Below are 576716 nucleotides of genomic sequence, written 5' to 3'. Positions count from 1 at the left end.
TGAGAGCCGACTGCACCAAATGTACAAATGTATTTTCCACTGCAACCTTCTCGAATTTCATGTAGTGGCCTTGCTTATAAGCTAAATACCAAAGTAACTATGGTCATTAACGAAATGAAGACACAAAGGAATTAAATACATTAGCTACCAGTGGACACTGATTTATATCAATGCGGCAAGCTGAAAATTGTGCCATGTCAAGATTTGGACCCAGATCATCTGCTTACTAGACTAATGTGCTTATCACTATGCCATACAGACACACCGTACCTGCATGAAATACTCTAGCACGCTTCCTGTCAGATTCAAATCCTCAATTTATACCACACAGTTACTGATGTAGTGCCCATGCTCGTTAGCCTCGTTACTGCTGGCATCTCGCCGACTCCCGTAAGAGTTCGAGTTTGGTGTGCATCTGGACCAAAGGAATCATTACCAGTCATCACGTTAATTATATATGTGGTGTCTGTTCTTTCAGACATGTCCGAGAGAACACACACCATTCTGACCCTGCAGCCACTATGAATCAAAGGAATTAAAGACCTGTCTGAAAGAACATTCACCACATATATCACTAACAAAATAATCTGCCCTTCACCACGAATCCTTCGCAGAACAGGGTTTAACGCCTTTTGTTGTGTTCTTTCAGTGCCCCGTGTAAAGTGACGTTTGCAGGCCGACTTCACTCTCCACTTGCGCACGGTAGAGAACCTATGTAGAGGGAGAGAGTGGCCAATGTTGATAGCATCCCTGATTGGCTGAGAGCCGAGGCCGCCATGTTTTTACCAAACTGACGCTGACTTGGTACGAGTGGAAATACACTCCTGGAAATTGAAATAAGAACACCGTGAATTCATTGTCCCAGGAAGGGGAAACTTTATTGACACATTCCTGGGGTCAGATACATCACATGATCACACTGACAGAACCACAGGCACATAGACACAGGCAACAGAGCATGCACAATGTCGGCACTAGTACAGTGTATATCCACATTTCGCAGCAATGCAGGCTGCTATTCTCCCATGGAGACGATCGTAGAGATGCTGGATGTAGTCCTGTGGAACGGCTTGCCATGCCATTTCCACCTGGCGCCTCAGTTGGACCAGCGTTCGTGCTGGACGTGCAGACCGCGTGAGACGACGCTTCATCCAGTCCCAAACATGCTCAATGGGGGACAGATCCGGAGATCTTGCTGGCCAGGGTAGTTGACTTACACCTTCTAGAGCACGTTGGGTGGCACGGGATACATGCGGACGTGCATTGTCCTGTTGGAACAGCAAGTTCCCTTGCCGGTCTAGGAATGGTAGAACGATGGGTTCGATGACGGTTTGGATGTACCGTGCACTATTCAGTGTCCCCTCGACGATCACCAGTGGTGTACGGCCAGTGTAGGAGATCGCTCCCCACACCATGATGCCGGGTGTTGGCCCTGTGTGCCTCGGTCGTATGCAGTCCTGATTGTGGCGCTCACCTGCACGGCGCCAAACACGCATACGACCATCATTGGCACCAAGGCAGAAGCGACTCTCATCGCTGAAGACGACACGTCTCCATTCGTCCCTCGATTCACGCCTGTCGCGACACCACTGGAGGCGGGCTGCACGATGTTGGGGCGTGAGCGAAAGACGGCCTAACGGTGTGCGGGACCGTAGCCCAGCTTCATGGAGACGGTTGCGAATGGTCCTCGCCGACACCCCAGGAGCAACAGTGTCCCTCATTTGCTGGGAAGTGGCGGTGCGGTCCCCTACGGCACTGCGTAGGATCCTACGGTCTTGGCGTGCATCCGTGCGTCGCTGCGGTCCGGTCCCAGGTCGACGGGCAGGTGCACCTTCCGCCGACCACTGGCGACAACATCGATGTACTGTGGAGACCTCACGCCCCACGTGTTGAGCAATTCGGCGGTACGTCCACCCGGCCTCCCGCATGCCCACTATACGCCCTCGATCAAAGTCCGTCAACTGCACATACGGTTCACGTCCACGCTGTCGCGGCATGCTACCAGTGTTAAAGACTGCGATGGAGCTCCGTATGCCACGGCAAACTGGCAGACACTGACGGCGGCGGTGCACAAATGCTGCGCAGCTAGCGCCATTCGACGGCCAACACCGCGGTTCCTGGTGTGTCCGCTGTGCCGTGCGTGTGATCATTGCTTGTACAGCTCTCTCGCAGTGTCCGGAGCAAGTATGGTGGGTCTGACACACCGGTGTCAATGTGTTCTTTTTTCCATTTCGAGGAGAGTAGATACTGTGTACGATTCTGTACTATTGGTTCTCTTCAACGCTTCCAACGCCAATTCCATTGTACAATTATGTGCAGGTTGTAATACGGTAGGTATTGAAAGACTTTTGTACGTTCTCTGTGGTTCTTTACAGTCACTCTGTTGGTCGGATCTATCAACTCATTGGTTGTCGCTGCTAGAAAGTTCGTTTGGTTTCTTTGTGTATCGAACAATCAATTTCTTTCTATGTGATTATAATGCCTACAAAAAACAATTAAAAAGTACAGAATAACGCTTCTACTGATACATCCCCTCCATGAAAGAAAAAGTAAATGAACACCACAGTATCACTAATCTGGCCTTGTAGCATTGCCGGCACGGTAGCTCAGCGTGTTCGGCCAGAGAAGCCGACACGCTAGCTCAGCGTGTTCGGTCAGAGAGCCGGTTGGCCTCTGTAATTAAAAAAAAATTAAATAAAATAAAAAAAACTGAGTCGAAGGATCAACAAACGAACTTGAACGGATGTCATGCGACGTCCGGGACGGCCAAACACAACGATCAACACGTCCGCTACCACGAAATGCAACGGACCATAACGAACAAAAAAAAAACAAAAAAAAATAGCGCGGGAGTAGAGTTTTAACTTTGCAACTCGAAGGTCGTAAGTTCCAATCCTACTCAAACCAGGTATTTTTTTAAACGTTATTTTCTAGACTTTAAATGGTACTTGAGTGACAATTCATTCTACACAATGTGCTTTAACATGTATACGGAACCCTAAGTCTACGTACTTCCGACTAGCGACTCGCACTTGGCTCTGTAGTCTTGGCTATTCACATTCCTGTAAATTATAATTATCGTGTGGATATTCAGTTACCTGTTTTGAATTACTTTCTGCTGTTTCAGTAGAGTACCTAAGTGTTGACATTTTTCTGATTTTCTGTGGTATAGAGTTCCTAAAAGTGTGTACAGAATGACGTGTTTTGCGAGCATAACAAAATGTTATAAGATCGACACACACTTAAAATGCATTATGTGGGGACGAAAAGAGACAAGAGTTTACCAGTTTCAGCGATGAATATTCGCAAGGAAAAATCTGAAATAGCATCATGTACTCTGAGATACATTAAATGAAACTTCTTTTTCTTATTAATCAGTTGTCAGACCGAGCGAGGTGGCGCAGTGGTTAGCACACTGGACTCGCTTTCGGGAGGACGACGGTTCAGTCCCGCGTCCGGCCATCCTGATTTCCCAAAATCGCTCCAGGCAAATGCCGGGATGGTTCCTTTGAAAGGGCACGCCCGACTTCCTTCTCCGTCCTTCCCTAATCCGATGTGACCGATGACCTCGCTGTCTGGTCTCCTCCCCTCAAAACAACAACAATCTGTTGTCAATGTTCATATATCATCATAAAATACAGCAGTTGAAATTCGGCACACATTCACACTGCTCCACGATATTTCCATTTGCTCACAAATTTATTAAGGCTATATAAACATAGACGAATGGCTTTTGTTTTAATTATTAAGGTAGAAGAATTATTAAGGTAGAAGATCTGCTTTGGTCTCATGCGTCAAACACATGCCTTAATTTACTCGTGAAGTGGCTAGCTTTCTGCTTGCGTCGCTACCTAATTGCACGTCCCGCGCGCAATCTGGTAAAAAAACATGTCGGCCACGGGCCGATTGGCCACTCCCTCCCTATTTAGGCTCTCTAGCTCACGGGGAACGCTAACGCCAGGTGTGGGTGTGTGCAGGAACCCGACGCCGGACGCCGGCGACCCCGTGCTGGGGGGCGTGGCGTGGCCGTCCAGCGGCGGCGGCCAGCTGCGCTACCTGGACATCTGCGGGGGCGGGCTGCGCGTGCTGTCCGAGCTGCCCCCCTCCTACCAGCGGCGCGTCGCCTTCTGGGACGGCCTGGCCGCCAGCCCCGCAGTGCTCAAGGTCGTCGAGTTCGTCATCTGCTGCCGCGCCGCGCTGGCGCGCCTCCTGCGCAGGAACTGACACGCCTGCCAGCTCAAAAGTGCGTCGGGAACGGCACGAGTTAACTAGGGCAAAGGTCCTCCAACGTGGTCCCAGAAATCTCTGTTTCCAGCTTATAAGACTCTCCCGCATGGAATGGACATTGAAAGAACTCCCTGTTACACCTTTCTCGTATATTTTACGAATTGATCGCCTCTCTCTCAAACAGTTCATCTTTTGTACGAATACAGGCTTCAGAGTGCCGGTGGTAACGAGTGTGTTCTGCGTCACGTAACTTACACAACTCACAAAACAAGACGTGCTTCTGTCACTGGCAAGAGTACCATAAACCGACAACTAGACTTAACTCCACATACAAAAGTATGATGTTGTTCCAATAAGTGGTCACAAATAATGCCAACTCATATTTCACTGACAATCTCTGCTGGTGTGATGTCTGTATGTAAATACGCTGCCATAGTATAGATGTGAAAACTTTGCACCCCGATGTCGCGTGACAGTTGTCTCATTCGTGAAAATACTGTCGTCTAATGTGGCAATTATAAACTTCCGGATCCCTTTATCTACATTTCCTTTTACCTGAGGAATCCCGGTCCCTAAATATTAACACGTATTCTCGAAGCACTCTCCATATTTCTTTTACAGTTCTACTGTCTATTGCTAGATTCTTTTCCTTTACATAATAAGGCAAACAGTGGCCAAACCTGAACCAAACGAAAGTTAGTATTGTTTGGGAGACCTCACATTCATGTAGTCCATACATCCTATAAACTCGACAGCAACAGCCATAACGTTTCCAACCGGCGCACACCGCTGCGCCTATACCAGAGCACCTGAGCAAACCTACATCTGCATTCATTCCAAGTCGAAACGCAAAACAATTTCTATGGGCCCCAAGTCTTGGACCATCAAATATGCCCGGACACTGAACCCCCCTGCCAGATCCAACTCACGCCTTCTCGTTCTTTCCCTCAACAGGGCCCACCTCCCCTCATTTCTTTTCTTTGCTTTCCCCTGCATAACAATGGACAAACTCCTTCCTTACGACACTTCCCCGACTGTCATGTACCCTGATATAAACCCTCCCACTTAAACTTGTTCTCCTTGTTGAGCGGCATTTCGGAACACTGTCAGTCCAGGATTGACAATCAGGAAGAAAAGAGTACGCTGGACAGTACATTTAAAAGATGAAAACAATGTTCTGCAATGGCTAATTTCCCCTTTGGGAAATGTTGGCACATTTCGTTACGAGGTGACATGTGCACTAACCGCAGCTCCTACAAAACATTAAAAGTTCAGTGCACTACCGAGTTGCCCTAACCAAAGAAAATAAGGGAAAGGATGTGCGCTTATGAGCCAGTTCAGTGCTCCGCATCAGTATCCCTGATGCTACCAACTCAAAAACGAGGGTCAGACAGAAAATGATACCTACTTTCTTTATTTTTATCTTACAAGGAAAGCAAATGCCATATACATAGAATAACAACAACATTCACTATTAATTCGTTACTTTTCAATATAATCACCATATTTGTTCACAGCTTCTTTTTCATCTTCAAATAAGAGCATTTATACTTATGCAATAAAGATCATGGTCTCGCTTCCTAAGACACTGGCGCAAAGAATTTTTCAGAGTCTTCAAACGGTTGCCCCGATAAGCTCCTCTGAATGGTCTAACAAATTGGTCAGTTGGTGCAAGTTCAGGGCTGCATGGCTCATAGGGCAAGACATCTCAGCCAAATTTTGGAATTTCGCCAGTCGTGATATGACTGGTGTGTGACATTGGATTGCCATGTGAAATAAGAATTGCCTTCACTTTTGATGGGCGAGGTCCTCCTTTCAGCTTCGGTAGGGTTATCACGTATTGGTTAGAGCTTATTATGCATCTTGTCTGCAAAAAATCAACTAGAATCACACCCTCTAAATCCCAAAACATTGACGCCATAACCTTCACAGCAGAACGTAGTGTTTTCAATTTTTTCCTTTTCGGCGATGTCGTGTGATATCATTTCATGGACTGCCTCTTGAACTCTGGTTCAAGAAAATGAACCCAAGTCTCGTCTCCAGTCACAGCTTTTGACAAAATCTCCTCTGCCTCCACTCTGGAGCTCTGCAACATATTGGATGCAACTGTTTTTCTTGCTTCTATATTCTGGACTGTCAACAATTTCGGTACCCAGCGTGCACAAATCTAGGAGTAACCCAGTTTTTCAAACTGGCCATCACATTGCCTTTCCAGGTGCATAACTGGCGACACAATTCAGCTGTTGTTACCCAGCGGTCATTGCAAATCATTTGGTCGATACATTGAAAGTCGCTGCAAGTCGCTGGACGACCGCTCCGCATTTCATTAGCCATCTGTGTTCGCCCTCCAGCTTTGCAACGGCGTTGAACCAATCGTCTGACGGTGCTGACATGTACTGTAGCATTGTCACACGCCGTCTCCACGTTGCTCTTTCTGCAGTAAGGAATTCAGTCACATAATACCGTGCTACAAGCACGTCAGAGTCGGCCAGTCTCAAATTCATGACTGCTACATTACCAACATAATAAAGGAGAAAAAAATTTCACTCATTACTTTCTTGCTGGCTCTGATACATTTCCGCTTCAGCGCACAGCTGGCACGTTCACCTCTAGCTGAAAAAAAAAAACGCACTATTTTAACGTTGTGCGACACTTTCATACATTTACCAACCGGCGTTGGGTGATTTTTTTTTTTTTTTTCAGAAAAAGTGTTACTGGGCAGAGAGAGATATTAGATAGCACAAACGTTGTGTCATTTACAAATGCAAAGTTGATGCTACATACATATTTCACATAAAGAATTTCCGGTACTTCAAAAATTAAGCTGCTGATCTTTCTGTTGAAATATGATCATATATTCAAACATGGGTGACCGATAATTTATTGCAAGGGAGGAACTGGGACTATCATCCATGTTAAACTTTCAGTCTTTGTCACTTTGATTTCTAGTACTTTCAGTATTGTCACCTACGTACCTAGCGTACCTGTTCACGTAACATCACTGGATATAACAATGTGCATTTGCAACATACAAAACATACAGTACTCATTTTCTCTCAGGTACAAACTACATAATATTTTCAACATCGCTAACAGGCGATAACACAAACTTTACTTTGTTTTAATAATTAGACTGCATCCCCATTATTGAATAACATACTATGTATTTTGATTGTATTTACAGGATTTCAGTATTTTTCAGTATTTTTGTAAGACCTACTTAAAACTTTCCCGCCGAAGATATGGTGCACCATTTCTTGTTGCTACTCTCTGGCTCATGTAGAAGAGACATATTTTTAGATCTGTCTCTGTATCTGGGACGATATCCATCAGGTCAGAGTTGTCGCTACTGCTGGAGCCGATGTTTTTGATCGAAAGGAATTCTGTTCGACAATCTGGTTCAGTTAATGGAGCAGATTAGATGTGATGTGCCACAGGGTAGGAATTTGAATTTTTAACTTAACGAAGCAATAATGTGATTGATGCTACATGTTTATCGTAGCTGAAGAAGTGTATGATATTTTTGTATTTGATTATACCTATAATAGAAACCTACAGGTTATACTTTATTATTGATGTCATAGTATTGTATATGTTAAGTATGTTGGTTTGACAGTTTATAAAAGTTGAAGAAGATCTTTATGCTCAAAACTGTTAATAAATGAATTTTTGTTATTGAACTCTCAGTTTATTTTGATGAATATAACTTTTAAGAAATATTTGCAACCTATTTTTCACCGCCAGCGTAACATTTACTGATAAAAGGGTATTTTAAATTTGTATTTTTACCAAATTGCAAACGTTGCAGCAACCAGTGTGTCTCACATGAGGGGAGAACAATGCGTGGCGCAGTCGCATTTGTTTCTCTCCTTTTGTTTCATTGACACTGCAGAGTGATGCGGTTCACCTCGCCTGCCCATCGTTTCCTCTAACAAGTGAAATCTAAAGAAGGTCTGCTGTTACAAACATCTGACTCGTTACTACTTACAGGTGAAAATCAAGTAGTAACTTTGAACATTGATTAATTATAGCTTATGAAGAGAATGTAGGTGAACAGAGAGTATATCACAATTTTAATAGCCGGAATGGCCTAATTGAAGTGTATTCTGCATTAAAGATTTACAGACAAACTGGGAAATGAATGTTGCAACTACCTCTGATGCCATCAACATGGAGCAGTAATGATCGTTGCTGCCTGTCATGATGTGGGTCGCTGGTTTAAGCCCAACAACCAGCAACTATTTTGTATTTGTAGAAGATAGTTGAAATACCTTAAGTTTGTAATGTTTATGTATCAGGTTTATCTGATGTTTGTATTAATACTAGTCTTCTGGAGCATTCAGTGCTTGTATAAATAAATGCACACTCTGCACAAGACGTCAGTTCTTTTCTGGTTGTACATGCTTTCACTTCTAAGACTTGTGCTTTACTGACGACCGTGCCTTCGGTTTTGAACCGATTGTGGTGTCAACGTGAGATTGTCTGCTTGAGCCGCTGGGTATTTTAACTCCCACAGAGGGTGAGTCGAACTGACGAAAAGTCTAAAGACTGTACTCTCGTCAGACACAAATTTTTACTGTTTAGGGATAGCTGATTTAGTTTCCTATTTTCGTGACCGTGAAAGCTTTGAATATCTCGAGAACAACAATTTTATTCACACTGAGTAATCAGACTTTTCGAATTACATGACAAGCAGGTCCTCAGTAATTACTACAAATTTTCAGTGACCTCTCGCGTTTCCTTCGGGTCTGCTTTGACCCCCCCCCCCCCCCCCCCCCCAAGGACGGCATTCCATTTCTTTGGGGAGTCATGCTGCTCATCCAGGATTTCGTTCGTAGCCCAAACGTCTTTCTAAACATACTGCTGCAAGCTGTTGCCGTTTACTTCCTCATTTCACCTTTTCTCTTTGTAACGTCTACATCCTTCCGTCATTCGTTGTCACCAGGGCACACTTACTCCAGCTTTTTGGTCAGCTCCCTCACCCCTTTTGCTGCTCGGTTGCTTTAACGCCCACCATCCCCTTTGGGGCTCTTCGAGAACCTGTCCGAGAGTTTCTCTCTTGGATAACCTTTTCAATCAACTCAACCTCACCTATCTTATCACTGGAGTACCCATGTTCCTTTCCAACTCCACACACCTATTCCCATTTGGACCACGCGTTCTGCTCTTCCCAACTTGCCCATCGTTTTGAGTGGTCTGTCCTCTCTGACATGTACTTGAACTACCATTTCCTGTGTGCTATCCGTTTGCTGACTCTTACCCCACCTGCATCTAAACCAAACTTGTAGCTTTCTAAGACTGACTGAAGGCTATACTCCTCCCTGATGACTTTCGTCGAACATTTACCAGTTCTTTTAACAGTTCCACTCCCTCTTTCGTCGTATGGGGCAACCTCCGTCGGTTATCTGAGGCCAAGGTCCAGTCTCCAATTTCCAGCCTGACTGTAGCAGATGATGTCATTGGTGGACCCTATTGCTATCTCCCAGTGGCGGCTCGTGACCAAAGAAGATGGTGGTGCACTTTGCTCACGAAGGAAAACATCAACAAAAGGGACAAAATCAGTACACTGCTCATGTTTTTGTAAAGCCTGGTATAAACAGACCACTCGCTCGTGTCACTGCTGCATCTATTCATAATAAAACCAGAAGGTGTACACAGAAAAAAATATTACTTTTGCAGAATAAAACGAATTAAAATCAACTGCAGCTCTATGCATTCAAAAAGTAGTAGGCATGCCTTACTAACCTTTTTCAGCAGGACTGATGCTAACGCTGCTCGATTTTATCTCTGAATTTGGATGTGGTGGTGATCACTTGTACAGGAACTCTATTCTACTTTCCTTCATATTTGCAAATCTTTCAATCACTCTTTGATTGAAGTCTGCAATTCCTAAAACGAGGTCTCGTTTTCGTTTTAACGGTTTGCGAAATTGTTAAAGCAGGAGTCGGTCTACCTGGCCTCTTGATTTCTAATTTTTCTTCGAACTTCCGTGAACTGAAGGGTTCAGAAAGCAATGAAATTACCTGATTCATTATTTCACGTATTCACTTGTCACTTGAGCCTCAAAATTCACTGTAGCACACGCTAAAATAACTAACACAACGCACAGGAAATAGTTCGCTGGCAGCTACACCAAAACTGGTAAGGTGGCGCCAGAATCCCGCTTTGTTCGAAGATCCGATAGTTCCGTTTCTTTTCGGAAGAGTTCGGGCCCTCTTCCTGTGGCTGGCAGGGTGGTCCGGGTGAGGTGTTTATACACACAAGGCCCACATATGAGTACAGTGTTGCCTAGCGTTGCCCCTGCACCCCGCACCCCTCTGAGACACCCAAGTCCACGTTTGCAGCCACAGTGCAACCCCCTGTCGCTGTCGGCACATTCCGTCCAACTTCGCTGCGTTCGGCGTTTGGAGCCCGGGCATTTCAAAAGAGATAAACAGAGCGCTACTTCTCCACTAGTATAGAACGCTCAAAGGCAAAGACAGTTGAACAAAATTATTCCTTGAAGGTAGTGCAAACCTGTAAACCTATACAGGAGCCGCCCCTGATCTCCAACAGCTCAGGCCGCTATTTTGCGAAGATTTCGTGCTCCACCCACTACCACCCCACCTTGCTCCCTTGGAGAAGAGTAGAAGGAGACTCGGGTAATATGCTTGTCTTCCAGAATCGTGACTGCTACAATGGCATCTTTACTGTGAGGGAGGTAGAGCATGGTCTCACTTAATCCCAATCTTCCACCTCAGGGTCAGACGATGTTCACATTCAGATGTTGCAGCACCTTTCTCCTGTGAGCAAGGACTTTCTCCTTTGTAAGTACATTCGCATTTGAGCAGATGACACGTTTCCTAGTCGCTCGCATGTAGCCACTGTCATACCCATTGGTACCGTACTGAGCGAGGTGGCGCAGTGGTTACACACTGGACTCGCATTCGGGAGGATGACAGTTCAATCCCGCGTCCAGCCATCCTGGTTTAGGTTTTCTGTGATTTCCCTAAATCGCTCCAGGCAAATGCCGGGATGGTTCCTTTGAAAGGGCACTGCCGACTTCCTTCCCATCCTTCCCTAATTCGACGAGACCGATGACCTCGCTGTCTGGTCTCCTTCCCCAAAAACAACCCAACCCATTGGTACTGTGCACCGCGGAATTTGAATCTGCGCCAGACGTCATGGACGTCGAAGACCCCTAGATGTCTCTGCACCATCGCGCAGTTAGCTGTTGTGGCGTGTGTCTCCTCGTCAGCTTTTAGTGTGTGGGCGCCACAGTGGAACACGTGGTTGCAGCGGCCAATAGCGACGCCCCCAATTGAGCACTTAAGCGCCTGCCTCTCGGTTAGCCAGTTCTCCTTTCCCAAGGTGGCTTCCATCAACTCCCCCTCCCGGATGATGCCCTCTCTCCCTCCATTTATCCCTCCTATCAACTCTGATCCTCACTAACCCTCCTTTCCCCTGTCCTTTTCCCAGGCTCCCTCTCCCCCCCTTCCATCCTCTTTCCCCCACCGCCCCTCTCTCTGCCCCCTTCTCTCCCCCGAGTCCTTTTGCATTTCCCTCCTCTGCCTCCTCTCATTCCCTCTCACGTCTGCCCTGCCCCTCCCCCCCTTTATTAGTCCTCTTCCTCCTTGGTTCCCCCCCCTTTTCCTTTTTTTTCCTCCCTCCTTGTTCTTCCCCCTCCTCCAGGCCCTGCCCCCCTCCCCATCTGCCTTTGGCTTGGGAGTGTCATCTTTGTGCCGCCCTTTTCGTGCAGTGTTTTACAGTGAGTGTTCCGTGTTGTGTTTTTCTGGGAAGTGTTGCGAACGGCCATCATACTGTCGCTGGGTGTGCTTTTTATCTCTTGCAAACAGAAACCAGACTGTCGCTGTGTTTTTTAATTGTGTGTGTACTACGTTACTTGTATGATTCCAGTGCCTTTTATTCACATTGCCAACCCCTTTTGCTTTCTGTTTTAACTTTCCGCATTTTTCCGCCATTTTACACTTTCTGTCACCGTTTTATCGCCTGTTTTTCTTGTTTCTTTTCTTCTTCCATTTTTTAACATAAGTCTGTAGGCTGTAGAGCAGCGTACTAAGCTGCTGCCAGCCCACCCCCTTCGGGGGGAATTGAAAATCAATAAAGGAAAAAAAAAGGGTTAGCCAGTCAGTCTAATCTCGCGTACGTCTGTGAACACATCGCCTCGCGTTAGACAGCTTACTTTATTGTTCTGTGTAAGAGTGGACGCGTTTGTTAGGTTTCTTGTGACTCCGTTGTTCGATCTTGTTGTTGTTCGTTCTGTCCTTCGTTGTTCGTGTCCGTCCTCTCCCGTTGTGTTGTCGTTCGCGGGCCTCTCCGCGGGTCCCCCCGCGCTTTCCGTCATTTCAACCCCGCGACCCTCCTGGTCGCAGTTACAACACACACATCTAAGCCCAGTAAGGGCAGATACCTTCCTTCTAGCTACTGCCCCATTTCTCTCACGTGTGGTTCATGGCCGGCTGGTATGGTGGCTAGAGTCTTGCAATCTGGTAACCAATGCACAATGTTGATTTCGAGCAGGCCGTTCCGCAGTTGACCATCTTGTCACTCTGTCAACCCATCTCATGAACGTTTTTCTGCGGAAATACCAGACTGCAGCCCGTTGTTTTTTATTTGGAGGAAGCCTACGACAGCTGCTGGAGGACAAGTATGCTCTGCATGTTGGGTCTATCAAGCGTCCGCTTTGCTATAACCATTAACCCTATTATGGACTGTATGCCACCAGGTATCTCTGGCTCTTCGTCAACGGCTTTGCGATCTATTGCAGTTTTCCACCGACTTGCCTCCTTGAACGGCGTCCTCACCGCTGTCTCGATGGTCTTTACTCGTGATCGGCAGTACCTTTCGCTTTCCCACTGACAAAACCTATTGTATGGGTTTCTGGCGGTGCAATGGATTACTTCCACCGTCTTTACAACCTGGATCCGTTGCTCTCCAACCGCCGACATTACGAAGCTCCTGGGGCTGCTGCTTGAAAGGAAAATTTCTTGGTCCTCCTACGTATCTTACATGGCCGCACATTGTACCTGCTCCCTCAGTCTCCTACGTGTCCTAAATTTGGAAATTTGTGGTAAATGCCTATGGGGGCAAACTGCTGAGGTCATCGGTCCCTAGGCTTACACACTACTTACTCTAACTTAAACTTACGCTAAGGGCAAGACACACACCTATGCCTGAGGGAGAACTCGAACCTCCGACTGGGGAAGCCGCGCGAACCGTGAAAAGGCGCCTAAAACCGCGCGGCTACCCCGCGCGGTACGTGTCCTAAGCAGTGCTTCCTGGGAAGCGCATTGGACGGTCCTCCTCCATTTGTACCTATCCTTTGTCCTTCGAAAATAGGCTATGGGTGTTTTTTCATCTGCACGTCTGTCCATCTCACACTGTCACAACGCAATCCACCGTCGTGGAATAAGTTTGGCCACGGGCGCCTTTTACGCTAGCCCGGTCGAGAGTCTCTATGCAGAAGCTGCTGAACTACCACTGTCGCACCGGCTTGATGTCTGCCTCAGCCGATACGCATGCTATTTGTCTGCCACGCCCGGCCACTCATCCTATGCCCTCTTTTTCGATGGCTGTCTTTACCGCCAGTGTGGGGCGCGCCCTTCTTTATTACCTCCCGGACTTTGCTTTCGGCTACTCATCCGGCAGCTTAACTTCACGCTACCTACCACGTTCCTGATGGGTGTGAACCCTTCACCGCCATGGCTTCGTGGCTCATATTCATCTTGGACATTCGCTTCTCAAAGGACGCTACTCTGGATTCGATCTATCTCGACAACTTAGCGATAGCACCTTGCGTGTACACTGATGGCTCGAAGACTGACCATGGTTACGGATGTGCCTTTTCATCGGCATCAACAAAGTTCAGTACTGGCTTCCAGAACATTGCTCGATTTTTATAGCAGAGCTCTTCGCCCTCTCTCGGGCGATACAGGCTTTTGAACTGTCATATGCTCCGATTCTTTTAGTGCCCTTCAGAGCCTCTGTATTCTGTACACAGTTCATCCCACAGTTGAATGGGTCTAAGAAAGCTTCCACTTCCTCGCTGTTGAGGGAGCCACTGTGATCCTCATGTCGGTTCTTGGTTATGTGGGTCTGACGGGAAGTAAGGCTGCTGCCAAGACTGCAGTTCTCGTACCACAGCCTGCTAGCTTAGCCATTCCTTCGGATGATCTCCGTGTTGCAGTCTGTCACCAAGTGGTGTCGCTCTGGCATCACCACTGGAACGAGCTACGGTGAATTAAACCTCTCTCAGCGGCTTGGCCGACCTCCTCTCCGCCCTCTCGTCGCGAGAAGATCATTTTAGTTAGGTTGCGTATTGTTCACATACATACATTAATCCTTGTTCCATAGATCATGAATACGACATTTCGTAATGATGTGGAACGTCTCACTTTAACGTAAGTTTTCTTTACACAAAATTATTAATTAATTAATTCTTTTTTTTACAGTTACTACTTAGTCGGAAATTCTTGACTGGCGTCGTGTACAAGCCGCCAAAAATAAGCTCAATGAGTTCCTTCCAGTCGGAATTACATTCACTTCAGTGTCAATACGAACATGTCATCGTAATGGGTGATTTGAACATAGACCTACTAAGAGACACTCCCTCCGCAATAAACCTAAGAAGACTGTTTAGTTGCAATAGCATGAACATTCTTCCATTACAACCTACACACCATACGGCGCACAGTCATACACTTATAGACGTAATCGCAACGAAACAGACTGACAAAGTAAGAGATGTTGGTCAAACATCGGCCCCTGGCCTCTCAGCACATGATGTAATATTCCTGGCCTACTCTGTGCAGCCCCCAAGGATCAAATCGCGTTACATAACTTGTAGGAACATGAAACGTATTGACCTTGCGCTCTAACAGCCGATTGCTCAGAAATCTCATGGCATCAAATAATCAAAAAACCCACAATCGACGGCAAAATTAATGAACTTTGTGATAAACTCACTGCCCTCTATGACAAACATGCACCTGTGCGCACAATCCGTGTAAGAAAATCTCCTGCTCCATGGCTGACAGCTGAATTACGTCAAATGATGACTAATAGGGATGCTGCCCACAGGCGTTTCAAGGCAGATCCGAAACCCGAGCGTTTCGAAGAATATAGAAAGCTACGGAACAGAGTGAAACAATGCATTCGCAATGCTAAAATCAGGCACGCTCGCTCCCTTGTATGCAGCGATCTGACGCCCACGACTCTATGGAAGAATCTCCGTAGCTTGGGGGTCGGAAAGGCAAAATCGGAAACTACTTTTCATGTGTCAGCTAACGAATTAAATGAATTCTTCTCTGCACCTCTGAATAACAGCACAACTGATAATTACCGTCCACAAGAATCCCCAAACAGGATAACTAACAACGATACCTTCCATCTAAAACATGTAACAACAAATACGGCAAGAAAAGCAATAATGAGAATCTCTTCTGATGCAATAGGCAACGACAGTATCGGTATAACCATGATTAAGAATGTTGCCGATATCTTAGTACCTGTCTTAACTGACATATTTAATTTTTCTCTCGTGAACGGAATATATCCCACTGCACGGAAAAGAAGCCTAATACGACCCATCCCTAAGATCGAAAACCCGCAACTGCCTAGTGATTACCGACCAATTAGCATACTGCCTGCTGTTTCCAAAGCACTCGAATATATTGTTCATGACCAAATCACTGAACACTTGCATGAATTCAGCCTATATGACAAATTTCGATCCGGTTTCCGTAAACATCACAGCACAAACACTGCTATAATTAAAGTAACTGATGACCTGAAATATGCCATCGACAATCGAAAGGCAACAATATTGACGCTACTGGACTTCAGCAAAGCTTTTGACACTGTTAACTTTGAAATATTGCTCAGAAAAATGCAGCAGCTTAATTTCTCTGATAGTGCAATGAGATGGTTTGAAAGCTACTTAAAAGACAGACAGCAATGTGTTGTCTGCGTAAATGAAAAATCTTCCTAGAAACATGTTTCCTCGGGAGTGCCACAAGGATCAGTCTTAGGACCACTTTTGTTTTCTTTATATGTCAACGATATTTCGTCGGTTCTGTCCTGTAAATATCATTTCTATGCCGACGACCTCCAGCTCTACCTAAGCGTCAGACCTGAAGATGTAAACACTGCAATCACTCAGATGAATGATGATCTGTCTTCAGTAGTGACATGGGCGAAAAACCTGGGGCTTAAACTAAATGCTAAAAAGACACAAGTAATCTTAATAGCCCATCAGAAATTAATAAGTTCAGATTTCCGCGAACGGCTACCTCCTATTGTGCTCGACGGTACTCCAATACCATATCAGAAAACAGTGAAGAACTTGGGTGTAACTTTGGATGAGCATCTCAACTGGGCGGAGAATACAGTCGCAGTGTGCCGAAAGACGTCTGCTTGTCTCCATGCTCTCAAAAAGTTTCGGAACATATTTCCACAGGACTTGAAACGCCATCTAGTGCAAGCACTCGTTCTACCGAACCTCCACTATTGTGATGTGATTCAACAAGGCATGAGTAGCGAAAACAAAAGACGGCTAGAGCTAACCATGAATGCCTGTGTGCGTTACACCTGCAACATTCGCCGACATGATCATGTTAGTGCTTCATACTCCGAGCTAGGGCGGCTGCGGCCGGACAAATTCCGTGACTGCCACACTCTATGTCTACTCCGCCAACTCCTCATCGCGCAAGCACCCCAGTACCTTGCTTCAGAGATTAAAAACCTGTCATGTCATCATAATCGAAACACGAGGTCACTCTTATTTGGTATCCTAACTGTGCCCACTCACAAAACAAAAACTTTTGCAAACTCCTTCTCAGTTGCCGCTGTCCGCCTCTGGAACAAACTGCCCCTTACCTTGCGCAAAATTCGATCTCCTGCTGCTTTTAAGAAGAAGTTGAAGCATTTCCTACTATCATCCTCATAAAGTTCTCCACAAAATTAATGTACAAGGGCAATCCCCTCATCTGTCAAATAGCAAAGCTAGCGTCTCCTATCTTGCTCCTGAGATGCCTTCCTCTTCATCTATCTCTATTAGCCACGCAATCTTCTTTTCCTTTATATTTCCTTAATTATGTTTCATCACGTCTCTATTCTTCTCCTCCCTTCACCATGAGTCTCCCTCATACTCCCTGCTGCCAGCACTCCTATCTAAAATCTGTCTCTTCAATAATGTCTAATTATAACAGTACTTGTGACCTAAGAATATAAACTCTATATGTATGTATTTTTCCAGGTGTACCTTTCAAATTGTTTATTTCACTTTTTGTACTAGATGTAGTTTAACATGCCTACTAAAACATATGAATGTAAAATAAGTAGAATGCCTGGTTAGATGTAAGAGAGGGCCTGATGGCCCTAATCTTGCCAGCTTAAATAAATCAATAAATAAAATTAAAATAAATAAATATTTAACGATTCATCTATTGAGTAGAAATTCTTTTAATTTGCTTTTAAATGTTGGTTGGTTGTCTGTCAGACATTTAATACTATTTGGCAAATGTCCAAAGATTTTTGTGGCAGCATAATTCACCCCTTTCTGTGCCTAAGTGAGATTTAATCCAGTATAGTGGATATCATCCTTTCTTCTAGTGTTGTAGCTATGCACTTCGCTGTTATTTTTGATCTGGGATGGGTTACTAATGACAAATTTCATAAGTGAATATATGTGTTGCGAAGGTACTGTGAATATCCCGAGTTCCTTAAATAAATGTCTGCAGCTATTATTCTGATTACACGCTTTTGTGCAATGAATACTTTCTCTCTTAATGACGAATTGCCCCAAAATATGATGCCATATGAAAGCAGTGAATGAAAATAGGCATAGTAGGATAATTTACTGACACCCAGAAATTTTGAGTATTGAGAAATTTTCAGTATTCAGAATTTTTTAGCTATCGCCGTTTGTTGTGTGGTGCACCCCCATCACTTTGTGCTCATTTTCATCGACTTCTGAGAGTTCGCCATTTCGTGACCGAATGCCCGTTTTTTAAGGCTTACGTTCCAGTGTATGTTTGCCGTTTCAGCGAACGACACGCGGGCTGTCGACCGCGTTTTACTCTTTATCCGTCGTACCAATATGGCGATGGACATTTAATCTTTGGTTCGGAACCTTCGCCGTCTCTACGGCGTATTTTGTGGACCTTCCTCCAAGGCGAGGTCCCTGTTTTTAGCACTCTTCCCTGTCGTAGATTGGGCTTAACGTGTAGGCGTTCAAATGGTTCAAATGGCTCTGAGCACTATGGGACTTAACATCTGACAATCAGTTCCCTAGAACTTAGAACTTCTCAAACCTAACTAACCTAAGGACATCACACACATCCATGCCCGAGGCAGGAATCGAACCTGCGAGCGTAGCGGTCGTGCTGTTCCAGACTGAAGCGCCTAGAACCGCTCGTCCACAGCGGCCGGCCATGTAGGCGTATTTAACTCCTTTTACTTATTAGTGTTCCAAGGTTCTGACATGGGCGCTTATGACCTCAGTTGTTTTTGCGTCCTAAATCAAAACAAAAAAATTATACTGCTCCCTTGACTGAGGCAAGGAAATGATCATATTTACTTGACGAAATCATACTCAGATGTCTTTCACTAATTCCAGGTGTACATACATTGTAAATATTAGGTATCTTAAATAGATCAAAAGTTCAAAGAAGTGTTTATCTGTGGGCAGGAATCAAGTTTTTCGCTATTTTCTACATCAAGCCCAAGCATTGAACAAGTATACATTGATAAAAGATAACACTGTTCTTAGATATGTTTTTTCAGTTTTTTTAAGCTATCAAGAGTCATATGTGTTACATAATTATCATAATTAACAGTTGTACACCACACTGGGTTGTTTGTGCTTATTCAACCCACAATACCAAAACACAAATTACTTGGTTACTGTGAAGCCTTTTCTTTAAAAAAATTGGATAAAAACAGATTATTTATATAATTCATTTGAATTTTAAAATGGAAGCTTTAACTGGATGGGGCCGGTGACGTGTGTGCTGCAGACTACGGACCAAGTGTGTAGGAATGCAGACTTGATGGTGTGATGTTACAGGACCCACAGTCGATAACCAGGTCCATTCAGGAAGGTTTTCCGGAATTAGTGGACTGGATACCGCGAGGCCGTTCAGAACTGGGTTCAAGAAGGTTATAACGACATCCACATTTGGCGAATCACATGAAAAAGTAAATAGACGCAAATTAGAATAGTTAACACACGAGATACCTGCATGTGTGTACAGTTAATTTGTTTTCTCCTCGTCCGATACTAATCGTTGTCACCTCCATCAGCAAACAGTTGTAGGAAATTTCTGTGAGTGTAATTTGAGGCCCAAATATCATTGCATCATTATTTGCAGAATACCTTGGGCACTTTTAAAATCGTTTTTATTAGTTAATGAACAGCCTAGAAATAACTAAACACAGGCACAGAATACAGTGTTTTATTCATAGTTTTGTTAACAATGAACGTTAAGAATGCGGGCGTCTGGTCCAGAACAATGTTGCCAACCACGGCATTTGTCCCATATTGTGGGACATTTTGACAAATATTTTTCAGGAAGGGATAAAGGCATTTTTAATTGCAAAGCTAAGATGAATATAGGACGTAAACATTTCACAGAAGTTATGTACACGAGACCCGCCAACAGTCATTTGTACAACCAGGAGTCAAGCGTCCTCACTATGTGCATAATAGGTTTGCTTACAGAACAGAAACACACGTACACTGTTATAGGTATGACTACCACAAACCGCGAAAATAAGAAAAACAGCTCACGGAAATAATTATACCACACCCGTTGATTGTCATTTGTTCAACCAGCAATTAGCACTCCTATTGTAGTAGTTATTGTTATCAAATTTCCTTTTGTATGCACTACTTAATTGTACCATTATTTACGATGAGTGGCACGTGTGAAACATTGTCGAATTTCCGGATTAACAATGCAACTCACTTGTCAGAATGCAAGTTAGACAGAAGGCCAAGTCAAGCGGCACGTTAAGCTGTAACGTAGCACATTGTTAAAAGGTATTGTTTGAAGTGGTTTGCTCTGTTCAGTGTCGCTCTGACTTGGAGTCTTGTGTGCGAGTCTTGATCTTATAAATAATACTTGTTTCTGTGTGGTTCGCTTTGTACACATTTTAGATTGTCAGACTGCGATCCTTCAAGTGCAAAGAAATCGAAATCCAGGTACAGTGAATTAGATCCGGAAAAACATACTAAAACTTTCCAAGACTCTTTCCTTCAAATTGACGGATTTAAAGGATGGTTGGGGGCCATTGAAGGTGACAACAGATGAACGCGTTGTAAAGCGTCTAACGTGATTGTTACTTGTGGTAAAAACGAACTCGAAAAACATGCTTCTCCAGTAAAAACATTAAAATTGTTGAAACTGTCAAAGTAACAGAACTGTTGTTGATTGTTTTTCGGAAATGTGTAATGAAAGCAAACATGCAGAAAAAATGAAGACAACTGAAATAAGATTAACAACTTTTTTCGCGGAGCATAATGTAGCCATTTCAACAGTGGACCGACCATCCTGTTCCTGTGTTACAAGATATTTTCCCCGACTCCAAGATTTCTTTAGAGGTGACTGTAGATCTTACAAAGTCCACCGATATAGTGAAAAATGTTGTTGCAAAGGTGGAAACTGATCAAACGGTTCAGTTATTAAAGAACATTATATTTTCTATTCTGATGAAGGAGAAGAACTTACAACTACTTAAACATAACTAACCTAAGGACATCACACACATCCATGCCCGAGGCAGGATGTAGCGGTCGCGCGGTTCCAGACTGTAGCGCCTAGAACCGCTCGTCCACCTAGGCAGGGTGTTGTATGTCTGTTAGTTGTTGTTCAGTGCTTTGTTGAGTAGAGCGTGCTATCGCACAGTCTGCGAATTTCAGGATGACAGAGTTAGAGGAGCAACGTGTCTGCATTTAATTTTGTGTGAAACTCGAGAAAATCTCTACAGAGACAACAAATGATGCAGGAATCGTACTGTGATGAGTGCTCAAGCCGTACTCGGTGTTATGAATGGTTCACACGGTTTAAAAATGGCCGGAGGGAAGTTCAGATGACCCTCGTTCAGGGCGCCCTTTAACGTCTACCGATGTCAGAAACGTCAACGAAATTCGTGCCACATGGACAAACTGTTAATCGATGGTACTATCGGGACGTGTTGCGACGCCTGCGAGAAAATGTGAGAAGGAAACAGCCTGAAATGTGGCGAGACAGCTCATGACTCTTATTTTTTGTTTGGTTTGTGGGGTGCTCAACTGCGCGTTTATCAGCGCCATGGCTCTTGCACACGATAACGCCCCTGCACATTCATTCCTGTTGATGCGTGACTATTGCACAAAAAACGAAATCACTGTACTGCCTCATCCTCCGTACTCTTCTCACCCGACCCAAGTGGACCTTTTTATTTCCAAAGTTGAAAACCCCGTTTGCAAGGACGAAAACTCGCAAAGACAGACGAGATAAAAGAAAATTCGCAGACAGCGCTTTGCACGATGCAGCAACAGGCGTATCAAGATTGCTTTCGGAAGTGGAAACGGCGTTGTGAGCGGTGCAGTTGTGGAGGAGATTATTTCGAAGGAGACCATGCACAATAAGTAAAAGGTAAGCGTAGAAAAAATTTTTGGACAAAGTTCCGAAATTTTTTTAACAGACTTCAGCCCACCTGCCACAAACGCATCTTTCATCTTCCACTCCACACACATTTGTCAACCGCTGCCGTACACAAGTTATCCCTAGTGCTGAGGTGAGGAAGGTGGGTAAGGTACTTTAACTTTGTGCAGCGATACGCATCGTCCACGGCAAGAATTACTCCTGCCGGAACGATATTTCCGCTCTGGTAGACAATGGGAGGCCTTGTCCATGGCGACACAATGAAACTAACAGTGCACTCCCTAACTTCCCAGACGAGACGACGCACAGTGAAGTATTTGTAGCGAAATCCTGATCAAAATTATGTTCCCAGTTTTAATCGCTTAAATCACTCACATACATTTTTAAGCTAATTGTAACAGCAATGTTGTTGTTGTGGTCTTCAGTGCTGAGACTGGTTTGATGCAGCTCTCCGTGCTACTCTATCCTGTGCAAGCTTCATCATCTCCCAGTACCTACTGCAGCTTACATCCTTCTGAATCCGCTTAGTGTATTCATCTCTTGGTCTCCCTCTACGATTTTTACCCTCCACGCTGCCCTCCAGTACTAAATTGGCGATCCCTTGATGCCTCAGAACATGTCCTACCAACCGATCCCTTCTTCTAGTCAAGTTGTGCCACAAACTCCTCTTCTCCCCAATTCTATTCAGTACCTCCTCATTAGTTATGTGATCTACCCATCCAGTCTTCAGCATTCTTCTGTAGCACCACATTTCGAAAGCTTCTATTCTCTTCTTGTCTAAACTGTTTATCGTCCATGTTTCACTTCCATACATGGCTACACTCCATACAAATACTTTCAGAAAACCGAGCGAGGTGGCGCAGTGGTTAGCACACTGGACTCGCATTCGGGAGGACGACGGTTCAATCCCGTCTCCAGCCATCCTGATTTAGGTTTTCCGTGATTTCCCTAAATCGCTTCAGGCAAATGCCGGGATGGTTCCTTTGAAAGGGCACGGCCGATTTCCTTCCCAATCCTTCCCTAACCCGAGCATGAGCTCCGTCTCTAATGACCTCGTTGTCGACGGGACGTTAAACACTAACCACCACCACCACTTTCAGAAACAACTTCCTGACACTTAAATCAATACTCGATGTTAACAAATTTCTCTTCTTCAGAAACGCTTTCCTTGCCATTGCCATCAGTTATTTTGCTCCCCAAATAGCAAAACTCCTTTACTACTTTAAGTGTCTCATTTCCTAATCTAATTCCCTCAGCATCACCCGACTTAATTCGACTACATTCCATTATCCTCGTTTTGCTTTTGTTGATGTTCATCTTATACCCTCCTTTCAAGACACTGTCCGTTCCGTTCAGCTGCTCTTCCAAGTCCTTTGCTGTTTCTGACTGAATTACAATGTCATCTGCAAACCATAAAGTTTTTATTTCTTCTCCATGGATTTTAATACCTACTCCGAACTTTTCTTTTGTTTTCTATACTGCTTGCTCAATATACACATTGAATAACACCGGGGAGAGACTACAACCCTGTCTCACTCCCTTCCCAACCACTGCTTCCCTTTCATGTCCCTCGACTCTTATAACTGCCATCTGCTTTCTGTACAAATTGTAAATTGCCTTTCGCTCCCTGTATTTTACCCCTGCCACCTTCAGAATTTGAAAGAGAGTATTCCAGTCAACATTGTCAAAAGCTTTCTCTAAGTCTAGAAATGCTAGAAACGTAGGTTTGCCTTTCCTTAATCTTTCTTCTAAGATAAGTCGTAGCGTCAGTATTGCCTCACATGTTCCAATATTTCTACAGAATCCAAACTGATCTTCCCCGAGGTCGGCTTCTACCAGTTTTTCCATTCACATCTGTCAACACCTGCTTTCTTTGGCATTGGAATTATTATATTCTTCTTGAAGTCTGAGGGAATTTCGCCTGTCTCATACATCTTGGTCACCAGATGTTTTGTCAGGACTGGCTCTCCGAAGGCTGTCAGTAGTTCTAATGGAATGTTGTCTACTCCCAGGGCCTTGTTTCGACTTAGGTCTTTCAGTGCTCTGTCAAACTCTTCACGCAGTATCATATCTCCCATTTCATCTTCATCTACCTCCTCTTCCATTTCCATAATATTATCCTCAAGAACATCGCCCCTGTATAGACCCTCTATACACGCCTTCCACCTTTCTGCTTTCTCTTCTTTGCTTAGAACTGGGTTTCCATCTGAGGTCTTGATATTCATGCAAGTGGTTCTCTTTTCTCCAAAGGTCTCTTTAATTTTATAACCCCAAATTACTTCATTTCCAACGTCATAGAGGCTCCTGGGAAGACTCGGTGTGCATTTGTTAGTATGTATGGTTGCCTGCCTTTGTGTGCGCCGCTGCAGTCCAAATTATTGTTCTTCTAGAGTCATAATTTCAACCAAGGCTTATGAAATATCGTTAATTTACTGTGCAGATTTAGGTGTCGATACAACGACACGAATATATCAGTTAGAGTAGCACAATGCTGCTTCATGTTCATGAATATTTTGTAAGTTGTTGATTCGCCATAATTTCTTGGAGCAAATTTTAAAAAACTCCCTCAAACTAATAATAATATTATCTATAAGGGTACTTTATTTAGTTTTTGTGTAAACATGTATTCAGCATAATATGTTAGTGCGTGTATGGCCCTCTGGCAAGTTGTTTCTAGATAAGTTACTGATCTCCTTTAGAAATAAGGTCGTGATATTTTAGAAGAGAGTGGATGAAGATTGCTTTTAGGTATGTGTGTAACCGTATAGTACCCAGAAGCTGAGAGCAGCTACTACGATTTTCTAAAACTCACATGCATTTACAAAATTGCACATTCCTCCTGGTTTGTAGGTTAATAAGTATGAACAGGATATTATGAACTAATTTTCTGTAAAAAATGTAAAAGTACAAAATTATTTTACTAGTTGCTGTTTCAAATGCAGAAAGAACATATTGGTTGTTTATTTGAAAAGGTTTTAAAAAACTAAAAAACCGTAGAAAATGAATAAAACTTTATTCAGTTCTGAAAATCAGTAAACGTGTTAATACATTTAGATTTCATGTCAGTAGCATCAGTCTGATTCTTCACAACTCAGATCTTCGCACTAATCTTCAAATTCACTTTCCTGGCCACATTCTTCTTGGATTTTTTTCAGAAGAACCAATATCTGACATCTCTGGAAGAAGAATTTCCAGTGTATCACTGCTATAAGGTATACTGCATTTCATTTTTCTGTTCCTTGTACAGCTGATATAAGGGTCGCTGCTAAGAAGAAGCCTACACAAGATCTCTCTGTTGCCCTTCTGCAGAAATTTCTAGATCTATGTCATACTCTGCAAGCCACCTAATGGTGTGTGGAGGAGGGTACTTTCAGTACCACTATCTGATCCCTCCAACAAATTTATGTGATAAAGTCTAAAATGTTTGTTTCTAGCCTCAGCTACTTTTTCTGACAATTGACCAATTGGTACAATAGCTTCTTTAATTACAGCTGCCCCATGTATCAAAACTTCATGTATTGTTGGAGTGCCGCGCGGGATTAGCCGGGTGGTCTGAGGCGCTGCAGTCATGGACTGTGCGGCTAGTCCTGGCGGAGGTTCGAGTCCTCCCTCGGGCATGGGTGTGTGTGTTTGTCCTTAGGATAATTTAGGTTAAGTAGTGTGTACGGTTAAGGACTGATGACCTTAGCAGTTAAGTCCCATAAGACTTCAGACACATTTGAACATCTTTTTTTATTGTTGGAGTCAGGGGGTGCCAACTGTAATGTTCCACATATAGTCTTGATGTTTCATAAGTATATGCTTGAAACTGTTCTACATTAATATGATGCCCACTGCTAACTCCTTTCAATATAACTTTCAACCTTTTAATCAGTATTATATCAACTCCAGTTATTTTTGAAGCAGTTTCAGGATTAGAAAAAAAGCGTCTGACCGTGTTCCCATCATTTGTATTTCCTAATCTCGGCTTTGGAACGTCAACAAGTAGTCCCATTTCTTCCCTGAACATTCTTTGAATTTTTTTCTTTGAGTCAACTACAATTCGTTTCTCTTCTTCGCCTCTTGCCTGACATCTCGGAATTTTGTATGATAGGTGTAGTACTGACTTAAAAAATCGAATATCTGTGTGCAGAACTGACAGACCAAACTTCAGTGTGTCAGGGTCTTTATGAACGCTTTTTCTAGTTTATTGAAATCTTTTGACGAAAGACCACAGATACAGCATCTCATTTTCGATGCTGTGCTTGTAGCAGCATTGGACACTTTTCCATCAACAATTGTCAGCAACATTGTATGTTTTAATTCATAAAACTCCTCCAGCAGTTAGCACTTCTGTTTCGTTCAACACGTTGATTTGCTCCTCAATGTACTGAATCTCCTCCTTTGCTACATCAGATATTTTATGTATGAAATGAGTGCGTATTGGCCGACAGAATCTTGTGGAGGATGGGGTTGGTTTTTGCCGTATGGTTCTCTCAGTTTCATTAATGTTAGCAACTAGTTTAATAGGTACACAAGAACTCTGAAAAATATTTGCATTGCAGTCGCTGATGTTCTGAAATTTTTGCTTAAATTATGATTGCTGAGAGCCATCATAGCCCCATTTCGATATTAGTTCGAAGCTGTGTTTTGCTTCTAAATCTGAACCTTGTATGACTTCTTCCAAATACTTGAACAACCTCAATACAATATGATCTAATCATTCTTGGAATTTAATTTCAGCTAAAGTTTCAGTGACATTGAGTCTTCTGTTGGATAACATTGTCTTTTCGCGTTTTTGACCGAGTAGCAAGGGTATATAGCATACTGCTTTCTGGTTAGTTCTGCAGTAGTAAAAATGGCCAGTGCTTCTTCAGGGGTAAGTTTGGTTATCTTCTTTTCTTCACACACTGAAATCTTGTTCTTCAGTTTTGTCTCTCTTGTTGGAGTCTGTGTAACTTTTTGAATTGTGCAAGCCACATCAGGGCTTCCAGCAGCTCTCTAGCTCGTAGTGGCAGCAAATTTCAACTCTTCATGACAAGAAAATTGCCTTTGATCCTCAGTTTTCCTCCGCTTGCTACTTTCAGTTAACTTGCAGAAATCTTTTTGAGGTCTACCTGAGGAGGTGAAAGAATATCTTGGTACCTTCACACTCACTGCTAAAAATCTCTTCCCTTTGTTCCTTGCTAAGATCCATCTTCTCTTAAACTCAGATTTGAAATGACTCAGCGAACGTTTTAACGAGCTTCTCTCAGAATTTGGGCATCTTGTTACTTCAGTGACTCTATATTTTCTTCAATTTCTCATCGATTGATCTAGCAGATGATATCTTAATCATTCCATACAATGCTCCTCTAGTAAATTCTTTTTCCATTTTATGTGTCTGAAATTTGATACGAATGTGACCTGTAGTTAGGCAGTAAATTTATATCTTTGATCTAACATACGTAGTGCCTAAGACTTAAAACATTTGAACAACAGCACTGTAAATTTCAAAACGAAAAGAGATACCATTTGTTTTCCTGTTAGACAACAGTCTTGAAACACATTTTTATCCTTTTGTATCCCATAACTAAAATGAACGGCCAGTGAAACGAAACCCGAAATCATATTACCGAAAATAAAACTTATAATTGTCATTCTGCAGCATGAAAAGAATGGAAACAAAATGATACAACATATAATAACAATAACGAAACTGCAACTTACCTTAGTTCACACTCACAAATAACAAATAAAACATTCACAACAAAATTGCTGGTCCGTGATTGCTACAACAGTCACATAGTGGCGGCTGAGAATGAAACGTTTCGGCTTGCGGCTGCCAGATCGCAGCACTGAGGACTGTAAATATGGACACTTCAACTTCGTACACCAGCAGTTTTATTGTATCCCTATCTTAGTGCTTTTGTGATTTCTTTCATGTTGACTGTTTTATGGTTGTGTGAAATACTTCATTTTCTATTTCTTTCCTTAAATAATTGATAATTAGCAATTAAAAAGTTTACTAAATGCATATCATTGATGTTTTGAGTTACATAGTTAGCTCGAAGGGCGCTTCAAATTGAATTTCTCGAGAAACCCCGCATAAACGGTATAGTGTTTTAAAAATCATATAAATTCGTATCAAAAATTTCGGGAATTTTTTGTTTTTACATCTGTCTCTCAAGACTGTGCCAATCACGACTACACTTCAGAATTGGCTGGGCAGTGCTGGGCACAGATTCAAAATTGCTATAGAAAATAACAGACGAAAAAAAAATAGTTTATTAAAACTTTAATTGTTGACAATAGAAAATAAATTTGAGTAATAGGGGTAACCCATATTTTAATTACAAGCTAGTACAATTACTTAACATTTAGTACTGTTTCAGTTCCAATAAATCGTTTAGTGTGGTCACAAAAAAAATACATTCAAGCTACTAAGGTAACGGATAAACGCGCCACCCTCCTGAATAGTACAACTACAACTGAAGCTAGGACCTTCCAGAAACGTTTTAGGCCCCTGAAAATTTGGTTTTTAGCCCACCGGTTAGTCAGCTAACAAAAAATATAGTTGTTACAATTGTTGGGAAAGTTTCAGTTTCTCGCATTTTGGCCAGGATTCTAATACTCCACAGTGTGCTGTATGTTTTCATGGGAGACGAAGTGTTCACATCGGATATGCCTGTTAACTGCGCACAACTTTACCAGATTCTTAGCTATAGCTGCAGGTTACGTCCGGTACACAAAGAGCCCCATCACTTGATTGCCCGTCTGCACAGCGCACTACGGTAGTAAAAGTTGCGTGGGGGCTTAATTATATAGAATGCAAATAATTTTAATTTTAGTAGCTGTCTGTCCGGTTACGCAGTCTCGTAACTGGTTGGCCCTGACTGGTATTAGTACGCAATCTGACTGCATAGAATAAAAACAAAGATTGAAAGAAAACTTCCGTTAACACAATTAATTAATTAAGTCCCCAGCAACTATAAAAGCTACGAAACAACAAAACACAAGTGTAACTGTTCTGTGTGTGGAAGTGTGATTCAACGTACACATCTGGCACGGTTCTTCCTCAATAAGACAAGGTATTTTAAGCACCATTTACACTGAAGTAATAAAAAAAACAGAAATACTATAATTGCACATAAAAACCAGAATTACAATCTAATACATGAACACAAGCCAGATGCTTTGTTGACTGAACCTGTGACCAAGAGACATTGTTAGTTAGGACATTTGAAATAATAAAAAAGAAAAATTTATTACCTTCATATATATTGACGAAACATACACTCTGATCATTACAACATCTCCATTCGAACAACATCTGCTGTCTAGCCCATCAAAACAACTGCAAACGACATGGCCTCAAAAAGTACAGCTATCAACATCCTCTCAGCAAAAGCACTAACCACCACCACTTCTGAACAAGCACTCTCCACTACCACATATCAACAAACACTGCCTACTGCTACTTCTCAACAAGCACTGCCAGTGGAGGCGGCTGAGTAATACTCTTTGGCGCAATCTCTGGCGCTGTGACTCAGTGTAGCCACCTTTCAAAGTAACGACTAAATTTTGTACCGCCTGTACTTGGCACAGATGAGACACATCTGCGTTACAAAGTATTCGTTACTCGTTACTTCCTTTACAATGCGTTATTACATTTAAAGCGCCTAAAATGTGGCATTACCGCTGAGCAGTGAGCACATTGGTCTTTCTGACAAATGAATGGCGCAATAGGTGACGGTATGGTAACAGCAAATAGGTGTAGGCCAAAAGGTTATTTGAAATATCAGATATCGCGCTTAGAGTTTTGTTGTTGTCAGATTTGATATTATACTTAATAAAGTTAAGCCCTCATATGTTTATTTTAACATCACGCACTGCCGAAAAAAATGTAGCGTTCTCAAGGACTTGTTCAGTAGCATCAGGGTACAATACATGAACAGTGAACGGCTGGAGACAGTGGAACAAGAGTCATCCGACCAAGCGACTTTCTCCCATTGCTCCACAGTCCGAGTTTTATGGCTTCGGTACCACGTTCTCCTGTTACGGACATTTGCGTTACTGATGAGTGGTTTTGCAATTCCAGCTCCCCCTGCAGTTCCCTATTTATGGAGCTCCTTTCGTATCTTTTTGGTGCTAACAGGATTCGCGAGTATGGCATTCAGTTCTGCAGTGATGTTTGCAGCTTCCTCCTCATTTTTCGTCGCATTTCTCTTCAATGAACGTCCTTCAAGATCACTCAACACACAATTTCGGCTGCGTTCTGTATTAGCGGATGATGTTTTTCCCCTTTTCCTGTTTGCAGTATAAATCTTCGATTCACTGCCTCTTGAAATAACGAACACTTCGGCTCTCTTGGGTGCTGAAGAGCGCTATAAATTGAAGTGTTAGAAAGTCTTTGCTCAAGGTATTTGTCTGAAGTGCCCGCATCTCGTGGTCGTGCGGTAGCGTTCTCGCTTCCCACGCCCGGGTTCCCGGGTTCGATTCCCGGCGGGATCAGGGATTTTCTCTGGCTCGTGATGGCTGGGTGTTGTGTGATGTCCTTAGGTTAGTTCGGTTTAAGTAGTTCTACGTTCTAGGGGACTGATGACCATAGGTGTTAAGTCCCATAGTGCTCAGAGCCATTTGAACCATTTGTCTGAAGTCTAGCGTTGTACGAAAGTGAAACGTGGACGATAAACAGTTCAGGCAAGAAGAGAATAGAAGCTTTTGAAATGTGCTGCTACAGAAGAATGCTGAAGATTAGATGGGTAGATCGCGTAATTAATAACGAGGTACTGAATGGAATTGGGGACAACAAAATTTGTGCCGTAACTTGACTAAAAGAAGGGATCGGTTGTGGGACACATTCTGCGACATCAAGCAGGGAAGGAGGGGCAAACATCAGTGTGTGAGAAGGAAAGGGGGAAAGGGACGACTACAGTAAGCAGGTTCAAATGTATGTGGAGTGTAGTAGTTACGCAGAGATGAAAGTACTTGCACGGAATAGAGTAGCGTGGAGAGCTGGATCAAACCAGCCTGCGGACTGAAGACCACAACAGTAACTGAATTAGAAAAAATGTGAAGATAATACGAGCAAACAATAAAAGGAAAACTAATACATCAATAAATAATATGATTCATTTGAGAGCTGATGGGAAGCGCTGAAAGGAGGACGGAGGGTACGATGAGATTATTGGGACAATCATAAACCAATCTGTAATTCATAGCGATGAGAGCCAAATAACGTGCAGCACTGTAAAATTTAACATTACCGAATAAAGAATCAGGCAAGGGTCATTACGAAATGCTCAGAAACTGGAAAGGTAGGATGGGAGGCGACAGATATAGAGAGAAGTAGCGCTACAAAACAATAATGAGACTCCTCCAAATGTCTGACACATACCCTCCTCCTCCGCGTTCTGTTTTTTTTTGTGCATTTTGTAAGAATCTTCACTGATTCTCTCTTCTATAATGTTAGATTCGACAGTGCTGTGCCGGCCGCGGTGGTCTCGCGGTTCTAGGCGCGCAGTCCGGAACCGCGCGACTGCTACGGTCGCAGGTTCGAATCCTGCCTCGGGCATGGATATGTGTGATGTCCTTAGGTTAGTTAGGTTTAAGTAGTTCTAAGTTCTAGGGGACTGATGACCACAGCTGTTAAGTCCCATAGTGCTCAGAGCCATTTTTTTGATAGTGCTGTATGTTATTGCTCTCATCTGTACGAAGTACGATTGGTTTGTGACTATCCCATATGCCTTCCCCCCACCCCGCACCCCACCCCTCCGCCATTGTTCACCTCCTTCCCATCAGCTCATAAATGAATCACACTATTTACTGACGTATTAATTATCCTTTTAGGTGTTTGCTCCTATTATCTTAACTTTCTTCTAATACTTTTTTTTATTAATTTACCCATCTATTTCTGATGTACGCTTTTCATGTCACAACAACTATATCAGCAGGTATCATGTATTGGTAGTTAGTTTTTGAAGTGGCAGTCCGCTGTCAGTTGAGCACCACTGTAGAGAATCTAATTATGTAACACAATTATACGTATTAAGGTGGTGTATATGGTATATCAACGTAATTGTGAATGTTCCACAAAAACACGGGAGAACTGCCAGATGTCAGTAACGTCCTGCGACGATATTTCGGCGCAGAGTCTTCTGGCTATCTTCAGGTGAGTCCCACTGTAGTAGTACTCACGGGGGTGAAAGCTATATGGGAGAAGAGGAAAAGAGCCAGGTAGTTCCTTCCAGACCACTAGAGGTGCTGTGGGTCAAACGAAGCTGCAATTGACCAGTGAGAACTGTCCAATGGCGGTTATGGATATTATGTCGTCTTGCTCTGTACTGAAGTCCACGGTTACAGTCGTCTTTCTATATGTTTAATATTTACATACTACTCATCTTCATCATAAACAGGTTTATTACTTTAAATTTCATAAAGTTCACTGTGGAACTGAAGAGATTTCCTGCAGAAAAAATGTCCGCAATTAATCCTAAGGGAAGACGTTTAATTTTCAGTAAATAATCTCGTAGCCTATAAATGAAATGTATTCTCTTCTGTCGTGAATGAAGCTGTGTGATTTCTGTTTGCTTACTTAAATAACTTTGATATGTCAGTAGTAGTTTTATTTGATGAAGAATTTTATGTTTTTCAGAATATTCAACACAACAAATTGACGTAGAAATGCTCCTGTAAATTCCCTGACTGTTCATCTGTATATTACGTAGGTTCAACGGAGAAAGTTAGGAACAAGCATTTCAACAGGTTTCCAAAACTACTTCAAGGATTGCTTCTGAAGCGGAAAAGTGTTTGTAAACTGTGACCTGATTTGAATTGTGCTACTTATTTTGTTTGTGAAGATCTTTTTTTCGAGGAAGATTATATGAATAAAACTAGGCGTACACTAAACAGGGGTGAGTTTCCAAAACATGTGGCAGGTGTTCCATGTGAAATTGTTAATATTGAGAGGCACCCACATGCCTTACTCATACTGTGGCATCAAGCAGTCACACCTGCAAGATGAGTGATGTGCCAAGTGAGTTGATTTATTGTTATTTATTGAGTGACATCAACGACTGATTATGAGCTCTAGTACACACAATTAAGCTACAAATTATTCTCCTGTTTGAATATTACACAACGGAAACTGATAACTCACATCTGACTATTAGTAATTTACACAACTCTGATTGTTCACTACGTTCTGGCAATACCACATTTTCTTTCTTACCCAACGGCTTTGATCAGCACGTGGCCATTGCACTGAATATGAATGGCGCACACATTATAAATTCTGGATATCATGACAACATACTATTCGAAGAACAAGGCCACCAATCTTTTTCTTTTCACTATCTATTTTATTCAGATAAAATCTATAACCTAAACATACCATTACATTTTATACAACAATTACACATGAGAAACTCCACCCAGTGGGCATGGCATTACATTGGTGATTCTCTATCTTATGGTCTCGTAATTATCTAACGCTACAGTGCACTTTCTGGATAGGATGGTGGATCTTTTGCTATATCTCACACCAATCATCACGAAAATTTCCTCCAGACCGAGCGGTACAAAAAGGAACATGCATAACCCATTGCCTCTGAACCTATCTTGCTACTCTCCCATGCAAACCACACATACTAAAATTACATGAAACACATCACACTGGCAACATACAATACATCACAAAGAATAGTCATAACGTTAGAATCACTTCACTTACAGCTTTCCCACTTCAATTATTATTCATCCCAGTTTCACACGACACTGCCCCACTTCATAACTTTTCTTTCCTACTACGAACTCTGGAGGATATATGCACGTCTTCCTGTGCAATGCAAGCCAAGTGGCGTTGCTGGATAGACAGCTGACTCACCTTGCTTCTCTCTCGGAGTATTCGAGTTTGAATCTAGCGTCACACGGAAACATAACACGCAAAGTAATATTAAGAACATATTCGTCACACACGCGAGTCCTCAACTGATACCATGGACGAGTACTTCTCTGTATCCTTCGTTTCATACACAGATTGAGACACACACAGTACTTACCACGTGGAAGTACTCGTCTCTAATTTCAAGTCCTGCAGACGCCATTTCTTAAATATTTCCAATTTATAGTACACACACCAGTAATTCAGCTTAACTTTAGCACTCAGAAGTATTTCAACTTATTGCTACACGTGATTTCATTGTGACCGTTGGTCACTTCCGAAGATTACTACAATCCCCTTAATATTACCTGCCTGTCATTTAATTCTCCCCCCCCCCCAAAAGTTCCTGAAATAGAGAAATAATTATTCCAAATTACTCTTAAGTATTTCACATGCATACCATAGTCTCCACTCTTTTGTCTTTATGGAGCACACCTAAGACAGGTCTTACCAACACAAGATCCAGCGCCAGAGTGCTGAAACATGGCCGTTCTTCAGGTCATCTCGCACCTCCGTCAATGTGGGGGAGCACCTTGCTACTGTATTGGTCAGCCACATTTTAGGCGCTCAAAGCTCAGGCAAATTTCATCTCTTTGGTTCCACCAAAGGTGACCAAAGGACCGTCTCAAAGATGATCATATATTGAAGATTCACTATCTGCAGTTAGCAGACGACCATACATTCGTTCATTTCGCAGATCTCACCAAATTGGATATAGGGATTTATTTTGTGGGAGTGCACATGTGATCAATTAAATAAATAAAGTCCTTCTTTCCAACACTGGTATCCGGCTTCGGTGTGTTAAGTGAAATTGAGTTATTATTACAAAAAATATGTTGTTCTGACAAGAATAACGAAGAATGTTGTACCTATTTTCAATGTCGGGCGGTACTGTACCCTTTCAATATCAGTAGTGAATCATGTGAAACTGTTGCTCATAGTGAAATTTTTATTGTGTGCTTAACAAATAAAAAGTAAGTTTTGTTTTCATTTCACTGTTTCCTATTTTTGGTACTTAATATTGAGGTCTTCTTTTTTGTGTTGAAGCGTTTACAGTTGTAAGACGTGGGAACTTTTTTAAGAAATTAATGGTCAGTAGTGCACGTTTCCTGGGCAATTACTCAGAAATTACAATCCTGAAACATAGTTGTAACAAATTTTAGAGTTCTTCATTCATTAACACCGTGACAAAGATTTCTTAATTGAACCTCTTTAACTGCCGATTATTCTCTTAATAATAGTTTTTTTTCTTCCATTGACCCCACAGCTTGTAAGATGTCATTGTATGACATTATTCAGGAACATTTGTGGTCCAATTTATATGCAACAATTTTTATTTAGCATATAACAGTTATTTAGACTACAAGCTTGTTTCGACTTACTGTCAGTTTCAAGTGTTGCGTCTAGTTTTTGTAACGCACAAAACGTCCTGGAGCTCTTATATGTTGATAGAAATCACTATAAGTGTGTCAGTTTGCAAGTCTATTTCTGATGTTTGCACCTGACAGTTGCTGCTCAAGAAAAGATCATAGAAGCAGCGACTGTCAGACGCAAACGTCAAGAATAGACTTGTAAACTGACACACTTTTATTGATTTCTATCAACTTATAAGAGCTCCAGGGTGTTTTGTGCGTCATGAAAACCAGACGCAACACTTGAAACTGACAGTAAGTCGAAACAAGCTTGTAGCTTAAATAGCTGAAGCTAAATAAAATTGTTGCAGCTAAATTGGACTACAAATATTCCTGAATAATAGGTTGTCACTGCTGTATTGCAGTGTGCTATAGCCGTGTTTAAATTATTTTATTATAATGCTAGCCAAAATAATTACATAGCACGCCCAGAAAACTGAGATAAGAAAATTAAAAGAAAAAAAAAAACAGCGTACATAAGCTAGGAGGGATGCAACCTGCATTGTTAATCCTTTTTTAGTTCATCTCCATACTACTAGAGGCAAATTGTCTGCTTGTGTCTGTGTATGTGCGGATGGATATGTGTGTGTGCGCGCGAGTGTATACCTGTCCTTTTTTCCACCTAAGGTAAGTCTTTCCGCTCCCGGGATTGGAATGACCCCTTACCCTCTCCCTTAAAACCCACATCCTTTCGTCTTTCCCTCTCCTTCCCTCTTTCCTGATGAAGCAACCGTTGGTTGCGAAAGCTTAGCTTGAATTTTGTGTGTATGTTTGTGTTTGTTTGTGTGTCTATCGACCTGCCAGCGCTTTCATTTGGTAAGTCACATCATCTTTGTTTATAGATATAAAAGTAACCTTGAATATTTTCCAGCTCAGAAACCAATTGGAATAGGGCATATGTCCATATTTAGTTCTTAGCTTCAAATGATCATTCCTGTCACATCTCTGAATATTGACCATATCTCCTGAGACAACCTTTATACATGGACTATGGACTATCATGTATGTTAAAATAATTGCTTTATACATACAATTATATTTAATATCCTGTCCACCTAAAGTAATTAAAAACAAACCAACAACAGCAACTATAAATGCGACAGACATAGAAGAAGACATAATAGTACACTTAGGCAGAACACTCCCACAACAAGGAAACAGAAGAGCAACACAAGATGACGACAACTAAAACAAATCAAGTAACGATATAAAGAATAAAGAGCTGAACATGGATGAAGAGATTCTCAGTCAAGAAAGCAAGTTTCAAACTGCATCAGTGTGCCAAGAGTGCAGAGAACAGAGTGACACATCAACTCGCTGGGTGGTCTCATCTGCGAGAGCAGCAGGGAGCAGTGAGCTAGTTTGCAATCCGATCCATAAGAGTGGTGGGGACTAGTACTTTGCAATCTGATCTCTGAGGGTGGTGGGGAGCAGTGAGCTAGGGAGATGGCCTACAGTCTGATTGTTGATAATTGTGGGGAGCCTGAGTTGTTGGGAGAGGGGTTATGCCTGGATCACTTTGCGATACACTACAACCGCACCGTGGTTGAAGACCACACCTTCTATGATCACTGGCAGCACTTTCTGAGTGTGATACTAAGTCAAAGGATAAGAAGTAACAAATCATTCAAATGTATGGAAATATTTATTGAGCTTCTGAAATCTGAGATATTATTTTGAAATCCAGTGTGGAAACATAATGATGGTAGTGTTTTTTGCCTTGATGTATCATACTGAAGTGCTTGTGTCTCATTTGCCGTGGTAGCTGCACGGTCAAAGCAGTGGATTGTGAAGTGCAGGTGCCCCGGTTTGATTCCCAGTTGGTCAAAGATTTTTTTTTCCACTCAGAGATTGGGTGTTGTGTTATGCTTACTTTCATATTGTCATAATTAGTATTACTATTGCAATGGCTGAATGGGTATTGATCAACATCCAATAAACTGAAAAAAATATATGGAGCATTCATTATTTTCTGTTTTCATGGGTGAGGAAAGCTTCATGTACTAGTAAGGTATGCAAATCCACAAGTGCACATGGTCTATGACACATTTTTGTAGCTTGGACAACATTTTCTGAAGGATATAGGGTGGGACACCGTTGCAACTGCCTAGCACACAATTTTCAACGAGCTCATTAGAGTCACCAGAGATGCATATTGAAATCAGATGAGCTACCATTCATTTTTCCAAATCGTCCATCATCCACTCCTTAGAAAGCTCTGGCTCTTTGAATCAATTCAGGAGCACACTGCCCATCTGTAGTAGGAGGTGGAACACAACTTTATGTGATATGGGTAAGATTGTGGATGGGATATTCCTCATTTCAGGGACGGCATGAGGTAGTAGAAGCTCTGGTAAAGGATCTGGTTGAGCATTTCAAAGCCAAGGTGACACTAGGCAATAAGAGGAGTATTGTTCAGTGACTGGTTAACAGGTTTACTGGTCTCAGAGAAGGGGATGGCACAGTAGATCTATGTATGGATGAGCTAGGAAGGATACTGTCAGTCATTAAAGATTTTGGTAAGACTTTTAGTATATTTTGACAACTCCTGCTTTCTTTTGCAGTTTGTGGCATCCATGGGGGACATGACTGTAAGAGAGAGTCTTTTTGACATGGGTGATAACTATCAAAATTGAGGGATTGGAACAAATGTATTTATGAATCCATATAAGAGGTGGAGATAGGCATCTAGAGTTGAGTTGAGAAGAACCAGGTGGAGTGCATTTGGGAGTGAATTTTGAGGCTATGGAGAAAAGTTTGTCCCTGCCATGAGTTCAGACCCTGAAAATTTCGTCAATGAAACAAAACCATTGTAAGTGTTGACAAGATGAGAGTAATTCCTCCAGACAGCACAGAAATAAGTTTCCACAAGATGAGGCCATGTGGGTACCTGTACAAGTAATATGGATTGTTTATAGGTTTGCCTTTGAAAGTTAAATAATTGCACATCAGGATGTTGTTGGCTAGGAGAATTGGAAAGAGGTGGTGGGTTTGGTATCAGGAGGACACTCGGAATGGTAGCGTTCCATGGTCACAAGGTTACAGGCCAGGGGGATATCGGTGTATGAGGACATCACATTCACAGGGGTGAACAAGGAGTCTGGTGATAAAGTGACAGGAACTACGGAAACACAGTGAAAGAAGTGAGTGGTGTCTTGACTGTGGGATGGAAGATTATGGACAATAGTTTATTCTAAGGGTACCTTGGACCAAGACACAATGGGACGATCAGGAGGGAGACCAGTCACGTTGGATTTGTGAAGTTTGGGGAATATGTAAAAGGTATGAGTGCAGGGGGTTTGCTGGTGTGGGGAGGGGAACAGATTCAGGTGTCAGGTTTTGAGATGGATCTAAGGCCTTGAGGAGCTGCTGGTCTCATGGGATGGGATCATGGTTATAAGATTTGTATGCAAAGTTGCTACGGTTCATTATCATTGTGGTGGAGCCTTTGTCTGTGGGAAGGACGATAAAATGTGACTTGGATTTCAGATTACAAATAACTGTGTGTTCCAAGGAGCCTCATCCCATTCCACCAACATCCACTGGCTCATGGTTGAAGGGAAGTTGGAACTGTTTGAAATGAGGGGTTAGGTTGGCTGTTTTTGGAGGAGCATGTGGCAAGAAATGTTGCCACTGCAGAGTAAGAATGAGTAAGGGAAAGATGGTACTTCTATAAGTCCTGGATGGTTTAACTTAGGTTTAGGGCGAAAGGTGAACCCTTTAGAAAGTATTGAGACTTCTGCAGAATTCAGAGTTTTGGCACAAAGGTTAGCAATAGTGTTACAGGATAGACATTCAGGAAGAGTGTGTTTCATGGAGAGTGGAACGAGTTTTCAGGGATGTGGAAGGTATATAGAAGAAGTCTGCAAGGTATGGTTGGGAAGCTATGAGGGATCTTGTGCGGGAGGAGGGGAGGGTTGTGGGGAGTGGGGGGGGGGGGGGGGGGCAGGGCAGGACCAGAGTGGTAGGCTACAGGTAATCCCATGGAGGCAGAGGACGGGAGTAGCTGGGGCAACTTCCTCAGATGATGCTGGGAATGCTGTTCCATTGTTGAAGGGCAAGAGTTTCTATTGCAGAAAATGCATTAAGGAAGTTGTGGATGTCCATGCACAGGGGGTGTGAGGCTCACATCGTGGTCCAACACAAAACGCCTGTCATACTGGGCAGCCTACATATCGGGGCCTGGAAAACTCCTTCTTGCCACTGACATGCAGACTGCCTCAAAAGTAGGTTGATCTGACACAACAGTTCTGTTCCCATACAATATGCTTGGTATGCAGGGTAGCCCACTCTTGGAGTTAGATTTAGGAGGTTATAAAGCCCACAGTGCTGATACTCGTGAAGCCTGCTGCTTCTGTGTGAAATCAATCTGATGAATCCCAGACGCATGCATATACTCATTCTCTTTCCCTTTCTCTCTGTCTCCAGATACACCTTTGATCTAGAATCTCATTGAACAGAGTAGAATTGTCTTCACTAATGAGTCCTGCTTCAAATTGAGCCCCAGTGACCAACAGAGACATGTCTGGAGATGGCCCAGACAGTGGTGGGATAGCAGCCTGACTGTCACCTATCATGGGACCTAACAGTGAGGAGTGATGGTTGGGGTGCCATCTCTTTTCTTAGAAGGACCTCTTTGGTTGTCATCTGCAGCACCTTTACGGTGTATCAGTTAGCAGTATGTCAACGATATTCTACACCCCATTTTAATGCCCATCATGGCAAGCCATCCTGAGCTTACACTCCCACTCTCTGTCTCTCTCTCTCATGGCTTGCCATGAAGAGCATTAAAATGGTGTTTCAAATATTGTCGACATACTGTTGACTGCTTTTCTGTAAGGGTGCTGTGGATGACAACCAAAGGGTTTTCTAAGAAGAGAAATCTCCCTCCTGTCCATCACTCCATCATTCCTTGTTGTTGGATCATATGGCAGACTACAGCCAGGTTTCTATCCCACTGCTATCCTGGGCATCTCTAGACACACCCCTGTTGGTCATTGGAGCTTAGTTTGAAGTGGGACTCATCAGTGAAAACAATTCTTCTACAGTCAATGAGATTTCAGGCCAAAGATGTGTCTGGAGATGCCCCAGGAAGCACTTGGATTTCAACCTGACTGTACCTGCCATATGGCCCAACAACCAGGAATGATGGTTGGGAGATTTCTTTTCATAGCAGGGCCCCTATGGTTGTCAGCAGCACCCTTACAGCACAGCAATCTATCAATGATATTCTGCGCCTTATTTTGTTGCCCTTCACAGCAAGCCATCCAGGGCTTACATCCCAGCACACAGAGTTTCTACTGCTTGTTTTTATGCTTGCCAAACCCTATCTCAGACAGCAAGCTCACCACATCTCTCCAGAATTAAAACTATTTGCATCATTATGGGCAGGACCCTTGAACCAGATCAGGATTTTGACAATCAAATGCACCAATTGGACATAATCTGACATGATATCCCTCAGGAGAATGTCCAACAACTCTGTCAATCAATGTCAAGCTGAATAACTGCTTGCATAAGGTCCGGAAATGGACCAATGCATTTCTGGCTTGTTCAATTTGTGAAGCTCTTTCTTTTGAGTAAATTATTGAGTTCTTCTGAAAATGTAATCATTTGTTTGTCTGTACATGTACTTACATCTACTGATTTACATCCCTTTCAGATAATTCCTTTGGGGTGTACTGTTCTTTTTTTGTGTTAGAATGTGTGTCTGTATGCTGTATTCTGTGCAAGCATGATTACCTACAAGTTATCTGTCCATATGAAAAACCACCACCAAACTGTGGCCAACAGTCAACTATACCACCTATTCACTGAACTTGCCACTCAACATGATGTGCTTCACTTTAATGACTGTTTCACAGTTGTGCCATCTGGGTTATTCCCACCAATAACAACATAACTGAACTGTGCAGGTGGGAACTTTCCCTGCAACACATCCTTCATTCCTGTAACCCTCCTGGCCTCAACCTTCGCTAGTCCATCATCCACCTTTCTATGACTCCCACTATGGTACACACGCCTTCTGTACTAGAATAACCCCTCCCCCCTCCCCTCCCCCATGCCCAGTTACCTGTCCCCCTCTCCCGTCCATTGCACATCATTGCCACCACCACCCATCCCAGCAGATTGCTGCTCATGTCGGACAAAATCACACGTAGGTTCTGGCAGCTGGAGAAAATCACCATGTATATTTGAGAGTTGTATAAAATGAACAGAATAATGTATAGAAACCACTTACTGGTCTTTATTTCAATGAAAATCTGCACAAGTATATTACAACATAAATTCAGAGCATAAATTCTTAAAAAGTAACAACTGCTATTGTGATATAGCATTTAGCAATTCAACCAGTCACAATATATCAGCTTTATCAAATCCATTCAAATCAAATCAAATCAATAGCACTGCCCATTTTACTCTCTACTTTCTGGAAGAATTATTTTTAGACAGATATAATGTGTTTCAAGTTGTTAAAAGGGAAAATACCATAAACACAGTTTTAAAATTTACTGTTTACTGTCTCATACTCTCAATGAATAAGTATAAAACTCACTACAACCTATTCTGAAACAAATATTATCTGCCTTAGATACCGACTTAATACCACAGGCATGATTATGGACTGAACAAATTTCAATGCAGATTATGTTCAATAAAATAACAGTGCTCCTTTGTTTTTGTAAAAGCTGCTCTGGAACATTTGATCATTACAAAACTCTTCCTCTCAGTATCACAGAATACTGACTTTTTACAAAATGCACCTAGTGTTAAAAATAGCAACAATTTTATATTAATGGCACAATACAGGAATTATAGTGTCAATAGCACCATGAACATCAATATTAATGTTACATTTGCTTACATTCTGTCAAAAAATTGTTGACAGCCCTTCCATATATACAAAAAATTACAGTATGTCACACCTAAACAGCAGTACTCAGATAGTGTGCAGATGTGTTTTTATGGAGAAAAATTTTTCAGTGGAGTGTTTTTTTCTTGTGGAGAGAATAATTTGTACTGAATAAACACATAGGTTCGAGAATCAGACCTGTCACACATATCTACATCTATATCTGCTTGGAAGTTTCAAACTGTAGATGACATAATTTCAAAAAACTTTCAAAACATTTCTTTGTCACTCTACTGATATAAAATTTCCTCAGTATGACTAACTGGCATGGCAGAATAGACATTTGTTGATACAAAATGAGGCTTGCATATTGCTCTTTGAACATAATATGAGACATTTTGTGTGATCTCATTACAATTGTCGGGTTCCTGTTGAAAAAATAACATCAGTGTATGTGATGCTTGCAATGTGACAAATATTCTCACAATTGGTTAATATTTCAGATATTCCTAGGAAATATAAGAAAACAGTATTAAAATATGAGCTACAAAGCACTGTTAAATGTTTAATATATACATTCTTTTAACATATTTCATTTCTACATTGATGAAGCTGCCATAGTTAAAGCAGCTGTATCTATAAAATTCTGAAGAAATAACACAACAATAAATTATTACATACAACACAATTGTATTAACAGTATGAATAATATTCATGCTAACAGTAACATTTCTCCTAAAAATATATATATTTTTCTATGTATTTATCATAACAATTTTATGTGCAGTTGCCTTCCAGGTCAGTAAGTGCAAAACACTTGGTTGATAGTTCACTGTCACTACCATCTTTACTATGGTTAACAGCACTGTCTGGAAGACATAGCTGGATTAATTCACCAAATAAATTTTCCCATTCCTTCATACAAAGTTACAGGATTTAGTAGTATGATACTCAGATACTGTAGTTAAAATAAACACACACTATGTTGATGCATACATCACATTGCACACATTCCTCTATGAAATGTAAGTTTCTTTCAATGTCTGCATTTTACAGTGACAGTTAACTGTCACTTATATTACATACAACACTTACAGTACAACTTTAGCAAACCACTGAATCATCTGACGTTGATACACATTCATTAATCATTTTTTTCTACCTGCTGCTCGTTGAACATTGTGAAGCAGCAGATGATACGTTATGTTGTGATCATTTCCACAGTCTTATTTTAGGAATCCCAATTTCACACTTTTGGCACAACCTACATTCTAATTAGTGTCACACTGCAGCTTTTGGCCTGATAGAAATAGTGACAGGACCACTTGGCAGCTTCTTCATGAGTGTCCAGGCTTCAATCCTAGTCATGTTGGTGACATCAGAGCCAGCCACTGCCAGAAGTTCATCTCCCGCTTTCAGCTGCCCCTGCTTTTCAGCTGCTCCACCTGTAGCATTACAGACAAAAATTTGAAGTCAAACATCTAATTTTTTTAAGCCTATCCAACACTGAAAGCACCTCTATGTGACTCTATATAGTTGTTACAACATTCTCTGTGTTTCATCAATATACAAGACTTGAGAGAACAGACATTAATAGTTGGAGGACAAAAACCCTGAAAGACTATTGCAAATGGAGCTCAAGTAGACCTCACAAACAATTTGTTATCTGAACCTCTCCAATTATGCTATTGTGTTTCTACTGAGCATAATATGTAAATCAACAGAACAGAATATATATTAATGTAATGGGAAGTCCTTGGTGGAATATAAATAATGGAAGTAGTTAAGGTAACAACTGACTATATAGTTGAAGCATTTTGTCATCAACAGATACATAAACAAGACAAACATTGATAACTTCCGAATTATGTTCTCCTTTTGAGCTAACTAAAGAATACACATACACAACTACGTCTGTATGGCTACAATGTTGGGTCAGTACAATAAAAGGCATGAAGGGCACTACTGTCAATGTACTGCTGACTGCTGTGCTGTAAGAGTGCTGCAGATGACAACCAAAGGGGTCATATGAAAAGAAATGCCACCTCAGACCATCACTCCTCCTGTACAATTTCATTTTTGTTTAGTAATATATAGTTAATTTCATTTTTACTTATATTTCGTCTTTGTTAAGTCTGTTTACTATTATAATTGAAAGAATGAGTCAAAAGCAAACATGTCCTTCCTATTGATAAACTGAAATAATATTTGATGTCTGTTTTTTTTTTTCTATGATCATACAGAGAGTTTCCAACTGAAGTTGGAATTACAAAACCGCACCACCATTCAGATGCACATGAGGCAACAATAGCAAAATCAAGTTCAACATGTCCCCAAACAATGTGTTAGGTCCATATTAGTGCAAAAAACTATTCTGTCTTTAATATACACACACACACACACACACACACACACACACACACACACACACAGCATGTCCCACCTAAACTTTTTATCACTGATATCTCTGCAACAGCAATAGATACTGACAAACAGCTTTCACGAGTATGACTGTATGGCAGGGGCTCACAAAAGTAAATACTATGAGACAATCTAAATGGTGTGCAAGTATTGGTTTCAACACAAACTCACTTTTTTTTTTTTTTTTAATGGACGTCCTCTGTTATTCAATACAAATTCATTAACATGAGGAATCACAATAATAATGGCACTGGTTGCATTGCAATATGTCAGTTACATCCCAAGAACTTGGAATGCAAAGTTGACTCGTGAAACGAATGAAACATGCCACTACTGCACTTCCTGCAATGTAAGGGTGATCCGCACATAGCTCGTAATAGAGATGTGATGCTGTTATTAAAGTGTGGCCCGGGAAACATATGGATGTCCAGTCACTAACAATAAAAAGATGGACACGGTTTGTTCGTGTGTGCATTATTGAACTTTTCAACAGTACTGCATTGGAAATAACAGTAACAAAATGCTGATAAAACTTGCCAGAGTAAACAAAATTAATGGCTGTCAAAGGGTTGCACAGAGAAATATATGCTATTCGTATGTCGTTGTACATCAATTACACAATGGTACATGCCACATACAGTATATGTCATTTAACATCTTTAATGACTGTGATACAATTGAACTGTTGCAGATGGTGCAACGCTTACATAAATGTACAGTAGTAGCAACGAAACAAACATATGCCTTCTCCATAGTACACAAAATGAATAACGTTGTGCAATCACAAGTCTCACAGCCGAAATGCTTCAACTTATCAGAATGAGATTTTCATTCTGCAACGGAGTGTGCGCTGATGTGAAACATCCTGGCAGATTAAAACTGTGTGCCGGACTGAGACTTGAACTTGAGACCTTTGCCTTTTGCAGGCAAGTGCTCTACCATCTGAGCTACCCAAGCACAACTCACGACCCGTCCTCACAGCTTTACTTCCGCCAGTACCTTGCCTCCTACCTTCCAAACTTCACAGAAGCTCTCCTGTGAACCTTGCAGAACTAGCACACCTGGAAGAATTTCCAGAACGAGATTTTCACTCTGCAGTGGAGTGGGCACTGATGTGAAACTTCCTGGCAGATTAAAACTGTGTGCCGGACTAAGGCTCGACTCGGGACCTTTGCCTTTCGTGGGCAAGTGCTCTACCATCTGAGCTACCCAAGCACGACTCACGACCCGTCCTCACAGCTTTACTTCCGCCAATACCTCATCTCCTACCTTCCAAACTTCACAGAAGCTCTCCTGCGAACCTGGAGCCACTCTGTAGCAATTCTGGACATGTGGCATGTCATATTGTCCTGCTGGAATTGCCCAAGTCCATCGAAATCACAATGGACATGAATGGATGCAAGTGATCAGACAGGATGCTTACGTACGTGTCACTTGTCAGAATCGTATCTAGATGTATCATGGGTCCCCTATCACTCCAACTGCACATGCTCACATCATTACAGAGCCTCCACCAGCTTGAACAGTCCTTTGCGGATATCCAGCGTCCATGGATTCATGAGGCTGTCTCCATACCCGTACACATCCGTCCTCTCGATACAATCTGAAATGAGACTCATCCGAATAGGCAACATGCTTCCAGTCATCAACAGTCCAATGTTAGTGTTGACAGGCCCAGACAAGGCGTAAAGCTTTGTGTCGTGCCGTCATCAAGGGTACATGAGTCAGCCTTCAGCTGAAGGCCATATTGATCATGTATTGTTGATGTCCCAGCATTGAAATCTGCAGCAATTTGCAGAAGGATTGCACTTCTGTCACACTGAAGAATTCTCTTCAGTCTTCATTGGTCATATTTTTGCAGGATCTTTTTCTAGCCACAGCGCTGTCAAAGATTTGACATTTTACTGGATTTCTGATATTCACAGTATACTCATAAAATGATCGTATAGGAAACTCCCCACTCCATCGCTACCTCGGAGATGCTGTGCCCCATTGCTCATATGCCGACTATAACACCACATTCAGACTAACTTAAATCTTGATAACTTGCCATTGTAGCAGCAGTAACCAATCTAACAACTGTGCCAGACTCTTGTTGTCTTATGTCTGCAGCACAGACTGCAGCACCATATTCTGCTTGTTTACATCTCTCTGTATTTGAATACACATGCCTATACCAGTTTCTTCGGCACTTCATTGTATATGAGACACATACCAAATGGGAATAACATATGATATTGAATGTATACACAGAAGAGCAGTGCAAATGGTCAAAGGTTTGTTTGACCGACTCATTGGAGACTGATATATGTATTAACTGAAGACTGCTTCTGTGCTATAGAGGAGTTCCTCAGGAAGAAATCCATAGAGGAAGTACACACACACACACACACTCACCTCTTTCTGGTGCTTCTTAAAAAGTATATAAAAAAGTTGAAAATATATATGGCAATACAATTTTAAAATATTATTTTTCAAGTTACTATAGTGGGACCACAGTTACTGTCCTATAAAATATCTACCCATTAGAAGCATCAAAAGACATGTATTCATCATATCATTTCCCATAGACTTGTCCCATGTTGTAAAAAAAATAATGAAATAGGACCAGTACAGCACTAGGATTCTCATTGGGCCCATAGGAAAGATTTCTTCAGTCTAAAACCCTGCAGGTTGATGCCACGTATACTCTGTAAAGCGTGTTCAACAGGATGCCACTGTGCTCTGCCCGATACGAGCCTAGCAGAAAATCTCATTTGGATGTCACCACAAAAATGGTAAAGCCTCTGGTCCAACTCCTTCACTGAGCTTGAAACTGGAAGTAATATCAGATTTTAGGATCTATACAAAAAAATTTAATTAATGATTCCACTCTGGAAATGATTTCAGTCAGCTGACATCTTTACAGCCACAAGCTGCAACCATCTGCACCCTGAACTCATGTAACAGCTGGCATACATGCGGAGTGTGAACTTTCTAACCAGACTACATATTCTTGGCCACAGAAATCCATATCCCTTATCTAAAAATATGACCTATAACAGTTGACTGGAACCAATTACTAAATAATATAAGGAATTATATCTGTCAGAAATAGAAAATATAGAATGCATTAGATTTACTCAGGTTGAAAGACAACAGTTTCAAAAATACAACATGTAAAGATACTACAAAAATTACTGAACCACTCAAATGCAGTATTCCTCTGGCTACAAAAATATATCTAGCAAAGAGCCCACAAGGTGTAGTGCTGTCGCCCATAACCACTCTGACCAATGAGTGACAAACTCAAATGGAAATATCATACATGCATACAAATGTTATAATTAAATGACGTCTAGGCAGAATTACATCACAATGAAACCAATGCAAATCTGACTCAGTCATCTACAACTGATACCTTCACAGCCACATTTAACGTTATTGTCCTCTAAACTAACAAACAGTATGGCCAATGAGATGAACATTTTTTGAACTAAATCTCACGTGAATAAACATGTTACTTCCTCCTTTATTTTAACAATTGTGTACTTGTAAATATAGAAGTTAAGAGACAGATAGTATATAGAAACTGTAGAAATGATTATCGTGCAAAATGAGCCATGGAACTAACTAATCTTCACAATCTACACTATTATTTCCAAACTGCCTTATCCATATTCCTCTGCTTCTTCTTTTTCTTCTTCTTCTACTACTACTACTATACTACTACTACTACTTTTCATCTTTCATTTCCTTTCAACTTCTTAAGACTTCACTATTGGCTGCTCTTCAAGCTGCTCTGTTGTACATGTGACCTGGGGTTCTGAACAACATTTTTATTTAAACCCATTTCCACTTCAACTTTTTTTTTCATTCCTGCTAGTTGAAGGAAACTTTAGTCTGAAAAACAGATGTTCCTCTCATTTTTCATTTCTGAATACCTCTGCTGTTAGTTCCTAAAAATATATTCTTTATTCTCCTCAAATAATTGTGGTGGTCGTGTGTGTGTGTGTGTGTGCGCGTGTGCGTGTGTGTGTGTGTGTGTGTGTGTGTGTGTGTGTGTGTGTGTGTGTGTGTGTGGTTCGCTTTTTCCAACAAAGACTGTGCCTGAAAGCATATGTGTAAGTTTCTTTCAGTTGTGCCTGTCTGTATAGCAAACTATCTTTTCCTACTTATTGACATTTCTACCTGGAGTTCCCATTGTTTAATTTTATTTTGGGCAGGACAAGTCAATGTTACTTTACATGTGCTAGAAGCTGATAGAAACATGAATATCTTTCTATTCCATTCATGACAAGCAAGATTATTATGCAGCTAGAGACTACTATAGTTCATGCCTGCAGCAATTACATTCACTCTCACTCAATTTATTTATACAGGTATAATCTTAATTTGAGTACAGGCCATGATGATCTTGAAATTCACACTGGACTGCATCATTAATAACCACAGTCTGTCTCCAGGAAATCATGTAAAGTTGGGGGATCCCATTTTTCTTTCAATGCATATTCTAGTACCACTTTAAGTGGAAACAAGTGTATCTGGTTTTAAAACTGATTTTTCAGTGTGTTATATTAGCTCCACAGCTAATTTGGTTGTATTACAGGAAGACAAAATTATACAATCATTTTCATGTATAACCTTCTTAGAAATATTTTTTGACGGCATCTGTAAGACAAGTAAATTTTGCAATGAGTTCCACTATGTATTTCAAAATACCTTACAACTGAAGGAGCTTACATCTCAAAATTAGTATTTTTCAACCACACTTGTTTATTCCTTATCCTTTAAAATCTTGGGACTTAGGATATGATTTTGTGGAGACATGCACATAAAGAGAGTTTACCTGTGAATATTTTCTTCACAGTTAATGGTCTGTCTCCAAGTGGTGAGTCTCTGCCACCATCCAAACTGAAACCTAGTCCTGCTCCATCTTTGCACAGTACCAGATTCACAGGGGGACCACCTTCATTACCATCCAGCAATACTGCAATGGCAAATAAATTGTACTTCAACACAAATTTTTACATGGAATATTAACAATAGACAAATTATCACTCTGAAAAAATTAAAAAATAAAGCAAGGGAAAGAAAAAGTGGAAAATATAGGCAGGGGTAAAGTTTTGTGTTCGAGGGCTGACTGCCACTCATTAAGCTCCTCACACCATTTACATAGCCCCAGCAGCCCCTCCTCCCCCAGTACTCCTACTCACTTAAGTTGGCTTCCAGTGACAAGGCAGAACAGTGGTTTGTATGTGTGGTTTTATTTTCTTAATAAAGCAATGAGAATTTACATACATTAGTGTACTTAATACCAGCATCTACAGGAGAATGCATTTAATGCCCACTGTTTCACTAGCTCATCACAATATTTGAATAACTCAACAAATTCCAAGACTGAAAAACTTGAGTTGTGTGTTAACTGCATTGAAAGGTGGTTGAACTCAAATTTGTTTATGAAAATAAAATGCATGTACATTGGTTTCTTAGATTTTGCTTGTTCATTAAAGGTAGAAGGATATATTGTGATGGAATAGTTGTGGTGGGTACACACATTTGTAAGTGACACTTCTAATTTCCACATAATTAACCACAAAAAGTTTTGACATAGTAGCCACAGTAGAGATGAAAAGCTTTGAATGAGGAAACTCAAATATAAATTACATTGTTAATCATTAGCTGTTAATGTTTTGTATTCAGATGGCTGATGTGAGCTGTTTTACGTCACAGGTATTATAAGCCTACATGATGTCAACACAACACAATGCTGCATAATGTTAAAATTATTTACAAAAGTACACCAAAGATCTACCTGCTAGTATACCAAAGGCTGTTTCAATTATATTTCCAACACAAGAAATGTCTATAAATAAGTAAATAAAACTTAAATAATTACATTTTCATGTTTTGTTCAGTACATGATGCATTTCGGACCCTGTGGGTCCATCTTCAGGTGTAATTCATCTTAATACATGCGTTATTTTTTTTCTCTTGAATGAAATTAAATGCATATTCCTGTCACAAAAAGGTTTGATGTTAGGTTACGAATTTCGTAAGTCAAAGGTGGAAAATATGTGCAAAATAGTGGTAAAGATGAAAAGTGTAAACTAACCAAGTAACCCAGGAAAAGCATTTTTAATGATTTGCTAACAGCATACATTTTTTCCTCCATATCACTTCATTCAAGAGGCACATTCGCAAACACATGTTTGTTAACACTTCACAGATGTTTTTGTACATGGTGTGACATATGCAGGAAACAACTGACATATACAATAAAGAGCATTGCCGTAAGCAATGGCTACACAGCCGAAACAATTGACAATTTATACAGAATAAGTGATATGTTTGATGAAAAGTATGGAGAAAAAACGTATGCTGTTAACTAAATCGTTAAAAATGTTTTTCTTGGATTATTTGGTTAGTTTACACTGTTCATCATTTCCACTATTTTGCACATATTTTCCTCATTTCTCTTACAAAATTTGTGACCTAACATCAAACCTTTTCGTGACAGGAATACGCATTTCATCTCATTCCAGAGAAGAAATAAAGCATGTATTAAGACGAATTACACCTGAAGATGGACCCACAGGGTCCAAAATGCATCATGTACTGAATAAAACACGAAAAGTTGTGACTGAAGGGGTTTTTTAATTCATACCTTGTGTATTGAGTACAGTCAGGTTTGAAGCTGCAAAATATGGATAAAATTAAATTACATTTTCAGCAACTGTGTACAGATAAGAGAACTGAGCAGAAGTATGAAAGACTGTGTACAACATTTTAAACAAGATGGTTAATTGACAGTGGAGGGTAGGTAGTTTAATTAAAATGAAACTGTAGTGTTCACCTCTCAAGTACAGAAAGGAAAATAGCATTTGTAACCTTAGAATTGCTGGAAATGTGTGACGAATGCTTCAACTTTTCATTTACTGCATCATGCGTGCTAATACAAGTAACTTTTGTAGCCTTGTTTTCAAACTGACATTACAAATCATATATTCATAACTGTACTAATATCATCAGTATGAAAGATCACTTACCACCACTTGTAACTACTGTTTCAACACTATTCTCTTTCAACTGTTCAAGTACTCTAAATGGAGCCATTTTACGGCCAAATGAGGGTTCCTCATATGATGGACTTGATACGCCTTCGGATCCCTTCTTCATCACAACTAGCACAACTTCTGCTGAGGGAGACTGCAAAACAGAAACAAGAAAATTGTTCATTACATATAGCAGTTGTGGGACAACTGATACATAACATGAATGCCTTAAAGAAATATAGTAATAATTTTAACTGATTCAACTGAAAGTTCTACACGAAACACTGTATATTGTATAAATTAAACACTTCTTGCCTTGTTTCACAGTGTACTGGAAAAGAGACTTACAGCCTGAAAACTTGGCCATACGAAAATAAAGTTTCGTGAAACAAGGCAAAAAATGTTTAGTTTAGTTTGTAAAATATGCAGTAATGCGAAACAGACAATGTAAATAACAAATCTGCCACATGTAGCCAGATATGATTTTATACAGAACAGAGATTTACCGGCACTCAGACCATTACAACCGCTTCATTAACTTGGACAAATTCTCTCATAGTAATGAATAGGCCTACATACTTTTGACCAAAACTAAACATTCAGTCATTCGCTCATAATTTGTAGATGATGTCATTAATTAGATAGGTTTTTAATTATTTTTATTTGACAGGTATTTGCAGTTTCTCAATTTATGTTGGATGGGATCTTTCCACCAAAATATATAACTAACTCTGAACCTTTGTAGACAATAAGGCAAAATCTACAAGTATCTATTTTTGTTTCTTAATGCCAAGATAAAATTATAGCCCAGTAGGTATAGTTTTACGCAACCACAGTGACTGCTTTTGCATTTTACAATGACGAAAATATAAATATTTTGTACATGCCTAAGGGGTAAATAAATATGTCACAAAGATGAAGTTCATAGAACTTTTTTTAATGATAATTCCTTAGAGGAGGACAGTTACACACTGTACAGCGACCAACAGATATAGAACACAGACGGTTTACAAACACCTTTCAATTGGTTCTTTCTTAACCCTCGAGCAGGTGCACCAACCATAAATAATATTATCATGTACCATTCCATTGTTGCTTTACAATTGCAAGCCCATGCCTATTCCTTCATTATTCCTTCAGCTAACACAGTGCTAAGCTGTGCTGTCATACGTCCAAGTGAGCAGCAGTAATATAAAGTAAACAATGAGGGAGGTGAGGAAAAATGTATGATCCATGCAAAAAAAATTACCCAGATTCTGAGCTAGCGGCACAGTCCCACAATGAGGCAGTTGTATTCAAGGTAATTAGCAACTGAATAAATGATTGGCTGGGATCTGATGCAACTTCTTTGTTTAATGCTTCTAGTGTGTCATTACTGTGGAAGGACACTTATGTGGCATCAGAGTGATATAATGAAAGTTTACTTTATCATTGTTTAATTAAACAGTAATTTAGGTCATAAGATGAAAGTTTATTTTACCATGGTTTAAGTAAATTATGATTAAACTTTGATCCTGCTGATGCATGTCTACCTTGGTGCCATAAAGACAGCTCTACATTACACATGCCTGTTCATGTTACAAAACATGGTGCACCCACTCGATGATTCTTGTCTCATATTTGTGTCTTCCTCCATATGCAAATTTTAGGTCATGGGAAGTTTCTTTTTTTCGTTAGAACATCTGCCACATTACTATGACAAAAGAAATGGTTTATTCATCTTGTTCTCACATCTTTCATAATACTGTAATAATTGGTGCTTCATCCTCAATGAGAAACGATCAGCACATGTTGCAACAAGGTCATCAGGACAAGGTGAGATACCTGTAAGATTCTATGAAGATTATGTGAAAGAACTTCCTCCCCTTCTGGCAGTACTTTATTGTAGATCGCTTGAGCAATGGAAGGTACCTAATGACTGGAAAAAAGCACAAGTCATTCCTGTTTTTAAGAAAGGCTGTAAGACAGATCCACACAATTATAGTCCTATATCATTGACATCAATCTGTTGTAGAGTTATGGAACATGTTTTATGCTCAAGAATTATGACATTTTTGGAAAATGAACATCTCCCCTATAAAAATCAGCATGAATTTCACAAATAGAGATCCTGCAAGACTCAGTTCACTCTGTTCCTCCATGAGATCCACAGCGCAATGGACAATGATGCTCAGGTTGATGCTGTCCTTGATTTCAGTAAGGCATTTGACACCATCCTGAACTGCCATTTAATGAAAAAAATACGAGCTTACAGAGTATCGGAGCAGACTTGCAACTGGATTCAAGACTTTCTTGCTGATAGAACTCAAAACGTTGCTTTTAATGGAACAAAATTGACAGATGTAAAGGTAATATCTGGAGTGCCATATGGAAATGTTGCTGTTTACAATATATATAAATGATCTAGTAGAAAGCGTTAGATCCTCTTTAGGGCTGTTCGCAGATGATGCAGTTGTCTGTACCAAAGTAGCAATGCCGCAAGACAGCAAGAATTTGCAGAACGACCTGCAGAGAACTGATGAATGGTTCAGGCTCTGGCAGTTGACCGTGAACGTAAATAAATGTAACATACTGCGCATACATAAGGAAAAAAAATCCACTGCTGTACAGCTACATTATTGATGACAAAGAGCTGGAGACAGTGTTATCCATAGGAATCTTAAGTGGAATTACCACATAAAAGAGATAGTGGGAAAAGCAGATACCAGACTCAGATTCATGGGAAGAATCTTAAGAAATTGTAACTCATCCACAAAAGAGGTAGCTTACAAGGTGCTTGTTTGCCCGATTTTTGAGTATCATTCATCTATCCGGAATCCCTATCTGGTAGGACTGATAGAGGAGATAGAGAAGATCCTACGAAGAGCAGTGCGTTTCATCATAGGATCATTTAGCTGGCAAGAGAGCGTTATGGAGATGCTAAACAAACTCCACTGGTAGACATTACAAGAGAGGCATTGTGCATCACAGAGAGATTTACTATTGAAATTTCAGGACAGCACTTTTCAGGAGGTGTTGGATAACATATTACTTCCCCCCAGATATATCTTGCATACTTACCACGAGGAGAAATTTCGAGAAATTAGAGCCAACACAGAGGCTTACCGACAATCATTCTTTCCATGCACTACTCGTGAGTGGAACATGGTTGGAGGGATTAGATTGTGGTACTGAAAGTACCCTCCGCCACACATTATTAGGGGGCTTGCAGAATGTGATGTAGATGTAGATGAAGATGAAGAAACTTCCTTTATTTTAAATCATAGTGTTCACATTTTGTCGTCATACAATATAACTAAGGAAACAAACTTAACAGAGAAAGCCATCTGTTGGTATTTGCTTACCAATCCATGGGAAAGATTGTTTGGCAGAATCTATTGTCAAGAGATATAACACAAAGGTAAGCTTTAAAAACCAATGGCCAAGTGAGGTGGTGCAGTGGTTAGCACACTGGACTTGCATTTGAGAGGAGGACAGATCATATCCCCATCCGGCCATAAAGATTAAGGTTTACTGTGATTTTCATAAACAGCTTACAGCAAATGAAGGGTTGCCCCCCCCCCCCCTTTTTTTTTTTAAATCTAAGAACCGATTTTCTTTCTCATCCTTCCATAATATGAGCTTGTGCTCCATCTCTAAACAACTTGCTGTCAACTGGATGTTAAAACTCTAATCTTCCACCTTTCCTTTAGAAAACAACGATGATGTGATTGTTGTAAATACTGAATGAATGTGTAAAACTGTCTTGAGATTCAAGTCAGTTTGTCAGAAATCATTGTTTGACTAACCTATCTGATTTTTTAGCTCTACATGTTGAATATCTCTGTTATAAACCAACTGTATTAGCTGCTGCTTTCCAGGAAGGAACCGGTTTAAGAGGAACGCAGTATCGATAATCTGTAGCAGATATTAGGTGCCAACCAGGAAAGATTAATATTTAATCAAACAATGGAAAATCCAGGATGGGATGTAGCAATATTCTGAGAAGGATAGTTGCTACTCACCATATAGCAGAGATGCTGAGTCGCAGATAGGCACAACAAAAAGATTTTCACACTTAAAGCACGCAAAACATAACTTACACACACGACTGCAGTCTCAGGCAACTGAAACCACCACCATGGCAGTGTGGGTCTATTGTTGACAAAGGCCATTGGCCGAAAGCTGTAAGTGTGAAAATCTTTTTGTTGTGCCTACCTGCAACTCAGCACCTCTGCTATATGGTGTGTACCAACTTTCTTTCTCAGAATAAAGATTAATACTTGTCTTAGCATTATACATAAAATATATTGCAGGAATGTTGTCACTGTTATAAATGCTGTTACAACGAAATAATGAAATCTAACTCTATAAACATAACAGAACTGAGGTGCACATTATAATCATGTCCAATAACCACAAAATTTCTGTAATATTATATGCACCTCATGAGACCTATCCATTTGAGACACTAAGAGGAACATAGCACAATGTGATCATCAAATACACTTCAAATAGGACATGTCTGAACACATGGAGGCTTTGGCTATGGACAGTTACTATATTTAACCAAAGACCAAAAAATATACTGCTGTGTGTGTGTGTGTGTGTTTAAGTCAATCTTCCACACAGATTGGATACTAGCCAAGTATGAAGTGATGTAATATAAATGGGACTTAAGTTTTACTTGCCACTCTAATCTTTGTTTCCAGTAAATTACTCAAAAACTATCTTCTAAATGAAGAATAAATTGGTAATAAAACAAACTGTCTCTTGTAGTAGTTATCAAAAAGAAATATGTTGTGCACTTCCTGTTTCTTTTCTCATTAAATCCTACCCTTTGTTGTGTCTATAGCAGAGGAACAGCATTTTACACTGATTTTATTCAACAGAATTTTTGCATCCATGAAAGAGTTTGAGTCAGCAATAAATTTTTAAGTTTCAATGCAAATGTATTTGTAGTATACTGTGTAGTGTTAACATTATTTTGTTAGCATTACACAAGTTTCAAGGGTAAACAGAACATGTACACAATAGCAACAACCATAAACTGCTATTCCATAATAAAAGCAAAGACTGGCACATGATTGATCCTACATCATCCCACATAAATACTGGAAATATTCATATGTCAAGGTACCCGAGTGCATGTAAAATGTCTGCTGCATGACGTACACTTTGTACGTGCTTAATATGTAATTTAACTTCCAGAACTACTATTCATACAAAGTGGAAATGCATATTGATATGCTTTAAACATTTCTGAAACTCACTATTCCCAATCAGCCAGATTATACTTGCATTGTCCACTCATAGAATGGATACAACTTTCAAAAGTGCAACTTCACTGATGAGATAAGCCAGCCATATAACTTCCTTTGCTACACCACTGGCAGCTATGGACTCAGTTTCAGTTGTTGATACGGACACATGTACTTCATGAGAAGCGAAGTCCACTTATATTATAGCAAGTGATTGGCTCACTGGCATAATCACCAGCTCAACTGACACTTCAGCCTCTCTATACCTAAGTCCCAGTTCCCCTTTCACATATTTTAAAATATATAAACAATGTCACTACATTAGCATTTGATGTTTTAACAATGATCTGTTACGCCAAGTTATTAGCTGTATCTTATGCTTTCTGTTTCGGGTTATAAGGTGCAGTTTCTTTGGCAGTTGTGACATTTTGAAATAACTCCAGTTTTAGAATGTTATTTATGTAAACTTCTTAAATTACTTCCGAACCATGAGGCAAATTTTGAACCATAGACTTCAATGCATTTTAGTTCTGCCACCTCACAATTTCTCCATTGCAAAAATTCCAGCAAGTAATCAATCCAAAGAATGGTGAACAGAAGAACTTTTGAAATGCTTCAATTAGCATTGGACAAATTTATAGGATACATGAAAGAAGATGTATATGCAACAGCAGCAACCAAAAACTTGTACTCAATGATAAAACAAAGAACTCACACAAATACACAGAGCAATGTTTGTGGGCTTAACATCTCTCAACAACATATATGAATACTAGATATATTTTTTCTAGTTTTTTACTGGAAATATTTGGAATTTTCTTCCAAAGTGGTAAATACCAGCCATTCTGTTTTCTTATATTTTTATATTAAGAAATAAAATTGTTACCTTCAATATACGCAATGACTCTTGATGAGTGACACCTTTCATGCTGTGACCATTAATTGAAAGAATGCGGTCTCCTTTCTGTAGACGCCCATCTCTATCTGCAGGGCTGCCTGCCAAAACTTTATGTACCTGTGAGGCAAAGTTAAATTACTTATTTATCTTTCTGTAGTATTTTTCTACACTTTTTACAATTTATAATACTTCTGTTGAAGCACACATCTGTAAATACAAGAATCAGTCATCCTTCACACTATATGGTGACAAAACAAACACACACACACACACACACACACACACACACACACACACACAACATGATGTGTCACTTACAGTTATTTCCTTGGCTTCATAGTCTGCTCCACCAGCCAGTGTAATGCCGACGCCCCCGCCAGCTGGATCCCTATGCAAAATTATTACTTCTAATGTGACTGGACTGCATAAGCCACTTTCATCAAGACTCTGATTTGCCTCATTCATCAGCTGCTGTAGTTCCTAGAAAATTTTTCAAAAATATGGTTCATTCCCTCTGAAATAAACTCAATTAACAAAAATGTAATTTTTCATAATGATGAATAAAATTTGTTGCAGTTATAATTTACAAGTTGCTTTGTTTGGATAAAGCCATGTACACTAAATAGGCTTCAGGACACTATCCCTCTTCAGGTGCTTCTTAACTGCATATGACAAAACATACAAGTCACATAAACATTAGCAAATTTATCCAGTAGTATGAGAGAGCCTGTGCAGATGAGGCATGAAAAATATGGTGTCAGCCAGTGAGATTCAAAACAAACGGGGCCATATATGTGCTCCGGCAGCTGCATGTAGTACATCTGATATGCTTCATGTTTGGTGGCGGGCTTAAAAGTGAAATATGGTTATGTAAGTAGCACTGATAAAGAATGTAACCAACAAAGTAAAACTCCAGTTAAATTCAGGCAGGAAACATTTCCCCTTATTTGCTAGCAACACAGAAAACATACACTTAGATAACCATAAAGAAATACTGATCTTTGGACATGTCAAAGGAGAAGAAAAGTTTGGAAGGAATGTGACTGATCAGTGCTCAAATGTCATTAAGAAACATGGGTCAGTGAGACACAGTAGGATAGCATGAGTGGAAAATCAACTAATGAAATTATGACAACAAACAACTCATGAATCCTGAATAGCATGGTCTGGTAGAAATGGTACTTGACAGGCAGAGACATGAGGAGGGTAGACTGAAAAAATAAACTTGAGATGAAAGCAATAATGGAGGAAAGAAAAGGATGTAAACAGTGGAGCAGAAGCAGGTATAAACTTGAGATGAAAGCAATAATGGAGGAAAGAAAATGATGCAAACAGTGGAGCAGAAGCAGGTATTAGATGAGAGGCCACAAAACAGAGAGACAAAAAGGGGAAAAATAAACAAATATCTAGATGTGGGGCTAACTCTACATTAGCCCCTTGTGTTCCCCCTGTGCTTCAACTGCCATTTTACCTCTCACATTGTAAGTAGAAGTGATTTCTATCTAAATTTGATTGTCAACAGCTGCATTTGCAAAAGTTTTAAAAATTTAAAACACCTGCACAGATAAAGAAATCAGTCTTATCTTCAAGAAAGCTAAGCAATGTGAAAACCTGATGACATAAAACTATACTTGGGCCACCTTAATAGAACGATACAGTAACACTACCGTATACAAAGGAAAAGCCATAAGCTGGCTTATATATGTAAATAAACATGTGAAATGAACTGACTTCACATTTTGCTGGTTTAATGACACCATCTACATTAGCAAGCCAAAGATGGACACTGCTGCATCAGTTTATTCAACTCAGAACATTGAAAGTTGTGGAAACTCAGAAATAACAAATTTTACTTAAGATGGCTAACAAGGCTTTTATTTATTACAGAGCTGCTGTTATAACCCAAAATTTACTTTCCATTTAAAAAAAATTGGAGCCCAGATAGCTTCCTTTCATATGTGCACAGAAAAAATTTTACTAATTTGATGCACTTACTGTCCAAAAATGATCTGCATCTGAATATTTCTCGAAAAAGACTACTTCACAACTAGTTGCCAGAAGATGTAATGTAAAATATGTGCAGAAACACTTGTATTTGCACCATCTGTAACTATGCAAATTGTATGCTCTACTTTAAGTGTGTGTGTGGGGGGGGGAGGGGGGGGGGGGGGCAGTGCGCGAGTGTGTGTGCTATCCTTGTAATAAGTTGTAATCCATAAATATGCCAACCAAATTCTTGTTGTGTATGTGTGTGAGAGGGGTAAAAAACTAAAATAAAATTGCAATAAAAAATAAGTGTCTATGATCATGTTTTGTAAATTTTCATCACATTATTACATGTCATCAAATGATCACACCTTACTGTGAATTGACCAATATCAAATGTATGTTGTGTGCATCACCATGTGCATGTCTTGCACAAGATTGATTCAGAGGACAAATAAATAAATAAAGAGATAAAATAAATACCCAACATCTTCCCTTCAAGGTACATTTTTTCTTCTGTTTCTGATCTTCACACTATTTGAGAGAAAGGAATTTCTAATATTTTCAAAGTGAGATATTCAATTAACACTTTTTAATTTTTGAGTTAGTCAAACCAGCTTCTCAGTTACTCCTGTTTAGGCAGCTGGTAAGTACACATTTCTCTTCTGTTTCAAATATTGTTAAATTATTTAAATGAAGTAAACTAGGCAAATTGTGATAGGAACAGTTGCTACACACAGCCAGAACACAAATTGTTGCCTTGAATATAAATCGAAAATTATCCAGTGTCATACATTAACATTAAATAGGAACCATTCTTACATCAACAGCTTGCTTATCTGGTTCGTATAACACAACTCAAAGTAAATACCAATAGAGATCCTACAGTACACAATGTCTCAAGAGATTAGCACAGATGTGAAAGAGGAGTGACATATAATTTAAAACCACAGAATTCTCCCCCTTAAACAGATACAATACCACTTTTGTCTATTGTTACCTGTGGTGTTATGAGGCTCGAAGCTGAAGAAAGTGAGGAGACACTGCCGTAGAGCACACTATCTCGCAGAGTGTTGTCATCACTGGCTGTAGAGTCCAGAGAGGAACCTCTGAAGTGCTTTACGAGTGTAGGACCTGAGTCTTGCCTCGTGATGCTTCCATTACTTCCATTTGACAATTTGGAGGTGGGTTTAGGAGGAACTGAAGGAGGTACAGGCGATAATGGGCTCTCTAATGGTGACGTGTTGCTGGGGGAAGAAGCCTCCCACTGAGTCACGTAGCGGCGTGGAGCTGCCACGGGGGGAGACTTGCTGTCTCTGTAATAAAATACAGTCTTTATGATGCCACTGCAATATGGGTCACACAATTTTCGTGTTTGATATGTTTTCCTATTGGATAATAATATTGTGTTTGTGTTGTATCGATATAAAAGTAATGATAATATCACCAGTGGCCATAGTAATATACCCAGCCCCAAGTATTTAAAGGAAAATACCGTCAAACTGAAATACAGTACAAAATACATACAGGTCTGAATCAACAGCAATTGAAGAACTGTTAATAAATATTACAAACATAAATAGCTGTAACTTCTTTGTAAATCTAACACTAAGAAATTGAAAAGAATGTTTCTATAAAGTTCATTACAAGTAACTCCAGCAATCACTGTGAAAACTGTGGATGACAGCTAGGTTTTGAATACCACACTTTAGAAGAGAGAGAAAAAATTCCTATAAATCTGGGAACAAACTATAAGACCCAACTGGAGGTATAATGCAAGTGGTACTACAAACACATACCTTGCATTATTGAAGGACTGAATGCAGCTTCTTGTTTTAATAAAATAAAATATACACACACTTTAATCTGGGCTCTGGGAGTGTACATTCCTATTAGTACTGTAAGAAATGATATTCACACTAAAATAAATATGTGCTTTCACAATTTTGTGGATACTTTTTCTTCTTTCATAAGTATTAGTATGGCAACATAAAACATTAATTGCAATTGACAAGTATGTACCCGCTGAAAATTATAACCTGAAAAGAAGCAGTTTTCTTTCTCACATTAGAAGGTGTTCACAACCATTATATTTGTGGTACACATTTTATTCCCTTTATTAGAAGCATAAATAGGGTCACGTTAATAGGCTTTTTGAGTTTCTTGTCAGTACTTTATAGTTTTTAATGTATGTGCTGTTAAATATATCATGCACATACAGACACCACCAGATGCAGATTTATCTTTTGGAATTAAAAGTATCATAAATCAATGGCAATTCTATAAAATTTTGCAGTGAAGTAAACCACTCAACAAACATCTGAAGCATTGAGCCACTGAGAGGCACACAGAAAAGAGAAAGAAAACATGACTAACGTCCAGCAGCAAGCATGCACGCACATGCCCCCCCCCCACCCCCCACACACCTATGCACGTGCGCACATGTACAGAGAGAGAGAGAGAGAGAGAGAGAGAGAGTGTGTGTGTGTGTGTGTGTGTGTGTGTGTGTGTGTGTACTTCGTTAAAGGATTTCTCCCAAAAGCTAGCAAAGTTTTTATTCTCTTTTGTGTGTGTGCCTATCAACGATTCAACCCTTCTGCTGTTCAGTGAGTAGTCTCTTTCACTCCTATATTATTCACATTCTGCCAGAACTTTCCTCACTACATTTACAAGTGAAAAAATTGTGTGTTTTTGAGAAGAGTTATAAATTTATGTGAAGCAATTCACAAATAGGATTCCTTGGTTTAAGCATTTATAATACCTTGCCATCACCAATAACAGTTTTCTTATGTTTTTGATTTTGTCCTTAATGCAAAGGTTGGTTTGAACACCACCATTATTTACTAGACGTGGCCTTATTTGTAATTGATGTGCCTTATTCTGATCTTTGAACTGACTCACTTAACCAGTTTTAGGGAAGCCAATAACTTCAAATGGACTTTAAACCAAGGTGAAACTTTTCATTTTTCACACACACAAATCATTGTCATGGGTGAAAGCAGTGTTAAATGGAAGAATAAATCTTGGGACCAGTTGAGAATTGAAATCGATTTCGATTTGAAGTCTGTCATGCACTCAAATTTCATCTCCCCCTCCCTCCTTCCCCAGAGGCATATTTATGAGTCAGTATGACATAAAGATATGAATACTTGGACACTAATACTAGTACATTCACTCAACAAAACACACAAACTGCATAAGCATCTCTTCTCATATTATAAACTAACTTACATGATGGGGTCATTTCCATTCAACTCCAGTATGTTGTCTTCAATGGCATTTTGACGCCGAAGGACTGCACTATTTTCATCACTTTTCCTTTGCCTTGGAAATACTTTGCTCTCCTCAGATTTCTGGTATGTTGGCCTTCCAGCAATTGAGCTGTCTTCAAACTTGCTTCGAGCAGTTGCAAATTGGTGTTTACTAGTTTCATCACCTTCAAACTTATTATTATTGGTTGACAATCTATTATTTTTCTCCTTAGTATCAAATCTGTCAGTAGGAGCTTCCAGATTGCTTCTTACTTCATCATTTTTTCCCTCTTTTTGACCTGCAAAGGAGCTGTTAGCATCCCCAACAGAACCAGTATGTCGCTCTCTGGAGGTGCTCCAGTGTGGAGCTTGTTTGTCACCAGTTGATTTACTTGGTCCAACTGAAGTGACGATCTCCATGCTTCTCCGAATGACAGTAGTAGAACTATTATCTGTTCTGTGATGCACCATTGCAATCCTATCATCAACTTTTCCTTGCAATGTGCTGTTCATCTGGTCAAAATTGGAATATGGTGCTCTGAATAACCTTTCTTCAGTCTTATAATGGCTAACTGGTGTACTATTAATGTTTCTTCTAACGTTAGCTTCAACAACTTCCTGTTTTCCAACATGTCGATGCTCAATTGTAGCATCATCATCTGGTCTGTCATACAAATTGGCATTATTATTTTCACCCTGGAAACAAGAATATCAGAATGAAGCACAATAATTAAATTTTACAATTATCTTTAAAATGTCATGTCTCAAGAGCAAATTTCACTTGAGAAAACCATAAAATTATAGACACAGCATATGTGGCCCAGTACTTTCTTCTAGATGGCAAAATTCCAGCACTATTGACAGATTTAAAGTGAAAATACTATTCCTACATATTTCCTACATATTTCAGAACTATTAGTGCCTCGCTCAGGGAGGAAACAGGGGTATGTTGGGAAAAGCTAGAAAGCAGGAGTTGGTCAAGCATATCCCAATATGAGAGAACAACACGTCTGTGAGGACAAGAGAAAATAAAGATCAAATATCAACGGAATTAATAGTCCCAAAAGCTAGGAATAGCTTTTCATTTAGAAATGTGTTTATAGGCAGTACTGGAATTTTGTCTCCCGCAACTAAGAATTGGTCAGCCACTCTGCCTCTTTGTAATTTTATATTACACAACATGTTAGTAATTTATGAGTGGAATGTATTACAGTAATAGAAATTTTAGGACAGAAACAATTAACAAAAATGAGAATAGGCCACTTCTCATCTATAGCTGATTTGTGTTGTGCAGAGTATTTCACCAGCTTTTGAGCAACCAGTCTTATTCTATTTTAAGAACACACACACACACACACACACACACACACACACACACACACACACACATGGCCACCAGCAGACAAGAAAGCTCAGAAGCTAATGATACTCTCGGTTGTGTTACGTGTCTCTATGTACCATGCAATCAATAGTTTCTAACACTTGTTGTTGGACAGAATCTATTTTGATTAGGTTTCCACCTAAAATTATGTCAACAACAGTTAAGTGATACATTTTGTTTGCACGAATATGGGTCTATTATCTTTAACAGTTGTGTAAACACAACTTCGTTGATGGCCTATATGTAAACTAACTATTTAGATCTGAAAATAATATTTTGTTGTTCATGCACAGTTATATATCAAATATGTTATACAAATATTTTTCTAAATACTAAGACAAAACTACTCTACATTTTATTTCTGTGGTATGCAACATAAATATGCCTAAATTAATTTGAAACTTAAAATCCAAATTGTGTAACAGTAAGGGAAAATATCCAGAAAGAGAATGAATCATTTGTGCACTTACATTTAAAAACTACAGGGTTTGAGAACAGTTTGGAGGAGATCTAATCCAAAATACAACATCTTCCCTTAACTGCCTGTTGAAATTCATGAACAGGCTGTGGCCTGTGACTTGAAATGTTTTATGTCACAGGATGGTATTTCCTGATAGAAGCAGGAGGCTAGCAGGTTGTACAGCAGTTTCAGGTAGTGTGATGAGTGCAGTATAAGTTTATGGAGGGGAAAGGTTTCCTGCTGGGAAATGGTATGCAGATATTTGATATTACAGTGCACAAGGATCTAGTGTAGGGAATATAGGTGGTCGGTCTAGAATGATGTATTCCTGTGAAAGAATGCTGTTGAGGATCACGGAATGACAGAATTGCAATAACTTTTCTGAACCAGTAGTTTAAACTTGGTATGATATATTTTTACAGGCAAACAGGAGAGAAAATTTCACAAACAGTGTGTGAAACTGTGTTCTGGCTAGGAAGAGGATTTTATTTTTACGGGGGTAGAAATAAGGAGCACATTTGGCTAATACCATTATATTGCCTAAGAGAATTAATACTGATTAGAGATGAGTATCTACATAAATAAAGAAGAAAGAGAGATGATGAAATAGCAAAAACAGTTCCCCAACACTGAAACAGCTTTACTGAGACACTCAAAGTGAGGTGTAACAAATTCTCTGGCACAATTACCTTATTTACTAGATTTTCTGCCCCACCCTTCTCGCTTACATTTTCTGTGTTCTGGCTATACTGATGTATTTTCTCCTCTTGTGTGTGTATGGCACTATTATCTTCAATAGGCGTAACAATAGCACTGTCTACTTCTGTGGCAATGTCTTCAGGCATCTTTCGCTGTATCAGGGGTGAGCCTGCCTTGAGGTCTCTTCCACTGCTGTGTCTAGCTGACGACAAAACATTTTTTCGATTTATGGCTTCCACACTCTTCGGCTTCAGCACACGCCCAGTGGGGCTCGACTGGTCAGTGCCAGAAGCGAGTGTTCTACGTAGTGGCGATGACGGCGGGGAGTACTGGCTCGAGCGACTCGAACTGACTGCTGAGTCATCAGAATCATCTCCTCCACCACCTGTTAGAAACAGTACATAAAAAACTCTTTATATAACTGAAAAATGGACCATAAAACCTCTCTCAGAAACTGCAAGTAGTACTTCTTACAGTGCCAAGAAAAACTATGATATACTAATTAAGTTCTTCAACTTGAAAAAGTAAACGTATTTTTTCATTTATGGTACTCTAGTCTGTTATAGAAATTTTTTTGTAGATTCACAGCCACGGACAGTGATCTTGTGCTAACTGTTTACTGAAATATATCACAAACATGTCATTCCTATTATAACATTCACATAACAACTCCTCTGGTGTTTTTTCTGATGTCAAGATCATTAATTAAGGTATATCAACATTCACACTTCTGCATTGTTATTCACCCTAATATCTTATCATCTGATCTACTGTTCTGTGGTATTTAAATGCTCCTCCACCAATGTTAAACAGTGTAATCCCAAAGCAAACATCATTATTAAATATGCAAACATTTACTTTCACTCCTGAAAAAACAAATGTCAGCCCCAAACATCAGAACCAAAAACAAATTTTACTTCATATTAATGTGAATAAATTCAACTGTCATCTGGATTGCAATAGTAAAAATTCCATGAGGAATACAATTTTACAAAATGAGGAAAATGCTACCAATTTACAACTGAGTGCTTGGCTATCCTCATTTTTATAAATTGTCATGTGCACTTCATTTGATAAAAACACATTATGCCTCTAACAACACAAACCCCTACCCGTAAAACCATGTTAAAGCCTACCTTTGCTGTGAGGGGTAAGTACATCTGCCTCCGGTGCAGCAGAAGGGCTCCGAGCTGCGCCGACTTTAAAGTCAAAGCTGATGTCCGAGCGTGTGGGGGATGAAGCGATGCTTTCTAATGACTTCGGTTCTGCAGGTGGCTGAAGTGGTGGTGGTCTGGAGGATGGTAGTGGTGGTGGCCGGGTGTTAGGAGTCGCCTCAAACAACGGCCGCAGCTCCTCGCGACTCGAGGACAGAGACGAGCTGAGTGAAGAGCTTACAGAGAGGCTCTTTCGCTTGAAGGCAGGTGAATACTTCGGAACAGATGCTGATGAAGACCAGGATGGACGAGAATTCTCTCTGTGGATGAAAACACTGGATGTGATATTACAGTGACAAACTTCCACGCTGTCATCAACATTAAACTTAAGTTATATATAAAAACAAAGATGAGGTGACTTACCGAACGAAAGCGCTGGCAGGTCGATAGACACACAAACAAACACAAACATACACACAAAATTCAAGCTTTCGCAACAAACTGTTGCCTCATCAGGAAAGTTATTTATGTGTGTGTGTATGTTTTATGAGCTAAATTAAGTATACTTCTGCTGTATTTAAATTAACAGAGATAGAGAAAAACCTGTTGTGGCTTCTTATCAGTTACTTCATAAGATTTCCTAAATTTTCAGATTTTTACCGCTAGGGAAATGAACACTGCTTATTCCATCCTCAAAGGAATCACTTACCATACTAACTCTTTGGAAGAACTATACTCCTTGGACAAATTATAGCACATTCATTACTCTGGAAATTCTGAAAGAGTCTCAGAATATTATTTGACTGGCCAAAAGGCAAGTGTTCTCAGATATTGCCAGAGTGTGTCACCCCACAAGGTAACAGGAAATTCTATCACTTACCTGGTACATTTAATGTGAGCATAGCACTCTGTTAAGAAGTCAGTGAGCCCAAAGATGTAGCTCCTTTTTTATCTTACTTTCCTCTACTGTTCTTTCTCTTTTGTCTTCATAATTCTTCCTGCATCCTGTTGTCCGAGTGACCTGACCTTCCATTTTAACGTTCGCTAATCAAAGTTTCTCTCCTTCCTGAGGCAGAAGTCTTAGCTCTGAAAGCTAGGATAGTGTACATACTGTTATATGTATCTATCAACAAAATTGAAATTTTGCCTCCTGAAGGTAATCCAGGGCAATCCAATAACTAAATTTAAGAAGCAACATAGACTAAGTGGCAAATTTGATGAACTGAAGAGAGTTCTCTTCAGAAAGAGTTGCTCTCTTCTATTACCAAGGGCATACATGACTGCCATTCCCCCATAGCTCCTGCATGAATCAAAAGTGGCTATTAATATCTTTCCACAGTAACATGGCAACAGCGCAGCTCAGCAGCTGTAAGGAGCTCAGATACCTAATCTAAAGCTGCGGGTTAAATCATGAGGTCATTATATATTTTTTCGTCGTGGTGTTTAACACAATTTTCACTTCAGGCAGTGCTCTGTGCATGCAAATAATGCCATGCCGCACAGTGTTCAGATGCCACTGAAAACTGTAGATTCCCTCTGGATTTGCTGGATCTCAGATCAGAGAAAAGCAAGAACATGTCACCCCTCATAAGACTACATCTAGTAAAGCATCAAAATGTTCTGAACCATCCATCATGTTGACAATTGTTTGATATCTTATTACTGAAACAAGTTAACTCCCCAACAATGAAAATTTGACAAACAAATACACTGCTGAAAAACTACGGCAGCACATAAACGTGCTTCACCAGAAACTTAGCCTTCTAAACATACACCCACACTCCACAACCCACCATATGGCGCATGGTGGAGGACACCTTTTGCCGTAGCTAGTCATCCCTTTCCTATTCCACTCACAAATGATGCAAGGAAAAAATAACTGTCTTTATGCTTTCGTATTTGCACCGATTTGTACCACATCATCTTCATGGTCCCTATGTGAGGTGTATGTTGGTGGAAGTAGGATCATTCTGCAGTCTGTTGCCAATCACAGTCCTCTAAACTTTCTCAGCAGTGTCTCACAAAACTAATGTGTTCTTCCCTCCAAGGAATCCCCTATGGACTTCAAGAGCATTTCTGTAATGCTTGTGTGCTGATTGAACCTAATGTTAAAATTATCTGATAGCACACATCTGAATTGTTTCGAAGCCTTCCTTTAATTCAATCTGGTGGAGATCCCAAGCAGTCAAGCCGTACTCAAGGATGGGTTGTACCAGTGTTCTATATGTGGTCTACTTTAAGGATAAACTACATTCTCCTAGAATTCTCCCAGTAAATGGAAGTCAACCATTTGTCTTACCTACAACCAACCTTATGTGACCGATCCATTTCATGTCACTTTCAACATTATGCCAGGTACGTAATTAACATCACTGTGTGAAGCAGCACACCACTAATACTGTATTCGATCATTGCAGGATTGTTTTTCCTACTCATCTGAATTAACATACATTTTTCCGCATTTAGAGTAAGCTGCCACGCATCAAACCAATGTATCATCCTCCAGTTACTTGAAGAAGACATTTTCAGATACACTACAGTGTCATCAGCAAACAGTCATAGATTGCTGCCCACCTTGTCTGTCAGATGGTTTATGGAAGTAGAGAACAAAACCAGTCCCCTCCTGGCAATACCTTTGTCTCCGAGAACCTGTAGATATGTACATTTAAAACATAAGGGTTCTTGTTGAGACATGTATTTAAGTTCCTCTTGTAGAGTTTCACTGCAGTGCTCTAGCTTCTCTCCAAAATGTACACAAGAGTCAACACTGTCAGAAAATGCCAGAGATACTGCACATTTCACTCACCGTGTGGCCACAGTTGATGGGTTCCAGCTTGTTACTGGAGATGCACCTGTAGCACTTAATGGTTTTGGAGCACTGAAATGGTTCTGTGATAACGGTGCCACATTTTCTGACTGCCAGCTGGCTGGCCTGTTCAGAGGTGCCGTGGACAGACCTGACCGGGTCCAGTTTGTTGCTGTCGTTCTCTTGGTTGGAGTTGAGGAAGAAGGAGTCCATGAGCTCCTTGTAGAGACAGGTGGTGGAGGTACAGACCTGCAGGGAAGCAAGTAGAACAGTATTTACAATCTGCCACAGAAAAATTTAAGTATAAGAAACAATGTCGCTTTTTTGCATGTTTTCACTCAGTGTTGTATTGTGGCACTATCTTCTGGAAATGAACCTACAGTAAAAAAAGAAGTATGTGTTCAGTAGAAACAAGTAGTAAGAATATTATGTTCAGCTTGAAACTGCATGTCCTGCAGATGCCTCTCAAAGGCTCTTAAAATTCTGACACTTACTTCTTAGAACATTTCTCCCCAATGGTATTTTTTTTACTGATGATAAAAAACAGTTTCAGCTGAACTTTGATTTGACAATCATGATGCAAGACACAAAAATAATTTTAATGTAGGCTCTTCCTGCTTGTTTAGAGTTCAGTGTGGCGCAATGATACAAAAATTTTCAGCTGTTTCCCATCTAACATAATATAAAAAACTGGAAATTTCATCCAGATCAAAATAAAATTTAAAAAAAAACACCTCACTAACAAATTTTCCTACAAATTATTGGATTACCTGTAATTAAGGAGTGAAATCTCGTGTAAGATACAGGAAAGAAGCAGCATTTATTACAAAGATGGTTGACAAGAGTGACAGATAGTAGACAGACCTCTATCATTATGGATGAAGGTAATTACTTTCTAAGAAAAATATAAATGTAAATATCAAGCTACCAGTAGGAGATAAACAGCAGTTACCTAATACAAATCAAAAAGCAGCAACTGCTTTCAATGTACCAGCTCTCCTGCTAATTTCCTAATTTACAATGGAGTCTGTGAATAGGACACATTCTAAGACACCAAGAAATCATCAACTTAGTATTGGAGGGAAATGCAGGGGGTAAAAATTGTAGAGGGAGATCAAAAGATGAATGCAGTACGCAGGCTGAAATGGATGTAGGTTATGGTAGTTATTTGGAGATGAAAAGGATAGATTAGTGTGGAGAGCTGAATCAAACCAGTTTTCAGTCTAAAGACCACAACAAGAACAAGAACAACAATGACAACACAGTTAGCTGTCGCAAACAAAAATAATAACCAGTAGTATAGCAATACTCTACTGTTAATACAATGAAAAGGTGAAGTTTCTAAGAGTTGCTTGCTTCTCTTATGTTAATGAATACCTCGATGTGTCCCACACCCCTGAAAGTTCTCCTTCTTGATGTGATCTATGAAAGATGATCAGTGAATGAATCAATGGAAAAAAATAACTTCATGATATCAGTGCTGATGTTACATATAAACGAGTTTTAAGCAATAAGCTTTTCAAATTGCTAGGTACAATGCAAAGTTGGCAATTAGTATATTGATGGCAATCAGATGATAAGATTGAAAGAACTACCAGTTTGCACAGTTGTAATGGGATATAGCAAAGTTGCAATGAAACAACACATCATATTTTTTGGTTAATTCAAATCTCATATGTTGAGTAAACCATTCTTTATTACACAACAACTTAAAACTTGATTTAGTGACTGGGCAATCCAGAAATATGTTAATGTAGTAATATGACACATTTGTGTATCAACAATGCTGGAAACAACAATTTTGAGAAAGGAAAGTTCTCACAGTTGTAATGGACGCAGAATTTTTGCAAAGTCTGCCTTTAACTAGCATAACATAAATACCATAACAGGCTAGATAAAAGAAATTACTCACCAGTCAATGGTACAAGTAAGCACATATGAAAGTTTAGGAAATGTGGAAGCTTTCAGAGCTAGTGGCTCCTTCTTCTGACAGAAAGTCTGAAGGAAAACGAAGAGGGATAAGGGAAATGGACTGGTGAGGTTTAGAAAAGGGGAGATTATGGAAAAGTCACCCAGAACCCTAAGTCACGTGAGATTTACCAAACACAATGAGAAGGAAAGACCTTTGGCACTGGGCAGTCCCCAGTCAGTCTGTTTTTCCCATACTTCTCATTCTGTCTGGTAAGTCTCCCCTGAACTGGGGTTCTGCCAACTTTTCCATGACTTTCCCCATTTCCTAAATCTCACCAGTCCTTTTCCTCCAACCTTCTTCCCTCCTCTTCAACACTTCTGCCAGAAGAAAGAGCTAAGAACCAGTTGAAAGGCAACTGTTGCAGTTAGAAGTGCCAATTCCAATTCAATTGAGTACCTTTTCATTACTTATTCGATACATCCATCTAATTCTCAACGGTCTTCTTTGCAACCTCATTTCTAACATTTATCATCCAAAGTTTCCCTTCCATGCAAGGCTACACTACAGAAAAATACTTTCAGAAAAGACTTAGTAATACTAAAATTTGAATTACATGACAGCAAATTTCTCTTTATCAGAAACCCTTTTCTTGCTATTGACAGGCTATGTTTTATGTTTCCTTTACTTCTCTTAATGTCATTTATTTTGCTGCCCAAACAACAAAACTCATCCACTACATTAGTATCTCATTTCCTAATTTAGTTTCTTTGGCATTGCCTAGTTTAATTCAACTGCAACACGTGTCTTAATTTTTGTTGATATTTATCTTATAACCTATTTTTCCAAGTGGACACTTTCTTTGAGTTATCAAGGCTGTACGCCTGGTTGGTTAGGAAGGAGTTGAAGTTTGTGATGTCTGAAGATGGGTGTAATCCCAAAACACATAACATGTTCTAATAAAAGAGTCAGTTGAACATCTCATGACTTTATTGCAATTGTACAGCATTAGTTGCCAATTATTAACATAAAAATGACCGCAGGCCTCAGAGGGGTTTTTAAGTCCTGTATATCATCCCATATTTAATAATAATAATAATAATAATAATAATAAAATATATAAAATGTTTTAATATACCAATTATAAAAACCATAATAATTTCTTCACTTCGGTGCTTAATACATGACTTTTGCATAACTTGAAAGAAATTGCAATTCAAAGGAATATAGCTTCAGAAAGTGTTTGTTAAAACATTTTATAAGTACATGTGTTATCTAATTGTTTTGTGCACTGTAACAGCAACAAACTCTCAGAACTCTGACATCATAAAAATCTGCATGACGAAGTCGAAATTTCCATGCATCATTATAAGTAATTCACTGAGCGCTACACTGAGGTACACATATACGATTGGTGGTTGTATCGCCTACACAAGGTATAAAAGGGCAGTGCATTAGCAGAGCTATCATTTGTGCATAGGTGATTCATTTGAAAAGCTTTCTATATGATTATGGCCGCATGATGAAATTAACAGACTTTGAAAACGGAATAGTAGTTGGAGATAGACGCATGGGATATTTCATTTCAGAAATCATTAGGGAATCCAATATTCCTTGACACACAGTGTCAAGTGTGTGCTGAGAAAACCTAATTCCAGGCATTACCTCTCATGACGGGCAACGCAGTGGCCGACACCTTCACTTAATGACTGAGAGCAACAGCGTTTGCGTAGAGTTGTCAGTTCTAACAGACAAGCAACACTGCGTTCAATAACCACAAAAACGAATGTTGGACGTGCGAAAAACATGCCTGTTGGGACAGTGTGTTGAAATTTGGCCTCAATGGGCTATGGCAGCTGTTGACTGGCTCGAGTCCCTTTGCTGACAGCCCATCACCCGCCAGCCCATCACCTATCCTGGGCTTGGGACCATATCGATTGGACTGTAGACGACTGGAGTGGCCATGTCAGATAAGTCCCAATTCCAGATGGTAAGAGCTGATGGCAGAGTTTGAGTGTGGCACAGAGGGCACAGAGCCATGGACCTAGGTTGTCAACAATGCACTGCCCAAGTTGGTGGTGGCTCCATAATTGTGTGGTCTGTGTTTACATGGAAAGTACTGTTTCCTCCTCCGTTCCAACTGAACCAATCATGGACTCTCAAACTGTGTCAGATTTCTTATAGATTGCAGGTACTTGCAGCCTGTAAACTGACACCCTGGAGTTTTCTTCACAGGCGATCAGGATAAAAGTCCATCCACGTGTGCAAGAAACCAAAAAGTATCCTGCGTTTAACATTGCTTGTAATTTCCGAAAACTTCGTTTTCATGTTACTTTATCTCTGTAATTTACACTACTGGCCATTAAAATTGCTACACCAAGAAGAAATGCAGATGATAAATGGGTATTCATTGGACAAATATATTATACTAGAACTGGCATGTGATTACATTTTCACACAATTTGGGTGCATAGATCCTGAGAAATCAGTACCCAGAACAACCACCTCTGGCCCTAATAACGGCCTTGATATGCCAGGGCATTCAGTCAAACAGAGCTTGGATGGCGTGTACACGTACAGCTGCCCATGCAGCTTCAACACGATACCACAGTTCGTCAAGAGTAGTGACTGGTGTATTGTGACGAGCCAGTTGCTCAGTCACCATTGACCAGACATTTTCAGTTGGTGAGAGATCTGGAGAATGTGCTGGCCAGGGAAGCAATCGAACATTTTCTGTATCCAGAAAGGCCCGTACAGGACCTGCAACATGCGGCCGTCATTATCCTGCTGAAATGTAGGGTTTCGCAGGGATTGAATGAAGGGTAGAGCCACGAGTCATAACACGTCTGAAATGTAACGTCCACTGTTCAAAGTGCCGTCAATGCGAACAAGAGGTGACCGAAACGTGTAACCAATGGCACCCCATACCATCACGCCGGGTGATACAGCAGTATGGCGATGACAAATACACGCTTCCAATGTGCGTTCACTGTGATGTCGCCAAACACGGATGCGACCATCATGATGCTGTAAACAGAACCTGGATTCATCTAAAAAAATTACGTTCTGCCATTCGAGCACCCAGGTTCGTCGTTGAGTACACCATTGCAGGTGCTCCTGTCTGTGACGCAGCGTCAAGGGTAACCGCAGCCGTGGTCTCCAAGCTGATAGTCCATGCTGCTGCAAACGTCGTCCAACTGTTCATGCAGATGGTTGTTGTCTTGCAAACGTCCCCCTCTGTTGACCCAGGGATCAAGACGTGGCTGCACAATCTGTCACAGCCATGCGGATAAGATGCCTGTCATCTCGACTGCTAGTGATACGAGGCTGTTGAGATTCAGCACGGCGTTCCGTATTACCCTCCTGAACCCACCGATTCCATATTCTGATAACAGTCATTGGATCTCAACCAATGTGAGCAGCAATGTCGCGATACAATAAACCGCAATCGCAATAGGCTACACTGCGACCTTTATGAAAGTCAGAAACGTGATGGTACGCATTTCTCCTCCTTACACGAGGCATCACAACAACGTTTCACCAGGCAACGCCGGTCAACTGCTGTTTGTGTATGAGAAATTGGTTGGAAACGTTCCTCATGTCAGCACGTTGTAGGTGTCGCCGCCGGCGCAAACCTTGTGTGAATGCTCTGAAAAGCTAATCATTTGTATATCACAGCATCTTCTTCCTGTTGGTTAAATTTCACATCTGTGGTAGCACGTCATCTTTGTGGTGTAGCAAATGGCCAGTAGTGTAATTCAGGAATGTGATAGACGTAATAAAACAAACACTTTTACCCGTATTTCTTTTTTGGAGGGGGGGGGGGGGGGAGGTGCGGGGGTCAGCTTTATGACTCCCGTAACACCCCTCACTTTTATCAAGAACTAAAGGCAGCGTGCTCTTGTTTGTTTTAAACTCGTGCTCTCCCACTTTTAACTCCCGCTCCTCTGTGAGACTCACTTGATCTCCGGCAGATCCGGCAGCAGCACCGGCAGCTCAGGCACGCGCTCTGGGATGACGAGCCCCCGCAGCTTGGACAGGCCGCGCTGCCGCCGCTCCATCATCTGGCCGACGCGGGGATCCCCCGCGATGCTGTTGCGGTGCGCGCGCACGTCCAGCAGGCTCTGCGACCGCGAGTGCAGCAGGCCTGCCAACACACCGCACCGCCGGCACCTCTTACCAAAGTATCTACATCCATCCGCCGTTGTTAAATACGGCCTAAAGTTAAAATAGTAGGTTTCACCGCAGGTTTTCTACTCGATTGGCTCAAACAGGCTTCTGATTACATGTGGATATATGTAAGATTATACCTACAACAAAGGAAAAAACCGACAGCATCTGATTAAAAAATGATGAACATCTTGAGGCACATCACAACGCATAAGTACTAAGTAGTAATACAAAGAACTGATATGAAATGGAACGTCAACGTGAAATCAGTATTAAGTATCAGAGAAGGCGAACTGAAGCATTAGATTTGTTGTAAGAGTTCTGAAAAAAGGCTGTGCATCTGTAAATCCCATACAAGACGCTTGTGCTACCACTTCTAGAGTATTGTTCCAATGTTTGGATTCCTTATCGAGCAGACAAGACGAAAGGTATCGAATGAATTGCCAGGCGCACTACTAGGATGGTAACAGGTCGGTATAGCCCACACCAAATTGTAACATAAATTATCGGGGAGCTTAACTAGGAATCCTTTGGAAAACCTGTATGTATATTGAGAACCTGTATAGAGATGGTTCGATCATTTCTCATACACAGCACTCCGCCTTCAGGCCACAAGTGGCCCAACGGGACCATCCGTCCGCCGTGTCATCCTCAGTTGAGGATGCGGAAAGGAGGAGCATGTGATCCGCACACCGCTCTCCCGGTCGTTATGATGGTTGTCTTTGACCGAAAACGCTACTATTCGGTCGAGTAGCTCCTCAATTGGGATCACGAGGATGAGTGCACCCCGAAAAATGGCAACAGTGCATGGCAGCCCGGATGGTCACCCATCCAAGTGCCGGCCACGCCCGGCAGCGCTTAACTTCGGTGATATGACGGGAACCAGTCTACCAACTGCGGCAAGGCCGTTGCCCGATCATTTCTCATGGTTTATGGTAATTCTGTTATGAGTAAAAACTCGGTACTCCAGATTTGGGGGGGGGGGGGAGTCAGAGTCAAGTACCGCTCCCCCCCCCCCCCCCCTACGTGGCCCACCTTGAGAACATCGTCTGTGGATAGAACAGTTTTCATTTACAGGTACCCATGGGCGTCTGGAAATATTTATCGGGGTCGGGGCAAGACCAAAATTTTTGTTTGTTATATACTTCACCCCACTAGTTGCTCTGTAGCGGCCAAACCTGCAGTAACTTAGAACAGATTTTATCTTGGACACTGTAACATCTGAATAGGTGCACCGCACAGCAATGCCCGAAGTGCTCCAAGGGAATCCTGACATCACGCATTCGTTCAACATTTGTCTATGTACGAGCGTAAGAAAGGCAAGGTTTGTAAGAGTTTCAATTTATGGCGTGACGAATATTCCTCTCCGTCGTGAGAAAGGGTAAAACACGGAAGTCAATTGTGTAGCGCAGCTTTCCTTCCTTTGTGAATCTTTCTCTCTGATTTTTGAGTTCGCTGCTGTAAGACGCAACAAAGGAAGGCGTGAAAAAGCCGCTCCTTTGTGGCGTGCCGACGTGCTGTTCTCAAGCTGACTACGAGGCATAGATCGGCTGTTGTGGTAATCACATTCTGTGGAATACAGTGTAGGCGAAGAAGATACCCGTAGAGCCGGCTAAGGGGACTGTTGAATCGATAGCTGATGACGTCGACCGATATTACGGATTTCTGACAGCTGCTGACGTTTTGGAATTATTTATTTTCACATTAGTCCCGTTAAACACAATGCTGTGAAATGTCGGTAGCGACTTGTTAGAAGTCTGCACTTTTACCGACATTCGATTTCAATCGAATCTCGTCTATCGCTCTGCCAAGAGTCTTCTTAGAGTGGGATTTTTGATCATTACACTCAAATGACCAGCCTCCGAAGCCAAGGTCGCTATTAAACTATCACATTGCTTTGTCAAAGCTGGTATGTCAAATATTTTTGTCAATGAAATTAAATAGTGTAACAGGGAACTTTGTCAAATCTGGCCTTTCGTCAAAGAAATATGATCAAATCTAGAGCCTCGCCGTAAATTTGATTATAAAAGAGGTTAGTCTTCTGTTCACTCCAATGTGAAATGTATCCGTTTGGAGCGCTGGCATCGCTACAGCTATTGGACGTCTCTGTATTCTGTTTGTAAACATGGCTTCGAAGTTTAGTTGCTGTGTTGCTTCGAAATATCCTTGCTTCGACTGGTATAGGAGGTGAGCAAGGGGCGCATTAATCGTGTGCTGATGGGCAGGTGCAATATGCTGCAAGCGACTTTATTTCCACAAACACAGCTACAGCCATCCACCTCTACATCTGGAAACATCCAGGCAACTTCTCAGCAAGCCAAAGTAGCGGAGGCTGGTCGCATTCTAGAACAATTTTTTTTCTTACCCTTCCATTCTAGTTTGTCTATTTTTGAACTCTGGCTGCCACTAGTTAAAAACTGTATCATCTGTTTCACACTTCTTATTAATTTTGTTGTTGTTGGTTCACCAATTCTAATAATTAAATAATTAAAAAAAATAGGACATACTTCTTATTGACCATATAGTGTACTAAACATATATTTAACGCTAAACATATATTTAACGTTAGATATTTCCCCATCCGTGTTTTAAGCATCGCTTCACACGTTCCTTGAATTATTTTGGTTAATGTGCACTGTGGTAATCGAGTGCTGTATTGTAAACTAGAGTCGCTCTTTCCTGTATCAAGTAACCGTAGTGTTATGGTGAGCCTGTCTTCTGGAACAGATAGCATTTCTCTAGTGAGTATTCTGTTTATAATACGAGAAGCCACTTTGAGGAGCAGGTACTGAAATGCGGTCTCATCTATTCGTAAGTAATTTATACTAGACTTGGCGTCCGACGTTCTCCACTTGTAGCTCTGGTAACAAATTTCTGAATGCTTTTACTGTCTCCACCTAAAATCCACGACTTCACCCATGTATGTTTCCTTTTTTTTCCGCCGCTTCTGTTCGAAATGAACACACGATGCTGATGTGGCACAATCAATTGCAGCGCATCTTAACAAGATGTTTTCCGCCATCTCGAACTTTGACGAAAAATATGACGACAGTGTAATACCCCTTTTTTGACGCTATGCGATACATCTTTGTCAAAAAAATTTAGCTAATATCTGATCATATTTCCTTGTCAAAGAAATATGATAGTGTAATACCCGCCTAACGTACACTTGGGCAATGGCGCTCGAATCGGAGGTACGACGGTTCGAACCCTGCTGGAAGGGATGTGGCGGCGTAGAGTTCCTGATCACCAACCTTTGCACCGATGTCCTGGATTAAGTTCCTAACCTCTCTGCAGTGTCTCAGGAAATGAGGCCACGTCAGACTGCTGATGGTGGCCCGCGTTTCCCTTCATACACAACACAAACCCAACACAACACAACACTGTACATGGGCTCATCACAGCCATCCATCAGATACACACTAGACGCCTGTTGACAGGTGTGGAAGGGAATGGAAAACCAGCTCCACTAGGACCTTACCAAGAGCAGTGACGCTCTACTACGCTCATTCCCTGAGTACGGGATGAGGCTGTTGTAAAAATGTCGATATATCGATATTTTCTCCAGAAATTTAAGATATACAGGGTGATTCAAAAAGAATACCACAACTTTAGGAATTTAAAACTCTGCAACGACAAAAGGCAGAGCTAAGCACTATCTGTCGGCGAATTAAGGGAGCTATAAAGTTTCATTTAGTTGTACATTTGTTCGCTTGAGGCGCTGTTGACTAGGCGTCAGCGTCAGTTGATGCTAAGATGGCGACCGCTCAACAGAAAGCTTTTTGTGTTATTGAGTACGGCAGAAGTGAATCGACGACAGTTGTTCAGCGTGCATTTCGAACGAAGTATGGTGTTAAACCTCCTGATAGGTGGTGTATTAAACGTTGGTATAACCAGTTTACAGAGAATGGGTGTTTGTGCAAAGGGAAAAGTTCTGGACGGCCGAGAACGAGTGATGAAAATGTAGCACGCATCCAGCAAGCATTTGTTCGCAGCCCAGGAAAATCGACTCGCAGAGCTAGCAGAGAGCTGCAAATTCCACAATCAACTGTATGGAGAGTCCTACGAAAAAGGTTAGTTATGAAACCTTATCGTCTGAAATTGGTTCAAGCACTGTCTGCAGCTGATAAGATTAAAAGAATCGATTTCTGTGATTTTATCCTTGCTCAAATGGAAACAGATGAATCTTTCGTTTCAAAGATTGTGTTTAGTGATGAAGCAACTTTCCACACTAACGGGAAAGTCAACCGTCACAATGTCTGTATATGGGGCACTGAGAATCCGCGGGAAACAACTCAGTATGAACGTGACTCGCCTAAGGTGAACGTTTTCTGTGCCATTTCAGCCAATAAAGTTTTTGGTCCCTTTTCCTTCGAAGGTGCTACTGTAACTGGACTACAGTATCTGGAGATGTTAGAGAGTTGGCTGTTCCCTCAGCTCGAACAAGAAGCACAACAATTCATATTTCAGCAGGATGGAGCGCCACCACATTGGCACTTATCTGTCCGTAACTACCTGAACGTCAACTACCCGAGGCGATGGATCGGCCGGCAGGCAGCCCGTGACAGAGCACTTCATCACTGGCCTCCAAGAAGCCCTGATCTTACCCCCCGCGATTTTTTCATATGGGGGTATGTTAAGGATATGGTGTTTCGGCCACCTCTCCCAGCCACCATTGATGATTTGAAACGAGAAATAACAGCAGCTATCCAAACTGTTACGCCTGATATGCTACAGAGAGTGTGGAACGAGTTGGAGTATCGGGTTGATATTGCTCGAGTGTCTGGAGGGGGCCATATTGAACATCTCTGAACTTGTTTTCGAGTGAAAAAAAACCTTTTTAAATACTCTTTGTAATGATGTATAACAGAAGGTTATATTATGTTTCTTTCATTAAATACACATTTTTAAAGTTGTGGTATTCTTTTTGAATCACCCTGTATATCGACGTACTAGGTTAGACTAGTCAAATATTCTTGGAGTCATTCATATAACAGTGGTTATATTCCGTATGCTTGTATTCTGGTACTCAGTTGTCAATGTAGAAGAGTGTCAAATGTGTTTAGCAAATTTTGCCTGTTCACTACTACTTGTGCGCTCTCCCTTCTTTCATCGACATAAATTCAAAATATGACACCACACCATGTACACATCCATTAATCACCTACACTCAACCGATACGCTTAAGGAACAACTCTCAACGCCTCGGATCTTCCAGCTAACAGTACCACATGATTTATTCTTTTCATTTCCATTTGGTGCTTTGGGTGACAACCCGCTCTGGAGATGGATGAAAGCAGGATAATTCCCGATACGAAAAGGAAGAAACTAATAATATCTGATTACGAAATAAATGGTGAGCTTCTGGGGGGCGTCATAACGTTTAAAAAAATCAGTACTTCCGATGACCTGTTTGTAGAGAATACAGACAGGGGAGGTCAAAGTCAGGTTCTGACAGCGAGACTGTGTTGATTGTATTTCGTATTATGTAGTGGAGCAGAAGCGCACCGCTACGTTGATGGAAGTTTAGGGACGTGTTCTTATACGCGAGCGACTCGGCGCTCAGGCGTGGTTGACGCAAGAGCGTGCGTGTAAACGGTGAAAGTCGTGCGAATGCGTGGCGTGTGGAGTTCCGTCACTTCTAAAACGATGCGCGGCGCGTGGGCGGCGAGGGCGTTACTTGCAACCACACCTTGTGTGGAACCGAATCCAGCACTTATTATTATCGCTACTGCAGCAGCAGGTATTACAGCTATCAACAGCAACATAAATCAAAGGACAAGGAGTAGAGGTACCGTCATAGCCATCCTCCTTAGATCAAAGAGCAGAGAGAGTAGCCAATTGCCTAGTGAAACTATTCAAGAATGGAGAGTGAAACGTTTCATACATCATTAGTTACCGGCGCCCAAAAAAAAAAAAAAAAAAAAAAAAAAAAAGGATCTGAGCACTATGGATGGAACTTAACATCTGAGGTCATCAGTCCCCTAGAACAACTTAAACCTAACTAACCTAAGGACATCACACACATCCATGCCCGAGGCAGGATTCGAACCTGCGACCGTAGCGGTCGCGCGGTTCCAGACTGTAGCGCCTAGAACCGCTCGGCCACTCCAGCCTGCAGCTTAGCCACAGCCTGGGAGATGTTTCCAGAATGAGATTTTCACTCTGCAGCGGAGTGTGCGCTGATATGAAACTTCCTGGCAGATTAAAACTGTGTGGCGGAGCGAGACTCGAACTCGGGACCTTTGCCTTTCGCGGGCAAGTGCTCTGCAAGGTCCGCAGGAGAGCTTCTGTAAAGTCTGGAAGGTAGGAGACGAGGTACTGGCAGAAGTGAGGCTGTGATGGCGGGCGTAAGTCGTGCTTGGGTAGCTCAGACAGGCAGAGCACTTGCTCGCGAAAGGCAAAGGTCCCGAGTTCGAGTCTCGGTCCGCCACACAGTTTTAATCTGCCAGGAAGTTTCATATCAGCGCACACTCCGCTGCAGAGTGAAAATCTCATTCTGGTTCCACGAGGCGCTTTCGAGGATGAAACTATTGTCTACAGAGACGGCCTTCAAGCATCGACGCTTTGTGCAGGGGACCTCAACATAAACGAAAGTAACGTATTGCTTATATATAAAGACACGTTACTGTATGATTACACGATTGCACAACAGTCTCTGGAACCAGTTACTTCCCAAAAATACCTGGAAGTATGCATATGGACGATTTGAAGTGGAACGACCACCTAAAACTAATAGCAGGAATTAACCGAAGAATCCTCAGGAAACTTAGTCCGTCAACGAAGGAGGCTGCGTACAAAACCCTTTAATATTGCTCGTCAGTATGGGATCCGTACCATACGGAATCGATATAGCAAACAGAAAAGATTCAAAGAAGAGCAGGGCGTTTCGTTACATGTTCATTTAGTAAGAACGAAAACGCCACTGAAGTGATCCACCAACTTCCGTGGCAAATGCTTCACGCGATGCGTTCTTCATGCTACATCACAGGGTGGTTTACTGTTCAGTTTCCAAGAGCGTACCTTCCTACAAGAATCAACAATGATATTGCTTCCTCGTACGTAAATTTCGAGAAAACACCATGAAAACAAAATTAGAGAGTTCCATGTTCAAGGATCCTTACCAGCAAGCATTCTTCCCGCGAACCACTCGCCAGCGGTGCAGGAAAGGGGGTAAATGACAGCGGTACACAAAGTACCCTCCACCACACACCAGACGTAGATTATTAGATAGCATCAAAGACTACCGCCATCACTTGAAAACTCGTTGGCTTCATCGTTGTCTTCTTGGTCAGTAGCACTGTCGTAATTCTCGCGGTAGACGATGGCTTTTTCCCCCAACCACAGTAAAACCCGTGATAGAAAAATTCGCAGTTGACAGGTGGTGATCGTGCAGAATAAAAGCAAACCGTAGTACCACCAAGTTGGGACACAAATATCCTGCCACTACTCTTACTGTCACAAACTTTCTTGCGTTCGTTGTGCATTTTCAAAAAAAAAAAAAAAAAAAAAAAAAAATTTGGGCGGCTGCTTGCCCGAAATTTAATGGATTTTTTTGCGTTCCTTTCTAAATGGACACCCTGCACGTTTCGAGCCGCCGTTCACCTCGATGACTGTTTTTGTGGACACGACCATCGACCTAGTGTGCTAAAAATGTGATTAACCCAAAGAGCCCACACGTTTCCATTGATCAACGGTCGAATCCCGATGGTTCCGTCCCCAATGTAAACGTCATTGACGATGCCGTTGGGTCAATATGTGAACACGCGGGGCTGATCTGCTGGGGAGCTCTATGTTCAACAACGTACGGTGAACGGTGTGCTCCGAAACACTTGTGTGTGCACCAGCATTGTGCTCTTTCGGCAGAGATGTCACAGATCACCATCTATCCTGCTGTACCAAGCACACACGCCTCCATACGCCACGTTCTGTGAAGCGTTGTCGACGTCCGTGCATTTAGCGCCTAGTGGTAGTTTCACTGTCCTTTTACCTCTTTCCATAGATACTCACGACAGTAGCACGTGAACATTCCACCAGCTTCGCCGTTTCCGAGTTACTCATTCACAGACCCTGCGTAATAATAATTTGGCTTTTGTCACAGTCGCTTATCTCAGTGGATTTCCTATTTACAGCTCATAACTTCCCCGTCGTGTCCGCTCCACTTGCGTGCTTTCGTTACCGCGTCACGTGCCCGCAACGCTAGCAGGCGTTTTCTTAGCATTCTATATCCACTTTTGTGCCGGAATATTAGAACGTCTGCACAGAATAAACAACACAGCGTTCGCATTGTGTTATTACGAGTTAATACTGGACATTTTAAGAACAAGATGTCATTCTGAAAATTACTGAATGTGGAAAATTTTATAACATTAACTGAATTCTTGTCGGTGGTTCTCATAACATGATAACAATATTAAATGAGAAACATTTTCTAATGATTTATTTGGTCACAAAACGGCTATCAGCTTCCTAGGCCACAGTCAGAAGATAACCGAATGTCACAAACATAGATAAAATGACGCGCGACTCACACAGATATTATTTATACAGGAGATATGATGACATGCAGAGGGTTTACAAAAGAAAGTATTACATTTTTGTATCATGCAGAAGTTGTTACATGAAACTTTTTTCTGTGGACATCATTACACGTTTCATGAAGGATGTACAAAATTAGGTGGACTGATAAGAAACATATCAAAAACAGCAACAAAAAGCAGGATAGGAGATGTGTTAAAGGGGGGTAGGTCGTCAAACGGGCCGACTCGGAGCAGGAGAGGCATCACAGGACATTTTAATTTCCAGTGTCTATACTTTTACAAATAAATTCATAAACTTAGGATGCAAGTGCTATTCTGCGATGATGTTGGCACAGGAGAGGAAAGCTTGATGGGCCGTATCAAACCAGTCAGAAGACTGATGAAAAAAAACCGTTGCATTTAAGAACAGATGAAAAATAAAGTTAAATTTACAACTGTAACCCAAACAGAAACTTTATTTAACAGAGGGGAAAAAGGAAATTGACTGCTTTTCTTAAAAGAATGTAAAACTTCACTATCTACATAACAAGAGTGGTTTTCCATTGAAAGACGATCGTCAAAGGTTGGCTCTGCTTTCTTAATCTCTAGCTTCTCTCACGTTGACGTCCATTTTTAGTTAAATGTAACTATTTCTGTGTGATATAAAAATTAATACTTTCTTTTGTAAATACTCTACACGTAATCATTATCTGTGCAAATCAGACGTCATTTTATCTGTGTTCGTGACTTTCAGCTGTCAACAGATAATGACCTAAGAAGCTGAGAGCCAGTGTATAACCAAATAAATGTAATTTTTCGGAAAGCGTTTCTTATTAATATCTTCAGCTCTTGGAAACCAGAGCGCAAGGCTGTTTTGTCGGACCACTCTTGGTCATTGTTACTTGCCTGTGCCGCTGAAGGATGTCCTCCGCGGAAGCGAGGCCGTGGCCTGCTGCGCGTCGGCAGAGCGCTCCCTTGCGGGGGCGGGGGCGGCGGCAGGGGCGGCGCTGGCTGCGGGGGTGGCGGACAGGTCGAGGAAGCTCTGCGAGCGGTCCAGCGGCGACGTGCGCACGTCCAGCTGGCTGCCGCCCACGCGCGAGTAGAGGCCGGCCGCCGGGCTGGCAAGGGCAACGGAGGCGGCGGGGGCGGCGGAGGCGGAGGGCGCCGACAGGTCCGCCGCGGAGCTGAAGCGCCGCCGCAGCGGCGACGCCGCAGCCGGCTGCTGCGCATGCGCGGGAGCCTGCCAACATGACGGCCGCAAATCAGATAACGGCCACTGTTTCGTCACTATTATCAATTTAACACAAAGCGAAAAGGCGAGTAAACGTTAAACAAACCGTAGCTGCAGATATTTAATTAGTTCCGGGTTTACTTTATACACCGCGTGCTGGTGGAAACTTTAATACGACTTCGATAGGAATGTAATAATTCCAATTCCAAAGATGGCAGGTGCTGACAGGAGTATTACCGAGCTATCAGTTAAAAACGTAATGATGGCAAAATACTGTCAGAAATCATTTACAGAAGAGTGGAAGGAAACAACAGTAGAAGCCAATATTGGCCCTAGGATTTATCCTAGTAGATAGACTGAAGAAAGGAAAACCTACGTTCATAGCATTTGCAGATTTAGAGAAAGCTTTTAGCAGTGTTGGCTAAATACTTTTTTTGAAAATCTAAAGGTAGTAGGGAGCAAAATTTTAGCCTCAAGTTTTACAGAACCGATGCTGTATGTATATGAGTAGGGTCATGAAAGGGAAGCAATGGATGAGGGGCAGTGGGACAATGGCGGCAGCTCCCTTTCTTAAAAATGAAGCTTTAATTTAATTCATTGTCGTTCGAAACTGGCCTCCAATGCCAAGCGCTACTGTTGCGCCTGAGTGGACGTTCGTTTCATAATTTTACTCGGGTTAACCATCATAATAAGGTGTCAAAACAAAAATCCCCCGAATATTTTTGTTACCAGTACGAGAATCATAACTAGGACCAAAGATTTAGCATCTGACTGCATTAAAAAAATTTTCTATCACCACGGGTGCCTCTCCTAAAACAACTGAACACAGAATGTAGCAACGAAAGGTAATTGTCTGTCTCAGCTTCACACAGCAATTTAAAAACCGAACGCTACACAAAAAACAACCAAACATAAATACGCACGTTTTTATATAAACTCGCTACATAAATTTAACCATTGTTCACTGAATTAAAGACGCAATATATTCTTCAAAAAATATTAGAGGTACTGCATCTCGTGAAATAACTGCCTAACAATTTTTAAAGACATTAACAGTAACTTCAATAGTTCAGACGAAATTACACATGGTGTCCCACGAGGAATGATCAGAGGATGGCCGGACGATACGCGGCCGAAATATCAGTGGAGGAAATTTTATTCGCGCAGCAATGCCCGAAATTTAATGGACAAATAACAAAATGTACCGAACTAGTGTCAAACTCTACACCATGTGCCCTTATTTACACTGAAACGTCAAAGAAACTGGTATAGGCATGCGTATTCAACTACAGAGGTATGTAAACAGGCAGAATACGGCGCTGTTCAGAGATATGACAGGAACACTCACTTGAAGCAAAACACTTCATAAGTCCATATGCCCTGTTCCGAATGGTTCCCGGTATAGAACACGTTGAATGTCACTTTTGTACGCTTTCCTTGAACAAATCAAAAACTATTTCTCTAGCGAAAATGCACCGTAGTACAAAATTAAACTACATTGAATTTCCTTCAGCAAAGGTCCAACTCATTTTTTCTCTAGTTTGCACCAAGGGAACGAGACATTGTTGAAAATCTTGCGCGACACGCATGCGCTGTAGATTTGGTAGTTTTTGTAGGCAAGTCTGAGATAGTTTGCCGACTTAGCAATCCACAAGTATCAAACTATTCGTCTCCATTTCCTCTACACTACTGTGGTACATTACAAGCAATGACAACGTATCGAATATTACACAAAATAAAGAACAATGTATACTAAAGGTATTCTATAGCGGAAACCATTCGTAATAGGGCATATGTCGATACGGAGTTTTTTGCTTCAAATGAGTGTTATATCCCTGAATAGACCATTCCTCTGGGGAAGCCAATATTTCGGTCAGTCGACAACGTATACAATGACTGACTTTTACAGTCATATTTTTCTTGCAAATCTACTTTTATAGCTTTTGAAGATGTAGAGAAAGTTACTGACAAAGTTGAGTGAAATACACTCCTTGCAGTTCTGAAGGTAGCAGGGTACAGGGAGCGAACGATAAATTATACAGTACTCAAAACTGGAGACATAAAAGTCGAAAGACACAAAGGGAGGTAGTAAATGAGAACGGTTGGAGTATATCCCCCGTGTTATTAAATTTGTACATTGAGCAAACACTAAAGTAAAACAAGGAGAAACTAATTTAAAACAAGGTTGATTGAGCGTAATCGAATTAAGTAGGCTGATCCTGAGGTAATTAGTTTAGGAATTGAGACACTGAAGCTTATAAATGAGTTTTGCCGTTTTGCCATCATGGTAACTGGCAACGACAGAAGTAAAGAAAATATGCAATGCAGACTGTAAATAAGACGGAAAGCTTTTCTAACAGAGATAAAATGTGTTGGCATCTAACGTAAATTTACATATTAGGGAGTCTTTTTATGTAAGTATTTGTTTATGGTGTAGTCTTGTACGGAAGTGAAGAGTGAATGATAACGAGTACGGCCAAGACGAGATGGACGACTTTAAAACGTTGTGACGTAGAAGAATGCTGAAGATTAGACGGGTAGGTTCACTGACTAAAGAACAGCCACTGAATCAGATTAGATGGAAATGTCACGACTGTTTAACCTTTTGCTGTTCATCCACTCCCTGCCTTGAGCTGTCCTTATCAGAAAAACGCATCTACTGCACCTATGACATCATTGTTAATTAGTTTTTTGGATGTGATCATTTTCATTATTTTAGTCTTCTTGCAATGAATTTTCAAGCATATTTGCATATTTCTGTGTTGAGTTGAATTTTATCTGACTAGATGCATCAGTACCATGTCAAAGAGATTGAGTTACGTTTGATTAACACGTCCTGTTTCTTCCTTTTCCTTTCTCTTGGTACATATAAGTGTGGCTGCACTGTCATCGCTGGAGCTAGTAGTATAATTTTATAGTCAGAAATTGTTTCCATATTTAATGTAGTTGATCTCCAAAAGTTATTCTGCAACTATGCTCTCTCTGTCTCATATATCTGACGATTACAAGAACGGAGAAAAACAGCATTCTACAAGTAGACGAAAGTGGAAACGTCCACATAAATGTTTTCTTTCGGTGCGTCAGGGCAGACGCCGACAGCCCACGGTCAAATTAGAAAACGCCTCACTTGACGATAGAGAAAAGCATTCCGCTATCGTTCAATCCCGCATATCGAGACGACCTTGCCAAGTCAGATAAGCCTTACAGCGGTGACATGAGAATGCTGTTAGGTCACTCGTGCTACCTAGCTCATATCTACACAGTTAAAGTTAGTTGCACACTGTCGAGATAACACGAAAAAGCAGACTCCAACCACACTACAACGATCAGTTTTGTCAATTGAGCAGCGAATTTCGCGCAGCCGAAGATTATAGAGTTTAGGTCTGATCCTTCGTCTAAAAGTTGAGATTCGGCCACTTTGCCGGCCAGAGTGGCCGAGCGGTTCTAGGCGCTACAGTCTGGAACCGAGCGACCGCTACAGTCGCAGGTTCGAATCCTGCCTCGGGCATGGATGTTTGTGATGTCCTTAGGTTAGTTAGGTTTAAGTAGTTCTAAATTCTAGGGGACTGGTGACCTCAGAAGTTAAGTCTCATAGTGCTCAGAGCCATTTGAACCATCGGCCACTTTGACTCGATACAGGGGAACTGGACAGCGTACATGAACTCGTGCATTAGAGTAAATGGTTCAAATGGCTCTGGGCACTATGGGACTTAACTTCTGAGGTCATCAGTCCCCTAGAACTTAGAACTATTTAAACCTAACCTAAGAACATCAAACACATCCATGCCCGAGGCAGGATTCGAATTTGCGACAGTAGCGATCGCGCGGTTCCAGACTGTAGCGCCTAGAACCGCTCGGCCACTCCGGCCGGCATTAGAATAAATGAATGAAAATGTTCAGCGCTTGGAACAAAGACTGACAGTTGGTACTAAAAGTAAATAAACGGGCGAAAAAATTCAGTGGCATTTGATTACACGATCGTCGACCAGTCAACGGAATCTGTCGGAATCGTTAAGTATCTAGTCGTGGGGAAGCCAATAAGCGAATTTACATCTCGCTTACTGAAGGCGAGGCGAAATTAGGAAATGAGGCGGTACAGACAGTCTTGCTGTCAGCTAATGGAATATAAACAGGAGCAGCGAGAGCAGGGTGGAGAGCTGTTTATGTGCACGAAGTACCCTCGCTACACACCGTAGCTGACTTGCAGAGAGCAGATATCCATACAGAAACTGGCGTCGATAAGCAGAAAAGACTTTTAATAATTCAGACGGAGAACTCGCGCCTCTCCGTTCTACGGAGAGAGGAGGACCGCGAGGTGAGAAGTTCTGTCAGGTTAAATCGCTACGGAAAAACCGGACCCAAAAACGGTGGTGCGACAGTTTGTCAAAGCGCGACAGCAGTCGCCGTCTCTCGCGAATTTAGACCGCCAGTAAGGCGGAGAAATATTACCACCAGTAAAGCGGAGAAGCATTAAAGCGCGCAGCATGAGACAGTAGTGGATAGCGCGAGAATAAATGTAGTTATGACAGCGCCGTCAGCTGGCGCTGCAGAGGCTGCTCACAGAACACAGAAAGACAGACAGAGAGAGAGAGAGAGATCCTACTTACCTGCCAGCGAACCTCCATGGATGTGCGCGGCCCGCACCACGTCCCGGCCATCAGCCGCACAGGCGATTAGATTAGATAAGATTATAAGGCTTCACGTCAGACCATGCTAAGCAGATGCAGCGCTCGCCCACTTCCGCTAATTCATTACCGAACTGTCCAACTTTTTTTCGGATGTTATATCGTGTTTACCTCTTCCTAACAGGACATAAAGGACAGGGCACTCTAAATATGCTAAACATTAAACGGAGAAAATTTAAGCTGAAGTCTTCATTTTGTTCGATATTGTTCCTCGCGTTTCGTCTGAGCGGACGTCACATGGCATTCGTTCAAGTCGATCGATGATTCCTTTACTCAGTTTTTTATTACAGAAGGCAACCAGCCGTCTGACCGAACACGCTGAGCTACCGTGCCTGCGCCCCTAGAGCACGGCTGCAACTAATATGTTACGAGCCTTCTATTGATTAGCTATTCTATCGCTTGAGCCTTGTCCTGCAGTTACGCAGGGTCAGCCATCGTTAATCGGATTTGGCATGTTAATGGTTAAGGGGTGGCCGGATGCCCTTCCTGCCACCACCCCGTACCCCCCGCGACGGAATTAGTGTACCCCAACTGTCTGCGTCGAGTGTAATCCATGGAAGAGTGCAAATGTGTTCAGATGTCTGCGAGCTGTGTAACTGAGGCGGAAAACCGCCTAAAAACCACATCCAGGCTGGCCGGCACATCGGCCCTCGTCGTTAATCCGCCGGGCGGATTCGATCCGAGGCCGGCGCACCTACCCGAGACCAGAAAGCAGCGCGTTAGCGCTCTCGGCTACCCTGGCGGGTTTTCAATTCACTAGATATACAGGGTGAGTCACCTAAAGTTACCGCTGGTTATATTTCGTAAACCACATCAAATACTGACGAACCGATTCCACAGACTGAACGTGAGGAGAGGGGCTAGTGTAATTGTTTAATACAAACCATAAAAGAATGCACGGAAGTATGTTTTTTTTAACGCAAACCTACGTTTTTTAAATGGAACCACGTTAGTTTTGTTAGCACATCTGAACATATAAACAAATACGTAATCAGTGCCGTTTGTTGCATTGTAAAATGTTAATTACATCCGGAGATATTGTAACCTAAAGTTGACGCTTGAGTACCACTCCTCCGCTGTTCGATCGTGTGTATCGGAGAGCACCGAATTACGTAGGGATCCAATGGTCACCGCTTTCACCCGTTTCATGTGTCGCTACATCAACAATTACATGGTGATGACTTTAATCATCGAGTGCAATTCTGTCAATAGGCATTAACAGAGAATGCGCTGCAGTTTTACCTGTTTACCTATGAAGCGGGTTTCACAAACCACGGGGCACTGAATCTACGGAACATGCATTACTGGTCCGTGGACAATCCTCGCTGGCTCAGACAGGTAGAGGGACAGCGACCGTGGACTGTAAATGTATGGTGCGGAATCATTGGCGACCACCTCATTGGTCCTCACTTCATTGCAGGGGCCCAAACAGCTGCAAGATACATCGCGTTTCTACAGAATTATCTGCCAACGTTGCTCGAAAATGTCCCACTGGAAACGCGTCGACGTATGTGGTATCAGCATGACGGTGCACCTGCACATTCCGCAATTAACACTAGGCTGACCCTTGACAAGATGTTCGACGGGCGTTTCATAGGACGTGGAGGACGCATAAATTGGCCAGCCCGTTCTCCTGATCTTACACCTCTGGACTTCTTTCTGTGGGGTACGTTAAGGGAGAATGTGTACCGTGATGTGCCTACCCCAGAGGATATGAAACAATGTATTGTGCCAGCCTGCGGCGACATTACACCAGATGTACTGCGGCGTGTACGACATTCATTACGCCAGAGATTGCAATTGTGTGCAGCAAATGATGGCCGCCAGATTGAACATCCTTTGGCCTGACATGTCGGGACACACTCTATTCTACTCCGTAATTGAAAACGGAAACCACGTGTGTACGTGTACCTCACCCCTCATGGTAATGTACATGTGCGTCAGTGAAAAAGATGAATAAAAAGGTGTTAGCATGTGGACGTAATGTGCTGTTCCAGTCTCTTCTGTACCTAAGGTCCATCACCGTTCCCTTTGGATCCCTACGTAATTCGGTGCTCTCCGATACACGCGATCGAACAGCGGAGGAGTGGTATTCAAGCGTCAACTTTAGGTTACAATATCTACGGATGTAATTAATATTTTACAATGCAACAAACGGCACTGATTACGTATTTGTTTATATGTTGAGATGTGCTAACAAAACTAACGTGGTTCCATTTAAAAAACGTAGGTTTGTGTTAATAAACATACTTCCGTGCATTATTTTATGGTTTGTATTAACCAATTACACTAGCCCCTCTCCTCACGTTCGATCTGTGGAATCGATTCGTCAGTATTTGACGTGGTTTACGAAATATATCCAGTGGTAATGTTAGGTGACTCACCCTGTGTAAGGTCGCAATAAGTTGCCCCCCATCCCACGTAACGATCGTTGAAAATCGGCGTCATTCGGGAGACTTTGTGTTGACTGTGATCTGTCTCTGGCTGCTGCCAACCTCTGCTAACAGCTGTCACTATAGCTTCGTGGTGAAGTGTTGTTGGTCTTACATGTGTGAATGACTTTGATTAACAATAGTATTCGTACTTATATTCAAGTGCACTACTCAAGTCTGACACAATCACAAAAGTTTGATAAACTATACAGATGCCTGTTTTGTTCTACTCACTGCATCCTACAGGGTGGCTACAATTAAAGTTTCGCTACTTGAGAGGACGCCCATGAAAAACAACGAGTCATCGTGGGACAATGAAACTGGAAACATTTTTAAGAAACACGCGGAAGGGAAATAACGAATAAACCACTGAAAGAAATACATTTTAATTTCAACATGAGAGGGTGTTTGTTTATTAACTGCATACCACATTTACGTTCCAGGTTATAAATGTTGTTCAGTGTGACGATCACCTGCTCACACGACAGCCTGGAACCGCGCTAGAGATTGCTATACTGTTGCCCGGACCATCTGAGGTGGGGTGTTGGCTACCTCCCTCGCTACGCTGATCTTCAGCCAGCAACGTGTATCAGTGTCCCGTGTCTCAGTCATGCCAACCGTAATTTCTTCAACTGTTTGTGGCGCAATTGGCCGTCGCTCTCTCCCTGGATCAATTCCCAAACAGCCAGTTCATTCGAACTTCCAAATCACGTTCTTCAACAACAGTGCGGAAAGAGGACCTCTCCACATTCCTTTAATGCAATGATACTCGCCCAGCAGCACTATTGCTGTTGTTTCGCTACAACAGTTTTATGAGGCAAGGCCCTGCTCACCTTGTCTGGACCCATGCTGACTGTCTGCAGCTGTAATGCACCCTCATGCTTGTGTTTCAACCTTACATCAATGTACCAGTACCGCCGCTTAGCGGCGTGTCACGACACTAACTCTACTAACAACGGAAATCCGACAGTGCATAGCCTGAACATCATTCTTATAAACTCCGCGGCTCGTGGTCTTGCGGGAGCGTTCTCACTTCCCGCGCACGGGTCCCGGGTTCGATTCCCGGCGGGGTCATGGATTTTCTCTGCCTCGAGATGACTGGGTGTTGAGTGCCTTTGATCATCATTTCATCCTCATTCACTTGCAAGTCGCCGTAGTGGCGTTAAAGAACCGCCCCGCGAGGGGTCTCCCGGCCACCAATGCCATACGCCCATTATTATCAACATTATTCCTATAAAGTTACTTATCCATATGGCAAATAACTTTCCGTCTTCACTGGCTCAAGTAGCGAAAGTTCAGTTGTAGTCACCCTGTATGGCAACAGTCTTAATTAATTTAATGTCCTCGCAACACATCAGTACCGCATTTGAAGATGACCAACCGTGTCGAAGTTTATACCACAACGGTAGATACGTACGAGTCGCGCACGCCGGTGAGTTGCCAGTAATGGAAGCCGAACAATAGAACATTCTCCCATCTCACATCCTGTAACCCCGCAGTGGCCTCGCTATTTAACCCTCTGATCCCAAGTTAAGCGAACAGCTTTACTTATCCCACGGCCGCATTCTGCAACACCAATTAAAATTAAGTTCACCTTAAAAGATTACTGTCTAAGGACTGGACAGAAATACTGCACTCGTAACAAGTTCTTAACGTTAGTTGACGTTTTTGGATTCAGCTTGCCGCAGTTTGAAGACCACTGCATTAAAGAATAGAGAGCCCCCATGTATAAACTCGGATGGACAACACTGAAACACCCGCCTTACAGTCCTGACCTGGCTGCATTTGACAATCATCTCTTTGGGAAACTGAAAGACTCTCTTCGTGGAACAAGGTTTGAAGATGATGACTCCCTTGTGCACGCTGCCAAACAGTAGCTCCAACAAGTTGGTCCAGAATTTTACCGTGCAGGTATACAGGCGCTGGTTCCAAGATGGCGTAAGGCAGCTGAGAGGGATGGAAATTATGTGGAGAAATGAAAATATTGTTCCTAAAGGATGTATCTACACACTGCAAACGTTTCAAACATGTAGAATAGGATTTTAAAAAAGTGTGCATTTCTCACTAGAAGTGTCCCCATGTATAAAACAGATATCAAATGCATTATTACTTCACAAATGAGTTAATGCGTAAAATATTTGATGTCATGCATGTAAAACCTTTATGGTTGAAGACTCAGACCTCTAATTATGTTCGTTTTATGGACCACATGTACAAAACAGATATCAAATGCATGATTACTTCATGAATGAGTTAATGCGTCAAATATTTAATGTCAAGCATGTAAAACCTCTATGGTTAAAGACTCAAAACTCTAATTATGTTGGTTTCACGGACCACATACACGGACTAAAAGTGCTGGAAATCGTAAGTAACACCGAACGATAATTTCGCATCAAGAAATGTGTACCACAAAACTCGATTCCAAACTGACAAACAAGAGAAAAACATCATAAGATGTAACATAATAACATATTGTATCTACTACATAATACATTTATTATACGTATAAAAAGAAATATGTATTACCGGCCACTGGAAATGTTTCACAAGTAAAAAAAGCGAACGCGTATGGCAATAAACAAACTGGCTTCAATTAGTTGCATAGACAGAACATACTCCCATGAATTTTGAAGCAAGTGAGGAACGACGGAGGACAGAAAAAAATGACGAATTCACTAGAAGTTGCAGCAGTAGAGTGAATTAATCAAAGATTTCCCTTCACTCTAAGATTACGATCCTGTCGCACTTACAGGACATGACACATTCAAAATTTACTGTGAAGACAGTATGATAACTGATAAAATGGTCCGATGCAATCTGAATAACAAAGCTGAGCAAGTTACTTTCAATTCAGGCGTCGTTCTACCCAACACAACTAATGTGCAAAACAATGGAATGAAAAGAAGGAGAAATATAGGGACCGGGAAGATGATGTAAAAACCACATGGCAACAGAAGTCTATGCACATTATCGCAGTGGTAATGTGGGACACTGGCGATATACATAAGCTAACTCTGAAAGGCCTACACAACCTAAAACTTTGTTCTCCGCTCTGTTGACAACAGCAGAAGGCACATATGCTACACGCCCAAAGCGCTTTCAACTGGCGATGTCTTGTTAACATGGAACGATGCAAAGCTGAACACTGGCACCAAGACGGCGTTCAAGTGGGGTGGGTCGGTTCTAAGTTGGAAGAAGGCAACAGGACCATGCCTAGTAAAGCGACGTGATGCTCCAACCTCCTTCAGGACAGAGAAAGTTTAATTTCTGTAATTAAAAATGAACATCGCATGGGTAGCAGTTGCTATAAAAAGCGAAGAACCAAAAATATCCTGTACGGAAATGATGATTAGTAACACTGAAGAGCCAAAGAAACTGGTACACATGCCCAATATCGTGTAATGCCCCCGCGATCAGGCAGAAGTGCCGCAACACGTGGTATGGACTCGACTAACGTCTGAAGCAGTGCTGGGGGGAATGAACACCATGAATCCTGCAGAGCTGTCCATAAATCGGTAATAGTACGAGGGGGTGGAAACTCTTCTGAACAGCACGTTGCAAGGTATCCCAGATATGCTCAATAATGTTCATGTCAGGGGAGTTTGGTGGCCAGCGGAGGTGTTTAAACTCAGAAGAGTGTTCCTGAAGCCATTCTGTAGCTATTCTGGACGCGTAGGGTGTCGCATTGTCCTGCTGCAATTACCCAAGTCCGTTGGAATGCAGAATAGACATGAATGGATGCAGGTGATCAGACAGGATGCTTACGTACGTGTCACCTGTCAGAGTCGTATTTAGACGTATCAGGCGTCCTATATCACTCCAACTGCACACGCCCCACACCGTTACATAGCCTCCACCAGCTTGAACAGTCCTCTGTTGACATGCAGGGTTGTCTCCATACCAGTACACGTCCATCTGCTTGATACAATTTGAAACGAGACTCGTCCGACCAGGCAACATGTTTATACTCATCAACAGTCCAACGTCGGTGTTAACGGGCCCAGGGGAAGCGTAAGGCTTTGTGTCGTGCTATCATCAAGGGTACACGATACGGTCTTCGGCACGGAAGCCCATATCGATGATGGTTCGTTGAATGTTTCGCACGCTGACACTTGTAGATGGCCCTGCATTGAAATATGCAGCAATTTGCGGAAGGGTTGCACTTCTGTCACGTTGAACGATTCTCTTCAGTCGTCGTTGGTCCCGTTCTTGCAGGATCTTTTTCCGACCGCAGCGATGTCGGAGATCTGATGGTCTACCATTTCTGATATTCACGGTACATTCGTGAAATGGTCGCACGGGAAAATCTCCACTTCATCGCTACCTGGGAGGTGCTGTGTCCCATCACTCGTGCGCCGACTATAACACCACGTCCAGACTCACTTAAATTTTGATAACCTGTGATTGTAGCAGGAGTAACCGCTATAACAGCTGCGCCAGACACTTGTTGTCTTATATAGGCGTTGCCGATCGCAGCACCCTATTCTGCCTGTTTGGATATTTCTGGATTTGAATATGTATGCCTATACCAGTTTCTATGGCGCTTCAGTGTATGAATACAACGAAAAACCAGTCTAAAGTTCCAAATTTTACTTCCTTTTTTCACTCGATGACTAATTTCTGGCCGAGACCCATTTTCTCATCATCGTAACGTACTCAAATATAGTATTTCCGAAGATGTGAAAACCACATCAAAAATGTGCAACTGGATGTTAAGCATACCTTAAATTGCGTAGCGAACTTCAGACCCGACCATTTCCTTTCAACAATTTCTTCATAGAAAACAAAATCTAGCTATATTTTACTAGGCATAAAGCCAGTTTTCACTAGTATGGATTCGGGCGATTTCTTGCAGTGATTTCGAAAGATAGTAGTAGGTCAAAACGCACACAAATAAGGTAACAGCGGACGATTTTGATATCCAAACGTATCGGAAATATCTGGCGAGAACAGAAAGCAGTCAGCTCGATGCGCCTATTTGTGCATCCTGCGCTAGCTGTCGAGTTATGTTGGCTCACCTGAATGTGGGAACGTTCGAAACTTCACGCGACGACTTTTCCTGTTGTGCTTATGACAACACAACGAAGGCATTCCATTGGCACAAGCATGTCTTACTGGAAACGGAAGCAGTGGTAGATGTGTATAAAACTTAAGACTTTCACAACTTTAGAGCGATTCCCAGCAGCAAATACCCTAATTAGCATTCTGTCTTATTATGGAAACATTATCGTCATCTCCGAACCCCTCTCCCCTTTTACACAGTAAGTACAAAATATGAGTGTTTAGTAACATAAAAAACGTAACAGAATAAAACTAACTTTCACATAATCTATTTTATGCATTATACTGCCTTTGGAACAACTCCTCATTACTTTCACGGTAGCAATAAATAACAAACTCCCGCATGACTAACCGGTCGTTAGGTAAGCGTAACGTTGTTGGCATACTTATCGCTGCAGAAATTTCATGACTCATACCCGTATCTTGCTCAGAGATACACGTACCCAAGTTTCTCAGCAGAAAAGCAAATCTTCCCAGTAATTGAATAGACATTAGAAAACAAATCCCACCATCACTTTCTATCGCGCAGCATCACACATTTAGGATTTTTCCTTCCGTACTTCTTATCTGGTAATCAACTAACTGTCTTTCCATGCTGCAAACAAGCGGATCCATAGAAACTGAAAAAAAAATCACAAACGAAAGCTCTTATTTCTAGAGCGCACATGTTTCCGGTCAGTTTTTATACGGATGTGTTATGCCCTCTTGCACAGAACTGTAGCGTTACACTGTGTTTAGAACCTTAGCTGCACCTCGCTCCTGTCAACGGCATTTGTACAACTGGGTACAGAAATAAAGAAAACTACCATATGGCACAAATATACTGCACAACGCCGCGCGTAAAAACTGGATTCTTCCGGGGCTCACACCTCGGATTCTATTTGTGGTAGGTAGGGTCAAGCGTTTCGCACAGCGTTTGCACTGGGGACCATTTGTAAACCCGACAGAAGGCTCGTCTTACTGTAACTATCCTACAGTACAGCGTCAAAGTTTGAATATTACACACTTCACCCAGCTCAGGCAAATGGACCGAATCGGTTGATTCTTTCTGCATGAGAGGTTGTCTATGGTCCGCCTTAAGCGGCTTATGGAGAGACCATTTAGTTCCTGAGAAAACCCGAGAAAAAGGTTTCTTACAATTGTTTCTCTGTCAGCAGCGGATATCTAAGTAACCAACAGCAGCAAATTGCTCAAATTTTAGCCGCACATTCTCTAGGCATTTATCTAGAAGTACCATCTTTCCGTTTTCAAAAATCTTGATTCGTTATCGAGAAACACGCCAAAAACATGGTGTTCGGACACTAAAACCGAGCCGCGGATCCCAAGTCAGTTATGCAAGGCAAACGATTGTAATTTTTATGATATATTCCTAAAATCTCGATCTCGCACAGCCTTGAAAATTACCTTGATATCTTTTCCTGTATTAGAGACACAAATGTTCAAAGTTACCCTACTTGTACACGTAAAATATGCACGTAAAATATGATGGGAGTCGAAAACGTAGCTTACAAAGTGACGTAGCATGAACAAATGTGCTGTAAATTGTCTCTGTTATCATCAGAAGCGTTCTGGGAACCACATGTTGTAGTACTGGAGCACATGCAAAATTGTCAAGCACGTGAAATCTGTTCTGAGGTGTAAAATTAGTTTTGAGTTATTTCAATTCCCATAAGTAAACTATCAAAATTTTACTGAGTCATAAAATACTTTTCATATGAGCCTCATGCCCTGCTGTAGCAGGGAAAAGAAGAGCAGCAGCGGAAAAGTGCTCGTATCGCAGCTGAGAAAATGGCGAATATTTCTCCTGTTTAAAAGGTCATGAGTGAAAAGTGGGGTAGCGGCTCCCTCTCTCTACCTTCGTCAACACCTTTAAAATTTTTCGCAAACATTTTGGCATGCGAACATATTCGCGCTTTTTCATTCTGAGAGAGAAGAAGACAGTGGCAGAGAAAAGAGACAGGAAAGTAATAAATATATACTGAGAGAGAGTAGACAGTGGTTGTGATATAGAAAGAGCGGAGGAGACAGTGGCAGTGTCAGACAAAGAGAGGGACCCAGTGGTAGCGGAATACAGTTGACTGTGACAGAACAGTGCTAGGAAAAAAGTAAAGGAGACAGTGCCCGTGAGGAGGAAGGTTGAATGGTTGATTTGGGAGAGGGGACCGAACAGCGAGGTCATCGGTCGCATCGGATTAGGGATGAATAAGGAAGGAAGTCGGGCGTGCCCTTTTCAAAGGAACCATCCCGGTGAGGTGATGTAGGGAAATCCGGAAAACCTAAATCAAGGGGGCCGGACGCGGGTTTGAACCGTCCCCCCCCCCCCCCTCCCCCAGTACGAGTCCTGTGTACTAACCACTGCGCCACCTCACTCGGTAAAGGGAAAGTGAAAATGGAAGTTGGTGAGAGGCTGTGATAATGAGAGGCGAAGTCTGTGACAATGACGACGAGGAAGAGGGAGATAGTAAGAAGAGACAGCAGCAGTGGGAAGGTATGAATGAGAGAGTAGCAGTAAGAACTAGAGCGAAACGTATACAGTGGTAGGACACAGTAGTAGTAGGACAGAACGAAGGAGTCTATTGCTGTGACACAGGAAACACTGACAAAGAGACACAGAAAGATAATGGCAATGAGTTGGGCTGAACGTGTGGGTGAGAAAGAGCTACTGGTAGCGGATAGGTATGAGCGACTTAGAGAGATGGACTAGTGGTTTGAGCGAGTTACAGGTAGGGGAATTTGTGGTAGTGAGAGATGAGTAAACATGTGATTCTTGAGTTTCTCCCGGCGCATTTGATAATCAAAATATCCACGGGTGTACTGCCGGTCTACAGTGTCCAACGGGCACAATATTTCGGCGATCATACATGTCGCCATCATCAGGTGAACTGACGGTCTGAGCTCCTGTGAACGCGCCGGCACGGAGATCCGTACGCTATGGCTGCTCAGGAGGAACTGGGTTCGGTCGCGGCGGCGGCCGATTAAAATACCCTCCGCCCGCGGCGCGCTCACTCCGCCGTCCGCGCCCCGCGCCACGGTCGCGCGGTGCAACAGATGTGTGTTGACAGAGCCATCACACCGACGTCACCTCAGGCGCCGCGAGGTCAGTCCGTCAGTTCACCTGATGATGGCGACATGTATGATCGCCGAAATATTGTGCCCGTTGGACACTAGAAACCGGCAGTACACCCGTGGATATTTTGATTATGAGTAAACATGTTAAAGACGGTGCGAATATGTTCGCATGCCAAAATGTTTGCGAAAAATTCTAAAGTGCTTAGAAACGTAGAATGAGGCAGCTGAGCCGGCCGGGATGGCCAAGCGGTTCTAGGCGCTACAGTCTGGAACCGCGCGACCGCTAAGGTCGCAGGTTCGAATTCTGCTTCGGGTATGGATGTGCGTGATGTCCTTGGGTTAGTTAGGTTTAAGTAGTTCTAAGTTCTAGGGGACTGATGACCTTAGCAGTTAAGTCCCATAGCGTTCAGAGCCATTTGAACCATTTTTGAGGCAGCTGATACCCACTTTTCAGTCAGAGTTTTCTAAACAGTAACATTTTGACATTTTTTATGCTCCGATGGGAGCATTTCTCCGCTAGTGACGTGCCATATATGAAGTGACGCACTTGTCTTGAGGTACGAGAGGTTAAAAAAATGGTTCAAATGGCTCTGAGCACTATGGGACTTAACATATGAGGTCATCAGTCCCCCAGAACTTAGAACTACTTAAACGCCCGCATCTCGTGGTCGTGCGGTAGCGTTCTCGCTTCCCACGCCCGGGTTCCCGGGTTCGATTCCCGGCGGGGTCAGGGATTTTCTCTGCCTCGTGATGGCTGGGTGTTGTGTGCTGTCCTTAGGTTAGTTAGGTTTAAGTAGTTCTAAGTTCTAGGGGACTGATGACCATAGCTGTTAAGTCCCATAGTGCTCAGAGCCATTTGAACTACTTAAACCTAACTAACCTAAGGGCATCACACACATCCAAGCCCGAGGCAGGATTCGAACCTGCGACCGAAGCAGTCGCGCGGTTCCGGACGTACGAGAGGAATATTTTTTTAAACAATAGTTTTGTTTTCATAAAACATTTTGTGAATATAATATATTTTACAGTGGTCGTTAAGCAATTTATGTTGTTACTTCTGTCACTTCAAAACGGCATCAATTTGTACAGGGTTTTCAAAATGTCGTGCACAAACTGAAGAAGCTGACTGAGTAACAATACAAAAGCTTTGGATCTCACAGTCTTGCATGTAATCCTAAGCCATAAATTCGCCAGAGATTATGTTCTGTTAACAATGTTGGACATAACAGAAGGGGTTTAGAATGGCGACCATCACGGTGAATACTGCTACATCATCTCCGTAGAAAATACTGGCCCACTCAACCAAAACCAGCGGGCATCGCACGGGTATCAGGAGCTGCAAGACTGCTGGCGAAAAGTGTTTTTTCGCCGGCAGCAGACGTCACGTACAGAAGAGTTCTGATGTGGCCCCACATACACACAATATGTATACAATGGGGTGACAAAAGTCATGGGTTACCGATATGTACATACACAGATAGCGGTAGTATCGCGCACACACGGTACAAAAGGGCAGTTATTTGGCGGAGCTGTCATCTGTACTCCGCTGAATCATCTGAAAAGGTTTTCGACGTGATCATACCTACACGACGAGAATTAACAGACCTTGAACGCCAAATGGTAGTTGTAGATAGACGCATGGGACATTCCATTTCGAAAATCGTTAAGGGAGTCAACATTCCGAGATGCAGTGTCAAGAGTGTGTTGTGACGACATTTCGGACATTACCTCTCGCAGCGGACAACGCAGTGGCCTTCACATGACGACTGAGAGCAGCGGTGCCCTGGTAGAGTTGTCAGCGTCCACAGACAAGCAATACTGCGTGGAATAACCGCAAAAATCAAAACGTACCCATTAGGACAGTTGGCGAAATATGGCGTTAATGGGCTATGGCAGCAGACGACCGACGCGAGTGCCTTTGCTAACAGCACGACATGGCCTGCATCGTCTTTTCTGGGCTCGTGACCATGTCGGTTGGACCCCAGACGACTGCAAAAAAGTGGACTGGTCAGATGATACTGGGGTGACAAAAGTCACTCCCATGAGCTGCTTGCTTCATTGATCGTGACCGGGCCAAATATCTCACGAAATAAGCGTCAAACGAAAAAACTACAAAGAACGAAACTCGTCTAGCTTGAAGGGGGAAACCAGACGGCGTTATAGTTGGCCCGCTAGACGGCGCTGCCATAGGTCAAACGGATATCAGCTGCGTTTTTTTTAAAATAGGAACCCCCATTTTTTGTTACATATTCGTGTAGTACGTAAAGAAATATGCATGTTGTAGTTGGACGACTTTTTTCGCTTGTGATAGATGGCGCTGTAATAGTCACAAACGTATAAGTACGTCGTATCACGTAACATTCCGCCAGTGCGGACGGTATTTGCTTCGTGATACATTACCCGTGTTAAAATGGACCGTTTACCAATTGCGGAAAAGGTCGATATCGTGTTGATGTAAGGCTATTGTGATCAAACTGCCGAACGGGCGTGTGCTATATATGATGCTCGGTATCCTGGACGACGACATCCAAGTGTCCGGACCGTTCGCCGGATAGTTACGTTATTCAAGGAAACTGGAAGTGTTGAGCCATATATGAAACGTCAACCAGGACCTGCAACAAGTGATGAGGCCCAAGTAGGTGTTTTAACTGCTGTCGCGCGAGAACTTCTTGCTGTTGAGGAATGTCGTTACACGTATTGCCAAATGCATTGAGGTTGACGGACATCATTTTGAGCATTTATTGCATTAATGTGGTATTTACAGGTAATCACGCTGTAACAGCACGCTCAGAAATGATAAGTTCACAAAGCTACCTGTATCACATTGGAACAACCGAAATAGAATGTTCAAACGTGCCTACATTCTGTATTTTAATTTAAAAAACCTACCTGTTACCGATTGTTCGTCTAAAATTGTGAGCCATATGTTTGTGAGTACTGCAGCGCCATCTATCACAAAGCGAAAAAAGTGGTGCAACTAAAACATTCAAATTTCTTTACGTACTACACGAATATGTAATAAAAATGGGGGTTCCTACTTAAACAAACGCAATTGATATCCATTTAACCTATGGCAGCGCCATCTAGCGGGCCAACCATAGCGCCATCTGGTTTGCTCCTTCAAGCTAGACAAGTTTCGTTCTTTGTAGTTTTTCCGCTTGACGCTTATTTGGTGAGATATTTGGCCCGGTCACGATCAAAGGACCACCCTATATATATATATATATATATATATATATATATGCAACGCCTGGAATATGTCGCGTTGAGTACATCACGTACTTGCACAGAAAAGCCTGCACGTTCCCTATCTACTTTTACTTGTCGGGTAAATAAGTACATTATCTTTGCTAAACTCAAGGCCCATGTGGACTGATTATCTTGTTGTTCCTGACATTGCAAAGCTTTCACTGGCTCGGGTTTTAAAGAGCAGGAGTTCGTATTCCAATGTTGTCGTACTCCGACTCCTCTACCACCCCTTTCAGTTTGCCTGCAAACTCATGAATCACCCTGTGTAGAACTTTATGAGTAATGCGTGGCGGTCATCAGAGAGCTGTGTAAACACACGGCAGCCGCTGCTGTGTCTGTGAAACAGGCGAGATAGACGGAGGGGGCAGTGACCAAACTGCTGGGACTCACCGGTGCGGGGGCGGCGCCGGGCTGGGAGAACATGGCGATCTTGTCGCGCACGCTGCGCTCGCTGGCGTCGTCTCGCGGCCGCCGGCCGGCGGGGGCGGCGTCCCGTGCGGGGGCGGCGTCCCGCGCGGGGGCGGCAGGCGCGGCCCACGGCTTGCTGGGCACCGGCGGCGGCTGCGGTTGTTTGCTGCAACAGACGTGAAACGGGCGCGCTCAGCAGTCAGCCTCTAGCTGGAAAAGAGAGTCCAGAGGGTTCTTCACAGAAACTGCCGTCTTTTTGTTCTATTTCGCGTGAACTTTACAAAATTTCACTGAACACAATGCCCCCATGCGATGCCGTTCGACACGGAGTTACGAGGCACGTTCAGAAAGTAAGTGTACTGTGATCATAACGGGCTGTCACTTTTTTGCTTTTTTTTTAGAGTTGGCAACACTGTGTGGTACCGGGGATCCTCTGACCAAAAGGGGCACTGCAGATGCAGATAGTTGGTAGTACGTAAACTCGCGTTGTAGTGTCCAGTTGCGTGAAAGATGTCGGTAAGTGGCTGGCAAGTGGCAGCCATGTGCTGTGATCTGCTTCATACACGCGGAAGCAATAACAACTACCGGAATTTGAAGCCATTTTGACTATTTTTCAACCGTGACTGTCTCAAAAAATATGTAAAGGTTTTTTTTTAAATTACCGTTACCAGTCACAAACTTCGGCAACTATTGTGTTACTTATTTATTTAGCGACATGTTTCGAGGTAAAACTCGTCTTCAGGCAAAACGGCATTACAAAAACAACTTTAAAATAAGGCCATATAGATGTTACATAGTCTCTTCGTGAATGCTGGGGGTCATCCTGTGGAAGAAGAGATCAGTCCAGTTTCCAAAGTGACATCAGCTCTTACCAAGTTTTCTCTTCTTCCACAGGATGACCCCAGCATTCACGAAAAGACTATGTAACATATGCATGGCCTTATTTTAAAGTTGTTTTTGTAATGCCATTTAGCCTGAAGATGAGGTTTACCTCGAAACATGTCGCTAAATAAACAACTAATACAATAGTTTCGAAGTTTGTGACAGGTAGTAGTATTTAAAAAAACCTTTACAAAACACCTATCGGAGTACCGTGCGGGGTAGCGTGTGTGTGTGTGTGTGTGTGTGTGTGTGTGTGTGTGTGTGTGTGTGTGTGTCGTCCTTAGCGTAAGTTAGATTAAGTAGTGTGTAAGCTTAGGGACCGATGACTTCAGCAGTTTGGTCCCATAAGACCTTACCACAAATTTCCAATATTTCCTACGGGAATTTTTTCCCAAATCAGAATGTTTTACCGTGAAAATATCATGAACAGAACGACTGTGTTTAAGTGATGTAGGGAATTTAGTACGGACAGAACAATGTTCACGACGGACAGAGGAGTGGAATATCTTCGATTCTCACTGGTGGGTTGGTGCAAAAATCGAGAAAACTGTTCATGAATACCGCCGATTGATAGTGGAAGAAATTTCTCCGATGTTTCCACAGCACTCTGGAACTCGCTTGTACGAGACGCTCAGAGAAACGCCAGGATACCGGAAATCGTAGGCAAGAAGGATCCCAAAACAGCTGATACAGCAACACAACAAAAATTAGGTCAGTAGCGTTCGTGAGCTTCTTGGGCGACTTGGATTGGAAATTGTGGATTTTGGAGTGCGACTAGAGATGAAACGTGGGGCGCAATTACACGCCTGAGAGAAGGAGAAAGATGTCACAGTGGCGTCACACCAATTCCGCATCTACCAAAAAATTCAAAAGCTCAATTTTTGGCGAAAATGTTATGCCCTCGGTGTTTTGGGACCGAAAAGACATCGTTATGATTTAATTTTCTGATTGTGGGAGTATTGAAGAGCCATCTGTTTTAATTGTTAAAAACCATTCAAAAACCAACCAGTTTCAACAGTCTTCGCTGTCTTCTTCAAGTCTTAAACATTTTTTTAGTAAAGCATAATCATTTCATGCTGACCTCATGCACAAGATATCAAATAGATAAAACTAAGTTTTATCCACTTGACATCTAGTCCATGAGGTCAGCGTAAAACGATCATGTTAAAATAATAAAAATATTTAAGACATGAAGATGACAGCTAAGACTGTTGAAACCGGTTGTATTGAATACAAAACATTTTGTGCGATCTTGGCTTCTGAATAGCTTTTAACAGACGTCATTACGGTAGAATTTCTGCCTCAGGGAGAGACCATCAATGTACAACCACATTCCGAGACCCTAGGAAAGCTCAAAAGCAGTATTCAGAACAAAAGAAGGGGAACACTGAACGACAGGAGAGTGCTTCCCGTACGACAAAGCCACTTCGGCCGGCTCCAGTGCCAGTAATATGTGGGCAAGGGGAGAAGAGGGGGTGGCGCAAAGTTCCTTACCACAAGAGTTTCAGCCAATGCTCTGGATTAGATAACAGACAGCCCCACAGTGTGAGTGAGGGCATCAGAAACTGATTGATGGCGACGATCGGTCCGTCGGTAGCAGACGTTAAGTCCAGCGGTTGTCTTGGTACACTTAGAAAGAAGTAAGCTGTGTGTCGGAACTCAAACTGGCTCCAAGCACTATGGGACTTAACACCTGAGGTCATCAGTCCCCTAGACTTAGAACTATGTGTCGGAACCTTCTATCTTATTATCGTACCACACTTACGTGACACCACACAACACGTGCATCCATTACAGTCATCTACGCTCAGCACATACATCACACACAGGGCCACAGAGCGCGAGGGGATAAAACCCTATGTGATTCTGCAAATGAACCCACCGCCCGGAGTTTCTCGGCCAAAAGGATAAAAAAAGTTCAAATGGCTCTGAGCACTATGGGACATAACTTCTGAGGTCATCAGTCCACTAGAACGTAAACTACTTAAACCTAACTAACCTGGACATCACACACATCCACGCCCGAGGCAGGATTCAAACCTGCGACCGTAGCGGTCGCGCAGTTCCAGACTGTAGCGCCTAGAACCGCTCGGCCACCTCGGCCGGCGCCAAAAGGGTCATACAAATGCCCCTTTTTTCCACTCACCACAGACTAGCATTTACACTATTTGATCACCTGTATCCGGACACCCTTACGTAGTGGACAACTAAGCACTAGATGACACGAGGGTTGGACTTGCAAGTATAAAAGGAGGCCAGAAGTATTGTCAATAGAGCAACAATAACAGCAGCGTGCGTCCATCATGAGAGTCAGTGACTTCTACATCTACGTAGATACGCCGCAAGCCACCGTACGGTGCGTGGCGGAGGGTACCCTGTACGACTACTTGTCATTTCCCCTCATGTTCCGCTCACAAACAGAGCGACGGAAAAACGACTCCCTCTACGCCTCTGTATGCGGTCTAATTTCTCGTATCTTATCTCCTTGGTCGTTACGCCCAGTGTATGTTGACAGCAGTAGAATCATTCGACAGTCACTTTCAAATGCCGGTTCTCTAAATTTTCTCAATATTGTTTCTAAAAATAAAATCCAGAGATTGCCATTTCAGTCCCCGAAGCATCTCCGTAACAGATGTGTTGTTCGAATCTACCGGTAACAAATCTAGGAGCCCGCCTCTGAATTGCTTCGATGTCTTCCTTCAATTCGACCTGGTACGGATCCCAAACACTCGAGCAGCAGTCAAGAATAGGTCGCACCAGCGTCCTATAAGCGGTCTCCTTTACAGGTGAAACACTCTTTCCTAAAATTCTACCAGTTAACCGAAGCCGGCCACTTGCCTTCCCTACCACAGTTTTTACATGCTCGTTCCACCCCACATCGCTTTTCAACGTTACGCCGAGATGTTTAAACGACTTGGCTGTGTCTAGGCAGGACGCTAACAATATTCCAGAATGAGATTTTCACTCTGCAGCGGAGTGTGCGCTGATATGACACTTCCTGGCAGATTAAAACTGTGTGCCGGACCGAGACTCGAACACGGGACCTTTGCCTTTCGCGGACAAGTGCTCTACCATCTGAGCTACCCAAGCACGACTCACGCCCCCTCCTCACAGCTTTACTTCTGCCAGTACCTCGTCTCCTACCTTCCAAACTTCTCCTGCGAACCTTGTAGACCCAGCACTCCTGAAAGAAAGGATATTGCGGAGACATGGCAAGGTTCGCAGGATAGCTTCTGTAAAGTTTGGAAGGTAGGAGACGAGGTACTGGCAGAAGTAAAGCTGTGAGGAGGGAGCGTGAGTTGTGCTTCGGTAGCTCAGATGGTAGAGCACTTGCCAGCGAAAGGCAAAGGTCCCGAGTTCGAGTCTCGCTCCGGCACACAGTTTTAATCTGCCAGGAAGTTTCAATAACAATATTCTATCCGAACATTACACGTTTGATCTTCGCACTCATAGGCATTAAATTACATTTTTCAGCATTTAGGGCTAGCTGCCATTCATCACACCAACTCCAAATTTTGTCTAAGTCGTCTTGTATCTTCTTACAGTCACCCAACTTCGACATCTTATCGTACAGCATAGCATCATCAGCCCACCCTGTAAGCCAAATCATTTATGTACACGCCGACTAGTCGGTGGATGTAACTAAGAAACAAATCCATAAAGGAGACTTCAGCTCTTATAAAGGTGCCCAAATCGACTGTTGAAGACGTGATTATTAAGTGCAAACGCGAATGAACAACCTCAGCTAAACTAAGGTCAGACAGACCTCTTCTACTGAGTGGTAGGGACCGTCGAGCATTTCAGAGGGTGGTCGTAAGGAATCGCATGAAATCACCGGAAGGAATCAATCGTGAGTTACAGAGTGCTATCAGCAGTCCAGGTAGTACAATTACTGTGCGCAGGGAGTTTGAGAGAAAGAAGTACAATGGGCGCGGGCAGCTCCACAATGCTGTCGCCAGTGGTAAGCGACGCTTGAGATGGTGTAAAGAGCGACACCGCTGGAAAGTGGGTAACTGGAAACGAATGATTTGGAGTGATGAACCATGCTACAGTTGGTGGCACTCCGATGGCACTATTTGGGTTTGTCGAACGGCTGGAGATCGTTACCTGCCCTCATGTGTAGTGCCAGTTGTGAAGTACAATGAAGGTATTGTTACGGTATGGGGGTGCTTTTCGTGGTTATGTTGTGATCCTCTTATTGCACTTGAGAAAACGCTAATCGCTGAAGGATATGAACACAATTTACAATCAGCACGGACAACGCACTTTGTCATAGAGGCAATGGTTCGTGAACAATAAAATTTATGACATGGACTGGCCTGCTGCCCGACGCTCCTACTTGACGGGACACCCTAGGGATGAGTTAGAACGTCGACCTCGCTCCAGCCCCCAGCGTCCAACATGAGAACCTTCTCTGGTTTCGACTCTTGACGAAGAATGGGCTGCCATTCCTCCAGAGACATTCAGACACCTCACTGAAACTAGCACCAGCAGAATTCAAGCGGTCGTTTAGAAGATGGGTGGACGCTTCCGACATTGATGTCCACCAATAGGTGTCTGGATGCTTCTGACCAGGTAGTGTATACACATAACAAGCATGTATTACAAGTGAGGATGCTTCGTAAATAAAAGGAAGCCAAACGCGTATGGCATAAAAACAGACTTCTATATACATGCCTTAACGGACTACATCTCTAAGAAGCTGTTATTGTTCCAGAGATATTTTGGGTGGACAAGATAGCTGGGACACCCTGTAGATCAATCAATCAACTTAGGTAGAAATAATGCTAGAGTAGATTGCCTTTGCAGATGATCCGGCAATTTTGACTAGGGATATTACTACAACTGAAATTCTTAAAGAAGTTGTGGAAAAAGTAGGACTACGGAATATATGGCATGTAACAAACAAGCACCAAAGTTTTTGGACGCGAAATATGGAAAAATAAAAGGGTTTCCTCAATTTAAATACTTGGGCGAAATCATACAAGAAAACCGTCTGGAAAAAGCTGCAAACGAAGTTCGCTGTCAAAAAATGGCACCTGCATTCAGATTAACACAAAATATTTATAATAAAAAATCACTTTCTAAATTCAGTAAACTTAGGCATTACAGCACTGTAATCAAACCTGAATGTCTTTATGAATAGCCGGCCGGGGTGGCCGAGCGGTTCTAGGCGCTACAGTCTGGAGCCGCGTGACCGCTACGGTCGCAGGTTCGAATCCTGCCTCGGGCATGGATGTGTGTGATGTCCTTAGGTTAGTTAGGTTTAAGTAGTTCTAAGTTCTAGGGGACTGATGACCTCAGAAGTTAAGTCCCATAGTGCTCTGGGCCATTTGAACCATTTTTGTCTTTATGAAGCAGAAATTTTAATTTTAAACAGAAACAAGGATATTGAACAAATTTAAAAGAAAGAAAGATTGTTAGAAAAATATTAGGCTCCAAAATTACTGATGGTTAAACTTCCAGGCTGAGAAGTAATAAGGAAATAGAAGAATACACAGACATATGTGGTGACATGAGAAAACGAAGACTTATGGGCACATTAAAAGAATGGCGCCCGTTAGGTTGGCAAAACAGCAGTATTCTACGAACACAGAAGTAAGGCCAATTAAATGGATCGCTGCGACTGAGGAAGATCTTAAAGTAGCCGGTGTAGCTCAGGGGGACTTTACAGGTAGAGAAACATTCAGACAAAAGTATTTGATTGGAAAGCTGGTCAGAGGCAAATTAGAAAACGGACTGGAACACCGTGGTCTGATGAAAGAAAAGGACTTCATTCTGAAAGGATGAAACAAATTTGGACATAAAGGAAAGCCAACCATCAAATGCGACAGTGATTGTAAGTCGCGTGGTCCTATCAGGACCAAACATGAATAATAATAATAATAATAATAATGACATAATATACAAGAGGATAAGAAACGACAGAAAAGGTAAAAACGATGACATTACTAATGTCTTCAGAATGTCAGAAGATAGGTGTGGTACAGTAATAAAATAGACGGTCGCCACTGATCCGCTACCTAAGCCCTTATCTCGTGAGCCAGCGTTGCCTGTGAGCAGCGTCAGACAAGAGGATTTCCCTTGTACAGTGATAAGGGCGACAGCCTCGCTGATAAGTCACTGTATCGCCATCATGTTTTCTCTCATCTCTGTCTCCATTATCAAGTATCGTTCGTTAACGCAATTTCTTGTATGGCCTTCTTCGAGCGCCAGCCATTAAACAGGACTGAGGTACTTTAACTCTACGAAGATAATCACCTTGAGTAGACCTCTCATACAACAATGTGCACGACATATTTTATCTGTTGCAAGTTCAAAGCTATTTACCTTGTAGATAAGATAATTTCACTTGATTTTTGCTACTGGTCAATGTATAAATTATAGCTCATCATCGAAAGACGAATAAACATATTTTTATCTTCAGTGTAAGGCGCTAGTCAGTCTTTCCTGCAAGTGCATAGTGACAGCAATGTGAAAAAAAATTTAATGAACTTCAAAAAAAGTAAGCATACTTTAAATGGAAATTCGTTTATGAGGAAGAGGTTGCATCTTTTGTATTTCATTGCTCTTGTTGTAAGGAATCAGTCTTGGGACTAGTTTTCTTTCTCTCTCTTTCCCACTAGAGGTAATATAATCATGTCTACATCACTACATGTACATGGGTACTTCGCGAAACACACCTAAGTGTCTGGAAAAGGGTTCATCGAACAATTACTAAATAAATCATCCATCATGTGTTTTGGGGATTCTACTCTTTGCCTGTCTCTACAATTTTCTACCCTCTGCTCTCTCCAACACCAAGTTACTTTGTCTTTTCTTCTCATGAAATTTATCGTAACCTTCTTTCCTTTCGTATTCCTTTTCCAATAACTTTATTCAATAGCTTATCTGTGCATTTTTCTGTAGCACCACACGTAAGAGCTTCGCAGGTTCTTTTTTTTCAGGTTTCCCGTTGTTCACGTCTCACTTCCAGATACATCTCTGCTCCACATGTGCACTTGTGGGAATATCTTCCTCAGCCCCTTAACAATATTCACCGGTGAGCCAACACATTGCGACCACTGCCACCCGCACCTCAGTCACCTGCGTTCTTGACGATGACAATTTTCACGAACAATTAACGCAAACAAGTGTCCCGAGTATACAGGAGAAAACGATACGTACCAAACAACTTTTCTGTCTTGGTTTTTATAAAATCTGAGAATGAAGCCGGCGTATTAACGAAACAAACAAAAGTTTTGGGTTTTTCAACATAGAATGAACAGCTCACTTTTGATTGGAAATACACTCTTGGCCAAAAGTCTTGCACACCTTAGAAATTTTCCACGTTTGCGACATACGTAACAGTAAATAAACCCTTTGATTTAAAAATTAGTTTGTCGGCATCGAAAAAGTCCAAAAACATAGAGCCACCTCAAAGCTAGCAATAAAACATCGGGTGTAGTAAAATTTGTCATTTAAATGTTTTTCTGTGTAGTAATCGGTTCGCTACATTCGCTCGTTGTGGACAGATATCGCTAATCTAGTGCTCTTTTCCTGTTTAGATCTATGATACCGGTGCTACTGCTGCGTTTTGCCTAAAAGAAACGAACTTCGTTTAGAAAAATGAGAGCAAATAAAGCTTTTGCATGAGCAAGGGAAACTGCAGCTGGAGATTTCGAAAACTATGAAATGTTCACGCCAATCTGTAGAACGTGCTACTGAGTGATTTGCCATGACCGAGTCGCATGTTAATAACCCCAGAACTGGGCGTAAGCAGATCACAACAGACTGTGAAGAGCGAGAAATTCATTAAAAATAGGAAGGAAACCTCTTTAGACATCGGTGCTGAGTTGTCTGAAAGTTTTAACAAAACAATATCTGCTCGCACTACTCGTAGACGACTCCAAGAAGTTGGTATAAAAGGTTGTGAGGCTAGGAATGAAACATGGGTCTCCGACAAGAATAGAAAGGCACAGTATAAGTGGGTTCTGAAACACCAATCGTTCAGCGAACAAGACTGGTCAAATATTCTACGGTCTGACGAATCAAATATTCAGGTAGATTTCTCAAATTCGTGCACTGACAACAAATACTTACTTGGCTACAAAACAATATGTATTAATTTAAAAATTCATCAGCGAATTCTCTACAATATTTAATCAAATTTCAAATTTGTAAGTCGCCAGGTGTGACCTATGTCCGTCGCCGGACGGGCGAGGAATATAACCCAGAGTGTGTGGCATTTGCCGGCCGGAGTGGCCGTGCGGTTCTAGGCGCTACAGTCTGGAACCGAGCGACCGCAAAGTACACTACTGGCCATTAAAATTGCTACACCAAGAAGAAATGCAGATGATAAACGAGTATTCATTGGACAAATATATTATACTAGAACTGACATGTGATTACATTTTCACGCAATTTGGGTTCATAGATCCTGAGAAATCAGTACCCAGAACAGCCACCTCTGGCCGTAATAACGGCCTTGATACGCCTGGGTATTGAGTCAAAAAGAGCTTGGATGGCGTGTACAGGTACAGCTGCCCATGCAGCTTCAACACGATACCATAGTTCATCAAGAGTAGTGATTGGCGTATTGTGACGAGCCAGTTGCTCGGCCACCATTGACCAGACGTTTTCAATTGGTGAGAGATCTGGAGAATGTGCTGGGCAGGGCAGCAGTCGAACATTTTCTGTATCCAGAAAGGCCCGTACAGGACCTACAACATGCGGTCGTGCATTATCCTGTTGAAACGTAGGGCTTGGCAGGGATCGAATGAAGGTTAGAGCCACGGGTAGTAACACATCTGAAATGTAACGCCCACTGTTCAAAGTGCCGTCAATGCGAACAAGAGGTGACCGAGACGTGTAACCAATGGCACCCCATACCATACCGCCGATTGATGCGCCAGTATGGCGACGACGAATACACGCATCCGATGTGCGTTCACCACGATGACGCCAAACACGGATTCGGCCTCATGATGCTGTAAACAGAAACTGGATTCATTCGAAAACATGACGTTTTGCCATTCGTGCACCCAGGTTCGTCGTTGAGTTCACCATCGCAGGCGCTCCTGTCTGTGATGCAGCGTCAAGGGTAGCCACAGCCATGGCCTCCGAGCTGATAGTCCATGCTGCTGCAAACGTCGTCGAACTGTTTGTGCAGATGACTGTTGTCTTGCAAACGTCCGCATCTGTTGACTCAGGGATCGAGACGTGGCTGTACGATCCGTTCAGCTATGCGGATAAGATGTCTGTCATCTCGACTGCTAGTGATAAAGGGCCGTTGGGATCCAGCACGGCGTTCCGTATTACCCTCCTGAACCCACCGATTCCATATTCTGCTAACAGTCATTGGATCTCGACCAACGCGAGCAACAATGTCGCGATATGATAAACCGCAATCGCGATAGGCTACAATCCGACCTTTATCAAAGTCGATAACGTGATGGTATGCATTTCTCGTCCTTACACAAGGCATCACAACAACGCTTAACCAGGCAACGCCGGTCAACTGCTGATTGTGTATGAGAAATCGGTTGGAAACTTTCCTCATGTCGGCACGTTGTAGGTGTCGCCACCGGTGCCAACCTTGTGTGAATGCTCTGAAAAGCTAATCATTTGCATATCACAGCATCTTCTGTAGCACGACATCTTCGTGGTGTAGCAATTTTAATGGCCAGTAGTGTACATAGATATCCTAGAATCTACTTTACTGTCCTCTTTTTCAATGCTTTTGGCGATACAAACATGGACGACGTTAAAATCCAGTACAATACAGCCTGCCATAAATCTGTCCACACAGTGGCCTGGCTTCGGAAAACTACATTGAGCTTCTGGAGTGGCGTGCTCAATCACCAAACCTGAACCCCATAGAGTAAATGGCTCTGAGCACTATGGGACTTAACTTCTGAGGTCATCACTCCCCTAGAACTAAGAACTATTTAAACCTAACTAACCTAAGGGCATCACACACATCCATGCCCGAGGCAGGATTCGAACCTGCGACTGTAGTGGTCGCGCGGTTCCAGACTGAAGCGCCTAGAACTGCTTGGTCACTCTGGCCGGCCCCATGGAGTACTAACTGAGTTTACTGAAGTGTAAAGTTAAGCGGCAAACAATACAGTCAAAAGAAGAATTAAAAGACGGCCTGCGCCTTGAGTGAAACGCCGTAAGTGCCGAAGATTGTACAAAGCTAGTGTACTCTCTACCAAAGAGAATTTGTGCTGTAATAAGGGCAACAGGTGGGCCCACGAAATATTGACTTTGTGTTACTAATAAACATTATAAACTCGAACAAATTGTTTCTGTTTATTTAATTTTCTTTTTCTTCATGACACTCAAAGTTACCTAGGGTGCTCAACACTTTTGGCCAAGTGTGTAGGTTAGTGTCTTAAGAGGATGATATAATTTCATAATCGATCATCCATTATCAAAGCAAAGTCGATTGCGACAGTTATCATCAAACTCTTTTAATGTAATCAATATTTATTTTACGTGAATTCGATTTTTTTTATTACAGATTGTATTATATGATTTTCAAAAATCATAGCTATTATATTACTTGAGATGTGTGCGTGAACAACGTACTGTTGCAAAGAGCAAACTCTCGAGTTTTACATGGTTCGAGCTAGATAGTAGCAGTGTGCGCCCACTTCAGTTCTAGTAAAATTGGCGTCGGGATAATAGAAAGCGTTTCGTGTTCTACGTTTTGCACAGTGGGGGTCAGTATAACTGTTCAGCGTGACTTTCGTATTAGGAATGGTGTGGGTCCTCCTACAACAGAGAGCATTAGACGATAGTATGAACAATTCCGAGAAAAAGGTTGTTTGTGTAAAGGCAAATCACAGGGCCGTCCCCGAGTGCCAGACACAGACGTTGAACGCATCCGCCATAGTTTCACAAGAAGTCCGCAGAAATCCGTTCGCCGTGCAGTTCGACAGCTTAACATGCCCCCGATGTCCGGGCTGGCTGTGTTGCGTCGACTTTTACACATGAAACGATACAAAATTCAGTTACTGCATGCTCTTCGTGAAGGTGACAAACAACAGCGTGTGGAGTTTTGTAATTTCGTTCTAGGCAAAATGGAAGATGAGAGTTTCTTCCACGCTTAGTGGAAGGAAAGGTGAACCGCATAATTTGCGGATACTGGGTACGGAACAACCACATAAAGTTGTACAACATGAGAGGGACTCTCCAAAATTTAATGTTTTTTGTGCAGTACATCTACATCTACATGATTACTCTGCAATTCACATTTAAGTGCTTGGCGGAGCGTTCATCGAACCACAATCATACTATCTCCCTACCATTCCACTCCCGAACAGCGCGCGGGAAAAACAAACACCTAACCTTTCTGTTCGAGCTCTGATTTCTCTTATTTTATTTTGATGATCATTCCTGCCTATGTAGGTTGGACTCAAAAAAATATTTTCGCATTCGGAAGAGAAAGTTGGTGACTGAAATTTCATAAATAGATCTCGCCGCGACGAAAAACGTCTTTGCTTTAATGACTTGCATCCCACCTCGCGTATCATATCTGCCACACTCTCTCCCCTATTACGTGATAACACAAAACGAGCTGCCCTTTTTTGCACCCTTTCGATGTCCTCCGTCAATCCCACCTGGTAAGAATCCCACACCGCGCAGCAATATTCTAACAGAGGACGAACGAGTGCAGTGTAAGCTGTCTCCTTAGTGGACTTGTTGCATCTTCTAAGTGTCCTGCCAATGAAACCCAACCTTTGGCTCGCCTTCCCCACAATATTATCTATGTGGTCTTTCCAACTGAAGTTGTTCGTAATTTTAACACCCACGTACTTTGTTGAATTGACAGCCTTGAGAATTGTACTACTTATCGAGTAATCGAATTCCAACGGATTTCTTTTGGAACTCGTGTGGATCACCTCACACTTTTCGTTATTTAGCGTCAACTGCCACACCATACAGCAATCTTTTCTAAATCGCTTTGCAACTGATACTGGTCTTCGGATGACCTTACTAGACGGTAAATTACAGCATCATCTGCGAACAACCTAAGAGAACTGCTCAGAATGTCACCCAGGTCATTTATATAGATCAGGAACAGCAGAGGTCCCAGGACGCTTCCCTGGGGAACACCTGATATCAATTTTACTCCATGATTTGCCGTCTATTACTACGAACTGCGACCTTCCTGACAGGAAATCACGAATCCAGTCGCACAACTGAGACGATACCCCATAGGCCCGCAGCTTGATTAGAAGTCGCTTGTGAGGAACGGTGTCAAAAGCTTTCCGGAAATCTAGAAATACGGAATCAACTTGAGATCCCCTGTCGATAGCGGCCACGGGAAAAGGTGTATGGTCCAATTTTCTTTCCCGAGAACTCTATTACAGGAAGCACATATCTCGATATTCTTGAGAACTTTCCTTTCCCTCAGTTGGAGACTGATTTGAACAACTTCATTTACCAACAGGATGGCACACCGCCTCACTGGCATCTAGAAATGCGGGAATTTTTCAATCAAAGGATTACTGAACGATGGATCGGTTGCACTGGACTAAATGATTCAGCCTTACATTACTGGCCTCCAAGGTTATCAGACCTGACTGTATGTCATTATTTGTTGTGGGGGTTTATAAAAGACTTTGTTTATGTGGCTCCGTTACCAACAACAATGAATGAACTGAGACATTGTATTAGAGCAGCTGCAGAGATATGTACGGGAGATTAGACGTGCGAGAGTGGTGGAAGCTGTAACTCAAGACATGGTCGTTGCAGTGTGGGAATTCTGCACTGATATATACCGTGCATCTCAAGGGGGACATATTGAAGACCTACGAAAAGCTGTGAAAAAAACGTTTTGAGTTTCCGTTCATCAAAAAACGAAATTCATTGTATATGTTTATTAGTTTCAGAAATACAGACGTGCCAAATCGGATGATTCTCTTTGATACGCCCAGGTAGATACGAATAATTATTTAAGCAAGTATACAGCGTTGTGTCGCTTACCATAATTACGAGAATTTATTTCATAGTGTGATGATAGAAATTTTAAGGACCATCGTTCACTAGGCCGCCCATGAAGCCGCCGCCGTCCCCCCGCCCACCTCTTAGGGGAAAGGAAAAAATATTGTGTAGGTAGGTGTTTTTCTTTCAAGAAAATGATTTAAAAGTCGGCATTAGCGTATATTTTTAAAAGGGTCGGAACAGAAATTTTTTTATGACTACTTAGAAGTCGCCATTCGTCTTCCAAAATATTAAAAAGATACCATACCACCCCGCCCCCCCCCCCCCCCCCCCTCACAAGCAAACTATCGTAAGGGCGCCCTTGTTTACGTGCTGTAGCAAGGTGTCCATAAAATTAATTTTATATTGCTGTGAGTCATAGATTAATTTTTGAGGTTATTGTAATTTATTATTGCAAAAGTCGGTAATGCATCACAGACTGAAACATTTCATACATTTTAAGTTCGTATTCTTGAGAGGTTCCACTGTAGTGTTTCGTTAATTCGCCCCCAGCAAGCAAGTAAACTGTGGTTAGTGCTGACTGATGTTAAGTGCACTCAGTTTGTAAGTAAACAATGTTAAGAACATCCTGGCAGGTTAAAACTGTGTGCCCGACCGAGACTCGGGTCCTTTGCCTTTCGCGGGCAAGTGCTCTACCATATGAGCTACCGAAGCACGACTCACGCCCGGTCCTCGCAGCTTTACTTCTGCCAGTATCTCGTCTCCTACCTTCCAAACATTACAGAAGCTCTCCTGCGAACATTGCAGAACTAACACTCCTGAAAGAAAGGATACTGCGGAGACATGGCTTAGCCACAGCTGCTTGCGTAGCTCAGATGGTAAGCCGGCACGGTAGCTCAGCGTGTTCGGTCAGAGGGTTTAGCTACCCTCTGTAATAAAAAAACTGAGTTAATCGATCAACAACGAACTTAAGCGGATGTCTTATGTTGTCCGCCCCGAGCAGATGCAACGAACAAAAGCGAACAAAATGAGATTAAAAAAAAGAAAAAGATGATAGAGCACTTGCCCGCGAAAGGCAAAGGTCCCGAGTTCGAGTCTCGGTCGGGCACACAGTTTTAATCTGCCAGGAAGTTTCATATCAGCGCACACTCCGCTGCAGAGTGAAAATCTCATTCAATGTTAAGAACACATTGAAGTATTTTTAACAGTTAAAATTTGGATAGAATTTATGAGTTTAAAAACATGTCCTCCCTTAAGAAAATTTTGAAAAGAATGACGTATGCGAACAAAAAGTACTTGACATATTTTATTGAAACTTAACTGCGTAATTTCTCACTACAACTAACTTGTCCCTTACAACTGTTTACGTCGGAGGTCTTCAACTGATGCTGTGACAGGTCGTGCAGAGCAGCTATACTTTTAACTTCTGCGAATATTCTTCACATCTTTATTGGCAACAGCGCAAAAACACGGCCGATGTAAGTTTCTACTGTGAAATTCTTTTGTGAGTTGTTTTCGTAATAAACATTGTGCTGCGCAAACATGTTTTGATTTATCGGCATTTACGTAACATACAGTTAGAAAAAAAACTGATAGCAGAACACTGGGGCCATAAATCTGCAGCCATTAAAATTCGTCACAGAACATTGATGAAATCTGCGAGTTTGATTTATGGCACGGCTGAATAGGCCTTCATCGACCGTACGAAACGTGACAAGAGCTGGCGAGTACTGACCTGTCCATCTTGTGGTCGAGCAGAGCCGGAGGCGCGGGCGGCTGGTGCTGGTGGGGGTGGGGATCGCTGTAGGAGGCGGGGAACTCGTCGCCGTCCGGGGGCAGTCGCGACGCGCTGGGGGGCGGCACGGGAGACGCTGGGGGCGGCCGGGTCGCGTCCGGCGCCGCCTCCATCGCGTGCCCGCCTGCAACACACACCAAGATACGTTGTAGCATTTCTCATTGCTGGAAGCATTACTTTATTCTTACAGTTTAATTTGTACAGAAAGCATATGGCAGTTGTAAGAGTCGAGGGGCATGAAAGGGAAGCAGTGGTTGGGAAGGGAGTGAGACAAGGTTGTAGCCTATCCCCGATATTATTCAATCTGTATATTGAGCAAGCAGTAAAGGAAACAAAAGAAAAATTCGGAGTAGGAATTAAAATCCATGGAGAAGAAATAAAAACTTCAAGGTTCGCCGATGACATTGTAATTCTGTCAGAGACAGCAAAGGACCTGGAAGAGCAGCTGAACGGAATGGACAGTGTCTTGAAAGGAGGATATAAGATGAACATCAACAAAAGAAAAATGAGGGTAATGGAATGTAGTCGAATTAAGTCGGGTGATGCTGCGGGAATTAGATCAGGAAATGAGACGCTTAAAGTAGTAAAGGAATTTTTCTATTTGGTCGAAGTAGAGAGGATATAAAATGTAGACAGGCAATGGCAAGGAAAGCGTTTCTGATAAACAAAAATTTGTTAACATCGATTATAGATTTAAGTGTCAGGAAGTCGTTTCTGAAAGTATTTGTATGGAGTGTAGCCAAGTATGGAAGTGAAACGTGGACGATAAATAGTTTGGACAAGAATAGAATAGAAGCTTCGAAATGTGGTGCTACAGAAGAATGCTGAAGATTAGATGGGTAGATGGCATAACTAATGAGGAGGCATTCCATAGAATTGGAGAGAAATTTGTGGCACACCTTGACTAGACGAAGGGATCGGTTGGTAGGACATTTCCTGACGCACCAAGGGATCACCAATTTAGTATTAGAGGGCAGCGTGAAGGGTAAAAATCGTAGAGGGAGACCAAGAGATGAATACACTAAACACATTCAGAAGGATGTAGGTTGCAATAGGTACTGGGAGATGAAGAAGCTTGCACAGAATAGAGTAGCATGGGAGCTGCATCAAACCAGTCTCAGGACTGAATACGACACACACACAGACACACACACACACACACACACACACACACACACACACAAGAGTTGAGCGAAGCTGTTAACAGCAGGCTGTCGTGGGATGTTCCCATCATCAGCAACCACTTGCTCTGTGATTTGGTTGCTGTAGTGAAAGCTAGAAAGGTTATCATATTGTCTTTAATTTATTAACAGTAACTAAATTATGTTCACATACATTCCATTATAGCGCGGGAGGCTATGTCGGTAATGTACGACACTGTTCTAGAAGATCATATTACCATTAATGTTACATAGACAACTGATACAGAAAAGGAGGTAGGAATCACTTCGTGCATCATGTTCAGTGTAACGAGTGACCGCCCAACCCAGTGATACGCGCCAAGCAGGCGCTGCTGTGTATGACGATACGGCGTTAAGACGTGTGGGTTTAAGCACGCTCCCCAGCGAGCAAAGCAAGTTATAGACGACTGGCCATTAAAATTGCTACACCAAGAACAAATGCAGATGATAAACGGGTATTCATTGGACAAATATATTGTACTACCACTGACATGCGATGACATTTTCACGCAATTTGGGTGCATAGATCCTGAGAAATCAGTACCCAGAACAACCACCTCTGGCCGTAATAACCGCCTTGATACGACTGGGCATTGAGTCAAACAGAGCTTGGATGGCGTGTACAGGTACAGCTGCCCATGCAGCTTCAACACGATACCACGTTTCATCAAAGGTAGTGACTGGCGTATTGTGACGAGTCGGTTGCTCAGTCACCAATGACCAGACGTTTTCAATTGGTGACAGATCTGGAGAACGTGCTGGCCAGGGCAGCAGTCGAACATTTTCTGTACCCAGAAAGGCCCGTACAGGACCTGCAACATGCGGTCGTGCATTATCCTGCTGAAATGTAGGGTTTCGTAGGGATCGAATGAAAGGTAGAGCCACGGGTTGTAACATATCTGAAATGCAACGCCCACTGTTCAAAGTGCCGTCAGTGCGAACAAGAGGTGGCCGAGACGTGTAACCAATGGCACCTCATACCATTACGCCGGGTGATACGCCAGTATGGCGATGACGAATGCACGCTTTCAGTGTGCGTTCACCGCGATGTCGCCAAACACGGATGCGACCATCATGATGCTGTAAGCAGAACCTCGATTCATCGGAAAAAATGACGTTTTGCCATTCGTGCAACCAGGTTCTTGGTTCAGTACACCGTCGCAGACGCTCCTGTCTGTGATGCAGCGTCAAGGGTAACCGCAGCCACGGTCTCCGAGCTGATATTCCATGCTGCTGCGAACGTCGTCGAACTGTTCGTGCAGATGGGTGTTGTCTTGCTAACGTCCCCATCTGTTGACTCAGGGATCGAGACGTAGCTGCACGATCCGTTACAGCCATGCGGATAAGATGCCTGTCATCCCGACTGCTAGGGATAAGAGGCCGTTGGGATGCAGCACGGCGTTCCGTATTACCCTCCTGAACCCACCGATTCCATATTCTCCTAACAGTCATTGGATCTCGAGCAGCGCGAGCAGCAATGTCGCGATACGATAAACCGCAATCGCGATAGTCTACAATTCGTTTTTTATCAAAGTGATGGTACGCATTTATCCTTCTTACATGAGGCATCACAACAACGTTTCACCAGGCAACGCCGGTCAACTGCTGTTTGTGAATGAGAAATCGGTTGGAAGCTTTCCTCATGTCAGCACGTTGTAGGCGTCGCCACTGGCGCCAACCTTGTGTGAATGCTCTGAAAAGCTAAGCATTTGCATATCACAGCATGTTCTCCCTGTCAGGTAAATTTCGCGTCTGTAGCACTTCATATTCGTGGTGTAGCAATTTTAATGGCCAGTAGTGTATTACGAATATAGGAGTGTAATTTGCTTATAATATGTTGGTAACACGTACTGTGCATTAGAAAATGGTAAAGGACTGAATTTGGACTAACGAGATTGACAGATGATTTCGTCTGTGAACTTGTCCGCGTACTCATCATCATGCAGCACTGTAGAAGCCAGATCCAAAAAATGGTTCAAATGGCTCTGAGCACTATGGGACTTAACATCTGAGGTCATCAGTCCCCTACACTTAGAACTACTTAAACCTAACTAACCTAAGGACATCACACACATCGATGCCTGAGGCAGGATTCGAACCTGCGACCGTAGCAGCAGCGCGGTTCCGGACTCAAGCCCCTAGAACCGCTCGTGTATCTGTTGTGTTTACTGAAATTACATAAAAACGCTACGAACTTACGCACCTCCCTTACACAACTATAGTTCAATTCTTTTATCTTCGCCCATGACCGCCCAGACGCGGGAGATTGCTGCGTTGCCAGTTATACGCGCCAAGAGAAGCAACGCCATAGTATAGTTCGCAAACTTACGTTTAAGAGGGAGCTTGCAGTTTATGAAGTAAAGCCACCACGGCCGCATTAACCCTTTCGCTGCTACAGAGACGTGCTCCTCGCATTTCGCGTTGTGCGCGATTTTGTCATCATTGCGCTGCTTGCCTGAGCATACACATGGTGTTTCGACTGCTTTGACACACTTTATCATTCGATTTCACAAAAACTATTTGGCCCAAAAATTTGATTTCTACACATCTTCTTGACTGATACCTTCCCCCCATAAATGACTTAATTTTGTTTCGAAGTTCAACGCAGTTATTGTGCAGCATTAGATGTAGTAAACCATTGCACGAAATTTTGAAGAGTTTGCAGAGCTAAAAGTCCGTACCATATAGTTGCCACTAGAAATTTCAAAAAATTATATTCAAACGAATAAAATTCTTGAAGTAAGGCACTTCGATATTGTTTTTTAATAAAGAAAATATTACGCACTGAATAAGTTTTCAACTCGCAACCTTTCGCTTAGCAGCCATACACTTTAACCTTTACGCTAACGCAGCTCGTCATTCAATACATCTCCTGGAGGACTTTAAAATATCACGCAAAATACCGACAAACGCTTTTGGCATGACTATGAATTAGTCACGTTTCGTCGAAGTACAATAGGAAATAAACAATTACCGCTGTTTCCAGAATGAGATTTTCACTCTGCAGCGGAGTGTGCGCTGATATGAAACTTCCTGGCAGATTAAAACTGTGTGCCCGACCGAGACTCGAACTCAGGACCTTTGCCTTTCGCGGGCAAGTGCTCTACCAACTGAGCTACCGAAGCACGACTCACGCCCGGTACTCACAGCTTTACTTCTGCCAGTACCTCGTCTCCTACCTTCCAAACTTTTTCCAAAGTTTGGAAGGTAGGAGACGAGGTACTGGCAGAAGTAAAGCTGTGAGTACCGGGCGTGAGTCGTGCTTCGGTAGCTCAGTTGGTAGAGCACTTGCCCGCGAAAGGCAAAGGTCCCGAGTTCGAGTCTCGGTCGGGCACACAGTTTTAATCTGCCAGGAAGTTTCAATTACCGCTGTTGTTTATTGCGAAAAAGCGGTTAGTGAGAATGATACAAACACCTTTCCTTGCTATCGCCTGAATTAGGAGGCTTATTGCTTGTTTGGTTTAATTAATTAGTAGAATATGAAGCAATTGGTATAAAGAATGCTTTTTCCAAACTGTCTATAAAAGAAAGTCTGCTACCAAGACACTGCTTTTGTTCAATTACTTTATTTATGACTGAACGTTTCTAAAACTGAAGACACTCGTCCGTGATCTGCACTGCAGTCGAGCTCTGGCAACGTCGTTCTCTGTTCATTGACTGACTGTGTTTTGTGACGCCAGATGCGCAGAACGAACCTAATCTCGGCCGCCGTCAAAAATGACGCGCACTTTAGCAGATTCAAATGGACGTATGTTTCAGTACTTATGCAGAGGCTTGCACAGGTTATATTAGCATGGAGAGTTGCATCAAACCAGTTTTCGGACTGAAGAACAGAACAGGTGAGACGGTACGGAGCGGGTAGGCGAAGGGCAGCGTGCAGAGGGCGCTGCCCCCTCCCCAGTCGGCAGGTGCTGAGCTGCAGCCAGGAGTCGGCGTGCGGCGGTCGTAACCCTCTAGCGATATATCAGCTGCATGCCTGCCGTGAGTGAGTTTTGTCTACGCAGCCTGGGGTAGTTACGTCTGCCGCGGAGATTAAAAAGCGCGGACACGCCGCCGCCAGCACCGCGCGCAGGTAAACGACTCAAGTCCTGTCTTCTTCGCAGTAGTTGTGCTACTGTACGTCTATACTGCTAGGCGTTTCCTGCCAAATTACTGCATCTCTAATTTTTTTTTTAAATAGTCGGTATCGAGCTTATTAGCGCCCACACGCTTTCTCAGGCGGGCGACCTTACCGTTAACAAATGTTCCTTATCCGTACGTAGAGTGGATAACAAAACACTTACGTCCGGATGAGTGTATGTAATACTCCTGCTCCCCCTGCCCCACATTTTCATGAAATAAAAACACTTCTTACCTAAGCGTGCAGTAACCGACTGAAATTATTTGAAACAACTTTTCACATTCCTGGAGCTCATGTCCATCGTGGGAAAAATTATGAAAAAATTAAATTTCTTTTATTTCACGTCTATGGTCACAAACTTGTAGGTCCTCAGACTACCGGTTACCGTCAGCAATGTATACTAGGAAATATATATAAAAAACAGGTATGCCTTGTTATACTTGAAGCGCACAATTTTCACATGTATGCCAGTAATACATTTCATTATGGTCTATTTGATTGTTTTAACCTGTAGACAATCTGCTATTTGTATTTGTGGCCGCGCGGGATTAGCCGAGCGGTCCAAGGCGCTGCAGTCATGGACTGTGCGGCTGATCCCAACGGAGGTTCGAGTCCTCCCTCGGGCATGGGTGAGTGTGTTTGACCTTAGGATAATTTAGGTTAAGTAGTGTGTAAGCTTAATGACTGATGACCTTAGCAGCTGAGTCCCATAAGATTTCACACACTTTTTTGTATTTGTGTTTTTCCCATATTTTGCTGCAGATCTGAAAATGGTTCAAATCAAACGGCTCTGAACGCTATGGGCCTTAACATTGAGATCATCAGTCCCCTAGACCTTAGAACTACTTAAACCTAACTAACCTAAGGATAAGACACACATCAATGCCTGAGGCAGGATTCGAACCTGCGACCGTAGCGGTCGCGCGGTTCCAGACTGAAGCGCCTAGAACCGGTCGGCCACGCCTGCCGGCCCTGAAGATACTCATTGCTGACCGAAACCGGCGGTCTGGGGACCTACAAGTTTCTGACCATAGACGTGAAATAAAACAAATTTATTCTATGTTTTCGGGCCACTCTTCCATTCGCGACCATGTCGCAGCTTGTGAATATGAAAAAATATAAACAAACAGCGCCCGTCATCCTAGCAGGAGTCCAGTACCCCTGTAACACCTGTTTAGTATCAAATGTTATTATGCAGGTCAGCAGCTGTGTTACTTCTTATCAATTGCTGGAATTTGTGTTTACATGTTTTCGTAGTCGCAGTCGAGTTTTGACTTGTAGCCGTGGCAGATGTGAGCGGTCACAGTTACACTATTTAGGAGCGCTTAGTGACAATTGTGTGGGTCCTCGAATGACAGCACGCAGTGCAAGAGACATATTATGGGAGCTTTACGGTATAGATTTAAGAAGGCTCCACGGCGAAAGGCAAAACTTCTGAATTGGGGAAGATGTGCTTTTGCTTTTGGCAGCGGTAAAGACAGGCCACGAAGTGCAAGGAAGAAAAGACGAGAAGAAACGTGTGCCGCAGCCGACTGAACAATCTCCTTATGGAGTCGACACGTAAACGTGATTTGGAACTCGCTATGCCGAAGACAACAACGCGACAGCACATGAGAAAAGACCTGAACGTCAATTTTCGATCGACGTTCGTAAACGAGTTACCGGATACAGTCCAAAATGAGAGCGTTTACGCATCCTATACTTTAACTCAATTTCCAAATGCAGTGAGCCGTGCCTAGTTTATGTTTCCATATGAATTTACCATTTATCGCAGGTCACGTCCTAGAGATATTATCGTTTAGGCCAAAGAGAATCATCATTCAAATGGTTCAAATGGCTCTGAGCACTATGGGACTTAACATCCGAGGTCAGCAGTCCCCTAGAACTTAGAACTACTTAAACCTAACTGGACATCACACACATCCATGCCCGAGGCAAGATTGGAGCCTGCGACCGTAGCGGTCGCGGGATTCCAGACTGAAGCGCCTAGAACCGCTCAGTCACACCGACGTAATGCCATGGGAAGCGATGACATAACAACATCTACTTGGACCGTACTTTTTTGAAGGGGCTGTGAATGGCGCAAATTATTTACTCATGTTACAAAGATGAGAGAGAGTCTTGTTGCAACCCTTGTGCACTCGAGTACGGGCAGCCCTTAGCGGCTCGCCATCTTATTTACAACCATTCATGACGCCTTTCCGGCTTAGATTTTTTTTAATGTGACTTGTAAGTACTGCATTTCTTTCCAGTCAGTACAAACTTTAATTTTATTAATGTATTATATACATAATATGTTTTAGAACAGTTTGTTTAATTCTGAAGACGACGCTCATAGTAGCGTCGAAACCTGGTCAATTTTGACTTAATATTTGTGACCGAGGGCTTATTTGTTCTGATATAATTCTGACACGGTCACTGAACCTTAGCAGCTATGTCCAATGTTATATGGGAGCCGGCCGCGGTGTCCGAGCTGTTCTAGGCGCTTCAGTCCGGAACCGCGCTGCTGCTACGGTGGCAGCTTCGAATCCTGCCTCGGGCATGGATGTGTGTGATGTCCTTAGGTTAGTTAGGTTTAAGTAGTTCTAAGTTCTAGGGGACTGATGACCTCAGATGTTAAGTCCCATAGTGCTTAGGGTCATTTGAACCAGTTTTGTTATATGGGACAACATGTTAATGACATGTAAAAGAGCTGTTCGGAATTTACAGCAATGTTCTATTCCGAGTCTGCTTTCGCTTTGTTTCTTTGACAGTGGTAAACATATAGAGTACTTTTCTAGTTTTACAGAATATATCATCAGAACGGAAAAATAAAGAAACAATTGCATCACATGTACAGAAGTAATGGTGGTGATGATAAAATACACGTTATAAAAGTAATAGCAGTAATAATAAACAAAATAATATGATCAATAATAAGTACATAACGTTCAAAAATCAATGTAATGACAACGCCCCGCCCCCACACACACTGTGTCATTCATTCAGGAACAAACGCTTCACAACAATGGTTGCATACGGAAAAGTATGAGGAGCAAATAAAATATAACAGTTTTACGCGTAAACAATTTAAAAAAAACTGTCATCAGTGGGGTTTGGTACGACGACCTCACGCTCTACCAACTCAAACACGCGAAACATCGGAACAGTTACTCACAGATACGCTTTTCCTTTGTTTGTTAGTTATACTGTTACTTTTAATTGCCTTTTATGTATGTTCTACTGGACGATAGCGCATAGCACGAACTAAATCTATGTTTTGGTCGATACTCCATCGTCACACAACGTTTGGTACTGATCCGAGTGTCTAACATCTGGAAGCTTGGGTGTAAATGGACTACGGCTGTCCTTACAGGCTAATCACTTAGCGCTTACATCATCCACAATTCAACATCTGACCTGCTGGCCATGGGGAAGAAAGTGTCTGGCTTACTTTTGCCACTCACAACTGACTCATAATTTCTATAATTATTAGTCAGTAAATGATGTAAACACTGATGTAATATTATTCAGTACACCATGCTCGGTCACAAACAGAAATATCTGCACTTATACCCTTTACACCACCGAGCGAGGTGGCGCAGTGGCTAGCACACTGGACTCGCATTCGGGAGGATAACGGTTCAAACACGCGTGCAGCCATCTTGACTTAGGTTTTCCGTGATTTTCGTAAATCGCTCCAGGCAAATGCCGGGATGGTTACTTTGAAAGGGCACAGCCGACTTCCCTCTCCGTCCTTAGGTTAGTTATGTTTAAGTAGTTCTAAGTTCTAGGGGACTGATGACCATAGATGTTAAGTCCCATAGTGCTCAGAGCCATTTGAACCATTTGAACCTCTCCGTCCTTCCGTAATCCGATGAGATCGATGGCCTCGCTGTCTGTTCTCCTCCCCCACAACAACCCAACGCAACCCTTTACACCCTGTATATAAATGACCTAGAGGGTAACATCAGAAGTTCCGTGAGGGATTTCGCGGATGATACCGTTGTATATAGACAACTAGCAATGCTACAAAATTGTAGCGAAATGTCGGAAGAGCTGTAGAGGATTGGCAGTTGACATTCGTCATAAACAAGTATAACGTATAGCACACAAACAGGCAGAAAATCCCTTTATTCTACGGTCACACGTTTTCAGAAACACCACTAGAAGCTGCCATATTCAGAAAATATGTAGGAGAAGGCGTACACGATTTAATGTGGAATGACAAAATTAGGTTAATTGGAGGTGCCACGGTGACATTCACTGATTCAAAAATGGTTCACATGGCTCTGAGCACTATGCGACTTAACTTCTGAGGTCGTCAGTCGCCTTGAACTTAGAACTAATCAAACCTAACTAACCTAATGGCATCATACACATCCATGCCCGAGGCAGGATTCGAACCTGCGACCGTAGGGGTCGCTCTGTTCCAGGCTATAGCGCCTAGAACAGCATGGCCACTTCCGACCGGCCGATATTCACTGGAAGAATCGTCAGGAAGTGTAATTAATCCAGGAAAGGGATAGCTTACGAAACGCTCGTTCTACCAATACATTGTTGTAAATGGCTCTTAGCACTATGGGACTTAACATCTGAGGTCATCAGTCCCCTAGAACTTAGAACTACTTAAACCTAACTAACCTAAGGGCATCATACACATCCATGCCCGAGGCAGGATTCGAACCTGCGACCGTAGGGGTCGCGCGGTTCTAGACTGAAGCGCCTAGAACCGCTCGGCCACACCGGCCAGCTCAATATTGTTCTTCAGTGTGGGATGTGTACCAGATAGAATCGACAGAGAAGATCCAAAGAGGAGCAGCGCATTTCGTCACAGGTTCTTTTAGTCAACAACATTGTTCTTCAGTGTGCGATGTGTACCACATAGAATCGACAGAGAAGATCCAAAGAGGAGCAGCGCATTTCGTCACAGGTTCTTTTAGTCAACAACATTGTTCTTCAGTGTGCGATGTGTACCACATAGAATCGACAGAGAAGATCCAAAGAGGAGCAGCGCATTTCGTCACAGGTTCTTTTAGTCAACAACATTGTTCTTCAGTGTGCGATGTGTACCACATAGAATCGACAGAGAAGATCCAAAGAGGAGCAGCGCATTTCGTCACAGGTTCTTTTAGTCAACAACATTGTTCTTCAGTGTGCGATGTGTACCACATAGAATCGACAGAGAAGATCCAAAGAGGAGCAGCGCATTTCGTCACAGGTTCTTTTAGTCAACAACATTGTTCTTCAGTGTGCGATGTGTACCACATAGAATCGACAGAGAAGATCCAAAGAGGAGCAGCGCATTTCGTCACAGGTTCTTTTAGTCAACGCGAGAACGACATACAGAGCAGCTCACTCAAACTGCACTGACGGGCACTACAAGCAAGGTGTTCCGCATCACGATGTGGTTTTCTGATTCGGAGAGCGTTCGTTCCTAGAAGGGTCAAACAGTATATTGCTTCCCACCTCCTCATACATCCCGCCGCGAGAAGATCACGAAAGTAAAATGCGGAGGCTCGGGCAATCGTTCTTCCCGCGAACGCTTCGCGACTGGGAGAGGAAACGGATCGAGTGACAGTGATGCAAAAAGTCCCCTCCGGCGCACACGGTAAGGTGGCCTGCGGAATACAGATGTAGGTGTGGAGGTGAGCGCCACGGCCGCGGCAGCTGGCAGAGCGTCCCGCGCGCTGGCCAAGGCGAGTGGCGCGGCTTTGGCTGTCCTTTTGGTGCGCGGTCAGCCGGCGCGGCGGGTTCGTTGCCTCCTCCTGCCTCCAGCACACCGGCCCAGCTCCCGCCCGGATCACCTCAGCGCTCCCGCTCGGCGCGTTTCTGCCTCCACGCGACTACCCTACGGGTTTGGCAGGGGCTTCACGGGAGCCTCCCGCCGTCACCTGTTGACGTGCTACCCGTTGGCTACGTCTCGCGCTCTTAAAAAATGGTTCAAATGGCTCTGAGCACTATGGGACTCAACTGCTGAGGTCATTAGTCCCCTAGAACTTAGAACTAGTTAAACCTAACTAACCTAAGGACAACACAAATATCCATGCCCGAGGCAGGATTCGAACCTGCGACCGTAGCGGTCTTGCGGGTCCAGACTGCAGCGCCTTTAACCGCACGGCCACTTCGGCCGGCTCTCGCGCTCTTCTGTTGACCCTCTTTAAAGGTACTTTTACACGGGCAACGGATATCACATGTTGCTGACAGTATGGAAATGAAGTCCCATGCTTCTTTACAGAGCGTAGGGGAACGATGCTGGAGACCCGCACCGCAGTACTAGACAAGGTCTGAATGGAGGTGGTTTGCCGTTGCAGGTGAAAATCCCTGACCCCGCCGGGAATCGAGCCCGGGACCCCGTGCTCGGGAAGCACGAACGCTACCACGAGACCACAAACTGCGGACGCTGCCAATATAGCCGGGCTATGTTTCCCGGCAACATTACCAGTAGTGCTCGCCAAAAATCAGAGACAGCTGCAACACACTTGTAGATAACTGTTGACAATCGGGAAATGGAAAATGTGAACCATTTCAAGTACCTGGGAAGTTTTATCACAAAGGTTGCCCACTACACCAACGAAATCCGAGCAAGCATCGCCATGGCCAAAGCTGCTTTCAACAAGAAGAGGACTCTGCTGACCAGCAAGTTGAGTTTGTCATCGAGGAAAAAACTGATAAAGTGCTACATTTGGAGCATTGCACTGTATGGAGCAGAGACATGGACCATGAGAAAGAAGGAAAAAAAATACTTAGAGAGCTTTGAAATGTGGTGCTGGAGGAGAATGGAAAAGATCAAGTGGACAGATTGTGTAAAAAAATGACGATGTACTGCGAAGAGTAGGAGAGAAGTATTCTGCGTGCAATTCTTCAGAGAAAGGCCAACTGGATTCGACATGTACTTAGACACGAGGGACTCATACATGATGTCAGGGAAAACGCAGGACGAGGAAGAAGAAGAATTCAACATCTGGGCGACATGAAAGATGGAAGGAGATACAACAGACTGAAGGAAGAAGCTGAAGACAGGGAACAGTGGAATCAGAAATTCTCCATACGAAGACATGGACCTGCCACTAGGCAGACTACTACATAACAATAATAATAATAAAATAATAATAATAATAATAATAATAATAACATTACCAGCAACAAGACTCGCAGCCGTATATCGACAACATTATCGGCCACTGTTTTATTATTATTATTATTATCATTATTATTACTATTATTGGCTTTCGACTCGTGCCCATTCAGCCATCTCAGAAGGGAAACTTCCCATTGCATCCCACTCAGATTTAGTTGTAAGATGGTCCAGTTGATATCCCGTCAAAAACCGAACACAGGAAGAAGGTGTACTGAACTGTGAAAAAAGAAATAAAATAGAAACAGTGCAAGTTTAACAAGTGCAACATTGAGCGAAGTGGAAGAGCCACAGTGCAGTGGTAAAGTAGTCAACGTGTTGGACTGCAAAGTGGACGAGCCCTGTTCAAAACTCCCTCGTGCCATTTACCTTCCTTTTTCACAAAATTATGAACTGTCCATCCGTCCATTGAAATGTTTGTTCTGTTTCTATAGCCTTGGCAGTTGTCATACCACACATTCGTTATAGAATATCAGTCGTGTGGTAAGAATACACTACCGCCACAAGTGAGAGATACCGCATAGACCACCCACAGAAATGAAAACAACAAACAAACGTGTGTGGACTATCTTATAACAAAGGAATTCAAAACTTCCAAAATGGAACGCAGCTTCAAAAACGTTGCAAACAGATGTTTTAACAGAGCACAGAGAAACTGTTGCATTCATTTGTTGCAGTTTATGTGACAAATGTTTTCATCATTTCCTTGGGAGTGATCACATTCGTAGTCATACGAACACCCAAATCGGGCAAGGACACATATCTGCCTCACTCAGCTGGCGTACAAGTTACGTGCGCCGATAAGAGATTCCTATCATATGATACACGTACTGTCAGTTATGCCGTGTATGACACACCAGACGTGCTTTCCGGTGAAGGATTCAGTTCACTTGCCGCCTTGTTTGCGTTTCCCACTCGACAGTCACTTCTTTCCGGCTGCTAATAGAGTAATTGTGCAGAATCAACTGTTATTATAGGTCCTTTCCTTACACCTCGCTGTTGCAAACGGATGTTCACCACGACACAGACACAAATGTGAATACAGTGAACAGCGAATAATAATACTGGCACGAGGGAGCTTTGAATACGGCCCGCCCGCTTTGCAGTGCATCAGCGTGACCGCTTGACCACGACGCCGCGGCTCTTCCACATTCCTCTATGTTGCACTTCTAGCGCTTCCAACGCTCACTGTTTCTATTTTGCTGTTTTTCATAGTCGAGTACACCTTCTTCCTGTTATCAAGCTTGATCTGTGATCAATTTTTGAGGGGCTGTACACTAAGCTCTTTTACCAGTAAATCTGAGGAGGGTGCGATGGGGAGTTTCCGTTGTCACGATAGCATATTGGAGACGATTTTCTTGTCAGTTACGAACGTAAGGACGACAAACACATAGTCCCCGAGAGGAGAAAGTGTCCAATCAGGGCCGGAATAGAACCTAGACCCCTTCAGTGAGGATTCCGCGACGGTAACCGTGTAGCTATCCTGGCGGACATCCAGCAATCTACTCCGCAATACATTTCCCGGGGATAGCCGCGCGGTATAAGGGCGCCTTGCCACGGTTCGCGCGGCTGCCCCTGTCGGGGGTTCGAGTCCCCCCTTGGGCACGGGTGTGTGTATTGCGCTTAGAGTAAGTTAGTTTAAGTTAGATTAAGTAGTGTGTAAGCCTAGGGACCGATGACCTCTGGAGTTTGGTCCCATAGGAACTTACCATCACTGCATTTCCGGGTCGGAAGTGTTTAGGCGACAGCGAGCTACTGGAAGCGAGCCCGACTCTCTTGTTTCTGCATTCGACAACGAAAAAAGGTAGCAATAAGTAGCTTTGTGGATGCGTTCTTTTTTTTTTTTTTTTTTTTTTTTTTTTTTTTTTTTTTTTTTTTTTTTTTTTTAGTAAGCGAACTGCTTTCGAAACTCTCGACTTCTGCACCGATGTTGGGGCCGCGCGGGATTAGCCGAGCGGTCTGGGGTGCTGCAGTCCTGGACTGAGCGGCTGGTCCCGGCGGAGGTTCGAGTCCTCCCTCGGGCATGGGTGTGTGTGTTTGTCCTTAGCGTAATTTAGGTTATGTAGTGTGTAAGCTTAGGGACTGATGACCTTAGCAGTTACGTCCCATAGGATTTCTCACACATTTGAACACTGATGTTGGGTAAACACCTCTTCCAGGATACTGAAACACGATTTGGTTCAAATGGTTTAAATGGCTCTGAGCACTATGGACCTTAACTTCTGAGGTCATCAGTCCCCTAGAACTCAGAAGTACTTAAACCTAAATAACCTAAGGATATCACATCCATCCATGCCCGAGGCACGATTCGAACCTGCGACCGTAGCGGTCACGCGGTTCCAAACTGAAGCGCCTAGAACCGCACGGCCACGATTTGTAATTTATCACAAAAGCACTTTTTCCGAGAATATTACCTATTCTCGGAATAGGAATATGGAACACTGCATACAGGTTTACAACCGGACTTGCGATTATCCTTCCAATTTAGGCTACTGCTGGATCATACATAAGTTTGAAGTAGTTCTTCAACGTGTACTTTTCATTGGTACACTCTTGGTACTAGAAGTTCGCTACGCTTTGGTGGAAAGATTCAATGAATTCATCGAATTTGAAACAACAGCCTAAACGTTGACGTTAATATTTCACTGTGGTTCCCATGTACAATGAGAGAAATATAGTGATGTGTTGGCAGAAGAGCCAACACCGTGTTGCTAGAGGAGGCCGAAATGCACGCGTTTAAGCTCACAAAAACTGGCGTGAGATCTGAAGCAGGATACGTAATGAATGCTATAAAGAAAAGTACGTAGCTGCTGTCATACTTAACTTTAATCCATAATTGGTGTACATCTCTCGTTACTGTACAAGCTTCACAATATTAATTATCAAATGCTATGGCGCCTTGCTGGGTCGTAGCAAATGGCGTAGCTGAAGGCTATGCTAACTATCGTCTCGGCAAATGAGAGCGTATTTGTCAGTGAAACATCGCTAGCAACGTCGGCTGTACAACTGGGGCGAGTGCTATGACGTCTCTCTAGACCTGCCGTGTGGTGGCGCTCGGTCTGCAATCACTGACAGTGGCGACACGCGGGTCCGACGTATACTAACGGACCGCGGCCGATTTAAAGGCTACCACCTAGCAAGTGTGGTGTCTGGCGGTGACACCACATATAGATCTCTCAAATCCGATACATCTGCGAACAAAGTTACCGGACGTGAAAAGAAACGTACACGAAGACAGTAACAAAAAAACAGGACAGCTGGGAAGTAGTTGCCGTGAACACCGCAACAAACGTGATCCAGCTTTTTAAAAAAGAAGTCTCAACCTGTGTAAAATAGAACTGCCTCACTGCTGCGGATCTTTTATTAGCACGGTGGCTGCCGCAATGTCCTTTTTCAGATTGCTGACTTTTTATGTATTACTTTTTATTTTCTATAGCTCCGCCTGTAATTGTACGTATCAAATTTACTCTCCCACTCCCGCATTCTTGCAGACAACGAAGAAATCGAGTGCCTGTACGTTCGCGCGTCAACTTCCGAACTGAAACGAGATAGTATTGTTTCACCGCACTGATTACGTGATCTGGCACTGCTGCGCTCTCAGCGTGAGAAAGAGGAGGCAAGGCTGAGACTGAGAGGAAACCATCTACACACAAGGATAGAGGTAGATATCACCCAGTCACACAAAATATGCGTCACCTCTAAAGGACAACACGTCTGCCTTACCTTGAAAACTATTTTCAACAGACTCAAAATGGTTCAAATGGCTCTGAGCACTATGGGACTCAACATCTTAGGTCATAAGTCCCCTAGAACTCAGAACTACTTAAACCTAACTAACCTAAGGACATCACGCACACCCATGCCCGAGGCAGGATTCGAACCTGCGACCGTAGCAGCCTCGCGGTTCCGGACTGCAGCGCCAGAACCGCACGGCCACCGCGGCCGGCTTGAACAGACTGCTTCACCCACAATACTGCCATGTCATACAGGAATACTGCTGTGTAACGCAGTCTCATTGCAGCAATGTTGAGACGACACGCCAGCAGTCACCCATTGCCGCAAGATGTGGGCCAACGTGAATGCACCTTAATTATTTTTGTGACGTTTCGCCAGCACTAGTGGCTGGCATTGTCGAATATTTCCTCCATCCACTGCCGGTGGCGGACTGAAATCGGAGGTCATGTCTACACGTACTTTCCGCGCTAATATGTGAGTGTCTCCGCTCATTAGCGCTAGAATGCTTTCTGAGGAAGAATGGGTACTCCACCAGTCTTAAAAGAACTCTCATGAAGCCTAACACGCGACGAAGTGACATGGCAGAAGACGAAATGTTGGCTAAGGCCTTTCTGTCATGGGACAGGACATAATCGGCCATACGTGAAGGTCGGGTAGTATGCGACAGCAGATTCTGTCGAATAAGAGGTGCTTCTAAACTCTAGCGCTAGTGTAAGCAGTTGTGGCGGCACTGTAGAGTCAGCTACGGAGGAACAAGGCCGCTCACGCGATTTTGAACCAGAACAGCAGTGCGTTTCGGAGAGCAACAAGTTCTCCGTTTCTAGCGACGCATCGGTGCACCTGTTTCCCATTGGAGTGTTCTGTCTTCAAGCTGTCATGTAACTATACATTTTCATTGTCTGTTTTAGATACAAAAGATACTATTCTTTATACTGTAGGCCGTAAAAATGTCTAACCCAAGTAATAACGACGGAAATGTTAAAACTACTACACCGTGTGTTCAACTTGTACCGGATAAAGGAATTTGGGGTATTCCAGACCCAACAGGTATCACATAAATCTAATATTTTTACTTTTTTTCTTTAACAGGCAAAACGGAGAAGTGACGTTATAAATGGGATGAAAAGAACACTAAGGAAGAGACAGAAAAAGTCACACTACTCTAAATGACAATCAGCGAAGTGAGTGAGAAATACTCGGTTCCAAGAAGTAAATTAAACGAAAGAGCCGGCCGGAGTGGCCGGGCGGTTCTAGGTGCTTCAGTCTGAAACCGCGCGACCGCTACGGTCGCAGGTTAGAATCCTGCCTCGGGCATGGATGTGTGTGATGTCCTTAGGTTAGTTAGGTTTAAGTAGTTCTAAGTTCTAGGGGACTGATGACCTCAGCAGTTAAGTCCTATAGTGCTCAGAGTCATTTGAACCATTTAAACGAAAGACTTTAAGCTTTGCGGAAAAATAATGAGGTAGCCGTAAATCCTGTTTTCAAACAACAGGTTTTTTCCAGAACATTCCGTAATGAAGAGGAACCAATACTGTATGAACGATGAAACCTTCGAAGAAGATTGGATTCAGCGCCATACTTGTGAGAGGATTGGGCCCCTAAGAATTGTGCCCATATAGAGCTGAACAGTCGTTGCTAGATGTGTAACAAATATTTCACTGTAGGTTAAGCTAATATTATAATTTAGGCTCTTTGTGTCCAAAACTGTAAAATACTAACTTTAGTTTAATGTTTATAACCATGTAAGGTTCATTCAAAACTTTTGTAACGAAAATTACCTTTTCATGCCTAATAACTTTATGTTCGATACAACCTCCAAAAACTGAAGCGACCAAAATTGAAACGGTGGAAAGATATAAAAAAGCAACAAACATAAATTTTTATGACATTAAATTTTATAATGCTATTAAGCAACGTATCATAGTATTGTTTAGCGTGAGTAATGTTCCAATACAACCTTCAGGACAAATAGTCATTTCGAAAAGGCTGACGTGTCCGATACTACCCGACAAAGAAGATCACGGAGTCTTAGATCCGCAAAGATTAAAAGGATCCCATTCACCATGACGTGCGTGTACGGCATACTGTGTACATGTGGCAAAGTCTTAGTTGGAATGACCAACGATCCACCAATACCAGGATCATAAGAGTATAAACGGTACTGCAGCCTGCGGCACGTGGAGAATCGCCCGTGGCGAAATACACGCTGCGATAGACCGACCACGGAATAAAATTCGCCGACACGTGGGTTCCATTGTGCAGAGGAGCTAACAAACTCGTATGTTCAGGAAAGCCACTGACGCTCATAAGCATAACAGTAGTTTTAACAAGTAAGAAGGATGCTGCAGCTAACGACCGTTGGAAGGCAATAAAAAGAGAACCACACTGCTGATGATCAGGCAAAAGTCATCGGTGGTCGGCGCAACAACCAGTGCACAATTAATGGTGTGCTTGCATTTGGTCTACTGACTTTTTGCTTCCATTTTATGCACGAAATGGAAATAACTCAGCAGAGCACCCTGAAACACATAATTAATTAATCAAGCGCCGGCCGGAGTGGCCGAGCGGTTGAAGGCGCTACAGTCTGGAACCGCACGACCGCTACGGTCGCAGGTTCGAATCCTGCCTCGGGCATGGATGGGTGTAATGTCCTTAGGTTAGTTAGGTTTAAGTATTTCTAAGTTCTAGGGGACTTACGACCACAGCAGTTGGGTCCCATAGTGCTCAGAGCCGTTTGAACCATTTTTTGAATTAATCAAGCCGAGAAATTATAACTTCCGGTCGCGGGTTCCGCCAGCGGCGAATCTTAGACGATGTCAGCCGATCCTGCTGACGATACGTCAGAAGAAACATTAAACAAACATCAGTCGAAGATTCCGATACAGAAGCCAAACACCTTCCGATTAATTTCCCTACCGTTCCTCTCCCGAATAGCACACGGAAAAAATAAGACCTACGTCAATATGTGTGAGGTCCGATTGCTCTTAGTTTATTACGAGAAATCCCTATGTAGATACGAGTCATCATAACATTTTAGCTTTCGCAAGAGAATGTCGGTGATTGAAATTTCTTGAAAGGATCTCGCCAGAACAAAAATGAGCTTTGTTTCACTGACTTCCGCCAATATTCGCCTATCACGTCCGTGACTCTGTCTCCCTTATTTTGTGATAGTAAAAAACGAGGTTAAATTCATCAATGTCCTCCGTCAACTCTACCTCGTTAAGAATCCCATACAACGGAAAAGTACTCCAGAAGAGAACGGACAAGTGAAGTGTAGACAACCTCTTCAGGACATTTGCTGATATTTCTAAGTGTTCAACGAATGAATTCGTGTTACCCACATTTCGTAAGTGATAGCTCTAATTTAAATCGTTCGTAATTGTAATACCTATGTATATATACAATTAAATCCAACCTTGTGAACACACACACACACACACACACACACACACACACACACACACATACATATGTGTGTGTGTGTGTGTGTGTGTGTGTGTGTGTGTGTGTGTGTGTTCACGATGTTGTATTTAATCACAACCTACCCAAAGAAGAAAAGCAAAGGAACGCAAAAAGACTGTGCTGAGTGTGCAACACGTGAGACTACAGAACTATTTCAATGATGACATCCTTTATGAAAATTCGAAAAAGTGTAGTTGAAAAAACGCAAATGCTGTAAAAGAAAAAGTGGTTTCGTATGACCTAAAAAAAGGCCAAAGGTGAATATGCAACCACGATTTTGTCGACTGCAATCTCCGCTAACAACAAGGGAAAAAAGCAGTGAACTTCAGAACATATAAAGAAGAGGAATAAGAAAATTTTGCGCCTAGTTGATAAAAACTGTTTTCAGTATATAAATAGCAAAATGTATAAACTTATTATGTGTAACATATTCACAGAATGACCACTGAAGATTCTTTGTGAATAATATCGAAACGCATTTGGTGAAAAACGCTCTTAAACTGAAGTAAGCTTAAGACCGCAAAAAAAATAATAATTGATATACGAGTACAACAGATGCTGCAGAAGATTGTAATAGAGGTGCTCACGTAAATGAAATGGAAATCATCATTGGCCATGTCATATCTACCGCCGAACAAAGCGATCATCCCAACTTCTTGGAGCATTAAGTTCTTCGTCAGTGAGCATCCTTGTTGCTTCTTCCACGACGACAACTTCGTAGCTTTCGCTTATCATTGACCAGCCCCGTCCTTCCCACCCTCACGACACTCTGTTTAACTCTCCTACTCCAAACATTGTCTCACATGCGTCACTTTACTGCTCACAGAGTAACCTCAGTTTTTCATAAATTTACGCATTGAAAGTTAATACTTCAGTACCACAACTCACAAATGATTAAACACACTATTTTCAGACTTTATTTTTCAGATAAATCGGAAGCTCACTCTTGAAAACTCTACTTAGTTTGCCTAAAGCACTCCACGCCACTTCTATGCCTCTCTTTAATCTTTTTGCTGTCCGCACAATAGTTGTCATCAACTGCTTCTAAATAAAAAAACTTGATCAACTGGTTACACGACTTCTCCGATAATTTGTACTATTTTCTTTTCGATGAGTTGGTTGTAAATTATTTTCTTCTTATAATAATTAAGCGAATCGTCAATAAAAAATTCCAAATATTTTGTTGAAGAACGACAAAATGTAAGAAGACCACTCAGCACATAGAAGGGCAGTTTGCCTTGAAGGAGGAACAGGTCCATAAATTTAAACCTCGTATATTACGATAATGCTGATCAATACAATTAATTTTCGAACCTGCATTCAAACTTCATGTAATAAGTTCCCCATTAGTGTTAAGGTCATCTGCACCAGAGGCAAAGAGCTGGGAAAACGAGAACTTTGTTAGTATTATTCTTCGACGCTTCAGCATGTGTTCTAATCTCCTACGAAGTTTTTTGCTGGATTTAACGCCTTGTCTCTTATTTCTTCTACTTGCTCATTTCCTATTCTGTTGCTGTATTTCTTCAGATTCCACTGATTCAACTTGTTCCTTGTGTCGAGGACACGAGAAACAAGACTGAATGGTATTGTGTGAACGTCTCGGTCATCAAACAAACCAACGACATAGACAGCGAAGCGTGTGGCTAGTGTGAGCAGAATGGGCGATCAAGTCACCTGGAGAGACCACGACCGTCTCATATATATGTTATACATGGATAGTGGGTAAGTCAGAACATTATGGGCGATCAAGTCACCTGGAGAGACCACGCCCGTCTCATATATATGTTATACATGGATAGTGGGTAAGTCAGAACATTATCTTTCCATCTTGGAAAGATCGGCTTTTCCAAGATGACAACGCCTCACAGGGAAGCCTGAAAACCTACATTATGACCACCTGATTAACTGCGTGTTTATGCATCGTCGGAACGCAGTACAAAAGCAACTGTGCGTGACATGGATTCTGCAAGTACTTGGTACGTTTATGGAGATACGTAGAACCAGATGTCTACACAAACCCCTTAAAATAAGGACTGGTGGTTTGTGGACGTGCAGCGTAGTCCAGACAGCGCCCCATCAGGGGCCAGATGAGACGAATTTGCTAGACAAGACATCACTCCGATGTTCCTCAAACTACTGCAGAACGATTCAGGCAACGGACACGGACGAAGGGAGCAGGTGGTCTGGAACAGTGTTCGTGTAGTTGACAGCCGTCACAGTGGCTTCGATTACAGTCACAGGTCTCACAAAAGCCCAAAAGAATGTCTCCAAAGCATAATTATGCCTATACGTGCCTGCGTTCTAGTGCGGTGCACGTTTCGGGCAACCGTTCGCCTGGATGAGCCGCATCTGAACACGACCATAAAACTAGAGTAACACGAACTGTGATTCGTTCCAGCAGGCCAGGCGCGGCTCGTAATTAAAGGCTCTGAGGCGGAGCCGCCCCAAAATATATGTTAAAGTAAATTTCGCGAAAACATATTACATAATTTAAATTATCAGGACGAATTTCGCGTATTTCCCATTCTGATTAAAATAACGACGGTCAACGTTTTTGGAGCTGTTTGTACCGATAGATGTTTTCTGAACGGTTAGAAGTGTTTAGGCTGCGCCTTGGAACGTCAGTAAGCTGCATGTAGTGGCGGTTTGGGGGCGTGGCTTCTACATAGTACTGCTCTTTATGGGCGACCCGAAGGCTCAGAGCTTGCAGCCTAAGGGTGTCATACCAACCACCACACGTTTTTCACGTTCCACTATCGATGTAATAAAGGAATGTAGAGTGGCCGAAACTTAGTTATCCAATCTCTGTCTCTGGACATCTCTACTACGCTTCGATGCGTCATTAATCGACGTTTAGTATTATCGTTTCGATAATGTTTTACATAGTTGTTTTGTTTCTGCCATTGGCTATTTTATCCACATTTAGAATAAGTTTGCAAATATCCCGCCAGAGTGCACTAGACTACAGTAACATACCAGTACTGCCATCTAGCGAGAGTTTCATAAGTGATTAGAGGACAAAGCGCGCGAAATTTGTCCCGTTACTTTGCTTTTGTTGATACCGTGTGATATTAGCAAGTTTCTTTTTCGGAGTGTATTTTGCAAGATTTTAGTGAGTTTTACTCGCCTGTGAATATCTGCGACATACCGCGAGTGTGAAACCAGCGCAATATGAATTCAGTGTGCAATTTAATAGGTAAAAACTTGGAACACGACCACAGGATGAAAGTGAAAGAACTTGGTGCACCCAGACCCGATCTAACGATCAATCAAGAACAGAAACAGTGCAAATCTAGGCAAGGATACAAACGCAGTTTTAATAGAGCAATGTACGATGCAGCTGAGTCGTTGTGTGGTTGTGAAGTGAAAAAGGCATTTTTCTGTTTCACCTGTCTTCGTACAAATAGTACTGATAGTGCCTGGACTGAAACTGGTATCACTGACTTAAAGAATTTTCACGCAAAGGTGAAAAAACATAATTCCAGCGAAAAGCGTTTAACTTCGAGCTTTGGAGGTAAACTACAATAAACGCCTTAAGTTTAGAACTGAAAACACAAAAAATATTAAGCAGCCGCAACGTTAACTTCATCCCACATTAAAGATCTCTCCGAAACGCGTCTTTTCATATGATTTGCTGCAAAGTGTCAGAAAATGTAATGATGACGTATAAAAACACTAACCAAAGATTTTAACTCGAAGTTAGCTTCTAATGATATTTAACACCTAATTACAGAAGATACAGTACGTAAAATTATGGGTAGAGAGTGATCTGCCCACCCCCCTCCGCCTGAATTCTTAGTTGTTTATGTCAGACTAATCTGTAGCGTAACCCGAGGTCTATATTGGCTCCGATCGATAAATACCGCAGCCTTCCCCAGTATAGAAATCACGAGCCGCGCCCGCAGCAGGCGATAAGTTTCGACTGATTGACAATCCGAGCTCGAAGATCGCATGTCCACTGCAATCGTGATTTACGTTGTCGATGGATCAACATGGGAACATGTAGAGGCTGTCTGCTGCGGAGCTCCCATGGTGAACGTACTCCGGAACAGTTGTGCCTGCACGAGCAGTGTACTTGTCCTCAGATCTGCGACAGATCACCGGCTGTCTTGCAACCCTCCGACCTACGCGTTCTGTGACGAGGCGTGAACGGCCGACAACCCGGCACCTGCTCTTGCCTCAGACGCTTTCCATGCGTGCTCGCGACAATAGCGCGCCTTGCAGTCTACGAGGTGCTAGTTCGCGACACGCCCTTTGTCAAAGTCGCATGCGTCAGTGGAGTTTCCCATTTCTGACTCGTCTCGCCGACAAAATGATTCCCCGTTCGTCTCAGCTCCACGAAAGTACTTCGCTTGCCGCGTCACGCGCTCGGAACGACACCGGCTAGCATCTAACCTCACGGCGGGCCGTGCTCTTAATGTTTTGGATCATCAGCATAGGTTCCCAGGCGGGAAGCAGCTCCACCTGTGAGTCCGACCACGCGGTGTCACGCAGCCCGCAGCACGGCCCAGTGATGACCAGAATGGAGTACCTCGAGAAATCGAAGGCTGTTCTCGAAAACCAAACGGAATCGATTTTACATTCGATAGCTTGGCTGGTACGGCACTGCTTCTGTCAAGCAGCCAATTGAATCGGTGGTTCGAAGAAGGGAACGAATTGAAAACCTCCTTCCTGTTCTTATTTTTAATTCTGTCTTAACCAAACATTCATATGAGGTTCTTAACATCAATCTCCTGTATCAGTACCTTGGAAAGACGAACTGAATATTCAAATAAGCCGGTTCTAGGCGCTTGAGTCTGGAACCGCGTTACCGCTACGGTCGCAGGTTCGAATCCTGCCTCGGGCATGGATGTGTGTGATGTCCTTAGGTTAGTTAGGTTTAAGTAGTTCTAAGTTCTAGGGGACTTATGACCTCAGATGTTAAGTCCCATAGTGCTCAGAGCCATTTGAACCATTTATTCAAATAAAGAGTATTTGGTTTTTCATTTTTCTTCTAAAAATTTAATTGCGTAATGTTTTCTTAAATTGGACAATCTTTAACACTCTTTTATAAAGTATCGATATTTAGGAATGTATATTTGCAATGAAAACCAGAATTCTGCGTGCGATATGTTCAAATGGTTCAAATGGCTCTGAGCACTATGTGACTTAACTTCTGAGGTCATCAGTCGCCTAGAACGTAAAACTAATTAAACCTAACTAACCTAAGGACATCACACACATCCATTCCCGAGGAGGATTCGAACCTGCGCCAGCGGTCGCGCGGTTCCAGACAGTAAACGCAGATGAGTAGGAATGAAATTCCTGTAATGTTCGAATACGAGTGCATTATAAGATGCTTGAGACACGCACGTCACTAAATATCTAGCCGTAACGCTGCAAAGCGACATAAATGGAATGGCCGGCCGTTGTGACCGAGCGGTTCTAGGCACTTCAGTCTGGAACTGCGCGACCGGTGCGGTCGCAGGTTTGAATCCTGCCTCGGGCATCGATGTCTGTCATGTCCTTAGGTTAGGTTTAAGTAGTTCTAAGTTGTAGGGGACTGATGACCTCAGATGTTAAGTCTCATAGTGCATAGAGCCATTTGAATCTTTTGAATCAATGAAATGAACACGAAACGTGGGTTATAGGGAAGGCTAATGATCGACTTCGATTTATTGAGAAAATTCCAGGAATGTGTAACCCTATACGAAAGAGACCGCGTACAGAACACTTGTGCGACCTATTATTAAGTACCGCTCGAGTGTTAGGGATCCCCCACGAGTTTGGATTAAAGGAACAGATCGATGCAGTTCAAAGGTGGGCTGCTAGATTTGTTACCGGTAGGTTCGATCAAGGCGCAAAGATTACGGAAAACCTCTAAATGGGAATCCGTGGAGGGAAGAATAAGTTCCTTTCGCGAAGCACTGTTGAGAAAGTTTCATAAAACCGTCATTTACGGCTGACTGCAGAAGGCTTCTACAGGCAGCAACAATCATCTCGCTCATGGACCGCGAAGACAAGTAGGAAAAACCTGGGCTCGTGCGAAAGCATATAGGGAAGCGTTTTTCCCTCGCTCTATTTGCCAGTGGAACAGGAAAAAGAGTGACTAGCTGTGGTACGAGGTATCCACAGCCGTGCACCGTGTGGTGGCTTGCATATTGAGTATGTAAATAAAGATGATTTCTTGAGAACAAAGAGCACAGATTGGAATTGAAAACCTGTCAGCTCGCGATTCTTGGGTTGCACAACAACAGTGCAGCCGGTCCATAGGTTTGGGCAGTGAACTTTCAGCTTTCCTCCTCCTTAAACTTGATACCACAGGAACAGCTTCCACCACACAGGAAGGCCTATGTCCGGTGCTCTACTGGAACAGAGGGGGAGCTACGAAGCTCCCGGGCCTCCCTCACTGGACACAACAAATAGCTCGCGACCGCTAACCGGTCGGTGCCAGCCCCTTGCAGCTACAAAGGACTTACTTTACAGGCATCTAGGCTGCAAGTGTCGCCGTCAATAATGCTGCAATGTGGCTGCAGTGCACGGCAATATCGCGGTATGACCCGACAGCGCCGCTAATGGGGCAAACCGTTACAGATAGCTGGCGCGGTATGGCTGAGGTGTTGTCTACCGAGAGTGGAGCATATTTCTTATGGCCGGATCGTATCCACCTCTGTCCTTGTCTGTAAATACTTCCCTCCCACTCTCACAATTAGCCGTGCTTCCTCCTTCTCACGCCGACAGCGCTGCGGTGCCAAGTCCCGTAATTTTAGCGGCGAAACAATATCATTCCGCCTTAGTTCGAAAGATTGTGCACGTGTGTGGGGCCACTCGATTTGTTTGTTGTCTACAGTAGGGGTTCCCACACGTTTCATCTAACGGAACAAATGGTTCAAATGGCTCTAAGGGCTATGGGATTTACCATCTGAGGTCATCAGTCCCCTAGACTTAGAAATACTTACACCTAACTAACCTAAGGACATCACACACATCCATGCCCGAGGCAGTATTCGAACCTGCGACCGTGGCAGCAGCGCGGTTCCGGACTAAAGCGCCTAGAACCGCTCGGCCACAGCGGCCGGCCTCTAACCGAACACTGTGTGAATCCAGATACTCTGATGGAACAACTTATTTATTTTGAAGGTTCATAAAATTTTAAAACGTTCGAAAAGCTTGTTTTATTCACTGATTACTGATTTTAAATCGTAACTAATAAATAGTAATCATAATTAAATTTAAAAAATAATTTGTATCGACAAATTGTCGAAAAAACGCGTTGTTAGTAACATTTTTTCGTAGAGCACTTATTCTCTTCCGCAGAACACTGTCTGGGAAACCATGGTGTATACGGTCTTTGTATACATCGTTTTTCACGAACCACAACACAGGTCGTGGACGTATCGCATTTATGAAATTCATAGTTCCCTCACTGAAGTGGTGATCAGCAGTACAGTAAAGGGTGTATCACAAATAATCATCCGATTTGGCATGTCTATATTTTTGAAACTAATGAACATATACAACTTATTTTGTTTTTTTGATGAACAGGAAACTCAGAAAGCTCTTTTTCACACCTTTTCATAGGTGTTCAACACGCCCCCCTTGAGATGCACGGCATTCGAATTGTTTCCACACCGCAGCGAGCATGCCTTGAGTCACAGTCTTTTTTTTCTTTATTGTACTTCAATTCCCCATCCGCGGCGGACTGGCTTCAGCCGAAAGACGATAATTATACAATAGAAGATATTTAAAATTACAAAGAAGAAAATACGGCGACATAAATATTAAAAGGGGGAACATAACGGAAGACAACAGACAAAAAGAGGACGACTGTAAAATGGAGATAAAAACCTTAAAAAAGTATTGCGCACAAAAAACCTCACATTGGGACACTTAAAAGAACACAAGGCGAAGTATGGCTGGAGCATAAAAGTAGCGACGAACGGCGTAGCACATAACGATCACTGACAGTAACACTTTGTACAAGTCCAGCACACAACTAAAATCACAGCTCTGGACGCACAGGAGAACAGCACCAAACACAGCACTGACGTAGCACTGACGATGAGCAAACACAGGATCTGCCAGGGGCATGGTGACGAGGGAGAGGGGAAGAAGGGAGAGAGGGGTGGCGATGGGGGGAGACAGGCAGAAGGGGGGGGGGGGGGGTTACAGTTTCCGCAACTGCTCTTATGTGATGTCTCAATTCATTCACTGTTATTGGTAACGGAGGCACATAAACAGAGTCTTTTATAAACCAGCACAAGAAACAATGACATGCTGTCAGGTCCGGTGACCTTGGAGGCCAGTAATGTACGGCTGAAACATTTGGTCCAGTGCAACCGATCCATCGTTCAGTAATCCTTTGATTTAAAAAATCCCGCACTTCCAGCACGCACTGCTGCTACCTAGTGGGAACTATGTGAAACTCTTAAGAGTTTGCTTCCTCCAACAGCAGTACGTTGTTCACGCGCATATCTCAGATAACGTCATAGTTATGATATTTTTAAATCGGATCATTCTTTTTGATACACGCCGTTTAACATACTTATTTAATTCATTGAGTCCTTCCATCCAAAACCCTTGCAGTACCAAAAGGAACATCGATGAGAAGTGTACTCGAAAAGAGGTACATCAAACATCAGCAGAAATCATTAGTAGCCTAAGGCGGAAGGCCCCCCACTTCGTTTTACTTCTCCTCCCCCCTTTTTTCCCCCCTCACCTGTCCAGGTCCCCCCCATCTGCCCTTGACTGTGGTGTGTCATCTCCGTGCCAACTTTTTAGTGCAGTATTTCGAGTGAGTTTTAAGTGTTGTGCGTTTAAGTGTTGCGAAAGGAAATCATACTGTCGCTGGGTGTGATTTTTATATCTCTTGCGAACAGAAACCAGACTGACGCCGTGTTTTTATAATTGTCTGTCTGCTATTTTGCCTGTGTGCTTCCAGTGTATTTAATTAGCATCGCCAACCCTTTGTTTTATGTTTTAACTTCCACAGTTTTCCGCCATTTTACAATTTAAGTCACCGTTTTTATCGCCTGATTTTATTGTTTATTATCTTCTTCTTATGTTTTAAAAATTCTGTAGGCTGAAGAGCGCCGTACTAAGCTGTAGCCAGCCCGCCTCCTTCGGGGGGAATCGAAATAAAGGGGAAAAAAAGCTGAAGGGTAATAGCCAATCTGGTAGCAACTGGTATACAGTCTTTTATATTGCTGTTGGCCTTAACAATTCTCGGACAAATTGCTTTCGAACAACATATTTCAAATCGTCTTTCAACATTCTGCAAAAGATCACGAATTAGTCTCGAGAGCTTTTTGCTTAAAAAGGAACGCACCCACAAAGTCAGATTTTCCTTACTCTTGCTAACTTTTCATCCGTAGAAATCCAACTACTTCAGAGCGGCCTTCACTTCCAGTATCTCGCCTCCGTCCCTTTCGCGGCGACACTCTGGCCCGTGTAAACACTACTTCCGCGGAAATATATTTCAGCTGACACTACTGCCGGACAACACTGTCCGGCAATGTTGCCGTACACGTGCCTGCGATTCGTTGTGGCCGGCGGTGTTGCCGGACAACAATGCTGACTATATTGTCACTAAGAATGCGTTTCGATAATAAACGTAGACGTATCGCACGAATGAAGAACATTGATTAAACGAATTTGTATTTACATGACACCGCATCTTGGTCGAGCCACCGCAGACGTTCAAGAAAAGAGCGACAACATTCCCCATAGAATACGTGATTCTCTAAATAATCACTAATTAAAAGTTCAAGGTGACATGACGCCGATATGGAACTTGTTACTGATTTACGCCTCGGGCCTTAATACTGCAACGAATAACGGTAGCACGCATTGTTCGGTTATCTGTTGTGATGCCATTGCGCAAGACTATGACGAATAACAAGTGAGTATATTACGCATTATGATGTGTTAAATAAGTCACATATCTTGGACAGTTGACGCGTAATACTTTCCGTATGACACACAGCTAGACCTGTCTTCCCTGCCCACATACACACACACATGAGTAATTGTGATCCTGTCGGGGCAATGACTCATAGTCCAGTTCAGTTCGCAGTTTTGCAGTTGACACGAGTGTTACAATTAATCTGTTTAAAGACACAGCAGCACAATACATTTTTAATAACGTTTAGCAAAGAATTAATAAATACTTCTCTGCACATGGACTCTACTGCTACTTTTGGAAAAAATAATGCAATGTATTCCGTGTTGCACAACAAACAAAATAACGAAAACAATTAATGTAGCTGATGGTAGTAGCATAGAATTTTTCACTGTACATACTATTGAAAATCTGAACGGGAAGAAACATGTTATTCAGCTTCTCAAACGGCTAAGGTCAGCATATACTGCTCGTTGCATAATTGCTTGTTTTCGAGGAAAGCAAATCTATGTCCTAACATACTTTGCCTATTTTCGCATAATTTTTTGGGTCAGAGCGTCACTAACGAAGGAAGCATTTCTTTGTGAAAATCGAACAGCAACAATAATACGTTGGGTTCATTCCTGCTGCCAGAGAATGTGATAGCAGACGAAAAGCACGAGTGCTCGATGCAAGAACACGTGGGAAATGTGTAAGCGAACGACACTTCCAGCTGTATACGCCAAATGAGAAAGAAATGCTGTGAATAAAAGTCACAGGTAATACATATATATTGCCGGCTTGTGTGGCCGAGCGGTTCTAGCCGCTTCAGTCTGGAACCGCGCGACCGCTGCGGTCGCAAGTTCGAATCCTGCCTCGGGCATGTATCTGTGTGATGTCCTTAGGTTAGTTAGGTTTAAGTAGTTCTAGGAGACTGAAGACCTCAGATGTTAAGTCCCATAGTGCTCAGAGCCATTTGAACCATTTTTCTGTCCCGCCGACATCAAGGTCATTAGAGACGGAGCTTGAATTGTGTCAAGGACTGGGAAGGAAACCGGCCGTGCCCTTTCAAATGCACCATCCCATCAGTTGCCTGGAGTCATGTAGGGAAATAACATAAATCTGGATCTTAAAGTCTGTACCTCCATTAGACTGCTTTTTTATTTGCAGTGTTACATTTACACGATCATGATTTCGGCTCAAAGTGCAATTATCAAGTGTTTTAAGCGTTATACAGTGCCTAAGATGGCATACTGTCGTATTTAAAATACACTATTTGACACATTGTCTAAGGGTCGATATTTCTGGAAAAGCCTACTACTTCGTTTTATCCTGTCATTCAGTCAAGATGGTATACTCAATGATAAAACAAAGCAGTAGGCTTTACCAGAAATATCGTCCCTTAGACAATGTGTATAATAGTGTATTTTAAATACGACAATATGCCATCTCACACACTGTATAACACTTAAAAGACTTGATAATGGCACTTTGAAGCCGAAATCATGATCGTGTAAATGGAACACTGCAGGAGAGACGCTCAGTAGCTCGGTACGGGCTTTTGTTGAAGTTTCGAGAACATACCTTCACCGCGGAGTCAAGCAGTATATAGCTCCCTCCTACGTATATCTCGCGAGTATAAAATCAGAGAGATTAGAGCCCGCACAGAGGCATACCGACAATCTTTCTTTCCACGGACAATGAGCGGCTGGAATAGAAGGGAGAACCGATAGAGGTACTCAAAGTACCCTCCGCCACACACCGTCAGGTGGCTTGCGGAATATGGATGTAGATGTAGAAATAAAAAAAATATATAAAAATATAAAGTAAAGCAGTTTTGATATTTGGGGAGCAAAATAGCTGATGATGGTCGAAGTAGAGAGGTTATAAAATGTAGACTGGCAATGGCAAGTAATGCGTTTCTGAAGAAGAGAAATTTGTTAACATCGAGTATAGATTTAAGTGTCAAGAAGTAGTTTCTGAAAGTATTTGTATGGAGTGTAGCCATATATGGGAGTGAAACGTGGAGGATAAATAATTTGGACAAAAAGAGAATAGAAGCTTTCGAAATGTGGTGCTACAGAAGAATGCTGAAGATTAGATGGGTAGATCACATAACTAATGTGGAGGTATCGAACAGAATTGGGGAGAAGAGGAGATTGTGGCACAACTTGACTAGAAGAAGGGATCGGTTGATAGGACATGTTCTGAGGCATCAAGGGATCACCAATTTAGTACTGGAGGGCAGCGTGGAGGGTAAAAATCGTAGAGAGCGACCAAGAGATGAATACACTAAGCAGATTCAGAGGGATGTAGGTTGCAGTAGGTACTGGGAGATGAAGAAGCTTGCACAGAATAGAGTAGCGTGGAGGGCTGCATCAGACCAGTCTCAGGACTGAAACCATACCAACAACATAAAAAAGCAGTCTAATGGCGGTACTGACTTTAAAGATCCAGATTTATGTTTCCCATAATTTTCCTACAGGAGTCCAGGCAATTGATGGGGTAGGGCCTTTGAAAGGGCACGGCCGGTTTCCTTCCCAGTCCTTGACACAATCCAAACTCCGTCTGTAATGACCTTGATGGCGACAGGACATAAAGCCCAGTCTTCCTTCCTTCCGGGGCTGTGTGTGTGAGTGTGTGTGTGAGAGTGTGTGTGTCCGACTGTGAACGAACTCGGCGATTAAAGATCATATTGCAGCACGTGAGAGATTAAAGTGCAGCCAGTGAAGAGTGCGTCGCAAAAGCGGCGCAGACAGAGGCAGGCCAGCTAGATGTGGACCGCGCCCCGCCTCTCGCTGACCCCAGGCGGCTCCCGTTGGTGATAGCGGCACACAAGCTCGCTGGCAGCAAGCTGATAAAGCAGCGAAGGCGCAGCCGCCTCTTGCAGGGGGGCCGCCCGGGCACTGTCACCTTCCTTCTACGGAGCGAGCTGACGTCACCTCTGCCGAAGACGCGGGAGTCGGCGCGGAGGCAGTCTCTACAGCTGCCGGAGGTAACTCGAGAATCGGCGGCTGCGAGTACGATGGGCCCACACGCGGACAACACAAACGCGCGTCACTTTTCTCGTCGAAGTCGACAAGGCCGCAGCGTATATTTTCGGCGTGATTCGGCGCAAGAGTAGGGTAAAGAAAGATACGAAGCGTACCGACAGCGGGGGAGAGCACACACTGTACCTGGAGTCGGTCGGAGCGGGCGATTAGATGTCAGGCCGGCGTCGCGGCAGCAGGCAGACTGGCGGCGTGCGTGTGCGGCACAGTAGCAGAGGCACAGTAGCACAGTAGCGGAGTGGCGACCCTCTGGCGTCCGCGCTAGCACTGAGGCCGTGTCTGCGCAGAGCTGTGCTGCGGGCCGCGCAGCACCGGCCGTGACTCACTGCGGCCGCGCGCTTCAGGGCCGACCGCCTGTCTGCGCGCGCCCGGAGCTGCACTACTTGCTCCCGCCACCCGGCCGCCGCTCTGTACCTACTCCGCAACCCACCGAACGGTGCACGGCGGCGGGTACCGTGCGCCACTGCCAAAGGACGGGGTTGGCGGGACGCGAGCTGGCACTTGCCCCTAATACTCCGGAATCTCGAGTCGTCACGTAACACGTACAGTAAACTCCCGTCAATCTGAATCGCGTTTATACGAAATCCGCTTTATCCAAACAAATTTTTCCCATTTGCCGACCGCTGTGGCCGAGCGGTTCTAGGTGCTTCAGTCTGGAACCGCGCGACCGCTACGGTCGCAAATCCGATTCCTGCCTCTGGCATGGCTGTGTGTGATGTCCTTAGGTTAGTTAGGTTTCAAATGAAACTTCCTGGCAGATTAAAACTGTGGGCCGGACTGAGACTCGAACTCGGGACCTTTGCCTTTCGCGGGAAAGTGCTTACCATCTGAGCTACCCAATCACCACTCACGCCTCGTCCTCACAGCATTACTTCTGCCAGTACCTCGTCTCCTACCTTCCGAACTTTACAGAAGCTCTCGGTCCGCCACACAGTTTTAATCTGCCAGGAAGTTTTATATCAGCGCACACTCCGCCGCAGAGTGAAAATCTCATTCTGCAAACATCCCCCAGGCTGTGGCTTAGCCATGTCTCCGCAATACCCTTTCTTTCAGGAGTACTACTTCTGCAAGGTTCGGAGCGGAGCTTCTGTAAAGTTTGGAAGGTAGGAGACGAGGAACTGGCAGAAGTAAAGCTTGGGTAGCTCAGATGGTAGAGTACTTGCCCGCGAAAGGCAAAGGTCTCGAGTTCGAGTCTCGGTCCGGCACACAGTTTCAATCTGCCAGGAAGTTTCGTATCAGCGCACACTCCGCTGCAGAGTGAAAATCTCATTCCAGGTTTCAAATGTTCAAATGTGTGTGAATTCTTATGGCACTTAACTGCTAAGGTCATCAGTCCCTAAGCTTACACAATACTTAACCTAAATTATCCTAACGACAAACACACACACAGCCATGCCCGAGAGAGGACTCGAACCTCCGCCAGGACCAGCTGCGCAGTCCATGACTGCAGCGCCTCAAACCGCTCGGCTAATCCCGCGCGGCAGTTAGGTTTAAGTAGTGCTGAGTTCTAGGGGACTGATGACCTCAGACGTCAAGTCCCATAGTTCTCAGAGCCATTTGAACCCATTTTCGGGGCTCACATTGGCGCTGTCTGACGCATCGCGCAGCTACGCTTTTGCCTAGCTCGTTGCCAAGTTTCAACCTGTCTGCGACTGGAGCCATTCCTTCGCTGGCGTTTTTCGGCAGTCTACTGCACTGGCGCATGTCAAAAGTCCGAATGTTGTCAACTCGTGCGTGTGTCGGTTGAAGTTTTAGCGCGTTTCTTGTTCGTACTGCGTGGTTTCATGCCACTGCCATCTAGTGGAACTCCTTGGAAGTACAGCACGTACAGTACTGCTCAATGCAGCGCTACTTAGCCCCGTAGAAACCGACAATGAGAGTGCGGCGCCAAACACTTTCCGCCTGATAATATTGTTCTCGGGTGTGCATCCGGATCATAACGTCATCTTGACACAACATTTCCGCGGTCCAGCAGGCCGCCATCTTCCGGCGAGATCGTGTACTACCACTCTCACCTAAGGTGGTGGCCAGTTGGACCGCGGAAATATTGTGTCAAGATGACGTTATGATCCGGCTGCACACCCGAGAAGAATGTTATCAATTATTACGCCGGGAAACCCTTCGTAATCACTTTCCGCCTGTTGTCAGTCCATCACACGAAGCCGAGCGTTTAACAGTGGACGTACAACGCACTGTTCTGCTGCCGCTTGGGCTTGGGTAGGACAGGGGAGAGGGGACAGATGTCTCGAATGTTTTCAATCGACGGCTGCCACAGCCTGCTTTCTAAAGTCAAGAGCTTTGTCTAATGCGTCTCGAGTGTTTTAAGGCCGTGCGTCTGTGTGTTTTCGATTTAACGTTTCATGCTCGCGTTACATGATTTAAAATGTCCAGAGATAAAAGTGGCCAATAACCAAAAAAGGATCACTCGAGTGTAGTTAAAAAAAAACGCTGAACGTGACTAACGGGGCCAAACGAAAAAAGAATGTGATCTCGTTGCAACAAAAGCTTCGCGTTTTGCAGAGAATTGGTGCTGCTGAGCCACGCGCGAAAGTTGCTGCGGATTTGAACGTCGGTAGAAGTACGACTACTGATTCGAAGACAAATCGATCAGAAATTGAAAAATTCTGTTGCATCCAAGCGTCAGGCAGCGCAGTGAAATCTCGAGGAAAAAAAAAATTGTTCAAATCGATCTGAGCACTATGGGACTTAACATCTGAGGTTATCAGTCCCCTAGAACTTAGAACTACTTAAACCTAACTAACCTAAGGACATCACACACATCCATTCCCGAGGCTGGATTCGAACCTGCGACCGTAGCGGTCTCGCGTTTCCAGACTGTAGCGCCTAGAACCGCTCGGCCACTCCGGCCGGCGAACAAATAAGAGCCGAAGGCGTGCCGTGCCTGGTTCAGGACCTCTACTTCGTCAAAAAGCGATGACTTTTTATGAGATGACTGAAGGATAGGAGCAAGAATTCATCGAAAGTGGTGGCTGGCTAGATCGGTTCAAGAAGCAGCATGGCATGTGTGAAATTTCCATCAGCGGCGAATCATTATTCTGGGATGAAGCCGCTATCGCTGATTTTAAGAAGAAACTGCACACAGTTATCCACAATTGAGGTTATACTGGCGATCAACTTTACAGCTGTGATGAAACCTGGTAGAATTACAAAGTGTTGCCAACAAAAAATCTTGCCTCTAAGCAAGAGTAAACGGCATCCGGATATAAAAAAAGCAAACAAAGAGTTACTGTCCTCGCTTGCAGTAATGTCATGGGCAATCATAAACCGCGCCATATTTAAATTTTAAGATCCAAAAAACAAAGAGCATTTAGACGGCAACCAGCTGATAAAAACCTTCGCCATTGTGGTACACGAATCAGTCTAAGGCACAGATGAACGGTGCCATCTTCAAACAGTGGTTCCAGGCAGAGTTTGTTCCAGCTGCAGAAAAATACGTGGAGGAAAATGGATTTCCTCGAAAAGCGCTACTTCTTGTGGACAACGTTCATTCTCACCCAGATGATCTATAAGACGGGGATATCAAAGGTGTGTCTCTCCCACCAAACATCTCGTCTCTATGTCACTCGATGGACCAAGGTGTTCTTGAAGCGATGAAAAAACATTGCAGACGCAAGCTGCTGGAATACTGAATCGGTGCGATTGATGCTGAAGAAGATTTTGTGCAAGCTCTTAAAAAAATCGATGTTTAAAGTGTTATTCATTGGATTGCTGAAGCTTGGAATCTTTCCTCCAACTTCACTCGTTAGGTCTTGGAAAAAACTCTTAGATCATAAGACAACATCAGTAGTGGGACGAAGGAGGCGCCGGCCGTTGTGGACGAGCGGTTCCAGGCGCCCCAGTCCGGAACCGCGCTGCTGCTACAGTCGCAGGTTCGAATCCTGCCTCGGGCATGGATGTGTATGATGTCCTTAGTTTAGTTACGCTTGAGTATTTCTAAGTCTAGGGGACTGATGACCTCAGATGTTAAGTCCCATAGTGCTCAGAGCCACTTGAGCCATTTGAAGAAGGAGGCAACACCGAAACTCAAGCTGGCGTGCCAGAAACAGATGAAAATGACGAAATTTTGGTGGAGTTACTGGAGAAGGTATCGGGTTGTGAAGACGCGAAACTTCGAAGTCCTTGAAGAATGGATGGAAAACGACTTTTTTGATTTTACTGAGGAAGAAGTCGTCCAAATTGCGACCAATTGGAAAGCGTCAGAAGAATGTCTCTGATGACGGAGAAAAAGATTCCGCAAACAGTCGGTTACGAAGCGATCCAAACCGCCCTGGAGTACATCAGCCAACAGAAGGAGGCGACTTATCCCGAAATCGTTGTTTCCAAAGTTGGAGATATATTGCCGCAACCAAAGTTTCTCAAGCCAAAAAAAAGTTACAGACTTTTTTACCAAATAATAAATTTTAATGAAGCGTCCTAGAACTTCAACGTCCATCAGTTAAAAGTTTTTTGTCTTTTTCCTTTAAAATTCCTCAAGTCAAACTTTTCGTTCCTTTGAGTAATCTCTAAATTTATTTCATAATTTCGTACAGTGGTTTATTTTTTATTCAAAAGAGTAGGTAATTAAATTAAAACTCCTGTGTTTTCCTGCTGCCAAATAAGGTGGATTTTTTCTGTAAGAATGCAAAAAACGAGCTTTGTTATTCAGCATTTAAAAACTTCGGGAGTTTTCAGTCATACTTTGGCGCCTTTTTAGCACGTCAACAAAATTTTTCAGTCAAAAACATCCAGGCTTATTCACAACCATATCAATAACATTCTACGTACCCCAGGCACGTTTTACGATCATATTTCGCGGTATTGACGCAATTCGGGGTGTTTCACGCTTGAAAACAGGGGCAATTCGGTTTACCCTAAATTTTCGTTATCCGAACCGACCGCCATCCTGATCATTTCGGGTAAACGCAAGTTTACTGTGTACCTGATTTTTTTATGTTTATTATGCGATCGATTTCAGTCATGGACCCGACCATCCTCGGGTCACTTTACAGCAGCGGCTCCCAACCTCTCTTGGACCATTACCCCTGAATGCAATTAGACATCAGCTGATACCTTGGTACCTTCCTCTCCACCCCCATTTCATCTTTTGCCCCTCCCCACCCCACATTATCACCAACTTTAGCACCTAACTAAACTGTAGAAAGAAAGACTTTTCTCAGAACGCTTTTATATTTAGAATGATGACAGGTGAATGATACTTAGTTTCTACTGCTTCTTTTCGTGCTTGTCAAACCCTTCAAAAAAAAATGGTTCAAATGGCTCTGAGCACTATGGAACTTCTATGGTCATCAGTCCCCTAGAACTTAGACTAATTAAACCTAACTAACCTAAGGACATCACACACACCCATGCCCGAGGCAGAATTCGAACCTGCGGTCGTAGCGGTCGCGCGGTTCCAGATTGTAGCGCCTAGAACCGCTTGGGCACCCCGGCCGGCTGTCAAACGCTGCCTTGGCCATCAGGGTTGGCAGATCTCTCACCAACTGATAACGTTTGGAGCATTACGTGCAGGGTCCTCCAACAAGCTCGGGATTTTGACCATCTAACGCACCAGTTGGACAGAACTTGGAACGATATCCCTAAGGACAGTCAACAATTCTATCAATCAAAGCCAAGCTAAATAACTGCTTACATAAGGGCGAGAGGAGGACCAACGCTTTACTGATTTGCTCAATTTGTGAAGCTATGTCTCTTGAATAAATCATGCAACTTTTTCTGGAATTGTAATGATTCGTTTGTTCGTACATTTTCACATCTACTGATATAGAGATCTCTGTCTAGTCGGATAATTTTTTTGTGATTTTTTTATGCGATCAGTGATTCCTCTCCTCTTCGCGCGATCATTACGCGGTATGTACGTTAGTGGCTGTAACATCGTTCTGCCATGCGTCGTAAGCACCGGTTCTCTAAACAATCGGAACAATGTTTCGAGAAAAAAAAAACGTTTTCTTCTTTCCAGGAATTCCCATTCGAGTTCGCTGAAAATTTCCGTCATACGTAGAGATCGAACACATCTAGCGGGCACACCACTGTATTGTTTCCATCTCTTCGATTAATACAACCTGGCGCGAATTCGAAGCTCTCGAGCAGTGGTCAAGAATTGGTGACAAGCCTTCCGCACGCGATCTCCCAACAAAAGCAAGTGACCATTCGCCTCTCCTGCAACCCACGTTACGTGCTCGTTGCATTTTATACCCCTTCGCAGCTATGATGGGCAATCGACGTGACTGTCCCTAAAAGCACACCAGTAGTACTGTATTCGAACATTACAGGATTGTTTTTGCTACATATCTGCGTTAACTTACATTTTTCCACATTTAGAACAAGCTGTCATTCATTACAGAGTACACAAATCGTGTGCGAGTCATCCTGCATCCTCCTACAGTGACTCAACAACGAAACTTTGCACAGCTCGGCGGAAGTTGCCGACGATGATGGACTCTCGCTCACCCAATGACACACCCGAGTGAGTACTGTCCACAGCCACGTAGATGTCACGCGCTCACGCTCTCTTGCACGGACTGGCAATTAGAAGCGCGCGCATGCGCGATGCATTTCCCTTACCACTTCCTTTCGTTTTCCGATCAATGCAGGTAACATTATCAACTGCAACGCCCCCTGTTCGTTCATTTGTGCGATTTATACACAGAAGCCTACCGTATAACTGAACTGAATTTTTGTTGTTGACTATAAACAAGGTTGACAATAAAAATCGGTTGCCACATTCCTCAACGTAAATCTTTTCAATTTGTTTTCTCTAAAATACGTCTCACTGTCTGTACAATTTTAGCTGCAAACTCAATGTGAACGTCAGCTATTCATACACCCCAATTTACAGCTCCACATCTACACTACTGGCCATTAAAATTCCTACACCAAGAAGAAATGCAGATGATAAACGGGTATTCATTGGACAAATATATTATACTAGAACTAACATGTGATTACATTTTCATGCAATTTGGGTGCATAGATCCTGAGAAATCAGTACCCAGAACAACCACCTCTGGCCGTAATAACGGCCATGATACGCCTGGGCATTGAGTCAAACAGAGCTTGGATGGCGTGTACAGGTACAGCTGCCCATGCGTTCACCGCGATGTAGCCAAACACGGATGCGACCATCATGATGCTGTAAACAGAACCTGGATTAATCCGAAAAAATGACGTTCTGCCATTCGTGCACACAGGTTCGTCGTTGAGTACAGCATTGCATGCGCTCCTGTCTGTGATGCAGTGTCAAGGGTAACCGGAGCCACAGTCTCCGAGCTGATAGTCCATGCTTTGCAAACGTCGTCGAACTGTTCGTGCAGATGGTTGTTGCCTTGCAAATGTTCTCATCTGTTGACTCAGTGATCGAGACGTGGCTGCACGATCTGTTACAGCCGTGCGGATAAGATGCCTGTCATCTCGACTGCTAGTGATACGAGGCCGTTGGGACCCAGCACTGCGTTCCTTATTACCCTCCTGAACCCACCGATTTCATATTCTGCTAAAAGTCATTGTATCTCGACCAACGCGAGCAGCAATGTCGCGATAGGCTACAATCCGATCTTTATCAAAGTCGGAAACGTGATGGTACGCATTTCTCCTCCTTACACGAGGCATCACAACAACATTTCACCAGGCAACGCCGGTCAACTGCTGTTTGTGTATGAGAAATCGGTTGGAAACTTCCATGTCAGCACGTTGTAGGTGTCGCCACCGGCGCCAACCTTGTGTGAATGCTCCGAAAAGCTAATCATTTGCATATCACTGCATCTTCTTCCTGTCGGTTAAATTTCGCGTCTGTAGCACGTCATCTTCGTGGTGTAGCAATTTTAATGGCCATTAGTGTAAACCAATGTCCTTCAGTAACATTCAACATTCGAGTATCACTTTAATTTTCATTACACATTATCATACTCAGTTGCTGTGGTAATACTTGGCGAATCTCAGATATACAGCATACACATTCTTCAAAGACATCATATAAAATCTACAGCTAATAGAAGTTCTAATTCTAAACCACGTATTCCAACACTTGCCTGGTCCGTTAGTGTAGCCATGTTGTGACAAAGCTGTAAGCAGTCGTTGGCGGGCTACTCGCCTGTCGCCCCGCCATCGGCAAGTGAGAAAACTGCCGGCCGCGTGCGAAGCGAGTGCTGGGGTACGCGGATGCCCTGCTCTAAACTGCTACCGTGGAGTACAGAACAAGGTTAGATCCGATTCGCGCAGACGGTAATTTGGACAGCAGGCGTTACATTTGTGTCATGTTAAGCCTGGTAGCCGCGCCCCGTCTTCGATATCTCCGCGACTTTATCATTCAACAATACGACGCAAGACCGTATGTTGTCCGTGCTGTCCTTACCTACCTCGATACATAGCGTGTTCGAAGGTTGTCTGGGTAAGCACGTTCTGAATATCTCTCACCCGCTGAAAACAACTGCTCACGGGTTGAAAAGACACTGGCATGCCACCTCCCGCTAACCACTACGATTGATAAACTCCAACACGGAATGACGTAGCCGTATCTGTCACGCAAGCTCAGTTCAACACGATGCACCAGGTGACCGCTCTGTGTAGTAAATTTTGTACCCTGTATACCCCCAAATCACCTACCGCACAAAATTAATCATGTATTTTACCTACTGATAGTGCAAAGGGTGATTTTTTCCACAGTGTACAAACTCTAGGGATTGATCGATGCGAGGATACGGAACAGAAATGATATAATGATGTTACGATCGGAAATGCATGGTTTCCATGCCGGAAACCATTTATTGAATCACACTCCGTCACAAGACTGCAGTCGGATACGCGCTGTACCATGCAGCCACAGTTACAGTATGCATGCTTTCCTTCTAGAGCAGGGCCGGCCAGAAATTCTGCACGCGTGCGGTGGTCCTGCACGTGTGCAACTTCCGGGTCACAACGTGCACGCCGCAGCCGTCAGCATCCATGTAGTGCATGTCTCTACGCACAGATGTCGCTTTATCCACTTGCTGGGAAACACTGTACCGGCGCATTCTAGTGCTCTTTCCACAGCTTGCAAGCCAACCATGGGAAGGTATTTCGCATATTAAAAATTTAAAATATTGTCACAGTCTACTTTTATGTTAACAGTTTAACCCAGTAAGACAAGTAATACAGTTAACAACCGTGGGCTTTTATTAAGCGAGCTTGACTGACGGCACGTAAATACGCGTAATGTTTTTGATCTAGTATTTAAGGAAGAGAGCACTTAGCGACTTCCAACGAATCTTATTCATGATTTCAAATAACATTAAACTAATGCAAGGTTTCCTATAACTAATTCTCGCTGCCCTCAGTTACACCCACATAATTTGTCTCACTGACCTCTGAACAGAATGATAACCGCAGACCTCTCGATGATCACCTGTTATTTCAATACCATTATTGCTATATCTTTCATCAGCTCCGTCTGAAATCTGCATAATAACCGACAATTAGATGAATGTTACGTTTTATCGACTTCAGCTGAGCGTAGCCCTTCACACATTAAAAAAAAACCTAAATGTAAGTATAGATTGGAACAATCGGTTTAATGACCAACTTTCCTGATAATAATTTAACATGGAGCAGAATGAGGCAGTAATGCACAGTTAGCAAACAATAATTTTTAATTATGAAAGGAATAAAACCAAACAGGTTTATCACTGGTCATGAGAAATGATAATCGAGTTGATGTGTCTCGTCCACTTTCTTAAGGACATTTAATTTTGCTTGTCGTTCTTCACAGTTGAGTGCACTACCCTGGTCTTCGTGATATGTATTGTAGTGTCTTTTAATTGAAAACTTACGCTGGCCTCCTATTATTTGGCGGCACAGCAAACATTGTGAGTTTTCACCAACGGCTATAAAAAAGAATTGCAGTTCCCTGTCATTTTTAAACGACTGAGAACATAGATCTCCCGTCCTTTGCTTTTTCACAGTACCTGCCATTTCTCAGTACTTCTCTGTTAAGGTTACGGTTACCAGGGGTAAACGAGACTGGGTATGTTGCGCTCTTGCTTGTACACAGAAACAGGGAAGTGGAGCCGCCGCCGTTCATTTAGGACACATGTCTAATAACAGACGTCGCTGTCGCTCGCTGTCGCACACGTGCAGCACTTCTGCACGTCTGCATACTGTGCAGCGTTTGGCCGGGCCTGTTCTAGAGGGTGGTACTGTTCCTCATACGCCATGCCCTAGAGCCCTGTTCTGGCACGTTGTTGTTGTTATGGTCTTCAGTATAGACACTCGTTTGATGCAGCTCTTCATGCTGCCCTATTCTGTGCAAGCTTCTCCATGTCTGTGTAACTACTGCAACCTACATCCTTCTGAATCAGCTTAGTGTATTCATCCTTTAGTTTCCCTCTACGATTTTTACGCACCACGCTTCCCTCCAATACTAAATTGGTGATGCCTTGACTTCCTACCAACCGATCCCTACTACTAGTCAAGTTGTGCCACAGATTCCTCTTCTCCCCAATTCTATACAGTACCTCATCTTCAGTGACGTGTTCTGCCACAGTAATTAGTAATGTTATGTCCGTATCACTTCTCATGCTGCCTCACCTTGTAGTGGATGTGGTACAGCGTAGCACACAATGGTTACGAATTCGAATCGAGAGCTTACCGACATGGTGTTTACTTACAGAAAGACAAATAGCAACGGACGGCGGGCAGCAAGGTTGTATCAGGAGACCCATCCCCGCCGACAACAGCCACAGCATTCAATGCTTGCAACAGTGTTTCGTCGTTTCTCTGAGACAGCGTCGTTTCAGGAAACAGAAAACCATGAAGGACGTACCCACAATGTTCGGGCACCAGACTTGGAGGAAAATGTGATTAACACTGTGGAAGGCGACCGCCGTGTGAGTGCCAGGTAGTTGGCCCACCAGTACAGGGTAAGCCGGACGATCGTGTGCAACATTCTCCATGACAATTGTTTCTACCCTTATCACTTACAGTGTGTGCAGGGCTTACTAGCGACAGACTTTCCAGATGAGGAGCAGTTTTGTCTCTGTTTCTTCGCCAGGTAACCACGATTCTCGTATTTGTGTCATCCGTTCTATACACACATGAGGCCACCTTTACGCGGAGTGGTATCTTCAGCTTTGATAACAGTCATCTGTGGAATAGTATGCAGAATCCCCATGGTTGGTGACAGCAAACCATCAGCACATCGGTTCAGCTGGGATGTGTGGGCAGGGATAATTGGCGACCGTATTTTTGGACCAGTCTTCCTTCCACGTCGCTTAACAGGCCGGAAGTATCGGTGTTTCTTGCAGGTGGCTTTGCCTCCTCCGCTGGAAGAAGCGCCATTGATCGTGTGACTAGGGCCTCCTGTCGAGTAGACCGTTCGCCAGGTGCAAGTCTTTCGATTTGACGCCACATCGGCGACTTGCGCCTCGATGGGGATGAAATGATGATGATTAGGACAACACCCAGTCCCAGAGCGAAGAAAATCTCCGACCCAGTCGGCAATCGAACCCGGGCCCTGAGGACTGACATTCTGTCGCGCTAACCACGATTTCTTTTTTCTTTTTTTTTTTCAATTTTGTTCGTTGTTGATCGTTGCGGACGTAACATGACATCCGTTCAAGTTCGTTTGTCCATCCTTCCTCTCAGTTTTTTTATTACAACCAGCTCTGAGACCGCACACGCTGAGCTACCTTGCGGGCGACCACTAAGTACCGGGGCCGGACAACGCCATTGATGATTCGAAGGGTTATGTGGCTGCTACATAATGGAGCTCCAGCCACTTCACCGTTAACGTGCAGACGCATCTCAGTCGTGTTTTCTCTGGTTGATGGATCGGACAAAAGGGACCTGTTGCATGGCCTGCCCGTTCACCGGATCTCAGCCCATGCGTTTTCTAGTTATGGGGCCATCTCAAAAGTATCGTGTATGCAGAGCCCTTTCCAGATGTGAGACACTGGATCAGCGTATTCCCCTGCCTTTGACACTGTTCGGATGCAGCCTGGCCGATGTGAACATGTGAGACAGACTGTACTAGGGCCCGTATAGTACGTGCAACATGCGGTCGTGCATTATCCTGCTGAAATGTAGGGTTTCGCAGGGATCGACTGAAGGGTAGAGCCACGGGTCGTACCACAGTTGTCATGGAGAATGTTCCACACGATCGTCTGGCTTACCCTGTACTGGCGGACCAACTGCCTGGTACTGACAAGGCAGTCGCCTTCCAAAGTGTTAATCACATTTTCCTCCAAGACTGGTGTCTGAACATTTCGAGTACGTCCTTCATGATATCCTGCTTCCTGAAACGACCCTATCTCAGACAAACTTCGAAAAACTGTTGTGAACATTGACTTTTGTGATTGTTGGCGGCAGGGATAGGTTTCCTGGTATAATCTTGCTGCCCGCCGTCCGTTGTCATTTGCCTTTCCGTAAGTAAACACGATGTCGGCAAGCTCTCCATAGGGTAAGAAATTATTGTGCACAACGCTTTATCACGTCCACTACAGGGCGTGTAAGCAACAGAACTGAATCGGACACATTACCAATTGCTGTGACAGGAGAGGACGCTAGGACACGATGTATGAGGAATAGTACCAGCATGGAAACCATGCATTTCCCGACGTAAGTTCAGTAGATCATTTTCGTTTCGTATCCTCGCATCGATCTATCCTTAGAGTTTGTACGCGGTGGAAAAAATCTGCACTGTCAGTAGGTACAGTACATTAAATTTGTACGGCAGGTGATTTGGGTGTATACATGTTACAAAATTTACCACCTGTGGCATCGGGTCGAACTGAACTTCCGTGACAGATACGGCTACGTCATTCCGTGCCGGAGTTTATCACGGAAACCATTTTCAACACATACTGTAACTGTGGCTGCATGGGACAGCGCGTGTTAGACCGCACTCTGTAACAATGTATAATTGAACAAATGGTGTCTAGTGCGGAAACCATGCATTTCCGGACATATGTTCATTAGATTTTTTTTTTGTTCCGGATTCTCTCATCGATCAATGCCTAGAGAGTTCCACACGGTGGAAAAACTCACTCTGTACAGGCGCGGTAAGTAGAACTGTGTGGTGTCACCGCCAGACACCGCACTTGCTAGGTGGTAGCCTTTAAATCGGCCGCGGTCCGTTAGTATACGTCGGACCCGCGTGTCGCCACTATCAGTGATTGCAGACCGAGCGCCGCCACACGGCAGGTCTAGTCTAGAGAGACTCCATAGCACTCGCCCCAGTTGTACAGCCGACTTTGCTAGCGATGGTTCACAGACTACATACGCTCTCATTTGCAGAGACGACAGTTTAGCATAGCCTTCAGCTACGTCAATTGCTACGACCTAGCAAGGCGCCATATTCAGTTAGTATCAAAACAAGATAATATTGTGAATCATGTACCGTCAAGAGCGACGTTCATCATTAATGGATTAAAGTTAAGTATCAAACTAATTACGTTCGCTTTCTGAAGTCTAATTCCTTGTCATATTCCAGACGTCACGTCAGTGTAGTTCTTCCCTCCTCACGCCAGCGCCGGCCTCCATTCGTAACACGGTGTTGGCTCTTCTGCCAAGACACCAAACTGCATCCTACGTTACGTCGAAGTTTTAGTCGTTAGCTGTGATAGTATATCGAAGAGTTCGTCGTCATCGTGCCTACAGCAACGTAAGCTAAACGTGGAAGGGCCTGCCTAGTTATGTGTACAAGGTGCCGTGTGACCGGTAGTGTACAGTTTTGCGGAGCTCATTGCCAGCAGCCGGTGCACGCGACCTAAACACGCCCCACCCCGAGGCGGGCCGCCGCCAGCCCGCACTTCCGGCCCGGCATTCCTCCGCAAAGATCAAGGCGCTGCGCTCAGCTGGGCCGGCGTGACGTCACCCGCGGCCTCACGTATGTGCAGCCACTCCCAGCATGTCCCCTGACGGCGTCGGCGGCGGTTTTAAATGGCATCTATACGAGCTCTCAGTGCTTACGTAGATTCCTAAATCCACAACTCCCGTTGTTATACTTTTCTGGCAATCTGTTGCCCAGCGTTGCAAGTAGGACTATTCACATTTTTAAAAACATCGTAAATCCGAAATATCGGTCTTTAAAAAAATTAATAGCGGCCCTCGATATATCGAAGATCGTTGATGTATCGGTATATCGACGAAGAACATCTACGTTCCGCCCAATAAAAACATCGGCTGCGCATTGTAAATATAGTACCGGTTTCAGAGTTGTATAATTTAATATTTAGATATTCCTTACATGAACAAACTAGCAGCCTGTCTATCCTTGGCCGGCCGCGGTGGCCGTGCGGTTCTAGGCGCTCCAGTCCTGAGCCGCGCTGCTGCTACGGTCGCAGGTTCGAATCCTGCCTGGGGAATAGATCTGTGTGATGTTCTTAGGTTAGTTAGGTTTAGTAGTTCTAAGTCTCACAATAAAAGGTGTCCGATAGGTCTGCCGTTCGGTTTCGTCACATATCGGATTTGCCGGAACACTTCAAGTCGACTTCCCAGTGTTTTTCCCTTTTTTTCCAACGCCAGCGACCTAGCAGCTATAGTGTCAAAATTACGCGGCGAAGCTTAACGTTCCATTTCCTGTTGGTAGCGCGAAGCCGCGCCGGATTAGCCGAGCGGTCTCAGGCGCTGCAGTCGTGGACCGTGCGGCTGGTCCCGGCGGAGGTTCGAGTCCTCCCTCGGGCATGGGTGTGTCTTTCTGTCCATAGGATAATTTAGGTTAAGTAGTGTGTAAGCTTAGGGACTGATGACCTTAGCAGTTAAGTCCCATAAGATTTCACACACATTTGAACACTTTTTGGCAGCGCGGAACGCAGATTGCGTTCAGCATTTCCCCTCGCACGTCTCCGCCCACCGCAAAGACCAACCTTGCCATTTACATTTTTGTTCATCACTTTCAGCAGCTGTTTCTGAAGAATGCCGATGTAAATAAAGAATAGACTAGTTGCGTTAAGAATTGCTTTTTAACGGAACTGATGTGCTGTTTCTTCACACTGGACATCTTGGTATTCCATTCACACCGCCTGCTCCCAGTGCAATCAGACTTCTTCTATGTGCCACCTATACCTGCTTCACACAGTCAAAGAGAAAGACTGGACCTCATAAAAGCTTAAAAAGTAGTAAAAGTTCTTTACACAGTGAAAGTAAAATTAAGTTCTACTATAGTTTCAAAAGAAGAACTTGAAATCTTTAACGAAAACAGCAAAAATGAAAATTCCAGCTCTGCATATTGCCATTATGGCATCGATATATCAGGGAAATGTAAGCAGCTGCTGTTTATTGGTATTTGGAAAGTATATCGATATATCGATATTTCATGAATAGTCCCTGTTGCAAGTCGATTGAGATGCTTTGCAGCTTTAGAAATAACGAACAAGAACTTCGAATAAGGTTTGTTGTTATTGTTCTCTACAAAAAAGTAACAAGAGTCCTGCATTAAAACATTTCTTTAAAGTTAGTACTGCCATTAGACTGTTGTTTATTTGCAGTGTTACATATACACTATCATGATTTCGGCTTCAAAGTGCCATTATCAAGTGTTTTAAGTTGATAATGGGACTTTGAAGCCGAAATCATGATTGTGTAAGTGTAAATGTAACACTGCAAATAAACAACAATCTGATGGCGGTAATGCTTTAAAGAAATACACTCCTGGAAATTGAAATAACAACACCTTCCCAGGAAGGGGAAATTTTATTGACACATTCCTGGGGTCAGATACATCACATGATCACACTGACAGAACCACAGGCACATAGACACAGGCAACAGAGCATGCACAATGTCGGCACTAATACAGTGTATATCCACCTTTCGCAGCAATGCAGGCTGCTATTCTCCCATGGAGACGATCGTAGAGATGCTGGATGTAGTCCTGTGGAACGACTTGCCATGCCATTTCCACCTGGCGCCTCAGTTGGACCAGCGTTCGTGCTGGACGTGCAGACCGTGTGAGACGACGCTTCATCCAGTCCCAAACATGCTCAATGGGGGACAGATCCGGAGATCTTGCTGGCCAGGGTAGTTGACTTACACCTTCTAGAGCACGTTGGGTGGCACGGGATACATGCGGACGTGCATTGTCCTGTTGGAACAGCAAGTTCCCTTGCCGGTCTAGGAATGGTAGAACGATGGGTTCGATGACGGTTTGGATGTACCGTGCACTATTCAGTGTCCCCTCGACGATCACCAGTGGTGTACGGCCAGTGTAGATCGCTCCCCACACCATGATGCCGGGTGTTGGCCCTGTGTGCCTCGGTCGTATGCAGTCCTGATTGTGGCACTCACCTGCACGGCGCCAAACACGCATACGACTATCATTGGCACCAAGGCAGAAGCGACTCTCATCGCTGAAGACGACACGTCTCCATTCGTCCCTCCATTCACGCCTGTCGCGACACCACTGGAGGCGGGCTGCACGATGTTGGGGCGTGAGCGGAAGACGGCCTAACGGTGTGCGGGACCGTAGCCCAGCTTCATGGAGACGGTTGCGAATGGTCCTCGCCGATACCCCAGGAGCAACAGTGTCCCTAATTTGCTGGGAAGTGGCGGTGCGGTCCCCTACGGCACTGCGTAGGATCCTACGGTCTTGGCGTGCATCCGTGCGTCGCTGCGGTCCGGTCCCATGTCGACGGGCACGTGCACCTTCCGCCGACCACTGGCGACAACATCGATGTACTGTGGAGACCTCACGCCCCACGTGTTGAGCAATTCGGCGATACGTCCACCCGGCCTCCCGCATGCCCACTATACGCCCTCGCTCAAAGTCCGTCAACTGCACATACGGTTCACGTCCACGCTGTCACGGCATGCTACCAGTGTTAAAGACTGCGATGGAGCTCCGTATGCCACGGCAAACTGGCTGACACTGACGGCGGCGGTGCACAAATGCTGCGCAGCTAGCGCCATTCGACGGCCAACACCGCGGTTCCTGGTGTGTCCGCTGTGCCGTGCGTGTGATCATTGCTTGTACAGCCCTCTCGCAGTGTCCGGAGCAAGTATGGTGTGTCTGACACACCGGTGTCAATGTGTTCTTTTTTCCATTTCCAGGAGTGTATATTATAACTGTGGCCCCGCATTATGAAAAAAAAGCACTAAAACATCTCGCTGCTCCCGGAATGATTTTTCTGCCAAGTTCACCCTAAGTATGTCTACAGCTTTACTTCCGCCGTTTTATCTCGAAGTTACAGGCTTTACTGTGAAAAAATTAAAAAACATTTACGATCCGAACCATTTGGCCACCGCTGTCCACTACTTTCTCACATCTCCCGGGCAGCATACGAATTCCGCGCCGGAAGAACTGGCCGCCTTTTGAGGAGATCCGTGAATCGATCCAATTTTGCACTTGTTCATGTGACCGGAAGTGCTGGCCACCCAGGCAGTGTGACACTCATCGAAAAAGATGGTGGTCAGAGCGAGTAATGTCTGGAGAAAACGGCGGGTGGGTAGTACTTCTCAGTTCAAGGTCTGCAAGTGTGTGTTTACAGGTTTTGCGACTTGGAGTCGAGCAGTGTCAAGCTGCAAAATCACCTCTTCCTATCTATTTCTGTACTGTGGCCGGCCGTTTGTCTTTCCGTGCTCGCCTCAACTGCTTTTGTAACGATCTCCTTTAACTATTTCCGCCTGTTTCAGTGGGTTTGAAAACCTTCTCTCTTCCACCGCCATGACGGGCTTCGACGTCAAAATCACCGTTCTTGAAGCACTGAAATCACTCACTGCACTAATAAGTGCCTCATCATACTGCTTACCCAGAATTTTATGAGCCCCAACCGAAGATTTATTCACGTTACAGCAGAAAATTAAAACTTCCCGCAAATAACGAGAGTTGGGCTAGTAAACTGACGTATTCATTCGAGAATAACTACAAATGCCTAAGCTTATTGTATGACGCTTACGATCTACCACGTGCACCATCATTACCGCTGTTTCTATCTGTCGCAAAACGGCGGAAGCAACGTTGTAGACTTAATAAGAACAGTACAGCGCCGTGTTGGAGACATACGCACACCTGTAGCCGATTGCTACTCCCGTCGACATTACTGTGCAAAGACTGTCACCCACCGTAGCTGCCCAAGTGCCTCTCTCCCCCCCTCCAATTTTATGTGAGACTATTGCTTTTATTCCAGAGGCTTTCGACGTCAACCCGTGCTGTCAAACAAGCCCTATGGCAGAATTACGTCATGTCTCATGACTAAAATTAAGTTTCGTGCAATTCCAAGCTGTACTGAGGGTCAATGAGACAGATAATTCGGTCAATCCATATGACATTGGGAGATTGTCACAAACTGTCAGTTCTGATCGAAAATTGCGTTTATAATATACCGAGTGACTCAAAATGAAAGAACAAATTAAAGACAAACTATAAAAGATAGAAACATGTTGTGCATGTAACAGGATAGAGGAAGGTTCAGAGTTCTATCACAGCTACGCTGTTGCTTTTTGTAGCAATTTTCGCGAAGTCAATCCATTGTTCAAGTGCAACGTGCATTACGCCGTCGATCCAGCACAAGCAGATTTATGACTAGCATAGAAAATTCTTGGGAAAAAGTTTTCGATGGTCCTGAGCCAAAGTCATACAGTACTTTTTGAAAGAATACACACCCATTTGACTGCATGTTTCTATAAATTTCCTGTGTACAATCTAGATTTCAGGCTTGCACACCAGTTTCGAGTACAATGTTCCTAGATCATTAACGACATTTTGCTGTGTACTGTGCAGTATGGAATTTACACCGATCAGCACATTTCCTTAGCATGACGTATACGGCACGAAATTAACGCCTTGTAGGAATGCAGCTCATTATCGTACAAGCACGTCACAGGTGGCAGAACCAGTCCAAAACAGGACACAAGACTGTCTAGTTGTACGATAATCTGCATTCCCACAAGACGTCAATTTTGTTCCATTTACATCGTGTTAAGCAAATGTGATTAACTGTTTATATGTCATCCTGCACAGTGCACAGCAAAATTATGCTAATACTCTAAGAACAATCAATCAAAATGACAGCCACAATCGCCTTATTTATTTTGTCACCAACCGGTTTCAACCCGCGATGGGGTCATCTTCAGGGCAATTTACACCAACCGTGCACAGGCAGGGTGACAACTCCAGCGAGCGACCAAATGGTGTAAATTGCCCTGAAGATGACCCCATCGCGGGTTGAAACCGGTTGGCGACAAAATAAATAACGCGATTGTGACTGTCATTTTGATTGATTGATTATAAGTAAACCAATCGCTGCTATCTCCACTCAACTATGTTGTCTAAAAATTTACTCTGACAAGGGAACCTCCCCATCGCACTCCCCTCAGATTTAGTTATAAGTTGGCACAGTGGACAGGCCTTGATAAACTGAACACAGATCAATTGAGAAAACAGGAAGAAGTTGTGTGGAACTGTGAAAAAATAAGCAAAATATACAAACCGAGTAGCCCATGGGCGACATAGGCAATATCATGGAGACAGTTGGCACACGAGCGCCGTGGTCTCGTGGTAGCGTGAGGAGTTGCAGAAGGAGAGGTCCTTGGTTCAAGTCTGCCCATCAGGTGAAAAATTTACTTTCTTAATTTTGCATAGTTATTATCTGTCCGTTCGTTCATTGACGTCTCTGTTCACTGTAATAAGTTTAGTGTCTGTGTTTTGCGACCGCATCGCAAAACCGTGCGATTAGTAGACGAAAGGACGTGCCTCTCCAATGGGAACCGAAAACATTTGATCGCAAGGTCATAGGTCAACCGATTCCTCCACAGGAAAACACATCTGATATATTCTATACGACACTGGTGACGGCATGTGCGTCACATGACAGGAATATGTTGTCGACCCACCTAACTTGTACACTTGGCGAATGGGTAAAAAGACTCTTCTACCTTGCCCGATTTAGGTTTTCTTGTGAATGTGATAATCACTCCCAAAAAAGTGATGAAAAAATAAAGAGTTTGTCACATAAACTGAAAATAAAAAATTAAACTTTTCACTCGATGGAAGATTTGAACCAAGGACCTTTCGTTCCGCAGCTGCTCACGTTACCAGGAGACCACGGCGCTCATGCATTTCCGGTGTCCTTGATGTTGCCTATCTTCTCATGAACTACTCAGTTTGTATTTTTGGTTATTTTTTCACAGTTCCACACAACTTCTTCCTGTTTTCTCAATTGATCTGTGTTCAGTTTTTCAAGGCCTATCCACTGTGTCAACTTATAACTAAATCTGAGGGGGGTGCGATGGGGAGGTTCCCTTGTGAGAATATTCGACTCGATAATAGCGTGAAAGCCGAAATCTAGACTGTACTCAGCAAATATACAGTCAAATTGAGGTGTATTCCTTCAAAAAATTCCTGGAGTTTGGTTGCATATGCAAACGGAAAAGCCCTGGTCAACGATGCATGTGTGATGAAAATGTCGAGGGTATCCGAGATGCATTCACATGAGCCCTCGGAAATCCACAAGACGGGCAGGTCAGAAACCTGACCTTCCTCAAACAACGGTGCGGCGTATTCTGAAACGACGCCTACATATGAAGGCTTACAAGTTGCAGATACTACAGCAATTTCGATCCGCCGAACGTAACAAAATGGTTCAAATGGCTCTAAGCACTATGGGACTTAACATCTGAGGTCATCAGTCCCCTAGACATAGAACGTCTTAAACCTAAATAACCTAAGGACATCACACACACCCATGCCCGAGGCAGGATTCAAACCTGGGACCGTAGCAGTAGCGCGGTTCCTGTCTGAAGAGCCCAGAACAGAACGTAACAGAAGGTACGAATTTTGTGTTTCCGTTCTACAGGATATGGGAGGAACACTTTTTCCGAACGACGTTTCATCCATCGGGTTAAGTACGCCTCGATGATGTAAGATTTGGGGGTCGCGAAATCCTGGCCTCGTCGTCGACCATGAAAGAGACTCACCGGAACGGAATGTGTTTTGTGCCGTCTCTGTTCACAAAGTTAATGGACCTGTCTTTTACGCGGCGGAAACTGTGAGAGAAAAGTCGTACCTGGATATGCTGCAAAAATTATTTGTTTCCTTAGCTTCACGAAGATTCCAATGATTTCATTTTTATGCATGACGGCACTGCGCCTCGCTTTCACGTTGAGGTGCGGTGTTACCTTAACAACACCATCCCACAACGTTGAATTGCTAGAGGTGGACACCGAGGTGGCTTTTGCCCTCCAAGGTCACCAGACCTCGCGATTTTCTTCTGTGGAGGTACATAAAAGACAGTATTCTCCCACCTATGCCAGCTACTCTTCAAGAAATGAGAAATCGAATTGTTGAAGCTGGCGATTCAGTAAACAGAGACATCGTTGATTCGTGTGTGGAATGGAATAATGTTTCCATGTTTCTCGAGCAACCCATGGTGTTCATGTTGAGTGTACGGTATAGTGTCTGTGCGTATATAAAACTTTGAACCTTCCTCTATCCAGTGACATTGGCAATGTGGTCCTATGTTTCATAGTTCGCCTGTAACAATCAACTGAAATCTGCTCTTTCTATTTCAATCACCCTCTACTGCTCGAACCGGGATGAAAGGTGTTGGAAGGGGTAAAAACATACAAAAAAGTCAAAATAAACATCAAACACAATGTGTTGACGTATATCAAACGATTTCGTTTGATGAGATGATTACTAAACTGCAATCAGTGTTTTCAAAAATTTATTTATTCAAAATATAACTTATGTTGTCAATGTATCAGCAGCTTTAATTAGTAGCATTTGAAACATCGTCGTTTAAGGAAAACTATTTGCCAAGATGGAGACATTTTGACCTCCTGCTCCGATTGAAATACCTCAATTGCTCAAAAAGGCTTCTCTAAAAAGAAGAGTCAAAATTAAGACGAGTAGTGCTCTTTTATCAAGCATGCATTTTAGGATTAGTTAATAGATCTGCACAAAATTATACCACAGAGAATAAGAGCTGGTTTTGACTTCTAGTTTATGTTAGTAAAACTAGGATTACATTCTGAAAGACAAATCAGATAGAAAAACTTTAAACACACGAAAGAATCTGATAAAGTAAATATAAGTAAAAAGATCCATACGGAAAGAGACAGATAATTTGAAGCAATTCTTGCTTGAAATACGTCGACTGCTCGCGATCGGTCTGGAATTTCTGAAAACGAGTGGCGAGTTGACTAGAATTGTATCATATCGCCATTACCTGTTTTCCACTGTTAGCTCCTGCTCATCACAATATTGCCACCTACATCGACCGAACAGAGTAGCCACAGCTTGTGCTGCATGCGCCCGCGCACTGTCGTGCAAAATAATGGGTGGGTTGCGCAGAAAGTATCGCCGCTTCTTTCGCAAAGCTGGTCGGGAGTGATGCTCCAAAAACTAACAGTAATAGTGTGCACTGACTGTCTGCCGTGGAGGAACGTAATGCGTTAGGATAACAAGCTGGGTTGCTCTGTTCGGTCGATGGGACTGGGAAGTACTGTACCATCCACCATACTCCCCGGACTTACGTCCTTGTGACTTTGATTTGTTTCCGAAGATGAAGGAACCACGTCGTGGCATTCGCTCCAGAACTGTTCCAGAGATTCGACAGGCAGTAGGCCGCTTCATTCGCATCATCAACAGAAGAGGCTCCGCTAACGGTATACTACGCCCTCCACATCGCTGGCAACGGTTTCTACACAACCCTGGTGACTACTTTGGAGGAGAGTAACAGGTGCAACCATGTAACTCTTTTTGCATCGGTTGTGAATAAATAGTTGCCACTATTTAAGTTCCAACCCTCGTAGTTCAATAATTGTCACCCTGTAAGTTGAATGGCCAGAAAATTTCTGCGCCTTAGTTTAAGAAAACTAGCTTCTAAATATGTGCAACATGTAGTTTATTGGCCACCACATGTATTTCAGAGCAACTTGTCCATATTCAGGGGCGGCAGTTCCTTTGCGGTTCCTTGCTATGACCACAGCTCGTGGTCGTGCGGTAGTGTTCTCGCTTCCCGCGCCCGGGTTCCCGGGTTCGATTCCCGGCGGGGTCAGGGATTTTCTCTGCCTCATGATGACTGGGTGTTGTGTGATGTTCTTAGGTTAGTTAGGTTTAAGTAGTTCTAAATTCTAGGGGACTGATGACCACAGATGTTAAGTCCCATAGTGCTCAGAGCCATTTGAACCATTTGAACCTTGCTATGATCTGGCGAAGCAGTCTGAGGAAGGTCCCACCAACAAAAATATGAGAAATATACCGGGTGATCAGAAAGTCAGTATAAATTTGAAAACTTAATAAACCACAGAATAATGTAGATAGAGGGGTAAAAATTGACATACATGCTTGGAATGACATGGAATTTTATTAGAACAAAAAAAAAAAAAAAAAAAAAAAAAAAATGTTCGCAAAAAGTCAGTGACTGCGCATGACATACGTCATGCTTGACCTCCGAGGTCCCCAGTCCGTGCGATTATTGGCTTTGGGGTTACCAAAGTCGCAAGTGTATCGTGATCGACCGACATCTCTAGGGATGCTGAAAGACAACAACCGACGGCAATGCCTCACGATAACTCCGGACATGCTTTACAGTGCTGTTCACAACATTATTCCTAGACTACAGCTATTGTTGAGGAATGATGGTGGACATATTGAGCATTTCCTGTAAAGAACATCATCTTTGCTTTGTTTTACTTTGTTATGCTAATTATTGCTATTCTGATCACATGAAGCGCCATCTGTCGGAGATTTTTTGAACTTTTGTATTTTTTTGGTTCTCATAAAACCCCACGTCATTCCAAGAATGTGTGTCAATTTTTACCTCTCTGTCTACATTATTCCGTGATTTATTCAGTTTTCAAATTTATACTGACTTTTTGATCACCCGGTATATACAACTTGCTGTAAATAAACCTCAACACAACACGGTAAGCGTTGTGGATTAGAAAAGACTACATAAGTGTTTGTTCACGGCGCGTTTTCATCGCATAGTCTCATCCCATGGACACGGCAAAACAAACTACTGTGTGAAAACACTAGAAACATTACCTTCACCTTGCGTTTCACCTCACCTTTTGTATCGATGTGTGACCAAGGAGTGAACTCGTGTACAGGAAATACCTTCTGGGGAAACAGGGCAACAGACTTACTTACATCAGAGTTTGGCTGCAGGGGAACATGGTTTGTAGAGCATAGGTCAAGAAGAAGACACGTGTGACAACTATAAACTCGTGCGAGAGGGAGCACAAAAGATGACTGGCCGACAAATTGGCCTTTGGTAGTAGCTTATACAGGCTAAAAATCACAAACGCCTTTGTGAGAAGAATCTGCACTTTTTTCGACATGTGCACAATCCGCAGGCGGTTTAGCCTTTTGCAGAATGGTTTGTTCGACGCTTTAGAACTCGGTGGATATGCCTAGCGTCACCAACCGCAACTCTAGGAGCGTTCCTAGAGACTTTATAGCGGAAGCCATTTGATAAAACTATAAGCTGCCAGCAACTCGAGGACTTCACGTGAGGTCCAGCGTCGCAACAAAGAGCAGAGGGGTAACTGAGACATTAACGATCCTTCCCAGAAGATGGCAAGAGACAGTAACAGCGCCGTACCAGCAAGAGTCGTTGCGAGGGTTTATACTGGCATTCCCGGCGAGCTGTGGCGCATTCGCGTGTAATTAACACTGTTGCTAGCTTCGTGTTCTGCTGAATGCGTCTTGTATGACAATGACAGAAAGGCACTATATGTGGTGTCACCGCCAGACACCACACTTGCTAGGTGGTAGCTTAAATCGGCCGCGGTCCATTTTGTACATGTCGGACCCGCGTGTCGCCACTGTGTGATCGCAGACCGAGCGCCACCACACGGCAGGTCTCGAGATACGGGATAGCACTCGCCCCAGTTGTACGACGACTTTGCTAGCGACTACACTGACGAAGCCTTTCTCTCATTTGCCGAGGGACAGTTAGAATAGCCTTCAGCTAAGTCAATGGCTACGACCTAGCGAGGCGCCATTAATCATTTAAGATAGAGTCTTACTTGTATCATCAAGGAATGCTGTATTCACATGAAGGATTAAAAGTTAAGTATTAACGCAGCTACGTACTTTTCTTGCTACCATTCATTACGTATCCTGTTTCAGACCTCTATCTAGCCTACGTGAGATTACGCGTGCCTTTCGGCTACTTCAGTGTGGAGTAGCTGTCTTGTTACGCCACAACACTATAAGCTGCCACTTGCTCAAAGTTGTTGGCTTGTTTAGAACTTTTACAGAGAGAAGAAAACTTACTTCAAACGCTTTTCTTTTAAGCGTTTGGCGTCATTGGCCGGGAGGCCCCTCGTGGGGCAGGTCCGGCCGCCTTGGTGCAGGCCTTATTACATTCGACGCCACATTGGGCGACCTGCGCTCCGGATGGGGATGAAATGATGATGAAGACAACACAACACCAAGTCGCTGAGCGGAGAAAATCCCCGACCAAGCCGGGAATCGAACCCGGGCCCGTAGGACGGCCATCCGTCACGCTGACCAATCAGCCATCGGGGCTGAAAAAAAAAAAAAAAGCCCTCGGTGGCTCAAAGTGAGAGTTACAGAATAAATCCAGAAACTGTAACTCTGTGATTTCCGTGCCACTGTCTAATGGGCTATATTTTTTTACAAATTGTGCTAATGTGTGTCGCTCTAACTGTATAGATGTGTTTCATATTGTATGATAAGCATTGGCAGGGACGGGAAAGAAGATTACGAAATGAAAAGTATGCAATGCTTCATACGCCATGTTAAAAGTATCCGTCCTCTTGATGGGTTCGAGTTTACTCGCCTCAACATAGACAATAAATACTCTTCGAGGAGCGCCACGATCACAGTACCCTGGGCTGTTTCTAATTTTGTAACACAATGACCGTGAACTGAGTCATTCCCATCCAGCCATTCCTGATCCCACACGTTACATACATGTTATGGATAATGTTATTAATATGAAAGCTGTTGCTCAAAAGAAAGATGGTGTCTCTCTCCCTCTTCCTCCCCCCCCCCCCCCCCCCCCCACTTCCGCCCCCTTTTCACTTTCTTGATATCAAGACGCCACTTTTAGGCACACTGTCATGTGAAAATAATGGGAAATTCCAGATAGCCTAACTTGTCCTTTTGTCCTATGGATAATATCCCGAAGGATGTGCCTCCTCTCCCACGTGGATGACAATAGTCATTGGATAGAGGGAGGGGGGAGGGGGAAGGAGAGGGACGTCAAGAAGGGACGTCGAACAGATGTTCAGAACTATAGACCTATATCTCTAAAGTCGATCAGTTGTAGAATTTTGGAACACGTATTATGTTCGAGTATAATGACTTTTCTGGAGACTAGAAATCTGTAGGAATGAGCATGGGTTTCGAAAAAGACGATCGTGTGAAACACAGCTCGCGCTATTCGTCCACGAGACTCAGAGGGCCATAGACACGGGTTCCCAGGTAGATGCCGTGTATCTTGACTTCCGCAAGGCGTTCGATACAGTTCCCCACAGTCGTTTAATGAACAAAGTAAGAGCATATTGACTATCAGACCAATTGTGTGATTGGATTGAAGAGTTCCTAGATAACAGAACGCAGCATGTCATTCTCAATGGAGAGAATTCTTCCGAAGTAAGAGTGATTTCAGGTGTGCCGCAGGGGAGTGTCGTAGGACCGTTGCTATTCAAAAAAATGGTTCAAATGGCTCTGAGCACTATGGAACTTAACTTCTGAGGCCATCAGTCCCCTAGAACTTAGAACTACTTAAACCTAACTAACCTAAGGACATCACACACATCCATGCCCGAGGCTGGATTCGAACCTGCGACCGTAGCGGTCGCGCGGTTCCAGACTGTAGCGCCTAGAACCGCTCGGCCACCCTGGCCGGCCGTTGCTATTCACAATATATTTAAATAACCTTGTCGATAACATCGGAAGTACACTGAGGCTTTTTGCGGATGATGCTGTAGTATATCGAGAGGTTGTAACAATGGAAAATTGTACTGAAATGCACGAGGATCTGCAACGAATTGACGCATGGTGCAGGGAATGGCAATTGAATCTCAATGTAGACAAGTGTAATGTGCTGCTAATACATAAAAAGAAAGATCCTTTATCATTTAGGAACAATATAGCAGGTCAGCAACTGGAAGCAATTAATTCCATAAATTATCTGGGAGTAGGCATTAGGAGTGATTTAAAATGGAATGACCATATAAAGTTGATCGTCGGTAAAGCAGGTCCCAGATTGAGATTCATTGGAAGAATCCTAAGGAAATGCAATCCGAAAACAAAGGAAGTAGGTTATAGTACGCTTGTTCGCTCACTGCTTGAATACTGCTCAGCAGTGTGGGATTCGTACCAGATAGGGTTGATAGAAGAGATAGAGAAGATCCAACGGAGAGTAGCGCGCTTCGTTACAGGATCATTTAGTAATCGCGAAGGCGTTACGGAGATGACAGATAAACTCCAGTGGAAGACTCTGCAAGAGAGACGCTCAGTAGCTCGGTACGGGCTTTTGTTGAAGTTTCGAGAACATACCTTCACCGAGGAGTCAAGCATTATATTGCTCCCTCCTACGTATATCTCACGAAGAGACCATGAGGATAAAATCAGAGAGATTAGAGCTCACACAGAGGCATACCGACAATCCTTCTTTCCACGAACAATACGAGACTGGAATAGAAGGGAGAACCGATAGAGGCACTCAAGGTACCGTCCGCGACACACTGTCAGGTGGCTTAGGGGTATGGATGTAAATGTAGAATTCCAAGTTTCTGACTACTACTCGTCTCAGTCCGTTTTAGCGCTCTAGATGTTGGCGATGGCAACTTCGAAAAATATTGGAAATTTCAATGTTTACGACTTTGTAACCATTACAGAACTGCATATAGACATACCAAATTCCGCTTTCACTCCCAACACTGACATTTTCCAATAATTCCATTTATGTCTTACCAGAAACTTTATTCTTTTAAGCGAATATTGCATAAGTTTCTCATCACTTCGGCGGTCCCAATTTTCTATTCGCGAATGCCGCTGTTACGCAGTAATGGTTCAACCATTTTCACCACCATCGTCGCCATCCTCATTACTCTGCAGTTTCAGGAGTGTTTTGTCTTCACTTGCTGTCATCTTTACTGCGCGCCAGGCGCTGACAGGAATTTTTCCGCTTCGTCACGCGATAATTTAACGTGTTGCGACATATTTGCCTGGGATGCCTTATTCGGTCGACAGATCTTTACTGCCGCTGCCCGTTCGACTGTCCGCAGGAAAGAGACAAATGAAGAATAATCCATGACAGAGGACTCTAGGTCAAAGCGTTCTACGCAACACACGAACTCATTTGCTCGCCGTATTTGCTGCTATTACGGTACATAACGTTGTTAAGATAAATGGTGAGTGACGTTAAATACTAAAATATCTGAAGAGTTATAAGTTTTAAACCTAGCAGAATACGCTGTTTTTCAGAGCTAATACTTTGAGTAACTAGCAAAATAACTATGGCAAGGAATAGCATCTGGGAAACTACAATAATTTGGTGAGAGAAGACAGGTCGTGACCGGCAATCTATGAATGAAGCCTGAAAAATATCTATGTATATAGAACAATCATATGTTGGCCATTAAGTTCAAATGGCTCGGAGCACTATGGGACTTAACATCCGAGGTCATCAGTCCCCTAGAACCTAGAACTACGTAAACCTAACTGACCTAAGGACATCACACACATCCATGCCCGAGGCAGGATTCGAACCTGCGACCGTAGGAGCCACGTGGTTCCGGACTGAAGTGCCTAGAACCGCTCGGCCACAGGGGCCGGCGGCAATTAAGTGCCATGTCGTTGATGGATCCCAATTATTGCGCTATTTTTACGCAGCTTTTTCAGCTATCTTTGAACAAAAGTAGAAGGAACGAATACCAAAATCATACGAAAATGTGAGCCATCAACCACAAAGCCATGACCAGAAAATTCATTACAAACTTCTAAAATAATCCACACTGAAGGTTGCGCACCCTTCCGGACTGCACATTTATGAATTCAGTTTTTTTTCTTTCTCAGTGTTGGATAGAATAAAGTCAGTGCATTTGTAAGTAGGCTGTTTAGGTTTTTTTTATTGGTAACGCCACCTCTGTATGAAAAATCACTGGCTGTGCTGTGTGCAGTCTGTGGGTAGTTTGCATTGTTGTCTGCCATTGTAGTGTTGGGCAGCGGCAGCTGGATGTGAACAGCGCGTAGCGTTGCGCAGTTGGAGGTGAGCCGCCAGCAGTGGTGGATGTGGGCAGAGAGATGGCGGAGTTTTGAAATTTGTCATGAACTGCTATATTTATATATGATGATATCAAGGTAAATACATTGTTTGTTTTCTATTAATATCTTTCATTTGCTAACTATCCCTATCAGTAGTTAGTGCCTTCCATAGTTTGAATCTTTTGTTTAGCTGGCAGTAGTGGCGCTCGCTGTATTGCAGTAGCTTGAGCAGCGAAGATTTTTGTGAGGTAAGTGATTTGTGAAAGGTATAGTTTAATGTTAGTCAGGGCCATTCTTTTGTAGGGAATTTTGAAAGTCAGATTGCGTTGCGCTAACAAAATATTGTGTGTCAGTTTAAGCACAGTCATGTATAATTGTTCAAAGGGGACGTTTCATATGGCGACCCTGCCAGGATACGAACCTGGAATCTAAAGGGGACGTTTCACATTTCAACGTATTTTGTATTTACGGCGATTCACCAGAAGCAGTATGCATTGTTGCTGAACAGCTTTCCTAGTTCGTAGCCTTTTCTCGGAAGTTTAAGCAACAGATGAACATACCAGAGCCGGCCGTTGTGGCCGAGCGGTTCTAGGCGCTTCAGTCCGGAACCACGCGGCTCCTACGGTCGCAGGTTCGAATCCTACGTCGGTCATGGATGTTAGGTTTAAGTAGTTCTAAGTGCTAGGGGACTGATGACCTCAGATGTTAAGTCCCATAGTGCTCAGAACCAATTTTAACATATCAGAGACTTTAGTAATTAATAATATATTCTCCTTCGGTAATTACAACAGTCTGAGGTAGCTTTTCCATTCGGCGACTGCAGGAATCATGTGGTTTTCAGGCGAAGAACTCGTCGAGGCATGTTCGGGGCGCATTTTCATCCACAAAGGAAAAATCCACAAAGGAAGTTCCTTGAATGTTGTTCGGGCGGAAAACGTGAAAACCTGAGGGCACAAGATCAAGTGAATAGAGCAGGTGCGGAATGAGTTCCCAACCCAACTCCTGTACGCTGTTTTTTATCAGTCTAGCAGAATACGGCCGGCTTTTATCGTGGAGTAGCATCACTTCACGCAGACTTCCTCATCGTTATTCTCGGACTGCGTCTGCAAGACGTGTCAGTTGTCGGCAATAAATGTCAGCATTGGTGGTTAAACCTTGGGGAAGCAATGTGTAGTACACCACATCATCGCTGTCCCATTACACGCATAACATCACCTTTTGTGGATGAGCGCAGGTCTTTATACGGGGAGTTGTTGTTTTGTTCGGACTCAAGCATTCCTTTCTTTCCCTTATGTTAGCCTAAAGGCACCAGTTCTCGTCACCAGTAACGATAGAGGATATTGTTCACGAGCCACATGATGACGCCGGCCGCAGTGGTCTCGCGGTTAAGGCGCTCAGTCCGGAACCGCGCGACTGCTACGGTCGCAGGTTCGAATCCTGCCTCGGGCATGGATGTGTGTGATGTCCTTAGGTTGGTTAGGTTTAAGTAGTTCTAAGTTCTAGGGGACTGATGACCTCAGATGTTAAGTCCCATAGTGCTCAGAGCCATTTGAACCATTTGAACATGATGACAAGCAAGCAGAGATGTACATATGGCCGCCCGCTGATATCTGTGATTATGGCTCAGAGCACGTGGTACCCTTACACGTGACTTTTGAACCTTTCCCTTTGCACCAAATGTCGCACGATGGTGAAATGATCACAGTTCACCACATTTGGGTTGGGGTGTTTGGGGGAGGAGACCAGACAGCGAGGTCATCGGTCTCATCGGATTAAGGAAGGACGGGGATGGAAGTCGGCCGTGCCCTGTCAAAGGAACCATCCCGGCATTTGCCTGGAGCGATTTATGGAAATCACGGAAAACCTAAATCAGGATGGCCGGACGCGGGATTCAACCGTCGTCCTCCCGAATGCGAGTCCAGTGTGGTAAACACCGCGCCACCTCGCTCGGTCACCACATTTGCCAGTTCTCGAGTACAATGACGTGGATCATTGTGGATTAACGCTTGTAAACGATCTTCATCAAACCACAAAGGTCTTCCTGAACGTGGAGAGTGACTAATGTTAAAACGATCCTCTTTACGACGATAAAACCATTTTTTTGCCGTGCTCTGTCCAACGGCATTATCCCCAAACAGGGCCCAATTGCTTCTGGCTGCCTCCGCTGCTGTCAACCCTCTACCGAACTCAAACAGAAGAATATGTCGGAAGTGTTCCGAATTCTCCACTTGGCACTCCAGTTTTTAGCGTCCACAGGTGAACTCACCATCTCCAAATGACAAAATGTCGATATGTAAACTCAAATAGCAACAGTGAATTACAAATAGAATAAAACAATCTATAAATGAATCCACGGCATCTGGAATACCACGCTACGAACTTACACACAAACCTAATAATAGTTTCTTTGCCTTCCGTGCGATCCGCGTATTCTAGTATTATTGCGCGTAGTATTAATTTTTTTATATAGTTTTAGATTTTTGTGGTTTGCGCGAGTCATAGGTTTAAAGACAGCGTCGCTTTGTTTAGTCATGGTATTGAAACTGTAAAGACATTGCAGCTCACTCCGATCAACTAAATATTATCGAATTTACCAGAGGCGTTGGGGAAGTTACATTGCTCAGTGCACTTTCGAGATGGATTGAATTTTGCGGTTCACCACGCTTTAGGAACAGATTTCCTCTGGCAATGAGCTTGTTATAGTGGGCTTATTTTCGAATTGCCAGTCCGTACGAGTGGTAATTTTAGACAGTCCACGACAGACTCAGCATGTGAATGACAGCACGTTACATCTTGTGTAATGGTGGTGTTATGAGATATGATACGCAGTGGGAAGATTCCTGAGACAGTGAAAATTTACAACACCACTGATATACCAGAAGCTAAGCGCAATTGGCAGCAATCTACGTTTAAGAACTTGATGTATACAAACTCCGATATTTACTGTATGCTGTGTGGGCGAAGCGAGTGCAGCCTCGCGTAACACTGCATTTTTTTTTTTTTTTTTTTTTTTACACTCTATTGACTGTGATATATGGTTTTTGTTCTTGTACCAAACAATTTCTTCTGTTTTTAACTTTTTTGCGTTAGTTCTGCTTTGGAAATCGTTCGTTGCAGTTATGGACTAATTCTCGTATGAGCTGTTGTATACTGCTCGCTGTGTTAAATTTATTTCCGTTATCTCTTGTGTTTCCTTCTCTGAGTTAATTCTTGTGTTGTCTAACATGTTTTGTGTAATCCTTTTGACGTTTGCGCAGAAACTGAGACTCGTTTGTTACGTTGTTCAAATGGCTCTGAGCAGTATGGGACTTAACATCTGAGGTCATCAGTCCCCTAGAACTTAGAACTACTTAAACCTAACCAACCTAAGGACATCACACACATCCATGCCCGAGGCAGGATTCGAACCTGCGACCGTAGCGGTCGCGCGGTTCCAGACTGAAGCGCCTAGAACCGTTCGGTCACACCGACCGGCTGTTACGTTGTGATTTTTTAAAATTTTCTCTGATGATTTCTTGTTTATAAAAAAACTAAATTCTCGTTCTTAATTATTTCCCTCCGAAATTTCCTTTGTTTCATCAGTTCTCCAGCTACTCCTTCTTCTTCACTGAGATGCATACAACAGCATACAGGCTACTTCTTACTTCATCTCGGTGAGTTTTGCAGTGACTCAGTTCCATTTTGTGCCATAAATATTTCGGCACAACCGGGAGGCTACTCCATGGTTTTTTTTTTTTTTTTTTACTGTCCCTGGTAACTGTTGGTACTATGCATTTCCGTAGACGTCAAATTTCGATAGTTGTTAATTATTCCATACTTGATTTCTAAGGTCTACGTCACGTTTTGTTTCGCATCATCAGCTGCATCTTCTCTTACAACATCTGGACTCTCGTCTCCCACATCTTCCTAACTTTATCGCATTTCTCACTTGGATTTCGACCAATGTCTCGCTCCAGTGTCGATATAGACACTTTTCCCCCCCTTGGCATGGCTGCGCACTTCCGCCAGATCTCCTGCCCGCCGAGCCAGCAACAACACTGGCGGCCCGTCAGCAGCAGCAGCGCAGGCAGATAAGCAACCTTATCTCGAGTGATAGCGGTGTGTGCGCGCAAGGTCGTCCGCCTCGCTGCCAACACCTGCACTTCTCTGCGCTGCGCCGTTGCCTGCTCGGGACAAACACCGCGGGCAATCTCTCTCACGGGATGAGGAAAGTGGCTGCAGGCTTTTCTCGTCAACTGGGTTCGCCTGAAGGGCGAAAACCGAAAGATAACAAACGGGAAAAATATGGACGGACTTTACACCTCCACATTTTGCGTACGTGCCGGTGATCCAGTAGTCAAAAAGCAATAGTGCGAAAATGGCCGCCTGTATCGCGTAGCGCTTGACATAAAAAAATAATAAAATTACACGAGGTTTTCCATGATAATGAAAGAAATTCTCTAATAGTACCATTTTGCAGTTGACATTATTGTCTACTGTTTTCCGAAGGAAATTTTTTGGCTACCGTATTTGGTGCTGTAAAAACAGGGGTCGAACCCGTGAACCTTAAAATCGGTAGGGTGGCTCTCAGCCGGCCGGAGTGGTCCAGCGGTTCTAGGAGCTACAGTCTGGAACCGCGCGACCGCTACGGTCGCGGTTTCGAATCCTGCCTCGGGCATGGATGTGTGTGATGTCCTTAGGTTAGTTAGGTTTAAGTAGTTCTAAGTTCAAGGGGACTGATGACCTCAGAAGTTAAGTCCCATAGTGCTCATAGCCATTTGAACCATTTGTGGCTCTCAGTGCTGCAACACCGAGCTACACCATTGCCACGTTCTAAATCTCGTACAGCTTGTGGTTCCAGTAAACTAATGTATTTCTAGTCTATGACATGTACAGTCGAAGTATTGCAATTCGTTTTCGTTAAGCACCGCGACAACAGCGCGCCAAGCGGACAGTAAACTAAGCTGTTGAATACGATAACTGATAATGCGACGTCATACAGCTACACAATAACAAAGTTATGTTCACTACACTTCGGAACAAACCAGTTTATAAATGCGCAAAATATGAAACTGGTACGAAACGCATTATTTAAACTACCAGGAAAGGAAGCATAGATGCAGGTGAAGAGAAATGTACCGCACACGTGTGATGACAAAACGACAAAAACAATAAACAGATGTTTACGGAACAAACAATTCCGAAATCATTGCTAGACTAGAGCCACAAATGTGAGAATTGTTCAACACAGTCGTCTTTTTAAGAAGAAGTAATGGTACAAATGGCTCTGAGCACCATGGGACTTAACATCTGAGGTCATCAGTCCCCTAGACTTAGTTCTACTTAAACCTAACTAACCTAAGGACAGCACACAACACCCAGCCATCACGAGGCAGAGAAAATCCCTGACCCTGCCGGGAATCGAACCCGGCTGAAGAAGTAATTACATTAAACAAATATTAGTTAGTGAGAAAGTTTGGTGAAATGCAACAACGAGCAAATCTTCAGAGTTTGCGAAAAATTAGTGCGTGTCGAAGAAAAAGCTCATAGGAACAGTCAGCAACAGAAATATATGCTTCTTGTGGATATATTCTCTGTGTTTATATTCCCTAGCTCTCAGTGGGATATGTTGCAATTATATGCAGTGTCGAGATTATTTATTCGTGGAGAGATTGTAAGTTATAGTAGGTTACATCATTTCACGCATTAACTTTGGCTCTAGAAGTAGACGAGTTGGGAGCGGCTTTGGAAGGAAGCCCAAGAGAAATTGTTGCGCCATTTAGCAATTCGCAGGCTAATGTGTTAGTAGTATCTGGTCGCGGGGCTGTGGACAAACTGAAACTGAGATGTCACTGAGTTGAGGTAGTGCATAGTCTGACCAAATTAGATATTGTTTCCCGACGTCAGTAATGCAACTTTGCTATTAAAGTCTGTACATTTTGAAGCGATTGATCGTGGAAATATACTAATATAACAACTCGTACTACTGTCATAGACGGATTGGTCTTTAGTGTTGCGTTGTCGTGCATTAAATAACATAACTGTTCGCTTGCGCAAACAAGGTTGTTCAAGTATCTATCAGGAATGGGATGAAATTAGCGGTGAAAGAATATCAATGATTAGATTCGCTGACGACAGTGCAATACTCAGTCAAAGCGAGAAAGAATTATGGGACGTACTAAATGACGTCAACAGTCTGTCGAGCACAGAATGTAGACTTAGAGTAAATCGAAAAAAGACGAAAGTAATCAAGTGTAGCAGAAATGAGATTAGTTCAAATGGCTCTGAGCACTATGGGACTTAACTGCTGTGGTCATCAGTCCCCTAGAACTTAGAACTACTTAAACCTAACTAACCTAAGGACATCACACACATCCATGCCCGAGGCAGGATTCGAACCTGCGACCGTAGCAGTCGCACGGTTCCGGACTGCGCGCCTAGAACCGCGAGACCACCGCGGCCGGCAAATGAGATTACTGATAAACTTACCATCAAAACTGAAGATCTCGAAACAGATGAAATGAAGGAATTCTGCTAGCACCTCTGAGAAGCAACTCCCTATTTTTTCGGTGTCAAACATGACGCTCCTTTTCCAGAGTCAATTCAGTTTTTACATGTGGACTTTTTTTACGTAGGTAAGCTGATCATTATTCAAATGTAGACTAAAAATCAATCTGATTTTGGTACCTTCAAATTAATACCTCTAGGTCAATGTAATGATCACATCTATAAAAATAAAATTTAGTATTCCTGTTTGCAGTAGCTCAATTAGTTTGATCATAGAAATTTAGCTGATTCTCTTAAGGAAAACATTGCAATTGAGTGTTTTACCTGACCACGACTTTTTAACTTTTAAATACTGTTTTACTGTTATAAAATTCCAAAAGTAGCGTTAGTAACAACATTTGCGTGAGTTAAGATGTTTCTAAAATTCGGTTTGAGCCGCAGTTTGCTTAACTTATTTAATACCTGAATTCTATACAGGCTCATAGGGGTTGACTAAATTTAAACTGCACTGCGTGTACTGTTTCGTATAAGCTTTTCATTGAGATATGAGTTATCGAAGGGTAACAACCTTTTATAAATGTGTAAATCTCGAAGCTAAGCGTTTCACCAGATTATGCATCGATTTGTATTTCTTATTAGTTTTGCTGATTTTCCGGTTTCATATACGAGACGTTGTGATTGTCGAAGAGCGAAGTAAATCAAGTATAAACCACAATTAAATTGCTTCCGAAGATATATTTATACAAGTAGGTCATCGCAAACATGGTTGAAATTATTACGCCTGAGAAATATTTCTTTCTTTTATCAATAAGCAGGAACATAAAGGGCGTATAGTGTAATTCTATGAGCAGAACTGTCAATTATGATGACCTTGTAGTTTCTATTTATTTCCGGGTTTTATTCAACGACATTTGAGAGTACAACTCTTTATTGAAGCAAACATGGTTGAAATTATTACGCCTGAGAAACATTTCTTTCTTTTATCAATAAGCAGGAACATAAAGGGCGTATAATGTAATTCTATGAGCAAAACTATCAATTGTAATTACCTGATACGTTTCTATTTATTTACGGGTTTTATTTAACGACATTTGAGAGTACAACTCTTTATTGAAGCATTCGATACGAGGCCTATTTCTTTACAGACTGTTGTGTCCATACAAAATTCAACACTTGCAGATTCTGCAACCAATCGATTTAGTGAGACGTCGAGAATCAGCTGAAACCAATCGATTTAGTGAGAAATCGGGAATCAGCAAAGTGAACTTTCTGCGAAGGTATTCAGACTGCGTGTCAGAAGTGCTATGGACAGACGAGACCAACTTTTCACTTATTTGGTATGTAAATAACACCCACAATGCGACAGAGAGCGGTGGCGAAAGTACAAGCCTTTGCATTAGAAAACGGTGATAGGTGGAGCGAGTCAGTCTGCGTCTTTACAGCCTCGTTTGAGGAAGTTAACTGCGGTACACTACGAACTTTTTGCGTCACAGGCTGCCATTACAAAGAGACGCAGCACAGCGCGGCAATGGCGTGGGAAGGAACGGCAGGCGTCACACGATAACCGAGAACACAGCGGCGTTTCCCCGCGCGAATGCCTGCCGACGTCTCCACACAGAACGCGTGCCGCCCTTTCGTATTTATTTACTTTTTTACCGGTCTCTGCACACACCTTTAAAGCAAGTCTGAACTTACACTGAAGCGCCAAAGAAACTGGTATAGGCATGCATATTCAAATACAGAGATATGTAAACAGGCAGAATAAGGCGCTGCGATCAGCAGCACCTATATAAGACAACAAATGGCCGGCGCAGTTGTTAGATCGTTTACTGCTGCTACAATGGGAGGTTTTCAAGATTCGACTGAGTCTGAACGTGATGTATCGGCGCACGAGCGATGGGACACAACCTCTCCGAGATAGTGATGAAGTGGAATTTCCCCATAAACGACCATTTCACGAGTGTACCGTGAATATCAGGAATCCGATAAAACATCAAATCTCCGACACCGCTGCAGCCGGCAAAAAAACCTGCAAAAACGGGACCAACGACGACTGAAGAGAATCGTTCAATGTCACAGAAGTGCAACCCTTCCGCAGATTTCAAAGCTGGGCCATCAGCAAGTATCAGCGTGTGGATCATTCATCGAAACATCATAGATATGGGCTTCACGAGCCGAAGGACCACTCGTGTACACTCGATGACTGCACGACACAAAGCTTTACGCCTCGCCTGGGCCCATCAACACCGACAATGGACTGTTGATGACTGGAAACATGTTGCCTGGTTGGACGAGTCTCGTATCAAATTGTATCGAGCGGATGGACGCTTAGGGATAAGGAGACATAGATATTTATATACCGCTTGTGTAATTCGTGTTAAAAACTGAAATTAAATTTTAACTGTTCAGTCTGTCTGTCTGTCTGTGCGTGTGTGTGTGTGTGTGTGTGTGTGTGTGTGTGTGTGTGTGTGTAGGTGTTTATTTTGCGTAATTAGAAAACCGTGGGTTAACCAAGAGGCCGCAGTACTTAATTGTGTGTCATCAACCAATCAACGAAAATGTTTTAAAAGCTTCTGAAATTGTAGAGAAGATGTATTACGCCGTCAGAGGATAGGCAACCTTATTCACTGAAGAGCCCAAGAAACTGGTACACCAGCCTAATATCGTGTAGGGCCCCCACGAGCACGCAGAAGTGCCGCAATATGACGTGGCATGGACTCGACTAATGTCTGCAGCAGTGCTGGAGGGAACTGACACCATGAATCCTGCAGGGCTGTCCATAAATCCGTAAGAGTACGAGGGGTGGAGGTCTCTTCTGAACAGTGCGTTGCAAGCCATCCCAGATATACTCAATAATGCCTGGAGAGTTTGTTGGCCAGCGGAAGTGTTTAAACTCAGAAGAGCGATCCTGGAATCACTCTGTAGCAATTCTGCACGTGTGGGGTGTCGCATTATCCTTCTGGAATTACGCGAGTCCGTCGGAAAGCGCAATGGACACGAATGGATGCATGTGAGCAGACAGGATGCTTACGTACGTGTCACCTGTCAGAGTCGTATCCAGACGTATCAGGGGTCCCACATCACTCCAGCTGCACACGCCCCACACTATTACAGAGCCTCCACCAGCTTGAACAGTCCCCTGCTGACATGCAGGGTCCATGGATTCATGAGGTTTTCTCCATACCTGTACTCGTCCATCCCTTCGATACAATCTGAAACGAGACTCGTTCGACCGAGCGACATGGTTCCAGTCATCAACAGTCCAATGTTGACGTGCCCAGGCGAGGCGTAAAGCTTTGTGCCATGCAAAAAAAATGGTTCAAATGGCTCTGAGCACTATGGGACTCAACTTCTGAGGTCAATAGTCCCCTAGAACTTAGAACTAGTTAAACCTAACTAACCTAAGGACAGCACACACATCCATGCCCGAGGCAGGATTCGAACCTGCGACCGCAGTGGTCTCGCGGTTCCAGACTGCAGCGCCTAGAACCGCACGGCCACTTCGGCCGTGTGCCATGCAGTCATCGAGGGTACACGAGTGGACCTTCGGCTCAGAAAGCCCATATCGATGACGTTTCCTTGAATGGTCCGCACGCTGACACTTGTTGATGGTTCAGCATTGAAATCTGCAGCAATTCGCGATGGGTTGCATGTCTGTCACGTTGAAACATTGTCTTCAGTCGACGTTGGTTCCGTTCTTGCAGCATCTTTTTCCGGCCGTAGCGATGTCGGAGATATGATGTTTTACCGGTTTCCTGATATTCACGGTACATTCGTGAAATGGTCGTACGGGAAAAACCCCATTTCACCGCTACGTCGGCGATACTGTGTCCATCACCCGTGCGCCGACTATAGCCTTGATATTCTGCCATTGTAGCAGCAGTACCCGATCTAACAACTGTGCCAGACAGTTGTCTTACATAGTCAAAATGGCTGAGCACTATAGGACTTAACATCTGAGGTCATCAGTCCCCTAGAACTTAGAACTACTCAAATCTAGCTAACGTGAGGACATCACACACATCCATGCCGGAGCGCCGAGAACCGCGCGGTCACAACGGCCGGCCTTACATAGTTGATGGGACCACAGCGCCGTATATCTCTGTTTTTTAATACGCATGCCTATAGCAGTTTGTTTGGCGTTTCAGTGAACAATCAGTGCTATTGAGTTAGGAAATTGGCTTTGTATTTTCTTTCTTAGGCAAAATGAAACGTTGTATTGACAGAATAAAGTATGTACATACTACATAATGATAGGACCTGATATTACTCTACATCCAGCCAGCCGGCCGCGGTGGTCTCGCGGTTCTAGGCGCTCAGTCCGGAGCTGCGCGACTGCTACGGTCGCAGGTTCGAATCCTGCCTCGGGCATGGATGTGTGTGATGTCCTTAGGTTAGTTAGGTTTAAGTAGTTCTAAGTTCTAGGGGACTGATGACCACTGATGTTCAGTCCCATAGTGCTCAGAGCCATTTGAACATCCAGCCAATCAGTAAAAAGATTTGCATCCATTCTTTATAGAAAACCACATTACGTAGCCGCGCGGAATTAGCCGAGCGGTCAAGGGCGCTGCAGCCACGGACTGTGCGGCTGGTCCCAGAGGAGGTTCGAGTCCTCCCTCGGGGACGGGTGTGTGTGTTTGTCCTTAGGATAATTTAGGTTAAGTAGTGTGTAAACTTAGGGGCTGATGACCTTAGCAGTTTTAAGTCTATTCTAAATTTTCTTATCTTCCACAAGTAAATTAAATTTATTTTAACTGCTGTACTCACCTTTGATATTTAATTTGCAATCGTTTCTCAAGCTTTATCTTTAGCGTTCCCGTTGCTGTATTCCGGATGCTATGGTCATAAATACATGGATATTTCTCGGCAAACCAAGGAAATGTACAGTGAACTCAGATATCGTCTCTCATTGTCCTGGGTACAGAGACGATAGCATAACCAAAGCAGAACGTTGTGTGAGCTGTCAGCCGGACAGAATATGCGCGTTGCAAAACAGTAGCATTCGTCTGGCGGTGACATGGCCCGCCATATGACTCAGTCACGTATCTGCAGTCCGCTAGGCGCAGCTCCATTAGACTGTGTGTGTGTGTGTGTGTGTGTGTGTGTGCGCGCTCCACGCTAGTTGCATGCCTTGTGCCACGTCACTCTTGTGCGCGCTCTGCCTTTTAACGGAATCCCTCGAACTAGGGACGCACGCAACCGACAGGAAGTGCCGGCCTGCGCCTCTGCTGACGCGTACACTACCTTTACACGTGCGACTCACAGACGCCGCGCTTTCCAGTCAGCCGACTTTCTCATTTCCGCTTCTGTCTGGTCCAGGAGACACTGCAATATCAGTTCTATAACAGCGGCTCTGGATGCCGGCTTTTCGCTCTTATACATTCTGGGTGTTCACAGATTTTTAAATTCATGCGAAATTAATAATAGCATTATGCTATATAACAGTTATGCTCACCAACATATTTATAAGACTTCAGCCGCTGTCAATAACAATAATAATAATAATAGATTTTAAAAAGGCATTTGATTCGGTTGATAGGGAAACATTGGATAAAGTGATCAGAGAATCTGGCATCAAATCTAAAGTAGCAAACCATATTCGTGAAACGCTCAAAAGTAAAGTTTCGGGGTGAAACATCGAAGGCATTCAACACAAAAACAGTTGTAAGGCAAGGTGGTGGCCTGTCTCCACTCCTCTTTAACTGAGTAGCAGAGAAAATAGTAAGAGAATGGAAACAGAAACTAAAAGAACAGAAGCTATCACCAATCAGACTGGGAACTAAAAACAAAGATATTGAAATTCACTGTTTAGCATTTGCGGACGATTTTGCCATTCTTTCTGAAAACCTAACAAATGATGGAGTGCAAATAAATCTCTTAGAAGAAATAGTGAACAAAGCAGGTTTAAGAATTTCTGTAGAAAAAACAAAATGTATGACAAATATAAAAAATGCTCCTGAATCTCTAGCAATAGATATTGGCCACATAAAGAGGGGAAATAAATTTAAATGTTTGGGAGAAATTATCCAAGAAAATGGCTTAGAAAAATTCGCTGTAGAAGAAAGAGTACATAAAATGGAGAGCGCTTAAGGAATAACTTGGAATTTCTACAACAAAAGGTATTTGTCTAAAAACTAGAAGATACAGCACTACAACACAGTAGTAAAACCAGAATGTCTTTATGCAAGCGAATGTGTAGTACTGAACTACAAATCACACTAACTTGAAGTCCTAGAAAGAAAACTCGTTCGAAAAATACTTGGTCAACCAAAAAAGACAGAACTATGGAAATTAAGAAGCAATGAAGAAGTTTATAGCAACAAAGAAACATAAATCAAACACTGCGGAAGAGGCATTGCTATTTTTTTGAACACATGTATGTGTGAACAACAATTGGTTAACCAAGCAGATTTTGAAATGTTTTTGGGACAAGAAGTCAACAAGAGCTTGAATTCAAGAATGGCGACCCACAATGAGGCCCTTTTTAAGCTCTGGCGCTGATAACTAGGAGCAGATATCTAAGACGGTTGATACTTTAAAAATATCCTGAATCCGACATATCGATATTTAAAAATATCATTAGTAACCCGAGATATATCGAAAAATATATCAACGATCCAAGGAAAAAGTATTGACGCACCTGCCTGTAAAAATATCATTTGTACATTGTAAATATACTGCCAGTATATTTACGTACTGATTTGTTATTAGATACTCTATTCAACAAGCTAGCAGTATGCCTATCCCCCTTAGAGCAAGCATTGAAAGGAAAACGATGCACGTTCACGCTTGGCGATAACCATCTTTGGCAAAGTGGTTAAGTCCATGTAAGTGTACAAAACACTTCATGTCGACTTCCTTGTTTTATTACTTCTGCACATTTGTAATGTCAAAATTGCGTGATGAAGTTAAACGTTGAAGTTTCTTCTGGTAAAGCTGGGCACAGATTACGTCAGCATTTACTCTCGCACGTCTCCGCCCACCGCAAGGACCAATCTTCTCATTTACATTTCTGTTCATTAGTTTCAGTAACTGTTTTTGAGGAACGCCGGATTGAAGAAATAGCACACCAGTTGCGTTTAAAAATTATTTCTTAACGGAACTACTGTGCTGTTTCTTCACATCGGTAATGTTGTCATTCTATTCACACCGCCAGTCCCTAGTGCAATCGCAATTCTTCTTTCCGCCACCTATACTTACTTCAAATAGTTAAAGAGAAGGAATGCACGTGATGAAAGCTCAAAAAGTACTAAGATTCCTTCACACAGCGAAAGTAAAATTGTGTTCTACTGCAATTTCAAAAGAACAACTTCAAATATTTACCGAAATTGTGAAAAAAATATATTATAAAATAAAAATATCGGCACTCGATATGCCATTTTGACATCGACATGTTGAGGGAAAGAGGATCGCCGAAATATAACGATTTTTTTTGTAAAGATATCGATATTGAGCCAACAGCCCTACTGATACCGCTGTCTTATATGTCCTCCCAGACCTGGTAATAACACTAAACACTAACAACACTAAACCGGTCTGGTGGCTGTCATAGAGAACCGCAGTTCTAAACATTCACATAGCAGCCGATGATGTTTACGTCTACATCCGACCACGTCTTCTGGGTGCTTCTCGCCCGGATAGCCGCGCGTCTTAAAGCGCCGTTTCCGGGATGGGGATATGCGCCAGCCCTAGACCGAATCCGCCCGACAGGTTAACGACGAGGGTAGGTGTGCTGGACAGCCTGGATGTGGTGTTTTTGGCGGTTTTCCACATCCCGCTAGGTGGAGGAGGAGGAGATTAGTGTTCAACGTCCCGTCGACTGCGACGTCATTAGAGACGGAGCACAAACTCGGATCAGGCAAGGAGGGACAAGGAAATCGGCCGTCCCTTTTAAAGGAGCCATGCAAGCATTTGCCTGAAGCAATTTAGGGAAATCACCGAAAAACTAAATCAGGACGGCCGGACGCGAGTTGGAAGGGTCGTCCTGCAAAATGAGAGTCCAGTGTGCTAACCACTAGCCGGCCGCTGTGGCCGAGCGGTTCTAGGCGCTTCAGTCCGGTTGGCTGGTTTGGGGAAGGAGACCAGACAGCGTGGTCATCGGTCTCATCGGATTAGGGAAGGATGGGGAAGGAAGTCGGCCGTGCCCTTTCAGAGGAACCATCCCGGCATTTGCCTGGAGTGATTTAGGGAAATCACGGAAAACCTAAATCAGGATGGCCGGACGCGGGATCGAACCGTCGTCCTCCCGAATGCGAGTCCAGTGTCTAACCACTGCGCCACCTTGCTCGGTGCTTCAGTCCAGAACAGCGCTGCTGCTACGGTCGCAGGTTCGAATCTTGCCTCGAGCATGGATGTGTTTATTGTCCTTAGGTTATTTAGGTTTAAGTAGTTCTAAGTTCTAGGGGACTGATGACCTCAGATGTTACGTCACATAGTGCTCAGAAACATTTGAGTGTGAGAGTAACTGAGATATTCACGACTCCGTCAGTATACGATAAAACGATCTGCATTACCCTATAATGAATCTAACTTTGGCAAAAAAGCGGTGAAGTATACAGCTATAAAACTCTTTGTCAATCCACGCATGGAAATAAATTGTCTGGAAGATAGCAGAACTGTTTTCATATTTAGATTAAACAAGTTTCTCTTTGACAACTCCTTATACACCGTAACGGAATCTTTGAACATAAATTATAAGTCATAAATACAGAAGTGTAAAAGGTTAGCATAAATATTTTTCATCGAGTGAAGTGTAAGTTCTTTGTTTGTACATTTGCGATGTTCCATATCGTGACGTTATCGTGAGTCTGATAAATAGAACACATAAATAACTAACGCTTCACACCCGATATTGATTGAGGCAGCAAAATCAATTAAGGCTTAAAATTTCTATAAGGTGGAAAATAGTTTTGGAAGTTCTGATGTCATCTGCTCGAAGTAATACCCGGGCCATACTCTTGCCGTGGCACGCTTTTAATCTGTCGGCTGCCGACACAAAGTTTCATTACAGGTGAAGACAGCCTCCTCCCTACAGCGAGCTGCTATCACACATGTCACGACTGTCAAAGACACGCATCTAATTGCTAAAAACGGACTCTGTTTTGAGACTTAATCTCCCCCAGAAATGCCTCGGATTCTCGAGAGCTTCTACGTCCGTCAATCACTCAGGCCGATCTGATAAAAGAAATTCTTGTTTTGACAAGCCGCCTTAGCAAAAAAAGAGATATACTGATTTATAGTAGTCCGAAGGACACACTAATCTAACCTGCGGAGTCTAAATTAAACTTGTGAACTCGGTTCTCTGCCACTTTCACACGTATAATGTCCAAATACTTCACTTCGGAACGAGACCTTAATTACTTTTCTTTTCTTTTCGAGGCACTAGCGTTTGGCTATTAGACCATAGACTCATTCGTCATTCGCATTGACGCATCACAAACATTAAAAGTGTATTGCTCGATTACTTGTTGCAGTGGATTTGCTTATCGTTCATTATCGCAGATCCCACAACTACACAACTGCGCATTTGTAATCCACACCAGTGTTCGAAGCGGTACTTGTAATCTCCACCACCGGTTAGCGCAGGATGAACCAGCGACATCACAGTTAACGCAAAAAATGATCCCTCCAATAATAACAAAAAAGGTTACTGTAGCTGTTGATCAGCTACAAATTGTGGTACGTCCTGCGGCTGTTTCGCTGGAAGCGATCTGAACAGAAGATTATAGTCCCGTAATAGTCAGGAAGAACATACACTCCTGGAAATTGAAATAAGAACACCGTGAATTCATTGTCCCAGGAAGGGGAAACTTTATTCGCACATTCCTGGGGTCAGATACATCACATGATCACACTGACAGAACCACAGGCACATAGACACAGGCAACAGAGCATGCACAATGTAGGCACTAGGACAGTGTATATCCACCTTTCGCAGCAATGCAGGCTGCTATTCTCCCATGGAGACGATCGTAGAGATGCTGGATGTAGTCCTGTGGAACGGCTTGCCATGCCATTTCCACCTGGCGCCTCAGTTGGACCAGCGTTCGTGCTGGACGTGCAGACCGCGTGAGACGACGCTTCATCCAGTCCCAAACATGCTCAATGGGGGACAGATCCGGAGATCTTGCTGGCCAGGGTAGTTGACTTACACCTTCTAGAGCACGTTGGGTGGCACGGGATACATGCGGACGTGCATTGTCCTGTTGGAACAGCAAGTTCCCTTGCCGGTCTAGGAATGGTAGAACGATGGGTTCGATGACGGTTTGGATGTACCGTGCACTATTCAGTGTCCCCTCGACGATCACCAGTGGTGTACGGCCAGTGTAGGAGATCGCTCCCCACACCATGATGCCGGGTGTTGGCCCTGTGTGCCTCGGTCGTATGCAGTCCTGATTGTGGCGCTCACCTGCACGGCGCCAAACACGCGTACGACCATCATTGGCACCAAGGCAGAAGCGACTCTCATCGCTGAAGACGACACGTCTCCATTCGTCCCTCCATTCACGCCTGTCGCGACACCACTGGAGGCGGGCTGCACGATGTTGGGGCGTGAGCGGAAGACGGCCTAACGGTCTGCGGGACCGTAGCTCAGCTTCATGGAGACGGTTGCGAATGGTCCTCACCGATACCCCAGGAGCAACAGTGTCCCTAATTTGCAGGGAAGTGGCGGTGCGGTCCCCTACGACACTGCGTAGGATCTTACGGTCTTGGCGTGCATCCGTGCGTCGCTGCGGTCCGGTCCCAGGTCGACGGGCACGTGCACCTTCCGCCGACCACTGGCGACAACATCGATGTACTGTGGAGACCTCACGCCCCACGTGTTGAGCAATTCGGCGGTACGTCCACCCGGCCTCCCGCATGCCCACTATACGCCCTCGCTCAAAGTCCGTCAACTGCACATACGGTTCACGTCCACGCTGTCGCGGCATGCTAGCAGTGTTAAAGACTGCGATGGAGCTCCGTATGCCACGGCAAACTGGCTGACACTGACGGCGGCGGTGCACAAATGCTGCGCAGCTAGCGCCATTCGACGGCCAACACCGCGGTTCCTGGTGTGTCCGCTGTGCCGTGCGTGTGATCATTGCTTGTACAGCTCTCTCGCAGTGTCCGGAGCAAGTATGGTGGGTCTGACACACCGGTGTCAATGTGTTCTTTTTTCCATTTCCAGGAGTGTATAAGAGAACAGAGTGTTTGCATCAACAGTCCAGCTTTTGTTAGAAGCAACTTTTGTTAGAGGTAAAATGTTCACTTTTGTTAAAAGCAACTTTTGTTAGAGGCATAATATTCACTGACGCATCCAGTGATTCTAGGCGTATTTCAACAACTTTTGTTACGGTGACTGTATGTCAAGTGATGTAGAGTTCCCCAGTTGACCATCTCAGATGATGTTAAAATTTTTTGTGCAGATCTGCTGAACGAGTAAATGAAGATATTCACATATTTCCACTAATTTTAGCACTCAGTGAGTAGGATCCTCTGCAGCTAAGGACGATAAAATGTTGCTATGAGGCGTGAAAAAACTGAAGTGTTGTATTTCAGTGAGCAGATGTGCTAAAGTTTCAAAACTCGGGAATATGGTTGAATGGTTTGCATCGAGCACGTTCTGTAAATTTGATATCATTGGAATGTCTATTTTTGCTTCAAGTCGCACTCGAAGTAGTCAACAAATTTCGTAACGACAGAATCTCTCTCGAGTTCCACTGGATTGTCCTCTTCACATAAATGGTATATGAAGCTGTCATTTTGTTACACTGACAAGTTTTATCACTTTGGTGTTTACAGTTGATGGGACTGCCGGAGGTGCGGCTGATCGAAGTGAAGTGCTGGAACCGTGGAAATCTTATATTTTGCGGAGAAAAGAATGCTCTATCAAATGATGACTAGCGCAAGCATTGATAGGGAGTCCTTCTGGGACATGAGGATTTAATAGTCCCCTATTTATCTGTATTTTTTGGTCAATATCACCTCCGGATACACTGAGGGGGCAAAATATTATGAGCACGTTCGTAACAGCGTGTTTATTCACCTTTAGAACGTAATGCAGCAGCAGTTTCGTCTACCACTGATTCGACAAGTCCTTGGCAGGTTTCCGGAGGTATGTAGCACCAGTCATGGACCCTTTGATCACCACCACAGACCCCATGGGAGCCCAGGTGAAAATCCCCCATAGCGTATACTACCCCTATCGGCCTGCATCAGTGGCGACATGTTTAGGGAAGCCGTTCGCGTGGATGACGACGTATCCGCACTGGGACTGTTGATATTTTTAAAAACATCGGGAATCCGTCACATCGATATTTAAAAAATATCGTTATCAGCGCTCGTTGCATCGAAAAAAATTACAAATATATCAATATATAGACGAAAAAAGTATCGACATGTCGGCCTAAAAACATATCTGCTACACATTATAAATATAAAAAAACTAACAATTTTAGAACCGTATATTTAAATATTGATTTATTACAACTTTAAACATAGCTGTGTGCAGCAACCGTGAAAATATTTTTTATAGTAAAGACAGCCCACTGGTTGCAATGGATTTTATGGTTGAATTGACCATGGTTTCGACTCCTAAACTAAGGGAGTCTTCATCAGAATTTATATTACATACGTAAGAAGTTGAGCATAACAGCTCTCGTCATACAATTTTAACGCCAAAAAGCCCACGTCACACAATGTCATTTCTAGTTAAAAATTAAAGATTGCCACTAAGGGCTGCTTGTGTATATTGAAACAAGTGGCATCAGACTCGGTGGCGTTAAAATTGTATGACGAGAGCTGTTATGTTCAACTTCTTACGTATGTAATAGACATTCTGATGAAGACTCCTTTAGTTTAGGAGTCGAAACCATGGTCAATTCGACTATAAAATCCATTGCAACCAGGTTGCTGTCTTTACTATAAAAAATACTGATTTATTATTAGATATTCTGTACATCAACAAGCTAGCAGCCTACTAGAGGAACAGGAAGAATTGAAACGAAAACGATGCACGTTCACGCATGGCGATAACCAATTTTGTTAACAATGGTAACTACGTGTAAGTGGCACAGTAAAAGGTGTGCCTTCACGTATGCGATCTGCCTGGAACAGTTCATATCTAGTTCGCCGTTTTTTCATTTTTGCAAACGCCAGCGAACCAGCAGTCGTAGTGTGAAAACTGCGCGGTGAAGTTAAACGTGGCAGTTTCTGTTGGTAGCGCCGAGTCCCGATTACGTCAGCATTTCGCCTCACCCGCCTCCTTTCGCCACAAAGACCAATCTTGTCATTCAGATTTTTGTTCATCTTGTTTTCTAACGCTACTGTTGTGCTATTTCTTCACTTCGGAAATCTTCTTATTGCATTCACACCGCTACCGGTCAGTGGAATCAGACTTCTCCTTTGTGCCACCTGTACTTGCTTCACACAGTCAAAGAGAAAGACTGGAGTGATGAAAGCTCAAAAAGGTAGTAAGACTCCATCACACAGCAAAAGTAAAATTATGTTATACTACAATTTCAAATATTTACCAAAAATAGCAAGAAAAATAAAGTAAAATAAAAATATCGGCACTCGATATTGCCGATTTGATATCTATATATTGGTGGTGCAAGTATCGCGTATGACTATCAATAATACGTGGAACAGATATCGATACATCGATATTTTGTCCACAGACACGGCCATTGACCTGGTGTTACAGGAAAAGTGATTCATCCGACTGGGCGGCCCTCTTTCATTGATCCACAGTCCAACATCGATGACTGCCGTCGTAACTGACAATCTCTCTGGGTCAGGTCACCACGGAAGATCTATTCTGAGACACTCGATCAACAACGCGCGCCGAATAGTGTGCTCCGAAACACTTGTGGCTGGATATTGTACCGTGTGTTCAAAACTGCTACAGATCGTCGCCTGCCCTTCCTTTACACGGTGGACAGCCTCCTATACGCGGCGTGGACGTCCACACCTATACGTGGTTTCATCGTCCTTCAACCAATTTGGACGCTGACGAATATAGTAAGCGACACAGCAGGCCAACTTCCCCGTTTCCGCGACGACCGCTCCCATGTTCCGAGCCACAAGACTCCGCCTTTTATAAAAGTCGCTTACGTCAGTGGACTTTCCCCATTTGCGGCTCCCCATCGCCGCTAGAACGAGTCCTCAGTCTTCCATCCCATCCTTATCCCGCCACGCGCCTGCAGCACCTCCGGGCAGCACTCCGTCTCAAGATGGGCAGTGGTCATAATGTTTTGTCTCTACAGTGTATGCTCGTTTTTCGAGTGAGGCATGACGCGCGGCCCTTGTAAGCCACCCACGCACGAACGCACGCACGCACACAGGCAGGCAGCAGGGCGGTGCCGGCGAGATAGCGCTGAGCCGGACTCACCTGCGCGGCTGCGGGGGGCGTCGGCGGCGGCGGGGGCGGCGGTCACGTGGCCCTCCCACTGCTGGGCCGGCCGCCACTCGTCTGCAACACAGAGAGGGAACACGTCAGCGAGCGGCTCCTCTGCTCCCGTCACTGCTTGAGCCCCACCACTGTGGGAGATGCGGCAGTAGCCAGGCTAGCCGAGGGTATACCCAGGCAACGTGTTGCAAGCCAGGAACACGTCACCAGGTACACAGCGTAAGCAAAATAAAACTGACCTGCAAAATATTTCACGCACCTTCAGATAGGCAACCCATCTTACATCTCCCACCCCCAAGTTGCGTACCTTAAGGGGCGTGATATTTTTTTTTATTTTTTTTTTCGAGCCAATTTTACACGTAGTTCACACTGAGACGATACAATATGCAATGCAGCACACTTTAATGAAGGTTCCGCGATGCGACGCTTAAAAGTGCGACACTTGTGTTCCCACTGGGATGACACGATACACGATACAATACACAATGCGACTCACCATATGACAAGCAATGAGATGGCACGAACCATGTTTCTGTTCCATTCCAAATGCAATCGTGAATTCTTATGGAGAGAACTTTATTTTCGTTTGTCATTGCTTGAAGCTCAAAGAACTGAAAAAGATGGTATCAAACATAGTTTGGCTGTGGTATCTCGTCAGCTTCCCCAGCACGAACACAAATTGCACGGATTCTACAGAATGAGTCCAAACAGGTTACACTTTTTGGAGCAACTAGTCTCGTCTACTCTGACAAAACAGGACACACATTTTAGACCTGGTGCTTCTTCTGCTGAGAAGCTACTGATTACAATAAGTTGGTGCAAGTGTTTAGCGACGTAAAAAATACAACTACGAAAAGTTTATTTTTTATTTCATTCAATGTAGTACATATACATGTGAAATAGGTTACAAATTTAAAAAGCTAGGATAGTATTTCTACAACTGTTCAGTTTCGAGCAGCACTGAGAAGAAACGTTGCTAGATTTGAAGAGCAGTCAGTCACCATCGATGGTGTAGCAGTGGGTCACGAACTCTGTGTAAGGGTAGACATTGAAACTCAAGAAATGGAAGAAGCCCATGATGACAAGGAAAATCTCTTCATTTTTGTAAGTTACTCATCTCCAGTTTCAGCTTACGAAAAAGAGAAACACAAAGGCGTTCCATGTACCGCACAATAGGCTGCGCAAACAAGTTCTCCACGTACGCGTACACCACCATTACTCTACCATGCAAACATAGGGGTTACACTCGTCTGGTGTGAGACGTTCCCAGGGGTGTCTACCGGGGCCGAACCGCACAATAACCCTGAAAGAGTGGTTTGGTGTGGGGCGGCGGAGGGGTGAAGTGTGGACTGCGGTAGTCGTCGTGGGGTTGTGGACCACTGCGGCTGTGGCGGGGACGGAGCCTCTCCGTCGTTTCTAGGTACCCGGTTAACACAACATACGTGGAGATTCTGATTAGGACCAGATAACTGTTTCACTTCCGTTGTGTATTTAATATAAAGACAAGCACACGAGTTTAAGGTGGATAACTGTTTGTGAGGAAATAGTTTTGGTAATACGTAGACTTTTATAGAGTGGGAGGTAAAATCAGGGCTAAATTTGAGACAGAAACAAATATAATGGGGAGGTTACACAACTTTGGGGACACGAAACTAACACTGCGAGTGGTTTGAGGTTGGGTTTCGTGTCGGCAGGGTGTCAACAAAATTAAATATGACACGCAACATTTCGTTCCTTTGTTGGACATCTGTGCTACGGGTAGCTGTTTGTGGTATTTCAGTCACGTTGGCTACAAAAAGGAGCAGAGAAGTGTTCACTTGAGGTCGTCCGACGCGATCTCGACACAAATGGTGTGACGACATCTGAGCCTAACCCAGAAGTCACTCCATTAGGAACACATCGAGAAATCAATCATTAGAAACACATACTCAAATGAATTACGAAAATTGCAAAAAAAAAAAAAAAAAAAAATGGTTCAAATGGCTCTGAGCACTATGGGACTTAACATCTATGGTCATCAGTCCTCTACAACTTAGAACTACTTAAACCTAACTAACCTAAGGACATCACACAACACCCAGCCATCAGGAGGCAGAGAAAATCCCTGACCCCGCCGGGAATCGAACCCGGGAACCCGGGCGCGGGAAGCGAGAACGCTACTGCAAGACCACGAGCTACGGACTGAAAATTGCAAGCAAATAAAACACCTGGCAGACATCCACTGAAGACACAACTATTAATCGCCACAAAGAAAGTAATGTGATTACCAGATTCATATCTGGCGACTATGATTCACGCATGGTAGTGTCTTTCTTTCATGCATTAACTTTATTAAAAAGAAACGTGAACGGTTCTGGTGACATCCTCAGGTGGTTGAAATAACTTCCCGGTTCGTCTGCAACAGTTTCTTGCAGCGAGGTCGCTGAGCAACCGAGCAGCTGACGCCCTTTTCTATCCAGTCAGGAACCCAAACACGCTTCTAGCTTCTTATGCAGCGATTTCATGCCGACCAATATTAACTCTACCAGTACTCGCGCTGCCGCCAAGACTTTCAGGTCAGACAGGATTCCGGCGCACACAAAACGACCAAGGTGAAGCGGAGACTAATGTCGCTGTGTCTACAATCATAGACGCTATCAGTTTCGCAATACTGGCTTCAACCCACTGGCGTCGTCTACATTCGTCTTCAAGCATATATTTTTACCAGTTATCCCATTTTAGGCGACAGCTCTTCGTCAGAGAAACGTTTATCGGGAGAAAATTTTATCTGGTGAATGCGATGACTGATCCAATAATTTTGTTTCAAATACAGCAGTTTTCTCATTCCGGAATGAATTTCTTCACCCTGCACAAGAATGTTCGTTCTTTTGGAACTTTCTGGACGATTAAAACTGTGCACCGGACGCGGATGCGAACCCAGAACTTCGCCTGTGGTTGGCAATGCTCTTACCGACTGAGCTATACAGACTCGTCTTCGCAATTTCCCTTCTGCTAGTGACTCTCCCTCGTAGTTCTCAAACTTTTTACGCTCTTCTGCACACCTTGCTGGACTAGCCACTCCAACTAGAAAGGGTACTGAGGAGAAATGGCTAAGTCACAGCTTTCGGAATTGCTTCCAGGATGAGCCCTCGCAACCTGTAGCGAGGAGTGCGCTCTTTTGCAGCTGTCGGAAGCGAAGCTGTGGGGCTGGGTTAACAGTGGTGCCTGGACTGTTCTGCCACTGAGATTGCTTCCCACGTTAGGTGAGGTCCCGGATTCTGTCAAGAACTTCCGTTTTCCTGTAGCTAAAAGATGCAGGTGGAAAAATGCAGTGAATTCGTAGAAAATCATTTTTTCGTTTTCTGCAGTCCAGAACACTTCTCACGTTCGTTTACATTCTGCCGGACCACAAAACCTTAATAGTCTTGTGCAGTTATTGTTTCACGCCGTTGAAAGATAATAAGTATGAGAACTAGTTTTCGTAAACCGGTAAACATAGGCACGTAGAATCATTTGTATTCTTTTCAGAACGTTGGAAACATTGGTGATAAAGTAAAAGAAATTTTAGCCTTTGAGTTTGGTCAGCAATCAACAAAAAAAATGAGGTTAGTATAAAATTTCTCAATTCTTCGCACAAAACGCACTGTACTTTTTCTGAAGATGTGTCTGTGGCGTTAGCTATTTCATCTATGTAATCGACGATGTTTCAGAAGCTACAACGTGGACGATTAGCAGTCCAAAGAGAAGGGAACAGAAGCTTTTGAAAAGTAGCACGACAGAAAATGTTGAAGATGACATGGAGATATCGAATGACTAATGAGATGAAGAGCTACGGCATGTAATACCCGAGACAACAGAAATTCACGGCACAACTTTATTAAAAGAAGGGATCGGCTGACTGGAAAGGTCCTGAGGCATGAAGGAATCATCAATGTGTTTATTTAGGGAAGTATATACCCGCGACGTAAGCTGAAAGACCTACTTGGGCATCATAATTTGTTGCACGTCGTGATTGACGTTTCACATGTGGCTGAACACTTCCTGTTTCCTTAAATAACGTAACTATCCGACGAACGGCCCGGACACTTGGATGATTTCGTCCAGGATACCGAGCAGCGTACATAGCACACGCCCGCTGGGCATTTTGATCACAATAGCCATACATCAACACATTATACACCTTTTCCCCAATTGGTAAACACTCCATTTTAACATGGGTTATGTATCACGAAGCAAATACCGTCCGCACTGGCGGAATGTTACGTGATACCACGTACTTATACGTTTGTCACTATTACAGCGGCGTCTATTACAAAGCGAAAAAAGTGGTCCAACTAAAACATTCATATTTCTTTACGTACTACAAGAATATGTAATAAAAAATGGGGGTTCCTATTTTAAAAAACGCAGTTGATATCCGTTTGACCTATGGCAGTGCCATCTAGCGGGCCAGCCATAGCGCCATCTGGTCTCCCCTTTCAAGCTAGACGAGTTTGTGTGTGTGTGTGTGTGTGTGTGTGTGTGTGTGTGTGTGTGTGTGTCAGGGACTGACTAGTGCAAGCAAGTACAAATGGACGTGGATTGCGGCCTAGTTATACAGAGATGAAGGGGCTTGCTCAGTAACAGCTACGTCGAACAAGTCTTGTTACTGAAGACCGCAGCAACAAGAAAGAAAAGTGAAATACAGAAACCACTGACTGGTTGTGTCACAAAAGCATCGAAATATGTTTGCGCAAAGAAATTAAAAAGAATCTGCAGTTTTGCCAAGGCAGGCGAGCACCTATCGTTAATCTAACACGGAACAGTTGAGTTGGCGTGACGTCAGCCGGGCTGGATAGCGCAATAGATTCGGCATGGATGTCGATAATCGGGAGTCAGCAATCAGCAGCTGCCGCGATGTTATCGCTGACGGCATTATCTGCGAACTGAGCCACGGCCGCCAACTGCAGGCAGATTTCGCTGCCCAACGCTGGACAGTGGGGCTCCCATTTGCCCCTCATTCACAAACAAAAGCTGCCGTTTTTGTCCCGTGCACGCACCTTTCCTTTGATCGGTCAAATTTCCCTCTGCTATCCGAGGTGAAGATACATACATAATTTCTGGGTTGAAGTAGATCAAATGTGCCAGTATAAGAAAAGTGCCGTGGCCCTCGTAACAGTCCAGTAATGTACGTTTTTTGATTGGTTCAAATGGCTCTGAGCACTATGGGACTTAACATCTGTGGTTATCAGTCCCCTAGAACTTAGAACTACTTAAACCTAACTAACCCAAGGACATCACACACATCAATGCCCGAGGCAGGATTCGAACCTGCGACCGTACCGGTTTTTTAATTCCTCAGTTAAGTATTAATTTCAAACATAAACGAGGAAATATATTGATTCCAAATTCTTGCTGAATGATGGGAGGATAGCCGGCCGCTGTGACCGAGCGGTTCTAGGCGCTTCAGTCCGGAACCACGCGGCTGTTACGGTCGCAGGTTCGAATCCTGCCTCGGGCATGGATGTGTGTGATGTCCTTAGGTTAGTTAGGTTTAAGTAGTTCTAAGTTTTAGGGGACTGATGACCTCAGATGTTACGTCCCATAGTGCTCAGAGCCATTTGAACCATTTGAACAATTCGCAATTTTTCACAAACACAACTTTTATTGATGTAAGTTCACAAGGTCGATGACTGAACAACAAACGAAAGGTAACAATGACGATGCCAGTAAAAGTCTCTTAATTGAGGCAAACAAATATTCACTTCTAATTTTCCACAAAGGCTTGTGGTAACACACACACACACACACACAGTAGTAAGAGTCCAATACAGAGACGAAGTCGTAATTTTTCAGTCGTCGAAGTACACGAGGTCTGCATCCGGAGTGAACTCAACTTCGGGGCTGGTTCTAGCCCCTAAACAGCTGTCTCCAGTCAATCAGGTTTTGGCGTAGTGATACTTCCTGCAGGCCGTGGCTCGAGCTCCCCCTGCAGGAAGTAGTGCTCGGAATGTCTGTTTCCATTAACTTGTATGTAAATAACCGGTGTTTACCATGGTGCTTTTGGTACGCCTTGGACATAGACAACCTCGTCCTCTGTGGTGTAATATGGGTTGCCGGCCATCAGGGGCTACCTTGGCTCCGGCATAACATCATGGGATACCTCCTATTATTATGTTGGACCTCGTTTTGCCCGGCTTATTGCGGCTGGTCGAAGTCGCACTGACTCAACAAGTCGTTGGAAGTCCCCTGTTGAAATACTGAGCCATGACTGCCTCCATAATTGCGACAGTGTTGCCAGTGTAACATCTTTTGCATGGACTGACCTCTCGATTCTATCCCATAAATGTTCGATGGGATTCATGTAGGGCGATCCGGGTGGCCCCGTCATTCGATCGAATTGTCCAGAATGTTCTTCAAACGAATCGGGAACAATTGTGACCCGTTAACTTGGCGCATTGTCATCCATAAAAATTCCATCGCTGTTTGCGAAGAAGCCGGCCGCTGTGGCCTAGCTCTTCTAGGCGCTTCAGTCCGGAACCGCCCTGCTGCTACGATCGCAGGTTCGAATTCTGCCTCGGGCAAGGATGTGTGTTAGGTTAGTTAGGTTTAACTAGTTCTAAGTTCTAAGGGGCTGATGACCTCAGATGTTCAGTCCCACAGCGCTTAGAGCAATTTGAACCATTTGTTTGCGAAGATGAAGTCTTACAATTTTAAACGTGGAACATAGGATTACACAGGCAACAGATTGCAAATTACTATTTGGTACATTGATCTAGGATTCGACACCTACTAAGGGAGTATTCATGAGAATGAACCGTAATTTACGGTTTATCAAAATTTCATTCTGATGAAGACACACTTATTAGGTGTCGAAACCTAGACCAATATACAAAGCAGCAATATGCAACCGGTTGGTTGTATAATGCTATTATGAAACATTAAGTCAATGAATAACTGCAAATGCTCTCCAGGTAGCCGGACATTTCTAGCCAGCGATCAATGCAAACCAGCCTATACTATTAAGGAACCACCATCAGCTTCAATAGTGCCTTGTTGACAAGTTGGGTCCATGGTTTCGAGAGGTCTGCGCCACACTCGCACCCTACCATGAGCTCTTACCAACTGGAATCGGGACTCATCTGACCAGTCAACGGTTTTCCAGTCGTCTAGGATCCAACCGATACGGTTACGAGACCAGGAGATGCCCTTCGTTCAATGCTGGGTAGCAGCGACAATTCTACTCAAATGACGCTGCTCTCGGTGGTTAAGTGAAGGACGTGGGCCACTACGTTGTCCGTGGCGAGAGGTAATGCCTGAAATGTGCTACTCTCCGTACACTCTTGGCGTTGTGGAGCTCGGAATACTCAGTTCCCTAAGGATTTCCAAAGTGATACGTCCATGCGTCTACCTCCAACTATCATTCCGCGTTCAGTGTCTGTTAATTCCCCTCGTGCAGACATAATCACGTCAGACACCTTTTCAAAATAATCACCTGAGTACAAATGACAATTCAGCCAATGCACTGTCCTTTTATACACTACTGGCCCTTAAAATTGCTACACCACGAAAATGACATGCTACGTACGCGAAATTTAACCGACAGGAAGAAGATGCTGTGATGTGCAAATGATTAGCTTTTCAGAGCATTCACCCACCGGTGGCAACACCTACAACGTGCTGACATGAGGAAAGTTTCCAACCGATTTCTCATACACAAACAGCAGCTGACCGGCGATGCCTGGTGAAACGTTGTTGTGATGCCTCGTGTAAGGAGGAGAAATGCGTACCATCACGTTTCCGACTTTGATAAAGGTCAGATTGTAGCCTATCGCGATTGCGGTTTATAGTATCGCGACATTGCTGCTCGCGTTGGTCGATATCCTATGACTGCAAGCAGAATATGGACTCGGTAGGTTCAGGAGGGTAATACGAAACGCCGTGCTGGATCCCAACGGCCTCGTATCACTAGCAGTCGAGATGACAGGCATCTTATCCGCATGGCTGTAACGGATCGTGCAGCCACGTCTCGATCCCTCAGTCAACAGATGGGGACGTTTGCAAGACAACAACCATCTGCACGAACAGTTCGACGACGTTTGCAGCAGCATGGACTATCAGCTCGGAGACCATGGCTGCGGTTACCCTTGAGGCTGCATCACAGGAAGGAGCTCCTTCGATGGTATACTCAACGACGAACCTGGGTGCACGAATGGCAAAACGTTATTTTTTCGGATGAATCCAGATTTTGTTTACAACATCACGATGGTCGCATCAGTGTTTTTCGACATCGCGGTGAACGCACTTTGGAAGCGTGTATTCGTCATCGCCATACTGGCGTATCACCCGCCGTGATGGTATGGGGTGCCATTGGTTACAAGTCTCGGTCACCTCTTGTTCGCATTGACGGCACTTTGAACAGTGGACGTTACATTTCACATATGTTACGACCCGTGGCTCTACCCTTCAGTCGATCCCTGCGAAACCCTACATTTCAGCAGGATAAGGCACGACCGCATGTTGCAGGTCGTGTACTGGCCTTTCTGGATACAGAAAATGTTCGACTGCTGCCCTGGGCAGCACATTCTCCAGATCTCTTACCAACTGAAAACGTCTGGGCAGTGGTGGCCGAACATCTGGCTCGTCGCAATACGCCAGTCACAACTCTTGATGAACTGTGGTATCGTATTGAAGCTGCATGGGCAGCTGTACCTGTGCACGCCATCCAAGCTCTGTTTGACTCAATGCCCAGGCGTATCAAGGCCGTTATTACGGTGGTTGTCCTGGATACTGATTTCTCAGGATCTATGCACCCAAGTTGCGTGAAAATGTAATCACATGCCAGTTCTAGTACAATATATATTAGTCCAATGAATACCCGTTTATCATCTGCATTTCTTTTTGGTGTAGCAATTTTAATGGCCAGTAGTGTGCCTTGTGTACGCGATACTACCTTAAATATGTACGCGTACACACAGCTGTCCCATGACTTGTCACCCAGCGTAATTTCTGAGCAGCAGGCGGACTCTAATTATGAACGGAACGTCACATTAAGAAGGCCGGACTGGCCGCGGCTGTGCACGGGCTGTGTTGTGCCGCGCCGTTGCGGCCCCGCTCCGTGACCCGCGAGCAATGCGCCGCCGCCGCTGACATTTACGCCGCCGCTCTCCTGCCGGGATTCCCTGACACCCGTGCCGCAGTCAAGTTATCGTCGTCCCCTGGTCGACACTGCCAGTTCTGCAGAAAACCAGCGGGCTCCTGCTCCTCCCCATTGTCTTTTAGATTGTCGCGTAACGGTATCTGCATCGCACCAGACACGGACGAACGTGCAGCTTTCACTGCAGCGGGATAGGGCACTCCACGTACGGTGGGCGTGGCCGACGTCACGCGCCCACTAAAAGCCACTGTCGGCTCACGAGCTCCTCGTGCAGCTGCAAACCTGAGCACTCCCGTTTACCCGCAGCTGCTTTACAGCCTCCACCCTCCACCAGCGTCCAACGTATGTCACCATCAACCGTGCCTCCTCCCACATCCTTCTGCTGACGTGTTTCTTTTCCTTCATCTTTCACTCTCACATTGGGCTGAGGAGGGAACTTACGCTTTTTTTCAGGCATAAGTGTAGTGTTGGCTGAAGAGCCAACACCGTGTTACTAGAGGAGGCCGAAATGCACGCGTTTTAGCTCACGCAGGCTGGCGTGAGGAGGGAAGAACTATACTGACGTTAGGTCTGGAACACGACAAGGAGAGACGGAATTAGTTTCATACTTAACTTTAATCCATTAATGATTAACGTCGCTCTTGACGCTACATGAGTCACAATTTATCTTTTCAGAAGACGTATAGAAACTGAATATGGCGCCTTGTTAGGTCGTAGCAAATGATGTAGCTGAAGGATATGCTAAACTGTCGTGTCTGCAAATGAGAGCGTATGTAGTCAGTGAACCATCGCTAGCAAAGTCGGCTGTACAACTGGGGCGAGTGCTAAGGAAACTCTCTAGACCTGCCGTGTGGCGGCGCTCGGTCTGCAATCACTGATAGTGGCGACACGCGGGTCCGACGTATACTAACGGACCGCGGCCGATTTAAAGGCTACCACCTAGCAAGTGTGGTGTCTGGCGGTGACACCACAATAATTGTGGGTTTTTTCCTCCATTTACATTCAAATACGAAAGTGAGTATCAAATCTAGTGTCTTATTTCTCATTTCATCTGAATCGCTTATGATTTTGCACAGTGCAACACGCGCAATATGGCTGCCAAGTGATGCGTGCAGTGGGGCATGGGCAGGAGCGCGTATGTAAAATATGTGATCAAAAGTATCCTCACACCTGGCTGAAAATGACTTACAAGTTCGTGGCGCCCTCCATCGATAATGCTGGAATTCAGTATGGTGTTGGCCCACCCTTAACCTTGATGACAGCTTTCACTCTCGGATGCAAACGTTCAATCAGGTGCTGGAAGATTTCTTGGGGAATGGCGGCCCATTCTTCAAGGAGTGCTGCACTGAGGAGAGGTATCGATGTCGGCCGGTGAGGCCTGGCACGGAATCGGCGTTCCAAAACATCCCGAAGGTGTTCTGTAGGATCCGGGTCAGGACTCTGTGCAGGCCAGTCCATTACAGGGAGGTTATTGTCGTGTAACTACTCCGCCACAAGCAGTGCATTATGAACAGGTGCTCGTCCGTGTTTAAAGATGCAATCGCCATCCCCGAATTGCTCTACAACAGTGGGAAGCAAGAAGGTGCTTAGAACATCAATGTAGGTCTGTGTTGTGATAATGCCACGCAAAACAACAAGGGTGCAAGCCCCCTCCATCAAAAACACGACCACACCGTAACACCACCGCCTCTGACTTTTACTGTTGGCACTACACACGCTGGCAGATGACGTTCACCGGGCATTCGCCATCTCTCATCGGATCGCCACAATATGTACAGTGATTCGTCACTCCACACAACGTTTTTCCACTGTTCAATCGTCCAATGTTTACGTTCCTTACAACAAACGAGGCGTCATTTCGCGTTTACCGGCGTGATGTGTGGCTTATGAGCAGCCGCTAGACCATGATATCCAAGTTTTCTCACCTCTCGCCTAACCGTCATAGTACTTGCAGTGGATCCTGATGCAGTTTGAAATCCCTGTGTGATGGACTGGATAGATTTCTGCATATTACACATTACGACCCTCTTCAACTGCCGGCGGTTTCTGTCAGTGAACAGACGAGGTCGGCCTGTACGCTTTTGTGGTGTACGTGTCCCTTCACGTTTCCACTTCACTATCACATCGGTAACTGTGGACCTAGGGATGTTTAGGAGTGTGGAAATCTAGCGTACAGACGTATGACACAAATGACTCCCGATCACCTGACCACGTTCGAAGTCTGTGAGTTCCGCGGGGCGCCCCACTCTGCTCTCTCACGACGTCTAGTGACTACTGAGGTCGCTGATACGGAGTACCTGGGAGTAGGTGGCAGCACAATGCACCTAATATGAAAAACTTATGTTTTTGGGGAGTGTCCGGATAATTTTGATCACATAGTGTATAATGAGGTATCTTCAATAGAGTGCCTTTCTTCGTGCCAACCAATCATGGCATTTTCACAAATATGATGAAGTTGAAAAGTCAAAGACTTTCAAAGGGTAAACATTTTCCCTAATTGGTGTTATATACTTCAAATCAATAAATATATTGTACTACACACTTTCTAAAGCACCCCATGTTCTTCCTCAGCGTTCAAGCTATCTCCATACTAAGTTTCATCAAAATCGGCAGAGCAGTTTAGTAACAGACAAACACTCTGTCGTTTTTATATTGTTATGGATGTTTGATGTTGTTGGCTAGTCCTGTTTGCGATTCTGTTGCGCTGTATTCTTCAAAAATGGTTCAAATGGCTCTGAGCACTATGGGACTTAACATCTCAGGTCATCAGTTCCCTATAACTTAGAACTACGTAAACCCAACTAACTTAAGGACATCACACACATCCATGTACCAGGCTAGATTCGAACCTGCGACCGTAGCGGTCGAGCGGTTCCAGACTGAAGCGCCTATAACCGTTCGGCCACTCCGGCCGGCTTGTATTCTTCGTCTATTCTTTTAATGCATTGGGCTATTAATCTTGGAAAACTGAAAATAATGATTTTGTCCTCAAGTAATTGCGTAGTCTGTATATTGCTACTTAGTCTATTCAGTCCGATTTTACTTGCACGTGCGGTGAGCCGGCATTTTGAAGGTTTTTTATTCGCTATTTCGTATATGGCGTTGTTTGGTGTATGTGTTATTAGGATTCTTCTTCCTCTGCTGAATAATCTTTTTGTTTGGTTGTTGTTAGGCGTCCAGACGGATCTGCGTATTCGAAAACTGGTCTCACAAAGGTTTCGTATATATGAACTGATCTTTCATTTGAAGCACTGTTTATGCGATCTTTAATCATCTATAAGTCGTCGTTATGCTTTTGATAATGTAGCATCTATAATAAGTCTGGGGCACTTAGCTTCCGTTTTTGCTGTTATTTATTGTCCGCATCATTTCAGTTTCAAGTCTAGGGGTGTTTCCTTTTTATTCTTGTAAATCTTTTGTGCCAAAGGATAACAAGTTGAATTTTATGGGCATCAGGTTTTATGAAGCACAAGCTGTCTCCTCTCCTTTACGACCTGTACACTGACCGCATTCCCGAACATCCACACCTCCCACGCCTGCCTCATGCAATGTGCTGACGACACCGACAACCTAACTACCCTCTATACCCTCCAACTCTCTCATGCCTCCCTCCACATCATTTGAATCTCCTAGTCGACTGTTGTAATACCTAGATACTTCAGGTAAATTCATAGAAAATAGTAGGCACCGTCACTGACCGCACCAACTCGCAAATCCTCCTTTCAGTTTTCAAAAAATGGTTCAAATGGCTCTGAGCACTATGGGACTTAACATCTGTGGTCATCAGTCCCCTAGAACTTAGAACTACTTAAACCTAGCTAACCTAAGGACATCACACACATCCATGCCCAAGGCAGGATTCGAACCTGGGACCGTAGCGGTCAACATCAGTTTTCACGTCACCATCTTCAACCAATCGACATCTCTCACCAGCAAAGTATTTAGATGTAACTTCCGACAGAAAAATAATAGCCGGCCGTTGTGGTCGAGCGGTTCTAGCCGCTTCAGTTCGGTACCGCGCTGTTGCTACGGTCGCAGGTTCGAATCCTGCCTCGGTCATGGATGTGTGTGATGTCCTTAGGTTAGTTAGGTTTAAGTAGTTCTAAGCCTAGGGGACTGAAGCTCTCGCTGTTTGGTGGTACAACATGCAATGTGTTGTTTTAATGAGCAAGAAAAGGGGCAGAAATGATGTTTATGTTTATCTCTATTCCAATTTTCCGTACAGGTTCCGGAAATCTCGGAACAGAGGTGATGCAAAACGTTTTTTGATGTGTGTAATGTAAAATAAAAATATCGGCACGCGATATTGCTATCCCTTATCGATATATGGTTACATCATTATATTATGCTCCGCTTATGGTTATCGATAACTTTTGGAAAGGATATCGATGTATTGATACATCATCTACAGGCTATAACGTGTTTATAATATACAGGATGTTTCACAATTACAGCCTGGAATTGATAAAGTTTTGATAAAGAACCCATGTCTGGAAATGTAACGGTTGGATGTAAAACAACTTCGAAGGTTCAATCAGTTTCAAATTTCTTGCTTCACAGTACGCACACAGAGAAGAGTGACTGTTGTGATTACAATTTCATTTAACGATTTTCATCCGCTTACGAGAACGGCTGCGAGAAACTGGTACTTCCCTAACCGCCATTCGTCATGTAGAAGAGAGGCCGATGACGAGTTCTGGAAGCAAAGCCCACGCTGTAGGGTCCTGTAGGAAGCATAAGTCAGACCTCATTGTGTCCGCTTGAAGCGGGAGATTTGAAAGTGACCGGATATTCAAACTTATATCCAAACAGTGTAGGTCACGATTACTCAGTCCCCTCCACGATCCCTAGAAGTCTGCAATAGGAATTTTGGAATGCCCTGTATATCTGAAGACATCTAGTTAAGAACGCAATGGGTAATCAATGTAAAAATATGTGCGTCTATTGGCTCCATTAAAACATAGTATTAAATTATTTGCTCATTTTTGTGAAAAATACGTAATCGCACTTAATCATATTTCGACTCTGAAAATACAAATTTATAATTTGTGCTGCTGTTTTAAGGAAGCTTAGGGATCCTTCTGTATGGAATATGAGAAATGTTTGTGCAAATTCTCCTAAAATAGTATCAACTGAATTGCGTAGATTAAACATAAACGACACCATATTGGTATAACAAAAAGACGTTTACGAGAATTCATACCACGTGCGAGTACGTGTAGGCGTATAACAGGCTACAGGTTTCCGCCTTTTTGGCAAACAAGCTGCTGTTCCCTTTTACCCAACCATGTTTCAGCACCTCTGTGCTGTCGTAACTAGGTTTTTGTTTACTGAAATTGTTTTTTTATATATGTCTTTTTACTTCGCAAAACGTGGCGAACACTATGTTGTTATGTTTCCTAATTCCGTCGGTGTTCATTTGTTCCCGAGAGAGTTTGACGCCGAATTTGAATTGTGTTTACGTTTCCTCCGTCTTTCTGTGTGTGTGTGTGTGTGTGTGTGTGTGTGTGTGTGTGTGTGTAAGCTCGATTAGCCGTTTGTGTTGCCTTTTCTGTAAAGTTCCTTTAAAAAACGAAGCTAGACAAAGTACATTAAGAAGTACCAAGTATATAAGCAAAACATTTTGACACGCCAAAATCACGTTTTGTAAAAATCAAGGGATGTGTTAACTCGTCGATGAAATTCACATTTACATCGTTTGGTTTGCAGATGACAAGCTATCAGTACACGACACCATACAGTTAGTCCTACAAAACCATATAATGTAAAATCACGGTAAGAAGCAAAACGCAAAAAACATTCTGTAGGCCTCGCTTTGTAAGAACAGTTATAACCTAAAACATGTTCTCTTTTCACAGTTTTCAAGGGATAAAAACCGACTGTTCATGCCACAGAGGTGCTGAAACACGTTTGGGTAAAAACGAAAAACACTGTGTTTGCAAAAAGGCGGGAACTTATATCCTATAATTTAACTACAAACACGAAGAAAACAAAAAGACAAGAGCTGCAGATCCGAAAGATGAATACGGCGTTTAACAAGTTCGCCACACGTGACAGGCAAACTGTTGCTCGAGGCACCTGAACAGTCTTGCTTGTGGTGCCGCTTGAAGTCCGTTGTCTGCTGTACACTACATACAGTAGCGGGACGCCGGCAGCTGGTACTGTGCACACGCGCAGGCGTTAGGTATCCGCCACGGCGCCTGTCCAGCCTGCAACCAGCCACACACACAGCGGCGCAGACGCCATGACGCAAGCGCGTCCTATGACCTCCTCTGTCCGGCGGCCGGCGCCTATTAAAAAAAGTTCCTCGCTAACAACAAAATGAACACCGAGAGCGATATGTTGGTCGCTCTGTTTACCCTCTCATCTCCATTTTCGACGGACGATTCGTCACTCTCCTGACGTTTCGTCATCGTAAGTGGCTCGAATCGCAAGAGAATCTCTCTCCACTGCTAGCCGACTTGCGTACTCCCGGCTAAATTTTCTACACCCTACATCTGATCTCAGTGCTGGGCAAGAGGCATCAAGCAAACAGAGAGATTGTAAATGTTTCTCTGGTGTAGAAGATGTTCCGAATGATTGTTGTTTACAGGACGAAGGTCTCTTCTATAAAAATAAACACAGATTCGGCAAGGTGACATCTTCCGGAATCCGATCGCTCTGTTCGTAACGGCGTCCAGGTATTAGCCGTTTCCGCCGACTTCCGGAAATCATCGGATACAGTGTCGCGCTGTCATTTTGTGAACAGATTCACGACTTTGTAAGAGGTAGAATTCAATACGTAATTCTTTGCTTGACGAAATCGACATATGTAAAGGTAATTTCTGGAGTACAGGACGTGAGCTTCATCGAGGCGTTGCTGCTTAAAACATATTTGATTTGATGCTCTAGTGTGAGGTTGTTCGTGGACGATGCTGCTGTCTGTAGGAAGGTTGCGACGACAGATGACTGTAGCGAAATGCAGGAAGACGTGCAGAGGACCGGAAACTGGTGCACTAACCGTGTGACTTTGAACGTAAATGAATGTAATGTACTGCGTGTAAATAGGCGAAGACATACATTACTGTTGAATTAAATTGCACGCCGCGCGGGGTAGCCGAGCGGTCTAGGGCGTCTTGCCACGGTTCGCGCGGCACCCCCCGTCGGAGGTTCGAGACCTCCCTCGGGCATGGGTGTGTGTTACTTTAAGTCAGATTAAGTAGTGTGTAAGCTTAGTGACCGATGAACTCAGCAGTTTGCCCCATAAGACCTTACCACAAATTTCCAATTTCGAAATTGTACTTAATAAGTCACTGCATCGTACAACAAAATTAAGGAACACTTTTACGAAACTACCAAATTTTCTCCCACTGTGACGCATAAGTTTGAAATTTGGCTCCAAGCTGCATACAACCCTCCTCTGTAACGGTGAAAAACCGTGGCGCCCTGTGACGTCATCCTAAGGCTCGATGACGTTTCAAACAGCAAAGCATCGACATATGCGGAAAAAAAAGGTCACTGTTCGGGAGCTCATGTGAGTTGTAAGGTACGTTAATGAGGTCACATTGGCACCAAAATTAGCCACAACCCCGCTCAACACCACCGTGGACGCTCCACACGATGGGAAGGTCGTCAAATCTCCTCTTTACGCACATTCCACCCCTTCTATTGACGCCTCCACGATGGAGGTCAAAGAACCGCGACATCCAGCGTCGAAATTACGCGGTTTTCTTATGGGTGGCCGAGTAAAACATTTCAGACACACCGCCGCTCAAAATCGACACGAAAAGATATTGGGGGTTGGCATCAAGGACGTCAACGAAACCACCCTTTCCTTTGCGCGTTCATGCCCAAACATTTCGGAGTCGAAAACGACAGTTGGCAGTGCGACGAGCAATACGACGACTTTCTTGACAAATTTGGCCACTGCTGCCACCCCCTAGCCGTTTCAACCCTACTCTGTGGACACTGCGGCAGTGCAACGTAACTGACCGTCTCCGCCTACCGCAACGACCAATCTTGTTCTTTAGGTTTTTGTTCATCAATTTTAGCAGCTGCTTTTGAAGAATGTCGATGTGAAGAAAACAGAATACTTGTTTCACACAGTCAACGAGAATGATTGGACCTGATGAAAGCTCAAGAAATAGCAAGACTCGTCCACACAGTGAAAGTAAAATTATGTGGAACTACAATTTCAAAAGAACAACTTCAACTATTTTCCGAAAGTCTTGAAAAATATATAACGAAAAATAAAAATATCGCAACTCGAATTTGTCGTTCTGATATCGATATATTGGGGGGAAAATATCATCGTTATATATTGACGTTTTTGGAAAAAAAATATCGATATATTGATATTTTATGAATAGCCCTGCCGCGGATACGATAACAGGCAAGCCGGCCGGAGATGCCGAGCGGTTCTAGGCGTTTCAGTCTGGAACCGCGCGACCACTGCGGTCGCAGGTTCGAATCCTGCCTCGGGCATGGATGAGTGTGATGTCCTTAGGTTAGTTAGGTTTAAGTAGTTCTAAGTTCTAGGGGACTGATGACTTCAGACGTAAAGTCCCATAGTGCTGAGAGAAATTTGATAACAGGTGACATGTGGATATGACTGTCGTGACCTGGCGTTAAACCCTGACGTAGCTTTCTTGGGCTGTGTCGGGGGCCCCGATGAGGTGTAGGCCGGGTGCGTTGGTGGCAAAGTGAGCTGGCCTCAGGCTGGGCCCCTTCTGAAGACGTGGACGAGACGAGGCGAGGCGAGGCGCGCCAGTGCCAGTGGCGGCTGCTATCGGCGACTCGCGCCAGCGCCGCGGCTGCCGGCCACTGGGCCAGAGGCCGACACCGCCGACGCCGCTATCAAAAGAGTTGCGCAGCGGCCGCGATAAGCAAGGCCTTCTTCGGACTCGCAGTCACTTCTGCGCAGGAACAGGCGGCCTGGTATTGGGTGAAAAGGGGAGATGAAAAAACTGAGAGCATCTTGGGAGTGCGGGTGGGGGACAAGTTTGCAATTAAAAGAAGAGGAAAACAGCTATGGCAAGAACTCTGGGACACAGAGGAAACAGGCAGAAGGACTCACCAACTGCTCCCAAACATCAAAGAACGCCTCCAACTTCCGCATTTCCAACCGAGCAAGGGACTGCTGCACTTCCTCACAGGTCATGGACCGTATCCGGCATATCTTTGCCGGTTCGGGAAAAGGGCTACCCCCTCGTGTGACTGCGGAGCCGAACAGGGTACTCCAGATCGCGTGATCTACGAGTGCCCTGTCTTCGATGACGTAGCCAGTGATCTAAGAAACCAGCTACCTAACAACGACAGCTAATAAGAGACCCGACCACATTCGACATAATAAACCGACTTGCCAGCGAGGTGTCAGCAAAAGTCCTGCGAGAATATCGAAGGGAAAATACATGAACCACTAAACATGACATGACTCAAGGCGACCCATCCCGTTCCGCCAGGGCGTGGACTGGCCAATCGCCGTGACGGTAGGAATCCGCCACGCTCTGGAATAGGAGGAGGGAGCGCTAACACCCGAATTTGACAACTGCTCACAGATAGTGACCTAGCAGTTAGTTAACTTTTCTCAGTAGATAGTAGAAAGAACATCCCAAACAGAACCTGCAACGATTTTCCAAAGGGCCAGCCCGGTGCCAGGGGCATGCCGACTGGGATTAGCTCAGTGGGCACGGCCACGTAGTAGGTTTATATACAACAACTGGCACGCCTGTAACGCTGTAGGAAGTAGCCCTTAGAATAGTTAGTTAAGAGTAGACAGTAGATCTTACCCATTAAGAAACTAACACATCATTTCCTGTAGCATGTAAGTTCACTAAAAACTAGAAATAAATAGTAAAAATGCTGCTAATATTATTATTAAAATGTACTGTAGATTTAAAACCCACTAATGTATAAGGTGGTGAGTTAGGATGTATGATACTACTGGATTGAATAAAGATTTTTTTTTCTTAAAAAAAAAAAAAGAAATACAAAACACATCCAATACAACGTATGTCCGCTTCTTGTGGGTTACAGAGAGAGGGTTTCATTTCGGGTGTTGTTGCTATGCGTTTATTTTTCAGCTGTATATCATTATCATTATTATCAGCGAATGTCCCCATTGGAGAACGATAAGCAGGTGATTTTCAATCTTTTCTACGATTCTTCTTATTTTCCCAATATTTCTTCATTTTCTCCCCGAACCCTTCTTTCTTCCTTCAGTCAACTTTGGTCAGCACGGTTTTGGTTCCGTCTCTGGATTACACTTACACTTGTCAATTTTGCTTCTGAATGTGTCCCTGTATGATGTGTTTGTTGCGTCAATTTTTGGTTTTGTCAAATCCTTCGTAACTTCAGTTACTCACGGTATTCGTGCTTTGATGCCACGTAGTCCAATAGACGTTTAGTTAGTCTCTTTCCAGGTGCTTTCTAGGTGTCCATAGAACTTCGTTCGTCTTTTTCTGATGTCAATTTCGATGTCTGATACTTTTTCTGTTGTCTATATGGTTTGCAGTCTGTATCCATCTCGTGTGTATCGTGATCCCAGAACTTCGTCAATTCTAGTCTAAAAGTCTTTCTCACTGCTTTCTTAATTTCTTATAAATCTAGTTTTCCATTCAGTGAGTGTGTTTCACTAGCATATGTGACTGTCGGTTTGACTACTGTGTTCTAGTGCCTGATTTTAGTGCCTGTTGACATCCATTTTCCGTCATTCAGATTCGAAACAAGTCCGGACGCTTTCTTAATTTATGATCAGTTTTTTTTTTTTTTCAAGTTTTGAAGCTATGCTTCTGTTAGAAAATTGAATTTTTCATCTGTGGTGGTGATTTGTTCGTCAATTCTAGTGTATCGTTTACCCATACAGCACGTATTCACGAATGCTGAGTACATGGATATTGTCTCCGTGTACGGTTTTTGCAATGGAAACGCTGCTAGTAGTTATTCCAGCTTCTTGTTCCATGCTCGAATTGTGCGTGCGGGCACAACAACTGTAGGAGAGGCCCTTGATAGTTCGAATTTCTCTTATTTGACCGTTATATTTATTTGACGGTTTTGGGGTGGGGATCGAAAAAATCGGCTGAATAGCGATATAGCTCAAAGTGTCAACTACCTCACAATAGAGTCGTTAGCACTAGTGGATCTTCGTACAGCAGATAGCATCTTCGATAACTGCGCGACGTGCAATTGCCTACCACCTATTAAAAAAGTATAAAACGTAAAGTATGTGGCGCTCAATCCATCCTCGTGCTTCTGGCCTGACTGCAGGTGGAGTGCGACCTCTCGTTCGCCCTGGCACTAGGGTGGGCGGCGGGGGCGGGGGGAAAGGGGGCGGAGCGGGGGGTGTGGTGAGCCCATCTACATCTACATCTACATCTACACTCCGCGAGCCACCTTACGGTGTGTGGCGGAGGGTACTTATTGTACCACTATCTGATCCCCCCTTCCCTGTTCCATTCACGAATTGTGCGTGGGAAGAACGACTGCTTGTAAGTCTCCGTATTTGCTCTAATTTCTCGGATCTTTTCGTTGTGATCATTACGCGAGATATATGTGGGCGGTAGTAATATGTTGCCCATCTCTTCCCGGAATGTGCTCTCTCGTAATTTCGATAATAAACCTCTCCGTATTGCGTAACGCCTTTCTTGAAGTGTCCGCCACTGGAGCTTGTTCAGCATCTCCGTAACGCTCTCGCGCTGACTAAATGTCCCCATGACGAATCGCGCTGCTTTTCGCTGGATCATGTCTATCTCTTCTATTAATCCAACCTGGTAAGGGTCCCATACTGATGAGCAATACTCAAGAATCGGACGAACAAGCGTTTTGTAAGCTACTTCTTTCGTCGATGAGTCACATTTTCTTAGAATTCTTCCTATGAATCTCAACCTGGCGCCTGCTTTTCCCACTATTTGTTTTATGTGATCATTCCACTTCAGATCGCTCCGGATAGTAACTCCTAAGTATTTTACGGTCGTTACCGCTTCCAATGATTTACCACCTATGGCATAATCGTACTGGAATGGATTTCTGCCCCTATGTATGCGCATTATATTACATTTATCTACGTTTAGGGAAAGCTGCCAGCTGTCGCACCATGCATTAATCCTCTGCAGGTCCTCCTGGAGTACGTACGAGTCTTCTGATGTTGCTACTTTCTTGTGGACAACCGTGTCATCTGCAAATAGCCTCACGGAGCTACCGATGTTGTCAACTAAGTCATTTATGTATATTGTAAACATCGTCCCGGTACTAATTTTGATGACAGACTGAGCGGAACCTGGGGCCGTCCTGGACAGCGAAAATTCCCCGCCCCTACCTGGTACTGAACCCGTGACTTCCAGAACCGAAGTGCTGCGGTCTCAATTTCAAATGGTTCAAATGGCTCTAAGCAATATGAGACTCAACATCTTAGGTCGTCAGTCCCCTACACTTAAAACTACTTAAACTAACCTAAGAACATGATTCACATCCATGCCCGAGGCAGGATTCGAACCTGCGACCGCAGCAGCAGCAGCAGCGCGGTTCCAGACTGAAGCGCCTAGAACTGCTCGGTCACAGCGGCCGGCCTGCACGCCAGATCGGCACGGTCACCATTATAATAATGACCGTACTAAAGAGAAGCGGTGGTATATGCATGAAAATAAGGGAGAAGACTACTCAACTGAAGTTAGACGATCGTTTAGGAGATACAATTAATACAGAAAAACGAATATCGCAGAACATTTACCACGTATATTTCTCCTTAAATGTACTGCAAATCACATGCCCATGTGGCAAGTTGTCCTTACAATGTTTGAAGTGCCAGAACAAATTATATTACAATGTTTCTATGACGGCTATCACTTTGAAAATATAAATGTTAAAGTAATTAATAAATATCTATGCCGCTTCTGCGTATTAAATCTGAAATCAATTGTCTGTCATCACTTTTGTAATGATGTTCCTCAGCTGTCATCGAAAGTGAAAGTAGAAGAAAAACAGAGGAAAAGCGAAAAGAATTATCGTAGAATCGAGCCTACTCCCTTTAGCGTACCAGATGGTAAGCTTACCCAGAAACTCCATCGCGTCCTCATATCTTCAACGAAGGCACACCAGGACGCACGGTTTCACGATAAGGTACTGTGTACCGTAACCCACATTACCACGCAGTCTGTTGTCCGATATCTATCTCTGATACCATGCCCTGTCCTTGTCAGAGTTTTTCTGGGAGCTTGAAGTCCAGTTCTGTACGATGTTATTCGTGCAAAGTTGATATTTCCTTGTGTTGTCCATAACATCGCAGAAATTGGTACCGAATAACGAATTTACATATATCGTCAATACCAAACTTATTGAGTGCTCTTTTCTGTCTTCTTCTTTCGGTTAAGATTGTATACCGGTCAGATTCCTCTTAGGGTATGCTGATAAACTAGCTCCATATTTAGCAATTATATACAACCACTCGCTCACAGAAAGATCCGTACCTAAAGACTGGAAAATTGCTCAAGTCACACCAATACTAAAAAAGGGAAATAGGAGTAATCCGCTGAATTACAGGCCCGTATCACTAACATCGATTTGCAGTAGGGTTTTGGAACACATACTGTATTCGAATATTTTGAAGTACCTCGAAGAAAACGATTTATTGGCACATAGTCAGCACGAATTCAGAAAATATCGTTCATGTGAAACTCAACTAGCTCTTTATACTCATGAAGTAATGAGTGATATTGACACAGAATGTCAAATTGATTCCATATTTTTAGATTTCCAGAAGGCTTTCGACACCGTTCCTCACAAGCGTGCCTACGGATTATCGCCTCAGTTGTGCGACTGGATTCATGATTTCCTGTCAGAAAGGTCACAGTTCGTAGTAATAGGCGGAAAGTCATCGAGTAAAACAGAAGTAATATCCGGCGTTCCCCAAGGAAGTGTTATAGGCCCTCTATTGTTCCTGATCTATATTAACGACATAGGAGACAATCTGAGTAGCCATCTTAGATTGTTTGCAGATGATGCTGTCATTTATCGTCTTGTAAAGTCATCAGATGATCAAAAAGATTTGTAAAATGATTTAGATAAGATATCTGTATGGTGCGAAAAATGCCAGTTGACCCTAAATAAAGAAAAGTGTGAAGTTATTCACATGAGTACTAAAAGAAAGCCGGCCGGGGTGGCCGAGCGGCTCTAGGCGCTACAGTCTGGAACCGCGCAACCGCTACGGTCGCAGGTTCGAATCCTGCCTCGGGCGTGGATGTGTGTGATGTCCTTAGGTTAGTTAGGTTGAAGTAGTTCTAAGTTCTAGGGGACTGATGACCTCAGAAGATAAGTCCTATAGTGCTCAGAGCCATTTGAACATTTTTTGAACTAAAAGAAATCAGCTAAATTTCGATTACGCTATAAGTCACATAAATCTGAAGGCTGTAAATTCAGCTAAATACTTAGGGATTACAGTTACAAATAACCTAAATTGGAACGATCACATAGATAATGTTGCGGGTAGAGCAAACCAAAGACTGCGATTCATTGGCAGAACACTTAGAAGGTGCAACAGGTCTACTAAAGAGACTGCTTACACCACGCTTATCCGCCCTATTCTGGAGTATTGGTGTGCGGTGTGGGATCCGCATCATGTGGTACTGACGGATGACATCGAAAAAGTACAAAGAAGGGCAGCTCGTTTTGTATTATCGCGAAATAGGGGAGATAGTGTCACAGACGTGATACGTGAACTGGAGTGACAATAATTTTTCGTTGCGACGGGATTTTGTCTTGAAATTTCAATCACCAGTTTTTTTCCTCCGATTGCGAAAACATTCTGTTGCCACCTACCTACATAGGGAGAAATGATCATCACGATAAAATAGGAGAAATCAGGGCTCACACAGAAAAATTTAAGTGCTCGTTTTTCCCGCGTGCCATTCGAGAGTGGAACGGTAGAGAGACAGCTTGAAGGTGGTTCATTGAACCCTCTGCCAGGCAATTTATTGTGAATAGCAGAGTAATGACGTAGATGTAGAAGTACTTTCTAATTCCACTCAGCTCCGCATCGAGTCCCTCCTGCTGAACATCGACTTGTTCAGCTTCAACATTCTGCTCGAATGATTTCGCCTGAGGCTGTGACTGAGTTCCCCTTGTTATCCACAATGTATCTACTGACATTACCGGCAGGCTTTCACACTGCCAGGTAACGAGGCGCACTGCTTTGACTGGAGTCTACTTGTAGCTAGCCACGCGACCGAGATAATTCCCACTGCTGCCGGATACACGCTTCGCTCTACCGAGCAGTACAAGGGACGGTTCAGAAAGGGGCGCCAGCAACTGTTTGTGGAGCCCACCAGGAAGCGGCGTGGGCCGGTCAGCGGGCATTGCGTATTCGGCACGGAACGGGCGCAGCTGGCGGCTGCCAAGAGCGGCCAACCGCGCGTGTTCCGCCGCCAGGCGCTCCTCCAACGCACGGCCGGGAAACACCCGGCATCCGGGATGAGGCGGCGCAGCCTCTGCCAGCGGCCCTCACACGTTTACCGGGAACGCTGCGGTCCCACGCGGTCGTACGTCAGCGGGTACAGTGTGTGACATACCGTTCGTGGGCTCCCCGGATTAGAGCGACAACCCATCTGGTGGTAGCGGGTGCTGTGTTTTCCGCAAGATACGGGACACGGCCTACATACAAGAGGGCAGAGCTGCCTACCTCTCAGGCGCAACATAGTTACAAGCTGTAATTACACTACTGGCCATTGAAATTGCTACACTACGAAGATGACATGCTACAGACGCAAAATTTAACCGACAGGAAGAAGATACTGTGATGTGCAAATGATTAGCTTTCCAGAGCAATCACACAAGGTTGGCACCGGTGGCGACACCTACAACGTGCTGACATGAGGAAAGTTTACAACCGATTTCTCATACACAAACAGCAGTTGACCGGCGTTGCCTGGTGAAACGTTGTTGTGATGCCTCGTGTAAGGAGGAGAAATGCGTACCATCACGTTTCCAACTGTTTAGATTTTAATGTTAGTAACGCCACGTAGCGCTCTGTATGAAAATCATTAACTGCGCTGTGTGCAGTCTGTGGCTGGTTGGACTCATTGTTGGAATACTTGCTTGTGTAGTGTTGGGCAGTTGGATGTGAACAGCACGTAGCGTTGGGCAGTTGGAGGTGAGCCGCCAGCAGTGGTAGATGTGGAGAGAGATGCCAGAGTTTTGAGAGGTTACTATAAGCGGACGATCTGGACGTGTGTCTGCCAGAAAAATGAAATTTGTGAAGATGGAGGTCGTGCTCTTTTGAAGATTATTAAGGTAAATACATTGTTTGTTCTCTATCAAAATCTTTCATTTGCTAACTATGCATATCAGTAGTTAGTGCCTTCAGTAGTTTGAATCTTTTATTTAGCTGGCGGTATTGGCGCTCGCTGTATTGCGGTGGTTCGAGTAACGAAGATTTTTGTGAGGTAAGTGATTCATGAAAGGTATAGGTTATTGTTAGTCAGGGCCATTCCTTTGTAGGGATTATTAAAGTCAGATTGCGTTGCGCTAAAAATATTGTGTGTCAGTTTAGTGATGATCAGAATATGTAAAGAGAAACCTGAGTACGTTGAGTTTTGCTTACCTGTTTGAAAATCAAATAACGTAAGAGGTTTACCAGCAGAATCATTTTTCATAGTTTTCTAAGGGGATGTTTTACACGTTCATTTCCTTCCCTAAAAATGCTACCAATACTACCGGTAATCCTACAATTTACTACGTCATTTATGTACTGTACGAAAACCACGGAACCGTAGTTTCGAAGAGCGCAACTCTGCTCATCAACAGTTTCCAAGAAGAGCCAAATTGGACATTGCGTATGTGATCGTTGACTGCATCTACACTAAGGTTTAAAGACAGATCAGTGAAAGTGGAAATTGAACTACATTGTCACACATAATCTCCACACTCCAGTTAAATGTCATAAAACTTCTATCTCTAAATCATTGTATATTGTTGCTAATCTGTGTTGCCATCTATTTTTGCCATAACGGTTGCGTAATCTGTTTGCTGCTGTGACGAATGACACGGGGTCCTCTCCTGCTTGGAGAGGATGGGTTGGTCTTTCTATAATGGGTAAAGTGGTTCGTGCTATGACTCTATTTGGTGCCTTTGAGGGCTAGCGACTTTGTCAGCGAGAGGGGGGAGGGGGGGGGGCAGGCATTCTGCAGCACGGAAACAAACTTCTGAGTAGATTTGACAGGAAGCACAATATGCTGCTGATGGCAGCAGGAATGAGCCGATGAAATGATCCGGATTTCCTCCTAAGCTTGATTGGTTGAAAGGCATGAATGATAATAATGAGAGTAATTTTTCGGGCGAGTAGTTTGCCACACAGCAGACACTCTTGATGCTTTCGCATACCGGGATGGTAAAGCAAGTATTGTTTAAAGAACTGCGCACATTATTCAACCCAAGCGAAGTGGCGCAGTGGTTAGCACACTGAACTCGCATTCGGGAGAACGACGGTTCAAAGCCCATCCAGCCAACCTGATTTAGGTTCTCCGTTACTTCCTTAAATAGCTTCCGGGATGGTTCCTGTGAAAGGGCACGGCCGACTTCCTTTCCCATCTTTCCGTAATCCGATGGGACCCTCCCCCAAATCAAGCAAGCAATCAGTGTTATTCAACGACATCACAGAGCTACTGAAAAGAAAGATATGGTATCGTCGGCATTGTTAACATTTGCAGCACCAGGTACCACACAAAGAGACCAAGAACATAATCATAATTTGGGTCAGAAACGCACAGACTGAGCAGTTTCAACTCTATTGTCACATAAATGTTTCATCGCAAGGTGCCAGCTACAGACGCTATTTAGCACATTTTCTTCTATTGCGAAGCGTTTTACTACACAGGTATCAATAACAGGTCATTTCGAATCACATTATTATGATCATTTAAAATCTGCGTAGATTTTCAATACATCCCACCAATTATGAAGTAGACTCACTTTGTATACAATCAGCATTGAAACACTTACTTCGGTATCTTGGCTGTTATGAAATCGCAATGGTTAGTCGCTTCGGCGAAGAGGCTCTTTCGTTAAAAATGTTACATGAAAATTAAAAGGCATTTATTTCCTATAAATACAATTTGTCCAGAAACCAGGTGGTAGTTACAAGAGTCGAGGGACATGAAAGGGAAGCAGTGGTTGGGAAGGGCGTGAGACAGGGTTGTAGCCTATCCCCGATGTTCTTCAATCTCTATATTGAGCATGCAGTAAAGGAAACAAAAGAAAAATTCGGATTCTGTATTAAAAAAAATGGTTCAAATGGCTCTGAGCACTATGGGACTCAACTGCTGTGGTCATCAGTCCCCTTGAACTTAGAACTACTTAAACCTAACTAACCTAAGGACATCACACACATCCATGCCCGAGGCAGGATTCGAACCTGTATTAAAATCCATGGAGAAAAAATAAAAACTTTGAAGTTCGCCGAAGACATTGTAATTCTGTCAGAGACAGCATAGGACTTCGAAGAGCAGTTGAACGGAATGGACAGTGTCTTGAAAGGAGGATATAAAATGAACATCAACCAAAGCAAAACGAGGATAATGGAATGTTGTCGAGTTAAGTCGGGTGATGCCGAGGGAATTAAATTAGGAAATGAGACACTTAAAGTAGTAAAGGAGTTTTGTTATTTGGAGAGCAAAATAACTGATGATGGTCGAAGTAGAGAGGATATAAAATGTATACTGGCTATGGCAAGGAAAGCGTTTCTGAAGAAGAGAAATCTGTTAACATCGAGTGTAGATTTAAGTGTCAGGAAGTCGTTTCTGAAATTATTTGTATGGAGTGTAGTCATGTATGGAAGTGAAACATGGACGATAAATAGATTGGACAAGAAGAGACTAGAAGCTTTCGAAATTTTGTGCTACAGAACAATGCTGAAGATTAGATGGGTAAATCACATAACTAATGAGGAGGTATTGAACAGAATTGGGGAGAAGAGGAGTTTGTGGCACAACTTGACTAGAACATGGGATCGGTTGGTAGGACATGTTCTGAGGCATCAAGGGATCACCAATTTAGTATTGGAGGGCAGTGTGGAGGGTAAAATCGTAGAGGGAGACCAAGAGATGAAGACTAAGCAGATTCAGAAGGATGTAGGTTGCAGTAGGTACTGGGAGATGAAGAAGCTTGCAGAGAATAGAGTAACATGGAGAGCTGCATCAAACCAGTCTCGGGACTGAAGACCACAACAACACAAATGCGTGTGTGTCTAGTGATCGATCGCGCTGTTGACTGCCGACGCCAGGTACAGTGAAACGGTAAGTTAACATATTATGGAGGAGTGGCGAGGAGTGTTTGACGAAAGCAAATCGGACAGTAATACGAATGAGGTTTCGCTATGAAACTCTCGGCGAGGTAGGCACGAGGCGCGGGCCGTGTACTTGTATAAGGGACTGTGGATGTCGCCCTCACTGCAGTAAGAGCGTACCGGCAGCTAAACGTGCCGGTACGTGCTCTGCTTATTTTAGCGCAGCGTTGTGTCGCGGGGAAAATTGCTCGTCCCGTCATTCCCTGTACATAAAAGTGAACGCCTATGTGAAGAAGAATGTCGGAAACGTTTATTTGGCCGTTATGTAGGCACTCGCGAATCTGGTTTACGGTTCTTCGTATACACGTCACGCCTCTCAAAAGGTTGCAGCAGCGCGACTTCCCCGTTACGACCCTGCGGTGGTCCTACGTCTGTGTGTAACAGTTACGGGCGATGTACTCCGTCACGACTCATAAACGCGCCTTTCCGTCTTCTAGTATAGAAGCAACTGGCTATCTAAAATTGCGGGTCGGGAACGTGCTGATATAAAATTCGGTAATTTAGCGGATACTAAAATAATCTTATGTATTTTTGTGTGTGTGTGTGTGTGTGTGTGTGTGTGTGTGTGGTTGGGTGGGTGGGTATGTGTGCAAGTGCGTTTTTCCGTTAGATCAAAAGTAAAAAGACGTTTGTTGAACACGACAAATATGAGTGCAATAGTATTCAGCTCAAGTTCCAAAGAAGGCTGACAGATATGCATACTACCAAACCATCAGTTCAGTAAGTAACAGATGCGAAATACTGACACGAATTATAAAAGACTGGAAGAAATGGTGGAGGCTCCCCCTGAGGAAAATCAGTTTAGACTGTAATTGTGACATACAGACACGCAGCAAGAATGCAAGCATACTGCAGAATAATATGGGTGCTGCAAAATTGCTCAATTGGTCGCTAAATGAAATGTCACTAGTTTAAAAAAAAAACAATGACTTCATTGGACGCGTATCGTTAGATATCGACCATCAGATAGTGATGATCATCTAGGTTGAAATGGCTCTGAGCACTATGCGACTTAACTTCTGAGGTCCTCAGTCGCCTAGAACTTAGAACTAATTAAACCTAACTAACCTAAGGACATCTCACACATCCATGCCCGAGGAAGGATTCGAATCTGCGGCCGTAGCGGTCGCTCGGTTCCACACTGTAGCGCCTAGAACCGCACGGCCACTCCGGCCTGCGGATCATCTAGGTATCCAGAGTAATAAAGACACGTTGTAACTAATACAGCGGTCATGCCAGACTATCAGCTGTATCAGATACACCGTGTCTTTATTAATCTGAATATCTACATGATCATGACTATCTGATGATCTGTATCTAGCGAAACGTCTCAGATAAAGCCATTGGTTTTTTTAACTAGTGGAATTTCAGAGACCAATTCTGAAATTTTGCAGCACTCATGTTAAGATCATTTTCGGTTCCGGAGAAATGTGGAAACACGCGGGGCAATACTGACTTTATAATTTACCTTAGAAGATAGGTTTAGAAAGAAACCTACATTAACAGCATATCAAGCTTTTGATAATGTTGACTCGCAAACAGTGTATGAAATTCAGAAGGTAGCAGAGATAAATACAGGGAGCCAAATGCTCTCAAAACACGTACAGAAGTTACGAAGCGAGGGACATGGAAGGGAAGTAGCGGCTGACCTTTCACATGAATCACATAAGTACATAAGACAGCTCCGGCAATGCACTGCTCTTTTATACAATGTGTACGCGATACTAACGCCATCTGTATGTGTGCATCTCGCTATCCCATGACTTTTGTCACCTCAATATACGTTGCAGCAGTCATGCAGAGATGAAGGGTAGCCTAGCTCAGAGGCCTGCATGAAACCAATAATCGGACCGGAAACCAAAACGATGACAACAGTACAGGTAGCTTTAAATGTGAACATTTCTAGGAAAGTGAAACGTGGGACTTAGGGAAAGCAGGAAAAGTTGCGAACGGGGCCTAATCAGTTACTGTTGGTTGCGTAGTAAACACATACACTTTATTTAAGGAAATATTTTTATAAAAACAATCACTTTAAAAAAATTGATTGTAACACAAGCTACAATGACGGCTGAAGGCCTTATTAAGAAAGAATTCAAAATTATTTGTCTGGTGAAGGCCACGAGCAATACTTCAGAACAATTAGCGGCTGAAGGCCTGAATTACAAGAGTGGAAGACGACTACACGTTGAAAATACCAAACTAATTTTTAGAACAATCATTTTAAAATAATTGACTGTAACACAAGCTACACTGACGGCTGAAGGCCTTATTAAAAAAGAATTCAAATTTTTGCCGGCTGAAGGCCACAAGCAACAGGAATGATTTAAACAAAATATTAATTTTAAATAATTGACAGCCGGCCGCTGTGGATGAGCAGTTCTAGGCGCTTCAGTCCGGAACCACGCAGGTGCAGTTAGGTTTAAGTAGTTCTAAATCTAGGGGACTGATGACCTCAGATGTTAAGTTCTATAGTGCTTAGAGCCACTTGAACCATTTTAAACAATTGACACAATCAGACCAAATTAAGAAGGGAGTGATGCAAAGACAGTGCTCCAAGGATCGACCTGAGAAAAGCCCCTATAGCTGCGTAAGCAGTGAGACACAGGCAAGAGTTACGCTCACCTAACCAGATGGCGACTCAAACTAGGGACAGTTTAAACGCCGATCAATGCTCTTACCAAATCCACCTAACGTGTGATACCCAGTACAACAACGGAACAATTCAAGCGAGGATGAAGTGACAGACAGCACTGCGTCTTCAGAATTCGGTATTGAATACATCGAAAGGCAGAAGGAACCACTACAACCAAGGTAGACACAAGAAACCACAATGCACACCGCAATCAAGGAGGCTGTCGAACTACACGTCATGCCGGACAACATCGGCAACACGAGGAAAAGTACACTGCCGCAAAAATACGCTAACCTCCAGGGCAGGTAACTTTACGGTGACTTCTTGATATCGTAGAAACATCAAGTTTACTGTTAGCAGCCATGATTTATTCATTTCCATGAAGCGTTTTCAAGGTTAAAACCTCCATTAGGTGGATTTATGTGGATTAACGCTACATATATCTGTTGCGTTACGACTTGGCACTGTAACTTGGCACTGTCTCAATTGCCAACACTAGAAACAGTACCACAGGTTACCTGGAAGTTGTAAGACAACAGACACATGTAGTATTAATCAACTAAATTCATCTGGTGGAGGTTTAAACCTCCGAAGTCGGCCGAAGTGGCCGTGCGGTTAAAGGCGCTGCAGTCTGGAACCGCAAAACCGCTACGGTCGCAGGTTCGAATCCTGTCTCGGGCATGGATGTGTGTGATGTCCTTAGGTTTAAGTAGTTCTACGTTCTACGGGACTGATGACCTCAGATGTCAAGCCCTATAGAGCTCGGAGCGATTTGAACCATTGTGAACCATTAAACTTGCAGTTTTATATGATGCTCAATTATAAATAACAGAGATGAAGTATGGACGTGAGGAATGTGTGGACACTCAGCCACAGTGAGCGCGCATACAGAACGGATGTGAGCAGAACTGGCAGGCAGTGTTCACGAGCAGGGAAGGAGGACGAAGTCGGGAGCGCGTCGCTAGGAACATACCGTACGAGTAGGTCGCCGGTAATAGAGCGAGCGCAGTCAAGTGCAGTACGAGCCGTTACACGTTACAAGACTAGCGAGCGCAGGTATAGCCGGGGCGCCATAGCAGCCCGCCGCTCTGGTTTATGTCCATATCCACTGGTCTTTCGGGTTTACTGGCTCGTATAGCAGGGGAGCAGAACAGAAACCGGGAGCGCTTCAGTAGAACGCAGGCGGGCATTCGCTCGCGACCTTCACATAAACTGACGGAAGAAACTGCAACATCAAAAAGGAGTTGTGCGACGTAAATGAAACTTGGTAGGCGTGTTTCTACATCTGAAAGATGATGTCTATTCAAATTTCGCGCCAGCCGCATGAGACTGGCGGTGACAGCGCCACTATGAGATTGCAAACCAAGTTTGTTGTAGCGGTCGTGAGTGTTCAATTCTTTTATCTTGGAGGTTCGCGCATGCCCGCCCAGACGCGGGAGATTGCTGCGTTGGCAGTTGCAAACGACGCACGCGCCAAGAGAAGCAGCGCCATAGAATAGTTCGCAAACTTACGTTTAGGGGTGAGCGCGCAGTTTATGAAGTAAAGCCACCACGGCCGCATTAACCATTTCGCTGTTAACAGACGTGCTTCCCGCATTCCGCGCTGTGCGCGATTTTGTCATCACTGCACTGCTCGCCTGTGCAGACACATGGTGTTTCGACTGCTTTGACACACTTTATCATTCGATTTCACAAAAACTATTTGGCCCAAAAATTTGATTTTTACACATTTTGTTGCTGTTACCTTCCCCCCACAAATCAATTTTGTTTCGATGTTCAACGCAGTTATTGTGCAGCATTAGACGTAGTAAACCATTGCACGAAATTTTGGTTTGCAGAGGCAAAAGTCCATAGCGTATACTTTACGTATGGTCGATTTTAGTTGCCACTAGAAATTTCAAAAAATTACATTCAAACGAATAAAATTCATGAAGCAAGACATTTCGATATTGTTTTTAAATAAAGAAAATATTAAGCACCGGTCAAGGCTTGAACTTAGAACCTTTCGCTGAGACGCCAAACACTTTAACCATTACGGTAACGCAACTCGTCATCCAATACAACTCCTGGAGGACTTTATAATGTCACCCAAAATACTGTTGGTATGACTATGAATTACTCACGTTTCGTCGAAGTACAATAGGAAATAAACAGTTATCGCTATTATTCATTGCGAAAAAGCCGTTAGTGTGAATGATACAAACACCTTTTCTTGCTATCGCCTGAATTAGGAGGCTTATTGCTTGTTTGGTTTAATTAATTAATAGAATATGAAGCAATTGGTATAAAGAAAGCTTTTTCCAAACTTTCTTTTATAGAAAGTCTGCTATCAAGACATTGCTTTTGTTCAATTACTTTATTTATGACTGAACGTTTCTAAAACAGAAGACACTCGTCCGTGATCTGCACTGCAGTCGAGCTCTGGCAACGTCATTCTCTGTTCATTGGCTGACTGTGTTTTGTGACGTCAGATGCGCAGAACGAACCTAAACTCGGCCGCCGTCGTAAATGACGTGCACTTTAGTTACCTTTGAGATCTGACGTGATGAGAATGCCTCTAAGGTGAGAAAGACGTCAGTACCAACACCTCACTGAGTTTGAACGAGGTCGTGTAACAGGGCTACGAGAACCTGGGTGTCCGTTCTGCTATACTACAGGAAGAGTTGTCAGAAATGTAGACACTGTACGTGACTGCTGACAGCTGTGGTCACGAGACTGTACGTTCGGAAGAAGACCGGTCTCCGTGCAGTCACATGTCACTACCGAGAAGGAAGACCATGGAGTTGGGCGTTTGGCTCTGGCGCATCGTACTGCATCTGCACCAGCACTTCGAGCAGCAGTTGGCAACACAGCGATCCAACGAACTGCTACAAATCTATTAGTTCAATGACAGCTCCGAGCCAGGCGCCCTGCAGCGTGCATTCCACTGGCCCCAAAACCACCCCCATTCGCGGCTTCAGCGGTTTCAAGCGAGAGCTCCTTGAAGTGTAGGTTGGGGGTCTGTTGTGTTTCCTCATGGAAGCTGCTTCTGCCCCGGTGCCAGTGATGGGCGGATGTTGGTTATAAGAAGGCCAGTTGAGGCTCTGCAACCAACCTCTCTGCGTGCTGGACACACTGGGCCTACAACTGGAATTATAGACTAGGGTGCGGTTTCATATAATAGGAGAAGCACCCTGACTGCAAATCTGTACGACAGTCTGGTGATTCGAACTATTGTGCTGCCATTCATGGACAGCATTCCGAGTACGTTTTCCAACAGGATAACGCTAGTCCAGATACCGCTGTTATAACCCAGCATGCTCTGTAGAGTTTCTACATGTTGCCTTGTCTCCAATTGACCATGTATGGGACATCATCAATCGACAACTGTAGCTTCATCCACCAACAGCACTAACCGTCCCTGTATTGACCTATCAAGTGCAACAGGCATGGAACTCCAGCCCACACTGACCTCTGGCACCTGTACAACAAAATGCATGCCGGTTTGGATGCCTGAATTCAACATTCTGGCGGTTACAACGGTTATTAATGCACCAGCATTTGATAGGTCTAATAGCTTATCTCGCGCTTACATTCAGTTATGATCTTTCAGTCTTTTAAATAAGTTGCCTACACAAATGTATTCCCGAACATTTATTACTCTACATCAATTCTCGTTTGGTGTTACGATTTTTTCCCGTCATTATACAACAAAACACGAGTGTATTTGAGGTTTACCTAGCCTGTCAGTTGGCTGGCCGTGGTGGCCAAGCGGTTCTAGGCGCTTCAGTGCGGAACCGCGCGACTGCTACGGTCGCAGGTTCGAATCCTGTCTCCGGCATGGATGTGTGTGATGACCTCAGGTTAGTTACGTTTAAGTAGCTCTAAGTTCTACGGGACTGATGACCTCAGATGTTAAGTCCCATAGTGCTCAGAGCCATTGGAGCCAAGCCTGTCTGTTGCCTCCCAGTACGTCAGGCTGAATAATTTCCTTCAACTGATGACGTCCACCACCGACTGCACTAACATCACGCTCCTCTCACTGACATTCGTACATGGGTAAGCGTACATTTTTTGCACTCCACGTTGGAATAGTTTCAGCATGCGCATTTTTAAAAAATGGTTCAAATGGCTCTGAGCACAATGTGACTTAACATCTGAGGTCACCAGTCCCTAGACTTAGAACTAATTAAACCTAACTAAACTAAGCACATCACACACAACCATGCCCGAGGCAGGATTCGAACCTGCGACCGTAGCAGCAGCGCGGTTCCGGCCTAAAGCGCCTAGAACCGCACAGGCCACAAAGGCAAGCTGCGCTTTTTCAGCGAAGTTTTTCGAAGAACTAACAATTCCGAAAAAATTTACATTTTCACTTTGCTTGAATAAAAAAACTGTGATTGACTGATCACAGTGGCGGGGGACACTGCTACGGATATCCAGTCAGCCCTACGTGAAAATGCTCTGTACGCTGTTATAAAAGAGGCAACAGAGTGTCGAAGTCATGGCGCTCAATGAGTAACTACGACTGGTTTACACCTAAGACCCATCACTCGACTCGCTGCAACATCAACACAACATAATTTAATGAGGTATACTTGACGTTATGATTTGGGGGAAAGAGATGCGTCCAGTCATTCCAGCTGCAGTAATTGGACCCACACGTGTGTTTTCATATCATGTGTAACCTTTTAAAGTAAATAAATTTTCAGGAATCCAAGCAGACTACTCTGCAAATTCGTATGCAAAATTCTATATGAACTATTCCACCATGCACAGCGGCTGCAATAACTGCACTACTGGCCGTTAAAATTGCAACACCACGAAGAAATGCAGAAGATAAACGGGTATTCATTGGACAAATATATTATACTAGAACTGACATGCGATTACATTTTCACGCAATTTGGGTGCATAGATCCTGAGAAATCAACACCCAGAACAACCACCTCTGGCCGTAATAACGGCCTTGAAACGCCTGGGCATTGAGTCAAACAGAGCATGGATGGCGTGTACAGATACAGCTGCCCATGCACCTTCAACACGATACCACAGGTCATCAAGAGTAGTGCCTGCCTTATTGTGACGAGCAAGTTGCCCGGCCACCATTGACCAAACGTTTACAATTGGTGGGAGATCTGGAGAATGTGCTGGCCAGGGCAGCAGTCGAACAATTTCTGTATCCAGAAAGGCCCGTACACGACCTGCAACATACGATCGTGCATTATCCTGCTGAAATGTAGGGTTTCGCAGGGATCGAATGAAGGGTAGAGCCACGGGTCGTAACACATCTGAAATGTAACGTCCACTGTTCAAAGTGCCGTCAGTGCGAACAAGAGGTGACAGAGACGTGTGACTAATGGCACCCCACACCATAACACCGGGTGATACGCCAGTATGGCGATGACGAATACACGCTTCCAATGTGCGTTCACCGCGAAGTCACCAAACACGGAGGCGACCATCATGATGTTGTAAACAGAACATGGATTCATCCGAAAAAATGACGTTTTGCCATTCGTGCACCCAGGTTCGTCGTTGAGTACACCATCGCAGGCGCTCCTGTCTGTGATGCAGCGTCAAGGGTAACCGCAGCCATGGTCTCCGAGCTGATAGTCCATGCTGGTGCAAACGTCGTCGAACTGTTCGTGCAGATGGTTGTTGTCTTGCAAACGTCCCCATCTGTTGACTCAGGGATCGAGACGTGGCTGCACGATCCGTTACAGCCATGCGGATAAGATGCCTGTCATCTCGACTGCTAGTGATACGAGGCCGCTGGGATACGGCACGGCGTTCCGTATTACCCTCCTGAACCCACCAATTCCATATTCTGCTAACAGTCATTGGATCTCGACCAACGCGAGCAGCAATGTCGCGATACGGGAAACTGCAATCGCGATAGGCTACAATCCGACCTTTATCAAAGTCGGAAACGTGATGGTACGCAATTCTCCTCCTTAGACGAGGCATCACAAAAACGTTTCACCAGGCAACGCCGGTCAACTGCTGTTTGTGTATGAGAAATCGGTTGGAAACTTTCCTCATGTCAGCACGTTGCAGGTGTCGTCACCGGCGCCAACCTTGTGTGAATGCTCTGAAAAGCTAATCATTTGCATATCACAGCATCTTATTCCTTTCGGTTAAATTTCGCGTCCGTAGCACGTCATCTTCGTGGTGTAGCAATTTTAATGGCCAGTGGTGTAGTTGCGGAATACTCACGTCCGGCAACAAGTGTCTGAAGTGGTCAGGCGATGCTCATCCGATCCTTTGTACGCTTTCAATACCAGTTTGCGAGCACCTCTGTGGGTAGATGCTACTGACGTACTAAATGGTGCCACGATTTTCTCGCACTGCATCGCAAGTGCCACCCGCCAGAGCGCGAAGACCGTGCTGCGGCGAATGCAGCCCGCCTCTTCCTACCTTTAGGCTATCGCGCAACGCCGTTTTTTTAAACAGTCCGCGCAAAAGTATCGTAGATACTGCTGACACATCTGTTGGAGATTACAGAGGCGGTGCGGCGAGTGCGAGAAGGCGACGCATCTGTGATGGAGTGTAAGCGAGCGGGCAGGCAGGCGTCTGGCCACGCCGGCAGAAACAAACAGCTGCCGAGGTCGGGTCAGGTCGGGTCAGCGGACGCACACATCTGTTTCGCGTTAGCGCCGACTGATTCACTGCTCGCCCACTGGGGCGCCGTTCTCTCCCGCCACTTGCTTCTTCCGTGAACAAATCGACTGCCGCGTCTTCCTCGGCGCTCTTCCAGAAACCGTTCCGGTCACAGTCCAAAAAATTGCTCTGAGCACTATGGGACTTAACTGCTGTGGTCATCAGTCCCCTAGAACTACTTAAACCTAACTAACCTAAGGACATCACACACATCCATGTCCTAGGCAGGATTCGAACCTGCGACCGTAGCGGTCGCGCGGTTCCAGACTGAAGCGCCTATAACTGCTCGTCCATACAGGCCGGCCGGTCACACTTCACTCTCCAGTCGTGGATACGGTTCTTCTGCACTCTCTCTGTCTCCACGGAATTGACGGAAGCTGCCAGCTTCCAGAATTTCTGGGGTGTACACCGTCTTCATACACCTCCATACCGTGATCTGGTGGTCAGGTTCTTGCATAGTAATAATAACAACATGTGTCCGACACTCACCTGAGTCTCATATCTTACAGAGCGTTACCACAGACTGGTGGCAATACACCTTTGTATACAACACGACTACCAGTGTCATGTGCTTCAGCAACACTGGATACTGAAACGCCAGTTTCGTACGAAATAGAACGCCACCTTTCAAAACCATCTGCGAGAAACATCGGTAAATAAATGATAAAGACTGCTGATTAAATATTTCACCCAGATTCTTTAATGTGCTGCGAGGTGAGAAGACCCTCAAAGATTAACCGTTGCGGTCGCAGGTTCGAATCCTGCCTCGGGCATGGATGTGTGTGATGTCCTTAGGTTAGTTAGGTTTAAGTAGTTCTAAGTTCTAGGGGACTGATGACCTCAGAAGTTAAGTCCCATCGTGCTCAGAGCCATTTGAACCAAGACCCTCAAAGATTACTCACATCTTGTGTGCGAACCTTATTTTTCCATACTTCTGCATTCAGATACGTTATACAGACTGGTCGGAAATTCCCGTTGCAGCCTTCTAGGACTTGTAGAGGGGAGTGAGTACAGCGTGTTTTTAATAGGAACCCATGTCCGGAAACGTCATCAGCGAGACTAGAGAACGTCAAAGTTATAGGCGCGAGCGTCTGTAAATGTACTATACATGCGGTGATTCCGTGATGATGTTACAGACTTTCTAGGATGGTGGAGAACGATAAATATATTAATTTGAAGTAAGAATCCCTGTACCGGAAACGAACGAGTCGAAAGCTATAAACGAAAACCGTTCTGATACCTCTGAGATTTGAATACGTGTACCGGTTCTTGTGTTACGAAGAGTGTAGGGCTGGTAACCTTCAGTGGTGGTAGTGTGGGCAAAAAGGAGAAAAAATGTCCAACAAACGTGGGTCCTAAAGGGCTTACCTTAACAGTTATGAACACTTGCTCAGTAGAGGAGATCTGTTTCACATTAGCGAAGATGAACGAATGGTCATAGCTCCTCAGGTATGCAATTTAGAGCCCACGTTTGTTGGACATTTTTTCTCGTCTTTGTCCACACTGCCACCACTGAAAGTTACCAGCCCTGCGCTCTTCGCAACACAAGAACCGGTACATATATTCAACTGTCACAGGTATCGCAACGGTTTTCGTTTATAGCTTTCGACTCGTTCGTTTCCGGTACAGGGATCCTCACTTCAAATTAATGCATTTATCGTTCTCCATCATCCTAGAACGTCTGTAACATCATCACGGAATCGCCCCGTGTATACGTACATTTACAGACGCCCGCGCCTATAACTTTGATGCTCTGTAGTGTCGTTGGGTGACGTTTCCGGACATGGGTTCCTATTCAAAATATTACATACTCAGTTCCCTCTACAAGTCCTAGAAGTCTGTAACGGGAATTTCCCACCAACCTGTACGTCCCAATATCCATCCATCCAGGAACGAAGAAGTTGTCCAGGAAAACGCGTCAGTTCCAATCCCGGTGGCTCAAAAATGCCTCTGAGAACTATCGGACTTAGCATCTGAGTCCCCTAGAACTTAGAACTACTTAAACCTAACCTAAGGACATCACATACATCCATGCCCGAGACAGGATTCGAACCTGTGACCGTAGCAGTCGCGCGGTTCCGGACTGAAGCGCCTAGAACAGCTCGGCCACCGCGGCCGGCCGAATCGCGGTGGCGAAAGAAATTTTCGTCGCTAGTATTTGGCAGGCAAGGGGGAAAGAGGTCGTAGCGGATAAGCGATCTCGATTACCTTTTGTGGTCGACTCAGAATCGAATTGTTTTCTCTTGAAATTTATCTTTTGTTTTAACTGAATGAAATTGTGGTGTTCTCTTTCTGTAAGGCAGTACTTAGAAAACACGCAGTGGCAGCACTGTTCATCGCCACTGCAATTTACCGATCATAAAGTAACTTTATTCGAGCTATAGGTGACAGAAGAATCATTTGTAACTTTGTTTTCGGGCTCTAACAACTAACAAAATAGAAATACAGTTGTCATGTTGATTAATCGGATTTCTGCCGGTTATTCGCGTCCTTCCTGCACGGGACACCGGTCTCCAGCTGAGCTCGGCCTGGAACCCAGCACTCGATCTTCTGAAGACGCAACGTAGACAACATCCAGACCCCCAGGGACACAAGTTTAAGGATGGAATTAGAGATGACAGTCCAGTACATGTAACTAAGGACGTACATCTCATGGCACCTCAGACTACAGGCAAAGAATCTGAGGACGCTCTTCCGAGTCTCGAGCGACGATTTGAACACAATCGGCCTGAAAATGACGCTGCAGCCGCTCCTGAGGGGCTGGGGGGCAAAAACTTCGGGCGGAACGGCTAACACGACACAGCACGGTAACAGAACATCCTCATCACAGAAGACTCAAATGACGACAATCGGTAGATAAAACGTCTAGCACAGCTTGGACGCCATTCACAACTTAATTCAGCTATATTGACAACGGATAATAACCACAAAGTACGCGCACAGCGTTCGGAACAGCCGCGGCTAGAAGAAAACGCTACAGCCGTTGCTACTGGTCGGTGCACACCACAGACAGAGCGCCAGACCCGGCGCGGACCGCAGAGGGAACGCCTACCACAACGTAGGCATAAATACCGGACTCGTTCCACACTGGAATCAGTATCAGACAGCACCTGAAGAAGACTGCGAGTCACGCAGTTGAAATATCATGCAGGAAAGACGCGAATAACCGGCAGAAATCCGATTAATCAACATGACAACGCCTCGCCGGGAAACATCGAAGAATTACATTAGAAATACAGTTATTTCACGCAGGAGGATGTAAGCGCACACAATACCAATGCGTCTATGACACCAGTGTTTTTGATAATTCCCTGCACCAATGACAGCATCATTTGCAAACAAAACATCAGAGGAGCTCAACACTTCTTTCGTTAATCGCAAATATCACTTAGGCTTCACCACATGACTTGCCTTCACTTGCTACGAATTGTGGTCTCTCACAAGACATCACGAATCCAGTCGCACAAGTGAGACAATATTCCGCAGGCACGCTACTTGATTAGAAGTAGCGAACGAGGAACGACGCCAAAAGCCTTCTGGCAGTCTTTAAATATGGACCGGACTTGAGGTCCCCTGTTAACCAGAAGAATGTGGGACGATTTTTAAACGCGCTGCGTCCAAGAAGTGTGCGCTGCCCTACGATGAACGCACTCGGGCAGAAAGACTGGACCCCTCAGCGCCTGCTCCCACTGTGTGACGTCATCGCGTCCGCCCTGTTGGCTGCAGACAGCGGCCGCCTTGTCCAGCGGCCGGCGCGCCGTCGGTAGCACCCGCCGCCACATACTGCCCCAACTAGGGGCTGTCTGCTGCTCACAGAGCTCTGCTTCATCTCCCGTACCCTGCGCCAACCCGGCACCTCCATGCGGTTACACGGATTCATGTTCTACTGTTGCCTTCCTCTCGGAATGTCCTCCTCGGCTACAATTCTGCCGTACTGAGCTGTAACAGCTCCGTATCTACAGACAAACACTATGTGATCAAAAGCATCCAGACATCCCCCAAAAACGTACGTTTTTCATATTAGGTGCATTGTACTGCCTCCTACTCCCAGGTATTCCATATCAGCGACCTCGGTAGTCATTAGACATAGCGAGAGAGCAGAATGGGGCGCTCCGCGGAACTCACGGTCAGGAGATTGACACTTGTGTCACACGCCTGTACGCGAGATTTCCACACTCCTAAACATCCCTAGGTCCACTGTTTCGATGTGGGAATGAAGTGAAGGGACACGTACAGCACAAAAGCGTACAGGCCGACCTCATCTGTTGACTGACAGAGACAGCCTACAGTTGAATAGGGTCTACATCTACATCCATACTCCGCATGCCACCTGACGGTGTGTGGCGGAGGGTACCCTGAGTACCTCTATCGGTTCTCCCTTCTATTCCAGTCTCGTATTGTTCGTGGAAAGAAGGATTGTCGGTATGCTTCTGTGTGGGCTCTAATCTCCCTGATTTTATCCTCATGGTCTCGTCGCGAGATATAAGTAGAATGGAGCAATATACTGCTTGACTCTTCGGTGAAGGTATGTTCTCGAAGCTTTAACAAAAGCCCGTGCCGAGCTACTGAGCGTCTCTCCTGCAGAGTCTTCCACTGGAGTTTATCTGTCATCTCCGTAACGCTTTCGCGATTACAAAATGACCCTGTAACGAAGCGCGCTGCTCTCCGTTGGATCTTCTCTATCTCTTCTATCAACCCTATCTGGTACGGATCCCACACTGCTGAGCAGCATTCAAGCAGTGGGCGAACAAGCGTACTGTAAACTACTTCCTTTGTTTTCGGATTGCATTTCCTTAGGATTCTTCCAATGAATCTCAGTCTGGCATCTGCTTTACCGACGATCAACTTTATATGATCATTCCATTTTAAATCACTCCTAATGCGTACTCCCAGATAATTTATGGAATTAACTGCTTCCAGATGCTGACCTGCTATTTTGTAGCTAAATGATAAGGGATCTATCTTTCTATGTATTCGCAGCACATTACACTTGTCTACATTGAGATTCAATTGCCATTCCCTGCACCATGCGTCAATTCGCTGCAGATCCTCCTGCATTTCAGTACAATTTTCCATTGTTACAACCTCTCGATACACCACAGCATCATCTGCAAACAGCCTCAGTGAACTTCCGATGTCATCCACAAGGTCATTTATGTATATTGTGAATAGCAACGGTCCTACGACACTCCCCTGCGGCACACCTGAAATCACTCTTACTTCGGAAGACTTCTCTCCATTGAGAATGACATGCTGCGTTCTCCTATCTAGGAACTCTTCAATCCAATCACACAATTGGTCTGATAGTCCATATGCTCTTACTTTGTTCATTAAACGACTGCGGGGAACTGTATCGAACGCCTTGCGGAAGTCAAGAAACACGGCATCTACCTGTGAACCCGTGTCTTCGGCCCTCTGATTCTCGTGGACGAATAGCGCGAGCTGGGTTTCACACGACCGTCTTTTTCGAAACCCATGCTCATTCCTACAGAGTAGATTTCTGGTCTCCAGAAAAGTCATTATACTCGAACATAATACGTGTTCCAAAATTCTACAAGTCGTAGTGTGTAATAGCGAGACACTTACCCAGACCATGTCCGCCCCGATAGCTGAGTGGTCAGCGTGACGGATTGCCGTCCTAAGGGCTCGGGTTCGATTCCCGGCTGGGTCGGGGATTTTCTCCGCTCAGGGACTGGGTGTTGCGCTGTCTTCATCATCATTTCATCCCCATCCCGCGCGCAGGTCGCCCAATGTGGCGTCGAATGTAATAAGACCTGAACCAAGGCGGCCGGACCTACCGCACAAGGGGCCTCCCGGCGAATGACGCTAAACGCTCATTTCCATTTCCATACGCAGACCATCATACATGAATCCCAAACTGCAATAGGATCCACTGCAAGTTCTATGACAGTTAGGCTGGAGGCGAGGAGGATTTCATGGTCGAGCGGCTGCTCATAAGGCACGCATCACGCCGGTAAACCCCAAAAGACTCCTGGCTTCGTGTAAGGAACGTAAACTATGGACGATTGAAGAGTGCAAAAACGTTGTGTGGAGTGATGAATCATGATACATAATGTGGCGATCCGATGGCAGAGTGTGGGTGTGGCAAATACCCGGTCAACGTCATGTTCTAGCGTGTGTGGTGCCAATAGTAAAATTCGGAAGCGGTGGTGTTATGGTGTGGTCGTGTTTTTCACGGAGAGGGCTTGCACTCTTTGCTGTTTTGCATGGCACTGTCACAACACAGACCTTCGTTGATGTTTTAAGCACCTGCTTGCTTCCCACTGTTGAAGAGCAATTCGGGGATGGCGATTGCGTCTTTCAACACGGTCGAGCACCTATTCATATGCACGGCCTGTGGTGGAGTGGTTACACGACAATAACATCCCTGTAATGGACTGAGCTGCCCAGAGTCCTGACCTTAATCCTACAGAACACCTTTAAGATGTTTTGGAACGCCGTGCCAGGCCTCACCGACCGGCATCGGTACCTCTCCTCAGTGCAGCACTCCGTGAAGAATGGGCTGCCATTCCCCAAGAAACCTTCCAGCACCTGATTGAACATATGCTTGCGAGAGTGGAAGCTGGCATGAAGGTAGGGTGGGTCAACACCGTATTGAATGCCAGATGGAGGGCCCCACAGACTTTTAAGTCATTTTCAGCCAGGTGTCCGGATATTTTTCATCACACAGTGTACTTCGCAAGTGACAGTATGGTACATGGTAGGGGGTACCTTGTCCCACAACTAAGTCATTTCCTTCCCTGTTCCACGCTTCTCTACGAGCCATAATTTCTCTTGCCCTGTCCTCGCACTCTTGGGGTGAAATGTACCTTGGTGGCAGTATAATCGTTGTGCAGGTAGCTGCAAATACCACTTCTCTAAACTTTCTCAGTAGGGTTCCCCAAAAGAAAGTCGTCTGCCCTGCAGTGGAAAGAAATCACATAGAAACACACACGTAGAAGATGTAAGAATCACAGCAGCTGAAGATGGATACAGAAAGTCTGAAACGTAATAGCGCTAAAACTGTTCCTTGTACTTTGCTAATTTTTTTGTTCCTCCTTTATGTTTCCTTTTTGTTTCTTTATTTTTTTTATTTTTTTAAACATATGATTAGATGTCGGCGACGAGGGCATTAGAGACGGGTTACGATCGCGGACTGGGCATGAATGGAGCAGGCATTTTCGAAGGAACCATCAAAGCATTCAAGCCAAATAATTTTAGGAGATCACGGAAAATCTAAATCTGGATGGTCGGACGAGATTCTGCCTCTTGTTCCCTAACTGGCGCGTCGCTTCCTCTGTGACGTGCTGGCATTACAGGAAGTAGCTACTGTTCGAAGAGAACCTTGGCCGACCAGTTACTTCGTGGTCTGTTCTCTCTCTGATGCGAGATCATCATGTCAGCGAGTAAATCACAAGAAACCTTTTGACTACGAAGAAGTCCAGACTTCTGCAACAGAATAGGTATTCACAGTTTTTCCTAGAAGAGAATTCCAGACTTCCGCTGTGGGGGCAGGAACGCAGAGGTGCGGGACGATACCCGTGGAATGGAGCGCGCCTGCCTTATTAGGCAGGGCCTCCACTGATTGGCGCCGACGCAGGCCGGCCTTATAAAGACGACAGACAGCAAGGCTACGCACTGCCAGACACCGCGGACGCATCTGGGTCAGCCCGGCTCTCCAGCTGAGCTGGACGGGAACGCGGAAGGGATCGGAAGCGGGGGCGGTGGGGGCGGTGCTTGCTGCCGGGCCTTCGGCAGCAATGCGGAAACCTAACTGCGGAAGTCCCTCCAGCTAGAACAACTAAAACCGAATAGGGGTGATTTTCAAATACGGAGATGTGTCTGTCTTACCTCCCGTCTGTTAAGCTCTTCAGTTTTCACTCTAAACGCAGGTCTGAAGAATGTGGCTGTGTGAGCGTGTCAATGAAGGTTGTGGTGTTTCTTTCAGCCGCTTCCGCCTACATCCGGCACGTCACCCTTTCCCTTACTGCTTTCCGCACTGAGGATCTTTCCCTTTCTGTCTTCCATTATTCAACATTCTGTGGTTTGTAGTCCGATTTGTTATCGAGAGCAGGTACAGTCTAGCACTGTTGATAGTTTTAAAAACATTGGGAATCCGATATATCGGCGGCCGCGGTGGCCGAGCGGTTCTAGGCGCTTCAGTCCGGAACCGCGTGACTGCTACGGCCGCAGGTTAGAATCCTGCCTCGGGCATGGATGTGTGTGTTGTCCTTAGGTTACTTAGGTTTAAGTAGTTCTAAGTTCTAGGGGACTGATGACCTCAGATGTTAAGTCCCATAGTGCTCAGAGCCCGCCAATCCGATATATCGAGAAAGGTATCGATGTATCGACGGGGTACATACCGACGCACCGGCCTATAATAATATCGGCTGCACATCGTACATATACTGCTGGTTTTAAAGCTGTATATTTAACTATTAGACACTCTGTACATCAACAAGCTAGCAACCTGCCTCTCCTCCTCAGAGCAAGAATTGAAAGGTAAACGTCTGGCTCAAAATGGTTCAAATGGCTCTGAGCACTGTGGGACCTAACATCTGAGGTCATCAGTCCCCTGGAACTTAGAACGACTTAAACCTAACCAACCTAAGGACATAACACACATCCATGCCCGAGGCAAGATTCGAACCTGCGACCGTAGCGGTCGCGCGGTTCCAGACTGAAGCGCCTAGAACCGCTCGGCCATACCGGCCGGCTCAAGTTTGGCGATAACCACTTTGCCAACAAGGACAACTGCGGGTAAGTGACACAATAAAAGGAGTCCGTCGTTCGGATTCGTCACATGACTGATTTCTCTTGAATACTTCATGTCGACTTCCCTGTTTTTTTTTTTTTTTCATTTTTGCACATGCCATCGACCCAGCAGTAATGGTGGCAAAATTGCGTCCTGAAGTGAAACGTTGCAGTTTATGTTGGTAGCGCCGAGCGCCGATTACGTCAGCACTTCCCCCCCCCCCCCCCCCCCCCCCCCACACACACACACACGTTTCCGCCCACCGCAAATTTTTGTTCACCATTTTCAACAGCTGTTTTTGAAGAAAGCGTATGTGAAGAAGTAGTACACCAGTTGCGTTAAAAATTATTGTTATTCTATTCCCCCCTCCAGTACAATTGGACTACATCTTTGTGCTACCTATACTTGCTTCACGCAGTCAATGAGAAAGACAGGACTTGATAAAAGCTCAAAAAATAGTACGACTCGTTCAACCAATGGAAGTAAAATAATGTCCTACTGCAATATCAAAAGAACAATTTCAAATATTTACTGATAATTGGGAAAAAATGCAATATAAAATAAAACTATCGGCATTCGATAATGCCATTTCGATATCGATACGTCGGTGAAATTAATTGATGTAGCCGGAAAGAATATATCACCGATATTAATCGCTATTTTTGGGGAAAAATAATGATACATCAATGTTTTATCAGCAGCCCTAGTAAAGCCATCCAGGGAACGTATGGTTTTACGTAGCTAGAATGTAACTGGCCAACTTGTCAATTCATCCCTCGTAGCAGGCCCTCACACAACTAACTGGAGAGTATCATCTCTGAAATGCAGTATTTTATAAAATTCATTGCCATTTTGTAATTTTTTATTTATTTATAGACGCAATCACATGTTTATGACACAGTCATAACACGTTTACGCCATACAATGACCATCTTCAGATTCTAAAACAATACAAAAGAAAATTTATATTAAAACCTAAAACTAAGTGCAATATTTAACCAGGCTCATTAGTAATGTAACTGAATTTATGCGAAATACATGTAGTTCATACCTAAAGGCGGCATACACTGAACACAGGTTCATGCGTTGTTTGACAGCGCGTTGTTTGACAACGCATGACCCTGTGTTCAGTGTATGCCAATACCCTGTATATGTACATGTATAAACATTTGTACTAAATTTTTTTCCTTAACAACCACCTTCTCCCCTGGATCGGCTCCTGTGTCACAGAATTGTATCTGGTATCAGATTGGCTATGCCAGAAATCAATAAAAGGAAGAATAGGTATACGCGTACTACAGGCTTGCCCTTCGATTGAAATGACGCCTTCGTTTCGTCGCAGCGGTTCTCTATAACCGACTCGGCGGCTACATTGCGCTCGGCCACAGAGTGAGGCGATAGCTGCCTTCGCCTTCACAGGCTGGCGATCCGAAAGGGCGCATGCGCGCGCGAGGCGAGAGACGCATGCGCAGTGGGAGTCCCGCGTCCACAGGGACAGCGATACAGCGTACGGGGTGCCTGGCACAGCAGAGGCTCGACCCGCGGCCCGCAAAGATCACGGCCGCGCCGTGCCACGCCCCTTCCGGGAACCCCGTTACAAGTCCTCGCGCTGCCGCCGCTTTAAAGTTCAACGCGCGCATATGAGCGGGGCTACTTTCTAGCACACACGAACCTGACCTACTCCCGGTCGTAAAGACTTTCTATATCTATCGAAAACCGTGTTTTACCGCCGTCGGCTGCTATTAGCGCTTCTATTATTGCTGCCAGTTGCGACTTTTACTATCCTGATCAGACACAAGAAGTACAGGGTGCCCATAAAGTAAGTATCCATTTTGCGTAAAACGTAGTGTGGATTATTTCTGTTACAGATACCGTGAAGAGAGATCACAATGTTAACAACTGCCGAAAGAATCACAATTCTGGAACATCGTTTACGTGGCGAAACCTGTGCTGAGATCCAGAGGCTGTTTGAGAGAAAATGTCGGAAGGATGCCCCTACAAGACTTGTGCCGGCCGCGGTGGTCTCGCGGTTCTAGGCGCGCAGTCCGGAACCGCGCGACTGCTACGGTCGCAGGTTCGAATCCTGCCTCGGGCATGGATGTGTGTTATGTCCTTAGGTTAGTTAGGTTTAAGTAGTTCTAAGTTCTAGGGGACTGATGACCTCAGCAGTTAAGTCCCATAGTGCTCAGAGCCATTTGAACCATATCTAGGTGCTTCACCAGCTAGAGGATGAAGACCATGCGGCACGAGCAGCCATGTGTCACGATCTGTTGGAGGCTGCAGCCGAGGAGGACCTGATGAATCATCTTATGTTCAGCGACGGGGCGACATTTCATGTCTGTGGCGTCGTCAGCAAACACACTTTCCGGATTTGAGCAGAGGAGCAACTCCATGAATGCACTGAGTGGCAAAGGGACTCTCCCAAAGTCAATGTGTGGCTTGATCTCATGAAAGGTAGGATCTGTGGGCCGTTTATCTTTGCTGAAAAGACAATTACCGGAGCAACCTACCTGGACATGCTGCAGTTGTTGTTGGAGCCACAGTTGCAACAGGAAGGTATCCTTGCCACTGTCATGAATCAACAAGATGGGGCACCACCCCAGCCATGCAAATATTGTCCGGGACTACCTGAACGAGACCTTTCCTAACAGGTGGATAGGAAGAGCTGCAGGTCGTATGTGGGCTGCTCGCTCCCCCGACCTCACTCCCCTGGACTTTTTCGCGTGGGGTTTCATCAAGAGCCGAGTTTATGCTACCAGTGTGCCGCATATGAATGAAATGAAACGCCGAATACGAGAGGCATGCTTGCTAATAACCTCTCAAATGTTACAGCGCATGTTCCACGCAAACACACGGCGATGGGAACAGTGTGTTGTCAATGAAGGTGGACTTGCTGAACAGTATTAGCTTCTCTCTTTAAATATAATGTCTATTTTGTTGTAGCACATCTGGAGAATGAAAATGGATACTTACTTTATGGGCACCATGTATTTCAATCACAGCATTGGTATGCTCCATCCCACTGTCCATTAAGGGGGAGGGGGGGGGGATTAGTGTTTAACGTCCCGTCGACACAAGCTCGAATTAGGGAAGCATGTGGAAGGAAATTGGCAGTGCCCTTTGAGAGGAACCACTCCGGCATTTGCCTGAACCGATTTAGGGAAATTACGGTAAACATAAATCAGGATGGCCGCATGCGGGTTTGAACTGTCGTCTTCCGGAATGCGAGTCCAATGTGCTAGGCGCTGTGCCACCTCGCTCGGTCCATTGTACATAACATCAAATACAGTGAAGAGCCAAGGAAACTGGTCCACCTGCATGCATCGTGTTGGGCCCCCGCGACCACACAGAAGTGCCGCAACACGACGCGCCATCGATTCAACTAATGTCTTAAGTAGTGCTGGAGGGAATTGACACCGTGAATCCTGCAGGGTTCTCCATAAATCCTTAAGAGTACGAGAGGCTAGACACCTCTTCTGAACAGTACGTTGCAAGGCATTGCTGATAAGCTCAATAATGTTCGTGTCTAGGGAGTTTGGGGGCCAGTAGGTGTCTTTAAACTCAGAAGAGTGTTTCTAGAGTCACTCTGTAGCAATTCCGGACGTGTGGAGGTGTCGCATTGTCCTGCTGGAATTGCCCAACTCCGTCGGAATGCACAATGAACGTGAATGGATGCAGGTGATCAGATACGATGCTGGGGCCACGGTTTCGTGAACCTTTATCCACTCGACACAATTTATAACGAGACTCGTCCGACCAGGCAACATGTTTCCAGTCATCAACAAGCCACTGTCGTTGACGAGCCAAGGGAGGCGTAAGTAAAGATTTGTGTCGTGCAGTCACCAAGTGTACAAGAAGGGTGCGTCAGCTCCAAAAGCCCATATCGATGATGTTTCGTTGAATAGTTCGGACGCTGACACTTGTTGATGGGCCAGCATTGAAATCCGCAACAATTTGCGGAAGGGTTGCACTTCTGTCACGCTGAACGATTCTCTTCAGTCGTCGTTGGTCCCGTTGCAGTATCTTTTTCCGATGTCGTAGATTTGATGTTTTACCGGATTCCTGATATTCACGGTTCACTCGTGAAATGGTCGAACTGGAAACAGAATTTAAACACCGTTCAGAAGAGCCATTGTGTCAGAAATGTAATAATCCAGCGTATGTAACCTTTGGAGATTTGAGTGGGTTACACACATATTCGATTATTTATTCATGCATTCATTTTACCTGGCAAGATTAAGGACCTTTAGGTACTCTTCTACATCCAACAAAGCTTCCTCATGGAGTAAACATTAGAATTAGTAAGTAAACGTTAATTTCTGATAATAACAGGTCGAATAAAAATGACAGTTACGACAATATAGAAATTTAATAAATGTCAGTCTTATTAATACTGCATTAAGCAATATCTTCATTGTATCCTTGTCGAATACAAGTAGCGACGTTTGACAGAAACGTATGACAACAGTAGAGAAACAATCAGTGTGCAAAAGAAATTGACAGGTCGGAGGAAGAGGGAGAAGCAATGAGGTAAGATTAGCAGATGAGATGGAAGGGAGAAAACAGAAATAGGAATGGATGAGAAAAGGACAGGTAGTTTGCAATGTGACAGAGATACAATTTTTCTGTTGTACAGGAGGAAAAACAATCCGAGCTTGCATACGCCGAGGGGAAAGCGATGCCGATATTTACAGACAGAGCCGAATGTCCTTTCGTGTTATCTGTATTCTTCTTCTCTCAAAGTAAAATCTGTACCGTTTGATTACAATAGCAGCAGTGAGTGCAAAATCTGATAACGGATGAGGAGTACAGCATTAGTACTGAATTGAGCCAGATACCTGGTACACACACTTCCTGAGAAACCTGATGCACGATGTTAAATGCGTTGCCATTAATACGGTGTAATTTACATGTATTGAAGAGTATCTCATTATCGATTCTAAAACTCTGGAGTGTTTTCTTTTTAATATTTCATAACTTGAAATCGCCCTAATGTCGTCTTTGACGTTTGTCCACCTGCGATACACCCACGCCTTTACGACCAGTCGAACATGATTAACATGATTTAATACGCCACAGGGCTCGCATTCGGAAGGACGACGGTTCATATCCGCGTCCGGCCATCCACATTTAGATTTTCCGTGATTTCCCTAAATGACTCGAGGTAAATGCCGAGATGGTTCGTCTGTACAGGACACTGCCAATTTCCCTGTCCTTCCCTCTTCCGGGCTTGTGCGTCATCTCTAATGACCTGGCTGTAAACAGAGCGTTAAACCGTAATCTTCCTTCCCTGGTACGCTACAAAGAGTGTGAATCACACGTCGCGGAAATCGAGCAGTTTCAGCAAGATGTTGGTGTCTTCCTGGATAAGCTGTTCCTTGGCATACAAAACGTTTCACACACTTTAGTTGATTATCGATGTTCGCGTACAACTGAAGTGGATACAGCATAGAACTGTCGATATTTTTTAAAATATCGGGAATCAGATACATCGATATTTAAGAGATACCATTCTCTTTCCTCGATTAATCAACATAAAGTATCAATAAATTGAGGAAAGAAATATCGACATATCGGCGTATAAAAATATCAGCTGCTATTGTAAATAGCGCTGTATATTTAAGTGGTTTTTTTTAGTAGGTTCTGTACATCAACTAGCTGGCAGCTAGTCTATCCCCCTTAGAGCAAGAATTGAAAGAAAAACAGTTAATCTGAAAATTTGTAAGTTAATTACGGGACTTCGTGCATATAAAAAACTTGTATTACAATACTTTTTCGGTCGACTGTTGTGTGCATGGTGGGCTGTTACGCAGTATTTCGTCCCAGTTAACCTGCCATACTTCAGTTTCTTAATTTGTCATTTGCTGCACGTCAAAAAAAAACCTTTCTTCATGCCAATGTAGGAAAATTGTGTGGCGAAGCCAAACGTTGCAGTCTCTGCTGGTAGCTCCGAGGATTACGTCAGCATTTCCTCTCATACGTCTGCACCCGTCGCAAAGACCAAACTTGTCACTTAAATTTTTATTCACAATTTTCAGCAACTGTTCCGAAGAACGCCGATGTTAAGAAATAGCACACTATTTGCATTAAAAACTGTTTTTTAACGCAGCTGTTTTGCTATTTGTTCACATCAGATTTCTTGTTATCCATTCACGCCCTCGCCCCCTCCTCTCCCCCCCCCCCCCCCCCCACTCCTCTCTGTCAGTGCAGTTAAACTACTTCTTTGAGCTTCCTATACTTGCTTCACACAGTCGAGAGAAAAACTGGACGTGATGAAAGCTCACAAAGTAGTAAGGCTCCTTCACACAGTGAAAGTAAAATTGTGTTCTACAACAATTTCAAAAATACTTACCGAAAATAGCGAAAAAAATGTAATAGAAAATAAAAATAAGGGCATTCGATATTGGCATTTCGATATCGATATGAGGGTGAAATAATTATTACCGTTACATATCGAGGTTTCCTTTAGCGAAATGTTGACATATCGATATTTTATCTACAGCTCTAGTAGAGCATCTTCGTCGGGTAGGCGGTACGTGTGCGGAGTTGGTCGGCGTCATATGTAACCCTCACGTTCACCTTCACTTCAAGACAGCTTAACGCTTTCGATCGTAGCCATACCACACAATTACCCTTTTAGCTTTAGCGTGAGTGCTTCACTAGGGCAGATTCGTCGCCACGATCAATCGGTGCGAAAGAAACGCGTCTCCAGGAACAGTGCCACCATTCTGTTTTATTCCCTAAGGACATGACAGCCGCCAAACAAACTGCTGACCAATAATTCAAGAACAGTCTTAATCGCATTTATTATTATTATTATTATTATTATTATTATTATTATACGGCTAACCGGTTTCAACCCGACGTAGGGGTCATCTTCTGGGCGTTTACACCATTGGTCGACTGCTGGTGGTGTCACTCCTGTCTACATAACGGCAGGAAACTATCACCAATGGTGTAAGCGCCCAGTAGATGACCCCTACGTCGGGTTGAAACCGGTTGGCCGTATAATAATAATAATAATAATAATAATAATAAATGCGATTAAGACTGTTCTTCAATTATTGATAAATCATACTAACCGCTGCTTCTCTCCATAACCATGTTGTCCAAAAAACTGCTGACCGCCAAACGGACAAGTCACGTCCTCTGGCGTCGCTTCGGCAGGAAAATCACTGCGTAAAGAATCTTAAGCACCGACACGTTACAGCAACTCCTGTCAATGCCTTGGCCTACAAGGCATTCAGCAAACAGTCTATTTAATCAACGTAATTTGATTTCCGCGACTCAACACCTCAAGGTTAATGTGAAAATCTATCATCGTACGCGGCTCGCTTTCGCAAACAACCACTAGACTGAGCTGTTGAGATGTCTTACTGCAGCGTACATGCAGTGAAACTTCTGCACAATGAGGCATGCGTCGTTGTAAGTAGTGCCATTAAACTTTGTTGGAAGAGGAAAACTAGGAATAAAAAACCTCGTTAAAAAACTGTACGAGAGGACTGCAAGAACCGCTAGCTATTTCAATCGCTGATAAAGAAAAGAAGTGGAAGAAGAAGAAAATTTTATTCTGTATGTAATGATGCATAGCAAGTTTTCAGCGGAATGATACGTAATTTCCACACGTCACTTGTTCCTCACTCTACATTGTCAGTAGCCTACTAAGTGACTTTGTCCGCTACGCCACATTTTTACCTCTTTTTCGTTTCATGGGGATCTCCTTCTGGCACGTCGCTGATCTCGTTTAGCAATGGTCGATCCTTTGTTTATGCGACCACGTCATCCTCCGTACTCTTCTGAAGGCTCAAAAATGGCTCTGGGCACTATGGGACTTAACATCGGAGGTCATCAGTCGCCTAGAACTTAGAACTACTTAAACCTAACCAACCTAAGGACGTCACACACATCCATGCCCGAGGCAGGATTCGAACCTGCGATTGTAGCGGTCTCGCGTGGTACCGCTCGGCCACCACGGCCGGCACTCTTCTGAAGAACTATTGACTTTGAACGTCTATACCTGTCTCATTATTGCTCGTACTGGCATTCTGTTGATACAATAATCGCTCGCAGAATCTAGTTGTAGCTTAGAAGTTGGTCGAGATACGAGTTTGTGCTTAGGCCACAGCCGTCGAGCAGCGCGGTCCAGGGCGTCTTGTCACGGCCCGCATGGCTCCCCCCGTCGGAGGTTTGAGTCCTCCCTCGGGCGTGTGTGTGTGTGTGTGTGTGTGTGTGTGTGTGTGTGTGTGTGTGTGTGTTGTCCTTAGCCTAAGTTAGATTAAGCTTAGGGACCGATGACCTCCGGTTTGGTCCCATAGGAACTAACCAGAAATTTCCAATTTTCCACAGCCGTCGAACTGACTCTCCTCTACTTCCCGGAGGTAATCAGCGGTGCCCCGAACCACCACCTTGATACCGATGTGCCCTCCGCTACTGCGTCGCCTACGCAGGTGCGAGTGAAGTTATTTTGTGTACACTCTTCTTTGTTTACAGTTAATCAGACTTGTGCAGAGAATGGCAACTACATTTGGATGTTTCCATTCGATAAGTTTTTTTTTTTTACAATTTTCGTAAATGCCCAACTCAATTGTTGATAATCGATCACATGCAGAAAAGATCAATTACGAAGGGTTTGCACAATTCCGCTGTGGTCGAGCTCCTCTTGCAGGAGTATTTTGTGAAGGTCCACCAAAATCTGTGTTGTTGCACAAAACATCGAGACCGTGCACAGCACGGCTAAAAAGGGCCACCACGTCGTTCATCGTCACAGTTGTGAGAAAGCACGCACGTGTCGTTTCGTGTGAGTGAATGCTCAAAAACTTCGACGGAGGAAATACAAATCCGTTCACAATACCTTAACTGGATGCCAAACTTGGATATATATTCTGAAACTAAGAAACAACCAACAACTTGGATGTTCCAGGATGAACCGGAATTAAGAAACGTGGTTCGTTCGCGAAGCGCTCCCAAAAAAATGATCGCTCATTTCTTTGGTACACCGGAGATATCCCGCTGGTGGTCTAATGGCGGACCGCCGGCGGCCGGATCCGACCCGCGATTGTTTCCAATGCGGCCCGCGGAGGAAATTCGTGGGTGGACGATGGAGGGCGGTGGCGGCGCGAGGGGATGGGGGAGAAGAGAGAGGAGGGTGGGGAAGTGCTCGTACCGTAGTCCGCCCATAACGCGTTTTCGGATGTTTCCGCCGCTGCTCATGGCGCAAACCAGTGCTTTTGCTTCATACACAATGCCATTTCGCCGCCGCTAGATTTGAACAACAAAGACGTATACGTATTTGCGGTGTCTCTTGTTTCGGACATGTCCGAAAGAGAAGACGCCACGCATTCCAAAAGCTGATTCGCCTCGGTCGGCAACGAATCCACTATGTTCAGTACAGAGGGACATTACGTTCGACCGCCAGGGGTACTGAAAATTAGCGAGCACGGAACACACGGACAAGGACTGCGCACAGGTGGCTCTGGGTAGGAATGTGACTCGGCCGAGACGCGTCCGGAGATAGTCCGCGCATTCGCGATAAATACTGTGTCCAGGTGACAGGGGTTAACGCAACTACATAGTACACAGAAGATCCCGGGGTTCGATTCCCGATCCGGCACGCAGTTTCACTGGTCGCCGCTATTTACGCATAAACTCCAAATGCAGCTGATACCAGCAAATCTAACAAAATGGCTCTGAGCACTATGGGACTTAACTTCTAAGGTCATCAGTCCCCTAGAACTTAGAACTACTTACACCTAACTAACCTAAGGACATCGCACACATCCATGCCCGAGGCAGGATTCGAACCTGCGACCGTAGCGGTCGCGCGGTTCCAGACTGTAGCGCCTAGAACCGCTCGGCCACGCCGGCCGGCTACCTAACAAAAGAAAGCATAATTAAAGAAAACAAATTATGAGAAAAATCAAACTTAGAAATAAGATAACCCAAATAAGCACCTAAAACAACAACTGTAATAGTCAAAAACCTTAAATAATAAGGTAAAGCAATCACATGAGGTCAGTTCCTCCCCTTCCACCCCCTTTCTTCAAAAATGGTTCAAATGGCTCTGAGCACTATGCGACTTCGGAGGTCATTAGTCGCATAGAACCTAGAACTAATTAAACCTAACTAAGCTAAGGACATGACACTCATCCATGCCTGAGCCAGGATTCGAACCTGCGACCGTAGCGGTTGCTCGGCTCCAGGCTATAGCGCCTAGAACTGCACGGCCACTCCGGCCGGCCCCCTTTCTTCCCCTCCACCATCAAATTACATAATGTTTATCACAGCCCCGCACTTCGCGTGTCTGAAAGAACAGACACACCAAGCGTTGATGTACTAATAGAACGTGTTGCGTGAGCTAGTGTCATTGACACCGTTCTGCTTATTTTTGCCGGCCGGAGTGGCCGAGCGGTTCCAGGCGCTTCAGTCCGGAACCGCGCGACCGCTACGGTCGCACGTTCGAATCCTGCTTCGGGCATGGATGTGTGTGATGTCCTTAGGTTAGTTAGGCTTAAGTAGTTCTAAGTTCTAGGGGACTGATGACCTCATACGTTGAGTCCCATAGTGCTCAGAGCCATTTGAACCGGGATGGTTCGTTTGAAAGGGCACGGCAGACTACCTTCCCGACTCTATCCTAATCCGCCGGGACCGCTGACCTCGCCGTTCGGTCCGTACCATCAAATCGACCAACCAGCCAAGCTGGCGTTAGACGGGACCAGCAAGACCTCAGCAGCAAGACTGCCACAAGTGGGTGAGGATGTCGCGAATAGTACATGCCAGTAATCCCCGCAGTGCAGACGAGGCCCTGGTCGGATGGCAGGCCAGGCAAGGTCAGAGCGGCCGGCGCGGCGCGGCGCGGCGCTCCGTATTAAGGCGCGGCCTTGGCGTCGCGGCCAGGAGTGCCAACCTCGGGGCCGCTTCTTCTGCCGCTGCGGTCCGGAAGCGGCGCCGCGGAGGTCCCAGTGGCCCCCTTCCCGGCTGCCGACGTCACAGGTCGCTTCCTTCCACTCTCTCTGGCTTCGCCTCCTTAGCGGACCCCCGCCTCTCTCACAGCTCTGCGGAGGACGCATCCCGTAAGCGGCCGAAGCGGTGCTCCCGTTTCTTCCCAAGAGTACGCCACGGCAGCGTCTTTGAGTGGCTGACTGAATTACCTTGTGTAGTCAGTACAGGTAAAACCGCAACTCGCCGACGAAATTTCGGAGATTGATCAGAGATTTCTTTCTGAGTTCAGTAAACATTGAGAATAAGATGAAAAAGGCCACTGTGAAACTATTACAAGAAATCCGAACAAGCAATAAAGCAGCCCCGTACACCATCTTCTTACTGAGCAGACAGAGTTGGCTAATAGTGCTACGCTGAAAAACTTCCAGAATTTTTTTTTTTTTTTTTTTTTTTTGTCGGGAAAAGTAAAACTCACATGTTCGACAAACAGAGGTACATTTCGTTGGAATTACTTTCACTGTGTACGTCTGCTGAGCATCATCATCTACGAAAGTCCTATCCACCTACATCACGTCCTTTACTTCAAAAAAAGGAATGAAGGGCAGTCCCATCATCAGAATATTATCGGACACTCCAAAGAAGACATCGAATCAAATAAAACAACAACCATGAATCGAATATGGACTAGAAGTTGGCCGCTGGAACGACGACTTCCCTCTGCTAGACACTCTGATATACAGTGGCCGCGCGGGATTAGCCGAGCGGTCTGAGGCGCTGCCGCTACGGTCACAGGTTCGAATCCTGCCTCGGGTATGGATGTGTGTGCTGTCCTTAGGTTAGTTAGGTTTTAAGTGGTTCTAAGTTCTAGGGGACTGATGACCACAGCAGTTAAGTCCCATAGTGCTCAGAGGCATTTGAACCATTTTTTAAGGCGCAGCAGTCATGGACTGGGCGTCTGGTCCCGGCGGAGGTTCGAGTCCTCCCTCGGGCATGGGTGTGTGTGTTTGTCCCTACGATAATTTAGGTTAAGTTGTGTGTAAGCTTAGGGACTGATGATCTTAGCAGTTAAGTCCCATAAGGTTTCACACACATTTGAACATTTTTTTGATATACAGTGGTGTCCAAAACTATAGCAATAATTGGCAACCAATGCTGTACAATGGCAATAAAATTATGAGATGTTCAATTGACTCTTTTATTAGAACATGTTACGCGTTTCGGAATTACACCCATCTTCAGACATCACAAACTTCAATTCTGTCCTAATCAACCAGGCGTACAGCCTTGACAACTCAGTTATCGAATAACACCGAACAGCATTGGTTGCCAATTATTAACATAAAAATGATCGCACGCCTCAGACGGGATTTTATGTCCTGTATATCAAAATTATAGCAACAAACCGCTATTTCCCCGTTCTGTGTCTAATTCACGAAATAATCATACAAACTGCCGGTAGATGTGTGTACTGTCGTGTTCTTCACGGAAGATGGCCCGATGATGTCAGGGCACCTACCAAACGGGGTAGTGTTCGCCGGATAGCCCCACATCCGCAATCACTGTGTACACATTTACAGACGGAGCAGTATGGCATAGAGAAGACACCTACCAGCCTCTCTGTAGTGAAGGCCCGCAGGAAAACTGGAAGCAAACTGATGTGGGCCGAAAGCTTAAAGTGAATCGTTCTGTTGTTTCTCGGATGTGGCGAGTTTGTAGAGACCGGAACTGTATCTCGAAGACCAGGACAGGGCCGACCAAGTGCGACATTAGAAAGACAGGACCGTTATTTGGCTGTAAGGGCCCGACGCTACCACCTTAGTACTGCACGGCAACTTGCATCTGACCTCGCAGCATCCACTGGACGTCTTGTATCGAGGCAGACGGTGTACAGAAGGCTCCGGCAGAGTGTCCTTCGTTGTCGGAGATGTGATGTATGTGTATCCCTGACGTGTCTTCACAGAAGCGAATGTCTAGAGTGGAGCCGTCAACATGTCACCTTGACGGTCGAACAGTGGGCCAATAGCCTTTTTACAGATCAGTCCCGATTTGCTCTGAAGAGTGATTCTCAACGGAATCGCATCTAGAGGGAACGAGGAACACGATTTCGGGACCCAAACATTGTGGAAAGAGAAGGATATCGAGGAGGATCCCTAACGGTGGGCCTGGGGATTATACTGACCACTCGAACACCCCTTCAAGAAATTGTACGGGTAAACTGGAAAGCTTTAACTGCTATCAGATATCGTGACGAGATCTTGGGACCTCATGTGCGGTTGTTGCCAGGTGCTATGGGCCTAGACTTCGTACTGATGGGCGATAACACTTGACGTCGTACAGCACGGGTGGTTGATGTTTTCTTGGAAACGGTAGATACTGCACGCACGGCGCAACTTGCTCGTTTTCTCGATTTAAATTGCATAGAGCATGTCGGGGGTGCCTTTTGGAGACGGGGTGCATCACGTCAGCATCCACCAACCACTCTCCAAGACTTTCGAGAAGCGCCGCAGAAGAATGGGCGTTACTGCCTCAGCATGAGATTGATGACATCATTTGCGGCATGCCCCGTCGTTGTCTGGCCTATATTGCTGCCAGAGGTGGTCACACCCCATACTGAGCGTATTAACCAGTTCAAATGGCTCTAAGCACTATGGGACTTAATAAACTTCTGACCTAAGGACATCACACACATCCACGGCCCAGGCAGGATTCGAACCTGCGACCGTAGCGGTCGCGCAGTTCCAGACTGTAGCACCTAGAACCCCTTGGCCACCCCGAACGGCTATTAACCAGTTCTCGGAATGTGTGTGCAAGTATGTTAAGTTGGAAAAAACGAAGATCATTTTTGTTTTCCGTTATGCATGTAGCAGTTGTTTACATTCTGTTCAAAATGGTTCAAATGGCTCTGAGCACTATGGGACTTAACATCTATGGTCATCAGTCCCCTAGAACTTAGAACTACTTAAACCTAACTAACCTAAGGACAGCACACAACACCCAGCCATCACGAGGCAGAGAAAATCCCTGACCCCGCCGGGAATCGAACCCGGGAACCCGGGCGTGGGAAGCGAGAACGCTACCGCACGACCACGAGATGCGGGCTTACATTCTGTACTCACTACATCGTTTTGACTATATTATTACCTGTTTATATTGTGTGCGGCAAAACAAACGCAACCTTGCAAAAATTGCGTTTGTTGCTTTAATTCTGGACATCAGTGTCCAGTGTCTGCAGATAAAACAACAAATCTTATAATACACACACTAAAAAAGTTTTACATCACTCCAGTTCCCAGAACTCCTGAAGATAGACGTTGACTGTGGATATTGTATCACAGACTCACTCCCTTTGACGTTCAGAGATGTCACTAAACCCGCCGAAAGATGTAAACAACTATGCATGAGCAGCGCGTATAAGACGATCATTTCCAGTCACTCCACCAGGAAGGCGGTACACGGCTCGTGTTGCCTGTAGCTCAACCATGCGTAGACCGTCAATACCGCGGTTCAATCGCATCCGCATTGTTACTTTGTGCCAGGAAAGGCTCTCAACAGGGGAAGCGTCCAGGCGTCTCGGAGGGAGCCAAAGCGATGTTGTTCGGACATGAAGGAGATACAGAGAGACAGGAACTGTCGATGATATGCCTCGCTCAGGCCGCCCAAGGGCTACTACTGCAGTGAATGACTACTACCTACGAAATATGGCTCGGAGGAACCCTGGCAGCAACGCCACCGTTTTGAATAATGCTTTTCGTGCAGCCACAGGACGTCGTGTACTGTACAGATATGCAACGGTAGTGGTGAAGCAGAAGTCACTTATAAACTTGAATATTAATTAAAGCATATTGTGAAATGTATCGTCGAGGATGTGTTACATGATCATCAATTAGGCTTTAAAAGGTAAAGTCAGTAGAGAGGCAATTCTGACGTTGCGGTTGATAACAGAAGTAAAAATGGTTCAAATGGCTCTGAGCACTATGGGACTTAACAGCTGAGGTCATCAGTCACCTAGGCTTAAACCTAACTAACCTAAGGACATCACACACATCCATGCCCGCGGCAGGATTCGAACAGAAGTAAGACTAAAGAAAAATCAAGACATATTCATAGTGTAAAATAGTGCAAATAGCGGTAAGATATAGGGAGAGTGCCAAGGATTAAAGAGGATGTAAGACAGCCCCTACTGTTCAATCTGTACACCGAAGAAGCAATGATGGAAATGAGAGAAAGGTTTCAGCAGTGGAATTAAAATTCAGGGAGAGAGGATATCAATGATACGATTCGCTGATGACATAGTTATCCTGAGTGAAAGCGAAAGAGAATTACATGTTCTGCTGAATGGACTGAACAGTTAAATCAGTGCAGAATATCGACAGACAGTAAATGGAAGAAAGACGAAAGTAATGAGAAGTAGCAGAAGTGAGAACAACGCCGCGCGGGATTAGCCGAGCGGTCTGGGGGGGGGCTGCAGTCATGGACTGTGCGGCTGGTCCCGGCGGAGGTTCGAGTCCTTCCTCGGGCATGGGTGTGTGTGTTTGTCCTTAGGATAATTTAGGTTAAGTAGTGTGTAAGCTTAGGGACTGATGGTACTTAGCAGTTTAGTCCCATAAGATTTCACGCACATTTGAACCATTTTGAGAACAGCGAGAAACTTAATTCAGGATTGATGGTCATGAAGGAATTGTACAATCTAGGCAGCAAAATAATCCATGACGGACGGAGCAAGGAGGACATCAAAAGCAGCCCAGCACTGGCGAAAACGGCATTCCTGGTCAAGAGAAGTCTACTAGTATCAAACACAGACCTTAACTTGAGGAAGAAATTTCTGAAAATGTAAGTGTGGAGTACAGCATTGTATGGTAGTGAAACATGGAGTGTGGGAAAACCGGATCTGAAAAGAATCGGAGCTTTTGAGATGTGGTAGTACGGGCGAATGTTGAAAATTAGGTGGACTGATAAGGTAAGGAATGAGGAAGTTCTACGCAGAATCGGAGAGGAACGGAATACGTGGAAAACCGGGTAAGGAAAAGGGACAGGGTGATAGGAAGGGACGTCTTTTAACAAATGAGGGAATGACGTACATGGTAGTAGAGGGAGCTGTAGAGGGCAAAATCTGTAGAGGAAGACAGAGATTGGAATACATCCAGCAAATAACTCAAATGGTTCAAATGGGTCTAAGCACTATGGGACTTGACATCTGAGGTCATCAGTTCAAATGGTTCAAATGGCTCTATGCGACTTAACTTCTGAGTCATCAGTCGCATAGAACTTAGAACTAATTAAACCTAACTAACCTAAGGATATCACACACATCCATGCCCGAGGCTGGATTCGAACCGGCGACCGTAGCGGTCGCTCGGCTGCAGGCTGTAGCGCCTAGAACCGCACGGCCACTCCGGCGGGCTGAGGTCATCAGTCCCGTAGAGCTTAGAACTATGTAAACCTACCTAACCTGAGGACATCACACACATCCGTGCCCGAGGCAGGATTCGAACCTGCGACTGTAGCAGCCGCGTGTGCAAATAATTGAGGACGTAGGTTGGAAGCGCTACTCTGAGATGTAGAGGCTAGCACAGGAGAGGAGTTCGTTGCCGATCGCATCAAACCAGTCACAAGACTGACGACTACAAAGTCGTAGAAGGCTACGTGTGGCAGGCAGGATAAAGCAGTACAGCGCACGGCAGAGCAGAAGACGCCGCGGAGTCAGAAGTGTAACACAGGAGCAGGAGGCGTTACTCAAGGCGAGGCAGGCAGGGAGGTGTGGAGTGCAGCGGAGCGTCATTTGGCGCGCGGTGCGGTGCGGTGCGGTACAGTGCAGTAAGGCACACGCCGCGGCCTGGTCCCGTTACAAGGACGCCCACGTGACGCAGGGGGCCGCTCGCTGGACTGCCGGCCGGCACTGCACACAGAGAGGGACGACGCAGAACGGGGTCGCGTTTTCTCTCATCTGGCAGTCTCCGCGGGAAGCGCGCTGACCTCAAACGCTGACCAGCTGCTCGCCCTCGCTCTGACCGGCACGGCACGGCCACAGCTACCGGCAGATACGTCCTTGCCCATCCACCGAGCGAGCAGGGTGGCGCTGCGGTTAGAACACTGGACTAGCGTTCTTGAGGACGACGGTTCAGACCCGCGTACGACCATCCTGATTTGAGCTTTAGTTGATTTCCCTAATCACTTACCTCGAGTTTCACATCTATATTTCCGAAGAGCAATTCGGGGATGGCGATTGTATCTTTCAACACGATCGAGCACCTGTTCATAAAGCACGGCCTATGGCGGAATGGTTACACGACAGTAATATCCCTGTAATGGACTCGCCTGCCCAGAGTCCTGACCTGAATCCTATAGAACACCTTACAGAATGAAACATTTTCTCCTTAACAGTGCATATACACTACGCGATCAAAAGAATCCGGACACTTGTCTGAAGCCGGCCGGAGTGGCCGAGCGGTTAAAGGCGCTACAGTCTGGAACCGCACGACCGCTACGGTCGCAGGTTCGAATCCTGCCTCGGGCATGGATGTGTGTGATGTCCTTAGGTTAGTTAAGTTTAAGTAGTTCTGAGTTCTAGGGGACTTATGACCACAGCAGTTGAGTCCCATAGTGCTCAGAGCCATTTGAACCAACACTTGTCTGAAAATTACTTAAAAGTTCGTGGCGCCCTCGGGATAATCTGGAATTCAACATGGTGTTGGCCCATCCTTCCGTGATGACAGCTTCAGCTCTCGCATGCATAAGTTCAGTCAACTGCTGGAAGGTTTCTTGGGCCCATTCTTCACGGACGGCTGCACTGAGGAGAGGTATCGGTGTCGGTCACTGAGGCCTGGCACGAAGTCGGCGTTCCAAAACATTTCAAAGCTGTTCTATAGGACTCACGTCAGGACTGGGCATGCTAGTCCATTACACGGATGTTATAGTCGTGTAACCACTCCGCCACAGGCCTTGCATTATGAACAGGTGCTCGATCGTGTTGAAAGATACAATCGCCATCCCCAAATTGCTCTTCAACACTGGAACGCAAGAATGTGCTTAAAACATCAATGTAGGCCCGTGCTGTGATAGTGCCACGCATAACAAGGGGTGCAAGCCCCCCCTCCTTGAAAAACACGACCACACTATAACACCACCGCCTCCGAATTTTACTGTTGGCATTACACAAGCTGGCAGATGATGTTCACCGTGCATTCGCCATACCCACACCCTGCCATCGGATCGCCACATTGTGTACCGTAATTCGTCACTCCACACAACGTTTTTCCACTGTTCAATCGTCCAATGTCTACGCTCCTCACACCGGGCGAGGAGTCGTTTGGCATTTACCGGCGTGATGTGTGACTTAAGAGCAGCCGCTCGATCATGAAATCCAAGTTTTCTCACCTCCTGCCTAACTGTCATAGTACTTGCAGTGGATTCTGATACAGTTTGGGATTCCTGTGGAATCGTCTGGATACACATTACGACCCTCTTCAACTGTCGGCGGACTCTGTCAGTCAATAGACGAGATAGGCCTTTTGTGCTGTACATGTCCCTTCGAGTTTCCACTTCACTATCGAATCGGAAACAGTGGACCTAGGGATGTTTAGGAGTGTGGAAATCTCGTGCAGGGACGTCTGACACAAGAGACACCCAATCACTTGACCACCTTCAAAGTCCGTCAGTTCCACAGAGCACCCCACTCTGTTCTCTCCCGATGTGTAATGACTACTGAGGTCGCTGATATGGAGTAACTGGCAATAGGTGGCTGCACAATGCACCTAATACGAAAAACGTATGTTTTTGGGGGTGTCCGGATATTTTTGATCACATAGTGTATACATGTCCTTACATATCCCGATTTCTAAAATTATCTTGAATTGTTTCACAGTTTGTTTTTAATCACTACTGCGATTCTCTTTGTGCTGGCACACCGGTCAGCAAACAGCTAACGCGAAGATCGATAATTGGCGCTGGATCAAGCGCGCCCATCACGAGAGAGGCCAGAGACAGGCTCGTAAGCAACACGCCGCCAACGCCCTGTCGACCGCAAGTATTTGGGCAGGCGCCTCTGACCGGTGAGGACTCAGCCACTAGCTCAGTCACTGACTCACTGAACCATTCCAGTTTGTCGTCTGTCATTCATTCACAGAGTGGGCTTAGGCTGCGACAGTACACAGTCGGATCCTTTGCTGTAGTAGCAAGATTACCGATGCTGTTTGCAAGAGGACAATGACTGAAGAGAGCTTGTACCACACCGCATGGACACTATTCCACTTAAGTAAAAACTTACAGTTCATGTATATAAAGAACCGTGTTAATCCACGTGTGCATTTGTGTTGCAGAAAGAGGATACTGGCCACCCATATCAACTTCCTCTCCCTTGCTTTCATGGTACAAGATTCTACACTCTTTCACCAGATTAGCTTACATAATACCCCAACCGAAGTGTTACGATAAAAAGCAACAAAATTAATGATACTCCAATATACTAAAAGATACAAGTTTTTTTAATACAACTACATCAAGATTCCACTATCAATAAACGAAAATAACATTGAATAACGTAAAGACTCTATACAAGACAATTGGAAAATTAAGCAAATAGGCGTGCCTTGTTAATCTGTTATAACAAAAAGACGTTTTCAGGAACACATACAAAATAATAAAATGACTGTCCTCGCCATTTCGAAAATAAATGGAAACTCCATGTATACGTGTATGTAATTGTCGAAAGCGTGAATAAAAGCCTATATACGTTTAAAATAATGAAAATGGCACGGCCGCATCCCTTCCCCATCCTTCTCCCAGCTTGTGCTCCGGCTCAAATAACCTCATTGTCGATGGACTATTGAAAACCAGTCTGTTTCTCCCGCCTCCCCCTGATCCATCCTGCCCAACTTTCACTCGAATAACCGGCCACAACACAGGATTTCCACAAGGATGATTCCTGGGCCCTCTACTATTTTCCTTGTACGTTTATGATGTCTGTTCCGTTGTGTCCTCCAGCAAGAATCATTTCTATGCAATGACCTCCTGCTCTACAGGGCAGCCGGACCTGAAATTTTTCATCACTGCGATCGACAAGATGATTGATTGATTGATTAATTGCGGTTGACTACTAAGAGTAGTTATGGCACTAAAAGGCAAGGTCATCAGTCCCACGATTCCAAGGTTACTCGCGGAAGAGAGAGGGCCCGCTAAAAGTGGACAGATCCAGTCACAGGGGTTAAGCTGTAAAACACAGATAGCAGAAGGCATAAAAGGGTAGACCAAATCTAAATACTGGAAAAGCAGAGGGATAAAAGGGCAGTCTTTGCAGGGAGGAGTGGTCATGGGGCCCAGACCGAGAAAACATGAAGAGCGGCCCCAATCGCAAGCACCCTGCCTCTGCTCCAGGAGTAAAGCAAAACATTATATCGAAATAAAAACCACTTTCACGGAGCAAACTGAGGACCAGTTCAACCATCTGTGAATCGTCTGCTAATGTTAAAGATATGTAATCTGGAAGACTATACTTAGTATGAAGGGCTAAAAGAAGGGGACATTCCACCAATATATGGGATACCGTAGTCTGGCTCCATGGTCACATTGTGGGGGTGGCTCGTTACACAGGAGAAAACAATGGGTGAGCCTGGTATGACTGATGCGTAGACGGAATAGGACAGTGGCTCCTTACGAGAGGAGGGGGGACAACAGCGCCAAACCGCGGTAGTCTCCTTGATTGTGCGGAGTTTATTACTAAGAGCAGTTGCGCTCCAGATATTATTACACTGTTGGACAAAGAGATTTGATGTAGAACCGCATATTTGCAGGTGGAACCATGAAAGGGAATGGGGGATAAGTATCTGCTTCTCTAGCCAAACTGTCAACCAGTTCATTCCCTGGGATGCCCGATCGCCTGGGACTCAAAACTACATGTGAAAAAGTCCCGACTAACTTTAGTATCTCATCAGAAACTAGTAAGTTCTGAATTCCGGGAATAATTCTATTCTTCTCTATTGTGTACCAATACCTTATCAAAACATAATGAAGAAATTGGGCGTATGGATGAGCATGCAGGAACACTTCCGCTTGCCTCTATGCCTTCAAAAAGTTTCCAACGAATTTTCAGTATTGCGACGTATGCCAATACGGCACGACTGGTGAGAGAACACTAGACGGTTAGAAGTAACGGCGAACGCTCGTGCGCGTTAAATCTGTAACGCCCATCTATTTCATTGCCTTATGCTCCCAGTCAGGTCGATGGCGGCTGTGTCCATTTCAGCGGCTGCTCAGTGCGCATGCACCACAGTACCCTGCGTCAGAGATTAAATGCCTGCCATCTCGTCACAGTCCAAACACAAAGTCTCTCTTATCTTGTTCCCTACGTGTCTCCACCCATAAAACAAACACATTAGCAAATTCTTTCTCCGTTGCTGCCGTCTCTGTCTACACGCAACAGAGCACCGAATTCTGCACTCTGCGCACAATTCCATGCCCTGCTGCCTTTAAGAAGAAGCTGTCACTCCCATAAATTTTCCATCCAAATTAACGCGACTTGTCACGTTTCAATATGTCGAGCGGTAAAGCAAACGCTCTCATCTTCTCTCAGTTGCGCTTCTTTCTCCCCTGTTCCTCCATCAATCACGCCACTTTCTTTGCCCCTAACTTCATTAACTGTGTTTACCACGTTTCTCTTTCTCTCCCTTTTGCAGCCCTTCTCTCACGTCTACTGCTACCAGCGAAATGAAATTACCTTCTCGTAAGTTTACTCGCTATGAACGAATGTAAGCTGTGTTTCTCTTTTCTATATGCCCTACAACTATTTCTAAATGTTGTACAATGATGCATATTATATCTACACTCATACTCATAAATTAAGGATAATGATGACACATGGTGAAACAACGCTCTGCTGGGCGGTTTGCGGGTTTAAATCACTTCGGCGTATGACCATGCGGTGCATTTGACCTGCAGTCGTCGCACGGTGGCGCTGGCAGCAGTCCACACACGCAGAGGTGTGTTGGTGCATATCTGAGTACGGTGCAGCGAGTAAGTGTGCAGACGTTTTCAGACGTGCTAATGGCGACTGTGTGTTGAAAATGGTTCAAAGAACACATATTGATGACGTTATGAGGGGTAGAATACCAGGGCGACTGGAGGCTGGTCAAAAACAGCAGGTCGTATCACGGGCCCTCCGTGTGCCACAAAGTGTGATCTGATTCCAGCAGACAGGAAACGTGTCCAGGCGCTACAGTACGGGACGTCCACCGTGTACAACACCACAAGAAGACCGATAGCTCACCATCAGTGCCCGCAGACGGCCACGGAGTACTGCAGGTAGTCTTGCTCTGGACCTTACTGCAGCCACTGGAACTGTTGTCTCTAGACACAGTCTACATACGACTGAACAGACACGGTTTATTCGTCCGGAGACCTGCAAGGTGCATTCCACTGACCCCTGGTCACAGGAGAGCCCTTAAAGCCTGGTATCAAGAACACAGTACATGGTCATTGGAACAGTGGTCCCAGGTTATGTTCACCGACGAGTCCATGTATAGACTGAACAGTGATTCTCTACGGGTTTTCATCTGGCGTGAACCAGGGACCAGATACCAACCCATTAATGCCCTCTAAAGGGACCTGTATGGAGGTCGTGGTTTGATGGTGTGGGGTGCACGTAACCTTCTGCATGTCTTTGTCAGAGGCTTTAACAGGTCAGGTGTATCGGGACGTCATTTTGCACCAGTACGTCCGCCTTTTCAGGGGTGCAGTGGGTCCCACCTTCCTCCTGATGGCCCCACCGATCTGCCATCATGGAGGAGTACATTGAAACGACGGTATCAGGCGAATGGAGTGGGCTGCCTGTTGTCCACACCTTCGAACACGTCTGGGGTGCTCTCTGTCGACGTATCGCTGCACGTCTTCAAACCCCGACGACACTTCAGGAGCTCCGACAGGCACTGGTACAAAAATGGGAAGCTATTCCCCAGCAGCTGCTCGACCACCTGATTCAGAGTATGCCAACCCGTTGTACGGCCTACGTACGTGTGCACGGTGATCATATCCCATATTGATGTCGGGGTGCCTGCGCAGGAAACAGTGGCGTTTTGTAGCTCATGTGTTTCGGGACGGTTTTCTCAACTTATCATCAATACCGTGGACTTACAGATCTGTGTCGTGTGTGTTCCCTATGTGGCTATTCTAGCAGCGCCAGTTTTGTGTAGTGCCACGTTGTGTGGCACCACATTCTTAATTTATGAGCATCAGTGTAACTTTCCGTAATAAAAATTATGTGTAGAACTTATATAACGCCTCGTTAGATGTAAGACAGGGACTGGCAGCGTTATTCTTTTACGCTGAAATAAAGACCAAAAATAAGACAAGGCTGAAATCGGAAGCCAGAAACAGCGTTATTAGGAAGATAACCGGTTGTACGTGGGGCTCTATAAGTCACGACCTCCCGGAACGATGGCCTTATTAGTACGCCACTCAGTAGCAGAATACACGTGCCCTCTCTGGTACAAGTCTGCCCACGTCAAAGTGGTCGGTAATTATTACTGGATGTCTAAGAGATTACCCATACACCCGCCGTGAGGTTGCTACAGAACAGAGTTGGTCACCAATACTTGTCTTCCATTACAGCATTACACACTAACCGCCCATACACTGAAACCCAGAAAAAGCTTTGAGAAAAGAAGCAACACACTGCAAATTACTCCTACCAAAGCGAGGATGGAAACGTTGGAAGTACAAGCCTCCACGATCTGAACATGGAGGGCAAGAGAAGTGAACTCTGTTGCGTCCCCAGAATCGCGTACGGCCTGCAATCGGCAGCTCCAGATGGAATCTCCCAACACGTGGACTTGCAGTCGCCACTGTCAACGACCACTGCGGGGAACTGCGAACCGTGGACCGCCCTCTGTGCAGCCAGATCTGCTCCGAGCACGATCTGCTTCCGGCGCTACCCAACTGCTCTTCTGTTTCCCCCTTCTTGACATTCGCGGATAAGTCTTCCTTGCACTTACATACAAACACGTCTACCTTAACAGTATCATTACCACGGGGACGTATGTCTCCCACGATATTTTATTAGAGAACTTGTGCGAGCTTGCTGCACGTTATACCTAAATACCAATGTCCCACTTGTAAAGCGAAACCTGTTAATGGTTTGCAAAATTCTCATCATTACAGCGTCCACCTGTCGGTTGTGCTGTCTTTAAGTCGCATCGCTAACCCTCTGCTCTGTTCCGCCCCGTTGTGTATTGCGGCATCGAATTAGTCCGCGCCTGCAAATATGCAACCCGACGAACAGATTTGCAAAGCGGGCTGCCGTAGCGCCTTCTCGGCCAATTCGTGGCAGTACGCTGCACGCACGTATTGACGTTCGCCTTCCCACAGTCGTCGCCCATGCTGAGACACTCTGCCCACTGATGTGTGTCTGTTTTCTGCACGTCTTGTAGTTTCTGCGCAGTCATCTCATGAGACTCATAAATAATGCTGCGTGTCCCACCCCTCACCGCGTTGGCAAACGAAACGGCGGGAAATACCTTTTCATATTGTTGCTTCTGAGTGCAACATCCTTGTCCTTATATATAAAATTTTCATGTCACAGTGTTAGTTGCCATACTCCTCCGAAATGGCTCGATCGATTCTGATGAAATTTTGCATGTACATTCGGTAGGTCTGAGAATCGGTCGTAATCTATTTTTCATACCCCTAAGCGATAAGAGTGGTCCACCCCAAAAAAGTTTGTTATTTTTTGGACAGAATTTTTTATTTTTATTTTTTATGATGTAGCATTAAAAAACACACACAACCCTAAATTTTCACCCTTCTACCACCAACCCCTATTTTTAACAGCGATTTTAGTAATTTAATAATTTCCAACCCCAGTCGATAACTGATCAATTATCACTTGATCATTTATCCCCGCCAGGTGTCTACCGGTGATAGTCTTTCACTATTCGATGGATAAGTTATTGAAGAAAACGTTCCAAAAGCAACGACTCGAAGATCCCTCTTTGAATCGACGTAACTAGACCGAGAAGTTTAATTAGGTACCTCGCGTCATTCGCCAAACCGACATTTAGGCCTAGCACACACGCATCAGTTTTTATCGTACGGAAATGTATCGTACGATCAAATTCTTTTAGTGGAACAAAGAAGTTCCTATGATCTCCTTTGTTCCTCTAAAAGAATTTAATCGTACAATATTTTTACGTACGATAAAAATCGATGGGTGTGCGCTTGGCCTTATTCATAGTGCTGGCGAACACGTTTCGAGACGAAATTGCCGCTATGTTTGTATGCTCATGGATGAGCCGTGTATCGGCTGCAATTGTTAAATCCGCGCGATCTACCGTAGAAACGCTAGAACTAATACTGGCCGATACTGCCCGACTTCCCCCTAAGCCTTTTTTCACTCCCTACACAGTTTTCGGCCATTATTATTGTTTGTGCCACGAGCTCCCGCCAACAACGGCTATTGTGTTACGCGTATACATTATTCTTATAGACTAGAGATAATTTATATGGCAAAACGTTTGCCGGGTCAGCTATAACATATAAAGTTTATCACAGGCGGAACGAAGTTCGCCAGGTATGCGTTGTGTTACACGTATACATTATTCTCATAGACTAGAGACAATTTATATGGCAAAACAACGTTTGCCGGGTCAGCTATGACATATAAAGATATTCAGAGGCATAACGAAGTTCACCGGGTATAGCTAGTCAGTTAAAATAACTTGACATTAATGTCTTTCTCTCAGAAATAAAATTGGTGCTGGAAGGGTTAAGTAACTGGTTTTATGCATTCTGTAATTTCTTTTTTGTTTTCCTTTGTATTGATGGCTCTGACACGAATAATATAAAGCTAAACCCTTCATTCGTCATTTAACAAAGCGTTTCTATGCCTTCACACAACACGGTTACCTAGAAACGGCTAACCAAACGGGTGTTTCAATCCAGGGAGTGAAGAAAAGTCGGCCTGACAGATGGTACGGAACATCAGCCATGCACAGCTCGGCAGCTTTTTCCGTGGGTTAGCGATGCGTCTGGGAGGAGTTTCCGGTGGCAAGCATCTGCTTCGGCAGCGTGCTAAGTTTAGGTTTCCAGTGGACTCGGCAGAGAGTTTCCGGGCTGCCACGTGACCTCATTGCGTGTCCCTTGATGGCAGTAGGAACATTTCTGAACATTACCACGTAAGCAAAGGGAACTGTAGAAAGGCGCAAGGATTCCAGCATAGCGACTATCAACTTGCGGTTACAGCACTGGTTGGCAGAAAATTCATAGTATAAGCCGGAAGGCTTTCTCCTTGCAGATAACATCTTGTGGGCGATTAAGCCACCACAGACTCCTCATCAAACTTCTAGCCTCGAAGTTCGACCTGCATGCTGGCATCTACTTAAAGACCTTTCGGGTGGTCACCGAACACTGTCGGAAAGCAGTGCCTTGTAAAGTGATGTTCTCCTGCGCTTTTTAAATGGCCCTGAGCACTATGGGACGTAAAATCTGAGGTCATCGCTCCCCTAGACTTAGAACTACTTAAACGTAACTAACCTGAGGACATCACACACATCCATGCCCGATGCATGTTTCGAACCTGCGACCGCAGCGGTCGCGCGGTTCCGGACTGAAGCGCATAGGACCGTTCGGTCACAACTCCCGGCTCCTGCGCTTTTCCGAACGAGTTTTTGAGTAAAATTGTTCAGGTTACCACTGGTAAGCTGACATCGCTGCGTAAATGGTGACAGCAGGTGGTGAAAGGCAACTGAATTGCTATCAAAATACTGCTGTCGTGAGGCCCGGCTGGTTTCCTAATCGTTGATGTTTCTCGTGGGCCGTCCCTCGGTGGATATTTCCTTGACAGAGGGAAACCGCGAAGCCGGAAGACTGTAGCCGTCATCTCTACTGAAATTGCATTCTTAGAAATTCCAGAGTGCTTCCTGGTCTCGCTTTCTATAAATATTACTTCCTTTGCCTAGCACTCGCGTGTTGTTAAAATCCATATCCTGGTGTTCCTCTCCTGCAGATTTCACAACGTTTCAAATGTGCGCGGCGCTAGTTCTTTTTAATTTAAATTGCAGTTATTTCAAAGAAATTGCGTTTTTTGCATGCTGCACATCGAAATTTTTATTTATGCACCCAGTCGCTTTTTGCCTCTTTTTCGAGGCATCTTCAGTGCGTGTCCTGAAGTATTACATGATTTGTCCATTTTTACACATAGGTTAAGGTTTCACATCTAGGTTATAGATTTAAAAACAGTTTCTTAACGTTTTTTTATGAAATGGAAAGGTACTTACAGGTAACATCTAATTCATTGCATCCAACCAACTGCTTTTTCTCATCTGGCAACCAGGTGGACATCTTACAGTTGACTGTTTACGTTACACATCACTGTAACTGCCATCTTTTTAATACAGAGTTTCAATTGTTTTTCTAAGTGTTACCAACATTCTCAGTTTTCTGCATTCAACTGTTTCGTGAATGTGTGTGTGTGTCTTTAATTGTTCTTTCACGAACAACATGGAACTGTTCTGGTTACATCCTCAGACGGCTGAAATGACTTTGCCGGCCGAGATGGCCGAGCGGTTCTAGGCGCTACAGTCTGGAACCGCGCGACCGCTACGGTCGCAGGTTCGAATCCTGCCTCGGGCATGGATGTGTGTGCTGTCCTTAGGTTAGTTAGGTTTAAGTAGTTCTAAGTTCTAGGGGACTGATGACCTTAGAAGTTAAGTCCCATAGTGCTCAGAGCCATTTGAACCATTTCTGAAATGACTTCGCGCGTCTTCCACAATAATTTATCTCAGCAAGGCCGATCAGGAACGAAGCTGACCTACTTTTTATCCAATCACGAACATATTATGGTATCTTATTCCTTTTCTTATGCAGCGATTTCAGACAAACAAGCATTTATTGCGTCACAAGTCGTGCAGCTGCCAAAACTTTCATTTCAGACACGAAACGGTACTCACGAAACGAAACCGAAGTGTACATTGTCTCCAGAGATATTCTGAAGCACTTTCACTAAATGACTTTAACCTAATAACACCGTGTAAACTAAAGTCAGAGGTGGGTCCACAACAAATTTTAAAAAAACTGAGTGATGATTTCAATAACGAAAGTGAACAGTAATGAATGCTTGTAACGGGTATGCGTCTCGACAATACCGGATACATTTGGTACAAAATCTAGCCGTTGGTATTACAGTCCTACCAGGAAGGCACGTGGTGCGAGACAGTGACTATTCGCGTCTTGTCGACAGACCGTGTGCTCGCAGTTTCCCATCCCGACTCGCAGACAGCAGACACCGGCCATCGATAGCTGGCGGCGATCTGTGATGCAGGCGTCGCCAGCCATCGCCTTGTGCAGCCCTGGGGCTGTTAATTAGCGAGACGCCGACTTCCGGAGCGGCCGACTAGCTGTCTGCGACCGTGCCTTGTCCTGTTGAGGGCGTAGACGCGGGACATTTGTCCGGATGATCGCAACACAACGGACACGGCCAAAACCGCAGTTCCATCTAGGCTGTAATCTTACTGTCAGAACTAAAAATTTATTCACGTCCGCCACAGGCCGGTCCTGCTTTTAAAGCAGTGTCAGGTGGTACTGGCATACAGACGCTTGGACATGTGCGTCACGAACCAGCACCGGAACTTTCGTATTTCGTTTATTTAAACTCTACTACCATCCACCCTAGAAGCTGTCAGCACGCGCTTCATGGTCGGTCGTTCCTCGTAGTAGCTCGAGCACAAGCCTTCACGAGCAAGGCGACTCTGATTACTCGTTGCGGAAAAGAAATCGACAGAGTGCGACAATAAATTACCTGCAATGAAAACTACTTCTATCACAAGGATACGTTTAATGTGTCCATTCTTTCAGCATCGTAACATTTACATGCTGGCATTTCCTCGTCAATTTGTTAACAAGCATAATATTACCAGAAAAAACCACAGTATTCGGTGAGCTTGTCCCTAGAAGGAAAATTACAGTCTCCTATAATCAAATTCAATTTACGAACTCATTTCGTGATTTTCGTGAGCATTCCTTGAGATGTGACACTCGAATAAGAATCCCTTTCAGTACCAATTTGAAATTAAAAATGGCAATAATAAACATTTGTTCTTTAAATGAAACAATAAGTTTACTGTTACCAGTCACCTTTTTATTTATTTCTACGACGCGTTTCAAAGGTTTAAACCTCCATCATCGGGTGGGTTTACATTAGTATGACATTTGTGTGTGTGTGTGTTGTTCCACGATTTTTTGGAGGAACTTGTGGCGCCGCTCGGGATTAGCCTAGCGGTTTGGGGCGCTGCAGTCGTGGACTATGCGGCTGATCCCGGCGGAGGTTCGAGCTCTCCCTCGGGCATGGGTGTGTGTGTGTGTGTTTGTCCTTAGGATAATTTAGGTTAAGTAGTGTGTAAGCTTAGGGACTGATGACCTTAGCAGTTACGTCCTACAAGATTTCACACACATTTTGAACTTTTTTTTTTTTTGGATTTGTGGCACTGCCTAGAGGAGAAACAAGACACTATTTTGGAACATGGTTTTGGATTTCTTCTGATTGTTATTAACAAGTATGAAGTTTAAGCCATTTTAACATTTCACCTGATTGTATAAACGAGTACGAAGTTTTAGCTGTTTTATCTTGTCAAAATCGGATTTATATGCCACCTGAAGTACACACACATATATTCGACACCTCAAAACAAACACCTCCTAATCCTTTAAATAATTATTCTGTAATAATGTTGTTACGATGTATATTCTTTGTACTATGCTATTATGTCTTCTATTCTCCTATACGAACCTTGCACCCAGCAGATTCCAGACGCCATATTTGTTTACAAATGTGACAGTATACATGTGATATGACCACTGGAGGTACTCTATTTTACTTATTTTATGTTTACCATTAGATACCAAATTAATTTTTTGTCAGAAGAAATCCAAAACCATGTTCCGAAATAGTGTCTTGTTTCTCCACGAGGCAGTGCCACAAGTTTCTCCAAAAAATCGTAACACAACACACACACAAGTGCCATACTACCTAATGTAAACCCACCCGATGATGGAGGTTTAAACCTTTGAAACGCCCCGTCGAAATAAATAAAACGGTGACCGGTAACAGTAAACTTGTTGTTTTGTTTAATGTCAATAACAGTCACGGTAAAGCCTAACCTAAAATGTTCGCATTTAAAAACATTTGTTCTGTCGAGTAAATGTCCTACCGCCTTCTTTTACCTCTTCATAGGAATGAACGAATCGTTATTTCGAGAGTAGAGGACAAAGAAAAAAGCAAACAGGAAAACATTATGAAGATTATTCCCATAACGGTAACAAGCTGAAGCTTGGAGGACGGTTGCTTTGCTAAATAAGATACATTTTACAGTTTTTTGATGAAATCCAATATGGCACTTTAGTCCACTGTGGATCAGCGTCTACATGGATCTAGTAATGCTGTGTGTATAAGAAATAACAGAGTTGCGCCGTGGATTGGATTCAGTGTAAAACTGTACACATTGCTGCAACAGCATCGTAATAAGCTTGACTATGCTGACGGATAGCTGAGGGTGGGGGGGGGGGGGGGGGATGTTAGGTGTTCTCCTGCCCGCACGCGTCGTGCTAGATTTACAGCAACAAACCATAAGATCACTAGCTGAGCAGAAATGAAAAAGTGCGTGGAGGTGTGACGTAACTTGGACCACGCACGTAGCTCAGAGTTCCTGTTGCTTTCGTGAGGTGTTAGCGACCGTGCGGGCCTAGCTGGGAGGCAGGCACCGCCAGTGCCCTACTTGACCGGTGGCTGCTTGCAGCTGCGGCGGGAGGAAGCGGCCATTACGTTGTATTTACGCCCCAGAGGGCGTGAGGCGGCGACCCCAGCTGAAGTCGAGCAGTGATCAGTGAGCGCCGGGGGCCCCGCCACGTCACAAGTCTGACGTCACGGCGACCCAGCGGCTGCGCCACTATGCCCCCCCCCCCTCCCCCCCCCGGCTATTTCTGCCTGGGACTGATTAATAACCCGGGCCTGTGCCTCATTGAGATAAATGGATCATAGACGGTCCAAGATCCCTCAGTGGCAGTAACCGCTCACATTAATCAAAATATTACCTACAGACATACCATGGATCACACTTACAAAAACGAGTTATTTTAATACACGGATTCGGAATATTAGAGTTACGTGGATGCTTTGATCGCACTAATCAGCGGTACTAGAAAAACAAATACTTTTCATTGGTCACCGTCTTCTTCCTTGAAAAATGGTTAAAATGGCTCTGAGAACTATGGGACTTAACATGTGCAGTCATCAGTCCCCTAGAACTTAGAACTACTTAAACCTAACTAACCTAAGGACATCACACACATCCATGCCCGAGGCACGATTCGAACCTGCGACCGTAGCGGTCGCGCGGTTCCAGACTGTAGCGCCTAGAACCGCTCGGCCTCCCCGGCCGGCCTTCTTTCTTCAATCTTATGTATATTACACAGAGTTGCTATGAACTAAGATGGAGATGGAGTACTAGTAGCTAAGTGTAAACAGTGGCCGGCCCTTGTGACCGAGCGGTTATAGGTGCTTCAGTCCGGAACCACGCGGCTGCTACGGTCGCAGGTTCGGATCCCGCGCCGGCCGGAGTGACCGAGCGGTTCTAGGCGCTTCAGTCCAGAACAGCGCGACTCTTACGGTCGCAGGTTTGAATCCTGCCTCGGACATGGGTGTGTGTTATGTCCTTAGGTTAGTTAGGTTTAAGTAGTTCTGAGTTCTAGGGGACTGATGACCTCAGATGTTAAGTCCCATGGTGCCCAGAGCCATTTTAACCATAAACAGTGAAAATAACATATAATGTTGTCAGCAGTACATTAATTCCTTTTTTACTTGTTTGTCAGACTATCATAATACTCTCTCTTTCTGTCTGTCTGTCTGTCTCTCTCTCTCTAAATACAAATATATATTTACTTATTAATTTATTTTGGGAGGTGGGTAGTGCACGACTTGACAAACCCCATAGACCGGTAGGTTTAAGCGAGGGCAAGAAGCAGGTTCATCTCTGCGTCTGTCACATGCAAAAATCTGACGTTACGGTTAATATAACATGCCTGGTCGATAATACACAACATTAACAGCAAGGTTCCCAGCACATTTCCCTGGGGCTCGACTTGAAGTCATCATATACATCCATCGCTGACTCTCCAACCTATATGTTCAGTCTACCTGCTCTTATTTTCTTCTCATTTTCCTTTTACGCTTCATCTTTTCAAAAAATGGTTCAAATGGCTCTGAGCACTATGGGACTCAACTGCTGAGGTCATTAGTCCCCTAGAACTTAGAACTAGTTAAACCTAACTAACCTAAGGACATCACGAACAACCACGCCCGAGGCAGGATTCGAACCTGCGACCGTAGCGGTCTTGTGGTTACAGACTGCAGCGCCTTTAACCGCACGGCCACTTCGGCCGGCCTTCATCTTTTGTTCACTGCGGAAATCAGTACTCCTATTGTGTCTGTTCTGTTACCTTCCTTGAACACTTCTTGAAAACCTTATCACTGTATTACATATACGCATTTCTCGTTATTTGCCAACGACCGCCGGCCGCTGTGGCCGAGCGCTTCTAGGCGCTTCAGTCCGGAACAGCGCTGCTGCTACGGTCGCAGGTTCGAACCCTGCCTCGGGAATGGATGTGTGTGATGTTCTTAGGTTAGTGAGGTTTAAGCAGTTCTAAGTCTACGGGACTGATGACAGATGTTAAGTCCCATAGTGCTTAGAGCCATTTGAACCATTTACCCAACGACCTTGCCACAGTGGTAACACCGGTTCCCGTCAGATCACCGAAGTTAAGCGCTGTCGGGCTGTCTAGCACTTGGATGGGTGACCATCCAGTTAGCCGAGCGCTGTTGGCAAGCGGGGTGCACTCAGCCCTTGTGAGGCAAACTGAGGAGCTACTTAATTGAGAAGTAGCGGCTCCGGTGTCATAAACTGACATACGTCCGGGAGAGCGGTGTGCTGACCACATGTCTCTCCATATCCGCAATCAGTTACGCCTATGGGCTAAGGATGACACGGCGGCCGGTCGGTGCCGTTGGGCCTTCGAAGGCCTGTTCGGACAGAATTTAGTTTTTTTTTTTATTTCTCGCTATTTGCCTCTCTAATTGTTGGTACAGAAACTGTCTTCAGAAAGTTTAATTGCGTTTATCTGACAGCATTACTTCGTTTAATATCTCCTCATTGTTCGGCAAATACTACGACTCTTATTTGCTTCATTTTGTACATCTTTAACACGATACGTTATAGCACAGCGAAGGTATATGAAGTGTTTTACTTGTTCTGTAACAATTCAAAATGATTCAAACGGCTCTGAGCACTATGGGAGTTAACTTCTGAGGTCATCAGTCCCCTAGAACTTAGAACTACTTAAACCTAACTAACCTAAGGACATCACGCACATCCATGCCCGAGGCAGGATTCGAACCTGCGACCGTAGCAGTCGCGCGGTTCCAGACTGTAGCGCCTAGAACCGCATGGCCACTGCGGCCGGCTCTGTAACAATTGTTTCTTTATCTGAGCTTGGTGTTTATCTATAAAAGACATGGTTTTAGTTTCTTGCTTCGAAATTTTCAGACTAGATTCGTAGCGTATTTTATTCCGTTCAGGAATAGTAATCTGCAGAAATCAGAGTAAGGCCAGTAGCATAAGGAAGCTATTTTAATGCTGTCTGGAGATCAACTGTAGCTCCTTGTTTAAAACTCCACCTGCAAAGAGTTTCCAATCTACAGCATGCAGAACGCATTCAACACTGACGTGCAGGCAGAAAACAAGTTTGTGCAGCTCAGTTCCAACGGTGCTGGGGGGAGGGTTATATTCGCTGTTGTTTCGCCTCACCGTCCGTCCTTGCTTGATTCCCTCCCCCTGTTTAACAGGGTGACATGTCCCGCGAGGACCAGTTTAAAACCCTCGTCCACCCATCCTACTTTACGTTTCCCGTGATTTCGTCAAATTGGTGGCGGTGACAGCATGAAGAGTTTTCGCACTATCTGATTGGATTAAGTCGGAGTCAGGATGCCGGCCGAAGTGGCCGTGCGGTTAAAGGCGCTGCAGTCTGGAACCGCAAGACCGCTACGGTCGCAGGTTCGAATCCTGCCTCGGGCATGGATGTTTGTGATGTCCTTAGGTTAGTTAGGTTTAACTAGTTCTAAGTTCTAGGGGACTAATGACCTCAGCAGTTGAGTCCCATAGTGCTCAGAGCCATTTGAACCATTTGAGTCAGGATGATTTTCCACTATTCTCGTTCACTGCTGCTGTTCCCAGTATTAACATTGAAAATGGAAAGCCTTTGATTTAAGGTAACTTTTTCAGGTAAGAAAGCTCTTCTTCGGCGATATGTGTAGTCCTACGTGGATTGTTTTTTCGTCGGGAAGTGTGTGCACGCTCGCCTAGATCGCACGCTTCGGCAAGCTGCCAGCGACGGCGTGAGGAAGTGGGTTTCCGCACCACCGGGAAGGATGCTTAGTGATGTATCTAGTAGCAGCCCACGTGTGGTTTTCCTGCTCTTGTTTGTTTACCAGTGAAATAACAGAATGAGAAACACCGGACAGGCGAGGCTAGAAGCGCGCCGGTTTGAGAGTCCCGGCACAGGCGACCATAGACGATAACTCAGCAGACAGTTCATCCATCTACCTCTGCTGCTGGCGGAATACGACGGCGCGAAGTAAGCAGCAGGTTAGCTGGAGGGTTACTGCGAGTGGGTTTCCAAAAGAGATTGCAAATTCTTTCATGCGATGCCCCCCACCCTCCACCCTTAATAAGCAAAATATTAAGGGGGGTAGGACGTCAGACGGGCCGACTTGGAGCAGGCGAGGCACCACAGGACATTTTTATTTCCACTGTCTATACTTTTACACATAAATTCATAAAACTTCGCCAGAATGACCAGAAAGGATTCAGGATTCATACTCATAGCAGCGGAAGTTGAAAAAACAAAATAAATTTTTTTAACATGTGAAATTTCTTCATTTTTTTCACTTACTATTGGCTGCATTTGTTGCTATAGGTACAGATTTCTTCGTAAGTAAGAAAGATTCTTCGATGAATTTTGCACAGCATGCAAACCATACTTAAGGGTGTATGAAACTTATTTAAATTATGAAAAACTGAATCAACTGTTAAATTTTAAACTTCATGTTTAGAAAAAAACTCAAATTTTATAGTTAATTATCTCAATTTTTACCACAGTTTTTAATAGATGGTGCCTCTCCTGCTCCAAGTCGGTCCGTCTGACGTCCTACAACCCTTAATAAAAATACAGTATAGGCAATGGCAACACTAGAAAGAGAGAATGGAGACGACAAACAAAGTCTAAAAACCCCTTTTGTACATACAAGTGGGCTACAAAAAGCAAGTTACACCTTATTACGACAGGCCAAATAGAGAAGAGATGTCTAAACTAAAGCAGTTTTCAGGTTTTTAATTAATATAGCTTAAACAGCATGCTACAAAATTCCTTAAACGCCGCCGTCCTAGACTGTAGGATGTTGCTCTAGGTATCTGATTTTAAGAATGAAATTTCTTAGAAAAATAAGCGGACTACATACAATCTTCTAAACATCTGCAAGTACTACAAATTAGGAATCTACGGTAAAATGTTCTCGGGTTGACAGACGAGTAAATGCGTTGTTCTCCGGCAACATTCCAGCAAGTTTCTTACTTGCCATCTTCAAGCTAAGTGCCGGGTACTTCGCCTGAAGACGGCGAGTGAGAAAAGTGCTGAAACGTTGCCGGAGAACAACGCATTGGCTCGGCTGTCAACAAGAGAACATTTTATCGTACAGATTCGCCGAGAAAGCCCGTATTCTCAAAATTAGGAATCTGGTGGCCTAGTTTGTATCAATGGGTGCACAAATTGGACCATCCTTACAAGCTATGTCTCTGAGCTACAAGATATTACTAGTCCAAGTTTAAGGTTATGTTCCGTATTCTAGTTCTTACAACACCATTTGCACTGTAACTTTTTCCCTCCATTCCGCAGCCATGCACATTCCGAACGAATCCGAAAAAATTTACAAAATTTGTGGTAAGTTCGTATGGGACAAAGCTGCTGAGGTCATCGGTCCCTAAGCTTACACTCTACTTAATCCAACTTAAACTAACTTACGCTAAGGACAAAACACATACCCTTGCCCTAGGGAGGAATCGAACCTCCGCTCGAACCGTGGCAAGACTCCTTAGACCGCACGGCTTCCCGCGTGTCAACGAATCAGAATTTTGAATTTTACGCAGCTGACCATTTCTTCAATTCGATCTTCCTCCACAACGCTTGGTGGACGCCATAAAAAAAACACATGGAAGTCACAAGTTGCGTTCTGACTATGTTCTTTAATGACGCGTTTCGATTTATACATAATCAGATTAATCAACATTAAGGAGAACACGTCATATACAGGTGTGGAATCAAATATCTTAGCTATATGACACTCACATTGCCTTATGGTTAAGATATTTGATTCCATACCTATGTATGACGTGTTCTTCTTAACTTTGATTAATCGGATGATTTACACACATCAACAAAAACTTTTGCATCACCCCGGTTCCCCGAACTCCTGAAGATAGATGTTGACTGTGGATATTGTACCAGAGACACAGTCCCTTTGACTGTTCAGAGATGTCACTAAACCCGCCCAAAGATGAAAACAACCATGCATGAGCAGCGCCTATTAGACGCAGGGGGTCCGACTTCCGATCAGTTCCAGTCATTCCACTAGGAAGGAGGTACACGCATCGTGTTGTCCGTAGTTCAACCATGCCTCGACGGTCAATACCGCGGTTCGATCCCGTCCGCATTGTTACTTTGTGCCAGGAAGGGCTCTCAACAAGGGAAGCGTCCAGGCGTCTCGGAGGGAGCCAAAGCGATGTTCCTCGGACATGGAGGAGATACAGAGAGACAGGAACTGTCGATGACATGTCTCCCTCAGGCCGCCCAAGGGCTACTACTGCGGTGGATGACAACTACCTACGGATTATGGCTCGGGGGAACCCTGACACCAACGCCACCATGTTGAATAATGCTTTTCGTGCAGCCACAGGACGTGGTTTTACGACTCAAACTGTGCGCAATAGGCTGCATGATGCGCAACTCCACTGCTGACGTCCATGGTGAGGCCCATCTTTGCAACCACGACACCATGCAGCGCGTACAGATGGGCCCAACAACATGCCCAAATGGAGCACTCAGGATTGGCAGCACTTTCACTTCACCGATGAGTGTTGCAGATGCCTTCAACCAGGCAATCGTCGACGTGCTTGGAGGCAATCCGGTCAGGTTGAATGCCTTACACACATTGTGCAGCGAGTGCAGCAAGGTGGACGTTCCCTACTGGGGGTGGCAATATGTGGGGCCGACGTACGCCGCTGGTGGTCATGGAAGGCGCCGTAACGGCTGTACGACACGTGAATCCCATCCTCCGACCGATAATCCACCCATATCGGCAGCATATTGGCGAGGTATTCGTCTTCGTGGACATCTTGTGAATGACTTCCTCCAGGATAACGACATCGCTCGTCTAGAATGGCCAGCATGTTCTCCAGACATGAACCCTATCGAGCATGCGTGAGACAGATTGAAAAGGGCTGTCTGTAGACGACGTACCCTACCAACCACTCTGAGGGATCTACGCCGAATCGCCGTTGAGGAGTGGGACAATCTGGACCAACAGTGCCTTGATGAACTTGTGAATAGTATGCCACGACGAATACAGGCATGCATCAATGAAACAGGACGTGCTACTGGGTATTAGAGGTACCGGTGTGTACAACAGTCTGGGCCACACCTCTGGAGGTCTCGCTTATGGTGATACGACAAGCAATGTGCGGTTTTCATGAGCAATAAAAAGGGCGCAAATGATGTTTATCTCTATTCCAATTTTCTGTACACGTTCCGGAACTCTCGGAATTTTTTTTTTTTTATGTGTGTATAAATCGAAACGTGTTATTAAAGAACGTAGTCAATACGCAACCTGTGACTTACATGTATTTTTTATAGCGTCCATCATAGCACTGATACAACCTTCAACTTACGTGAAAATAAGCGCACACCTCAAGAGACTTCACGTCAGACTGTTAGAACTGTTTGTATAATAAAAAGGTTTAACGCAAAAACGTAAAAGGCGGCTGTTGTAGATGGTTTCATTGGTAGGTCAGAAAGCAAGCGGTATGCGTTTCGGACCGCCTCCGGCGAGGAACAAAGCGAAGGCGTGGACGCCTTTCCCACGGCCCAAGGACGCGGGAACGCGAGCCTCTGGCCGCATTGCTGGCAGCCGGTGGAGGGCTTGCTAGCGGCTCACAGCGGCAAGCCGCTCTCCAAAGCCCTGCCTCGCTTGCTTATACTCGACACAGAGTGTAAAAGACACTGGCTAAAAAAAGCTGCGAAGCTTCCACAGGAGGTGGAGAACACGAAGTGAAAGTTTGCGGGTACAGAGGACAGGTGGTGTTAGATCAGAGATTACAAAACGGAGTTTATTTTACACAGAACTTGGCAGTATAATCACACTTGTTAGTGTGACGTTGCACCCCTTCTGGCACGGATGGATGCACTGATTCGGTTTGTATCGTCTCTCCTCAGGCAAGGTAGCCTACGACTATTGTAACTAACTCTCTATACTCTGGATTAGGGCTGTTGGATAAATACGTATATACCGACATACCGAAATGCTTTTCAAAAAGTATCGATATATTTTGGTGGTACCTTATATCGACATATCGAAATCAAAATTGTATTATCGAATGCCGTTATATATTTTATATTACATTTTTTGACAATTTCCTATAAATATTTGAAGCTGTTCTTGAAATTTCATAGCCGGCCGGAGTGGCCGTGCGGTTCTAGGCGCTACAGTCGGGAGCCGAGCGACCGCTACGGTCGCAGGTTCGAATCCTGCCCTGGGCATGGATGTGTGTGATGTCCTTAGGTTAGTTAGGTTTAATTAGTTCTAAGTTCTAGGCGACTGATGACCTCAGAATTAAGTCGCATAGTGCTCAGAGCCATTTTTTGAAATTTCATACATTTAATTAGCTGTGATCCAACAATCGTACGCTATTTAATTAGAGGACGTATTACAGCCACTTCGGTTGCTCAAAATTCTGCCAGTTGATCACGGTTTCGATTGCACTAGGGCAATCTTCATCAGCAAGTAGTATGGAACACATGTAATCACACCGTGATTTAAAACGTCTGAGCAAGAGTTGTTCTTTTGTAATTGTAGTGAAATATAGTTTTACTTTTACTATGTAGGGGAGTCTTACTACTTTTTGAGCTTTCATCACATCCACTCCTTCTCTTTGAATGTGTGAAGCAAGTACAGGTGGGACAAAAGAAGTAGTCCGATTAAACTGGGGGAGGGGGCGCTGGTGGTGACGGTGTGAAAGGAATAACAAGGTTTCCGATGTGCGAGAAACAGAACACCAGTTGCGTTAAAAAACAATTTTAACACAACTAGTGTGCTATTTCTGACCATCGGCATTCTTCAAGATAGCTGCTTAAAATTATGAACAAAAATATGAATGACAAAATTGGTCTTTGCGGTGGGAAGTGCTGTCGTAATCGGCCCTCGGCGATTCCAACAAAAACAGCAACTTTTCGCTTCACCACGCAATTTTGACGGTACAACCGCTAGCTCGCTGGCGTGCAACTGCTAGTTCCCTGGCGTCTGCAGAAGTGAAAAAACAGGGAAGTCGAAATGAAGTGTTCCGGACAAACGTTAACCCCTCCAAAGAAAAATCGAATCCTAAATATACGCCAACTCGGATAAGATTAAAAAAAAGTGTCGCACTGCTCATCACACAGCTTCGTCGAATCAGCAAGAGCGAGTCATGGAAATTCTCGAACAACTCGACTGGGAAACACTACAAGGAAAACAGCGTGCATTTTACAGACCCTTGTAAATTTCAGGTTTCTGAAAGATACAAGACGACGTAGACAAAATTTCCATTTGGTATGATGAATGGCATCGAGCCCTAAACGTGGAAACTTATAAGTTAATGCGGATGAGTAGGAAGAACAACCCTGTAATGTTCGGATACAGTATTGATAGTGTCCTGTTTGATACAGTCGAGTCGTTGAAATATCTGGGCGTAGCGCTGCAAAGCGATAGGAGGTGAAACGAACACGTGAGAACTTTGGCAGGGAAGGCGAATGCTCGACTTTGGTATATAGGGAGAATTTTAGGAGAGGAGACCGCATACAGGGCGCTGGTGCGATCTGTTCCTGACTACTTCTCGAGTGTTTTGGATCCGTACCAGGTCCGATTGCAGGAAGGCATCGAAGCAGTTCAGAGGCGGGCTGCTAGGTTTGTTACCGGTAGGCTCGAACAACACGTAAGTTTACGGTGATGCTTCGGGAACTGAAATGGGAATCCCTGGAGGCAAGGCGCCCTTCTTTTCCAGAAACACTATTGAGAAAATTTAAAGAACCGCCATTTGAAGCTGACTGCCGAACGATTCTACTGCCGCTAACATACAGTGCGCGTAAGGACCATGAAGATAAGATGCGAGAAATTAGGTCTCGCATAGAGGCCTAAAAACAGTCGTTTTTCCCTCACTCTACTTGCGAGCGGAACAGGAGGGGAAATGACAAGCAGTGGTACAGGGTAATCCCAGCCACGCATCATACGGTTGCTTGAGCAGTATCTATGTAGACGTAGGTGAACCCACATTCCAGAACGAATCAGGGTATTATTCATTTCTCACGAGATGAGCACGAGTGGGGAAGTTCACAGCGGCATCGAAAATCGTTTTTATCACGGGGCACTCGCAAGTGGGATTCAAATGGGGTGAAATGACCCGTCATCCGTACAAATGCGAGAAGTAGAGATGATATTGTGAACGTACCTCGACAGACAGCAGGCCCGCTTGCCGTCGTGTGTCTGTGAGCCTTGCTGACATTACACCACGCGCAACACACACTGGCCCTAGTCCTGGTTTACACGAGCGACTTTATTGTTCAGGTGGTGGGCGTGCTGCACATATCAGCCGCCAACAATGGCGCGAACGGGTCGGTCACGTCAGTGATCCATCGATTGGGCCGAGAGTAGAGTTCTAAAACCCAGATTGCGCTTCAGAATGTGCATGCATAGGAACAGGGGCGATGGTGTCGTCTCTTCATATCGCAAGCTAAGCAACTCCTTTTTTATGACTAAAAGCGTCTACATAGCTCAATGAAATGTCTTTATTTATTACATTGGCATCGTCCGTTAAAAAGCTCACAATTAGCCAAACAAGGGTTAAATGCTTTTTATTCCAGTCTCTGATGGTTCAAATGGCTCTGAGCACTATGGGACTCAACTGCTGAGGTCATTAGTCCCCTATAACTTAGAACTAGTTAAACCTAACTAACCTAAGGACATCACAAACATCCACGCCCGAGGAAGGATTCGAACCTGCGACCGTAGCGGTCTTACGGTTCCAGACTGCAGCGCCTTTAACCGCACGGCCACTTCGGCCGGCCCAGTCTCTGATCACAAATGAATTCTTTAGATGATGACCGGTTTCAGTCTGTAATGACCATCTGCAGATCTTTTCTACATCATGTCCTAAAGTGATACAGCCATAGGACATGGCGTAAAAAAGATCTGAAGATGGTCATTACAGACTGAAACCGGTTATCATCTAAAGAATTCATTTGTGATCAGAGACTGGAAAAAAAAAGCATTTTACAGTATTGGATCACTGTTTGTGCACGCGATTATGTCGCAATTGGTAAAACAAGGGTTCACTGTCAGTATTTAAAAACTAGGGCGTCAAATAACTTTCGAGTTCACATAGACCGCTGACACACACAGGAAATTTATTTCCTTTATTAATATTGACCAACTCCTGCCTCACCCTCTCATCTTCTATTCACGAATTTTATCTTTTCACTTCTACGTTTTCGTAACACACAACGAAGGTTACACGAGAGCTTGACTATTTTGAGGGCTTGACTATTTTTCCTACGTGTGTTGTGACGCAGGAGAGACCATACATCTGAAATCGATGAAGTAATGTATCTTTTGCACTACCTGCAGGAAGAAGAGGTCTACAACGGGCACTAACAGACAAAACAATTTTTTAATGCATATAGGTTACACAGTCACAAAGGCACCTCTGTTGAAGAGGAAAAATGGTAGTTTGATTTTTTTTCTTTTTGGCACTGAGAAAGAAAGCAAAACAAAGAGGTGCTACGTACTGCTTTGTAAGTATTCCTGTGTTTGTATGTGTATATTTTATCGGGCAAATACATAATGTTCTAAAATGGTTGGACGACACCTTTTACGGTACCTTTCCTATTGTTTCAGTTTTCAACAGTGTTCAAAATTTCACATAGAACATGGACTGCGAATTACGCTTTGGTCATTAATAAAGCCTACTATCGTTGCTAGTTTCTTCACAAGAGTCGCTTTGTTCCGACCTTTTACAAGGAGAGTCCCTCACTAACCTTACTGTCATGGTTCACGCGCTCAACTGCACAGCAAGTACCCCCACAGCGCGACGCAATATGCGTAAAAAAAGACGACTCCTGACAGGCAAAACTCGGTACAGGAATAATACGTCACGGCCGCTGCCTTAGACTCACTTGCTGTGAGCAGTTGACTGAAAAGTAAAGTAGTTAGTTGAAAGCCCCTTTTATACAAACGACTTTGTTTACTCAGGCGATTATTCGGGAGGACGACGGTTCAGTCCCGTCTCCAGCCATCCTGATTTAGGTTTTCCATGATTTCCCTAAATCGTTTCAGGCAAATGCCGGGATGGTTCCTTTGAAAGGGCACGGCCGATTTCCTTCCCAATCCTTCCCTAAACCGAGCTTGCGCTCCGTCTCTAATGACCTCGTTGTCGACGGGACGTTAAACACTAACCACCACCACCACCACCACCTACTCAGGCGATTACTGACTACAGCGCTCCTAGCGTACTGCTCCCGTACTAAGACTCCCCTGTGACGGGTGGTCGTTTTTGTTTGGACGCCAAAACTGCGTCCTGTCTTCTGTGAAAGTGAGGCTGTGAGTGACCGTCCTGGTTATAAAAAGTTGAAAAATTATCGATAAAGTTGTGAAATCCTCCACACTGTTCAAAACTGAAAGAACAGGAATAGTGTTATCCAAACATGAAAATCATTTATTTGCTCGAGAAAATACATACAAACACACGAATTAGTACAAAATTGTTAAGGCTTTCGTGGCCACTTGTTGACAAACTGCCTATTGGCTTCTGTCTCGGGTTCTTCGGCCGACGTTCATCTAATGATTTTTCTGATGTTTCGCCAGCACCACCGTCAATGGTGGGTGAAGCTTTGACAATGCCAGCCACTCGTGCTGGCGAAACGTCAGAAAAATCATGAGATGAACGTCGGCCGAAGAACCCGAGACAGAAGCCAATAGGCTGTTTGTTCGGAAGGCAGTACATAGCGCCTTTTTACTTTATCCTTTCTGTCTCGTTTTCTTTTTATGTGCCATATAACATGCTACACTATTTTTCTCCTTCAAAATAGGTGAACTTCTTCACTGGTGATACAATTTTTCTCCAGTACTTTTACCTATTTACGTCCTTATATACCCTTAGCGCAAGCTTTTTCTTTTCAACGACGTTTGAAACCTTTTTTTCAGATATTTTGTCTGTTTTGTAGGAGAGCACCCGGAGGACAAATGTCAAACCCCCGTGCAGCCTTCTCAATGTGTCACGAAAACAAGGTAAACAATTAGGACACGCAGAGACAAACTCCATCAGTATCACACGAGGAAATGCAGCGAAACTTCCGATGGTACCACAGGACACCACTAGACCCATTTTCGCGCATGCGCAGCCTTGATCATACTCAGTGTTTTAGAAATCAACACTCGGTACAAGCGACTGATTACTGACGTCACCGACCCAAGCGCGGCGTGGCGAATAATGGGCAGGCACCGTAGTAGTCGATTGTGACTAGTAAATCTTTCGTGCATAATGGCTTTTTTGGGGTTTAATTAGGAAAAACAGCGGCGTTAACGCACTCGATGGGACCGCGTCGGTGAAACCAGGGAGGCCCGCGTCAACAGCGCGAGCGCGTGGCCCCGGCGGCCCACGTGGGGTCTGCAGCTGCTGAGGCTCACCTGGCGCCCTCTTGCGCTGCAGGGAGACGACGCGCGGCTGCGGCTGCTGCTGCTGCGGGTGGTGGTGGCGCGCCAGCGATCGCGGCAGAGGCAGCGGCAGCATGCTGGCGCCAGCGCTCGCATCGCAGGCAGCACTGACTGGCGGGCCGGCCGCCCGCCGCGCACAGCCGCAGACGCGGCCCAGCCGCGCCGCTGCCCTCTGGCGGCTGAGGGCGCAACCAGCGGCCAGCTTTCCCTGGCCAGGAGCGGGCAGCCGGGCCCGCTCCGTGTTCCGCTTCGCAAGTAGACCGCCCGCGGTATGCCGTGCCAGCCTCACATTCCTTCTGGCGGCAGCCTTTTGCTGGTGTAGCGACAAAACCGCGCTGTAACTGGTCCCCGGTATCCTGGATACTGGAGTGTGACGTCCGAACTGCCACCCTCCCTCCCCCCCCCCCCCCCCCCCCCGCAAAGGTCGTAATTAAAGTCATCGGGGCTCAGGCAGCTGCGTATCCGAGGCAACGGGCAGGTTATGGGCCCCACCTGCAGCTCCCAAAGAGCATCTTAGTAAAAGCGCTGAAACGCTCCTTGGAAAGTGCCTCGGAGCTGCCTTGGCGTCGTGTGACGTCACACACGCTAGAATCCACGCACTCGTGCAGACGTAACGTGTGCTGACACGACGCCGCTGATTTAATCGGAAACGTTTACTGCCGGATCCGGATTAGTTCTTCGCGCTGATATACTATCAAAAGTCCAAATTAAGGTCGCCAACCTCGCTTTCCCAACGGCCTTGCCGCAGTCGTAACACCCGTTCCCGCCAGAACACGGAAGTTAAGCGCTGTCGGGCTTGGCTAGCACTTGGATGAGTGACCGTTCGCGTATTCCGAGCAGTGTTTGGTAAGCGGGGTGCACTCAGCCCTTATGATACCAATTGAGGAGCTACTTGACTGAGAAGTAGCGGCTCCTGTCACCATAATCGACGTACGGCCGGGAGAGCGATGTGCTGAGCATATGCCCCACCATATCCGCATGCAGTGAAGCCTGTCGGGTCAGGATGACAAGGCGGTCGGTCGGTACCCTTGGACCATCCGACGCCTGTTTGGACGGAGAACCACGCCTTGATCCACGAGACAGGGTAAAACCTCTCAGTACTCCAATGTCAATAATCAACAGCAGTTTAGGCCGCCCAGTCTAGGTCACCTTGTCACGGATTGCGCCGGAGGTTCGAGTGCTCCCTCGGGCATGGGTGTGTGTGTGTGTGTGTGTGTGTGTTGTTCTTAGCATAACTTCGTTTAAGTAGTGTGTAAGTCTAAGGACCGATGACCTCAGTAGTTTGGTCCCTTAAGAATTCACACACATTTGAACACACAAACACAACAGCAATTTAGCTATGCAGTTACTTTCAGAAAGATTTCAAAATCCGACCACTCGGCTGGAACACGTATACCGCTTACAGTTCCCATACCCCCAGCTCCTACCAATTGCCACCGATTACCTCCAAGTAATAAAACAAGCATGCAGTTATATGTTGATGAAGGTAAAAGCCTCACAAGCTGAGACTGCTCTGATTTCCAAGGAAACCAATTGAATTTGTTTGTTTCAATTTAACCTGGCCAAGTTCGTTCCTTTAAGTGGAACACCAGCGTCGAGCTAGCTATTGGCTTTGCGACTAATACAAGGGCCGGCCGGTGTGGCCGAGCGGTTCTAGGCGCTTCAGTCTGGAACCGCGCGACCACTACGGATGTGTATGATGCCCTAAGGTTAGTTAGGTTTAAGTAGTTCTAAGTTCTAGGCGACTGATGACCTCAGAAGTTAAGACCCATAGTGCGCAGAGCCATTTGAACCATTTTAACTAATGCAAGGACTCTACTTACCAGGCATTTAAAAACAACACTCGCCTAAAATATCGATAAGTGCCTACGCAGAATTCCCCGCTGGATCACGAAAACTCCTTTTGACTCCAGTAGACGTCTGGTATTGGAAAAATAGCTTGCTATTCACTCAACATCATCAGCTACTGTCTGCGAAACCTCAGTTTAGAACACTACCTCTGCTCCAGAGAATACACGACAGAACCTGCACCCTCGAGGGTCGTTAGCAGTCTCCGCCATTTCGGAGATCCTCAAACCACTCCAGGAAATTAATTAACATTTAGGCCTTCCAGCCAATCACGGTCAGGGCCTCCGATAGGTATCGAAAAAGACGGACCGTCGTGGGAAACCACAAACCCGTAAGCTTGCCATGTCGGCTTCTGCCACAACCCATTTGGGAGGATTAAGAGCAGACCGGTTGGCGACCCCTACCCCGCAGAACACCTCCTGCCCGCGGATACTGGTTCAGGCGGACACAACAGCCGCCTGATGAGCACACGGGAGGAGCCACTAAGTTATTCGTTACAAGCTATCCTCCGTGTGGTGCGGCACAGGATATTAAAACGGGCAGTCTCTTTATCAAATGCCGCATGATCCATGGAGTTCTCTCATAAAGCCCCTCCTACAGGAGCAACTTTCATGAATGAGTCGAGTAACCGTGACAAGTGAGCCTACTGCAGCACCCTTGGCTTATCTACTGATAAGAATCTCGCCTGTCAGCAGTGATTGTTTTCGTTTACACGTTTACAAAAATGGCTCTGACCACTATGGGACTTAACATCTGAGGTCATCAGTCCCCTAGAACTTAGAACTACTTAAACCTAACCAACTTATGGGCATCATACACATCCATGCACGAGGCAGGATTAGAACCTGCGACCGTAGCGGTCGCGCGGCTCCAGACTGAAGCGCCTAGAACCGCTCGTACACATCTACACCAAAATTTCGTGTGCTGAGTGGGCTATCTGCTGTGCCATTAGGGCGCCCGAAAGGAGGATGTGAGGTTATGAGAGACCATAGTTTTTCCAGAAAGTTGTGGTAACAAAATGAAGGATGTATCAATGACGATAGAGTTTATGTACGACCAGAGCCAAATTCATAGTAGAAGTCCTTGAAAAAATCGGATGGCAAATTTTCCACTAATGGGGATTTAAAGAATGGGTGAAGTGTCGTAAAAACATTTCATAACATCACTTATTTCTTCGAAAAAATATGGACATAGAAAGTAGGGTTGTTGATAAAATATCAATATATCACATTGTCTCCCCGAAAAATCGATAAAAACGTGGCAATATCGAGTGGCGATATTTTTATTTTATAATCTTCAGTACATATTTGAAGTTGTTCCTTTGACACTGTAGCAGAACATAATTTTACTTACACGGTGCGATGGAGTCTTACTACTTTTTGAACCTTCAACACGTCAAGTCTTTCTCTTTGAGTGAAGCAAGTATATGTGGAACAAAAGAAGAAGTCCGACTGCACTGGGGTGTGACGACGTAAATGGAATAACAAGGTACCCGACGTGAAGAAATAGCACAACAGTCGCGTTAAAAACTATTTTTAACGAACTAGTGTACTGTTTCTTCAGATTGGTATTCTTCAAATACACTTTCTGAAAATGATGAACAAAAGTCTAAATGACAAGACTGATCCTTGTGATCGGCAGACTCGTGTGAGGGTAAATGCTGACGTAACCGGCGTTCGGCGCTACTAAAAGAAAGTGCAACGCTTAGCTTCGGGACGCAATTTTGACGCTACAACTGCTAGGTCGCTGGAGTCGGTAGAAAATAAAAGAAAATAAAATAAAACAGGGAAGTCGACATGAAATGTTGCACAAAAATTCGATACGTGATGAAACCGAACGACGGACCCATCGGACATCTTTTACTGTGCCACTTACATGCAATTACCATTGTTAGCAAAGTAGTTATTGCCAAGTGTAAATGTGCAACGTTTTCCTTTCAATTCTTGCTCTAAAGGGGATAGACAGGCTGTTAGTTTGTTGATGTACAGAATATCTAATAATAAATCAATACTCAAATATCGGCACTATATTTACAGTGTGAAGCCGATATTTTATGGGCCAGGACGTCGACATCTTTTCCGTCGAATGCCTATATATCGATTACCTATATCGGTAAATCGAGAGCCGATAGTGATCCTTTTTAAATATCGATATATCGGATTCCCACCATTTTAAAAAATATCAATAATCCTAGTGCGAACAATTAAAACATTGTATTAAACTCTGTCGGCTCCTTGTCGCGTCGGTTCAAAGACCACCTCGAGCTTTCGACGATTATGTCCATCGCCTTCGTCAGGAGCAACTGACTGTCTAAACTGCTGCTCTGATGACCTACTAAATCCCACAGACGACTTTGGACTGATGGTAACTACATAATGCTGTGGATGTTATGTTGATAATGTGGTGTCACCGCCAGACACCACACTTGCTAGGTGGTAGTTTTAAATCGGCCGCGGTCCATTAGTACATGTCGGACCCGCGTGTCGCCACTGTGTGATCGCAGACCGAGCGCTACCACAAGGCAGGTCTCGAGATACGGAATAGCACTCGCCCCAGTTGTACGGACGACGTAGCTAGCGACTACACTGACGAAGCATTGCTCATTAGCCGAGCCAATAGTTAGAATAGCCTTCAGCTAAGTCAATGGCTACGACCTAGCAAGGCGCCATTAGTAACATTGCATGTATCTAAAGAGTCTCACTTGTATCGCCACAATCTCCTGATGTACCAGAAGGATGGATTAAAGTTAAGTATTCCAGAAGCTACGTACTTTTCTTTATAGCATTCATTACGTATCCTGTTTCAGACCTCACGCCATAGCGCGTGCCTTTCGGCTTCCTCTCATTGTGTCTAGGCTGTCTTGTCTAGATACAACAGATAACACGTTTATACGGTCCGGCTACGCTGCGTCGAAGCTCTTGAGCGCTTCCATAAACATATGAAAAGCAGACTTCCACACGTCCAGTTCAATGGCGTGAAGAGAAAGAAAGAAGGCAACCATTTACGTGTCTGCCACTCACCGTATCGCAAGTCGACGCAGACTGATTAATACCTTGGCGCCCAGAGTTTTCACCATCCTGTCCAGAAGACAGCAGTCTTAAAACATTGGTACGACGATCAAAGACTGACGTGGACCACTTGGATTCCGAAATTAATCATCTGAAGTACGTGTTCCGAAAGAAAGGATACGATTCACGTGATATGATGTCAACGTTAGACGAGAGAAGGAAACGTGAAAAAGTTGAACATTCACGAGATGAGGGACACCCATTGTATGCGTTCCTTTCTGCGGCGCTACATGCAGAAAAATAGGCAGACTCTTGGGAAGGCTAGGTCTGAGACCCGTTTTCCGACCTCCTAACATGATGAAGAAGTTACTTTTGAATACATTGTGGGAGTGAACAGTGATCATTGTGTTACAAATATTTACTATCAAAAACAGTCCTGATCACAATTTATTTATTACGGTGACAGGTTCTCCAGCAGAAGGAAGTTCTTACCCATTGGTCTGAAGATGACCACAGCAGTGGTCGAAACCGGTCACCGTAATAAATAAATTGTGATCAAGACTGTTTTTGATAGTAAAAAAAAGGTAAAGAAGGATCCCTGGGATTTCTAACATCCCTCGTGAATGCAGAAGTAGTTGCGTCGGTCATCCCATACGTACCGTTTCCGGCCGCTGCGCAGGATATCAACGGCATATTACAAATCGAGAACTGGAGAAACCCTCAGTTTTTAGCACCGCCTTACAAACAAACACGAAGTACTGTTTGACGAACATACATAAAATACAGTTTGACGAAACAGGAGTTTTGTCCCAGGCTCCTACATACAGAGCCGGCCGCTGTGGCCGAGCGGTTCTAGGCGCTTCAGGCGCTACGGCCGCAGATTAGAATCCTGCCTCGGGCATGGATGTGTGTGATGTCCTTAGGTTAGTGGTTCTAAGTTTTACGGGACTGATGACCTCAGATGTTAAGTCCCATTGTGCTCACAGCCATTTGAACCATTTCTCCTACATACTGGGCTTGTGTAATTAAAGAGCTTTTAGAAATAAGAATATGTCTGAAAAACTTCAACCGTGACATTCGATATAACCTTAGTGGTAAATGGAATTGAGCTCTCGATTCAGAGAAGAGGCAGAGATATTGGTTGCAATGTTTACGTTCCTTCAGAAGCGGTGCTGGTGCCAACGCAGACGTTGGCACCACCTGCGACAGCATTATGTAATTACTGACTAATGACAAGCAGTCTTTGGGCTAAATGCATTTTACACACGCACGTCCATGCTTTATCCATCCTATTTCGCCGGAATTTTATCCAACTCGCACTTCCCAACAATGAAATCCGCCCAGAGATATACCGCTCTTTCCACCCCTAATCACAACACTCCACCTCACGCCATCCTCCCATTTTCTCCTTCCTCCTTCACTCACCTTGCTGAGTCCGAGTGGCTACCTGCGGATCTACAGGGCCCCATAGTAATACACATCATCGTACCTTGACAATTTTTTCGTGTGCCCCCTGGCATCACCACTACACCATGACCTGATTCCCGTTCAATAGTGACTGTATTTTAAACGTAATTTTAAAAACCATCAGTATTTTCATCTATGTATATTTTGTAAATCCTCGTTTATTGTCACGTTTTTCTGTAAAAATCGTAGAAATTCTTCCAATCCATATGTAGCATAGAGCTCCAGTGAACGGGAACGCGTTATGCAGGTCTTGGTGTCACTCGCGTCCATCTAGAGAAGTTTTTACTGAGTTTAACGAAGGCGATGTTGGCCTGAAATATTTGACGATGCCCTTTGGCTACACTGACTAAAGGATTCTTCTAAAAAATACCAAAATTAAGATAACCTGAAGATGCCTAAATAAGGCGAAACGCGTCGCTGAAAAAAAAAAACCTAAAATTGCAACCAAGACTGTTTTTAATCAATACTGTAAAAATCGACACTATACGCTACCTATTTATTTTTTACAAAATCATCTCTTATTGTCACCTTTTTACATGTTTTGACCGTTTCTAAATACAGTTTTTGTAATGTTTGGCTGATTTGTAACCTTTGGCTGAACAGCAGGTTTTGTCTGCTGCCATCCCGCCCCCGTTGTGGAGAACTGAAATAACAATTAAAAAAAAAAAAAAACAGTTTAGACAGTCAGTTGTTCCCGGAGAAGATGATGGAGGTAATCGTCAAAGCTCGAGGTTTCACCCTGAAATGACGTGGCAAGAAGTACGAGAATTTTTTATAAAACAGTGCTGTCGCGAACGATTTCATTCAAATTAAGTAATGAGGTTTAGAAAGCGGTAAAGAGCGGTTGTTTTAACTTTATCTTTTTCATTCTTAAGTTCCAAAATAACTACGTTCTCGTTCAATAAATCTGACTTTTTCTCTCTTTTGAAAACGTTTCATCACGGTAAATGATGACAGCCAAAACAGTTGCAGGATAAAGATTTATTAAAATTCTTGACCACGGTTTCGGTATGTATAAATATACCTTCATCAGAAGTAAAATATTTAAAATTACATCCTGCAATGGAGATTAATAAAACAATTCTTCCAAAGAGGTCGATTTATTAATCTGCACTGCAGGACGTAATTTTAGATATTTTACTTCTGATGAAGGTATATTTATACAGGGTGTTACAAAAAGGTACGGCCAAACTTTCAGGAAACATTCCTCACACACAAATAAAGAAAAGATGTTATGTGGACATGTGTCCGGAAACGCTTAATTTTAGTTTCGTCAGTATGTACTGTACTTCCTCGATTCACCGCCATAATTTCATACGGGATACGCTACCTGTGCTGCTAGAACATGTGCCTTTACAAGTACGACACAACATGTGGTTCATGCACGATGGAGCTCCTGCACATTTCAGTCGAAGTGTTCGTACGCTTCTCAACAACAGACTCGGTGACCGATGGATTGGTAGAGGCGGACCAATTCCATGGCCTCCACGCTCTCCTGACCTCAACCATCTTGACTTTCATTTTTGCGGGCATTTGAAAGCTCTTGTCTACGCAACCCCTGTACCAAATGTAGAGACTCTTCGTGCTCGTATTGTGGACGGCTGTGATACAATACGCCATTCTCCAGGGCTGCATCAGCGCATCAGGGATTCCATGCGACGGAGGGTGGGTGCATGTATCCTCGCTAACGGAGGACATTTTGAACATTTCCTGTAGCAAAGTGTTTGAAGCCACGCTGGTACGTTCTGTTGCTGTGTGTTTCCATTCCATGATTAATGTGATTTGAAGTGAAGTAATAAAATGAGCTCTAACATGGAAAGTAAGCGTTTCCGGACACATGTCCACATAACATATTTTCTTTCTTTGTGTGTGAGGAATGTTTCCTGAAAGTTTGGCCGTACCTTTTTGTAACACCCTGTATATACCGAAACCGTAGTCAAGAATATTAATAAATCTTTATCCTGCAACTGTTTTGGCTGTCATCATTTACCGTGAAGAATTTCAACAGTTGCTGTTTCAGCCATGTTTAAAATCTTGAAAACATTTCAATTACAAAACGTTTACCTATTTATGTTATTGTTTACGTACAGTGTAAGCCTTCTCTTCGTCAGGAAATTACGCGCAGTTTGCAGTATACTCAGGCTTTTAGAATTGCACACCCACCGGCGTCGCTGACCCAGCGTTACGCGTGCTCGCCTCCTGCTCTACATGCAAGCGTGTGACGCGCGCTCTCCATGCGTAATCGTCCGTGTAAAACGCGCTCCGCAATCGTAAAGAGCATGTTCTCCGGTGTTCCGGCACACACTCGCAGTTTCGCTTTCCGGATTGTGGAAACGGAGTCAGCCCGAAAAAAATTTAATGCGACGCCAGAGAGAAGAACGAAAACCTCCTCTATAGAAATCAGTTTGGTAAGCAGAGAGCTACGTCTCTTCGTCCGTGACGTCCAGGGCGCTGCAGACAACGGCAGCCATGTTGACGGCGCGTCCCTTCACTTCCGAAAGCGATTCGACACAGTTTCGCACAGACGCTTTATCAACGTTTTACAAGCTTAACGTGCATCGGACTAGATTTGCGACTGCATTCACCGCGCCCATGCAGATACAACTCAACACGTCGGAGAGGAAGAGGAAGTCCTTTTTGCCAGCCGGCTGGTTCACATTGTCTGACGACACTCGGCTCCTTCTGTGAGGTGAAACGTCACGGCGAGAGTTCCCGTTGCCTGAGACATCGTCTGAATAGCTCTGAGGTCATAATTTTGTGTTACGGCATCACTTTTAAGGGGAGGTTTACTATCTTTTGGTTCAAAAAATCGATTTTTTTTTAAATTGCATTTTTGGATCCACAAAAGTGTTTATAATCCACCCCAGAAACGGTTTCTCCGAATACGGAACGGAAATGTTTGTTATTCGCGGTTGAACAGAAAAATGCACCTGCCTGAAATCGGGCCTTTTTCACGCACCAGTGTTTTTCTTTCGGAGGACGAGATACTGTACCGGTGCTTGGGAGGAAACAGACAAAATTCAAATGAAAGTTTCGAAGTTAGCCCCCCAAGCATTTGCATTCTGCTGGGAAGACTGTGGGGATTGTAACTTTCCTGGCAGTGAACAGCTTCAACGAAGGGTATTCAGCAATTCTGAAGACCATGACAACGATGGACGTCACCCTGGGACATTATTCAACGCAGTTCGCCAAGCATGCGGACGTCCACCGGATTCAAGCGGGCGAAAACCGCTTGTCACCGGCCGTACGAGCGGCTCTGGAGCAGCGCAGGATGGCCCAGTTCGAGCAAATCGCCCTCTATGAGGAAGAGGAAGGACTAGTTTATGGACCCGGAATAGCCGATTGAACGTATGTTGCATAATATTGCATTTATATGCAGTCAAAAATTCAAATGCGTTTTTCTCGAAATGACCTTTTTTTTATCGCGCGGTATGGTAACTTCAAATCTACTGAACCGATTAGCATGATTCTTTGTTTCCGACGAAGCTAACTAAATTGTCTAGGAGTTGTACCACTTCTATTCCGATTCATCAACTATAAATATTTTTACTTGGCCGACGAAGTCGAAAAATCGATGAAAAAAATCCTATTTTTCTTCAAATGGCCGCCATTTTGTTTCCTATAGTCCAAATAACTTAAGCGAGGTACAAATCCTAAAGAATCTTACATACTTTGCTAACGTCAACTCAATTTTGATTTCAGACCAGCGCGTTGACCTGTGACATACCGCGCGTGGAGGTCTACATCGAAATTTTGTTTCGTTCCGACGGCACTCCCACGTTTGCTCTTCGATATTTGCGCTCGAAAAAATTTCAGTTTGTAGAGGAAATATCAATAAAACTTTTAGAAACAAATTAAAATCTAGTATTCTCATGCGCTGACTGTAAGATGAATGGGGAAGGACTTCCCATGGCCGAGCGGTTCTAAGCGCTTCAGTCCGGAACCGCGCTGCTGCTACGGTCGCAGTTTCGAATCCTGCCTCGGGCATGGATGTGTGTGATGTCCTTAGGTTGGTTAGGTTTAAGCAGTTTTAAGTCTAGGGGACTGATGACCTCAGATGTTAAGTCCCATAGTGCTTAGAGCCAACTGAATCATTACTTTTCCTCAACAGTGGTGGTAGATACCAGTATTATTTTTCGAATTTTGGACAGGTCAATATTATTTCAGTTGCTTTCATATAAGTATATACACAGTATGTTATACTAAAATTTATGAAGAGGAATTACTTTATAAAATGTTTTAGTCTCGATGTTATAATCGATAATTACTAGTCCTGAATGTACAGTTAAAATTATTTTTTAGAAACGTCTGAAATCACGAACTACTGGTACAATGAAAGTTTCTATTATTAATTGCGCAATACTGTACTGGTTACTATGTTTATTTCTGGATTTATTTATGAAATAACAATCGAAAGTAATAACAGAACAGAAACTAGAAGAAATACATTTGTTTAGAGTCCGCAGCTCGTGGTCGTGCGGTAGCGTTCTCGCTTCCCGCGCCCGGGTTCCCGGGTTCCCGGGTTCGATTCCCGGCGGGGTCAGGGATTTTCTCTCCCTCGTGATGACTGGGTGTTGTGTGATGTCCTTAGGTTAGTTAGGTTTAAGTAGTTCTAAGTTCTAGGGAACTGATGACCATAGCTGTTGAGACCCATAGTGCGCAGAGCCATTTGAACAATTTGTTTAGAAAAATTTTAATCCGTTTGGAATATTGCAATTTCCGCAGAGTGTGAGAGTCGTAAGCATGCTTCTGATGTGATCCGACGTATTTCTGTATTTTGTGCGAACAACGTAATTTCGGCTTTGTTGATGTGAGCAAAATACTGTATATATACTAAAGTGTGAGAAAATATATTAACGTACAAACAAAAACTCTGCAACAACAGTCTCCAAATTTATTTAGATCAATCCAACCGTGAGGACCCAAAACGTGACATTTTCAGCTTCAAGAAACAGACGCCTCGACAAGAAGAACTGGAGCCAACTCTACATGAAAAGCTAAATAAACTACAAAGTTTGCTGCAATTTTCGCTTCTCACAAACCTCCATAAAAAACTAATGCGTGCAATAGATGGAGTTAGGAAGGAAAGGGGGGGGGGATTACATAGCACAGAAGAGAGCTGAAAGATATTCGCAATGAGGCGAGGAGAAATGACGCTTTTATTCAAAGATAATAATTACACTTAAGTCGTTGCGATCTACGATGGTCTCGTGGACATTACAAACGGGGGCCACGGTTCTTACTTACGAGTGTGATTGCTACAGACGGCAGTCCGTGCTCTATAGCGTCCTCCCAACGTGGCAGCAGGCTGGTAAACAGTTCTTGTGGTAGGCATTCTACTTCTCCACCAACACGGTTGACAACTGCAGCCGACCGCTGTGGCCGAGCGGCTCTGGGTGCTTCAGCCTGGAACTGCGCGACCTCCACGGTCGCAGGTTCGAATCCAGCCTCGGGCATGGATGTGTATGATGTACTTAGGTTAGTTAGCTTTAAGTAGCTCTAAGATGTAGGGGCCTGATGACCTTACATGTTAAGTCCCATAGTGCTCAGAGCCATTTGAACTATTTTTGACAACTGCTCTGTGGTCATTAGTGCATAAGGTCGTAGTTCAATACGCCTCCCCATCGCATTCTACATGTGTTCGATGGGATACAAGCCGGGGTAACAGGCAGGGCAGTCAATTCGCCGAATATCCTCTCATGGTTCCCCCACCTGCGCGGTTCGATGCGGTCACGCAGTGTAATCCATAACAACGAAGTGTGTGTGGGGGGGTGGGGGGGGGTGGAGAGTGGGGACGAATGCACCCCTGGAGACACGCACATGTGGAAGGAGTACCGTGTCACATTAACATCGACCAGTGACTACCGTGTTCAGAGATTTTGAGGTCAGTACGACCATGCCACAGCATGCCTCCCCAACACCGGAACACACCTGGACCACAGAAACGATCACGTTTGACAATGATCCTCGGTGAATTACTTGTTCCAGTCTCTCACATGAGGGCACGTCCAACATTGTCGAACACGATCGTTTTGCCGGTCGAGGTGTCATGGTCAGTACCATCAACGCTCCACGTTATTCTGAGACGTTACTTCTTCTCCACGATATAAAAGCACTCCGTCTTCAGGCCACGAGTGGCCTACCGGGACCATCCGACCGCCGTGTCATCCTCAGCGGAGGATGCGGATAGTAGGGGCTTGGGGTCAGCACACCGCTCTCCCGGTCGTTATAATGGTATTCTTGACCGAAGCCGCTACTATTCGGTCGAGTAGCTCCTCAATTGGCATCACGAGGCTGAGTGCAGCCCGAAAAATGGCAATAGCGCATGGCGGTTGGATGGTCACCAATCCAAGTGCCGGCCACGCCCAACAGCGCTTAACTTCGGTGATCTCACGGGAACCGGTGTATCCTCTGCGGCAAGGTCGTTGCCCTTCCCCATGATATACAGGACATAAAATTCCGTCTGAGGCCTGGGATCATTTTTATGTTAGTAATTGGCAACCAATGCTGTACAATCGCAATAAAGTCATGAGATGCTGAATTGACTCTTTTTTAGAACATGTTACGCGTATCGGGATTACACCCATCTTCAGACATCACAAACTTCAACTCCTTCCTCTGCTTGAGTCGCAGTCATATGTTAATTGACACTTTCTTTGACTTGTCAAGGTTGTACGCCTGGTTGGTTAGGAAGGAGTTGAAGTTTGTGATGTCTGAAGATGGGTGTAATTCCAAAACGCGTAACATGTTCTAATAAAAGAGTCAATTGAACATCTCATGACTTTATTGCGACTGTACAGCATTGGTTGCCAATTATTAACTTCTTCCCCAGTTGAGACTTCATTTTGATGCACGATCGCACCGAACAGCACTGATGCAGGAGGTCTTTGAACGAGAGGATATTCGGTGGATGAACTGGCCTGCCCATTCAGACCCCCCGCCCCCCTCCCCCTTGAGAGGTATATTGCAGCACGTCCCCATGGATCAACCGTGTAAGTGGAGCAAATGGAACGCCGAACCATGAGAACTCTTTGTCAATCTATTGGTCAGCTTACAAGCACGTTGGAGAGCATGCTTTGCCGTCTGTAGTGATCCCACACCCTATCAAAAACCATGTGTAGTGTGCAGGGAACAATCGCTAATCGCGTTGACTGCAGTGTAGTGATTTTCTTTGAACATAAATATACTACTGGCCATTAAAATTGCTACACCAAGAAGAAATGCAGATGATAAACGGGTATTCATTGGACAAATATATTATACTAGAACTGACATGTGATTACATTTTCACGCAATTTGGGTGCATAGATCCTGAGAAATCAGCACCCAGAACAACCACCTCTGGCCGTAATAACGGCCTTCATGCCGTCAAACAGAGCTTGGATGGCGTGTACAGACACAGCTGCCCATGCATCTTCAACACGATACCACAGTTCATCAAGAGTAGTGACTGGCGTATTGTGACGAACCAGTTGCTCGGCCACCATTGACCAGACGTTTTCAATTGGTCAGAGATCTGGAGAATGTGCTGGCCAGGGCACCACTCGAACATTTTCTGTATCCAGAAAGGCCCGTACACGACCTGCAACATGCGGTAGTGCATTATCCTGCTGAAATGTAGGGTTTCACAGGGATCGAATGAAGGGTAGAGCCACGGGTCGTAACACATCTGAAATGTAACGTCCACTGTTCGAAGTGCCGTCAATGCGGACAAGAGCTGACCGAGACGTGTAACCAATGGCACCCCATAACATCACGCCGGGTGATGCGCTAGTATGGCGATGGCGTATACACGTTTCCAATGTGCGTTCACCGCGATGTCGCCAAACACGGAGGCGACCATCATGATGCTGTAAACAGAACCTGTATTCATCCGAAAAAACGACGTTTCCCCATTCGTGCACCCACTTTCGTCGTTGAGTACACCATCGCAGGCGCTCCTGTCTGTGATGCAGCGTCAAGGGTAACCGTAGCCACGGTCTCCGAGCTGATAGTCCATGCTGCTGCAAACGTCGTCGAACTGTTCGTGCAGATGTTTGTTGTCTTGCAAACGTCCCCATCTGTTGACTCAGGGATCGAGACGTGGCTGCACGATCCGTTACAGCCATGCGGATAAGATGCCTGTCATCTCGACTGTTAGTGATACGAGGCCGTTGGGATCCAGCACGGCGTTCCATATTACCCGCCTGAACCCACCGATTCCATATTCTGCTAACAGTCATTGGATCTCGACCAACGCGAGCAGCAATGTCACGATACGATAAACCGCGATCGCGATAGGCTACAGTCCGACATTTATCAAAGTCGGAAACGTGATGGTACGCATTTCTCCTCCTTACACGTGGCATCACAACAACGTTTCACCAGGCAACTCCGGTCAACTGCTGTTTGTGTATGAGAAATCGGTGGGAAACTTTCCTCATGTCAGGACGTTGTAGGTGTCGCCACCGGCGCCAGCCTTGTGTGAATGCTCTGAAAAGCTAATCATTTGCATATCACAGCATCTTCCTGTCGGTTAAATTTCGCGTCTGTAGCAGGTCATCTTCGTCGTGTAGCAATTTTAATAGGCAGTAGTGTATCAGTTCTCGCGTATTTCTTTTAGTTGCCGTCTGTACTATATTGTAGCAGTTCTGTCGACGGATGGTACAAGTTTGATCGGGTTAAATCACTCAGCACTGGCACATCATGTGAAAGTAACTCTCGTCCGTAAAGTTTTCGCAGCCGTGTAAGTACTGCAATTTCGTGGCGGGAGGCAACTCGCGCACTCGCTGGAGCGGAGAAGATCGATCTGTGCACGCTTTCCCAGCACCTGCAGCTGCAGCTGTGAGTGGGAGCGGGCGCCCAAGAAAGCGAAACCGCGGCTCTGGAGGCGGCAGCGCAGCCCGGCCGCTGGCTCCTCCAGTGAGTGCCTGGAGAGTGCTGCCGAGCGCTGACCGGCGGCCGGCGCGCCCTTGACCCCGGGACCGCCTCTGCCCTGCTCTCTGCGTTCGCCGGGCACTCTGAATCTCTTCTGCAGCGCCCCCAGGGAAGGACGGAGGAATGGCAGATATACGAGAGTAGAGGACAAGAGAGGTGTGCTGATGTACGAAGACGAACGGTGATGTGTGAAGACTTGTGCAGGAATATGAAGACTCATGGAGATGTGCGGCGACGTGTAAGGATGCGTGGAGACATTTAGAGATGTGTAGTGATTGTCGAGATGTGTGATGGTCTGTGTAGATGTGCAAAATGGCTCTGAGCACTATGGGACTCAACTGCTGAGGTCATTAGTCCCCTAGAACTTAGAACTAGTTAAACCTAACTAACCTAAGGACATCACAAACATCCATGCCCGAGGCAGGGTCGAACCTGCGACCGTAGCGGTCTTGCGGTTCCAGACTGCAGCGTCTTTAACCGCACGGCCACTTCGGCCGGCTGTAGATGTGCAATGATGTATGGAGAAGTGTAGTGAAGTGCGGAGATGTGTGCAGACAAGTCGAGGTGTGTGAAGAAGCACGGATGTGTGTTAAGATCTTTGCACATGCATGGGTACCTGTGGAGATGTGTGGAGAGTTGTGGAGATATGTGGAGTGTTGTGGAGATGTGTGGAGTCATGTGAATATGCATGATGAATTGTTGAGACGTACACATATGAATAGAGATGTGTGGTGGCACATGGTGACCTGTAATGGTGGATGGGATTGTGTGGAGTTGTGCAGAGATGTGCGAACAGTGTGGAGATGTAAGGAGATGTGTATAGACTTGTGTAGGTGTGTGAAGATATGTGCAGATGTATGGGTACCTGTGGAGAGTTGTGGTGTGGAGATATGTGGAGTGTTGTGGAGATGTGTGGAGGAATGTGAAGCTGTGAGGGGGCATGTGAAGATGCATGGTGAATTGTTGAGACGTACAGATATGAAGAGAGATGTGTGGTGGCACATGGAGATCTGTAATGGTGTATGGGGGTGTGTGGAGTTGTGCAGCGATGTGTGGACAGTTGTGGAGAGTTGTCGAGATGTAAGGAGATGTGTATAGATTTGTGTACGTGTGTGAAGACATGTGTAGATGTGCCAGTCAGCAGCTAGTATCCTATGTCAGTTAGTTCATTCATTCAGCCAGTCATGGTTGACCTGTCAAGATGTACAGTCACCATCTTATTCACTCAATTATTAGACAGTTACCTGTGTTATTACAAACTACGACTAGTGGATTCTTGTTAGGATGCTTATAGTAGCCTATGTAGCTTTACTGAACTGTGTTGTAATTCCAAATACAAATAATTCATTGCAAGCAAGCAGATCATCTAGTGTGTTTACTAACAGTACATCCGAATGAAAATTAAACTCTTATGTGTCATATGCAGTCATTTCAGAGTTGCTTAAAGCATTCAATAATCATCAGAAACAAATTATACCGAAGAAGAAAATTTACGAGATTTGTGTGACAAAAAACAAGTTGCTAATGTACACAATGTTACTGCCAAAACGAATGAGGCTTGGATATGTTCCACTAAACGTGTTGTTCCTTTTTTTCTTCAGCTCACTTTCTGTGGTGCGACATTCCCATAGCTGATCCCTTTTTCAATTGTTTATGTACGGTGATATAGTTCAAAACGTTTTATCCTAGTAGTAGCTTCCTCTGCGTTGGTGTTTCCTCTTTCTCTTGAAAGCATTTAAACTTCTTAATTTTTAGTTCTAATGTTTTCTCTATTTCAAATATGTTACTTACCAATATTCATTTTTATAGGTATGTTTGAGTTCGTTGATCCATTCTTCCTTTTTTTGTTGTAGAAATATCGAAATATTCGTTTAGTTACTGTGCTTTTCTTCATCCTTTTTATATGTCCAAAGATAGGGACACTTTTTCTCAAATTGCAAGTGAAAGTTGTATTTATTCCCATTACTGATCTGATTTTATTGCCAGAATTTTTCGAAGAATTTTCCTTTTCTTTTTTTTGTATTCTCTCCGTATATTCTTCTATGGTTAAAACAATACATTCTGTTGGATATACCGCTTGAAGTCTTTTTACAGTGGTGTACTGATGATATTTGCACTTATGTAGGTTGATTTTTTATTGTCGATGTCCTCTGCAAGTTGCTAAGCAATCTCAATCGTTTGGGATCCTGTACCATTTGCTTCCTTATGTAATCCATTGATCTGGGCAACTTACAAATCGTAGCTTACGGAACAATATACAGAGCTATCCTCGTATGAAGCACATAGCCAGTGAGCGGACGGACCACACGTCTTCTTATAAGGAATAATAAGGCAGTTCTTAATTGTCTGATAAGATTTATTTTAGTCAGCGATTTTAAAATATGATCGCAGACATATACAGAATATATAATCCCCAATTTTAGTGGGTAATTATGAATTTGTTTGTATCTCAAAGAGTAGTGATTTTACAAACTTGTTTGTAAATGTTTTTTGTACAGAAATGTTTAATTATCAGTTCTTGTTTAGATTTGCAGAAGCTTTCCCTTTTTTCCTAATAGTGAAGAAATATTGTTTATATGATTTAAAGTAACTTGTTCAGTTATGTGTGCAAAAATGTTTTTGTAATTTTTGGTGGGCAAATAGTCTCATTGTTAAAGGCTATATAGCTGTTGAAGAATGAATAGTTTATTCACGCTGAGGATCAGAAGCCGGCCGGTGTGGCCGTGCGGTTCTAAGCGCGTCAGTTTGGAACCGCGTGACCGCTACGGTCGCAGGTTCGAGTCCTGCCTCGGGCGTGGATGTGTGTGATGTCCTTAGGTTAGTTAGGTTTAAGTAGTTCTAAGTTCTAGGGGACTGATGACCTCAGTAGTTAAGTCCCATAGTGCTCAGAGCCATTTGAACCATTTTTTTGAGGATCAGAAGAAATGAAGGGCAAACTTTGTTGTTTGTTTGCGTCTAACAGAGTGTCGCAACAGCGGTGGAAGCGCTGTAGCACAGCATACGGCACGCGATGTACACGTGTCAAATACGGCAAGTTTTGTCTGGATTTTAACCGCAACATATGAATGAAACTCCGCAGCGTTAAAGTCTGCACAAGGCCTGGACCTTGAAGTATTCGCTCTGCAGCCGAGTTACGTAATCACGGCTAAAATCGCCTGCGCCTTATGCTACCCGCTGCACCCTCCACGGCCACTCCGGACAACAGCTAAACCCAACTTGAACGACTGCACGACTGTGGAAATGTTTCCGCAGCACCTTGACGTGGAAAGTTGTGGGTCGGCAACTTCACCTCTCTGACAGTCTGACGTCATCACAACGCAAACCTACTACGCGCCGTGCTACGTCTCCGGATGCCGTTATAAGCGGCGCAGTCTCCGTTTCGCATCTAATCTTGTAGGCGTTCTGCAAAAATTTTCCAACCAAATGAAAAAAAAAAAAAAAAAATACCGTTCATTTCAATGAATAAAATTCCACGTATAGAAAGCTATCGGGAAAACAGATCCGAATGTGGGCACGAAATTTTGATGACTAAATTTGCGAAATGGCTCTGAGCACTATGGGACTTAACATCTTAGGTCATCAGTCCCCTAGAACTTAGAACTACTTAAACCTAACTAACCTAAGGACATCACACACATCCATGCCCGAGGCAGGATTCGAACCTGCGACCGTAGCAGCCCCGCGGGTCCGGACTGCAGTGCCTAGAACCGCACGACCACCGCGGTCGGCTAAATTTGCTAAATCATTTAATTGCAAGAAGAAAAACGCAAAAGATTTTAGAACACGATCTACATAAAGGTAAGCACTCTGCAAGCCGCCATACGCAGTATGGCTGCGAGCAGTGTACACCAGTGTTGGCCGCTTTCTGGCACATCCGATACGCGCTGGGGCTCAGGGATAAATAGCTGCCTGTCCCACCCTGTTGGGTATCTTTAAATGCGAACTTTTAGGGCCGGCCTTGGTAGCCGAGCGGTTCTAGGCGCTCCAGTCCGGAATCGCGCTTCTGCTACGGTCGCAGATTCGAATCCTGCCTCGGGCATGGATGTGTGTGATGTCCTTAGGTTAGTTAGGTGTAAGTAGTTCTAAGTTCTAGGGGACTGATGACCTCCGATGTTAAGTCCCATAGTGCTTAGAGCCATTTTAACCATTTTTGGAACATTTAGGTTAGGCCTCACTGCGACTGTTATGAATAACGACTGATATTCACGAGTAACTGCAACAATTCAAATTTATTATGTTATACTTACTACTACGTATTTCCACTACCTAGATTTCTTTCAATCAGTACGGCACAGACGATTCGTATGTACGACAAGTGAACATCTAGAACCGGGGGCTGAAGGATGCAACAGTTTTGTCTATATAAGTTATGATTTGGGTAACAAGGCATCAGTCCTTGTGGATTCGTGTAGCCGCAGTTGTAAAAGGCCATGCAACACAACAATCAAATGTGCTGCATACAATCATACGTGCAGTGGAAGAATTTTTTAAATAATTAACTAATATAAATAAATAATAAATTACAAGAAAATGTGCCATAACCATGTCAGAATACATAAGTTACAAATGTGTAGCCTAGGTCGTATTACGTGTGGTACGACAAATAGCTGCCGCAATAATAACGATAAAAAGCAGAAAAGAGTTTGCCTTAAAACGCAGTTGCATTCACGAATTAAACCAATTGGGTTTTAAGACAAACTCTTTACTGCTTTTTATCGTTAACATTGCGGCTGCTATTTGTCGTACCACACATGATACGACCAAGGCTACACATACATAACTTATGTATTCTGACATGGTTATGGCACATTTTCTTGTATTTTATGTTATTTTATTATTTATTTATATTTGTTAATTATTAAAAAATATTCTTCCACTGGACATACGATTGTATGCAGTACGATTGTTGTGTTGCATGGCCTATTACAACTGGGTGGTACGGATTTATGAATAATAGCGTATACATATATTCGTCTATTATGCTATATTCGAGTAGAACAGTGAAAACTACTAACAACAGCATGACACAGGCAGAAGAATATTTGCCCTAATGTTACCTATAGTTTTAATGATATACGTCTTTTTCAGCCATTTGCATAGTTACCTGTCAATTGTTAACGCATGTTCTATATTTTTTATAATAGTACATTTGTTCTACTCACTTTACAGGGACCTGAAGATGGCATCGATGTAATGCCGAAACTGGTAACACATAAGAAGTTCATAAAATAAATTTCTACAATACACACGGCTGTTGGTAAATTATGCCCGCATCTCGTGGTCGTGCGGTAGCGTTCTCGCTTCCCACGCCCGGGTTCGATTCCCGGCGGGGTCAGGGATTTTCTCTGCCTCGTGATGGCTGGGTGTTGTGTGATGTCTTTAGGTTAGTTAGGTTTAAGTAGTTCTAAGTTCTAGGGGACTGATGACCGTGGATGTTAAGTCCCATAGTGCTCAGAGCCATTTTTAATAAATTATTGCATCATAAATGAAAAAAGGGCACAAGGGAGATTCGAGCAAGGATATGCCGCTTTTCGGTCCAACACTGTGACCACACGACTACCAAGCCATGGTTCTTGAATTCGCTTGACGTTGCACTTCCATTCGAACCGTTCACTGTTTCAATTTTGCTTCTCTTTTTCGCAGTTCAGTACGCTTTCTTCCTGTGTTCAGTTTTTCAATGGGCCTTTTTACCACTAAATCTGGCGGGGGGGGGGGGGGGGGGTGTTCCTTTCTCAGCTCAGCTGATTTTCGACATTGTTGTTGTTGTTGTTGTGGTCTTCAGTCTTGAGACTGGTTTGATGCAGCTCTCCATGCTACTCTATCCTGTGCAAGCTTTTTCATCTCCCAGTACCTACTGCAACCTAAATCCTTCTGAATCTGCTTAGTGTATTCATCTCTTGGTCTCCCTCTACGATTTTTACCCTCCACGCTGCCCTCCAATACTAAATTGGTGATCCCTTGATGCCTCAGAACATGTCCTACCAACCGATCCCTTCTTCTGGTCAAGTTGTGCCACAAACTTCTCTTCTCCCCAATCCTATTCAATACTTCCTCATTAGTTATGTGATCTACCCATCTAATCTTCAGCATTCTTCTGTAGCACCACATTTCGAAAGCTTCTATTCTCTTCTTGTCCAAACTATTTATCGTCCATGTTTCACTTCCATACATGGCTACACTCCATACGAATACTTTCAGAAATGACTTCCTGACACTTAAATCAATACTGGATGTTAACAAATTTCTCTTCTTCAGAAACGCTTTCCTTGCCATTGCCAGCCTACATTTTATATCCTCTCTACTTCGACCATCATCAGTTATTTTGCTCCCCAAATAGCAAAACTCCTTTACTACTTTAAGTGTCTCATTTCCTAATCTAATTCCCTCAGCATCACCCGACTTAATTAGACTACATTCCATTATCCTTGTTTTGCTTTTGTTGATGTTCATCTTATATCCTCCTTTCAAGACACTGTCCATTCCATTCAACTGCTCTTCCAAGTCCTTTGCTGTCTCTGACAGAATTACAATGTCATCGGCGAACCTCAAAGTTTTTATTTCTTCTCCATGAATTTTAATACCTATTCCGAATTTTTCTTTTGTTTCCTTTACTGCTTGCTCAATATACAGATTGAACAACATCGGGGAGAGGCTACAACCCTGTCTTACTCCCTTCCCAACCACTGCTTCCCTTTCATGTCCCTCGACTCTTATAACTGCCATCTGGTTTCTGTACAAATTGTAAATAGCCTTTCGCTCCCTGTATTTTACCCCTGCCACCTTTAGAATTTGAAAGAGAGTATTCCAGTAAACATTGTCAAAAGCTTTCTCTAAGTCTACAAATGCTAGAAACGTAGGTTTGCCTTTCCTTAATCTTTCTTCTAAGATAAGTCGTAAGGTCAGTATTGCCTCACGTGTTCCAGTGTTTCTACGGAATCCAAACTGATCTTCCCCGAGGTTGGCTTCTACTAGTTTTTCCATTCGTCTGTAAAGAATTCGTGTTAGTATTTTGCAGCTGTGACTTATTAAGCTGATAGTTCGGTAATTTTCACATCTGTCAACACCTGCTTTCTTTGGGATTGGAATTATTATATTCTTCTTGAAGTCTGAGGGTATTTCGCCTGTTTCATACATCTTGCTCACCAGATGGTAGAGTTTTGTCAGGACTGGCTCTCCCAAGGCCGTCAGTAGTTCCAATGGAATATTGTCTACTCCGGGGGCCTTGTTTCGACTCAGGTCTTTCAGTGCTCTGTCAAACTCTTCACGCAGTATCATATCTCCCATTTCATCTTCATCTACATCCTCTTCCATTTCCATAATATTGTCTTCAAGTACATCGCCCTTGTATAGACCCTCTATATACTCCTTCCACCTTTCTGCTTTCCCTTCTTTGCTTAGAACTGGGTTTCCATCTGAGCTCTTGATATTCATACAAGTGGTTCTCTTATCTCCAAAGGTCTCTTTAATTTTCCTGTAGGCGGTATCTATCTTACCCCCAGTGAGATAGGCCTCTACATCCTTACATTTGTCCTCTAGCCATCCCTGCTTAGCCATTTTGCACTTCCTGTCGATCTCATTTTTGAGACGTTTGTATTCCTTTTTGCCTGTTTCACTTACTGCATTTTTATATTTTCTCCTTTCATCAATTAAATTCAATATTTCTTCTGTTACCCAAGGATTTCTACTAGCCCTCGTCTTTTTACCTACTTGATCCTCTGCTGCCTTCACTACTTCATCCCTCAAAGCTACCCATTCTTCTTCTACTGTATTTATTTCCCCCATTCCTGTCAATTGCCCCCTTATGCTCTCCCTGAATCTCTGTACAACCTCTGGTTCTTTTAGTTTATCCAGGTCCCATCTCCTTAAATTCCCACCTTTTTGCAGTTTCTTCAGTTTTAATCTACAGGTCATAACCAATAGATTGTGGTCAGAGTCCACATCTGCCCCTGGAAATGTCTTACAATTTAAAACCTGGTTCCTAAATCTCTGTCTTACCATTATATAATCTATCTGATACCTTTTAGTATCTCCAGGGTTCTTCCATGTATACAACCTTCTTTCATGATTCTTAAACCAAGTGTTAGCTATGATTATGTTGTGCTCTGTGCAAAATTCTACCAGGCGGCTTCCTCTTTCATTTCTGTCCCCCAATCCATATTCACCTACTACGTTTCCTTCTCTCCCTTTTCCTACACTCGAATTCCAGTCACCCATGACTATTAAATTTTCGTCTCCCTTCACAATCTGAATAATTTCTTTTATTTCATCATACATTTCTTCAATTTCTTCGTCATCTGCAGAGCTAGTTGGCATATAAACTTGTACTACTGTAGTAGGTGTGGGCTTCGTATCTATCTTGGCCACAATAATGCGTTCACTATGCTGTTTGTAGTAGCTTACCCGCATTCCTATTTTCCTATTCATTATTAAACCTACTCCTGCATTACCCCTATTTGATTTTGTGTTTATAACCCTGTAGTCACCTGACCAGAAGTCTTGTTCCTCCTGCCACCGAACTTCACTAATTCCCACTATATCTAACTTCAACCTATCCATTTCCCTTTTTAAATTTTCTAACCTACCTGCCCGATTAAGGGATCTGACATTCCACGCTCCGATCCGTAGAACGCCAGTTTTCTTTCTCCTGATAACGACATCCTCTTGAGTAGTCCCCGCCCGGAGATCCGAATGGGGGACTATTTTACCTCCGGAATATTTTACCCAAGAGGACGCCATCGACATTGTTACTGCAATTAAAATCCTATGCACCTGAGGCACGTTAGGTTGTGGTGGGGGAGGCAGTATGAAACTGCCTCAGCCTCCCCCAGGGGCAACGGCCTTGCCGCAATGGATACACCGGTTCTAGTGAGATCACCGAAGTTAAGCGCTGTCGGGCGTGGCCGGCACTTGGATGGGTGACCATCCGGGCCACCATGTGCTGTTGGCATTTTTCTGGGTGCACTCAGCCTCCTGATGGCATCTGAGGAGCTACTCGACCGAACTGTAGCAGGTCCGGCCAAAGAAAACCATCGTAACGACCGGGAGAGCGGTGTGCTGACCACACGCCCCTCCTATCCGCATCCTCAACTGAGGATGACACGGCGGTCGGATGGTCCCGTTGGGCCACTTGTGGCCTGATGATGGAGTGCTTTTTTTTATTTTGAGCTTTTCCTCATTACAGAGGCTTATCTCCAACATAATAATTTACTTGGAAATTACAATACAAACAATAATCTTTCTTAAACTATATTTTCAAAATACTCCTCCAGATGTTTCGATGTTGTGTGTCCTCTTCCTCTGCACCGAGTCCCCTCATTGTGTGCTGTACATTTTGGAGCCAGGTGGTCATAGGTCGTCCTCTTCTTCTTGTCCCCTCTGGTTCCCACTCCAGTATCAATTTTGGTATTCTGGTTTTCTCCATTCGTCGTACATGCCCGAACCACTGTAATTTCTTCCTATCCATTACGTCATATATTCTTTCTTTTATTTCCATTCTCCTTATTATTTCGGTGTTCCTGATCTTTCTTTTCTGGAGATTCTTGCCGATCTTCTCCAAAAGTCCATCTCTAGAGCTTGTAATTTCTTAATGTGGTTCATGTTAATTGTCCAGGTCTCCGTTCCATACAGAACCACACTCTCTAATATGGATTTGTATATTAATTTTTTAGTTCTGCTCATTACATTCCTGCTTCATAAGACTGAGTTAAGCAACCCTAATCTGTCGTAATGTGAGAATATGGTCTACACATGATCTCCCAGCGGTGAATCCACATTGTTCTTCTTGGGTTCTAAAATTTTTTTTCCAGTTTGTTTTTAATTACTTTCGCAAAAATTCTCATTAAAGTGTTTGTAACACAAATTCCTTGATAGTTTGAACAAATTTTGCGATCCCCTTTCTTAAATATTGTATTAATGTAACCTAGCTTCATCTCGTTGGGTATTGAATCTCCATGTATCATTTTGTTGACGAGCTGTGTTATCAGTTTCACAATTTTGTCACCACCAAATATCAGACACTCCAGATTGATATTGCCTGGTCCCGGTGATTTACCATTCTTTCCTGTTCTCAACGCCTGAAGTACTTCACTTTCTAAAATCTGGTTCAAATGGCTCTGAGCACTATGGGACTCAACTGCTGAGGTCATTAGTCCCCTAGAACTTAGAACTAGTTAAACCTAACTAACCTAAGGACATCACAAACATCCATGCCCGAGGCAGGATTCGAACCTGCGACCGTAGCGGTCTTGCGGTTCCAGACTGCAGCGCCTTTAACAGCACGGCCACTTCGGCTAGCTCTAAAATCTGGATCTCATCACCTTCATGTCACGGAGTGCTCCTTTTTTTTTTTTTTTTTTTTTTTTTAAGCCTGCCCCACTGAAGCAAATCCAGGAGCTGGGCCTGTGGTGAGAAGCGGTCAGCGATACGTGCGGGGCGTTCGGCCCGGGTTGGCTGGCTGCTGGTGGCGCATGCGCACCAGAGCTGGCGGCTGCCACTGCGGAAGAGGCGGCGAGCGTTCGCGAGTCCGCGCACGCCACAGGTGCTCTGCCAGCGGCCTGGGGGCGGCGCACGGGGAACGGCCGCTACAGGTGGCCGACAGCCACAAACTGAGCACCTGCTGCTGACAGCGTAGCCAGAGGGGACACTGCTGTGACAGCGAGCGCCAGCTCCGCTGCAGTAACAATTACATCATATACGCGGGCATCGTACAAGACTGCAAATGGAAACTGGAGGAAACAACGAGGCATAAATGCGACAAGTAAGCATTCTCTCGCCCGTCACACATTGAGCCAACTCGCTTCAACACCTGGACAGAATAGGACAAAAAAAATGGCCAGGTGATTACTTCGATTTGCTGCAGAATGCTTGAACATATTCTCAGTTTGAAGAGAATTTTTCTGGAGACTGAGGAGCTTACGTCCACGAATCAGCATGGTAATACACTACTGGCAATTGAATTTACTACACCCAGTAGAAATGCAGATGATAAACGGGTATTCATTGGACAAATATATTATACTAGAACTGACATGTGATTACAAATGGTTCACATGGCTCTGAGCACTATGGGACTTAACATCTATGCCCATCGGTCCCCTAGAACTTAGAACTACTTAAACCTAACTAACCTAAGGACATCACACAACAGCCAGTCATGTGATTACATTTTCACGCAATTTGGGTGCATAGATCCTGAGGAATCAGTACCCAGAACAACCACCTCTGGCCGTAATAACGGCCTTGATACGCCTGGGCATTGAGTCAAACAGAGCTTGGATGGCATGTAAAGGTACAGCTGCCCATGCAGCTCCAACACGATACCACAGTTCATCAAGAGTAGTGACTGCCGTATTGGGACAGGCCAGTTGCCCGGCCACCATTGACCAGACGTTTTCAATTGGTGAGAGATCTGGAGAATGTGCTGGCCAGGGCAGCAGTCGAACATTTTCTGTATCCAGAAAGGCCCGTACACGACCTGCAACATGCGGTCGTGCATTATCCTGCTGAAATGTAGGGTTTCGCAGGGATCGAATGAAAGGTAGAGCCACGGGTTGTAACGCATCTGAAATGTAACGTCCACTGTTGAAAGTGCCGTCAATGCGAACAAGAGGTGACGGAGACGTGTAACCATTGGCACCCCATACCATCACGCCGGGTGATACGCCAGTATGGCGATGAAATGGTTCAAATGGCTCTGAGCACTATGGAACTTAACTTCTGAGGTCATCAGTCCCCTAGAACGTAGAACTACTTAAACCTAACTAACCTAATGACATCACACACACCCATGCCCGAGGCAGGATTCGAACCTGCGACCGTAGCGGTCTCGCGGTTCCAGACTGTAGCGCCTAGAACCACACGGCCACTCCGGCCGGCTATGGCGATGACGAATACGGGCTTCCAATGTGCGTTCATCGCGATGTAGCCAAACACGGATGCGACCATCATGGTGCTGTAAACAGAACCTGGATTCATCCGAAAAAATGACGTTTTGCCATTCGTGCACCCAGGTTCGTCGTTGAGTACACCATCGCAGGCGCTCCTGTTTATAATGCAGCGACAAGGGTAACCGCAGCCACGGTCTCCGAGCTGATAGTGCATGCTGCTGCAAACGTCGTCGAACTGTTTGTGCAGTTGGTTGTTGTCTTGCAAACGTTCCCATCTGTTGACTCAGGGGTCGAGACGTGGCTGCACAATCCGTTACAGCCATGCGGATAAGATGCCTGTCATCTCGACTGCTAGTGATACGAGGCCGTTGGGATCCAGCACGGTGTTCCGTATTACCCTCCTGAACCCACCGATTCCATATTCTGCTAACAGTCATTGGATCTCGACCAATGCGAGCAGCAATGTCGCGATACGATAAACCGCAATCGAGATACGCTACAACCCGACCTTTATCAAAGTCAGAAACGTGATGGTACGCATTACTCCTCCTTACACGAGGCATCACAACTACGTTTCACCAGGCAACGCCGGTCAACTGCTGTTTGTGTATGAGAAATCGGTTGGAAACTCTCCTCATGTCAGCTCGTTGTAGGTGTCGCTACCGGCGCTAACCTTGTGTGAATGCTCTGAAAAGCTAATCATTTGCATATCACAGCATCTTCTTCTTGTCGGTTAAATTTCGCGTCTGTAGCACGTCATCTTCGTGGTGCAGCAATTGTAATGTCCAGTAGTGTATATGCGGGCATCGTAGCAGACTGCTAATGGAAAATGGAGGAAACAACGAGGCACAAATGCGGCAAGTACGCATTCTTTCGCCCGGCCCACAGTGAGTCAACTCGCTTCAAAACCTGGACAGCATAGGACAAAAAAAAGAAAAAAAATGGCCAGGTGATTACTTCGATTTAGTGCAGAATCCTGGAACATATTTTCAGTTTGAAGAGAATTTTTCTGGAGACTGAGAAGCTTACGTCCACGAATCAGCTTGGTTATACACTACGTCGTTTCCTCTTCATGGTTGTGCCGAAGGACTGTGTCAAAGCCAAACCCATTTTTTCAGTTTTGTGCGCATCGGTTACTTATTTTGGTAACCACCACGCACAAACTTTATGGTAACCTAACCTCTCTGTGAGAATGTAAAAGAAGGTTGTTCTAAAAAACCAAAGCACCTTTTCAAAGTTAGGATACTATGAACCCGTGTCTCACATGATGACTTCGCCATGTTGCACATTTTCATCTTTCACATCTAAATGTCCTCCACGACCAGTTTCAACACACACACCTGTCCGACCAGCCTTGTATTTTCTGCAGCACTCCATCACGACACTATGACTCATAACCTCATCCTGCACACACACGACACAATCTACGGCGAATCTCGTCAGCACTGACTGCTGCTTGCAGGAACTGAATGACAAAACGCGCATTGCAGGCGGCAGAGTACGCAATAACAGCGCCCATTTGCATCGCTTGCCACTTACGCACTGACGAATGCAAAAGACAGCTAACGGACGCAACATGACCTTCAAAGTCTCCTTTTCCAGTCACGTAAGTGCCATGAAGCTACATGCATTTGTTTACTTTTAATAGCCAGTCGGAGGTTAATTTTTGATCAGCCCTCGCAACTTAGCCCGTAATTGTGCATGGCGCGCAGATGGTCCGGGAGCAATGGTAGTGGTGAGGGCTCCGCTGATAGCGGCCGCAGAGCGCTAGGGGAGGTGCACTTCGGTAGCTAGAGCCTAGACACCAACACGAGTCTCTATATTTAAGTATAGATTTGTTATTAGATACTCTGTACATCAACAAGCTAGCAGCCTGCTTAACCGCCTTACAGCAAGGACTGAAAGGAAAACGATGCACTTTCACGCTTGGCCATACCAACATTGCTAACAATGAATGGTCTCTGCACGCAAGTGGCACAGTAACAGGGGTCTGATGGGTGCGTCGTTCGGTTCCGTCACATATCGGCTTTTTCTGCAGTACTTCATGTCGACTTCTGTTTTTTTCCCCATTTCAGCAAACGCCAGCGACCTAACAGTTACAGTGTCAAAATTGCATTGTGAAGTTAAACAAATGATTGAAATGCTTCTGAGCACTATGGGGCTTAACATATGAGGTCATCAGGCCCCTAGAACCACTTAAACCTAACTAACCTAAGGATATCACACACATCCATGCCCGAGGCAGGATTCGAACCTACGACCGTAGCGGTAGCGCAGTTCCAGACTGAAGCGCCTAGAACCGCTTGGCCACACCGGCCGGCGAAGTTAAACGTTGCAGTTTCTGTTGGCAGTGCCGAGCGCCGATTACGTCAGGATTTTCCCTAACGCGTTTCGGCCCACGGCGTAGACTAGCCTTGTCATTTAGATTTTTGTTCACCAGTTTCAGAAACTGGTTTTGAAGAGCGCCAATGTGAAGAAATAGCACACTAGTTGCGTTGAAATTGTTTTTAACACAAGTGGTGTGCTTTTTCTTCACATCGGATAAAATGGCTCAAATGGTTCTGAGCATCATGTGACCTAAAAGCTGCCGGCCGTTGTGGTCCAGCGGTTCTAGGCGCTTCAGTCTGGAACCGCACAACGCTACGGTCGCACGTTCGAATCCTGCCTCGGGCACGGATATGTGTGATGTCCTTAGGTTGGTTAGGTTTAAGCAGTTCTAAGTTCTAGGGGACTGACGACCTCAGAGGTTAAGTCCCATAGTGCTCAGAGCCATTCGAACTTAACAGCTGAGGTTATCAGTCCCCTAGAACTTGGAACTACTTAAACCTAACTAGCGGTCGCGCGGTTCCAGACTGAAGCGCCTCGAACCGCTCGGCTGGCTCACATCGGATATCTTGTTATTGCATTCACTCCGCCACCTCGCAGCGCAATCGACTTCTCTGTGGCATCTATACTTACTTCACAGTCAAAGAGAAAGACTGAAAGTCATGAAAGGTCAAAAAGTAGTAAGGCTCATTCACACAGTGGAGGTAAAATTATGTTCTACTAGAATTTCAAAAGGGCAATTTCAATGGCGAAAAAATATAATACAACACGAAAATATCGGCACTCGACACTGATATTTCGATATCGATATGTCTAAACGTTTTAAAGAAGTATCGTTACATCGATAGTTTGTCAACAGCCCTATTGTACAGTTTATGGTATCGTCTTAGTGACAACCTCACCAAAGCCCGCCGTGGAGGCACTAGTCACAATGGAAGGACAAGGATCTGAGAAATAATGGACCATCAGCTTTAGGCCGGAGAAAAACCCTACTTCCCCCTGTGGCCGGATACTGGCAGTGGCGACAACTATTGCAAGCAGACGGGTGTCAAGGAAATTATACAATTACAAGGAGAAAAAAAAAAGATTATGATTGAACGGATACAGGTCATAGTTAAGAAGTGCGGCAGGGCGGAGAAGCGACGTAACCGCGCTATCTGGGGGAGGCTCCGCGGAAAGTCGAGCGCTTCTGCGAAATGGAGTGGCGGGACGCTACGTAAGCGGGACGGCTAGGCAGGCGGCCTACAGCAGGAGCCGAGAAAGTGGGAGAGGGGAGGGTGGGGAAGGGAGGGGAGGGATGGGGAAGGGAGGCCGCCCGCCCGGATTCGAACCCGTGACCTCGCGGAAGAATGCAGCTGGCAGCGGCAGCGGCAGCGGCGGGGCCTTGAGAAAGTGAGCAGCGCCGGCGACTCGGCGCGACGCCTCGCCGCGCGGCGCTGCTCGGCTGTCTCCGGCGCTGCCAGGGCTGCCAACCGCGGCGAGGTGGCGAGCGCCCCGCCCGTCTGTGCCGTCCCGCTATCCGCGGCAGTTTGCATGCAAAGCGCGCCGCGGCGGGGCACGCCCTGCAGATCGCAGCCGCCATTACCATAACCACACGGCTGGCTGTTCCGCAACCTCAGCCCCGCGCCGGCAGACACCGCCTCTCCGTGTGTACAGCGCGTCTCGCGTCTGCTGTTCGCTACCGGTCCCGAACTGATTACCTCGTCCATTAATAACCGCTTCCCATGTATTTAGCCCTTTATTATTGGATCACTACCGGTTTCGTGGCGCTGAAAGTCTCATCTTCAGGTGAACGTATATGACTAAAACGCTGGAGCGGAAAAGTTCGGAACTTGATTACCTAACAGTCGTTGTCAGTCATAACGAAACACCGCCAAAAGATGGCATTCCGCTTCTCCGGTCTATACGGATTCGCGGCCAAAGAACGTGGCCGCGTGCTCTGTCATACTGATCGGGTAAATAAGAGATTGCATTTGCCCTACCTACAAAGGTTGTCTGCTCAACTGATTACCTGTACATTAATGATGATGATGACGGTGTCATTGTTTGGGTGCACGGCGTCGAAGTCTATAAAATGACTTTTATCTTAATATATGAATATTTATATATGTGTTTGGATAGAGAAGAGAGTTTGATTTTTGATTGAGATTTTTACTTTAAGTCGTAACTGTTACCTGAAATTTGGTTGCTGCCTCCTTGAATGATCAGCTTCTGCAATTTGAAGGAAGTTATTGTTCTTTAAGGTTTAAAATTCGACTCTGTTAGTTACTTGGCCGTATTGCGGATAGCTTTGAGCCCAAGTTTTCGTAGCTTTTCATACCTAAGGGACCACTGTTGTAAGTAAATAAGATCGAACGGCAATCTGCTTTTCGTGGGAAAAGGAGATTGCTTAGCACACAAACTTCCTTCAAACTACACGGCCTGCTACATCAAAACTGGTCAGTGGAGTTCAGCGCCGTACTATTGTACGAGAATATAATCCAATCAAATTCTGTCGATTGATAGACGGCGACGACAATGAAGTTCACCTCCTTTTCCAAAAACAAGATATTTCTATTCTTCAGTTCCAGAAAATTTGTATACATAAATGTTTGGCAATTCTTACACATACTTTACTCGGTTTTATCACTAAAATATCAATTTTCATTAAATGTAGCAACATGTCCTTTCTTTTTTAAACAAATCAACTGTTTTTGAGTCCATACTCAAAGATTCTCTAATACTATCGTTGCAGGGATTGCGCGCTAAAGAGTTTTTCGCTGTCCAGCTGCGCTTCACTTCACTTCGAGTTCTTTTTGAAACACATTTACATTTACGGTATTTACATACATTACTGAGCTTCTCAGAATAAAATCAGGCACAAATTAGTTAAAGAAAAAAAAGCAGTGAGCACACATAACATTACAAGTATTTAGCACCCATATTAAACTGGAATGACTGTCGTTGAAGTAGCTTAAAGCTAAAAAAAATGAGTACTGGAAAAAAAATAAAGCTGCCTCGGGCACGGATGTGTGTGGTGTCCTTAGGTTAGTTAGGTTTAAGTAGTTCTAAGCTCTAGGGGACTGATGACCTCAGAAGTTAAGTCCCATAGTGCTCAGAGCCATTTGAACCAATTTTGAACTTGAAAGAGTTCTAGAGTGTAGAGGAAGACGTAGAATGGGATATATCCAACAAATAATTGACGGCACAGCTTGCTAGGGCTATTGCGAGATGAAGAGGTGGTCACAGAAGAGGAAATTATTCACGGAGCGGCGCGACAAATCAGTACGTGTGTGACGCCTAATCGTTACCGAGGTCACACTGAACTGCGCGCAGTATGCGGACAGAATCCTCCTACCTGTTGTCCAGCCTTTTTTTTTGTCATTAGCCTTGTGCTTTGTTGCAGTCCGCGACGAATTCCGCTCTTGTGCCAATCTCTTCATCTCGGAGCAAGACCTTCACCCTACGTCCTCTTTTTGGACTCATTCTGCGGGGAACCTCATCATTTTTTTTATCATACGAGTCTACAAAATATTCAAAATCCTGCCATAGCAACGTATATCAAACGCTTCGTTTCCCTTCTTTTCCGATTTTTCACACAGTTCACGATTCATAACCGTGCAATGCTGTCATGCAAACGTGCATCCTCAGAAATTTCTTGCTCGAATTACGGCCTATATATGATAGTAGCAGACTTAATTTTTTTCAGGGAAGCGCCTCTTCCTTATGCTAGTCAATATCTTGTCTCCTCCTTGCTTCGTCCGTCATATGTTTCCGAGGTAGTATAATACCTTCACTTCGTCTGCTTCAGTTTTGATGACAAGTTCATCGCTAATCCCCAGATAAAGTCCAGCCCTAGCAGTTAACATTTCGGAGATGGTTCGTGTTTCAGGACAGAGAGTTCTGCATTCACCACATCAACGGAATGGACTGTCCTGAGATACCTAACGAGATGGATCTTCTTTAACATTACCTGTTAAGACTCACCCGATGGCGAATGCACATAAGATGCCCTAACGAACGTCGCTGTCGACGAATGGACGGGCTTGTGCAGCAATGTGTCGACGGTCATGCCGGTAGTAGGCCAAGGACGATCCAGCCATGGTAAAAGGCAGGCGGAGGAGCAACACGGTACTGAAATTTTGTTTTTACAGGTGCAAAAATGAGAGCCATTTCCAACCGGCAACGTATATCTTGGATATACGTTGCTCTCCTTGAATCTAAAGCTGTCCGCAAAATTGGGTCGTGAATTCTAACGTCAACATGCTCTGTGAAGACTCTCTGCGTCATAGTGTGGAAAACGCATGTTGCAGAGTCTGTAATATCACCCTGTTTCTGTCACTTTTTTCTCTATTATCGCAAATGTTTATGCGTAACTGTACAAGTGATCTACATGGACAAATGACAGAGAGACAGATTATCTCCGACTCGTGATATAAAAACTCTGTGCATATGATGTGGAACATTACGTGTACTACGGACTGACTTGCTTCTGATGTAGCAATTGTGGGGGTAGGATCGCATCGGAACTGTAAATAGCGGCATTGCTGTAAGCTGCCATTTTGAATATGTAATGTAATTTGATTAATTATGATAACGTTTCATCTCATACAAGAGAATGATTTATCCTGAAATGCAGCTATGAAGATCATTTACGGAAAAATATAATTTCAAGAATGGAAAAAGTACTCCGTCTTCAGGCCAAGAGTGGCCTACCGGGACCAACCGACCGCCGTGTCATCGTCAGTTGAGGATGCGGATAGGAGGGGCGTGGGGTCAGCCAGCACACCGCTCTCCCGGTCGTAAGATGGTATTCTTGACCGAAGCCGATACTATTCGGTCGAGTAGCTCCTCAATTGGCATCACGAGGCTGAGTGCACCCCGAAAAATGGCAACAGCGCATGGCGGCCGGGATGGTCACCCATCCAAGTGCCGACCACGCCCGACAGCGCTTAACTTCGGTGATCTCACGGGAACCGGTGTATCCACTTGCCGCATGAATGGAAAAGGTACGTTTAATTCTTTGGTTATTTTAACTTATCCCTTGTCTGTGGCTAGGAACATTATCTGGTGTATCGTAGCTCGTAGGGAAGTTTGTATCCCGAGAAATCAGTAAAGCCTGCACCGCGGTCGTTTATGCTCTATTTTGAGAGATTGATTTCTGGACTTCAATCGAATTCAATTCACAACTTGGACACTGATCCACATGCTGCAGAGTGAGTACGTCATAGCACCCAAGACGGCTTCCCCACGGCGTATGATTGTGCCTCTGTCTATTTTAAGAATTTTCAGAGTAGACGATCGCCAGAATTCTGCACAGCCATAGAGATTTTATTCTAAGTGCTGACTTCGACATCGAGAGGCACTATGGTTATGATCTGTAACTGTCTAATCATTTTGTTTTATAGACTTGAGAATTCCATTAGGAATTAAATATATCTGGGAGCGTGGGAGATGTTTGTGTTAAAATTTTGGAGAAACGACTTCTCTTGCCCAAAAGTTTGCATTCAAGTAATTAGATATTATTCAGTCATAATAATTTAACTTCGGTTTAATGGGGAGAGACGTTGAAAGTCATTCAGAGCGTGAAGAACAACATCAAGGATACAGAATGAATTTTTCACTTTTCAGCGGAATGTGTGCTGATATGAAACGTCCTGGCAGAGTATATCAAGTACGTTAGATATTCTGATCGCGTACTCGAATGTAGAGGAATGAAGCAGAGAAATGCGACGTACTTTACATGCCGGTCGCTTCCCGTTTCAATGCAGAGAGCATTACGGCTGCTTGGGCACAGGATGAGTTGTGTGTATCGATAGATGCACTTAAGGAAGGAAAATGCGTGTAAACTGCATTAAAAGTACGAGCCTCCATCACAAACGTAATCGCAGGGAGGTTCTCGTCGTGTCGTTGACAAAGTGGAAGCCTGATTTATGCTTGTTTATTTCGATAACCCTTGTGTATTTCGCCGACTGCCGTAGCAGCGCACTGCAGTCGCGTATGATCGCGTGACTATAAACGTACCGTGTGAACAAGCCGGATCGCGTGCGAGCGTTCAACAGCGTGTCAGCGCATTGCACGTTGAGTACCGCGTCCGGTGAGAAGGCGACGGTAGGCCACACATCTCCGCACAAATGTGAGTCATGTTTCCCTTTTTTCCTTTTTTCCAGGCCAGTTTGTAACGCTGCTGCCTCAGCCATCTCTGCGTCCCTGTGCTGTTGTAAGAGCGGACGCGTCAGGCCTGGTTTAAACAGAAGCGAACGAGAATTGTCTTTGGTGTAAATGCAAGGCGAGCGCAAGCGAACTGCATTCGGTCGCGTTCCGTTCGCATTCGCTAATATCCGCTCGCCTTCCGCTCTTTGGTGATCTTTTACGAACCACCAAAGGAATTTCGCCTCCCCTCCACTTCGGCGATAGCAGCACAGAAAGCTTTCACCTGCTGTCTTCTGCTTTAGTTGTTGGCATGAATTTCCCAAGCGATGGAGTGGTCTGAATACGATGAAAGGTTGCTGACAGAAGAATATAGAGGGGGCATTCAAATGAAAACGAGACAGATGGGAAAAAAGGAAGTAAACTGTTTATTATTTCAAAAGTAATCGGCACAACTGTTAATACATTCATCCCACTATGAGACAAGAAGACCAATGCCTTGATCGAGAAATGTTTGCGATTACAACGGAACCACGAGCCTACCCATGCGTGCATCTCTTCATCCGAAGCACACTGACAGCCACGAATGTCTTTCCTCAGGGCCTCCGAAAATATGGAAATAGGACAGGGAGAGATCGGGGATGTCTAAGGGCTTCCCAGCGAAACTTCTGCAGCATAAAGTTTTGAACATGGCTGCTTGGTTCAGTGACCGTTTATAAATTAAAACTGAAACAAATGAGCCCTCGGTCACAATTTTTTAGTCTTATTATCCAGGTTTCAACACTTCTAAGAGTGCCTTCATCAGAATTTAGACATGTGGCTGTACCGTTAGGAGCAGCCCTTAGAGACTCGTCTTCACTCACTCCTTTTAAATATTTTGTGACTAAAGCCCTTCTGTCCTGTTATTTATTTTATACGTGACATGCAAGTACTGTCTCTCTGTTGTATTGTTAGTCAGTACTTGCACTTTTTTATATAAGAAATTTTTTTCTTCCCATAAATTTGTAATTATGTCATAGACCACCTTAAATGTCTAAATTCTAATGAAGGCACTCTTAGAACTGCTGAAACCGGGTTAATAAGACTAAAAAAATTGTGACCGAGGGCTCATTTGTTTCAATTGTAATTTTCAGCATAGTCAAAACAACTTTGGCAAGATGTGGGTGGACATACTGCGGCAGAATTATGCTGACCGTCAACGTTCCTGGGCGTTTGGACTTAAAGGCAAGTTTCAACTTTTGTTAAGTATCCACGTGCCGCAGTGCATTAACTGTGGCGCCGAGTTCCTGAAACTCCACTGACAAAGCATAAGTTCACCATGGCTTTCCCGGAGCTGGAGAGCACAGCTTTGGATTTTTTCGAGTGGGGCCGGTGGTGGTTGGTTGGTTGGTTAAAAGGCGGGAGAAGGGACCAGAGTACGAGATCATCGGTCCCTTGATCCTAATAAAACAATGCCACAAGTGTGAGAATAAAACGGACGAAACGTATAACACAAACCGGAAAGAAAGCAAAAGCCACAAGAACGAAGGGAAGGCAACGAACACTAAAAGGAACAGAAGATGACAAGAAAACAACAGAGAGACGCTAGAACCAGAAGAGAGAAAAACATGAAAGCAGATTACAGTGGCTGGCCAACCACGAGGATAAAAAAGGGAAAGCCACCCACTCTGCAACACATTAAAACCCTCCACCCTAAAAGCACTAGGGTGGAGGACACGGAGGGACAAAGGACATGTGCTAAAACCTACATAGAAGTATAAAACCCACTCTCACGGATAAAACGTAAAACTAAAGCTGCTGTGGAGGCATTGTCGCCCAACACCGAAGGCAGGGTGCTGGGAGAGTTAAAAGTCTGCCGCATAGCGGCTAAAGGTGGGCGTTCCAGCAAGAGGTGGACGACTGTCATTTGGGAGCCACAGCGACACTGAGGTGGGTCCCCGCGACGGAGGTGGTTTCCATGCGTTAGCCACGTATGGCCAATGCGGAGCCGGCAGAGGACAACTGATTCCTTGCGAGAGGACTGCATAGAAGACTTCCACACATTCATAGTCTCCTTAATGACACGCAGCTTGTTGTGCTTGCTGTTATGCCATTCCGTCTCCCAAAGCCGGGAAACTCTGCGGTGTAAGACAGAACGCAGGTCAGCTTCGGAGATGCCTACCTCCAGGCAAGTTCATTGCCGGAGATTCCGACATGTCCTGGGGTCCACACAAACACCACGGAACGACTGTGGCGGGGGAGGGGGGAGGGGGAGGGGTGTGGAGCCATTTGCTTCCGGTATTGTCTGACGCTTGCTCCCTGGCTCAAAACGATGACCCCATGTTTCATCTCCCACGACATTACGGGATAGGAAACGATATTCTTCATTGCGATAACGTTCCAGGTGCTGCAGTCATGTCGAAATTGTGTTCAAATTCTGCTCCTCTGTCTGGTTGTGGGGAAAAAGACTGCGCACACATTTTCTGGGACTTCATAGGCTCTGTCATGGTGGCGTGAGCGGTACTGTGTGACTCATACCCAAGATGAGCCGAATGTCCTCCAGCGTCCGCCGTCAGTCACTTCTGACGGCAGGGTCCACCGCAGCAATGACACAATAGGTAGTGACACGACTCTTCGACTGCTGTCTTTCATTAACATCGTACTTTCCCGGAATCGTTTATTCCACGCCAATACACACGCTCGTGACATACTGTGTTCGTCATACGCAGCAAACTATCGGTACTGAATCTCACTTCCTAACACTCCCTCCGCAGTCAAAAACCGCACTACATCTCGTTGTTTCTCTTTCCTGACCTCCGCAGTGAAGTCTGATGCTCACGCAAGTCGGTGACGTCACGTGAGCGCATCTAACAGACAAATGGCACAGTGTTGAATGTTCGGCCTGTTCCTTCCTGATTCTCAATAGACGGCGCTTCTATACACAGACGTACCTTCGTAGCCAACGGGCGCGCCGCGATCTTCACACAAAGGTGGTCAGAAACAGTGTAGGGGGTTCAAGGGTAGGTCGTGCTGGGAAATAATTGTTAAGATTGCAGATGATGCTGTCGCGAATCGCCTGGTAAACTCATCAGAAGATGAAAAATTGCAAAACGATTTAGAAAAGACATCTGAATAGTGCGAAATTTGCCAAGTGACCCTAAATAATGAAAAGTGTGAAGTCATCAACATAACTGCTAAAAGTAATCTGTTAAACTTCGGTTACACGATAAAGCAATATAAGCTAAAGGTCGTAAATTCAACTATACCTAGGAGTTACAATTACGAACAATGTTATTGTTGTTGTTGTTGTTGTTGTTGTGGTCTTCAGTCCTGAGACTGGTTAGATGTAGCTCTCCATGATACTCTATCCTGTGCAAGCTTCTTCATCTCCCAGTACCTACTGCAACCTACATCCTTCTGCATCTGCTTAGTGTATTCATCTCTTGGCCTCCCACTATGATTTTTACCCTTCACGCTGCCCTCCAATACTAAATTGGTGATCCCCTGATGCCTCAGAACAAGTCCTACCAACCGATCCCTTCAAGTTGTGCCACTAACTCATCTTCTCCCCAATTCTATTCGATACCTCCTCATTAGTTATGTGATCTACCCATCTAATCTTCAGCATTCTTCTGTGGTTCCACATTTCGAAAGCTTCTATTCTCATCTTGTCCAAACTCTTTATCGTCCGTGTTTCACTTCCATACATGTGGCTACACTCCACGCAAATACTTTCACAAACGACTTCCTGACACTGAAATCTATACTCGATGTTAACAAATTTCTCTTCTTCAGAAACGCTTTCCTTGCCGTTGCCAGTCTACATTTTACATCCTCCCTACTTCGACCATCATCAGTTATTTTGCTCCCCAAATAGCAAAAAAATGGTTCAAATGGCTCTGAGCACTATGGGACTTAACTGCTGTGGTCATCAGTCCCCTAGAACTTAGAACTACTTAAACCTAACTAACCTAAGGACATCACACACATCCATGCCCGAGGCAGGATTCGAACCTGCGACCGTAGCGAACGTGCGGTTCCAGACTGTAGCGCCTATAACCGCTCGGCCAGTCCGGCCGGCCCCAAATAGCAAAACTCCTTTACTACTTTAAGTGTCTCATTTCCTAATCTAATTCCCTCAGCATCACCCGACTTAATTCGACTACATTCCATTATCGTCGTTTTGCTTTTGTTGATGTTCATCTTATATCCTCCTTTCAAGACACTGACTCTTCCAGGTCCTTTGCTGTCTCTGACAGAATTACAATGTCATCGGCGAACCTCAAAGTTTTTACTTCTTCTATTTTAATACCTACTCCAAATTTTTTTTTTGTTTCCTTTACTGCTTGCTCGATATACAGATTGAATAACATCGGGGAGAGGTTACAACCCTGTCTCACTCCCTTCCCCTACCACTGCTTCCCTTTCATGTCCCTCGACTCTTAGAACTGGCATCTGGTTTCTGTACAAATTGTAAATAGCCTTTCGCTCCCTGTATTTCACGAACAATATAAATTCGAAAGAACACATAGATAATGTCGTGGGGAAGGCAAATCCAAGACTGCGTTTTACTGACATAGCACTTAGAAAATATAACAGAACTACTAAAGAGGCTGTCTGCAGTACGCTTGTCCGTCCTCTTTTGGAGTACTGCTGCGTATTGTGGGATCCTCACAGGAGTACATCGAGAAAGTTCATAGAAGAGTAGCATGTTTCGTATTATCGCGAAATAGGGGAGAGAGTGTCACGGACATGCATGATACAGGATTTGGCACGGACACCATTAAAACAAAGGCGTTTTTCGTTGCGGCGGAATCTTCACACCAAATTTCAATCACCAACTTTCTCCTCCGAATGCGAAAATATTTACTGGACGCCGACCTACATAGGGAGAAATGATCATCATAAAAAAATAACAGAAATCAGAGCACGGAAACATATAGCTGTTCGAGAGTGGAATAATAGAGAATTTTTGTGAAGGTGGTTCGATGAACTCTTTGCAGGCACTTAAGTGTGATTTGCAGAGTCTCGATGTAGGTATAGATGAAGCAAAAATTCGAGAATCTGCGCCGTTTCCGAGTTAATTGGCATTGATCTTAGCCAATCAAATTTATATTTAGTTGTTGTTGAGCTTTAAGATGGGGCTGGACAAACGACTCTCGCGTTCGAACGGCATCGAGATTTGCCGACACACTGCAGCGTCCGATACAGTATCGGGCTTGTTCGAACTATCACGCGACATTTGACTCACGCCGTGCGAATGCAAGGGATACGCAAGAAACTACGAACTTGCCACAAGAATAAACTATGACTCTGCATAGTTTTTGCAGTCACCTGAAACAGTGGTGGAAACAGCATTAAAATCTACCACTGCGCAAACTTCTATTGTGTTTAAACAAATTTGTAATACGATGTCTCAAAGTATGTACGTATATGTAAACATTTATGCCGATTTTTAAGCAAAGGTAACAACAAAGCCCAAAATGTCCTCCAAAAAAAAATATTGCTAGTGTGAACCTTGCATGATACTTCATTTTATTATGAGAAGCGGTAATGCTTCATCAAGCAGGTTGCAAACGAGCAATTCAATCCCTGTTCACATATTAGAATATCAGATAAAAACTTTACCACATTTTAATTAGTTTGAAAAACAAGACGGCAACATTCAAATGAAAAAATCAAGACAACTAATCAAGACTTAAATGCCGAACAAACAAAATTTGTCGTAATGAACTGACTGTAATTTTATCGCGAGAGTAAATTACAACGGAATGAGTCGTCTTGGAAATAGACGCCACTAGATCGCGGGACGAGCGGAAGCTCGAGAATTGCACAGAATTGTGATTGTAATCTTTTATTTATTTGTTAGTTGCCGTTGTTACGCATGACCTACAATCTAGAACATATTTCAGTCCGTGTTTCAATTATTTTTAGTGTTAAAATCCACAGTGCATTAAAAACGCTAGGACAGTACCGCTGAGATAGTACCGACAAAAGTCACTAGATGGCAGGCCGATCAAAAGATCGAAAGGAACCCGAGATTTCCCGAACTGCAAAGTAAAATTGTCCGAAGAGCTCGCGTCGAGTTCAAACACAGACCCAATTTAGGAAATATTCACAGAAACTTTCTCGGACTTGCTACGCCCGTTCTGCATGATTTCTGTTTGTGTTCTGCAAAGCAAGCAACTCAGTCGTCATAAAAGCGAGTTCCACATCGTCGAACGCCGCCATATTCGCTGTGGAGGCAGGCAATTATTACGCGTCCCTGTCATAAATATTGCTCAAGCGTATTGCGGCTTTCTTGACCTCCCACTTTCGCGCAACATATAGACACAGCACTAACGTTGAGCGGGCCAGGGCCGCTCTATAACAGCGATCACCTGTCGTCAGTGTGCTGCCCTAGCTTCGCTTTCTGCAGTGATGGATGACGTCTGCGGCCGGCCGAAGTGGCCGAGCGGTTAAAGGCGCTACAGTCTGGAACCGCACGACCGCTACGGTCGCAGGTTCAAATCCTGCCTCCGGCATGGATGTGTGTGATGTCCTTAAGTTAGTTAGGTTTAAGTAGTTCTAAGTTCTAGGGGACTTATGACCACAGCAGTTGAGTCCCATAGTGCTCAGAGCCATTTGAACCATTTGATGACGTCTGCGGCAATGGTTTCGCATCCTCAGTTCGTTCCTTGAGGCAGCCGCCACAGCCTCAGCAAGTCTGTGGGTACGGTTCTGTTACGCACGGCGCGTACAGAAGTGAGCCTGGGGACCCTGCTGTGTGCAGTCGCGGCCACGGTCTGCCGCTCGCAGACAATGCGGGGGCGGTGGGGGCGGGGGTGGCGGGGGCGGAGGCGGTTGGCCGCGACACGACGCGACGCGGAGCGGCCGACGTTCAGCGGGCAGATGCTTCCAGACGTCTTGGTAGTCTCGTACGTGTTTCACACGTCGTATTCACCATAGATGTTACAATGCGGATCGTATCACCGGAATAAACATACGATGCATGTTGTTGTTTTCTGCATCTACAGCTACATACAGTCGCACCAAAAAGTATTGGCACACGTTCGTATTTATCGTTGCTGGTTCAAACGCCGCACCTTCCGGTACACAGCACGTGTACGTGTTACCTCACATACCAGACATAACAATTTTGCCCACAGTGCCTACCATTAACAAAGAAATGCAGTGTTAAGGGCAAACATGTATCTCCTCTGCACACAAAAAGTATTGGCACAGAGCGTGGCTTCTCGGTATATTGCTGGGTTTTCAGGTACCGGAACGCCATCTGCTGACGCAATAGATACTGTTGACGACCCAGTCGCTAGTATGGTGCTGTTCTGCACGATAGTGGTCAGCATGGGGCCGAAGAAAAAGGAACATTCAGTGGCATTGCGTGAAAGAGTGGTATTGCTCCATTCACAAGGGAGAAGCTATCGACAAATCGGAGCAGAGGTGTCTGTTAGCTACACCACGGTACAAGTCATCATTCATAAATATCAAGAGACTGGAACAACAGTGAATAAGTGTCGTCCTGGACGTCCAAAAGTGCTTACAACCCGTGCCGTATCATCGCACTCGCTTGGAAGGAATCTGCTGCAAGTGCAGCAACTATTGATGAGGTTGTTCAGACAACGTCCGACAAGACGGTTAGTGTTCAAACTATACGAAATGTGTTGAATGAGGCTGACATGCATGGACGCTCTCCCAGGAAAAAGCCATACATATCGGAAATTAATCGGCAGAAACGCCTGCAGTTCTCCAAGGACTACATCAGCAAGCCGATGGAGTTTTGGAACACTGTGATATTTCGCGACGAATCGAAGTTCGATGTCTTCGGATTTGATGCAAGAAGGAAAGTTTGGCGCAAGCCGAATACGCACCTCGACATCGAACACACGCACTCCACAGTCAAACACGGTGGGGGCGGTATAATGGTCTGGGGCTGTATGGCGGCGTCCGGCGTTGGAAATCTAGCTGTAATCCTCGGTACAATGAATCATATCATGTACATCGACGTGTTGCGAGGTAATTTACACGCTAGTGCACAGACATTGGGCCTTACTGGGGTGTTTCATTTCCAGCACGACAAGGACCCGAAACATAACGCCATGAAAACCCAGAAGGGTTCTAACACCATCTCAGAGCCCTGATTTGAACCCCATTGAGAACCTGTGCGCCCATCTTGACACACAAGTAAGAAAAAGCCGTCCGTCCAGTAAAAACGACTTGGAGAAAGTACTCCTGGAGGAATGGTCGAAAATTACCCCTGACATTACCCGGAATTTAATACAAAGCATTCCTAGGCGTTTACGTGCTGTTATAGATGCTAAAGGAATGCACACTATCTATTAGGTGAACATCAATGAAGAAAACGAACACACTGTCCGATTCATACTATGTTGCAATACTTTTTTGGATGCAGAAGAGCGATGTTTATTTTAATAACACTGTATGTTACTTTACGGACAGATGATTTGGACATATTTGTAAACTATGTAATGTAAGGTGGCACGTGTGTGGGTTCTGTTCTGAAATATATGTTTCGTTTAACCTACAACCACTTAAATGTAACTGTGCCAATACTTTTTGGCGCGATTGTAGATACTCCGCAAGCCACCGAACGGAGCGTGGCGGAGGGTGCCCTGTACCACTACTTGCCATTTCCCCTCCTGTTCCACTCGCAAACAGGGCGAGGGAAAAACAACTATCTATATGCCTCCTTATGAGCCCTAATTTCTCGTATATTATCTCCGCGGTCCTTACTCGCAATTTATGTTGGCGGCAGTAGAATCGTGCGGATGTCAGCTTCAAACGCGGGTTTTCTACATTTTTTTTCAACAGTGCTTCTCAAAGCAACGTCGCCTTCTCTCCAGAGATTCCCATTTGAGTTCCTGAACCATCTCCGTAACACCTACGTGTTGTTCGAACCTACCGGAAACAAATCTGGCAGCCCGCCTCTGAACTGCTTCGATGCCTTCCTTCAATCCGACCTGGTACGGATCCCAAACACTCGAGCAGTACTCAAGAATAGGTCGCACCAGCGTCCTATATGCGGTCTCCTTTACAGGTGAACCACTCTTTCATAAAATTCTCCCAATAAACGGAAGTCGACCATTCGCCTTCCCTGCCATAGTTCTCACATTCTCGTTGCATCTCATGCAGCTTTGCAACGTTACGCCCAGATACTTAAACGACTTGATTGCGTCAAACAGGACACTAGTAATGCTGTATCCGAATATTGCAGGTTTGATCTTCCTACTCACCCGCATTAACTTACATTTTTCCACAATAAGGGCTAGCTGCCATTCAATACACCGACTGGAAATTTTGTCTAATTGGCCTTCTGTCTTCCTACAGTCACTCAACTTCGACAACTTACCATACACCACGGCATCATCAGCAAATAGCCAGAGATTGCTGCCCACGCTGCCCACCAAATCATTTATGTATATAGATAGTAACAGCGGTCATATCACACTTCCCTGGAGAAGTAGCTTGTTGTCCGAAGATTTTTATGGCCGAATACGTCAGGCCTATCTGTGCTACACTAAGGCTGATGATGGACAGCGTAAATCATTTCTCCTTCTAGTACTAAATTTCCTTTGAGATCACCGAAGTTAAGGGCTGTCGGGCGTGGTCGGCACTTGGATGGGTGACCATCCAAGCAGCCATGGGCTGTTGCCATTTTTCGGGTGCACTCAGCCTCGTGATGCCAATTGAGGAGCTACTCGACCGAATAGTATCGGCTTCGGTCTAGAATACCATCATTACGACCGGGAGAGCGGTGTGCTGACCCCACGCCCCTCCTATCCGCATCCTCCACTGAGGATGACACGGCGGTCGGATGGTCCTGATGTGCCACTTGTGGCCTGTGGACGGAGTGTTTTTTTTTTTTTTTTGTATTTACGAATGTTAATGTTGTATTCAAACTACCCACCCGGATCGCCAAGAGCGCTGGACGTGGTTTCTGGGCGGTTTTCCACATCCAACTAGGTAAATACCAGCCTTTTACTCCTTTCAGCATACTGCGGATCTACAATTTGTTTTATATCCGGACCTGTCCTTTCTCAAGCCTACGTAACATCGTACCAGGGTACGACTTAAGCTCATATATACTCTGCATTGCCAAACCATACAGTAGAAGCGTATCTCCATTGTTGAGATGCCAGTATGAGCTCGCCCCGAAAGCCAATACAAAAAGTTTAAAATAAATAAATAAATAAATAAAAAGAAACGCGCTAGTTCCCACGTCCCATCTTAGATAAGTACTACGCAAACACCTAGCAACTATTAGCACACGTGACCACGAGATCTACACTGGACGCAGACAGACGGGGCTGCACAGATTCCTTCCCGGGGTTGGTGGTGAAGTCAGAAACAACATCCGACAACCAGATGCCATCGACATTGCCAAATCCGACATAAGAATGGCGACCTTGTAGAAGAAACGGGAAAAGAAGGAAAGGCTGCTTTTTTCAATCGGTGGCAGATTGGCGGTAAATGTGCTGTAATTCTGTTGGCAGTATTACCAATATTCTCAAGAGCTTTCTACAAAAGGTTTTCAAGTGGGCTCCACATTGTCCGTGCTTCTCACTCCTGTGCAACAAATTCTTTAATCACAATGAAGAATTACCCCAGAATCTGATATCGTGAAGATATTGTTGAATGCAAATATAAATAATGAGTCAACTTTTTTGCATTCGCCTCCCCAAAATATATTATCCGTAACGCAAAAGCTGCAGAGCTTAGATGCTTGAGAATATATGTAATATTTTACTTCCTGTTCAGGTCCTCGTCAATATAAACACGTAATAATAATTATCGATTTACCTTCATGTATTATTTCTAATGCGGTGCCCAGGATTTCTGCAGCACTGAATTGCGTATATTGTGTTTTGTCTATCTTGAGTGACGGTCTATTTACAGAGAATCAGTTATTAACTTTCAAGAAAATATTATTTACATTTTCAAATGTCAAAGTTGCTCCAATAGGTTTGATGATAATATTTTCATCGTCAGCACAGAGAACTCTTTCTGCTTCTTAGATGTGGGATGGAAGATCATTTATACGAGGGTCACTCCAAAAGAAATACACACTATTATTTTTTTTAATCCCTCTTTTATTCTACGTGTTTGAAAGTTTTACAGTGTGTAGATACACACTGTGTAGGAACAATATTTTCATTTCTCCACATAATTTCCATTCCTCTCAACTGCCTTACGCCACTTGGAACCAGCGCCTGTATACCGACACGGTAAAATTCTGGACCAACTTGTTGGAGCCACTGTTTGGCAGTGTGCGCAAGGGAGTCATCATCTTCAAACCTCGTTCCACGAAGAGAGTCTTTCAGTTTCCCAAACAGATGATAGTCACATGGAACCAGGTCAGGACTGTAAGGCGTCTGTTTCAGTGTAGTCCATCCGAGTTTTGTGATCGCTTCCATGGTTTATTGACTCACATGTGGCCGTGCATTGTCGTGCAACAGCAAAACATCCTGCTTTTGCCGCTGTGGTCGAACACAACTCTGTCGAGCTTGAAGTTTCTTCAGTGTCGTCGCATATGCATCAGAATTTATGGTGGTTCCACTTGGCATGAAGTCCACAAGCAAGAATCCTTCGGAATCGAAAAACACCGTAGCCATAACTTTTCCAGCAGAAGGTGAGGTTTAGAATTTTTTTTTCTTTCTTGGGTGAATTTGCATGATGCCACTCCATTGATTGTCTCTTCGTCTCTGGTGAAAAATGATTGAGCCATGTTTCATAACCAGTCATAAATCTTCCAAGAAATTCATTTCCACCATTCTCATACTGTTCCAAAAGTTCGCTGCATACCTTTTTTCTTGTTTCTTTGTGAGTTACCTGGCACAAACATTTTTTAACGCCAACACTTTCAGTATTCTTTCCCCTATCCCAACGTAGCGCGACAATTCGTTCACTGTGATGCGTCTGTCAGCAGTCACCAATTCGTTAACTCTCTGCACATTGTCTGGAGGGTGTGCAGTACGAGGCCTGCCGCTGCGAGGAGAGTTCTCAATATTGCCGTGCCCGCTTTCATCACGTAACCTGCTTGCCCACCGACTAACTGTACTGCGATCAACAGTAGCATCTCTATACACCTTTTCCAACCTCTTGTGGATGTTTCCCACAGTGTCGCTTTCACAGCACAGGAATTCTATGACAGCACGTTGCTTCTGACGAACGTCAAGTACAGCAGCCATCTTGAAGACATGCTGTGACAGCGCCACTCACGGGAACAGCTTGAACTAAGTTTGAAAACAAGCGGGAAGGATGTATCCACACACTGTAAAACTTTCACAGATGCAGAATGGAAACTATATATTTTTTTTTTAAAAAAAAAGTGTGCATTTCTTTTGGAGTGACCCTCGTATATTACAAAAAAAAGAGCGGTCACAATATTGACCCCTGTGGTACAGCTCACGTGATAATTCGCCACTCTTAAGATTCTCTGTCGCTGTGTACACTCCTTGCGTTTCAAACAGAGTTAACAACATAATCGCTGATACAATACTTTAGCTTCTCTAGGAGAATACTGTGAACAGTATCCGTCTTCTCTCGAGGAGAATTTTGACCGTTAGATTATCCTGCTACATACCACAGCTGTGGCGCGGTTCTGAGAGAATATGGCGTCCGCTTTCCTAAGAACTCCGTGTCCTCGGTCGGTAAGCGGATAACGGCGACATTAAGCTGAGGAGGTGCAGTGTGGGCCTAAATGACGGGCGCCGAGGGAGGTGTTTGCCAATGAGCAGCCCACGCGCGTGTCGAAACAGCCAGCAGGTTCTGCGCTCCTCTGCGGTTAATGTAGCCTACAGCGCACTTACAGGCTTTCACCCCCCTTCCACCGTTTCTCAGTTTACTAATCTAAAATACAGGGAAGCCCAGGCGAATGTCTGCAAGAAAAACACGAAAAAATCGAAAATGAAGTGGCTGTCAGATGGAGTGACACAGCATCTCTTTTTTTTTTTTCCCCATCAGTCTTCTGACTCGTTTGACGCTTCCCGCCAGGGATTCCCTCCTATGCCAACCTCTTCATCTCAGGGTAGCACTTGCAACCTACTTCAACTACTTGCTGGATGTATTCCAATCTCTGTCCTTCTCTACAGTTTTTTGGCCTCTACTGCTCCTTTCTAGTACCATGGAAGTAACTCCCTGATGTCTTAACAGACGTCCTATCATTCTGTCCTCCCTTCTTCTTGTCAGTGTTTTCCACGTATTCCTTTCCTCTCCGATTCTGCGCAGAACCTCTTCAATCCCTACCTTATCAGTCCACATAATTTTCGACATTCGTCTGCGCACCAGCTCTCAAATGCTTCGATTCTCTTTTGTTCAGGTTTTCCCATAGTTCATGTTTCACTACCACACAGTGCACTTCTCAAAACGTACATTCTCAAAAATTTCATTCTCAAATTAAGGCCTGTGGTTGATACTAAAAGACTTCTCTTTTGCCAGGGCTAGTCTGCTTTTGATGTCCTCTTTGCTCCGCCCGTCGTTGGTTATTTTGCTGCCTATATTCTACAATTCCGTAACTTCATCTACCTCTTGACTATCAATCCTGATTTTAAGTTTCTCGTTGTTCCTATTTCTGCTACTTCTCATTACTTTCGCCTTTCTTGGATGTAGTCTCTATCCGTATTCCGTACTCATTAGATTATTCATTTCGTTCAGACGATCATGTAATTCTTCTTCACTTTCACTCAGGATAGCAATGTCATCAGCGAATCGCATCATTGATATCCTTTCATCCTAAATTTTCATTCCGCTCCTGAACCTTTCTTTCATTTCCATCATTGCTTCTTCGATGTACAGACTGAACAGCAGGAGCGGAAGACTATATCCCTACATCTTGCACCATTGTACATTGTCGAATGCTTTTTCTAGGTCGACAAATCCTATGAACGTGTCTCGATATTTCTTTAGTCTTTCTTCTATTATCAACCGCAATGTCAGAATTGCCTTTCTGGTGCCTTTACCTTTCCTAAAGACCAAAATGATCAATGCCCTTCTTGTACTAAATTTAAGCGACCTATTGGAAGAGCGATGTAAGGCTGCCAATTTTCTTTTCCATTCTTCTGCCTAGTATTCTTGTAAGTAACTTGGATGCAGGAGCTGTTAAACTGGTTGCGGATAATTCTCGCACTTGTCAGCTCTTGCAGTCTTCGGAATTGTGTGGATGACGTATTTTCTAGTCAGATGGTATTTCGCCAGACTCATACATTCTGCACACCAACGTGAACAGTAGTTTTGTTGTCACTTTCGCCAACGATTTTAGAAATTATGATGGAATGTTATCTATCCCTTCTGCCTTATTTGATCTTAAATCCTCCAAAGCTCTCTGAAATTCTGATTCGAATACTAGATCCTTTTCTCTTCTAAATCGACTCCTGTTTCTTCTTCTATCACATCAGACAGATCTTCCCCCTCACGGAGGCCTTCAATGTACTGTTCCCACCTATCCGCTCTCTTCTCTGCATTTAACGGTGGAATTCGATTTTCACTCCTAATGTTACCACCTTTTTAAGGTTATTTTGACTTTCCTACATGCTGAGTCACTCCTTCCGACAATCATTTCTTTTTCGATTTCTTCACATTATTCATGCAGACATTTCGTCTACGCTTCCCTTCACTTTCCATTTATTTCATTCCTCAGCAACATGTATTTCTGTATTACTGAATTTTCCTGAATATTTTTGGACTTCCTTCTCTCTTCAATCAACTGTCAAAACAACCTTCTGTGAAATTAAAATCAAAAGCGTTATCATTAAGAGTGCATGACGGATTCCAGTGTCAAACGCGGAAGAGGAAGCGGACACATTGAAAATGCATATCGAAGTTATCTACGAGTGACAGCAAGTGGATGCTGACTAGATGGAAGAAGAAGTGGATAAGATATGAAAGACATAGGGGATCGAGTACTACAGTCAAACTTTAATGGAGCTCTGAAAGACGTTCGATCAAACAAGGTGTACGTAACAGTTTCTCTGAATTTCTAAAATAGTTGAGGCTAATGGCAACCACGCTACTCCAGATGGTTTGTAGAATCTGTCATATTAGAGATATACTATCAGGCATTAACAGAAATATCAGCCACACAATCCAGAAGATAGAAAGGGCAGATAAATGTGACAGCTGTCGCACAGTCAGCATTAACAGCTCATACAGCCAAGTTGCCGGCATGAATAATACACAGAAGAATGGTATAGAAAATTGAGGATGTGTTAGAAGACGATCAGTTTGTCTTTAGGAAATGTGAAGGCATCAGGGAGGCAGTTCTGACGTTCTGACTCATAATGGAAACAAGACTTAAGAAAGATTAAGACACGTTCATAGGATTTGTCGACCTAGAAAAAGCGTTGGACAATGTAAGAAGTAGAAAGCTATAGGAATTCTCAGGAAAATAGGTGTAAGCGCTAGGCAAATGTGGGTAACATGTGGGTATGTACAAGAGCCGAGAGGGAACAATAAGAATGGAAGACCGAGAAGAAAGTACTCGGATTAGAAAGTGAATAACACAGAGAGTCAGTCAGTCGCCCCTACAGCTTAAGATATACATCGAAGAAACGCTGACGGAAGTAAAAGGCAGGTTCAGGAGCTGAATTAAAATTGACGGCGAATGGATATCAATGATCAGGTCCGCTGATAAGATTTCTATCCTTAGGGAAGTGAGAAAGAATTACAGGACCTGTTGAACGGCAAAAAACTGTCTAGTGAGCACACACTATGGATTTAGAGTAAAACGGATGAATACAAAAGTAACGAGAAGAAGCAAAAATGAGACAAGCGATAAACTTAACATCAAAAGGAATTCTGGTTCCTTAGGAGCAAAATAACGCATAACGGACGAGATAAGGAGGACGTAAAAAACAGACTAGCACAGGAAAAGAAGGGCATTCGTGACGGTTCAAGTGGCTCTGAGCACTATAGGACTTAACTTATGAGGTCATCAGTCCCCTAGAAGTTAGAACTACCTAAACCTAACTAACCTAAGGACATCACACACATCCATGCCCGAGGCAGGATTCGAACCTGCGACCGTAGCGGTCGTACGGTTCCATACTGTAGCGCCTAGAACCACTCGGCCACTCCGGCCGGCCATTCGTGACGAACAGACTACTTTCAAACATCGGCCTTAACTTGAAGAAGAAAATTTGAGAATGTAAGTTCAGAGCAGATACGAGGTGCATTCAAGTTCTAAGGCCTCCGATTTTTTTTTCTAATTAACTACACACCCGAAATCGATGAAACTGGCGTTACTTCTCGACGTAATCGCCCTGCAGACGTACACATTTTTCACAACGCTGACGCCATGATTCCATGGCAGCGGCGAAGGCTTCTTTAGGAGTCTGTTTTGACCACTGGAAAATCGCTGAGGCAATAGCAGCACGGCTGGTGAATGTGCGGCCACGGAGAGTGTCTTTCATTGTTGGAAAAAGCCAAAAGTCACTAGGAGCCAGGTCAGGTGAGTAGGGAGCATGAGGAATCACTTCAAAGTTGTTATCACGAAGAAACTGTTGCGTAACGTTAGCTCGATGTGCGGGTGCGTTGTCTTGGTGAAACAGCACACGCGCAGCCCTTCCCGGACGTTTTTGTTGCAGTGCAGGAAGGAATTTGTTCTTCAAAACATTTTCGTAGGATGCACCTGTTACCGTAGCGCCCTTTGGAACGCAATGGGTAAGGATTACGCCCTCGCTGTCCCAGAACATGGACACCATCATTTTTTCAGCACTGGCGGTTACCCGAAATTGGTGGCGGTGAATCTGTGTGCTTCCATTGAGCTGACTGCCGCTTTGTTTCTGGATTGAAAAATGGCATCCACGTCTCATCCATTGTCACAACCGACGAAAAGAAAGTGCCATTCGTGCTGTCGTTGCGCGTCAACATTGCTTGGCAACATGCCACACGGGCAGCCATGTGGTCGTCCGTCAGCATTCGTGGCACCCACCTGGATGACACTTTTCGCATTTTCAGGTCGTCATGCAGGATTGTGTGCACACAACCCACAGAAATGCCAACTCTGGAGGCGATCTGTTCAACAGTCATTCGGCGATCCCCCAAAACAATTCTCTCCACTTTCTCGATCGTGTCGTCAGACCGGCTTGTGCGAGCCCGAGGTTGTTTCGGTTTGTTGTCACACGATGTTCTGCCTTCATTAAACTGTCGCACCCACGAACACACTTTCGACACATCCATAACTCCATCACCACATGTCTCCTTCAACTGTTGATGAATTTCAATTGGTTTCACACCACGCAAATTCAGAAAACGAATTATTGCACGCTGTTCAAGTAAGGAAAACGTCGCAATTTTAAGTATTTAAAACAGTTCTCATTCTCGCCGCTGGCGGTAAAATTCCATCTGCTGTACGGTGCTGAAATCTCTGGGACGTATTGACAATGAACGCGGCCTCATTTTAAAACAATGCGCATGTTTCTATCTCTTTCCAGTCCGGAGAAAAAAAATCGGAGGCCTTAGAACTTGAATGCACCTCGTAAATGTATGAAAGTGAATCATGGCTGAGGTAAAAGAAGAGACCTGAAGTATTTCAAATGTGGTGCTATGGAAGAATGTTGGAAATTAGGTGAACTGATAAGGAGTGAGGAAGTACTTCGCAGAATTGATAGGTTAGGAACACGTGGAAAACATTAACAAGAAGGAGGGACAGGATGATGGGACACGTATTGTGAGATCAGCGAATAAGTTACGTTGTACTATAGGGAGCCGTAAAGGTATAAACCGCAGGGGAAGACAGAGAGTGAAATACATTCAACAAATTACTGGGGACGTTGGGTGCAAGTGCTACACATTGTGGTCCAACCAACGCATTGTGTGTCCTGTAAACGAATGTTAGGTGGAGTTGCAAATGAATGTATTTTACGACGGCAAACGAAAAAAACTTATTTGGCATGTTTCTTGTTAGACGGAGTGGAGTGGGTAATATCTTGCAAAAAGACCACTCTGGAAAACACATGTAGCTGCTTGCGGTACGTCTCTGGCAAACTTATCGCTCCAGCCTCGCGCATACAAAGCTCACGGATGCCCCCTGTCATCGAAGATGGAGCCACCTTATGACTTTGCAATCGATGGGTTTACTGCTGCAACAGTAAAATTTGTTCGCGTAAAACTATGGAATTGAGGATGAAGTCGTGGATTCTGCAGCACATTTTGATAATAAACCCTGGGTTTTGACGTAGATAAGATGTTGTTGTTGTCTTCTGGTGTGATGCAGGTCTTCACGCTACTCCATCCTGACGGAGTGTCCTCCTCTCTGGAGAACTATTGCGTCTTCATTAACACGATCTTGCTTACTGTACTCAAACCTTGGTCTGCCGCTACGTGCTTCCCTCTACTACCATATTACGTATTACTTGATGCCTCAGCACGTTTCCCATCACCTCATCCAATCTTTCTGTCAACTTGTGCCCCTTACTCGTATTTGTTTTCTCCCCGATACGATTTAGTAACTCTTCGTTAATTATCCAACCTCCCGAATTAATCTTGAGCATTGTCCTGTAGCATCGCATTTCAAAAGCTTCATCTTCATCTACCTCTCGCCTTCCCAAAGTATTATGGACAAGTTTCTTCCACTGCACAGCCCTCGCATTTAGCCGGCCGCAGTGACCGAGCGGTTCTAGGTGCTTCAGTCTGGAACCGCGCGACCGCTACGGTCGCAGGTTCGATTATTGCCTTGGGCATGGATGTGTGTGATGTCCTTAGGTTAGTTAGGTTTAAGTAGTTCTAGGGGACTGATGACCTTAGATGTTAAGTCCCTTAGAGCTCAGAGCCATTTGAACCATTTGAACCCCCACATATAGGTAAGTAGGCTGCGAGAGACCACCTGAAATGTAATCAGAACGAGTAAATATACCTATGCTAAGATACAGTGAGAGTGGCGTACACAGGTAACGTTTATGACGCTATGGCGCCTGACCTGGCATATATGTCCGCCGTTTTCGATATTCTCGTTCTTACGCGTCGAAACATGACAATCTGTCCTAGGTTAAAGTCGCTCTAGTCAGTCAGAGGGTTTTCCCCATTTGTGGCCCGCATCGCCGCTAGAATTACTCCCCCATTCGTCGCTGCCCACGTGTCGGCAGAGACAGCAGGCGGCACTGAGTCACGACGTGGGCAGTGGTCATAATATTTTGCCTCATCAGTGTACCAGCAGAAAAATGTTCCTATCGAAACACAAAAAGTGCTGATACGTTCATATTATTTAAAGACTGTGAGTGAAAATTGGGGTACCAGCTGCCTCGCGCTACCTACCTCAGCACCTTTAAAAAATTTCCCAAAAGTTATGGCGTGAGAAGAAATGTACTGGCCAGAAAATGGCTCTGAGCACGACGGGACTTAACATCTGAGGTCATCAGTCCCCTAGAACTTAGAGCTACTTAAACCTAACTAACCTAAGGACATCATACACATCCATGCCCGAGGCAGGATTAGAACCTGCGACCGTAGCAGTCGCGCTGTTCCGGACTCAAGTGCCTAGAACCGCTCGGCCACCGCGCCGGCGTACTGGCCAGAAAAATTCAGATAGTTTACTTATACGAAAGTGAAATAACATAAAACTTATATTACACCTTACGCCGGATTCTAAGTGCAAAAAAACTTTGCATATGCTTCAGAATTAAAACATGGGGGTCCCAGATAATAACGGAGAAATTTACAGCATATTTCTCCGTGGTATGTCACTTCATGAACTACGTTTTCGCCTCACACAGGGGGTGGGGGGTGGGGGGTGGGGGGGGGGGCTAGTCATACGACATTTACATTTACCGTGTCACGTACCTGCAACGCCACTAGGCGGCATCCAATGTCCCGGTGGGCGGTGGTCATAACGTTTTGGCTTATCAGTGTAATCTCCTCCTTCCGTGTATGGAGGAGATAGCGTCGCTTTACTAGCGACCTCGGCTTTTTGAACATTTTCTTCTGACTTTATTACACGGCAGATCGCTCTCATTCTCACACATTGCCAGGAATGTACACCAAAATGAATGCCGCAAAAATACACAGTCCGCGGAAGGTGCGTGCTAAATGGGCAGGCGCCTGTCGTCCAAAAATGTAACGAGACGGCATGTTGACAGTGCAGCGGGCCACCAACCTGAACCACTTTGGCAGTTACTGACTGCCCATCGCCTGGGCCGCCAGTAGTAGTTCCAGCATAAGGGCAGAGTGCGCCTGCATGCTGCCCAGCCGCGCGGAACAAACGTTTCCGCAGAAGGGAAGGCGCGACTCAAGTTCCTAACCGACACCACACACCGTGGCAGCAGCACCGCCTCACAACAAGTGACTCGCCACTGTAGGGCAATACAATTCCATTTTGCACCAGTGAGACGGGGCTGCAGCCAGTTTGTACACTGAGCAAGCCGTAAAGGAAACCAAAGAAAAATTTGGAGAAGGAAATAAAGTTCTGGGAGAAGAAACGAAACTTCGAGGGTTGCCGATGACATTGTAATTCTGTCACAGTCTGCAAAGTGCGATTAAACGGAATGGACAGTGTCTTGATAGGAGGTCATGTAAGATGAGCATCAACAAAAATATAACAAGGGCAATGGAATGTAGTCGAATTAAATCAGGCGGTGCTGAGGGAATTACATTACGAAATGATAAACTAAAAGAGGTAGACGAGTTTCGCTATTTTGTCAGCAAAATAACAGATGATGACGGAAATAAGAGATATAAAATTTAGACTGATAAGAGCAAGGTAAACAGTCCTGAAAAAAAAAAGGAATTGTTGACATCGAAATCTCTTCTGAAGGTATTTGTCTGGAGTGCACACTTCTACGGAACTGAAACATAAATGATACGTAGTTCTGACAAAAAGAGAACAGAAGCTATCAAATGGTTCAAATGGCTCTGAGCACTATGGGACTTAACTTATGAGGTCATCAGTCCCCTAAAACTTAGAACTACTTAAACCTAACGAACCTAAGGACATCACACACATCCATGCCCGAAGCAGGATTCGAACCTGCAACCGTAGCGGTCGCGTGGTTCCAGACTGAAGCGCCTAGAATTGATCGGCCACTCCGGCCGGTCAGAAGCTATCGCTATGTGGTGCTACAGAATGCTAAAGATTAAATGAGTAGATAGCGTAACTCATGAGGAGGAACTGAATCGAACTGGGGAGAAAAGAAATTCATTGCACAATTTAAGTAAAAGGGGGGACTGATTGATAGCGCACATTCTGAGGCATCAAGGAATTGTTAGTTTGGTATCGGAGGGAAGTTTGAGGGGTAAAAATTGTAGAGGGAGACGAACACAGTAAGCTGGTTAAGGTGGGATGTACGCTACCGTAATCTTCAGACTTTTTTTCTTTTTTTCGTGTCGCTAGGGCCTCCCGTTGAGTAGACCGTTCGCCGGGTGCAAGTCTTTCGATTTGATGTCACTTCGGCGACTTGCGCGTCGATGGGGATGAAATGATGATGATGATCAGGACAACACAACATCCAGTCCCTGAGCGGAGAAAATCTCCGAACCAGCCGGGAATCGAATCTTCAGACTAAGACGACAACAACAACTTTCAACTAATAAACGACACCATATCCTTTCCCCTTCACTTCCGAAATCCAGTGATATGACGAATATTATCTACGCTCCTCTTAAAGAACTTCAAGGGAGATAGTCAAGAAAGTTACTTTCTTCATTAATCTTCTGACTGGTTCGATGCTGCTTGCCACGAAACCCTCTCCTGAGGCTTTCTCTACATGGTGATTGTTCACATTTCGTATTTCAGACCGTATTTTCACGGGATGACCATTTACTCTTCTTCCGGTAGTAGGATATTCAAGGGGACGTTTCGGGCCGGCCGTTGTGGCCGAGCGGTTCTAGGAGCTTCAGTCTGGAACCGCGCGACCGTTACGGTCGCAGGTTCGAATCCTGCCTCGGGCATGGATGTGTGTGATGTCCTTAGGTTAGTTAGCTTTAAGTAGTTCTAAGTTCTAGGGCACTGATGACCTTAGAAGTTAAGTCCCATAGTGCTCAGACCCATTTGAACCAACGTACCTGAACTTACTATGTTTGCGACTAGCGCTATCTATCGGCAAATTACCAAACTACGCTGTGGCGGTATACACGAAAAAAAAAACTTTCAGGGATTCTCCTCAAAATGACATATGTATGACATCTGTACAGTTCTTGTGCAATAAATTATTGAAAGTGTTCCTGGACTTTATGTACACCCTGTATATTGTCAGCCTGAGGTGGACTGGAAACATTACGAGATGAGTGGAAACCATGAAAACTGTGGACTCGGTACACCGGACAGTGTTCGTGGAACCCACAGTTAGTATAGGGCCAGCGGAGTATTAGCCACACGCTGGAAGGCTAACTGGATACTACCTGACGACCTCATTCTCGCCGCTTACGAGTTGCACAGAAAGTGTTTCTCACGTTTCTTTGTCTCCAGTGAAAGTGTTCCTTTCCGAATCGTTCGGACGCGCGCAGGACGCGATCCTCGGCGCTTTCTGCCGGGGCGGCGGCTGCAGTCGGTGTTTGCATAGTTCCAAAAAACTTTCAATCATTGCCACATTGGAGCGCACTCCAGGAAATACGTTCATACTGGAGGTCCAGCAAGGTTTGCGGCTGTAGACAGCAAGACCGTCGCGAATTTACCGCGATGGATTGCCATCCAAAGACACGAAGTAATATTGTACGCCAGATAATAGTTACGGAGACGTCACCGCTGACGTAACACGTTCGTATATTAATATCTTAGGGAGGAGAACTAAATCGAACGTCAGAATTTTCGCATACTACACGGGTATGTACCAGTGGGAGTTACCCGAAAGTAATCTGATTTATATTCGATTACAGTAGATCGTCGTAAAAAGATTGGTGTGGTGGAAGTATTGGCGACCAGTCGACTGCGTGCCTTTGTGCATTTCACGGAACTTAAAAACGGAATATCCTTTGATCACAATGGGTGCCAATCGGAGACAGTGACGTCATACAAATATCTGTAGGTAAACAACATACAGAGAGAGCACAGGGAAAATATATGAACGTGTGGTGTCTGTTCTTCCGGGCGTGTCCGACTGAACAGACGCCACGCGTTCATATAATTGAGTCGTCTCGATGGGCTATGAAACCACCACCTTCAGTGCGGATGCACAATTACGTCCGACCTCCTGCGGGATCTCAGAGCAGCGAGCATGAAGGACGAGATCCCGGGTTCGAATCCCAGTCAGGCACACATTTTCACTCGGCGTCGCTGATTGCGCATAATGTCCCGTTGCAGCTGACTTCATGAGTTTCTTTCCTTTCCTTTCTCCCCTCTCCACCATCAGTTCACATAATATCGAGTTGAAAGTTCACACAGGCGCAAATGTGGGTGAAGCAAATGGAGAATTTCTCTTTATTCGTACTTCAGTCCACAGCCACAGTTCTACAGTAGTTCAGAATTAATAACATATTCCGTGCGACCGGTTTTTTTTCTTTTAATTTACGATCACAGTTTCTGCTTTTGTTCAAGTAACAGCTCGCTATGAAGTGTGTCAATGCATACTCGTACTACTTAAGAGGGTATCGCCCCGACTTCGTTATGCAAAATAGAACACGATCATTCATCTACTCGACATGTTTCAAGGGATGTACTAAGTACTGTAGTTGGTGGTAGAAGAGACTAACTCGAATAAAACGTTCCGTATAACATCTGCCCAATTTTTCTCACAAGGCGACCCTCCATACTGTAAATCACGGATTTTGAGGCACTTACCCTGAGTGCATGGCTATCCGGTTTTTTAGCGACGGGCCTTGGTTTTTGAGAAAATCGATTTTGAAGTTCATTGCGTGCTTTGTACATACGTAACATTACGCATGTTTCGAGCAAGTCAGCGTAGCGCAGCGGTAAGGGTTCAGGGTTACCGCGCTGGAGGAAACGTGTTCGAATCTTGCTCGTGAATTTTTTTTTTTTTCAAAATCGACAGAATTTTACAATTTTATTTCAAAGAATATCAAGGTGCGCGAAATTATAAAGATATATTCAGTTATTAGTTTTTTTCAAATATTCATTCCGTTTGTGGTTCATATTCTCCCAATTCATCTTCTTCGTTGAAATCTATCAATTCAAATACATCTTTATAATTGTGCACACTTTACATTTTCTATTGATATTCTTTGAAATAAAACTCAAAAATTCGGTCGATTTTGAAAAAGAAAATAAAGTACACGAACAGGATTCGAAGCGTTATCTCCAGCGCGGTAGCCCTGAACCTTTACTGCTACGCTACGCTCACTTGCTTGGAACAGCCGTAATGTACGCAATGCACGTAAAGTACGCAATGAACTTCAAGATCGATTTTCTCAAAAACCAAAACCTGCCGCTAAAAAACCGGATAGCCAGGTACTCAGGGTAAGTGCCACCACAACATATTTGAAGCGCACCAAAATCCGTGATTTAGTATGGAGGGTCCCCTTGTCAGTTACAGTGATACAGCAGGTTATAGAGATAAGTTTTCATTTCACGTGTTGCTACTGCAGTTGCTACGTGTTTATTTATCGGTTTTAATTTTGTAGCGCAAGTTTTGAATTTGTGCTTAAGTTTTTCAGTTGCGATTGCGACTGTGATTTGTTGGCCAATTTTCCCACTGAAGCCCAAATACCTTTGTAGTGACACGTTTTAAAGGACGTTTCTGTGTGAATATGTGGCGTGGTACGAGTTGACTGGGCCTGTTGCGTTACCGCATCATCTTACACCCCATTACCTAGAAATCCTTGGAAACGCGCTTCCAGCGTTATTGAAAGAGATTCCTCTGCCTACAAAGATCGTTACGTTCTTCCAGCGTCACCTGCATGTTTCACCCGCCAAGTGACACGTCATCTAAACCTAACGTTCCTGGAAGGCAGATCGGCAGAAATGCTCACGATTCTTGGTCACTAAGATCCTCAGACCTTACCGGCAATACATCTTACCCTGTGGGGATGGTTCATTGTCGGGGTCCACAAACAAAAACTGAGAAGAGACGAATTGATCGTTCGGATTATGAACAGCGAGCCGGCCGAAGTGGCCGTGCGGTTAAAGGCGCTGCAGTCTGGAACCGCAAGACCGCTACGGTCGCAGGTTCGAATCCTGCCTCGGGCATGGATGTTTGTGATGTCCTTAGGTAAGTTAGGTTTAACTAGTTCTAAGTTCTAGGGAACTAATGACCTCAGCAGTTGAGTCCCATAGTGCTCAGAGCCATTTGAACCATTTTTTTGAACAGCGCCGTCCTCTGTGGCCGTGCGGTTCTAGGCGCTTCCGGTGTGGGCGAGCGGCTCTAGGCGCTACAGTCTGGAACCGCACAACCACTGCGGTCGCAGGTTCGAATCCCGCCTCGGGCATGGATGTGTGTGATGTCCTTAGGTTAGTTAGCTTTAAGTAGTTCTAAGTTCTAGGGCACTGATGACCTCCGATGTTAAGTCCCATAGTGCTCAGAGCCATTTTTTTCTAAGCGCTTCAGTGTATATTGATAGTTAAATTACATATTAATACGAAACACTTGTCACGATTTTATCCTGACATTTTCAGGAAAAATCTACTGTACAGACCCGAAATACGCACTCAGAAACTTGTTTTTTTTTTTGTTTTTGTCCTCGTTGACTCATTGCACGACCTTTCCGCTGACCTTTAACACTCGCTTGTATGACCACTGTTTTGGAGTTTCTAATACCGTTTCATTTCTTCGTCCTCTGTTTTCCCACATTTCGCGCCCCACCGATCCATAAATCGGTCATGTGCGCGATCCGTTGCCGCCCGATTTACAAAAGTTCACTGCACGCCGACTTGCACTATCGGGCGAGTAAAGGTCAGGCGCTCGCAGCCTGCAGCGGACTACAAAGGCGCGGCTGAGAGCCAGAAGAGCAGCCTGCCGGCAGAGATAGCGGGCGAGCGGCTGCGATGTGCCGGGCTGCCGCCCTCGCGGGGACACAAAGCCAGTTTTATTCCGTGCCCGCCACAGCAGCAGTCCGCTGTGCGCCGGGACACGCGGCTTCGTCTCGGCCGGCTCGGTTACGACCACTTTAGCAGTACGCCTTTATTCCTCCCGGGCCGTTTCCAGGCTTTTCTGAAGCAATTGCCTCGTTACACCTGCTGACGTGTGTTCTGCAAGGCACTACTCGCATCACTGCACGTGGACTTGTAAAACTACCGTAAGCTCCCGTAGGCTACCAAAAGTAAGCACAGACTACGACAGCTTCCCTAGTAGATTTGGTCAGTTAACCCTTGCAGACCCTCAGGCTACATCTGTGTGCATTCAATTTTACCGACATATTTTTCCAGAGTCGAAACCTCATGTAGACATTTGTGAATGTTCCACCTTTTTATCAAGTACAAGTGCTGCTGACTATTCCGTTTCACTATAAAAATATCAACAAGTTCAAAAAAATGTTCAAATGTGTGTGAAAACTTATGGGACTTAACTGCTAAGGTCAGCAGTCCCTAAGTTTACACAGCACTTAACCTAAATTATCCTAAGGACAAACACACACACCCATGTCCGAGGGGGGACTCGAACCTCCGCCGGGATCATCTGCACAGTCCATGACTGCAGCGCCTGTTAAGAAGTCAAGATAGCACTGCCCAGCACCTTATGACCGCCAGAATACATGGAAATGGTTGGTTAGCTACAATAAAAAAAAAGTCGTGTGGCTAGGACCTCCCGTCGAGTTGACGCCACTTCGGCGACCTGCGCGTCGATGGGGATGAAATGATGATGATTAGGACAACACAACACCCAGTCCCTTAGCGGAGAAAATCTCCGACGCAGCCGGGAATCGAACCCGGGCCCTAAGGTTCACAGTCTGTCACGCTGACCACTTTCTTCTTTTTTTTTTTTTGTTAAATCTCATTTTGTTGGCTATTGCTCATTGCATCTGCTCGGGGCGGACATCGTAAGATATCCGTTTAAGTTCATTGTTGATCGATTAACTCAGTTTTTTTATTACAGAGGGCAGCTAACCTTCTGACCGAACACGCTGAGCTACCGTGCCGAACCACTCAGCTACCGGGGGCGGACAATTACACTCAAGTGCCAAAGAAACAGGTACAGCCATGCATATTCAAAAACAGAGATATGTAAACAGGTCCTTTGAAAGGAGCCATCCCGGCATTTGCCTGGCGCGATTTAGGGAAATCACGGAAAACCTAAATCTGGATGGCCGGACGCGGGATTGAACCGTCGTCCTCCCGAATGCGAGTCCAGTGTCTAACCACTGCGCCACCTCGCTCGGTATATGTAAACAGGCAGAATTTGCTGTTACGGTCGGCAACGCCTGTATAAGACAACAAGTGTCTGGCGCAGTTGTTAGATCCGTTACTGCTGCTACAATGGCAGGTTATCAAGATTTAAGTATCTCCGAGGTAGCGATGAAGTGGGGATTTTTCCCGTACGCCCATTTCATGAGTGTGCCGTGAATATCAGGAATCCAGTAAAACACCAAATCTCCGACATCGCTGCGGCCGGAAAAAGATCCTGCAAGAACGGAACCAACGACGACTGAAGAGAATCGTTCAGCGTGACAGAAGTGCAACCCTTCCGCAAATAGCTGTAGATTTCAAATCTGGGCCATCAGAAAGTGACAGCGTGCGATTCATTCAACGAAACACCATCGATGTGGGCTTTCCGGCCGAAGGCCCATCCACGTACCCTTGATGACTAAACGACACAAAGCTTTACGCCTCATCTGGGCCAGTTAACACCGACAGTGAACTGTTGATGACTGGAAACATGTTAACTGGTCGGACGAGTCTCGTTTTAAATTGTATCAAGCGGATGGAAGTCTACGGATATGGAGACAACTTCATGAATCCATGGACCCTGCATGTCAGCAGGGGACTGTTCAAGCTCGTGGAGGCACGTGGTGTGGGGCACGTGCAGTTGAAGTGATATTGGACCCATGTTAGGCCTAGACACGACTGTGTAGGTGACACGTACGTAAGCATCCTGTGTGATCACGTGCATCCATTCATGTCCACTGTGCATTACGAGGGATTTGGGCAATTCCAGAAGGACAATGCGACACCTCATACGTCCAGAATTGCTACAGAGTGGCTCTGGGAACCTTCTTCTGAGTTTAAACACTTGCACTGGCCACAAACTCCCCAGACATGAACATTATTGAGCATATCTGGGATGCCTTGCAACGTGCTGTTCAGAAGAGACCTCCACCCCCACCCCCCCGCACTCTTACGGATTTATAGACAGCCTTGCAGGATTCATGGCGTCAGTTCCCTGCATCACTACTTCAGACATTAGTCCAGTCCATATCACGTCGTGTTGCGGCACTTTTGCGTGCTCGCGGGGTCCTGCACGATATTAGGCAGGTGTATCAGTTTATTTGCCTCTCTAGTGTAAATTCCACTGTATAAATTAACATTATTATTTTTATTTCGCTTAATAATTATTGACACTTTATTTACTACAACAGTGGATGTTTCAAAATCAGTTATTTTGATCCATAAAAAGAAGCGAAATGTAGAAAGTATATTTTGAAAACGGATACATATTTTTATATAAATCTTGCATCTAAAATCATTAAGAAAATTTCCTAAGAGCATTACAGCACAAAGAAAAATTTCCCTTAAGGCGAAATGTTGAAACTGAAGAAATGAAGAAAAATTTTTCTTCCTCCAGGATAAAATTGAGGTCTGAAAGGGTTACGGTCGTACCTGCATCACCTAAACGTTGTGTGTGACGCATACCTGTCGGTCGTTACCTCACAACAATCACTTTCTTTATATATGCGATTAGTATCTTACTGGATTACCCTAAAAACCGGAAGCTGTGAACTGTCTGCAAAGTGCATGGGGGATACAGAAAGGGCCGGGTAACCTGCAGAACATTTTTGTTCTACACATTTATCGTCCTGTCTGCAAGTTAAGAACAAACAGTATTTATAGCAAAACTGAAATTGCCAATGTTTAATTCAGGCTTTATTCGAAAGTTGTCGGTCTGTAACGTGAAACAAAAGGACGTTGCAGTAAAAATACAGACGACAATACAGGTTTATCATATAGCGCTAGAAAACGCTATTTTCTGAAAAGGTAAAAATTTAGAAAAAAAGAGGACGCAAAACAAAAATATATCAAAAATCGCTTCAATACTTCGTCGAACCTATATAAAAAAATTTTCTGCTATCCATAAATGGCTTTTGCGTTTATCAGTAATAACAGGAAACTCATGCCTTTGATCACGATGAAGAACGTTCTTCTGAGTACAAAATAACAACAAGTTATATGTATTTTTCATTGTTTGCGCATGTAAACCGTACTTGCGTCAAAACTAATTGCTTTGATTACATAAAAACGCAGCAGTTATGCGATCAACTAATTTTTATTACTTATAAAATGCAGTTTATATTCTGTAAAGATGTAAAATACACAATGGACTAACACTGAATGATGTGTGGTCCTACTTAAGCGAAAAAAAAAAGGTCGCATTTTCCCTCTTACCATTCCTACCGGTAATCCTACAATTTACTACGTCATTTATGTAGTCTATAGAAACTGCCAAGCCGTAGTTTTAGTAGACCGAAACTCTAACTGGAAAGCATTCGAGTTGTCTAATACTATAAATTGACGAGATGCTGATGAACGTGTCTTCCATAACATACTTCAGCGATATTAGGAAGATCAAAATCTAGCCGTTCGTTACCGATGCTAAAGTTGTCGTAAAGAAAAACTAACACAGTATTGACGGGATTTCAAACCGAATTGTAAACAGTTGTTCCAAATCATTAAATAATGTACTCAGTGAAATGTGTTATGTTTGACACCAGGTTTTTTTCCTGGCAAATTAAAGCACATCATTGTTAAATCTCTTAATAAGAAAGACTTAAATAATTATCGTCCAGTTTCCTTGCTGGCATCTTTTTCTATAACATTCCAAACAATAATTTACTCAATAGTACACCCACATTTAAGTAGAAACATTTCCAAGAACGACACTCGCCTGAGAATGTTGTTTATATATTCACTCAGCAAATATTACAAGCCTGAAACTATAAACTACCGTCAGTTGGTATTTTTTTGTGGTCTTTCCACACTGTGTAGATCCTGCTACTCTCTTACAGAAACTTAACTTTTGTGGAACTGTTGGCTTTACAAACAACTTTTGGCGATCATACTTAACAAACATAATGAAAAAAAATTTGCTGAATAAATCAAAAAATGTTGGAAGAAGAGAAAATTTTGGTGGCCACAGATAAATCGCGACGGATGTCCCATACGGTTCACTTTTGGGTCTACTCATATCCCTTCTACATCTTTATGACCGTCTGCTTTACATTCATCAAGTAGAATCTGTACTTTTTAAAACAATACTAGTGTTACAATAAATCTCATTATAGAAAATTTCAAAAAAATTGTTAATGGTATTTTTCACAGAATTATTAAGTGGTTCCGTGAAAATGGACTCTACATTAATTTTAAGAAAACACTTTATATTCAGTTCTGTGCAACAAATAAAGAGTCCTACCAACAATTTATGTGAGTAACAGAACATCAGTTAGTAAACAGGACAGAATGTTCCAAATTTCTATCTACAAAAAATGGAAGAAACATTAAGTTCAGTAACTTTTGCTGTTCATGTAATTGCTAATCTTGGAAACAAATAAGTTCAACATCTTTTGCTCTTGGTATAATTGCTAGTCTTGGAAACAAATGAATCAGCCTCCTAACATATCTTGCATATAGCCACTCAATAATGTGTTACAGAACAATTTCCAGAGGCAAGTTTTCACTTAAAAAGAAAGTACCTACACTCCTGGAAATTGAAATAAGAACACCGTGAATTCATTGTCCCAGGAAGGGGAAACTTTATTGACGCATTCCTGGGGTCAGATACATCACATGATCACACTGACAGAACCACAGGCACATAGACACAGGCAACAGAGCATGCACAATGTCGGCACTAGTACAGTGTATATCCACCTTTCGCAGCAATGCAGGCTGCTATTCTCCCATGGAGACGATCGTAGAGATGCTGGATGTAGTCCTGTGGAACGGCTTGCCATGCCATTTCCACCTGGCGCCTCAGTTGGACCAGCGTTCGTGCTGGACGTGCAGACCGCGTGAGACGACGCTTCATCCAGTCCCAAACATGCTCAATGGGGGACAGATCCGGAGATCTTGCTGGCCAGGGTAGTTGACTTACACCTTCTAGAGCACGTTGGGTGGCACGGGATACATGCGGACGTGCATTGTCCTGTTGGAACAGCAAGTTCCCTTGCCGGTCTAGGAACGGTAGAAGGATGGGTTCGATGACGGTTTGGATGTACCGTGCACTATTCAGTGTCCCCTCGACGATCACCAGTGGTGAACGGCCAGTGTAGGAGATCGCTCCCCACACCATGATGCCGGGTGTTGGCCCTGTGTGCCTCGGTCGTATGCAGTCCTGATTGTGGCGCTCACCTGCACGGCGCCAAACACGCATACGACCATCATTGGCACCAAGGCAGAAGCGACTCTCATCGCTGAAGACGACACTTCTCCATTCGTCCCTCCATTCACGCCTGTCGCGACACCACTGGAAGCGGGCTGCACGATGTTGGGGCGTGAGCGGAAGACGGCCTAACGGTGTGCGGGACCGTAGCCCAGCTTCATGGAGACGGTTGCGAATGGTCCTCGCCGATACCCCAGGAGCAACAGTGTCCCTAATTTGCTGGGAAGTGGCGGTGCGGTCCCCTACGGCACTGCGTAGGATCCTACGGTCTTGGCGTGCATCCGTGCGTCGCTGCGGTCCGGTCCCAGGTCGACGGGCACGTTCACCTTCCGCCGACCACTGGCGACAACATCGATGTACTGTGGAGACCTCACGCCCCACGTGTTGAGCAATTCGGCGGGACGTCCACCCGGCCTCCCGCATGCCCACTATACGCCCTCGCTCAAAGTCCGTCAACTGCACATACGGTTCACGTCCACGCTGACGCGGCATCCTACCAGTGTTAAAGACTGCGATGGAGCTCCGTATGCCACGGCAAACTGGCTGACACTGACGGCGGCGGTGCACAAATGCTGCGCAGCTAGCGCCATTCGACGGCCAACACCGCGGTTCCAGGTGTGTCCGCTGTGCCGTGCGTGTGATCATTGCTTGTACAGCCCTCTCGCAATGTCCGGAGCAAGTATGGTGGGTCTGACACACCGGTGTCAATGTGTTCTTTTTTCCATTTCCAGGAGTGTATTATACGAAACGTAGCAAAAAGAATAATATATATAGTATTCACCTTGAGTCATCTTTTAGATATCTCTCCAAGGAGTTAGGTATTTAAACTGCACCTTCGCATCACATACAGGGTGCGCCAGAAATCCGCTGACAAAATTTTAGAGGTGGTAAAATGGACGACGACGACGACAAGAACAACAACAACAACAACAAAATTTCTAATAAATTTTGGCTCTAAAATGCATACCTTCGACACTGTGAGACACTTATATTGTTCTAAAAGCTCTTTGCTTTCCATATTTTGAGAAGTGGTAGTGTTGACCAAAATTAGAATAAAAGTCCACTAAATCTGTGCTGTAAAAGGCATACATTAAGAGCTATGAACACTTGTTCATCTCGCTACTGCAAAACACACCACCTCTGCTCAATAAGCGCTCATAGTTCTTAAGGTATGCATTTTTTAGAACCCATGTTTACTGCACATTTTTACTTGTTTTGGTCCACACTACTGCGTCTGACAATTTGGCGGTGGAATTCTGGTTCACCAAGCATATTTGCTAATAAATTTCATGATATTAGAATAGCGATGTCTAGACCTATAACACCAGGGGAAAAAAAGACCTTTATCGTTCGTTATTAAAACTTACAGTGGCTCATAGAGGAAATCAGTTTGCATCAACAAGAATTTGTGGTTGTTTTCCGAATGACATAAAATACCTGACAGGTAGTAAAACAAGTTTTAAATGTATCTAAAATCATTTCTTCTGGACAACTCCGTTTATTCCATACAGGTACTTTATTTAAAAACTGGTAGGTTGTTAAGAAAACTGGTTTTAAATGTAGCTGCATGAGTAGGACTGAAAATTGATACGTTCTTTAATGTTAAACTTAGGCCAGTGTGGCATTTAGGAACTTGTAAATGGCCAGCATGTAGGCATCCATTGAAACTAATGATGTATACACATCCGGTAATTTGACTCTTTCCACATTATTTCGCTGAAAAAATTGTTCAAATCATCTAAGAAACATGTTAATAACTAACTAACCGCCACAGGTCCTGTTATCATTCGATTTATTCGCCTAGTTTTGCTCATCAGAGCGAACATCCTCAGGTATTCATTACCTGGTGGCGACACGCTGGATGTTTTCAGAGCTGCTCGGCACCATTATCTACACAATATCTGAAGACGCTCTCGTCAGTTGGGTGTAACTGGTTAAATAAATCAAAAAACACGCAACCTGGGCGGTTCTGTCTGAACACTTATTACAGCAGTCGTTGTGTCTGCATCAACAGACGCCAGTGTTTTCTATACCCTGCTGTTGTTTTAAAACAGATCGGAGCGTGACTGGCATAAATAAGACTTCTTGCACTTGTCAAGGATATTCCAATCAAGACACAACAGTAAAAAATTTAGAACCACATCGTAACATTTACAAAGGAAGTTAATTAGTTAAGTTATTTACGTCTTCCAGTGGTCACGACAGACATTATGATGCGGAGTCTGTCAACGGAGTAAACACAGAACGCATATTGTAAAAAAAAGGGAAAATATTTGTATGGCAACAAGCTGTCCATTTACAATTTCTCTTCTGTATAAACAACTTATTATTCCTACTCTAGAATTCCTCTATGTTATAAGAGTTGTTAAAGAGAGACATTTTTAAGCTACATTTGAAAACACTTCTGCTGTCTGCAGAAATAATATTAGACTGTCAAGGAATTTTAAAGCTGCATATTTCATCCCTTTCCGTACCAAGGATGGAGTTATTAATTATTCTCCTTAAACTATTATTTGTAAGTACATCTGTTACTCTCAGAGCAAATGGATGATTGATTACTAATTTAATAAGTGGATAAATAGACTGTGAGGCTGTGGTTGTTCCCACTTGCTTAAAGACTGCCTGTACGATGTATGTGTGTGAACCCCACACATAATTCTGAATATCTCCTTTTGTGTAATGAATGCTTTTTGGCAAGGTGAGGACTTATTCCAGAACATTATCCCATAAAACATCAGTGAATTGAAATATGCAAAAGCAGTTAGCTTAATAACTTCTATACCCCCAAAGTTGGCAATTACTCTTCAGACAGAAGTAGCCGAAATTAAACGTTTCAGCATTCCTATTATATCTTTTTCGCCAGCTTCAGTTTTCATCTTTATTCAAACTTAACAACTTTTAGCACTATTTATTATTACTTGTTGACATACAAGCTTAATAGGCGGGCTTGATCACATAGTTTAAAGCGAGCCAATTTCTACAAAACCAGTCAGTAACTTAATCAAAACCTAACTATTTCCGCTGTTGATGATACTTTGTTCGTCTTCGCAACAGTGCTTGTACCATCTGCAAGCAAGACTATTTCTGCCTCCGTATTCAACTAAAACAGTAGATCATTAAGATAAAGCAGGAACAGTAACTGTCCAAAGATCGAACCCTGTGGGATACCCATTGTAGTTTCTCCCCATGCAGATGACGTGGCGTCCCTCTTTGTACTACTCCAGCAGAAGAGGAGTGAAAGCCACTTCGTGTGGAGTGGGATGGTAATAACAGCATTTCGGCATACCGTCAGTAACCACAGATGCCCATATCGGGAGAGAGGGACTGGAAAGGGCTTCGCCTCCTCCCCCTCCCTAACCTCTCCCTCTATCCGTCAGCATGGCCAAGTAGTTTTGACACTGTAAGACAAAAATAAACTCGAAGCTGATAACACTGCACTTCGGTCAAATACACCCATCTGCTTCCTTGGCAAAGTACTTCGCCGTCAGGAGAGTCATAAACTTCCAGGTGGATCACCATGAAACCCATCGTAAGACCAGAAAATCGCAATTCTTAATCCACATCTAGTCCGTAATTACCTGGCATATTAACGAAACAGTTATATCATCGAAATTGTCTCCTCTATAACGGCACGTTACCCTATATATTTATTTGCGGATTCTATAGTAGAGTGAAATTAATTTTGCTCGCATATGATTAATATCTGCGATGAGAAAGAATATAAGAGATGAATTTGAAATATTTAGTAGTTGATATGTTTTCTACAAACAAAGGATATTTTGTTTGCGTTTTGTTAAATTACCCGACATGTTGGTGAGAATGTGCTGTTCCATCACAATGTGCTCCACCGTTGATTACATATTTAATTCAAATTGTTTTACTGAAGCATAAGCATCACCACAGAAATTTGACACAAGATTTTAATTAATTTCAAATGTATGTAGCGTCTAACATTTAATACTAAACTTCTATGACAGTTTTTATCCTCAGCTACAGCAGTTGTTTCTTGTCACATTTATACTGAAACAATTTGTCGGATACAACAAAAGAGTTTTGATGCAACTTGTAAATTAAATAAGTGCTTTAATTTCATTCATCATAATCGATAATTACCGAAGGTCTGCAACTACGTCAGTAATGATTTAATAATAAACGACTGCGACAGTTACTTTCTCATGCACAGTACGACGCTTTTCCAAGAGTGTACTCCCATTTCCAAGTACTATTATTAACGCTAGCATTGTACGTGACACCTGCATGTGTATTGTTCTCCTGCCCTTGCCTTGTAGTTGTCTCTTTATGGAAGGCGTAAATCCTGGAACTTTTAGACACTAATGTTGGAAAGAGTATATCTTGTGTAGCTGCTTACAAGCATTGTGCCTCTATAATTCCGCAGAAAGCAACACACACGCAAAGCACCACTCACACTGCTCGCTTTACGTAAAATCATAACATGGCACGAAGATATTGTGACAGTATTGCTTCCCAGGAGAATGACAACAGTCATAAAACATAAACGCTTATTTTGTGTAGAAACTTGCCATTATGGACATAAAAGGATATCATTTCTTGTAAAAGCATAATAAAACATTTTACACATACTGTTGAGAAATCGCCAGAAAACTAAATGCTTCCTGCCAAAGTGGTATAAAGTCTTCTACTTCCGTGGAACAAATACTGAAAATCACTGTGTTTGTAAAATGAAAAAAAAAAAGATGTCAATGCAATGTTTCAAACTTTTCGTTACCCTTTCACCTGGCCGAATGTAAAAACGATAACCGTTCCATTAATAACGGGAATATCGGACAAATTAAGTTAACTATGTTGTTAAAAGTGTAATACTAACACAAAAAGTTGTTCAGTTGTTAAAATTAATGATTAATTTCTGCTATAAATAAGAGAAACTGTAAATGTCAGCTCCATTTAGTATAGCGCGTTAATGATAGAAACTCGGACTTTTGTTCTCTGTTCACGACTGTGATGTTGGTTTCAAACCTTAACACGACAAAATGATGGGGGAATGCAGTCCATCAGTCAGAGGTATTCTGTTTTAGTGATTTACGTCTGTATTTACATTAAATTGCCACGTATAACTGCTCTCAGTAACAAAAAATTCTATTCAATTTAATAGTTATGCTTTATATTCTACTTCATACTATTTAGTTTCAAATAGGTGGAGAACGTATGAAGTAATGAACATATCTGCGAAAATAGTATAGATATTGTATACAAGAGAAACATTTGAAGAAATTATTCGTTCCACTAACTTGATTGTCATTGAGAATTATTTCTCCCGACTAATGTGGACGGTATCGCAGAATAATGTGAATAAATTTCTGAGACGCGTCGCACTATGCGTGAAAAAAGGTAATGGTGCAGAATTTTGTTGTTTAAATCATTAAAAGTCGTACTAGTTATTTAACTGCTAACTATCAAGCAGTGTTCATTAGTATTATGCAGAAGAGCGTGCAGATCATGAAGTATAGTTCGAAAATAACTGCAAGTAATCGCCAACTTGTTGAGAAATATTTTCGGGCAACAAAATTACGTTTAAAGTGAGAGTAACTTGATCTAGTTGCAGATGAAAAGCTACCGGTATGATGTGGAGAATAAGGTAATAACCACAAAAGACATAAATTGTTATGGGCACAAATTTCGTTAGAATAATTAGTACTTGAAACAAGTTTTTATTTTACAGAACTGTACGAAAGTATCCCCCGAAGATGACACAAAGATGCTGAAACATGTTCGGGCATTTATAAGCAACAGTTGTTTGCATATTAATCGGCACTGAATCACTATAATTTAGTCTGCAAAACACGGCCGTCGATGGAGCTTCGATACCGAGATGATTATTATTCATTACGACTATAAATTTTCGCACTCTACACACTGCAGCCTTGAGTGAGTTTTAACTTTTTCTACGTCGCCTTCCCTCTAAAAGTAATCGTACGTGAGTCCGCGGTGGTGTCGTAACATGTGAACAGCACAGAACGCTCCCAGCAAGGAAGACGTCCAGACAAAGGGCAGCACACACGACTTACGTGAGCCGGGCTGAGGCGATGCGAGCAGCGCAGCGGAGGACTGAACCCAGGTGCGGTCGCTGGCGACGACCCCACAGCACTGACGGCCGCGGCGGCGCGCGCGCAGGCTGGCCAACCGCGGGGACACGCGCGCGCGCTGCCAACCTCGCCGGCGCGCCGGTAAGCTCGCGTTACACGGGAACGAAGGGCACGGCTTGGGTAGCGTCCCGCGGGTCGCGAAAAGGCCACCGCAGAAGGTGTTCGACGACTTCTCGGCCGAGTTTCGGAGACATTTTTTGGAATGCACGACGTCGAGACGCGCCATGTGTAAAAAACAGGGGGATTTGTTAAAAGAATTTCATTCATTCGTGTACATATATTTAGCCAGCCCGTTTTCGAATCCATGAAACACTTCTGGAACTCGAAGTTACGGGTAGCTTCCAGCTCTCAGTGGTGATCTGATTGTGTCCATTTTTTTTTTTAATCCTGAGATTCTGAGAACATTGGCTTTGTTTATAAATCTGGAACCGCGCGACCGCTACGGTCGCAGGTTCGAATCCTGCCTCGGGCATGGATGTGTGTGATGTCCTTAGGTTGGTTAGGTTTAAGTAGTTCTAAGTTCTAGGGGACTGATGACATGAGAAGTTAAGTCCCATAGTGCTCAGAGCCATTTGTTTATGAATTATTTTCTGCTACCAGTCACGATTTTCTTTTATTCATGTATTACACGACACGTGTCGGGAAATGATTCCCATTTTGAAGTGTATATTTCTTTGTACTATGACACTTTTTTCGTAATGTTTTACATGTGTGAGATTCTGCTGCGTTTTGTTGACTTTACCATGTTGTTGTGGTCTTCAGTCCCGAGACTGGTTTGATGCAGCTCTCCATGCTACTCTATCCTGTGCAATCTTCTTCATCTCCCAGTACTTACTGCAACCTACAGCCTTCTGAATCTACTTAGTGTATTCATCTCTTGGTCTCCCTCAACGATTTTTACCCTCCAATAAAGTGTGATCGTGACCCACACTCAGACTCTGGAATATACGAAGTAAAATGCCAGGAATGCTCCATGATCTACCTACGACAAACAGGCCGAAATTTCAACACCAGGTACACAGAGAACGTTAAAGCCTACACACGGAATAGACGCACAACATCAGCAATAGCTACACACATACACAACACAGGACACCCATGTGGAAAAGTAGAGCAAAATGTCGAAGAAATCCATCGACTAAGTAAAGGCCATGAAATGGGTTTGTAGAAGGAACTGCAGATATATACACATTGCAGAAAATACGAAGACAAATGGGTAAACGAAAAACTTGAAAGTGAACCGGTGAATTACTTCAGATGCTTCGACAATATACTTAAACAAAACTACACACACCAAAAAAAATTTGCATCACCTCGGTTCCGAGAGTTGCGGAACCTGTATAGAAAATTGAAACAGAGATCAACATAAACATTTCCGCCCTTTTTATTGCTCATGAAAACCACACGTGGCATGTTGTACCACCAAACAGCGAGACCTTCAGAGGTGGTGGTCGAGATTGCTGTACACACCGGTATCTCCAATACCCAGTAGCACGTCCTCTAGCATTGATGTATGCCTGTATTCGTCGTGGCATATTTTCCGCAAGTTCATCAAGGCACTGTCGGTCCAGATTGTCCCACTCCTCAACGGCGATTCGGCGTAGATCCCTCAGAGTGGTTGGTGGGTCACGTCGTCCATAAACAGCCCTTTTCAATCTATCCCAGGCATCTTAGATAGGGTTCATGTTTGGAGAACATGCTGGCCACTCTAGTCGAGCGATGTCGTTATCCTGAAGGAAGTCATTAACAAGATGTGGACGACGGAAGCGCGAATTGTCGTCCATGAAGACGAATGCCTCGCCAATATTCTGCCGATATGCATATAGGATGGCATTCACGTATCGTACAGCCGTTACGGCGCCTTCCATGACCACCAGCGGCGTACGTCGGCCCCTCATAATGCCCCCCGAAACAGCAGGGAACCTCCACCTTGCTGCACTCGCTGGCCAGTGTGTCTAAGGCGTTCAGCCTCTCCGGGTTGCCTCCAAACACGTCTCCGACGATCGTCTGGTTGAAGGCATATGCGACACTCATCGGTGAAGAGAACAGGATGCGAATCCTGAGCGGTCCATTCGGCATGTTGTTGGGCCCATCTGTATGGCGGTGCATGGTGTCGTGGTTGCAAAGATGGACCTCGCCATGGACGTCGAGAGTGAAGTTGCGCATCATGCAGTGTATTGCGCACAGTTTGAGTCGTAACACGACGTCCTGTGGCTGCACGAAAAGCATTATTCAACATAGTGGCGTTGCTGTCAGGGCACCTCCCAGCCATAATCCGTAGGTAGCGGTCATCCACTGCAGTAGTAGCCCTTGGGCGGCCTGAGCGAGGCATGTCATCGAAAGTTCCTGTCTCTCTGTATCTGTTTCATCTCCGAACAACATCGATTTGGTTCAGTCCTAGACGACTGGACACTTCCCTTGTTGAGAGCCCATCTTGGCAAAAAGCAACAATGCGGACGTGATCGAACCGCGATATTGACTGTCTAGGCATGGTTGAACTACAGACAACACGAGCCGTGTACCTCCTTCCTGGTGGAATGACTGGAACTGAACGGCTGTCAGACCCCCTCCTCCTAACAGGAGCTGCTCATGCATGGTTGTTTTCATCTTTGGGCGGGTTTAGTGACATCTCTGAACAGTCAAAGGGACTGTGTCTGTGGTACAATATCCACAGTCAACATCTATCTTCAGGAGTTCGGGGAACCGGGGTGATACAAAATTTTTTGATGTTTTTAGTAACTCATGAAAATAAACACCATATTAAAATAGATGTAAGCAAATTGTAGTCGATATTGTTAAGATAAATATTTCTGAACAAGCTGCGTCATGGTCGTGCACTGACAGTGGCCCGAATATAGAATAAATTTCCCCTGCTTCATGTGTATGGTCACAAATTTTTTTGTGGTCAGACTACCGGTTTCGGTCTATAATGACTACCATCAGATCTGTTTTATAAAAAAAAATATTAGGACATGTTTTTATAAACCAGATGGTCATTATAGACCGAAACCGCTAGTCTGATGACAAAAAAATTTGTGACCGTACACATGAAGCAAGGGAAATTTATTATAAATACCTGTTTGTATTCCCGATGTGTACGGTACACTGGAAGCTGTCAGTGATGTTTAACATATGTCAGGCTCAGCACAAATGCACCATAAGAAAACTGTAAGTACAAGTTCTTCCAATTTTCGCCACTAAATACATATAAAAATCTCAGTGATGAATATTGAAACTGACGTATGATTTCGAAAACGACAGCCCTTTAATGTTTCTTTATTTCTGGGAACAAAAAATGTATCATGGGTTTAGTGTGGCAAGTATGGAGGCTGGGACGTCATTGAATTAGGCTACTGATTCTGGACAAGAATTCACGAAAGACGGGCGAAGTATGAGATGGTACGTTATTGTAACGCGAAAACCACGAACAGTATCGCCAGAAAGGAGGGCGTCGTTGTTCTTGCTTGCTGCCCTCAAACGGCGTTGAACATTTAAGTAGTACTCCTAATTGAACGTTCGGCCTCGTGGCAAGAACTCAAGGTACTTGGCGCCGTTAAAATCGAAGAACACAGTGAGCGTAACTTTCACATCTGTCCACACATCGTGAGCTTCATTCCTTCTTGGCGATTCAGAATGCTTGGACAGTTGAGCCTTATTTCGACACTATATCTGCAGACTCATATTTCATCATCTTTTATAACACGTTTCAGTAGTTCTGAATCGTTGGTGACTTTGTCTAGCGACTCATGAACAACCTGCATCGCCACTGTTTTTGTTCTAAATTCGATAGTTGTGGAACAAATTTTGCTGTTACACGTTTGCTAGCGAGAACATACCAAACATTTCATGGCATGATGCAGTTTTTATACCAACATCATTAGCGGCTTCCGTTATTATGAATCTGCGATAATTCATAATGGTTCAAATGGCTCTAAGCACTATGGGACCTAACTTCTGAGGTCATCAGTCCCCTAGCACTTAGAACTACTTAAACCTAACTAACCTGAGGACACACACATACATGCCCGAGGCAGGATTCGAACCTGCGACCTTAGCGGTCGCGCGGTTCCAGACTGTAGCGCCTAGAACCGCTTGGCCACCCAGGCCGGCGATAATTCATAATCATTTTCTTCAGTTTTTCCACGGTTTCATCGGCCGATGAGGTGCTGTTGCGTCCAGGGCTCCTTCAACGTCTTCACTGCCTACTTCGAAAAGCCTATACCACTCGTAAAACCTTATTGTAGTCATAGCCGACTCTCCAAAAGCTGTACATAACAAATCTAAAAGTTTGCTGCGCTTTATTCCGTCCTCTTAGCAAAATTTAATACAAAGTCTCTAATTTCCATACAAAGTAAATAATCGGCAATATTGTCAAGACACCTGTAACTTTTACCTCCTAGAAGGTGTTTCATAAAAAAAGATTCTGAACAAGTCGATACAATAAATAAAACAAATCACACTAGTAGAATACTAATATTCGCGTTGCATGTAATCTCTAGGCACAAAAACTGTCGGAAAACTGAAACTGCTGGAGGAAACATAGATGACACCCGCCGCATGGCAAATGATGTCTGTTATCGGGTGACGAAATACTAAACGTTCTGCGGGAGGCACGATCATTTGGAAAAGTTCCGCACCGTCCATTAACAAAGAAAATACGAGCTTACTGAGAATCGGACGGATCTGTGACTGCATTCGGGACGTCCTTGTAGTTTTTCGAAACCCCGTAATTATCTCCCTTTACGACGCATAAATTTCAAATTTGGGGGATTGCGTCCAGGTGGGGAGGGAGGGAGGGGGGGGGCGCCGGGGATGATGGCATCAGGAAGAGCGTCCATCGAACAACTGTAAATAACACTGGGCCTCAACCCCGAATAAAAATGCCGACTCTGTAGGGAAACGGTACAAGACAAAAGGAGAGGAACAAGGATGTACCCAACATCTTTTACACTTAAAAATGGCGTGATGGAGCACCGAAACTGGTTGCTCAAGTAAAACAACAGTAGGAAATTTAGACGGCTGAAAGGTGTTTTGAGTCAATATTCTATACTGAACAGTTGAGGTCCACAAGCATCTGTACAAAGATGGACTTAGAGAGTGTTTTACACTTGTTGATTCGCATTCATTACATCGAGGTGAAAAAAAGTCATAGGATACCTCCTAATATCGTGTCGGACCTCCTTTTTCCCGGGGGCAGTACAGCAACTCGACATGTCATGGGCTCTACAAGTCGATGGAAGTCCTGCAGAAATATATAGCCATGCTGCCTCTATTGCGTCCATTACTGCGAAAGTGTTGCTGGTGCAGGATCTTATACGCGAACTGATCCCTCGATTATGTCCTACAAATGTTCGATCTGATTTATGTCGGGCGATCTGTGTGCCCAAATCATTCGCTCGAATTCTCCAGAATGTTCTTCAAACCAATCGCGAACAATTGTGGCCTGGTGAAATGGCGCATTGTCACCAACAAAAATTGCGTTCTTTGTACGGCTGCAAATGGTCTCTAAGTAACCAAACATAACCATTTCCAGTAAACGATCGGTTCACCTGGACCAGAGGACCCAGTCCATTCCGCGTAAACACAGCCCACGCCATTATGGAGCCGCCACCAGCTTGCACAGTGGCTTGTTTACAACTTGGGTCTATGGCGTCGTAGGGGTATGGGGCCACACTCCAACGCTATCATCAACTCTTACCAACTGAAATCGGGACTCATTTGATCAGGTCACTGTCTTCCAGTCGTCTAGGCTGCGACTGATACGGTCACGAGCCCAGGAGATGTGCTGCGGGCGATGTCGTGCTTTTAGCAAAGGCACTCGCGTCGGTCGTCTACTGCCATAGCCCATGAACCCGATACATCGCCGCACTGTCCTAAAGGATACGTTCGCCGTACGTCCCGCATTCATTTCTGCAGTTATTTCACGCAGTGTTGCTTCTCTGTTACAGCTGACAACTCTACGCAAACGCCGCTGTTCTCAGTCCTTAAGGGGACCACACCCTGCCTATCTAACGCATGTTAATTTAGTATTTGACCCATTTCTGAAAAAAACTATTTGATGCAGGACCTTAATATTTTTACTGTATGTTACATGATGCTAATGGAGTCAACTGTACTAAAATCTACTTTATCCAATTAATAGTTTTAAAAAAATACTTTTTTAAATTTATTAACAAAAATATTAAGTTTTTTCTGCAGAAAATATTTTTTGTGAACTTTCTAATGGGGGAATATTAATGAATGTTGTACCAGAGGTGGCTTTATATGTTATGCAGAGTCTCTGAAAATTACATTCATTTATCTATGATAATTTCTGACATAATGGGGCATATGTACTGAAAATTTTAGTTTGCGGGAAATTGACTTTAAAGAAAAAAAACTTTTGAAATTTGTTACTTAGTTAGTTAAAACTGTCCGCCGGCCGCTGGTGGCCGAGCGGTTCTAGGCGCTTCAGTCTGGAACCGCGCGACCTCTACGGTCGCAGGTTCGAATCCTGCCTCGGGCATGGATGTGTGTGATGTCCTTACGTTAGTTAGGTTTAAGTAGTTCTAAGTTCTATGGGACTGATGACCACAGCAGTTGAGTCCCATAGTGCTCAGAGCCAGAGCCTCCTTCGGGCATGGGTGTGTGTGTTTGTCCTTACGATAATTTAGGTTAAGTAGTGTGTAAGCTTAGGGACTGATGACCTTAGCAGTTAAGTTCCATAAGATTTCACACACATTTAAAATTTTTGAACATTTTTAATTAACCGAAAAACAATTTTGCATCTTCTAATTTTTTTCCTCTCATATCAACAGTTAGTTTTCTCAGTCTTGTTCCCAAACGTTTTTGAACATGGCCTACAGTTCTATTTTGTTAATAATGGCATCTCCATGTGGCTTAGAGTTGACAGTGGGTGCGTTGACAGTGGGTGACAGAAAAGTGGGCGTGGCACATAAACACAGGTGGTAGGAAAATGCTGCTTAAATGCTAAAAAAAAAATTTGTTTAGAAAAATCCTTTTCAGATACCTAAATAAAACCTTAATCTATCGAAATATGATGAAAACCGAAAATCGATTTTTTTTCGACCTGAACCACAGTGTGGTCCCCGTAAGTCAAGGCCATCGACCACCGCGCTGTCCATGGCGAGAGAAATGGCTCTGAGCACTATGGGACTTAACATCTGAGGTCATCAGTCCCCTAGAACTTAGAACTACTTAAACCAACTAACCTAAGGACATCAGCAACACCCAGTCATCACGAGGCAGAGAAAATCCCTGACCCCGACGGGAAGTGAACCCGGGAACCCGGGCGCGGGAAGCGAGAACGCTACCGCACGACCACGAGCTGCGGACATGGCGAGAGAGGTAATGCCTGAAATTTGGTATTCTCGGCACAGTCTCGACACTGTGGATCTCGGAATGTTGAGTTTCCTCACGATTTCCGAAATGGAATGTCCCATGCCTCTAGCTACTACCGATCCGCGTTGAAAGTGTGCTAATTCCCGTCGTGCAGCCAGAATCGGGTAGGAAACCTTTTCACATGAATCAGCTGGCTACAGTCCACCCCCGGTATGTGAGTGGTCAGCGCGACAGAATGTGAATCCTAAGGCCCTGGGTTCGATTCCCGGCTGGGTCGGAGATTTTCGACGCCCAGGTACTGGGAGTTGTGTTGTCCTTACCATTTCATCCCCATCGACGCGCAAGTCGCCCAAGTGGCGTCAAATCGAAAGACCTGCGCCCGGCGAACGGTCTACCCGACGGGACGCCCTAGACACACGACATTTGCATTTTACCTGACTACAACTGGCAGCTCCGCCAATGCGCTGCCCTTTTATACAGGATGAGTCACCTAACACTACCGCTGGATATATTTCGTAAACCACATCAAATACTGGCGAATCGATTCCACAGACCGAACGTGAGGAGTGGGGCTAGTGTAATTGGTTAATACAAACCATAAAAAAAAATGCACCGAAGTATGTTTTTTTAACACAAACCTACGTTTTTTTTAAATGGAACCCCGTTAGTTTTGTTAGCACATCTCAACATATAAACAAATACGTAATCAGTGCCGTTTGCAGCATTGTAAAATGTTAATTACATCCGGAGATACTGTAACCTATAGTTGACGCTTGAGTACCACTCCTCCGCTGTTCGATCGTGTGAATCGGAGAGCACCGAATTACGTAAGGATCCAAAGGGAACGGTCATGGACCTTAGGTACAGAAGAGACTGGAACAACACATTACGTCCACATGCTAGCAACTTTTTATTGGTCTTTTTCACTGACGCACATGTACATTACCATGAGGGGTGAGGTACACGTTCGACGGGCGTTTCATAGGACGTGGAGGACGCATAAATTGGCCAGCCCGTTCTCCTGATCTTACACCTCTGGACTTCTTTCTGTGGGCTACGTTAAAGGAGAATGTGTACCGTTATGTGCCTACAACTGCAGAGGATATGAAACAACGTATTGTGGCAGCCTGCGGCGACATTACACCAGATGTACTGCGGCGTGTACGACATTCATTACGCCAGAGATTGAAAATGTGTGCAGCAAATGATGGCCGCCACATTGAACATCTATTGACCTGACATGTCGGGACACACTCTATTCCACTCCGTAATTGAAAACGGAAACCACGTGTGTACGTGTACCTCACCCCTCATGGTAATGTACATGTGCGTCAGTGAAAAAGACCAATAAAAAGGTGTTAGCATGTGGACGTAATGTGCTGTTTCAGTCTCTTCTGTACCTAAGGTCCATAACTGTTCCCTTTGGATCCCTACGTAATTCGGTGCTCTCCGGTACACACGATCGAACTGCGGAGGAGTGGTACTCAAGCGTCAACTTTAGGTTACAATATCTCCGGATGTAATTAACATTTTACAATGCAACAAACGGCACTGATTACGTATTTGTTTATATGTTGAGATGTGCTAACAAAACTAACGGGGTTCCATTTAAAAAAACTTAGGTTTGTGTTAAAAAACATACTTCCGTGCATTTTTTTATGGTTTGTATTAACCAATTACTCACGTTCGGTCTGTGGAATCGATTCGTCAGTATTTGATGTGGTTTACGAAATATATCCAGCGGTAACGTTAGGTGACTCACCCTGTATATTGTTTACGCGATATAATCGCCATCTGTATACGTGCATATCGCTATCCTATGATTTTTTTTTTCACTTCAATGTAATTGAGTTGACTGAAGCCAAACACCCTCAGCGATTGAAGAAGACATGGCACCAAGTCACTAACGCCAAATTATCTGTATTGGCGTCGAGCGACACACACGTGGCACGCCACAGCCATGTATCTGCCACACCAGACGTCAGCTCACTTGCGCTGCCGAGCCGGTGGGCGGCAGGAATCATAGCTGTCCGGCGAGATAGCGGCGCTCGCACGTTCCCTCGCGACTGCAGAGAGCGGCCTTGGGTCGCTAGCGGAGCTGCAGGCGGAGAAAGGTCATCCGTCGGCCGCGCCAGCCCGCAGCTGCTCTCGCCGCACCCCGCAGCCAACGACGGGCGTGGCTGGGGTCGCGGCCCAGGCGCTCACACTGTACATACCTACACCGGAACAACAAAGCCACTGACAGCGAAGTACTGTTCAGCGTGGAAGGGGGCGATGTTGTCGGAGCGTACGCGCACACTGTGGCCCTAGCAGCAACTGCTGTGCGGTGCCGTACAGACCGTTTTTTCACTCTCCCTCTTAACACGTAGGATTGTGTTCGGTTTATACACTACTGGCCATTAAAATTGCTACACCAAGAAGAAATGCAGATGACAAACGGGTATTCATTAGACAAATATATTATACTACAACTGACATGTGATAACATTTTCACGCAATATGGGTGCATAGATGCTGAGAAATCAGTACCCAGAACAACCACCTCTGGCCGTAATAACGGCCTTGATATGCCTGGGCAGAGCTTGGATGCAGCTTCAACACGATACCACAGTTCATCAAGAGTAGTGACTAGCGTATTGTGACGAGCCAGTTGCTCGGCCACCATTGACCAGACGTTTTCAATTGGTGAGAGATCTGGAGAATGTGCTGGCCAGGGCAGCAGTCGAACATTTTCTGTATCCAGAAAGGCCCGTACAGGACCTGCAACATGCAGTCGTGTATTATCCTCCTGAAATGTAGTGTTTCGCAGGGATCGAATGAAGGGTAGAGCCACGGGTCGTAACACATCTGAAATGTAACGTCCACCGTTCAAAGTGCCGTCAATGCGAACAAGAGGTGATCGAGACGTGTAACCAATGGCACCCCATACCATCACACCGGGTGATACGCCAGTATGGCGATGACGAATACACGCTTCCAATGTGCGTTCACCGCGATGTCGCCAAACACCGATGCGACCATCTTGATGCTGTAAACAGAACCTGGATTCATCCGAAAAAGTGACGTTTTGCCATTCGTGCACCCAGGTTCGTCGTTGAGCACACTATCGCAGGCGCTTCTGTCTGTGATGCAGCGTCAAGGGTAACCGCAGCCGTGGTCTCCGAGATGATAGTCAGTCCGTGTTGCTGCAAACGTCGTCGAACTGTTCGTGCAGATGGTTGTTGTCTTGCTAACGTCCCCATCTGTTGACTCAGGGATCGAGACGTGGCTGCACGATCCGTTACAGCCATGCGGATAAGATGCCTGTCATCTCGACTGCTAGTGATACGAGGCCGAAGGGATCCAGCACGGCGTTCCGTATTACCCTCCTGAACTCACCGATTCCATATTCTGCTAACATTCATTGGATCTCGACCAACGCGAGCAGCAGTCCCGATAGGCTAGAATCCGACCTTTATCAAAGTCGGAAACGTGATGATACGCATTTCTCCTTCTTACACGAGGCATCACTACAACGTTTCACCAGGCAACGCCGGTCAACTGCTGTTTGTGTATGAGAAATCGGCTGGAAACTTTCTCATGTCAGCACATTGTAGGTGTCGCCACCGGCGCCAACCTTGTGTGAATGCTCTGAAAAGCTAATCATTTGCATATCACAGCATCTTCTTCTTGTCGGTTAAATTTCGCGTCTGTAGCACGTCATCTTCGTGGTGCAGCAATTGTAATGTCCAGTAGTGTATATGCGGGCATCGTAGCAGACTGCTAATGGAAAATGGAGGAAACAACGAGGCACAAATGCGGCAAGTACGCATTCTTTCGCCCGGCCCACAGTGAGTCAACTCGCTTCAAAACCTGGACAGCATAGGACAAAAAAAAGAAAAAAATGGGGGGGGGGAGGGAGGGAGGGAGGGAGGGAGAGAGAGAGAGAGAGAGAGTAGCACAAAGACGGTGGTTTTAATGTGCCATGTGTTCTACATGGTTCCTCCCTCCCCCCCCCCCCCCCCTCCTTTAGCCGCTTGAGTAGACATAACGTGCATAATAAACACCACGTGCAACTGTCGTGTAAAGTCCTTTTCTGGAATGTTGTTCAACTCGCGCATCACATCCGCTTGCATGTCCGTTACGTCGTCAAAGCTTTGCCCGTTCATCTGCATTTCTGCACTTCGTTGTTTTGAAGTAGGTTCGTATTCATAACACGAACTCTCGTCACCCGTGACGAATTTTTCCTGAAAAGAATTGTCTGCGTATCGCATTTGAATCAGCTAGCGGCAGGCGTCAACGCTTCGTCGTCCTTGTACGGGAGTCAAGTGTGCTGAACGGACTCTGCACACATTTTTCTCTTCTTCAGATCTTTCTCGAGAATCTCTTGAAAATTTGATTTAGAGGTATAGCTCCATTGCGATTTGTGACGCAACAACCTTGTCGCGTGTTGGGAGAACGTTGCACGATGTTCAAATGGCTCTGAGCACTATGGGACTTAACAGCTGTGGTCATGAGTCCCCTAGAACTTAGAACTACTTAAACCTAACTAACCTAAGGACATCACACACATCCATGCCCGAGGCAGGATTCGAACCTGCGACCGTAGCAGTCGCACGGTTCCGGACTGCGCGCCTAGAACCGCGAGACCACCGCGGCCGGCTGCACGATGTTACTTCTCGGGACAGGAGGTGAGAGCGATGCAGTGAAGATGGAACTCGGCGAATACGACAGAGCTATTGTCAGTCTCACATTGTACCTTTGAATGCGAGGTCGCAAGACGACAACGATGTTTACGGTATTCGAGGCCCCACATACTGTCTAGTATAAAACTACAATATTGACTGCTCACAACAACAGCGGGCGAGACTAGAGGTATCCAGTGGTGAGCACAGCATGAGGAGAAAGAAGCAGCAGATGAAATATTAGCGTTTCTGCGGACATTGTACATGACGAGTACAATTATGGCGGTACGTGCTTATTAAGTGACAGTCATACCGAAACAGGTGTCGAACCACGTATATAGTTCATCACCCTTGTCGGATAGGGGGCCACAAATCCCGTCTCCAGTGAACCATTTGGAAAGGACAATCGCTCTCCAAGGAGACCATCCGCAACATAGTAAAACAACAATTACGAACTGATTTCGAATAAGTTCGCAGCAATATGACCGTACAGCGAGTAAGAACAACTACGTATATTCAAGGGAGGACAAGGCGCTCTTCTTACAAAAACTGGTGTTTGTGCGTTTCAAACACAGGATGTATATCATACTGATGTACTACGTTAAGCTCATCCAGTTGCTTGCAACATAGGTTGCAGTGATTTCACGGGAAGGAGTGGATGGTTACATAACTTCAAAAAGTGCTCCAGAACTGGAAGACGTAAGAGAACAAAATTTCAAACGAACCGTCAACCTGACGATGCACAGCGAGCTGCGGAATCGGTCCGAAAATTTGTAGATGACAAACAAATTTATCCATTCGTCCAGTAAGGAGTTTGTTTTCAACTTCGACCAGTCGCGATTTCAAGAGAAATTCATATGAAATGAGCCCTGCAAATTAGAGGTACATAGAGTGTTGTATCATGATCAACTAATACCAGTGCCTTAATGCATTCGTATACAATTATGCCGGCTGTTAATCTGCATGGTAAATTAGCTGGAATGTTATTTATTGTGCTGCGAGAAGTTGGAGGTGCTCTTTCCTGTGTTTTTGATCTATTTACGTCACAACAAGCAAGAGTAGGAACATAGGCGTAAGAGGACTATAACTATGGTATGAGTACTGCCTTGATCAACAGCTGGTTAAAGTAACATGCTTTTGCTTAATTCCTGGTTTGCCAACAAAAATCAAACCACCCTCCTGAAAAGTGTGAAACGTTGAAGTTCGTACCACCTGAACCATTCGACAAACGCATCCTTTGGGTGTTTATTCTTTCCGTACCTATAAAACATATTACTGCACTATCTGCAGCTACGCCTTAAAGCACAGCCAGTTTCATGGTAATCACGACAGACTGTCGCGCATTAGGTCGCATGCCATCACATTCCATCAGTTATCGTCAACTCAGTACGCCAATATGATTCTGGATTTTAAGAGTGAATACTTAGCTGGAACACCCTGCACGGTTTGTAGCTCAGAAGGAATTCGCCTATGATCCTGATGGAACGAACCTATGCGATTGCTGCGGCGCGCCATTTTTCATTCAATGTTCACGGTGCAAGTGAACGGTTTGCTTTGAACATTTCTTGAATGTCGAAGATGTCTGATAAGTGATTTCTACACCTTCCGGACGCTCATTTTCTGTCGTCCTCCTGATGTACATCACTTTCAAATGAGCCTTACAAAACATTGAACTTGCGACCTCGCACTCAAGGAGTTTCTTCTCAGGCCTCGTGCAGGATCGACCTGACCAGTAAACTTAACAGAAGAAAAAAAAATTGTGTCGTTCCAGTGGGAGGCGCGTATCTATGACAGCAATTGTGTTTGTGACCTGGGAGGAGTCAGCGCAAGATATTCTCTGAAGCCAATCGCGGAAGACAGGCCAACGGTTTTCGTGCTGGTACAAGAGCCCACTTGTTCACAGTCAGTGTCAGAGTGCAGACGCGATGTGCCGCCGCCTACGTGATGGATGAACCTCTTGACATTTACGCGCCTGAAACAACCCTACTATCTAGTGTACTGCTATAGCTCCAGTATACATGACTGTCATAACACATGTTATACCAAAACTGAGCCCTTTAAAAACGACTAATTAGCGCATTTGTGGAATTTATGGTTAAATACGTCTTCTATGGACCGAGAATGGTTCGTATTCCATGGATCATTTGTTCGATTAATTGTAAGGATTTGGAGCGACAGCGAGTCATTTCGCATGCGTATTACTCATTCGTATGGCTAACTGTCGATAATTTACAAGATTCATTCTTTCCCATTTATTATTTTAAAAAGTACAGATTTAAAGTAGTAATTCCTACCCACCAACTTTTACACATTACAAGAAATAGAACGTATTGTCAAGGGGAACTTTTTTTTAGTTTATTTTCCAAAGTAATTTTTAAGTCTATCAGACATTTTTTATCATTGAGTAATTGAGCAAAAATTTTGGTGGCAGCACTGTGCACCCCGTTTTGCGCTAAGGCAACCTTAATGGGGAATGATTAGTATCATTTTTTCTTCCGGTATTGCACCTGTGCCCTACATCATTGTTCGTTCAGAACTGCGGTGGGTTATTTATAAAGAACTTCACGAGAAGCCAAATACACTGCAAAGCAGTAGTCGAAACACCTAAGTCCTTCAAATATGTCTGCAAGATGATCGTGGGTGGACACGACATATATTTATTATTAATGAACGTTTTTGAACAGTGAAGATTTTCTTTCTTATAGACGATGTACCCCAGAACATTATTCCATATGACGCTACTGAATGAAAATACACAACGTATGTTAAATAGATTTAGAGAAGCTTTTGACAATGTTGACTGGAATACTATGTTTCGAATTCTAAAGGCGGGAGGGGTAAAATACAGGGAGCGAGAGGCTATTTACAATTTGTACAGAAACCAGATAGCAGTTATAAGAGTCAAGGGGCACGAAAGGAAATCAGTGGTTGAAAAGGGAGTGAGACAAGGTTGTTGCCCATCCCCGATGATATTTAATTTGTATATTGAGCAAACAGTAAAATAAACAAAAGAAAAATTTGGAGTAGAAATTAAAGTCGAGGGAGAAGAAATAAAAACGTTGAGGTTTGCCGAACACATTGTAATTCTCTCAGAGGCAGTAAAGGACTTAAAAGAGTAGTTGAACGGAATGGACAGTGTCTTGAAAGGAGGATATAAGATGAACATCAACAAAAAGAAAACGAGGATAATGGAATGTAATCGAATTAAATAAGGTGATGCTGAGGGAATTAGATTAGGAAATCAGACACTTAAAGTAGTAGATGAGTTTTGCTATTTGGGTAGCAAAGTAAGTGATGATGAAGTGGAGAGGATATAAAATGTAGATCGGTAGTGGCAAGAAAATTTGTCTAAGATCGAGTATAGATTGAAGTGTCAGGAAGTCTTTTATGCAAGTATTTGTGTGGAGTGTAAGCAAGTATGGAACTGAAACACGGACGATAAACTGTGTAGACAAGAATAGAACAGAAGCTTTTGAAATGTGGTGCAACAGAAGAATGCTGAAGATTAGATGGGCAGATCACATAACTAATGAGGAGGTACTGAACAGAATTGTGGAGAAGAGAAATTTGTGGCACAACTTGAGTAGAAGATGGGACCGGTTAGTGGGATACATTCTGGGGCATCAAGGGATCACCAATTTAGTATTGGAAGAAAGCGTGGAGGGTAAAAATCATAGAGGGAGACCAAGAGACGAATACACTAAGAAGATTCAGAAGGATGTAGCTTGCAGTAGTTACTCGAAGATGAAGAGGGTTGCACAGGATAGAGTAGCATGGAGAGCTGCATCAAACCAAACTCTGAACTGGAGACCACAACAACAAAATATTAAATTACTGATTTATTCCTTCCCAAAATTTGCAGTGATTCTAATTGCATATTGTGACTGAGCTATGTAGTTGTATGAGGTTCAGAATATACTTTTGTTCCCGTTTACATTCTGATCAATGTGGACACCTCACAATTTTTGAAGTTTCTACCTTAGTTAGCAGTTCCTCACCATTTGTTATCACTGATACAGCAACTGTGGATGTGTCCAACAGAATTTGTTGTGTCTTTTTGAAACTAAAGGTGACGCCATTTGCAGAAAACTAGTCAATCATTCTTTTGACCCGCCAGGATAGCCGAGAGCGCTAACGCGCTGCTTCCTGGACTCGGGTAGGCGCGCCGGCCCCAGATCGAATCCGCCCGGCGGATTAACGACGACGGCCTGGTGGCCTGTGGTTTTTAGGTGGTTTTCCACATCGTACTAGGTGAATACCGGGCTCGTCCCCACGTCCCGCCTCAGTTACTCGACTCGCAGAGATTTGAAACACATTCACACTATTTCACGATTTACAGTTGGCGCAAACAGCTGGGGTACACTAATTCCGTCCCGGGGGGGTATGAGGTGGCGACAGGAAGGGCTTCCAGCCACTCCTTAAAATTAACCATCCCACATCCGTCCTTAACCCTGCCGACCCTACGCACAGTGCGGGATAAAGGCAGTAGCAAAAGAAAGAAAGAAAAGAAGCCAATCATTCTTTTAAGAACATTATTTACCATTTCGTCTGATGGTGTTTGTATGTTTTGACTGATTACAATACTACAGCCGTCTGCTCATTGTATATAAGATGGAGGGTCGTTTACATGTTGTTGTTGTTGTTGTTGTTGTTGTTGTTGTTGTTGTTGTCGTGGTCTTCAGTCCTGAGACTGGTTTGATGCAGCTCTCCATGCTACTCTATCCTGTGCAAGCTTCTTCATCTCCCAGAACTTACTGCAACCTACATCTTTCTGAATCTGCTTAGTGTATTCATGTCTTGGTCTCCCTATACGACTTTTACCCTCCACGCTGTCCTCCAATGGTAAATTTGTGATCCCTTGATGCGTCAGAATATGCCCTACCAACCGGTCCCCTCTTCTTGTCAAGTTGTGCCACAAACTCCTCTTCTCCCCAATTCTATTCAATACCTCCTCATTAGTTACGTGATCTACCATCTAATCGTCAGCATTCTTCTGTAGCACCACATTTCGAAAGCTTCCATTCTCTTCTTGTCCAAACTATTTATCGTCCATGTTTCACTTCCATACATGGCTACACTCCATATAAATACTTTCAGAAACGACTCCCTGACACTTAAATCTATACTCGATGTTAACAAATTTCTCTTCTTCAGAAACGCTTTCCTTACCATTGCCAGTCTACATTTTATATCTTCTCTACTTCGACCATCGTCAAAATTTTGCTCCCCAAATAGCAAAACTAGTTTACTACTTTAAGTGTCTCATTTCCTAATCTAATTCCCTCAGCATCACCCGACTTAATTCGACTACCTTCCATGATCCTCGTTTTGCTTTTGTTGATGTTCATCTTATATCCTCCTTTCAAGACACTGTCCATTCCGTTCAACTGCTCTTCCAAGTCCTTTGCTGTCTCTGACAGAATTACAATGTCATCGGCGAACCTCAAAGTTTTTATTTCTTCTGCATGGATTTTAATACCTACTCGGAATTTTTCTTTTGTTTCCTTTACTGCTTGCTCAATATACAGATTGAATAACATCGGGGAGAGGCTACAACCCTGTCTCACTCCCTTCCCAACCATTGCTTCCCTTTCATGCTCCTCGACTCTTATAACTGCCATCTGGTTTCCGTACAAATTGTAAATAGCCTTTCGCTCCCTGTATTTTACCCCTGCCACCTTTAGAATTTGAAAGTGTGCGTTCCAGTCAACATTGTCAAAACCTTTGTCTAAGTCTACAAATGCAAGAAACGTAGGTTTGCCTTTCCTTAGTCTTTCTTCTAAGATAAGGCGTACAGTCAGTATTACCTCACGTGTTCCAACATTTCTACGGAATCCAAACTGATCTTCCCCGAGGTCGGCTTCTACCAGTTTTTCCATTGGTCTGTAAAGAATTCGCGTTAGTATTTTGCAGCTCGTTTACATGTATCACGAACAATATTGGACCTAAGGCTGAGCCTTGTGGAACTCCGTAAGTGATTTCTCCTCAATCAGAAGAGCGCCTCCTGCTTACAACGTTTGAGTTATTAAGCACAGGCTCCTGTATCTTTTTGTCTAGTTTTTAGGAATCGTGTCGTCTGTCGTGTCCGGTATACAGTGCACGCCGCTACAATCAACACAGCAGTATTTCAGGTGTGAGGTACAGCTGTAGGATCTCCACGCGGCCACTGCAGCCGCCCCGATGCCTCGCACGCGAATGCGGCATCTGCGCACTGCGCTACGCCAGCTCGCCGGCGCTGGGCACTACTGTGCGGTCCGGTTTGGCTGCCGGGGCGGCGCGGGAGATGGCCGCCGTCTGGTGCTGACGTCACAGGCATGTGCGGCACGCCGGGGTCAAGGGCCGGCTGGCCGAGCGGTGGCGTACCGCACAGCACAGCCACCCGTAACTCTTCCCCACCCCATGTGGAGGCGGGCCTCCCGCCAAACACTGTCCACTGCACCCACTGGTACACCAGCCCGAGGAAGACCGCGGTTTCGGCGGGTGCAACGCTCGAGGAGGGATGCGCCTACATCAGGTCATCTTAGTCTTCAGAGACGCTCATAAGACCGTCGCCGCCTTGTCGCAAACTCGCGGCCGTGAAATGTGAGGTGCAAAGGGGCAAGAGGAGCTTGTAATGGTACTTGAATTACGTAATCATTACGGCAGCTCACCTGAACCTCTCGATGCCAGCAATATTTATTTATTTATTTAATCTGATCAGATTAGGGCCATCAGGCCCTCTCTTACATCGGACCAGTGTTCCACACATGCAGCATTTCACACATCAGAGTTACATCATGACCATAGTTTAAATGAGAAAATTAGCTTACTCTAGTGACAATATGAATAAAGAGTAGTGACTAAGACCTAACAAAGTAAATGCGGCAGTATTTTTACAACAGGTGCTATACATACAGATTATGATAAAAGCAATAATAATAACAGTAAAAAAATCAAATAATAATGATAAACATGACTAAGACCTAATAAAGTAAATGCTGGCAGTATTTTTACAACAGGTGCTATACATACAGATTATGATAAAAGCAATAATAATAACAGTAAAAAAATCAAATAATAATGACAAACATGAGAAAGATTGGCAATAGTAATGAAGGTTTGTGCAGATGTACATTAATGAGTAGTAGATGTTTACTAGTATAGCGAGTTTTGGGGAAGGGAGATTTAAGGAGGGGAAAAGAGGGAAGTAATGAGGTGAAGTGCATTCATGTACAGAGGAAGGCATTACTGTTGCTTAAGTAGATACGTCATTAACTGTTTTTTGAAGCCGGACATGTTTTTAAGTTCTCTAACATAACGAGGGACGTTATTCCAGAGTCGGGTTCCCGCTACTGTAAAGGACTTGGAGAAGGTGACTGAGCGATGCAGTGGAACGGATACGATTTTATTATAATGGGAACGTGTGTTTCTGTCATGTTGTTCCGACATGAGCGTTAGGGACGAGGAGAGATATGAGGGACAGTGTACATTTATAAGGGAGTAGATGAGACAGAGTGTATGGAAATCTCTGCGTTTGTCTGCACGCAGCCAGGACAATTTTGCATATGCTGGTGAAATGTGATCAAAAAGTCAAACATCACAGATATATCGGACGCAGGCATTCATGACCAGTTCTAGACGTCGCGAATTTTCCTGAGAGAGGCCTTGTAGGATAATATCGCTGTAGTCAATGATTGGGAGTATAAGCGTTTGTACTAATTTCTTTTTCAGATCGAAAGGGAAGAGTTTTTTATATTTTTGTAGGACATGAAGGGATGCTGATGCTTTTTTGCACACTGCAGTTACGTGCTCTGTCCAATTTAGATTTTCATCTATTGTTTCTCCCAAACTCTTTGCTGTATTTCTGTAAAGTAGTTATATTTCTGAGACAACATTCAGATTTGATTTCATTAATGTAGAGGTACTTTGATACATCGATATGTTTATATTGCAATGATATTAATCGTATGTGTATTCTTTCTTTTGTCACTATGATCTTTGATGTACTTGTAACTCTTGATTTTTGGGCGCGTTAGCGGTCGGTTAGTTAGAGAGTCGGGCCTTGAGAGAGTCAAGTCTTGGACGTCATGTTGGAAAGACGCATATTGTAGCCAGTTTATAAAATGTGAACTTTAACAGTGAGGAAGATGTTTTCAAGTATGTTTTGTATTGTGAAGTGATGTTTTGTGTGTTGTGATATTGCAGCAAAAGTAATAAAAAAGAAGTGTAACTTAAATTCGAAGTGCTGATTACTTTCTTACATCTCCATTGTCCTGCAAAAGTGTAATCTTCAAGAATGGTTTGTGAAACACATCTATAAAACTTTTGAATATCGCAGAATAAAACCTAGGCCTCTTTGCATCCGAGCTTGTAATCACCACCACCTAGATTTTCGACGATTGAGCCATGATTTTACAACGAGACCAGCGTGGGAAACACGAAAAGATGACTGCCTAGTTTATTATTACATGAAATGGCTTTATTAACTGTGCTCTAATGACACCTGCCAAATAATAACTTTGTTGTTGCCCGAAAATGCAGTATTTAGCAGCGTGAGCAACACCACAATCATTAAATTTTGCCCTTAGTTGTGGTAGGGTTGTTAGAAGCCCCCATTGTAAAACTCATTGATAATCGAGTGTTGTGATGGCGAAGGAAAGCGCTCTACGAAAGTCATCGCAAGGGACTACTTTCTGCTGGAAAGACTCCAAATAAGCCGAACTAGATCGAACTGTGATAATTTCGAGCTATTTGTTATACAGAGTGATTTACCTGCCGCTACACGTGAGTTTTATGCACCCCGGACACCAAATACCACGAGCGAGGTTTTCATATTCTCTCCCTCACTTAATGCAAACCATTATTCCTACAGAATAAATGAACAGGACTTTTTTGTTGGAAATATGTAAAATTTCCTATTCTTCACGTCTATGGTCACAATTTTTTTGTCATCAGACTACCGGTTTCGCATTCAGTGGCAAGGGTCTACTTTCTGCTAAAAAAGCTCGAAATAAGCCGAAGCAGATCGAACTGTGATAATTTCGAGCTATTTGTTATATACAGTGCTTTACCTGTCGCTACACGTGAGTGTTATGCACCCCAGAACGCCTTCAAATACCACGACCGAGGTTTTCATATTTTCTCCCTAACTTCATGCAAACTATTAATCCTTCAGAATAAATGAACAGGACTTTTTTGTAGGAAATATAATGTAGTCAAATTTCCTTTAACTGATGTGTATGGTCATAAAATTTTTGTCATCAGATTACCGGTTTCGGTATACAATGACCATCTTCAGATCTGTTTTATAAAAACATGTCCTAATACACCTGTGCGGCTGATCCCGGCGGAGGTTGGAGTCCTCCCTCGGGCATGGGTGTGTGTGTTTGTCCTTAAGATAATTTAGGTTAAGTAGTGTGTAAGCTTAGGGACTGACGACCTTAGCAGTTAACACATTTTCCTAATACACTGGAGCCATACTGGCATCGTCAAATGCTAAACACATTAGCATTAGACGATGCCAATATGGCTCCAATATACTAGAACACGTTTTTTTTTATAAAACAGATCTGAAGATGGTCATTACAGACCAAAACCAGTATCTGACGACAATAAATTTGTGACAAATGGTTCAAATGGCTCTGAGCACTATGGGAGTTAACATCTGAGGTCATTAGTCCCCTACAACTTAGAAATACTTAAACCTAACTAGCCTAAGGACATCACACACATCCATACCCGAGGCAGGATTCGAACCTGCGACTGTAGCGGTCGCGCGGTTCCAGCTGAAGCGCCTAGAACCGCTCGATCACCACAGCCGGCAAAATTTGTGACCATAAACGTGAAGTAAAGGAAATGTATTCTTTATTCAGATCACTGTTCAGTTCGCAATCATGTCGCGGCTTGTGAAAGTTAATGTAGTTAAATTTTGTATCGGGACAGAGGCCACAGTTTCCGTATTTATTCATGAAAAATTCATAAAAAAGACTTTCAAAGATGTTTTCCTTGAATAACTCGAAAACTGTGGCTTCCAGCAAAAACGTATCACCATACAAAATTTAAATACATTGTATTTCCTACAAAAAGGTCGTGTACATTTTTTTCTGTACAAATTATAGAGTGAACGAGAGAGTATAGAAATCTCTTGCGTGGTTTTTGCAGGCATTGTGGGTTGCATAAAACACATAGATAGAGCAGCTGGATCACCACGTATGTATGTAAGGTGACGACGACAAAGACCCTTTCTTTCAGTGCGGATGCACACCAAGCTGGATCCGTTACAGGAATCAGGAAGTGCGGGTAAGGGATTCATTGGTAGGTGATCCTAGGTCAGTGATGTACAACAAAGTGCGAGTTTTGGTGAAATGAGAAGCGTGCTCGGATGGCCGAGGTGGTCTGAGATACTGTCTGGTGGAAATTTTCACCTGTTTCGATTGATTCATTTCAATGCGCAAATGCGTCTAATGTCACTAAACCCTTGAACAATGAACTAGTTGTTCAATTTCAGTAGGAATGACACACGAATGAGGTGCCCAAGGCAATGTCACCGCATTTTGTTTAAGGTTTCCTTGTTCAGTCTGACAACCAACTGAAATGAGACTGCGTAAGTTTATTTTCACACCTGTCACACTTTATTAACAGTGGTGTACTAAAATTATTGATGGTTTTATGTTGTTCATCGTCTTATATAAGCTAGCGGAAAGGCTTAATTGCGGACGAAGTTTAGCGAATATCGTCAGATGTCGTGCTGAAAAGAATTAAAACGGAAGCTCGAATGAAAAATAAATTTTGACAACACAATTAGGAAAAGCTTTTCATGCTTTCATCGGCAGACTGGCATAATATTTCGTATATACCGCAGGACTATCACCTCTGTAGTCGCACGATTAGTGTCATTGCCTTCGGTGCGGAAGGCCAGAGGTTCGACTCTCGGTACCTCGTCAGATTTTTTTTAGATGAACGAGGTGCACCCAGCCCTTTTGACAAACAGATGAGGAGCTGCTTGAACAAAGAAGCAGCGGCATTATTAGGACTCACCTACAGGCAATTACGGCCACAGTGACTGGCGACAGCCGCGCAGGATTAGCCTAGCGGTCTAGGGCGCTGCAGTCATGGACTGTGTGACTGGTCCCGGCGGAGGTTTGAGTCCTCCCTCGGGCATGGGCGTGTGTGTTTGTCCTTAGGATAATTTAGGTTAACTAGTGTGTAAGCTTAGGGACTGATGACCTTAGCAATTGAGTCCCATAAGATTTCAAACACATTTGAACATTTTTTGACTGGCTGATGACACGTACCTCGAACAAAGATCGTATCACGTACTGGTTCGTAAGCAGCAGTTCGCTAGTCGGAACGGGTCAACGTTCTGTACAGAAAGTGTCAGTTCGAGACAATTATCTGAATAATCGTCGTAATATTTTCGTCATTGCTTCTTTTCCCGCCCTCCACTTCCCAAAAATTTGCTTCATTATTTTGAAGTCGCAAGAGATGGGAAGTAGTTTTTAAACTCTGACACCCACTGAAAGCAATACGTTCAGTGCCAAAGAGGGGGATACGAAGGCTATCCGTATGTCACATCTAACCGAGTATCATTCTTTCCGTTACACAGCCATGAAGGACCAACACTAATTGAGTGTAATTTTAGTGCATGAAAATTCAGCTTCCAGGCACATGCTCAACGAACGAAACGTGTCACTGTTTTCTGCAACTGCGATGTCTGTCAGGAAAAGGGGAAGGAAATTAAAAAATGGTTCAAATGGCTCTGAGCTCTATGGGACTTAACACCTGAGGTCGTAAGTCCGCTAGAACTTAGAACTACTTAAACCTAACTAACCTAAGGACATCACACACATCCATGCCCGAGGCAGAATTCGAACCTGCAACCGTAGTGCTCGCGCGGTTTCAGACTGAAGCGCCTAGAAGCGCTCGGCCACTTCGGCCGGCGAAGAAAATTCAAACGTCACGTTACTGTGATGCGAAATAATGTGTTCATTAAACGTGTAGGCCTAGTTACGATGCGTACAGTTTGCATTACACGTCATACATTGCCACGCTTGGCCGACCTGCCTTCCGCTACTAGTATGCTCGATTCGCCCCGCTCGTGAGTCCCCGTACTCGACTCACGAGTTTCTCGCTACCCCGGCAGCCGAGCAGCCAGCAAGGTCGCGAACAACGATGGTTACAGCCCTCTGGCCGCGCCGTTTACTCCCCAGAATGACCGAGGTAAGACCAGCACGCGCCATGTAAAGCCCTTTTCACGAGAGCGGCGCTCTTGTCTCAGTAGACTACTCGTTGCTAACTACAGGGTTATTACAAATGATTGAAGCTATTTCACAGCTCTACAATCACTTTATTATTTGAGATATTTTCACAATGCTTTGCACACACATACAAAAACTCAAAAAGTTTTTTTAGGCATTCACAAATGTTCGATATGTGCCCCTTTAGTGATTCGGCAGACATCAAGCCGATAATCGAGTTCCTCCCACACTCGGCGCAGCATGTCCCCATCAATGAGTTCGAAAGCATCGTCGATGCGAGCTCGCAGTTCTGGCACATTTCTTGGTAGAGGAGGTTTAAACACTGAATCTTTCACATAACCCCACAGAAAGAAATCGCATGGGGTTAAGTCGGGAGAGCGTGGAGGTCACGACATAAATTGCTGATCATGATCTCCACCACGACCGATCCATCGGTTTTCCAATCTCCTGTTTAAGACATGGCGAACATCATGATGGAAGTGCGGTGGAGCACCATCCTGTTGAAAGATGAAGTCGGCGCTGTCAGTCTCCAGTTGTGGCATGAGCCAATTTTCCAGCATGTCCAGATGCACGTGTCCTGTAACGTTTTTTTCGCAGAAGAAAAAGGGGCCGTAAACTTTAAACCGTGAGATTGCACAAAACACGTTAACTTTTGGTGAATTGCGAATTTTCTGCACGAATGCGTGAGGATTCTCTACCGCCCAGATTCGCACATTGTGTCTGTTCACTTCAGCATTAAGAAAAAATGTTGCTTCATCACTGAAAACAAGTTTCGCATTGAACGCATCCTCTTCCATGAGCTGTTGCAACCGTGCCGAAAATTCAAAGCGTTTGACTTTGTCATCGGGTGTCAGGGCTTGTAGCAATTGTAAACGGTAAGGCTTCTGCTTTAGCCTTTTCCGTAAGATTTTCCAAACCGTCGGCTGTGGTACGTTTAGCTCCCTGCTTGCTTTATTCGTCGACTTCCGCGGGCTACGCATGAAACTTGCCCGCACGCGTTCAACCGTTTCTTCGCTCACTGCAGGCCGACCCGTTAATTTCCCCTTACAGAGGCATCCAGAAGCTTTAAACTGCGCGTACCATCGCCGAATGGAGTTAGCAGTTGGTGGATCTTTGTTGAACTTCGTCCTGAAGTGTCGTTGCACTGTTATGACTGACTGATGTGAGTGCATTTCAAGCACGACATACGCTTTCTCGGCTCCTGTCGCCATTTTGTCTCACTGCGCTCTCGACCGCTCTGGCGGCAGAAACCTGAAGTGCAGCTTCAGCCGAACAAAACTTTATGAGTTTTTCTATCTGTAGTGTGTCGTGACCATATGTCAATGAATGGAGCTACAGTGAATTTATGAAATCGCTTCAATCATTTGTAATAGCCCTGTAAGTCTGCTGCAGCGCCTCTGGCGTTTCATACCTGTACTCAGACTCTGTCGTCACGAGTGGTCGTTTTAGATTACACGTCAGTGCCAAAATAGCCTGCGTTGTCAGTAGTACTGTTGATATTGTTAAAAATATCGAGAATGCGATATATCAATATTTAAAAGCTATCATTATACGATCCTTATACATAGAGGTAAACAATCGATATAACGACACTGCTTCTTATAGGAGTCTTATTGCGTAAATCACAATGGGCTCTTATCGGCATATTGCCATCGTCAGATGTCCTTATGCGTAATATCGACGCTGCAATATGCTTTCTTTGTTGGAATTTGTATTTAGACGTTACTTGGACCTTCGTTGTAGACGTACTACGTACTGTTAAATCTGATTTTAGAATACAATATTCTTAGGTTTCAACCTGCGTCAAGTAGTTAACCGCCCACGAGCTTCCGGCAGAGATGTCCTCTGCCATTGTCAAATGGTCGATTGTCGCGTGGATGCCACTGCCGCACTTATACAGACGTGACGTCACTGGTGCTCACTCCCGCACCATATATGGTAATCTTCAATACCCAATCACAGGACCCCAGGCCGTACTCAGCTGCAATCCACCGCTTTCACTGAGGATGTTGTACGAGAATTTAATCTCTATCGCAGAAGCCGTTGGTTTGTTTAACAATGGAAGTCTCTGCCGAAAGCAGAGAAGATCCAACGGAGAGCAGCGCGCTTCGTTACAGGTACATTCAGTAATCGCGAAAGCGTTACGGGATGCGAAAATATTTTGTTGAGCCCAACCTACATATAAAGGAATGATCATCAAAATAAAATAAGAGAAATCAGAGCTCGAACAGAAAGGTTTGGGTGTTCGTTTTTCCCGCGCGCTGTTCGGGAGTGGAATGGTAGAGAGCTAGTATCATTGTGGTTCGATGAACCCTCTGCCAAGCACTTAAATGCGAATTGCAGAGTAATCATGTGGATGTAGATGTAGATATGATAGACAGACTCCAGTGGAAGACTCTGCAAGAGAGACGCTCAGTAGCTCGGTACGGGCTCTTGTCAAAGTTTCGAGAACACCTTCACCGAGGAGTCAAGCAGTATATTGTTCCCTCCTACGTATATCTCGCGAACGGACCATGAGGATAAAATCAGAGAGATTAGAGCCCACACAGAAGCATACCGACAATCCTTCTTTCCACGAACTATACGAGACTGGAATAGAAGGGAGAACCGATAGAGGTACACAAGGTACGCTCCGCCACACACCGTCAGGTGGCTTGCGGAGTATGTAGATGTAGAAAGCTTGTGGGCAGTTAACCACTTGACGCGTCTTGAAACCCGAGGATATTTTTTTAATATCAAACAATATCTATAAATCAATAAATAACGTCATCTTACCTTATCCTTTATATATTTACTTTCTAAGTGCCATATAACATTTTTCTCTGATTTTTTCTCAAGTCAAACAATTTTCGTTCTCACGTGTTTATCTACTAACTTTTTGAAATGTACAGAGGCCTTTTCTTTGTTAACATAAAGACCTTTTTGCTTTTAGATATTTCCTCTTTCTTGTAGAAAACAAAGCAAAGAACAAAATAAATTTTAAGAACAGACAAAAATACGAAATCGATTACTATAACGGCAATGAGTTCGGTGGGAATAGGTTCACTTCTGATGTTGGCACACGACGCCACGGCCCTTTGGATCTGCGCCTGCGCTACCTGCAGCGCATTCGAGATTTCAGAACTCCACACTCGGCACAGACAGGTGATCGTTGACGTCTCTTCTCCGCTCGCAACATGGCTGGCGGCTGATTCACGCGCAAGCACGTGACGCGCACGCGCAACAAGTGGTCGATTTTGACCAGTGCGTCTTGCTTGTAAAGCGTGCCTCAGTCGCTCTGGCTCGCTGTTACACGAGAGAGAGAGAGAGAGGGGGGGGGGGAGGAGGAGCAAGTGGTGCAGCGGCTGGTCGGCCGCCTGCGCCGCGGGCCAAGGGGTCGACGCCCGCCGCCGCCGGGAGGACGCGGACACCGGTCCACGAGCTCAGAGCTGGCAGCCGAAGGGGAACGCGACTACTCATGCGTTCGTTCGTCTCCTCCGCGGAGCTTCCGAGGCGCAGCGCCAACTCTCATTCGCGACGCGAGGCCTGCATCCGAAACGCTCTAGGCGTCCGAGACACACTGCGAGGTGTACTGCTGCCAGGAATAACTAGAAAACGTTTACAATCCGACCCTGGTCAATTTAGTTTACTCCATTTTATTTGAAATGGCATTAATAAGAGCACCCATCTGCATATTCTCAATTCCACAACTCCCGTGGATATACACTATCTGACCATAAGTTCAAAAATGGTTCAAATGGCTCTGAGCACTATGGGACTTAACATCTATGGTCATCAGTCCCCTAGAACTTAGAACTACTTAAACCTAACTAACCTAAGGACAGCACATAACACCCAGTCATCACGTGACCATAAGTGTCCAGACATCACCATGTAATACGAATGTGACCACCAGATATCACGGGAGGCCGACTCGCCAGTATAAACAGAGACGAAGGGTACTGTGTTGTCAGTAGAGAAGCAGTAACAGCGCGTCAGGAGATCTCAAAAATGTTCAAATGTGTGTGAAATCTTATGGGACTTAAATGCAAAGGTCATCAGTCCCTAAGCTTACACACGACTTTACCTAAATTATCCTAAGGACAAACACACACCCATGCCCGAGGGAGGACTCGAACCTCCGCCGGGACCAGTCGCATAGCCATGACTGCAGCGCCTAAGACCGCTCGGCTAATCCCGCGCGGCAGGAGATCTCAGTCACTTCGAACGGCGACTAGTAGTTGGACGTCATTTGAGCAACAAACCCCATCACGGGAATTTCAACACTTCTAATGCTCAATTTATGGATGTCCATCCTATCGCATGGACGAGGGACTTCAGCTGATAATATACAGTGTGTAAATTTTAAGTTGACGAACCAGAATAACTCGAAAAATAAGCTTCACGCGAAAACATGTGTAGAATCCAAAGTTGATTATTTTCGAGGGGGACATCTGCTGCTGCTAAAATTAACCCGCCACCCCCCAGCCCCTTTCGGGCGGTTCGGGGCAACTTCAAAATTTCAAATGGGAACGCCCATTTTTTATTGCAGAATCAGATTCTACATAAAAAAACTGCGTACATTTTGTCTTAAACATTTGTTTTGATTCTTGGTAGTTGGCGCTATAATTCAAGAAACTCCATGTTCTCATTTTTGCGTGGAAAATGGTTACAGATAAATAAAAAATACTTATTAACGTCGTAAATTTTGATTCGATAAAACGAAACCAATCGTTCCCCTTCAGCACCACCAAATCTCAACCGGGAATACGTTCAACTTTAGTTAGCGAGTGGGTTAGTGTTTTCCTCAGCTAGTTCAAAAAAATGGCTCTGAGCACTATGGGACTTAACATCTAACGTCATCAGTCCCCTAGAACTTAGAACTAATTAGACGTAACTAATCTAAGGACATCACACACATCCATGCCCGAGGCAGGATTCGAACCTGTGACCGTAGCGGTCGCACGGTTCCAGACTGAAGCGCCTAGAACCACTCGGCCACATCGGCCGGCTTTACTCAGCTAGTCTTTTACTTTGTTTACTCTCTTAGTTAATGAGTTCACTCGTCAGTAAGTGGGATGTTTGGTTAGTCAGTTAGCTAGTCACATGATTTGTTTGATAATTACAAGTTGTGTGGCCTCAAGACCACGAAACAAATAAAAGCTTATCCGAATCTGCGGAAAAAATTAATATTTGGGTCAACATTTGAAAACTCTTAATTCCTCGCTCTCAGACGTCACCCTATGGGGAAAAAGGGAGAGTTTTACTTTTAGCGAATCAAAATTTACGAAGTAAATAAGCATTTTTATTTATCCGTAACCATATTCCACGCAGAAATGAGAACATGGATTTTCTTGAATTACAGCGCCAACTATCAACAATCAAAACAAATGTTTGAAACTAAATGTACGTAGTTTTTTATGTAGAATCTGATTTAGCAAAAAAAGTTGGGGGTTCCCATTTGAAATTTTAAAGTTACCTCCCGCCCCACCCCCAGGGGGCTGGGGTGGCGGACTAATTTTAGTACCAACAGATGACCCCCTCGAAAATAATCAAATTTGGGTGTTGCGCATTTTTGCGTGTGAAGCTTATTTTTCGAGTTATTCTGGTTTGTCAACTTAAAATTTACACCCTGTATATGAGAAAAAGTACCACCACAGCTGTATCTTGAGATGCAGTTTCGGCGGCACATTTACTGCCATCCTCAAGCCCCACCACTGCGAAAAGATTATTACGTTTCTTTGGTGCATTTACTGTGGAGTCCTTGTCACTAGCACACGTGGGATAGCTTTCATCGGCAGTCTCTACTCGACCAAAGAGAGAATATTATCCGAAATAACGGCAGTATTTAAATAGTTTATGTATATTTTAGGGGGTCTAATAATCTAGTATTCACAGACGCAGCTTAATGACGCGCTTTTAACCAGTTTTGATAAACTTTGGCTTTTCTTGGAACAGTACGCCCGTTATGAAGCGCTCCTCTAAGTAGGGCGTGTTCTTTTTCGTTCGTAACGAGTGTCTTTGTTCATTTGAGTGTTTTTATCCAAACTGCAGTCTGCTCTAAACGTGTAAATATGTAACTTATTGCTCTTCTCATAACACGATTCTATATTATATGTGTTAAACTCAACTAGTACGCCGGCCGCGGTGGCCTAGCGGTTCTAGGCGCTCAGTCCGGAACCGCGCGACTCCTACGGTCGCAGGTTCGAATCCTGCCTCGGGCATGGATGTGTGTGATGTCCTTAGGTTAGTTAGGTTTAAGTAGTTCTAAGTTCTAGGGGACTGATGACCACAGATGTTAAGTCTCATAGTGCTCAGAGCCATTTGAACCAACCAACTAGTACGCAAATATTTGCTCAACAGTAGAAATCCTTTAAACCTCCTTGTAAAGCTTACAACACCATTTCGTTTCAGAACATTTTGTGAGGGCCATTCACAAACTCCCTGACGCCGCCACCTTACCTCACCATACGTCAAACTTCATTACAAGGTACGTCTTTCCCAGTCTAGCCGGCCGGGGTGGCCGAGCGGTTCTAGGTGCTACTGTCTGGAACCACGCGACCGCTACGGTCGCAGGTTCGAATCCTGCCTCGGGCATGGATGTGTTTGATGTCCTTAGGTTAGTTAGGTTTAAGTAGTTCTAAGTTCTAGGGGACTGTTGAGGAATAGGAGCTGCGATTCCTCCGTAGATATTCTGACTCCTCACTGAAAGTGTCCCACGTAGAGTTCAAGCCGTCACAAAGGCTAAGTGTGGACACACCCCACATTAATGTTCACCAATAGCTACCCATACACTTTTGATCACGTAGCGTAGTTATATTTTATTTTTCAGCTTTACAAACAACGAAAAAAGATTTTGACATTTCTTTATTTGGCTTTCAAAATAAAAAAAAGCAACCTAATGAGATTCACTCTACCATCTCGCTGCATCAGAGTTAGGCATCATTCTGATGACCTGAGATGTTAAGTCCCATAGTGCTCAGAGCCATTTTTTTGAAAAGTGGTGCCAAGGTTGGAAGCCAGAGTCCTATACAGGCTCCTGTACCGTACACGACGCAGACGCTGCCCACCACAAACGCAGGGCATAATAGAACACTGCTGCCAAAGATGTATCACTCTCAAACTCTATCACCAAGCACTCGGGCCATCTGCACCAAAGAATGTTGCGTTTTCATGTGAAGATAGTACAAGGTTCCACGTCCTCCTAAGAGCAAAATATGTCTTTCTATTTATCAAGTTCTTCGTACATCCATATTTAAATTGGATGATGGTGGGACATCAGCTGGTATAATTTTTTTATTGAAAATGAAACTCCTCCAGCTGCATTTACAATTTCATGTTTATTTGGCTACTAGTTTCGACGTTGCGTCAACGTCAACTTCAGGCCCTATATAACACACCATACATAAAACAAACAATGTGAGACATCAGTAGTCTATGTGATATTGTACAAATTAAATATATTATAAACATATTATGTAAAGGATGACTTCATTAAAAGTAGTTACATTTCGTTCATTCTCATTAAGATCCAATTTACCCTGACATTAGCAATTTACATGATATAAACAAGTACAAATGTGGTTATACATACACGGTTATTTCCATTACAGATCAATACCTGACATTTGAATAAAGTGGGGGTATATATAAGCCTATGTCACAAACAGTTACTCTTAGGGATACTAATACAGGCAGGAAACAGTACTAAAATTGTGTTACAAGCGAATAATGATACCCTAAGACCTATTTGTGTGCACAATTTAACTAACAAGAAGGAAAAAATGCATTGTCAATCAGACATATCTAAGGCATGATTCCATTGTTTATAAACAGTGAAAGGTGGGTGGGAAAACCAGTGCTATTTACATAAAACACATGTAAACTGGGTACTAGAACGCTAGGGTTGTGTTGTGTGAGTAGACTTCTGTAAAAAATGGCTGAGATCGAGCAAACCAGCAGGTAATCTAATCTGGGGGAGGGGGTGAAGTTAGACTAGTAAATGGTGACCGAGGGAGCAAAAGACAGAATGGTCTAATAAAGTGGACGTATGTACGGGTACGTTTGTCGTAGTCGTAAACATAGCGACATATACAGAGATGAAGACATATTGAAACAAGTACTGTAACTGATGTGTTGGTAAATGTGCCAACACCTTGTAGATATAGGAGGCCGAAATACACGCTATCTACCGCAGACGGGTGTGAATTCTGGAACAGGATAATTAGTGAATTCTAATAAGAAAAGTATGCAGCTCCTGGAATACTTATCTTTATTCCATCCTTGTGGTACATCGCTCTTGATGAGACATTTCATACGATAACTATCAAACTATGTAAGGCTAATGGCGCCTTGCTAGGTCGTAGCCATGGACTTAGCTGAAGGCTATTCTAACTGTCTGCTCGGCTAATGAGCAATGCATGCTAACTATCTGCTCGGCTAATGAGCGATGCTTCGTCCGTGTAGTCGCTAGCAATGTCGTCCGTACAACTGGGGCGAGTGCTAGTCCGTATCTCGAGACCTGCCTTGTGGTGGCGCTCGGCCTGCGATCACACAGTGGCGACACGCGGGTCCGACATGTACTAAATGGACCGCGGCCGATTTAAAGCTACCACCTAGCAAGTGTGGTGTCTGGCGGTGACACCACAGTAACATGGGAACTCATGTGTATAATGTAGCAATGTGTTCTCAACATCGGCACCTCCTGTAGAAATGCGGGTAAGTACTTCTCACCTGAAACGACAGACCAGTTACCTATGCGTATAAACTAACCCGTACATGTCTCTCTCACCAAATTATTAAGTCAAAATTTAAAAAGGGGAATAAAACAATTAGGTGTGCAGTAATGCCAGAGGGGGCCGATATTAGGCGGAGTATACATATATGGATAACATATTCAAGATCTGCAATCCAGACCAGGTCTTCATTTTATGATTGACAACACATAGGATAACTTACACAGACTTTATATAATATGTTTATAATATATTTAATTTGTACAATAGCACATAGACTACTGATGTTTCACATTGTTTATCTATGGAGTGTTATATAGGGCCTGAAGATCACGTTGACGCAACGTCGAAAGTAGTAGCCAAATAAATATAAAATCTTATATACAGCTGGAGTAGTTCCATTTTTAATAAAAAAAAATTGTCAAGTTGTTCAAATGGTTCAAATCGCTCTGAGCACTATGAGACTGAACTGCTGAGGTCATCAGTCCCCTAGAACTTAGAACTACTTAAACCTAACTAACCTAAGGACATCACACACATCCATGCCCGAGGCAGGATTCGAACCTGCGACCGTAGCGGTCGCGCGGTTCCAGACTGAAGCGCCTAGAACCGCTCGGCCACTCCGGCCGGCTGCCAAGTTGTCTGCCAACCTAATTTCACTTGCTTCCTTAACAGAGACATGGATCTTCCTATCAGCACCCCTGAAACCATGTACTATCTCGCATAAATACACAACATTGTTTGGTGCAGCCGGTCCGAGTGTTTGGCGATAGTCTCCGACCGCGATACGTCGCTGGCGCCGGTGTTCTACAAAGAGCTGCGCCACAAGCCCAACCTTGGGGGAAGAATCTGTGGTGGGCGGCGCATGCGCCGTGTAAGGTACGGGGGCCTACGCAGGACGGAGCTTCCCACCTTCTCAGAAGGACTCGGCAGTAGCAGCAGCGTTTCTCCTGAAGATGGCGGGCAGGTGGACTGCCGCAATATCGAGTCACGTTGATTTTAGGATCCGGCACCAACCCGTGTACACTTCAAGCTCCGACGGAGCCAAATGTAACTTATTGGCTTCAATTACACTTCGCCAAGCCACCACCTGTAGCTAGCTAATGGCTCAACTGTTCGGTATGACACTTGTTCTTACCAACGACGTGTATGCCAGCCGAGTTTCAATACTCGCCCTTAAAACCGGAAAGGGCTAATCGCAATTCCACGCCCACGCACGGAAACACACTTGTCAACTCTTCTGAGCTACCCGTATTGAAAAAAATAGCTTTGTCGATCGCATAGGTTTACTCTCTCCCGATTCGGTCAAGCGGCACTCTTGAAATATGAAATCCGTACATTATCATGTTGTAGTCTTCAGTCCAGAGACTGGTTTGATGCAGCCATCCTGGGCAAGCTTCTTCATCTCCCAGTACCTACTGGAACCTACATCCCTCTGAATCTGCCCAGTGTATTCATCCCTTGGTCTCCGTCTACGATTTGTACCCTTCACGCTGACGCGCGGGATTAGCCGGGCGGTCTGAGGCGCTGTAGTCATGGACTCTGCGGCTGGTCCCGGCGGAGGTTCGAGTCCTCCCTCGGGCATGGGTGTGTGTGTTTGTCCTTAGGATAATTTAGGTTAAGTAGTGTGTAAGCTTAGGGACTGATGACCTTAGCAGTTAACTCCCATAAGGTTTCACACACATTTGAACATTTTTGAACCCTTCACGCTGCCCTCCAATACTAAATTTGTGATCCCTTGATGCCTCAGAACATGTCCTACCAACAGATCCCTTCTTCTAGTGAAGTTGTGCCACAAATTCCTCTTCTCCCCAATTCTATTCAGTACCTCCTCATTAGTTACGCGATCTATCCATCAAATCTTCAGCATTCTTCTGTAGCACCACATTTAGAAAGCTTTTAGACTTTTCTTGTCCAAACTATTTACCGTCGATGTTTCACTTCCATACATGGCTACACTCCATACAAATACTTTCAGAAATGACTTCCTGACACCCACATCTATACTCGATGTTAACAAATTTCTCTTCTTCAGAAACGCTTTCCTTGCCATTGCCAGTTTCTATTTTATATCCTCCCTACTTTGACCATCATTAGCTATAGCAAAACTCATTTACTACTTTAAGTGTCTCATTTCCTAATCTAATTCCCTCAGCACCACCCGAGTTAATTCGACTGCATTCCATTATCCTCGTTTGCTTTTGTTGATGTTCATCTTATATCCTCCTTTCAAGACACTGTCCATTCCGTTCAGCTGCCCTTCCAGGTCCTTTGCTGTGTCTGTCAGAACTACAGTGTCATCAGCGAACCTCAAAGTTTTTATTTCTTCTCCATGGATTTTAATTCCTACTCTGAATTTTTCTTTTGTTTCCTCTACTGCTTGCTCAAAATACATATTGAATAACATCGGGGATAGTCTACGACCCTGTCTCACTACTTCACTTTCATACAGTTTCAAAAATGAGTATTTGCGACTGTACTAGTTAATGTGCTGCTGTTAACTGAGGGAGTTTTTGTCCTCTCGTGGTCAGTACGTCTTTCAGATAGGCACTGTACTCTGTTTGATCTACTAGGATTGCCAGTGTTCCGACACTAATCGTTTTTGCGTTTGCCTCTCTCGCTACTAAATGACAATTTCTGCTTACATTAAATTTTCCCTGAGACAGATAAGTCTGCAATTTATCTATGATAACGTTGGAAGCTGAAGAAGTGAATTAAAATTCGTGCTGCGGCCGGGACTCGAACCCGGGTCTCCTTGCTTGCTAGGCAGATATGCTGACCATTACACCAGCACAGCATTATAATTAATATAGCTGCACGAGCTACTCAAGTCAGGTACCCTCCCCAACACCAACTCCAATTCACTTCTCGCCTTATATTGTCACTACTACCAGGACTCTCGGACAATGGAATAGCACACCAGCAATGGACGTAATGGGGAACTGCTGTACTACATGTGATCGTATAGATCTTACATTAAATTTTCCCTGAGACATTTAAGTCTCTAATTTATCTACGATAACGTTGGAAGCTGAAGAAGTGAATTAAAATTTGTGCTGCGGCCGGGAGTCGAAACCAGGTCTTCCCCATTACGTCCAACGCTGGGGTGCTATTCCAATGTCGGAGAGCCCTGGTAATAGTGACAATATAAGGGCAGATGTGAATTGGAGTTTGTGTTGCGGAGGGTATTTGACTTGGGTAGTTCGTGGAGCTATGTTGACCATAATGATGATTTATGCATATCTGCCTAGTAAGCTGCCGGCACCGTAGCTCAGCGTGTTCGGTCAGAGCGCCGGCTGGTCTCTGTAATAAAAAAACAGAGTGAAAGGATCAACAACGAACTTCAACGGATGTCATGTGGCGTCCGCTACGACCAAATACAACGAACACAAAAAAAATAAGCAAGAAGATCCGGTTTCGAGTCCCGGCCACACCACAAATTTAAATTCACTTCTTCAGCTTCCAACGTTATCGTAGATAATTTCTGCGATAGCTATAGGCCTACTGGTTGGCGTATTATTGTTTTCGTCGTTGATGATATTTTCTACAGCGTCGAGCACGGCTGCTGTGCAATCTTCCTTGCTTGTTAATTGAAATTTAGGACGTTGTCCACCTCCTTCAACGTAACTGCCACCCTATTGATGGCAAGTCACAGTTAGAATTCTATTATTATTGTTATTATTATTATTATTATTATTATTATTATTATTATTTCCTTCACTATCTCAGACGTTAAGTCCGGTTAAAGATGGAGTGACACGGACCTTGATCAAGCGTCACTTCCTTTTAACTGTACGGTATGTGTTACATTGCATTTAGGAACTTTCGGGTAATTGAACATGTATCAATAATTACGGATTTCTGTAGTTGTATATATATGTTTGGATGTAGCTGTATTGCATTGATGTACTGGTGGATATTGTGTGGTATGACTCCTGTAGTTGATAGTATAAATGGTATAATGTCAACTTTATCCTGATGCCACATGTCTTTGACTTCCTCAGCCAGTTGGATGTATTTTTCAATTTTTTCTCCTGTTTTCTTTTGTATATTTGCTGTATTGGGTATGGATATTTCGATTAGTTGTGTTAATTTCTTCTTTTTATTGGTGAGTATGATGTCAGGTTTGTTATGTGGTGTTGTTTTATCTGTTATAATGGTTCTGTTCCAGTATAATTTGTATTCATCATTCTCCAGTACATTTTGTGGTGCATACTTGTATGTGGGAACGTGTTGTTTTATTAGTTTATGTTGTATGGCAAGCTGTTGATGTATTATTTTTGCTACATAGTCATGTCTTCTGGGGTATTCTGTATTTGCTAGTATTGTACATCCGCTTGTGATGTGGTCTACTGTTTCTATTCGTTGTTTGGAAAGTCTGCATTTATCTGTTGTGGTATTGGGATGTTTAATAATATGCTTGCTGTAATATCTGGTGTTTATTGTTTGATCCTGTATTGCAATCATGAATCCTTCCGTTTCACTGTATATGTTGCCTTTTCTTAGCCATGCGCTGGATGCGTCTCGATCGATGTGTGGCTGTGTTTGATGATACGGGTGCTTACCATGTAGTGTTTTCTTTTTCCAATTTACTTTCTTTGTATCTGTTGATGTTATGCGATCTAAAGGGTTGTAGAAGTGGTTATGAAATTGCAATGGTGTAGCCGATGTATTTATATGAGTGATTGCTTTGTGTATTTTGCTAGTTTCTGCTCGTTCTATAAAGAATTTTCTTAAATTGTCTACCTGTCCATAATGTAGGTTTTTTATGTCGATAAATCCCCTTTCTCCTTCCTTTCTGCTTAGTGTGAGTCTTTCTGTTGCTGAATGTATGTGATGTATTCTATATTTGTGGCATTATGATCGTGTAAGTGTATTGAGTGCCCCTAGGTCTGTGTTACTCCATTTCACTACTCCAAATGAGTAGGTCAATATTGGTATAGCATAAGTATTTATAGCTTTTGTCTTGTTTCTTGCTGTCGATTCTGTTTTCAGTATTTTTTGTTAGTCTTTGTCTATATTTTTCTTTTAGTTCTTCTTTAATATTTGTATTATCTATTCCAATTTTTTGTCTGTATCCTAGATATTTATATCCACCTGTTTTTTCCATCGCTTCTATGCAGTCGCTGTGGTTATGCAATATGTAATCTTCTTGTTTAGTGTGCTTTCCCTTGACTATGCTATTTTTCTTACATTTGTCTGTTCCAAAAGCCATATTTATATCATTGCTGAATAGTTCTGTTATCTTTAGTAATTGGTTGAGTTGTTGATTTGTTGCTTCCAGTAGTTTTAGATCATCCATGTATAGCAAATGTGTGATTTTGTGTGGGTATGTTCCAGTAATATTATATCCATAATTTGTATTATTTAGCATGTTATTATTATTATTATTTTAATTCAATGTAACATGCGCGCTGAAACTATGCTTAAAAGGCACTTAAACGTTATCTCGGTAATAGGAAAGTAAACGTGTTGTATAAATTACTGCTGCACATGAGCTGCACTGAGCACCTGTACTCTGTCAAAGGCGAGAGTGATCTTCAGTTGCACTTCGCGACACGACTGCATTATATCAGTAAACTGCGGTAAATAATTAGGTAAAGTATCGAAATCCAACGAAATAGGGCAAGGCGCTACGCGCAGCTGTTTCTGTTTAAATTGCGAAGGAAACACTACGTTACAGTCTGCTCAGTGCTCAAGAGCTCCACCGAACAACTTGGAGTCAAGTAATTTTCGATCTATGCGCAACACGCGAATTGTGTAAAAATCACACTATAGTGCGAAACTAACAAAAGTACTGAGACTCCAACCTGTGATGTCTTGAGCAAAAACCCGCGAGGGAGAGGCGAGCGCAGGGCACTTGATATACTCGTATTTTCCCGCCAAGGACAACTGAACTCGGTTCTTGGGAAGTAGAAACTTGAAATAATACGAATGTCACGACTCGGAACCGCAATCTCTCAAGTGGAAACGAAGTCGAGTGAGGTTAGACAGGAGGATGGGAGAGGAAACCATTTTTACTTAAGGTGAGTGGCAAATGAGCGGCCTTTACCACCATGACCACTTTACACTTGTGGCGTTTCGTTAGGACGAGAATATTTCCTCATTGATCTCCCTGCGAGTGTAGGACACGCTAGCGCCTGCAAAGACCGTTTAACAATGGCCGAGTGTAGGTTCGGCATGCAGCCATTTCAGTGGCTGCAGCACGCCGCACGTTTCCATCAGCGCCTACACGCCGCGCACTTGACTTTTCATGAGGCGCGGCTGTAGGCTCTAATGTACCTGTTGCAGAGACAACATTCCTGTCGCCCAGCATCACTGCCGCAGCGAACCTACGCCAACTGGATGCGTATTACACCAACCGCAAGAGCACGAAGCGTTCGGCAGTCTACGTGCTTGTAGCGTAATTTATTGAAATGATATGGTTATCCCTGTCCAATTTTGTTCGTTTCAAATATAAATGTGGTTGCGACAAAAAAAAAAAAAGAAAAAAAACGGCACGAGACTATTTGCACTTGCTTCGCTGATTGGCTAAACTCGTACATTGTTTCTTTGCTAATGCGTTTTACAGAATGTCTAGCAGACGTACATACGACACTAGTTCAATTTCGGGTTTCCTTTCTGTGCGATCGTTGAAGTCGCCAGGCTTCATGAAACGAGAATTGCGCAACCCGTAATGCAAAACCACTTCATAGCAATAAAAAGGCCACAACCAAGCTTGCCGATCACCTGGCGGCACGTACTTGATAATCAATGCAAAGCGCATAATTGAGAAGTGGGCTGTCCACAAGGGCTACGTGCGTGCGAGACCAATTAAATCGATGGTGAGACTTCGCTGCAATGAGCAGAGCCGAAGACGTTTAACGGCGTGCTAGGAGTAAATATTGAAAACTTCAAAATATTGAAAAAACGGTTGCACAGGCAGCTTGCGCTGTACAACAGGTATGTTTCTACAAGCAACTGCAACAATATTTTCATTGCAGGGAAACTCCTATAACATATGTTGGTGTGAGTGCTACGTATGGGTCACAATTAACCACATTAAGTGTTACTATTACATTCATTTCCGAAGTGCGCTCCTTGACAGTTAGAATATTATGTGGAGCCAAGAACTTACAGTGGAGTGATATTGCATTTTATTTAACCTTTCAGAGAGATAGCGGGACCATTTGATACATTTTTAAGTTACTGTAATCTCAAAAAATGGTTTAAATGGCTCTGAACACTATGGGACTTAACATCTGAGGTTATCAGTCCCCTAGAACTTAAACCTACTTAAACCTAACTAACCTAAGGACATCACACACATCCATGCCCCAGGCAGGATTTGAACCTGCGACCGTAGCGGTCGCGCGGTTCCAGACTGAAGCGCCTAGAACCGCTCGGCCACTCTGTCCGGCCTACTGTAATCTCAACGCTGTTTTGATGGATAATTTACTTCCTCACACCGCGGTTTAACAGGCAAGTTACTTTGCCCACAACAATGTTTTGATAAGCAAATTACTTCGCCTGCGAAATGGAAACCACAGTGAAAACCAGAAACGTTTTATTTGAAACAGAATATGCAATTAAATACTTTAAATCAACCTGACGAAAACAAATAAATCTAACAATAACTCCACCCCTTCCACATACTTCTCAGTATAGTCGCCGCTCCAATTCGAGTTTTGTCATAGTGTTGTTTCAACCTTCACCTATCCTCGTCATAGAAAGCAGCCGCCTGTGCTTTCGGCCAGTTATCTGCACTGGTCTGCAGCTCGTTGTCTGTGGAAAAATTTTGTCTTCATAACCAGCGATTCTTGTGAGCAGAGATGAGACTCAGGGGGAGCCAATTACGGACTGTAGTGTGGGTGATCAAACACTTCTCATCGGAAACGCTACAGGAGCGTCTTCATTATCCCTGCAGTACGCGGCCGATAATTGGCATGAAGAAGGAACTGCTCGACAGTTGTGTTATGTGGGCTGCATAACACACGTGAAATCTCTAACCAGGCACTCATACTTGGCGGGAGACGCAATTCCTCACGCATCTTTACGTGCTCACTGTTCACTCAAAACTGAAAAGAGTGACGTGACACGATCGACGGGCATACACTGCCCAACACATCTGTGCAAAGCTTTACCGGATTTTCCCAGTGGTTTCCATTTCGCGACCGATCGGAACTTACTTTCTGGACAACCCTCGTATAATATTCAGTCGCTTCAGCTAAATGGCGCACCGAGTCACTCACTAGGCAATCTACGCTGTAATACTGTACGAACAAAATGTAAACATTTATCTATGACACAGATTATTTTATAAAACTTCCTAGATGAAACCCATGGTGGTGTCATGAACACAGCCCAACGGTGCTTCTATGACGCAAGGTTACGCATTCGAAACGTCTGAATGTTAGAACTGTGAAGTTCAGATGTATATGACGACTAAATATTGGATCACATTACCACTTCGCTATTGCTGGAAGCAAGATACATTGTAGCGAGGTAAAACATCACGCACATGAACCAGCGAAAAGCTGTAAGCTGAGAGCCAGAGCGTTAAAAATTATCCGCATGAAAATGCGCTACCGCGAGTTCCAGACAACCAGAAACATTCTAAACAAAATATGGCGGAAACATTTACCAGAAAAAACTTGTTTCTGCTCATTACTTTGTAGGTTAAGCCACGATCCATTGATTGCTGCTCAAATATTTCTCTATTATACATAATATATATCAAATATACGGATTGTTCTAAAAGTCTCTCCGCAGTGCCATATGATTGTTATCCGCGCGTGCCGTGTGCCGTAGTGAATACACTGAAATGAAACTCAGTGAAATACAAGCTATTCAATATTCATTTTTACTTACAATTTTCACATTAAATGTTGGAAGTGTCCCCCCCTCTTGTTGAATACACAATTCAATTCGTCTAATCATGTTTCCAAACACAAGCTGTAACATTTCTTCTGTAACAGAAGCAGTGAAAGTGGATATTGCAGTTTTCAATTCATCGATGGATTTTGGACGGTTTTTATAGACGGTTGCTTTCGCTGCACCCCAGAAGAAAGTCAGGTGGTGTTAGGTCAGGCGGTCGTGGAGGTCAAAGTCCCTGTGAAATTATGCGATTACCAAAAACACCAGCAAGCAGTGACATTGAAACGCGAGCTGTATGCGCGGTTGCACCATCTTGTTGAAAATAACCGTTCAGTATTTCACTTAACACAAGTTTTCCTATGAATGGGTACAGAATATCACTGCAGTATCGTTGCGAGTTTATTGTTTCGTTGAAAAATATGGGACCTTCAATCCGACGTCTAGAAATTGCAATCCAAACTCCTACTTTCACAGAATGAAGAGGTTTGTCATGAATACACAATGGATTTGCAGTACTCCACATACGAGAATTTTGCGAGTTTATGTACCCGGATAAATGAAACCACGCCTCATCAGTGAAAAACGTTTCATTAAGAATATCCCTTCCATTTTGTTGAACGAAATTTTTTAACCATTGACAATAATGCAGTCTCTTGCCATGATCAGTATCTTTCAGTTCTTGTACGACTGTCACTTTGTATGGGAAAAGTTCTAATTGTTTTCCTTACATCTGTGTGGGCCGTTCCGACACTAACATCGATTTCCTGGGCGAGTTTTCTTACCTACTTGTTCGGACTCATGGACATTTTATCGGAAATATCGAGTAGTTTATCCTCAGACAAAACGCTAGGGCGACCACTTCTCGGTACATCTGTCGCTGAACCCGTACTTCGAAATTTATTAATAAAATCTCGCACAGTATCGTGATGTGGGAATGTTGTCTCCGGGAAAACTGAATTAAATGTTTGACAAACTGAAACTGTCTATTTGCCACCAGCTTTGAACACTTGTTCGACTAAAAACACACGTTCTTCTGGTTAGCATTTTAACAGTGACAAAAAATAAACAAACGAAGAAAGGAACTAAACTTAAGCGTTCATGTCAACATTTGACGACACACACTAACGATACTACTGATGCTGGCTGAGATAAACGAAACAGTGGAATGTTGGGAGCCCGCTATTAAATAACGTTCGTTGGGAGAGTCCACTTGAAGGGAAGTAACTCGGGTAGGCGAACAATCATACGCACTGCGGAGAGACTTTTTGAGCACCCCATATATTATATATTGACTTTTCAGCGAGATAAAAGTTCGGAAGAAGATAAATTTTGGTCAAATTAGCAGTGAACTTTCTGAGCGAATAACACCTTCCAGCACTTGTTGACATTACACGCTGATCGCCATGTTTTGCAATGCATGTTTAAGATTCGAGCGCGTGATGTATCGGACGGTACCAGGCTACATGTAACCTTTAGAACGAGGGAGAGGGGAGAGGGACAAAGAGGAGAAAGTATCTGCTCTGAATTGCTTGACGCGAGGTGTTATCCGGCACGATCAGACAATGGCCGCCGCCTGTCACCAGACCTGCAGTCCTGACGCGCCACCACCACTCAGCACGGACCTACGGCACCGGCTGTGGTTCCTCAAACATTCCCTGACCTGCCCGACTGCTCCTACAGCTGCAATAGCTGTGGACTTGTCCTGGAACCAGCAACGCGATAGCCGCTTTTCCTCTGGCTGTAGCTGTTGCAGGTTATCAGATCTCGGCAGGTAATGCGACGGAGCTGACCTTTTTGATCTACAGTATATGCAAACCATCTACGCTTTACTTACACCATTTGCCGTTGGCATTTTATCTGAACTGGAAGAACATAGCATTTACCATATCGAATAAGTAAACAGACTAGTCATTCGTTTTATAAATTGAAACGCCTTTTTTGCTGCCTATTAAACACATTAGTTTTCGATCACATTCTCATTATTATTATTATTATTATTATTATTATACAAATTTGGCCGTTAAAGACCGTGAAAACAGTTATTTCTTGCGCTTCTGGGAAGTCTTCTTTCTCTCAGTCCACACTTCTTTCATTCTTGCGCTGAAGGCGGCTTTTCTCTCTTCAGACCATTTAGTTCCACAAGTCTTCTTAATTTTCACACCGAAACCCGTGAATGAATACAGTTTTTTTCTAAAAAGGTTTCTGTTGAATATTGTTTCCTGATCTATGTCCATTTCTTTTAGATCTCTTTCTGTGTTGATAAACTATAAATTTTTATTTTTTAGATTTGCGATGTACGAAAATATTTGTTTTGTAAGTCTATTCGGGTTCATCCTCATGATGTGAGCATAAAAGGAGCATCTTCTTTTTCTAATTTCGTCTGTAATTTTGCTGCACTTCGTATACACTTCTTTGTTGCTTTTTAGTCTGTATACAGGCTTGCCTTGATCATCTGTTATTTTACTGTGTCCAAGAATTGTCCTCACAATTCTTCTTTCACGATTTTCTATCTGTTCTGCGTATGTAAAATTTGCCAGTGTTTCTGATGCATATAGTATCTGCGGTCTAATGACAGTCTGGTAGTGTCTGAGTTTAATGTTTTTGGATATACATTTTTTTGAATACATTTGTCTGCAGTAGTGAGTTGCTGTCTCTAGTTTTTGTATTCTAGCCCTGCAGGCTGGATGACCTTTTGCCACAGGCTGAATTAGTTCACCAAGATATTTAAAATGTTTAGATACCTGTATTTTCCCGTATTTCGTAGTTATTTTCTTTGGTGGATTTTTGATATTTGTAATGATTTCTGTCTTTTCAAATGAAATTTGCAAGCCTGCTTTTTCAGCAGTTTCTTTAAGTAATTCTATTTGTTTTATTGTGTCTTTTTGTGTGTAAGCTAAACAGGCGAGATCGTCAGCGAAGGCAAAACAGTTGGTTTCAATGGCTTTGTAGCACTTCCCTCCAATTTGGACTTTCTCAACTCCATGTTTTTGCGTGAGTTTTCTCCATTCTGCTATGACTTTATCCAGAACACAGTTGAAGAGTACCGGGGACAGCGCATCTCCTTGTCTGACGCCGGTTTTGACCTCGAAATGCCGTGAAATTTCTCCTTGGAATTTTACTTTTGATGTTGTATTTGTTAATGTTTCTTTGATTATGGTGATTGTTGTTTCATCTATTTCATATTCTCGAAGTGTTTTGATGAGTGTGTCCCTATCGACTGAGTCATAAGCTTTTTTGAAATCAATGAATGTTATGAAATATTTCTTGCTCCTTGTAGATAAATAGTTCATTGTTGTTTTGAGATTAAAAATTTGTTCGGCGCAGGATCTTCCTGGTCTGAAGCCAGCTTGATATTCTCCAAGTTTTCCCTCTATAATTGGTGATACACGATTGAGCAGGGCTTTTGATAGAATTTTGTATGGGACTGGGAGAAGCGATATTCCACGATAGTTGTTAACATCCCTTTTGTCACCTTTTTTAAACAGAGGGTGAATTAGGGCAGTTTTCCAGTGACTTGGGATTTTCTTGGTTTCCCATACTTGTTCAAGTTCTTTGTGTAGTGCTTCTACTGATGTTTCTCCCCCAAGCTTGAGCATTTCTGCTGTAATTGTGTCTTCTCCACATGCTTTCCTGTTTTTGAGATTTTTTATTATGTTTGTGATTTCCTCTCGTGTCGGAGGTGTTGAATGTGTTGGTAATGTTTCTGGTTGCGTAAAACTGAGAGTCTGGATGGGTGTTTGGCAGTTTAGGAGTGTCTCAAAATATTCAGCCAGGATTTCACAGTTTTCAGTATTGTTGGTGGCGAGAGTCTTATTATTTCTCATAAGGTTTAGGCAAGGGGACTGGTATCCTCGGAGTTTCTGGTTGAATGTTTTGTACCAAGCTGCCGTGTTGCATTTCTTGAAATTCTCTTCGATTGAGTCCAGTTGTTGTTTTTCATATTGTCTCTTGGTGTTGCGAATAGTTTTCGAGGCATTCTTTCTGGCATTCTCATTATTATGATGAAAGTAGCAAGAATTCAGGTTCGAATAACGTCCGCGACTGCAATACGTGTCCCATTTATCTTGGTCATCCCAAGTAACACTTCTTGTCCTGAAACCAAACAAATAAATGTATCAATCAAATGTTGTTTAGCTACCGGGGGTTCATTAACCTGTATGTCTGGCTTTCTTGTAACGTCGTTCGTTACGAAGATATGGAGAGCAGGACATCATTCGGTAATCCACTTCCTCTGCTCAAGACCTTTTCAGAAACGTCTGACAGTGTACCATTCACGTAAACACGATTTTTTAAAATTTCAGTGGCTTCCGGTACGTGATCATACAGCCACCCCAACAGTGAAAAGACGATACGACAGTGAGTTTCGACAAATTCATAATATTTATTAGAGTCAAATCGTACCCTGGTGCGAAGTTACATAGGATCTGACTTGTCATGTGATCCTATGAAAATTATTTTTCACGTCAGTTATGACAACACGAAGATACGCAATCCCCGAGAGGAGGAAATCTCCAACCTGGCCGGGAATCGAACCCAGGCCCCTTCAGTTAGCAGTCTGCTGCGCTGGACCCGGAGCTACTGAGGCAGACGATAAACATGGCGTTATTGGAAACGTTAAAACAAAATTGACTTTGGCTGCCCTGTACTAGCCGACAGTGCGGGTACTCGACGTACCCTAACTCGTATACTTGCTGGAGCTGACGGTAAACAAACGTGAGAAATGCACGCCCCCTCACATTAAGTCAACCATCTTCAGTTGGAGGACTGTGTGAATACGATGTACAGGAACAAGGAGAAGGTAGAACTGCAACGAGGAGAAGGTAGAAGTGCTACTCATGTATGGAGAATGTCTAAGTTAGCAGAACAGTAAATGCAATAACGTTTTCTTATTTATAATACGGGTACATGCAGAACTCTACATTAGTATATTGTCCATAGATGATTAGCATTTTTGCCTTCTCTTTGTTGGTGTACGTTGTACTCACACAAACCTTCACAAAATTTCACCTGGTAGTGCCCGCACCACAGGTTCAGCCTGGATTTATAGATTCTAAATACGGCCTTGCTGACTGTGGTGTCACCTGAAAGCCCATCTAATGCATGACGCGATTTATTCAACCGATATCAATGTAATGAGAAACAAGAAAGTAATGCTTGTAACATTATGAATCGTTTCGTTGAGTCTGATAATATTTTGTGACACATATTGAAAATATTTTCCATTACTCGCAAAGATAAAGAATACGACATTTCAATACGTTCCATGAAAGCATGGAATTTCAAGTGTAATATCCGATGGTAACTATTTATTTACAGCTCGTACACAATAGATACGTGTTTCGAATTTTTACTGACCTTCAGAGTAGTCACCAGCATTGTGTATAACCCGCTGCCAGCGATATGGAAAAAAATGGCTCTGAGCACTATGGGACTTAACTTCTGAGGTCACCAGTCCCCTAGAACCTAGAACTACTTAAACCTAACTAACCTAAGGACATCACACACCTCCATGTCCGAGGTAGGATTCGAACCTGCGACCGTAGCGGTCGCGCGGTTCCAGACTGTAGCATCTAGAACCGCTCGGCCACTCCGGCCGGCACGATATGGAAGTCGTAGGATACTCTTAGCAGTGCGAATCGTGTTGACAGTTCGGGCAGAGCGGTCTATTGTCAGACGAATTTGTAGTAGTTCTGAAGCGAATGCCGTGAAGTGTATCCTTCAGTTTAGAAATCGAGTTGAACTTACGAGGGCTTAAGTCAGGGGAGTGCAGCAGGTGGTATAGCACTTAGCAGCAACATCAGTCAAACAAATCAGTAACAGCTCGCACTGTACGTGCTTGAGCATTGTCATGCAAAATGATCGTCAGGTCCTGCAGAAAGTGTTATCACGTCTGTCTGTAAGCTGGTCGTAGGTTGTGCTCCAAAAATGAACAGCAGAGAGACAGAAGTGATGACACTTTCTGCAGGATCTGACAATCTTTCTGCATGACAATGCTCAAGCACGTACAGTGTTCTGAGACCTACTGCGTCTTTAACTGGTCTCAGTAATTGACGGATTTCCATGGAGGCCTGAAGATTGTAGTACGTCTCAGAACACCTGGAGTCTACGAAATACCTTGTGAGTGTGGCCAGAAGTACATCGGACAAACAGTGCATACTGTGGAACAACGCAGGAAAGAACATGAGAGGTATTATCGCCTACGCTATCCAGAGAAATCTGCATTAGCTGAGCACGCGTTAGAAAATGGTCACCGCATAACATTTGACGATACCTCTGTCGTAGCTCGCACTAACGCCTTCTGGGACAGTTTAATAAAGGAAGCCATTGAAATAAAAATTACCCTGAATAGAGACGGTGGCTTGCAGCTCAGCGCTGCGTGGGATCCAGCGACCGCGCGGTTGAAGAGGGCACATCGAACGCCGACTCAAAACATGCCCATATATGGCAATGTCACGGGCACCAGTGACGTCACAGCCGGTAGCTAGCGTATACAGGGTGTTACAAAAATGTACGGCCAAACTTTCAGGAAACATTCCTCACACACACAAAGAAAGAAAAGATGTTATGTGGACATATGTCCGGAAACGCTTAATTTCCATGTTAGAGCTCATTTTAGTTTCGTCAGTATGTACTGTACTTCCTCGATTCACCGCCAGTTGGCCCAATTGAAGGAAGGTAATGCTGACCGGTGCTTGTGTTGACATGCCACTCATTGCTCTGCAGTACTAGCACCAAGCACATCAGTACGTAGCATCAACAGGTTAGTGTTCATCACGAACGTGGTTTTGCAGTCAGTGCAATGTTTACAAATGCGGAGTTGGCAGATGCCCATTTGATGTATGGATTAGCACGGGGCAATAGCCATGACGCGGTACGTTTGTATCGAGACAGATTTCCAGAACGAAGGTGTCCCGTCAGGAAGACATTCGAAGCAATTGATCGGCGTCTTAGGGAGTACGGAACATTCCAGCCTATGACTCGCGACTGGGGAAGACCTAGAACGACGAGGACACCTGCAATGGACCAGGAAATTCTTCGTGCAGTTGACGATAACCCTAATGTCAGCGTCAGAGAAGTTACTGCTGTACAAAGTAACGTTGACCACGTCACTGTATGGAGAGTGCTCCGGGAGAACCAGTTGTTTCCGTACCATGTACAGCGTGTGCAGGCACTATCAGCAGCTGATTGGCCTCCACGGGTACACTTCTGCGAATGGTTCATCCAACAATGTGTCAATCCTCATTTCAGTGCAAATGTTCTCTTTACGGATGAGGCTTCATTCCAGCGTGATCAAATTGTAAATTTTCACATTCAACATGTGTGGGCTGACGAGAATCCCCACGCAATTGTGCAATCACGTCATCAACACAGATTTTCTGTTAACGTTTGGGCAGGCATTGTTGGTGATGTCTTGATTGGGCCTCATGTTCTTCCACCTACGCTCAATGGAGCACGTTATCATGATTTCATACGGGATACTCTACCTGTGCTGCTAGAACATGTGCCTTTACAAGTACGACACAACATGTGGTTCATGCACGATGGAACTCCTGCGCATTTCAGTCGAAGTGTTCGTACGCTTCTCAACAACAGATTCGGTGACCGATGGATTGGTAGAGGCGGACCAATTCCATGGCCTCCACGCTCTCCTGACCTCAACCCTCTTGACTTTCATTTATGGGAGCATTTGAAAGCTCTTGCCTATGCAACCCCGGTACCAAATGTAGAGACTCTTCTTGCTCGTATTGTGGACGGCTGTGATGCAATACGCCATTCTCCAGGGCTTCATCAGCGCATCAGGGATTCCATGCGACGGAGGGTGGATGCATGTATCCTCGGCTAACGGAGGACATTTTGAACATTTCCTGTAACAAAGTGTTTGAAGTCACGCTGGTAGGTTCTGTTGCTGTGTGTTTCCATTCCATGATTAATGTGATTTGAAGAGAAGTAATAAAATGAGCTCTAACATGGAAAGTAAGCGTTTCCGGACACATGTCCTCATAACATATTGTCTTTCTTTGTGTGTGAGGAATGTTTCCTGAAAGTTTGGCCGTACCTTCTTGTAACACCCTGTATAAGGGCGCACCAACAGCCTACTGGCGGTCATACCACTTGACAATGGCCAAGGAGTGCTGGGCCGAAAGGTCGTGTAGTTTTAAGCAATTGACGCGGTTGGAAACCCGAGAACAATTTATTCGAGACCATTAGGATGTTCACCGATCCTTGTCCCCCTCGCACAAGCTAAAAACAAGTCTCGTGTACTTCACAACACGACAACCACACATGCTATGTCCGGCAACGAGTCGGCAGCAGCAGTGCGTGCGGAGGCAACAGTGCTCGGCCCTTACCTGTGTGCATCGCGGCGGGCTCTGGGCCACAGCCCTCCACCTGTCGCCGCTCTGCCGGCACCGGCGTTGTGCGCTCCCCCACCCCGGCCTCCTCTGCTGGTGTTCCAGGGTCTTCCAACTGCTGCTGGCTTGACGACAGTTGTCGTTGCTCCTCCAACTCATCCTCGTCTGAAGGTGTCCCTCGCTCCTTTGACGGTCGCCGGCGCGGTAGTGTTGCGAGATCCTCCGACTGCGGCGTCTCCGGCAGTGTAGCGCGCTCTTCCGACTGTTCTTTGTCTGGTGGTATTCCGTGTTCCTCTTCACTGACATTGCCTCCCAGTGTCCTTTGCTTCTCCAGCTGATCTGTTGGAATCCCCAGATCCTCCAATTGGTGATGAGCTGATAATGTCTCAAGATCTTCTGATTGGCACTCTTCTGCTGGCATTGCACCTTCCTCCAACAGGCATGGATCTAAAGGTGTCAAATGGTTCTCCAGCTGCCCGTGATCCAGTAATACCCCACTATCTTCCAACTGGGAATGGTCTTGCTCCTCCACCTGACACATATCTCCCTCTATCCCACGCTCTTTCGACAGCCTCTCATCTGACTGTGGCCCCATCTCCAGCTGCTGAAGATCAGGCAGTGTATCAATCTTCTTCAACTCGTCTGACGGTGCCTTGTTCTCCTCTGACTGCCTCTCATCTGATGGTGTCCCTTGAACCTTCCCCTGGTCATTGTTTGCCGGTGACTTGTGTTGCTCTAGCTGATGCCCATCTGGCTGTACCTCTCGATCATTTCCCACTGCTGCCAGCTCCTGCACGTCTTCAGCCTCTTTTTGACTCTCTGTTGCCTCCATCTCAGCATTACGCAACCCGCTATCTACCCCTTCTCGCAGCTTCCTATCCTCTTGTTCGACCGACGCCTCTACTGCAACATCTACAGGCCGCAATACACTTCTTTCCCGTTCTATGAAAGCTGCCGTCTCGTTCTGCAGCTGCTTGTCTCCCATCATAGCCTTAGTTTCTACTGTCTGTTCAATATACTGCTCGAAAGTGTCAATTTGAGGTTCAGTCTGGCTATCATTCGGTAATAAACTTGTTCCTGTAAAATTTTCTTCCTTTTCCTCTTCATCCGCCTGAAGGAGCTGACCTGAAGACTCTGTTCCCAGCCATTCTTCGCTGACAGTGCCATGGCTGCCCCCACTTTGTCGACTTTCTGCCAAAGCAGTGTCGCCCTCTATGTGAGACCCCACCATTTCCTCAACTTGCAAAGCTCGCTCGCCATGGTCTCCGAGTAACTGTCCTTCTTGGCCAGTTGCAGCCACTCCTTCTGTAGCGTCGAGTAATCCCTCTGGCTGCTTCGGATCCTCCGTCGATGCCACAGAGTCCGTGTCCACCAGCTGCACTCCACCCTCTCCTGGAATCGCGCCCTCTTGTGTCTCGGTCCCCAGGCTGTAGGACAGTTGGCCTGTATTGAGTGCCGCTGAGTGTGCTGCCTCACTTGCCAGGAAGTCCAGCGTGACCCTGACGTTGTCCACAACTGGGGGCTTCCGCCTGGCACGTGGCACGGGCTTCTGCACAACCGTGTCCGTCAGGTGGCCAGTCACTGTCACGTCCTCGCTGAGTGTCGCTTCATCGCTCGCAGAATCCACAGTGTCCCGTCTGGTGTACTCTGCTGTCACAGGATCTCCATTGGTTGAACCTGGTTCTAGATTCTGTTCTGTAACCTCCGTTTCAGAGCCACCATCTTTCGGCGATAGCTCAGGCTGTAGTTCATTGGCCATGTTCTCTTTTGCGGAGGATATCTGCAAATCCTTCGATTGTACATTGTCGACTATTGCCTTCTCGTATTTTGCAGTCGTGTCTTCGTGATTAACAACTACATCCTCCACCCGCTGTTCACTAAACTCGCTCATTTCCTTTGCAACAAGAGTGTTGTCGGACAGTGGCTCTTCTTGCCTGCTGGCATATTTCTCACTAGAAGTCGCCACATTCAGATCCTCATCCTTAAGCACCTCACCCGCACCTAGCTGCAGTTTGTTGTCTGTAGTTTCAGGCTCTGAGCTTCCTCTCTCGGCCTTTACAGGCGGCTGAATGTCGCAGCTGATGACTTGGACGCAGTTGGTCGAGGTGGGGTGTTCTTGCCTTTCCATTTCCAGAAGTAGCTGTGACGCGAGTGCCTCACGAGTTCCAGAGGCCGCAACCCCGGTCGGCGTTTCCGGTCCGTGGCCATCTCTCACCTTTCCGGCCCAGTCCGTACGATTCACGGGCAGCGCACTTTCTATCGCGACTGCAGTTTTGTCATCCGACGTCTCGGAGAAGATGAGCTCGACCGAGTCGTCAACATTGCCGTTGACGATGGTCAGCATTTGCACGCATTTTGTAGGACTGTCGCTTAGGCGCAGACCGTCGTCCGCGTCCACGGACAGTTGTGGATCTCGCAACTCGGAAATCAAAGTATGATCTGGGACTCGGGTGCAGGCGTCTTCGTCGATGCTGATGGTCGTCACGTTGAGTACGGACGCGTCGTCCTCGACGTTGCCCGGTTTCCGTCGTAGAGTGACGTTCGGGTGAACGACGTCAGGTGTGTCGTCCGAAGCCGTAGAGACGTCGAGGTGTAGGTCGGCGGCGCCCCCCTGGGGCGGGTGGGGGACTGACAGCAGCAGCACGTGATCGGGCCCCCCGTCGGCCAGCACGAACTCCTCGCTGGCATCTGTGGAGTCCTGGGAGGCGGAGGCGGCGGTCACCACTGCCGGCTGCGGCTGCGGCTGCGACTGTGGCGGCTGGGCGGCGGCGTCCACCCGCTGCTCGGCTGGGGCGGCGTCCATGGGCGGCGGTGTGGGCGGCGTGGGCGGCGGCTGGCTTTGCGCGGTCACGTGGCCGTGGCTGGCCGCTACTGGCCACTCCCCGTCCAGGGCCTCCTGCCACTCGTCCTCCTCCTCATCCTCGTCTTCCACCTCTTGCAGGACTTCGGTCGAAAACCTGCAACACAAATGTCAACGTTACCCAACGCTCTTTCCCCGCTGTTTTACTAGCTGAACAGGGCCTGCTTTGCGTAATCTTTTCTTAAAATCTGTTTTCTGAATTAGAACAATCTATGCAGTAACTCTAGCAGGACTGGCATTAGCGAATTACCTGGAAGGACCGCCTGAAAAACAAAGTAAGAGCCCACGGAATATCAGACCAGCTGTGTGGCTGGTTTGAAGAGTTTTTAGCAAACAGAACACAACATGTTGTTCTCAATGGAGAGACGTCTACACACGTTAAAGTAACCTCTCGCATTCCACAGGGGAGTGTTATGGGACCATTGCTTTTCACAATATACAGGGTGTTACAAAAAGGTACGGCCAAACTTTCAGGAAACATTCCTCACACACAAATGAAGAAAATATGTTATGTGGACATGTGTCCGGAAACGCTTACTTTCCCTGTTGGAGCTCATTTTATTACTTCTCTTCAAATCACATTAATCATGGAATGGAAACACACAGCAGCAGAACGTACCAGCGTGACTTCAAACACTTTGTTACAGGCAATGTTCAAAATGTCCTCTGCTAGCGAGGATACATGCATCCACCCTCCGTCGCATGGAATGCCTGATGCGCTGATGCAGCCCTGGAGAATGGCGTATTGTATCACAGCCGTCCACAATACGAGCAAGAAGAGTCTCTACATTTGGTACCGGGGTTGCGTAGACAAGAGCTTTCAAATGCCCCCATAAATGAAAGTCAAGAGGGTTGAGGTCAGGAGAGCGTGGAGGCCATGGAATTGGTCCGCCTCTACCAATCCATCGGTCACCGAATCTGTTGTTCAGAAGGGTACGAACACTTCGACTGAAATGTGCAGGAGCTCCATCGTGCATGAGCCACGTGTCGTACTTGTAAAGGCACATGTTCTAGCAGCACAGGTAGAGTATCCCGTATGAAATCATGATAACGTGCTCCATTGAGCGTAGGTGGAAGAACATGGGGCCCAATCAAGACATCACCAACGGAGCCTAATTGATGCTAGTACTGTAGAGCAATGAGTCGCATGTCAACACAAGCACCGAAGTCAACATTACCTTCCTTCAATTGGGCCAACTGGCGGTGAATCGAGGAAGTACAGTACATACTGACGAAACTAAAATGAGGTCTAACATGGAAATTAAGCGTTTCCGGACACATGTCCACATAACATCTTTTCTTTATTTGTGTGTGAGGAATGTTTCCTGAAAGTTTGCCCGTACCTTTTTGTAACACCCTGTATATAAATGACCTAGTAGATAGTGTCGGAAGTTCCATGCGGCTTTTCGCGGATGATGCTGTAGTACACAGAGAAGTTGCTGCATTAGAAAATTGTAGCGAAATGCAGGAAGATCTGATTCGGATAGGCACTTGGTGCAGGGAGTGGCAACTGACCCTTAACTTAGACAAATGTAATGTATTGCGAATACATAGAAAGAAGGATCATTTATTGTATGATTATATGATAGCGGAACAAACACTGGTAGCAGTTACTTCTGTAAAATATCTGGGAGTATGCGTACGGAACAATTTTAAGTTGAATGATCATATAAAATTAATTGTTGGTAAGGCGGGTGCCGGGTTGAGATTCATTGGGAGATTCCTTAGAAAATGTAGTCCATCAGCAAAGGAGGTGGCTTACAAAACACTCGTTCGACCTATACTTGAGTATTGCTCATCAGTGTGGGATCCGTACCAGATCGGGTTGACGGAGAAGATAGAGAAGATCCAAAGAAGAGCGACGCGTTTCATCACAGGCTTATTTGGTAAGCGTGATAGCGTTACGGAGAAGTTTAGCAAACTCAAGTGGCAGACTCTGCAAGGGAGGCGCTCTGCATCGCGGTGTAGATTCCTGTCCAGGTTTCGAGAGGGTGCGTTTCTGGATGAGGTATCGAATATATTGCTTACCCCTACTTATACCTGCCGAGGAGATCACGAATGTAAAATTAGAGAGATTCGAGCGCGCACGGAGGCTTTCCGGCAGTCGTTCTTCCCGCGAACCATACGCGACTGGAACAGGAAAGGGAGGTAATTACAGTGGCACGTAAAGTGCCCTCCGCCACACACCATTGCGTGGCTTGTGGAGTATAAATGCAGATGTAGATGTACTGGTCGTTACTGGTAATGTTTTCCTTTGTGCTAAGCTCAAAAGGTGAACTTCCCACAGACATAGCAGAAGTTGTCTGGCTTAAATCGACATCCACGACGCAGAAGTTGTCTAGCTTACATCGATATCCACGACGACGTGGAATTTCTGAAAATTTAAAATTCCTCTTCAGTATTACACCTTTACTACATTAATACTAGAGAACTAGAGAAACCCTGTTATGTAAAAACAAGCAGTCAGTTTACCTTCAGCACCAGGCTAAATCAGTTTAAACAGAGGAACTTATAATGTCAACTGTGTTCGGAAATATGACAGAGACGGTTACTTGTCAGCCATAACACCGACTCATTAAGATTGACACGAATTACGGCTAACACCACTGTTGTAAACTCGATGCACCTGTCTCTGGGGAGTGTGAAGGTTTACTGCAGAGGTAGCGACCGGCTGTCGCCGTTCGAGTTAATGACCTATTGCAGATGGTCTTAATGACACAGGTGTGGCGGGGGAAAACCCAGTGACGTCTGATTCATTCCACATGCTGTTGAATAAGAAATTGTCACGTTCCATCACTACTGGATGCGGCAACATACCCGTATTTGACTATAACGTCCCTGCCATGAATTGTCCCTTGTCGAACAGTGTTATCGGTCGCGTGTCGCTTGTTACTCCCGTGCAGTAGGCCGTAGTCGTACGACCATACAGACAACCAGTTAGTCGGACTAATACGGACCCAGTGGACGTCCAGGATATCTGGAGGCGACGACCAGTAGTACACGCTTCCATTGGTCCCAGACACTAGTGCTTGCTCTGCTGTGGCCACAGCCTGCGACGCCGCAACCCGCCAGTATCCCGAGCGTCGCGGGCTTGCCTGCGTGTCAGGCGTTCACTAGCACGCTACCGAAGGTCGCTGCTGTTAAGAAGTTATATGGGTTGCTTTGACAAGTGTTGGAGTGTGAATAGTTCTTATACACTGTCCGCTAGCAAACTAACTCCGAGACGAAATTTATAGTCCAAAATCTAGTGAGAAGATTCTCCCTAAGTCTCCAATCTAGCATGATGAAGAATCCTCTAACTTCACACGCAACACGGTTTCCGAGGTTGAGCACCGACCAGAGCAGCGACAACTCTTCCTGTACCAATACGACTCAATTCTTCCCGGCGAGGTGCGCTGCTTCCATCTGGAGGGTCATATCCGCGCTCCCTAGGGGCTGCTTCAACCCCCAGCACAATATGGTCCGTCCGGCCAACTAAACTACTCATAGTGTTCCCATTGGGTTCTCTGTTACGAGTTTATAATCTCTTAACAGTCGAGGATCATTTTCTGAGCGAAAATTACCATCTAGACTACACATCACACTAATTTATTAAAGTCGGGGCATGGTCGACTGCGGGCTCTGAGAAAACGCATAGACACATCTTTCCGACTGGAGTAATAACTTTACATTGTTCCAAATCCGAAAGTCCCTACGAAGTATTATAACGTATGAAATATATAACGTATGAAATATCTATACTGTGCGTTTAAACAAAGGTTAATTAATATTAAACACGTTTTACAATATTTACTGAAATTTAACATAATTTTATGCAAAGTCGTCAGTATTCCTTCCGTGAGTGTATTACCGGAATTAACCTAAATCTGAAAAAAAAAATTGTTGTAGACATTTAAAGCACCTGAAGATGAGCCCTCAGGGCTCGAAACGCACCGTACATTGAAATCAAATCGCGATCGTGACTGTAGGCGATTGTTCTTTATTTAGTGAAATCATTAATTTCAGAATAACTTGAATTTCTACTTAGGCACACAGAATGTTTGCTGTATATGAAATACACATTACTGTCGAATTACAGCTCTCTAATACAGTCCGCTAGCGCCCATAAACACATCGAAAAAATATAAATATCTCCAAAGGTATATGTTTCATTTTGAAGACACTTGGCAAAGCACTATTTCTTGGTTCGGCCTATGCATTGGCAACATTATATTTACTGCACAAGCTTTCTCTCGCGCCTCCGATCTGGCTATACAAGAGACTATGATGTCATCGCTATGTTCTTGACGCGGAAGACAGACAAAGCGGTTGGTTTAAAAAACAGGTGGAAGCTGGGAGAAAGGCGCACTCACTTCGTCACGACAGCCACACCGTTCCTTAACACTTTGCAGTCCGCACGTCTCGTACAAATTGATTCGCTTGGCGCCGGCAGCGCTAACGCGGATTACTTGGCTTGTCGCCGGCCGTCCTTGACGTTACCGGGAGATTATAAATTGTTAATTTTTACTCATCTCATCGTTAGTTCTCATAAGTTCCACAACCCTGTTCCCCTACTTTCGTAAAATTGTAGAGGTGGTACCACTTGCCATAAGAAGGCGTCAATAGTTCCATCACTGTCCATCACTGTCCAGCGCCGGAATATATTTTGATTCATTAACTGTATCCTGTACTCGAATCACACAGCATCCGAATGAGTATGCCGTATTTCGTAATTTTCGATGGATTGTAAACTTTAACATTTAACCGTCCACGCCACGGTATCATTCCTTCATCAACTGAGATGTTGTAACTTAGATTGAAAGCTTCTTCAAACTTTGTGGAAAAATAATCGATTACGAAATTCACTTTGAAAAGGCGGTCGGCATTACCTGGTTCATTGTTGTTGTCGGAAAAATGTAAAAATGGTAATATTTGTCTGAATCGGTTGTGGGACATCGTTTTGCGAAATATCGGTGTGCCTATCAACGGGTTGGTTGACCAATAATCATCGATCCTTGCTTTTCTTACAGTTCCCATAACAAGCCCAAACCATTTTCTAAGTTCTGGTTCCGTAACGCCGACAAATTTGGCATATTTTTATCCAGTTTCCTTCTATTGCAAATTTTGACTGTAGTACTTGTTGGTTTCGTTGTTAATATATTCAAATAGATCGTTTCCAATATAAAATTCTACGATCTCCTCGACGCTCTGTGTATCTGTGGGAAATATGTTTGGACCCGATGATCCTTCAAATTTATAATTGGTTCTCGGTAAATCAAAGTATGACCAATGTGCACTGTCTTCTTTGTGTGATTCATCCGAATCAGTTGGCAACCGTAGCGTTCGCCTAATTCTTCTTGGACATATTTCACTGTCTTCCGACGATTCTGCTTCACTTCAATTTTTTTTATATCCAGTATCTTCTTCCCAATCGGCCAAGTCGTCCGGAATATCAGACAACACGTCCGCGCATTCATCGTAAATAATCGTATCGTCTCTTTCGTCGACCTGATGAAAGAGCACAAGTACTTATAAAAACAAAAAACTTGTTCACGTGTGTAACTTATTGTTACCTAAACGAAACACCAATAGAATGTAAAAGACACTAAAGTTTTGTCGCCGGTCACTGCTCGATGCTATGCTCACGACACCACTGTGGTGTTGCCGGCCGTTGACCGCTATTTCTAGTAAGACACGACTGTGGTGTCGCCGGACGGCATAGTGTTAAGAAGAGTGTACGTCGCGTCCACGTCACAGGCTGGTTCCCTCGCATATCAGTACAGTTTACATTACAGACAGGGCAATATGGCTGGAATGTAGTTGGTTGGTTGATTTGGGAGAGGGGGCCCAAACAGCAAGGTCATCGGTCCCATCGGGTTAGAGAAGGATGAGGAAGGAAGTCGGCCGTGCCCTTTCAAACGAACGATCACGGCATTTGCTTGAAGCGATTTAGGTAAAAATCAAATCAAATGGCTCTGAGCACTATGGGACTTAACATATGAGGCCATCAGTCCCCTAGACTTAGAAATACTTAAACCTAACTAACCTAAGTACATCACACACATCCATGCCCGAGGCAGGATTCGAACCTGCGACCGCAGCAGCAGCGCGGTTCTTGACTAAAGCGCCTAGAAACGCTTGGCCACAGGGCCGGCCGCGGGTTCGAACTGTCGTCGTCCTGGCATGTGCAGAAGGGAGCATTAGTGCATATTAATACACACAAGAGAAGCAACTCGCACAATAAAAATTGTCGAGCCGAGGCGATTTCCTGCGCTACGCCGGAATTAATACTCCGGAGGAAGACCAGAGCAAAATTTTAACTAATGTCCCGACAACAATTCGTTGTTCATACCGTCGACGCGCTCACAGCATTCTTAGCGATTTCCTCTGCTTATCTTCGACGATCGCTAACGTACCTATTTCGCGGGCATAATTTCCGTCAACAAAGTGTGTAGTTTGTGCACCATACATAGTCGATAACATATTAATAAAGGAAATAAATTTCCCCAAGGAGTCTGCTGTCAGGGCATATAATTTGTGAATAAAGCCGTCTATACCGAGTAATACATGGCTTCATTTGTAACCTTGTTTCAGCTACTGCCATCATCACATCTGTGACTAACATTAAAGGAACATAAGAAAGACAGGTGTCCGTTAAACATTATTATGCTACAACGTATGAAAAAAAAATTAAAAAGTTAGAGAATTTTAAAAGCTTCACTCACCAAAACTTAAAACTTGCAAAACAACGTTCAGTGTCAATACAAGTAAAATCTATGCCGGGGTGTCAACTGTCAACTCGGCTCAAAAAATTGAGCAAGGTACAGGTGTTAGCCGAGAGCTAGTGATAGTGTGGGCCACGCGGCCATCATTTTCCTTTTTTTTTTTTTTTTACCCTAGTGCCATACTTGTAAAATGAGAAACACTTTTAAAATCACAAACCTTCGAAGTTAAGTCATAAAACACAATATAAATAATTACAGAGAAATTTTATTGAAACAGTCAGAATATAAAACTTATCGAATGCTCTTCTCGACATGTTAAATCCTCAGTTAGATAAACAAATTGGAGAGTATCAAGCCGAATTTAGGAGGAATATATCCCACCCACAGAAAATCCTAACCTTAAACAAATGATTAAGTATACGAAAAATATTAAATAAAAAGACAGTGCTCATTTTTACTGATTTCAAAAGATCTTATCACTCAATAGACAAAGATTCCCTCCCCAAACCTTGAAGGAATTTGCAGTAGATAGGAAAACTATAGAAATAACTAAACAGATTCTTACGAATGCGGTATCTAAGGTTAAATTTCTTGGAAAAACTTCTAGTCGCTTCGAAACTGCATCAGGAGCCAGACACGCAGACAGTTTGTCACCATTGTTATTCACTTGTATGCTTAAAAATCTTATTACAGAAAGGAATATAGAGGAAGACAATCAAAAAGTTAACTAGGTTCAGTTGGGTAGATCGAAAAAAGTATTAAATTGTTTGGGATTTGCAGACAATCAATTGATAACAGACGGAACATAAGCGAATGCAAAGAAAAGATTAGAACTTCTGAAGGAAATAGCTGAAAACGTAGGTCTACAAATGTCGTTTGAAAGACAGAAAACATGACAAATGAAGGCAGAATTAAAAAATCGGTATCAGAACATGAAGAAAACAGACAACTTTAAATATCTGCGTGAAAATATGAACACAAAAAGTGAAAAAAGCAGTTAAAATCAAAGCTCAAAAAATGTAAAGAGTATACACGAAAGTGATAAATCTGTACCGCAAAAATTGTTTTCTAAAGACACTAAATTATGACGAAAGCTTTCTGGATTGGAAACATTATTTTTATCTCAAAGAAAAATGGCAACATAAAATTTGGAAAAGACAGAATGAAAAACCTTGCGAAAAATATTAGGTCAAATCAAGAACAAAGATATCAATGAGGTTTTGAGACCAAAATAAGGAAAAGAGGGGGAGAAAAATGGTTTAAATGGCTCTGAGCACTATGCGACTCAACTTCTGAGGTCATCAGTCCCCTAGAACTTAGAACTACTTAAACCTAACTAATCTAAGGACATCACACACATCCATGCTCGAGGCAGGATTCGAACCTGCGACCGTAGCGGTCTCGCGGTTCCAAACTGTAGCGCCTAGAACCGCACGGCCACTCCGGCCGGCTAGAGGGGGAGAGAGATTTCAATGGGTACAATGAACAGTCGTAAAATTACATTTTGAAATGGTAGCGGTAAGATCATGTGGAGTTTACATGAATTGGAGGACAACTATTCATTAAATCTGCCTTAAACTGATAGCTATTCAACAGCCACGTAGACTTTAGTATTATAGAAGGTGTTCCACAATGCCTACTACAGGCATCTCGGGACTGTAGAGGGGACTTGGTAGATAAAGTTTTGATGCGTATCCATGTCCAGAAACGCATCATTTAGCTACAAAATAAGTTTCAAGTTCCGACCACTTTCAGACCTTTCGCTTGTAAAAAAGTGAGGTTTAGGCCGGTTAGACAAAGTGAATCATTCGATACCACGTTTCTAAAACATGCAACACATGGTTTTTATGGAACTTCGCTATACATTGGAGCATTTTCAGCTATTATATTTTCCTCAAACTACTCGTGAACTTGAGATCCCATACAGATAGTCGACCTACCAATTTAACATTAAAATAGAGAAAAGTAAATGGAATTTGTAATTCGCCATCATTTAAGTCGCTTAAGTAATAACAAATAGCACATATACTTTCAAAAACTTGAAATTTTATTTAAATTGTTCCATACTGTAACGTACTGTTCATTAGGTAAATAGCCACCTTTATATTACGATAATGTAGTAAATTTCGCGAAAAATAAATGCGTTTGATACAAAATCAAAAAATTACACAATGTAGACAATCTTTTAGACGTGTCATATTCTGGTAACTACGATTATTTAACATATATTTTGTATGTATTCTTGCCCTTAGATTTTTCTGTTCATAAAAACATACACTTTCGTCACAGGTTTGCTCTGTAGAGGCATATTTTTAAACTGCACAACAAGCGTGGGCTGGGGTGTTGCCGAGCTGGGCGTTTCTAGAATAATCTAGTGGGCACACACATATTATAAACAGTACGCGGGTTAAAAGTCACGCCTATGTAGTCCGTTCCAGAGTATAGTTCGTAGCGCGCGCGCACACACACACACACACACACACACACACACACACACACACACACACACACACACAGTCAGAGATTAGTTCTATCTTTGCAGACAGTTCGTACGTATTTTGTTCTAAAAATGTGCACTAGACTGCAGTGCTTTTTACAATCAGTTTCGCCTTTTTCCAGTGGTATTACGCTTTGACTATTCGGTATCGTTCATGTGGTGTCATCTTTAACTCGCATCGCGAGTTCCAAGGTTGGCACTACCAGGCGAATACATTGCGCAATAGAGTTAAAGAATCACTTTTTCGAAATGCCGTAATTATTTCCCATTACGACGTATAAGTTAGACATTTGGCTTCCTTTTTAATGCTTCAAAAGCGTAGCGCCCTGCGATGTCACACTCGCCACCGCATCAAGCAGCAACGTGTCGACGCCATGCGGAAAGAAAACCCACAGCTCAGAAGTTCATATAAGGTGTAAGAAGGATTTATAATGTCACATTGGCACCACATACCACCACACTCCTTCCCAGCGCCACCCTCTTACCCACATTTCACCCCTTCTCTTGACGCCTTCGGGACGGAGGACAGAACGGATCGCCCAGCGATTTTCGTAAGTGTGGCCGAGAAAAACATTTCAGGGACACCACCGCTCCGAATATCGACACTAGAAGCCCTCACGGGATGACATAAAGCATGTCAACGCATCCATCCCTTCGCTAGAGGCGTTGGTTCACACACATTTTGCGGGTGAAAACGACAGTTCACAGTGTGATGAGCACCAGGAACACGTTCTTAACAACCTTTGACACCACTGGTTCCCGGCAGACGATTCAATCCTTCTCTAAAGACATCGAGGGCCAGCAACCTCACTGGACGTAATCACACCGCTTTGTATTGCAATGCGAGATGGCCGTTTTTGGTCTGGTGTACAGCGTGGAGCCAAAAGGGACCACTCAAAGCCATTCGACGAAATTTGAACGCGATCCGAAGCAACAAAGTATGCTCACGCTTTTTCAGCCCTCCTGTTTTGCGCCCTCCTGTGACGTGATCACTGAGGGGTGCGGTATTGAAACATGCGTGAATAAAAGTCCAAACTGTTCCCTCTAAACGCCCAGCTCGGCAACACCCCAGCCCACGCTTGTTGTGCAGTTTAAAAATATACCTCTACAGAGCAAACCCGTGACGAGAGTCCTATGCTCCTGCTGGTAGGCAACCACTTAACATATCTCTGTTCTGACATGCCTAGTAGCAAGCAACAACAAGTATCTCGCGGGTTTTCTCTGTGCAGGTACATTTTTAAACTGTTCAACAAACGTGAGCTGGTGGCACTGACAGTATTATGTCCATTATAATTATCCGGGCTGTTATGCCGTGGTCGGTTGATGAATTCTGAGGTGATTCCCAACGTTTCGTCTCCGACTGCGGGAGACATCTTCAAGGGGGTCCGTAGCTTGATGGAAGGTCCAACACACACGCTGGCTCGCTACTGACTGCCGCTAAATTCCGTGTCCGCGCGCCCCCGCGCCGCGGCGTGACGTCACGTGTTTTGAAAACGTCAGTGCAATTGGCTGCTGTCCGTCGCCGTCGATCGCCGTTGCCATCACCCAGTAGTGGACGAGTGGTACACATCATCTTTAACACCGGCATCCATATACCGTTTAATTTGACGCCCTCCTCCTTTCGGTTGAAATTATTTGGGTGTTTAGCGATTTCGATTGCCTCCCTGTAGAGCCTTTCGTAGTATCCGCTCGTGGCCGCTAGTACTTGCGTCTCCTCGAAACGAATATTGTGGTTCCCTGGCTGGAAAGCATGCTCCGCAACAGCTGATCGTTCCGTTTCTCCTCTTCTACAATTTCCCTTGTGCTCTTCCAAACGTTTAGAAACAGTTCTTTTGGTGGTACCCACATAAACATCACCACAGCTGCATGGGATCCTATACACTCCAGATTTTTCCAATGGTTTGCGAGCGTCCTTGGCAGGCCTAAGGTATTCCTGTATCTTCCTGGTGGGCTTGTAAATTACGGTAATATTCCGCTTCGTCAAGATCCTCCCTATTCTTTCCGTTACATTTTTAACAAACGGCAGGAAAACCTTAGATTTTGCAGTAGCCTGTACGTCAGTATGATTTCTGCGTGGCTGCCTCAACGCACGTTTTATTTCGGCGGACGAATATCCGTTCTTCGTTAGTGCATTGTGGAGATGTTCCATCTCAGCGTCGAGCAACTCAGGTTCACAAATATTTCTAGCTGTCCGCTAGCGTCTTGATAACACCCCGCTTCTGTTGTGGGCGGTGGTTCGAATCCCGGTGCAAATAACGGTCCGTATGCGTGGGTTTGCGGTACACTGAGTGGCCCAAACTACCATTTTCGTTTCTAAACACAAGCACATCGAGGAAATATAGTTTGCCGTCTACCTCCTCCTCCATAGTAAACTGAATGCGACCAATTGCACTGACGTTTTCAAAACACGGGACGTCACGCCGCGGCGCGGGGGCGCGCGGACACGGAATTTAGCGGCAGTCAGTAGCGAGCCAGTGTGTGTGTTGGACCTTCCATCAAGCTACGGCCCCCCTTGAAGATGTCTCCCGCAGTCGGAGACGAAACGTTGGGAATCACCTCAGAATTCATCAACCGACCACGGCATAACAGCCCGGATAATTATAATGGACATGATATTTCCGGCCGTGAAAGTTTACATTTTAGTAACCGACAGTATTGCCGAACTGGGGGTTAGAGGGACCCTTTGCCATTTTATTCACATATGTATCAATTTTGCATCTCTCTGTGATCCCACCACAGGAGGGCAGAAAACAAAGGGTGGAAAAAATCGTAAAACGTCATAAGCACGCTTTGCTGCTTCAGCACTCCACGTTTTTGCACCATTAAAGAGGAAGGTTGTAGACACCCTTGAGCCAAATTTGGAACTGATATCTACATCTACAAGGATACTCTGCATATCACATTTAAGTGCCTGGCAGAGGGTTCATTCGACCACCTTCACAGTAATTCCCTATTATTCCAATCCCGTACAGAGCGCGGAAAAAAGGAACACCTCTATCTGTCCGTGCGAGTTCTGATTTCTCTTATTTTGTTAAGATAATCGTTTCTCCCTATGTAGGTCAGTGTCAACAAAACATTTTTGCGTTCGGAGGAGTTAGTTGTTGATCGAAATTTCATGAAAAGATTCCGCCGCAATGAGAACGCCTTTGTTTTAATGATGTCCATCACAAATCCTGTATCATTTCAGTGACACACTGTCGCCTATTTCGCGTTGTGCTCCGTCAGTCTTATCTGGTAAGGATCCCACACCGCGCAGCAGTATTCTAAAAGAGAACGGACAACCGTAATGTAGACAGTCTCTTTAGTAGATCTGTTACATTTTCTAAGTGTCCTGCTAATAAAACGTAATCTTTGGTTAGCCTTGCTCACAACATTTTCTATGTGTTCTTTCCAATGTAAGTTGTTTGTAATTGTAATTCCTAGGTATTTAGTTGAATTTACGGTCTTTAGATTTGACTGATTTGTCCTGTAACCGAAGTTTAACGGATTCCTTTTAGCACTCAGGCCACCGGCCTTGCCGCAGTGTTAACACCGGTTCCCGTCAGCTCACCGAAGTTAAGCGCTGTTGGGCTGGGCTAGTACTTGGATGGGTGACCATCCGGTCGGCCGAGCTTTGTTGGCAAGCGGGGTGCACTCGGCCCTTCTGAGGCAAACAGAGGTGCTGCTTGATTGAGAAGTAGCAGCTCCGGTCTCGGAAACTGACATACGGCCGGGAGAGTGGTGTGCTGACCACATGCCCCTCCATATTCGCATGAGGTGACGCCTGTGTTCTGAGGATGACACGGCGGCCGGTCGGTCCGTTGGGCCTTCATGGCCTGTTCGGGAGGAGAGAGAGTTTTTTTAGCACCCATGTGGATGACCTCACACGTGTCCTTATTTAGGGTCAACTGCTAATTTTTGCACCACACACAGATAGCTTTCTAAATCGTTTTTCAATTTGTTTTGATCTTCTAATGACTTTACTAGTCGATATACGACAATTTCATGTTCAAACAACCTAAGACGGCTGCTCAGATTGCCACCTAAATTGTTTATATAGATAAGGAACAGCAGAGGGACTATGACCCTACTATGGGGAACTTGAGAAATCTCTTCTGTTTTACCGCATGACTTTCCGTCAGCTACTACTAACTATGACCTCTCTGACAGGAAATCACGAATCTAGTCACATAACTGAGAAGACATTCCATAAGCACGCAATTTCACTACAAGCTGCTTGTGTAGTGAAGTGTCAAAAGCCTTTCGGAAATCTAGAAATACGGAATCAATTTGAAATCCCTTGTCAATAGCACTCAAAACTTACGTTGCAATGGAAAGTAACTATGGGGTATCGAAAAAGTTATCCTTTAATTGCGCTGCACAGTGTATTAGGCTCGTCTGAGGCCAGCCACAGTGGTTAAACTACGGCAAATGCTGTAGCTAACGTCCCCAGGAAGCTTCACAGCATCACCGCTATGGCTCATTGTCTAGGTACGCTTTTCAGTTCGCAGAAATTTGTGGCAGACCGTGCTCAGTGGTGTTCGTCATGGTCTGTGAAGCCTACTGCAGAGTGGGTGTGTCAACGTGTACCGCGTGAGGTAACGGGCGAGCTGTGGCGCCCTGGAGATATTATACGTTCGGAGTTGGGGCGGCAAATCGGCCAGCCGGGGCCCGGCAGCAAAGGCTTGGTGCCGAACGTTAGCCGGACGAGAGGGGTAGCCCCAGGGCATGGTCCAGCCGCGTGGCCGGGAATTCCGCTGTGACGACGACGATGTTGTGTCGATGAAAGAGACTTGTAAGCCGAGAGCGCAGAAGATGGCGGACTTTGTGAAACCTTAACGGCAGACATTTCACCGTATAGAAATTAACAATAGCCAGATGAATCATGATACCTCAAAAGGAAACTCGTACATTACCATTATTTGCACGACGATTCTGATGGTGTAATCAGATTTTCAATATCTTTATTAGTTTAAACTTTACTATTTGACTGTAAATTACACAAGTAACACCAAGCAACAAATTTACAAAATCTAAACGGTTCATCCGATTTCGTCGATCTACGTGTCTTTAGAAAGCTATTAGTGTACACCTAAATTGGTATGAATTACAGGCATGTAACTTGAATACTACATGAGTTATTGGAGATCAAAGTGGCCGATTACTATCGATCGCGTCAGGCCATAAGTACTCCATAGTTACACGAAAAAACGGTAGTAGCATGCTTATAAATATATTTATTCGTCTATGTCTCTATTTATACATACTATTCATGACGAAATTGGTCAAATATTTACTGTGTTTTAGAAAGCACAGAGACGTTAGGCTTGCAGTTCCTTCGATTATGTATATTTAGACCGGCCGAAGTGGCCGTGCGGTTAAAGGCGCTGCAGTCTGGAACCGCAAGACCGCTACGGTCGCAGGTTCGAATCCTGCCTCGGACATGGATGTTTGTGATGTCCTTAGGTTAGTTAGGTTTAACTAGTTCTAAGTTCTAGGGGACTAATGACCTCAGCAGTTGAGTCCCATAGTGCTCAGAGCCATTTGAACCAATGTATATTTAATTTGTTTATGTATGTAATAATGTGTGTTAGAGCGTGTTTATGGTCCAGTCGTAGGAATATTTATTTAATTTCAAGTTATTAAAATGTGAATCCAGTATTTCGAAAGTGTTTATGTTTGTGAGTGTACGTTAGCTTAGAGACGTGAAGGGAGCGCTCTAGCCAATCGTTACTAAGGGAGACGACTACCGAAGTGAATGGAAGGGATTTCAGGGCAGTACGGGACAGGACACGGAAGTGCCTGGACCCGACGGCGCGACGGACGGGAGTCGCAGGAAAGACAGGGAGAGTGAAGCGGTTTGCGCGTGGTCGCGAGAGATAGAAATACTTCGGAGCGCCGACTTGTAAACTTCTGAAATTTCCATGGTTTCTACAGTGAAGACGTAGTACGCGATTGGAAGTGAATATCTCGCGAGCTAAGTTGGTGTCCATAACTACACTACTGGCCATTAAAATTGCTACACCAAGAAGAAATGCAGATGATAAACGGGTATTCGTTAGACAAATATATTGTACTAGAACTGACATGTGATTACATTTTCACGCAATTTGGGTGCGTAGATCCTGCGAAATCAGTACCCAGAACAACCACCTCTGGCCGTAATAACGGCCTTGATACGCCTGGCCATTGAGTCAAACAGAGTTTGGATGGCGAGTACAGGTACAGCTGCCCATGCAGCTTCAACATGATACCACAGTTCATCAAGAGTAGTGACTGGCGTATTGTGACGAGCCAGTTGCTCGGCCACCATTGACCAGACGTTTTCAGTTGGTGAGAGATCTGGAGAATGTGCTGGCTGGGGCAGCAGTCCAACATTTTCTGTATCTAGAAAGGCTCGGACAGGACCTGCAACATGTGGTTGTGCATTATCCTGCTGAAATGTAGGGTTTCACAGGGATCGAATGAAGGGTAAAGCCACGGGTCGTAACACGTCTGAAATGTAACGCCCACTGTTGAAAGTGCCGTCGATGCGAACAAGAGGTGACCCAGACGTGTAACCAATGGCACCCCATACCATAACGCCGGGTGATAGGCCAGTATGGCGATGACGAATACACGCTTCCAATGTGCGTTCACCGCGATGTCGCCAAACACGGATGCGACCGCCGTGATGCTGTAAACAGAACCTGGATTCATTCGAAAAAATGACGTCATTGGATCTCGACCAACGCGAGCAGCAATGTCGCGATACGATAAACCGCAACCGCGATAGGCTACAATCCGACCTTTATCAAAGTCGGCAACGTGATGGTACGCATTTCTCCTCCTAAGACGAGGCATCACAACAACGTTTCACCAGGCAACATCGGTCAACCGCTGTTTGTGTATGAGAAATCGGTTGAAAACTTTCCTCAGGTCAGCACATTGTAGGTGTCGCCACCGGCGCCAACCTTGTGTGAATGCTCTCAAAAGCTAATCATTTGCATATCACAGCATCTTCTTCCTGTCGGTTGAATTTCGCGTCTGTAGCACGTCGTCTTCGTGGTGTGGCAATTTTAATGGCCAGTAGTGTAGTTACGTGAAGTGGGAATCTATTGTTTCGCTGTTATTTGACCTACATTTTATTTAATTGCTGGACCATCGACACCAATAAGTGTTTTGCAGAAATATACCGCATTCTCATAAGTACTTCTACAATCGTACTCATCAATTATAGTCGTTAAGACAGTACCTGCAGATTTTATTTAACTGCAATCTTTTATTTGTAAATTAATATGTTACTTTCATAATTCGCAATTGCCGAGTGATAGAAACCTTCGACCTGTCGATGTGTGTGTTCTTATCGTATACTGTAGACTCAGCAGTATTTGGCCTGTAATGCGGCAACTACGTATCCCAGCCCCTAGACAACGAAACCAGCCAAAACTCTTAATATTGCAACTCTGAGTCTGAGGGTGCGTAGTTATTTGAAAGCCCGCAACCGGGAAGGACTGTTAATGCCTAGGACAGTATACCGTGTTTTGAGTTCACAAGTATTCCACTACTGTCCTGCCTACACATGGGCTAGCTTCTACACTGCAAGTTAAGTGTGTCACCATGAAGCGTTAACTACAAGTTGTGTCACGGCCGCTTCCTGTTTAACTGCAGAATTTCCCTCCTCCAGAAGACGCGACACAACTGTTCAGCGAAAAATCGTGGACCTTTTTGATAATGTGAGCGGTTGTTGTGATGTAAACTGAGACATTATTTGAAATGTATGCAGCTAACGACCAGCCAAGCCATTCACGGGAAATGAATTGGTAATTCGAATCAACGCAGTGTTTTCAGTTCTCATTTCAAGCCCGACGCACCTCAAGACAAAGGCCACTTTTGTTCAGAGATCGCTGATAAAAGCGAAGCACTGAATTTATCTAAAGAGTTTATTAATTGAATCACTTGTCTCACCCACGAGTATCAGATACACTCGATTAGCGTTGAGCTTGCAGGAAAAGATAATTGAAAGATAATTTGCAACATTCACATTTGAAGAAAGCATTAATTTCCATATTTATGATTAATTGGGAAGGGAATTATTTCACGCTTCACGGTACGCTCACACACTGAGAAGTGTAATTGTGACATCACAATTTACGTCCGGCTGCAACAACAGCGCCGGCCGAAGTGGCCGTGCGGTTAAAGGCGCTGCAGTCTGCAACCGCAAGACCGCTACGGTCGCAGGTTCGAATCCTGCCTCGGGCATGGATGTTTGTGATGTCCTTAGGTTAGTTAGGTTTAACTAGTTCTAAGTTCTAGGGGACTAATAACCACAGCAGTTGAGTCCCATAGTGCTCAGAGCCATTTGAACCATTTTTTTGCAACAACAGCTGCGTTCATAGCTAGGAGGGTTGAACACGGTGCTCCACGGACACGCCGCACTTTGGACTATGAGGGACACGTTTGAAGAGAACCCGACGACGAGCATTCGAAATATGGTCTGCTGTGGAGCACGCAGATTAGTAAGTGATCCGTTCTTCAATTCCCGGGCATTTGTTCCTCATCAAAGCTTTTCTACATGTCAGCAATCCCGCGCGGGATTAGCCGAGCGGTCTAGGCGCTGTAGTCATGGACTGTGCGGCTGGTCCCGGCGGAGGTTCGAGTCCTCCCTCGGGCATGGGTGTGTGTGTTTGTCCTTAGGGTAATTTAGGTTAAGTAGTGTGTAAGCTTAGGGACTGATGACCTTAGCAGTTAAGTCCCATAAGATTCCACACACATGTGAACATTTTTGATTTGATGTCCGCAATGGGAACTGTGAAATATCATGTATACATTTTGTCTTAACACGCTGTTGTGTTATAAAAGTTGTATTCTCTCTTACAATTAGGTATGTCTTGTACATAAGAATTATGGCCCCATGAACTAAAAGTTCGCCCCACAAGGTACTGTTTTATCACTCTACACATTTCTGTTTTGGTGAGTGAACTTAGAAACAGCTGCCGGCCGGTGTGGCCGAGCGATTCTAGGCGCTTCAGTCCGGGACTGCGCGACCACTACGGTCGCGCCGGTTGGTGTGACCGAGCGGTTCTAGGCGCTTCAGTCTGGAACCGGGTTACCGCTACCGCCGCAGGTTCGAATCCTGCTTCAGGCATGATGTGTGTGATGCCCTTAGGTTAGTTGGTTTTAAGTAGTTCTAAGGTCTAGGGGACTGATGACCTCAGATGTTAAGTCCCATAGCGTTCAGAGCCATTTCAACCATTTGAACTACGGTCGCAGGTTCGAATCCTACCCCGGGCATGGATGTGTGTGATGTCCTTAGGTTAGTTAGGTTTAAGTAGTTCTAATTTCTAAGGGACTGATGACCTCAGATTTTAAGTCTCATACTGCTCAGAGCCATCTGAACCATTTTTAAAAACAGTGTTTTTCCTTCATTTTTATTCTAGTAACGCATAACAAACAACACTTACGGCAGAGTGCACCAACTTCGATTAAAAGTGAACTGCGATAAAGTTGTCATTTAACCCTGTTCAATGCAAAATTCTGGTGCACCGACATCGATCAGAGATAAACGAGGGAGTTGACAGCTGTTAAATTCGACAGAGGCTCACGTCCGATCTTCTATAATGACAAGGGTTTTATTTGTGTACGATGTTAAGATGGCGGCGCGTTTCCATGTACTGAGACACACCCAAGACATCGTGCACTGTACCCTGTACTTCAAGAGGAATCCAGAAAGTTTATTAATTTATGAATCAATGTTACCAGGAGTCGAATTAAATTGTGCTTCCACAGGTGACAACATTGCCTGTTTTACCTCTAGCAAGGGGACAACACGGCAAATGGAATTTTGTGATTTTCATATTTATGGTACGTGAAGTTCAAAACTCACATACACAAATGGTTCAAATGGCTCTGAGCACTATGGGACTCAACTGCTGTGGTCATAAGTCCCCTAGAACTTAGAACTACTTAAACCTAATTAACCTAAGGACATCACACACATCCATGCCCGAGGCAGGATTCGAACCTGCGACCGTAGCGGTCGTGCGGTTCCAGACTGTAGCGCCTTTAACCGCTCGGCCACTCCGGCCGGCTCACATACACACCTCTCCCAAAGCAGTTCGATGGAACTCTCAAAAATTCTCAAGAAAATCGACTTCTAAGTTTTCCGTCCACATTTAATACGCTAAAATGAAATAATTTGTTATCGATACGCGCTCTGGCTCCATGGTAGAGTGCTTTCCCTCTCTGTGGGGGAGTCTACATCTACATTTATACTCCGCAAGCCACCCAACGGTGTGTGGCGGAGGGCACTTTACGTGCCACTGTCATTACCTCCCTTTCCTGTTCCAGTCGCGTATGGTTCGCAGGAAGAACGACTACCGCAAAGCCTCCGTGCGCGCTCGAATCTCTCTAATATTACATTCGTGATCTCCTCGGAAGGTATAAGTAGGGGGAAGCAATATATTAGATACCTCATCCAGAAACGCACCATCTCGAAACCTGGACAGCAAGCTACACCGCGATGCAGAGCGCCTCTCTTGCAGAGTCTGCCACTTGAGTTTGCTAAACATCTCCGTAACGCTATCACGCTTACCAAATAACCCTGTGACGAATCGCGCCGCTCTTCTTTGGATCCTCTCTATCTTCTCCGTCAACCCGATCTGGTACGGATCCCACACTGATGAGCAGTACTCAAGTATAGGTCGAACGAGTGTTTTGTAAGCCACCTCCTTTGTTCATGGACTATATTTTCTAAGGACTCTCCCAATGAATCTCAGCCTGGCTGCCGCCTTACCAACAATTAATTTTATATGATCATTCCACTTCAGATCGTTCCGCACACCTACTCCCAGATATTTTACAGAAGTAACTGCTACCAGTGTTTGTTCCGCTATCATATAATCATACAATAAAGGATCCTTCTTTCTATGTATTCGCAATACATTACATTTGTCTATGTTAAGGGTCAGTTGCCACTCCCTGCACCAAGTGCCTATCCGCTGCAGATCTTCCTGCATTTCGCTACAATTTTCTAATGCTGCAACTTCTCTGTATACTACAGCATCATCCGCGAAAAGCCGCATGGAACTTACGACACTATCTACTAGGTCATATATACATATTGTGAAAAGCAATGATCCCATAACACTCCCCTGTGGCACACCAGATGTTACTTTAACGTCTGTAGACGGCTCTCCATTGAGAACAACATGCTGTGTTCTGTTTGCTAAAAACTCGTCAATCCAGCCACACAGCTGGTCTGATATTCCGTAGGCTCTTACTTTGTTTATCAGGCGACAGTGCGGAAGTCAAGGAAAATAGCATCTACCTGGGAGCCTGTATCTAATATTTTCTGGATCTCATGAACAAATAAAGCTGTCTCCGGAATCCATGTTGATTCCTACAGAGTAGATTCTGGGTTTCCAGAAAAGACATGATACGCGTTCGATTCCACGTGGATTTAAATTTTTAAACAAAGGTGAATGTTCTATGAGCACTGACGTGAAGCGTGAAACACAAAAAGATAGAAAAAATTAATATTTATTTTTAATTATACAGTCTTGATTAGCAATCTTTTATAAAAAAAAGTAGATAGTTAAGAACTTTTTTAAAAATCAAAACTGGATTCTTGTTTGCAGTGCATAGTTAGAAATAAGAAGAAGTGTATTTTTCATGCAAATGACTATTGAATGTGTTAATTAGCATATATCTGATGAATTTTACATGTAAATGACGTAGGGGTTCGAACTGAACGGAAAAAATGAAAAAAATAATGGCCGAAACGAGAGGCTGTTCAATTCTTCTTTTATACTGCAGCCACCAAATTTTTAATTCCGGAGAACTGATGTATTGGCATCGACAAAATCGAGATTCCGTTTCGTACTTCGAAACATTTGGTGTTCTTTTGTTTCCCATTCTGCCGAAGATAAACCAACGGATTAGTAGCGAGGTACAGCCACATTTCTGCTTGTTGACGACGGTGAGAGAATGTGACAATGATGTCACTCACGAGCGATTGTCTAGAAAACTTAAGTATAGCCCTATATGCTGCCATGTGCAAATTCACTTCTGTATTAACATCTTTCCGCATCTCCAGGCCGCCTTCCATTGCAACACACGGTCAAACGCACAGGGGCTGACGACGGTTTGCTGCCCGGCGATTAACGTGGGCGCACCGCAGATGCATTTTAAATGCGGTTTACTCTCAATCGTGATCGCCGGACGTTAGTCATACTGCTTTTCGACCGAGGTTGGCGCATTCGGCCATTATTCTTAATTTCTTTTAGCATTAATTACAGATCTGACCAAGGCATCAGCCGAAATCACGTTGTAAATGAAGGAATATATTTAGCAGGTCTAGACGGGTTTGTTGTAGAGATGGGCAAAGTCGTTCACCCTTGAGAACTAGTTCACTGGTGATCGCTCTTCTTTGGGAACCGTTCATTTTTACTCGTTCACCGTTCACTGTGCTTGGTATATAGTTCTTAGGAAAAACTGAAAATTAGTACCATGGGTGACTGAAGATGGAGGGCGCCAAGAGAGGGCACTAGCCTCCCCCCTGGAGTACAGAGTTATTCATAAAAGAATTCTCACACACTTGCAATTTTCGTGATTCTGCAAAACATCTCGTTTGTACAGAGTTCATACTCATAATAGAATTCTCACACACTTGTAATATTCGTGATTCTGCAAAGCATCCCGATTAGCGAACTGTAGCGTTATGTGGCTGATCGCAGTGAAATAATATAAGGTGGCGCACGAAAAAACGGCCCCGAGTACAGACTGCTCGCCAATTGTGCACGATTTGTTGACCGCTACGAGTAGAATAGATAAACGTGTAATAATTAGGCAGTGAAGAAATAATAAATAAGCTAATGCAAACAACTTCGAAACAAAGATGACGACTGGTAAGCGACAATGAGCAGTCTAGTACTCGGGGCCGATTTTTCGTGCGCCGCCCCGTACCACTGAAATAATATTGTTGGAGTTATCACGTTCTCTTTACAAAATGTGACACCAGACACTCGATTACGAAGTGCAAGATTGATTCGGTTGTAAGTTGGTCTGCCTTCCATAACAATGAACATGCTATTTTACCGTGGACCAAAAAAAAAGACGGAAAATGGCCACTCGTGTGCGCCGTGCCGACTTCCTTTGCATGTCTAATAACAAAAAAATTTTGGCTCTTTGCGAGTATTTCTTCTGCTGTTTATCGAATAGTGAAGTAAGCTGATACGCCGTTTTGTTACCTGAAAAGGTGTGTGTCTTACATACCACGTACTTTTTATGTAATTTACGTAATTATAAAATACATTTTAATTACCTGTCGTGGACGCTGAATTAAATACGAAAAGAACCAGAAGTTCGGAGTTCAGAAAAGGTTTGAAACAGATCTAGAATGGGCGTGCGCAGTGAACGACACGAACAACAACTCGATACTGAACAAAGTAGGAGCAGTCGGCAGTGGAACTGCGACGGGTGGCCACGCGAAGGACGAGTCCGACCGACCGAGACCGAGACAGACGGGAATGGGACCGAGGCTGGAATGAGACCGGCCGACGTGCCGTTGCGGGAACGACACCGACCGTTTCCCGTTCCCGGGAACTATGAGTAGGAAGCCGCGACCGAAGTGAACTGTGAACGGCCGTTCCTTAGAATTCGTTCCTCGCTCGTTCAGTTCATCTTGGTGAACCGCTCCTTTGGACCCGTTAGTTCGCGAACGACCCATCTCTAGTTTGCTGACAAAATGCAGGGTGAATATCAAGTTCCTTATCATTTCTGTCTTGGAGTTTATTTTTTTTATTTTTTCAGGTAATATAAAAGAATATACACAATACATGAAAGAACAGCTGTTTTTGCTGACCGATCGCATCCGGAACTAGGTGAATGCCACTTTTCCCGGGAAATGGATTGGCCGAGCATCGTACACACTCTGGACTGCCCGCTCGCCCTATTTACCCACAGTGGGCGTTCTCATCTGGGGATTTATCACCTCCAATGGATATCAAGTGAAAAACAGTAAACTTCACCAATTGAAAAACCGCAGTTTCGCAGGTGTGGAACAAATAACGCCAGCAATGTTAGAAATAGTGTTTCATTGAAATGATTTAAGTTTGTGTCAAGAAATGTGCAAATTGCTCTAAGCAGTATGGGACTTAACATCTGAGGTCATCGGTCTCCTAGAACTTAGAACTACTTAAACCTAACTAACCTAAGGACATCACACACATCCATGCCCAAGGCAAGATTCGAACCTGCGACCGTAGCAGCAGCGCGGTTCCGGACTGAAGAGCCTAGAAATACTCGGCCGCCGCGGCCGGCTATCAAGAAATGTCTCAACATATGTTCATGTTGTTTACAGTCCGTAAAAAAGTGCTAAAGTGGAAAATGGTAAGTGATTTTAGAAAGACCCTGTGCAACCGACAACTGCCGCTAGACTGCGCTGCGGTCGCAAATCACGGTGAGCAGCACGTTACGTTCCGTGTGATGAAGCAGTTCATTTCTGGGAGTGCACCAACCCCGTTGCAAACCACGATAGGCATTCTTCACGATGAGAAACACGTCCGTGTGAGGAAGGCTGTCTCTTCAGGACCACGGTGGGGAGATTTGGCAGTACGCCTCGATGTCAACTATACTCACATGCTTTCACCCACACATGTCACGTGTTGCTAGTACTGACTGCACCAAACACTCCCATGAAAGGATCTGTTATACAGCGTGGTCCATTGATAGTGACCGGACCAAATATCTCACGAAATAAACATGAAGCGGAAAAACTACAAAGAACGAAACTCGTCTAGTTTGAAGGGGGAAACCAGATGGCGCTATGGTTGGCCCGCTAGAGGCCGCTGCCATAGGTCAAACGGTTATCAACTGCGTTTTTTAAAACAGGAACCCACATTTTTTATTACATATTCGTGTAGTAAGTAAAGAAATATGAATGTTTCAGTTAGACCACTTTTTTCGCTTTGTGATAGATGTGCGCTGTAATAGTCACAAACGTATAAGTACGTCGTATCACGTAACATTCCGCCAGTGCGGACAGTATTTGCTTCGTGATACATTACTCGTGTTAAAATGGACCATTTACCAATTGCGGAAAAGGTCGATATCGTGTTATGTATGGTTATTGTGATCAAAATACCCAACGGGCTTGTGCTATGTATGCCGCTCGGTATCCTGGGCGACATCGTCCAAGTTTCCGGACCGTTCGATAGTTACGTAATTTAAGGAAACAGGAACTGTTCAGCCTCATGTGAAACGCCAACCACGACCTGCAACAAATGATGATGCCCAAGTAGGTGTTTTAGCTGCTGTCGCGGCTAATCCGCGCATCAGTAGCAGTCAAATTGCGCGAGAATCGGGAATCTCAAAAACGTCGGTGTTGAGAATGCTACATCAACATCGATCGGACCCGTGCCATATTTCTATGCACCAGGAATTGCATGGCGACGACTCTGAACGTCGTGTACAGTTCTGCCACTGGGCACGAGGGAAGTTGCGGGACGATGACAGATTTTTTGTACGCGTTCTATTTAGCGACGATGCGTCATTCACCAACAGCGGTAACGAAAACCGGCATAATATGCACTACTGGCCAACGGAAAATCCACGATGCCTGCGACAAGTGGAACATCAGCGACCTTGGCGGGTTAATGTATGGTGCGGCATTATGGGAGGAAGGATAATTGGCCCCCATTTTATCTATGGCAATCTAAATGGTGCAATGTATGCTGATTTTCTACGTAATGTTTTACCGATGTTACTACAAGATGTTTCACTGCATGACAGAACGACGATGTACTTCCAACATGATAGATGTCCGGCACATAGATCGCCTGCGGTTGAAGTGGTATTGAATAGCATATTTCATGACAGGTAAATTGATCGTCGAAGCACCATACCATGGCCCGCACGTTCACCGGATCTGACGTCCCCGGATTTCTTTCTGTGGGGAAAGTTGAAGGATATTTGCTATCGTGATCCACCGACAACGCCTAACAACATGCGACAGCGCATTGTCAGTGCATGTGCGAACTTAACCGAAGGCGAACTACTCGCTGTTGAGAGTAATGTCGTTACACGTGTTGCCAAATGCATTGAGGTTGACAGACATCATTTTGAGTATTTATTGCATTAATGTGGTATTTACAGGTAATCACGCTGTAACAGCATGCGTTCTCAGTAATGATAAGTTCCCAAAAGTACATGTATCACATTGGAACAACCGAAATAAAATGTTCAAACGTACCTACGTTCTGTATTTTAATTTAAAAAAACCTACCTGTTACCAACTGTTCGTCTAAAATTGTGAGCCGTATGTTTGTAACTATTATAGGTCCATCTATCACAAAGCGAGAAAAGTGGTCCAACTAAAACATTCATATTTCTTACGTACTACACGAATATGTAATAAAAAATGGGGGTTCCGTTTGCCCTATGGCAGCGCCATCTAGCGGGCCAAACACAGCGCCATCTGGTTTCCCACTTCAGGCTAGACAAGTTTCGTTCTTTGTAGTTTTTTCATTTGACGCTTATTTCGTGAGATATTTGGCCCGGTGACGATCAATGGACCACCCTGTATACCTGTTCCCGGCTTACATTTGTTTCAAACACAGGTTCCTTCAGTACCTAGACTGCCCCGTGGTGGTCTGCAACGTCTTCCTTTGTGCTAAAAGCACCGCGGAAGTCGCTGTTTGGTGTTGGCGGCACGCTGCCTTTTTATCTCTGCTCCGTGTTCCCAAGTCAAGGTTCAGCGCGCGGGAGATAGGCCTGTAATCGCGAAGATTCATCTGCGTGACTAGCGAGTAATTTTATCTAGAGGACCCACTGCGAAGATGCAGACGCCCCAACTATTTGTTCTAATGAATAAGAATAGGTCGCGGTTATTGTGGGAACCTCTGGAGGCGCCCAGAGGTGGCTCGACAGAGTATGGTTCAAATGGCTCTAAGCACTATGGGGGTTAACATCTGAAGTCATCAGTCCCCTAGACTTAGAACTACCGAAACCTGACTAACCTAAGGACATCACACATAACCTGCCACCGTAGCAGCAGCGCGGTTCTGGACTGAAGCGCCTAGAACAGCTCGGCCACAGCGGCCGGCTTTTATTTACAAAACAAGTATTTATATGCTTGCTGCGGAGGATGGCCACACGAACAAACTTGTTAACCGAAGAATTATTTTTATCTGTCTGAGGCAGACACCTACATGCACATGTGGGGAAGAAGGTTCCCCAGAACACACTGTCATTTTCTGCGGGCAATACGCGAACAATAGACATACACTACACTTAGACTACACAGGTACAGACATTGATATATACACAGCAATAAGAGACGAAAAACAATGGGCACTATTAAACGCACTGACAAACAGTATTTCAAAAACAACACACGAAGAGTACATGCGGACACGACATAACAGACATGCCTATGTGGACCGTAACAACAAACTCCAGAGGGTGGACAGCGATACCCACAGTGACGGCGAAAACAGTGACAATTAGGAAGAACAGGAGGAGGAAGCTGAGATGTGACAGTAAATAAGCATAAGGTGCTGGCGATCTAGCGAAGAAATCACCAAATGCTGTACATGGATGGGCACCTAAAGTAGTTAATACATAGGATTAGTAATAAATAGGATAAGGAATATTATTTCTCTACTAATAACCATTTGTGTGTGTGTGTGTGTGTGTGTGTGTGTGTGTGTGTGTGTGTGTGTGTGTGCGCGCGCGCGCGATTGGTGGTCAACACTCGAAGAAACCATTCCGAGGTATTCACCGTCAGTCACATTCGGTGATGATACTAACAAATCTCTCTTCTATCCTATCATCCTTCTATATTCTTCTTTTGAAAAAAATTATTTATATTTCAACCTTAAATTATTGTTATTTTGCAAAGTATCATTCTTTGTAAATTCTGTAGATAAAACAAAAGAAAACTGTAAAAAGATGAAAAACGAAAATTGTAAGATGTACGACCTGTTTTAAACATCAGGTAACAGGTCTATAATTTGGCAATAAATAAATAAATAAAAAATATAGATCGATGAATGAAGGAAGTACAAAAATGTCAGGAAAAAACGGAAAACAGCAATGTGAGACAGTGACGAATGAAATAAATATAAAGTTCATGGAAGCCAAGGCGAAATGGCTGCAGGAAAAAGTCAAGAAAACGAAAACGAAATGGTCATCGGAAGGTCAGATCGAGCACATACCGGGTGGTTATAATTGAAGTACAGCTACTCACAGAGTTGAAGGGTGGGATGTAATTATCGTATGACAGTGAAACTCGGTACATATGCTAGTGCGTTAATGCAGAACCGATTTAAGCTGTAAAAGATATTAGTTACAATTTTCGTCACCAGGTGCATATCTGGCGCTGTACACTGTTTGTCTGACATTAACGCTGCTATTTGACAAACCGTAACGTGATGGAATAGTTTGGCTGTTGGGAAGAGTGACCGTGCTTTGTGTAGTGTAACTGGTTTTTGTGAACGAAACCAATTACAGTGCTGCGTTGAGAGAGTATCGCAGACTGAAAGGTCTGAAGACAGGCGCGGTGTCAATAAATGGTTTAAGAGGATGATAATGAAATCCGAAAACACGGGTGACCGTGGTTTGGCACCTGGAAGAGGAGGCGTTCTATGCCGGTGAATGTTACTGATGAGGTTGCTGTTGCTGTATGTGACCACGCAACACGTTTGTCGGTTATTGCTAGCGCTCGTGCAGTGTCATGAGCGCTAGTCCATCCGATGGTCAACAGTGCAGAAAGTTTCGCGGTCTATATTATACTGGCACCGGTACAAGATCCAGACGGTGCAGCAACTGAAACTTCAGGAGCCGCAGCAACGTTCTGAATTTGCTCTTCAGTTTCTGGCACGGATCGAAGTTGGTGACATCAGCTCTGGAAACATTCTATGGAATGGCCAGACACATTTTACACTATGGGGTGCAGTGAATATACAGAAATGCCGAATCTGGAGTACTGTTAAACCGGGTGTTGTGCTCGAACAGCCGTTGGACTCGCCGTTATGTGGCTGTGTGGTGCGGATTCACAAGCACCTTCATTCTCGCTCCGTTCTTCTCTCAAGAGAATACACCCAGAGGGCCTGTCAAGTGTACAGTGACGTCTGTACGTTATGTAGATCACCTTGTACAGTGCTCGTAAAGTCAAAACACACAAACATACACTCCTTGTACAGTATGTGACTGCTGCTTTGCAAGAGCGCAACTGTGCGCAAACCACTGTTTTCACGCAACATGGAGCAACACCTCACGTCGCTAACCCGGTGAATGATCTGCTCGATGTAACCTTCCACGAACGTGTTATCTCCAGAGGATTTCCAGATGCGTGGCCTGCGATATCACCCGATCCTAAACCATGTGACATTTGGCTCTGGGGCTATCTAAAAGAGAGACACATTCGGCCTTTATCTGATCTGAAGGCCAGTATATAGGAACACGCTGCTCAGATTCCACCGGAACTGCTGCGAGCAACTGTTGATCAAGTGGTTTTGCGGATACAGCATCTCATCGACGTCTCCGGTGCAACAAATTGTCTAAACTAAACTGTGGTTAATAACACAATCAACATTAAGCCTTTCTCATCTGCCCACGTCCCGTTCCAAATCAATTTCTTATGAAAACATTTCTGCACGTTTTCTTGTATTCAAAGTACCAGATTTGCATCTGGTGGCCAAAACTGGAACCATTTTTTCCCAGCATGAATCGGTTCCCTATTAACGCATTACCGTATCTACCAGATTTTCTTGTCACGGTGTAAGTACAGACCACACTGCACCTCTGTGAATAGCTGCTCTTTAATTATGACCATCGCGCAAAAAAATCTGCGGTAAAATTAAAAGCAATGGGGTCAATATTTAGGGTGCAATGGAAATTCTGCTGTTATCTATTTATTTATCGTTTGATGACACAAAAATATAGAAACTATTTACGACAAATACATGCATTGCTATAGAAATACACACACTCTTAAGTTCGTAATGGAGTCAAAGCTCGCAGTCCAGGTTGGAAATCTAGTCAGAAGCTTTTGCAGATAAATTGTAAAGGTTTTCCACTGTCCCTTTGAGTATTCTGAGGGAACATTCACACGTTATGCGATTTACTGTCACACTGAGAGGGGGGGGGGGGGGGGACTTCCATTCACAAGCAGTGTCGTCGCGGTGGATGAAAACTTGTTGGTCGCCCCTAGGGAGTTTTGATTAATTGGCGATGCTTCATGGGAGATTGCTCCTGCCATTGATTGTTCCAGGTTTCTTGCATGTTGAAGTTGGTGTCCTGGGGGTCGATTGTTGTACGCCACGACTGTTTTCTGGACCCCAGCCGCTGGGTTTCTGATGATGAATTTCTCAATTAATTGATAATTCGAAGTTGTTTTCCACTCTTGTTCACACGTTCAGCAATGACTTTGATCTGCTTATGGATGGTTGTGGAATATTACTAGGTTCTGGTAGCGTGTTTCTGGGACGGGTACACCCTATGATGAGGCGGATTGCTTGATTGCGCTGTTTGTCAATTACTTTAGTGCGAGCACTGTTTAGCCGGGAGTAACAGCAGTATTACCGGACTGAGTGTGAGAGACTTACAGTCGATGATCTGAGGACGACTGCAGTGGCACTCCAGGGTGGGTCCTGTTAACTTCTAGGGTATATGGTTCCGAATTTCGATTATAGGTGTCACATGCCGCTGATGGATCTTCTATGTTTAGGCTCACACCTTGGTATCTTGAAGTGTTGCAATATTGAAGACGCGGATCTCTAAATTTAATGGTAGGCTTTTAGTTTGCTTCTTTATTTCGCAAGTGGATAGTTGATACAACGGTCTTTTGATGATTTGGTAGGAAAGAATAATGTTTGAAATATTCATCCAGAGGAGAAAGTGGATAGGTGGAAAGAGCATATTGAAAGCCTGCGCGATTGGGAAGACTTATCAGATGTGATAGAAGAAAGAATGGGAGTAGATATAGAAGGCATAAGTGATACAGTACTACAGTCCGATTTTTACAGATTAAAAAGGATGTAAGACAGGGATGCACTCCTCCGCTCCTACTGCTCATTCTATACATGGAAGAAGGAATGACGGAAATAAATGAAGGGATTACAATTCAGGCTGAAAAGAAGTCAATGATAAGTAGTTTTTTTGCTGATTCCAATGCTAACGTCAGTCAAGCTGAAGACTTACGGGATCCGCTGATGGAGTGAACAGTCTAATGAGTAAATATGGAGTGAGAGTAAACCGAAGAAAGGCGATAGTAATGATGAGGAGCACCACAAATGAGATTAGCGAGTAACTTAATTGGGACCACAAAATATACGAAGTTAAGAAATTCTGCCACCTCGGAAGCAAAATAACACAAGACATGCAACCAGGGCATTCCTGCCCACGAGCCGTTAGCTGGTATCGAATATCTGCCGTAATCTGAGGAAGGAATTTCTGAGACTGTACGTTTGCAGCACAACACTGTATGGCAGTGATTCATGGCCTACAGGAAAACCGGAAAGAACAGAAGGAAAGCATTCGACGTGTGGTGCTACAGAAAGATGTTGAAAATTAGATGGACTGATGAAGAATGATGACACCATCCGCACGATCGCTTATGAATGAAAAATACGAAAAACGCTGACATGAAGAAGGGAAAGTAGGGAATAACTTCCGTGGTAGAAGATGGAGCTGTAGAGGGTGAAAACTGTAGGGAAGTCTGGAATACACACAATAAATACACTGATGAGCCAAAGAAAGTGGTACACCTTCCTAATGTCCTATAGAGCCCGCAAGAGCACGCAGAACTGCCGCAACTCGACGTGGCATGGACTCGACTAACGTCGGAAGTAGTGCTGGAGGGAACTGACACCATGAATCCTGCAGGGCTCCGTAAGACTACGAGCGGGTGAAAACCCCTTCTGAACAGCACTTTGCAAGGCATCCCAGATATGCTCAATGTTCATGTCTGGGGAATTTGGTAGCCAGCGGAAGTGTTTAAACTCGGGAGAGTGTCCGCGGAGCCACTCTGTAAAAATTCTGGATGTATGGGGTGTGGTATTGTCCTGCTGGTATTGCCCAAGTCCGTCGGAATGCACAATGGACATGAATGGATGCAGGTGATCAGACAGGATGCTTACGCAAGAGTCACCTGTCACAGTCGTATCCAGACGTATCAGGGATCACATATCATTCCAATTACAGAGCCTCCACCAGCTTCAACAGTCTCCTGCTGACATACAGGATCCATGTCATACCCGTACACATCCATCCACTCGATACAATTTGAAACGAACTCGTCCGACCAGGCACCATGTTTCCAGTCATCAACAGTCGGTGATGACGGGCCCAGGCGTGGCGTAAAGCTTCGTCTCGTGCAGTCATCAAGGGTACACGGGTGGACCTTCGGCTCCGAAAGCCCATACTAATGATGTTCCGTTGAATGATTCGCAAGCTGACACTTGTTGATCGCCCAGCATTGAAATCTGCAGCAATTTGCGGAAGGGTTTCACTTCTGTCACGTTGAACGATTCTCTTCAGTCGTCGATTGTCCTGTTCTCGCAGGATCTCTTTCTGGCCGCAGAGATGTCGGAGATTTGATGTTTTATCGGATTCCTGATATTCAAGGTACGCTCGTGAAATGGTCGTATGCGAAAACCCCCACTTCATCGCTAACTCGGTGATACTGTGTCGTAGCCGGCCGAAGTGGCCGTGCGGTTAAAGGCGCTGCAGTCTGGAACCGCAAGACCGCTACGGTCGCAGGTTCGAATCCTGCCTCGGGCATGGATGTTTGTGATGTCCTTAGGTTAGTTAGGTTTAACTAGTTCTAAGTTCTAGGGGACTAATGACCTCAGCAGTTGAGTCCCATAGTGCTCAGAGCCATTTGAACCATTTGATACTGTGTCGCATCGCTCGTGCGCCGATTACAACACCACATTCAAAGTCATTTAAGTCTTGAAAACCTGCCATTGTACCAGCAGTAACCGATCTAACAACTGCGCCAGACAATTGTAGTGTGATACAGGCGTTGCGGACAGGAGCGTCGTATTATGCCTGTTTACATATCTCTGTATTTGAATACGCATGTCTATACCATTTTCTTTGGTGCTTCAGTGTGATTCGGATGGAATTTCTGGCGTAAAAAGGAAAACCTATACTCTGTTCGATATCCCGGGAGGTAATAGCGACAATAAATGACGGTGTCAGATATTAAATTTAAGTTCAGTCCTGACCGTAGCACGGTTTCAGTTAACAACATGACACTGAGCTGTACAGTATTGTATTGCCCCCGTTTGTTCTGAATGTAAAACAGCCTCAAAGAGAAAGAAGGCAGCAGCGTCCATCAACATAAATTAGTTTTACTGCGTTCACTGTTTCGGCCCTAAATACAGAAACTGGTGACAATGTCGACCCTTCAGAGTTCGCTGAAACATCTGTAAACATTTCTGCATGCCGACGAGGATTTGTTAATTATGTAAATGGCGATATGATTTCTGTTAACGAAATTATCGCCGTTCGTTCGTCTGGAGCAGTGACGACAATGATGAGTCATAAGCTGACGCAGTTGACGCTTAGTCTGAACACATTATAACACATACAGAGGCAACAAAATAATGGCTTATTTGGAGCGCCAGGTGGAAACTGCTTCGATCGAAGTAACTCCGCTGTAACGCCAGTGTGACTGTGCTGCACATAAACAACGTACAAACGTGTCTCATAGAATGCTTACTAAGTTTTCATTTTATGGTTCAAATGGCTCTGAGCACTATGGGACTTAACATTTGAGCATCAATCCCCTAGACGTAGAACTACTTAAACCTAACTAACCTAAGGACATCACACACATCCATGCCCGAGGCAGGATTCGAACCTGCGACCGTAGCAGCAGCGCGGTTCCGGACTGACGCACCTAGAACCACTCGTCCACAGCAGCCGGCTTCAGTTTATAGAACTCACTTTTTCGTTACGTGAAAATAATGTACAGTTAGTTTGTTTATGGTTGTTAATCAACGTCACTCTAATTGTTTTCTGAATTTCAAGATTATCCTTATTTTTGATAATACAGATGACCTACGTTCCCATCTAGTCCAGGTAAATGGGGTTCCACTGCACTGACATAGCAGAGACAGAGAAAGAGAGAGAGAGAGAGAGAGAAAGAGAGAGAGAGGGGGGGGGGGGGAGGTAGGGACAGAAAAAGAAACTTTGGAAAAGTGCGTTGGTGGGCGAGGTATTTTGTTGATGGATGAAAAAAAGTATCACAATGAGTTCGGTAGTTTCCGAGAAATGAGGTGGTAAATTAGAAGCAGGTGTCCGTGAGGAAAACTATCTAAACAAAAACTTAAAAAACACCTGGCCCATTTAAATAAGAACAAATTTTGACATGTTTAGGGGCACTATAGATATCTATATCAGACGTAAATTTCAGATTTTTAAAACGTTTCTCGCAGGAGACGAGAGACTTCAAAGTGGAGAGCAGGGCGGTGTGTTGTATGACTGCGGGCAATGCAGTGTAACACGACTTCGCAGCTTTGGGCCTCAAACGTCCAAGCGTCGTACGTAGAAAACGAGCCGCATTTGCGCACGAGAGCACACGGGCGCCAAGAACCGCCACCTCCTGCATTAAGGCTTCCAGAATCGAATTAATTTCTTCGCTGTTCCACTTTGTTGTAATAATTGTTGCAATATTTCTTGAATACATAGTGAATAAGTCAATATTTGTAAATGGGTGAAATCATCTTCGACGAAGAGCAATTTGGTTTCCGGATAAGCGTATGAGGGTCGTTCAATAAATAACGTCATAATTATTTATTTATTTATTTTTAACATACGGGGTGTCCAACGAGGAATGGTCAATATTGAGGGATATGACAGGACCGAATCTTTCGAAGCAAAGGAGTCCAGTAACCATGTGCTCTACACCGCATATCTTACGAGCTATGAGCACTTCTTTAGTTCACCACTGTGTAACACATCTCCTCTACTGAACATGTGCTCATAGTGATTAAAGTATGTGCTGTACAGTCCGGGTATACTTATTTTTCTTGTTTTGTTTCACACTACCTCCTCCCAAAATAGGGAAATTTGATTTGATTTGATTTATTGCTCATTAGAGACCTGTTGCCTTACATTTTATAACAGGTCGTTCATTTTACAGTTTTTTATGTAGATTACAAAACATATTCCATATTACAAACAGCAATTATTGTTTTCAGGAATTAGAAAGGAAGTAATAATACATTAAAAATACATTAGAAATTAAAAGAAAAAAACACAAAAATCTTCAAATTTTAAGCCTTGCAGTCCCGATTTGCTACAGTTTAATTTACAGATTAGGATTTCTAAACACTATTTACAAAAACACTGTAACTATTATGTACATTGTGTAGAGCAGTGGTGTGTGAGTAAAGTATATTATTTCTTGACGTTATTAATTAACTCTCAGTTCCTATGTTATAAGGTGTCAGGAACGTTTCTGAAAGTATTTGTATGGAATGTAGCCATGTACGGAAGTGAAACGTGGACGATAAATAGTTTAGACAAGAAGAGAATAGAAGCTTTAGAAATGTGGTGCTACAGAAGAATGCTGAAGATTAGATGGGTAGATCACATAACTAAAGAAGAGGTATTGAATAGAATTGGAGAGATAAGAAATTTGTGGCACAACTTGACTAGAATAAGGGATCGGTTGGTAGGTCATATTGTGAGGCATCAAGGGATCGCCAATTTAGTTTTGGAGGGCAGCGTGGAGGGTAAAAATCGTAGAGGGAGACCAAAAGATGAATACACTAGACAGATTCAGAAAGATGTAGTTTGCAGTAGGTACTGGGAGATGAAGAAGCTTGCACAGGATAGAGTAGCATGGAGAGCTGCATCTAACCAGTCTCTGGACTGAAGACCACAACAACTGTTGTGACTTGGCAAGACAGCCAAGCCACTATGAGATAGCCGAAAGACACGTGTTTAAGCTCATGCAGGCTGGCGTGAGGTCTGGAACAATTAAAGGAGTTGAGTCTAGTAAAAAAAGTACGTAGCTTCTGGAATACTTAACTTTAATCCATAATTGGTGGACATCGGTCTGACAGTACATGCATCACAAGATAAATAGCAATTGATAATGGCGCCTTGCTAGGTCGTAGCAAATGACGTAGCTGAAAGCTATGCTAACTATCGTCTCGGCAAATGAGAGCGTAATTTGTCAGTGAACCATCGCTAGCGAAGTCGGCTGTACAACTGGGGCGAGTGCTAGGACGTCTCTCTAGACCTGCCGTGTGGCGGCGCTCGGTCTGCAATCACTGATAGTGGCGACACGCGGGTCCGACGTATACTACTGGACCGCGGCCGATTTAAAGGCTACCACCTAGCAAGTGTGGTGTCTGGCGGTGACACCACAACGACAACAACAACAAGAAGTCTTGAATTTTACACTAAGTGTTCAGTTACAAGTGTTATATCCAAACAGCGGTATAATGACAGGGGAATGGCTATGTCTGCTGTTTATACTTAAGCTAGAACAGATTTACGCGGCTGACTGCATTACACTTTTTATTATACGGAAAGCAAAGAGCTTGCAGTGTGAAAGATTTGTTTCACAGATCGAAGAAGAAATGCTCATGGCTCTTAATATAAGGCATTTCATAGCCCATGTTTACTAGATTTTTTTGCTTCGAAGGATCGTTCCTCTTATGTACCTCAATACCCACCATTCCTCCTGGAATACCCTGTATAGCAAGAGGTCCTTTCAGGTACTTCAAATCTGTTGTCTGTTCTGCACGTGTGCGGAGTTCCAAAGAATCTCGTCAGATGGCACAACCGTAGTGAACCGTCAAACTGTCGCCTACGCAAGACATTCGCTAAAAATGGTTCAAATGGCTCTGAGCACTATGGGACTTTACTTCTGAGGTCATCAGTCCCCTAGAACTTAGAACTACTTAAACCGAACTAATCTAAGGACATCACACACATCCATGCCCGAGGCAGGATTCGAACCTGTCACCGTAGCGGTCGCGCGGTCCCAGACTGTAGCGCCTAGAACCGCTCGGCCACCACGGCCGGCAAGACACTCGCTAAAAGGAACGTGCTGTACTTAAATCTTGCTTGCGGAACAAGGAACCGTGGGGAACTTCCAGTGCAGTGTGTGGTAATGACTCAATCGACAGGAGTACTGTTGGGCGCTGGGTGAAGAGAGTTGCAGCGTCAGGAAGAGCAGAAACTGGGCTGCACGGTCGTCAGCGTTCCGGCCGTACTGTCAAGGCCACCGCTGGCGCCGCCGGACTTACGGACCACTTAAGCATTCTCTACGTGTGACACACTTTGAAGATGATGACAGCGTAACTCATGCGGTGAAAATATGGCTACGAGCACAGCACAAGAGCATTTACCAAGAGAGATTACACGGTATACAAGGCTCTTACACACCTCTGGCGCAAGGCCACAGAACGTAATGGAGCCCCTATAGAAAAACAGTACATGCAAAAGAAATGTTATCTGATATTGTCACCAAATTCTAAAACACGAGAGGCTATGCTGACCCGTACGAGTCCGCAGCTCGTGGTCGTGCGGTAGCGTTCTCGCTTCCCACGCCCGGGTTCCCGGGTTCGATTCCCGGCGGGGTCAGGGATTTTCTCTGCCTCGTGATGACTCCGTGTTGTGTGATGTCCTTAGGTTAGTTAGGTTTAAGTAGTTCTAAGTTCTAGGGGACTGATGACCATAGATGTTAAGTCCCATAGTGCTCAGAGCCATTTGACCCGTACGACTTATCTTAGAATACAGGTCATATAACGGCAAACCTATGTTTATACCATATGTAGATTTAGACAATGCTTTTCAAAATGTTGACTGGGGTACACTCTTGGAAATACTGAAGGGAGAGGGGTAAAATACACGGAAGCGAAAGATTATCTCCAACAGCTACAGAAGGTGGAATGTAGTTAGAGAGTCGAAGGACTTTAAATGGAACCAGTAGTTCGGAAGGGAGTGAGACATGATTGTAGCGTATCCCCGTTATTCGATATGTACATTGAGCAAGCAATAAATCTGTCAGAGGCCGAAAAACAGTTTGTAAATAAGTAGAAAGAAATGGATTATGTCTCGAAAGTAGGTAATAAGATGAACACCAGTATCACTTAAATAAAGGTAGTAGATGTAGTCGAATTAAACCAGCCAATGCTCTAAGAATTACATTAGGAAGTGAGGCACTAAAAGTAGTCGATGAGTTTTATTTTTAGGGTAACAAAAAATTGAAAATGCCGAAGCGGAAATAAAATGCTTCAAACATGTCGTAATTCACCGGCAAGAGCTGATAAAAAAAACTCTTTATAATACAACAAGTTTCGGTGCACAGACCATCATCAGGAATCATAAAATATATAGAATGGCTCACAGGGCAATATAAAACAATGGCGTCACGTAATACAAAATCGCCACGAGGGATTAGGCGAGCGGTCTAAGGCGCTGAACCCATGGACTGCGCGGCTGGTCCCGGCGGAGGTTCGAGTCCTCCCTCGGGCATGGGTGTGTGTGTTTGTCCTTAGGATAATTTAGGTTAAGTAATGTGTAAGCTTACGGACTGATGACCTTAGCAGTTAAGTCCCATAAGATTTCCCACACATTTTTTTAAATACAAAATCTATGGTAGTAAATGCCAACGTTGTTGGCTAACTTATTATATTACAAAAGAGAGCTGTATCTAGTGCATTTTTACTATTAACGATGTCATTTGTATTACTATTTGATAACAGTGACGAGTCATGCAGTTTATATTATTTGACGGAACTGATTTTATAACGCCTCGTATGGTGTTGTAAATACAAACATATCAAAAAGTTTTGCATCGCCTCGGTTCCAAGAGTTCCGGAACCTGTACAGAAAAACTGGAATAGAAATCAACATAAACATAATTTCCGCCCTTGTTATTGCTCATGAAAACCACACATTGCATGTTGTACCACCCGCAGCGAGACCTTCAGAGGTGGTGGTCCAGATTCCTGTACACACCGATACCTCTAATACCCAGTAGCACGTCCTCCAGCACTGATGCAAGCCTGTATTCGTCGTGGCATACTATCTACAAGTTCATCAAGGCACTGTTGGTCCACATTGCCCCACTCCTCAACGGCGATTCGGCGTAGGGCCCTCAGAGTGGTTTGTGGGTCACGTCGCCCATAAACAGCCCATTTCAAACTATCCCAGGCTTGATCGATAGGGTTCATGTCTGGAGAACATGCTGGACACTCTAGTCAAAAATGGTTCAAATGGCTCTGAGCACTATGGGACTTAACATCTATGGTCATCAGTCCCCTAGAACTTAGAACTACTTAAACCTAACTAACCTAAGGACAGCACACAACACCCAGTCATCACGAGGCAGAGAAAATCCCTGACCCCGCCGGGAATCGAACCCGGGAACCCGGGCGTGGGAAGCGAGAACGCTGTCGCACGACCACGAGCTGCGGACACATTCTAGTCGGGCGACGTCGTTATTCTGAAGGAAGTCATTCACAAGATGTGCACAATGAGGTCGCGAATTGTCGTCCATGAAGAGGAATGCCTCATCAGTATGCTGCCGATACGGTTACACCATCGGTCGGAGGATGGCAATAACGTATCGCACAGCTGTTACGGCGCCTTCCATGACCACCAGCGGCGTATGTCGGCCTCACATAATGCCACCGCAAAACAGCAGGGAACCTCCGCCTTGCTGCACTCGCTGGACGCTATGTCCGGCGTTCAGCCTGACCAGGTTGCCTCCAAACACGTCTCCGACGATTTTCTGGTTGAAGGCAACTGCAACACTCATCGGTGAAGACAACGTGATGCCAATCCTGAGCGGTCCATTCGGCATGTTGTTGGGCCCATCTGTACCGCGCTGCATAGTGTCGTGGTTGCAAAGATGGACCTCGCCATGGACGTCGGGAGTTGCGCATCATGCGGCCTGTTGCGCACAGTTTGAGTCGTAACACGACGTCCTGTGGCTGCATGAAAAGCATTATTCAACACGGCGGCGTTGCTGTCAGGGTTCCTCCGAGGCATAACCCGTGGGTAGCGGTCATTCACTGCAGTAGTAGCCCTTGGGCGGCCTGAGCGAGGCATATTACCGACAGTTCCTGTCCCTCTGTATCTCCTCCATGTCCGAACATCGCTTTGTTTCACTTCGAGACGCCTGGACATTTCCCTTGTTGAGAGCCCTTCCTAGCACAAAGTAACAACGCGTGCGCGATCGAACCACTATATTGACTGTCTAGGCATGGTTGAACTACAGACAACACGAGCCGTGTACCTCCTTCCTGGTGGAATGACTGGAAGTGATCGGCCTTCGGACCCCCTCAGTCTAATTGGCGCTGCTCATGCATGGTTGTTTATATCTTTTGGCGGGTTTATTGACGTCTCTGAACAGTCAACGTCTATCTTCAGGAGTCCTTGAACCCGAGTGATGATACACTTTTTTTGGTGTGTGTAATTCACAATACCTGATGATAGTTTGTGGACCAAAACTGGTTCCATAACAGGGAAATTTTTATCCACATCTCTTGGCGTTGAATCATAATTCTTACGAGCTGTGGGGAACCAACTTCTTAAAATGCATTTATATAAAATGCAATAGCATGGAAAGCATTTTCTATAACATCGAATATAAATTTAAGTGTTAGACAGTCTTAACTGAAAATATTTATCTGGAATGTATTCTTGTACAGTGGTGAAACTTGGACGATAATCAGCTGAGGCAAGAAGAGAGCGGAAGCTTTTGAAAAGTGGCGCTGCAGACAAAAACTGACAATTAGGTAGGCAGAACACATAACTAATGTGGATGTACTAAATTGAACTGTTGTGTAGAGAAATTCATGGCAGAACCTAAATAAGAGAAGGGACCAGATTATGTGACACATCATCAACGAATCTTCTGTTGAATAACGGACAGAAGTGTTGGTGGTGAGGGGACGGTAAAAATTGTAGAGGGTGACGAAGCCTTGGTTGCAGTAAGCAGGTTCAAATGGATGCAGATTGCAAGACACTTTGGAAGGATAAGATACTGGCGTATCAGTGTTTATCTTTTGCTTTCCTTCGCTGTTTCCAGGAAGATGGTTTCCTGCCGCTTGGCGTTCCACTAACTCATGGTTTCATTTTTTATTTATTTGCGAGAAAAGCTTGCCATCTAATCTTTTTATCTTTCGTCTAACTGAAAGCTCCCTAATAAGACACCTCATCGCAACGACCACCATTATTTCATTTTTACAGGGTGAAACTGTTCACTATAAAAAGAGAAAATAAAAAAGACGTTGCCAGCTTTAGTGACCTCATCACAAATTCGTATAGTGACACAGGGGACAAAGAAATGCAGATACTTAGTTTGAATGCCAAACGTATTGAAACTAAATTACTCTACACACTGTGCCTACAAGACAAATCCGCCTGACCACCCTAAAGAGTAGTTGATGCTGGAACATATGAGCACAATTTTTTATTTTGGCTCTGGACAAAGAGTTATTTGGGGTTGTGTAGATAACTAGGACACCATGTGTATGGAGGAAATAACGTAATCATGATCTTCATGAAACTTCCTGGCAGATTAAAACTGTGTGCCGGACCGAGACTCGAACTCGGGACCTTTGCCTTTCGCGGGCAAGTGCTCTACCATCTGAGCTACCCAAGCACGACTCACGGCCCGTCCTCACAGCTGTACTTCTGCCAGTACCTCGTCTCCTACCTTCCAAACTTTACAGAAGCTCTCCTGCGAACCTTGCAGAACTAGCACTCGTGAAAGAAAGGATATGCGGATACATGGGTTAGCCACAGCCTGGGGGATGTTTCCAGAATGAGATTTTCACTCTGCAGCGCAGTGTGCGCTGATATGAAACTTCCTGGCAGATTAAAACTGTGTGCCGGAACGAGACTCGAACTCGGGACCTTTGCCTTTCGCGGGCAAGTGCTCTACCATCTGAGCTACCCAAGCACGACTCACGGCCCGTCCTCACAGCTTTACTTCTGCCAGTACCTCGTCTCCTACCTTCCAAACTTTACAGAAGCTCTCCTGCGAACCTTGCAGAACTAGCACTCGTGAAAGAAAGGATATGCGGAGACATGGGTTAGCCACAGCCTGGGGGATGTTTCCAGAATGAGATTTTCACTCTGCAGCGCAGTCTGCGCTGATATGAAACTTCCTGGCAGATTAAAACTGTGTGCCGGAACGAGACTCGAACTCGGGACCTTTGCCTTTCGCGGGCAAGTGCTCTACCATCTGAGCTACCCAAGCACGACTCACGCCCCGTCCTCACAGCTTTACTTCTGCCAGTACCTCGTCTGCTACCTTCCAAACTTAACATGATCTTCATGCCTTAGAACCTACGACTTGTTGCGAACGTTAAATTTGGTATTTCAATCTTCCTTTTGGTTTGCCCAATCTGCGGAACCCAAATGACTTACACCCAGGGATCGGTTTCGCTCGCCCATTTTATATGGCACCTCCAGGTTTGATGGTATTGTAAGGTTTTGTCATTTAAGTTGTGATATCTTCCTTCCTCACAATGTTTCTTAGCGTCCAACTTACACTGAAGTATCGCATGCACAGATATAAAAGGGCAGCACACTGGCGGAGCTGTCGTTTTTACACAGGTGGTTCATGTGAAAAGGTGTCCGGTGTGATTATGGCAGCAAGACAAGGAATTAACAGACTTTGAAGGATGAATGGTAGTTGGAGCTAGACGCATGGGACACTGCATTTTGGAAGTGACCATATCGGTTGGACCTTAGACAACTGGAAAACCACGGCCTGGTCAAATGAGTCCCGCTTTCAGTTGGTACGAGCGTGAGGTAGACCACACGAACCCGTGGACCTAAGTTGTGAACGAGGCGCTGTAGAAGTTGGTGGTGTCTCCATGAGGGTTTGGGCTGTGTCTACATGGAGAGGACTGGGTCCTCTGGTCCAAGTGAAACTATCATTGACTGGAAATGGTTATGTTTGGCTACTTGGAGACAATATGCAGCTATTCTTGGTCTTCACGTTCCCAAACTACGATGGAATTTTTATGGGTGACAATGCGACATGTCATCGGACCGTAACTGTTCGCAATTGGTTCGAAGAACAATCCGGAGATTTGGAACGAATAGTTTGGCCACCCAAATCACCAAGCATGAATCCCATCGAACATTCATGGGACATAATGGAGAGATCAGTTCGTGTACAAAATCCTGCACCGGCAACTCTCTCGCAGTTATGGGCGGCTGTAGAGGTAACATGGCAAAATATTTCTGCAGGGGACTTCCAACGAGTTGTTCGTGCTACGTCGAGTTGCTGCAGTAAGGCGGGAAAAAGGCGGCCCGACACGATATCAGGCGGTATCCCATGACTTCTGTCACCTCAGTCTATTGTTCTACTCATTTTGTTACAATTTCTGAATTTCATTTCCAGCGTGAAGTCAAACTAGACAGTGTGCAGCTAAGGAAGGTAAATCGGCTGACGCGTTTAATGGATATGTTATTTATAAACGACCTGCAACGGGCTTCAGATGGACCACATAATGCTATGAATTGTCTTTTGTGTCGTAAAATTTCAAAATTATCCTGTTCCATTATTTTAGTCTGTCGAAACAGAGTTTACTGCAGTGTATTTTTCAAAATTTGAAACTATTACCCGATTGTCGGCAGACAACTGCGGCAAGGCAAACCTGTAACTGTTTATGTCACGGTAAAAATGTGTCTCTAAGCACTATGGGACTTAACACCTGAGGTCATCAGTCCACTAGAACTTAGAACTACTTAAACCTAACTGACCAAAGGACAGCACACACATCCATGCCCGAGGCAGGATTCGAACCTGCGACCGTAGCGGTCGCGTTATGTCACTGTACAAACCTAAATGTTGAAATGTTCTTTTCCATTCTCTAATGGTATTGTCAGTGTCGAAATGAAGTACAGTCGGCGACGAGGGTTAACAGAAATCAGAGATTTCACTGACTCTGTCTCTCACACAAACCAAAGCACAGCAGAAGAAACTGGATTTACGCAAGAAAGTGGATAAGTAACTGTAACAACAATGCGAGAGACGAGCGTCTTACGCGTTACACATTACGGTTGTTGACCTGAGACTGTTGGTAACAACTAACCCCCAAACCTTGTCCTGGATTTGAAATTACCGTACACGGACTACTTACGTAATGTCAAGAATCACGCAGACAAACAATGGCAAGAGATGTGGAACGTTTCCCAGCAAACGAGCGGCGGTTATTACGCAGTGCTCTAACCTCGCATTCCTAGACAGCCGTGGTTCATTAGGACACATTTGGACCGACCCGCAATTTCTGCTATCATACAACGTCAATCACGCCTCTTTTCCTCAAAATCTGAATGGGATCAACGTTTACGCTTCGCTGTCATGTGAGTGCTGAGTCGGAAGCTGATATCAACCACACCTTGTTTATGTGCACCAAATTAGACTGCGAACCGCTGAGTATGGGATATCACCTCCCTCAAACAGCTACTTCTCTTTTATTTAGCAAAGACATTCGCCTTTACTTAGTGATTGTTAAGTTCCTTAAGAGTACTGGGCACAATGTGGAGCGGTCTGAAGCGTCTTGTCGCGGGCCGTGCGGCTGCTCCCCCCCCCCCCCCCCCCCCAAACGGGCTTGTTGTATGTTGTCCATAGTGTAAGTTAGATTAAGTAATGTGTAGGCTTAGGGGCCGATGATATAAGTAGTTTGGTCCCATAAGACCTAACCAGAAATTTCCAAATTCTCTACACTGTGTAGGCTTTGAGGGTGTACATATTCTATTTTTCTGCCTTGCTCCTGAACATATTTCAGAAATGATGCGAATTTTAACTCGACACAATTTTAACTATCTTTTAATCAAATTGTTGCAAAAATATAATGGACACACCTATAAGGGTTTGAACTTTTTTACTTATAAATATGCATTTCTGTATTATTTTATTCAATTTTATGTACAGGGCTATTACAAATGATTGAAGCGATTTCATAAATTCACTGTAGCTCCATTCATTGACATATGGTCACGACACACTACAGATACGTAGAAAAACTCATAAAGTTTTGTTCGGCTGAAGCCGCACTTCAGGTTTCTGCCGCCAGAGCGCTCGAGAGCGTAGTGAGACAAAATGGCGACAGGAGCCGAGAAAGCGTATGTCGTGCTTGAAATGCACTCACATCAGTCAGTCATAACAGTGCAACGACACTTCAGGACCAAGTTCAACAAAGATCCACCAACTGCTAACTCCATTCGGCGATGGTATGCGCAGTTTAAAGCTTCTGGATGTCTCTGTAAGGGGAAATCAACGGGTCGGCCTGCAGTGAGCGAAGAAACGGTTGAACGCGTGCGGGCAAGTTTCACGCGTAGCCCGCGGAAGTCGACGAATAAAGCAAGCAGGGAGCTAAACGTACCACAGCCGACGGTTTGGAAAATCTTACGGAAAAGGCTAAAGCAGAAGCCTTACCGTTTACAATTGCTACAAGCCCTGAAACCCGATGACAAAGTCAAACGCTTTGAATTTTCGGCGCGGTTGCAACAGCTCATGGAAGAGGATGCGTTCAGTGCGAAACTTGTTTTCACTGACGAAGCAACATTTTTTCTTAATGGTGAAGTGAACAGACACAATGTGCGAAACTGGGGGGTAGAGAATCCTCACGCATTCGTGCAGAAAATTCGCAATTCACCAAAAGTTAACGTGTTTTGTGCAAACTCACGGTTTAAAGTTTACGGCCCCTTTTTCTTCTGTGAAAAAAACGTTACAGGACACGTGTATTTGGACATGCTGAAAAATTGGCTCATGCCACAACTGGAGACCGACAGCGCCGACTTCATCTTTCAACAGGATGGTGCTCCACCGCACTTCCGTCTTAAACAGGAGATTGGAAAACCGATGGTTCGGTCGTGGTGGAGGTCATGATCAGCAATTCATGTCATGGCCTCCACACTCTCCCGACTTAACCCCATGCGATTTCTTTCTGTGGGGTTATGTGAAAGATTCAGTGTCTAAACCTCCTCTACCAAGAAACGTGCCAGAACTGCGAGCTCGCATCAACGATGCTTTCGAACTCATTGATGGGGACATGCTGCGCCGAGTGTGGGAGGAACTTGATTATCGGCTTGATGTCTGCCGAATCACTAAAGGGGCACATATCGAACATTTGTGAATGCCTAAAAAAACTTTTTGAGTTTTTGTATGTCTGTGCAAAGCATTGTGAAAATATCTCAAATAATAAAATTATTGTAGAGCTGTGAAATCGCTTCAATCATTTGGAATAACCCTGTACATTGTAGCTACGTACTATTAATGCCCAAATCGAGTTGCTACTCGGATTGCCAATTTGTTAAAAAAGAAAAGAAGTTCGTAAACCCAGTCACATTGCGCAGGTCTTTCCCCGTGGACACTGCGAAGCGAATCTACACCTACATCCTGCAAAGTGAAGTGCATGGCAGATGGTACTCCCCATTGTGCTGGTTATTAGGTAGGGCTTCTTCTCGTTCTGTTCCCGTGTGGAGCGCGGGAAGCACGGTTTTTTAAACGTATCTTTGGCGAGGTTAGGTTAATCATGTCCTCGTGATCCCTAGGGGCGCTATACGTAGGCGGTGGTAGCATATCAGGTCATCAGTCATCACTTACGGTTCGTTCTTGAAACTTTGTAAGTAAGTTTTCACGAAACACCTGACATCTACCTTCAGTTGTCTGGCAATTCAGTTTTTTCAGCATCTCCATGACGCTCAAGCATTTGAAAAAGTTAGTTACACATGTCGTCCCACGCTAAGACCGTTGCCACACAAGAATGGCGTGTTATCACAAGAGAGTGCGTTTTCCGGGTTTCCTGCAAACACAGTAACAGGTGTGGCGGGATACCAGGTGCGCTACGGCGTGCAACCGAAATGGCGTGGCAACTGGAAACTCACCCCGGAGATGAAGTACGCGTTGCACTACGACTCCAGTGGACAAAATGTCACAATTCTAATCAGATTTACCGTGAAATTCTGACGTTAAATGGCCCAAATGCGATCTCGTATCTAGTCGTAGTGCCAACAATTTGACCAAGGCCGCACCGACGTTGGTAACACTGATCGGGAAGAAAGGCCGTCGACATCGACCACAGACAACAATGTTCAGGCACTCGAGGAGCTGATTCGCAACAATCACGTTTTCCAACGATGAGGGCGTTTGACAGTAGGATGGTTATTATTTCTAAAATTATCGATAACACGATATATCGATATTTAAAATATAACATCATCCCACGATATATTGATAGACATGCCATACATCGATACAAGAAATATCGCCGTACCGGGCAAAAAAAGAAATATCGACTGCACATTGTAAATATACTGCCGCTTTTAAGGCTGTATATTTTAGTACTGATTTATTATTAGATATTATGTACATCAACAAGCTAACAGTCTGCCTATTCCCCTTAGAGCAAGAACTGCAAAGAAACCGATGCACTTTCACACTTTGCTATAACCACTTTGTTAAGAATGGTAATCGCAGGTAAGAGAGACAATGAACGGTGTTCGATGAGCCCAACGTTCGGCTTCGTCACATATCGGATTTATCTGGAACCCTTCATGCCGACTTCCCTGTTTTTTCATTTCTACAAACGCCAGCGACCTTGCGTTGTGAAGTTAAACGTTGCACTTTCTGTTGGTAGCGCCGAGCGCCGATTACGTCAGCATTTCCCCCTCACACGTCTCCACCCTCCGCAAAGACCAATCTGGTCATTTAGGTTTTTGTTCATCAGTTTCAGCAACTGTTTCTGAAGACTCCGATGTGAAGAAATGCCACTCCAGTTGCGCTAACAATTCTTTTCTAACGCAACTGGTGTGCTATTTCTTCACATCGTAAATCTTCTTATTGCATTCACATCGCCAACCCCCAGTGCAATTGGTCTTTCGCTTTTGTGCCACATATACTTGCTTCACACAATCAAAGAGATAGATCGGACATGATGAAAGCTCAAAAAGTAGTAAGACTCCTTCACACAGTGAAAGTAAAATTGTGCTCTACTACAATTTCGAAAGAACAATTTCTGCTATAGATGGAAAAATGCGAAAATAATACAGTATAAAAGTAAAATATCGGCACTCGATAATGTCGTATCGATGTCGATTTATTGACATATGGGTGACAAATTATCGCCGATGGAAGTGTTAAAGGCACTCTATTGTTCCTGATCTATATTAACGACATAGGGAACAATCTGAGTAGACTTCTTGGATTTTTTGCAGATGATGCTGTCATTTACATCTTGTAAAGTCGTGAGATGACCAAAACGAATTGAAAAATGATTTAGATAAGATATGTGTATGGTGCGAAAAGTGGCAATTGGCACTGAATAAAGAAAAGTGTGAAGTTATTCACATGAGTACTAAAACAAATGCGTTAATTTTCGATTACACAAATCTGAGGGCTGTAAATTCAAATAAATACTTAAGGATTACAATTACAAATAACCTAAATTGAAACGATCAACGGATAATGATGTGGGTAGAGCAAACCAAAGACTGCGATTCATTGTCAGAACACTTAGAAGGTGCAACAGGTCTACTAAAGAGACTGCTTACACCACGCTTGTCCGCCCTATTCTGGAGTATTGCTGTGCGGTGTGGGATCCGCATCGGGTGGGACTGACGGATGACATCGAAAAAGTGCAAAGAAGGGCAGCTCATTTTGTACTATCGCGAAATAGTGGACATATTGTCACAGACATGATACGGGAATTGGAGTGGCAATCATCAAAACAAAGGCGTTTTTCGTTGCAACGGGACCTTCTCTTGGGAATTTCAATCACCAGTTTTCTCCTCCGACTGCGAAACATTCTGTTGGAACCCATCTACATAGGGATCATCACGAAAAAGACGACAAATCAGGAGTCGCATAGAAAAATTTAAGTGCTCTTTTTCCCGGGCGTCGTTCGAGAGTGGAACGGTAGAGGGACAGCTTAAAGGTGGTCCACTGAACCCTCTGCCAGGCACATTATTGTGAATAACAGAGCAATCACGAAGAAGTTGATGTATCTCTATATATACTCGATAAAGTATAAACATATTGACAATTTATCAACATACCTAGTACATTCGCAGAACCTCCACTGCACGTGCTGGCACGTGCCTATTGTGCGTGGTTATTACACATTAAGGCGAGGTTTACTATCTTTTGGTTCAAAAAATCGATCTTTTTAAATTGCATTTTTGGATCCATAAATGTGTTTAGAATCCACCCCTGAAACGGTTTTCTCGCATACGGAACGGAAATGTTCGTTATTCACAGTTAAACGAAAAAATGCACCTGCCTGAAATTGGCCTTTTTCACGCAACAAGTTTTTTTCACTCGGAGGACGAGTTATTGTACCGGTGCTTGGGAGGAAACACAAAATTCAAATGAAAATTTAAACGCGTATGTTTGGAAGTTAGCCCCCAAGCATTTGCATTCTGGTACGAAGACTGTGGAGATTGCCAGTTTCCTGGCAGTGAGCTGCTTCAACGAAGGGTATTCAGCAGTTCTGAAGCCGACAACAACGATGGACGTCACCTTGGGACTCTATTCGACGTAGTTCGCCAAGCATTCGCACGACCACCGGATTCAAGCGGCCGAAAACCGCTTGTCACCGGCCGTACGAGCGGCTCTGGCGCAGCGCAGGATGGCCCAGATCGAGCAGAACGCCCTCTATGAGGAAGAAGAAGGACTAGTTTATGGACCCGGGATAGCAGATTGAACGTAAATTGCATAATATTGCATTTACTTGTAGTCAAAACTTCAAACGCGTTTTTCTCGAAATGACTTTTTTTTATCTCGCCGTATGGTAACTTCAAATCTACTAAACCGATTGACACGATTCTTTTTTTTTCGACGAAGCTAACTAAATTGTCTAGGAATTGTACCACTTTTATTCCGATCCATGAACTATAAATATTTTTACTTGGGCGACGAAGTCGAAAAATCTATGAAAAAACCATATTTTTCTTCTAATGGCCGCCATTTTGTGTCCTATGGTCCAAGTAACTTAAGCGAGGTACAACTCCTAAAGAATCTTATATACTTCGCTAAAGTCAACTCAATTTTGAAATCAAATGAGCCGGCTGACTGTGACATACCGCGCGTGGAGGTCTACATGGAAATTTTTTTCGTTCCGACGACACTTCCGCCTCTGCCCTTCAACATTTCCGGTCGAAAAAATTCCAGTTTGTAGAGGAAATATCGATAAACATTTTGACCAAATTTGACATGGGTATCTATAACACATCCCGAGAAAAAATATTATTAAAGAACATGCTTTTTTCGGGGCAAAGATAGTAAACCTCCCCTTAACGTCGAACGCAGACGCTGGTCTGTATTTGGTGCGTCTCCCGCGCACCTGAGCAATATTCTAAGATGGGAATATGGAGACTTTACAAGCTGATACACGATACGAATGAGGGAGGGTACACTGGTATGCAAAGTGAGCTGGTGGAGAACGCATGGCGTTCAGAGAACAATCGTAGCCTTATGCGGCATTTTTGTAGCCGTATACAGCATTTTTTTTTCTTAACCTGGCAGTTCTGAAATGCTGAAACTGTGTGCGGCAGTGAGTAAGAGGCACAGCAGGCGATGGAGGACCTTGGCGAGGTCTTCGCAGTGATAAGATGGCGGCACGTCGCGCCTTATCAGCCGGAACACGACAGCAACGTAAGCGCGTGCCACAGCGACACGTTGGAGTCAGAGGCAGGCGGTGACACTTTCACTAATACCCTTCTGAGGGTACTGCTGATTCGTCGACCAGAATACTTAAATAGTTCACGTTACGGTCTCCGTCAGTGGCCGGCCGCGGTGGTCTCGCGGTTCTAGGCGCGCAGTCCGGAACCGTGCGACTGCTGCGGTCGCAGGTTCGAATCCTGCCTCGGGCATGGATGTGTGTCATGTCCTTAGGTTAGTCAGGTTTAAGTAGTTCTAAGTTCTAGGGGACTGATGACCACAGCAGTTGAGTCCCATAGTGCTCAGAGCCATTTTTTGAGCCTCCGTCAGTGTTGACACCGTTTCTGATTGGGGAGAGTGCCACTTTTCTACCGCTCTCATAATGCCATCGACGTCAGCTGTATTCAAAGTTTCCATTAGCCCTAAAATGTCACTTGTCGGTCGTAGAACAGGGCCAAGTCATTTATTGCAGACTGTTCATGGATTACTACGAGGGGGCGTTGGAAAATAAGTTTCCGGTGTCGAATGTGGTCGGGGTTTGGTGTGAAAGGAAAAAAAGAGAATGGGACATTAAAGATGAGGCATATCTTTATTTTTCTACATAAATTCCAAGTAGATTGAGACATTTGTCATACCGCTTTATAAGCTTCAATAAGTCCTCCTGGAAAAAATCAGGGCGTTGCATACGGAAGAAGCGTTGAACGGCTTGTCTGACGTCAGCACTGCTGCCAAGCGCCTTCCGCCGAGAGTCTTCTTCAAAGCAGGAAACAAATGGAAGTCACTTGGTACGAGATCCGAACTGTAAGGCAGCGTAGGCGCTCCCAACCAAGAGTTGCAATATGGTTTTGCGTTGCCGTCGCCGTGTGTGGTCTCGCATTGCCATCCAACAGCAGAACGTCAGATCTGAGAAGGCCAGGCCGCTTTTTCCGAATCACCTCTTTCAGTTTCGATAGAGTGCCACAGTACTGCGCAGTATTGATCGTTGCATCCTCCAGAAAGTCCAGCGGCAAAACTCCTTTGGCGTTCCAGAAAACGGTGAGTAGCACTTTACCTGCAGACGGAGTGCTTTTGAACTTCTTTCGGACAGGTGCTGACGCAAGTCTCCACTCCGTGGATGCGGCCTTTGATTCGGGAGTGTAATGGTGGACCCACGTTTCATCCCCCGTCACAATACGAAACAGAATGTCATTGCCAGATTAATGTAACGCACGAGCTGTTTCAGGCTGAACGCCATGCGTTGTTCCATGTGTGTCGGGGTCAGTTGGCGGGGCACCCATCGTGCTAACACCTTCCTGTATCGAAGAATATCGTGGATGATCTTGTCAGCTCGCTCATGTCCGATTCCAAGTTCTGCCCCTACTCCATCGATGGTGATATGCCGGTTCGCTTTAATCATATCATCCACCTTCCTGACATTTGCATCTGTAGTGGCCGTGCGCGTCCGCCCAGGTCTCGGTATGTCCTGCACTTGCTGACGTCCATCACTGAATTGCTGGCACCATCTCCGCACCATTTGCCTCGACATCACACCTGACCCATACACCTCAACAAGGCGGTTATGAATTTCTCTGCCTGATACTCCACGTGCCCATTCGTAGCGGATAACAGCTCTCACTTCCGCCTTTGACCACGACTCCAAAACGCACCTTCTCTCCATAGCTCCGGGAAAAAACTGGGCGGCTGGCCTCCGCTTTGCGCAGGCACTGCGACAGCGCCATCTGCTTGATCGCGGTTGACCTCTACCCAATGCTGTATCGGTGTCTTGCACGTGCGCCTTCACCTGCCTTGTCGACTTTCGCCCATATCACCCAACTCTGACCACAGTCGACAGGGGAAACTTATTTTCCAACTCCCCCTCCTAAGAGGAAAACAAAAAAATATTAAATAAAAAAAATTGAAAGTGGCAAAATGCAACTCTTTAGAGAAGGAGTGGCTTTCAAGTACACCAGGGCTTCACAACATACATCCTCGCGGAGTAAGCTGTGAGCAGCAAGGCGCGAGCACGGAGCAGCGCGAGCACGCTACCCCCACTACCGGACCAGAGCGGAGAGTGGGGAAAGTCACGTGGGGCGCACAACAGCTGCCGCCAGTCAATGTAAATCCGCGGCCACCTGCAGGGATATCACCCACGAATTATTACTGCGACAAATGAAACAAATAAAGGAGAATGTACAGGTGCCACATAATTTTATTAGCTTAGTGTATGCCTCTACATTCGTATTAATTTGTGAACTGTTACACAGTAAAATGTGTCACTGAAGTGTGGGATTCTCGGTTATCTTGTACTTTTTGCCCTATACAATTGCGTCTATGTTCGGAGTAATTGTTCTTGTGCATTTTAGGCGCAGCGTGCAATTTAAATTTCGATCAGACAATGCGTTTCCCAGGAGCGTCTTGACACAAACGTACGTGGAACCGAACATTGATATTATTGTAGCCGCCAGTTTGTGCAAACGAGGAAATCTATCCTGAGGGAAGTGTCTGTAGAATTCCAAAATGTTTTTCTTGTTCTGAAATTTATCTCTGTATTCTCTGTCACATTGCAGGTCGACAATTTCTTACTGCAGCTCAGGACGAATCTCTTAAATATTCGCTGAATATGGAGAGAACAGATCAAAATCACTGTCTAGTGCTGTCAGATCTTGAAAGTGCTGATCAACTAAACTACGTGAATAACGTTCACAGTCTTTGTGAACATCTTGCATGGATGATAATTTAGGAAAATGAGCTAGGTTTCCTGTTTCCAGCTGACTCACCCAAAGTGTCAATTTCATTTTAAAAACTCGTATTCGATCTATGAAATGAGTATTTAGCAGATCTTTACCTTGTAGTAAAATGTTCAAAGCATTCAGATGGCTAGTTAAATCTGCTAAGAACGCGAGATCACATTCAAACATGCGCGCGCATTTCCCGTCCCTCCCCGCTCTCCCTACTCCGCGACCTTGCAGCTGCTCGCGAGCACGTGCCTGAGCAGACGCGAGTACTCGCGCTCAAAACTGGCCAGTTGTTAAGCCCTGAAGTAAACGGTAATAGGATCATAATACGAGGGGAGAGGAAACAGGAGACGAACACCCCGCAATCAGGCCCTGAACACGAAGCAATAGTCGACCTGCCGCCTCAGATGAAAGCCTTAAAAATGTAATAAACATTCGATTTCCCGCATCTTTGCTCTTCAGGTTATCAGCACAGTTACCATTGCTTTAAACAACATTCCACAGATGGAAGCGGACTGCAGACAAGTGAAACGGTGCCACAAGATCAGTGTGCAATGGCCACCTCCCTTGCAGCATGCACCAACGGAGAACAGCGTCACGTCGTACGTTTTCTGAGCAGTGAAGGCACGAAACCTACTGAAATGCATCCGTGAATGAACTTTCGGTATTGTGAGGCTTGTCTATCACTACAACAGGTATACGAGTGGAGTGTCAAGATTTGACGCTAGAAGAAGGCAAGCGAACGATTACAAAGGACGATTACAAAGGACATTACAAAGGACGACGATTTGCAACGACAGACGAGATAAAAGAAAATTTCCAGACGGCGCTTCGCGTGATCGTACAACAGGCGTAGCAAGACTGCTTCCGGAAGTGAACACGACTTTGGAAGGGTGTATCAATTGTGGCGGAGAGTATTTAGAAGAAGACCAAGCACAACAAGTAAAAGATAAGCGTAGAAATATTTTGTGAGCGACCTCGTATATCCAACGAATAAATGAGTACTTTAGGTGTAAGTTCTACCAAGAGATGAAGAGATTGATACACGACACGAAGTCGTGGCGGGCTGCATCAAACCACTCAGATGATTTACGACCCAAAAAATTATGATAAATCCTCTTTTACTGAAAGTTTGGATTCATTACACCAGCGGAAATTTTGTTCAAGTGTATTTCTCATTCCCAACGACGGTACTTTACTGTGGACCAAAGCATCGTCAACAAATCTCCTTTTACGGCTCCTGACCCCGTCTGATAAACCAGTCATGTACAGTGGGGACAGTAGAGGTCTTTTTACTCTTCCTTGCCGGTCGTGGTGGCCGAGCGGTTCTACGCGCTACAGTCTGGAACCGCGCGACCGCTACGGTCGCAGGTTCGAATCCTGCCTCGGGCATGGATGTCTGTGATGTCCTTAGTTAGGTTCCAGGGGACTGATACGTCAGAAGTGAAGTCCCATAGTGCTTAGAGCCATTTGAACCATTTACTCTTCCTTAGGACAGAAAACGGATAATAACTCTACGACGTACTCCCGGCTCCGATCTGTGTAAAGTGGCTTGCCGAGTACATACAAGGTGCGATAAAAGAGTAAAGGGAATTTTTGCTTTGTTAAAGAGTCTTTATTTATTCATCAACATCAACTATGTCCCCTTCCAAGTAATCCCTCTCAGATATTGGACACTTGACCAGCGCTTTTTCAGATCTTGGAAGCTCTCCTACAACTAAATTTTCGTTGCGGTGTTCAGCTCCTTTAGCGATTCAGTTTTTATCTCACCAACTGTGGCAAAACGACGTCTTTTCACGGTTTCTCTTCAGTCTCGAAGATAGAGGGAAACGGCAGGAGGCCATGATTGGCGAATATGGTGGGTGAGGCAACATAACAGTTTTGTTTTTTTGCCAAAAAATCACGTATAAGCATTGAGGTTTGAGCGGGAGCATTATCGTGATGCAATTTCCACTGGTGGTTTTTCCACCTTTCTGGTCGTTCACCCCTGATTGCTTCACGCAAACGATTCATAACCTGGTCCCGGCGGAGGTTCGAGTCCTCCCTCGGGCATGGGTGTGTTTGTCCTTAGGGTAATTTAGGTTAAGTAGTGTGTAAGCTTAGGGACTGATGAATTTAGCAGTTAAGTCCCATAAGATTTCACACACATTTAAACTTTTTTATATTTTTTTATTCATAGCTTTTAATTAGCAATCCTTATTGACAGTGCGGCCATAAGGCAGGAACTCACGGTGCACTGTAATATTGTAATCGAAGAAAATCGTGAGAAGAACATTCACACGTGATCGAACCTTTCGAATTTTTTTCGATTTTCGCTCTTCACACAATGTCCATTGTCACGACTGGGCGTTGGTTTCGACGTCATACCCGAATACCCGTGTTTCGTTACCTGCTAGACCTTCTTTAGAAGTTCTGGGTCGTTGTCGAATTCATTCAGCAATTTCTGTGCCATGTCTACGTGACTTTTTTTTTGATCGAAATTCAACAATTTTGGAATAAACTTTGCAGCTACAAGTTTCATCCCGAAAATATCTGAAAAAATTGCTCAGTATGAATCAAAGGATATGCCGACATCATCAACAACCTCTTTGATGGTGATGCGGCATTTTCCAGAACCACTTTCTTTACTTCTTTCACACTGTTGTCAGTAGCTGATGTGCTAGGACATCTACGTAGCTCGTCGTCTTTAACGTTTTCTCGACCGTCTTTGAAAGGTCTACACCGCTCGTAAACTCTTGTCTTACTCATATCAGTCAACATTTCAGATCCGGTACTGCACTTAATTCTATTTTTTAAGCAAAATTTAGTGCACATTCTTTGATCCATCTATTTTCAAAAGTAAAAATTCTCCGACCTCTCTCAAACAATCACAACCTGTTTGACTGTCAACAACAAACGAAATATTCAAAACAGCTGAAAGTCGAAACATACGTCAGGAACATGTGTACCAATAAGACAAAAAAATTGAAAATCGAATGTATAAAACCCGCGAAATTAAAAAATTCCCTTTACTTTTTGATCACACGTACGTGAACCGCCATAGGACAAGAACGTGGCATCTCCCTGCTTGCGATATTTTGCTGGTTGTTGTATTGAAGCTGACCCAATCGGCCGGCCCAGGCATGTGCTAACTAACGACATTTTACCGGTTGTTGTATTAAAGCTGACCCGATATTTATTTGTTGTATTAATTCTGATCCAATCAGCTAACGGTACTATGTTGTATGAAGGCTGACACAATTATCCGACACTGCTTTATTCCGTGCTACTGTTCTTAGAGGCTTCGATGAAGGTCTCGATGAAACCACGTGGGAGCTTTAGATTTAAAAAAAAAAGGTTCAAATATCTCTGAGCACTATGGGACTTAACTTCTGAGGTCATCAATCCCCTAGAACTTAGAATTACTTAAACCTAACTAACCTAAGGACATCATACACATCCATGCCCGAGGCAGGATTCGAACCTGCGACGTAGCGGTCGCGCGGTGGTAGACTGACGCGCCTCGAACCGCTCGGCCACTCCGGCCGGCGCGCGGGGGGGGGGGGGGGGGGGGGGGGGGGGGGGGTTGGACGACTGTAATAAATTATCACAGTCGGAGGTCATGTCAAGTTCTATTCTTTGAACCACCAAGTATCTAACCTGTGGCAGCATGTCCAATTCAGTCATCCGTATCCTTCTTGGAGTTGTAGGCTTCTCACAAGTTGCTTCACAGATTCAGTCGCATCAGGATACACAGAACGAATGAGCTCCACCTACTTCAATGGGGATTAGTCTGCGGTAACTGAAAGCTGTCCCCGACGTCTTCTTGTGTCTCTGCGAACGACATCACCACGTCCGCGGAGGACTTGTCACTACGAACATCACTTCAGCATGCATAGATATACTCACTGGTGAGTTTCAAAACATTTTTGATTTCAGTTTCTCAGCAGTGAAAACTGTCGGAAGTAACTCGTAGCCAAGTCAAAATAGGAAAAAATCGCAACTGTTCCCTGCCATTAGAGTGAATGTCAGGATGATGTGATATGGCAGCCATCGATCGACCCATTTCTGGACTCCAAACGGTAAAAAAGCTGCAATGATTATGTCTCAATTTACGGAGACGCACCGGATTTTTCAAAACAAAGTTTTAGATATTAGAAGTATCACCTCTCTTAAGTAAAAGTAACAGCTGTACAATTGTAAGCTTTGTGGGAGATCGAGATAATGGTTTAAATTAATTGCGCAGTAACCTGATTTATGTTCAAATATACATATCCGCATATGGGATCTATATATAGACCCACAGACCCAACCTATGACGACGGCATTTCTTTGAAAACTAATCCGCAAAAGTACAATTTTAGAGCAAATTTTGAAATTTAGGCAGCAATTTAGGTTTATCATTTGGTTCTTAAAATTTTGCTTTACTATGTATCACTCAACGAAATGATGACGTCAAAAAAATGAAAAAAAATTTTATCTGGCTCTTGCGCTTTTAAATTTCTTTTTCTTTTTATGGCGACTAGTTTTAATTTTATAGTAGTCCGTAACTATAGATTATGCGGTCAAATGTAACAAAGTCTTGTTGCAGTAATAGCGTTACTCTCATTCACGTTGTCATTCGCTTCCAATGAAGGTGTAGCCACAACGGCAGTTCTGGGTATTGCACTACAACCGTTATAGTTTCGTGGTACGCATGTTTACAAATTTTTTGACTTGCTTGCACTTGGTAGTAGCATTACTAGTACCACCAAAACAATATTTTTATGAAAATACGCTCGTTTGTTAATTTCACCTTTGAATTTCCCGCTAAAATTTCACAGCGGCCGCGTGACCTTGCAGTGATGTCACGAGTCAGCCAGCCATCTGTCAGACGCTCTGGATCTGCAGACATTAGGAAGTGTCTCGCGATATCTTGTTAACGAATAAAGTTATCTGAAAATGGTTTTCTCCAGTTTCAACAGCTCACGAAACCATGTGTGGCGATAAAAAAATGTTGCGGCCCTTCTCGGGGTACCAAGCCATGAAATCTGTCGTTTGTCAAAGTCGCTTATGTCACTGGATTTCTTAATTTTCGGCCCTTATCGTCGCTAGAGTATTTCCCAGTTCTCTGCTCTGCTCACATAGTTTCCTTACCGCGTCAAAAAATGGCTCAAATGGTTCTGAGCGCTATGGGACTTAACATCTGAGGTCATCAGTCCCCTAGAACTTAGAACTACTTAAACCTAACTAACCTGAGGACATCACACACATCCATGCCCGAGGCAGGATTCCAACCTGCGACCGTAGCAGTAGCGCAGTTCCGGACTGAAGCGCCTAGAACCGCTCGACCACAGGGGCTGGCGCAGTGGAATGCAAAAACTATGTACAACAAGACAAATTATATAAAATAGGGCCTAGTCTTATGCACTGATTTTGTTCCTTTATGCACACCGTCTTGAATTTCGTAATGGTAGAGAAAGATTTTCGATCCTCCAGACAGCTGTCAACCAAATACTAACATTTTTCCGTTCAGCCATCTTCTAACATATAATGCAACTGCAGCAGTAACACCGCCGGTTGTATGCATTAGTTGAAAGTGATTGCAACAGGTTTCGGTGATAGAGCCCACCATCTTCATGTCCTTCTGCGACACAGGTTGTTTGTAATTCACACAAATCTACAGTTTTACTCTGATCTTGATGAAATTGTGCGTACATTATCTTTGAGGCAAGAGGAAGATAACTGTATACATAAGAGTTCGTCAATCGACTTGAAACATACATATAGGTAATATATAAATGGAAAAGGTTGTTACCGAAAATCTCGCCGGCCGGAGTGGCCGAGCGGTTCTAGGCGCTTCAGTCAGGAACCGAGCGACCGCTACGGTCGCAGGTCCGAATTCTGCCTCGGGCATGGATGTGTGTGATGTCCTTAGGTTAGTTAGGTTTAAGTAGTTCTAAGTCTAGGGGACTGATGACCTCAGATGTTAAGTCCCATAGTGCTCAGAGCCATTTGATCCATTTGAACCGAAAATCTCTAAAATTTCTTGGCCGATTTAGTTCAGATTTCTACACGATCCCCTAATGAACATTTGGGCGGACACAAGTTATATATTTTTTTTAATATACACAGTATATAATATGTATATAAAATATATAAAAGAGTGACGTTGTTACCAAACATCTCGAAAACTACTTGACCGATTTACTTCAAAGTTCTTGGCCGATTTGCTTCAAATTTCTACATTCAAATGAAATAATGAAAGAAATTAATGAAAAATTAAACGGCTAATAAAAGAACCGTAATTCCTATCGCGTGGATAAATTACAGCGGCAATACCCGTGTTGGAGGTAGTGCCATCAGCCGTCACTAGATCGCGGGCCGATCAACAGATAGTAGAGAACCCGAGATTTCCCAAACTGTGACGTAAACTGATCGAACAGTTCGAGTCGTGGGCAGACAAATTATGCGTTACACATATAGTATTTTAACTTGTTATTTAAAAAGGAACCTGAGCATAATGGTTCAAAATGGCTCGGAGCACTATGCTACTTACCTTCTGAGGTCATCAGTCGTCTAGAACTCAGAACTAATTAAACCTAACCAACCTAAAGACATCACACACATCCATGCCCGAGGCAGGATTCGAACCTGCGACCGTAGCGGTCGCTCGGCTCCAGACTGTAGCGCCTAGAACCGCACGGCCACTCTGGCCGACTGAACCTAAGCATAATCAATAACATAATTCTTATTACTAAACTTTTGGTATGGAACTGGTGTATGAGGTGAGACAATAAAGTAATGAGACTGATTTTCTTTGCAAGAAGTGGCAACCCTTCAGGCTTGCATAGGCACAATATCTTTGACCTTGGTCTATAAGCTGCTTTTAGTCCAAGCTGCACATCGATGCAACTGCTCAGTCGTGAGTTGTGCTGTAATAAGTTAACACATGTTTGTGTCTTTCGTCAACTAAATAGAACGCATAATATTGCGCAAGGGTATGCCATTTCTTTTTGCGTTAAATTGGGTGAAAACGCGACGACAACTTACGGTAAGCTTCAGAAGGCTATTGGAGAGGAGCTTATGTCAAGAGGTCAAGTTTTTCGTTGGCATAAAATGTTTAGTGAAGGCAGAACGAATGTCGAAGATAAAACCGCAGTGGATGGTCATCAAGGACGGAGGTCAACTTGGCCAGGGTGCGTGAACTCATACGATCTGATCGAGAGGAACTGAACATCAATCGAGAAACGTCCCGTCTAATAATAACAGTGCTGATAATTGGATTCTGCATCACGATAATGCGCCATCCCGTACTGCTTTGTCAGTACAGCAATTTTTAACCTCAAAACAAATTTCAGTACTACCACGGCCACCTTATTCACCTGATATCGCTCCGTGCAACTTATTTCTATTTCCAAGAGTCAAAAAGGCGGGCAAGGGACACCATTTTCAAACAACACAAGAGGTCCAAAAAGCTGTAACGAGGGTCTTGGAGGATATTACAGAAGATGAGCTCCAGAAATGTTACCATCAATGTCAGAAGCGATGGAAAAAGTGTATGCAATCAGAAAGGAACTACCTTGAAGGAGACAACAACACTAAGATTGACTAAAACGATAAGCAACATTTTTTTTCACATCAGTGTCATTACTTTATTGTCGCACCTCGTATGAATGCCGCAGGTGAATGCGTATTCAGTCGTCGCTTTCTTCGATTTAAAGCAAATGCAGTTCCCCATGCTGCTTGCATTCGCTCTATCAACAAGATACAGGGCCAATCACTTTGTGTGGCAGGAGGAGAAGAAGCCACCGCCGTCCGCGGATCTTTTATCTAGTATGTGCTGTGTATCCAACTCCAACGTTCGCAGCCTCACGCGCCAAAGGCTTGGGCAAGCGGTGTACACGTAGCACGTTCAGGCACGCCGATGCATCTTCCCACTTTTCCGTGACGTAACGTACCGAAAACACAGCCGCTGTTGCGCAAGACTTCAAGTCCACGAGCCGGGAGAGTACTCTTCCCATTAGCGCGAGCACAGGCTGCGGCCTGTTAGTACACTACCTCGCGACTGCCTCCCACACTCCGAAGTTATTACTGGTTTCCTTCAATCACCGCAAGGGAGTAGGCCGACAAAATAGAAGCCAGAAACGCTGCGGAAGTCAGACATTGCCGCGTAATAGCGTTTATTCGATATGCAGTTCCAGAATGAGTCGCTAGGTTTGAATCGAAACCCTACTTTCCTTCGCTAGAAGTGTTCCCGTTCAATAAGGTCGCTACAAACAGATTTACCATCAAGAAATACCGCACAAAGTTCCTTCAAAATATTCCCTGTTCCGGCGAATTATAAAAACAACGGAAGAAGATTTCATTCGTTAGGGTGTATTTTTAAGATTTGCCAGTAAATTGGCCCTTCTTTCGTAATTTCGCTCCAATGTACACTACTGGCCATTAAAATTGCGACACCACGAAGATGACGTGCTACAGATGCGAAATTTAACCGACAGGAAGAAGATGCTGTGATATGCAAATGATTAGCTTTTCAGAGCATTCACACAAGGTTGGCGCCGGTGGTGACACCTACAGCGTGCTGATATGAGGAAAGTTTCCAACCGATTTCTCATACACAAACAGCAGTTGACCGGCGTTGCCTGGTGAAACGTTGTTGTGATGCCTCGTGTAAGGAGGAGAAATGCGTATCATCACGTTTCCGACTTTCATAAAGGTCGGATTGTAGCCTCTCGCTATTGCGGTTTATCGTATCGCGACATTGCTGCTCGCGTTGGTTGAGATCCAATGACTGTTCGCAGAATATGGAATCGGTGGGTTCAGGAGGGTAATACAGAACGTCGTGCTGGATCGCAACATCCTCGTATCACTAGCAGTCGAGATGATAGGCATCTAATCCGCATGGCTGTAACGGATCGTGCAGCCACGTCTCGATCCCTGAATCAACAGATGGGGACGTTTGTAAGACAAGAACCATCTGCACGAACAGTTCGACGACGCTTGCAGCAGCATGGACTATCAGCTCGGAGGCCATGGCTGCGGTTACTCTTGACGCTGCACCACAGACAGGAGCGCCTGCGTTGGTGTACTCAACGACGAACCTGGGTGCACGAATGGCAAAACGTCATTTTTTCGGATGAATCCAGGTTTTGTTTACAGCATCATGATGGTTGCGTCCGTGTTTGGCGGCATTGCGGCGAACGCAAATTGGAAGCGTGTAATCGTCATCGCCATACTGGCGTTATCACCTAGCGTGATGATATGGGGTGCCATTGGTTACACGTCTCGGTCACCTCTTGTTCGCATTGACGGCACTTTAAACAGTGGACGTTACATTTCAGATGTGTGACGACCCGTGGCTCTACCCTTCATTCGATCCCTGCGAAACCCTACATTTCAACAGGATAATGCACGACCGCATGTTGCAGGTCCTGTACGGGCCTTTCTGGATACAGAAAATGTTCGACTGCTGTCCTGGTCAGCACATTCTCCAGATCTCTCACCATTTGAAAACGTCTGGTCAATGGTGGCCGAGCAACCTGCTCGTCACAATACGCCAGTCACTAACTCTTGATGAACTGTGGTATCGTGTTGAAGCTGCATGGGCAGCTGTACCTGTACACGCCATCCAAGCTCTGTTTGACTCAATGCCCAGGCGTATCAAGACCGTTATTATGGCCAGAGGTGGTAGTTCTGGGTACTGATTTCTCAGGATCTATGCACCCAAATTGCGTGAAAATGTAATGACACGTCAGTTCTAGTATAATATATTTGTCCAATGAATAACCGTTTATCATCTGCATTTCTTCTTGGTGTAGCAATTTTAATGGCCAGTAATGTATGTATATACAGACACTAATTTGCTACGACGTAGCAGATGAAATTCTGGCTTAAGATTCTTAGAGATGGCAATGCGATTGTGCAACACGGCGTAGTTTTAGAATAATTTATTCTATGCGGTATAAATAAAGCGCCGACAGATGTGGACATGCTACTACACCTAGGTACAGTGTCGCAAAAAGCTGCCAGATTAATTAAAGATCCTTACAATAAAATATCCCTCCCTGCAAACAACAAACTTTCTCTTCACTCGCTTCAACAGGTCACCCTCGCCCCCGCCTCCTCACCCTCCCCCTACAGAACTTAGAACAGTGTTACAGTATATAAATTTCAATGTAGTTGTTGCCCGGCCTAATACGCAGAATACTCTACAAAGGATACACTGATGCCTTGGTCTCAATTCCTATGAGATACAACAGCTGACTAGCTAGTCACACGCACTAGAAAAGATACACCGTAAATGTCATCCAAGACCGCCCCAATGTGCTTCACACAGGAACTGAAGGGAAACTTGAAATACTTTCGCACAAAATAAAATTTTCCGAAACTACTTCTCCCCAAACTTTACTTCCTTTTCCATATCTGCCCTAGGTTTATGTCTCTGTTTACACAATGTACAGTCTATAACACTGTTTAACTCCCTTTTCATGTCCCCCGACTCTTATAAATGCAGTGTAGTCCCAATACGTACAGATAACCTTTCGGTCTCTGTATGTTATACGTGCTACCTTCACAAGAGGAGAAGAAACGCTAAAAGGCTAGCTGGAATCAAAGTATCAGCTGGATAACGTCGAACTTATTAAACTTACACACTGTGGATACGCTACAACGCAGTGGCCTTTATATTAAAAAGCGTAGCTGCGTCCCGTCACTTATGATTATATATATATATAACCTCCTACTGAGTATTCAAAAACAAAAACGTAAGTAATTGTTTTTAATGCGGAATCTCAACTTGCAAGGTGACCACACGTTTCCGCATAGTCACCACATAAATTTTGTGTGGTGCAATCCTAAAACCGACGCCCCGATTTGTAGCAAAACAATTCATGCCTATTGCACCACGGTAATGAACCTGCTCACATGGCCGCATGCAACGTCTTTCCTGTTGCCAAAGATAAAGAAAACATTAAAGGGCCATCATTTTGCATCCACAAACGAGATTAAAAACACATCGCAGAGACAGCTAAAAGCTACGTATTTCAAACATACACTCCCCCCCCCCCCCCCTTCATTACCTCCATGCAGCCATAAAAGTCACAAGTTTCAATTTTAGGAAAATTGTGATAAAATGTACAATGACAAATCACTTAAGATAGCCAAGTCTTCCGGTCCAGATGGTATACCAGTCAGGTTCCTTTCAGAGTATGCCGACACAATAGCGCATTTCTTAGCAATCATATACAACTGGAAAGTAGCACAGTTCACACCAATATTCAAGAAAGGAAATACGAGTAACCCATTGAATTACAGACCCATATCACTGACCTCAATTTGCAGTAGGATTTTGGAGCGTGTACTGTACTCGAACATCATGAATCACCTTGAAAAACATGATTTATTGATACATAACCAACGCGGATTCAGAAAATATCGTTCTTGTGCAACACAGCTAGCTCTTTATTCCCATGAAGTAAAGAGTGCTGTCGACATGGGATCTCAAATCGATTCCATATTCCTAGATTTCCAAAAGGCTTTTGATACCGTTCCTCACAAGCGACTATTAATCAAATTGCGTGCGTATGGAGTATCGTCTCAGTTGTGTGACTGGATTCGTGATTTCCTCTCAGACAGGTCACAGTTAGTAGTGATAGACGGTAAATCATCGAGTAGAACAGAAGTGATGTGTAGCCTTCCTCAAGGTAGTGTCTTAGGCCCTCTGCTGTTCTTGACTTACATAAATGATCTAGGTGATAATCTGAGCATCTTCCTTAGATTGTTTGCAGATGAAGCTGTGGGGATGTACCGTCTAGTAAAATCATCAGTCGATCAATTCCAATTTTAAAATGATCTAGAGAGAATTTATGTATGGTGCGAAAAGTGGCAATTGGCACTAAACAAAGAAACGTGCGAGGTCATCAACATGGGTACTAAAAGAAATCCGATAAATTTTTGGGTATACGATAAATCGCACAAATCTAAGGGCTGTCAATTCGACTAAACACCTAGCAATTACAGTTACGAGCAACTTAAATTGAGAAGACCACATAGATAATATTGTGGGGAAGGCGAAACAAAGACTGCGCTTTGTTGACAGAACACTTACAAGATGCGACAAACCCACTAAAGAGACAACCTACATTACACTTGTCCGTCCTCTGCTGGAATATTGCTGCGCGGTGTGGGGTACTTACCAGTTAGGATTGACAGAGGTCATCGAAAAAGTTCAAAGAAGGACAGCTCGTTTCGTCTTATCGCGCAACAGGGATGAAAGCGCGTCACTGATATGATGCGTGTGTTGGGGTGGCAGTCACTGAAACATACGCGGTTTTCTTTGCGGCGAGATCTATTTATGAAATTTCAATGACCAACTTTCTCTTCCGAATGCGAAAATATTTTGTTGACACCCACCTACGTAGGAAGAAATGATCATCATAAAATAAGAGGAACCACAACTCGAACGGGAAGATCTAGGTGTTCCTTTTTCCCACGCGCCATTCGAGAGTATAATAGTACAGAAGTAGTATGAAAATGGTTCGATGAACCCTCTGCCAGTGTGAACTGCAGAGTAACCATGTAGATGTCGATGTAGATGTATTTAACAGAGGATCATTCTAAAACATAATTCTTGCAATCTGAGCAATAAATCAAAAAATTTAATGCAAACAACAGTTGCTGACCCGCACCAGTGTCACTTTGCTCGGTATACAATGATGTGTAACAGTAAGGTCTTTGAAGGTCAACGAAGGTCAAAAAGGTGGCACGAACGTCCATTTACAGAAGGTGTTCGAAGTGATGACCATTGGTATCAATGCAGTGCTGCAATCTTCTTATCATGGATTGAGTGGTATTCCTAATCACCTCGGTATTATCGAAGCACATCCTCTGATAATTCTCTCTTGTATATCGTGCAAATAGTAAATATTCGCCCAATACGGCGTATCCATCTAAAGTGCCATTGACATGTAAACACTATTCGACGATTTCGCAGTACAACACTAATAGGAACGATAAGACTAGTGTTGTCGAATCAAGCGAATGTGAATGATGTATTCCTTCGAAGAACAAGTCGATATGCTTCTCATTTACGGAGAATGCCAACGAAAGTCAGTGAGAGCTAGAGACTTATAAGCTGGAAGATATCCCCAACGTACTCACCCTACACGTCGTACAATTAAATATGTGTATGATTAATTGAGAACGACTGGATCTTTAACGCATCGGGAACATATCCGGCAAAAGAAAGTTACTAACGAGAAAACGGAAATTGGTACTCTTGCCACTCTGGTTCGAGATCCTTGTATTAGTTCGCGTCAAATCGCAAAGGAATCTGGCATGAGCCAGAGTTGTGTTGTTCGTCTTCTGCATTGCCATAAATATTATCCTTATCATATCAGTCTCCACCAAGAATTAACTGGTACGGATTGTATGCGTCGCACTGAATTCTGCCGATGGGCTCAACTTCAGATTCAGAGGGATGACACATTTATTAATTTGATTTTATTTACTGAAGAGGCTACCTTCACGAACCATGAAAATGTTAATTTAATGCATTATTGGGCAACTGAAAATCCGTATTGGCTGAGGCAAGTTGCACACCAAAAACCGTGGTGGGATTCTGGAGGACACAATTATAGGCCCCTATTTCATCGAAGGAAATCTTAATAGTAGGAAGTTGTAACATTATGTGATTGCCTTATCATTTTAAATCATTCACTAATCGAGCAGTCGCTCGGCAGCAGCTACAGTTAGCAAATAATGTTGCGAGAATGTAAAAGGTGAACGACCTGTGACGTAACTTGTTTATTGTCGAAGCGCCGCCAAAGATGCAGTGAGTTATTGACTTTGAAAACCACGGCGCGAAAAACGGACAGAAGAAGAACACTTTTACAGATTTTTTTTTTTTTTTTTTTTTGATGTACTAGATATTCTCGATGAACAGTTACTCATTCTTCTCTTGTCTCTTGTAACTTGTGTCGGACGCGCATGTCTTGCCGCCGTATTATTATTGTTAAAAATAATATTGTTCTAGTGTAAAGTAAATGTGTAATACTAAAAGTGCCTAGCAGTAGATTTATTGTGCGACGTGTATGTGAAAACGTCAAAGGAATTGTTTTCATTACGAGAAGTGCCAGTCAAAACGGCATCCATCTTAAATCCTTCATTGCAGTGTAAGTTCGTCTATTAATTGCCATAAATTCAGAGTTAAATGGAACTGGTGTATGGACTATTCATTTACTATAGAATCTATGTCTCACTTCTTAATGAAATTATTTAATTTTCTATATGTTTCTGCCAAATAGAGAGTTCACAGTCACGAATTCTTTCGTCGAGTTCGGACGGAAGTCGCATGCGGCGAAATATTTTCTCCGCGCCATATTCTACTGGTAAAAGCATGATAAACTACGGTCCCTTAGGAAATTCATGTTGAGCTATCCAAAATAATTATATTTTGAATAGGCATTTACTCTCCTCTGCAATGCAACTTCCGACTGATCAGACGATCCAACAAGAAACAGCCGCACGCGGTCGGCGTTCGCAAATATGTTTCCACCGCTGATTATAGCTATATGTTACAGCACAAAAGTAACATATTGTTATAATTAGCGACTACGAACGGAGACATTTATAACTGTATGTTTATGTATACACATTACGTAAACATATCGTTATAAAGTACACCACATTCCTGCAAGAAACATTAGGTCTGTTATTGGAAGAAATACCTTTAGAAATAAGGAACAGAATGTGGTATCAATATGATGGGTGACCGTCACATTTTTCGCTGATGACTAGAAATGGGTTGCAGAGACAATTCCCAAATCGTTGGATTGGACGCGGAGGAGATGTGTCGTGGCCGGCTCGTTCGTCAGACTTGACGCCTCTGGATTTTTTCTTGTGGGGATTCGTAAAAGACATTGTTTACAAAGACGTTCCAACTACACGTGAAGATATGCGAGAGGGAAATGTCAGAGCTTGTGCTTCGGTAAGTGCTGATATATAAAAATCTCGAGAATCCGATATGTCGATAGTTAAGAAAACTACATCGTTGACGCCTCAAATATCTAAAAAGTATCGATATATCGATGAAAAAGATCGCCTTACCGAACTATATAAATAACGGTTGCACATTGTAAATATACTGACCGTTTTAGAGCTGTATGTAAATTGAAGAAGTGTCATGATGGTCTCTCCTTTTGCAAAAGATGCCGCAATAGTCTCCCATTCGCATCTCCGGGAGGGGACTGCCAAGGAGGAGGTTACCATAAGAAAAAAAATTGGACGATCAACGAAATAATAACATTGTACGATTTGGGGCGTGGAATGTCAGAAACTTGAAGGTGGTAGGGAAACTAGAAAATCTGAAAAGGGAAATGCAAAGGCTCAATTTAGATATAGTAGGGGTCAGTGAAGTGAAGTGGAAAGAAAACAAGGATTTTTGGCCAGGTGAGTATAGAGTAATATCAACAGCAGCAGAAAATGGTATAACGGGAGTAGGATTCATTATGAATAGGTAAATAGGGCAGAGAGTGTATTACTGTAAACAGTTCAGGGATAGGGTTATTCTTATCAGAATCGACAGCAAACCAGCACCGACAACGATAGTTCAGGTATACATGCCAACGTCGCAAACTGAAGGAAAAAAATGTAAATGTCGAGTGACTAGGGCCTCCCGTCGAGTAACCGTTCGCCGGGTGCAAGTCTTTCGATTTAACGCCACTTCGGCGACCTGCGCGTCGATGGGAATGAAATGATGATGATTAGGACAGCACACCACCCAGTCCCTGAGCGGAGAAAATCTCCGACCCAGCCGGGAATCGAATACAGGCCCCCAGGATCGACTGTCGCGCTGACCACTCAGTTACCGGGGGCGGCCAAGCTCATGATGAAGAGCTAGAGAAAGTGTATGAGGCTATTGAAAGGTTAATACAGTACGTACATGGAGATGAAAATCTAATGGTCATGGGGGACTGGAATGGAGTTGTAGGGAAGGAGTAGAAGAAAAGATTACACGAGAATATGGGCTTAGGACAAGGAATGAGAGAGGAGAAAGATTAATTGAGTTCTGTAATAAACTTCAGCTAGTAATAGCAAATACTCTGTTCAGTAATCACAAGAGGAGGAGGTATGCTTGGAAAAGGCCGGGTGATACGGGAAGATTTAATGGTCAGACAGAGATTCCGAAATCAGATACTGGATGTAAGGCGTACCCAGGAGCAGATATAGACTCAGATCACAACATAGAAGTAATGAAGAGTAAGCTGAACTTTAAGACATTAGTCGGGAAGAATCTTGTCATTTAGATTCTTGTTTTTAAGTAGTTGGTGTGCTATTTCTTCACATCGGGAAATTTTGTTAATCCATTCACAGCGCCATCCTCTAGTGCAGTCGCACTTCATTTGTGCCACGTATACTTGCTTCACACAGCCGAAGAGAAACAGTGGACGTGACGAGAGATCAAAAAGTAGTGAGACTCCTTCAGGCAGTGAAAGTAAAATTATATTCCACTACAGTTTGAAAAGAACAAATATTTACAAAGAATCCTGTAGAGGAACACTCACAACTGACTACTATACCAGTGGTTGAAAATACCGCTATAGTTGTAAGTTTATATTATTTAGAACACGAACGGTTTCGGTCTCCTATACGCCCATCGTCAGGTGTTATAACTAGACGGTGTGACGCCGAGCGGAGCGGTGGACGAGTACAGGACGCGGTGTAATACGAGCGAGCGTAGAGTACGGATCACGGGGTTACGGCACAAAGTTATAACACCTGATGATGGGCGTGTGAGACACCGAAACCGGTCATGTTCTGAATAAAATAAGGAAGCTAACAACTGTAGCAGGATTTTCAAGCTGTTGTTCAAATATTTACGGAAACTAGTGAAAAAATAATAAAATATAAATATCGGCTCTAGATATTGTCATTTCGGTACCCGCCAGGGTAGCCGAGGGCGCTAACGCGCTGCTTCCTGGGCTCGGGCTGGCGTGCCGGCCCCGGATCGAATCCGCCCGGCGGATTAACGACGGGGGCCGGTGTACCGGCCAGCCTGGATGTGGTTTTTAGGCGGTTTTCCACATCCCGCTAGGTGAATACCGGGCTGGTCCCCATGTTCCGCCTCAGTTACACGGCTCGCAGACATCTGAACACTTTCGCACTATTCTATGGATTACACTCGAAGCAGACAGTTGGGGGTACACTAGTTCCGTCCCAGGGGGTACGGGGTCGCGGCAGGTACGGCATCCGGCCATCCCTTAAACATTAACATGCCAAATCCGATTAACGATGGCTGACACTGCGGGACGAGGCCCAAGCGATAGATAGATATTGTCATTTCGGTATCGATATATCGCGGACACACCATCACCGGTATATAACGATAGTCCTTGGGAAATTATCGATATATCGATAGTACGTTACAGGGAGAACACGTGATCTGGGAGAGACGCTCCTCGCCCTTATCGGTGACAGCAGGTGGTCGGTGACGTCGGCGTGAAACAGAAGGGCACACACAGTGGAGAGAGTCTGGGCACTCACCTGGTGGCGACGATCTGGAAGCGGCTGCTGGCGGCGTCGACGTCCGCGTCTGCGTGTATGGTGGGTGCGCGACCGCCGGCTGCGGTGTCCTCTTCGCACCTGCAACGAGTCGGCGGGGCGTGAGGAGGCAGACCTGCACGGCGGCGCTCGCTTATCTGGCTGGCGGCGCTTATCTGGCTGCGCGGGGCCCGCGCTGGCTGTGCAGTGCAGTGCCTGCCGCCGCCGACGCCTCTCTATCTGCTCGCCAAAGTGTCGCCGCGCCTCACCTCACCCCGAGAAGACACCTTGCCGGGCAGAAGTACACTGCCGTGCCATATTTACGGACGAAAGTAGCTTTAACGTCATGTGCCGCTGCCAAGTAAAGCACCTCCATGAAACTTGGAGCATACAGACAGGGTGACTTTCTCCACAATGTACAACCTCTAGGGGTTGATCGATGAGAGGATAGGGAACAAAAAGTTCTAATGAACTTTCCATGCTAGAGACCATTCATTCAGTCATACGGCGTTACAGAGACTGCGGTCTAGTACGCACTGTGCCATGCAGCCTCAGTTCCAGTATGGGTTCAAAATGGTTTGCACGTGCCTCAACGCATGTGCCGTAGCATGTTCTGCTTCACACGTTCACATCGGCCAGGCTGCATCCGAACAGTGCCAAAAGCAGCATGAATACCCTGCTCCAGTGTCTCCAAATCTGGAATGTGCTCTGCTTACACGATACTTTTGAGATGGCTCCATAACCAGAAATCACACGGGTTGAGATCCGGTGAACGAGCAGGCCATGCAACTGGACCCCCTCGCCCGATCCATCGGCCCGGGGAAGACAACATTCAGATGCGTCCGGACGTTAACTCCCAAAGTGCTCAGAGCCATTTGAACCATTTGATTACAGTGAGACGACTCGCACAGGATACAGTGTCTCGGAGAGTTGCATAAAACCAGTATGCGGATGAAAGGGCACAACAGCAACAGCTTCAGTGTAGTACACTAAAGGAAAACGAACAAAAAGCAACACCCTAAAACCATTCATATTCACATATTCATTTATTTGTATCTTATGCGGGTGTGCACTGCATTTGGCCGTATTCCAAGGGCCGTAATCTTGTGGGCAGACCGTCCTGGAGAACAAAATAGAATGATCGTATGGTACTGATGACCGGGAGTCCCCGCCTGGGGAAGTTCGATCGCCGAGTTGCTAGTATTTCCAATGGACGCCACAGAGAGCGACTCGGATGGTGATGAAATGACGATCAGGACAACACATGGTCCCCGAGCGAAGAAAATCTCCGACATGGCCGGGAATCCAACCCGGACACTATGTACGGCAATCAGACGCGATGACCGCTTTTATATACGGAAGTGATTTTAACCTCCGTGTACAAACTCTAAGGATTGTTCTATGAGAGGATACGGAACAAAAAATTCTAATGAAGTTACGTCCGGAAATGCATAGTTTCCATGCTAGAAATCATTTATTCAATCATACACGGTTAATACACGCTGCACCATGCACCTACAGTTACAGTATGCGTTGAAAATGGTTTCCATGTGCTCAACGCATGCATGTACGTTACGTAGCATGTTCTCCCTAACATGTTCACATCGGCTTGGCTGCATCCGAACTCTGTCAAAGGCAGCATGAATACGCTGCTCCAGTGACCCCACATCTGGAATGGGCTCTGCATACACGATACTTTTCAGATGGCCCCATAACCAGAAATATCGTGGTGTGAGGTCCGGTGAACGAGCAGGCCATGCAACTGGAACCCTCGTCTGTTCCATCGACCAGGGAAGACACGACTGAGATGAGTCTTGATGTTAACGGCGAAGTGGGCTTACAGCACCGTCATGTAACAGCCACGTAACCCTTCTAATCATCAACGGCACTTCTTGCAGCAGGGGAGGCAAAGTCACCCGAAGAAACACCGATAGTTTCGCTTTGGCGACGTGGAAGCAAGACTGGTCCCAAAATACGGTCGCCAATTTTCCCAGTCCACACATTCCGTCTGCACCGATGCTGATAATTTCCTGTCACCATAGCATGGCGGTTCTGCATACTATTCCGCAGATGACTGTTATGAAAGTTGAAGAAAGCTCTCGCCGTAAAGGTGGCCTCATCTGTGAATAGGATGGATGACACAAATCCCGGAATCGTGGTTGCCTGGTGAAGAAACCAGTGACAAAACTGCTCGCGATGTGGAAAGTCTGCCGCTAGTAAGCCGTACAGACGCTGTAAGTGAGATGGGTACTAACAACTGTCATGGAGAATACTCCACACGGTCGTCTGGCTTACCATGTACTGGCGGAACAACTGTCTGGTACTGACACGGCTGTTAATCACATTTCTCTCCAAGTCTGATGTCCGAACATTTCGGGTTAAATCTTCATGATTTCCTGCTACCTGAAACGACCGTTTCAGGCAAACGCTGAAACACTGTTGCAACAATGAATGCTGTGCTTCTTGTCGGCGGCGTCAGGTCTCCTTATACAACCTTGCTGCCCGCCGCCCGTTGCCATTTGCCTTTTCGTAAGCAAACATCATGTCGGCAAGCTCTCCATTCCAATACGGAACCATTGTGTACAACGCTGTATCACATCCACTATAAGGTGCGTCACCAAGAGAAGTGGATCGGACACAACACTACCAATTACTATGGCAGGAGAGGGCTCTGGACATGACGTATGAGGAACAGTACCATCCTCTAGGAGGAAACCATGCATACTTTAACTGTGGCTGCTTGGTACAAAGCGTTTTAGACCGCAATCTCTGTTTACAAAAAAATAGCTCTGAGCACTATGGGACTTAACTTCTGCGGTCATCAGTCCCCTAGAACTTAGAACTACTTAAACCTAACAAATCTAAGGACATCACACACATCCACGCCCGAGGCAAGATTCGAACCTGCGACCGTAGCGGTCGCGCAGTTCCAGACTGTAGCGCCTAGAACCGCTCGGCCACTCCGGCCGGCTCTCTGTTTACAATGTATGATTGAATAAATGGTCTCTAGCTCGGAAACCATGCAATTCCGGATATCAGTTCATTAGATCTTTTTTATTACGTATCCATTCATCGATCAGCCCCTAGAGTTTATATACAGTGGAAAAAATCACCCGGCATAATGAACTACTCCAGAATACAGGGTGTTCGAAAATTCCCGTTACAAACTTCTAGGACTTTTAGAGGGGAGTGAGAAGATAACATTTTGAACAGGAACTGACGTCCAGAAACGTACCGTTTTCGTGCTCCAGCAGATTGAAAACGTTTTTGCTACGCATCCAACAGACTAGTCATGGTGGGGAGTGCTTATGTCGGACCAGCTGATGTCATTTGACGTCTATCCTACCTCTCTGACCTGAATCGAGCTTCATTCACGTGTCTGAGAGTGTTAGAGCAACATGATAGAGTACACGTTTGCAGAACAAACCGTCATGATCCTTGTGAAAGCCGAAGCTCACGGGAATGGAAGAGCCGATCGTCGCCTTTATCAAAATCGTTCTCCGCAACGTCCGATCCCATTTCATACCCTTTTCGCCACGATTACGCAACGGCCTCGAAAAACGGTAGCTACACCGCCCAAGGAGACGCTGGATACCCGAACTGGAAGAAACCGTACTACATCGCGTTGAAGAGAACCTGTAATCATACGATCTTCAAAGTTTTGAGGGTTCATTACCCGCCTGCAAATTTATGTCTTCGCATACCACAATCCCCAGGCCACAACAACGATCATGAATGAGATTTACATTCTGCAGCGGAGTGTGCGATGATATGAAACTTCCTGGCAGATTAAAACTGTGTGCCGGACCAGGACTCGAACTCGGGACCTTTGCCTTTCGCGGGCAAGTGCTCTACCAACTGAGCTACCCAAGCACGACTCACGCCCCGTCCTCACAGCTTTACTTCTGCCAGTACCTCGTCTCCTACCTTCCAAACTTTACAGAAGCTCTCCTGCGAACCTTGCAGAACTAGCACTCTTGGAAGAAAGGATAATGCGGAGACATGGCTTAGCCACAGCCTGGGGGATGTTTCCAGAATGAGATTTTCACTCTGCAGCGGAGTGTGCGCTGATATGAAACTTCCTGGCAGATCAAAACTGTGTGCCGGACCGAGACACTGAAGTCACCTCGGGACCTTTGCCTTTCCTTGCCCGCGAAAGGCAAAGGTCCCGAGTTCGAATCTCGGTCCGGCACACAGTTTCAATCTGTCAGGAAGTTTCAACAACGATCATGTTCAACAATGCTGGACGAACCCTCATACGCCAAGGGAACACGTCATGCATCCAGGAACACTGTCGAACATGATTACTTATGGTGTGAGGAGGTATGCAGTTCGATGGCCGTACTGACCTTCAGATCTTTGAAACGGTAGGTACAGTCACCGATCAACGTCATTGTGACACAGTGCCGGCCGGAGTGGCCGAGCGGTTCTAGGCACTACAGTCTGGAGCCGCGACACCGCTACGGTCGTAGGTTCGAATCCAGCCTCGGGCTTGGATGTGTGTGATGTCCTTAGGTTAGTTAGGTTTAAGTAGTTGTAAGTTCTAGGGGACTGATGACCTCAGCAGTTAAGTCCCCATAGTGCTCAGAGCCATTTTTTGTGACATAGTATTCCTTCGCCACTCGCGTCATTGTGGGGCGTATTCGGCCCTGACTTCATTTTTGTGGATGACAATACCCCACCGCATCAAACTGCGTCGACGGAGGAGCTTTTGGAACGAGAGGATATTCGGCAAATGGACTTGCCTACCCGTTCCCCGGCTTAAATCCAATGGGTTAGGGGTTATGCGTGTGGCATGCGTTAGGGGGACGTATTTCAGTACGCCCACATACGCCAACGACCGTCCAACAACCGTGCTGGTGAGGGAATGGGACGCCCTAGCACAGGAACTCTTCACCAACCAATTTGCCAGCGTGGGAGCACGTTGCAGAGCATGCATTGCCGTCCATGGTTGTCACACGCCCTATTAAGAACCACGCCCCGCCTTCTGTAGTGTCCAGGCGACCATCATGAATCGCTGTGACTTCAGTGTAATTATTGTCTTTGAATACGGGCCCGGGTTCGATTCCCGGCTGGGTCGGGGATTTTCTCCCCTCAGGGACTGGGTGTTGTGTTGTCTTCATCATCATTTCATCCCCATCCGGCGCGCAAGTCGCCCAGTGTGGCGTGTGGTGTCGAATGTAGTAAGACCTGCACCAAGGCGGCCGGACCTGCCCCGTAAGGGGCCTCCCGGCCAATGACGCCAAACGCTCATTTTCATTTCCATTGGCTTTGAATAAGAGTGCCATTTATTTTCATCTCACACTGTATTTATTTGCCTTACTTTCTAGGCGCTACAGTCTGGAACCGCGCGACCGCTACGGTCGCAGATTCGAATCCTGCCTCGGGCATGGATGTGTGTGATGTCCTTCGGTTAGTTAGGTTTAAGTAGTTCTAAGATCTAGGGGACTGATGACCTCCGAAGTTAAGTCCCATAGTGCTCAAATTTAAAAAAAAAGAAAAAACTTACTTTCTATACTATAGCAGTGTATGGTTCAGGTTTCCTCGAGCTATGTTACCTGACAGTGGAACATCATGCGAAAGTTACTTTCGTCCTTAGGTTTTGCACACCATCTGTCTATAGCGGACTTTACAATTCACATTCTCATTTCATTCATCATATTTCATTAATATTATCTTGAGTGTACATACTCTAATAAGATCAATGAAGCACTGGGTATGTCATTACACATAGAGCAGTTATTCAAATGCGAAACATCACCGACGTACACGTCTCGAGTTGCTAGTAATTACAATGCAAATGCTAGCATTTTTAAGTTTATATTAATTTCTATTGGCTGTCGGTAACTAGTGCTCTGCTGTTAAAGTTTCCCTTCAACAGTAATGAGAAGCCAGAGAAAAACGTCAACCGACATATCGTCAGAGTTTTGGAATACTGGTAAGGGAAGCTGTTGCTGCAATTCAGTGTTAAGTGCACTACCTCCATGTATTTCATGCGTACGTACTAACGTTCGTGTCCTACGTCATTTTGCTTACTGCCTACTTCGTAAAAAACGGAGCACTCGTCACGAAAAACAATTATCTCTAAATAGGATTGTTTTGGATCGTGATTGTATATTGTGTCCTGTATTCCGATCGTTTGGTGCCAAAACAGAGAAAATGTAGCGTTCATAGCCTACGCCCGTTATTCCCTCATCTCTTCTGTTCCCTCTAGTGTAAATGCTTGTTCACACTACACAAACGAATGGTAGTGAACAATGGCAATTTGTATGTGAATGGTCGTCGGTTGCTTTCGATTCCATTCGCTCGAGTGTAAACCGAGCTCAAACGTAACGACTAAATTTTGTAACGAAAGAACTTGGTATGGTCGAGACACATGCCCTTTACAAAGTAGTGCTTACTGAACGTATTGTAGCCATTACAGATACATACTTACCCCTCACTTATCCCGTTGTGGCTGTAACTGTGCTCATGAATATGAGAAGATTCTCTTTCGTGAAGACATTTTTCTTTTTACATACTGGTGATTAACCAAGTTGCCTGTATTGGTTTTAATAGTAACTGCTGAAATTGCAAGAACTGAACTCGTTGTCGTATCAAAGTAATTCTACATTCAATCGCCACACCACTCCCTGACATAGGTCACTACAGGTAGACACGGTAATTCTGCCGTATGGCGGCCCAGCCTCTGCAGTGGCAAGCTAAAGACACGGCGGTATAGCTTACGGCCACCGTCGGCAGATTCTGTGCCGTCGCCATGTTGAAAACCGCTTTTAATGCTGTGAACTGAAGAAAAGCAGGGGATCTGCCGTATGACGGAATCCATAGCGTGTAGAAAGAAGGAATTGGAGGACAGTCAAGGCTGCTGACTCGTCACAGACAGATACGTGTTGCGTGTTGCATGTTGCGTGTTGGTTGGCGAGTGACAAAATTGTTTTGGTTCTCCGCCCCACTAACGACTTGCTGCACTGAGAATAATGAATATCAGGAGTGCGAAACCAGCGAGTCGACAACAACCTGCAGGGAAGGACAGGTGAGTGATGAAATATTTCCGTTACTTCGAATCTACTGAGATTAACGAATTGGAGGAACAGGAAAATTTCGGCCCACCACCGTGGTTAGACGAGCAGCGAACATGTACTACATAGTTTTATCTTGTAGCTTCGGTTTTACATGTCTTACCCGGGTTCCCGGGTTCGATTCCCGGCGGGGTCAGGGATTTTCTCTGCCTCGTGATGGCTGGGTGTTGTGTGCTGTCCTTAGGTTAGTTAGGTTTAAGTAGTTCTGAGTTCTAGGGGACTGACGACCATAGATGTTTAAAGTCCCATAGTGCTCAGAACCATTTGAACCATTTTTTTTACATGTCTTATGGAAAAAAATGGTTCAAATGGCTCTGAGCACTATGGGACTTAACTTCTGAGGTCATCAGTCCCCTAGAACTTAGAACTTATAGCTAACTTAGAACTTATAGCTAACTAACCTAAGGACATCACACACATCCATGCCCGAGGCAGGATTCGAACGTGCGACCGTAGCGGTCGCGCGGTTCCAGACTGTAGTGCCTAGAACCGCTCGGCAATACACTATGATGCTACAAGTGGATGCAATACGAGATGTCGACATAAGGTAGGGGAACAGCCGTAGCGAAAAATACATCGCCTGTGGGACTGACTCACTCTCCAAAACAACACAAGACGAAATTCACATAGACGCAGGTTCAGCGGGAGAGGGGAGGCGTCAATGTGCCCATAATATCCCACCTCAACCTACCGAACATTTCAGTAAAAGTAATGCCATCTGATGTTTTCCCGGCAAATTTCTAACTTGGAGAATACTCAGGGATTCGCTTGGGTTACGTGGTAAGTCGTCTGTGTTATTTCGGCGAACAGACAGGTCGCCATCTTCAGGCGTTTCCTTATGATTGCTGATCTGTTCCTGTCAGCGTCCTACATGCGTTGGCCTTTACCCCCTTCATCACACCACTGCTGTTGCTGCAGCCGCCGTGGTGGATGGTGGCGCTGGCAAAGCCCGCATGCGAACTCTGGTCACGTCTCCACTAGGACTGTTCATAAAATATCGACGATTCGAAATTTTTCCTATATATATATATATATATATATATATATATATATATATATATATATATATATATAACTGGAAATTGAAATAAGAACACCGTGAATTCATTGTCCCAGGAAGGGGAAACTTTATTGACACATTCCTGGGGTCAGATACATCACATGATCACACTGACAGAACCACAGGCACATAGACACAGGCAACAGAGCATGCACAATGTCGGCACTAGTACAGTGTATATCCACCTTTCGCAGCAATGCAGGCTGCTATTCTCCCATGGAGACGATCGTAGAGATGCTGGATGTAGTCCTGTGGAACGGCTTGCCATGCCATTTCCACCTGGCGCCTCAGTTGGACCAGCGTTCGTGCTGGACGTGCAGACCGCGTGAGACGACGCTTCATCCAGTCCCAAACATGCTCAATGGGGGACAGATCCGGAGATCTTGCTGGCCAGGGTAGTTGACTTACACCTTCTAGAGCACGTTGGGTGGCACGGGATACATGCGGACGTGCATTGTCCTGTTGGAACAGCAAGTTCCCTTGCCGGTCTAGGAATGGTAGAACGATGGGTTCGATGACGGTTTGGATGTACCGTGCACTATTCAGTGTCCCCTCGACGATCACCAGTAGTGTACGGCCAGTGTAGGAGATCGCTCCCCACACCATGATGCCGGGTGTTGGCCCTGTGTGCCTCGGTCGTATGCAGTCCTGATTGTGGCGCTCACCTGCACGGCGCCAAACACGCATACGACCATCATTGGCACCAAGGCAGAAGCGACTCTCATCGCTGAAGACGACACGTCTCCATTCGTCCCTCCATTCACGCCTGTCGCGACACCACTGGAGGCGGGCTGCACGATGTTGGGGCGTGAGCGGAAGACGGCCTAACGGTGTGCGGGACCGTAGCCCAGCTTCATGGAGACGGTTGCGAATGGTCCTCGCCGATACCCCAGGAGCAACAGTGTCCCTAATTTGCTGGGAAGTGGCGGTGCGGTCCCCTACGGCACTGCGTAGGATCCTACGGTCTTGGCGTGCATCCGTGCGTCGCTGCGGTCCGGTCCCAGGTCGACGGGCACGTGCACCTTCCGCCGACCACTGGCGACAACATCGATGTACTGTGGAGACCTCACGCCCCACGTGTTGAGCAATTCGGCGGTACGTCCACCCGGCCTCCCGCATGCCCACTATACGCCCTCGCTCAAAGTCCGTCAACTGCACATACGGTTCACGTCCACGCTGTCGCGGCATGCTACCAGTGTTAAAGACTGCGATGGAGCTCCGTATGCCACGGCAAACTGGCTGACACTGACGGCGGCGGTGCACAAATGCTGCGCAGCAAGCGCCATTCGACGGCCAACACCGCGGTTCCTGGTGTGTCCGCTGTGCCGTGCGTGTGATCATTGCTTGTACAGCCCTCTCGCAGTGTCCGGAGCAAGTATGGTGCGTCTGACACACCGGTGTCAATGTGTTCCTTTTTCTATTTCCAGGAGTGTATATTTTCTGATACATCGATATACTGACGTTGAAATGTTTACATCGAGTGCCGATATTTTTATTTTATATTATATTTTGTTTGCAATTTTCGTCGCATATTTGAAATTGTTCTTTTGAAATTGTAGTAGAACATAATTTAACTTTCACTGTGTGAAGGAGACTTACTGGTTTCTTAGCGTTCATCACGTCCACCCGTCTTTGACTGTGTGAAGCAAGTACAGGTGCCACAAAGAAGCAGCCCGATTGCGTGGGTGAGCTGGGGGTGGGGGGTGAGGGAGAGGGTCTGATTGAAACAACAAGATTTCCGACGTGATGAAATAGCACACCAGCAATTTCTTCACACCGGCATTGTTCAGAAACAGTTGCTGAAAATGACGAACAAAAATCTACATGACAAGACTAGTCTTTGCGGTGGACGGGGACGTGTGACGCGCGACAAATGCTGACGTAATCGGCGCTCAGCGCTACCAGCAGAAACTGCAACGTTTAGCTTCAGCGTCCAGTTCTGAGACTAGAACTACTAGGTCGCTGGCATTGGCAGAAATTAAAAAAAAGGAAAAAAAAGGTGAAGTGTTCCAGACAAATCCGGGATGTGACGAAACCGAACGACGGGCCCATCCGACATCGTTTATTGTGCCGCTTACATGCAGATACCATTGTAAGCAAAGTGGTTAGCGTCAAGCTTGAACGTGTATCTTTTCCTTTAAATTATTGCTGTAAGGGGTTTAACCTGGCTGCTAGGTTGCTGATGTACAGAATATCTAATAATAAATCAGTACTTAAATATACAGTTCTAAAACCGGCAGTGCTGCCGATTTTTGTATGGGTCGGTAAATCGACACTTTTGCCGTCGATATACAGACCCTTCTTTCCGTTATATCAAGAGCAGATGATGATTTTTTTTTTTAAAATATCGATATAGCAGGTTTCCGCTATTTTTAAAAATATCAGCAGTCCTCGTCTCCACACTATCGCCACCATGTGTGGATCTCACAGCACAGGAACACTTCGCTTTTTTTGGCTCACAGCAGGCTGTCATGCCTGACGTTTCTGCAGAAAAGTCAGCATAATCTTGGGGCGACACAGTGTCAAAGTGTATTGCGCATCCCCTCTAACGTCTTGGACACTACTAGGTTCAGATCAAAAGCCTACCACACCCCTGCCAATGCGGCAAGGCATACAATGGGAGAACTATACGCACGGTACAAGAAATGTACCGTGAACGCAGACGCCAGCTGAATTACGTGAAACCACCAAATCAACCGTGGCCGACCATGGTATATAAAAAACTGTAGATTAAAACAAAGGCAAGATATTTGGTCTTTTTTGCTTCTGGGATCGTCTGATTATACAGGGTGTTACAAAAAGGTACGGCCAAACTTTCAGGAAACATTCCTCACACACAAATAAAGAAAAGATGTTATGTGGACATGTGTCCGGAAACGCTTAATTTCCATGTTAGAACTCATTTTAGTTTCGTCAGTATGTTCTTCCACCTACGCTCAATGGAGCACGTTATCATGATTTCATACGGGATACTCTACCTGTGCTGCTAGAGCATGTGCCTTTACAAGTACGACACAACATGTGGTTCATGCACGATGGAGCTCCTGCACATTTCAGTCGGTGTTCGTACGCGTCTCAACAACAGATTCGGTGACCGATGGATTGGTAGAGGCGGACCAATTCCATGGCCTCCACGCTCTCCTGACCTCAACCCTCTTGACTTTCATTTATGGGGGCATTTGAAAGCTCTTGTCTACGCAACTCTAGTACCAAATGTAGAGACTCTTCGTGCTCGTACTGTGGACGGCTGTGATACAATACGCCATTCTCCAGGGCTGCATCAGCGCATCAGGAATTCCATGCGACGGAGGGTGGATGCATGTATCCTCGCTAACGGAGAACATTTTGAACATTTCCTGTAACAAAGTGTTTGAAGTGACGCGGGTACGTTCTGTTGCTGTGTGTTTCCATTCCATGATTAATGTGATTTGAAGAGAAGTAATAAAATGAGCTCTAACATGGAAAGTAAGAGTTTCTGGACACATGTCCACATAACATATTTTCTTTCTTTGTGTGTGAGGAATGTTTCCTGAAAGTTTGGCCGTACCTTTTTGTAACACCCTGTAGATGTCACTGAAATTAGTCTAAATCGTTCTAATTAACGAAGCTACAGGCCCATAATTGAGATAGTCGTGCTTTTCCTGAGACGTGATATAACATAGTGTTCCCGTATTGCGGTGTCCGCACCCGACGACGAAATACGGTGCACAAATCACCAAAACGTGTATAAGCAGTGCACTGCCCATGTTAGGATACGGAAGCAGAGAACGACAGCAGCGCTCCTAGTGGTCTCGCAGTCAACTTCGAATACGGGAAACATGGCGCGAAAATCCATATTCTTGCTTTTGGAAATATGAGTATCTGATAACAATATTTTTTTATTTACAGTTTGTGGATGGGCCTCGTAGTTCAGTTGTGAAATACGTGACTGAAAACGTTTTTGTGACATTACAAAGCAATTTATTCGAGAAATCCCAGTCAAAAACTAAGATTAACTTCTGCACATGACTGGGGTTCACAGTCACGTAAAATTTTCTAAATGACATCATGCTCGCCAATTGTCTATAAATTTACTTATTTGCAAAATCCAATATTGCAATGTCTACCGCGTGGCCATTATCTAGTGGAAATAATTGCCCTTTAGCACATGACAAAATGTAATAATCATTTTGTACGACGTGACACAGAATCATACTGTGTTCCTCATTACGGCATCCTATGTGTATTGCACTCTTTGAACTGCTGTTGCTCGTATTTTGCTCGATTTTTGGTCGTACCTGTAGTATTGGGTGGAGTAAATGACTGCATATTTACTTGCATGTCTGAAAGAACAGATACAGCTGACGATCCACAGCAGTACGAAATAATTCGAATTTTATTTGCTGATACGAATTCTTTGACATCAGCTGTCTTGGGTATAGAAATACCATCAACTGTTGACATATGAAAATTTATCAAATTTCGTAGGTCAATAGTAGGCAGTATATCTACACCCAACATAGCTCACGTCAATGAATACGTAATCAGCGAATAAATTTTAGGTTCCATATTTGTTTTTGTTCCATATAAAACAGAAGGTTGTTTCGTCGCAAGGCGGTCTTAGAGTCACATACAAGTATTCGTGATGTACGAGTGCGTGTGCGAAATGCTCGATTTAACATCGCTCTAAGTATGTTGCACGTATTCAAACTTATTTTTGTTCCCATCCATTTTTCGTACTTTCTCACATATAATGGAGAACTCCATGTTAGCAGTGTAAGTAGGCTGTTTAGGTTTTTTTATTGGTAACGCCACCTCTGTATGAAAATCACTGGCTGTGCTGTGTGCAGTCTGTGGCTGCTTTGCATTGTTGTAATACTCGCCATTGTAGTGTTAGGCAGCTGGATGTGAACAGCGCGTAGCGTTGCGCAGTTGGAGGTGAGCCGCCAGCAGTGGTGGATGTGGGGAGAGAGATGGCGGAGTTTTGAAATTTGTCATGAACTGCTATATTTATATATGATGATATCAAGGTAAATACATTGTTTGTTCTCTATTAATATCTTTCATTTGCTAACTATCCCTATCAGTAGTTAGTGCCTTTAGTAGTTTGAATCTTTTATTTAGCTGGCAGTAGTGGCGCTTGCTGTATTGCAGTAGCTTGAGCAGCGAAGATTTTTGTGAGGTAAGTGATTTGTGAAAGGTATAGTTTAATGTTAGTCAGGGCCATTCTTTTGTAGGGAATTTTGAAAGTCAGATTGCGTTGCGCTAACAAAATATTGTGTGTCAGTTTAAGCACAGTCATGTATAATTTGTTAAAAAGGGGACATTTCAGCAGCTACTGTCAGAATTGGTATTCAACTTCATTACATCTTGACACATAATGAGTATGAACTTCTGCTTTAATGGTGTTGCTTCTTGCAACGAAACCAGCTTTTTGTCAACCGCGAAACGAGAATAAATGTGTAAGACTTTAAATCGCCGAATAAGAAAACGAAATGATGAATGACTGCTACACTTGCAGCGCTGCAAGTGAGCTGGCAGCGAACCGAGACCATGTTACCGAAGTCCTGCTAAGAGTTTCAACGCCCTGGCGCGGAGAATGGGGTCCTCAGTTCCTAGCCGCGCGTTGCAGTGATGTCATACTAGGACGCACATAACGCAACCACACATTTCCTTGCACTTTCATCAGGTCCAATCAGTTTACAGACAACACTTTACAGCAACTGCAAGCCTCATAAGACCACTTTTCTTAACACGCTCTGTATGAAGCCCTACGTTCGTGCTTTTTACCAACAGATCGCTTTCAATGACCAGACAACCTCTACAATGTGTAGCCTTATAACGAGTGCGTAAAATGCAGCCTTTTTCACGAAGCCGCGAACCTAGTTACAACTGTAGATACTAGCGTCGCATAAAAATTACTCCTTTTAGTTTAAGGTTGGCAACGCAAAACAGACAGCTGCAATAAGTCTGCTGCACCGTCGAGTGCAGGAGTCATAAAGACCAGCTGCTGAGAGGAGAGCTTGATGTTTTCGCGTACAAACGACAAAGTGGCTCGTTGAGTCACTTGCGCCGGCATCGCGTGTCATTCTTGGAGTCGGCGAGGGAAGCGCGCACATTTCGTACATTGCCTCAACGGCAGTGCGCGCCCCGGCTGTTTAGCCCTGTCGGAGCGCCTCGGTCTCAGGTTTCCCCGCTAGGTGGCAGCTCTAGCAAGGGAGCGAGGCAGTTCCAAGAAAACCCGCCAGGCGGCAGGAGACATCTTAACGCAGAGGATCTGTATACAGCACGTATAGGGGCTCTCTGTATGACACACTGGTATTACTGATCAGAGGCTTAGCTCAACGTCGAGAGGCCGTACTGTTGCTAACGATTAGCAAACAGCACTTCCTATGAAAACAGCTGTATTGCATACGCTGGGAAGTAATTGCATATGTCTGCTGTCATTATAGAAAAGTTAACTGGGAGATACGCTGATAAATCTCTTCACATCTGCATAATACAACACATAAATAACAGCACGGTTGCACAACCAGATGGTCTGTATGCTTCGGGTACCCTGTGCATGAATCGAAAAGGATAAGTCGACAATCCGCTTAGAAGAGAACGCAGCATACTACGAAGGATGTTAGTCAAAGGATGTGTTGACGTAAAGTTCGATTGCGAAACGAGATGGAACCAGTACAATAACGATTTAAAAAGAAATTTATTTATTCATTTATACGTGTCGAAAGCGTAGCATACAAAACGTAGGGGGGAAAAACAGATTAAATATATAAAATAAATACATACGAAGGAAATACAGATACAATACGAGGCAATTAGAACCGTATAATAATAGCCGGCCGCTGTGGTCGAGCGGTTCTAAGCGCTTCAGTCTGGAACCGCACTGCTGCTGCTGCGGTCGCAGGTTCGAATCCTGCCTCGGACATGGATGTGTGTGATGTCCTTAGGTTAGTTAGGTTTAAGTAGTTCTACGCTCTAGGGAACTGATGACCTCAGATGTAAGCCCCTTGGTGCTCAGAGCGATTTGAACCATTTTTGAACCATATAATAATAGTTATACATAAACAAATTACCAAAACTAAATACAAACAGATCAAAAATTAGAAACCTCGATGGCATTCTCACTGTCCCGCAATAGATCCAGGGAGAAGGGAACTGAGAACACTTGTACATGTGCTTCTCCTTTATTCGACTCCACATTCGCATGAAGTTCCATTTGACCATATTATCCTTTATTCCCACACTTCTTAGTCTGTTGAGAGATTTCCACGTTTTCCATTTCAGATTTTCGCATGGAGGAGGGGACGGGGGAGGGAGGGGGGGGGGCGAAGGGCCTCCGAAGGTGTGGGATCCATGATGCAATGTTTGCGTTTCTGGTTGTCCACAGGTTGTATCGTTCCACCGAATGCGATGCACTGTCATTGACGGAAGTGTTTAGAAAGCTCTTCCCAGATTTCAGTCCGCGTGGGGGAGGGTGGTGTTCCTGCAACAGGTGTCCGCAGCTTGTGGTCTAGTGGCTAGCGCTGCTGCCTCTGGATCACGGTGTCTCGGATTCGATTCCCGACTGAGTTGGGGATTTTCTCTGACAGGAGATTGGGTGTTTGTGTTGTCCTCGTCATTTCATCATCGTCGTTCCTAACAGTGGCTAGATTGGATAGTGTAAAAATTGGACTGTGTAAAAAATTGGGAGTTTGTACAGGTGCTGATGACTGCGTAGTTGAGCGCCCCACAAACCAAACAAACTTGCAACGGGTGAGCGGCCTTTAGTTCTACTTTGCATCTGTCTGTGTTCGTGGGAACTTCCCGTCTTATATCTGGTGGGGCTAACCCCGCCAGGCCGTAGAATTTGCAGGTAGGCGTTGCCCGCAAGTATCCTAATGTTATTCTACACGTAGAAATTCTTCCAATCCTTATGTGCCATACAGCAAACCAGTGCTTAACAGTATTGGTTAAAAGCAGTCTTGGTTGCAATTTCAACGCGTAGTTGAAAAATAAAAAAACTAAAATTCAACCGAGACTGCTTTTAACCAATATTATTCTACGCGTCTCGTTGACAATAACATCCACATGCCTTGCATGAACAGGGCAGGCATATTCGGCAGCAGAGTAACACAAAGCAAGTGCTGATATTCTGAGTATTGCCGGTTGGTAACCCATCTGCTACCTGTGAGCTTTCTGATCATGTTACTGCGGCCGGATACTTTTTGTTTTAGGTTTAGGCAGTGCCTCCTAAATGTCAGCGCACGGTCCAGCGTGACCCCCAAATACATTGCTCTATGACAGTGCTCTAGCTCCACGTCATCCCACACGACTTTTAGTTTTCGGTTGAAGTCTTTGTTTCGTAAATGAAGAGCGCATACTTGAGTTTTACCACGATTCGGTTTCAGGTAGTTATTTCAGTTCTATGCCGCGAGAATGTGAAGTCCATTTGCTGGATGCCGCTCTGCTATTTCGAAGTCTTTGGCTTGAGATATTAGATCCAGATAGTCAGCATAGAAAAAGCTTTCTGCGTTAAGAGATTGTGGCTGGTCGTTACTATGGATGTTAAACAAGTCTAGTGCTAAGACGCTACCTTGAGGTAGAGCAGTCTTTTGTGTTCTCCATCTACTTTTCTTGCCATCTAGTTCGACGCAGAATCTGAAGGATAGTTCCTATGAAGCTGGTAAAGTCATAATTTCTCGTTAATTGATATATTTTGTGCAAGATGATATTGTGCTGCGCAGTATCATAAGCTACAAAGAGATGCACGAATACTGCTCCTGAAATCAATCCGGCTCAAAACCATCCTCGATATACTGTGTCAAGTTGAGTATTTGTGGTGTACAATTTTTATTTGGTCTAAATGCAGCTTGTTGTGGGTCAGTGGGTGACAGGGCTGAGACGACTAAGCGACATTTTTTCGAGGATTTTATAAAGACGGCGCAAAAGAGATACGGGGCGAAAGTTCTTGGCATGGCAAGCTCGCTTGCCGGGTTTCAGTACGGCGATGATCCTTGTCCTTCTCCATATTTTAGGAATCTGCTATGGAGTTAGACAGTTATTATAGAATTCCAGTAGCCATACCACAGTCGCAGGCCCAAAACGCTTTATCTGCTCCAGCAGCAAATCGTCAAGTCCTGGCGCCTTGCCGGATTTACACTTTTTAATAGCAGTTCCGTAGAAATACTGGAACACGTGAGGCAATACTGACCTTACGACTTATCTTACAAGAAAGATTAAGGAAAGGCAAACCTACGTTTCTAGCATTTGTAGACTTAGAGAAAGCTTTTGACAATGTTAACTGGAATACTCTCTTTCAGATTCTGAAGGTGGCAGGGGTAAAACACAGGGAGCGAAAGGCTATTTACAATTTGTACAGAAACCAGACGGCAGTTATAAGAGTCGAGGGGCATGAAAGGGAAGCAGTTGTTGGGAAAGAAGTAAGACAGGGTTGTAGCCTCTCCCCGATGTTATTCAATCTGTATATTGAGCAAGCTGTAAAGGAAACAAAAGAAAAATTCGGAGTAGGTATTAAAATCCATGGAGAAGAAATAAAAACTTTGAGGTTCGCAGATGACATTGTAATTCTGTCAGAGACAGAAAAGAACTTGGAAGAGCAGTTGAACGGAATGGATAGCGTCTTGAAAGGAGGATATAAGATGAACATCAACAAAAGCAAAACGAGGATAATGGAATGTAGTCGAATTAAGTCGGGTGATGCTGAGGGAATTAGATTAGGAAATGAGACACTTAAAGTAGTAAAGGAATTTTGCTATTTGGGGAGCAAAATAACTGATGATGGTCGAAGTAGAGAGGATATAAAATGTAGACTGGCAATGGCAAGGAAAGCGTTTCTGAAGAAGAGAAATTTGTTAACATCGAGCATAGATTTAAGTGTCAGGAAGTCTTTTCTGAAAGTATTTGTATGGAGTGTAGCCATGTATGGAAGTGAAACATGGACGATAAATAGTTTGGACAAGAAGAGAATAGAAGCTTTCGAAATGTGGTGCTACAGAAGAATGCTAAAGATTAGATGGATAGATCACATAACTAATGAGGAAGTATTGAATAGGACTGGGGAGAAGAGAAGTTTGTGGCACAACTTGACCAGAAGAAGGGATCGGTTGGTAGGACATGTTCTGAGGGCATCAAGGGATCACCAATTTAGTATTGGAGGGCAGCGTGGAGGGTAAAAATCGTAGAGGGAGACCAAGAGATGAATACACTAAGCAGATTCAGAAGGATGTAGGTTGCAGTAGGTACTGGGAGATGAAGAAGCTTGCACAGGATAGAGTAGCATGGAGAGCTGCATCAAACCAGTCTCAGGACTGAAGACCACAACAACAACAACAACAACAGCTTTCGGTTCTTCCAAAGTAAACTTAGAGGACAGCGCTTTTGTTTCAGGATAGTCCTGGATGATCCCAATATTTTTCTTTTTTCCTTCAGTTTTCGCATTCAGCAGCACCTGGTGGACGATTTTATTTGGGGTAAGGTTGGGTCTTAGTTTGGGTGTAGTAGAGGCATTACTGAGTAGTTTGAGCAGTTGCCAAGCTTTTCTGCTACTCTCCGACATGCCAACAGTCTCTGCCGTTTCAATCCATCGGTTTTGTTTGGCTTTTACCAATTCCTGGGATTGTGTCTATCCTGATTTTACGGTATCCGACTAAGGTATTCTTGTACTCCTGATGTTAATTCTTCATTCTGCATACCCACAAAGTATGTTGTACGCCAGCCACTGGGAATCGAAGCGCGAGAGCACCTCTTCGCAGCATCTACAAAACGGTCGTAGGAGTCGGTCACGAGTTCGATGCTTAGCGCTGCCTCAGCTAGAGTTTCCGCAAAACTCCTCCAGTTGGCCATCTTAAAGGTGAACCGCCTACGGGACTCCGCGTTTTGCGTTCACTCGACTTTCCGCTGGGCGACGGTTGAAATTTCCTTAAAGCGGCTGACCTTTCTACTACAGAAGCATTGCGACGTGCGGTAGAAAACGCGCAGGGTCTTCCTCAAAACCAAAATTTACGATAATGTTCATAAACAGAAGTTTACTACATAAAAAATCACCACGTAACCTTCACTAAACTTCAACTCACTCTCTCTCTCTCTCTCTTTCTCTCTCTCTCTCTCTCACACACACACACACACACACACACACACACACACACACACACACTACTGTTTACTTTTAATTTTTTTAAGGCTTACTATTCAGAAGTTCGATTAGCAGGTGGTAGATGAGGTGTGCACTTCAGGTGCATTGGTCCCAGAAAATGAACGATGTCGAAATATCTACAATGTTTTAAGTTCATCACTACGGTTGCAGAATGCTTTTCGGCGGATCAGTAAGAAGAAATATTTTGGCACTAGTGTGGGATACTTGCACTCCTGTGCATTAGGGCTGTTAATAAAATTACGATGTATCCATATACCGATATCTTCTTCCTGAGTACCGATACATATCGGCGAGACTAAATATGACTGTCGATATATCTTTATGGAAATGACAATATCGAGAGCCGACATTTTTTTTATATTGCATTTTTTCGCAATTTTCGATAAATATTTAAGTTGTTCTTTTGAAAATGTAGCAGAACATAATTTTAGTTTCACCGTGTGAGGGAGTCTTATTACTTTTTGAACTTCATCACGTCCAGTCTTTGCCGGCCGGAGTGGCCGTGCGGTTCTAGGCGCTACAGTCTGGAACCGAGCGACCGCTACGGTCGCAGGTTCGAATCCTGCCTCGGGCATGGATGTGTGTGATGTCCTTAGGTTAGTTAGGTTTAATTAGTTCTAAGTTATAGGCGACTGATGACCTTAGAAGTTAAGTCGCATATTGCTCAGAACCATTTGAACGTCCAGTCTTCCTCTTTCACACTGTGAAGGAAGCATATAGGGCACAAAAGACGAGGACGTCTGACAGCACTGAGGGGTTGGCGGTGTGAATGAAATAACATATCCTATGTGAAGAAATAACACATCAGTTGCGTTTCGAAACAATTTTTAACGCAATTAGTGTGGTATTTTTTCACATCGGCATTCTTCAAAAACAGTTGCTTCAACTGATGAACAACAATCTACGTGACACGACTGGTTTTTGCGGTGCGCAGAGACGTGTGAAGGAAAATGATGACGTAATCGGCGCTTGTCGCAACCAGCGGAAACTGCAACATTTAACTTCACCACGCCATGTTCACACTACTAATGCTAGTTCGCTGTGTGGGATACTTGCACTCCTGTGCATTAGGGCTGTTAATAAAATTACGATGTATCCATATACCGATATCTTCTTCCTGAGTACCGATACATATCGGCGAGACTAAATATGACTGTCGATATATCTTTATGGAAATGACAATATCGAGAGCCGACATTTTTTTTATATTGCATTTTTTCGCAATTTTCGATAAATATTTAAGTTGTTCTTTTGAAAATGTAGCAGAACATAATTTTAGTTTCACCGTGTGAGGGAGTCTTATTACTTTTTGAACTTCATCACGTCCAGTCTTTGCCGGCCGGAGTGGCCGTGCGGTTCTAGGCGCTACAGTCTGGAACCGAGCGACCGCTACGGTCGCAGGTTCGAATCCTGCCTCGGGCATGGATGTGTGTGATGTCCTTAGGTTAGTTAGGTTTAATTAGTTCTAAGTTATAGGCGACTGATGACCTTAGAAGTTAAGTCGCATATTGCTCAGAACCATTTGAACGTCCAGTCTTCCTCTTTCACACTGTGAAGGAAGCATATAGGGCACAAAAGACGAGGACGTCTGACAGCACTGAGGGGTTGGCGGTGTGAATGAAATAACATATCCTATGTGAAGAAATAACACATCAGTTGCGTTTAGAAACAATTTTTAACGCAATTAGTGTGGTATTTTTTCACATCGGCATTCTTCAAAAACAGTTGCTTCAACTGATGAACAACAATCTACGTGACACGACTGGTTTTTGCGGTGCGCAGAGACGTGTGAAGGAAAATGATGACGTAATCGGCGCTTGTCGCAACCAGCGGAAACTGCAACATTTAACTTCACCACGCCATGTTCACACTACTAATGCTAGTTCGCTGGCGTTGGCCGAAATGAAAAAACAGGGAAGTCGACATGAAGTGTTCTGGACAAATCCGATATGAGACGACCCCCAACGACGGACCCATCATACAACTTGTACTCTCCAACTTACACGCAGTTACTATAGTTAGCAGTTCTTGTTGTAAGGGGGATAAGCAGGCTGCTAGCTTGTTGATATACAAAATATCTAATAATATATCACTGGCAGTATATATATATATATATATATATATATATATATATATATATATATACAATCTTTAGCCGACCTTTTTTGAGTGGCACGTCGATATTTTGTATCGTTATATCGATAATTCTTTGCGGTATATCGAGAGAGGCTTGTGACATCTTTTTAAATATCTATATATAGCCTTCTGGATGTTTTTAAAAATATCAACAGTCCTCCTGTGGGCCTTTCTTGTCTGCTTTGTTGAAGAACTCTGCTTCGGACATTCACTGTTCACCAGAGACTACAAGTATTTCGCGTGCAATCCATCAAACCGTTATCAGTCATAAAATCCCCCGTCGCGTTTTTGTGTTTGTATGCGAACGCTAATCGGAACTGCTGTAGGGATTCTGATATGGTTTTCGTTAAAAAAAGACAGACTTCGTCCTGTTCCGGCACTACTCGGTTCGTGTCGGTTTCGTTCGACCCTTCTCGGAAGTATTCGGTGCAGCGCGACATTTCATTTAGCACCGCGATGGGGCAGTATTCGGTCGTCACGACGTTCTTCAGTCCAGCAGAATCGTGTTGCCAGAGCTGTTTATCCTTCGCTGTTGGTAGCATAAGGACAGTTCACAAGGTCCAGTGGCTATTTGCACAAACAGAGCATTAAAAGTGACAGCGAAATAAAGGTATTGACAAATCTCATGCTTCTCGTCTATTTTGCAGTCGTATAATCCATGGGTACCGCAGATTCGACATCGAATGACATTGCAGCACCATGCAGGAAGACTTTAAAGATTTAGTTGACAACGAAAGAACAAAAAATTACTACGATCGACAGACGATGTGGTGGAGTTGTGGTCTTCAGTCCAGAGACTTGTTTGATGCAGCTCTCCATGCTACTCTATCCTGTGCAAGCTTCTTCATCTCCCAGTACCTACTGCAACCTACATCCTACTGAATCTGCTAAGTGTATTCATCTCTTGGTCTCCCTCTATAATTTTTACACTCCACGCTTCCCTCCAATACTAAATTGGTGATCCCTTATGTCTCGAATGTGTCCGGCCAACCTGTCCCTCCTTATAGTCAGGTCATTCCACAAATTCCTCTTCTCTCGAATTCTGTTCAGTACCTCCGACTTTACTTACGTGATCTACCCATCTAATCTCCAAAATTCTTCTGTAGCACCACATTTCGAAAGCTTCTAATCTCTCCTTGTCTAAACTATCAATCGTCCATGTTTCACTTCCATACATGGCTACACTCTATACAAATACTTTTGGAATAGACTTCCTGACAAATCTATACTCGATGTTAATAAATTGCTCTTCTTCACAAACGCTCTCCTTGCCGTAGCCAGTCTACATTTTCTATCCTCTACTTCGACCATCATCAGTTATTTTGTTCCCCAGATAGCAAAACTCATCTACTACTTTACGTGTCTCGGTTCCTAATCTAATTCCCGCAGCATCACCTGATTTAATAACACTACATTCCATTATCCTCGTTTTGCTTTCGTTGATGTTCATATCGTCCTTTCAAGACACTGTTCATTCGGGTCAGCTGCTCTTCCAAGTCCTTCATCTTATATACTCCTTGCAAGACACTGTCCATTCCGTTCAACTGCTCTTCCAGGTTCTGACAGAATTACAATGTCATCGGCAAACCTCAAAGTTTCTATTTGTTCTCCATGGATTTTAATTCCTGCACCAAATTTTTCTTTTGTTTCCTTTACTGCTTGCTCAGTACACAGATTGAATAGTATCGGGGATAGTCTACAACCCTGTCTCAATCCCTTCCCAACCACTGTTTCCCTTTCGCGCCCCTCGACTCTTATAACTGCCACCTGGTTTCTGTACAAATTAGAAATTGCCGTTCGCTCTGTGTATTTTGCGCCTGCCACCTTCAGAATTTGAAAAATCATCATTGTCAAAAGCTTTCTTTAAGTCTACAAATGCTAGAAAAGTAGGTTTGCCTTTCCTTAACCTATCTTCTAAGGTCCACTACTAGCTATTAAAATTGCTATACCACGGAAAATGATGTGCTACGGACGCGAAATTTAACCGACAGGAAGAAGATACTGTGATATGCAAATTATTAGCTTTTCAGAGCATTCACACAAGGTTGGCGCAGGTGGCGACACCTACAACGTTCTGACATGAGGAAAGTTTCGAACTAATTTCTCATACACAAACAGCAGTTGACCGGCGTTGCCTGGTGAAGCGTTGTTGTGATGCCTCGTGTAAGAACGAGAAATGCGTACCGTCACGTTTCCGACTTTGATAATGGTCGGATTGTAGCCTATCGCGATTGCGGTTTATCATATCGCGACATTGCTGCTCGCGTTAGTCGAGATCCAATGACTGGTAGCAGAATATGGTATCGGTGGGTTCAGGAGGGTAATACGGAAGTCCGTGTTGGATCCCAACGGCCTCGTATCACTAGCAGTCGAGATGACAGGCATCTTATCCGCATGGCTGTAACGGATCGTGCAGCCACGTCTCGGTCCCTGAGTCAACAGATGGGGACGTTTGCAAGACAACAACCATCTGCACGAACAGTTCGACGACGTTTGCAGCAGCATGGACTATCAGCTCTGAGACCGTGGCTGCGGTTACCCTTGACCTTTGAAGCTTCATCACAGACGAACCTGCGTGCACGAGTGGCAAAACGTCATTTTTTGTATGAATCCAGGTTCTGTTTACAGCATCATGATGGTCGCATCCGCGTTTGGCGACATCGTGGTGAACGAACATTGGAAACGTGTATTCGTCATCGCCATACTGGCGTACCACCCGGCGTGATAGTATGGGGTGCCATTGGTTACAAGTCTCGGTCACCTCTTGTTCGCATTGACGGCACTTTGAACAGTGGACGTTACATTTGAGACGTGTTACGACCCGTGGCTCTAGCCTTCATTCGATCCCCGTGAAACCCTACATTTCAGCAGGACAATGCACGACCGCATGTTGCAGCTCCTGTACGGGCCTTTCTGGATACAGAAAGTGTTCGACTGCTGCCCTGGCCAGTACATTCTCCAGATCTCTCACCAATTGAAAACGTCTGGTCAATGGTGGCCGAGCAACTGGCTCGTCAGAATACGCCAGCCACTACTCTTGATGAACTGTGGTATCGTGTTGAAGCTGCATGGGCAGCTGTACCTGTACACGCCATCCAAGCTCTGTTTGACTCAATGCCTAGGCGTATCAAGGCCGTTATTACGGCCAGAGGTGGTTGTTCTGGGTACTGATTTCTCACGATCTATGCACCTAAATTGTGTGAAAATGAATTCACATGTCTGTTCTAGTATAATATATTTGTCCAATGAATACCCGTTTATCATCTGTATTTCTTCTTGGTGTAGCAATTTTAATGGCCAGTAGTGTAAATCGTACGGTCAGTATTGCTTCGCGTGTGCCAACATTTCTACGGAAGCCAAACTGATCCGCCCCGAGGTCGGCTTCTATCAGTTTTTACATTCGTCTGTAAAGAATTCTAGGCGCTACAGTCTGGAACCGCGCGACTGCTAAGGTCGCAGGTTCGAATCCTGCCTCGGGCATGGTTGTGTGTAATTTCCTTAGGTTAGTTCGGTTTAAGTAGTTCTAAGTTCTAGGGGAGTGATGACCTCAGAAGTTAAGTCCCATAGTGCTCAGAGCCATTTGAACCATTTTTGAACGCATTATTCCCCTATCAGTTCCAACAGTTTTGAAAGGAATTGAACGAAGAGAATGGATAGTTTGTGTACTACCGGAAGGTAGTTATGAAGTCGAGGGGCACGTCTGGAACGACTTTCGATTTAAAACACGCAGTTGTTGAATTTATGAAGGACAAAGAAAGGCAGGAACGAAAATTAGAACGTCCGGAATGGGCTGTAACCTCGAATTTTAAGTGGCCACAGGTGAGAAAAGTTCTGATTTAATGAGGATGGATTCAAAAAGAAAATCGTGTTGTGGAAGCTACTAGCACTAAAGAAAAGGCCAATTATGGAAAATTCATTGTGACGTTCAAGAACTACAAGGATACTTTTCTATATTTTGTGAGGACACTACTCTTGCATCTGTTTAGAGCAGCTTCCGAGACCGTTTGCTGTCTGATTTGAAAGCGCCCCTATGCATGTGTGAATCGAACCGATCGACCTGCAACGTAATTCCCGTTGAAAGAACAAAGTCTTTTACGTTAAAATTGTCCATTAGTTATATGTTGTTTTCTTTGGAAATAGTCACATCTCCATATTGAGGTTGCAAACGTGACACAATACTTCGACCAACATTTGTGCGTAAAAGGCTTTTTTTTCGATTATGGAACTAATTAAGGCACGAATACCTGGCAACCTGATTGACGAAAATCTGCGTCTGTCGGTATGCCTACAGTTTGTACCAGACGAAAATTTTATTATGTCTTCACCGCTTTAAAAATAATTAAATAATACTAAAAATTTCTTTTCTTTGTGATCTATGTTTGTTGAGAATTATGAAATATGAAACTTAGCCGGGCCCGCATCTCGTGGTCGTGCGGTAGCGTTCTCGCTTCCCACGCCCGGGTTCCCGGGTTCGATTCCCGGCGGGGTCAGGGATTTTCTCTGCCTCGTGATGGCTGGGTGTTGTGTGCTGTCCTTAGGTTAGTTAGGTTTAAGTAGTTCTAAGTTCTAGGGGACTGATGACCATAGCTGTTAAGTCCCATAGTGCTCAGAGCCATTTGAACCAACCAAACTTAGCCGGATGCAAAGCATTACTGTTGCCACTATTTTGATTATGTAAAAAGAAGTTACGAGGGTTGGACTGACAAGAGGGAAACAAAAAAATCATTCAATTAATATCAGACAAATTCTCCAAGATATTCTTTCGAGAGACATATACCTTTAATGACTCTTACTCATCGAAAATTTGGTAACACATCCTTGTGAAATTTTTGAAATGTTCAAATGTGTGTGAAATCTTATGGGACTTTTGCCTAGGTCATCAGTCCCTAAGCTTACACACTACTTAACCTACATTATCCTCAGGACAAACACACACACCCATGTCCGAGGGAGGACTCGAACCTCCTCCGGGACCAGTCGCACAGTCAATGACTACAGCGCCTCAGACCGCTCGGCTAATCCCACGTGGCCAGAAATTGTGATTATGTCTAAGAATAGGTAAATGGTCAAGCTGTAAAAATAACTGTACAAATAAACAGGTCTATGTACTTGTAAGAAAATAGGAGACCTTACTTTTGGGATTACCCTCGTAGCTTGAGCTCACACTACGAGCGTCTCCCGTCCAGGGAAGAAGAGCTGCGGTCCGGGCTATCTTTTTCTGCTGAGAGAGATGCAGGAAGCTAGCTAGTAGCTAGCAGCTGTTGCGAACCAGCTTTCTGTTGGGAGTTGGCGACAGGCGTTGGAAAGGCGCTGTGGCGGCGTTTGGCCTTCGTCCACAAAAAGCGGCCGTCTAAAGTGGCGTGACGTCACGCGTCGCAAAGCAGCCAAATGCGGGAAGCGGGGACCCAGCTGGCAGCTGCAGCCAGCGGCCGGGGGCCGGGGGCAGGCGCCGCTGCTTCCGGGCCGGGGGCGGCGACAGCTGGGCAGACACCCTGGACTCCGGGCTGCACTAGCAGCAAGCAAGCGGTCACGCGAGTCTAGCTGCATCTCTGCTGCCGCGAGGCAGGTTCCCCGCACCCGTTCGTCCGCTCGCCGAGTTTGTAAAAGCACACGTATCGGAACAGTTCCTACGTACGGAATCTTAGGGTCGTTTTGTACTCATGCGGCTGCCGGATAGGCACTTCCCACATCAACACGGCTGCCGTGTACGTGGCGCGATAGCATTACGTCGACAGATGTTACAGCGACTGCAGCGCGACACACGCACACACACACACACACACACACACACACACACACACACACACACATTCCTAAATTATGACACAGAATTAAGCAAATGGATCGCAACAAATCACTGTCGTGGATCGTCTTGCTCAGGCGCCTCAAAAAATAAATAAATAAAAATTAATTAAAAAAAGCGATGTGTTCACCCAATGAACAGTGGAAGAAATAGACGATGTTGGGGCACTCCATATGCTTTTAGGAACTTGAAAAATTATAGTAACACTTTTTCAGCTATTTCACTATAAGTATACGAATTTTTGCCGTTCTACGTGTAAGACTAAATGTTAAACTGAACGTCAAAACATATCCGAAAGTGAAGCTTTTTAGTTATTTTCTAACTTTTTATTCCTATTTCAAAGACTTTCATAATATTACGTACCATAAAGAGATTTAAGAACGAAATATGTATGTCTGAGGGCAGAGCGGGTCGCAGGCGGTCGAGGCGGGCAACGGAACGCGGAAAGTAAACGCCGACACTAATAATTACTAAAAATGGCTCTGAGCACTATCGGACTTAACTTCTAAGGTTATCAGTCCCCTAGAACTTAGAACTACTTAAACCTAACTAACCTAAGGACATCACACACATCCATGCTCGAGGCAGGATTCGAACCTGCGTCCGTAACGGTCGCGCGGTTCCAGACTGTAGCGCCTAATAATTACTGATTCACATTAGTCACGTATGAAACGAGACAACAAATAGTATTTTACGGCGACTGGAATGAATCAGAAAAGCAACCGCTAACTCGAGTGGAATTGTGAAATCGTGTCACTGTTAATCTACTCTGAATGAACTTGGATATGTCAGAGACGTTTTCTATGAACTTAAAGTACGGGGTCTACCAAAAAGAATCATCCGATTTTGCACATCTGTATTTTTGAAACTAATAAACATATAGAATGAATTTTGTTTTTTGATGAATGAGAAACTCAAAAGGTTTTCTTTTCATGCCTTTTCGTAGGTGTTCCATGTGTCCCCCTTGAGACGCACGGCGTATGTCAATGCGATATTCAAATTGTTCCTACACTGCAACGAACATGCCTTGAGTTACAGCTTCCACAGCTGTTGTTATGCGATGTCTCAGTTTGTTGAGCGTTGTTGGAAACGGAGGCACATAAACAGAGTCTTTTATAAACCCGCACAACAAATAATCACATACAGTCAGGTCTGGTGAGCTTGGAGGTCAGTAACATAAGGCTGAATCATTTTGTCCAGTGCGATCGATCCATCATTCAGTAATCCTTCCATTCCAAAATTCGCCGACCGTGGTGGCCGAGCGGTTCTAGGCGCTTTAGTCCGGAGCCGCGCTGCTGCTACGGTCGCCGGATCGAATCCTGCCTCGGGCATGGATGTGTGTGATGTCCTTAGGTTAGTTAGGTCTAAGTAGTTCTAAGTCTAGGGGACTGATGACCTCAGATGTTAAGTCCCATAGTGCCTAAAGCCATTAAAACCTTTAAAAATTCCCGCCATTACAGATGTCAGTGTTGCGGTGCCCATCCTGGTGGTAAATGAACTCGTTCCAATCAATCTCCAACTGTGGGAAAAGAAAGTTCTCAAGCATATCGAGGTATGTGCTTCCTGTAACAGTCTTCTCGGCAAAAATAATGGACCATACACCTTTTCCCGTGAAACTGCATAAAAAACATTAAATTTCGGAGAGTCCTTCTCATGTGGTTGTTCTGTACCCCCATATTCTCACATTATAACGGCTCATCCTTCCATTTAAATGGAATGTTACCTCGTCAGTAAACACTAAGCGTGGAAGAAAACTGTCATCCTACATCTTGCCGAGAACGAAATTACAGAACTCTACATGTTGATGTATGTCACCTTCATTAAGAGCTTGCAGTACCTGAATTTTGTATAGTTTCATGCGTAAGCGTACGCAACAGACGCCAGACAGACATCGGGGGCATGTTGAGCTGTCAAGCTGCACGGCGAACAGATTTCTGCAGAATCCATGTGAAACTATGGCGGATGAGTTCGACGTCTGTGTCAGACAGTCGGGGCCGGCGATTTGACTCTGCACAAACAATCTGTTTCTCGGAATTGTTCATGCCAACGTACAATGCTCTGTGCTGTAGGAGGATCCACATCATGGCTAGAGCGAAAGTCACCCTGAAGAGTTATTGCTGACCCGCACCTCAAACGTAGGACACAAAACGCTTTCTGTTGTCCTGACTCCATTTCTACTAGTACTGAAGTGGGCGGACACCGCTGCTACCTAGCGGAAACCACGTAAAACTCGAGACGAAACTAATATGACAGCACAGTAAAGAAGCTAGCATTCAAGAACAAACAATAATCCAGAACTGGCGTAGTGCTTTTCACCTTCATCTACATCTAGAGTTACATCTGTGCTCTCCAAAACACTGAGATGAGCGTGGCTGAGAGCACTGTCCATTGCAACGGCGATTAGACCTTTTCCCCGTTCCATTCTAGAACACAGGAAGAACGTTTGTTTAGAAGCACCTGTGCACGCTTCCATTAGTCTAATCATATGTCCGCCCCCGGGAGCTGAATGGTCAGCGTGATGGATTGTCAATCCTCTGGGCCTGGGTTCGATTCCCGGCTGGGTGGGGGAATTTTCTCCGCCCAGAGACCGGGTGTTGCGCTGTCCTCATCATCATCCTATCATCCTCATCGACTGCAGGTCGCCGAAGTGGCGTCAAATTGAAAGACTGGCACCCGGCGAACGGTCTGCCCGACGGGTGGCGACCTAGCCATACGATTAAATAAATAAATAAGTCTGACCATATGCCAGCAATACGAGAGACGTTCAATAAGCAAAGCAAAATATTTTTTTTTCTGAAAGCGGGTTGGTTTTATGCAGGATTCCAGTACGCCATATTATACCCCACTCTTCTGGCTACAAACCACTATTTTGCAACATAATCTCCGTTCAACACGGCAGTTTCACGCCACATTACTCGGAGGGCCTGTATGCATGCAGGGTACCACTCTAGTGGTCGAAATCGTAGCGTGCGTCTTGCTACATGAATAACCTCCCCATCATTCAAGTACTGCTTCCAGCAGAATGCACCCCTCACTGTGCCAATAGGTGTAAGTGAGATCCAGACATTAGGATGGATGAGGAAGAACAGTCCAATGAAGTTTTGTGAGCTCCTCTCGGGTGCGCCGTTATCAGAGAATCCTTTTAGAGTTATAATTCTCAAGATTTATAATTATAAAATATTTCAGGTCATAAACTTGCGGGAGGTGTGGCGTTGTATGGAGAAGTTCGTTTGCATTTTTGTGGCAACGAGCACGCTGAAGTCGCTTCTTCAATTTCCCGAGGGTAGCACAGGACACTTGCAGAGTTGATCGTTGCACCATGATGGAGGACAACAGACAGAATAATCGCTTCAGAGTCCCAGAAGACCGCTGCCATGACGTCACCGTCTGGGGGTGATATGGCTTCGAAATTTTCCTTCGGAGGAGAGGTTCTGCGGCGCCACTCCATGGATTGCCGTTATGTTTGCGATTAGAAGTGGTGAACCCACGTTTCATCGCCTGTGACGCTGTTGGGCAAAAAATCGTCCTCGCCGAGTCTACCGCCTCCTGCACCACGTCACGCCGCAAGGAATGAAGTTGCGCAACTCTGTCACGGGCTTCTGCCGCAGTAATTGCAATAGTTTTGTTTTACTCTCGTTTTTTAAAAGAGACATCATTATTCGAAGATTTTAAACATGGCTGAAACAGCGACTGTTGAAATTCTCCAGGGTAAATGATGACAGCCAAAACAGATGCAGGATAAAGATTTATTAAAATTCTTGACCACGGTTTTGGTATATATAAATATACCTTCATCAGAAGTAAAATACCTAAAATTACATCCTGCAATGGAGATTAATAAAACAACTGACGACGCCTTTGGCACAATTATTTTATTAATCTCCATTGCAGGATGTAATTTTAGGTATTTTACTTCTGATGAAGGTATATTTATATATACCGAAACCGTGGTCAAGAATTTTAATAAATCTTTATCCTGCAACTGTTTTGGCTGACATCATTTACCATGAAGACATCATTATATCTCGTGTTTTAAGTTTCACTCTGTTGGGTTAACGTTTTGCAGTGCCGTTAAAGGTCCAGGTTCTTAAATTTCCTTAAATTTTATCATCTGGCGCTGGCCAGGTTTAGACTTTTCGAGAGCTGTGATTGGCCGTTTCCTAATTTGTTAAGTTTTTCCTTAAAGTTCGTCAACTTTTTAATTAAAGGAACTTGTAGATATAGAGGCAGTATGTTAATGGGGATGCATTTATAAGTAACTGTTTAGATTACCCAATCAACTTCTTGCTTTTATGTTAGTTGGGATCGCCTTTGAACATTTGAACAGTGGTGTAAGATTCTAAAGTGCCAGTTGGTCGTCTTTTTCAGAATAATTACGCAGCATGATCGCACTGATAGTTCTTTTTTCTTTTCCCAAACGTGTGAAATTCACAATCAGACTAAATTCTGTTATTTTTTGTTCAATTTCAGGACTCCGTGGGCTCGTTTTTAAACTGTTACATTTTTTTTTGATTCGCTCTATTTTAAATTTATTGAAGTACGCTGAAAATTGTTCAAATGGCTCTGAGCACTATGGGACTTAACATCTGAGGCCATTATTCCCCTAGAACTTAGAACTACTTAAACCTAAGGACATCACACACATCCATGCCCGAGGCAGGATTAGAACCTGCGACCGTAGCGGTCTCGCGGTTCCAGACTGAAGCGCCTAGAACCGTTCGGCCACAGCGGCCGGCTGAAGTATGCTGAAAGTTTGCTTAATGTGGAACTGGAAATCTTTGCTTTGTAATAAATGTTTTACGTATGGTACATGATGTTCACCCGAAACCCGGTCCAAACCTTCCACGTAATCTAGTTCGAGCGCCTACGCGTGTAGTAGTAACCGAGCATGATCCGACAGCTACGGACTTGGTGAACGTTTCCGCACACCAGATGTATCACGTAATGCTTCACCGCCTTCCCCGACGGCAGTGGCCTCTTCCAGCAGGACATCTGTCAGTGCCACGCGGGTAGAATCACTACTGTGGGGTGATGGGCAAGCCGGCCGGAGTGGCCGTGCGGTTATAGGCGCTACAGTCTGGAACCGCGTGACCGCTACGGTCGCAGGTTCGAATCCTGCCTCGGGCATGGATGTGTGTGATGTCCTTAGGTTAGTTAGGTTTAAGTAGTTCGAAGTTCTAGGGGACTGATGACCACAGTAGTTAAGTCCCATAGTACTCAGAGCCATTTGAACCATTTGGTGATGGGCAAGATAAAAACTCATGCTTCTCTCCGTCGGAGGTTCGAGTCCTCCCTCTGGCATGGGTGTGTGTGTGGTCCACAGCATAATTTAGTTTAGGTTAGATTAAGTAGTGTGTAGTCTTAGGGACCGATGACCTCAGCAGTTTGGTTTCATAAGACATCACCACAAATTTCAATTCAAGTAAGAACCCATATCGATGTCTCGGCCACCCAATTCGCTGCAGCCCGCCTGGCAGGCTACGGGGCACCAGCACCGAGCCCACAAATCACCGGCTCGTAATATATTGGTAACTGTGTGACGTGTAGTGGCGCATATCTCCGGACGCCTGTCAGGGATTTTCGAATAAATGCAACGTAGCATCGCGGCTGTATTGCGTTCCGAAGTGTGTGCCAACACGCTGTTAACCAGCGGGTCTCAATATTTTGGTTCATCAGTGCGTATCCTCGGCAGTGTATCGTTTCGATTGACTGCATTTCGAATGCTGCAGCTGCTCTATGCAAAATGACATGCAGTCGATACTCCGAAAAAGTGGAGAACCCAAAACGGGAGGAGGAAACCAAATTACAGTTTAGTGTTGAAGAGGATGTGTGATGTTGTTTCAGTGATTCCAGTACCGAGTGAAATACAAAGAGAACTCGCCGGTGTGAGTCGACTTCTCTGTATGACGTAACAGCCTCTGTGCAGTGGATACGTCGACTGCTTCACTTGGGACAGGTGCCATAAGGCCGTTAAATCCTCTCGTGAGACAAGCTGGCCCAAAACTATAGTAACTGTTTAATTTGCATCCTGGGTTGGAATTGACACTAGGGCTGTCGACAAAATGTCTACATATCTATAAATCGACACTTCTTGCCAAAATTGTCGATACATCGATATCAATTCAAAAGAACGTCGATAAATATCAGCTATGCTCTTCCCCGATATATTGACGTCAAAACGGTAATATCGAATGCTAATAACTTTATTTTATATTATATTTTTTCCCAATTTTCGGTAAATATTTAAAGTTGTTCTTTTGAAATTGCAGTGGAATATAATTTTACTTTCACTGCGTGAAGTAGTCTTACTAGTTTTTGAGCTTTAATCACTTCCAATCTTTCTCTCTGACTCTCTGAAGTACATGTGGCACAAAAGAAGAAATCCGATTGCACTGAAGAGTGGGGGGAGGGGGGGGGGCGTGACGGGGAGGGGCGATGTGAATTGAATAACAGTATATATAGTTGTGTTAAAATTGTGATTTAACGTTACTGGTGTGCTATTTCTTCATATCAGCTTTCTTCAAAAACAGTTGCTGACACTGACAATCAAAAGTCTAAGTGACAAGATTGGCCTTTGCGGTGGATGGAAACGCTGACGTAAATCGGCACTCGGCGCTTCCAACAGAAACGTTTACCTTCAGCATGCAATTTTGGCACTACAACTACTAGGTCGCTGTCATTCGCAGAAATGAAAACACTTGAAAACGGTATGAAGTGTTCTCGACAAATCCGATATGTGACTAAAGCGAACGATGGATCCATAGGACACGTTTTAATGTGCCACTTGCGTGCAGTTACCATTGTTAGATATACAACTCTAAAAGTGGCAGTATATTTTCGATGTTAAAATGATACTTTTAGAAGCACGAACGTCAATATATCGATGTATTTATTCGATATATCGAGGGCAGTCCTAGTTGACACCCCCGCACATTCCATGCATACTTTGACGGGGACAGATGTGTAGGCTTAGGGACCGCTGACCTAAGTAATTTGGTCCCATAAGACCTTACCACAAATTTCCAAAATTTCCGTACCTTGCCTATTCATCACAGTTACTTGTTACTGTAACTTATTCTTACCATATGACTCATATTCTATAACCAGTATACAGTACGACAACTGCCAAGACTACAGTGAAGAACAAATATTTCATAATATTATGAAATAAATAAATCGCACGAAGGAGTTTCAAACACGGCTCACCCACTTCGCAGTCCGACACTATGACCAATTGCCCACGACGCCGTCGCTGTTTCAGCCTGCTCTTTCTTGCTCTTCTTGTTCTTGGGCCGTTCACTGTTTCGCTGTTTCTATTTTGCCCTTTTTTCCCAGTCCAGTATACCTTTTCCCATTTTTCAAGCTTACAGTCCTCTCGCTTTGCATTCGCCCTTATGGAAAAACGCAGTACCAATTGATGTAACGTTTCAGCCTGCTCTTTCTTGCTCTTCTTGTTCTTGGGCCGTTCACTGTTTCGCTGTTTCTATTTTGCCCTTTTTTCCCAGTCTAGTATACCTTTTCCTATTTTTCAAGCTTACAGTCCTCTCGCTTTGCATTCGCCCTTACGGAAAAACGCAGTACCAATTGTTGTAACGTTACATCAGTCTTCTATAGTTTGACGCTTGTGCCTGTTCACACCTGCGTTATTAGCAGCTTTATGTTCGGGGTAGGATAAATAAACCTGGTCCTGAGTGTGTTCCGTGCACCTTAAGGATAGGCAACCCACCTTACATCAACCGCGACTGGGGTGGACGGTGGAAGTTTGGATGGCGATGGGGTTTCCCTTGTGAGCAGTGTTGCGATGCACACTGAAGAGCCAAAGAAACTGGTACACTTGCCTAATATAGTGTAGGGGCCACGGCAAGCACGCAGAAGTGCCACAACACGACGTGGCATGGACTCGACTAATGTCTGAAGTAGTGCTGGAGGGAACTAATATCATGAATCCTGCAGGGCTGTCCATAAATCCGTAGGAGTATGAGGGGGTGGAGATCTCTTCTGAATAGCACGTTGCAAGGCATCCCAGATATGCTCAATAATGATCATGCCTGCGGATGGTTCAAATGGCTCTGAGCACTATGGGACTTAACAGCTGTGGTCATCAGTCCCCTAGAACTTAGAACTACTTAAACCTAACTAACCTAAGGACATCACACACATCCATGCCCGAGGCAGGATTCGAACCTGCGACCGTAGCAGTCGCGCGGTTCCGGACTGCGCGCCTAGAACCGCGAGACCACCACGGCCGGCTCATGCCTGCGGAGTTTGGTGGCCAGCAGAAGTGTTTAAACTCAGAAGAGTGTTCCCAGAGCCACTCTGTAGCAATTCTGGACCTGTGGGGTGTCGCATTGTCCTGCTGGAATCGCCCAAGTTTGTCGGAGTGCACAATGGACATGAATGGATGCAGGTGATCAGACAGGATGCTCACGTACGTGTCGTATCTAGACGTATCACGGGTCTCATATCACTCCACTATACCATTACAGAGCCTCCGCCAGCTTCAACAATTCCCTGCTGACCTGCTGACATGCAGCCCCCTTGGATTCAAGAGGTTGTCTCCATGCTCGTACACGTCCATCCGTACGATACAATTTGAAACGGGATTCGTCCACCAGGCAACATGTTTCCAATCATCGATAGTCCAATGTCGGTATTGAGCCGTAAAGCTTTGTGTAGTGCAGTCATCAAGGGTACACGGGTAGGCCTTCGGCTCCCAAAGCCCATATCGATGATGTTTCTGTTGAACGGTTCGCGTACTGACATTTTTTGATGGCCCAGCACTGAAACCTGCAGCAATTTGCGGAAGGGTTGCACTTCTGATACGTCGAACGATTCTCTTCAGTCGTCGTTGGTCTCGTTCTTGCACGACCTTTTTCTGACCGCAGCGATGTCGGAGATTTGATGTTTTACAGGATCAGAGGTGTACGAATTCCCATTGCAGCCTGCTTGCCCCTAGCTCCTCTGCAACCATTCATGCAGGTCAGCCTGCCGCGACGTAAACACAAGAGTACGCGTGTACTGAGGCATAGTGGGTAATGCGACCGACTTGGGCTCCCGCAAGCCCGGGATACCTGGGTTCCCGCAGGCCTGCCAAGCTTCACGGGACCCGCTCAGCTTGCTGCGCCTGACAACAGGTTGCGCTGTCAAGCTACCGTGACTAGAGTAGCCAGGTAGTTAGCCCGCAGTACATTTATCGCAACGGTGGGGGCAGCACAAGGAATAGGTCGGACTTTAGTGAGACTGAAAAAAAATTGACAACTGGCGAATACATGCTGGTAACGAAACAGAGCACAAGTGCCCCATAGGAAACGTTTTCGTGTGTTTATGAGGCCGCTTCAAATAAATCGGTAGGTGTATCTCAATGAAAACTATGTAAAAAGCTCTTAAGTACTTATTTAGGAACCTCGAGTATGTTACGACATGTGTGCAAATTTGACAAGCAGTTCCCTCACTTCGTAAATATCTTGAAAGAGGACAAAGATTTAGTGGCCGAAAAGGGTGTCGAAATGTGTGCTAAGGACCTGAGACCATTTAGCAGTATAGAGGGAGAAGGATTTCATGGTAACCCGCAAACGATGTCAAAATCTTTTGTAAGGTACTCTATTCCATGCACTGTCCGAAATATTATGTAGACAGTAATGTTCCTCTTGATGGTCAAGTGTGCAAAATTTCTTCCAGATCGGAATGAAACTGTAGGTTGGTGTAGATGTGTGTAAGTAAAGTACCCTCCGCCATGTACCATTCAGAATTTTAAGCAGACAGCGCCCTTCATCCTGCTTTGAACATCAAGTATGCCAAATTTCATCACGATCGGAATAAAAACGTACAATTTGTCGAATTCCGTTAGATAAAGTAACCTCTGCCATGCACCCTACGAAATTTTAAGTAGACTGTGACCTTCCTCTTGGTTTCAAGGTATAGTGTGCAAAATTTCATCAAGATTGTATGCAATACAAACACACGGACACAATGACAACACACTTTCAGTTTTTCTCAAATTTTCCAATTTTTCGGTCGATTTTCGAAAAATTTTATTTCATAAAAACCTTGTCCTGAGAATTACGAACACAGAAAAAAAAATTGTCGAATTGGTCCAGCCGTTCTCGAGTTTTACGCTTATCAACGCATTTGGCAATTCATTTTTATTTATATAGATAATAAGCCCAAAATATACGCGTAAAGGAAGAATGTACAAATAAAACCCAATATTTTTTGACCTGAAATTAATATATATATAATGTTAGGGTTTGTATTTTGGTGCTCAGGTAAAATAAAAACTTTTAATTAACGTTCATAGTACGACAATGAAGCGCGCAGACTAAACGGCTGCGTAGCGCAGCTCAGCAGTAATATGGGCAGGCAAGCAAGTTTCCCGCAGCCTGCCCGAGTTGGGTTCTGCTTGGCTTGGCTGGGAGTGAAGCAGCCTGCTCTTTCTGTTGACAACGCGCGGCGGCCTGCCCGCCTGGCCACCGGGCAAGCATGGGCGGGTTAAAAGCGGAACATGTACACCTCTATACAGGATTCGTGATAGTCACGGTACACTCGTGAAATGGTCGTACGGGAAAATCCCCACTTCATCGCTACCTCGGAGATGCTGTGTCCCATCGCACGTGCGCTGTCTATAACACCACATTCGAACTCACTCATATCTTGATAACCTGCCATTGCAGCAGCAGTCGGGATCTAGCAACTGCGCCAGACACTTGTTGCTGACGGCAGCGCCGTATTCTGCCTGTTTACATATCTCTGTATATGATTACGCATGCCTACACCAGTTTCTTTGCGCTTCAGTGTACCTCGCTGCGTCTAGCCGATATACTGTTTGCCACACTCGCAGCTGGTGCTATAGGCTACAGGTGTCTCTATTCTAGTCTATCCTTCACTGAGCTCACCATATTCTTGTTTTTCGCCGAAGAGCTAAAGATGGTTTTAATGTTGCTCTTTTCTAATATCCTGGCAATCTTCGCCGCGCGCGGGCCACCATACGGAAGGAATGCCAGGCGATTAGTGTCTTCTTTACGTACGTTATTTTCTGTTCCTCTTGCTCGGTTGCAATGCACGTCTTATCCTCGTCTCGTAATAGCCTTCCTCGCGAAAGGTTTTCCTGAAGTGCTGTAGTTAGGAATGTACACTCTACTCGTCGCAAATGTCTCGTGCTCTGTGCACCAAGTTTCTGAGGACGGGTTTGCATTGTGCAGCTATTGGCATTTAGGTACGGGTCGGTGTGTGTCTTCTTTCTGTAAACACCATGACCTAACGTGCCGCCAGTCTTCTTCTTTATCATGGTGTCGAGGAAAGGCAGACTCCCGTTTTCTTCCACCTCCATGGTGAATTTAATGTTTTGATGTATGCCGTTGAGGTTGTTCAGAATTTCTTGAAGAGAAGACGCCATCATCGAGAGATTTGCCCAAGTCTAAATCCGCATGAGTAGTCATTGTTTCTATAACTGCTTTATTGTCACTGATACCAGTTTCAATATGCACAATCCATAGACATTAGGTCTATTTTTTGCTATTACATCTAATACACAGGTGTAAGGTGTCAGGCAAATCCAACACCTTCCATGAAAACCCTGACGTGATAAGCAAATCCAGTAGTATGTCACATAGCTCTGAATAAATCGTGACATTAAATTAACCAAAGTAATACGAGTAATGAGTGAGCAAATGGAATACCACAGACTAACACAAGAATGCCTAAATGCATGTCATACCCTCCCACCGTGAGACAGACGCAGTTCCGAGGGGAGAAACGAGAACAGAAGCCAAGAGCAGAACCGTGTTAAGTTAGAAGGCCCTACGATAAGGGACGGACACCCACGTTGCCAGCTAACCGTTAGGACCACCCCCCAGCCCATGTTAAAAGCTAGAGCCCTCCAGAAGAACAGTATAGATCTTACGATAACACAAAAAGGGCCACACCACCCGCAAGTTTTAGCGTGAGACTTTTTCGCGTCTCTGTTACGTCAGGACCATCCCCCAGCCCACGTTAAAAGATAGAGCCCTCCAGAAGAACAGTATAGATCTTACGATAACACAAAAAGGGCCACCCCAGCTGCAAGTTTTAGCGTGAGACTTTTCGAGTCTCTGTTACGTTGCAAACTTTAAAAACATTGTCCCATCACGAAAAGTATAACGTTTCTCATTGGATACACAGAATTTTTGTAGGCGGAGCTTAAGGTTAACATTGAGACCCTGATTGGTCAGATGAAAACACAGCCAGATAGTTTTTTTAAACCAACATTCGGTACATTGTAGTAAGGAGAAGTTAAGAGGAGAGTTGCTTCCGAGACGGCGAGGTGAGCGGAGCTGTGCTGGCCGCCGCCCCCTGACGAACACCGACAAGGTAATGAACGCACACGATGCCGCATAACAGCGCATAAAGCTTCACTCAGAACTGCAGAAGTCTCATCTGTTACACCCCCTTTTTGCGTAATACTAGTGTCGATCGTCAATTAAAGCGCATGGTGTTCACATTTGCCACTTGAAGTAAAAATCTGAAACGCGATGATTTTTCTGTTATATAGTTATTGAGAAGCCACATCAGCCACTGTAATTTACGACAAGTTAGATAAGTAATTAAAGACAGTTGAGGGTCACTGTGGACCATTTTGATAGTTTTCTCTTTTGTGAAACTTAATTTAAACCTATATTATAGATGTGATATGGCATAGGTCATCCTTCGATCCATTGTAGAACTTGGAAACCCATTCAGGGAATATTCACATTTTTGTTGAACGCAGTTGGTTTTTACCATCCTGTATTAAAACATTTCCTTTTATCAATAGTGCAATTTATAAACGATGCTTTGTGGGTAGAATAAAATTTCCAATGGTAAACTTAATTGCTTTTTCGACGTTATTTTACCAGCTAACTAAAAATAGGAAAGCCTTGAACCCCTTCCACTAAATTTAGTTAGTATTAAGATTCTTTTACAGGGAGTGCAGTGGAGCTGACGCTGAAATCATTAAGTATTTGGTTACATCATCGCTAGTCTCACTGAACTCTTCTGAACTCTACATGTCATGTGTGGTCTGGCGTCTCCTTACCAGCAACAGATCCCAGGTTCAAACTAGTCAATTCCCTAAAAAACACGCTCAGAGCGTCGTTGCGCGAAAGTGGTAGGGAGACACGATATAGAACAAACAGACACAACGCAGAATGTTAGAAAGGGTGAAGAAAAATTCGCGCTCACCGACTTCTCAGTGCGATTCCTCACATAAAAATGGTTCAAATGGCTCTGAGCACTATGGGACTTAACTTCGGAGGTCATCAGTCCCATAGAACTTAGAACTACTTAAACCCAACCAACCCAAGGACATCACACACATCCATGCCCGAGGCAGAATTCGAACCTGCGACCGTAGCGGTCGCGCGGTTCCAGATTGTAGCGCCACCCCGGCCGGCTTTGGGTTAACATTCAGGAGGTCTAGGGTTCGATTCTGGCTTATTTGTCCGAGGTTATTTATATTTATTTTCTAAAAGTAGTCTGCATGGTACGGTATCTGGCACCTTAATCGTCATTCGGCGATTACAGTAGGTCTTCTACACAGAGACTGCAGTTATATACTAGGAACACGTAAGTGGAAGTACAATCGTTTTCATTGGGTAGCTTTTAAAGAAACTTTTTGTACGTCATGGCCGGCTGCGGTGGCCGAGCGGTTCTAGGCGCTTCAGTCCGGAACCGCGCGACTGCTACGGTTGCAGGTTCGAATCCTGCCTCGGGCATGGATGTGTGTGATGTCCTTAGGTTAGTCACGTTTAAGTAGTTCTAAGTTCTAGGGGACTGATGACCTCAGATGTTTAGTCCCATAGTGCTCAGAGCCATTTTTTTTGTACATCATGGAAGCGAATTGTTTCGTGCCACTGCATCTTATCTAGCCCTACTGGTGATGTAAGACCCTAACGAAATGTAATGGAGCTGAACGTGGCAAGAATAATAGTTGGTATTAATCTACGGGACCACTGGGAAAGGGTACACACAGAACAAGTTTGAAATATAGTAGATGCAGTGGCGCGAAACAGTTCGCTTCCACGACATGCAAATGGTTTCTCTAAATGCTGGCCAAAGAAAACGATTGGCCTTCCACTTCTGTGTGAATACTATTAAGGTGCCAGATACCGTACCATGCAGACTACTTTTAGAAAATAAATAAGCCTTGATCCAGAATCGAACCATCGACCCCTTACATGCTACATCAAAACGCTACCCATTGCATCAACTGCACTGCAATACTGCTACATCCTGACAGTGGTAGTTACCGTACACGTGAGTAGAAGTGTTACCATAGTACCAATCTTTAACGTCCATTTACTGCCCGAAAGATTCACAGGGCGAAATTTTGTGACAGACATTTTTGTATTGCCGGTATGTGAGAAATCGCGCTGCGAAGTCCGAGTGCGCAAATTTTTATTCAGCCCCTATATCCATCAACTTTCAGAGAAACCATTTACTATTATTTCTCAAGATTGCTTGTCATGCGCACCACTTACAAAACCATTACTGTCCCAATCTGTTGTTGGATGGTTAATGCCTTCTGCAATGCTGACAGTACGATTGTGGAACAGCTATACTAGCAAGCTGAGAGTTTCTCTACAGTTTTCAGTTACATATGGGGAAAGTCTAGTGGGCGACAGAAAAACTCAGTTATAAGTTCATGGTCACGATTATACTGACAAGGGGAACATCCATACGTTGCTCTCTGACACAATCGGAACTCCGCAGGATGAAATAAGAGTAAAAATAAAAAATACTTACAGTATTTTGGCTTAGATGCCAACATCTCACTCAACATTTTCCGAGAAAATGATAGTCAAAGTTTCAGCGCGACACAACCAGGTCGCGGCTGCAGCATGGCGTTATAGGACGTGCGCTGTACGTTCAAACCCAATATCATGTTTTTTTTTCTTTTTTTCTTTTGCTGTCGCGGAAGTATGGGACATCAATACTGACAGAAGAAATGAGCATTTGAAAATTTATTAAAAATGGATTTAATTATTGTGTCGCACGTAGTTTTAGCTTCTATCTCGGTTGACCTCGGGGTATTTCTCAATGTAGTACGTAGGTATCTACAATGATCATTGGTTTTGGAAGCAAAGTCAAATTTACCCTAAAAATACTTATTGCAACTGTCTCAGTTGCGGATTGTCACAAATGGTGTCTAAGTTGAGTGACTTAATGTAGAAAAAAGGAATTAATAAGCATCTATTTAAGTAGATAACATAGATAGAAAGTATTTAAAATTATACCAAACTGGTCACACGTAAAAGAACAAAGTCATAAGCCGTAAAACGTTAATACGTAAAATAGGAGCAACATTACGGTATAGTGATATTTTTACTTTATGGACCGTCTGACAGCAACTGAATGGAACACAGTTTTTGTGCCAAATGCGTTTCGCCTTTATTTTCTGCAAGGCATCTTCAGTGGCACGTTGCAAGGACGATTTTCCACATATAGGAGCAACAGTTCCATAGCAGACTTGTAACAATATTCAAGTGGTGTCCAAGAGTGTTACAGCTAACAAACATTCGGCCCCTCCTCCCAGCATTCATGGTACATGGGTCTGTACGACCAAGAGTGGGATTATTAAAATGTTGGATACCACTGAATGTTGTTACAAGTCTGGTAAAGAGATAATCCTCTTATTCTACAGCTTACTGATCTCTTTCACAACATTTTTAACTTTCAATAAATCGTATTTAATCAGGTTAATTTTAAGAATTTTAGATATTTCTAGTCTACGTTGTCTACTTAAATAGATACATATTCCAACGACGAACCACCTCTGACGCACACAAGGGGTTTCCTTTACGCTGTCGAACTGGCACTAGCGAGTCAAGGAAAACGCTTTCAAGGTGTTGAGGCCCACCTGACAGGTGAATTGGGAAAGTTGAGTGTCTATTACTCTAACAATCAACTTCAACCAAACCCAGCTAAAGTCTGACTGTGTGCGTTTCATCTTAAACAATACAAGGCACGTTGCAAACTTAACATCACATGGTACGAAATACAATTAGTAAATACGCCAAATCCAAAATACCTGAGAATCACTCTGTATCGTACACACGTAGAAACAGCATTGCAAGAATACGAAAATGGAAGTGGAAAACAGAAATGATACTCTTCGTAAGATCGCTGGCTGCACGTGAGGATCTCAGACACAAACCCTGAGAACAACACTAGCGACATATTCTCAGTTCGAATATAATAATCTTTCTTGGAACTGAGAAGCTTATGTCCACAACATGGGTTGAGAGATCTTCGCTCGTTCGAAACCCAACTTGTCTTTTTCTCAATATACTGCGAACTACAGATCAAGGGCAACAGGCAGATTTCTAGGTTCCCGGAAAGCATTTGACACGGTTCCCCACTGCATACTGTTAACGAAGGTGCGAGCATATGGAATAAGTTCACAGATATGTGAGTGGCTCTAAGACTTCTTAAATAATAGAACCCAGTACGTTGTTCTTGACGGCGAGTGTTCATCGGAAACAAGGATATCGTCAGGAAAGCCCTAGGAAAGTGTGAAAATACCGCTGTTGTTCTGCATATACACAAATGAGTTGGCGGACAGTGTGGGCAGCAATCTGCGGTTGTTTACTAATGATGCCGTGTGCCGTGGTGTACGGTAAGGTGTCGAAGTTGAGTGACTGTAGGAAGAAACAAGTCCACGTAAACAAAACTTCCAGTTGGTTTGATGAACGGCAGCTCTCTCTGTATGAGACGGCATATCTGACGCTGGTGCGACCTATTCTGGAGTACTGCACGAGTGTTTGGGATCCGTACCAGGCCACATTGAAGGAAGACATCGAAGCAATTCAGAGGCGGGCTGCTAGATTTGTTCAAAAATAGCTCTGAGAACTATGGGACTTAACTGCTGAGGTCATCAGTCCCCTAGAACTTCGAACTACTTAAACCTAACTAACCTAAGGACGTCACACACATCCATGCCCGAGGCAGGATTCGAACCTGCGACCGTAGCGGTCGCGCGGTTCCAGACTGTAGCGCCTAGAACCGCTCGGCCACCCCAGCCGGTGCTAGATTTGTTACCGGTAGGTTTGAACATCACGTGTGTTACGGAGATGCTTCGGGAACTCAAATTGGAACCCCTGGAGGGAAGTCGACGTTCATTTCGAGAAACACTATTGTGAAAATTTAGAGAACCGGCATTTGAAGCTGACTGCCGAACGATTCTACTGCTGCCAACATACCTTGCACGTAAGGACCAAGAAGATACGAGAAATAGGGCACATACGGAGCATTATATATAGTCGTTTTCCCCACGCTCTATTTGTACGAGGGTGAGTCAAATGAAAGCCTTAAATTTGTAGTAACAAATGGAAATTTCGCGCCGTTGTCTTGTAAGTTGGTAAGCGTGCTACAAACAGCGTTCAGAATGGCCTGTAGGTGGCAGCATAGTGCAGATGCACACATACCGTCGCAGTATCAGTATAAAGATGGCCGCCCCACTTGCGACTTGCACCAGGGTAGAATAGCGTTCTGTTATTCGGTTTTTGCGTAGTGAAGGTGTGAAACCCATTAAAATTCATCGACGAGCGAAGGTTCAGTACGGTGATGCATGTTTGTCACAGCAGCAAGTCTACGAATGGAGTAGGGAGTTCGCAAATAGTATGACTTCAGTGGAAGGTGCTCCTCGTCCAGGTCAGGCACAACGAGTTGTGACTCCACATAACACTGCAGCAGTTGAAGCCATAGTGAAGGAAAACCGCCGAGTGACACGGAATGACATTGCAGCATGTTTAGAGATTAGTCATGTGTCAGCACACCACATTGTACATTATGTGCTCCAGTTTCACAAAGTGTCTGCAAGATGGGTGCCACGGCAACTGACTCCTGAAATGAGAGGACGATGTGTGGATCCTTGTGAAGAACTTCTTCGGCGCTTTGAACGAGAAGGCGATGGCTTCCTTGCAAGAATCGCTACTGGGGACGAAACCTGGGTTCACTTCCACCAACCAGAAACGAAGAGAGCGAGCAAGGAATGGCGCCATTCCTCATCACCAAAGAAGTTTCGAACAGAACTATCAGCAGGGAAGGTTATGCTGACTCTCTTTTTGGACAAAAAGGCGTCATTTTGGAGCATTACGTGCTCAGAGAGACCACTGTCACCAGTGCATCATAAACAGATCTCCTAAAAAATCATCTGTGGCCTGCAATCAAATCAAAGCGACTTGGATTGCTGTCATCAGGTGTCCTTTTGTAAAATGACAATGCAAGTCCCAACACTGCCCGTACAACAGTTGCAACAATCACAGACCTGCATTTAGAGTGTCTTCCTCATCCACCATACTCACCGTACCTTGCTCCAAGTGATTTCCTTATGTTGGGACCACTCAAAGACGTAATGGGAGGAAAGAAGTTCCGTTCTGACGAAGAGGTACGCCACGCGGTGCATGAGTAATTGCGCGGACTGCTAAAAGAATTTTTTTCTATAGGAATTTATGCACTTTGTAAGCGCTGGAGGGGAGATTATGTTGAAACGTGATACAGCTTTGCACCACATCTGCACAATAAATAATATTTAAAAAAATATTTAAGGTTTTCATTTGACTTTCCTCGTAAGTGGAACAGGAAAGGAAACAACTAGTAGTGGTACAGGGTACCCTCCGCCACGCACCGTACGGTGGCTTGCGGAGAATCTATGTAGACGTAGATGTAACGACACGTTACACTGCTGCAAGGTATTCGTACTCAATCTGACAGAAACCCACCCACGCAAAAATAGCTGACAAGACGCTAAATGAAACATGGACGCTTATTACAAGTTGTTTGAAACCTACGCTACTTGTAAAACTCTACTAGCTTGCAGGCATTGCGTGACCAGGCATTCGGCGTGAAGTAGCTGCGGAAAGAACACCTCCGGCTCATCACGAAAACCATCCACTACCTGGATACGTTCCAGTAGCCTCAAGGTTGAGGTCCAGGAGAAGTCTCCTCAAGACCACTTCAGTTGTGCAAAAAACAGCAACTACGGCAAGTTACTTGAGAATAGGTCTAACTGGCCTCTCTCTTCGGTAATGCTGGCACCCTGACAAGAACAGAATTGGATCGTGTGGAGGTCACTCGGCCGTCTTCGTTCTGGAGTTGGAAGATCCAGGAGAACATCCAGAACTGGCACTTCTCTGTGGACTGTCTCTATGTGACTGTGGAGAACCAAAGACCACGGAGCACCAACTGGTTGGTCAACTGTGGCCTGTATCTTACACAGTTGAATACCTGCTTGCGACTCCGAACGCAATTGAAGTTGCAAGATTTTGGTAAAAAATTATACTAATCAGCTGACAACCGGATAATTTGAATATTCTTTCTTTCATTTCCTAGGTATTTGTTTCTGACTTGAATAAATGAAATAAATAAAAAATGTTGTTATAGACCTGAAAATGAGCATTAAATATTTGACACTAGTTACCATTTCTACATATAAATCTATACGCTGCAAACCACCATGAGGTGTGTGACAGATGGTGCGTCCCATTGTACCAGTTATTAGGGTTTCTTGCTGTTCCATCCACGTATGGAGCGTGGGAAGAATGATTGTTTGAATGCCTTTGTGCGTGCAGTAATCTTATCCTCACGATCACAGTGTGAGCGATACGTAGGGGGTTGTAGTATATCGCTAGAGTATTCATTTAAAGCCGGTTCTTGAAACTTTGTTAATAGACTGTCTCGGGATAGTCTAAGTCTGTCTTCAGGAGTCTGCCACCTCAGTTTCTTCTTAGACGGATTAAGCAAATCTATTACCATTCGTGCTGCCCTTCTCTGTATACGTTCAATATCTCCTGTTAATACTATCTGGTACGGGTCCCACACAGTTGAGCAATAATCTAGGATGGGTCGCAGGGGTGATTTATAAGCAATCTCTTTTGCTGACTGATTGGACTTACCCAGTACTGTAACAATAAACGGAAGTCTACCACCTGCTTTACGAACGACTGAACCTATGTGGTCATTCCATTTCATATCAGGTATTTGTACGAGTTGGTCGATTCCAGCTGTGTTATAGTCATAGTATACTACGTTTTTTCATTTTGTGAAGTGCAAAATTTTACATTTCTGAACATTTAGAGCAAGTTGCCAATCTCTGTACCATGTCTAAATCTTATCAAGATCCTGACTGAATATTTATTCAGCTTCTCTCAGACAGAACTTCATTATAGACAATTGCGTCCTCTGCAAAAAGCCTGATTTTACTATTGATATTGTCTGCAAGATTATTAATATACAACACAAACAGCAAGCGTCCCACCACACTACCCTGGGGCACATCCGAAGCTGCTAGGATACTACATTTTTTTCATTTAGTGAAGTGCAAAATTTTACATTTCTGAACATTTAGAGCAAGTTGCCAATCTCTGCACCATGTTGAATGCAACTTCTCTCAGACAAAACTTCATTATAGGTAACTGTGTTATCTGCAAAAAGCCTGATTTTACTATTCATGTTGTCTGCAAGATCATTAATATACAAACAGCAAGGGTCCCAACACACTTCCCTGGGGCACACCCGAAGTTACTTCTACATCTGACGACGTAGAAGTTAGACGCTGGTGGGCCTTATTTAGACTGTTTTCATAAAGCAGGCAGCAGAGATAAGTTTTCCCGGTTCGACGATACGCATCTGCTGGTTAATCTTAAAAGCAGTGCGCCTCGTGTAATTTGCTCGCGTATCATGTCACTTCTGGAAACCCAGAGTCTACTCTGTAGTAATCAAATGGTTCAAATGGCTGTGAGCACTGTGGGACTTAACTTCTGAGGTCATCAGTACCCTAGAGCTTAGAACTACTTAAACCTAACTAAGCTAAGGACCGTACCGGTCGCGCGGTTCCAGACTGTAGCGCCTAGAACCACTCGGCCACTCAGGCCAGCTGTAGGAATCAACATGGATTGCGGAAACAGCGATCGTGCGAGACCCAACTCGCTTTATTTGTTCATGAGACCCAGAAAACATTAGATACAGGCTCTCAGGTAGATGCCATTTTCCCTGACTTCCGGAAGGCGTTCGATACAGTTCCGCACTGTCGCCTGATAAACAAAGTAAGAGCCCACGGAATATCAGACCAGCTGTGCGTCAGGATTGAAGAGTTTATAGCAAACAGAACGCAGCATGTTGTTCTCAATCGAGAGACGTCTACAGACGTTAAAGTAACCTCTGTCGTGCCACAGGGGAGTGTTATGGGACCATTGCTTTTTACCATATATATATATATAAATGACCTAGTAGATAGTGTCGGAAGTTCCATGCGGCTTTTCGCGGATGATGCTGTAGTATACAGAGAAGTTGCAGCATTAGAAAACTGCAGCAAAATGCAGGAATATCTGCAGCAGATAGGCACTCGGTGTAGTGAGTGGCAACTGACCCTTAACATAGACAAATGTAATGTATTGCGAATACATAGAAAGAAGGATCCTTTATTGTATGATTATATGATAGCGGAACAAACACTCGTAGCAGTTACTTCTGTAAAATATCTGGGAGTATGCGTACGGAACGATTTGAAGTGGAATGATCATATAAAATTAATTGTTGGTAAGGCGGGTGCCAGGTTGAGATTCATTGGGAGAGTCCTTAGAAAATGAAGTCCATCAACAAAGGAAGTGGCTTACAAAACGCTCGTTCGACCTATACTTGAGTATTGCCCATCAGTGTGGGATCCGTACCAGGTCGGGTTGACAGAAGAGATAGAGAAAATCCAAATAAGAGCGGCGCGTTTCGTCACAGGGTTATTTGGTAAGCATAACAGCGTTACGGAGATGTTTAGCAAACTCAAGTGGCAGACTCTGCAAAAGGGGCGCTCTGAATCGCGGTGTAGCTTGCTGTCGAGGTTTCGAGAGGGTGCGTTTCTGGATGAGGTATCGAATATATTGCTTCCCCCTACTTATACCTCCCGAGGAGATCACGAATGTAAAATTAGAGAGATTCGAGCGCGCACGGAGGCTTTCCGGCAGTCGTTCTCCCCGCGAACCATACGCGACTGGAACAGGAAAGGGAGGCAATGACAGCGGCACGTAAAGTGCCCTCCGCCAAACACCTTGGGTGGCTTGCAGAGTATAAATGTAGATGTAGAGATCGCGATGCATTCGTGGCGGCGCAAAGGAAGGTCCGAGGGCAACACGACACGGAGGGGCGTTCCAGTAACCGTGTGGCCACTCTTGCCTGTCGCCTGTAGTGAGGGACCACCCCGGCTTTCACCACGCATCATTTCTAATTACACGAGATTCGAACCCTGCTGCTGCGGAATGCCAGCACAGTGGCTCCGGCGGTGAGGCAGAGAAGACACCTGCCTGCGGTGACGTCAGCGTCAGCTGCAGCCGGCAGTTCCTTGTGCCTCGCCGTGCCGTGTTGTGTTGTGTTGCACAACGCAGCTGACTTCACTGCAGTGCCGCGCTCGGGAGGCGCCTCCTTCAAGTCCGCCCACACCTGTAGTACTCCTGTGCACTAAGACTATAAAACCACCTTCAGTCACCGATCGCCCACTACCGTACTGAGCTTCTCCATCAAATTTTGATCGGTGGTTACCGGTTAGTGTCTTGTTATTAGGCACAACATAATTTCAGTAATCTGAAACGATCATCCCCAACAGCTGAAGGGAGCGATAGATCTTGAATCACTTAGTGTCAAAAATGGTTCAATTGGCTCTGAGCACTATGGGACTTAACATCTGAGGTCATCAATCCCCTAGAACTTAGAACTACTTAAACGTAACTAACCGAAGGACATCCCACACATCCACGCTCGAGGCAGGATTCGAACCTGCGACCTTAGCGGTCGCGCGGTTCCAGTCTGAAGCGCATAGAACCGCTCGGCCACACCGGCCGGCCACTTACTGTCAGTTGAGTAAGATTTTCTGCATATTCAATAAAAATTTTCTGGATTTGTGACCGCTTTGTCAATATATAAAACTACCGACGTTTCGTTCCCTGTTGCAAGTGACCTTCTTCAGGGTCATATCGCTTTTGAAATTGCCGACAAAACGTGGTCGTCTACGAAGGATCCCATGTTCGTATGGTACTAACAGGATTTACGAAGTGTAACAAGAGTTACGACCCTTTGTGTCGCCCTCGGACATTCCTTTGCGTCGGTACGAATACTCCAACGCGATCTCGGCGCGACACAAATTACGAGGCGCACTGCTTCCCAGATTAACCAGGAAATGTGCATCGCTGAACCGCGGAAAGCTTAGCGCTACAGCCTGCTTTATAAAGTCACTCTAAATAAGGCCCACCAGCGTCGTTTTTACCAGTGAAATAGGATTATATTTGAAACTTCCTGGCAGATTGTGTGCCGGACGGAGACTCGTACTCGGGACCTTTGCCTTTCGGGGGCACGTGCTCTACCAATTGAGCTACCCAGGCACGACTCACGCCCCTTCCTCACAGCTTTACTTCTGCCAGTACCTCGTCTCCTACCTTCCAAACTTTACAGAAGCTCTCGGTCCGGCACACAGTTTTAATCTGCCAGGAAGTTTCATATCAGCGCAAACTCCGCTACAGAGTGAAAATCTCATTCTGTAAACATCCCCCAGGCTGTGGCTAAGCCATGTCTCCGCAGTATCCTTTCTTCCAGGAGTGCTAGTTCTACAACGCTCGCACAAGAGCTTCTGTGAAGTTTGGAAGGTAGGAGACGAGGTACTGGCGGAATTAAAGCTGTGAAGACGGGGCGTGAGTCGTGCTTGGGTAGCTCAGTTGGTAGAGCACTTGCCCGCAAAAGGCAAAGTTCCCGAGATCGAGTCTCGGTCCGGCACACAGTTTTAATCTGCCAGGAAAGTTTCATATCAGCGCACACTCCGCTGCAGGGTGAAAATCTCATTCTGAGGATTAAATTTTGCAAATTGTCACAAATGGTACATAGCTTCAATCACTAAATGTTCATTTTCAGATCTATAAAAATATTTCTTATTTATTTTATTTATTCGGGTCAGAAACGAATACATACACTGGTGTCCAAAATTAAACCAACAAACGGAAATTTTGTAATCTTGCGTTTATTGTGCCGCAGATCAGTATAAATACTTGATAGTAAAGTAGAAACAATGTAAAGAATACTGAACGTAATGAGATGCAACATGCAACACGGTAGATAAAAATGTTCTAGGTTGTTTTTTTTAACTTAACGAAATTACACACACATTACTACTACTGGTTAATGTGCTCAGCATGGGCTGTGACCGCCTCTGGCACCAATTAAGGCCTGACAACGACGAGGCACGCTTGAATGACGTCATCAATTTTATGTTGTGGCAATAACGCCCATTCTTCCTGCACAGCTGCTCACAAGGCTTGGAGAGATGCTGGCGTGATGGAACCTGTCTCCGTAGTGCGACCCAGACGTGCTCTGTGCGATTCAAATCGGGAGAGCGAGAAGACCGCGCCATGCGTGCAATATCTTCCGTTTCCAAAAAAATATCGACGACCTGTGCTCTAATAGGTCCATCATTATCGTCCATCAATACGAAGTCTGGGTCCACAGCACCTCGTAACACCCCGTACATGAGGTCATAAGACTTCCCCACAATATCTCACAGCAGTTAAACCTTTCCGATTCACCCGTACAATTTCATGAAGGGGTGTTCGAGTGGCCAACATAACGCCTGCCCACACTATTAGGGACCCTCCACGATATCGGTCTCTTTCCACAATGTTTGGGTCCCGAAATCGTGTTCCAAGTGCTCTCCAGATGCAAATACGTCAAGAATCACTCTCCAGACCAAATCGGGACTCATCTGTGAAAAGAAGATTGGACCACCGTTCGACCGTCCACGTGGCACCTTGACGGCTCCACTCTAGACGTTCCCTTCTGTGAAGACACGTCGCCAAAGGTACACATATAGCATGTCTCCAACAATAAAGGCCACTCTGCTGAAGCCTTCTGTACACCGTCTGCCTCGATACAACACGTCCAGTGGATGCTGCGAGGTCAAATGGCAGTTGCAGTGCAGTACTAAGGTTGTACCATCGTGCCCTTACAGCCAAATAACGGTCCTGTCTTTCTAATGTCGCACGTGGTCGGCTCTGCCCTGGTCTTCGGGATGCAGTTTCGGTCTCTACACACTGTCACCTCATCCGAGGAACAACACAACGATTCACATTAAATTCTTACTATGGCCCTCCACTGCAGAAAGTCTGGTATGCGTCTTCTCTGTGCCATACTGCACCGTCTGTGACTGTGTACACACAGATTGTGGGTTCGGGACTACCTGCCAACGTTACCCCGCTTGACAGGTGCTCTGACGTCATTGCTGGCGGGGTTCTCCATTGATCGGAATGCCATCTTCCGTGAAAAATATGATCGTACGGACATTTGTTGGCAGTTTGTACGGTTATATCGTGAGTTAGAGACAGGACGGGGAAATAGTAGTCTGTCGCTTTAATTTTGGACACCAGTGTAGTTATTACCATTAAAAGCAAATGAAATAATATTCAAGTTATATTCTCGTCGGCTGATTACAATAATCAAGTTACACTATTTTTGCCCCAATTCTGCAATTTCAATTGCGCTCGGAGTCGCAAGCAGATCTTCAACTGTGTAGGATGCTGGACACAACTGACTAACCGGAGTAACTCTTGTACAATCATTTTATGAGATACCACATGTTCTGCTATTATTGCCATTATTGTGATGTCAAGTTCTCCACCACCAAGACTACCCAAAATATGTAGTGTTACTCTCGGTAAAACCGTGTCCGCCAAGAAACACACGGAAAACACCGCAGCAAATCTGAGATCGTGCACTAACTTCATACAGAAGCTGAGTGGTACATCATGAGGCGCAAGAGCTACAACGTTACGATGTTCTTCTCTAGGACTCGTCTACTCCGATGTCGAATACTGTGCTCCAGTACGGCCTAAAAGATAACCCTCTCTGATGTGCCAGCACATAAAATGATCCTAACGAAATCCAGGCAGAATCGCTGCAAGCAATGGATTTCACCATGAACGGGAAGTGGTAAGGAAGATGGAAGTGCATTCCTCGTGAGGAATATCAGTCTCTCGTAAAACCTGGTACAAGGCTAGCCGGCATGGAATTACCGCGACGTGCTTGGAAGATAAATAACGGGATTCGTAGAGGTCATGGCATCTGTGCAGAAAGCGTCCACCGATGGGGTAAGACTTCGTCTTCTCAATGTTACTGTGGTAATAAACATCAGACCATCAAACACATCGTAACAAGCTGTCGCAGACGGGTTTACCCGAGGTGTCTATAAAATTTCTTTGAAGTGACACAGGAAAACTTTGAATGGATTTAAAATTTAGATACTAATTTCTAGATTTGATGTTACTTCTATTTATTTTGTAAAATTATGTAATTTGCACTTAAGTTTGTATTGCCATACGCTACATAAACAAATAAATTGGCATTATAAATTTTATTGTTTATTGGGTCATTCGAATTTATATGACATCGATAATGATGACAGTTTGAGCAAAAAGTTATCAGATTGTTAATTATGTCTAACGAGGTAGACAGTGTCTTAAAAAAGAGGTGAATATCAAGACAAGTACAACACCGGCATTGGAATACAGTTGAATTAAATCAGGTGAAGCTGAGGGGATTACTACAGGAAATGGGCCAGTTTAACGACAGTGTAGAGACCTACATCGCATGTGAATTTTAGATATGCTACGTCATTTTTGTGTTCCATAGAGATGGTAAACCCATTTTCTGTCCTAGGCCAACCAGTTTAATGCAGATTGCCACATGTGTTTAGCTTATCTTGATCCCCTGGGATTTTTCTCGCTCTACGAATAATTTTCTTTTGTTGCCAGAACAATATAACCTGGACGGTAACTGAGTTGTGCAACAGGCGCAGATCAAGCACGCCAACAACCATGACGCAAGGCATAGGTGTCTGGGCCGATGGACGAGAGCCCTGTGGAATGCTTTCAGTAGGACTAAATTTTGTATCGTATGTACGAGGGGGTACCCAAAAAAACAGAATTATTTTTTAAAAGCTATAAATTTTCAAATTGTTTACAAAATAACCGTATCCCCCTCAAAATTCATTCCAGTAAAACTAATACATTTGTCCCACCATTGCTTCCACTGTTCGAAACATTTTTTGTAGTCATCTTTAGAAATGTCTGACAGCTCCTCCCTCGCGTATTTCTTGGCTTCTTCAATGTCGTCAACTCGCTGCCCTTTCATGCCCCTTTTCATGCGAGGAAATAAGGAAAAGTCGTACGGAGCCATGTCAGGCGAGTAAGGTGCATGTGGCAGCCGAACCATGCTATTTTTAGCCAAAAACTGTCTAACAGAGATGGCTGTATGTGCAGGTGCATTGTGCTGATGGAAGAATAAGTCTCCTGTCTCCAACAATTTCGCTGAACCGAGATACAAAATCTCTGACAGTTAATAAATTCTCTGTCGACGGTCTGTGAGCACAAGCTCTTGAATTTTATTCAATATTTTCGTCGATTCGGGTAGTTGAAGGACGTCCAGAACGAGATTTGTCATCAATCGACACGTCACCATTTTTGAATCGAGCAAACCACTCATACACTTGAGTTTTTGCACCAGTGTCATGCCTGTAAGCTGTTTTCAACACTAAAACAGTTTCAGCAGCATTTTTACCGAATAGAAAACAACTGCACGTTGTTCACTTAAACTTGCCGTAAGAAAAACGAAACAAGAGCAAAACAACGCTAGCAAAAACAATCGTTGCAGATGAACAGAACAAGCCAGCTGCGGATGAACAGAACAAGCCAGGTCGACAACACAGGTGGCACTGAACTGGCAATTAGTTGCGCTATACGAACCTAGTGGCAGAAGTATGTACTACACGAGCTCCGCCCATGGCAATGCTATTCCGGTTTTCTTTTTGGGTCCCCCCCCCCCCCCCCATTCCGTATTGTCGTCGAGACACATACCTGGTACAAAATATACGATACTCACATTCACTTCCAAATGCCATTATCGATATATCAATTACACATAAATTAATTTTTGATAAGCAATTTGTGTATGCAACCGTGCTCGTGAATGAGACAGTTGGAGTGGCTTCTCTTCCCTGAACAGATTTGTCTCTTCTACTTACTGATGAATAGTCACTGGTGTTAATGGTAACTGCTAACGTTGCAAGAATTGAACTCTCTGCCACGTCAAAATACAGGGCGTACATAAAGTGTGGGAACGCTTTCAATTATTTATTGCACAAGAACCAAACACTGTACAGACATCATACATATATCTATCTGAAGAGAAACCCTGCAGGCGTAGTTTTGTAATTTGCTGATAGTCTCCGCTAGTCGCAAACATGACGATTTCAGGTGCGGAGCGAGCTTTCTGTGTGCTGGGAGTTCGAAATGGCCTCCCCGGTCTCCAGATCTCACTCCGTATAACATTCTTCTGTGGGGACACGTTAAAGATCTAGTGTATGTACCGCCCCTACCACGTGATGTAGCAGAGCTCCAGGAGAGAATACGGGAAGCGCCTGCTACAGTCGACGATGCCATGCTGGGACGGGTTTGGCAAGAATTCGATTACCGTATTGACGTCTGCCGGGCCACTCATGGTTCGCATATCGAATGCTTTTTTCTTTTTTTTTTTTTTACAAACTTTCAGAGTTTCTCTTCAAAATGCAATATGTATGACAACTGTACAATGTTTAGTTCTGGTGCAATAAATAATTGAAATCGTTCCTGGACTTTATGAACACCCTGTAATTACAAATATAGTTGCCGCTGCCAGTGGCCCTCGTAGTCCACTATAGGCAGACATGACGGCCGGTCGGATTCTGCAGAGCCAAAGCCGTGCGGCGCGAAAGGAAAGAATCGGACGATTACGAATACCGCCGACTCCGCCCGAGTCGGAGACGAATTGCGTGTGGAACGAAAATATAGTGAAGGGAAAAATGTATCCGGTACTCCGCGCCGTTTGTAAAACTGGAGGGTCACGGCCGACCTGCCCTCTGCGTCGAGGGCGCATTTAGCCCTCTACGCGGATGACCCGAAGCTCTTCCCTCGTCCTCGGAGTGCGGCAGGTCTTCAACAGTGGTTCCAGGAGGCAACAGATTCCCTAACCGAATGGGCTAGGACCTGGCGTCTGGCATTTAATCCCTCCAAAACCCAAGCCCTTATCATCTGCCGGAGCTATATTCCCATTCGGCTCCCGCAGGTGTTGGTCCTTGGTACCCCAGTCCCCTGGACTCGTACTGCGAAGTACTTGGGCGTTACCCTGGACCAGTGCCTCACGTGGCGCCCCCACATCGTGACGTGCGTCGAAAGGCGATAGGGAGGCTATGCCTGCTCTACCCCCTCATCAATTCCACCTCTTCACTCCCTACACACCTTGCTGTCAGATTGTACACCTCCCTCGTTCCTCCCATCCTTCAAACGCGGCCGACTACAAACCGTCGAAAATCGGGCTCTCCGGCGTGCCCTCCACCTCCCTTTCGACTTCCCTATCCAAGAACTCCACACCCTGGCCGAGGTGCCACTCCTTCACTCCCGCATCCCTTCCACAGCCGCTTCCGTCTACCAGCAAACCAGCCACTCTCCCAAACCTTTAATCCTTTCCCTGGGCACCCGTGTCCACGGCCTGGCCACCACCCGATGGCCCGACCTTCTCTTCCGCCCCCCATGACCCCCCCCCCATTCACTACCCACTTCATGTCACTTTAACTTTCTCATATCATCACTCCATCTCATCACCACGTCATGACATCCAGCCCCCCCTCACCACCCCTCTCGTCCCCCCCCCCAAATGCCGGCCTAATCCTTACAGGCCCTTCCCTTTTCACTTCTCCATCTGTCACTCTCTGACTTCTTTCTCTTTCTCCCCCCTCCCAATCTTCCCCCCTCCCCCCCTCAAGACTATCTGCCACAACCATCACCGACGCCGCCATGAAGATGAGGCCAGGACAATGGCCTTTCGTTTTTATTCAACTCTGACTGTCCCTCCTCCTTTCCCTTAATCTGTATTTATTTGGAAGCCACCGGCTAGCCAATGGGACGTTCGTTTTCCTCATTCTCTTACTGTCCCTTCTACTGTCCTTTCATCTGTCATTTTCAAATACTACGCCGGCCAGTCAATTGCGCCGTTCGTTTTCCTGTGTCTTCTACTATCCCTCTAACTATTTTTTCATCTTTAAAATTAAAAAAATTAAAAAAAAATAAAAAACACGAAACTAGCAAACATAATTCGTGAAACACTAACAGGTACAGTACCCAAAGTCAAATTTATGGGTGAAGTATATCAGCCTTTTGAACTAAAAACTGGCGTTAGACAAGGTGACCTTTACTGTTTTAACTGTGTTCTAGAAAATATTGTAAGGATCTGGAATTCGGAGCTAAAAAATCACAAAATTGAACCAATAACTCTGGGAAGGAAAACAAATGGAATTAAGGTAAACTGCTTGGCTTCTGCGGATGATTTCGCAATACTTTCATAAAACCTGACAGAAGCAGTTACTCAAATAAACATTCTGGAAAAATTAGCAAACAGACCTGGTCTCAAAATTTCAGCTGAAAAAACAAAATTCATGACAAATATAAAAAATGCTCCAAAATACATAGAAACACAAATAGGTAAAATAGAGCGAGTAAATAAATTTAAATATCTTGGAGAAACTATACAACAGAATGGACTAGAAAAATCTGCAATAGATGAGTTAACAAAATGGAGAGAGCATACGGTTTGACTAAAAATATTTACAACAAGAAATGTATATCTAGAAAAACAAAACTAAAACACTACACCACAGTGGTACGACCAGAATGTTTATATGGATCTGAATGCCTAACGATGAACTATAAGTTGGACAAACTAGAGGTACTGGAAAGAAGGATTATTAGAAAAATAATGGGTGCAATGAAAACTGCAGATGGCTGGAAAATAAGAAGTTATGAGAAGATCTACAAAAATATAGAGAAAATATCTGAAGTAATGGCCAAACGAAGATTAACCTTTTTATGACATCTCTACCGAATGGATGGAAATAGACTAACAAAACAAATACTCCTATATTTCTGGAAGAAGGAATCGACAATAGCATGGATTACAGAAGTAAGAAAAGATCTTGAAAGAAACAACATCAAAGAATCAGAAGTAGCAGAAAGAAACCGTTGTAAAAACAAAATCCTAAATTTTGAAGGCTTTCAAAGCAGAATAAATAAAAAATCGGGAACAACATGGACAGAAGAAAGGAAGAGACTTCATGGGGAGAAAATAGAATACTGGAAAAATAGGAAACAACAACAAAGGAAGAAGAGGAACTGAAGTTGTTAACGTGATCCTAGTTGGTCAATACGATTGTAAAAAAAAAAGGCTCAAAGCCAAGACCCAAGCAGCACCACCATCTAATTTCTCCTCCTCCCCCCCCCCCCTATTTCAAGCGAGAAGGAGAAGCGCCCTAGAGGCGCTAAGACTCCACCGACAGCCGAGGCGTTAGTCTCAGTTACGTGCGTCTGCGTCTGCAACTGGAGGGACTCGACAACTGCCAACTAGACTGCCGAGTCGTGCACGAACTGCGTGCGGGGAGGAACATAGCTGAGTGTGGAAACAGGTCGGTAACAAAACGGTACTCCGAGTCTCTGGCAGTGCTCGTCACTCACAAGGGAACCTCCCCATCGCACCCCCCTCAGATTTAGTTATAAGTTGGCACAGTGGATAGGCCTTGAAACACTGAACACAGATCAATCGAGAAAAGAGGGGGTTGTTTTGGGGAGAAGACCAGACAGCGAGGTCATCGGTCTCGTCGGATAAGGGAAGGACGGGGAAGGATGTCGGCCGTGCCCTTTCAAAGGAACCGTCCCGGCATTTGCCTAGAGCGATTTAGGGAAATCACGGAAAACCTAAATCAGGATGGCCGGACGCGGGATTGAACCATCGTCCTCCCGAATGCGAGTCCAGTGTGCTAGCCACTGCGCCGAGAAAAGAGGAAGAAGTTGTGTGGAACTATGAAAAAATAAGCAAAATATACACTCAGTATTCCATGTGCAACATAGGCAATATCAAGGATAGCGGTAGCTCAAGAGCGCCGTGGTCCCGTGTTTAGCGTGAGCAGCTGCGGAGCGAGAGGTCCTTGGTTCAAGTCCTACCCCGAGTGAAAAGTTTAATTTTTTATTTTCAGACAATTATTATCTGTCAGTCCGTCCGTCCGATGCGAGGTAACTGCGCCGTAGTATGAGGACGCTACACCTAAACAAACATCGAAACACACGTCGTCGGTCTACAACAGAGCACGGAAGGGAGGGTATTCCTGCTAACGAGGATCCCTCCCTGGCTGGCAGTTGACTGTTCGCTACTATGGACGAGAGTGCATTAAATACGTGAGATGTATTCCGTGGGCAATATGAATCCAGCAAATATAGCTCGCGACTTCAATAATAATCGCACGGTTTTGCGGTGCGGTCGCAAAACACAGACACTAAACTTATTACAATGAACAGAGACGTCAATGAACGAACGGACAGGTCATAGCTTTGCGAAAATTAAGAATGTAAACTTTTCGCTCGAGCGAAGACTTGAACCTAGGACCTCTCGTTCTACAGCTGATCACGCTAACCACGGGACCACGGCGCTCCTGAGGTCAGACTGTCCTTGATATTGCCTATCTTGCACATGGACTACTCAGTTTGTATTTTTGCTTATTTTTTTCATAGTTCCATACAACTTCTTCCTGTTTTCTCGATTAATCTGTGTTCAGTGTTTCAAGACCTATTGACTGTGCCAACTTACAACTAAATCAGAGGGGGTGCGATGGGGAGGTTCCCTTGTCAGTAACGAATACGTGCGATATGCAACAGCTCTACAGTCGGATGCAAAGTGGCTGGCACTTGGCGAGAGCGCTGGTCTGCTCCCGCCAGCATTGCACCATTGCGAGCCGCGCCGGCTTTGTGCGCTCCCACCGTGTCGTCACTTCCGCTGCGAAAAGCACTGTGCCTGCCAGTCGCCGGCGAGCTGCTGCAGCACGAAATCCGTGTAACGCTTAGTCTTACGATGTGCCACGAAAGTACTCGAAAGAGGAACACTGAGCAGACTCTATATGGTTGTATACCGGATGTGAATTTTGGAAGCGATTCTTATAGCAGACGTGGAACTTGAACCTCGTACTTGGTACATGATAAACAGGGACAACCAAAAATCTTCGTGCACTCGAACGCCACAGCGCGATTCTTTGTACAGCAAACGCTACAAAATTGTATCAAAATTTCGTCCCGTGTACATTTTCGGTAGAAAACTGACGTGAAGAAAAGCTGCTAGGCAGCACCATAATGCCGTGTCCGGCAAATATATTCATTAATAATATAAGGCTGTAGTGCCTAGCTAGTGCGCGGCCGGGGGGGGGGGGGGGGGGGGGAAGAGTTCTGCGTTAAAATACCCGAGTTCGAGAGTTCGATTCCAGAGCTAGATGTAAATTCATTTATTTCTTTATTTTCTCTTGCGTGATATAGTGCTTCTTATTCGTTACACGGTATTTCTAACAATTCCTGTACAAAACGTGAGCAATTATTTAATACTAACTCAGAAATGACACTACAGTTTAAGACTTGCAGCCACAGATAGTGAATTTAAAGTACATCTGACTGCTCTTACTGAATATGATATACAGGGTGGCGCACGAAATGTGTTACCACTTTGTTTTTGAATATAAACTTTATTGTCAATACTATCTGAAAGGAACACATACTTCAATGAAGAGCCGTCCATGGAGATTCGTTCTAACTCAGCACATGCTCAATATGTCCACCATTTCGTTTCCTAACTTCCTTCAAACGAACACTTAGGTTAGTGATTACCCTACGGCACATGTCTTCCGTAATTTCACTGCAAGTTTGAAGAATAAGTCTTCTGAGCTCCATTAAATCACGTGGACGTTTCGGGAAAATTTTTTCCTTTAGGTACACCCAAAGAAAAAAGTCACATGGATTGAGGTTTGGACTACTGGGGGGCCAATTTTGTCCGTCACTGAAGCGACCTGGAAACATGAGTGAAGTGATCCGCATGTCGAAATGCTCGTGTAAAAACTCCAACACAGTGTTTGCAGTATGTGGTCTTGCTCCATCTTGCATGAACCACTACGTGTTGAAGGGCAAGGCAGCAAGGAGCTATGGAATGAAGCTATTGAGAAACATGCTCAAATAACGCTCGCTGTTCACAGTTTCTTCAAAGAAAAAGGGTCCAATAAGTCAGTGACTGGAAATTGCTGCCTACGCTGTAATCCTCGGAGCATAATGTTGTCGTTCATGAAGCACTTGAGGGTTTTCAGTGGCCCAAAAGCGTACATTTTGTATGTTAAGCACACCGTCTAAATGAAAATGCGCCTCGTCTGGAAACCAAACGTTGTTGAGAGTTGCTTCCCTATCCTCCGCCCACTGAGCAAACAGTAGTCTCTGCTGCTTGTGTTCTTCAGTGAGCTTCTATGCGAAGGTCATCTTGTATGGGTACATATGGAGGTCACTTTTAAGAATGATTTGAACGGAGCGTCTGGATATTCCCAGTTGCACTGCTGCCTTTCCACACGATTTCCCGGGACTTCTCTGTACAGCAACTCGTACCGCTTCAGTATTCTCCGGCGAACAAACAGGCTTAGGCCGAGGTCGCTTCGCTTCCAATACTGTTCCTTCCTGTACAAATTTATCGTACAACCTGTGGATGGTCTTCTTGCAAGGGACCCATCATGTGTTAAACTGTTGTCGAAAACGCCTCTGAGTCACAAAAAGGCTTTTCGTTTCATGAAAAAGTAACACAATTGCCGATCGTTGCTGTGTCGTCAGTCTTCCATTGTCAGCCATTGCTGCTTACTAGTCTCCTAGCGGCAGTATCGTGAATTACACGTCATTTCGTAACTCATTTGTTTTTCCAAGCTCTGCTGGTACTGCTGTCGAGATCCAAGCGGGATATCTAATGTGCGTCGTAAATTATGAAAGAAACAATTGGTAACACATTTCGTGCGCCACCCTGTATATGTTTTATATTTCCACATTAATAAGTTGAGTACCTGTTTCTGTCCTATGACACGTAATTTATTTTTACCTGATTATTGCTCTTCGTGAATATTTCTGACATGTCCATCCAATAATAGCTATTTTCAACGTTGAAAAACTGTTGTAGGATATGTATCGTCTAAGAAACGGTATATGCTACAGCATTATTTGGGAGACCTCAGTTATAAAATAAACAAAAATACATCTAGTTCTAAAGCTGAACTCGAACGTGAGTATTCTACCATAAAACTCAACACACTGCGTTAACTGCACTACACTACTGAATGAAAATATTTGTCGGAAACATGATGACAGTGTTGCCTTTGTTTGGAGTTCATTTTCTACCGAAAATATGAACGGGACGAAGTTTTGTTCGAGACATTTTTCTACTGTTACTGTGCAAGGAATCGTGATGTGGAGTCCAAGGCGAAAATTTTTATTCACCCCGTATACTGACCAAATAACATAAAAAAACGCCATCTTCCACAGTTCATACGCAGCAAACGAAATACTACTTTGGAGACATCCGCTACCGAAAGAGTTAAGTGTTTTAGTGTGATCTGACTTGATACGACTGAAGCTGTCTCCCGGACAGGATAATTTCATCCGTAGCAAAAAACATTAAATACTGCCTCTACTCAAAGTTAGCAGCAGTTGCTTAGGGACACTATAGATATCTCTATACCAAATGTCAATTCCAGAACTTTTATGTGCTTTCTGCAGGAGACGGGGACTGTAAAGCGATTTTCTATGGCCGTCCAGAGCGGTACCAGTCGCGATGATGTGGCAGCTTCGGACATTAAACGTCATTATTTTCCCAGTGTTATTGCCTCTATCCGTGACCGGATTGCTTTCCTGACGTCACGGTTATCAAGGTAACCGCCGGGGGACTCGTCTGCGCCACCTGTCTCTGAATCGCGTAGACTTGCTTGAAGTGTGTTCTGGTATATTTATAGTTTGTGTGTATCGTTATCTCTGACGCGCAATTTGGTGATCAGCCGAGCATTGGCCTAAAAAGCGTGGGAAATCGCCTACAAACCACGCTAAGGCTGGCAGTTTGTCAGGTCATACTGTGCTCTGACACATTATGCGATTCTTTCATTCGCATTCTTCTTTTTGGACTTCTTAGAAACGCTGCGGGAATAAGCGCGACTGGACGTGACGGTTAATAAAGTGCTAAAGTTCCTTTTCTTTAAACCTGTAACGGAATGAGAACCGTGAGATGTTTTTACCATACGAAGAAGATGCGCTCTCCAGATACTACGTGGTGTTCAAAAAGTCTCTCCGCAGTGGCGTATGATTGTTAGCGCGCATGCCGTTTGATTGTTCGCTTGCCTGGGTTACTTCCCCTCAAGTGGACTCTTCCAAACATTCCACTGTTTCGTTATCTCAGCCAGCGTCAGTAGTATCGTTGGTGTGTGTCGTTAAGTGTTGACGTGAACGTTTAAGTTTAGTTCCTTTGTTCGTTTGTTTCGTTTTTGTCACTGTTAAAATGCTAACCATTAAAGAACGTGTGTTTTTAGTTCAAACCTGGCGGTAAATACACAGTTTCAGTTCGTCAAACATTTAATTTAGTTTTCCCGGAGACAACATACCCACATCGCGATACTGTGCGAGATTTGATTAACAAATTTCGAAGTACGATGTCAGTGACAGATGCACCGAGAAATGGTCGCCCTAGTGTTTTCTCTGAGGACAAACTACTCGATATTTCCGATAAAATATCCAAGAGTCCGAACAAGTCAGTAAGAAAACTCGCCCAAGAAATCGATGTTAGTGTCGGAACGGCCCACACAGCTGCAAGGAAAAAATTAGTTTTCCCATACAAAGTGACAGTCGTGCAAGAACTGAAAAATACTGATCATAGCAAGAGACAGCATTATTGTCAATGGTTCGAAAATTTCGTTCAACAAAATGGAAGGGATATTCTCAATGAAACGTTTTTCACTGATGAGGCGTGGTTTCATTTATCCTGGTACATGAACTCGCAAAATTCTCGTATAATGGGTACTGCAAATCCATTGTGTATTCATGAGGAACCACTTCATTCTGTGAAAATAGAAGTTTGGATTGCAATTTCTAGACGTCGGATTGTGGGTCCCATATTTTTCAACGAAACAATAAACGCACAACGATATTGCAGTGATATTCTGTACCCATTCATAGGAGAACTTCTGTTAAGTGAAATACTGAACGGTTATTTTCAACAAGATGGTGTAACTGCTCATACAACTCGCGTTTCAATGTCACTGCTTGCTGATGTTTTTGGTGATCGCATAATTTCACAGGGACTGTGGCCTCCACGATAGCTTGACCTAACACCACCTGACTTTTTCTTCTGGGGTGCAGCGAAAGCAACTGTCTATAAAAGTCGTCCAAAATCCATCGATGAATTGAAAACTGAAATATCCACTATCACTGCTTCTGTTACAGAAGTAATGTTACAGCTTGTGTTTGGAAACATGATTAGACGAATTTAGTTGTGTATTCAACAACAGGGGGGACATTTTCAACATTTAATGTGAAAATTTGTAATTAAAAATGAATATTCAATAAATTAATAACTTGTATTTCACTGGGTTTCATTTCGGTATATTCACTGCGGCATAGGCACGCGCGGCTAACAATCATACGGCACTGTGGAGAGACTTTTTGAACACCCCGTATAAAACGGTGCGCAGGAGGCGATTCTTAAACAGCAGAGCATACACAGAGATTATTGTGTCAAGTGGACCTTTTAAAAACAAAGAATAGCGGACTGAAATGGTTTTAGGAGTGTAATGTAAGACGTAAACTTTTATATAATAGAAAGCTACTATAAATGATCCATTCTTTTTCAAAGCTCTATATTTTCCAAGGCATTACATGTACAAATATAGCTGATGCATGAAAAGAATTGTAAATCTAACGAGTTTGCGTTTTACAGTATAAAACTGTTCTATTAATGCTCCTTTCGTCGCACGACACAAGTCTAAACGGCAGTCAAGTTCGTTCCGTATCTTATGTAGAAAAAACCTGTCAACGATCATCACAACACTGATGCGTTCTCTCAGCTGTTCCATTGTTCTTCGCAGCGCGGGTACGTAAGCACGATCCTTAATGTACTTCCAAAGGGAAAAGTCTCAAGGAAGCGTTAGGTCAGGGAACCTGGGAAGTCCAAGGACACAGCGCGATATCATCTTCATCACTACACCCAACCCAGCGATGCGGAAGTTCTTCGTTTAGGTAGGCAGCGAAAAACATCGATGCTCCAACGACAGAGTACCCCGCCTTGTTGGAAGAACGCTCTGTTTAAATGGCGGTTCTCTTCCGTTATTACTTCTGAATGCGCGCTGCCCTGTTGTAACAGATAAACAAGTCGCATATTTCAACACGCCAAAATCTTTTCTTGCTTTGTCGTCAGTCTGTCAAGGCACTGCACTTGTAACGCCAACTAGTGGTCACAACGCAAACTCGGTGAGTTTATGGTTCTATCCGGGGACGGCCGGCTTCCTTGCCTATCACTCACGAAGTCCGAGCTTGTACTCCGTCTCTAATGACTTCGATGTCGACGTAACGTTAAACCCAATCTTCCTTTCTTTCTTCCTTCCTTCCTTATCCGTGCATCAACCATATTTGAACAGTTAATACTTTGGAAAATACATAACTTTGAAAACGAAAAAATTATTTACATTATCCGTGAATATGGAGATTTTACTGATCATAAAGAAAAGTGGCTGATCCTTGAAAGTTAAGATTAAATGGTAATATTACGTACGAAAGAATATCCTACGTTTATTTATTTAGTGACCAGACTACTATTTAATATGCATGATCATAGTGGATAAGAAAAGTTCAAAGAAGTTTGAATTTTTATTTTCAATACAGGCCTCTGTGGTATTCAACATGCTAAGTAAACAGAAATCTTCGTCACACATTAGCTCTGTCAAATCCTGAATACTGCTACTGCAGGCATGATCCTTTGCACATTGTTGTTGTTGTTGTGGTCTTCAGTCCTGAGACTGGTTTGATGCAGCTCTCCATGCTACTCTATCCTGTGCAAGCTTTTTCATCTCCCAGTACCTACTGCAACCTACATCCTTCTGAATCTGCTTAGTGTATTCATCTCTTGGTCTCCCTCTACGATTTTTACCCTCCACCCTGCCCTCCAATACTAAATTGGTGATCCCTTGATGCCTCAGAACATGTCCTACCAACTGATCCCTTCTTCTGGTCAAGTTGTGCCACAAACTTCTCTTCTCCCCAATCCTATTCAATACTTCCTCATTAGTTATGTGATCTACCCATCTAATCTTCAGCATTCTTCTGTAGCACCACATTTCGAAAGCTTCTATTCTCTTCTTGTCCAAACTATTTATCGTCCATATTTCACTTCCATACATGGCTACACTCCATACGAATACTTTCAGAAATGACTTCCTGACACTTAAATCAATACTGGATGTTAACAAATTTCTCTTCTTCAGAAACGCTTTCCTTGCCATTGCCGGCCTACATTTTATATCCTCTCTACTTCGACCATCATCAGTTATTTTGCTCCCCAAATAGCAAAACTCCTTTACTACTTTAAGTGCCTCATTTCCTAATCTAATTCCCTCAGCATCACCCGACTTAATTCGACTACATTCCATTATCCTCGTTATGCTTTTGTTTGTGTTCATCTTATATCCTCCTTTCAAGACACTGTCCATTCCATTCAACTGCTCTTCCAAGTCCTTTGCTGTCTCTGATAGAATTACAATGTCATCGGCGAACCTCAAAGTTTTTATTTCTTCTCCATGAATTTTAATACCTACTCCGAATTTTTCTTTTGTTTCCTTTACTGCTTGCTCAATATACAGATTGAATAACATCGGGGAGAGGCTACAGCCCTGTCTTACTCCCTTCCCAACCACTGCTTCCCTTTCATGTCCCTCGACTCTTATAACTGCCATCTGGTTTCTGTACAAATTGTAAATAGCCTTTCGCTCCCTGTATTTTACCCCTGCCACCTTTACAATTTGAAAGAGAGTATTCCAGTCAACATTGTCAAAAGCTTTCTCTAAGTCTACAAATGCTAGAAACGTAGGTTTGCCTTTCCTTAATCTTTCTTCTAAGATAAGTCGTAAGGTCAGTACTGCCTCACATGTTCCAGTGTTTCTACGGAATCCAAACTGATCTTGCCCGAGGTTGGCTTCTACTAGTTTTTCCATTCGTCTGTAAAGATAATAATAATAATAATAAATAAAATTAAAAAAAAATTCGTCCTTTGCACATAGCCGTTGCAATCAAGGAGAGTGTTGACTGGGAATTGCATGTAAATGCGCGAGAACGTTTCCGAAATACATTGAGGAGTGTCTTCTGACGATTCGGACACTGTTTGGCCTTGTGACGATAGGTTAGTCCACTAAGTAATGACGAGAAGTCACGTCAATAGGAAGAGACGTGGTACTGTGTACAGCTCATGTGGTTTATAAGTCACGTCGATTTGATCCAGGTCTCGCTCACCTCCCCGTCTCGCAAGCTAGCGCGCTGCGCGTTACGCTCTACGTGGGGGAATTATTTTTAAAAACTATACTCTACATTACAACTAACACATTTGTCCCACTCGTGCTTCCACTGTTCGAAACATGTTTTGTAATCATCTATGGAAAGGATTGGCAGTTCCTACCTCGTTTTTTTCTTGACTTCCTTCAATGTTGTCGAATCGGTGTCGTTTCCTGCCTCTTTTGATGCGTGCAGATAAGAAAAAGTAGCGCGGAGGGGAGTGAGGTGCGTAAGTCAGCGAAACCACGGCATTGTAGACGAAAACTATCTAACAGAGACTTTTGTGTGTACGTGTGTTGTCGTGATAGAAGAAGTGTCCTGTCTGCCACAAATCGGGTATTTTTTCAAAAATGGTTCAAATGGCTCTGAGCACTATGGGACTTAACATCTGAGGTCATCAGTCCCCAAGAACTTAGAACTACTTAAACCTAACTAACCTAAGGACACCACACACATTCATGCCCGAGGCAGGATTCGAACCTGCGACCGTAGCAGCAGCGCGGTTCCGGACTGAAGCGCCTAGAACCGCTCGTCCACGACGGCCGGCGGGTCGTTTTTGACGGACACTGTTGCACAATCTTCTTAAAACTTCCAAATAAAAGGGTTCGATTGACGATCTGACCTCTGAATGAACTTGACATCAAAAAAGCAAATCAGCATTGTTCTGATGTTTGCTTTGCCTTGACGACATTTTTTATGGACGGGGTGACGAGGACAGTTTCCATTGGCCTCACTGATGCTTCACTTCTGCGTCGTAACCATAGCACCATGACTCATCACAAGATATCTGGATCACTTCCTTGCTGTTGTGTCAAAGCACGGCATGTTTCAACTCGACATTCATTTTGATAGTCAGTCACAACCTGAGGAACAAACTTGCCATTGGCCGGCCGGGGTGGCCGAGCGGTTCTAGGCGCTACAGTCTGGAACCGCGCGACTACTACGGTCTCAGGTTCGAATCCTGCCTCGGGCATGGATGTGTGTGATGTCCTTGGGTTAGTTAGGTTTAAGTAGTTCTAAGTTCTAGGGGACTGATGACCTGAGAGGTTAAGTCCCATAGTGCTGAGAGTCATTTTTGAACACTTTTCATTCCCAAATCTAACGTCAAAATTCGCTGTACCGAGCTCCGAGATAACCCACTGATCTCTGACAGTTGATCAATTGTCTGTCGACGGTCTGGGAGCAAAACCTCCCGAAATTTTTCCAACATCGTCCATAACGAGGTTTGTCATCAACCGACATGTCGCCATTTTCAAATCGAGTAAACCACTCGTACACTTTAGTTCTTCCCGTAGCGCCATCTTGGTGAGCGGTCTTCAACATTAAAACAGTTTCAGCAGCATTTGAACCGAGTGGAAAACAAAATTTCACAGCTGCACGTTGTTCACTTAAACTCGCCATCACATAGAAAACGAAACGACGCTAGCAAGAAACAAGTCACTGCAGATGAGTAGAACAAGCCTAGCGGCAGAAATGCGTACTACGCAAGCACCACGCACGGCAATGTTTTTCTGTATTTTTCTCGGGGGGGGGGGGGGGGGGGGGAGGGTAGGAGGGCTACCCCTTCGGCAGGTAGACCTTAAACGTAGGATGAAGATAGAGTTAAAAAAGGCTACACTTAAACGCCGGGTAGTGGACGCTCCGGGTCAGCGCGTGCCATCCGCGAATGCAGAAGACGAACCCGGTGCAGTACGTACCCTCCGCCACAGGCCTCACGGTGAAGATGTAGCCGAGGATGCGCCCGCCGAGGGAAGGTACGGCAGAGCAGAGCAGGCGGGCACGGCGCGCGAGACAGACAGCTGCCTGCTAACCGGCCGTCTCCACAGCACGGCGGCGACTGTTTGCGTAAGCGCGGCCCGGCACAGCACAGCAAGAGCACGGCTTGCTTAGCGCTCATTAGCGCGCGGCCTTGCGGGGCAGCCGCCGTCTCGGCCCGCCGACTGCTCTGGCTCCGCCTGCGGCTGCAGCCGCGTCTCCACTGACCAGGCGACACTTCCTGGCCGCCAATACCGAGTCGCGTGCCAGTCGTCACCCGCTGGCTTCCCACTAGGACTCTCGATATTTATTACGATATCGGGAATCCAATATTTCCATGTTTAAAGAGTATCACTAGAGGTACCATAGGTACCCGATGTTCGGTATAGAGTATCGATATACACTGCTGGCCACCGTAAATGCAACACCAAGAAAGACAAGACTTAGCACAACAAAATTTATTTTGTAGATAACATGTTGACCAAGTATCAAATGATTACGTTTACAGACGTCTGTGACATGTGGTTCCTGCCAGAATCAGTAGCCAGAGTAGCCGCCATTGTTGGAGATCACCGCTGCCACACGTCTCGGCATTGAGTCAAAGAGACGTTGGATGTGTTCCTGGGGTACAGCAGCCCAAGCAGCTTCCACACGTTGCCAGAGATCATCTGGTGTGGCAGCTGGGGATGTAATCTGGGTCACTCGTTGAGCAACCATGGACCACATGTTTTCTATCGGCGAAAGATCCGGAGAGCGAGCCGGCCAGGGAAGCAATTCAATCTGGTTATTGACGAAGAACCTTTGGACAATGCGTGCCACGTGTGGTCGCGCATTATCCTGTTGAAATATGGCTGTGGCCGAGCCCTGAAGGTAAGGAAGGACAACTGGCTCCAGCACCTCGGATATGTAGCGCCGGCTATTTACAGTACCGGCAATGCGTACTAGAGGCGTGCGAGAATAATATCCAATACCGCCCCATACCATAATACCCGGTGCAAGACCAGTGTGGCGGTGCATAATGCTGCTGTCCAGCATCCTCTCTCCACGGTGTCTCCACACTCGAATCCGACCACCGTGGTGCTGCAGACAGAAGCGTGCCTCGTCAGTAAAGACAACGTCATTCCATTCTGCCGTCCACATCCGTCTGTCATCACACCATTGGCGGCGGAGACGTCTGTGGTTCTGCGTCAATGGTAGACGAAGCAATGGACGTCTTGCGGACAGACCACTCTGCTGTAAACGGCGTTGAATGGTACGCGCAGTCACTGAATGATGCGTTACAGACGTAATGTGCTGTGCTATGGTTCGCGATGTCACTGAGCGATCCGTCACTGCCATGCGCTCAATTTGCCTATCAGCACGTGCAGTGGTGCACCGAGGTGAATGCGATCGACCACTTCGGTCCGTCGTACCCTCCTGCATCCAACGGTCACATATCCGCATTACAGTTGTTTGGTTTCGTCCAACACGACTATCGATTTCTCTGTATGATAATCCACAATCTCGGTAAGCCACTATCCTTCCTCTGTCGAACTCGGATACTTGATCAAACGATGTTCGCTGTTGTCTACGAGGCATAACTGATCGTCTTGTGAAACAACCACAAGGTAAACACACGTGCCGAACGTACACTCGTCGAGATCGCCAAGCCTTAAATGGCGCTATGAGGTGGCGCCACAGGCGCGCGTGAGTGCGTCTGCGCTGAAATTCTAATCAGTTGCATATCTCATCGCTGCAAACCCATGGTGTAAATTTCACTTGATTCGGATGCTTCCTTCAGGGTGTTGCATTTACGGTGGCCAGCAGTGTATGAACTTATCGATGGAAAAATCTAAGTACCGGCCCATAAAAATATCGGCTGCACACTATACAGGGTGGTCCGTTCATAGTGACCGGGCCAAATATCTCACGAAATAAGCAACAAGTGAAGAACCTACAAAGAACGAAACTCGTCTAGATCGAAAGGGTAAACCAGATGGCGTTATGGTTGGCGCCGCCATAAGTCAAATGGATATCAACTGCGTTTTTTAAATAGGAACCCTCATTTTTATTACATATTCGTGTAGTACGTAAAGAAATATGAATGTTTTAGTTGGACCACTCTTTTCGCTTTGTGCTGTAATAGTAGCAAACGTATAAGTACGTGGTATCACGCAACATTCCGCCAGTAAGGACGGTATTTGCCTCGTGATACGTTACCCGTGTTAACATGTACTGTAATACAGCGAGCGCCAATACTGCCAGCTAAATAAAAGATTGTAACTACTGAAGGCACTAACTTCCGATAGGCATAGTTAACAAATCAAAGATTTTGATACAGAACAAACAATGTATTTACCTTAATAGTGTTCCAAAGTCATAATATACATATTACTTCATGACATCCAGTATTACAAATTTACTTTCTCTGATGGACACACGTCCAGATCATCCGCTCTCAAAACTTCGCCATCTCACTCCCCACATCCACCACTGCTGGCGGCTCACCTCCAAGTGCGCAACGCTACGCGCTGTTCACATCCAAGTGCCCAACACTACAATAGCGAATATTCCAACAATGCCAACCAGCCACAGACAGCACACAGCACAGCCAGTGATTTTTATACAGAGCGCCATGTGGCGTTACCAATATAAAAACCTAAACAGCGTACTTACGATGATCTGGACGTGTGTCCATCAGAGAGATTAAATTTGTAAGACTGGATGTCACGAATATCTTTTATTTAGCTGGCTGTACTGGCGCTCGCTGTATTGCAGTAGTGTGAGTAACGAAGATTTTTGTGAGGTAAATGATTTATGATAGGTATAGGTTATTGTTAGTGAGGGCCATTCTTTCGTAGGGATTATTGAAAGTCAGATTGCGTTGCGCTAAAAATATTGTGTGCCAGTTTAGTGATGATCAGAATAAGTAAAGAGAGAAATGTCTGAGTACGTTCAGTTTTGCTCAGCTGTTTGAAAATCAAGTAACGTAAGGGGTTTACCAGCACAGTAATTCATTAATTTTTCTAAGGAGACGTTTCATTACCAATTGCGAGAAAGGTCGATATCGTGTTGATGTATGGCTATTGTGATCAAAATGCCCAACAGGCGTGTGCTATGTATGCTGCTCGGTATCCTGGACGACATCATCCAAGTGTCCGGACCGTTCGCCGGATAGCTACGTTCTTTAAGAAAACAGAAAGTTTTCAGCCTCATGTGAAACGTCAACCACGACCTGCAACAAATGATGATGCCCAAGTACGTGTTTTAGCTGCTGTTGCGGCTTATCCGCACATCAGTAGCAGACACATTGCGCGAGAATCGGGATTCTCAAAAACGCCGGTGTTACGAATGCTAGATCAACATCGATTGCACCCGTACCATATTTCTATGCACCAGGAATTGCATGGCGACGACTTTGAACGTCGTGTACATTCTGCCACTGGGCACAAGAGAAATTAAGAGACGATGACAGATCTTTTGCACGCGTTGTATTTAGCGACGAAGCGTCATTCACCAACAGCGGTAACGTAAACCGGCATAATATGCACTATTAGTCAACGGAATATCCACGATGGCTGCGACAAGTGGAACATCAGCGACCTTGGCGGGTTAATGTATAGTGCGGGAGGAATGATAATTGGACCCCATTTTATCGATGGTAATCTAAATTGTGCAATGTATGCTGATTTCTTACATAATGTTCTACCGATGTTATTACAAGATGTTACACTGCATGACAGCATGGCGTTGTACCTCCAACATGAAGGATGTCCGGCACATAGCTCGCTTGCGGTTGAATCGGTATTGAATAGCATATTTTATGACGGGTGGATTGGTCGTCGAAGCACCAAACCACGGCCCGCACGTTCACCGAATCTGACGACCCCAGATTTCTTTCTATGGGGAAAGTTGAAGGATATTTGGTATCGTGATCCAACGACAACGCCTGACAACATGCGTCAGCGCATTGTCAATGCATGTGCGAACATTACGGAAGGCGAACTACTCGCTGTTGAGAGGAATGTCGTTACAGGTATTGCCAAATGCACTGAGGTTGACGGACATCGTTTTGAGCATTTATTGCATTAATGTGGTATTTATAGGTAATCACGCTGTAAAAGCATGCCTTCTCAGAAATGCTAAGTTCACAAAGGTTCATGTATCACATTGTAACAACCGAAATAAAATGTTCAAACGTACCTACGTTCTGTATTTTAATTTAAAAAACCTACCTGTTACCAACTGTTCGTCTAAAATTGTGAGCCATGTGTTTGTGACTGTTACAGCGCCATCTATCACGAAGCGAAAAAAGTGGTCCAACTAAAACACTCATATTTATTTACGTACTACACGAATATGTAATAAAAATGGGGGTTCCTATTTTTTAAAAAAACGCAGTTCATATCCGTTTGACCTATGGACGCGGCATCTAGCGGACCAACCATAGCGCCATCTGGTTTCCCCCTTCAAGCTAGACAAGTTTCGTCCTTTGTAGTTTTTTCGTTTGACGCTTATATCCTGAGATATTTGACCGGTCACGATCAATGGACCAACCTGCATACTGCCGGTTTTGGAGCTGTGTATTTAATTACTGATTTATTATTAGATAGTCTGTATATCAACAAGTTAACAGACTGCCTATCCTCCTTAGAGCAAGAATTGAAACGAAAACGATGCAAGCTAACGCTTGGCGATAACTACTTTGGTTGCTTTATTTCGGGATAGGGAACCAAACAGCAAGGTCATCGGTCCCGATAGCCACTTTGCTACCAATGGTAACTGCATGTAAGTGGTACAATGAAACGTGTCGCATGGATCCGTTGTTCGGTTTCGTCACATATCGGATTTCTATGGAACGCTTGATGTTGACTTCCTTGTTTTTTTTTGTTTTTGTTTTTTTTTTCTTCATTTATGCTAACGCTAACAGTTGTAGTGTCAAAAGTGTGTGGTCAACTTAAACGAGAGTCGATTACATCAGCAAACGTCGAACTGTTCGTGCAGATGGTTGTTGTCTTGCAAACGTCCCCATCTGTTGACTCACGGATCGAGACGTGGCTGAACGATCCATTATAGCCATGCGGATAAGATGCCTGTCATCTCCACTGCTAGTGATATGAGGCCGTTGGGATCCAGCACGGCGTTTCGTATTACCCTCCTGAACCCACCGATCCCTTATTCTGCTAACAGTCATTGGATCTTGACCAATGCGAGCAGCAATGTCGCGAGTGATCCGATAAAACGCAATCGCGATAGGCTAGAATCTGACCTTTATCAAAGTCGGAAACGTGATGGTACGCATTTCTCCTCCTTACACCAGGCATCACAACAACGTTTCACCAGGCAACGCCGATCAACTGCTGTTTGTGTATGAGAAATCGGTTGGAAACTTTCCTCATGTCAGCACGTTGTAGGTGTCGCCACCGGCGCGAACCTTGTGTGAAAAGCTAATCATTTGCATATCACAGCATCTTCTTCCTGTCGGTTAAGTTTCCCGTCTGTAGCACGTCATCTTCGTGGTGTAGCAATTTTAATGGCCAGTAGTGTATATACTTCCGCGAATTATTTTTGAGTTGCTAGGGAATCCTGGACGACGTATGCCGTTAGTGAGTGGGATGTCTGGTGTTCTTGACGTTTCTTCGGCGGATTCTCTCACATGGAAAAATCGAATTCCATGTTTATCCAGCGCAGAAAAGTGTGCGACTTTTTGTTACAAATATGGAGTACTACCGGACGAGGAAAGAAGGGACTGTGTAGACTGTGGTGGTGCGAAGTGTGTAAAACTTCGTAAGAACAGTTCCGAAGCTGAAATACCTTTTACAATTTCATTGCGTACAGTGCGGAAAACGATTGAGTATCAGGAAGAATACATGGTTCGACTCTTCCAAATTATCCATCCACACCACCGTAATGGACTTTCATCTGATAACAACAACGACGACCAGTAAAGTAAGTCGTCTCCTTTGCAATTACAAGTATTTTTGTAACGCTCTTCTTTTGTAGTTGCTGTTGCGACCACTGTAAACATACTCATAACGTGCGCCACCAGAGTCACACGATCGATTTACGACCGCACGTTTGATATGTATCGTTCGGACCCCGCGACTTCGATAGGTAATCATTCTTGGAAATTACCCACGGTCCGATCTCGATGAGAACGTGCCACCCACAATCGTAATTGACGATGATGTCGTGTCATCATGGGAACACGCTGGGATCGTTTCCTCAGGGACCCCACGCTCAACAACGTGCATAAAACACTATTGTCTCCACCAGCATCGTACTCTTCCGTCAAATTTGCCGCAAATCTCCACCTATCCTGCTTTGCACTGCTGGCGGGCCTCTGAGTTAAAAAAAAATGGCTCTAAGCACTATGGGACTTAACATCTGAGGCAATCAGTTCCCAATAGACTTAGAACTACTTAAACCTAATTAACCTAATGGCATCACATACATCCGTACCCGAGGCATGATTCGAACCTGCGACCGTAGCAGGCGCGCGGTTCCAGACTGAAGCGCCTAGAGCCGCTCGGCCATAGCGGCCGGCTCTCTGACCTCACCGTTTCGTCATGAGGTGTGTATGTCCAGTACGATGTCGCCTACTCGTACCCCCTCCATCCTTCAAACAGTCTCCTTTGCTGCTCACGACAGTGACATCCGAACAGCCGGTCAGCGAAGTCGCTCGTTGCTAGGCGCCGGAGCACAACAGTCTGCCCTTTGTTGAATTTTCCCGTTTACATATAGTCGATAGAATGACTCCCCATTCGTCTCTGTTCCCCTTACATAATTTCCTCATCGCGTCACGTGGTAGCACACGCCGTCAGGCCGTATTCAAACCCGCGCTGGACTGTCGTCATAACATCTCGTCTCATTATTATATGTCGGCTGAATAACTAACTACAGGTTGACTTTTCAGTGTGCTCAGAAAATCAAATGAAATGAAATGTCGTGTGACTAGGGCCTCCCGTCGGGTAGACCGTTCGCCGGGTGCAAGTCTTTCGATTTGACGCCACTTCGGCGACTTGTGCGGGATGAAATGATGACGATTAGGACAACACAATAACCAGCCCCTGAGAGAAGAAAATCTCCGACCTAGCCGGGAATCGAAGCCGGGCCCTTAGGATTGACATTCTGTTGCGCTGACCACACAGGTACCGGGGGCGGACAGAAAATCAAATGAGCTACAGATAATGATAAAAGTATTCGTAAAGCTATGTGCCACGTTCCAAGCACACAAATATTTATGACGCTGACGCTTCTTTTCTGTAAGTCATAAACAACACGCCCAAAGAAAACAAAACCAACTCAATCTGGCCTGTCTGCTGGATGCCATTTTCTTTATAAGCAGATGTGTTGCCCGCGAATCGACCATATCTTTTGTCTACGTGTGTCAGAACTTATTAACCTTCGCATTGGCCTTTTGTTTCATTTGTTATCATTAATTACAGCCACTAAAATGAAAATTATAAACATCTAGCTGTATTAAATTAAGGATTTTTTAAAGATTAATGTGAGTAGCAATTGCAATGGCTTAGCGATTAACTAGTATTTGCAAGGCTCTCTCACATTTTGTTTGATCTCGTAAGTTAGTATACATTAACTAAATGGAGGGTGGTTATAATCAAACTTTCACTACTTGAAATGGCCCCCAAGAAACATATGAGTCATCGTAGTACAATGATTTTTGTGGAAATGTTCGTACGGTCACGCGGAAGAAAAGTAACGAGTAAACCATGAAAAGAAACACGTTGTCATTTCCATATGAGAGGCTAATAGTTGTTACCTGCGCACCGTGTTTACGTTCCTTGTTACAAAAAATGGTTCAAATGGATCTGAGCACTATGGGACTTAACATCTGAAGTCATCAGTCCCCTAGAACTTAGAACTACTTAAACCAACTCACCTAAGGACAACATACACATCCATGCCCGAGGCAGGATTCCAACCTGCGACCGTAGCGGTCGCGCGGTTCCAGACTGAAGCGCCTAGAACCGCTCGGCCAGACCGGCCGGTTTCTGGTTACAAACATTGCTCAGTGTGACGACCACCTGCGTCCACCACAGCCTGGAACCGTAATCTATTACAGATACCATTTCGCAATTTTTCGCAGCACTTTTCGAACGGTGGAACGTGGATTGTTCATCTGTCATGACAGCACGTCTGCTGCTTGAAGGTGACAGCTCGTCCGGCATTCTCAGCCATGGCAACAACAACTTCTTCAACAATTTTTGGTGGAACTGCCCGTCGGGCTCTCCCCGGAGCAATTCGAAAATCGCTAGTTCATTGCGAATCATGTTCTTCAGTCCCGGTGCCGAAAGAGGACTTTCCAGTATTTCTTTAATGCGTTGGCACTAGCGAAGAGCAGCGACACTGCATTGTTGTTTTGATAAAAAAACCTGCTCATCTTGTCCAGACCCATGTTGACTGTGCAGCTATAATGCACACTGAAGCTCGTGTCTCAACCCTATGTGTGGTGTCACCGCCAGACACTACACTTGCTAGGTGGTAGCCTTTTAAATCGGCCGCGGTCCGCTAGTATACGACGGACCCGCGTGTCGCCACTGTCAGTGATCGCAGACCGAGCGCCACCATACGGCAGGTCTAGAGAGACGTACTAGCCCTCGCCCCAGTTGTACAGCCGACTTTGCTAGCGATGCTACACTGACGAAGACTCTCTCATTTGCCGAGAAGATAGTTAGCATAGCCTTCAGCTAAGTCAATTGCTACGACCTAGCAAGGCCCCATCACCAAGTTATATTGAGATGATAATACTGTATCAACAAGACCAATGTTATACAATTGTGGATTAAAGTTAAGTATTCCAGAAGCTACGTACTTTTCTTTATAGCATTCATTACGTATCCTGTTTCAGACCTCACGCCAGCCTGCGTGAGTTTAAGCGCGTGCCTTTCGGCTTCCTCTCATTGTGTCTAGGCTGTCTTGTCTAGACACAACACTATGTATCCGTACATATACCGGCGCCTAAATCATGACATTAACACCACTAATGTAACCCCCCCCCCCCCACACACACACACTATGTTTCTGTGTGAAATTTAGCCCTGAATTACTTCTCATTCCATAAACAATGAACGTATTACCAAGACCATGTACCCACAAACTGTTATCCATCTTAAACTCGTAAGCTAACCTTTGATTAACCAGAACCTAATTTGAACTGAATTGTAACTGGTCTGAATGCAACTTGTGTTATATTAAAGGCGCAACTGAAGTAAAACAATTATCTGGCCCTAATCAAAATTTCCATTTACCTCGCTTCTTAACAACATTGTTGAAGATTTCTCGAAAACGCAACAGCAAACAGCAAGCAGGCAGCGACTAAGCTAGATATCTATTTCTAAACGATTATTTAAACTGTTGTGTACCACACTAACAACGCAAATCCTGCAGCGCGCAGTCTGAATATTATTCGCATGAAGTTGGGTACTCATGCCGAAAACAGTTTCCCGTCTTCACTGATTCAAGTTAATTTATAACCATATTACAGATACAAATTCTTTTGAAAATATCTGTATATCTACATTGCATTAGCTATGTTTAACTAATATTAGTCACTAATAATTAATAAGAACCATCACAGCAGTACTGATACACATGTATTGGGTAATGACAGGTTTCGTGCATTACACTGAAGAGCCAAAGAAACTGGTACACCTACTTAATATCGTATAGAGTCCCCGCGAGCACGCAGAAGTGCCACAACACGACGTGGCATGGACTCGACTAATGTCTGAAGTAGTACTGGAGGCAACTGACACCATGAATCCTGCAGGGCTGTCCATAAATCCGTAAGAGTACGAGCGGGTGGAGATCTCTTCTGAACAGCACGTTGCAAGGCATCCCAGATATGCTCAATAATGTTCATGTCTGGGGAGGTTGGTGGCCAGCAGAAGTGTTTAAACTCAGAAGAGTGTTCCTCGAGCCACTCTGTAGCAATTCTGGACGTGTGGGGTGTCGCATTGTCCTGCTGAATTAATTCCCCAGGTCCGTCGTAATGCACAGTGGACATGAATGGATGCAGGGGATCATACAGGATGCTTACATACGTGTCACCTGTCAGAGTCGTATTTAGACGTATCAGGGGTCCCATATCACTCCATCTACAAACGCCCCACACCATTACAAAGCCTCCACCAGCTCGAACAGTCCCCTGCTGACATGCAGGGTCCATGGATTAATGAGGTTGTCCCCATACCCATACACGTCCATCTGCTCGGTACAACTTGAAACTAGACTCTTCCGACCAGGCAACATGTTCCCAATCATCAACAGCCCAATGTCGGTGTTGACGGGCCCAGGCGATGGCCCAGCACTGAAATCTGCAGAAATTTGCGGAGGGGTTGCACTTCTGTCACGTCGAACGATTCTCTTCAGTCATCGTTGGTCCCGTTCTTGCAGGACCTTTTTCCGGCCGCAGCGATGCCGGAGATTTGATGTTTTACCGGATTCCTGATATTCACGGTACACTCGCGAAGTAGTCGTACGGGAAAATCCCCACGTCATCGTTACCTCGGAGATGCTGTGTCCCATCGCTCGTGCGCCGACTATGGCACCACGTTGAAACTCACTTAAATCTTAAGAACCTGCCAATGTGGAAGCAGCAACCGATCTAACAACTGCGCCAGAATCTTGCTGTCTTATACAGGCGTTGCCGACTGCAGCGCCGTATTCTGCCTGTTTACATGTCTGTATTTCAATACGAATGCCTATACCAGTTTGTTAGGCGCTTCAGTGTAGAACTCATCAGGTTGCCGAGTTATGCCAATATTATGATTTTAAATGTCTAATTGTTTTACGCAACGTTAGAGGAAACATTTGTATGTGACGATCACATAAATATTGTGCCCATCGTCTGATCTTCTTTTCCAGATTTTGCCCCTAATGATACGTAAGACAACTAGTCCTCTTAAATCATGGCTATGACACTGCTCGACAACCTGATGATGTTCTAACGAACGAAACTGGCCGTAATAGTTCAAATGGCTCTGAGGACTATGGGACTTAACTTCTGAGGTCATCAGTCCCCTAGAACTTAGAACTACTTAGACCTAACTAACCTAAGGACAACACACACATCCATGCCCGAAGCAGGATTCGAACCTGTGACCGTAGCGAAACCGGCCGTAACACAATACATCTGTATCAGCACAACTTCGGTGGTTCTCATACTACAATAATATTGGTATCACTCAGCAGTGAAGCTGAAAATGATAAAGATTCATTTTTCAGATACTAACAATCCCGAAGTGCCGTTCTGAGGCTGATTGTAAAAGTAATTACAGATTACACAGCGCTACAGAAGTGAATGGAGTTTAAAAAAGTTTACTGTCGAAGCAGGTCTGTGCGCAGCATTCCTAGTCTCTAAGCACTTGCTGCGCCAGCGTAACAAGTGTTACCAACCCCCGGTGACGTTCGCGCTGCCCTCGGTTCGCCGTCCAGACGAGGCCGCCGTGTTTTTGCGACTGGCGACTACGCGTTCCGGCAGACTCCCACGCAGTGCGCCGTGTCGTCAGCGCGTGAGCTCACGTGGGGACGCGTCACCCAGTCACACGGGGAACGCGAGAAAAACCTCAGTAGCGGCGACCGCGCCTCTCCGCCCACGCACGGACTTCGGCAGAAGAATCACTTTCCCCATCTCCCGCGTCCGTCTCTTGTCGTGAATAGCAAAGTAGGCTGTCCGCTTTGGGTGAGTCAACGGTTCGACTTCACAATCAGTTTTCCCTGTCTCGATGCGTGTTCTATTTGACCTTACAAACAACTTCTCACTTTGTTTGTTAATTACGTTCACATACACCAGTTGTTCTTTTATGGAACTGACGTGGAACGAATATGTATATATGTTTAGTATTAAGACGAATGAACACATTTTCTAGTCCTACTCGTGCAGCTACGTCTACGTCTGCGTCTACGTGATTACTCTGCTATTCATAATAAAGTGGCTGGCAGAGGGTTCAATGAACCTCCTTCAAGCTGTCTCTCTACCGTTCTACTCTCGAACGGCACGCGGGAAAAACGAGCACTTACATTCTTCTGTGCGAGCCCTGATTTCTCTTATTTTATCGTGATGATTATTTCTCCCTATGTAGATGGGTGCCAACACAATGTTTTCGCAATCGGAGGAGAAAACTGGTGATTGAAATTTCATGAGAAGATCCCGTCGCAACGAAAAACGCCTTTGTTTTAATGATTGCCACTCCAATTCACGTATCATGTCTGTGACACTATCTCCCGTATTTCGCGATAATACAAAACGAGTTTCCCTTCTTTGTAGTTTTTCGATGTCATCCGCCAGTCCCACCTGATGCGGATCCCACACCGCACAGCAATACTCCAGAATAGGGCGGACAAGCGTGGTGTAAGCAGTCTCTTTAGTAGAACTGTTGCACCTTCTAAGTGACCTGCCAATGGGTCGCAGTCTTTGGTTTGCTCTACCCACAATATTATCCATGTGATCGTTCCAATTTAGTTTATTTGCAATTGTAATCCCTAAGTATTGAGTTCAATTTACAGCCTTCAGATTTGTGTGACTTATCACGTGATCGAATTTTAGCTGATTTCTTTTAGTACTTATGTGAATAAGTTCACACTTTTCCTTATTCAGTGTCAATTACCACTTTTCGCATCATACAGATATCTTATCTAAATCATTCTGCAAGTCGTTTTGATCAACTGATGACTTTACAAGACGGTAAATGACAGCATCATCTGCAAACAATCTAAGACGGCTACTCAGATTGTCTCCTATGTCGTTAATATATATAAGGAACAATAGAGGGCCTATAACACTTCCGTGGGGACCGGCGGATATTACTTCTGTTTTACTCGATAACTTTCCGTCTATTACTACGAACTGTGACCTTTCAGACAGGAAATCACGAATCCAGTCGCACAACTGAGGCGAAACTCCGTAGGCACGCAGTTTGGTTAGAAGACGCTTGTGAGGAACGGTGTCGAAAGCCTTCTGGAAATCTAAAAATATGGAATCAATTTGACATCCCCTGTCGATAGCACTTATTACTTCATGAGTATAAAGAGCTAGTTGTGTTTCACAAGAACGATATTTGCTGAAACCGTGCTGACTATGTGTCAACAAATCGTTTTCTTCGAGAACATGATGTTCGAATACAGTATATGTTCCAAAACCCTGTCGATAGCACTTATTACTTCATGAGTATAAAGAGCTAGTTGTGTTTCACAAGAACGATATTTGCTGAAACCGTGCTGACTATGTGTCAACAAATCGTTTTCTTTGAGAACATGATGTTCGAATACAGTATATGTTCCAAAACCCTACTGCAAATCGACGTTAGTGATACGGGCCTGTAGCCCCAACTGCCAGTCTGCGCTCACAATCTGATAATTTCCATCGCGCGGCTGTAACCTACACGGATTACTACACTTCAAAACGAGTTCTTTTTTTCAGGTTACCAGTTTTTAAAAAGAAATTTGTCTATGGAATGTTGTCCAGGGCAAATTATTTTATCTTACATTTAGAAGCTGCTTTGCCACCAGTCAGACATATTGTGTTATTGGGAAAACGATCAAAAATTTTTGTTGCTGTATATTGGACTCCACTGACAGCTTTAATGATTGATAATAGGGATCATTTGTTCCTCTCGTGTTAAAAGTATGGACATCACTTTTCTTCTCAAACTGTAATGTACTGTTTATGAAGATTTTTGTATGCCCATCCTTGTGATCTAGGGGACTTCAACTATCAAGTTTATAGTTAGTGGATGGAGAGACAACATCAAAGTTGCAGGTAGTCTGCGTAAACCAGGATTACTGGCGACTGACACATCATGTATACGTATGGTGTTAACGCCTTTAGCATCAGCTAAGGCCTGAGATAAAGAGGTTGGAACAGGCGAGGAATTCGTGGCGGGCCGCATCAAACCAAACAGGAGACTGATGACTGAAAAAGAAAAAAATTCTTGGAGATAGTGCACTGAAGCACCAAAACTGGTAGTAATACAATAAATGACACCATAAGAACGGCTGTAGGGGTTTCATTTTCTTACATGTTGATGTAGAGTTTCGTAAGCGAATATGCTCGTACGTATTGCGACAGTACAGTTAAAATGTTTAGCTTCTTGATGAGGCACGAACAAGACAACTGCTGGTGAACACCACCCGATGAATACTTTCTTTCTGGGTGATGGATTACCCCAAAATTTATCCTACAAGATATTATTGAGGAAAAATTTGGAAATTTGTGGTAAGTTCCTAAGGTTCAAGTGGCTCTGAGCACTATGGGACTTAACTCCTGAGGTCATCAGTCCCCTAGAACTTAGAACTACTTAAACCCAACTAACCTAAGGACGTCACACACATCCATGCCAGAGGCAGGATTCGAACCTGCGACCGTAGCAGTCGCGAGGTTCCAGACTGTAGCGCCTAGAAACGCTCGGCCTCGAATTCCTAAGGGACCAAACTGCTGACGTCATCGGCCCCTAACCTTACACACTACTTAATCCAACTTAAACCAACTTACGCTAAGGACAACACACACAGCCATGCCCGAGGGAGGACTCGAACCTCCGAAGGGGTGAGCCGCGCGAACCGTGGCAAGGCGCCCTAGACTGCGCGGCTATTATTGAGGGGAAAAATGAAAAATATGGTAGGAGGTTCGGCTGTTTCCACGGCTAGCTATTATATGAAGAGCAAAACTAGATGATATTGATTGTTTGAGCTGCTTAGTAATGTGTTACTTCCAGTTAGACATAAAAGACGCTCATGGAGTAGTCTTGGGTGGCGGACGGATTAAGCAAACGCTAACAGCACACTGTCGTCAGTTTCTGTGGGAGGCAGCCTCCAGGTTCCTATGGCAGGACCTGTTTGACGACATCAGAAACAGAAAAAGAGGCGAGATCTACTGACACATTTAAACTGTGCACCGGAGCGGGACTCAAAGACACATCGCTGCGTTTCGCAAGTAGTGACCGTACGGCCAGATCTACCTGGGCACAACTGACGAGCCACGTCGCAGTTTGCATTTTCTAACATCTCTCTACTGTCTTCTACCAAAAATAGTCCGAAATTTAGTGTGCACAGTTTCAATATGCATCGAACTCTGACACCACCGCACACCGTCCGTCCCCGCTAGCTGAGTGATGCCGGCACGGTAGCTCAACGTGTTCGGTCAGAGGGCTGCTCGCCCTCTGTAATAAAAAAACTGAGTAAATGAATCAACGATCAACTTGAACAGATGTCTTGTGACGTCCGCCCAGACCAAAAGCAAAAAAAAAGGTGATCTGCGCGACAGATCCTAAGGGCCCGGTTTCGATTCCCGGGGTCGGAGATTTTTCTCCGCTAAGAGACTGGGTGTTGTGTTGTTCTAATCATCATCAGTTCATCCCCATCGACGCGCAATTCGCCGAAGTGGCGTCAAATCTAAAGACTTGCAACCGGCGAACAGTGTACCCGGCGGGAGGCCCTAGTCACACGACATTTATTTACCACTGCACACTTTGTACAGTGTGTAAACTTTTAGATGGCAGATCTCTCCCTAATCCTGAATCGGTAGAAGTCGGTAAACGTCGGGAGGCTTCGGTAGGCACGCAGTTTCAACTGCTGTCAACATTACATAGCTGACTGTGTTGTTTGCGAAACGTGTTGCGAATAGTGTTAGTAGTGAAGAAATAACAGAACAAAACGTCATGCCTGACGCGGCACTTTTTCACGCGTCTCGATGTTTCCCTCGTCATATCTCCTGAATTATATGCCGTAAAGAGACATAAATTTGCCGGCGAATTTACTGATATATGTGGATACTGTATGCGAAATATGTTGCGATTAGAGTTAATAGTAACGAAATAATACATTAAAACGCCATGCCTACTGCGGCAGATTTACGGCATGTACTGAGAAAATGTAGTAAGCGACAACCTTTTTTCCTTTCATTATTTTGTGGGGGGTGTCAGCGAGAAAAATTTTCGTAAATGTTTGAAATTGTATGTAACGTTTGTTGCTAGTTGCTAAGTGCTCTCATTCTCAAATAGTGGATGCATAAATCTGGGTATTTTCCCGCGGTGGCATCTCATTGTTTATGGCCTCATGTCTCCTCAAGAATGTGTCTTATTCATTTTCTTTTCGGCTAGGAACCTTCGTGGGCGTACGGAGAACAAATCACCAAAATTTCATCGCAATCGGATGAATGGTTTGGGAACGCACACAGGGCAGACATACATACATTCATTTTTATACATAGAGATTGACAGTTACGTTATACTATATGACCTGTTTAAGTATATTTAAATTTTATAATTAATAGTTTAACATTGCGGGGAATGAAATAAAATGAAAAAATATTGCGAGCAGTGGGAATCGAACGCAGGTCCGCTGCAATACAAGTTTCTACCTAACCAATTGCGCTACGCATGCTACAATGAGCTAACTGTTGAAACATTATCTATTACTTTTTTTGGGCGTTCGTAGAAGAACAACTCACCAAAGTTTCATTGCCATCGGATGAATGGTTTGTGAGCGCATAGTAGACAAATATATATATATATATATACAGGGTGTTACAAAAAGGTACGGCGGCCGGCCGCGGTGGTCTAGCGGTTCTAGAGGCTCAGTCCGGAACCGCGCGACTGCTACGGTCGCAGGTTCGAATCCTGCCTCGGGCATGGATGTGTGTGATGTCCTTAGGTTGGTTAGGTTTAAGTAGTTCTAAGTTCTAGGGGACTGATGACCACAGATGTTAAGTCCCATTGTGCTCAGAGCCAAAAAGGTACGGCCAAACTTTCAGGAAACATTCCTCACACACAAAGAAAGAAAATATGTTATGTGGACATGTGTCCGGGAACGCTTACTTTCCATGTTAGAGCTCATTTTATTACTTCTCTTCAAATCACATTAATCCTGGAATGGAAACACACAGCAACAGAACGTACCAGCGTGACTTCAAACACTTTGTTACAGGAAATGTTCAAAATGTCCTCCGTTAGCGAGGATACATGCATCCATCCTCCGTCGCATGGAATCCCTGATGCGCTGATGCAGCCCTGGAGAATGGCGTATTGTATCACAGCCGTCCACAATACGAGCACGAAGAGTCTCTACATTTGGTACCGGGTTTGCGTAGACAAGAGCTTTCAAATGCCCCCATAAATGAAAGTGAAGAGGGTTGAGGTCAGGAGAGCGTGGAGGCCATGTAATTGGTCAGCCTCTACCAATCCATCGGTCACCGAATCTGTTGTTGAGAAGCGTACGAACACTTCGACTGAAATGTGCAGGAGCTCCATCGTGCATGAACCACATGTTGTGTCGTACTTGTAAAGGCACATGTTCTAGCAGCACAGGTAGAGTATCCTGTATGAAATCATGATAACGTGCTCGATTGAGCGTAGGTGGAAGAACATACTGACGAAACTAAAATGAGCTCTAACATGGAAATTAAGCGTTTCCAGACACATGTCCACATAACATCTTTTCTTTATTTGTGTGTGAGGAATGTATCCTGAAAGTTCGGCCGTACCTTTTTGTAACACCCTGTATATAGATTTTAATGTACATGACGATTTCAGTTTCGTTTACGAACAACATTTAAAGGGAGTTTTAGTTCCAAGCCTTTCGTCTGCTTTCGTGTAATCATGACGCGCAATTTGTAGTGCCAGCACTGCAACTGGTAGGCGTGCCTTGTCCCCAACCCCCCCCCCCCCCCCCCAACGGCACCCCTTCCCTCGCCAGCCAATGCTTGCTTCCTCCTCTCCCCGCGCTCCCCACCCAACTCTGCCGTCTTACAGTTAACACACTGTACATTTATCTTCAAAGATCAAGACTCTCCATGGATGTTCACAAGCTGACCACACTCATCTCGGCGGGTTGCCGGCGCACAGAGTGCGAAACTTGGCAGAAGGGCGTTGTGTGTGGGGCCGCGCGCTGTGGTTGCACTGACAAGGGAACCTCCCCATCGCACCCCCCTCAGATTTAGTTATAAGTTGGCACAGTGGATAGGCCTTGAAAAACTGAACACAGATCAACCGAGGAAGCAGGAAGAAGTTGTGTGGAACTATGAAAAAAATTAGTAAAATGTACAAACTAAGTAGTCCACGTGCAAGATATGCAACATCAAGGAGTATATGAACTCGGGAGCGCCGTGGTCCCGTGGTTAGCGTCAGTAGCTGCAGAACGAGAGATCCTTGGTTCAAGTCTTCCCTCGACTGAAAAGTTTACTTTCTTTCTTTTCGCAAAGTTATGATCTGTCCGTTCGTTCATTGACGTCTCTGTCCACTGTAATAAGTTTAGTGTCTGTGTTTTGCGACCGCACCGCAAAACCGTGCGATTAGCAGACGAAATGGGAACCAATGGGAACCGAAA

General features: G+C 44.4%; 3 protein-coding genes, 1 non-coding gene and 1 pseudogene across 4 annotated transcripts in view; 2 read left to right on the top strand and 3 right to left on the bottom strand.

Moving 5' to 3' along the window:
* LOC124616580 (juvenile hormone esterase-like) overlaps nucleotides 1-7907 on the top strand; it is a 412155-nt gene extending 404248 nt beyond the window's left edge. Inside the window, exon 10 of the mRNA XM_047144901.1 lies at nucleotides 3978-7907. Coding sequence (XP_047000857.1) covers nucleotides 3978-4224 — 247 coding nt within the window. The 3' untranslated portion in view covers nucleotides 4225-7907. The remainder of the gene's footprint in view (nucleotides 1-3977) is intronic.
* Nucleotides 7908-41862: 33955 nt separating this feature from the next.
* On the bottom strand, nucleotides 41863-104123 carry LOC124616579 (pro-interleukin-16-like). Its single transcript, XM_047144900.1, has 13 exons — nucleotides 104091-104123; nucleotides 84877-85210; nucleotides 75242-75428; nucleotides 69373-69621; nucleotides 66549-66886; nucleotides 65403-65797; nucleotides 62853-63568; nucleotides 60622-60937; nucleotides 57954-58115; nucleotides 57624-57752; nucleotides 51492-51651; nucleotides 49292-49432; nucleotides 41863-43487 (listed from the first exon to the last, which is right to left on the bottom strand). Exons 1-13 carry the CDS (start codon nucleotides 104121-104123, stop codon nucleotides 43324-43326), a joined length of 3324 nt encoding a protein of 1107 aa, XP_047000856.1. The 3' UTR covers nucleotides 41863-43323.
* Nucleotides 104124-202153: 98030 nt separating this feature from the next.
* On the bottom strand, nucleotides 202154-489268 carry LOC124616578. Its single transcript, XM_047144898.1, has 5 exons — nucleotides 489225-489268; nucleotides 488954-489130; nucleotides 418901-419006; nucleotides 416047-418747; nucleotides 202154-202365 (listed from the first exon to the last, which is right to left on the bottom strand). Exons 1-5 carry the CDS (start codon nucleotides 489266-489268, stop codon nucleotides 202154-202156), a joined length of 3240 nt encoding a protein of 1079 aa, XP_047000854.1.
* Nucleotides 401567-401639, bottom strand: Trnaa-agc. The gene has a single exon. It is a non-coding gene; the product is annotated as a tRNA-Ala (tRNA).
* LOC124617351 lies at nucleotides 431615-431732 on the top strand (annotated as a pseudogene).
* Nucleotides 489269-576716: the final 87448 nt, after the last annotated feature.

Source organism: Schistocerca americana, chromosome 5, assembly GCF_021461395.2.
Source record: "Schistocerca americana isolate TAMUIC-IGC-003095 chromosome 5, iqSchAmer2.1, whole genome shotgun sequence".
Taxonomy (NCBI): Eukaryota; Metazoa; Arthropoda; class Insecta; order Orthoptera; family Acrididae; genus Schistocerca; species Schistocerca americana.
The sequence above is the reverse complement of the archived record's forward strand: the minus strand, read 5'-3'. Positions and strand labels throughout refer to the sequence as shown.

What these genes read in the sequence shown, in the direction of transcription:
- LOC124616579 (XM_047144900.1), bottom strand. Translation starts at nt 104,123, where the DNA reads ATGTTCTCCCAGCCCGGCGCCGCCCCCGCACCG. An exon ending in CAGAAAATCTAGTAAATAAG is followed by an intron (nt 63,569 to 65,402) that starts GTAATTGTGCCA and finishes TCTTGTTTCCAG; the next exon opens with GGTGAAAATAATAATGCCAA. An exon ending in AACAGTAGTTACAAGTGGTG is followed by an intron (nt 49,433 to 51,491) that starts GTAAGTGATCTT and finishes TTGCCATTGCAG; the next exon opens with TATTGCTGGATGGTAATGAA.
- LOC124616578 (XM_047144898.1), bottom strand. Translation starts at nt 489,268, where the DNA reads ATGGCACGGCAGTGTACTTCTGCCCGGCAAGGTGTCTTCTCGGG. An exon ending in CGGCAAGGTGTCTTCTCGGG is followed by an intron (nt 489,131 to 489,224) that starts GTGAGGTGAGGC and finishes GGCCCCGCGCAG; the next exon opens with CCAGATAAGCGCCGCCAGCC. An exon ending in TAGCGGCCAGCCACGGCCAC is followed by an intron (nt 418,748 to 418,900) that starts GTGACCGCGCAA and finishes TCCGCCTCCCAG; the next exon opens with GACTCCACAGATGCCAGCGA.